Below are 536189 nucleotides of genomic sequence, written 5' to 3'. Positions count from 1 at the left end.
GGCGGTCGTTAAGGGGTTAAGTAGACATGCTAACTGGCACTGAAGTATCCTATGTAAATGGATCAATGCATGCACCGCACCCAATGTAGATCAGATAGTCATTACCTCACTGAATTCATCCAACCCTGACATTCTGCAGTATATGTTTTATATAAAGTATTGCTGAGCAGGGGCAACTGTGAACATATCAAATGATCAAAACGCATCCCATTCAGTTACTACGTAAGGATTAGTGATGAGCGAGTGTACTCGTTGCTCGGGTTTTCCTGAGCACGCTCAGGTGGTCTCCGAGAATTTGTTAGTGTTCGGAGATTTAGTTTTCATCGTGGCAGCTGAATGATTTACAGCTAGTAGCCAGTCTGAGTACATGTGGGAGTTGCCTGGTTGCTAGGGAATCCTCACATGTAATCAAACTGTCTAGTAGCTGTAAATCATTCAGCTGCAGCGATGAAAACTCCAAACACTAACAAATACTCGGAGACCACCCAAGCGTGCTGTGGAAAACCAGAGCAACGAGTACACTCGCTCATCACTAGTAAGGATATCATACTTATAACTTATAGATACTAGTAAATATAGGAAAACTGACTGAACAGCAATCTAGTCTGAACTGGTGCATAACCAAAAAAAACATAGCAAATAGGTAAATGGCTGCACTCAATTTTACTGTGCTAAAGCAAGGAAATGTGCGATACATGAAATGTGAATAGCATAATGGCTTGTGAAATCTATGAAAAAACACATGAGATGCTTAGCACAAGATTTGGCCAAAAATTGTGAGCCCATCCACCAAACGTCAAGGTAATCTCAGATCGGATGGGTACCTGACCTGTCTGCCTAGTGTGAACACTTACCTATTGCTAATAACATGGTAAAGCCTGCATTTATAGGAAGGTCGGAACCAACTGTGTTTGGATGTAATTAAAATCACAGCATGGTGAAGGGCGGGGCGTTCAAGTCAGAAAAAATAGTACATAGTAAATACAGGAAAACTGACTGAACAGCAATCTAGTCTGAACTGGTGTATAACCAAAAAAAACATATAGCGACCGCCGGTAAACAGTTAATTACCGACGATCGCAAAACAGGGGTCAGTAAGAACCGACCCCGATCATGTTCTTTGGGGTCTCGGCTATCCCCGGCAGCCGAGACCCCAAAGATGCTCCGGGTACCGGCAGGCGGGCGCACTGCGCATGCGCCCGCCATTTTTTTACCGGAAGAAAATGGCGGCGCCCATCGGGAGCCACGAGGAGCACCGGGGGAGGGGGAGACAGGTGAGTATCGGGGGGCTATTGGGGACCCCATTTCTCTGTCCTCTGATGTGCAATCACATCGGAGGACAGAGAAATTAAAAGGGAGATCGCGTTTTTTGAGGGTTTTTTTGTGATCGCCGGTAAACGGTTAATTACCGGCGATCGCAACTCGGGGGTCGGTAAAAAACCCCCGAATCATGTTCTCTGGGGTCTCGGCTACCCCCGGCAACCGAGACCCCAGAGAAAATCCGACTCTGGGGGGCGCTATTCACTTTTTCCACAGCGCCGTTAATTAACGGCGCTGTGGTTTAAGTACCCTTAACGACCGCCGTTAAAAGGCGTATCGGCTTTCGTTAAGGGGTTAAGTAGACATGCTAACTGGCACTGAAGTATCCTATGTAAATGGATCAATGCATGCACCGCACCCAATGTAGATCAGATAGTCATTACCTCAATGAATTCATCCAACCCTGACATTCTGCGGTAATATGCTTTATATAAAGTATTGCTGAGCAGGGGCAACTGTAAACATATCAAATGATCAAAATGCATCCCATTCAGTTACTACGGAAGGATTAGTGATGAGCGAGTGTACTCGTTGCTCGGGTTTTCCTGAGCACGCTTAGGTGGTCTCCGAGAATTTGTTAGTGTTCAGAGATTTAGTTTTCATCGTGGCAGCCGAATGATTTACAGCTAGTAGCCAGTCTGAGTACATGTGGGGGTTGCCTGGTTGCTAGGGAATCCTCACATGTAATCAAGCTGTCTAGTAGCTGTAAATCATTCAGCTGCAGTGATGAAAACTCCAAACACTAACAAATACTCGGAGACCACCCGAGCGTGCTCTGGAAAACCAGAGCAACGAGTACACTCGCTCATCACTAGTAAGGATATCATACTTATAACTTATAGATACTAGTACTATTCCAAAAAATCAGCAGTATATGTATCTGATTATGTATGAGTCTAGAGGGGTGTCAAGTGTACGTGACCATCCCAAGAATCAGAAACCCCCTTTATCATGACATCAGGTACAATATATTTATGGGCTGTATTTGCCCACAGAGAATGCAACCTACAGATTAATGGTATAAACACAAGAGAAAGCAGAGTACAAATAAACCACCAAAGAATAAAAAATAGAAAATTTTATTACCAATATTAATACAAATAAAAAGACAATCAATATAATATTACAGAAGGGAAGGTGATCAAGGAGACATACTGATACAGCAGAGAAGACTGGGTCACATATTCCGAAGGGTGAGTGTGGCGCCCCGGGGTCCTGGTCGTCACAGTAGCGTTGCTTTCCTCACGGGGAGAGTGATGTTACGTTTGGAGGCAAGAAGGGATAACTGTCACCAGGTAAACGCAAGCATGCAACACATTCACACTCCAGGCCACCAGGGGGAGCTTTTGATCCTATTCACTAGGTGACTGCCCATATATTTATGGTAGTTTGTAGGGAAAGTCAGTTAGTTCTTGCCAGGAAGCAGACTGGATCAGTCTGAGGCAGAGGAGGGTGTACGGAGCTGTGTAGCCACAGTGCTGCAGTTCCTGGAAAGAGACATACAGAAAGTCGAATATCTTGCAGTGAGCGTGTAGGAGAATAAAGCACAGGAGAGGATACCAGCGGGAGACCAGCCTCGAGCAGGCTGCCTCCTTCTGAGGCGCAGAGACCGGTAGCCGGAACACCGAGGTTGTAAGGGCCTCTACGATTTACATCAGAGACCGGCAGGACAGCTGAACTCCAAGTTTCCTGTCCGCCTTAATACCCAGGAGGCACGGTAACACCTATAGAGCCTGGGGCGTGCTAGAGTCCCTATAGACAGCCTCAAGTCACCAGTCATACGGGTTATGTCCTATCCTATCCGGGGGACAGAGACAGAACATCTGTGAGGACCTTATCTGAAGCCATAGGCAGTAAGGGACTACACCACCACGGCGTTAGAGGAAGGCTTTGATTTCCACCTTGATAAGGGGACTCCTAACTTGCCTCCAAGCCGGCCGGACCCTTCCTGCCCTGTGATCTGGTGCCCTGGACTGTGGCTGCCTGAAGTCTTCAGTAAACCAGGTAAAGAGACTGCAAAGCTGTGTCCTCATTCTTCACTGCAGTCCTCACCATCTTCCATCTACACACCAGGAGCCCTGGGGACCTACTTCACCTGTGGGAAATTATACCATCCAGCTGCCATAACATCACTCCAGAGGACCCTTTAAAGCAGCGTCAGTCCCCACTGACCGAATACCACAGGTGGCGTCAGGAACATAAACTTTATTCCCTTTAAAGACCTTTCCCCTTTTACATGGGCGCCCAGGGCCACGGACCGGGTCGCCACCGTGACATCCCCCTGTAAAACACCGGACCCGGTACCGAGTATCCCACGGCCTGGCGGGACGACTCATGAGCAGAGAACACCAATATTGGCAGATTCGATATTGGCGCCCTGTGCTCTTCACAGATGAGAGCAGGTTCACACTGAGCACATGTGACAGACGTAACAGAGTCTGGGTAAACCGTGGAGAAGATTCTGCTGCCTGCAACATCCTCCAGCATGAATCTGTCACTTAGGGAAAGTACCCACATAGATACTATTGACTACACCATATGGATAACTAAATGCAGAAAACTGGATTGATCTCACAGATTTAATCAGAGTTTTTTCAATTAACTATTTTCCAAAGGTGCCTCTGCCACTATTATACAGGGTATCAACCCTTCAATGATCTCCTCCATAATCTCCCTAAGTGACAGATTAAGAGCCTGACGTTTGTTTGAGTATCTCTTTCTTCTGAGGGAATAGCATGTACCATTAATCTTAGAACAATAGTCAAAAATAAGCAATATGTAACACTGCGGCCAAGAGAGGAAAACACCTCACTCCCTAAATAAATACACCATAATCAAGGATAGTGGGTTAGTGGGTTACTCCAAAAAGTGTAAACACAAGAGAAAGCAGAGTACAAATAACCCACCAAAGAATAAAAAATAGAACATTTTATTACCAATATTAATACAAATAAAAAAAAATCAATATAATATTACAGAAAGGAAGGTGATCAATGAGACATACTGATACAGCAGAGAAGACTGGGTCACATATTTCCAAGGGTGAGCAGGATCAGGAGTGTAAATCAATGAAGATACTACTCATAGCATGCATAATAAATAGGAACTGGTCAATAATGAAGAAGGTATCAGTACACGATACACACCAAGTTTCCAAAGGGTTAATCCTGCTTACCCATCATCAAAGGCAGTGACCACTATGACCCTCTTAGGCCTGTTTCACACGTCAGTGGCTCCGGTACGTGTGGTGACAGTTTTCTCACGTACCAGAGACACTGACTCACGTAGACACATTAAAATCAATGTGTCTCTGCACATGTCAGCATGTTTTCATTGACCGTGTGTCCGTTTGAAAAACACGGAGACATGTCAGTGTTCGTGGGAGCGCACGTATCACACGGACCCATTAAAGTCAATGGGTCTGTGTAAACACGTACCGCACACGGATGCTGTCCGTGTGCCGTCCGTATGCCGACTGGGTACCACACGGACGTTGCAGGAGACAGCGCTAGAGTTAAGCGCTGTCCCCCCTGCGTGTGGTGCTGAAGCCGAAAATTCATTCATTCTTCCCAGCAGCGTTCGCTGGAGAGAAGGAATGAAAAATCATTGTGGAGGGGTTTAGCCGCATATTCATCACTGTAATAAGCGGTACCACGTGACCGCTCATACAGGACAAGCTGCAACTCTGAGAGGAAGCATAGAGGGAGCTGGGTGGGTATTTTATTTCCAGCGGGCGGGCGCACAGGGGGTGGGAGGGGGTTGGTTACCGGGAACTTTATTTCAACCGCAAAAAAAATAAAAAAACAATGATTTTACATTCCTTCTCTCCAGCGAACGCTGCTGGGAAGAAGGAATGAATTCCGGCTTCAGCACCCAAAGCAGGGGACAGCGCTTACTGTAGCGCTGTCTCCTGCACGGTCCGTGTGGTACCCAGTCGGCACACGGGCGGCACACGGCTGCCGCACATGTGCCACACTGATGTGCCACATGAGCACACGGACACTGATAACTCCGGTACCGATTTTTCCGGTCCTGGAATTATCTGGACGTGTGAGACTGGCCTTATAATGTATGTGGGTATATATATAATATATATATATATATATATATATATAACTATTTCCACCCTTTTGTTACCTTGTCCGTCTTGCAGCATTGTCTGCTTCTCTGCCCTATCAGATTCTGTTCCTCTATTGAGTCGTTTCCGCCTTGTTTTTATTGGTTTATTTTTAACTTTGTGTTTGTCTCTCTTTTATAGTTTTTTACATTCGTTCATACACAGTTAGCTTATGCGCCCCGGATCTCTTAATTTGTGCTGGATTTCTCTCTCCTTCCCCCATTTTTGGTGTTACATCTAATGAGGCCATTAGTTGCATCCTCTTGGACAGCATTCACTTTTTTATATTCTTTTTTTATTTTTATTTATTTATTTATTTATTTTGTCACTTGTATTTATTCTGTTATTTAGTTATTTCTTGATGACCTGTATATGTACATCATAATATTGCACCATTGTCGCTATTGTCACTATATATATATATATATATATATATATATATATATATATATATATATATATATATAGGGTTTCCGGGACACGTGCGCCACATGGGTTAGGATTTCCGGCTCCATTGTTATTTAAATTTGCGAGACTGAGCACAATGTACCCCCTTTTTGAAAAAGCTGTCACGCGAAATGCGCGTCAAAGGGGCCAGCAGGGAGCCGTGAGGTCGCTGCCTTTGATGATGGGTAAGCAGGATTACCCCTTTTGGGAACTTGGTGTGTATTGTGTACTGATGCCTTCTTGATTATTCACCAGTTCCTGTTTATTATGCACTAGATGGTGGCCCGATTCTAACGCATCGGGTATTCTAGAATATGTATGTATGTATGTACGTCGCGCTTAGCATTGCCACGTAGTATATAGCACAGCCACGTAGTATATAACACAGCCACATAGTATATAGCAGCCACATAGTATATAGCACAGCCCACGTAAAACACACAGTCACGTAGTATATAACACTGCCCACGCAGTATATAACACTGCCCATGTAAGGAGGTGAAGCACAAGAAGAGTCCAGGGGCGGCTCTGTGCCTGGAACCATTTAGCTGTGCTACAGGTTCCCCAGGGGGCAGACTTAGAGACTGGGACAGGAAGGAAGCCGGGTAGAGAGCGGGAAAGGCACGCGCGCAAGGAACAGAGCAGCGTGAGCAGCAGTCAGAGCAGGGTGCAGCTGCGCTTCAGGAGAGAGATAGCTCCCAGTCAGAGGACAAATACAGGGAGATTGCCCAGAAAGACTGCATCTTGTGAGTACATGAGAGCGGACTCCGCTGTGACTGGAGAGGGGCGCTTCGAGACCCGTGTAGAGACATCGGCCTGTGTAGAGACTGCGACCCCCTGGTACCCGCGGTATCAGTAGAGAGACTGCGACCCCCTGGTACCCGCGGTATCAGTACAGAGACTGTGACCTCTGGTACCCACGGTATCAGTGCAGAGCGCCTGATTCCTGGTGAGAGACTTAACAGTGCAGAACCCCTGATTCCTGGTGAGAGACTTAATAATAAACTGACATAGTTTTCCTGGGATAGGCTGTGCTGTAAAAGCTAAAGACTCAGAGCCTGTGCATATCACATTAACTCCCGAAACCCCAGGCAGCGGGCTCCTAGAGACTACTCAGCCCACGGACAACAGAGGGACGACAAGTGCCGCTGTTTCTCGGCGCCTACGTTGGAGAAGACGACCCTTCAAGCAAGTCCTCATCAGACTGATAAGTGTCCTTTTCTCAAGAAATCCTGCTTATTTCTGTTACACTGTTTGACTCCCATATTTTTGCACTGTTTTATTGCTAGTTATATTCCATTGCTTCCTCCCTGGGAGGAGAACCTGATTTCTGTTATTAAACCCCTCAACTGTTGGTCTGCCTGTTCCGTGGTGACATACTCAGTACCTGCATACTGTTACATTTGGCATAGTCGGCAGGATGTCACACAGTAGGGCGGACAGGGCAGACCAAGCAGCTGGGGAAGTTCCCAGGTCTAGCATTTCCCTGGGAGCCATGTTGAATAATTTGCCAAGGTTCACTGGGAACAATGTAATGCTACGGAGTTGGACGGAGCGTATCCGGGGACTGATGCAGATGCTTCCCATGACACCAGCCCTGGAGGCAGAAATTGCATTGATGGCCCTGGAGGGGGAGGCGCGGGATTCTGTCATGCATAAGTCCCCCCGGGAGAGAGATACCCTGGACAAAGTGCTGCACATACTTGAGAAGACGCATGGGGACCCCACTGATGTAGGGGAACTTTGCATGCAACTGTTTCACTGGGTACAACGGGAGGGGGAGACCGTGACCCAATTCATGAACGCCCTACAAGAGCTTCACACAGCTATCAGATGAAAGGACGGTGTAGGGGTTGGGCAAGTTGATGTGGTGCTCAGAGTTCAGCTGGTGACGGGACTGCGTGACGCAATGATGAAACAGGCACTGCGAGAGCGCATGCGAGTAAAGCCAGACATGACTTTCTCTGAGGTTGGCACTGAGGTGCGTGTGCGAGAACAAGAACAGGGAGTGACGGGGCTGGTGGGAAGGGTGCAGAGCGGGGAGGTAACCACCACCGCAGACAATATCCCCCAGTGGGTGGAGGACCTGAGAATGGAGATTAGACAGGTCCATGAAGAAATGGCGGCCTCCAGAAGAACTCTGGCAGAGGGGCCGGCCCTCTGGTGCGAGACAGAGAAGAAGCGCCCCGAAGAGAGGGTGAAACTACCAGGAGGAGAAGCCCTCATACATGCTACACTTGTGGAGAATCCAGCCACATTGCTCGATGGTGTCCCCGGCGGAGCCGACCATCCCCGCGCCCTCCTTTAAACTAGGTGGCTCTGAGCTCGAAGGGCACCGCTCGGAGCGTGAAGACCAGAGGAGGAGGAGTAAAAGTCCCCACAGCCTTGTTTCCACGTGCCCTCTGGTCTGGGCAGAAATCAATGGAAGAGCAGTGCGGTGCTTGATAGACACCGGCTCACAAGTGACCACCATGCCTGAGAGATATTTCCGCCGTCACTTCACAGAGGCGCTACGGCCTGAATGGGGACCTGTGATCAAACTTATGGTGGCCAATCACTTGCCCATCCTGGTCACAGGGACGGTATGGATGAACATAGAGGTCTGCGGAAAAGACCTCGGGAGAAGAGGAGTGGTACTGGTGGATGGAGAGGTAGCTAAAGACCATACCGTGACCCTGGGCATGAATGTGTTAAAAGACCTCGGAAGCCTGGTTTTCAACGAGTCCTCGGAACAGTTCCTGCAACAATGGAGTGACCAAACCCCCCAGCGAAGGGTCTTTCAACAACTGATATGGACCGCCCAGGTCCGGGAAGCATACAGCGACAGAAAGGAACTCGGCAAAGTCGTCGCCCCCGCCTCAGTCAGTCAAGTGTTGCCCCCTGGGCAGATGGTGCTTCCCCTGCCTATACGAGCCGGCATCCCGCTGGAAGTGGTCGAAGTCCAAATTGAGCCCAGCAGAGCCGACCAGCTGCCGTCAGGAATATTGGTTGCGCGGTCCCTGGCTATTGTGCGGGATGGAACTGTCCTTGTGCGCTGCATAAATTTAGGGGAGACAGATACAACTTTGCCCCCCCAGAAGCGAAGTCGCCCAAGTCCTGGGCCTCCTAGATGAGTTGGTCCCAACTGAGGCGGTTCAGCTGACCGCAAGGCCAGAAGATCCGTGGCTGGTGACCGTCAAAGCGGAGGCAGCTCCGGACCCCAGATTACTGCAAGAAGGGCGCCAGATACTGGAACGCATGAGGGCGGAGCTCTCAGAACTTACTCCGCAGCAGGTACCTCAGGTGGAAGCCGTATTGGGGAAATTTCAGGAGGTGTTCGCCAAAGATGAAGATTACTTTGGACATACCACGGCCATCACCCACAAGATACCCACCGGGGATGTGGCACCAATCCAGGAACGGTACAGCCAAATACCCCCACAGATGTACCAGGAGGTGAAGGGAATGCTGTCACACATGCTGAAGAAGGGAGTTACCGTATTTTTCGGACTATAAGACGCACCAGACCATAAGGCGCACCCCAAATTTGGGGTGAAAATTGCAGAAAAAAAGATTTTTTAGAAGATGGGGGTCCGTCTTATTGTCCGAATTTACAGTATCTTACCTGAGGGCTGGCGGTGGCAGAGCAGGGTCACAGGAGGCATGGTGTCGGCAGAGGTGGGGTGATGCGGTACGGCGTGCACCTGAGCAGGGTCCCTTCCTGCTTAGGTGGGCGACGCCACGGCCTGGTGTCCATGGGAGGGTTGCAGCAGTGGTTACCGGCAGAGGTGCTGGGATGAGGAGGTGCTGGGATGAGGAGGTCCTGGGATGAGGAGGTCCTGGGATGAGGAGGTCCTGGGATGAGGAGGTGCTGGGATGAGGAGGTCCTGGGATGAGGAGGTCCCGGGATGAGGAGGTCCTGGGATGAGGAGGTGCTGGGTTGAGGAGATCCTGGGATGAGGAGGTCCTGAATTGAGGAGGTCCTGGGATGAGGAGGTGCTGGGATGAGGAGGCGCAGTGAGAGGTATGGCGTCAGAGGGGTCCCTTTCCCCGGGGAGGTGGTGCAGCAGCCCGGTAAACAGCAGAGCCGGGTGAATACTGTTGTTAGCGGTGGTGGCGGCCATCTTCCCGAGGCCGCTGGTGCGCAGATGAAGCGCTCTGCTTCCCGGGGCTTCAGGAAAATGGCCACGGGATGCTGCGCGTGCGCAGATGGAGATCATGGCGGCCATTTTCCTGAAGCCATGAACTTCAGGAAAATGGCCGCCGTGATCCCCATCTGCGCACGCGCGGCATCCCGCGGCCATTTTCCTGAAGCCCCGGGAAGCAGAGCGCTCCATCTGCGCACGCGCGGCCTCCAGAAGATGGCCGCCACCACCGCTAACAACAGGATTCACCCGGCTCTGCTGATTACCGGGCTGCTGCATCACCTCACCGGGGAAAGGGACCCCACTCACTGCGCCTCCTCATCCCTGCACGTCTGCCGCTGCACCTCTGCCACCACACCTCTGCCACCGTACCTCTGCCGCCACGGTAAGCCTGCATTGCGACTATTAGACGCACCCCCCATTTCCCCTCCTTTTTTGGGGGGGAAAAAGTGCGTCTTGTAGTCCGAAAAATACGGTATACGCGAGAGTCAGAGCCCGTGGGCTGCTCCTATAGTCTTGGTGAGAAAGAAAGATGGGTCCTTGCGGTTCTGTGTGGACTATCGCCGGCTCAACGCTTGCACAGTGCGGGACTCGTACCCACTGCTCAGGATAGAGGAGTCCCTGACGGCACTAGGGAATGCCAGACAGGGGCGTAACTACCGCGGTCGCAGGGGTCGCAGCTGCGACGGGGCCCGGAGTGCTTAGGGGCCCACCCAGTTCAGCAGACTGGGCAGGCCCCTAAGAACTCTGAGCTTCAAAATGGGCCGCCGGCAAACCAGCACCCAGCCAGGATGAAGAACTGGAAGATGTGGAGATTCCAGGTTTTGGAGAGACTGCCAAGAAGGTGGCAGCGATGCGGGAAATTGAACAGGAAGAGGCCTGTGTGAATCTGCTGGAGCAGCCCCGCGATGAGTGGGTCCGAGTGCAGCAGGTGTATCCGGAGCTAGCTCAGTTGAGAAGGTGGGTCGTGTCTGAACAAATGCCCAATCGGCACGAGAGGAGGTCCATGTCACCTGAAGTACTGAAGATGCTACGCCAGTGGGAGAGGCTCCAGTTGCGGAATGGTATCCTGTACCGGAAGGTATTCCTGCAAACAGAACTCAGTCTTGTATGGCCAACGGTGATTCCCGACGAGGGGTCCTTGATAGATCAGGTGGCTAAGGAAGCACATGAGAAAGGAGCACACTTTGGGCCAGAAAAAAACTTTCCAGTGGTTACAGCGCCTATTTTATCATCCCAACTTAAGGAACATTGTGGAGAAAGTATGTCAGCAATGCAGAAGTTGTGAGCTGGTCAAACCACCAGAACAATGAGCCCCCTCAGAGACGGTGAGGTCTTCTGGCCCCATGGACCTACTGGCAATAGATTACTTGACAATTGGACCAGCACACCAAGGCTATCAGCATTGTTTAGTGATGATAGACCACTTTACTAAATTTGCTGTAGTGACGCCCACGCGGGACCAGACTGCCGAGTCTGCTGCTCACGCAATTTGCAAGCACTTTATACAGGTATGGGTGTCCCAAGCGCATCCATTCTGATCAAGGGGCCTGCTTCCTCGGAAGAGTGATGGAGGAGCGGCACCAGCTGTACAAAATCGATAAGTCCCGGTCCATCCCTTATCATCCACAGGGGAATGGGGCTTGTGAAAGATTTAACCGCACTCTGGTTCAAATGCTGAGGACCCTGGAAGAGGACCAGAAGGCGAAGTGGACTGAGTCCGTCCCTGAATTGGTGTGGGCGTATAACAATCGGAAACACAGCACCACCGGATTCACCCCCTACTCTTTGTTCTTTGGCCAACCCGGGAAGGGGCTGGCAGAGCTGGAGCTGGAACCCGAGGAGGACTATCCACGGACGCGGTGTACTCCTGGGTTCAAGAACATCGTCGTCGGATGCAGACAATTCAATGTCTAGTGCAGAACCGGCTGCAAGAATTGGAGCATCCCCAGGTAGCTCCTCAAAAGGGGACAGCCCTGCGGCCTGGAGACTTAGTCTTAGTGAGGGAAAAGCGCCTACACAACAAACTAGAGTACCGGTGGGAGAAAAGGCCGTACCGAGTGAAGCGGCAGCTCGGCAACGGGGTTCCCGTTTATGAGGTGCCGCCCAAAACGGAAGAGGGGACTCACACCCGTACACTGCACAGGAATATGTTGCGTCCCTGTTTGTCTTGAGATCCTGAATCAGTCCAATTGGCTCCAGCGCCCCCACCAGCTGCGCCAGTGATCAATGTAGATGTGGAAGACGAGGAAGACTCCCAATCTCTCCCAGGGAACCCAGAAACAGGGCTGGTGCCTGAAACTACCAACGTATCGGAGGAAACCTCGACTCCTCCCACAGCAGTTGACACCACCGCCCCTGCTGATTTGAGACGCTCTGAACATTCAATGGCTGGTGTACCCCCTGTTCGCTACAATCAGGACGAGTTCATCTGGCAGCAGATTGTGCAAGGACTGGAAGATTGCCAACAGGAACTCCTGAAAATCTCACCCGTGGAATGGCGAGCAGAAAGAGGGGGGAATGTAAGGAGGTGAAGCACAAGAAGAGTCCGGGGGTGGTTACCTTCTCAGCTCTGTGCCTCGAAAAATTGAGCTGTGCTACAGGTTCCACAGGGGGCAGACTTAGAGACTGGGACAGGAAGGAAGCTGGGCAGAGAGCGGGAAAGGCACGCGCGCAAGGAACAGAGCAGCGGTCAGAGCAGGGTGCAGCTGCGCTCCAGGAGAGAGAGAGCTCCCGGTCAGAGGACAAATACAGGGAGATTGCCCAGAAAGACTGCATCTTGTGACTACATGAGAGCGGACTCTGCTGTGACTGGAGAGGGGCGCTTTGAGACCTGTGTAGAGACATTGGCCCTTGTAGAGACTGCGACCCCCTGGTACCCGCGGTATCAGTACAGAGACTGTGACCCCTGGTACCCACGGTATCAGTGCAGAGCCCCTGATTCCTGGTGAGAGACTTAACAGTGCAGAGCCCCTGATTCCTGGTGAGAGACTTAATAGACTGACCATCGTTTTCCCGGCATAGGCTGTGTTGTAAAAGCTAAAGACTCAGAACTTGTGCATATCACATTAACTCGCAAAACCCCAGGCAGCGGGCTCCTAGAGACTACTCAGCCCACGGATAACAGAGGAACGACAAGTGCCGCTTTTATCACGGCGCCTACGTTGGAGAAGACTACCCTTCAAGCAAGTCCTCATCAGACTGATAAGTGTCCTTTTCTCAAGAAATCCTGCTTATTTCTGTTACACTGTTTGACTTTGCTAGTTATATTCCATTGCTTCCTCCCTGCGAGGAGAACCTGATTCCTTTATTAAACCCCTCAACTGTTGGTCTGTCTGTTCCGTGGTGACATACTCAGTACCTGCATACTATTACACCCATGCAGTATATAGCACTGCCCCTGTAGTATATAGCACAGCCCACGTAACACAGACAGCCATGTAGTATATAGCACAGCCACATAATATATAGCAGCCATGTAGTATATAGCAGCCACGTAGTATATAACACAGCCCACGTAATATATAACACAGCCTACGTAATATATAACAGCCCACGTAATATATAGCACAGCCCACGCAGTATATAACACAGGCCATGCAGTATATAACACAGCCCACGTAGTATATAGCAGCCACGTTGTATATAACACAGCCCACGTAATATATAGCACAGCCCAAGCAGTATATAACACAGCCCACGCCGTATATAACACAGCCCACGCAGTATATAACACAGCCCACGCAGTATATAGCACAGCCCATGCAGTATATAACACAGCCCACGCAGTATATAATAGCCCACGTAGTATATAGCAGTGTGGGCACCATATCCCTGTTATAAAATAAAAAATAGTTATATACTAACCCTCCGGCGTCCAGTTAAGCTGTGCTGATGCGCGCGATGCTGCCGCCAGCTTCCGTTCGCAGTGATGCTTTGCGAAATTACCCAGATGACTTAGCGGTCTCGCGAGACCGCTAAGTCATCTGGGTAATTTCGCAATTTATCACTGGGAACGGAAGCTGGCTGCAGCATCGCGCGCATCGGTGGATGGCGAAAGGTGAGAATAGCACAATTTTTTATTTTGTTTAATTATTTTTAACATTATATAACTTTACTAGTGATGCTGCATAGGCAGCATCAATAGCAAAAAGTTGGTCCGGGATGGGGTGACACACTGGCACTGACTGGAGGGGAGTAGGGAGGGGGCACTGACTGGAGGAGAGTAGGGAGGGACCAATTCGCGGCCGGACTAAGGCTATCGCTGATTGGTCGCGGCCGGAACGCGGGATTTCCGTTACGGAAGTTGAAGACAGACGGAAGTACCCCTTAGCCAATTATATATATAGACTAGATGGTGGCCCAATTCTAACGCATCGGGTATTCTAGAATATGTATGCGTAGTGTATAGCACAGCCCACGTAGTATATTGCACAGCCCACGCAGTACATTGCACAGCCCTCGCAGTACATTGCGCAGCCCACGCAGTACATTGCGCAACCCACGCAGTACATTGCGCAGCCCATGTAGTACATTGCGCAGCCCACGTAGTATATCGCGCAGCCCACGTAGTATATCGCGCAGCCCACGTAGTATATCGCGCAGCTCACATTGTATATCGTGAAGCCCACGTAGTATATCGCGAAGCCCACGTAGTATATCGCGCAGCCCACGTAGGATATCGCGCAGCCCACGTAGGATATCGCGCAGCCCACGTAGTATATCGCGCAGCCCACGTAGTATATCGCGTAGCCCACGTAGTATATCGCGCAGCCCACGTAGTATATCGCGCAGCCCACGTTGTATATTGCGCAGCCCACGTTGTATATTGCGCAGCCCACGTTGTACATTGCCCAGCCCATGTAGTATATTGCGCAGCCCACGTAGTATATTGCGCAGCCCACGTAGTACATTGCGCAGCCCACATAGTATATCGCGCAGCCCACGTAGTATATCGCGCAGCCCACGTAGTATATCGCGCAGCCCACGTAGTATATCGCGCAGCTCACGTTGTATATTGCGCAGCCCACGTAGTATATTGCGCATCCCACGTTGTATATTGCGCAGCCCACGTATATAGCAATGTGGGCATGATATCCCTGTTAAAAAAAAAAGAATTAAAATAAAAAATAGTTATATACTCACCTTCCGTTGGCGCCTAGATCCAGGAAGCGGTTACCGACGCTTGGGATCCACCGAAGCTCCGCCGAGCCGCTGGCGCCGGCCACCATCTTCCTTTCCCAGGATGCCTTGCGAAATTACCCAAATGACTTAGCGGTCTTGCGAGACCGCTAAGTCTTCTGGGTAATTTCGCAATACATCGCCGGGAACGGAAGATGGCGGCTGGCGCGAGCGGCTCGGCGAACTACGGAGGGTGAGTATAGCAGGTTTTTTGTTTTTTTTATTATTTTTAACATTACATTTTTTTACTATTGATTCCGCATAGGCTGCATCAATAGTAAAAAATTGGGGACACACAGGGTTAATAGCAGCGGTTACGGAGTGTGTTACCCGCGGCATAACGCGGTCCGTTTCCGCCGGCATTAACCCTGTGTGAGCGGTGACCGGACAGCATATGCAGGCGCCGGGCAGTGAGTGCGGGGAGTAAGGAGCGGCCATTTTCTTCCGGACTGTGCGTGTCGCTGATTGGTCGTGGCAATGATTGTGGGCGTTTTGCCACGACCAATCAGCGACTTGGATTACATGACAGACAGAGGCCGCGACCAATGAATATCCATGACAGACAGAAAGACAGACAGAAGGACAGACAGACAGACGGAAGTGACCCTTAGACAATTATATAGTAGATGTTATGAGTAGTATCTTCATTGATTTACTCTCCTGATCCTGCTCACCTTTGGAAATATGTGACCCAGTCTTCTCTGCTGTATCAGTATGTCTCCTTGATCACCTTCCTTTCTGTAATATTATATTGATTTTTTTTATGTTTGTATTAATATTGGTAATAAAATGTTCTATTTTTTATTCTTTGGTGGGTTATTTGTACTCTGCTTTCTCTTGTGTTTATACTTTTTGGAGTAGCCCACTAACCCACTATCCTTGATTATGGTGTATTTATTTAGGGAGTGAGGTGTTTTCCTCTCTTGGCCGCAGTGTTACATATTGCTTATTTTTGACTATTGTTCTAAGATTAATGGTACATGCTATTCCCTCAGAAGAAAGAGATATTCAAACAAACGTCAGGCTCTTAATCTGTCACTTAGGGAAATTATGGAGGAGATCATTGAAGGGTTGATACCCTGTATAATAGTGGCAGAGGCACCTTTGGAAAATAGTTAATTGAAAAAACTCTGATTAAATCTGTGAGATCAATCCAGTTTTCTGCATTTAGTTATCCATATGGTGTAGTCAATAGTATCTATGTGGGTACTTTCCCTAAGTGACAGATTCATGCTGGAGGATGTTGCAGGCAGCAGAATCTTCTCCACGGTTTCTCCAGACTCTGTTACGTCTGTCACATGTGCTCAGTGTGAACCTGTTCTCATCTGTGAAGAGCACAGGGCGGAATGTCGAATCTGCCAATATTGGTGTTCTCCGGCAAATGCCAATCGCCCTGCATTGTGTTGGTCTGTAAGCACAACACTCACTTGTAGACGTTGGGCACTCATGGCATTTAAGAGAAAACACCAACATTGACAAATTCGATATTGGCATGATGAGAGAAGGTTAACGCTGAGCACATGTGACAGAGTCTGGAGACACTGTGGCGTTGCTGCCTGTTACATCCTCCAGCATGATCGGTTTGGCAGTAGGTCAATAATGGTGTGGGGTGGCATTTCTTTGGAAAGCCGCACAGCCCTGCATGTGTTAACCAGAAGTATATGACTGCCATTAGGTACCGGGATGAGATCCCCAGACCCATTGTGAGACCATATTCAGGTGCAGTGGGCCTTGGGTTGCTTCTGATACATGACAGTGCTAGGCCTCATGTGGCTGGAGTGTGTCAGCAGTTCCTGCATGATGAAGGCATTGAAGTTATGGACTGGCCCGCCCGTTCCCCAGACCTGAATCCAATCGAGCACATCTGGGACATCATGTCTTGTTCCATCCACCAACGTCACGTTGCACCAGAGATTGTCCAGGAGTTGACTGATTAATCCAGGTCCGGGAGGAAATCCTTCAGGAGAACATCAGATATAGCGAAATGGGGAGTATTCAAATTTACCTTTATAAAATCTTTCTAAAATTATGTTGAATTGAAACAGTGTATATACATAGTGCACTAAACAAACTATAGTGAGGTGTGTAGTACCTTATGGTCTCAAGTGCTAATTCCAGCAATTGATAAACAATGTACAAAATGTCCTCTTTTTTGGACATGTAACTTGAAAACCACTGTGTTCCCAATTGGGATTTTCAGTACTATTGGCTACCTTCTGAAATAGTTCCTCTTTTTTTAGAGCCACTTGTTCCCATCCACGGACTCCTCTAAGACCCTGATAGTGATCCAGACCTGTCAAGGCCAGGGCCGAACCGGCCACCTGGCAGTTCTGGCAATTGCCAGGTCATGGGCTGCCTTGTCTGACATGTTGTTAGCTGAATCGGTGTTCTCAAGATATCCATACTGTTAAGAGTTGTGATGGAGCACAACGTTGCTGACTCTGTCACTTACCCCAGCATGCCACAGGTATCATTAGAAATATTGGTCTTGTAGTAAATCTTGCTTTCCTCCATCCAGTGTAATATTAGTAATATATCCCATCTGGTTCATGGGGATGGGGACAATATGGGCCTGTGTGATTTCACATGCCAGGGCTGAATTTCATCCTCAGTCCGTACCTGGTCAAGGCCCAGGGATACTAGTCAGTCTATATATGAAGATATTGCCGCAGTGGGTATATTGGTATATCAAGTAGATAAGAAAGCAAGGGAGGATATATGCAAAATGTAGTCAAAGTATAGATCTCAAAGAGATATTTCACATATATGACCTCTTAGTTGATCCACCACCTTGATCCACCACACAGGTGGATTATATTTATCATCATTAGGCATTTAGGACAACATTGGATTATTCAGAGATCCACAATGAACTTCTGGAGTGAGTTTGCTGCACTGAAATTAAAGGGGCCGAATAATATTGCACACCCCACTTTTCAGTTTTTGAATTTCCACAAAAAATTAAAATAACCAATAAATTTCGTTCAACTTCACAATTGTGCTCCACTTGTTGTTGATTCTTTACCAAAAATTTACATTTGGTATCTTTATGTTTGAAGCATGATATGTGGGAAAAGGTTGAAAAGTCCCAGGGGGCCGAAAACCTTCGCAAGACACTGTATCTTATTGGTACATATTGTGTCTGCAGGAAACAGAATTTTTTTTTAAAATCATGTTCATCCCTGAAACCATAGATAGGCAAATGCACACATAGATATGGAGCGCCCCCACTGTCGCAGGGCCGAGGGGTACCCGGTACCGGGCCTCTCTGTCTCGGTTATGGGATTGTCACGGTGGCTAGACCTGGTCCGTGACCCTGCTAAGGGGCGTCCAGTAAAAGTTGAGAGTGATGATGTGTGGTGCAGGGTGCGATGAATAACGAGGACACAGGGTTGCAGTCTCTTTACTTCTTTACTAAAGGTTTCAGGATCCTAAATCCAGAGTACGGTTAACAGGGCTGTCTGAGACCGGCCGGTCCGATGGCACCTCCAGAGTTCCCTTTCCAGGTGGAAATCTGTGCCTTCCTTCTAGCACTTGTGTGTTGTAGTCCTTCCCAGCTGAGCACCACGGGATAGTCCTCACAACTGTTGTGTCTGTTTCTGATGTTCCCTCACAACTGATTCTGATGTTCTTCTCCGTCCCCCAGATGATATGGCTAGGACGCACCCGTATGGCGGGTAGGCCTGGAGTTCTTCCGGGACCCTAGAGTCGCCCCTCTCCCACTGTTGCCCCCTATGTCTGCTTAGGTGATTTAGGTGAGACAGCCCGCCTATAACTGACTGTCCTGCCTTTGGTTTGAAGTAAGGCTTGGAGCCAGTACTTCCTCGGCGTTTCCGGCCACCAGCTATGCGCCTCAGTAGGATGTTGCCTCGATCTTACAGCACGACTCCTACTGGTGTTTTCTCCTTGTTGCGTTGATCTCGTTTCTCACTCTTCACAATAAACCTCGCTTCTTGTCCTTTCTTGGGGTACCGCCGCAATGAAGTGCAGGCGCGGTCCTGTAACGTTCTTTCTGTTCGCTAGGCCTCTGTCAGGATCCCACCCCTGACAGGGACCCCCCTGAATCTTCCCCTGCAACACCCTCTGCCACAGGATGTTGCCTGGTTCCAACCCAGTCAGCTTTCTGTCTATCTTCCTATCTAACCCCCAGTTTTACCAGATTGTGAGGAGTGGCCTAATACATAGTGCCCTTTGCTCCCCCTGGAGGCCAGACTATGAAGTGTATTGGTGTCTGTGATACCTGGTCAGGTGAACTCCTTCAGTGCCATCAGACGTACCATCCCTCCCCTTAGCGGCAGAGCGATGTTACTGCAACGACCAGGTCTCTGGGGCGCTGCACTCCCCCCCGGTTAAATCCAGTACTCCCGGACTGGGAAGAAAACAACAATACATGTCAGCAAAAAGACATACAATTTTGAAATGCAATAACAAGTAATAAGAACAGTGCTTCCCTTTATGGGAGGTAAGGACTCTTAAACGTTACAAACATGGTTAAATATTTTAAACAACAGTCTATAAATAACTTCTATTACCCAACCGGGTATTCTACTAAGTGCAAATTCTGAACAATAATTTAACTTTGCCTCCAAGGTCGTATGAGCTGAATCCACTAAAGGCTTACTATAAGACTATCTTTTTCTTTAAGGGCGTATAAGCTGAACCCATTAAAGAATTACTTATAAAACACTATAATGCTAATCAACTTTCCTTCATTTTCCAACTTTACATTCACAGGACCGCCTGTCTATTTGCCCAGGCCTACTGCCTCTCACTCTTTTGCAGGACCGCCTAGTTCCTCGTCTGGGCCTACTGCCTTTCTTCTGCTATACACAGTATAGAACTTATCAACCTTCTCTCAGATCACTGAGCCATCTCTGTATGGCTCCTAGGAGGACTCACCACCTAACCCCGTACGGGTTCACTTCCTTGTCCTCAATCTCTAACAACATTATCAAACATTTAAATAACTACATACTCTTTTATGTAGACATAATTACTATTTAACTATCTTAAAGCAACACTATTCTTAAGTGCAACATGTGAACATTCCCTTTAAGAGGGGCTCAAGTTTCTTTGAGGTAGTGCAATTTCTCAAATTGCGAGTTCGTTTGCAGCAGGGACTCCTGTACTGTCTCCAGGAACAATTTCTTCACAAAGAGATCTTGTTCTTGTAAAACCAGTAGGGGGGCACCTTTAAGAAGGTGCAAACTATTTACAATAAGTTTGTAATCATGCAGTGTTCATGATCCAGCAGTTCTTTTCAACAGTGATAAACAGGAAACAAAACAAAAAGGCAAAAATAGGGATCCCGGGTAAACGAAGGGATCCCTTTAAGAGTTAACCCTAGTCGGGTTGTAGCAGCAGAAAAACACAAAAAAGACAAACAGTTAACTATTTACATTTTGTAAAGCAATTATGCTTACTCAGGTTCTGGCCGATCCGGAGGTGGCCTCCTTGTCCCAAACAGGGGTCTGGGTGGCCACCGTTTTGGTTCCAACACCAACTTGGGCACCAGCTACCACCGCGGCCAGGCTTCCGGCCACCACAGCGGCGGTGGTTGCGACAGTGCAAGTTGTGGTCTTTACCACGGTGCAAGTTGGAGTAACCACCGTGGTCTTGGTAGTAACGGTGGATCGGTCACAGGAGGGTGTCTTCACCACAGGGGACTGTTTTGCTGGCACCTTAGTTGGGGGTGTCATGGGGTCCTGTCTCTTGTGGACATTCAAAGCGAACCACCCCTTCTCCCCAAAGTGCTGGGTGTAGGTGACTTCGTCCCCTGGGTGGAGGTCCCGTTCCGGATGACCCTCCCTCAGGTGGGACTCGACATCCCTCCGGTTAACAAACACTTCGGCGTACAGGCCCAGCTCTTTAATAAAGCCCCAGCCTCCACGGAGCTTAAAGGCGATGACGATGCCCTGCCTGCGCGAGGCCTGATGAGCGCTGGGGTCCTTGCGGGCCCGGTCCTTCACTGCCAAGTCTTTCTGGTGCTGGGCCTCCAGCCCGGCCTGGTACGCCTTCTCTTTCTTTTTCCACTGCTGTTTTAGCTGGGCCTGGTATTCCTCCCAGCTGAGGACCTGCACCATCTCTCCTTCCTGGGTTGCCACCCCGGGGAACCCTATAAAGTTGGACCCGGGATTCACCCAGCGGTACAGCGTGCGCTCAGCATAGACCGCGCCCGGCAGGGTGACTGGTGAGATCGGGGGCTCCAGGCGATGCTCCATGCCTGTGGCCTGGTCCCAGGGAAGTAGGTGCTGGAGCCGATAGGTCCCAGGGGGAGGTGGCGCTGCGACGGGGCCTATCAGCAGGTCCTCTGATAATGGGGCAGGGTCGGTGGGCTTACCGGCCGGTGCAACGTCCTCCCTCGCGGCGGGTCCCACTGGCGGTGCCATTGGTGGAGACGTCGGCAGCAAGTCGATCAGCGGTGCGGGAACCGAGGTCTGGGATCCCTCCGCCGGCGTCTCCTGGGGTGCGGCCTTGGCTTCCATCCGCAGCTGGAGAAGGTGTTCAATTAAGTCCTCCATCTCAAGTTGCAGGAGACCCACTTCAGCTGTGGAGACGGGACCGCTATGCTCCTCCGGGTGGCTGGGGGAGTTCTTCACTTCAACCCCACACTCTGGGTCTGAGCGGTCAGCCATGGCATCCTCCACGTGGGTCGCTTCCTGGTCTTTTTTCCGCTCTCTCCTTCGTGGGCGGTTTCGTTTCCTTTGCCTCCGCCCACCATTGAGGATCAGGAGGCGGATCTCAGCCGCTGACGGACACATCCTCGCGGTGCAATAATATTTAGACTGGGCGGCCATCGTCTTTAGCGCTCTTCAGCTTGTCTATGCCCACTCCACGCCCTTCTTCTTCTCCTGCGCTCTCCTTAGCGCTGTAATGGCGACGGTTTTGGCAGGGACTTCTGGTGGCAAGTGGCAATCCACAGTCTTTGTAATAAGTCACAGTCCAAGCACAATAAATCACAGTTCCAAGGCACACATGACCTGATTCTTCAGGCTTAAGTAGATCCTGTTCGTGACGCCAAATTGGAGCGCCCCTACTGTCGCACGGCCGAGGGGTACCCGGTACCGGGACTCTCTGTCTCGGTTCTGGGATTGTCACGGTGGCTAGACCCGGTCCGTGACCCTGCTAAGGGGCGTCCAGTAAAAGTTGAGAGTGATGATGTGTGGTGCAGGGTGCGATGAATAACGAGGACACAGGATTGCAGTCTCTTTACCTCTTTACTGAAGGCTTCAGGATCCTCAATCCAGAGTACGGTTAACAGGGCTGTCTGAGACCGGCCGGTCCGATGGCACCTCCAGAGTTCCCTTTCCAGGTGGAAATCTGTGCCTTCCTTCTAGCGCTTGTGTGTTGTAGTCCTTCCCTGCTGAGCACCACGGGATAGTCCTCACAACTGTTGTGTCTGTTTCTGATGTTCCCTCACAACTGATTCTGATGTTCTTCTCCGTCCCCCAGATGATATGGCTAGGACGCACCCGTATGGCGGGTAGGCCTGGAGTTCTTCCGGGACCCTAGAGTCGCCCCTCTCCCACTGTTGCCCCCTATGTCTGCTTTGGTGATTTAGGTGAGACAGCCCGCCTATAACTGACTGTCCTGCCATTGGTTTGAAGTAAGGCTTGGAGCCAGTACTTCCTCGGCGTTTCCGGCCACCGGCTACGCGCCTCAGTAGGATGTTGCCTCGATCTTACAGCACGACTCCTACTGGTGTTTTCTCCTTGTTGCGTTGATCTCGTTTTTCACTCTTCACAATAAACCTCGCTTCTTGTATTTTCTTGGGGTACCGCCGCAATGAAGTGCAGGCGCGGTCCCGTAATGTTCTTTCTGTTCGCTAGGCCTCTGTCAGGATCCCACCCCTGACAGGGACCCCCCTGAATCTTCCCCTGCAACACCCTCTGCCACAGGATGTTGCCTGGTTCCAACCCAGTCAGCTTTCTGTCTAACTTCCTATCTAACCCCCAGTTTTACCAGATTGTGAGGAGTGGCCTAATACATAGTGCCCTTTGCTCCCCCTGGAGGCCAGACTATGAAGTGTATTGGTGTCTGTGATACCAGGTCAGGTGAACTCCTTCAGTGCCATCAGACGTACCATCCCTCCCCTTAGCGGCGGAGCGATGTTACTGCAACGACCAGGTCTCTGGGGCGCTGCACTTATACCAACAATTTTGATAATTAGTATATGCAAAGGGTTGATCTCACCCATTCGGTCAGAGATTCTCCTGTATTCTTTATTCAGTGCTCTGCCACCAGTGTAGAGGGGAGTGTCAAGCCTTCGAAAGTCTCCCTTGGGAGTCTTGGGAGACTATTGAAATTGTTGGAATGGCTATGGTTGAGACGACGTAATGGAGACTAGCATCTCAGCTGCAGATAATTGACATGCTATGACTCGTAAACCCGTGTCACGGGTGAGTTTATGCAGCGTCAAATAGAAGCACACTGAGCATGGGATTTCAATAAATCCCATTCACTGTGCTTGTAGCCTAGAACGCAGTGTTTTGGATTCATTGCAGGTGTGAGGTGTCCAAAACACTGCTATTCTGGATCATGGGCACATACCCTAAGATCCGCTGCTGGCAGCACATTGTAATTGCCAACCACATGCGCTTGATGGGAGATGAGTCTGGAGACGCTGCAGGCCATGGTAGCACGTGTAGGTCACGCAGGCATCTCACAGTAGCACAAGCAACAAGCAGCTTGGCTTTATCATGTAGAAAACGGCTCCTTGGACAATTTGGGGAAGTGAAGTGGAGCGCCCCCACTGCCGCAGGGCCGAGGGGTACCCGGTACCGGGCCTCTCTGTCTCGATTCTGGGAGTGTCACGGTGGCTAGACCCGGTCCGTGACCCTGCTGAGGGGCGTCCAGTGAAAGTTGAGAGTGATGATGATGTGCGGTGCAGGGTGCGATGAATAACGAGGACACAGAGTTGCAGTCTCTTTACCTCTTTACTGAAGGTCTCGAGGTACTCAATCCAGAGCACTGTTAACAGGGCTGTCTGAGACCGGCCGGTCCGAAGGCACATCCGGAGTTCCCTTAACAGGTGGGAATCAGTGTCTACCTTCTAGCGCCTGTGTGTTGTAGTCCTTCCCTGCTGAGCACCCCGGGATAGTCCTCACAACTGCTGTGTCTGTCTCTGATGTTCGTTCTCTCCGTCCCCCAGATGATATGGATAGGACGCACCCGTATGACGTGGTAGGCCTGGAGTTCTTCCGGGACCCTAGAGTCGCCCCTCTCCCACAGCTGCCTCCGTTGTCTGCTTAGGTGTTTAAGTGAGACAGCCAACCTATAATTGGCTGTCCTGCCGTGGTTTGCAGTAATGCTTAGAGTCTCTTACTTGCTCAGCGTTCCGGCCACCGACTGTTTGCGCCTCAGAAGGATGTTGCCTCGATCTTACAGCACGACTCCTTCTGGTCCTATCGCCTCTTTGCTGTATTCCCGTTTCTTACTTCTTGTCCTTTCTTAGGAATCTGCCAGGATCCCATCCCTGACAGGTCCTCTCTCTAGCTCTTCCCAGTTACTTCTCCCTGTCTTCCTGTCCAACCCCCAGTTTTACCAGAGTGTGAGGAGTGGCCTACTAGATAGAACCACTCCCCCTGGTGGCCGGAGTGTGAAGTGTAGTGTGTGTGATACCTGGTCCGGTGAACTCCTTTAGTGCAATCAGACGTAACATCACTCCCCTTAGTGGCAGAGCGACATTACTGCAACGACCAGGACTCTGGGGCGCTGCAGAAGCAGTTAAAAGAATCTCCAAAACTGAACATATGCAAAGCAAGGCTTTTTTACATTGCAGCGCATATAGTCTTTCTGTTTAATTAGCTCACATTCAGGTGGGTTATTGGAGTGTACCCGTCTGAAAAGGTGTTGTGTGCACATTGTCTTATCCAGTTTGTTTGTTTTTTATTTGTCTTTACTCCAAGAGGCACAAAATATTCATAATGTGCTGAAAGGGAAATGGATAATGTTTCTCACAAGTCCAACAGATTTTAGAGACCCCTGAAAACAAGGCAAATCATAATCACAAAATTAATTCAGTATTTCACAAAGTCTCATGTCAGTGGAGCAGTTAATCCGTTTCTAGCAGACACTGGGAGGGGTGAAGTAAGCATGTGAGAACATAATGGGATTGCCCAGTAGGAAACACTGACCTGTTTTCATCTCCAGTGTGAAGAAGCCTCATTTAGCCTTGGAAAATATTGAGACCTTTATCTTTGCACAGCTTAACAAGAATTGCAAAACCGAATATGTCAATGGACTTTCAAAGTTGTGTGCTCCATGATTGTTCTTAGGTTCAATCTTCTGTATTATAGTTGTACCAGATGGCTTCCATGTAATCCAGTAAGTAAAAATATATCTAGAGGAATTTAATTCATTTTCAATTTATTGTTATAAAAATACGTAAGGGGTATGAGGGTTTAGATCTAACATCCTGAACATGGTAGAATACCTTCACATAAAACAGAACTAAGACAAAACATATTGATATTTGTCTGCTAGCTCAATTACTTGGATTTTAGTCTACTTTATGTATGGTGTTTAAGTATTGTGTCTGCTTTGCATATGTCTATGAAGGAATAGTTTTTTTCAGAGAGCTCTCATTTGGTAAGACACACAGGTAACTAGCATATATCAGTCAGTAATGTAAAGCTTCAATCTGAAACGTGTTGGCACACATTCCCGTAATGAAATGGTGCCAAAATCACTGAAGTTCTGTAGTAGGACTCCGGTACGATCTAGTACAGGCACTTTCTGTGGTGGAAGAGGACTTTGTATAGAAGGACGTTATTTGAATGTGATCAGTGGGGCAGATTTCTTTTCCAGACTATGTGATTAAAGCAATGCAGATTTTAGGGAATGGTGCATCATTGGGTAGTTAAATGGTGCCCTAAAAGCATCTTGTATCACCACCACCTTACCAGAAGGAAGTAGTCTGATGAAGTTCTCTCCACCTGTGCTGATTTTTGAGCAAAGCATGTAGTTCCACCAAGGTTATGTTTATGCAATGAGTATTTTATGAGTTGCAGATTTTCTGCATCTATTATGTAAATTAGGGTACATGCGTTTCACTGCGTTTTTGATGCTGTGGTTTTTGTCTCTTTTTGGTATGCCATTTTTTTTAACCCCTTCACCCCGGAGCTTTTTTCGTTTTTCACTCCCCTCCTTCCCAGAGCCATAACTTTTTTTTATTTTACCGTCAATATGGCCATGTGAGGGCTTATTTTTTTGCGAAACGAGATGTACTTTTGAACGATACCATTGGTTTTACCATGCCGTGTAACAGAAAACGGGAAAAAAATTCCAAGTGCGATGAAATTGCAAAAAAAAGTGCAATCTCACACTTGTTTTTTGTTTGGCTTTTTCGCTAGGTTCACCAAATGCTAAAACTAACCTGCCATTATGATTCTCCAGGTCATTGCGAGTTCATAGACACCTAACATGTCTAGGTTCTCTTTTATCTAAGTGGTAAAAAAAATTCCAAAGTTTCCTTAAAAAAAAATAATAATAATTGCGCCATTTTCCGATAACCGTAACGTCTCCAATTTTCATGATCTGGGATCAGGTGAGGGCTTATTTTTTGCGTGCCGAGCTGGTGTTTTTAATTATACCATTTTGGTGCAGATACGTTCTTTTGATCGCCCGTTATTGCATTTTAATGCAATGTTGCGGCGACCAAAAAAACGTAATTTGGGCGTTTTGATTTTTTTTCTCGCTACGCCATTTAGCGATCAGGTTAATCCTTTGTTTTTATTGATAGATCGGGCGATTCTGAACCCGGCGATACCAAATATGTGTAGGCTTGATTTTTTTTTTTTATTGTTTTATTTTGATTGGGGCGAAATGGGGGTCATTTGAACTTTTATATATTTTTTATTTTTTTTATATTTTTAAACACTTTTTTTTTTTTTATTTTGGCATGCTTCAATAGCCTCAATAGGAGGCTAGAAGCATGAACTACATGATCGCCTCTGCTATATAGAGGTGAAGCACAGATCACCTCTATGTAGCAGAAATGCAGGGTTGCTTTGAACGCTGACCACAGGGTGGCGCTCAAAGCAATCGGCCATCAACAACCATAGAGGTCTGAAGGAGACCTCTGGTTGTTATGGCAATGCACCGATGACCCCCGATCATGTGACGGGGGTCAGCGGTGCGAGCACCTCTGGCCGCGTGGCCGGGAGCGCTAGTTAAATGCTGCTGTCAGTTCTTGACAGCGGCATTTAACTAGTTAATGGGCATGGGCGGATCGCGATTCCGCTCGCGCCCATTGCGCGCACATGTCAGCTGTACAAAACAGCTGACATGTCGCGGATTTGAGGTGGGCTCACCGCCGGAACCCACCTGAAAGCGGGGGTTCTGCCAGCTGACGTACTATTCCGTCAGCTGGCAGAAAGGGGTTAAACTGTTTTGTTTTTTATATTTTCTGGTATTTGGCTTTGACAAAATCTTATTGATACAGCCATGTGCAGATTACATGCGTTTTGTTTTTTATAAATGGATCTGATTACAAGGGTTATTAACCTGCGGATTTTCCACATCTTTTGCAATTTTAGGGTGTATTTCCACACTGAGTTTTTTGGTGCGTTTTTGCCACTGCGTATTTTCTCTGCTTTTAAAACAGACATTCTTAGGCCGGCCTCACACTCAGCGTATGTAAATACGGTCCGTTTTTTTACGGCCGTAATACGAAGGAAAGTCCCCAAAATAGTGATCCGTATGTCATCCGTAGGCAGGGTGTGTCAGCGTATTTTGCGCATGGCATCCTCCGTATGTAATCCGTATGGCATCCGTACTGCGATATTTTCTCACAGGCTTGCAAAACCAACACCTAATGGATTTATGGGCTCAAATGTTCGTTAAAACATATATACAGTATATATATATATATGTCATTGAGACACATATATATACACTCACTGGCCACTTTATTAGGTACACCTGTCCAACTTCTTGTTAACACTTAATTTCTAATCAGCCAATCACATGGCGGCAACTCAGTGCATTTAGGCATGTAGACATGGTCAAGACAATCTCCTGCAGTTCAAACCAAGCATCAGTATGGGGAAGAAAGGTGATTTGAGTGCCTTTGAACGTGGCATGGTTGTTGGTGCCAGAAGGGCTGGTCTGAGTATTTCAGAAACTGCTGATCTACTGGGATTTTCACGCACAACCATCTCTAGGGTTTACAGAGAATGGTCCGAAAAAGAAAAAAAATCCAGTGAGCGGCAGTTCTGTGGGCGGAAATGCCTTGTTGATGCCAGAGGTCAGAGGAGAATGGGCAGACTGGTTCGAGCTGATAGAAAGGCAACAGTGACTCAAATCGCCACCCGTTACAACCAAGGTAGGCCTAAGAGCATCTCTGAACGCACAGTGCGTCGAACTTTGAGGCAGATGGGCTACAGCAGCAGAAGACCACACCGGGTACCACTCCTTTCAGCTAAGAACAGGAAACTGAGGCTACAATTTGTACAAGCTCATCGAAATTGGACAGTAGAAGATTGGAAAAACGTTGCTTGGTCTGATGAGTCTCGATTTCTGCTGCGACATTCGGATGGTAGGGTCAGAATTTGGCGTAAACAACATGAAAGCATGGATCCATCCTGCCTTGTATGGAGCATCTTTGGGATGTGCAGCCGACAAATCTGCGGCAACTGTGTGATGCCATCATGTCAATATGGACCAAAATCTCTGAGGAATGCTTCCAGCACCTTGTTGAATCTATGCCACGAAGAATTGAGGCAGTTCTGAAGGCAAAAGGGGGTCCAACCCGTTACTAGCATGGTGTACCTAATAAAGTGGCCGGTGAGTGTATATTCTGTATTTATATTTAATTCAGCGCGATATATGAACTGGAGCCTTGGAAAAGTTCCCACGCTCGAGTTCATATGAGGACATCCAGCAGAGGGCGCCTCACCGCAACTCAAGGTAAGTACAGATCACCCAGCTTTCCTTTCAGTACCCGGGGTTTACAGGCACGAGCGAGTGCATTAGCACAGCTCCTGGCTGTAAAATGATTTAACCCCTTCAGATGGATTTACTTCGTGGGACGTGACAGATCATCTGAAGGTATGTATATTGTTGGTTTATTATTTTTCAGAGCGAGGGTCTTCAGGTGGATTGAGAGAGCAATAAAATATTAAAACAACCTGTGTGTTTATTTCATTAAAATACTTTTTAATAATGTGTGTGTGTGTTTTTAACCCTTTCATACAATTGGATTAAAAATGGATAGGTGTCATAATTGACGCCTCTCCATTATTAATCTGGCTTAATGTCACCTTACAATAGCAAGGTGACATTAACCCTTCATTACCCCATATCCCACCGCTACACGGGAGTGGGAAGAGAGTGGCCAAGTGCCAGAATAGGCGCATCTTCCAGATGTGCCTTTTCTGGGGTGGCTGGGGGCAGATGTTTTTAGCCAGGGGGGCCAATAACCATGGACCCTCTCTAGGCTATTAATATCTGCCCTCAGTCACTGGCTTTACCACTCTGGCGGAGAAAATTGCGCTGGAGCCCACGCCAATTTTTTCCGCCAGTTAACCCTTTATTTTAGCAGCTACAGCGCCCAAATTTTGCACATACACACTACTAACATTAGTAGTGTGGAATATGCAAAAAAAAAAGGGATATGAGATGGTTTACTGTATGTAAACCATGTCTCATATCATGTCGGGTTTGGGAAGGAGAAATGAAAAGCCGGCAATTGAATTACCGGCTTTTCACTAACACCGCTGCGTATTTCTCGCAAGTCACACTGCTGGTCTGTGTGGAATCTGTATTTTTCTCGCCCCCATAGACTTTCATTGGAGATTTTTTTTGCGCAATACGGTGACAAACGCAGCATGCTGCGATTTTCTACGGCCGTACAAGATCGTATATTACGGATGCGTAATATACAGCAGATAGGAGCTGGGCCATAGAGAATCATTGGGCCGTGTGTAATGCGTATTTTACGGACGTAGTTTATGCGCTCATACGTCCGTAAAACTCGCTAGTGTGAGGCCGGCCTTACAGTTCCAGCAAAGTGGATGGGATATAAAGAAGGCTCATGCCCACTGTGGTTTTTTATATAGTGTATATTGACCTGCAGTGCATGTTTCAATTTCACAACCTGACAATTTGTCTTGTTGCGTTTTATGTGCAGACTTTCCTCATAGAATTGCATTAGATGCAAATTATCCACAGATAAAAACACATGTCTGTGTGAATAAAGATTTGTCAAAGCCAAATACCAGGAAGTATCAAAACAAAGCTGCTTTATTTAACCCCTTTCTGACATCGTGATATATACAGCTGATATGTGCCTGCAACAGCCGCAGGTGGAATCGCAATCCACCCATGGATGTTAACTAGTTAAATGCTGCTGTCAATCTTTGACAGCAGCATTTAATTTGTACTTACCAGAAGCGCATCGGAAATTTCCGCCCATTGATGGCCCCGTCACATGATCACGGGTCACCGATGGGTCACACAAAGGCGATCTGATCATTGCCTCTATGTAGCAGAGCAGATCAAAGTAGTGCAGCTTCTAGTCACCCATGGAGACTATTGAAGCATGCAAAAAGGAAAAAAATGTTTTTAAAAATATAAAAAAAAATTAAAGTTCAAATTGAACCTCTTTTGCCCCATTCAAAATAAAACAATTAAAAAAAATCAAATATACATATGTTTGGTACTGTCGCATTCAGAATCGCCCAGTCTATCAACATAACAAAAATTAACCCGATCGCTTAACAACGTAACGAGAAAAAAGTAAAAACGTCAGAATTATGTTTTTTTTGGTTGCCACAACATTGCATTAAAATGCAATAACGGGTGATCAAAAGATCGTATCTGCACCACAATGGCATCATTAAAAATGTCAGCTTAGCACATAAAAAATCAACCCTCACCCAACCCGAGATCACGAAAAATGGAGACACTACAGGTCTCGGAAAATGCCGCAATTTTTTTTTTTTGACAAATTTTGGATTTTTTTTCACCACTTAGATAAAAAAGAACCTATATATATTTGGTGATTTTGAACTTGTAATGACGTGGAGAATTATAATAGCAGGTTACTTTTAGCATTTAGTGGACAGGGTAAAAAAACAAAACACCCAAACTATGGAATTGCACTTTTTTTGCAAGTTCACCGCACTTGGAATTATTTTCCTGTTTTCCAGTACACAATATGTTAAAACCAATGGTGTCGTTCAAAAGTACAACTTGTCCTGCAAAAGAACAAGCGCCCCATATGGCCAATTTGACCGAAAATAAAAAGTTTATGGGTCTAGGAAGAAGGGGAGAAAAAAAACAAAAACGCAAAAACAAAAATACCTCTGGTTGTTAAGGGGTTAAAGCATGACATACCAAAAAGAGACAAAAAACTGCAGCGTCAAAAACACAAAGCACGTAAAAAAACCACAAGAAGGCTAATTTGCATAATAGGTGCAGAAATGCTGCAGCATCAAAAACTCATCAAATATGAGAAATTAGCCCTATGGGAAAAATCTGCACAGGAAACCCAGAGTACCCGCCAGAGAAACTGACATGTTGCGTAAGGCTGCCGTCACACTAGCAGTATTTGGTCAGTATTTTACCTCAGTATTTGTAAGCCAAAACCAGGAGTGGGTGATAAATGCAGAAGTGGTGCATATGTTTCTATTATACTTTTCCTCTAATTGTTCCACTCCTGGTTTTGGCTTACATACTGAGGTAAAATACTGACCGAATACTGATAGTGTGACGGCAGCCTTTGAAACACGCTCCACAGGTCAGTTTACAAAGAGTAAAAAAAATAAAAAAGCACAGGAGGCATGAATTTTCTAGAAATTCATACACTTTGTTGGAGCTGTCAAAAGCTCATGGTGGGAACACAACCCAAGGCCAGAGACACATTAGCGTTTTTAAAATCGGTCAGATTTTGTTCCTGAAAAGTCGGACGAGTGTCATGCAAGTGTCAAGCGTTTTTCATGCGAGCACAATCCAATTTTTAACAGCATCCAAATTACATCCTATTTACATGCGAATGCTGTCCAATTACAATGCGATTTTAAAGGGAACCTGTCACCCCCAAAATGGAAGGTGAGCTAAGCCCACCGGCATCAGGGGCTTATCTACAGCATTCTGTAATATATACTCCGGTTGGCTTTTACTCGAGTATATACGGTAACTATCATGGAATTGTTCACAACACAATCTGTGATGATAATGCAAACAGAACCTCAGAACCAAGTATTCATATTATGGCTAACATTTTTGTAGGGTTCTGAGGGGCTCTGAAAATTATGATAAAAAGGAAAGTTACTTTTATAGGTGCACAAGCCACTTCACTGACCACACGATTTAGCAGCAACAATAAGGGATATTATTAGGTTGGTACGTTGTTGCAGAGATGGGATCTGAATTATATTATAACCTGGTGGAATCTACTTGCTGGTGATGTAATATTTTATTATAGTTGTCATGTTAGCACAGCAAAGTAAAGATTGCAAAACAAGGAGTTAGTTGTGTATCAGAATGTACGCTGCTCTATGCACCACAAATTGTATTTCCTTTCATTTATAGGTAGCCTGACCGTGAATAGAGCTGGCGCCATTCTACCACCATGAAGCTTGTATATGGCAAGTACAACAGGACAAGCGTTTTTTTATTATACTGTATAGAGAAAGAGGCTTAAAAATGATCTCAAGCTTTTTACCTGCATCTCTCAATGACATCACTGATCCCTAGATCATCCTTTATTATTTAAAGGGGTTGTCTGTTTTAGGGGTTGTTTCCTTTCAGTAAATGGCTGGAGGTTATTATAAATAAACAGAGCGATACTCACTTTCCCCAGGTCCACCGGCGAGTCTCTACTGCCCCCTTCAGAGCCGCCGAGTGTATTGATTGGCTAACACCAGTCCACATGACATCAGCAAAGGAGCCAATGCCAGACACCAGAAACAGGAGGGGGACCCCCTGGGGGACCCGGGGATGGTGAGATTAGCCTGGTTTGTTTCTTTAAAATATCCTGCAGCTGGGAACATTGATTTTCTACAAACTCTTTAACTCCTCCTTTATAAGTTTTCTCTGTACTTCGTTTTCTTTTAAACTAAGGGGCTAGTTTATCACACCCATCCTGAACCTAAGGACCGCTGGAGTAAGGTACGTAAAATTTATTAAAAGGCGCATACCTCTTAATTGATTTGGCCTATCTTTTGGGTTGTCTGTTCACCTGAATATTAAATGTATACTAGCCATGAACCGCCATAGATGCCAGCTAGAATGAACGCCAGTTTTCTGGTGTACATTATAATAAATCTACCTCACTATGATAGACCACATCTGTTTTGCTATGTCCTACCCACTTTTTTTGTTTTCTGGCTTAGAGTGGGTGATAAATTCCTTCCTATACTATCTGAAACTCTGCCACATTTATTGCCATATTTTCACAAATTATATCAGATGTCTGGAGATTCCAACAAGGAGACACCATGTGATCAGCACTTTATCAAGGGACCCTTTATTCATTTAGATTATTTTTAAGTAACCGTTGCTAATTGTGGTTGTTCCTGTTCTACCAGTCAACATCTATCTAATATATAAAGTTGAGTGTATGTATGTGTGTGTGTGTGTGTGTGTGTGTGTGTGTGTGTGTGTGTGTGTGTGTGTGTGTGTGTGTGTGTGTATATGTATCGAGCCACGCCCACTCCACATAGCAACCAATCACTAAGAATCTTTCATTTCACCAGAGCTGTTTATAAAAAGCTGAGCTGTGATAGGTTGCTATGAGCAACAGTTTTCCTTGTAGACAGTTGTGGTAACTGAGGCCTATTATTCTTATCATTTCTATGGTGTTATCGTCCTTCTGTAAAGCTGGAAATAACATTTATTACCGTGCTGACACAGACCATCCCTCTGACACAGACTGCAGGGGAGCCCAGTATCACAACCACAAACAAATCTCTGGAGATCCCAAATTAGCCAAAAGAAAAACCAAAACAAGAACAAGGACCCCTAAAATATAACTTTTAATATATAAAGTTTTAAAAACATTCCAAATTTGAAGACAAGCGCCTTAAAACTGCAAAATTGCCACAAGGAATCAGGCAAATAACCACCATGTGTCCTATTGGGCCCTGTGAAAATACTCAAATAGACCCTACCTGACATTGGAGGATGGCACCCTAATTTTCAGCGGTAGGCGCCCCCACTCCGCGGCGGCTCGCCCTTCTGTCCCTATCCGTCCCTATGGTAGAAAAATGTCCCACTACACCCATTGCCCATGAAAAAAAACACAAAAATAGAAAAAACATAAATAATAACTGAGGAGATTTTTGTCCTTACTATGAAGGCCTAGATTTATCCAAAAAATGGAAGACAACCCCCTTGAGGCATATTAACCCCTTACTGACATCGGACGGGATAGTATGTCCGATGTCAGCTCCCCTGCTTTGATGCAGGGCTCCGCGGTGAGCCCGCATCAAAGCCGGGGCATGTCAGCTGTTTTGAACAGCTGACATGTGCCCGCAATAGCGGCGGGTGAAATCGCGATTCACCCGCCGCTATTAACTAGTTAAATGCTGCTGTCAAACGCAGACAGCGGCATTTAACTACCGCATCCGGCCGGGCGGCCGGAAATGACGTCATCGCCGACCCCCGTCACATGATCGGAGGTCGGCGATGCTTCTCCATTGTAACCATAGAGGTCCTTGAGACCTCTATGGTTACTGATCGCCGGTAGCTGTGAGCGCCACCCTGTGGTCGGCACTCACAGCACACCTGCCTTTCTACTACATAGCAGCGAACAGCAGATCGCTGCTATGTAGCAGAGGCGATCGTGCTGTGCCTGCTTCTAGCCTCCCATGGAGGCTATTGAAGCATGTTAAAAGTTAAAAAAAATGTGAACAAAAATAAAAAAAATATAAAAGTTTAAATCACCCCCCTTTCGCCCCAATCAAAATAAATCAATAAAAAAAAAAAATCAAACCTACACATATTTGGTATCGCCGCGTTCAGAATCGCCCGATCTATCAATAAAAAAAAGCATTAACCTGATCGCTAAACGGCGTAACGAGAAAAAAAATCGAAACGCCAGAATTACGTTTTTTTGGTCGCCGCGACATTGCATTAAAATGCAATAACGGGCGATCAAAAGAACGTATCTGCACCAAAATGGTATCATTAAAAACGCCAGCTCGGCACGCAAAAAATAAGCCCTCAACCGACCCCAGATCATGAAAAATGGAGACGCTACGAGTATCGGAAAATGGCGCAATTTTATTTATTTTTATTTTTTTTTAGCAAAGTTTGGAATTTTTTTTCACCACTTAGGTAAAAAATAACCTAGTCATGTTAGGTGTCTATGAACTCGTAATGACCTGGAGAATCATAATGGCAGGTCAGTTTTAGCATTTAGTGAACCTAGCAAAAAAGCCAAGCAAAAAACCAGTGTGGGATTGCACTTTTTTTGCAATTTCACCGCACTTGGAATTTTTTTCCCGTTTTCTAGTACACGACATGGTAAAACCAATGATGTCATTCAAAAGTACAACTTGTCCCGCAAAAAATAAGCCCTCACATGGCCAAATTGACAGAAAAATAAAAAGTTATGGCTCTGGGAAGGAGGGGAGTGAAAAACGAACACGGAAAAACAAAAAATCCCACGGTCATGAAGGGGTTAACCAAGTCAGCCTATAGGCACATGGAGTGCAACAAAATTATTTACTTGTCTCATTTGTTCAAATGCATTAAAGGAGAAAAGCCGAAGCTGGATATTTATTTCTCTCTATCTTTCTCTCTCGCACCACAAAAAATAAACAATTTGTAATGATAACAATAAATATCTTATTATAGTTGGTCATAGATGCCTAGTGGTAAAGAGAGAAATTGTTATCCACATTGGGTCACCGGTCAGACTCCAAAACACAGATTGTCCTTAGACAAAAAAGTGCTGTGAACCACCATATAATCACAGCTCATAAACCAGATACTGCCCTGAATAGGGTCAGAAGAGGGTCACAGTACATCTAAGGGCTGTCCCACACGTCCAGATAATTCCGGTACCGGAAACAATCGGTACCGGAGTTATCCGTGTCCGTGTGCCCGTGAGCTCATGTAGGCCATACGTGCGGCACACGTGTGCCGCCCGTGTGCCGAGTGGGTACCACACGGAGCGTGTGGTACCCACGCGTGTGGTACACTGCATCGTGCTGAAGCCGCGATTCATATCTTCTGTGCAGCAGCGTTTGCTGCATAGAAGATATGAATAATAGTGTTTAAAAGAAAGATCTATCTGTCCGCCGCCCTCCCACCCCCTGTGCGCCCCCCCGCTGTTCTGAAAATAGTCACCCGCTTCCCTCGTTGGCTGTCGCTGCTTCCTGTGCTGGCCGCCCCTTCTACTGTATGCGGTCACGTGGGGCCGCTCATTTACAGTCATGAATAGGCGGCTCCACCCCTATGGGAGGTGGAGCCACATATTCATGACTCTAATCGGCGGCCCCACGTGACCGCATACAGTAGAAGGTGCCGCCAGGACAGGAAGCAGCGACAGCCAACGAGGGAGCCGGGTGAGTATTTTCAGAACAGCGGGGGGGCGCACAGGGGGTGGGGGGACGGGGGACAGATAGATCTTTCTTTTAAACACTATTATTCATATCTTCTATGCAGCAAACGCTGCTGCACAGAAGATATGAATCGCGGCTTCAGCACCATGTGGGGGGGACAGCGCTTACTGTAGCGCCGTCTCCTGCACGCCACACGGACTGCACACGGAGAAGGTCCGTGTGTGGTCCGTGTTTTACACGGACCCATTGACTTTAATGGGTCCATGTAATACGTGCGCTCCCACGAACACTGACATGTCTCCGTGTTTGGCACACGGAGACACGGTCCGCAAAAAATCAATGACATCTGCAACAGATGCATTGATTTTAATGGGTCTACATGTGTCAGTGTCTCCGGTACGTGAGGAAACTGTCACCTCACGTACCGGAGCCACTGACGTGTGAAACCGGCCTAAGCAGCAGTGTGGACCAAGATTACTTTCACCAATCTGACTCCATATCACACAATGTCCCATCCTATATCCAAGGACCATCCTAAAATCACAGCTCATGAATCAAATACTGCCCTAAATAGGATCAGAACAATGGTCACAGCGTAAACAGTTAATCCTAAGGGTATGTGCACACGTTCAGGAATTTTTGCGCTTTCTGCGCGTTTTTTCGCTATAAAAACGCTATAAAACGCATAAAAAAAGCATAGATATACATCCTATCATTTAGAATGCATTCCGCTTTTTTTGTGCACATGATGCGTTTTTTTCCGCAAAAAAAACGCCTTTGCGGAAAAAGCATCATTTTCATTATTTTTGCAGATTTTTTGCGGATTTCTCATTGTTTTGGAGTGTCCGGAAAAAAATTCTAAAAATCCGCAAAAAAACGCGCAAAATCCACGCGAAAAAAACGCATGCAGAATTCCTGCGGCAAACCTCAGGTTTATCTCAGGAAAATTCTGCATGCATTCCGGACGTGTGCACATACCCTAATAGTTTTAATTAGTTTGTGCCTAATGCCATGCAACATAACCATGTACTCATCTGAGCTGTAGTCTGAACGGAGGTCACCATCACATTGGGTCACCGGTCAGACTCCATAGCAGACAACATCCCAAACTATGTCCGACGTGTTTCTCCCCATGGGAATAACAGGGTTTCATCAGGGACTGCTGGCCATCAGTGTAGATTAATGCTAAATCTTAATCTACACTTAATCAAGAGAATATACTGTGTGTATGTATATATATATATATATATATATATATATATATATATATACTGTGTATATATATATATATATATATATATCAGTGAGACACACACATATATATATATATATATATATATATATATATATATATATGTGTATATATATATACCGTATATACTCGAGTATAAGCCGACTCGAGTATAAGCCGACACCCCTAATTTTGCCACAAAAAAAACTGGGAAAACTTACCGTAATGACTCGAGTATAAGCCTAGGGAGGAAAATGCAGCAGCTACTGGCAAATTTTTTTAAAAAAATAGATACCAATAGAAGTTAAGTTAATTGAGACATCAGTAGGTTAAGTGTTTTTGAATATCCATATTGAATGAGGAGCCCCATATAATGCTCCATAAAGTTCATGATGGCCCCATAAGATGCTCCATACAAAATACGCCCCATATAATGCTCCAAACAGTTTATGATGGCTCCATAAGATGCTCCATATTGAAATATGCCCCATATAATGCTGCACAAATGTTGATTATGACCCCATAAGATGCTCCATAGAGACATTTGCCCCATACAATGCTGCACAAATGCTGATTATGGCCCAATAAGATGCTCCATAGACACATTTGCCCCGTATAATGCTCCACAAATGCGGATTATGGCCCCATAAGATGCTCCATAGAGATATTTGCCCCATATAATGCTGCACATGGCCCATACAGATATTTTCCCCATATAATGCTGCACATGGCCCCATAAGATGCTCCATACAGATATTTTCCCCATATAATGCTGCACATGGCCCCATACAGATATTTTCCCCATATAATGCTGCACATGGCCCCATACAGATATTTGCCCCATATAATGCTGCACATGGCCCCATACAGATATTTGCCCCATATAATGCTGCACATGGCCCCATAAGATGCTCCATACAGATATTTGCCCCATATAATGCTGCACATGGCCCCATAAGATGCCCCATACAGATATTTGCCCCATATGCTGTTGCTGTGATTAAAAAAATAAAAAATTACATACTCACCTCTCAGGCCCCCAGCACTTGCTATATTCACCTGCTCCCCATTCCAGCGCCGACCACCGCTGTGTCTTCCCCGTCCTCTGCACTGACTGTTCAGGCAGAGGGCGGCGCACACTAATCACATCATCGCGCCCTCTGACCTGAGCGCTAGTGCAGAGGACGGGGAAGACGCAGCGGCACCGATGGTGGAACGGGGAGCAGGTGAATATCGCGCACTGCCCCCGTCATACTCATCTGCTCCTGGCACTGTCCCTTCACGTCTGTTCCCTGGCGCCGGCAGCTTCTTCCTGTAGTGAGCGGTTACATGGTACTGCTCATTACAGTAATGAATATGCGGCTCCACCCCTATGGGAGTGGGGTCAGGTCCATATTCATTGCTGTAATGAGCGGTACCATGTATTTATTTCATTAAAATACTTTATTCATAATGTGTGTATGTATTATTAACCCCTTACTACTATTGGATTAATAATGGATAGGTGTCTTATTGACAACTCCCCATTATTAACCAGGCTTAATGTCACCTTACATTAGCAACTCGGGAGTGTGAAGAGAGTGGCTAAGTGCCGGAATAGGCGCATCTTACAGATGTGCCTTTTCTGGGGTGGCTGGGGGCAGACGTTTTTAGCCGGGGGGGGCAATAACCATGGTCCCTCTCTAGGCTATTAATATCTGTCCTCAGTCACTGGCTTTCCCACTCTGGCGGAGAAAGTTGCGCGGGAGCCCACGCCAGTTTTTCCGTGTGCAAAGCATTGTTTTTGCGCCTCATACGTCCGTAAAACTCTCTAGTGTGACACCGGCCAAAACCATGAGTGGGAGAAAAATATAGAAGTGGTGACATGTTTCTACTAAACTTTTCCACTGATTGTTTTACTCCAAATTTTAGCTTACAAATACGGAGGTAAAAATACTAACCAAATAACGTGTGAACAAGGTCTAATACAGGAGGAGATGACACACAGGTATATACTATATACAGGAGGAGATGACACACATGTATATACTATATACAGGAGCAGATGACACACAGGTACATGCTATATACAGGAGGATATGACATACAGGTATATACTATATACAGGAGGAGATGACATGCAGGTATATACTAAATACAAGGGAGATGACATACAGGTATATACTATATACAGGAGGAGATGACATACAGGTATATACTATATACAGGAGGAGATGACATACAGGTACATGCTATATACAGGAGATATGACATACAGGTATATACTATACACAGGAGGAGATGACATACAGGTATATACTATATACAGAAGGAGATGACATGCAGGTATACACAGGGGAGATGACATACAGGTATATACTATCTACAGGAGGAGATGACATACTGGTATATACTATATACAGGAGGAGATGACATGCAGGTATATACTATATACAGGAGGAGATGACATGCAGGTACATTGTATATACAGGAGGAGATGACATACAGGTATATACTATGTACAGAAGGATATGACATACAGGTACATACTATATACAGGAGGAGATGACACACAGTATATACTATATACAGGAGGAGATGACATACAGGTATATACTATATACAGAAGGAGATGACACACAGGTATATACTATATACAGGAGGAGATGACATACAGGTATATACTATATACAGGAGGAGATGACATACAGGTATATACTATATACAGAAGGAGATGACATACAGGTATATACTATATACAGGAGAAGATGATGTAGCGCCCCCACTGCCGCAGGGCCAAGGGGTACCCGGTACCGGGCCTGTGAGTCTCTGCTCTGGGGTTGTCACGGTGGTTAGACCCGGTCCGTGACCCTGCTGAGGGGCGTACAGTAATAGATGTGGGTAGGTGATGGTGGTGGTGATGCTGTAGTGGTGCGGTGCAGTAAATAACGAGGACACCAAGTTGCAGTATCTTTACCTCTTTACTGAAGATCTCTGGGTCCTCAGTCCGGAGTCCGGATAACCAGGCTACGCAAGTCCGGCCGGTCCAATGGCACCTCCAGAGTTCTCTTAACAGGTGGAAATCTGCGCCTTCCTGCTAGCGCTATGTGTTGTGGTCCTTCCCTGCTGTGCTTACGGAAAGTCCCCACAACTGTTGTGTCCGTTTCTTAAGTTCCCTCACAACTCGATTAGATGATGTTCTGCTAATCCTCCGTCCCTCCCTGATGTTACGGTTGGAACGGCACCCGTATGACGGGTAGGCTCGGAGCTCTTCCGGGACCCTAGAGTCGCCCCTCTCCACAAGTTGCCCCCCAAGACTGCATAGGTGATTTAGGTGAGACAGCCCGCCTTAGACTGACTGTCCTGCCGTGGTTTAGAGTATTGCTTGAAGCTGAATATTGTAATACTCCCTCGGCGTTCCGGCCGCCGGTTGTGCGCCTCAGTAGGATGTTGCCTCGGTCTTACAGCACGACTCCTACTGGTATTCTCCTTGTTGCTTTGATCTCGTTTCTCACTCAGCACAATCTATCTCGCTTCCAGTCCCTTCTTGGGTACCGCCGCTATACTGAGCAGGCACGGTCCCGTTACGTTCGCTCAAGTTGCCAAGCCCCTGTCAGGATCCCACCCCTGACAGAGACCCTACTGAATCTTCTCCCACAACACCTTCTGCCACAAGGTGTTGCCTGGTTCCAACCCAGTCAGCTTTCTAACTAACTTCCTGCCTGACCCCCAGTTTACCCACAATGGTGGGGAGTGGCCTAGTGAATAGAACCCTTAGCTCCCCCTGGTGGCCCGGCTGTGAAATGTATTGGTGTCTGATACCTGTCCAGATGAACTCCTTCAGTGCCATCAGACGTACTGTAGCTCCCCTTAGTGGCGGAGCCACAGTACTGCAACGACCAGGACTCTGGGGCGCTGCACTCCCCCCCGGTTAAATCCAGTACTCCGGGACTGGGAAGAAAACAACAATACAGGTTAGCAAAAAGACATACAATTTTGTTGAGTGCAATAATAAGTATACTTGAACAGAGCTTCCCTTTATGGGAGGTGAGGACACTTGAACGTTACAAACATGGTTAGATATCATAGCAACATGCTATAAGTAACTTTTCTTACCCAACCGGGTATTCTACTTAGTACAAATGCTCGAACAATAATTTAACATTGCCTTTAAGGACGTACACTCTGAATCCACTAAAGACCTTCTTATAATCACATTATAAGGCAATTTTAACTTTTCATTCTCCTACTTTAAATCTGCAGGACCGCCTGTCCTAACGGCACCAGACCTTCTGCCTCTCCTTTCGGTTACAGGACCGCCCCGTTCAGCCCGGGCCTACTGCCTTTTCAACTACTATACACAGTATAGAACATAACATTACTTTCAGTTTTAGATCCATGAGCCATCTCTATATGGCTCCTAAGAGAACTCACTAACTAACCCCGTACGGGTTCACTGTCTGTCTTCATGTTACTATCAACATTATTAAACATTTTTCGCAATTAACCTGTTAAATACACATAACTTCTTCATATAAGCATCTTCATCATTTTCTTTTTGTCAAGACATTATTACTATCTATCAGTTTTAAAGCCATACCATTCTTTAAGTGCAACAAATGAACATCCCCTTTAAGAGGGGACCAAGTCTTTATGAGGTAGCACATCTTCTCAAGCTACCAGTCCATACTCAGCAAAGGTTCCAGTGTGGTATCTTCACAAAGAGTCCTTCTTTAAGTAAAACCAGTAGGGAGCACCTTTAATAAGGTGCAAACTATTTACAAAAAGTTTGTATCATGCACTGTTCATGATTGCGGCAGTTCTTGATAACAGGGGGAAGGTAGAAAAAGCAAACAAAACAATAGAGATCCCGGGTCAACAAAGGGATCCCCTTAAAGGGAACCTGTCACCACGTTTTTGGAAGATGGGATAAAAATAGCGTTAAATAGGGGCAGAGGTGGGCATTACATTAGTGTGTTTGTTATGCGTTTATTACCCACCTAAGTTGCCGAAATACCTTTGCAAAGTCTCCGTTTTCGCCTGTCAATCAGGCTGGTCTAGTCAAAAGGGCGTTGTCTTCCCCCAGATTTTGCGTAGTTTTCCGTTGGTGGCGTAGTGGTGTGCGCATGCCCAAGGTCCCGAATCCTCTGCCAGGGGATTTAAAAGAGTGCGCTGTTCGTTTTCATTGGTGATCGGTGGGCGCGGCCATCTTCCTTTGGCCGCGCGTGCGCAGAAGCGGCGCTCTGCTGGCCGCGGCTTCAGGAAAATGGCCGCGGGATGCCGCGCGTGCGCAGATGGATATCGCGACCCAGAGGCATGCGGTGGACCCGGTCCTCCTGAGGTTCCGCAGGGACGGGCTCCGGCACCTTCCCTACAGAAGGCTCATCCTCCGGCGTTCCAGTAGCAGCCTGCAGGGCGACGCACCGCTGGACACCCCGAGCCATCCAGCCTGTTCCACCCGCTTCCCTCCTCCACCGGGTGTAGGTCACGGCATCGCCAGGCTCCAGGTCGGCGTCATACCTTCCTCCACAGGGCTCGACTTCCTCACGGTCAACGCGGACCTGCAGTGGCTCCCCGATCTCTTGGATGACTCCCTTCCCATGTCGGGAGTTAAAGGAGACCACCACACCCCAGTGGGACGGTGGGGTTTCTTCCACACTAGTTAGATCCACCTGGGCGGCAGGCTGAGGTCTGTCCCGCCAAGCTGCCATGAGGCGCCGCAGATGTTCGGCCTCTGGCAGGATCCTCAAGCCCGATGCGCGCAGCTCACACTCTGCCGCGGCCTGGATGGAGGAGGCAGGGGACACTGGAGACAGGCGGACCTCCGTAGGCTGGCCCAGCCAAGCGATCACACGGGCTTCGGCTTCCAAGCGGTAGGCTATCCGCCGGGCCTCGGCTGCGGCCACGCACTCCTCGGACGGCGGCCAAGGAGGTCGGCCCATCGTTGGCTCTGCAAGGGTCAGCTCCCGCAGTGACGGCGTATCCGGGGCTGCATCGGGCTGTACGGCCTCTCGCCGAGTCTGGTCATTCCCATGCGGTGCTCCCAGTGTCGCCATTTTCGCTTCTTCTCCAGTGTCTTCTTCCCACGGTCTCTTTCGTGGGCGGCCCCGTCTCCATGGTCTCCATCCTCCAAACAAGATCAGGAGGCGGACCTCGGCTGTTGACGGACACGTCCTCAGGACACAGAAATATTTAGACTGGGCGGCCATTGTCTTTCGCGCTCTTCAGCTTGTCTACGCCTACTCCACGCCCCTCTTCTTCTCCTGCGCTCTCCTCAGCGCTGTAATGGCGGCGGATTTTGGCGGTAAATGGCGCAGCACAGTCCTTGCAATAAAGTACAGTCCAAGCACAATAAATCACAGTTCCAAGGCACACATGACCTGATTCTTCAGGCTTAAGTAGATCCTGTTCGTGACGCCAAGTTGTAGCACCACCACTGCCGAGGGCCGAGGGGTACCCGGTACCGGGCCTGTGAGTCTCTGCTCTGGGGTTGTCACGGTGGTTAGACCCGGTCCGTGACCCTGCTGAGGGGCGTACAGTAATAGATGTGGGTAGGTGATGGTGGTGGTGATGCTGTAGTGGTGCGGTGCAGTAAATAACGAGGACACCAAGTTGCAGTCTCTTTACCTCTTTACTGAAGATCTCTGGGTCCTCAGTCCGGAGTCCGGATAACCAGGCTACGCAAGTCCGGCCGGTCCAATGGCACCTCCAGAGTTCTCTTAACAGGTGGAAATCTGCGCCTTCCTGCTAGCGCTATGTGTTGTGGTCCTTCCCTGCTGTGCTTACGGAAAGTCCCCACAACTGTTGTGTCCGTTTCTTAAGTTCCCTCACAACTCGATTAGATGATGTTCTGCTAATCCTCCGTCCCTCCCTGATGTTACGGTTGGAACGGCACCCGTATGACGGGTAGGCTCGGAGCTCTTCCGGGACCCTAGAGTCGCCCCTCTCCACAAGTTGCCCCCCAAGACTGCATAGGTGATTTAGGTGAGACAGCCCGCCTTAGACTGACTGTCCTGCCGTGGTTTAGAGTATTGCTTGAAGCTGAATATTGTAATACTCCCTCGGCGTTCCGGCCGCCGGTTGTGCGCCTCAGTAGGATGTTGCCTCGGTCTTACAGCACGACTCCTACTGGTATTCTCCTTGTTGCTTTGATCTCGTTTCTCACTCAGCACAATCTATCTCGCTTCCAGTCCCTTCTTGGGTACCGCCGCTATACTGAGCAGGCACGGTCCCGTTACGTTCGCTCAAGTTGCCAAGCCCCTGTCAGGATCCCACCCCTGACAGGGACCCTACTGAATCTTCTCCCACAACACCTTCTGCCACAAGGTGTTGCCTGGTTCCAACCCAGTCAGCTTTCTAACTAACTTCCTGCCTGACCCCCAGTTTACCCACAATGGTGGGGAGTGGCCTAGTGAATAGAACCCTTAGCTCCCCCTGGTGGCCCGGCTGTGAAATGTATTGGTGTCTGTGATACCTGTCCAGATGAACTCCTTCAGTGCCATCAGACGTACTGTAGCTCCCCTTAGTGGCGGAGCCACAGTACTGCAACGACCAGGACTCTGGGGCGCTGCAATGACATACAGGTATATACTATATACAGGAGGAGATGACATACAGGTATATACTATATACAGGAGGAGATGACATACAGGTATATACTATATACAGGGGAGATGACATACAGGTACTTACTATATGTTCAGGGGCTTTGTGGAGGGCTGCGTACATCCTCCACTAAGCCCCACCTACTTCCGCATAGCTGCATTTCTGTGTGGTCGGCAGGCGCGTCAAAGCGACGCATCCGCATACATCCGCATGTCTGTGTACACAATGTTAAAGATAGGTACGCAGGACACATGCAGCGGAGGAAATACGCAGCCCTTCAGAGAGCCCCTGAACGCTAATGTGAACCCGGCCTTTCTTAAGTTTTTTCATTGCTTTTTGTGTGCATATTTTTAATATGCGTTTTTATCGCTTTTAGGACGCTGTGGTTTTTGTCTTTTGCTGATGTGTCATTCTTTAAATAAAAAACTGTAGAGTAACAAAAGCGCACAAAACCATTGGGTGATAACCTGTTGGGTGCAAGGAATGTAAAAGCACACAACTGGATGCTATTTTTTGTTTTCACTTGAAAAAGCTGCTAGTCCTGCCTTGAAATGCGTTGTAGACATAAAAAACGTTCAACTCATCTTGGTCCTAAGGATTCTTTATTACAGCAGCTCAGCCTGATACTGTGTTATCGTACAAACTGGTCATGCTTTAAATAAAGTTACTTTGTTTTTTTATACTTTTTTATGCTTTCTTTAATACTTTGTTTCTGATACTTACTGGTATTTGGCTTTAACAAAACTTATTTGACATAGTTGGAATCGCGATCTACCTGCAGCTGTTAACATGTTAAATGCCGCTGTCAATCTCAGAGGCATTTAACATGATCACGCCATAAGCTCGTCTCTAATCCTGCCCACCGGCGCCCGTGTCACATGACCGCAGGTCGCCGATGGGTTGGCATGACAACCTGTGGTCTGCAGGAGACCTCTGTGGTTGTCATAGCCAGACAGCCAGCGGCCGGTGCTCATTGCAAGTGAGCATTTCTGCTACACAGATCAGGGCTAAAGCCCAGCTCTGTGTAGCACAAGCGATCGGATGATCGCAGCTTCTAGTCTCCAATGGAGACTATTGAACCAAGTGTAAAGTAAAAAAAAGTTTTAAAAAATATAAAAAGTTAAAAAAAAGTTTAAATCACCCCCCCATTCAAAATAAAACAATTTTAAAAAATACACATATATTTGGTATCGTCGTGTTCAGAATCACCCAATGTATGAATATATAAAAATAACTAGCTGTTTCCAGCCAGCTAACGCTCGGCACGCTCATTGCTATCTAATTAACGCTACTGGTGATTAAACTAAAGTAAATAATGACAACATTCAATAGCGCTTACGCAGGTGGTAAATTAACTTAAAATGAGGTTAACAATAATAATCATTAAAAATCGGAATACTACTAATAATACATTTTATTCACAGTGTAAAATCAAAAACAAACTGGATTCAGTAAGATGTGCGTTTTTTATTCATTACAGCATCTAAACAAATTTCATAACGAAACATAAATTAGTTAAATAAGTATAAATAACGAAACATAAATAAGTTAAAATTTCTCTGTAAACACAATCACATGTGTGAGGATGGAGCCTCGTGTGGTAATGTGGGGACGGAGCCTCGTGTGGTAATGTGTGGGGACTGAGCCTCGTGTGGTAATGTGGGGACGGAGCCTCGTGTGGTAATGTGCGAGGACGGAGCCTCATGTGGTAATGTGGGGACGGAGCCTCGTGTGGTAATGTGTGGGGACGGAGCCTCGTGTGGTAATGTGTGTGGACGGAGCCTCGTGTGGTAATGTGTGGGGACGGAGCCTCGTGTGGTAATGTGTGGGGACGGATCCTCATGTGGTAATGTGAGGGGACGGGGCCTCGTGTGGTAATGTGGGGGGCGGGATTATGTGTGGTAATGTGGTGGGGGGGCAGGATTATGTGTGGTAATGTGGTGGGGGGCGGGATTATGTGTGGTGATGTGGTGGGGGGCGGGATTATGTGTGGTGATGTGGTGGGGGGGCGGTATTATGTGTGGTGATGTGGTGGGGGGGCGGGATTATGTGTGGTAATGTGGTGGGGGGGCGGGATTATGTGTGGTAATGTGGTGGGGAGAGGGATTATGTGTGGTGATATGTTGGGGGCAGGATTGTGTGTGGTGATGTAGTGGGGGGGCGGGATTATGTGAGGTGATGTGGTGGGGGCGGGATTATGTGTGGTAATGTGTTGGGGCGGGATTATTTGTGGTGATGTGTTGGGGGGCATGATTATGTGTGGTGATGTGGTGGGGGTGGGATTATGTGTGGTAATGTGGTGGGGGGCAGGATTATGTATGGTAATGTGGTGGGGGGCGGGATTATGTGTGGTAATGTGGTGGGGAGAGGGATTATGTGTGGTGATGTGCTGGGGGTCGGGATTTTGTGTGGTGATGTGTTCGGGGCGGGATTGTGTGTGGTGATGTGATGGGGGGGCGGGATTATGTGTGGTGATGTGCTGGGGGGGGTGGGATTATGTGTGGTAATGTGGTGGGGGGCGGGATTATGTGTGGTAATGTGGTGGGGAGAGGGATTATGTGTGGTGATGTGCTGGGGAGGCGGGATTTTGTGTGGTGATGTGTACGGGGCGGGATTGTGTGTGGTGATGTGGGGGGCGGGATTATGTGTGGTGATGTGGTGGGGGGTGGGATTATGTGTGGTGATGTGTTGGGGGGCGGGATTATCTGCAGTGATGTGGTGGAGGGGCGGGATTATGTGTGGTAATGTGGTGGGGGCGGGATTATGTGTGGTGATGTGTTGGGGGGCGGGATTATGTGTGGTGATGTGGTGGGGGGGCGGGATTATGTGTGTTGATGTGGTGGGCGGGCGGGATTATGTGTGGTGATGTGGTGGGGGGGCGGGATTATGTGTGGTGATGTGGGGGGGCGGGATTATGTGTGGTGATGTGGTGGGGGGCGGGATTATGTGTGGTGATGTGGTGGGCGAGCAGGATGGTGTGTGATAATGGGGTGGGGGCAGGATTATGTGTGGTGATGTGGTGGGGCGGAGCTACTGTGCAGGGGGCGATATTAGCGAGTAATCACGATGCCTCATATATATAGATTAATCCAATCGATAAAAGTCGTAATGAGAAAAAAAATCAAAACGCCAGAATTACTTTTTTTTGGTCGCTGAAATATTGCATTAAAATGTAATAACGGGCGATCAAAACATTGTATCTACACCAAAATGGTATTAATAAAAACATTGGTTTGGGGTGCAAAAAATAAGTTCTCACCCAGCCCTAGATCCCGGAAAATTGGGACCCTACGGGTCTCGGAAAATTACAATTTATTTATTTTTTTAACAAACTGGATTTTTTTTTCACCGCTTATGGTAAATAAAAAAGAACCTATACATGTTTGGTATCTGCGAATTCATAATGACCTGGAGAATCATAATGGCAGGTCAGTTTTAGCACTTGGTGAACATGGTAATAAAAAAAACAAAAAACAATTGTAGAATTGCACTTTTTAAAAAAATATTTCACCGCATTTGGAATATTTTTCCCATTTTCCACTACAATATATGGCAAAACCAATGGTGTCATTTAAAAGCATAACTTGTCCTACAGAAATCAAGCCCTCACATGTTCATATTGACGGAAAAATAAAAAAAGTTATGGTTCTGGAAAGAAGGGGATCAGAAAACAGAAACGTAAAAATGGAAAATGCCCCAGGGGTGAAGGGGTTAAATGGGTTGTCCACTACTATGACAATCCCTTGTCATTCCCCACGCTTGGCCCCAATAAAATAAAACTGCCTAGTGTATACACACCTCCCGTGCCGACACCATTCCTGCATTGTCAGCACTCGTGGTCCCGGGGCTCTCATGCGTATGACACGTGGTGCCTGGCGCTCAATAAGGCTGAATTCACACGATGCGGATTTAGTGTGGATCCGCAGCGGATTTTTCTGTGCAGAACCTGCAGTTCCGCACAGTGATTTACAATACAATGTAAATCAATAGCAAAAAAAAAAGCTGTGCTAATGGTGCGGAAAAATCCGCATGAAATCCGCTGTGGATCAAAAGAAGTAGCATGCTAATTCTTTTGTGCGGAACTGCAGCGTTTCTGAGCCCTTCCATGATAGAAATCCGCAGGGGTAAAATCCGCATCAATTCCGCAGATTTTCCGCATAAAATCCGCGGCAAATCTGCACCTGCGGTTTCTGCCAGGAGATGCGGATTTTGTGCGGATAAATCTGCACCCCAATCTGCAACGTGTGTACATAGCCTAAGCGCTGGCGTCACTGTCTTCGCTTTTGGAAAAATTCAACATGAAGAGGAAGTCCGGGTTGCAGCTGATCTCTGACTTCATCTTCATGTTTAATTTGTCCGAAGGCGAGGACAGTTCACCAATGCTGATTGGGCGCCAGGCATCATGTGTCATACAATTGCACGAGAACCCCGGGATCACGAGTTCTGAAACTGCAGGAAAGACCCCGGTATGGGAAGTGAGTATAAGCTTTTTTATTTTATAGGAAATGAGAAGGGACAACCCCTTTAATGGTTGGTGAGATGTTCTTTTCCTGAAATTCTGTTCCGTTTTTTCTCAACACATACCTTTTATCATTGTGGCCAGATAGTTTTATTTTAACCTCATCGGTCCACAGGACTTGTTTCCAAAATGCATCAGGCTTCCTTTGATGTTCTTTTGCATACTTCTGACGCTGAATTTTATGGTGACTACTCTGAAGAGGTTTTTGTTTGATGACTTTTCTATGAAGGCCATATTTGTGAAGGTGTCTATGAACAGTAGAACAATGTACAACTCCAGAGTCTGCTAAATCTTTCTAAATGTCTTTTGCAGTCAAGCGGACATTCTGATTTGCATCTCTAGCAATCCTACAAGCTGCAGCTTGGACTTCCAGACCTTATCTTGACCCTCACTGTCCCTATTAACTGACATTTCTTAATTACATTTCGAACTGAGGATAGGGCAACTTGAGAACGCTTTGCTATCTTCTTATAGCCTTCTCCTGCTTTGCGGGCTTCCACCATTTTCATTTTCAGAGTGTTAGGCAGCTGCTTAGAAAAACCCATGGCTGTTATTTTTTGCCACAAGATTAGAGGAGGCTGGGTTTTTATAAAGCTAGACAATTTGCATCACCTGGCCTTTCCTTAACAATGAATGTGAACAAGCCATAACCCTAGCAGGCTAATTAACCCCTTCCCGACCTTTGACGCCACGTAGGCGTCATGAAAGTCGGTGCCAATCCGACCCATGACGCCTATGTGGCATCATGGAATGATCGCGTCCCTGCAGATCAGATGAAAGGGTTAACTCCTATTTTACCCGATCTGCAGGGAGAGGGGGAGTTGTACTTCAGCCCAGGGGGGGTGGCTTTGCCCCCACGTGGCTACGATCGCTCTGATTGGCTGTTGAAAGTGCAACAGCCAATCAGCAATTTGCAATATTTCACCTATGAAAATGGTGAAATATTGCAATCCAGCCATGGCCGATGCTGCAATAGCATCTGCCATGGCTGGAAATCATGTTCTGCCCCCCCCCACCGCCCCCGATCTCCTCCCCAGTCCTCCGTTCTGTCCGGTACCCCCCTCCGTCCCCCTGTCCGCTCCCCCGTGCTCCTGTCCGCTCCCCCGTGCTCCTGTCCGCTCCCCCGGTCCTCCGACCCCCCCCCCTGTGCTCCGATCCACCCCCCCACCACCCCCTCATACTTACCGAGCCTCCCGAAGTCGGTCCGTCTTCTCCCTGGGCGCCGCCATCTTCCAAAATGGCGGGCGCTTGCGCAGTGCGCCCGCCGAATCTGCCGGCCGGCAAAGTACATTTTGATCGCTGTGGTAGGTTCTATCACAGCGATCAAAATAAAAAAATAATAAATAAACCCCCCCCTTTATCACCCCCATAGGTAGGGACAATAATAAAATAAAGAAAATATATATATATTTTTTTTTTCCACTAGGGTTAGGGTTAGAACTAGGGTTAGAACTAGAACTAGGGGTAGGGTTAGGGGTAGGGTTAGGGTTATGGCATGTGCACACAGTGCGGATTTGGCCGCGGATCCGCAACGGATTGGCCGCAGATCTGCAGCGGATTGGCCGCGGATCCGCAGCGGATTGGCCGCGGATCCGCAGCGGATTGGCCGCGGATCCGCAGCGGATTGGCCGCTGCAAATTCGTAGCAGTTTTCCATCAGGTTTACAGTACCATGTACACCTATGGAAAACCAAATCCGCTGTGCCCATGGTGCGGAAAATTCCGTGCAGAAACGCTGCGTTGTATTTTCCGCAGCATGTCAATTCTTTGTGCGGATTCCGCAGCGTTTTACACCTGTTCCTCAATAGGTATCCGCAGGTGAAATCCACACAAAAAAACACTGGAAATCCGCTGTAAATCCGCAGGTAAAACGCAGTGCCTTTTACCTGCAGATTTTTCAAAAATCGTGCGGAAAAATCTCACACGAATCCGCAACGTGGGCACATAGCCTTAGGGTTAGGGTTGGAATTAGAGTTAGGGTTGGAATTAGGGCTAGGGTTGGAAATAGGGTTAAGATTAGGCTTGTGGTTAGGGTTACGGATAGGGTTAGGGGTGTGTTGGGGTTACAGTTGTGGTTAGGGTTGGGATTAGGGTTAGGGTTGGGATTAGGGTTAGGATTAGGGTTAGGGTTGGAATTAGGGTTACGGGTGTGTTGGGGTTAGGGTTGCGGTTAGGGGTGTGTTGGGGTTAGGGTTGTGATTAGGGTTATGGCTACAGTTGGGATTAGGATTAGGGGTGTGTTGGGGTTAGTGTTGAAGTTAGAATTGAGGGGTTTCCACTGTTTAGGCACATCAGGGGTCTCCAAACGCAACATGGCGCCACCATTGATTCCAGCCAATCTTGCGTTCAAAAAGTCAAATGGTGCTCCCTCCCTTCTAAGCCCCGACGTGCGCCCAAACAGTGGTGTACCCCCACATTTGAGGTACCAGCATACTCAGGACAAATTGGGCAACAACTGTTGGGGTCCAATTTCTCCTGTTACCCTTGCAAAAATAAAAAATTACTTGCTAAAACATAATTTTTGAGGAAAGAACAATTATTTTTTATTTTCACGGCTCTGCAGTATTAACTTCTGTGAAGCACTTGGGGGTTGAAAGTGCTCACCACACATCTAGATAAGTTCCTTGGGGGGTCTAGTTTCCAAAATGGGGTCACTTGTGGGGTGTTTCTACTATTTAGGCACATCAGGGGCTCTGCAAATGCAACGTGATGCCCGCAGATCATTCCATCAAAGTCTGCATTTCAAAACGTCACTACTTCCCTTCCAAACCCCGACGTGTGCCAAAACAGTGGTTTACCCCCACATATGGGGTATCAGCGTACTCAGGAGAAACTGGACAACAACTTTTGGGGTCCAATTTCTCCTGTTACCCTTGGGAAAATAAAAAATTGTGGGCTAAAAAATCATTTTTGAGAAAAGAAAAATTATTTTTTATTTTCATGGCTCTGCGTTATAAACTTCTGTGAAGCACTTGGGGGTTCAAAGTGCTCACCACACATCTAGATTAGTTCCTTGGGAGGTCTAGTTTCCAAAATGGGGTCACTTGTGTGGGAGCTCCAATGTTTAGGCACACAGGGGCTCTCCAAACGCGACATGGTGTCCGCTAATGATTGGAGCTAATTTTCCATTCAAAAAGCCAAATGGCGTGCCTTCCCTTCCGAGCCCTGCGGTGCGCCCAAACAGTGGTTTACCCCCACATATGGGGTATCATCGTACTCAGGCCAAACTGGACAACAAAATTTGGGGTCCAATTTCTCCTATTACCCTTGGGAAAATAAAAAATTCTGGGCTAAAAATCATTTTTGAGGAAAGAAAAATTATTTTTTATTTTGACGCCTCTGCGTTATAAACTTCTGTGAAGCACCTGGGGGTTATAAGTGCTCACTATGCATCTAAATAAGTTCCTTGGGGGGTCTAGTTTCCAAAATGGGGTCACTTGTAGGGGAGCTCCAATGTTTAGGCACACAGGAGCTCTCCAAACGCGACATGGTGTCCGCTAACGATTGGAGCTAATTTTCCATTCAAAAAGTCAAATGGCACGCCTCCCCTTCCGAGCCTTGCCGTGCACCCAAACAGTGGTTTACCCCCACATATGAGGTATCGGCGTACTCAGGAGAAATTGCCCAACAAATTTTAGGATCCATTTTATCCTGTTGCCCATGTGAAAATGAAAGAATTGAGGCTAAAAGAAATTTTGTGTGAAAAAAAAGTACTTTTTCATTTTTGCGGATCAATTTGTGAAGCACCTGACGGTTTAAAGTGCTCACTATGCCTCTAGATAAGTTCCTTGGGGGGTCTAGTTTCCAAAATGGGGTCACTTGTGGAGGCGCTCCAATGTTTAGGCACACAGGGGCTTTCCAAACGCGACATGGTGTCCGCTAACGATGGAGATAATTTTTCATTCAAAAAGTCAAATGGCGCTCCTTCCCTTCCGAGCCTTACCATGTGCCCAAACAGTGGTTTACCCCCACATGTGAGGTATCGGTGTACTCAGGAGAAATTGCCCAACAAAATTTAGGATCCATTTTATCCTGTTGCCCATGTGAAAATGAAAAAATTGAGGCTAAAATAATTTTTTTGTGAAAAAAAGTACTTTTTCATTTTTACGGATCAATTTGTGAAGCACCTGGGGGTTTAAAGTGCTCACTATGCTTCTAGATAAGTTCCTTGGGGGGTCTAGTTTCCAAAACGGGGTCACTTGTCGGGGAGCTCCAATGTTTAGGCACACGGGGGCTCTCCAAACGCGACATGGTGTCCGCTAAAGATTGGAGCCAATTTTTCATTGAAAAAGTCAAATGGCGCTCCTTCCCTTCCGAGCCCTGCCGTGCGCCCAAACAGTGGTTTACCCCCACATATGAGGTATCAGCGTACTCAGGACAAATTGGACAACAACGTCCGTGGTCCAGTTTCTCCTTTTACCCTTGGGAAAATAAAAAATTGTTGCTAAAAGATCATTTTTGTGACTAAAAAGTTAAATGTTCATTTTTTACTTCCATGTTGCTTCTGCTGCTGTGAAACACCTGAAGGGTTAATAAACTTCTTGAATGTGGTTTTGAGCACCTTGAGGGGTGCAGTTTTTAGAATGGTGTCACTTTTGGGTATTTTCAGCCATATAGAACCCTCAAACTGACTTCAAATGTGAGGTGGTCCCTAAAAAAAATGGTTTTGTAAATTTTGTTGTAAAAATGAGAAATCACTGGTCAAATTTGAACCCTTATAACTTCCTAGCAAAAAAAAAATTTGTTTCCAAAATTGTGCTGATGTAAAGTAGACATGTGGGAAATGTTATTTATAAACTATTTTGTGTCACATAACTCTCTGGTTTAACAGAATAAAAATTCAAAATGTGAAAATTGCGAAATTTTCAAAATTTTTGCCAAATTTCCGTTTTTTTTCACAAATAAACTCAGAAATTATCGACCTAAATTTACCACTAACATGAAGCCCAATATGTCACGAAAAAACAATCTCAGAATCGCTAGGATCCGTTGAAGCGTTCCTGAGTTATTACCTCATAAAGGGACACTGGTCAGAATTGCAAAAAACGGCAAGGTCATTAAGGCCAAAATAGGCTGGGTCATGAAGGGGTTAAGGTCTGAAATCTTGATCAAAGTTATCTGAGCACACAAATCTCCACGAGTGGCCAAACTTTTGTATCAGAACATTTTCCTTTTTGTAACTTTTAAAATATAAAAAACGACATTTTTTTTGGCCTAAAATACAAAGGAAATGCGAGATCTTTAACTTTAGGCCTTTTAGTCACCATTTCATCTTCAGCTTGATTAACTGTTCACAATAACAGTAATTTTGACCAGGATTGCCCAAACTTTTACTTGCTATTGTATGGGCTTTCAGAATGCGGCCACAATAAACCTGGGTATGCTGCCTATTCATGGAATGGCGTGGGTCTTCCAACCCAAACTCAAAAGCCTTATAGGCATACAGTGGCATGTAAAAGTTTGGGCACCCCTGGTCAAAATTACTGTTTTTTGACCAGTTAAGCAAGTTGGTGATTAAATGATGTCTAAAAGTGTACTTATATATATACTGAATCACCCTACTTTTCATTTAAAAAATAAATACATAAAGAATTACTTATTTGGTATTGCCTTATCCATAAAAGTCCAATCTATCAAAATCCAAATTATTTGATCTGTATGCAGCATAAATTATATATTTATATACATACAGAGCATTCAATTTTCTTTAGTAAATATGTTACTAAAGGTGCTATTGACCAGATGTTAGTAACAATCCAGCCAATCCACACAGGCAAAAAAAATCAAACCATAGATGTCCATAAATTAAGTTATGTGTAATAATAAGAAATGACACAGGGAAAAGTATTGGACACATGGAAAAAGAGAGTTGCAAAAACCAAGGAAAGTCATGACACCAGCTGAAATCTAATAGGAATTAGAAAGCAATCCTGTCACTTAGTGAAAAATAATATCAACTGGTTCAACTGATGGTCTATAAAAAGGTGTCACAGAAAAAAAATTTCATTATGGGTAAAACTAGTGAGCGGTCTCAACACCTTCATAAACTTATTATTGAAAGACATACTGAAGACATTGGTTACAGAAGAATTTCTAAACTACTGAAGGTTCTAGTGAGTTCTGCTTTCCAGAAGTGTAAAGAACATAATTTAAACATAAACCGGCCATGACCAGATGCTCCCCCCAACATTTCAGACAGCGGAATGAAAAGAATTATCATACGTGTTGTCCAAGCGCTAAGGAGTCAGGACCACCTAGGGAGAGCTATAGAAAGACCTGGAATCTGCTGGTACAATTGTTTCAAAGAAAACGTTAAGTAATGCAGTGAACCTCCATGGCCTGTATGGACCCTTACCATGCAATACCCCTTTGCTGAACAAGAAGCATGCTCAAGCGCGTTTACAGTTTGATCAACAACATTTAGACAAACCTGTGAAATACTGTGAGAATTTAGTCTGGTCAGATGAGACTAAAATTGAAGTCTTTGGATGCCATGCTACACACCATGTTTGGAGGCCAAAAGGCACTCTAAAGCTCGGATTTTATAGAAGGAGCCCACAGAAACTTCAGGATATGAAGAGCGTTTGTGTGGAAGAATGGGCCAAATTCACACCTGAGCAATGCATGCTACTAGTTTCTCCATACAGGAGACATCTTAAAGCTGCCATCACCAACAAAGGTTTGTGTACAAATTATTAATTAAATGTCAGTAAGCGTATTCAATACTTTTTCCCTGTGTCATTTCTCATTATTACACATAACTTAATTCATGGACATCTATGGTTTGATTTATTTTCCTGAGTGGATGGGATGGGTTGTTACCAACATCTGGTGAGTATTTCATGTTCATCGCACCTTTAGAAATATATATACTAAAAATGTAGAAAATTGGTGACGTGCTCAATACTTATTTCATCCACTGTATATAGTGATGGCCGAAAGTGGTGGCACAGTTGAAATTATTCCAGTAAATTAAATCTTTCTCCCCCAAAAATAATGCAATTGCACATGGTTTGTTATACACATGTTTATTTCCTTTGTGTGTATTGGAACAGCACAAAAAACAGAGACTAAAAGGCAAATTGTACATAATTTCACACAAACCCCTCAAAACGGGCCCTACAAAATTGTTGGCACCCTGAATTTAATACTTGATTACACACCCTTTGAAATAAGTAACTTCAACCAATCACTTCCTATAACCATCAACAAGCTGCTTACACCTCTCAACTAGAATTTCGGACCATTCTTCTTTTCCAAACAGCTCCAGGTCTCTCATATTTGAAGGGTGCCTTCTAACAGCAATTTTAACATCTCTCCACAGGTGTTCAATGGAATTTAGATCTGGACTCATTGCTGGCCACTTCAGAACTCTCCAGCACTTTGCTTTCATCCATTTCTTTGTGCTTCTTGAAGTATGTTTGTGGCCGTTGTCCGGCTGGAAGACCCATGACTAGTGTTGAGCGATACCGTCCGATACTTGAAAGTATCGGTATCGGAAAGTATAGGCCGATACCGGCAAAGTATCGGATCCAATCCGATACCGATACCCGATACCAATACAAGTCAATGGGACTCATGTATCGGACGGTATCCCTGATGGTTCCCAGGGTCTGAAGGAGAGGAAACTCTCCTTCAGGCCCTGGGAACCATATTAATGTGTAAAAGAAAGAATTAAAATAAAAAATATTGCTATACTCACCTCTCCGACGCAGCCTGCACCTTACCGAGGGAAGCGGCAGCGTTCTTTGTTTAAAATTCGCGCTTTTCTTTCTTTTACGTGAAGTCCCGGCTTGTGATTGGTCGCGTGCCGCCCATGTGGCCGGGACGCAACCAATCACAGCAAGCCGTGACGTAATTTCAGGTCCTTCAGGATTTTAAAATTACGTTCCGGCGTTGTGATTGGTTGCGTCGCAGTCACATGGGCGACGCAACCAATCACAGCAAGCCGTGACGTAATTTCAGGTCCTTCAGGATTTTAAAATTACGTCCCGGCTTTGTGATTGGTTGCGTCGCGGTCAACCAATCACAAGCCGGGAGGCTGGACACGCGCGCATTTTAAAATGCGCGCTTGTGCAACCTCCCGTGACGTCCCGGCTTGTGATTGGTTGCTTCGCGGTCAACCAATCACAAGCCGGGAGGCTGGACACGCGCGCATTTTAAAATGCGCGCTTGTCCAACCTCCCGTGACGTCCCGGCTTGTGATTGGTTGCTTCGCGGTCAACCAATCACAAGCCGGGAGGCTGAACACGCGCGCATTTTAAAATGCGCGCTTGTCCAGCCTCCCGGCTTGTGATTGGTTGATCGCGACGCAACCAATCACAAGCCGGGACGTCATGGGAGGCTGGACAAGCGCGCATTTTAAAATGCGCGCGTGTCCAGCCTCCCGTGACGTCACGGCTTGTGATTGGTTGCGTCGCCCATGTGACTGCGACGCAACCAATCACAAAGCCGGGACGTAATTTTAAAATCCTTAAGGACCTGAAATTACGTTACGGCTTGCTGTGATTGGTTGCGTCGCCCATGTGACTGCGACGCAACCAATCACAAAACCGGGACTTCACGTAAGGAAAGAAAAGCGCGAATTTTAAACAAAGAACGCTGCCGCTTCCCTCGGTAAGGTGCAGGCTGCGTCGGAGAGGTGAGTATAGCAATATTTTTTGTTTTAATTCTCTCTTTTACACATTTTTACATTAATGTTGTTTCGATACCGATACCCGATACCACAAAAGTATCGGATCTCGGTATCGGAATTCCGATACAGCAAATATCGGCCGATACCCGATACTTGCGGTATCGGAATGCTCAACACTACCCATGACCTAAGGCACAGACCTATCTTTCTGACATTAGGCACTACATTGCAACCCAAAACCATTTAGTAAGTTAATATTTCATGATGTCTTGTACACAGTCAAAGCACCAAGTGCCAATAGGCACCAAAACAACCCCAAAACATATTTGAACTTCCATCATATTTGACTGTGGTACTGTGTTCTTTTCCTTGTAGGCCTCATTTTGTTTTCGGTAAACAGTAGAATGATATGCTTTACCAAAAAGCTCTTTCTTGGTCTCATCTGTCCACAAGACTCTTTCCCAGGGTTTTGATTTGCTCACATACATTTACATTTTGACAAACTGCAGTCTAGATTTTTTGGATGTCTCTGTGTCAGCAGCGGGGCCCTCCCTGGTCACCTGCCATAACGTTTCTTTTCATTAAAATACTGACGGCTAATTTGCACTAATACTGATGCACCCTGAGCCTGCAGGATCGCTTGAATTTCTTTGGAACTTGATTGAGGCTGTTTATCCATAATACGAACTATCCTGCGTTGCAACCTCTTATCAATTTTTCTCTGCCGTTCACGTTCAGGGAGATTAGCCACAGTGCCATGTGTTGTAAACTTCTTGATTTTGTTGCTCTCTGTGGCCAAAAGAACATCAAGATCTCTATAGATAGACTTGTAATTTTGAGATTGTTGATACTGTTCAACAATTTTGGTTCTAAAGTTCTCAGACAGTTCTCTTGTCCTCTTTCTGCTCTTCATGCTTAGTGTGGCACAGAGACACATAATGCAAAAATTGAGGCAACTTCTCCCTTTTTTATCTGGTTTCAGGTGTGATTTTCATATTGCCCACACCTGTTGCTTGCGACAGGTGAGTTTGAACAAGCATCACATGCTTGAAACAAAGTTGTTTACCCACAATTTTGAATTGTGCTAACAATTTTGTCCTGCCCATTTTGGGTGTGTTGGGTGAAATTATGTCCAATTTGCCTTTTTTCTCAGTTTTTTTGTGTTATTCCAGTACACACAAAGGAAATTAAAGGGAACCTGTCACCCCCAAAATCGACGATGAGCTAAGCCCACCAGCATCAGGGGCTTATCTACAGCATTCTAGAATGCTGTAGATAAGCCCCCGATGTATCCTGAAAGATAAGAAAAAGAGGTTAGATTATACTCACCCAGGGGCGGTCCCACTGCGGTGAGCATCGCGGTCTGGGGCCTCCCATCTTCATAGGATGACGTCCTCTTCTTGTCTTCATGCTGCGGCTCCGGCGCAGGCGTACTTTGTCTGCCCTGTTGAGGGCAGAGCAAAGTACTGCAGTGTGCAGGCGCTGGACCTCTCTGACCTTTCCCGGCGCCTGCACACTGCAGTACTTTGCTCTGCCCTCAACAGGGCAGACAAAGTACACCTGCGCCAGAGCTGCAGCGTGAAGACACGAAGAGGACATCATCGTAAGAAGATGGGAGGCCCCGGACCGGACTGCGACGTCCATCGGACCGGACCACAGCGGGACCCCCCCTGGGTGAGTATAATCTAACCTCTTTTTCTCATCTTTCAGGATACATCGGGGGCTTATCTACAGCATTCCAGAATGCTGTAGATAAGCCCCTGATGCTGGTGGGCTTAGCTCATCATCGATTTTGGGGGTGACAGGTTCCCTTTAAACATGTGTATAACAAAACAAGTGTAATTGCAATAATTTTCTGGGAGAAATACTTCATTTTCTGGAAGGCCATTACTGTATATGTGCACTGAAATTGCTGTTATTCTGTTGCTACACCTGCATGTTAAATTGATTTGAAGAACTATGTTGTCAGCTCATTATATTATAGCATATGAGTGACATATAAACAAAAAATTGGACATGGCGGGAAGGGAATGAAATCAATACCAAAATGATTGTATAGTTAATTTTAAAACCCGTTTTTCCTGATATTAAAATTAGCATTTTATGAGGTCCCAGCTACCGTGGTAGCCCATTTAGTAAGGATAAGGTCTATGGGCTTGCAAACGAAGCCCCTTTTTTCTGTCAAAATCCTTAAATGCCATTTTTTTTGCTTATAATCTGCAATAAAAATAATCCTGATCACAAGCAGTTGCAGCAGGTACTGATCTGTATATTGCAGCCGTGGACCCGCTGCTCATCATATTAGTTCTCTAGGGGATAAAAATTTGAATAGTGATCAATCATGGCACATTTGTTATGGAGTTTCTGGTGTATTTTTGATACTTTTTACAGTTATTCTGTAGTTTAGTAACCAGCCAGACAATTATTATTATTCAATTATGTTTGTAAATGCATAAAACTAAGACCTTATCCAACATTAACCAAGAGTTGCTTACCTGCATGAAACTTTCTGGCAGCTGGAAATTAAAAGGTTACTAGATATTATTTATGGTTATGTAAATGAGGTAAGGGACAGGGATTAACTTGACTGCAAGAAGATCAAAGTCCGCTCATAAATGAGACTGGAGAGCAGTGAGAAAAACGTCTTTTTCCTGGGAATCTCGACTGAGCAACACACACAGTAGGTAATCTTTATATACTATTCCCACCTGAATGATAGGAATTAAGGATCTAAGACTAGTAATCAGCAATGTATTTGTTTAAAGTAAATAATGTATACATGTGCTTTCTGGTTAAAGATGTGTTATCGAATCGCTTTGTCTTTCCAGTAAGCGTTACATAGACTTTACATTGATATAGATGATGCCCTTCTGACGTAGCGCGGAGCAGCCGCTGTGGGCAAGGTACTCGTCTCTTACGCCCCGGCATGCTACATGAAGGTGGGGTTCCTGGCTGGATCTGTGAACTTCATCTATGGGGTGCTACACCCTTGCAGGCTGCATGTTATTGATGACTTGGGTTGACCAGCACATTAATGAGGGTAACCACAGTCAAAAATAAAATTTTACTGAATGTTACCTTGGTGTAGATTATGTATAAAAGATAGCGTGTACACAGCTTAGGCCTCTTTCACACTTCCGTCTTTCTTTTTCCATCACAATGCGTCGTTTTGTGAAAAAAACGGATCTAGACTTGTATTAGCGACGGATTGTGATGGATGGCCTTCCGTTTCATCCGTCGTGCACTGGATCCGTCGTAAAATCGCTGTCCATCGGGCGGAGACAACGCACAGAAGAACGTTTTTTGTGCACTTCAGAATATCGCGCAGCGACGGATCCTGCACCGTCCGTCATTGGCTATAATGGAAGCCTATGGACGCCGCTGTGTGTCAAAAGCAGGAATCCAGCGACGGGTTCCGTCTTTTGAAACTGAGCATGCGTGGAAGAATTTCCAGTCAGGGAAATTCTCTCTCGCTCTCTCTTTTTACTATTGATGCTGCCTATGCAGCATCAATAGTAAAAAGATATAATGTTAAAAATAATAAAACCTCTTCATATTCTCACCTTCTGGCATCCCCTGCAGTGTTCCCGATGCTCGCGATGCCCCCGTTCCCAGTAATGGGAGGGAATATCAAGATTTTTTATTTTTTTTATTATTTTTAACATTATATCTTTTTACTATTGATGCTGCATAGGCAGTATCAAGTTGGTCACACTTGTCAAACACTATGTTTGACAAGTGTGACCAACCTGTCAATCAGTTTTCCAAGCGATGCAACAAGTGATGCTACAGATCGCTTGGAAAACGCTACAGATCCGTCAAAAAAACAGATCCAGTGCATCCGTTTTTACAATCTGCACAGGATCCGTCTTTTCAACATTTTGACCGATTGTGACTGATTGTAAAAAACAGAAGTGTGAAAGAGGCCTTAATGAACATTTCCTTCAACACATGGAGTATTTTCACAAACAGTCTGTGTTCCTTTCTTTTAACTCTGTCTCTACTCTTTCATTAGCCTTCACCACAACCCAGCACAGTACTACAGTCTACAGTCCAGTAAGGGAGAGTACTATTCTCAACCCAAATTTCCGTGTCCTCTTCTTAAGGGAACTAGTATGTCAATATGGCCTGTACTTAGCTTCTCAGCTTGCACACACCTAGGAACTCCTGCCTGGGGCACTCACTCTATCGTACAGTCTCTGTTCCATCCTGGCCTGTTACTTCTCTAAGTTTTAAAATTGGGGTCATACTGTTAGGCGTCCTGTCGCAGGACCCGTCTCCAGTTGATCACTCTGTCCTTCTGTCACTTCCCTCTCTCTCTCCTTAGGATCTCACTATCCACTGTCTTGGTCCCAACTCACGTCAGGGACACCTACGTTATGCAGCTGTGCTCACTATTTGGACCTCAAGTTCGCTTTTACTGCACGCTGGGCGCTATCTGACTTCCTGATAGGAAACTTTCTTTGACCCTTTGTAGCAAGATGTCACGGGGTGGGAGTCATGGGCGAGTCTATTAAGCAACAGTCAGTGAATACCCTGACACCTTGCACATGGAGATGGGAACTCACTGTATCTGCTGGAATTCTGCCCCCAGGAAGCACCACAGAGTCACAATTCTTTCCCAACAGTAGAACTTTTAATAACTGTGAAAAAAGAGAAGATAGCTGTCCCTATCCAGACACTCTGCTTCTGCAGCTCCTGTCCAGTTCCAGGGAGAAAACAGTCCTTTATGTGCACTCGCACAGTCCTAATGCCCATTTTAGCTGACCAGTAGTCCTTATGGCAGCTCTTCCTCCCCTCCGGGGGTATGTTATGCTCCCATAGCTGGAGCACGTCCTGCCAAGGGCAAGCCTGCCTGGGCACTGCTACAGAAGCAGGACATTGTTGCTCCTTCCAGGCTGCTAACCCAGCCACTTTTTATTAACCCTTACCGTCCCTGAACTAGTCATGTTCAATACAGTGCAATATAATACAAAGACATGAAATCAGGTAAACATCACACAGTACACATACAGCAATAAAACAGTAGTTCATAACAGTAATACATTGATACATAGCCAAACTGTCAGAGCACCACATGGAGGACACGTGCCCAACATGAGAGAGGGAGCAACTGAGGGTCCCTGCCACCTCCTTACATCCTTCACCTTAGCCCCTCCTGCCCTGGGCTAGTCCCAAACATTATAACCCTATCTCTCTCTACTGTCGGGAAAAACACGACCTATCACCAACAATGCATGTCACAATACACATTATACATCAAGGTACATTTACAACTATACGTGTCTTGAAGGAGGAGTGTGGGCAGTATGTCCATCTTTTTACACCCTGACTTTAAATCATAATGTGCTGACAACTGCATGTTTTTTATGTGAAAAAGGAGAAGAGCTAATCAATTTGAATTGTTTTGCATAACTTATTTATTTTTCTACTTACGGATGCGAGCTCCACCCTTCTCCATCTTCCATAGTTATTATCAAACATGTTTACATAAGATCAAGAATGACAGTTGAACAAAATACAGTTGTAGTCAAAAGTTTACAGACCCTGGCAGGATTTTTGCTTTCTTTGCATTTTTTCAGAGAATATGAATGATAACACCAAATTTTTATCTCCACTCATGGTTAGTAGATGGGTGAAGCCATTTATTGTCAAATTACTGTGTTTTCTCTTTTTAAATCATAATGACAACCCAAAACATCCAAATGACCCTGATCAAAAGTTTACATACCCCATTTCTTAATACTGTGTATTGCCTCCTCTGACACAGCTGGAAGTCTTTTGTGGTAGTTGTGGATGAGGTTCTTTATTTTCTCAGGTGGTAAAGTTGCAAACACTCTTCTTTACAAAAAGCCTCCAGTTCCTGTAATTTCCTGGACTGTCTAGCATGAACTGCAGGCATGAGATCTCCCCAAAGTGGCTCAATGATATTGAGGTCAGGAGACTGAGATGGCCACTCCAGAACCTTCACTTTGTTCTGCTGTATCCAGTGACAGGTCGACTTGGCCATGTGTTTTGGATCTTTGTCATGTTGGAATGTCCAAGTACATCAAATGCACAGCAGTATTTGCTGATAAAGTGCTGCATTCATCTTTCCTTCAACTTTGACCAAGCTTCCTGTGCCTTTGTAGCTCACACATCCCCAAAATATCAGCGATCCACCTCCGTGCTTCACAGTATAAATGGTGTTCCTTTCATCATAGGCCTTGTTGACCTCTCTCCAAATGTAAAGTTTATGGTTGTGGCCAAAAAAGTTCAATTTTGGTCTCATCACTCCAAATTACCTTGTTCCAGAAGTGTTGAGGCTTGTCTCTGTGCTGTTTTGCGTATTGTAGGCAAGATACTTTGTGGCATTTGCACAGTAATTGCTTTCTTCTGGCGACTTGACCATGCAGCCCATTTTTCTTCAAGTGCTTCCTTGTTGTGCATCTTGAAACAGCCAAACCACTAGTTTTCAGAGAATCCAGTATTTCAGCTGATGTTATTTGTGGGTTTTTCTTTGCATCCGGAACAAGTTTCCTGGCAGTTGTGGATGACATTTTTGTTGGTCTACCTGACCGTGGTTTTGATTTTACAGAGCCCCTGATTTTCCATTTGTTAATCACTGTTTGAACACTGCTGACTGGCATTATCAATTCCTCGGATATCTTTTTGAATCCCTTTCCTGTTTTATACAGTTCAACTACCTTTTCCCGTAGATCCGTTGACAATTCTTTGTTTTCCCCATGACTCACAATCCAGAAACGTCAGTGACTGGATGAAAGATGCAAGAGTCTGTCTGGATCCCAGAAACTCACTCAGCTTTTATGCACACACACTGATTACAAGCAAACAGGTCTCAGGTGAGGATGTTACCTTTAGTAGCCATTCAAACCCATTTGTGTCAACTTCTGTGCATGTTATCAGGCCAAAATCAGCAGGGTATGTAAACTTTTGATCAGGGTCATTTGGATGTTTTGGGTTGTCATTATGATTTTAAAAGAGAAAACACAATAGTTTGTCAATAAATGGCTTCACCCAACCACTAACCATGAGTGGAGAAAACGTTTTGATGTTATTATTCATATTCTCTAGAAAGAGGCCTATAAAGCAAAGAATCTGATGGGGTATGTAAACTTTTGAGCACAACTGTAGCTTATGCCTATAGTTACTTTTAATGAACATTTGTCACCAACATGCTTATTCTGATGGATTTTTTTGTACAAATAATGTTTCAATAATATATTTACTCCCGGCTCATAGTTACCCATTTACATTTCTATAGATTATATTCAGAATATCTGCTCACAAGTAAGCAGTTCCAATCTTAAAAATATTTGATTCAGCCCAGTTCTTTAGCTGACATCTAATTAGCCTGCCAAAATATTTTGAGAGATACTCTGTAATCTGAAACAGTTATAACTGAGAGTCATATATTCCAGATAGCAGCCTTCTAGCTTTCCAGATCCATAGATTGCTTATTTTGTCAGCAATGTGAACCATACTATTAAACAGTCTTTTATTCAAATAATTGTTTCTTTAAACCTGTCATTGCAAGTACTATACTACTGGACCATAAATTATATACATTATTTCCTCTACTCAGAATATAAAATATTGCATTGTGTATTTTAGTATTCTTAATAGGATTCTTAATAGGATTGTTGGAAACCAAGCTGTGGCGCCGGCACTCCAGAGCGGAGCGTGCGGCCGCATAGGAACACATGGAGCTGCACGCTCCGCTCCAAAGTGCCGGCGCCACAGCTTGGTTTCCACATGCGAGACACGGACGTGTTTCTCGCAAGTGGAAACAAGCCCTTATACTCACAATCTGCAAGTTAATCACTGCCTCTCCATTGCAGCTCTGGTTTTTGGTGACAAGTTGCAGTGTTAATGTCATAAATGACCTCACATGTGCGCTGCACCCAATCACTAGTCTTAATACGCTCATGATGCTGCAAGTTTTCCCTCCTACAAAGAATGGAGAGGTCTGTAATTTTTATCATCAGTACACTTCAACTGTGAGAGACATAATATACAAATAAAAAGCAGAAAATCACATTGTATGATACCTTGTAATTAAATTGCATTTTATTGCATGAAATAAGTATTTGATCACCTACCAGCCAAGGGGATTTCTAGCTCTCACAGACGTTAAATAGATAACAGCAAGGTTCAGAGCTCAGCTTCTATCAATGCTATCAGAGACAGATGCCAGCTGTGTAACATCTACATCTACCATGTGTGGAGCAGACTCACCTCCTGAGCTTCATCCACACACTCCGACCCCCTCTGCGATGTTACCCATTTTGACTTTTTAAATGATAATCTAATTTCAGGGAGCGACAGTGTTGGGATTGAAATTTAAAAAAAATGATTCCCTGTTTGCATGGGAAACATGCCCCTTTTGATTATGCCCCTTTTTGAAGACAACACTTAGTTACTCCCCTGTCCTAATCTTTAAAATAAAAATAATGCTAACCAAAATGAAAGGCCCATTTTCCTGCAGTCCCATGTAACACCACAAATAACAAACAGTGGTACTTCTTTGATTACTGATAATGCAGTAGGTGTTATACAAGTGTTTAACGAGAACAAAACCTACACAGATTACACAGCACCCCAAAGTCGAACTCCCATCTTTTTGTCCCCCAACAAATAGAAAAAAATAACGCCCCTTACATAAATACAGATGCAGTAATCGTTAACTTGTCAGATGGCAGAATACTTTATTAACATAGCCATGTATCACGTTATCTGACAAGTTATGGATTTCCACATGTTTACATTCAGGTAGCTTACAGCTGACACCTATGATTGTCGTCGTCCTTATCAATTTTGGACCAGATAGCATGATGATTTTTCACATCCATAGCTTGTCTCTGCAGTCTTCCCTCTTCTCTGGTCTTTGCAACACATCCTGACAATGTGCCGTTAAAATGAACAGTGTAATTATAATATCCATGAATAAAATATCTGCTCTACGTTGTACCCCTGAATAAATAATGCCCCTCACTGTGCTCCCTGCACAAAATATAACTCTCAGACTGTCACTCTTATTGTACATTGCATCCATACTGTTTTCTCCTATAAAATATTTCCTCCACAGCATCCTTCTGAACTATAACCACTACCCTGTCCTCCCTTATGAGCTATAATTGCCACACTGTCCTCCCTTATCTATAACCACCACACTGTCCACTCTTATGAGTTATGACCACTACACTGTCTGTCCTTATTATCACAGCCACACTGTTTACCCTTATTAGTTATAACTACCACACTGTTCCTATCTGCAGTCTTTCTAGGGCTACCCCTTTTTATATTGAGCCACCTCTTCACTGTTCCCTCAAACTGTTTACTCTATATTGCCTAGTCTCTATAACAGGGGTCCCCAACCTGCAGCTCGGGAGCCACATGTGGCTCGCGGTGCCATGAATTGTGGCTCACGGCTGTCTGCCAGCTTGGTGCATTATCTCCAGATTTAGTAAACTGGTATGAAGAGCACATCTCAAAATGGTGAACTTTGTGAGTAGCCCTACACAGAAGAGCAGATCTATGTACACATCTACTGGTCTTGGGGGTTGAGAGATAATTTAAGTATGGTTCCCTGGAGACAGAATGAAACTACCAGTCAGAGGTGGTGCTTGAAGACGGATGTGACTGTGTTGGGAGTGTTTGATGTGAGAATGCTGAATGTGGTGGGATGTGGTTGGAACCCCTGGGTCCTGGTATACTGCTTCGGGGAGCTTTGGTTATCATTATACCCGTAATGGGGACTTTGGTTGCCTTAACTGTGAGGGTGGTAGTAGCTGTGGCTCGCGACCCTCTTGCAAAGCTGAATGTGGCTTTCAAGGTCAGAAAGGTTGGGGACCACTGCTCTATAATGTGCCCCATGCAGTCCCCTCACACAGTGTCTACTCCATACTAGTCTCTATAGTCTCTTCATACTTTCCCACATACATTGCCCTCACATTGTCCCCCCATAATGCTCCATCTCTATACACCACTTTCCAAATAACTATGCAAATGTTATTTTTCTCTGATTTTCCTAAATGGTCAATGCAAATGAGTTAGTATAATGTTCAAATTATCAGCCGTATAAATCACATTTTATTGGACAAACCTCCAAAAGATAACAGTATTTTTTGAAAACTAAATAAACCCCAAAATGCACTGTTCCAAATTATTATACACAACAGTTTCCAAACATTTTATATGTTGTAAAGAACTGAAAATGGTCATTTGTTCAGTTTGCAGCATTTAGAGGTCACATTTACTGAAATAAAAAACATCTTAACAGGCCAAGTTACATGTTAGCATAGAATCCTTCTTTGATGTCCCCTTCACAAGTCTTGCATTCATTGACCTTGTGAGTTTTTGGATAATTTCTGCTTGTATTTCTCAGAGGTATTCTCTGCATTGTGAGATGGTGCATTGTCATGCATGAAAATGATTTTGCTACGGAAAGCACAGTTCTTCTTTATGTACCATGGAAAAAAGTGGTCAGTCGAAAACTCTATATGCTTTGTCTACGTCATTATCACACTTTCAGAGACCCAAAATGGGCCTACCAGCTCTCTCCCCATGATTCCTGCTCAAAACATGACTCAGGCACCTCTTTGCTGATGTTGCAGCCTTGTTAGTACATGGTTGCCATCCACCAACCATCCACTACTCCATCCTTCTGGATTATCCAGGGTTGAACAGCATTCATCAGTAAACATCAGTAAACCGTTTCTGCTTGTGAGAATTGTTTAGAGGTGGCTGAATAGTAGATTCATGCACAATCGCAGCCTCTGGAGGATCCTACACCTTGAGGTTCACAGGACTCCATATTCACCAGCAGATTCAAATACCTGTTTGCTGCTTTGTAATGATATTTTAGAAGCTGCTCTCTTAATGCTATGAATTTGTCTGGCAGAAACATTTCTCATTTTACCTTTATCGTCACAAATCTGAATGTGCTCTGTATAATCCACAAAACTTTTCATAGTACGATGATCACGCTCAAGTTTTCCTGAAATATCTAATGAAAACATCGAAAAAATCGAAGTAGCACAATGCTTTTGACAAGGTATGAAAACATACCTTGTCAAAAGCATTGTGCTACTTCGATTTTCAGTAACAGAGTAATCCTTTTTCTTTCCAATATTGCTTGAAACCTGCCTTGCTGCCATCTACTCCTCTGTGTCAGCAGTGAAGTCAGCAACTTGATCAGTTGACTTCTTCATATTGCTGCACATTGACAGAACCCCAGAAGTGGTGGTGGTCAAAGCTTCAGTGGTATTCGCGTCTGAAAGAGCTTCAGTTGTATTTGCATCACCTGTACACATTCAGTAAATTAGCAAGACATAGTGGAAACATACAAGGCAGTATGCGAGCAGGATCAGATCAGGCTGCATAAAATATATATTTTGTCGGATAACATGGAGACATATATGTCTGCATAAAAAATCTAAAAAGAAACCTAAAATATCAAGACCTATTGCAAAGCTGCTGGAGAGAGCTAGTGCCATATATTATTTATTGGTACCTTATCACAGCATTATTGGCCACGGTAATATGTACTGTGTGCAATCATTGTCATACACAGAGGATACAAGTGCAAGGCTCTTTACTTGTGGCTTTTAGAAGAATGAGGTGTCCTGGGGGTAAGGTCTTATCGGTCTTTGGTTGTGTTCATTGAGGTAGTTACTTGTTCGGTGTTTCGATGGTGGAAGAGTAATTTAATTGCACAGTTGCTCAGTTGACGTTGGCAGGTTAACGTCACTCGTAGTTCAGTGCATAGGTGGGGGTGTGAGGTGTTAATCATTAGTAAACATGCATTGTAAAAAGTTTAAAATTCTTGGGGATGTATAGTAGTGTATTTGAAAGATTTGGGGGCCTAATTCTTTTTATTTTTGTTGTGTATTCATGAAGTTAATAAGTTAAAAAAAATCCCCATAAACTTCAAGAATAGGTCACAATGGGTTCAAAACAAATGTACAAATTATGTATTTAAACTGAGACTGCAAAAGTTTGTAACTTAGTAGACTTAGACATATTGAGTAACATCTTCAGTTGTCCCAGCACCATTGGTCCGCATTGCATGACAGCCTCTCAGTTTCCATGTAGCTGATCAGTGGCTGCTTAACAGCCACAATCAGGCTGTTGAAATGCAGCCTTACAGCCTTGTTCTCTTTTTTGTTTTTATTTGGCAAATCTGAGCTACCAAAACTTGCAATCCTAGGAAAAGTGGTGTCCCAAAAAGGCACTGGAAAGATAGAAAGACCAAAAGCGAGGCATATGTACCATGACAGAATTGGTGAAATCATAAGTTAAAAAAATATAAACTTTATTAGATTCAATTGATAAAAATAATATTAGTGGGTGAATACGTGTATAAACCCCATAAATGCATGTTATGTTGCATGGCGTGCAGTTAAATGTCAAGTAAAAATAGGTATGGAGCAACAGTAAATATAAGTCAATATTCAATAGTGTGTACATACCTACATAGATACATACATACAGTGGGGAAAATAAGTATTTGATACACTGCCGATTTTGTAAGTTTTCCCACCTACAAAGAATGGAGAGGTCTGTAATTTTTACAGTACACTTCAACTGTGAGAGACTGAGTCTAAAAATAAAAACCAGAAAATGACATTGTATTATTTTACATAATTAAGTAGCATTTTATTGCATGAAATACGTATTTGATGCAATAGAAAAACAGAACTTAACCCCTTAACCCCCAAGGGAGGTTTGCATGTTAATGACCGAGCCAATTTTTACAATTCTGACCATTGTCCCTTTATGAGGTAATAACTCTGGAATGCTTATGGTTCCTGGTGATTCTGACACTGTTTTCTCATGACATATTGTACTTCATGATAGTGGTAAAATTTCCTCGATATGACTTGCGTTTATTTGTGAAAAAAAAATGGAAATTTGGCAAAAATTTTGAAAATTTCGCAATTTTCCAACTTTGAATTTTCATGCCCTTAAATCACAGAGATATGTCACACAAAATACTTAATAAGTAACATTTCCCACATGTTTACTTTACATCAGCGCAATTGTGGAACTAACATTTTTTTTGTTAGGAAGTTATAAGGGTTAAAATATGACCAGCAATTTCTCATTTTTACAACACCATTTTTTTTTAGGGACCACATCACATTTGAAGTCACTTTGAGGGGTCTATATGATAGAAAATAATCAAGTGTGACACCATTCTAAAAACTGCACCCCTCAAGGTGCTCAAAACCACATTCAAGAAGTTTATTAACCCTTCAGGTGTTTTGCAGGAATTTTTGAAATGTTTAAAAAAAAATGAACATTTAATTTTTTTTCACAAAAAATTTACTTCAGCTCCAATTTGTTTTATTTTACCAAGGGTAACAGGAGAAAATAGACCCCAAAAGTTGTTGTACAATTTGTCCTGAGTACCCCGATAACCCCATATGTGGGGGTAAACCACTGTTTGGGTGCATGGCAGAGCTCGGAAGGGAAGGAGCGCCATTTTACTTTTCAATGCAAAATTGGCTGGAATTTTGATGGGACGCCATGTTGCATTTGGAGAGCCACTAATGTGCCTAAACATTGAAACCCCCCACAAGTGACACCATTTTGGAAAGTAGACCCCCTAAGGAACTATCTAGATGTGTTGTGAGAACTTTGAACCCCCAAGTATTTCACTACTATTTATAACGCAGAGCTGTGAAAATAAAAAATCATTTTTTTCCCACAAAAATGTTTTTTTTAGCCCCCCACATTTTTATTTTCCCAAGGGTAACAAGAGAAATTGGATCCCAGAAGTTGTTGTCCAATTTTTCCTGAGTGCGCTGATACCCCATATGTTGGGGTAAACCCCTGTTTGGGCTCACGGGACAGCTCAGAAGGGAAGGAGCACTGTTTTACTTTTTCAATGCAGAATTGGCTGGAATTGAGATCGGACGCCATGTCGCGTTTGGAGAGCCCTGATGTGCCTAAACAGTGGAAACCCCCAATTCTAACTGAAACCCTAACCCAAACACACCCCTAATCCCAACCACACCCCTAACCCCTACCCTAACCACACCCCTAACTCCATCACACCCCTAACCCTAATCCCAACCATAACCCTAACCACACCCCTAACCCTGACACACTCCTAACCCTAATCCCAACTGTAAATGTAATCCAAACCCTAACCCCAACCCTAACCTTAGCCCCAACCCTAACCCTAGCCCCAACCCTAGCTCCAACCCTAACCCTAGCCCTAACCCTAACCCTAGCCCTAACCCTAGCGGGAAAATGGAAATAAATAAATTTTTTTAATGTTTTATTTCTCCCTAACTGAGGAGGTGATGAAGGGGGGTTTGATTTCATTTTATAGCGGGGTTTTTTGCGGATTTTTATGATTGGCAGCTGTCACACACTAAAAAAAAGCTTTTTATTGCAAAAAATATTTTTTTGCGTTACCACATTTTGAGAGCTAGAATTTTTCCATATTTTGGCCCACAGAGTCAAGTGATGTCTTGCTTTTTGCGGGAAGAGTTGACAATTTTATTGATAACATTTTCGAGCATGTGACACTTTTTGATCGCTTTTTATTCCGATTTTTGTGAGGCAGTATGACCAAAAACCAGCCATTCATGAATTTCTTTTGGGGGGGGCGTTTATACCGTTCCGCGTTTGGTAAAATGGATAAAGCAGTTTTATTCTTCGGGTCAGAACGATTACAGCGATACCTCATTTATATCTTTTTTTATGCTTTGGCGCTTTTAAAAAAGAATTACTTTTGCATCGCTTTATTCTGAGGACTATAACTTTTTTATTTTTTCGCTGATGGTGCTGTATCGTAGCTCGTTTTTTGCGGAACAAGATGACGTTTTCAGCGGTACCATGGTTATTTATATCTGTGTTTTTGATCACGTGCTATTCCACTTTTTGTTCGGCGGTATGATAATAAAGCGTTGTTTTTTGCCTCGGATTTTTTTTTTCTTTTTTACGCTGTTCACTGAAGGGGTTAATTAGTGGGACAGTTTTATAGGTCGGATTGTTACAGATGTGGCGATTAGTGTTGAGCGATACCGTCTGATATTTGAAAGTATCGGTATCGGATTGGATCTGCCGATATCCAAAAAATATCGGATATCGCCGATACCGATACCCGATACCAATACAAGTCAATGGGACACAAATATCGGAAGGTATCCTGGGTGGTTCCCAGGGTCTGAAGGAGAGGAAACTCTCCTTCAGGCCCTGGGATCCATATTCATGTAAAAAATAAAGAATAAAAATAAAAAATATGGATATACTCACCCCTCCGGCGGACCCTGGACCTTAGCGGTGTAACCGGCAGCCTCCGTTCCTAAGAATGCAGTGAGTGAAGGACCTTCGATGACGTCGCGGTCACATGAGCGGTCACATGAGCGGTCACGCGACCAATCACAAGACCGCGACGTCATCGCAGGTCCTGTACATTCACTGCATTCTTAGGAACGGAGGCTGCCCCCGTGAGCACGGCCGATCGCTATGACGTACTATCCCGTCCCTGGGGATTAAGTCCCAGGTCACCTTGACGGGATAGTACGTCATATGGGATTAAGGGGTTAATTATTTAAAAATCATGCAATGTGATTTTCTGGTTTTTATTTTTAGATTCTGTCTTTTACAGTTGAAGTGTACCTACGATAAAAATTACAGACATCTCCATTCTTTGTAGGTGGTAAAATTTACAAAATCAGCAGTGTATCAAATACTTATTTTCCACACTGTATACACGGGTTTCAATACAAAAAAAAAATTAGAACCCACAGGGAAACCTGTTAGAGGCTGCAACAGACTTGAGACTGGGGTTAAGGTTCCCCCTTCCAGCAGGGCCAAGACTCTAAACATGCTACAATGGATTGTTTAGATAAAATCCTATTCATGCGTGTGACTGGCACAGTCAAAGCCTTAACCTCAATCTCATTGAGAATCTGTGGAAAGACGTGAAAATTGCTGATCACAGACTCTGTCCATCCAGTCTCAACGAGCTAGAGCTAGTTTGCACAGAAGAATGGGCAAAATTTCAGCTTCTAGATGTGAAGCTGGTAGAGACAGACCCCCAAATACTTTCAGGAGTAATTGCAGTGAGATGGAGTCCAACAGTATTGACCCCAGGGGGCTGAATACAAAGGCACTTTACAATTTTCAGATTTACATTTTTTAAATAATTAGAAAACCATGTATCATTTCTGTTACATTTCATAAATACTTGTTACTTTGTGTTGGTTTATCGCATAAAATCCCGATAAAATACGGTACATTTAAGTTTGTGGGTGTAATGTGAAAAAATGTTCCAAGTGTATGAATACATTTTCAAGGCATTGTATGTTAGTCTTTATAATTTTATAAGGGTATTATACCTTGTTTGTTATTACTTCTAATCAGGCTTGTACTTCTGTATTCTATTTGTTCTCATTTATTGCATTATGCTAACCTTGATGTGTAGATGGTTATTTCCCATCATCCCATTCTGCAGATCCTTTTTATAGTTATCAAAATTTCTAAATAAAGTACAGAAAAAATGAAGGTGCCAGTTACAGAGTCAAAAGATAGTAGAAAATCCTATGCCTCCTTTGATATGAACTGGAAGAGTGTCTGTTATCTTCAGGTCTTCTCTAGTGACCCCTCTGAAATAAAAAAAATACATTTTGATGCATATAAAGGTGCATTTACATTGCACGAATATCGCAAATGACCATTCCTAGGCATGCTTGTTTTCCAATAATTGTGCAGCGTAGTGGAGGAGAATTGGTGTGCACACAGTGGTAGAGGCGAGATGCCGGTATAAGGGCGTAGCGAGCCCCTGGGACATCTAGTGACGCAAAGTCACCTCACACTCGTGTCGAATGCAAATCATTTTATTTTCAAAAATTAAAGAGAAGGTAAACATAAGCTCAGACTGAGCATTCGCAACTTGCATTCAACACTACCTCACTAATTGTGTAGTGTAAACAGGCTGCCGATCAGCTAACCAACTTCTCGCAATGCTTGTTCATCGTGGTAAATGAACTTCTGGTTTTCTCAAAAGATTTCGTTCTTGGCATCACATTGTCCTATGTAAACAGGACGGCAATGCGCACAGATCAAAAGGCTGCGACAAAGGAAGGAGATCTGGGTCAAGAGGAAGTAATGAAGTCATGAGCCAGGAAAATCAGACAAAGACTTCCCAAAAAGTAATGTAATGTCCCCAATGTCAGCTGTCATATTTAAGGACGCATAGAAGCTGTGCTATATACAAATGAAATCCTAAATGAAAATATATCTAAAAGAATATTTATTTATTTACTTACTGATATAACACCAATAATTTCCACAGCCTTTCGTCATTATAAGTGTCTCCACTAAGGCTCTCATTGTGAAAAGCCAAATAATCTTGTAGTTATGACACCTTTTAATTGTTAACAAAAATAAAATAAAAAATGTTACATAGCAAGCTTTCGGGACTTCTTAGGTCCCTTCTTCAGGCCAGAAAGTCCCAAAAACCTTGCTTTGTAATATCATTTATTTTATTTATGTTAGCCGTTAAAAGGTATTATAGCTACAAGATTATCTTGTTTTTTACACTGAGAGTATTATTTTTTCAACTGGCTAACACGGTACCAAACCCCTTTTTTTCCTTTCCACTAAGGCTCACATTCTAAATTGCTATTCAGTATGTTTTTGGAATGTGGGAAGAAAACATAATATCTGCTAGAAACCTACTTACACCCCTGGGAGAACATACAAACTACTTGCAGATGTTGTCTTTGGTGGGATTTGAACCCAGGACTCCAGAACTTTAGTGTTAACCATGTAGTCGTTTGATATGTATTTATTTGACTGGTTGTGTTACATTATGAGAATTGTTTTTGTAGGTATTTTGTTTTCATCTCACCATGCTTAAAGGCTGCTCCCAAACACAAGACAAAATTGCTTACAATTCAGTGTCCCTGTAAAATATAATTTCAGTATTGATGTATGTACATTCTCTTACTGACTCAGTTATGCTCATAGTTATGTTTCATCATTTATAGGCTGGAGTAGAAGCTCAAAACCCTGACAAGAAATGGTTATCCTCAGAACGGTAAGCACCATAGTGGGTTTTATGCTTGTTTTGTATGGTGTTCTGCATTTCACCTAATGAGTTATCTACTATATTACAACCTGAACAAAACGGAAGCAAATGCCACTATGTAAAAAGATAAATGCTTTATTCAAAACAAGTTTAAAAAGTTTTTTAACACATATTAAAAATGAAGATACAAGTGCACAATATAACTGCCTATTAGGTAGTACACCCCCACTTATCTTGACTCTCCCACCAAGAAATTGCCATCCATATAGTTACATATCATAAGGGCAAAAAAAAGGCTCCTATAGATGCAAATCATGCCCCACTAATTTCCCTTCATCTAGTGTGACTAATCCTGGTCTACTGCCCTGGTGAGGCCAAAATCGTAGGGATATAGGGGATATGAGGTTAATAAGCCTAAAAAACTGTCAAAATAATTGCTGTAGCATATATATAGAAAATAGGCTATTTACCAAACCAGGTGGCGCATGTTAAGGTGCATAGTGCTAGTTAACAATCTCTCAAGCCTAAAAAAACTGTCAGAATGTGCAATTCCTCTAATATATACATAAGGTAAACTGTTTACCAAGACTGATAGCATATAGTAAAGTGCATAGTGCTAAATTAACAATCCTTCACATATAATACAAATATAATATTTAACAGGGCAAAAATGCCTCAATATATTAATAAGGTAGTAGACGTTGTTACGTCCCATATATGATGCATTTATAACAGCAAAGGAAAAAGTGCACCGTGCTAGATGAAATATAGCATATATCAGACAATGAACACATATGCATATATTATAGCAGTGTTACCGGCACCAACAGTACTGGGAGAACAGTCTAAATAAACATAAGTGTGAATGTAAGAGGGCATACAACCTAATTAGGCAGCGTGGGTCCCCGACGCGCGTTTCGCGTTCCGCTTCTTCCTGGGGGATTCGTAGTAGGGAAATTAGTGGGGCATGATTTGCATCTATAGGAGCCTTTTTTTGCCCTTATGATATGTAACTATATGGATGGCAATTTCTTGGTGGGAGAGTCAAGATAAGTGGGGGTGTACTACCTAATAGGCAGTTATATTGTGCACTTGTATCTTCATTTTTAATATGTGTTAAAAAAACTTTTTAAACTTGTTTTGAATAAAGCATTTATCTTTTTACATAGTGGCATTTGCTTCCGTTTTGTTCAGGTTGGATTGTGTATAGTTGGGAAGTGCCATTAATTAAGCCTTGTTACCTATATAGGTGTATCTACTATATTAGTTTCCTTTATTCAGTACTATATGATTTTTTGTTGTTATTATGAAGAATGACCATGTTAGCATATGGCAAATTACTTAATACTTGTATCCCTTTGCTGGGATAATTCGGCAGGCGCCGGGAAAGGTCAGAGAGGCCCGGCGCCTGCGCACTGCAGTACTTTGCTCTGCCCTCAACAGGGCAGACTAAGTACTCCTGCGCCGGAGCTGCAGCGTGAAGACAAGAAGAGGACGTCATCGTAAGAAGATGGGAGGCCCCGGACCGCGATGCCCATCGGACCCGGACCGCACCGGGACCGCCCCTGGGTGAGTATAATATAACCTGTTTTTCTTATCTTTCAGGTTACAACGGGGGCTTATCTACAGCATTACAGAATGCTGTAGATAAGCCCCTGATGCCGGTGGCCTTATCTCATATACGATTTTTGGGGGTGACAGATTCCCTTTAAAGCTGTATTTCAGGAGCAGACACATACAGAAGAGAGCCCCTGTGCAAAAACAGCATATGGGCCCTTTCTAGTCCAATATATCATCATAATGCAGAATTTCACCTGCTTTGGAGGTGGTGATGGTCACCTTACTCCTTGGGCCCCTGTGCAGTATGAATGGTATGTTGGCCCCTGACTGTATTTATGCAACAGCTATAGAGCCAAATGTTGGATACTAGAGCCCTGGGCACAAATTATCAGCTAGTAGAATGCTCATTATTGTTTATGCTAGCTATATTTTCTGTACGTGTTAAAGATATGTCAGTGAATGATGGGAAAAATATGATGTCATGTTGCTTTGTAGTTCCTTTGTGACTATGAAAAATGCTAATGGTTTCCTCTACTACACCTGTATATGTGCACAAAGCTGCTGAAATTAATTTCATCACCTCACATACAAATACATGAATATGTTACAGTGCTCATTTCCATTGAAAGAATATTGAGACTAAAAGAAATGTAACATATCTAGACCATGAGAAGAGATGACATGTAGTCTTATTATTATCATTATTATTACCATCATTGACTATTCATTGGTTGTTGAACAGTCCAAAAACTCCTATGTAAATGAAAACTATATAAAGGAATTGGAATAAAATGCTATTGAATAAGATGGATTTTAAAATTATTATTGACATGCTGTGGTTTGGGATTTCTGCAAAATAGTCAGATATGCATGCAAATTTTCAGAACTGCATTAAGTTAAAGGGAACCTGTTGTCTGATTAATGAAGCTGAAATGACAATCTGCATGAAATAGAGTCTGGCTGCGGGACTGCAGCTGTGTATGTTTTACTTTAAAATGCTGAAAAACCAAACACACTGGGTGCTATGTGTCTCGACTGACTAGTCCGAGGCCGGTCACCAGTAGCTTCTCCCTGCATCACCCCCACAGACTGACAGGTCTCTCCCCATGTGTGTAGATAGGGAGAAACCTGTCAGTCAAAGGAAGGAGAGAAACTGCCTTGGACTAGTTATCCGGGACACATAGTCCATGGCCAGCTTTTCAAAGTATGTTTTCTCGAAATTGCAACAAAGTTTCAGAGTAACAAATACACAGTTGATATGGCGGAGGCAAGCTCAATATTATAAATAGTGAATTATGCTGGATTAGGTTGCATGAATCCGATGACAGGTTCCCTTTATTTAAAAAAAATGCCGCAAATCCACAATGTCTGCGTATAAAATGGGACTCCAGCTATTGTTTTTATAACATAAAACATATAACATTGATTTATGAATTTTGAACCCTTTTATAATGGGCAGTGGTGTAATGTGATCTCTCAACTACCAGAGTCATACTTGCTCATCTGTGCTGACATTAGGTCATCCACTCGCTTCCTATGAAGTACAAGATGGCATCATCTGCAGTGAAATATTTCATGGCAGCTCTAAGATACCTCTCCTTCCTCCCCGAGCTTCTACTACTTGTTTTGCTGCATGATTTCCACCTAGCTATTATTTCTGCCATATTAGCGTACAGTATATTGCTATTGTATTGGTGAGTTCATGCAATGATGTTGCACTGCTGTTATGCTATCCTGACTAACACTTCCAGTCTATACTATATGTGGGTGTTGTATACGGAATTGTCAGTGTGATCCGGGTTCAGTTTTTTTTGCCTTTCTCCTCCTTATATGAGCTGACAGGGAGAAGCATATCTCCAGCAGGAGCCAGGAGATGCAGACTAAGGCTGCATCACATACACTGTGTGCAGAATTATTAGGCAAGTTGTATTTTAGAGGATTATTTTTATTATTGATCAACAACTATGTTCTCAATCAACCCAAAAGACTCATAAATATCAAAGGTTAATATTTTGGGAAGTTGGAGTGTTTTTTTTTTTAGATTTGGCTATCTTAGGAGGATATCTGTTTGTGCAGGTAACTATTACTGTGCAGAATTATTAGGCAACTTAATAAAAACCAAATATATTCCCATCTCACTTGTTTATTTTCACCAGGTAAACCAATATAACTGCACAAAATTTAGAAATAAACATTTCTGACATGCAAAAACAACTCCCCCCCCCCAAAATTAGTGACCAATATAGCCACCTTTCTTTATGATGACACTCAGCAGCCTTCCATCCATAGATTCTGTCAGTGGCTTGATCAGTTTCCGATCAACATTGCGTGCAGCAGCCACCACAGCCTCCCAGACACTGTTCCGAGAGGTGGACTGTTTTCCCTCCCTGTAGATCTCACATTTTATGAGGGACCATAGGTTCTCTATGGGGTTCAGATCAGGTGAACAAGGGGGCCATGTCATTATTTTTTCTTCTTTCAGACCTTTACTGGCCAGCCACGCTGTGGAGTAGTTGGAGGCATGTGATGGAGCATTGTCCTACATGAAAATCATGTTTTTCTTGAACGATACCGACTTCTTCCTGTACCACTGCTTGAAGAAGTTGTCTTCCAGAAACTGGCAGTAGGTCTGGGAGTTGAGCTTCACTCCAACCTCAACCCGAAAAGGTCCCACAAGTTCATCTTTGATGATACCAGCCCATACCAGTACCCCACCTCCACCTTGCTGGTGTCTGAGTCGGAGTGGAGCTCTCTGCCCTTTACTGATCCAGCCTCTGGCCCATCAAGAGTCACTCTCATTTCATCAGTCCATAAAACCTTTGAAAAGTCAGTCTTAAGATATTTCTTGGCCCAGTCTTGATGTATTATCTTATGTTTGTTGTTCAAAGGTGGTCGTTTTTCAGCCTTCCTTACCTTGGCCATGTGCCTGAGTATCACACACCTTGTGCTTTTTGTTACTCCAGTAACGTTGCAGCTCTGAAATATGGCAAAACTGGTGGCAAATGGCATCTTGGCAGCTTCACGCTTGATTTTCCTTAATTCATGGGCAGTTATTTTGCGCCTTTTTTGCCCAAAACGCTTCTTGCGACCTTGTTGGCTATTTGCCATGAAACGCTTGATTGTTCGGTGATCACGCTTCAAAAGTTTGGCAATTTCAAGACTGCTGCATCCGTCTGCAAGACATCTCACAATTTTGGACTTTTCAGAGCCCTTCAAATCTCTCTTTTGACCCATTTCGCCAAAGGAAAGGAAGTTGCCTAATAATTAAGCACACCTTATATAGGGTTTTGATGTCATTATACAACACCCCTCCTCATTACAGAGATGCACATCACCTGATTTACTTAATTGGTAGTTGGCTCTCAAGCCTGAACAGCTTGGAGTAGGAAAACATGTATAAAAAGTATCATGTGATCAAAATACAACTTGCCTAATAATTCTGCACACAGTGTACATTACTCTGCAGTGAGAGTCAATGGAAAGCAGTTCTAGGTGATCAATCTATCACTGATCTTGCTGACCTCAGTGTCTTATTTTCATCTTACAAAGTTATGACATAACTTTTGGGACAATCAAAACATAACTGCATTCAAACAAATTCTAAAATGAAATCTGTAAAAGAAACTGGAGTACTCATACTCTGCTGGTGCTCCCTTATTCTAAATATTGTTGGGTGCCTAATCAGTAAGTGATGTTAAATCCTAGTGATGCATTATTGATTATGATAAAAGAAACCCCCTTTATTTTGTTGTCTATTTTTGCTATTAAGATTTTATACTCCCTTTTGTATTCTACCCATTGAAAAATTGTAAAAGCGGTCATATACTAAGCTACATTACATGTTTTTTTAGCAATAGAATACAACATGTGCCATATTAACAAAAAAAATCACCAGCATGGGTTATTGTGGCTTGGTCGGTATTCAAGTTATTTTTCAAAACTTTGTAGAATTGGTCTAAGGTGGCTTTGTTAGTGTAAACAAGTGTTTTAGAGAGGTAAAGTAAGGTTACATTGCTAATCCATTTAGTAGTGGTGGAGACTCGATGTGTAATCCAGTAAATAAGAGTTCACATACAGTATCATTAAGGAATATATCTTTAGTAGTTTGCCAATAACTTCAATGTTCTGTTTGTTTTTGGACAATTTGTCATGATGATTTGTGAAGATCATAACTTGGAGAGGCAATTTATACGATATTATATGACTGCAATGTATATAGTTGATCTTTCTGGTTGGGGCCAGTTGTGTTTACGTTTATTGGTTACAATCAATGACTAAACATGCTGTGCTTATTGATAGAAGTACTGCTCACAACTTGCGACAATATGTCATGGTGCACAATAGCTATTCCTGCTTTCCAAGCTCAGACATGTGAGCAAAACTGAGGCCTTATTCAGATGTGATTTTTGTCATACACAAACAAATGACAGATTTTCTTCAGTGTTTTGGATCAGATTTTCACCAGTGTTGGATCAGCGTATCCATTTTTGCTATAAGAGTTTCCTCATTTTTATTCGAATTTAAGAAAAAACAAACATGGAGATTTCTGAAGTTTTTCCCATCAGTCAATGAAAACCAGTTACAAATGGCACTCAGGTGACATCCGAGTGCTGTCTCATTTTTTTTTCATGAACCAATAGTATTGCAAGTTTGATCTGACTCAGATCAAAATCGTTCATGTTCCCGTGTTTCAGTGTGGATCACTCCAAAAATACACAGACATGTGAATAGCCCCATAGACTGTAATAGGTGCTAGTGCTATCTATAAAAAAACATAGATACATCTCGTATTTGAAGACCTAACTTCTGAATGAACCATACAGGGAGCTCATAGTGGCCTATGGCGGTAATTTCATGACCACCTATCAGCTACGGAAAAGCCAATCAGAGGTTATTTAATAAACTGTTTGACCAACCATCTGCACCTCTCGTGCTCACAGAGCAATCATTAATGCCATTGTTCGGTGTGTGCAGACTCTCATTATTCTTGATTGGTTATACAAGACCATTCTGCCAATGAAGAGCCAATAAAGATGACTTGTAGGCAAGCTTAAAAATCATTGCACCCAAAAAACAAGTATTATGTTCATTTGTTGGTTGTTAAGCAGCCTGTTTACACTGGATGCTTATCAGGAAATTAGTGATCCTGGAATAGCTATGTAGTTAGTAGATAATTATTTATTCCAGCCCCATGCATGCATTCGCAATGGAAAGAGGAGAGAAGGAAAATAAGCCATTGTCAGACACCTCTAGTGGCTTATCTTCCCCTCCATGCTTCTTCCTTCCAACATCTGATCTTGGAGGAGATATGGGACTTTTAGCTTCTCAAATTCCTGTGTGAAATGAATATGTAAGCTTACTCATGACCATTACTCCATTCAATATGTATGGGTGCGGTCATGCATGTGCACTAGAGCTTCATTTACACAGGGGATTTTGGGACCCCCATTATCATGATCACTTTTTAGTGAAAATTATAATAGCTTTTCACTACTGATGTTTTGCTTCATTTTATGTGTCCTAGACCACAACAAGGTATTTTTTCTCCTACCTACTTACATATTGAACAGCAGTACTGTTGTATCAACTGTGTTGTCCCAACTTTTTGGGTCTAAATGTAAATGTGTCAGATGTTACTTATTTGTAGACTGTCTTCATAGCTTCATAACTTTCATCATCCAAACTTCAAATCTGTGTTCATACAATATTCTTATATTCTAGCCATGTGGTATCAGAATTCACAGCAAATCAATTCTCAAATCAACCTTCCAATGGTCTCTGTCAGGAAGGCCAATGAGGCCTCATATCAACAGGCCAGTATGCCACAATTAGTGTAGCTATCCTTTGTGGTAGATACTTGCCCTTCTTGCTTAATATGTTCCCGTACCTACTTTTTCCTATGTCAGTCGCTGTAGTAATAGTAATCATCGATAGTATTAATACTGATGTGTTGTATTCTATGTTCATATATTCTTTGATCTTTTCCGGATTTAGGATCCATTGAATTCTTCTTTATAAACAGAAGGGGCTCTGTTGATTTATTTGAAGTCGGTTTGGTTACCGTTTTTTTTTTTTCTTTTAAAATGGAATGCAAGAAAAAGTTCTTCATGCAGTACTTTTTCCTCCATCCTTAAAAATGAACTCCCAAAGAAAACCAGATGGACCCCATATAAATCAATGGGGCCCCTCTGCATATATTTAAAGGGAACCTGTCAGCAGGATTCTACTCAGTAACTTACAGACAGTGTCAGGTCGGCGCCATTATACTGATTAAAATGATACCTGGGTTGATGAAATCTGTCTTGTGGTTGTTGTTTAATCTTTATTTTCAGTTTTCAGTTAATGATATGCTCGTGCTCTCGGGGTCGGCTTGTGGAGGGTTGTTATGTGTGTGCTCTGATTAGTTATTCATACTGATGGCTTACGACAGGTTACTGATCCCTCAGCCTTCTATTTTACATACTGATTATTATATGTATTGAAAAAAATCACATTCAGCATGCAGGCGCCGACACTTGCGCTGCAGCATGATCGCATGTATAATAAGCATTAAAAAAATTTATTTAGTCATATAAATTTATTCTGAAAAAAAAAATAAAATCCCTCCAGCAAAATGGCACTGGCCTCTCCTGCGCAGTAGCAGCTATTGGCGATCCGATAGATGCTACTGTGCAGGCGGCTGCGCCGTCTTAGTGGAGGGAAGTTGGTTTTTTTTTCCTCTAGTAAAATGGCAGCGGCGCCTGTGCATGATAGAAGCGACTGTGCAGGTGCAGGTGGTGCCATTTTGAGAAAAAAAATTGTTTTTCAGAATAAATGTACCGTATATAACTAAATAAAACAACTTAATGCAAATTATACATGCAATCATGCTGCAGCGCCGCTGCCTGCTGAATGTTATTTTTTTTTTCAATACATATAATAATCAGTAAGTAAAATAGGGGTCTGGTCAGAAGCCATACAGATGAATACCTAATCAGAGCCGCACATGAAGACCCCCCACAGGCCGCCCTGGGACACGAGCATATCATTAACTCAGAACTGAAAATAAAGATTAAACAACAACCACAAGACGGATTTCATCAACCAAGGTATCATTTTAATCAGTATAACAACCTGACACTGTCTGTAGGTCACTGTGCACAATCCTGCTGACAGGTTCTCTTTAACACAAGAATGCAAAAGATGCTAATTTCATTTGTCTGTTCCATTTAGAACAGAAAAATGGAACAGGGAAATGAAATGCAACCAATGGAAAGTGGAAATGGATATGTGAACAAAAGCCCTATAATGTAGTAGAATAATTACTCAACGGGATTGTCTGCTATTGTGTCATTATAAGTTAATCATTATATAATTAAATTATATCCATTCTATTTACTGTACTTTGTGTTTCAATTCAGTTCTGTGTCTGCTCTCAATCTATTCAGTAACATAGACAATAACATAGCAAAAATGTGTAACATCTCCAGTATATCATATTTATTTCCAGTGGTTTTTACATAGCACTAGGAGCGTTTCAGCTTCCTTAAAGTCCTTAAATACATTAAACTAATGTCAGCTGAAGACGCCGATATCAATGGTTCGGTTGAAAGTCGAATGTGTATGGCAGCTGGCCGACTGATGGTCAGGAGAGATGTCGATCGGGTGTGTTTTGGGCTAATGATTGCTTTGTTCTTGCTGAGATTAGCTGCCGGCCAACATGTCAGACAATGGCTTTCTCATAGAGAATACAAGACCGCTTGGCTGAACAAGTCTTCCTGTGCATAGGAGAGTCGGCTGAGGTGGTTGTTGGCCGGATGATCGGCCGCAGCATCATTTGTCAGACAGACATCTAATGTATATGGCTGGGTTTTGAAACAAGACCCTGTGTATGACTGCTCTATCTACATCTTCTATAGCTATGCTCATAAGTGAACTGAATTATTCTGAAGGCTTTATATGCCTTCTGGCCTTGTCCTGTTCACATTACTGTTGAAAATATCCATTAAACGCAGCAGTAGCACAGATCTGTAGTCCTCATCTGCACTATAGACTTAAAAGATGAACCAATGCTCCTCTCTTTGCAGCAGAACTCCTTCTAATTCATCTATGTGCCTAAACATAGGTCTCCTCCTTGAAATACAGAATAGTTCCTTCGTCTTTATTAGAGATGAGTGGTGTTCAAGTCGAACTGTTCACCAATTTCAAATTCGAGCTGTTTTGGGCGGTGTTCGAATCGTTCGACGAACCCGAACAATTTGCTTAAAATTCGGCTGTTCGAGTTTCTGTTCGATAACTGTTCGTTCACCAAAAGCCTAGCTTGATTTGCACATTAACCCCTTCACCCCCAAGGGTGGTTTGCACGTTAATGACCAGGCCAATTTTTACAATTCTGACCACTGTCCCTTTATGAGGTTATAACTCTGGAACGCTTCAACGGATCTTGGCGATTCTGACATTGTTTTCTCGTGATATATTGTACTTCATGATAGTGGTAAAATTTCTTCGATATAACTTGCGTTTATTTGTGAAAAAAACGTATATTTGGCGAAAATTTTGAAAATTTAGCAATTTTCCAACTTTGAATTTTTATGCCCTTAAATCACAGACATATGTGACACAAAATACTTAATAAGTAACATTTCCCACATGTCTACTTTACATCAGCACAATTTTGGAACCAAATTTTTTTTTGTTAGGGAGTTATAAGGGTTAAAAGTTGACCAGAAATTTCTCATTTTTACAACACCATTTTTTTTAGGGACCACATCTCATTTGAAGTCATTTTGAGGGGTCTATATGACAGAAAATACCCAAGTGTGACACCATTCTAAAAACTGCACCCCTCAAGGTGCTCAAAACCACATTCAAGAAATTTATTAACCCTTCAGGTGTTTCACAGGAATTTTTGGAATGTTTAAATAAAAATGAACATTTAACTTTTTATCACACAAAATTTATTTCAGCTCCAATTTGTTTTATTTTACCAAGGGTAACAGGAGAAAATGGACACCAAAAGTTGTTGTACAATTTGTCCTGAGTACGCTGATACCCCATATGTGGGGGTAAACCACTGTTTGGGCGCATGGCAGAGCTCGGAAGGGAAGGAGCGCCATTTGACTTTTCAATGCAAAATTGACTGGAATTGACATGGGACGCCATGTTGCATTTGGAGAGCCCATGATGTGCCTAAACATTGAAACCCCCCACAAGTGACACCATTTTGGAAAGTAGACCCCTTAAGGAACTTATCTAGATGTGTGGTGAGCACTTTGACCCAACAAGTGCTTCACAGAAGTTTATAATGCAGAGCCGTAAAAATAAAAATATCATATTTTTTCACAAAAATGATCTTTTTGCCCCCATTTATTTATTTTCCCAAGGGTAAGAAAAGAAATTAGACCACAAAAGTTGTTGTGCAATTTGTCCTGAGTACGACGATACTCCATATTTGGGGGTAAACCACTGTTTGGGCGCATAGCAGAGCTCGGAAGGGAAGGAGCGCTATTTTACTTTTCAATGCAAAATTGACTGGAATTAAGATGGGACGCCATGTTACATTTGGAGAGCCCCTGATGTGCCTAAACATTAAAAACCCCCACAAGTGACACCATTTTGGAAAGTAGACCCCCTAAGGAAATTATCTAGATGTGTTTTGAGAGCTTTGAACCCCCAAGTGTTTCACTACAGTTTATAACGCAGAGCCGTGAAAATAAAAATTCCTCTTTTTTTTCACAGAAATGATATTTTAGCCCCCAGCTTTGTATTTTTACAAGGGTAACATAATAAACTGGACCACAAAAGTTGTTGTCCAATTTGTCCTGAGTACGCCGATACCCCACATGTGGGGGGGAACCACTGTTTGGGCACATGACAGAGCTCGGAAGGGAAGGAACGCCATTGGGAATGCAGACTTAAATGGATTGGTCTGCAGGCGTCACGTTGCATTTGCAGAGCCCCTGATGTACCCAAACAGTAGAAATCCCCCACAAGTGACCCCAAATTGGAAACTATACCTCCCAAGGAACTTATCTAGATGTGTTGTGAGAACTTTGAACCCCCAAGTGTTTCACTACAGTTTATAACGCAGAGCCGTGAAAATAAAAATTATTTTTTTTTTCACAAAAATGATTTTTTAGCCCCCAGTTTTGTATTTTCCCAAGGGTAACAGGATAAATTGGACCCCAAAAGTTGTTGTCCAATTTGTCCTGTGTACGCTGATACCCCATATGTGGGGGTAAACCACTGTTTGGGCGCATGGCAGAGCTCGGAAGGGAAGGAGCGCCGTTAGGAATGCAGACTTAGATGGATTGGTCTTCAGGCGTCACGTTGCATTTGCAGAGCCCCTGATGTACCTAAACAGTAGAAACCCCCCACAAGTGACCCCATATTGGAAATTAGACCCCCCAAGGAACTTATCTAGATGTGTTGCGAAAACTTTGAACCCCCAAGTGTTTCACTACAGTTTACAACGCAGAGCCGTGAAAATAAAAAATCCTTTTTTTTCCCACAAAACTTATTTTTAGCCCCCAGTTTTGTATTTTCCCAAGGGTAACAGGAGAAATTGGACCCCAAAAGATGTTGTCCAATTTGTCCTGAGTACGCCGATACCCCATATGTTGGGGTAAACCCCTGTTTGGGCACACGGGAGAGCTCTGAAGGAAAGGAGCACTGTTTTACTTTTTCAACGCAGAATTGTCTGGAATTGAGATCGGATGCCATGTCCCGTTTGGAGAGCCCCTGATGTGCCTAAACAGTGGAAACCCCCCAATTATAACTGAAACCCTAATCCAAACACACCCCTTACCCTAATCCCAACGGTAACCCTAACCACACCCCTAACCCTGACGCAACCCAACCCAACCCTAGCCCTAACCCTAGCCCTAACCCTAGCCCTAACCCTAGCCCTAACCCTAACCCTAACCCTAGCCCTAACCCTAACCCTAGCAATAACCCTAGCCCTAACCCTAGCAATAACCCTAGCCCTAACCCTAGCCCTAACCCTAGCCCTAACCCTAACCCTAGCCCTAACCCTAATGGGAAAATGGAAATAAATACATTTTTTTATTTTTCCCTAACTAAGGGGGTGATGAAGGGGGGTTTGATTTACTTTTATAGCGGGTTATTTAGCGGATTTTTATGATTGGCAGCCGTCACTCACTGAAAGACGCTTTTTATTGCAAAAAATATTTTTTGCGTTACCACATTTTGAGAGCTATAATTTTTCCATATTTGAGTCCACAGAGTCATGTGAGGTCTTGTTTTTTGCGGGACGAGTTGACGTTTTTATTGGTAACATTTTCGGGCACATGACATTTTTTGATCGCTTTTTATTCCGATTTTTGTGAGGCAGAATGATCAAAAACCAGCTATTCATGAATTTCTTTTGGGGGAGGCGTTTATACCGTTCCGCATTTGGTAAAATTGATAAAGCAGTTTTATTCTTCGGGTCAGTACGATTACAGCGATACCTCATTTATATAATTTTTTTATGTTTTGGCGCTTTTATACGATAAAAGCTATTTTATAGAAAAAATAATTATTTTGGTATCTCTTTATTCTCAGGACTATAACTTTTTTATTTTTTTGCTGATGATGCTGTATGGTGGCTCGTTTTTTGCGGGACAAGATAACGTTTTCAGCGGTACCATGGTTATTTATATCTGTCTTTTTGATCGCGTGTTATTCCACTTTTTGTTCGGCGGTATGGTAATAAAGCGTTGTTTTTTGCCTCGTTTTTTTTTTTTTCTTACGGTGTTTACTGAAGGGGTTAACTAGTGGGTCAGTTTTATAGGTTGGGTCGTTACGGACACGGCGATACTAAATATGTGTACTTTTATTGTTTTGTTTTTTTTATTTAGATAAAGAAATGGGATTTATGGGAATAATATATATATTTTTTTCTTTATTTAGGAATTTATTTTTTATTTATTTTTTTACACATGTGGAAAAAATTTTTTTTTACTTTTTTACTTTGTCCCAGGGGGGGACATTACAGATCGGTGATCTGACAGTGAGCACAGCACTCTGTCAGATCACCGATCTCACTAGAGTGCAACAGGCTTACCAGCGCCTGCACTGAGCAGGCACTCGGTAAGCCACCTCCCTCCCTGCAGGACCCGGATGCCGCGGCCATCTTGGATCCGGGACCTGCGGCGAGGAGGGAGGTAGGAGACCCTCGGAGCAACGCGATCACATCGCGTTGCTGCGGGGGTCTCAGGGAAGCCCGCAGGGAGCCCCCTCCCTGCGCGATGCTTCCCTATACCGCCTGTACACCGCGATCATGTTTGATCGCGGTGTGCCGGGGGTTAATGTGCCGGCGGCGGTCCGTGACCACTCCTGGCACATAGTGCCAGATGTCAGCTGCGATATGCAGCTGACACCCGGCCGCGATCGGCCGCGCTCCCCCCGTGAGCGCGGCCGATCGCGTATGACGTACTATCCCGTCGGTGGTCATACGGGCCCACCCCACCTCGACGGGATAGTACGTCAGATGTCAGAAAGGGGTTAAAACTGTTTATCATTGTTAATGGACTGTTTCAGTGTATAGTGGGCGGGGGATAGATCTGTACTGAAATAACGCCGATCTCCTTTTTTTTTTTCTTTCCCGTATTTACAGAGGGGCGGTGCAGTATCACAGCCTATCAGCAGTGCGCACACACACAGCAATGTGCATGTGATGCAGACAAGCAAGGGCATGTGTCATTGCCTGTGTATGTCACATGTCACTCCTTGCCCAATGAGAACCAGCCATTTGCCCCGTCGTCACCATTTCCTCACTGCTGCAGCTTAGTGTTAGATGGCACCGCTGTTGCTGTGGGCGCTATACAGTCAAAGAGTCTTTTTTTGCCAGCAAATTTTCTGAGAGATAGGTTTAGGGAGTCGGGAGTTGGGACTAGTTGTAATATCAGCCCTTTTCAGGGCAGGTTGCAGCAGTTCATAGCACTGTTTGCCAGGCAGGTCTGAGCCAGTGCTGTGCAAGTGTTAGTCACAGCATTTGGTGTAATCTAGCTCAGCCAATCCTTTTGGGCTAGTAGCATCGTCTGATAGTCATCTGAGTAGCCCGCCTGTGAAGCTAGCTACACCGCCTTGTGTATCTCAATTTTTACGGCATCTAACCCAGTAAATCGTTTTGGGGTTTTGGGCCTAGTAGCATTATCTGTACGTCAGCAGAGTAGCCCGCCTGTGAAGCTAGCTACACCGCCTGTGTATCTCAATTTTTACTGCATCTAACCCAGTAAATTGTTATGGGGTTTTGGGCTTAATAGCATTGTCTGCACGTCAGCAGAGTAGCCCGCCTGTGAAACAAACTATACCGCCTGTGTATCTCTATTTTCACTGCATCTAATCCAGTTGATAGTTTTGGGCCTAGTAGCATTGTCTGCACGTCAGCAGAGTAGCCCGCCTGTGAAACAAACTACACCGCCTGTGTATCTCTATTTTCACTGCATCTAATCCAGTTGATAGTTTTGGGCCTAGTAGCATTGTCTGAACGTCAGCAGAGTAGCCCGCCTGTGAAGCTAGCTACACCGCCTGTGTATCTCAATTTTTACGGCATCTAACCCAGTAAATCGTTTTGGGGTTTTGGGCTTAGTAGCAGTGTCTGCACGTCAGCAGAGTAGCCCGCCTGTGAAACAAACTATACCGCCTGTGCATCTCTATTTTCACTGCATCTAATCCAGTTGATAGTTTTGGGCTTAGTAGCATTGTCTGCACGTCAGCAGAGTAGCCCGCCTGTGAAGCTAGCTACACCGCCTGTGTATCTCTATTTTCACTGCATCTAATCCAGTTGATAGTTTTGGGCCTAGTACCACAGTTTGGCCACTCAGTTCTGCTCGGTTTTCATCCATCGGTTGTTGTGCCAACAACTTCAGATACAGAGTTCCCAATTAACCACTAAAATGAGTGGCAAAAGGCCTGCTGCTGGTGGAAAGGGGAATAGGCGTGTTGGAAAGGGAAAAAAAGGTTGTGTCCGTGGGGTAGGTGGTAAAGCAACAGTAACATCTGCAGAAGAAAGACCATCTTCCAGCCAAAGTAAGATGTCTGCTTCTGTTCGTGGACAATCTGATATGATCCCTTTCTTACGACCATCACTACAAGCATCGCCAAAAATTCCAGATGAGGCACAAAAACACCAGGTGCTTGAACGGATGTCAAGTGCTCGTTCAAGTGGGCTCTCCTCCATGTCAACTTCAACATCACAACTACTCCAGTCCTCAGAGTTGTCACCCCAATCGCACTTGCTTCCTCACAGCTCCCAAGTCTCCAGCTGCCCGTCTGAGCATGGGGTAGCACACATGGTTGAGTCTGTAGAGCTGTTTACGCATACTATAGCCTGGGAATCAAAGGTCTGCTCCAGAGCTTCTGTGAATCCAGACGAGGAAATTATCTGCACTGATGCCCAGAATCTTTGTGAGTCGGATCCAGGCCCAGATGAAGAAGGTTCTGAGCATAATGTAGACCCTCGTTCCCAAACTGTAACTCCTGTTGGTGGAGACAATGAGGATGATGATGATGAGACTGAGATACCTGATTGGAACGAAAACTTTACTTTTCGGTCGGGGCAGGAAGAGGTTGGCTCTGAGGACGATGGGTGTGAGAACACAAAGGATGATGATGACGAGGTTGTAGACCCCACTTACTGTCAACCCCCCGTCCGCCAGTCCATGACATCAGCAGAGTAGGTGGAGGAGGATGCTAGTGACGAGTCTGACGACGAGGTAACGGTGCGCCTTCCTGGACAGAGACGGAGTACTGGAAGCACGTCAACAACTGCATCCTCAACCCCAATTGTGCCTCAGACCAGAAGTCCTGGTGGCTCTTCAGGTCGCACGGGCTCTAAGCCTTGCATAGCCTGGGCATTCTTTGAAACTCATGTTGTCTGTAAGATTTGTCAACAAAATCTCAGTAGAGGCCAAAAAATCACTAGCTTGAGTACTTCATGCATGAACCGTCACATGGATATGAGGCATAAGTTGCAGTGGGAATCTCACTGTGCTACAATGCGGCCTAGTGGGCCGGGTCAACCACCGTCTGCCCCATCAAGTGCATCCGCGTCCTCTTCATCCTCTGTGACTGTGGGGACAGCAGTCGCACATGGTTTTGGAAGCAGACCTTCCACCTCTTTACCCACAATAGCCAGTGTGATTGGCAGGTCATCAGGACATTTGCAAGTGGAAACACCTGCTGGTGTTGAGCGCTCTCCGACATCGACACCACATTTTGATCAATGCAACATAACATCTCCGCCTGCACCTTCCTCACAGACCAGCAGTTTGCCGGGGACACCCTACTCAACTCCGTCTAAGCACGGCAGCCAGCCCTCAGTCCCTCAGATGTGGACAAGTAAAAGACCATTTCCTCCTAGCCATGACAAAGCTAAGAGGTTGAATTTCTCCATCTGCAAGCTGTTGGCTACAGAAATGCTGCCTTTCCGCCTGGTGGACACAGAGGATTTTCGAGACCTTATGTCCGTCGCAGTGCCCCAGTACCAGATGCCCAGTCGCCACTACTTCTCAAAGAAAGCTGTGCCTGCGCTACACCAGCATGTCGCACACAACATCACCGCTTCCTTGAGAAACTCTGTGTGTGACAGGGTGCATTTCACCACAGACATTTGGACGAGTAGACATGGACAGGGGCGTTACATGTCGGTGACTGGGCACTGGGTAACTACGGCGATCAGGAGAAGGGGCTGCTGTCCAAGTCTTGCCATCCCCACGAGTTGCTCGTCGATCCTCTGTATCTAGAAGTTCCTTCACTGCTTCTGCCTCCTCAACCTCCTCTCGGTCCTCCACCTGCACCCAAAGCCTGTCTGGTAATGCCACCCGCGTTGTAACTGCGCAGAAGGAATCCTGCACACCTCCTCACTATGTTGTCACCAGGGCTCAATGGCATCAGGCAGTGTTTACATTGAAATGTCTAGGAAATGTGAGTCACACAGCTGAGGAGTTGTGGTCAGCTCTGGAGACCGAGTTCCATCAATGGTTGTCTCCACTCAACCTGCAGCCAGGGAAGGCCGTATGCGACAATGCTGCAAACCTGGGTGCGGCCCTTCGCCGGGGCAATGTCACACACGTGCCTTGTATGGCTCACGTTTTGAACCTGGTTGTCCAGCAATTTTTATCCCACTATCCCGGACTAGATGGGCTTCTGCAGAGGGCATGGTCGCTGTGTGCTCACTTCCGCCGTTCGCATCCTGCAGCTCGATGACTTGCATCTCTACAAAAGTCGTTGGCCCTGCCAGTTCACCGGCTGAAATGCGATGTGCCCACACGGTGGAATTCAACTCTGCACATGTTGCAGCAACTGTGGCAGCACTGACGGGCCCTGGTGCAATACGTTATGACGTATAGCCTGGGCCAACGAGATCAAGAGGTGGGGCAAATCACGCTGCAGGAGTGGTCTCAGATCAGGGACCTATGCATCCTTCTGCACAGTTTTGAAATAGCAACAAAGATGTTTAATGCTGACAATGCCATTATCAGCATGACCATTCCGGTGATTTACATGCTGGAGCACACCTTACACAGTGTTCGGAGTCAGGTGGTGGAACAAGAGGAGGAGGAGGAGGAACAGGAGGAGTCGTATGCGGAAGGGATCATATCTCCAAGGTCAAGAAGGTTGGCAGCACCAAGGCGGCTGGCATTGGAGGCTGGGGGAGAGGGATTACCGAGGGCGCATGGTAGCAGCCAAACTGTTGAGGATGGTGCAGGAGGCGAGGAAGAAGTGGAGGACGAACTGGCGCTGGGCATGGAAGACTCATCAGATGAGGGAGACCTTGATCAAAATTCTGTTGTGCGAGGTTGGGGGGAGAGGGCAGACGATGGAAGCATGATTCTCACCTCGCCACCACCAAGACAACAAGGACTTGGTCCTCCTGGATGCGCAAGACACATGAGTGCCTTCTTGCTGCACTACCTGCAACATGACCCTCAGATTGTTAGAATCCGAAGTAATGCCGACTACTGGGTTGCCACACTCTTAGATCCCCGGTACAAAAGCAAATTTGGCGAAATAATTCCTGCCATAGAAAGGGATTCACGCATGCAGAAGTATCAGCAGAGACTGTAACAGAATCTAACATCTGCTTTTCCACAAAACACCAGTGGTGCACGTAGTGAATCTCTGAGTTCTAACTTGCCAACCGTGGGACTATCGAGTCATCACTCAAACCGTAACAGTAACATCGTATCTGGTGGTAACAGCAATTTTTTCCAATCGTTTCAAGATTTTTTAGACCATCCTTTGCAAGGCCACAAGAGACAAGAAGTCTGACGCACAGCCAACGCCTAGATAGGATAGTACAAGAGTATCTCCAAGTTAACATCGATGCCATGACTGTGGAACTGGACCCTTGCTCATTTTGGGCTTCCAATCTTGAAAAATGGCCTGAGCTCGCCACTCACGCCTTGGAGATCTTGTCGTGCCCCGCAGCCAGCGTTCTCTCTGAATGTGTGTTCAGCGCTGCTGGTGGTGTGCTGACAGATAAGCGCACACGGCTGTCCAGTGACAATGTAGACAGACTAACGTTCATCAAGATGAACAAATCCTGGATCCGCAAGGACTTTTCTACCCCTGTGTCATCTTGGGGAGACTAAAAGCTTGATGATTTTTGAAAATCACCTCACCAACCGTTTTAAAAAAACTCTGGCGAAATTGATGCCACTTAAGTGGTGTCTGTGGCCGAATTATTTGGAAAAAATGGAGACTCTTTGATTTAGTCTCCTTGCTGAGTTTTACATGATGTTGCCATCGTCAATTCCAGGTGGGTGGGGTCGTCTGCAGAGTTGTTTACTCATACTATGGCCTGGGATTCAGAGGTCTGCTCCAAAGCTTCAGTGTCTGCTAGTCAGCAGAGTAGCCCAGCCACCCACCGCCTGTTTACCTAAGTACTATTTTTAACAGCATCTGGCCCAGGAAATCCTTTTGGGCCTAGTAGAATTTAGTGCTACTCAGCAGCGTACCCCACCCATGAAGCAAGCTACACCGCCTGTTTACCTAACTACTATTTTGTAATGGCATCTAGCCCAGGAAATCCTTTTGGGCCTAGTAACAATTTCTGCTACTCAGCAGAGTACCCCACCCATGAAGCAAGCTACACCGCCTACTTTCTTTCTCAATCTAACCCCTCGGCTCTGGGGTGTCCACTCTCCCTCCAGCTCTCTCCTTCTCACAGGTGGACTACCGCGTGTTTTCACACTGTGGCGAATCTTTTGGGCCCAGGCATAAGAAGTCGTCGAGGTAATGGATAATATGTGCCATCTTACAAACGTCCATGACGACACATTCGAGGAAGCAACTAAACGCCTCAAATAGTGAGCAGGGTATGGAGCACCCCATGGACAAACAGCGATCTATGTAGTATGCTCCTTCACAGAAGCAGTCCAATGGGAGGACACTATTCGGAGGCACAGGTAGTAACCGGAACGCCCCCTCAATGTCTGTTTTGGCCATTAGGGTGCCCCTTCCCAACTTCTTGACCCACCTGATTGCCTCGTCAAAGGAGGTACAGTACATAGTACTGTACTTGGTTCCGCGTCGATGTTGTCGTTTACTGACCTGCCCCTTGGATATGACAAATGGTGGATTAGTCTAAATGTATTGGGTTCATTTTTTGGCACAACTCCCAACGGGGGTACCACTACGTCTTCTAAGGGAAGCGTTCTGAATGGACCCGCCGCCATTCTACCTAAAGACATTTCTTTCTTTTTTTTTGTCAAGACGTCTGGGTGTTGGTAGAGTGAGTTTAGATTTTTACTCCAGCCTTTCTTAACTTTAGAAGCGCATGACATGCCTATATCTGTGTCTCCTCCTCCTTTTACTCCTCCACCTCTTTTCTTTTCGCATGACTATGTGTAGTTGTGACTTTTCCATGTGTTTGTTGTGTCTTCTGAGCAGTTTGTCAGCTTTTGGACACCTTTTAAGGTGTTTTCTATATGTTTTCCATGTGTTTGTATGTGTTTGTGTTTGCCTGCCATTGGTTTCAATGGGGTTCGACGGTGTTCGGCAAACATCTCCCTGTTCGACGAACCGAACCCGAACACTAGGGAGGTGGCTCATCTCTAGTCTTTATAACAGAAAACAATTTATGACCAAAAGCTATTACAGTATATAGCAGCCTTTTGACTTTGTAATTTACATTGTGACCATTAAATAATTGACATTCCTAACAGAGTCTATTTAGTACGTAGAAACTGAAGTAATAAAATAAGCATACTAGGTTCACGTTCCTTTTATACACTGACAATTTCTTGCAACACATATGTCTTACATGCCTATAGTCTTTATTAGCCAGTCATTGGCGATAGCAAGTTCCTTTTAGCATATGTATAGCTGACGTGTGTTGGTATACATTTATCTTAACTGAATTGAAAAACATTGTTGATCTTCTCTTTTCAATACTAATTTATGCAAAAAAAATACCTACACCATGAGTGCATTATATCTCACGGACTCATAATTTAACATCAATTAGACATTAGACAGCCAAATTTGTTTATATCTGGGCTTAGGTGATATATTATGTGCTGTTCTGTAATACAGTATGTATACAATAAAAATTGTCCAAACAGACCAGAACTGATTTTTTTTTGTACTTGTTAAGGCCCCTCAGTCTCTCCTGACTCCCCCCCCCCCCCGTTACACAAGAACACTCCGCAAAGAGCTCCTGTGTTCTCTATGATAGGGTACCGTTACACTAAACGATTTACCAACGATCACGACCAGCAATACGACCTGGCCGTGATCGTTGGTAAGTCGTTGTGTGGTCGCTGGAGAGCTGTCACACAGACAGCTCTCCAGCGACCAACCATGCCGAAGTCCCCGGGTAACCAGGGTAAACATCGGGTTACTAAGCGCAGGGCCTCTCTTAGTAACCCGATGTTTACCCTGGTTACCATTGTAAATGTAAAAAAAAAAAACACTACATACTCACCTTCTGATGTCTCTCACGTCCGCCGCCGGCGGCTTCCCACACTGACTGTGTCAGTGCCGGCCGTAAAGCACAGCACAGCGGTGACATCACCGCTGTGCTCTGCGTTTACTTTACGGCCGGCGCTCACAGTCAGTGCGGGAAGCAGACGGCGAGGGACGTGACAGGCACCGGAATGTGAGTATGGAGTTTTTGGGTTTTTTTACATTTACAATGGTAACCAGGGTAAACATCGGGTTACTAAGCGCGGCCCTGTGCTTAGTAACCCGATGTTTACCCTGGTTACAAGCGAACACATCGCTGGATCAGCGTCACACACGCCGATCCAGCGATGACAGCGGGAGATCCAGCGATGAAAGAAAGTTTCATACGATCTGCTACGACGTACGATTCTCAGCGGGGTCCCTGATCGCTGCTGCGTGTCAGACACAGCGATATCGTATGAATATCGCTGGAACGTCACGGATCGTACCGTCGTAGCGACCAAAGTGCCACTGTGAGACGGTACCCATAGAGTTGCTGCTAGATTCCTCTGACTAGGGCTTATCTTCAGGGAAAACGGAGAGATTGCACAATGGACACTAAAATTCAACAGGGCAGATCCTTCCCCCCTTTACATCATGGAGATAAAGCCCCCATGCACATTAGACTAATGTTGACTGAATCCACCCATATCAACGAGTTCGGTCAACTGTCTAATGTATATGGAGGTGCTGGCTGACTGATGGTCAAAAGAAATGTCAACCATGCATGTCTGATTTCAGGCTACCTATAGCATTGATCTCCCTGAGATAAGTTTCCTGCGAATGTGTCAGTTGACGGCTTTCTCATGGAGAACACAAGAGTGTTCAGCTAAGCGAGCGCTCCTGTGTACGGGAGAATTAGCCGGGATGGCTGTCGGTTCAACGATCGGGTGAAGCATCATTCGGCTCACAGCCATCTAATGTGTATGGCCAGTTTTAGACCAACTTTAGTCTGTGTAGAAAAAAACTAAATTAAATTTGTTTTTGTATCAAAATTTCCGCATTTCCAATTGACTTGTCTGAAGGCTCGTTTTTTGCAAGATACTTGAGCTATTAATGTTTGGATTGGATATTTCAGTGCCAATAAAAAAATTTGAAACCAAACCATCTTTGATGCTGGATCAAGGTTGACAACATTTTTTTTTCTGGACAGCTTTTCAAAAAAATCACAGACAGACACTTATTTTATTTGATGGACACTTTAGAAAGCCACAATAAACCATTAAGATTATAAGTGAGACATGCCTACAAGCCATAATTCTGATGTGAAGATATTGTCTACATTCACTGTTACCTGTAAAATGATTGTCATTACAGCCATAATCATCTGTATGAATTTCTCCAACTTTTTCTTTTACGGATGGGGAAAAAATATGCCATACTTTTACGGACTGTCCAGGAATTTTTGGACTGGTGGCAACCCTGCGCTGGACTCTTCTATGGCCTACAGTCTGGGTTTTGTTTTCCTGTTCTTATTCATGGATTTGTTCAGAAATTGTGTGAGCGATGAGGTGTACACGTGTTTTACTTGGCCTCTGTACTCAGGGAGTTTCAGCCAGTGCGCCCGCTTTCTTGCTGTTAATAGAGGAGCGTTGTTAGCTTTTATGTCTAATCATGCAACCAGCTGCGATGTTAAGTCAAGCAATTTGTGTAATGAACATAGAAGATTGCAGAACTGGAAGAAATAAGGATGCTTTCATCATCATAATGAATACAAATGTCAGCAATAATCAGACATCACAAATGGAACAATTACGGTAGATAAAATGATGGTCAAAGATCTGAAAACCATGCAGGCTAAGTTTAGAAAATGCTTGCTCATGGCAAGTGAGAGCTGTCAATCAAAGGTTGGGGAAGTCCCCAAAATGCAAATTGCACATGCATAGTGGTACACTGTGTCCTTGGGTGCACCTCATTTGCATTTTAATTTAAATTAATTAAATTAATTAATTGCAATTCATTTTCTCAGGCTCTATACCACTAAAATGTGCAGCGCTAGTATGAATTTTATAGACGCTCAGTCCCCTTTATCACTAGGCTAGGTTTAATGTCTCAGACAAACATTCCAGTTTACTTACTGGGCACTGAACATGATGTGCATGATGGAAAAAAATGTTGAGCCACGTGTCATGCTGTACTTATTTATCGACCCAAGATTTGAGTGCAAAGTCTTTGGCTCTTCATTTAGATATATAGAGTACATACAGTTTCTAATTAAAGAAGTTTTTGCTAATCGCAACAGAGTATTTACGTTGAATTTTTTTGCTCCATTTAAAAAAGCAATGTATGGGGCTAAATTCTGCCCCCATGTCAAATTTTGAATAAATTGATCTGCTATTTGGAAGATCCAATGGCCACAATTTATCAAAGTCATACAATATTTGAATTCTAGTCCCATTAATTTGGCATCAAATATTGGGAGTCTAGAAATTGTTTTTTGGATGTTAAACTTAGAAAAAGTCATGTTGTGATTTAAGATTATGTAAATAAGTTTTTTTTTTCTTTTTTTATAATTCCAAAGTAATATAGCAGAAGGGTCATTTTGACTGCCACAATGTGTTTCAAACCGAGATAATTTATGCAGCCGTCTGAATTACAGTACTCAATTTCTGAACAGAAAGGACAGGAAAGTTATGAGAATACAAGTCAGTGTATATGGTGTTAACCCCTTAACATTTTAAGACTACTACTGCCTGCCCAGTTGCAGTGATATAAGCACTGGTTCTCCCGTACATCGTGAGCTTTGCAGCTAACCATCACTGGCTGTGTCACGCGATCCCTGGGAGTGACTCGGTACTGACATTGCTGGAAGAGAGCCAGAACTGGAGGTGAGTATAAAAAGTGTTATTATTTTACAAGGGGAAAACATGAGAATTGAAAAAGGGTTGTACGAGTAGTGGACAACCCCTTTAAAGGCGATCTATGACCTCCTAAAAAAACTTCATCAAGTAAAAGGAGGTCAAAATATAACTGTCAGGACTCAAGCCCAGCAGCTCTTTCACACCAGGTGGCAGCTCTTCCTTCTGAGCTATTCAGCTCACTGGACAGTTCCGTGCTAATCCAGATACTAGTATCTGTGTTGTTTCTGATTGTCTCCACTCTGAGTTCCTGATTGGATCCACTCTGATTGAACACCCTACTTAAACCTGGCGTTGCACTTCCTTCCTTGCAAGATTATTGAGCTCCCAGCCTCTAGTCAAGTGTCCTTTCACCTGCTGCTTCATTCCAAGATCATACTGCTGCTACCGTGTACCAACCCCTGGCTATTCCTGACTACGCAACCTGCTGATCTTTTAACTCTGTTGCTGCTACGTGTACTGACCCCTGGCTACTCCTGACTATGCAGCCTGCTGATCTTTTATCTATACTGCTGTTGCTGTGTACCGACCCCTGGCTATTCCTGACTATGCTACCTGCCGGTGTTGCCCCTAGTTTTTGTAATACCACCACTCCAACCTAGGTCAGTCCATAATAATAACACAATTCTCAAAGGAAAACTAAAAAAAATCCTAATTTACTGATAATTGCCCTTTAAAAAAGAGAGGCTGAGACTTCCTGTTTTTGAGCTCATAGGTACGACTTAGCGGGGAAAACTGGGAGCATGCGGCATGGAAAGATAGGTGAAGATCTGTGCTGTTATCTTATTTTATGCAGTATGCAGTTGTGCAAGAAGAGATGTAAGATGCATTCCTATGTCTTATAGAGAAGCAGGAGATAGCTAAAAATGGCAACTGAGGTCATTCACAGCTTCATCTCCATCTGTTTTGGCTGTCTCTTTGTTCAGCTACAGAATAGTGAGAGACTCAGGTTAATGCTTTCTAGGCATCCAATTCCTCCTTTGTAGATTAACCATTTACAAACAGCTATGTCCTCCTTTTGTAGATTAACCCTTTAGAACTAGCATTATCTTCATTCTGTATCTAGGCTGCATAATGCACATAATACAAATTTCTAATTGACTTGAATTTTAGGTTGGTAAATTATTCCACCATCTCTATGATTGTCTTTTGGCGACATTATGAAATTAATAGGGGAGTTGTTTGTCTCATTTAAATCTAGGGTCCAGCAAACAAAAGTAACATAACAAGCCAAATCTATCCAGATCTGAGTATAAGGCTCCACTTTGTCATTCATACGCTGCATAGAATGAGCCGCCCCTCCACCCTCAGAGTTGGTATGTGCCAGAAAAGCCAATCGCTTTAGTTTGTGTGCTCACTTGGTAAAATTAAAATAAAACTTGCATCTCTGTAATACTAAGGAAAAATGTTTAGTTTTCTAATTACATACAGCTCTGGCAAAAATTAAGAGACCACTGCAAAATGTTCAGTTTGTCTGATTTTTCTCTTTATAGGTATATTCATGCGTCTTGGCATGCTTTCTATCAGTCTTTCACACTGCTTTTGGGTGACCTTATGCCACTCCTGATACAAAAATGTAAGCAGTTCTTCTTTGTTTGATGGCATGTTACTATCCATCTTCCTCTTGATTACATTCCAGAGGTTTTTAGTGAGGTTCAGGTCTGGAGATTGGGCTGGCCATGACATGGATTTGATGTGGTGCTCCTTCATTCACACCTTGATTGAGCTAGCTGTGTGGCATTGTCCTGCTGGAAAAAAAACAGTCCTCAGAATTGGGGAGCATTGCCTGAGCAGAAGGAATCAACTGTTTTTCCAGAATAACCTTGTATTCGGCTTGATTCATACATCCTTCGCAAAGATTAACCTGCCCAATTCCAGCCTTGCTGAAGTATCCCCAGATCAACACCTGGTCGTCTAATGGTTAGACGGAGACCTGGAGAGTCGTAAAAGCCATAGTGTCTTGCACCCACTATGAAATTTGGTGGAGGATCGGTGATGATCTGGGGATGCTTCAGCAAGGCTGGAATTGGGCAGGTTGTTCTTTGCGAAGGACGTATGAATCAAGCCGCATACAAGGTAACATAGTAACATAGTAACATAGTTATTAAGGTTGAAGGAAGACTTTAAGTCCATCTAGTTCAACCCATAGCCTAACATGCCCTAACATGTTGATCCAGGGGAAGGCAAAAAAACCCATGTGGTAAGAGTAAGCTCCACCTTGGGGAAAAAAATTCCTTCCCGACCCCACATACGGCAATCAGACTAGTTCCCTGGATCAACGCCCTATCAAGGAATCTAGTGTATATACCCTGTAACATTATACTTTTCAAGAAAGGCATCCAGTCCCCTCTTAAATTTAAGTAATGAATCACTCATTACAACATCATACGGCAGAGAGTTCCATAGTCTCACTGCTCTTAAAGTAAAGAATCCGCGTCTGTGATTATGCTTAAACCTTCTTTCCTCCAGACGTAGAGGATGCCCCCTTGTCCCTGTCACCGGTCTATGATTAAAAAGATCATCAGAAAGGTCTTTGTACTGTTCCCTCATATATTTATACATTAACATAAGATCACCCCTTAGCCTTCGTTTTTCCAAACTAAATAGCCCCAAGTGTAATAACCTATCTTGGTATTGCAGACCCCCCAGTCCTCTAATAACCTTGGTCGCTCTTCTCTGCACCCGCTCCAGTTCAGCTATGTCTTTCTTATACACCGGAGACCAGAACTGTGCACAGTATTCTAAGTGTGGTCGAACTAGTGACTTGTATAGAGGTAAAATTATGTTCTCCTCATGAGCATCTATTCCTCTTTTAATGCATCCCATTATTTTATTTGCCTTTGTAGCAGCTGCCTGACACTGGCCACTGAATATGAGTTTGTCATCCACCCATACACCCAGGTCTTTTTCATTGACTGTTTTGCCCAAAGTTTTAGAATTAAGCACATAGTTATACATCTTATTACTTCTACCCAAGTGCATGACCTTACATTTATCCCCATTAAAGCTCATTTGCCATTTATCAGCCCAAGCTTCTAGTTTACATAAATCATCCTGTAATATAAAATCGTCCTCCTCTGTATTGATTACCCTGCAGAGTTTAGTGTCATCTGCAAATATTGAAATTCTACTCTGAATGCCCCCTACAAGGTCATTAATAAATATGTTAAAAAGAAGAGGGCCTAATACTGACCCCTGTGGTACCCCACTGCTAGGTATCCTGGAAAAACAAATGTCCATATAGGAGAAAACGGATAGGCAGTCACCGTTCCATGCAAAATAATCCTTTATTGTGGATACACAAGTCACAGCAGGCTGGTAAAACAGTGGAACTCGTGTGAGACGACGATCGTTTCGCCCTACAATGTCCTTCTACAGGTCACACGAGTTCCACTGTTTTACCTGCCTGCTGTGGCTTTTATGTATCCACAATAAAGGATTATTTTGCATGGAATGGTGAGTGCCTATCCGTTTTCTCCTATATGGACATTTGATTTTTTCACTGAATCGCTTTGGATATTGGCACCCGTATCCTTTGGTGTGATTTCAGCCTCATTATCCCGAAGTTGAGCAGCTGTGCCGGTTTTCTGCTCTCCTCTTTGACAAATATATCCTAGAAAAACAGTTGATTCCTTCTGCTCAGGCAATGTTCCCCAACTCTGAGGACTGTTTTTTCCAGCAGGACAATGTGCCATGCCACACAGCTAGGTCAATCAAGGTGTGGATGAAGGACCACCACATCAAATCTCTGTCATGGCCAGCCCAATCTCCAGACCTGAACCTCATTGAAAACCTCTGGAATGTAATTAAGAGGAAGATGGATAGTCCCAAGCCATCAATCAAAGAAGAACTGCTTAAATTTTTTTATCAGGAGTGGCATAAGGTCACCCAAAAGCAGTGTGAAAGACTGGTGGAAAGCATGCCAAGACGCATGAAAGCTATGATTAAAAGTCATAGTTATTCCACAAAATATTGATTTCTGAACTCTTCCTGAGTTAAAACATTAGTATTGTTGTTTCTAAATGATTATGAAAAAAAATACAAAATTTATTGCTTGGAAGTTCGGAGACATGTTGTCAGTAGTTTATAGAATAAAAGAACAATTTACATTTTACTCAAAAATACACCTATAAAGAGAAAGATCAGACAAACTGAAAATTTTGCAGTGGTCTCTTAAGTTTTGCCAGAGCTGTATATTTGAGAAAAGTCTTATGCCTGTCACTTTTTATGATTTTTCCCATAACCAATGGTTCCTTTTTAAGTGAACCTAATCTCAGCTTTCAGACGTGCCTGATTCAGATGCATCTTATTCTGGCGTCTCTGACACCATGTCCCATCATCAAGACTGGCTTAAGTCTTTTAGCCAGCAGATGGGTAAAAGAGACAAGTACATCAGCAAATGTAACAGACGTTCGGTAAGTAAAACCATTGGAGCTTAGAGCCTTTCCACAGGGTAGATCTTTCAAAGGGCTCCAGAATTTCATTCGTAGAGACTGACATATTTAGTGAATCTAAAGTCCTCTGTACACTAACTACTAAAGTCGCTCAAATCTACAAATAAAAGCGGGCTCAGCTGACAGCCTAATGTGAATGGAGTATCCCATCTCTCTCCCCAACAGATGATGTTGGGGGGAAATGAGGATCCAGCACGTTAGGCCATGTGCACACGTTAAGTATTTTTCGCGTTTTTTCGCTATAAAAACGTGATAAAAACGCGAAAAAAACGCTTACATATGCCTCCTATTATTTTAAGTGTATTCCGCATTTTCTGTGCAAATGTAGCCTTTTTTTCCGCGAAAAAATCGCATCGCGGAAAAAAAAGCAACATGTTCATTAAAATGCGGAATTGCAGGGGATTCCGCACACCTAGGAGTCCATTGATCTGCTTACTTCCCGCACGGGGCTGTGCCCACCATGCGGGAAGTAAGCAGATTATGTGCGGTTGGTACCCAGGGTGGAGGAGAGGAGACTCTCCTCCACGCACTGGGCACCATATAAGTGGTCAAAAAATAAGAATTAAAATAAAAAATAGTCCTATACTCACCCTCGATGTCTTCCCGCCTCCACTGCACGCTGTCGCTTCGGTTCCTGTAGCTGGTGTGCGGTGAAAGACCTGCCGATGACGTCACTGTCCTGTGATTGGTCGTGAGCGGTCATGTGACCGCTCACGTGACCGTGACGTCACGGAAGGTCCTGTGCGCACAGACCAGCTATAGGAAGAGGAACGGACGCCGCTGAGGAGATGTCTGGGTGAGTATAAGCATTTTTTTATTTTTTTTATTATTTTTAAACATTCTATCTTTTACTATAGATGCTGCATAAGCAGCATCTATAGTAACAAGTTGGTCACACTTGTCAAACGCTATGTTTGACAAGTGTGACCAACCTGTCAGTTTTCCAAGCGATGCTACAGATCGCGTGGAAAACTTTAGCATTCTGCAAGCTAATTACGCTTGCAGAATGCTAAAAAAACGCGAAAAAAAACGGAAAAAAAATGCAAAAAAAAAAAATGCGGATTTCTTGCAGAAAATTTCCGGTTTTCTTCAGGAAATTTCTGCAAGAAATCCGCAACGTGTGCACATACCCTTAATTTTGGACTGCCAATCCTTTTGTTCTGGGTGAGCTAAACCATATCCAGAGAAGTCTGTCAGGGGCTCTTTCATAGAGAATACAGAAGTGATCAGCCGAGTGAATGATATTCTGTATGGAGGAGTCAGGAGAGATAGCTGCAGGCCAAACAGTTGGTCAAATCATCATTCAGCCGACAGCTATCTACTATGTATGAGGCTCTTAACATTTCGTATGATCGTATAGGGAGATTGTAGTCATAGAGATAATCTTGTGGGGATGTTAGAAGAAAGACATTACATAAAACGTAATATCCAATTAATTAACATAAATTGGTAGGAGGAAAATGAATAAAACAGAGATAGAGAAGAGTTTATCTTCCTCTATTTTTATCGTTGCTAGTTGCCGAGAAAGCTAGAGGAAATCTACAAATCGCAAAACAGAATATCTCTGAGCTGCCATAATGGGTCTATTGCAAGAAGACCACCTCCAAACACTTTTAGTCTATTTGTAATAACAATATGTACGACAGCAATTGTAATATAACACTTTGTGTACTTGGCTGCATGCGATACCTGCAAAAAGCAACATGTGTTATCCACAACGGGCCCACTAGCCATACACCTTTCACACATTAATAATAGGAATGCAGTGAACATATCCGCTTTTCTCGTCATTTAAGAGGATTAAAAGAGTCCCAAAACGGATCATTGACCTAAGCTTTTAAATTGGGAATCCTTCTGAATATTTGCTGAGGCATCTGGGAGGATTCAACCTGAGACGGAAATTGATATTATAGTAAAGTCAGCTGCTGTTCATGCGGACGACTTTATGGTGATATTATCATTTCGTCATGTAAATCTGTTGATTTGGCAGTTTAAAGGGGATTTATTATTAATGTAATGTAACAATGATGATAGGAACTGTTATTGATAGTGTAGCGCCCCCACTGCCGCAGGGCCGAGGGGTACCCGGTATCGGGCCTCTGAGTCTCTGCTCTGGGGTTGTCACGGTGGCTAGGCCCGGTCCGTGACCCTGCTGAGGGGCGTACAATAAATAATGTGGATGGTGGTGGTGGTGCGGTGCAGTAAATAACGAGGACACCAGGTTGCAGTCTCTTTACCTCTTTACTGTAGGCTTCAGGTGTCCAATCCAGGGCACTGTTAACCGGGCTGTCTGAGACCGGCCGGTCCGAAGGCACATCAGGAGTCCCCTTTTACAGGTGGGAATCAGCGTCTACCTTCTAGCGCCTGTGTGTTGTAGTCCTTCCCTGCTGAGCACCCCGGGATAGTCCTCACAACTGCTTCTGTCTGTCTCTGATGTTCGTTCTCTCCGCCCCCCAGATGATATGGCTAGGACGCACCCGTATGACGGGGTAGGCCTGGAGTTCTTCCGGGACTCTAGAGTCGCCCCTCTCCCACAGCTGCCTCCGTTGTCTGCTTAGGTGTTTTTAGTGAGACAGCCAACCTATAACTGGCTGTCCGGCCATGGTTTGAAGTAATGCTTGTAGTCTCTTACTTGCTCGGTGTTCCGGCCACCGACTGTTGCCCCTCAGAAGGATGTTGCCTCGATCTTACAGCACGACTCCTTCTGGTTCTATCACTTCTTTGCTGTATCCCCGTTGCTCACTGGTTTGTGCTATTCTTAGAAGTCTGCCAGGATCCCATCCCTGACAGGTCCTCTCACTAGCTCTTCCCAGTTACTTCTCCCTGTCTTCCTGTCCAAACCCCAGTTTTACCAGAGTGTGAGGAGTGGCCTACTAGATAGAACCACTCCCCCTGGTGGCCGGAGTGTGAAGTGTAATGTGAGTGTTACCTGATCAGGTGAACTCCTTTAGTGCAATCAGACGTAACATCACCCCCCTTAGCGGCAGAGCGACGTTACTGCAACGACCAGGACTGTGGGGCGCTGCACTCCCCCCCGGTTAAATCCAGTACTCCCGGACTGGGAAAATAAGAACAACAATACATGTTAACAGGAAAACACACAACATTTTGAAAGATTATACACAATTAAACATAACATTGCTTCCCTCTATGGGAGGTGAGGACTCTTGAACGTTGCGAAAGTTAGGTCATGCACAGTTTATGACTCTCAGTTCAGTGGTTGAAACAGCGGGGACCCCGGGTAAACAAAGGGGTCCCCTTTTAGAAGTTTTTGGAGCAATTCACTGTCCATTACTCCGTTGTCCATTTTTAAAACCTGTAACAGAAAATATGCACACAAACATTTTCAACTAAATAGCAGACCTCATTAATACCTCCAAGTTTTGTAGCGGAGGGGAGTTTGATTCTGAGTGCTGCGCGTAGACCTTCGCAGCGCAGGGGTTGCTACTGGCCTAACAGGGCCCAATGTGCTTGCTACCGCTGGTGTAGTGCACTGCCTTCTAGCTACACTTCTAGTGAGTCTGGGTAGCACTGGCAGGCTAGAGCTCTCAGGGCTGCTGCTACCAACAGTGGGTACGACAGATTCGCCGATAGCAGAGGGAAGACTTGCCGGTTCAACGGTTGGCATGGCATCTTCAGATCGGATCTGCTGAGCTGGCTGAGGCTGCGGGGCCGGATGATCTGGTACCACCATTGTTTCTGGTGGATCCGGCTGTTGGAACATTAGAACAGGTACCACGATGGCCTGATTTATCTGAGTCCAGGACTGGGGAAAGTCACCGAGGACAGTGTGGATCATCTTCTCCTTTTCTTCAGGTGGGGAGATTCCTGGAGTCGTTTCCCTCTCAACTTATCAGGGCAGACCTTAAGGTGACCCCTGGATATCGGCGTTGAGGTCTCCCCTCCGTCCTTGCTGATGAGACAGACCTTCGTGTTGTCGAAATCAGATGGCAGGATGTATACGGTTCCGCTTCCCATTGGTCATCGAGCTTGTGTAGTCTCCTCTTTCGTTTGAGTACTTGCTCACCAGGTGACAGGGGAATCGCAGGCGCGTGCTGGTTGTAGTCCCTTTCCTGCTTTTGCCTAGCCTGGGCGAGACTCCTCTCTACGCACTCCTGTACCTTGCGGTACCTTTGCTGTCTTTCTACATCCCAATCTGCATCCGGTGAGGTATCTTCGGGGACTAGGACCCCCATGTCCAGATCAACGGGTAACTGGCTAGACCTTCCTCGCATCAGGTACGCTGGAGTGCAGTTGGTAGAATTTACTGGGATGTGATTGTATATATCCACCAAGTCAGGCAACTTTGTCGGCCACAGGTTCCGTTCCTCTACGGGCAAGGTTTTCAATAAGTCAATCACCACTTGGTTCATCTTTTCACACATCCCATTGGTTTGAGGATGGTACGGTGTAGTTCTGATCTTCTTACACCCGTACAGTTGGCAGAACTCTTGGAACACTTCTGCTTCGAAGGCTGGTCCTTGATCGGTCAGAACCTTCTCCGGGTAGCCATGGGGCCTACAAAAGTACTGCTGGAAGGCCTTGGCGGCAGTCCTGGCCGTTAGATCCTTGACAGATACAACCACCAAAAATCTGGAGTAGTGATCTACGATGGTAAGAGCGTAGATATAGCCTGACCGGCTAGGTGTCAGCTTCACATGATCCAGCGCGACCAGTTCGAGCGGCCGTTTGGTGATGATAGGCCGCAGGGGAGCCCGTTGGCTGTCATGGTCCTTCCGGCGTAGGCTACATGGACCGCACTCCCGACACCACTTCTCAATGGCTCTCTTCATGCCAATCCAATAGAACCTCCCTCGGAGCAGCCTCTCTAGCTTCCTCCATCCGAAGTGTCCGGCTCCATCGTGGTAGGCTCCCAGAACCAAGGGCGCATCTCGCCTTGGCACCACTATCTGCCGTACCAATTCGTGAGTACGTGGGTCGATGCTTCTCCGGCACAGCTTGCCATCATGGATAAACAGTTTGCTTCTCCCCTTCCACAGCTGTTGGGTTTCCTGTGGGTCATCTGGGCCGGGACGTAACCCTGCCTGCGTCAAGAGCTCTTTCACCCGACGGACCGCGGGGTCACCATCCTGGGTTTCCGCCCACCCGTGATGGGGCAGGGGGTTCAGCGTTGCACCCGGTTGGTTCTTATGCCTGTTCCTCACATGATGGGAATTCTGAGTGGCTTTAGGGCGATGGAATGTCGGCAGCTCCACCTCTTCAAGTGCCTCCGGGTCTTCCCCTGCTTCTGGCAAATTGGGCATTCGAGACAAGGCATCGGCATTCGCATTCTTGTGTCCTGCCCGGTACTTGATGGTGAAGTTGTAGTTGGACAGCCGGGCCATCCACCGCTGCTCCAAGGCCCCGAGCTTGGCTGTATCCAGATGCGTTAGCGGATTGTTATCTGTGAAGACGGTGAATTTCGCAGAGGCCAGGTAGTGTTTGAACCTCTCTGTCACTGCCCAGACGATGGCAAGGAACTCCAGTTTAAAGGAACTATAGTTGTCAGGGTTCCTTTCTGTGGGACGAAGCTTCCTGCTGGCGTAAGCGATCACCCTCTCCTTGCCTTTCTGGACCTGGGACAGCATGGCTCCCAATCCCACATTACTGGCATCCGTGTACAGCACAAACGGTTGGTCGTATTCAGGATAGGCCAGTACCTCTTCTCCCGTCAGTGCCGACTTCAAACACGTGAAGGACCCTTCCAGCCCCTCGTTCCAGTCAAATGGGGCGTTCTTCCCCTTGGCCTTCTTTGATTGGCCCACCAACAGGTCTTGCAAGAGTGCGGCCTTCTTGGTGAAGTCCTTGATGAACCTTCGGTAGTAGCCTACCAGTCCGAGGAACTGCCGGACTTCGTGGAGGTTGCTGGGCTTCGGCCAGTCTTGGATCACCGTGACCTTGTTGGGGTCTGGGGCCACTCCTTCGGCACTCACCACATGGCCCAGGTACTGCACTTTGGGTTTCAGCAGATGTCATTTGGACGGTTTCACCTTTAAGCCAAAGTTGGACAGGGCTTCGAACACCTCAGCCAGGTGCTTCAGATGGTCTTCGTAGGTCTTAGAGAAGACAATGACATCATCCAAATACAGCAGTACGGTCTCAAAGTTCTTGTGTCCCAGACAGCACTCCATCATCCTCTGGAACGTCCCCGGGGCATTGCACAATCCAAAGGGCATGTAGTTGAATTCGCAGAGACCCATCGGTGTCGTGAAGGCCGTCTTCTCTTTGTCCGCCTCCGCCACGGGAACCTTCCAGTACCCACTGGTGAGATCTAAGGTAGAGAAGTAGTTAGCAGATTTTAAGGCAGCCAGAGACTCCTCTATCCTGGGCAGTGGGTATGCGTCCTTATGTGTAATGCGATTCAACTGTCTATAATCAACACACATCCTCATTGTACCATCCTTCTTTTTAACCAGGACTAATGGAGCTGCCCAGGGGCTACAACTGTCTCTCACCACCCCAGCCTCCTTCATTTCTCGCAACATGTCCTTGGCACACTGGTAATGAGGGGTAGAGGGCGGTATCTCTCTTTTATGGGCCGGTGATCTCCCGTGGGGATATGGTGTTGGATCCCTTTCACCTGTCCAAAATCTAAGGGGTGTTTGCTAAATACCCGCTCGTACTCGTGAACCACCCTGTAAGCCCCTTGTTTTTGATGGGATGGGGTAGAGTCAGTGCCCACATGCAATTCCCGACACCAATCTTTCGTGTGCCCTGCAGAACCGTTGTCCTCCGCCACGTTTGACGGGACCAAGGGTTCAGGTGTCCTTATCACACTATTGTTGACAGTGAACAGTTTGGCGAGCGTGGCATACTTGGTGAGATGAACCTCTTCCTCCCCACAATTGAGGACACGTACGGGCACCCTCCCCTGGCACACGTCGACCACCCCCCGGGCTGTCAGAATAGTAGGCCTATTGTCTGAATACACAGGTTCTACCAAGGCCTGGTAGTCCTTTCCCCTGAGGCCTATGGCTGCCCGACACCATATTAACATTTCACTCCTGGGGGATATCGCAATGGGGTTTGAATCACTCACAGTGACACGGCCAATCTCACCACCAGTCAGCTCTACCTGCTGTCTCTGCATCAGAGCTCTGATTTCTTTTTGCAGGGCACGTTGTTCACTGTGGCCAGCGGTTTCGGCTACCTGTTGCAACAAAACAATAACTTCTGCAAGACAATTTTCTATAACATTGGTATCGATAGTCATCATGGGATTACATTCTCGGCGGTCAATATCAACAATCACAATCCCCTGAGCTTTCAATTTTACCCGCCCCACTTTGATAGTGGCCTCTTTATACCCCACTTGTGGCAATGGCTGACCATTACTGGCTATTATGGTGAAATCGTCATCGGGGCCACGAGTAATATCGGTGTCCTCCCAATACCGTTTATAGAGTACATAAGGCATAGTCGTCACCTGAGAACCGGTGTCCAGCAAAGCATTCAGGGGGATGCCGTCAACCACTACAGGAAGAACTGGTCGCCCTCCAACGTATTTGGCTCTCCAATGCTGTGGGCCTGACCGTCCTATTCCTGGGGGTTGGCCCTTTGCCCCAGGGGTTGCTCGTTTAAAGGACAGTACCTTGCAAGGTGGCCCACCTGATGACAGCGGCGGCAGATGGGTCGTCCATCCTCATGGAAGCGATCGTTGGACCGGCCTCGGGTCGGCGGGGTCCTCCTCTGTCGCATCCAAGGAACATCCTCCGGTCTGGTGGCCAGCTGGATCTTCTCCTTGGGGGCCTCCTGTAGGGACCGCACCGTCCGGGCCAGGCAGCAACGCTCTTGGTCAGCTCCTGCATCTGAAGGCGGAGTCCTGCAGGGGAGTCGTCTTCTAGGCTCTGGGCATCGGCCTCGGCGGCGACTGGAACATCCGACGCCACCTCCTGGTGGTATGTGAGAGCGGGACGCCTAGGAGGTGCTGCACGGCTAGGCTGTCGCTCCTGCCATGCCTGGATAGCTTTATCCTTGAATTGCGCAAAAGTCAAGTCTGGATTTTGCATGGCCAGGAAGTGCAGTTGACCCCTTTGGTGGCTGCACAGGAGCCCCTCAATGAACCGCTCCTTCAGGAGTTTATCCTCATCCTGCATGCTGTCAGGGTCACTCTGCTTAATGGCCCACATCGCCTCCTGAAGATTAAGGGCATAATCCCGTAACCTATCCTGCGGCCTCTGCTTGCACCCATAGAAAGTCAGTTTAATTTCGGTAGCAGTGCGGGTATCAAAGGTGGCTTTAAGCTTTGCAAAAACCTGCTGTGCAGTTCCCTTATCCGCGGCGGGCCAGGATTTCATTTCTCTCAGAGCCGCCCCAAAGAGTTGGTTTGTTATCAGATGAACCTTCTGAGGCTCTGTCAGGGGATAGAACTCGAACAGGCTGCAGATCCCTTCTTTAAAGTCAGTGAATGTATGTGAATCCCCGGAGTATCGTGGGAGCCAGGCCGCCCCAGGCAGGTATGGCATAGAGAAGGGCATTATAGCCTTTGCGGTAGCGGCGGTGTCCGACTGGCTGATGGGGGCAACGGGCTCCGGGGCTGCCAGTGGTGGTATTAGGGCCGCGGCTTCGCCCGCTGCGGGGACCGGAGGTGCCCCTGCGTCCACGGCTGCGGCCGCCACCTCCTCTCCTCCCGACTCGGACATGGCTGTCCCTTCCTCCCACTAACCTGCTGGAGGTCGGAGTTCCTCTTCCGGGATTGGCGCCTTACCGCGCTTTTCCGTTCCGCTCTTCTTTTGGCCGGTTCCGCCCACGAAGCTAAGGCTCCTCCTTCCGTGCGCGGCAATGGCGAATTTTGGCGGTAAATGACAATACACAGTCCTTGCAATAAGTCACAGTAGTTCCAAGCACAGTAAATCACAGTTCCAAGGCACACATGACCTGATTCTTCAGGCTTAAGTAGATCCTGTTCGTGACGCCAAGTTGTAGCGCCCCCACTGCCGCAGGGCCGAGGGGTACCCGGTATCGCGCCTCTGAGTCTCTGCTCTGGGGTTGTCACGGTGGCTAGGCCCGGTCCGTGACCCTGCTGAGGGGCGTACAATAAATAATGTGGATGGTGGTGGTGGTGCGGTGCAGTAAATAACGAGGACACCAGGTTGCAGTCTCTTTACCTCTTTACTGAAGGCTTCAGGTGTCCAATCCAGGGCACTGTTAACCGGGCTGTCTGAGACCAGCCGGTCCGAGGGCACATCAGGAGTCCCCTTTTACAGGTGGGAATCAGCGTCTACCTTCTAGCGCCTGTGTGTTGTAGTCCTTCCCTGCTGAGCACCCCGGGATAGTCCTCACAACTGCTTCTATCTGTCTCTGATGTTCGTTCTCTCCGTCCCCCAGATGATATGGCTAGGACGCACCCGTATGACGGGGTAGGCCTGGAGTTCTTCCGGGACTCTAGAGTCACCCCTCTCCCACAGCTGCCTCCGTTGTCTGCTTAGGTGTTTTTAGTGAGACAGCCAACCTATAACTGGCTGTCCGGCCGTGGTTTGAAGTAATGCTTGTAGTCTCTTACTTGCTCGGCGTTCCGGCCACCGACTGTTGCCCCTCAGAAGGATGTTGCCTCGATCTTACAGCACGACTCCTTCTGGTTCTATCACTTCTTTGCTGTATCCCCGTTGCTCACTGGTTTGTGCTATTCTTAGAAGTCTGCCAGGATCCCATCCCTGACAGGTCCTCTCACTAGCTCTTCCCAGTTACTTCTCCCTGTCTTCCTGTCCAACCCCCAGTTTTACCAGAGTGTGAGGAGTGGCCTACTAGATAGAACCACTCCCCCTGGTGGCCGGAGTGTGAAGTGTAATGTGAGTGTTACCTGATCAGGTGAACTCCTTTAGTGCAATCAGACGTAACATCACCCCCCTTAGCGGCAGAGCGACGTTACTGCAACGACCAGGACTCTGGGGCACTGCAATAGCGTTAAATATAAAGAAGAAATCTTTGGTCAACTTGCTGACGAAAGGGTTTATGAGATACTATTGGTTCATTCAACTATGCGCTTTCAAAGAGAGTTACAGCTTCCGATCAGTGACTACTTATTAAATGGACTCATTGACCAGAAGCTGTCTGAATTTTTATTTGTTGAAGCTCCTGTGGTGCCTATACTACATACACTGCCGAAAATCCACAAGGATATAGAAAACCCTGCTGGGTGCCCTATTATGTCAGGGAGGGGTTCCCTGTTCAATAGGGTAGCCATTTTCCTGAACAAGGTGTTGCGTTGTTTTGCTACATCAGCAAAATCATATGTAAGGGACACTAATTATTTTTTTAATAAGATCAGTGGAATTGAAGTGTCAGATATGACAATACTTGCATCATTTGATGTTGTCTCACTATACACCTCCATTGAGCATGAGAGAGGTTTACAGGCAGTCGATGTGGTGCTGCTTTGTCATGATTCCAATGGCAGGGAATCACCAAAAGGGCAAGCACAAAAATAGGACAAGCTCTAGGGTGATGGAACCTGAGCTGACCGCGATCCTGAACTTAACACAAACACTATCAGCAGCCGGGGAACGTACCTACGGGGACTCTAGATGTCTCGCGCCAGCCGGAGAACTAACTTCCCCTAGAAGATGAAAAGCAGACCTCTCTTGCCTCCTAGAGAAATACCCCAAAGGGATAGCAGCCCCCCACATATAATGACGGTGAATTAAGAGGAAGGCACATACGCAGGTATGAAAACAGTTTTAGCAAAATGAGGCCCGCTACAGCTAGATAGCAGAAGGATACAAAAGAGATCTAGGCGGTCAGCGAAAAACCCTTTCTTCAAAAAACCATCCTGAAATTACTGGGACCCATGTGCCAACTCATGGTACATGGGGAGTAATTTCAGCCCACTAGAGCAACCAGCAGCAAAGATTCATATGTATGCAAGCTGGACTAAAAACATGATAAGGCAGAACACAAAAAACAGGAAAATCAGAACTTAGCTTGTCCAGCAGATTATAGGAGCAGGTAGCAGAGGCAAACAGAGACACTCTGATTACATTGATAGCCGGCAAGGGAATGACAGGAAAGCCAGGTTAAATAGGAAACACCCAGCCTATGATGGACAGGTGGAAACCAGAGACCGCAACCCACCAAAGTCACCCAGTACCACTTGTAACCACCAGAGGGAGCCCAAAACCAGAATCCACAACACTGCTTGGCTCGGACATAGCCCTAGAGTGTGCATGGCTGGTCCTCACTCTGCTGGAGTTCATCCTCAGGAGGAATGATTTCCTCTTTGGGGATGATTACTACCTGCAGAGGAGGAGTACCGCCATGGGGTCCAATGTGGCGCCCACTTATGCTAACATCTGTATGGCAGTATTCGAGGACCAGCACATGTACAAATCCATCTACTGGCGCCATGTCCGATCCTGGTGGTGCTATATCGACGATCTTTTTGTTATTTGGGATGGTGGATATGAGGATCTCCTGGGCTTTCAAAATGAAATTAATGATGTGTTTCCAGAATTGAAGTTTACTTTACCGTGTTCTACGGAACGAGTACAATTTTTGGACACGATGGTATACAAAAATGGTAATTCCCTGGGTACCGATTTGTTTGTTAAAGACACTGATAGGAATAATTTGCTTCTATACAACAGTAATCATCCTAGGAGAATGGTAGATTCCCTTCCATGGAGTCAGCTACTTCATGTCCGTAGGATAGTATCTGATGAAGACAGGATTGACCACAGATTGGATGAAATGTGCAATAAATTGATTATGAGGGGGTATCCGAAAAGAGAGGTTTTTGGATACAAGGAAAAGGCACAGAATTTGACGAGAGATGAAATGCATAAAAAATGGACCTGTTTCTAAACATGTCCCATTTGTTTCCACTTATGGTCCAGCTAGTAGACAGATTGGTAATATCCTGAAGAAACACTGGAGTTTACTCGAGAGGGGTTTACCGTCAATACCTGATTTTGCTTCTTTTCCCATTCTCTCTTATAGAAGGGGACAGAATTTGAAGGATAGACTTGTTAAATCAGACGTGGGGTCCTTTAAAAACTCTATACAGACCACTTTATGTCCTCCTAGGCAGGGCAATTTTCCCTGCCTTAATTGTGCATGCTGTAGTAACATGCTTAAGGGAGACTGTTTCTATGACCCCAATACTGGAAGTAAGTTCTTTATTAATAGATATACATGCACTTTTAGTTTTGTGATATATCTATTTGTGTGCCCATGTGGGCTGATGTATGTGGGGGAGACGACGATGGAAATAAAATCTCGGATAAGTAAACACAAGAGCACAATTAGGACAAAATTGATAGATTTACCTGTACCAAAGCACTTTTGTGAGTTTAGGCACTCTGTTAATCAGCTGATATTTAGGGGGATAGATAGGGATCCTTTGCAAAGGAGGGGAGGTGATAGATTGAGGATGTTAAAGAAAAAAGAAATGAATTGGATTTCCACCCTTGGCACGCTATATCCAAGGGGGCTCAATCTTGATTACAATCTACAGATTTGTGTATCTTGAATCCTTTGTAGAGGGTGCATTTTCTGGGGTGTAGTTGGAAAAATTTTGCCTTTTTTCTCTTTTTTTCATTTTATTTTTATTTTTCTGTTTTATTAAGTTTTTTGTATTTGCTTTGAGATGTTGTCACTGACGACGGGGAGTGAGAAGCTGACATGGGAAATTGGAGCCTTAAAATTGGACCTCAATGTTATTCTAAATATGTTTGTATATTTTCCCATGCATTTTTTTCTCTCCTGGTAGTCATGTGACAATAAATATGGAAAGTGTTTAGCAGGACTTACCGTGCCTATTATTGGGCGGCTACATACGCTGTGAAGAACATTTTTTATGTTGGGGCTTGAGCTACAGATATATACTTCCATTGACATGGATATGTCTGGAGTGTTTGTTCAGTATGAACGTATATTATGAGGTATAGTGTGGCTCTTTAAAAGGGGTGGCTTCATATGTATGTTGTCAGATGATCATGTCACCTAGGGATGTGCAGGCGCGTGGATCACTGTGCCGGGGAGCGGTCATGTGATTTGATCATATGGGTGCCTCCTGGCTTCAGCGCTCTATTGCGCATGCGCGAGTAGCGCGTGTACACAGACCGGGTGACGGCAAATGGAGTCCCGGGTTAGAAACACCAGAACAGTGTAAGTAGTACTGATTAGCCGGTTGAGCGCCATGAGTTGTGTGAGCAACGATTGGTTAGACATATAAACAAACAATGGGGTGAGTCCTGATTGGGATTTGGTTTCCATAACAATGTCCCTGGATTTATATGTGATTGGTTGTTTGTCTGACATTGTTGATTTTTTTGTAAAATGTTTTATTGTGTTTTTTTCTTTTTATGTGTTTTATGTTAAGACTGTATTTGATTATATAGTGGAAATAAGGTGTTTGGAAAAATAATTGCTTATTATGTCTATATTTAGTATTAAAGCAAGATGGGCAGTGCCTTGGTAGTGATTGGTGTGCATGTGCCACCACACTATATAAGGCTGCCATTTTATGTTAGGTATATGCTTGATATTATGGTCGAAACATTGCATGATGGCAGAATAAAGCTTTTTTAATTTTTTATCACCTGGATGGGATGCTGTTCCTTTTTTATATTGGACTGTGTTTTCTTTCCAATTGGGCCATTGGAATGGGACGGGCATCGTTGCATTAAAATGCTGTTGGCTGCTACTTATTTCTATTAGGAATTATATTGTCTTTTTTATTCATGAACCTGTTGTTGAAATGTGACGTTGTGCAGATACTCCACGATCCCATTGGCTATTAGCAAGATTGTGTGCCAAAACCCATAAGCTAGTGGGGCTACTTGTGCATGTATTGGATATTTAAATGATCTTCCAGTGGTCCGGGGACCACTAGAGGACCAAGAGGTCAAACCCCCAGCAGTCAATATGATTAACCACCATCCAGTAAATAGGGGATAACTTGGATTAACCCTTTTAACTGTTTGTTGATTTAGGACAGAACTTTTTACACTGCCCTTGTCCCTTATTTCATTCTGAGTTCATGAGTCAAATGAAAACTACATTTCAAGAGTGGTTTTTGCACTTTGGGTTGGACCTTTGTCCAATGTTGAGGCGGTGGCATTATTGTGTTCTGGCTGGCAGTGACCCAGTGAATAAAGATAGGAAAGCTTTAAATCAGCCACCAATGGGTCTCCCTTCCTTTTGTGCTTTATATAGAGGCCTGTACTGCTAAAATATGCCAAAAAACTAAAATCTTTGGGACATAGATTTAAAAATGTCACTATTTCTGGATTTACCAGCTTGCCTCTTCCCTAATCTTCATGTGATGTGATCCTTCAAGAGTTTGTACATTTTCTGGCTACAGTGTGAGTAGTGCGAAAATGGATTCCATTTATTCCTGCTGTGATATTGGGTTCACTTAAAGTAGACCCATCGGTAATGGGAAATAAACATAAAAAGTGATAGTAGATGAAATTATGAGCTTTTTCTCAACTACACAGTATCTCCTTAATAAATCAGGCGATTTCTCTCAGCAGTATACGGTACAGGTTTTACTTTAATTTTAAAGTACATATTATATACTAGATGGTGGCCCGATTCTAACGCATCGGGTATTCTAGAATATGCATGTCCACGTAGTATATTGCCCAGCCACGTAGTATGTTGCCCAGCCACGTAGTATGTTGCCCAGTCACGTAGTATATTGCCCAGCCACGTAGTATATTGCCCAGTAACGTAGTATATTGCCCAGCCATGTAGTATATTGCCGAGCCACGTAGTATATTGCCCAGCCACGTAGTATATTGCCCAAAGATGTAGTATATTGCCCAGCCACGTAGTATATTGCCCAACGATGTAGTATATTGCCCAGCCACGTAGTATATTGCCCAGCCAAATAGTTTATTGCGCAGCCACGTAGTTTATTGCCCAGCCACGTAGTATATTGCCCAGTAACGTAGTATATTGCCCAGCAACGTAGTTTATTGCCCAGTCACGTAGTATATTGGCCAGCCACGTAGTATATTGCCCAGCCACTTAGTATATTGCCCAGCCACGTAGTATGTTGCCCAGTCACGTAGTATATTGCCCAGCCACGTAGTATATTGCCCAGTAACGTAGTATATTGCCCAGCCATGTAGTATATTGCCGAGCCACGTAGTATATTGCCCAGCCACGTAGTATATTGCCCAGCCATGTAGTATATTGCCGAGCCACGTAGTATATTGCCCAGCCACGTAGTATATTGCCCAAAGATGTAGTATATTGCCCAGCCACGTAGTATATTGCCCAACGATGTAGTATATTGCCCAGCCACGTAGTATATTGCCCAGCCAAATAGTTTATTGCGCAGCCACGTAGTATATTGCCCAGCAACGTAGTTTATTGCCCAGTCACGTAGTATATTGCCCAGCCACGTAGTATATTGCCCAGCCACGTAGTATATTGCCCAGTCACATAGTATATTGCCTAGCCACGTAGTATATTGCCCAGCAACGTAGTTTATTGCCCAGTCATGTAGTATATTGCCCAGCCACGTAGTTTATTGCCCAGCTATGTAGTTTATTGCCCAGCTACATAGTTTATTGCCCAGCTACATAGTTTATTGCCCAGCCACGTAGTATATTGCCCAGCAACGTAGTATATTGCCCAGCCACGTAGTATATTGCACAGCCACATAGTATGTAGTATATTGGTCAGCCACGTAGTATATTGCCCAGTAATGTAGTATATTGGCCAGTGACATAAAATAAAAAATAAACATATACTCACCTTAGTCCTGCTCCTGTGTACGGTGCACGTGGCAGCTTCCGTTCCCAGGGTTGGTATGACTATCAGCGCAGGACCTGTGATGACGTTGCGGTCACATGACCGTGACGTAATGGCAGGTCCTTCTCGCACAGGCGCGCAGGACCTGTGATGACGTCACGGTCACATGACCGTGACATCATGGCAGGTCCTTCCTGCGCAGGACATGTGATGAAGTCGCGGTCACGTGACCGTGACGTCATGACAGGTCCTTCTCGCACAGGCGCGCAGGACCTGTGATGACGTCACGGTCACATGACTGTGACGTAATGGCAGGTCCTTCTCACGCAGGCGTGCAGGCCCTGTGATGACGTCGCAGTCACATGACCGTGACGTCATGGCAGGTCCTTCTCCCATAGCATCCTTAGTACCGGAACCTGCCGGCGGACAGGACGCGACGTCGGAGGGTGAGAATAACGTGTTTTTTTTATTATTATTATTTGTAACATTAGATTGTTTTACTATTGATACAGCACATGCAGCATCAATAGTAAAAACGTGGTCACACAGGGTTAATAGCTGCGTAACCGGAGTGCATTACACTGCGACCAATCAGTGACTTGGATTCCATGACAGACAGAGGCAGAGACCAATGAATATCCGTGACAGAAAGACAGAAAGGCCATGTTCACACGATCCTTTTTTTGATCCTTTTTTTTTCAGGTCCTGATTTGGAAAACCCGCAGTGCAAAACTGCACTGCTGATTTTCCTGCAGTTTCTTCTGCAGATTCCTCTGCGGGTTTTCAACAGCACTTTCCTATTGGTGCCTGTTGAAAACAGGAGCTGAATCCGCAGAAAGAAGTGACATGGTACTTCTTTTTTTCTGCAGGCAAATCCTCACGGATTTGCCTGAGAAAAAAAGGATAGTGGGCACAGCGTTTTTTGTTTTCCATAGAGTAACATTGGACTGTACCCTGCATGGAAAAAGGACCTGAAAAAAAAGGATCAAAAAAAGGATCGTGTGAACATAGCCAAAGACAGACAGACAGACAGACGGAAGTGACCCTTAGACAATTATATAGTAGATTTTTATCTTTCTTATTTAAAAAAAAAATCTAATTAATCCTTTTCAAGTGTACCGTAATTCATTTCTCTCTTTTGCTATGATCTCGTTCAGAGGAGGGACTACGGTTAGGGTATGTTTCCACGTTCAGGAAACGCTGCTTGTTTGACGCTGCGTAGAGCTGCAGCGTCAAACACGCAGCGTCCAGATGTTACAGCATAGTGGACGGGATTTCATGAAATCCCGTCTCCACTATGCGGTAAAACACGCAGGCGGTAGACCCGCGTAAACGGACATGCGGCGCGTCTTTTCAGAACGCAGCGTGTCTGTTTACAAAGCGGTGATGCTCCATCGCCGCCCCGTAAATTTACCATAGACTATCATTAGATGCGATAAAATCGCATCTAATGATTAGTCACATACGTAGAAACTGCATACACGCAGCTTACTACGCATGTCTGCAGGCTCACCTGTCCCGCCGCCAGAAGTCCCTTCTCCACTGCAGTTCTCGTGATAACTTATGTTATCGTGAGAACTGCCATGCACGTGACCGGGACTTATCTCTGGTCACTAGTCTGGTTCTCGCAAACAGCTGATCAGCTGATTGTGAGAATGCTGCAGTGTAGGTGATTGCTGGAGAGTTATCTCGGGCGATCATCTACAGGCTCTGCTACATCTAGATGTCAGGCATCCAGATGTAGCAGAGCTGGACTCGTCTAGACTGTGTGCACATACAACACACAACATACACCATATAACATACACCATATAACATACACCATGCAACATACACCATGCAACATGCGACATACGACATACGACATGCAACATGTGACATACGACATGCAACATGCGACATACGACATGCAACATGTGACATACAACATGCGACAAGATGCGACAACATGCGACATGCTACATGCGACACCATGCGACATGCAACAACATGCGACATGCAACAACATGCGACAACATGTGACAATATGCAACATATGACATGCAACATGCTACATGCAACATGCGACGACATGCATCATGCAGCATGCGACAACATGCGAAATGCAACTTGCGACATGCAACATGCAACAACATGCGATATGCAACAGGCAACATGCGACAACATGTGACATGCGACACCATGCAACATGCACCAACATGCAATATACAAAATGCGACATGCGACAACATGTGACATGCATCATGCGTCATGCAACATGCGACATGCGACATACTGTATGTACATACATACAGAATATGCAACATTCATAACATACGTACAGTACATGCATAGAGACATACAGTACATACAACATAGAGTACATACTCACCATCACTTTGTCACCTTGATCCCCGAAGCCATTGTCACCTGTAACAAATTATAAAATAATAAACAAACAATATACTAACTGATCCCCAGATATCCAATTAAAACAAGTGTCCCATGATGATCTCCCGTGGAGAGCAGCAGCATCAGCTGATGCGACCGCTCTCCAGGGGCTCCAGGAATGCAATGATGGAAGGTATCCTTCCGCACTGTATTCCTCCGCCACTGTAAAAAATAGTCCCTAGTCTCACTTGTGTCTCTGCTGTATGAGAAAGTTCCCACGCAGCAATGCCATAAAGTGAGACTCTGAACTAAGGTAACCTCAGTGATGCACTGCAGGAGCCATTGTCTCCTGTCAGTGTGTCACTGGAGGTCTATAGAGCGGTGACATCACCAGATGTCACTGTTCTATAGGGGAGATCACTGTGGGACACTCGTTATTAATTGGACTATGGTGGAAAGTAAGTATACGGTTGGTTTATTATTTAAATTTTTTATGCAGGCGATCGAGTATGGTAAGTATGGTAAAATTAAGAATATTAAAATACTTTTTTCTGGCTGTGACGCCTCTCCATTATTAACCAGGCTTTATGTCACCTTACAATAGCAAGGTGACATTAACCCCTTATTACCCCATATCCCACCACTACAGGGGAGTGGGAAGAGAGGGGCTAAGTGCTGGAATTGGCGCATCTTACAGATGTGTCATTTCTGGGCCGGCTGGGGGCTGGTATTTGTAGCCATGGGTGCCAATAACCCTGGCCCCTCTCTAGGCTATGAATATCAGCCCGCAGCTGTCTGCGTAGCCTTTCTGGCTATAAAATATAGGGGGACCCCACGTCATTTTTTGGGGGGGTTCCCTTAATTTAATAGCCAGTAAAGGCTACGCAGACAGCTGCGGGCTGATATTCATAGCCATATCATATTCATAGAGAGAGGCCATGGGTATTACCCCCTTCCCAGGCTACGAATATTGGCCCCCGGCCATCGGCTTTCTCCCTGTGGCGCAGAAAATTGAGCGGGAGCCCACACCATTTTTTTTTTTATTTATTTATTTTTTAAATTAAACATATTGCATTTAAGGCCAGCATCAATACCCAGCACTGCCACTGGCACTCGGGACCGGAGCGTTCAGCTGCATAGAAATACATGCAGCCACACGCTCCGCTTCCGGGTGCCGGTGGCAGTGTCGGGTATTGAAGCGAGAGACTTGTGTGAGTTTCTCACGAGTGTGACCCCGGCCTAACGCAGATTTCATGTGTGTGTCTTTATTTAAGGTTGGGATCACACATGCGAGAAACTCGGACGAGTCTTAATACCCGACACTGGCGCCGGCACTCGGGAGTAGAAATACATGCAGCTGCATGCTCCGCACCCGAGTGCCAGGTATTAAGATGCGAGACTTGTCCGAATTTCTCGCTTGTGTGATCTATCTATCTATCTATCTATCTATCTATCTATCTATCTATCTATCTATCTATCTATCTATCATCTGTTTATCTATTATCTATCTATTATCTATTTATCTATTATCTATCTATCAATATATCTATCTATCGATATATCTATATATAGATATATTTATAGATAGATATATCGGTAGATAATAGATAGATATATAGATGGATAGATACCATAGATAAGTATGATAGATAGATCCATAGACAGATATGATAGATAGACAGATATGATATATATGTATCATATCTATCTATTGTATCCATCTAACGTATCTATCTATCTAGCTGTGTGTGTATATTCTTCAATGGAGTATGTAAATGAAGAGGTTGGACAAGAAATGACATCACAATTCTTTTTATTGTATATCTTTATTGAGCTTACAAAAACACACACAAATCCGAATGAAAAAAAACGCATCAAAAAACGCATGAAAAACGTGTCAAAAAACGCATGGAAAACGCAGGTGACCTGCCAGTGACCTCAAGTGCAGATTTGGCGCAGATTTTACCTGCGTCAAATCCTGAACGTGGACACATACCCTAAGGGTGTGTGTCCACCTTCAGGATGGCCGGCGGTATGGACGGAGTGGCAAACCCGCTCCGCCCTAAGCCCCGCCCCTTTCTATGACGCGATGATGCCGGATGTGTTCATTGCACACATCCGACATCATCGCACCCCACACATAGGGCCCTGTGATATACCTTGCGGTGGCGCAGCGTCGCCGCAGGGTACACGGACATGCTGCAATCTTAAAAGACGCGCAGCATGTCCGGAATCGCAGGGCCGCCGGGCGCGTGTTACCACGCATAGTGGAGACGGGATTTGATAAAATCCCCTCCACTATGCTGTGACGTCTGGACGCTGCGTGTTTGACGCTGCGGTTCTGCGCAGCGCAGGGCCGGACTGGGACTAAAATTCAGCCCTGGCATTTGAAGTTACACAGGCCCACTTGTCACATGGTGACTGTATAATATCTTTGTACACTTGTAGGCAGGGCCGGTTTTAGGCAAAGTGGGGCCCTAGGTAAAGTTTAAAATGGGGCCCCAAATGCTAACATATTGCACATCACACAAAAGCATTTCTGTTGTATTTACGTGCGCTGAGTTCAGGCCGCTAAATGAGTTTGATCGACAATACTGAAGTTGTTCAACGCTTGTTTCCCGGCCTCTTTCCACCAACTGAGGAATAATGATGGGACAGAACGATCACTAATAGATCACTAACAGATCACCATAGAGTATCATGTTCTCAGCAGCACATCTACAGTTTACACCGGCGATGTGCTGCTGAGAACAATGATTTTTGTTCCAGCAAAAACAATCTGAATATGCAGCAATTTACTTGTTTAGTAAAATACACCCCATAGTCCTCCATATATTATAATGTGCTCCACAGTCCTCCATATAGTATAATACACTTCCTATAGTCCTCCATATTAAAATACACTGCTCAGTCCTCCATAGTATAAATACACTCCTCATAGTGCTCCATATAGTATAATGCACCGCCATAGTCATCCATGTACTACAATTCACTTTCCATAGTATAATGCACCCCATAGTTCTTCATATAGTATAACGTATTCCCCATAGTCCTCGATACAGTATAATGCAGCCCACATATAGTATAATGCAGCCACCCCAGAGTATAATGCAGCCACCCCACAGAGTATAATGTAACCCCCCATAGAATATAATACAGCCCACCTCCCCATAATATATAATGTAGCCCCCCATAGAATATAATGCAGCCCCCATAGTTTATAACACAGCCTCCCCCATAGTATATAACACAGCCTCCCCCATAGAATATAATATACCCCCACAATAGTATATAACACAGCCACATAGTACATAACATGGCTTCCCCCATAGAATATAATATACTCCCCATAGTATATAGCAAAGCCCGCATAGTATATAGCACAAACCGTATAGTATATAGCACAGCCTGCATAATATAGCACAGCACGTGTAGTAGATAACACAGCCCACACAGCAGTATACAGCACAGCCCACGCAGTAGTATACAGCACAGACCACGCAGTAGTATACAGCACAGACCACACAGTAGTATACAGCACAGCCCACGTAGAAGTATACAGCACAGACCAAACAGTAGTATACAGCACAGCCCACAGAGCACTATATACAGCACAGCTCACAGAGCACTATATACAGCACAGCCCACAGAGCACTATTGTCACGATATGGTATGAAATATCATAAGTTAGTTTTCTTGCTAGCATGCGGGGGCTAAAAACCCCCCCCTCTCTCTGGTTCTCTTTCCTTCCCTGTGTTTCTATCTGTCTGTGTAGAAGAGCTTGCCTTGTGGGGGAGTTTTATTGACGAAAGGTATTTACGACTAGCATAGCTGCAAGAGAAATTTGTGTTAGCAGGAACTGTTAGAGAAACTTCTAGAACGCATGGAAGGTCTTTGTTCTGTTTTTGGAAGATATTATGCAAACCGTTTAAGTTACGAACACCAAAATATATCGTCATAATCACACTCGGAGGATCTACGCATCACTCTAATCACAGGCTTGTAGCTCCATCTGGTACAGAGGTAGGGATTTCTCTGTCAGTGTGCGTGACAAATAGGACATATTTGATCTCATCGGAATGCCCACGATACTATGAGATGAACGATGGGTATGGTGCGATTATTTTATGTTCTGTAGCGAAGTTACGGGCATCAGATATATTTAATGCCCAGTGAGCAATACTGAAGAAGTAGGAGGGGTTGGAAAAACCAGCCCTTTCTGTGAGGTCACAGGCTGTAGGTTATAAAGTTGCTGGCAGGTTTCCAGGGGGAGAGTTGTGAGTTTTTTTACCTGAAGCGACCAGACTGCGAGTGCCAATGCACTGGGATAGATGGAAAGCTCCTAGCCTGTTGCCTGCAATGCAATGATCTGAGAAATGTGAGTGTTATCTTTTCTTCATTTAATCCTTTTATTTTTATAATTACCTTGTACATATTTACAATTGTCTCATTTGTAACATCTTTGTAAAATATTTTTATAAACACTGCCTAAAAATCATTTATGGGGTATATTATTTAATACTAGTTCGTTCTTCCTGCCCTAAACCGTACCCTGTCTCTGAAGGGAATTACGCTACTGTTTTTTTGGGGTTTGCTCCAGACCCGTTCAATTGGAGCTGGTGGCAGCGACCGTGTGCCAGCTTTTGGGGGTCCCTGTAGCGACTGCGGCTTGATAATTATTGTTCCTGCCTGAGTGGGAGTAGTTATCGCGTCGCTGCAGTGCACCCAATAGCCAGTACATAGCAGGCAGCGTTTCTGGCGACTAATCACCCTAGGTGCAGTACCTAATCTGACCTGAGAGAAAGGGGGGCGCCAGAGAGCTGCAAGGTTTAAGTGGAACTGCAAGCGGGATACACAAATCCCTGCAGTTCATGGTATACTGAAGAGCAGTGGGATACCTAAAATAAGCCCCTGCTGTAAACAAGAGGTCAATAGCCTCGTGTGTGTTTTTTTCATCACATTGTGGCAGTGGAGGGATAACTAGGATAAGCCCCCTGCACATGTGACAGCCGGCTGCTGGTCTAAAGTCACCCCGATCCGTGACATATTGTGGGCAGCGGCTAAGGGATCTTGACAGTCACGGTGTGAATCGTGACATATTGGTGGCAAGGCGGTGGGATATTAGAGCATTAGTGATTTGGTTTGAGCAATCATTCCTTTCACTAAAAACTTGCAGAAAGTTCTTGCGAGAACTCTGCGCAAATAAGTTTGGAGAACGAACTCAGTGTTTATTAGTTGTGAGACAATTGTGTACTGGTAATTATCCCCTCCCTTTTTCTTCGTTTTTCTATCCTATCTTTTATTTGGCAACCATGGTTGGGCTGGGAGAAGCCTTTTATGAACAGCAGACCAGAGACACCCTTGTTGCCTTATGCAAGTCACAGCACATTGACTATGCAAGCAAAAACAAAAGCGAACTGGTCGCAGCCCTGATGCAATGGGAAGCCGCTCTAGACCACTCCCAGGGCCCAGAAGCCGCAGATGCCAGCACCCGCGAACATGGTGCTGCAGCAGAGGTCCAACCACTGAATGCTGGCCCTGTTAGCAATCCGGGCGAATTGGACCCCCACCTGCAGGCGGCCTTGAAAGAATTCCCCACTGACGACCATGAGGGACGTCGGCAGCTGATTCAGCAATACCGGCAGGAGGCTGAGGCCCGAGCTGAGCGAGAGGCCCAGCGAGAGGCAGAGAGAGCCGAGCGAGAGGCCCAGCGAGCCGAGCGAGAGGCCCAAGCGCAGCGGGAGTACCAGCTGCAGATGGCCCGACTGCAAATGCAGGGGTCGTCCCAGTCCAGTCGTGAGCCCAGCAGCGCTCAGACACCAAAGCCCCGGCCCGACCACTTTCCTGTTATGGAAAAGGATGGGGACTTGGACACTTTTCTGCGGGCCTTTGAGAAGGCCTGCAGACAGTACCAGCTGCCTACACAAGAATGGGCACGGTACCTGACACCAGGGCTGAGAGGAAAAGCTCTGGAGGCGTTTGCTGTCCTCCCTCAAGAACAAGATGGTGACTATGAGGCCATCAAGCAGGCTCTCATAGCTAAGTACCAGCTTACACCCGAGGTGTACCGTAAAAAGTTTCGGACCCTCCTACGTGGCCCACACGACAGTTACAGTGATGTGGTGCATAGACTGGGGACCCACTTTGACCAGTGGACCCAAGGACTGTCAGTGACCACCTTTACACAGCTGCGAGACCTGATGATCAAAGACCAGTTCTTCCGTCTTTGCCCAACTGAAGTGCGACAGTTCGTGATGGGCAGAAGAACCCCTCATCCCAGGCCCCAGGGCCTAATGCAGCCGTTCTTTTGGTGGGTGGTGTGGTTGGGAGGGTGTGTGACAACGTACAGCCCGTCACTGTGGGAGGTCGTGTTGCTACAGGCCTCAAGGACACCGGGGCTGAACGAACCCTCATCCGACCCGAACTGGCGGCCCCTGAAGAAATCATTCCGGGGAAAACCCTAACTGTCACTGGGATTGGGGGCATCAGCTGTCCCTTACCGATGGCCCGGGTTTTTATTGATTGGGGTGCTGGGAGCGGGGTGAAGGAAGTGGGGCTGTCTGATAATTTGCCCACTGATGTTTTGTTGGGGACTGATTTGGGGAGGTTGGTTGCATACTTCGTGGATGACCCTCCTCCCCAATCTACTAATGAGGGTAAAGTTAACCCTGGGGATGATGATGATGATGATGATGATGGGAAATCGCATGTGTTACCTGACCATGCTTTATCTTGTAGTGATGCATCTGCTAACCATTTTTTCCCTAGGACTGATGGTGAAAATGTTGTACCTGTGCCAACTCTATCTGATAATGATGTTTCTGTAAAAGTTGATGTGTCCATAAGTACAGGAGTGCTCAGCCACGTTGCTCTGCGGAGTGAGACGGCTGAGGAACCCCTAGCAGGGGCAAGTGTCGGTGCTACAAGAAATGGGGAGATACATGGGAACCGTGAGACAGGTGACGCCATGAAATTGACCAGTGCCACCGAGGAAGGTAACTGGCCCCTAAGTAGCAATGCTCCTGAGGTAATGGGGGAGGATGGGGAGGTAGAGCCCATAGCAGCGTCAGCTGATGGGTCTGTAGAAACCCCCGGGGAGACAGCCTACGTAGCTGCTGTCACCCGCAGTCAGAGTGCCCGGAACGCAGATACCTGTCTGCCTTCCGGACCCTCCTCAGTCATCAGTGTGACTGAACCAGAGGTGGACCCAGTGCAGGTCCCAGAGGGCTCCCGTGGGCAAGGGACCCTGACGTCGCTTCTGGCTTCCCCTAGCCAGGAGTTTCAGGCCGCTCTGCACACAGATGCGAGCCTAGAGAGTTTGAGACAACTCGCCGGGACGTCATTCTCCGAGACTGATAAGGAGAAGGTGTTCTGGGAAGGAGGAAGGTTGTACCGGGAGACAGTACCCGGAGAATCACAAAAGGAGTGGTTGAGGGAAAGACAGCTGGTCGTCCCACAGCAATTCCGGGGTGAGTTGTTGCGGATTGCCCATGAGATCCCGCTAGCTGGACACTTGGGGATCAGCAAAACTAAGGCCCGGCTGTCTCAACACTTCTATTGGCCTAAGATGGGGACAGATGTGTCAAACTACTGCCGCTCCTGTGTCACCTGTCAAAGAGTGGGGAAGGCGGGGCCTGCTCTTAAGGCTCCCCTGATCCCTTTGCCAGTGATAGAGGAGCCTTTCCAGAGGATTGCGGTGGACATTGTGGGCCCGCTGGCCATCTCCAGCAGCTCTGGAAAGCGATTTATTCTTACTGTGGTAGACTACGCTACCCGGTACCCAGAGGCAGTAGCTCTGTCTTCAACTAGGGCAGATAAGGTGGCGGATGCCCTGTTGGCCATCTTTTCACGGGTAGGATTTCCCAGGGAAGTGCTTACTGATCGAGGGACCCAATTTATGTCTCACCTAATGGAGGCTCTCTGTAAGAAAATGCAGGTGAAGCACCTGGTATCGAGTGCGTATCACCCACAGACCAATGGCTTGTGTGAACGCTTCAATGGTACCCTCAAACAGATGCTACGCATGCTGGTTGAGACACAAGGGCGCGACTGGGAGCGGTACCTCCCACACCTGCTATTCGCTTACCGAGAGGTTCCGCAGGCCTCGACGGGGTTCTCCCCCTTCGAGCTCCTGTACGGCAGGCGAGTCCGGGGACCCCTTGGGTTGATAAGAGAATCCTGGGAAGAGGAGCCGAACCCTTCTGAAGTGTCCATAGTGGAGTATGTCATGCGCTTCCGTGACAAGATGCAGACCTTGACGCAGTTGGTGCATGACAACATGACGCAGGCTCAGGCTGAACAGAAGCACTGGTACGACCAGAACGCCCGGGAGCGGACCTACCACGTGGGTCAAAAGGTGTGGGTGCTGGTTCCTGTACCAACGGATAAGCTTCAGGCAGCCTGGGAGGGCCCGTACGTCGTCCACCAACAGCTCAACCCGGTCACCTATGTGGTCACGCTTGACCACACTCGGGGTAGGCGAAAGGCCTTTCACGTCAACATGATGAAGGCTCATCACGAACGTGAACCTTTCGTCCTACCGGTCTGCAGCTTACCCGAAGACGGGGAGGAAGACACCCTCCTGGACATGCTGGCCCAAGCCAAGGCCCGTGGGTCCATTGAGGACGTGGAGGTAAGCGCCTCGCTAGATGAACCACAGCGGTTGCAGTTGCAAACCATGCTGGAACCGGGTCGTGTTCTCCAACCGGCCTGGACGGACTGAGTTAGCCGTCCACGAGGTGGACACCGGGAATCACGCCCCACTACGGCGAACACCCTATCGAATCTCTGACCAGGTGCAGCAGATTATGCGCCAGGAGATCGATGAGATGTTACAGCTGGGGGTGATTCGACGGTCAAAGAGCGCGTGGGCCTCACCTGTAGTTCTCGTGCCAAAGAAGGACCGGACCACCCGGTTCTGCGTGGACTACAGGGGGCTCAACGCCATTACAGCCTCTGACGCGCACCCAATGCCGCGCATCGAGGAACTGCTTGAGAAGTTAGCTGGCGCAGAATACCTGACAATAATGGATCTGAGTCGCGGATACTGGCAGATTCCCCTGAGCCCCGAGGCGCAGGAGAAGTCCGCCTTTATCACACCCTTTGGACTGTACGAGTCCATGGTCATGCCCTTCGGCATGAAGAATGCCCCTGCCACTTTCCAGCGGATGGTCAATCTCCTGCTTCAGGGACTGGAGAAGTACGCTGTGGCGTACTTAGATGACATTGCCATCTTCAGTCCCTCCTGGGATGAACACCTGCAGCATCTCGAAGAGGTGCTCGGGCGAATTCACCGAGCAGGACTGACTATCAAGCCGGGAAAGTGCCAGATGGGCATGAGGGAGGTTCACTACCTAGGGCACCGGGTAGGTGGAAACACCCTAAAGCCAGAGCCTGACAAAGTGGGCGTGATCGTGAACTGGCCCACTCCCAGGAACAAGAAACAGGTGATGTCCTTCCTGGGCACTGCAGGGTACTATAGGCGCTTCGTGCAGCACTATAGTAGCCTGGCAAAACCTTTGACGGACCTCACCAGGAAGAAGCTACCCCACATCGTCAACTGGACAGATGGCTGTGAGGGGGCCTTCCAGGCGTTGAAAACAGCACTGTGCAACGCCCCTGTGTTGAAAGCCGTCGACAGCAGTCGACCGTTCTTGGTACAGACTGACGCCAGTGAGTTTGGCCTTGGTGCTGTGCTCAGCCAGGTTGACTCGGAGGACCAAGAGCACCCCGTGTTGTACCTGAGCCGGAAACTTTTGCCGAGGGAAGTGGCCTACTCCACCATTGAGAAGGAGTGCCTGGCCATAGTCTGGGCCCTGCAGCGCTTGCAGCCCTACTTGTACGGTCGCACCTTCACCGTGGTGACCGACCACAACCCTCTGCGCTGGCTAAGCACCATGTGTGGAACCAATGGCAGGTTGCTACGCTGGAGCCTTGCCCTTCAGCAATTTGACTTCACCGTTAAACACAAAGCGGGCAAAGAGCATGGTAATGCAGATGGACTCTCCCGCCAGGGTGAACCCACGGAGGTGCGCATGGAGGCATACCGAGAGGTCCTGCCGCCGTAGCGCACGCCAAAAGGGGGAGGTGTCACGATATGGTATGAAATATCATAAGTTAGTTTTCTTGCTAGCATGCGGGGGCTAAAACCCCCCCCTCTCTCTGGTTCTCTTTCCTTCCCTGTGTTTCTATCTGTCTGTGTAGAAGAGCTTGCCTTGTGGGGGAGTTTTATTGACGAAAGGTATTTACGACTAGCATAGCTGCAAGAGAAATTTGTGTTAGCAGGAACTGTTAGAGAAACTTCTAGAACGCATGGAAGGTCTTTGTTCTGTTTTTGGAAGATATTATGCAAACCGTTTAAGTTACGAACACCAAAATATATCGTCATAATCACACTCGGAGGATCTACGCATCACTCTAATCACAGGCTTGTAGCTCCATCTGGTACAGAGGTAGGGATTTCTCTGTCAGTGTGCGTGACAAATAGGACATATTTGATCTCATCGGAATGCCCACGATACTATGAGATGAACGATGGGTATGGTGCGATTATTTTATGTTCTGTAGCGAAGTTACGGGCATCAGAAATATTTAATGCCCAGTGAGCAATACTGAAGAAGTAGGAGGGGTTGGAAAAACCAGCCCTTTCTGTGAGGTCACAGGCTGTAGGTTATAAAGTTGCTGGCAGGTTTCCAGGGGGAGAGTTGTGAGTTTTTTTACCTGAAGCGACCAGACTGCGAGTGCCAATGCACTGGGATAGATGGAAAGCTCCTAGCCTGTTGCCTGCAATGCAATGATCTGAGAAATGTGAGTGTTATCTTTTCTTCATTTAATCCTTTTATTTTTATAATTACCTTGTACATATTTACAATTGTCTCATTTGTAACATCTTTGTAAAATATTTTTATAAACACTGCCTAAAAATCATTTATGGGGTATATTATTTAATACTAGTTCGTTCTTCCTGCCCTAAACCGTACCCTGTCTCTGAAGGGAATTACGCTACTGTTTTTTTGGGGTTTGCTCCAGACCCGTTCAATTGGAGCTGGTGGCAGCGACCGTGTGCCAGCTTTTGGGGGTCCCTGTAGCGACTGCGGCTTGATAATTATTGTTCCTGCCTGAGTGGGAGTAGTTATCGCGTCGCTGCAGTGCACCCAATAGCCAGTACATAGCAGGCAGCGTTTCTGGCGACTAATCACCCTAGGTGCAGTACCTAATCTGACCTGAGAGAAAGGGGGGCGCCAGAGAGCTGCAAGGTTTAAGTGGAACTGCAAGCGGGATACACAAATCCCTGCAGTTCATGGTATACTGAAGAGCAGTGGGATACCTAAAATAAGCCCCTGCTGTAAACAAGAGGTCAATAGCCTCGTGTGTGTTTTTTTCATCACATTGTGGCAGTGGAGGGATAACTAGGATAAGCCCCCTGCACATGTGACAGCCGGCTGCTGGTCTAAAGTCACCCCGATCCGTGACATATTGTGGGCAGCGGCTAAGGGATCTTGACAGTCACGGTGTGAATCGTGACAACTATATACAGCACAGCCCACAGAGCACTATATACAGCACAGCCCACAGAACACTATATACAGCACAGCCCACAGAGCACTATATACAGCACAGCCCACAGAGCACTATATACAGCACAGCCCACAGAGCACTATATACAGCACAGCCCACAGAGCACTATATACAGCACAGCCCACAGAGCACTATATACAGCACAGCCCACAGAGCAATATATACAGCACAGCCCACAGAGCAATATATACAGCACAGCCCACAGAGCACTATATACAGCACAGCCCACAGAGTACTATATACAGCACAGCCCACCGAGTAATATATACAGCACAGCCCACAGAGTAATATATACAGCACAGCCCACAGAGTACTATATATAGCACAGCCCACAGAGCAATATATACAGCACAGCCCACAGAGCACTATATACAGCACAGCCCACAGAGTACTATATACAGCACAGCCCACAGAGCAAGATATACAGCACAGCTCACAGAGCAATATATACAGCACAGCCCACAGAGCAATATATACAGCACAGCCCACAGAGCAATATATACAGCACAGCCCACAGAGCAATATATAGCACAGCCCACAGAGCAATATATACAGCACAGCCCACAGAGCACTATATACAGCACAGCCCACAGAGTAATATATACAGCACAGCCCACAGAGCACTATATACAGCACAGCCCACAGAGTAATATATACAGCACATCCCACAGAGCACTATATACAGCACAGCCCACAGAGCACTATATACAGCACAGCCCACAGAGTAATATATACAGCACAGCCCAGAGTACTATATATACAGCAAAGCCCACAGAGCAATATATACAGCACTGCCCACAGAGTAATATATACAGCACATCCCACAGAGTACTATATACAGCACTGCCCACAGAGTAATATATACAGCACAGCCCACAGAGTAATATATACAGCACAGCCCAGAGTACTATATATACAGCAAAGCCCACAGAGCAATATATACAGCACTGCCCACAGAGTAATATATACAGCACAGCCCACAGAGCACTATATACAGCACAGCCCACAGAGCACTATATACAGCACAGCCCACAGAGTAATATATACAGCACAGCCCACAGAGTACTATATACAGCACTGCCCACAGAGTAATATATACAGCACAGCCCACAGAGTAATATATACAGCACAGCCCAGAGTACTATATATACAGCAAAGCCCACAGAGCAATATATACAGCACAGCCCACAGAGCAATATATACAGCACAGCCTACAGAGTACTATATACAGCACAGCCCACAGAGCAATATATACAGCACAGCCCACAGAGTAATATATTCAGCACAGCCCACAGAGTACTATATACAGCACAGCCCACAGAGCACTATATACAGCACAGCCCAGAGTACTATATACAGCACAGCCCACAGAGCACTATATACAGCACAGCCCAGAGTACTATATACAGCACAGCCCACAGAGCAATATATACAGCACAGCCCACAGAGCAATATATACAGCACAGCCCACAGAGCAATATATACAGCACAGCCCACAGAGCACTATATACAGCACAGCCCACAGAGCAATATATACAGCACAGCCCACAGAGCACTATATACAGCACAGCCCACAGAGCACTATATACAGCACAGCCCACAGAGTAATATATACAGCACAGCCCACAGAGCAATATATACAGCACAGCCCACAGAGTACTATATACAGCACAGCCCACAGAGTACTATATACAGCACAGCCCACAGAGTACTATATATAGCACAGCCCACAGAGCAATATATACAGCACAGCCCACAGAGTACTATATACAGCACAGCCCACAGAGTACTATATACAGCACAGCCCACAGAGTACTATATACAGCACAGCCCACAGAGCACTATATACAGCACAGCCCACAGAGTACTATATACAGCACAGCCCACAGAGCACTATATACAGCACAGCCCACAGAGTACTATATACAGCACAGGCACAGCCCACAGAGAACTATATACAGCACAGCCCACAGAGCAATATATACAGCACAGAGTACTATATACAGCACAGCCCACAGAGTACTATATACAGCACAGCCCACAGAGTACTATACTGTATATAGCACAGCCCACACAGTAGTATACAGCACAGAGCACAGCCCGCATCTCTTCTCTTCCTCCACCCCCCCTAGAATGGCCCACAGTCCAGTAAAAAAAACAAAAAACACTCTCCTCACCTCTCCTCGTGCCCCGCGTTGCTTCCTGGTTCCTGCTCCTGTCTCAGCAGCTGCAGTCTGCCCGGGACACAGCAGGTGCGCGATGATATGACGTCATCGCGCACCCGCAGTGTCAGAGGCAGAGCAGGGAATGATGGGAGAGGGAGCATCTGTAGACGCTCTCTCCTCCATCATTGCATTCAACTGTACCGGCGTCTATACGCCGGTATAGTTGAATGCGACGGCGAGGGGGGGAGGGAGGCGGATCGAGCGGCCCACTACTGGCACCGGCCCTTCTGGCATTTGCCAGAAGTGCCCGATGGCCAGTCTGGCCCTGGTGCAGCGTCAAACACGCAGCGTTTCCTGAACATGGACACATACCCTTAGTGTCTTCTCTATCTGTAATTAATTTTTTTTCCAATCAAGTTCTCGCTGCTTTTCTCCAGTGGAACCTTTTGTGGCATCTATTCTAGGATATGTAAGCGACCATCAGTTCATATGTTGTATTCAAACCTATGGAAGGTGCAAGTTCTGGATCAGAACTCTGCCCATTTGTCCTACTCTGGGAAGCGTCCGACAATTATCTGCACACCTACGACTTTTTTCTTCTGTCCCCTGTCTGGGAGATACCAATAGCTTTACATCTAAGGGTATGTTTCCACGTTCAGGAAACGCTGCGTGTTTGTCGCTGCGTAGAGCCGCAGCGTCAAACACGCAGCGTCCAGATGTTACAGCATAGTGGAGGGGATTTCATGAAATCCCGTCTCCACTATGCGGTAAAACACGGAGGCGGCAGACCGGCGTAAACAGACATGCGACGCGTCTTTCCAGAACGCAGCATGTTTGTTTACAAAGCGGCGACGCTCCGTCGCCGCGCCGTATACACTGTGTTCCAAATTATTATGCACAAAGAGTTTAGGAGTGATAAGGTTAGAATTTTTTTGTTTGTCATTTAAACTCATTGATGGTGATGTGTGTCAGGGCTCTTTATATCACTGAAAGCAATTGCAGATACCTGTGCGAATTAGTTTGGCAGATGTGTCCAAATAAAGGCAAGACTACTTAAGACGGCTGTTCCACATTATTAAGCAACCTACATTTTTTGCCAAAATGGGAAAGAAAAAGGATGTGTCGGCTGCTGAGAAGCAAAAATTGTGGAGTATTTAGGTCAAGGCATGACTAAAATCAACATTGCCAAGACACTTCATCGTGATCATCGCACAATCAAGAAGTATGTAGCTGATTCCCAGCACACACGTGTGCGTGCTGATAAGGAAAAATTGAGGACTCTTTCCAACAGGCAATTGCATAAGGTTAAAAGAGCAGCTGCAAAAATGCCTTGTCATAGCAGCAGACAAGTTTTTGAAGCTGCTGGTTCCTCCATCGTCCCCAGAACAACAAGATGCAGGGTCCTTCAGAGGTTTGCAGCTGTGCGTAAGCCATCCTGTCGACCACCTCTATCCACTGCACACAAGCAGAAATGGCTCCAGTGGGCTAAACGATACATGAAGACTGACTTCCAAACTGTTTTGTTCACCGATGAGTGCCGTGCAACGCTCGATGGTCCAGATGGATGGAGTGGAGGATGGCTGGTTGATGGACACCCCATGAAAAAACGGCTAAGGTGCCATCAAGGAGGAGGTGGAGTAATGTTTTGGGCTGGAATCATGGGGAGAGAGATTGTCGGCCCCTTTATGATCCCTGAAGGGGTAAAGATGAACTCCATAATCTATGCGGAGTGTCTAAAACAACACTTCCTGCCATGGTTCAAGAGGAAGAACTGTGCTTTCCGCAGCAAGATCATTTTCATGCATGATAATGCACCGTCTCATGCTGCAAAAAACACATCTGCATCTCTGGCTGCTATGGGCATAAAAGAGGACAAACTTATGGTGTGGCCACCATCTTCCCCTGACCTCAACCCCATTGAGAACCTCTGGAGCATCATCAAAAGGAGTGTCTATGATGGTGGGAGGCAGTTCACATCTAAGCAACAGCTCTGGGAGGGTATTCTGTCCACATGCAAAACAATTGAAGCAGAAACCATCCAAAAACTGACAAATTCAATGGACGAGAGAGTTCAGAATCTTCTTTTAAACAAGGGGTCCTATGTGCAAATGTAACATCACCTAGAATAAAGTTTTCACTTGAAAACTGTTTGATTTCATTTTGTAATAAGCTGATAATGCTTATAACTTCACAATTGACCATTTTTTTGTTCAAAATAAAACAAAAAAGGTTGAAAACTCTGCTGTGCATAATAATTTGGAACATGCATTTTGAGTGTTTTTTTTTTTTTTTAAAGATACTGTTTTCATAGGCAGTTTGTTCCAAAACATTGCAATTATACTAGAATAGTAGATGACTGGAAAATAACAATGACTGCAATTCAGATAGGTAATTTAGAGAAAATATGAGGAAATATTATTTGCATAATAATTTGGAACACAGTGTATTTACCATAGACTATCATTAGATGCGATAAAATCGCATCTAATGATTAGTCACATGCGTAGAAACTGCGTACAAGCAGCTTACTACGCATGTCTGTCGGCTCACCTGTCCCGCCGCCGGAAGTCCCTTCTCCACTGCAGTTCTCGTGATAACTTATGTTATCGCGAGAACTGCCGTGCACGTGACCGGGACTTATCTCTGGTCACTAGTCTGGTTCTCGCAAACAGCTGATCAGCTGTTTGCGAGAACGCTGTAGTGTAGGTGATCGCTGGAGAGTTATCTCCGGCGATCATCTACAGGCTCTGCTACATCTAGATGTCAAGCATCCAGATGTAGCAGACCTGAACTCGTCTACACTGTGTGCACATACACCACACAACATACAACAAACACGATACAACATACACCACACAACAAACACCATACAACATGCGGCGACATGCAACATGCGACAACATGTGACATGCAACAACATGCGACATGCAACATACAACATGTGACATGCAGTGACATGCGACAACATGCAGCAACATGCAACATGTGACATGCAACATGTGACATGCAACATTTGACATTCAACATGCACCATGCAACAATATGCAACATGCGCCATGCAACAACATGCAACATGCGCCATGCAACAATATGCGACATGCAACATGCGATGACATGCACCATGCAACAACATGCAACGACATGCGCCATGCAACGACATGCGCCATGCAGCGACATGCGACATGCAACATGTGGCATGCAACATGCGACGACATTCAACATGCGCCATGCAACAACATGCAACAACATGTGACATGCAACATGCGACATGCTGCAACATGCGACGACATGCGACAACATGCGACATGCACCATACGACATGCACCATACAACATGCAACATACACCATACAACTCATACATACAGTACATTAAACATAGATTACATACTCACTATCACTTGTCACTTTGATCCCCGAAGCAAGTGTCATCTGTAAAAAATATAAAAATAACAAACAACCAATATACTCCCTGTCCGCAGAAATCCAATGTAAACGAGTGTCCCTTGAAGATCTCCCGTGGAGAGCAGCAGCATCAGCTGATGTGACTGCTCTCCAGGGGCTCCAGGACTACAATGATGGAAGGTATCCTTCGGCAATGTAGTCCTCACAATGTATTCCTACGCCCCTGTGAGAAAATAGTCCCTAGTCTCACTTCTGGCACTGCTGTTTTGGAAAAATCCCAGGCAGCTTTGCAAGAAAGTGAGACTTTGAACTATAGTAACCTCAGTGATGCACTGCAGGAGCCATTGTCTCCTGTCAGTGTGTCACTGAGGGTCCTATAGAGCAGTGACATCACCCGATGTCACTGTTCTATAGGGGTAATCGTCGTGGGACACTCGTTGTTAATTGGACTACGGCGGACAGGTAGTATACGGTTTATTATTTTATGTTTTTTGCAGGCGCTGAAGTATGGTAAGTATGGTGAAATGAATAATAATAAAATACTTTTTTCCTAATGTGTGTGTGTCATTAACACTTTATTACTATTGGATTAATAACGGATAGGCGTCTTATTGACGCCTCTCCGTTATTAATCCGGCTTAATGTCACCTTACAATAGCAAGGTGACATTAACCCGTTATTACCCCATATCCCACTGCTACACGGGAGTGGGAAGAGAGGAGCTAAGTGCCGGAATTGGCGCATCTTACAGATGCGCCATTTCTGGGGCGGCTGTGGGCTGGTATTTGTAGCCGGGGGGGGGGGCAATATCCATGGCCCCTCTCTAGGCTATGAATATCAGCCCGCAGCTGTCTGCGTAGCCTTTCTGGCTATAAATTATAGGGGGACCCCACGTCAATTTCTTTTGGGGGTCCCCCTATCTTTATAGCCAGTAAAGGCTACACAAACAGCTGAGAGCTGATATTCACAGCTTGGGGAGAGCCATGGGAATTACCCCCTTCCCAGGCTACAAATATTGGCCCCCGGCCGTCGGCTTTCCCCCTCTGGCGCAGAAAATTGTGCGGGAGCCCACGCCATTTTTTCCCCATTTTTAAAAAAATTAAACGTTCATTCATAAACATCGGCCTTCCTATTATATATCTACTAGATGGTGGCCCGATTCTAACACATCGGGTATTCTAGAATATGTATGTACTTTATTTATGAAGTGGTGTTTAAATCCCGCTGCAATATCGCTGATTGGTCGCGGCCTGCCATGTAGTATATAACAGCCCACGTAGTAAATAGCACAGCCATGTAGTATATAGCACAGCCACATAGTATATAGCACAGCCCACGGAGTATATAGCACAGCCACGTAGTATATAACAGCCCACGGAGTATATAGCAAAGCCATGTAGCATATAGCACCGCACAGCCCACGGAGTGTATAACAGCCCACATAGCATATAACACAGCCACGTAGTTTATAACAGCCCATGTAGCATATAACACAGCTCACGTAGTATATAACAGCCCACGCACGCAGTATATAACACAGCCCACGTAGTGTATAATACAGCCCACGTAGTGTATAACACAGGCCACGTAGTGTATAACACAGCCCACGTAGTGTATAACACAGGCCACATAGTGTATAACACAGCCCACGTAGAATATTGCACAGCCCACGTAGTACATTGCACAGCCCACGTAGTATATTGCACAGCCACGTAGTATATTGCACAGCCCACGCAGTATATAGCACAGCCCCGTATTATATAGCACAGAGACGTAGTATATAACACTGCCCACCCATGCAGTATATAACACAGGCCATGTAGTATAGAGCACAGTGATGTAGTATATTGCCCAGCCACGTAATATATACTACAGCCACGTAGTATATAGCACAGAGATGTAGTCTATAACACAGCCCACGTAGTATCTAACAGCCCACGTAATATATAGCAATGTGGACACCATATCCCTGTTTAAAAAAAAATAAAATAAAAAAGAGTTATATACTCACCCTCCGTCGGCCCCCGGATCCAGGCGAGGCATTTACCGATGCTCCTCGCGACGCTCCGGTCTCAAGAGTGCATTGCAGTCGGGAGACCGCTACGTCATCATCTCGCGAGACCGCAATGCATGGACCGGTCACCGGAGCGTCACCGGAGCGTCGCGAGGAGCGGGAAAGGCCTCAGCTGGATCCAGGGGCCGACGGAGGGTGAGTATATAATGTTTTTTTTTATTATTATTATTTTTAATATTAGATCTTTTTACTATTGATGCTGCATAGGCAGCATCAATAGTAAAAAAAAGTTGGTCACACAGGGTTAATAGCAGCGCTAATGGAGTGCGTTACACCGCGGCATAGTGCGGTCCGTTAACGCTGCCATTAACCCTGTGTGAGCACTGACTGCAGGGGAGTAGGGAGCGGTCATTTCACCGCCGGACTGTGCCCGTCGCTGATTGGTCGTGGCTGTTTAGCAGCGACCAATCAGTGACTTGGGATTTCCGTGACAGACAGACAAACAGAATAAAGATACATAGATATACTAAACATCGGGCTTGGTATTATCTATCTATCGTCTATCTATTATCTATCTATTGATATATCTATCTAGCTATCTATAGATATATCTATCAATAGATATATTTATAGATAGATAATAGATATGATAGATAAATACGATAGATCTATCTATTATCTATCATCCATCTATCTATCTATCGATCTATCGGTTATCTATCATCTGTCTGTGTGTGTAAACATTATTCTTCAATGGAGTATGTAAATGAAGAGGTTATACCAGAAATAACATCACCCTTTTTTTTGGGGTATATCTTTTTTGAGCTTACAAGAACACACACAAATCCGCATGAAAAAACGTGTCAAAAAACGCATGAAAAACGCAGGTGACCTGCCAGTGACCTCAGGTGCAGATTTGGTCAGGATTTTACCTGCATAAAATCCTGAACAAATCCTGATGCAATCCTGAACGTGGACACATACCCTAAGGGTATGTTTCCATGGTCAGGAAACGCTGCTTTTTTGACGCTGCGCAGAGCTGCAGCGTCAAAAAAGCAGCGTCCAGATGTTCCAGCATAGTGGAGGGGATTTTATGAAATCCCGTCTCCACTCTGCGTGGAAACCCGCACGCGGCGGCCCTGCGACTCCGGACATGCTGCGCGTCTTTTCAGATCGCAGCATGTCCGTACACCTTGCGGGGACGCTGCGTCCCCGCAAGGCATATCACAGGGCCCTATGGGACAGAGCGATCATCCCGGATGTGAAGAGTTAACACATCCGGCATGATCGCGTCCCAGGAAGGGGGCGGGGCTTAGCGCCGAGCGGCTTCGCCGCTGCGGCACTACCGCCGCCCCTCCGGACCGTGGAGCCATACCCTAATACTTGACTTGCTTCATTTAACTTCCCCTTGCCTGTCCATTTTGTGCCACTAATGGTATTTTCGACCCTCGTATTTATTTAGTTCTTTGAGAAAATAAATACTACGCAACACTAAAATGTATTAGCAAATTTCCTCAGACATTAATCTTATCCGGAGTCATAAAAAAAGTTAAATATTAGACTGAAAGATGTGTCCACCGTGTGCGTCAGTGGCTATGACATTACCATCTGATACACACTGGTCAGAGTACCAGGGGTGTTTCCATTTAATTAAAGGCACACAATGAAACATGTGTAAATAAGAACAAGTTAGAAAAAATATTACATAAATAACATTAAATCATATATACTGCATCAGCTTGCAGTGTCTATAAATGTTTTTTCAACTACTTGATAAATTACACTTTCAAGAATGAAATGTGCAAATTGTCTCTTCAGAGAGGAAGAGGACTCGAACTCTAGTGCGACCTATTGGAAGTAGCAATCCTAACAGTCAATGTCGACCCTTTAACGAGCCTTGTCACATGACTTAGGATAATAGCCAAACCAGAATCTCAATTTGCAGCACTAGAGTTCTAGTCCTCTTCCTCTCTGAAGAGACAATTTGCATATTTCCCAGAGGAGCATTGCGGCTTTAAGTGTCCTCATCTCGACATGCTTATCATGTCACTCTCCGCAAGGAGAAACGATACTTCTTGGATCCCAAGAATGAAATGTGAAATTTAGTACTTCCATGATTCAAAAACGTAATAAATTGATGGCTCGTCTCTCTGCCTACGTATTAGAGTCCTACTAAAGTCTGTCCCCAGATAACGTACGTTGGCTTATATATCTCCATGCTAAATACTGAAGCATGCAGTGATGCAGTGATGTGTCACTTACTGGGCTGCTTGCTGTAGTTTTGATAAAATCATTGGTTTTCTCAGCAAGAAATTATCACTAGAGGACTGGTAAACCTGCTGCCATGTAGTCCTCCTCATGAGCTCTTTATAACCTCGCACCCACCACTGATTTTCAGTTTTTTGCCTATGCACAGTGTACACAAAAAGCTGCCAATCAGTGGTGTGTGTGGGGTTATACAGAGCTCAGCATTCAGAGAACTGGGAGATCTGCAGCAGATAATACAGTGATTTTATCAAAACTGCAGCAAGCAGCCCAGTAAGTCACAGATCACTGGAATTAGGGTCTCTGCCCCTACATCATTCTGCTATCCGATGAGGTAGTAGAAACCTGGTGATAGATTTCCCTTAAAGCAGTTTTGTACTACCAGACTCCTTATTAATTACATCAGTGTGCGGCATAAATTAAAAAAATGTGCATTTACCTTCGGGACCAGCCCTGCTCCTCTGCGCTGAGCCCTGTGCCCCAGCAATGTCACGTGACCGCTCGAAACAGGACAGTTTTTGTGTGCCAGTGCATCCTAAGTGATGTATAGAGGGCTGGTGACTGGCTCTTTTTAATAACTTAGCAGGCTACTTCTCTTTCTGGGGAAATTATTAAAGATAAGTCTTTAACCCCAGACTTTATTTTTAGTTGTACAAGTCATATGTTCATCCTCACTGGGATACAAGGGCATCAAGTAAATAAAAGATGGATTTATAAAAGAGCGTTTTTTTTTTTTAGCATAGAGTCAATTTCCTTCAAAATGTCGCTTGATGGTTGTAGCATTTATTACAACATCAGGATTGAATAATCTTACTATAATTACAATGAACTATATTATACAATGAAATGTGTCACCTGGAACTAAGAGACACAAGTCTATTGCAATCCTTGTTCCCCTGCTTTGATGTGGGCTCCGGCGGTGAGCCCACATCAAAGCCGCAACATGTCAGTTGATTTGAACAGCTGACATGTGCGCTCAATAGCGGCGAGTGGAATCGTGATTCACCCGCCACTATTAACTAGTTAGATGCCGCTGTCAAATGCTGACAGCGGCATTTAACTACTGCTTCCGGCCACGCGGCCGGAAATGCGCGCATCGCCGACCCCCGTCACATGGTCGGGTGTCAGCGAAACGTAAGAATAGTAACCATAGAGGTCCTTGAGACCTCTATGGTTACTGATGCCTGTTTGCTGTGAGTGCCATCCTGTGGTTGGCGCTCATAGCAAGCCTGTAATTAAGCTACATAGGAGCGATCTGATGATCGCTGCTATGTAGCTGAAGCGATCAGGCTATGCCAGCTTCTAGTCTCCCATGGAGGCTATTGAAGCATGGCAAAAGTAAAAAAAAAAAAAAATGAAATAAATAAAAAAAAATGAAAGTTTAAATCACCCCCCTTTCACCCCATTCAAAATAAAACAATAAAAATAAAATCAAATATACACATATTTGGTATCACCACGTTTAGAATCGCCTGATCTATAAATAAAAAAAAGGATAAACCTGATCGTTAAACGGCGTAGTGAGAAAAAAAATTGAAACGCCAAAATTAAGTTTTTTTGGTCGCTGCGACATTGCATTAAAATGCAATAACGGGCGATCAAAAGAACGTATCTGAACGAAAATGGTATCACTAAAAACATCAGCTTGGCACACAAAAAATAAGCCCTCACCCGACCCCAGATCACAAAAAATGGAGACGCTATGGGTATCTTAAAATGGCGCAATTTTTTTTTTTATTTTTTTTTTAGCAAAGTTTGGAATTTTTTATCACCACTTAGATAAAAAAATAACCTAGACATGTGTGGTGTCTATGAACTCATACTGACCTGGAGAATCATGATGGCAGGTCAGTTTTAGCATTTAGTGAACCTAGCAAAAAAGCCAAACAAAAAAACACGCATGGGATTTCACTTTTTTTGCAATTTCACCGCACTTGGAATTTTTTTCCCATTTTCTAGTACACGTCATTGTAAAACCAATGATGACGTTCAAAAGTACAACTCGTCCTGCAAAAAATAAGCCCTCACATGGCCATATTGACAGAAAAATAAAAAGTTATGGCTCTGGGAAGGAGGGGAGTGAAAAACGAACAGGGAAAAATAGAAAATCCCAAGGTCATGAAGGGGTTAATAGCCTAGAGAGAGACCATGGTTATTGGCCCCTCCTGGCTAAAAACATCTGCCCCCAGCCACCCCAGAAAAGGCGCATCTGTAAGTTGCGCCTATTCTGGCACTTAGCCTCTCTCCCCACTCCCGAGTAGCCATGGGATATGGGGTAATAAGGGGTTAATGTCACCTTGCTAATGTAAGGTGACATTAAGCCTGGTTAATAATGGAGAGGTGACAATAAGACACCTATCCATTATTAATCCAATGTCAATAAAGGGTTAAAAAAACACACACATTAGGAAAAAAGTATTTTAATTAAATAAATACTCATGGTGTTGTAATTTATTATACGCTCAATCCAAATGACGACCCTTGTCTTCTAAAAAAAATGTAAAATAAAAAAGCAACAATATCGCATTCCTGGCATGGGAATTTTTCAGAATATTTTCCCACGCTAGAGTTCATATGAGGTTATGCCAGCAGGGGGCGCAGCGTTCCCCTGCATTCCATTCATTCCCCAGTTTTTACAGCCAGGGGCAGCTGCATTAGGAGGCTCCTGGTTGTAAAATTATTTAACCTCTTCAGATAGATTTACATCGTGGGACATGACTGTATGGCTGACAGGTATGGGATATTGTTGTTTTTTTATTTTAACTTTGTTTCAGGTGACAAGGGTCGTCATTTGGATTGAGCGTATAATAAAGCTATTACAACACCATGTGTATTTATTTCATTAAAATACTTTTTTCCTAATGTGTGTGTGTTTTTTTTAACTCTTTATTAATATTGGATTAATAATGGATAGGTTAAGATAAGATAGGATAAGAGCGAGGCTAAGTGCCAGAATAGGCGCATCTTACAGATGTGCCTTTTCTGGGGTGGCTGGGGGCAGAGTTTTTAGCTGGGGGGGCAATAACCATGATCCCTCTCTAGGCTATTAATATCTGCCCTCAGTGACTGGCTTTCCCACTCTGGTGGAGAAAATTGCGCGGTAGCCCACGCCAGTTTTTTCTGTGATTTAACCCTTTATTTTAACACCTAGAGCTCCCAAATTTTGCACACAGACACTTCTAATATTAGTAGTGAGGAATATGTAAAGAAATAAGGGATATAAAATGGTTTACTGTATGTAGCCATGTCTCATATCCTGTCGGGTTTGGTAAGGAGATAGCAAAAGCCGACAATTGAATTACCGGCTTTTCTGCTATCTAGCTCTGTATTAAATATAAATATATATATATATATGTGTGTGTGTGTGTGTGTCAATTATATATATATAATTGTTTTACGGGGTACTACTGTCTGTTTGTAACCTCCGTCTGTCTGTCGCGGAAATCCCGGGTCGCTGATTGGCCGTGACCAATTAGCGACAGGCACAGTCCGGCCGCGAATTGGCCCCTCCCTACTCCCATCCAGTCAGCTCCCATATAGCGTTTTAGCAGTCCATTAACGCTGCCATTAACCCTGTGTGACCAACTTTTTACTATTGATGCTGCCTATGCAGCATCAATAGTAAAAACATATAACGTTAAAAATAATAATAATAAAAAAAATCATTACATTCTCACCTTCTGGCGTGGGCTGTGCTATATACTACGTGGCTGTGTTATATACTACATGGACGGTGCTATATACTACGTGGGCTGTGCTATATACTACATGGGCTGTGTTATATACTGCGTGGGCTGTCTTATATACAGTGTGGGCTGTGTTATATACTGCGTGGGCTGTCTTATATACTGTGTGGGCTGTGCTATATACAGCGTGGGCTGTCTTATATACTGCGTGGGCTGTGCAATATACTACGTGGCTGTGCTACATACTACGTGGCTGTGCTATATACTACGTGGGCTGTGCTATATACCACGTGGAAATCTTCATAAATAAACTACGTACATATTCTAGAATACCCGATGCGTTAGAATCGGGCCACCATCTAGTATATATATATATATACATGGCATTTGAAATCACACAGGCCCATGTTGTCCCCATTCCCAAGAACCAGATGGGATATATCTTCAATATTACCCTGGATGAAGGAAAGGAAGATTTTCTACAAGACCAATATTCCTAATGATACCCGTGGCTGCTGGGGTAAATGACGTAGTCAGCAACTTTGTGCTCCTTCACAACTCTTAACAGTATGGGTTGTTGTGAACTCTGTTTTTGGGCTCCCTCTTGTGGTCACAAGTGGTACTGTGTGAGTGTTGTCTTTGGGCTCCCTCTGGTGGCTCTTTGTGTCATTCTGCAGGTCTGAGGTTGGATCAGCTGTCTCATTATCTGTTAGCTGGTTCCTATTTAGTTCAGCTGGACTCTCAGTGGTTGCCTGCTGTCGTTGTATTCAGTGCTATTCTGATTGCTCCTGTCTACATCCGTTATCAGTCTCTCCAAGAGAAGTTAAGTTTTGTTTGCTTTTTTTGCTCATCTGTGTTCAAGATGTGTCCTAGTATATGATGTGTTTTGGTCCAGCTTGCTAATATGTGATTTCCCTGCTTGCTGGTGCTCTGGGGTGCTGAGTTGCTCCCCCCACATCGTTAGTTGGTGTGGGGGTTCTCGCATTCTCTGCGTGGATATTTTTGCATAGGGTTTTTTACTGACCGCACAGATCCCTTGCTATTTTCTGCTATCTAGCGTTAGCGGGCCTCATTTGCTTAACCTGTTTCATCTCTGCGTTTGTCTTTTCCTCTTAACTCACCGTTATTATTTGTGGGGGGCTTCTATATCTTTGGGGTATTTCTCTGAGGCAAGTGAGGTCTTACTTTCTCTTTAGGGGTAGTCAGTTTCTCAGGCCGTGAAGAGATGTCTAGGATTTCAGGAAACGTTCCACGGCTACCTTTAGTGTGTTTGGTTAGAATCAGGTTTGCGGTCAGTCCAGTTACCACATCCCCAGAGCTTTTCCTATTATCTCTGACTTAGCTGGTTAGATTTGTGATCCTAAGCCACTGGGATCATAACAGTACAGCAGGCCCGAAAAGTGGTTAATGCATCGCAGAAGTGGGATAAGAGAAGTCCTGAGTACAATTTTTTTTTTTCCTCTCCCTTTGCTGCAGTCTGTCCAGCTTCTCTCATCCCCTTAATCTCTGGGTGGCTTTGAGTTCAGCTGCAGACATGGATATTCAGAGTCTGACTTCTAGTGTGGATCATCTTGCTGCAAGGGTGCAAAGCATTCAGGATTTTGTTGTTCACAGTCCTATGTCTGAGCCAAAAGTACCTATTCCTGAGTTGTTTTCTGGAGATAGATCTAGGTTTCTGAATTTTAAGAATAATTGTAAATTATTTCTTTCTTTGAGACCTCGTTCCTCTGGTGATTCCGCTCAGCAAGTTAGAATTGTTATCTCCCTGTTACGTGGTGACCCTCAAGATTGGGCCTTCTCCCTGGCGCCAGGAGATCCTGCATTGCTGAATGTGGATGCGTTTTTTCTGGCGCTTGGATTGCTTTATGAGGAACCTAATCTTGAGAACCAGGCAGAAAGGGCCTTGCTGGCTCTCTCTCAGGGCCAGGATGAAGCTGAGGTGTATTGTCAAAAATTTCGGAAATGGTCGGTGCTTACTCAATGGAATGAGTGTGCCCTGGCTGCAAATTTCAGAGAAGGTCTTTCTGAAGCCATTAAGAATGTTATGGTGGGGTTCCCCACGCCTGCAAGTCTGAATGACTCAATGGCTTTGGCCATTCAGATTGATCGGCGTTTGCGGGAGCGCAAGTCTGCGCACCATCTGGCGGTGTTTTCTGAACAGAGACCTGAGTCTATGCAATGTGACCGAATTCTGACCAGAATTGAGCGGCAAAATCATAGACGTCAAAATGGGTTGTGCTTTTACTGTGGTGATTCAACTCATGTTATCTCAGCATGCTCTAAGCGCGTAAAAAAAATTGCTAAATCTGTCACCATTGGTACTATACAGCCTAAATTCATTTTGTCTGTTACTTTAATTTGTTCTTTGTCATCCTACTCGGTTATGGCTTTTGTGGATTCAGGTGCTGCCCTGAACCTGATGGATTTGTCGTTTGCCAGGCGCTGTGGTTTTTTCCTGGAGCCTTTGGAATTCCCTATTTCACTGAGGGGTATTGATGCTACACCATTGGCTGAGAATAAGCCTCAGTATTGGACTCAAGTGACCATGTGCATGACTCCTGTACATCAGGAGGTGATTCGCTTTCTTGTGCTGCATAATCTGCATGATGTGGTCGTTTTGGGTCTGCCATGGCTGCAGGCCCATAATCCAGTTCTGGATTGGAAAGCTATGTCTGTTTCAAGTTGGGGTTGCCAGGGGATTCATGGTGATGCTCCTTTGGTGTCAATTGCTTCTTCCACTCCTTCTGAGGTCCCTGAGTTTTTGTCGGACTACCAGGATGTATTTGATGAGCCCAGATCCGGTGCCCTGCCTCCTCACAGGGATTGTGATTGTGCTATAAATTTGATTCCTGGTAGTAAGTTCCCTAAGGGACGACTTTTTAATTTGTCTGTACCAGAACATGCCGCAATGCGGAGTTATATAAAGGAGTCTTTAGAGAAGGGACATATTCGCCCGTCCTCCTCCCCTCTTGGTGCAGGATTCTTTTTTGTGACCAAGAAGGATGGTTCTCTGAGACCTTGTATAGATTATCGTCTTCTAAATAAAATCACGGTCAAATTTCAGTATCCTTTGCCATTATTATCTGATCTGTTTGCTTGGATTAAGGGGTCCAGTTGGTTCACCAAGATAGATCTTCGTGGTGCGTATAACCTTGTGCGTATTAAGCAGGGGGATGAATGGAAAACAGCATTTAATACGCCCGAAGGCCATTTTGAGTACTTGGTAATGCCTTTTGGACTCTCTAATGCTCCTTCTGTGTTCCAGTCCTTCATGCATGACATCTTCCGAGAATATCTGAATAAATTTATGATTGTGTATCTGGATGACATTTTGGTCTTTTCTGAGGACTGGGAGTCCCATGTGAAGCAGGTCAGGATGGTATTTCAGGTCCTGCGTGCTAATGCCTTATTTGTGAAGGGCTCAAAATATCTCTTCGGAGTACAGAAGGTTTCCTTTTTGGGTTTTATTTTTTTTCCTTCTACTATTGAGATGGACCCAGTCAAGGTCCAGGCTATTCATGACTGGACTCAGCCTACATCTGTTAAGAGTCTTCAGAAGTTCTTGGGTTTTGCTAATTTTTACCGTCGCTTCATTGCTAATTTTTCTGGCGTGGTTAAACCCTTGACGGATTTGACCAAGAAGGGTTCTGATGTGACTAATTGGTCTCCTGCGGCCGTGGAAGCCTTTCGGGAGCTGAAGCGCCGGTTTTCTTCGGCTCCAGTTTTGTGTCAGCCTGATGTCTCTCTTCCTTTTCAGGTCGAGGTTGATGCTTCTGAGATTGGAGCAGGGGCTGTTTTGTCGCAGAGAAGCTCTGATTGCTCTGTGATGAAGCCTTGTGCTTTCTTTTCAAGAAAGTTTTCGCCTGCCGAGCGGAATTATGATGTTGGTAATCGGGAGTTGTTGGCTATGAAGTGGGCATTTGAGGAGTGGCGACATTGGCTCGAGGGAGCTAAGCATCGTGTGGTGGTCTTGACTGATCACAAAAATCTGATTTATCTCGAGTCTGCCAAGCGGCTGAATCCTAGACAGGCTCGTTGGTCATTGTTTTTCTCCCGTTTCGATTTCGTGGTCTCGTACCTGCCTGGTTCGAAGAACGTGAAGGCTGATGCTCTTTCTAGGAGTTTTGTGCCTGACTCTCCGGGAGTTTCAGAGCCGGCTGGTATCCTCAGAGAGGGAGTGATATTGTCTGCCATTTCCCCAGATTTGCGACGAGTGCTGCAGAAATTTCAGGCGGATAGACCTGACCGTTGCCCACCAGAGACACTGTTTGTCCCAGATAGATGGACCAGCAGAGTTATTTCCGAGGTTCATTCTTCGGTGTTGGCAGGCCATCCTGGGATTTTTGGTACCAGGGATTTGGTGGCTAGGTCCTTCTGGTGGCCTTCCTTGTCGCGGGATATGCGTTCTTTTGTGCAGTCCTGTGGGATTTGTGCTCGGGCTAAGCCTTGCTGTTCTCGTGCCAGCGGTTTGCTTTTGCCTTTGCCTGTCCCGAAGAGGCCTTGGACGCACATTTCCATGGATTTTATTTCGCATCTTCCAGTCTCTCAGAGAATGTCTGTCATCTGGGTGGTGTGTGATCGTTTTTCCAAACTGGTCCATTTGGTGCCCTTGCCTAAGTTGCCTTCCTCCTCCGATTTGGTTCCTCTATTTTTTCAGAATGTGGTTCGCTTGCACGGCATCACTGAAAATATTGTGTCTGACAGAGGATCCCAGTTTGTGTCCAGATTTTGGCGGATCTTTTGTGCTAAGATGGGCATTGATTTGTCTTTTTCGTCGGCCTTCCATCCTCAGACGAATGGCCAAACCAAGCGAACTAATCAGACCTTGGAAACTTATTTAAGATGTTTTGTTTCTGCTGATCAGGATGATTGGGTGACTTTTTTGCCATTGGCCGAGTTTGCCTTTAATAATCGGGCTAGTTCTGCTACTTTGGTTTCGCCTTTTTTCTGCAATTCTGGTTTTCATCCTCATTTTTCCTCGGGTCAGGTTGAGCCTTCTGACTGTCCTGGGGTGGATTCTGTGGTGGATAGGTTGCAGCAAATTTGGAACCATGTGGTGGACAATTTGAAGTTTTCACAGGAGAAGGCTCAGCGCTTTGCCAACCGCCGTTGCGGTGTGGGTCCCCGACTTCGTGTTGGGGATTTGGTATGGCTGTCTTCTCGGTATGTTCCTATGAAGGTTTCCTCTCCTAAATTCAAGCCTCGCTTCATCGGTCCTTATAAGATTTTGGAAATCCTTAACCCGGTGTCATTTCGTTTGGACCTCCCAGCGTCGTTTGCCATTCATAACGTGTTCCATAGGTCGTTGTTGCGGAGGTATGTGGTGCCTGTGGTTCCTTCTGTTGAGCCCCCTGGTTGAGGGCGAATTGGAGTACGTGGTGGAGAAGATCTTGGATTCTCGTATTTCGAGACGGAGGCTTCAGTATTTGGTTAAGTGGAAGGGCTATGGTCAGGAGGATAATTCGTGGGTTGTCGCCTCTGATGTTCATTCGGCCGATTTGGTTCATGCCTTCCATGTGGCTCATCCTGATCGCCCTGGGGGTTTTGATGAGGGTTCGGTGACCCCTCCTCAAGGGGGGGGGGTACTGTTGTGAACTCTGTTTTTGGGCTCCCTCTTGTGGTCACAAGTGGTACTGTGTGAGTGTTGTCTTTGGGCTCCCTCTGGTGGCTCTTTGTGTCATTCTGCAGGTCTGAGGTTGGATCAGCTGTCTCGTTATCTGTTAGCTGGTTCCTATTTAGTTCAGCTGGACTCTCAGTGGTTGCCTGCTGTCGTTGTATTCAGTGCTATTCTGATTGCTCCTGTCTACATCCGTTATCAGTCTCTCCAAGAGAAGCTAAGTTTTGTTTGCTTTTTTTGCTCATCTGTGTTCAAGATGTGTTCTAGTATATGATGTGTTTTGGTCCAGCTTGCTAATATGTGATTTCCCTGCTTGCTGGTGCTCTGGGGTGCTGAGTTGCTCCCCCCACATCGTTAGTTGGTGTGGTGGTTCTCGCATTCTCTGCGTGGATATTTTTGCATAGGGTTTTTTACTGACCGCACAGATCCCTTGCTATTTTCTGCTATCTAGCGTTAGCGGGCCTCATTTGCTTAACCTGTTTCATCTCTGCGTTTGTCTTTTCCTCTTAACTCACCGTTATTATTTGTGGGGGGCTTCTATATCTTTGGGGTATTTCTCTGAGGCAAGTGAGGTCTTACTTTCTCTTTAGGGGTAGTCAGTTTCTCAGGCCGTGAAGAGACGTCTAGAATTTCAGGAAACGTTCCACGGCTACCTTTAGTGTGTTTGGTTAGAATCAGGTTTGCGGTCAGTCCAGTTACCACATCCCCAGAGCTTGTCCTATTATCTCTGACTTAGCTGGTTAGATTTGTGATCCTAAGCCACTGGGATCATAACAATGGGTATCTTGTGAACACCGATTCTGTTAACAACGTAGCAGACAAGGCAGCCCATGATCAGACAGGCCCTCCTGGCATTTGCCAGAATTGCCAGATGGCCAGTCCAGCCCTCCCTATTCTACGTGTAGCCATTTATTTTATCTATTCTATTCTAACCTGTCAGTGTGATTTTACTGTACACCGCACTGAATTACCGGCTTTTCTATAGAACACCGGTGCATATTTCTCGTAAGTCACACGCATAATCCGTGTGTAATCCGTAGTTTTCTCGCCCCCATAGACTTTCATTGGCGGATTTTTTGCGCAATGCGCTGGCAAACGCAGCATGCTGAGATTTTCTCAGCCTGTAAAATACGGCCGAGAAATAAATGGCTGATGGGAGCTGCCCCATAGAGAAACATTGGTCAGTGTGCAATGCGCTTTTTTTGCGCCTCTCATACGTCCGTATTCCTCTCTAGTGTGACGCCGGCCTAAGTGTTTCTTTGGACAATAAAAATGAAAACCAGTTTATCAGCTCACGAAGAAAAAGCTCAAAAGCTCAGTATCGGATGATCCAAAAGATGATGCACGGAATGAATAGAATGGCCAGTGTCCCCAGCACTAAAAATTAAAGCAGAAATTACAACATCAAGAAAAAAGTAAAGATAGAAAAATGTATTAATTTATTATATACACAAATGTGTTTTGTATATACTTTTTCTGATATGTGATTTTAAGCCACAGTTTCTTCGGACAATACTGATACCATGGACTGGTTTTAAAAATGTTTTGTGTGCCTAGCATTGCATACAGACTGACAAAATATAAACAATTATATTTTGCCTGTGCTCCACCCTTCACCATTTTGCTTACTAGTAGCAATATATATATATTTTTTACAGGGGGAACATGTCTGGTTGGAAATCCCATCTAACAGTCGAATACCCATTGGTGCTGTGGTTAAGGATACACATAATGGACAGACCTTGCTTGAGGATGATGATGGCAAGGTAAGTGTCACTTATGTTTATAACTTACATAAATTTAAAAAAAAGCTTTAAGGCTACTTTCACACATCAGTTTTTTGCCGCCAGGCATGATCTGGCGAATTTTTCAAAAAATGGATCTGTTGCAAATTGTGAAAAACTGATGCGACGGATCCGTGTTTTTGCTGGATCCGTTTTTTTTTTTAAACCCTGGGAGAGAGAGAGAGAGACCCCAGAATGGAAAAATACAATTTCTGGACATGTGCAGTTGAAAAAAACAGAATCCGTCGCCAGAGTCCATCATTGACGGATTCCGGCGTCATAGGCTTCCATTTATAGAAAAAGCTGTACAGCGCCAGAGAAGGCGCTGTCCGTTTTTTCGCCAGACACAAAAAATGTTCATCTGTCCGTTTTGTCCGGCCGCCGGATCCAGAATTTTTGCTGGATCCGGCAAAAAACGGACAAAACAGAAGGCCATCTGGCGCAATCCAGCGCTAATACAAGACTATGGGAAAAAATGGTTCCGGCGGCGTCATTCGCCAGAACTGTTTTTTGGAAAATTCGCCGGATTGTGCCTGACTGCAAAAAACGGATGTGTGAAAGTAGCCTAAAGGTGAAAAATTTAATAAGGGCATGCATTGTATATGAAGTGCTTTAACCCCTTAGTGACTAAACCAATTTTGACCGTAATGACCTGGCAGAATTTTTGAAATCTGACCAGTGTCACTTAATGTGGTTATAACTCTGGAACACTTCAACGGATCCCACTAATTCTGAGACTGTTTGCTCGTAACATACCGTTCAGAATACTTGTAACATTTGTTCGATATGACTTGCGTTTATTTGTGAAAATATCGGTTATTTGGAAAACATTTCATAATTTTCAAACTTTTAATTCTTATGCCCTTAAATCAGAAAGTTATGTCACACAAAATAGTTAATAAATAACATTTCCCACATGTCTACTTTACATCTACATAATTTTTTGAACATTTTTTTTTATTAGGAAGTTAGAAGAGTTACAAATTAATCAGCAATTTCTCATTTTTCCAACAAAACCATTTTTTTAGGGACTCCATCACATTTGAAGTGACTTTGGTGGGTCTATATGACAGAAAATACCAAAAACACCATTCTAAAGACTGCACCCCTCAAAGTGCTCAAAAACAACATTCAAGAAGTTTATTAACCCTTCCGTTGCTTCACAGGAACAAAAGGAACGTGGAAGGAAAAAAAATGAACATTTATTTTTTTCACAAAAAAATATACTTTAGCTCCAAATTTGTTATCTGCACAAGGTTAACAGAAGAAAATGGACCCTAAAATTTGTTGTGCAATTTCTCCTGAGTATGCCAATACCCCATATCTGGGGGAAATCCACTGCTTGGGTGCACTGCAGGTCTCGGAAAGGAAGAAGCACTGTCTGACTTTTTGAACGGAAAAATGGCTGGAATCGAGAATGGACGCTATGTCATATTTGAAGAGCCCCTGATGTGGAAACAGTGGAAACCCCCAACAAGTGACCCCATTTTGGATGCTAGACCACCCTAAGGAATATACCTAGATGTGTGGTGGGCACCTTGAATCCCCAGGTGATTCACAGAAATTAATAGCATAGAGGTGTGAAAATAAAAAATCACATTTTACCCACATAAAAAGGGTAACAGGAGAAAATGGACCCCAAAATTTGTTGTGCAATTTCCCCTGAGTACGCTGATACCCCATATATGGGGGAAAAACACTGTTTGAGCGCACGGCAGGGTTCGGAAAGGAAGGAATGACTTTTGGAACGCAGACTTTGATGGAATGGTCTGCAGGTGTCATGTTGTGTTTTGGAGAGCCCCTAATGTGCCTAAACAGTGAAAAAAAACTCAAGTTACCCCATTTTAGAAACTACACCCATCAAGGATTTTATCCAGGGTATAGTGAGCATTTTGAACCCACAGGTACGGCACAGAATTTAATACAATTAGGTCGTCATATTGAAAAAGTTAATGTTTGTCACAAAAACATTATTAATAGTAGAAAACGGACCTCATAATTTGTTGTGCAATTTTTCCCAAACGCAACTATACCCAATATGTGCTCAAAACTTCTGCTTGGTCACATGGCAAGGCTAAGAAAAGAGTGCTATTTGCCTGGGATGGATTGTGAATGCCATGTCGCATTTGAAGAGGCCCTGAAATGTGAAAACAGCAGAAACCCCCCACAAGTGACCCCATGTTGGAAACTAGACCCTCAACAAATTCATCTAGGGGAGGACTGAGTATTTGGAACCCATAGATGCCTCACAGAATTTTATAACATTGATAAGTGGAAATATGACATTTTAGTGGTAAAAATGTAATTTTTGTATTTGCTACAAATTTGCCAGGTACACAAGGGTTAATAGGTGAAACTAGATCCACAATTTATTGTGCAATTTCTCCCGAACGTGGTGCTGCCCCATATGCTGTCAGAAATTACTGTTAGGCCACCTGCCAGGGCTGAGAAGAAAAGAGCGCTATTTGACTTTGGGAGCAAAGATTTTGCTAGAATAGTTTACGGGCGCCAATTGCGGAACCCCTACGGTGCCAGAACAGCAGAAGAACCCCAAAAGTGACCCCATTGTCGAAACTGCAGCTCGCAATAAATTCATCTATGGCTGCAGTAACTACAGGTCCTTCTCAAAAAATTAGCATATAGTGTTAAATTTCATTATTTACCATAATGTAATGATTACAATTAAACTTTCATATATTATAGATTCATTATCCACCAACTGAAATTTGTCAGGTCTTTTATTGTTTTAATACTGATGATTTTGGCATACAACTCCTGATAACCCAAAAAACCTGTCTCAATAAATTAGCATATTTCACCCGTCCAATCAAATAAAAGTGTTTTTTAATAACAAACAAAAAAACCATCAAATAATAATGTTCAGTTATGCACTCAATACTTGGTCGGGAATCCTTTGGCAGAAATGACTGCTTCAATGCGGCGTGGCATGGAGGCAATCAGCCTGTGACACTGCTGAGATGTTATGGAGGCCCAGGATGCTTCAATAGCGGCCTTAAGCTCATCCAGAGTGTTGGGTCTTGCGTCTCTCAACTTTCTCTTCACAATATCCCACAGATTCTCTATGGGGTTCAGGTCAGGAGAGTTGGCAGGCCAATTGAGCACAGTAATACCATGGTCAGTAAACCATTTACCAGTGGTTTTGGCACTGTGAGCAGGTGCCAGGTCGTGCTGAAAAATGAAATCTTCATCTCCATAAAGCATTTCAGCCGATGGAAGCATGAAGTGCTCCAAAATCTCCTGATAGCTAGCTGCATTGACCCTGCCCTTGATGAAACACAGTGGACCAACACCAGCAGCTGACATGGCACCCCACACCATCACTGACTGTGGGTACTTGACACTGGACTTCAGGCATTTTGGCATTTCCTTCTCCCCAGTCTTCCTCCAGACTCTGGCACCTTGATTTCCGAATGACATGCAAAATTTGCTTTCATCAGAAAAAAGTACTTGGGACCACTTAGCAACAGTCCAGTGCTGCTTCTCTGTAGCCCAGGTCAGGCGCTTCTGCCGCTGTTTATGGTTCAAAAGTGGCTTTACCTGGGGAATGCGGCACCTGTAGCCCATTTCCTGCACACGCCTGTGCACGGTGGCTCTGGATGTTTCCACACCAGACTCAGTCCACTGCTTCCTCAGGTTCCCCAAGGTCTGGAAACGGTCCTTCTCCACAATCTTCCTCAGGGTCCGGTCACCTCTTCTCGTTGTACAGCGTTTTCTGCCACATTGTTTCCATCCAACAGACTTACCATTGAGGTGCCTTGATACAGCACTCTGGGAACAGCCTATTTGTTGAGAAATTTCTTTCTGGGTCTTACCCTCTTGCTTGAGGGTGTCAATGATGGCCTTCTTGACATCTGTCAGGTCGCTAGTCTTACCCATGATGGGGGTTTTGAGTAATGAACCAGGCAGGGAGTTTTTAAAAGCCTCAGGTATCTTTTGCATGTGTTTAGAGTTAATTAGTTGATTCATAAGATTAGGGTAATAGGTCGTTTAGAGAACCTTTTCTTGATATGCTAATTTGTTGAGACAGGTTTTTTGGGTTATCAGGAGTTGTATGCCAAAATCATCAGTATTAAAACAATAAAAGACCTGACAAATTTCAGTTGGTGGATAATGAATCTATAATATATGAAAGTTTAATTGTAATCATTACATTATGGTAAATAATGAAATTTAACACTATATGCTAATTTTTTGAGAAGGACCTGTATTTTGTAACATCCATGCTTGCCTTTTTTTTCTGGAGAATTGCAAATCTGCCAGTCGAGTACCCATACATTGTGTCCCCATACAGTGTAGAGCCCTCATATACTGTAGCGCCCCTATACGTTGTGCCCAGCTTATGCTTCTGGCAACACACACCCTGTAGATTGTTAAGTGCTCTCTCCCCACTACAATAGTGCCAAACATGTGGCCGTTTACTGTGGTTTAGGGTACCGTCACACAGTGCCATTTTGATCGCTACGACGGCACGATCCGTGACGTCGCAGCGATCGTATGATTATCGCTCCAGCGTCGTAGACTGCGGTCACACGTTGCAATCACGGCGCTGGAGCGATGCCAAAGTCCCCGGGTAACCAGGGTAAACATCGGGTTACTAAGCGCAGGGCCGCGCTTAGTAACCCGATGTTTACCCTGGTTACCAGCGTAAACGTAAAAAAAACAAACAGTACATATTTACATTCCGGTGTGTGTCCTCCGGCGTTCTGCTTCTCTCCACTGTGTAAGCACAGCGGCCGGAAAGCAGAGCGGTGACGTCACCGCTGTGCTCGCTTTCTGGCTGGCCAGCGCTCACAGTGCAGAGAAGCTGAGACACCGGAGGACAGACACCGGAATGTGAGTATGTACTGTTTGTTTTTTTTACGTTTACGCTGGTAACCACGGTAAACATCGGGTTACTAAGCGCGGCCCTGCGCTTAGTTACCCGATGTTTACCCTGGTTACAAGCGAACACATCGCTGGATCGCTGTCACACACAACGATCCAGCGATGTCAGCGGGTGATCAAGCGACGAAAGAAAGTTCCAAACGATCTGCTACGACGTACGATTCTCAGCAGGGTCCCTGATCGCTGCTGCGTGTCAGACACTGCGATATCGTAACGATATCGCTAGAACGTCACGAATCGTACCGTCGTAGCGATCAAAATGGCACTGTGTGACGGTACCCTTAGGCACAGTGGAGCTCAGAAGGAGGGGGGCATTGGATTTGGGAGGGAAGAGCCATGTCACTTTTCCAGAGTCTTTGTTCTATCAGTAACATGGAAACCCCCTATAGTTCCAGTGACACATGACGGACCTGAGTGGGGGCTGATTGTGTGCGGGATAGGTTTTTAATGGTAACATTTTGGGGTACATTATATTTTTCTATTATATATTTTTATTTTATTACTTCCAGAATGAGGCTGGATCACATTCTTGTGTTCTACGCTGAGCACTTACCTCAGGGTTTCCATGTAAATCCCACAAAAATGGTATCTCAACGGAACCATCCACCATGAGGCAGATGGAGACACTTCGTATTATGTTTTGCGTCTGCTCCGGTGGTATCCATCTTTTTAGGCGTGCACCGATCTGTGGTTGCCCACACTTGTGCACTAAAAAGATGCCTAAAATGATGGGACACCGCAGGAATAAAGACAAGTCCAAAGTGACTCCGTCTGCCTCATAAGTGAGTGGTTCTGTCCAGAGTTTTGTCTGAGTCACAGTTTTGGGGAATTTACATGGAAACCCCAACGTAAATGCTCTGCAGAGAGTGCAGGATAATTGTGAGTGGAGCCTTATTCCGATTTTTGGGAAGTATAATGAACAAATAGACAGCAGCAGAGGAATAGCTCTTATTTTTGCTTTTGCGCTGTTCACTGTGCAGTATAAGTGATGAGGCGGATTTATTCTTCGAGTCGGTCCGATTACAGCGATATCAGATTTATATCGTTTTGTTTTGTAGGTTTTGCTGCTATCACATAGTAAAAATGCTTTTCTATAAAAAGTAGTTTTTTGTCATCATATTTTGAGAGCTGTAACTGTTTTATTTTTTGGCAAGCAGAGCTATATGAGGGCTTATTTTTTGCGGGACGAGTTGCAGATTTTTTTGTTACCTTTACCTTTTTGGGTTACATATTTTTTTTTATCTCTTTTCATTCATATTTTTCAGACACACAATGAACAAAACCAGCAATGCAGTTATTGTTTTTAGTTTTTATTTTTTGCGCCGTTCACCGTGCCATTAAAGTGATAAGACTGATTTGTTCGTTGGGTCAGTACGATTACAGTGATACCAGATTTATGTATTTTTTTATGCTTTGCTCTTTTTACAGACTAAAAGCAATATTTTACAAAAATGAATTTGTTTTTGCATCATCATATTCTGAGAGCTGTAACTTTTTTATTTTTTTCCTGAATGAGCCATATTAGGGGATCATTATTTTTACATATGACTTTACTGACGCTGTGCTCGCAGCAGCTCATTCATCAGTGGTTCTCAGCCTGGACGGTTGCATCTTGGCATCATCCTGGTTGAAACCTAGTAATTACGAGACATGGATTACAGCGTGGGACAGGTAAGTAATATTGTTGTTTTTTATTTTTGTTTTATTACAGGAGACAAGGGATTCCATAGAATGACGGTTAGGTGAGTATGACTGTATTTTGTTGTTTTTAAATAAAAAAAAGGAAAAGTGTGTTTTGTTTTTAGTGCAAATAAAATACTTTATTCTGGCTGTGTGCTTATTTACCATATAATTATAGGATTAGTAAAGCATAGGTGTCTTATAGACGCCTCTCCATTACTAATCCGTGGGCTTGCAAGGGTGACATCAACCCCACATATATGAACCCCACTACTACTGGGCAAGTGGTAAGAGTCGGACAAAGTGCCAGAATTGATGCATCTATAGATACATGTACGTTTTTTCTGGGTGGCTGCAGGCTACTATTTTTAGCCTGGAACAGCCAGTATTCATGGCCCCTTACTAGCCTGAGAATACCAGCCCCCAGCTGTAAGCTTTAGCTTGGCTGGTTGTAAAAAATGAGGGGGACCCCACGCCATTTTTTAATTTTTTTTACTTAAATAATTAAACAAACAGCGTGGGAATCCCTCTATTCTTGATAACCATCCTTGCTAACGCTGACAGCTGAGGGTTGCTGAGCCGCGCCTGCTCTCGCTGTTATTAGCAGCAGGGGTAGGCTGATGGGAGCAGTATTTCCACCAGCTGACACCAGTGACTGTAAGTAAACGTTTTACCTATGATCACAGCTGCGGGCTCCCATTGTCATTTGACAGCGTGGGAACCGTGGTTGTCTGACCGGCGTTAATTATTTTTCTGACAATCAGAAGCAATGTTTGCCTCGATGTCATGCATGGGTGGCCAAACCAGAACAGTAACACAGGCTTCCTGATGAAGTCCATGTATGGGGTCCGTGCCCGACCAGTAGGTGTCCGATATGGACGCTGAACTTTCCTTTTTGGGTTCACCCATTTCAACATCACATCAGTTTTTATCCAGTTCTCAGGGGTCCCTATAAATCAAAGTATTACATGGTGTTTGCATCTGAGTTTCTTCTTTGCTGTTACAGGAGCACTGGATATCTGCTCGGAACATGAGCAGCGTACACTCTATGCATCCTAGCTCGTCACAGGGCGTGGAAGACATGATCAGACTGGGAGACCTTAACGAGGCTGGAATTGTTCACAATTTGCACATCCGATATAAGCAGAATAACATTTATGTAAGATATGGATATTTTTATTTCTTTGACAGTTAAAATGATGATGAAAATAATTTTGCTTTACCTCATAGCAATACTCCTTCAGAGGCTGCATGTCTAGAGTATTGATTGCCTATATTTGTTACAGACATACACTGGAGCTATTTTAGTTTCTGTGAATCCTTATGAAGAGTTGCCACTTTACCACCCGGAACAGATCAAGTCATACAGAAACAAACGCATTGGACAACTTCCTCCACATATTTTTGCCCTGGCGGATGCCTGTTACTTCAACATGCAAAGAAACAAAACTGACCAGTGCTGTGTTATTAGGTATTGTCAGTTATACCATAAAATATAATCCAGTACTAGAGTTGGTGCAAATTCATTCACAGAAGCCACAACAGTAATCTGTGGCTGCTGGATGGCAGCCCTAAGAACAGCCTCTTGCTTCCCTGAATCAGCGGCTACTCTGTTGATTAGTCGCCCTGGTGCAACGTCACATCTGCATCACACCGCAGCAATTATGTCGCACCAGGCCGGATAATCAAAAAAGAACTGCGGATGCTGAGATATGGGAGGCTGTTCTCAGGACTCCCATCCAGCCACCACAGATTACGGACATGTCCGATGAACCAGGTTCCGTGAACTAATTTGCACCATCTCTATACAATGTGTGCATCATATATAATTCTGATACGTAATGTACGTATACTGTATATGTGTGTCTATATATATATATATATATATATATATATATATATATATATATATATATATACTAGATGGTGGCCCGATTCTAACGCATCGGGTGTTCTAGAATATGTATGTCCACGTAGTATATTGCCCAGCCACGTAGTATATTGCCCAGCCACGTAGTATATTGCCCAGCCACATAGTATATTGCCCAGCCACGTAGTATATTGCCCAGCCACGTAGTAGATTGCCCAGCCACGTAGTAGATTGCCCAGCCACGTAGTAGATTGCCCAGCCACGTAGTATATTGCCCAGCCACGTAGTATATTGCCCAGTTACATTGTATATTGCCCAGTGAAATAGTATACAGCACAGAGCCACGTAGTATATTGCACAACCCATGTAGTATATTGCCCAGCTATGTAGTATATTGCCCAGCCACGTATGACACAGGTTAAAAAAATAAAAAATAAACATATACTCACCTTCCGCAGGCGCTTTGTAGCAATGTCGCCTGTGTGGGGTGCAGGCGGCATCTTCCGGTCCCAGGGTGTGATGATGTCACGGTCATGTGACCATGTCGCGGTCATATGACCGTGATGTCACGGCAGGTCCTTGTCGTGCAGGACCTGTCATGACGTCGCGGTCATGACCGTGACGTTACGGCAGGTCCTTTCCACGCAGGTGCTCAGGACTTCTGATGACGTCGCGGTCACATGACCGTGACGTCATTTGCAGGTCCTTCTGCCAGACCATCCTTGGCACCGGAACGTGCCGGTTGCATCGCGAGGAGCGGGAAAGGCGGCGTAGGTGAGTATATAATCATTTTTTATTATTTTTATTATTTTTAACATTAGATGTTTTTACTATTGGCGCTGCATAGGCTGCGTCAATAGTAAAAAAACTTGGTTACACAGGGTTAATAGCAGCGGTAACGGAGTGCGTTACCCGCGGCATAACGCAGTCCGTTACCACCGGCATTAACCCTGTGTGAGCGGTGAGTGGAGTGGTGTATGCGGGCGCCGGGCAGTGAGTGCAGGGAGTAAGGAGCGGCCATTTTCTTCCGGACTGTGCGCGTCGCTGATTGGTCGCGGCAGCCATGACAGGCAGCTGGCGAGACCAATCAGCGAACGAATAACCGTTACAGACAGAAGGACAGACGGGAGTGACCCTTAGACAATTATATAGTAGATATATAGTGTATGTATGTATATATATGTATATATATGTATATATATATATACACGTTACGTATACTAGTAAATATCAAACACGTAATATTTCATGCTATTTTACAGTGACAACAGATATGGACATCTTTGTGGACTTCTTTTCTATATTAAAAATGTATTTGTAACTAAAAATTATTTTTGGAAAAGAGTTTCGTTAAAAATTGTAAACCTTTTGCCTTCCATAGCCCATGTCTCACTTTAGATAGCTGGCTGCAAAGTGAGTTAACACTGAATCAGTCATTGATTGGGTTGGGATTGGGCTTATAAACCTTATCACTCCTGTTTTGATGTTTCTGCTAGACTAATTATGATTGCATAAAAATCCATATGGTGTCACTACACAGAGATTTTTAGCAGCGTCTGATTCTCCTCTCCCCATTGAGAATACATGCATGCTTTGCTGAAATGAGCATGCATGTGTGTATATGGTGAGGGTCGGTAGAGAGAGTGGTTGGCCGACAGCTATCTAAAGTGTACGCATGGTTTCTTTTGATCATTTCAATCGTTTAATTCTAGTGGAGAGTCTGGAGCTGGGAAGACAGAGAGTACTAAATTAATGCTGCAGTTCCTTGCATCTTCAAGTGGCCAACATTCCTGGATAGAGCAGCAAATTCTGGAGGCCAACCCCATCATGGAAGGTAAGCCGAGTGTAGGTGACCTGTACATTGAGGCTGCAATCATTGTATTATTCTAGCAAGTTTGTTTAAAATATTACTGTAATTTTTGTTGTTTTAGCAATAGTCATGATCATCTTCATGGATAAAATGATCAAAGCAACATCCAAGCAAGTCATGCCTGAAAAACATAATTTCCTCTTGGACAACCCTGTTAATTAATTGCAAATTGTTTGCAAAACAACCAACTACGTTCTAAAGATCAGTAGAATTTTTTATTCTATAGTTTACTACTTGTTTCCTAGGTTACTGGCCACCTCTGCTGGTTCCTAGGCAATAAGTGCAGCACTTGCAACCTCCTTGCTATAGTGCTTGCAAGAAGCTGGTTAAATCGCTGGATCCAGCAAAGCTTGCAGCATGGGAATGTGTAAACGTTTTGGTCAGCAGTCTAAAATCTCTCGAGTCTAGAATCCATTCTTTGAGCCATCAAGGAGAGGTTCTCTGTAAGGCCTCATTCAATTGTCCTTTCCTTTTTTACATACAAGAATAAAAAGATCATTTTTCATTTCTGTGTTAGCTCCAATTTTTTATCCATTTCATGCCACATTTCATTCTTTTCACATGTAGAAAAAAGAAAAACAATTCCAACCTCTCCTACATATTAGACAGTAAAAAAACGGACAGTACTTGGGTGGCTTCTGAGTACTGTCCATTTTTTTACTTTACCAACAATTAACACAAAAAGGAAATTTTGATGCACCAGTCGGATCAAAAATGAACATGTCTCAGTTTTTATTATTGTGACCACGCAGTTGGGAAAAAAGAAAAAAAAAGCACTATGTGTACATGCCCCACAGATTATGGTGGGTAGCTTTCTTTCGGTGAAGAATACATTTAGAACATAAATGTGAAAAACAGACGTGTAGTGTAGTGCGTAAGAGAGTCTTCTACTCTGGCACACCAAGCCAATACAGGCAATCACTAATCTGACAGATAGGGATGTAGTGTTATATAGGTAATGTAAAGCAAAACAAATCATCCAATAAAATGAAAGCAGATGATCATTGTGGGTCGGAGAAGTTGGACCCATGGTGATCAGTCAGTGATTAGGAATGCAATGTTTTTGGTTTAAATTAATTAATAAATAATGTAAGTTTTACACAAAATTATTGTAATAGATAATACATTGCATTGCCCATGAATTATACAGGTGCCTTGAATCTCTTTAGTAAAAAACTTTTTTTTTCACTATTCACTTCAACTTTCGGTAATTTTTATATACATTTTACTGTATATTCAACCATGAATTTCACAATTTTAGTGGCAATGAGTAAAGTCTGCAGTAAAGCGCATGAAATGTGTGAATCAGGTAAAGTCTTAGGGCATGTTCGCACTCAACACCTGTAATACCAAATATTAGTTCTATACAATCAATTGGACATTGTTTCTATGGCTTTTTACACTTTTATAAACTGTAGTGAGGTTGAAAATTTAAACTTGCGCTTTTTTTTCCTGATACAAACCGAGATCTTGTTCCATCATTATGTACATCGGTACATTGTTTAGTTACATTTAGCTTTTTTTTATTTTAGATATTTTTATTGGGTTTTAACAACACTGATATGAAAGCAGAACATTCCAATTACGTTCAAAAATAGCAAAAAAAGCTGACGGTTGTTAACATTAAGTTATCATTAAACATTAAAGCGTAAGTATAACCAGCTTGATGAGGTATTAATATAAGCTCTTGCATAAACCAAATAATTGTGTGTGCTAGAGGAACGTAAAGAAGAAAGGCGGGTGGAAAGAGAAAGAATGGGAAGGAAAAGGAGGTTAACAAAAAACCCGCAACTTAATGAAACCAGAACTTCAGAGGAGACCACATCTTCCTGACATTCTATTTTAAGTATTATTGTCTAACAACCAGATTGCCAGGTCATTCCCCTCACTGAATAATATCCAACATGTCCATTGCTTCAAGGCAATTGTTATCATGTGCAATCGTGTTTTACATTTTCATAAAAGATTCAGCTTTTTATAATTCCTTTATCTAACTTGTGTTAATTTAATTGAATTCAGCTTTTGGAAATGCTAAGACGATCCGAAATGACAATTCTAGCCGTTTTGGAAAGTACATAGAAATCCATTTCTCCAAAGAGAATGTCATTGAGGGAGCTCGTATTGAGCAGTTCCTATTGGAGAAGTCTCGAGTATGCCGGCAGGTGCGTCAGCCTAAAAAACTTTAACAGATATCAAGTGATTTTATAACTGAACACATAAATTAAATGGACATACTTTTGTGTTAAAACATAGCATGACTATAAATGCACCCCTCACTATGATTTAAAACATCTAAAATATACAAATTCAAAGCAAACCTAGAATATTTATCTGAAATAATGATACTGTGACTATGAGCCATATTATTTACTGTACTTGCATTTGCAGAATTGCATTTTATTTTGGCAAATGATTGTAACACTTATAAATTTATAACATACATTTTCGATACCTCTGAGCATCATCTATGTCTCTATAGTAATCTGTGTTTACAGTTGTTGTTTTTTTTAAGAATTTCAATTGAGATGTACTATAAAGATTATTTTGTGTCAATTCTATTATGCCAAAAAACACAAAATTATTCTCGGAGTTATATCTTTATTGGCTAATCAAAAAAAGTTTGAAAATATAATTTTTTTTCTGGTTAGCCAGTAAAGGTATCAGCCCTAGAAAACATTTGTCTTTTTTAAGATAAAGGTATTAAGATGGAAATTCTGGGAAAGAATTAAAGTTATACTTGAAAAAATGATTTAATTGTAATCATATTCTCTATTGTTATCCCACAGGCCATAGGGGAGAGAAATTATCACATATTTTACTGCATGCTTCTTGGAATGAGTTCAGAAGAAAAGAACCAACTAAAACTGGGAAAATCAACAGATTACAAGTACCTCACCATGGTAATATACTTAATATATTTTAGACATCTTGAAATTCTTTAAATCAGTGTGTTATCTTCTTATGAATGAGCACTAATCTGTGCAGTTAAATTGTGTATATGTCACACTGTGACGATCTTCAGTAAGGAAAAGGGGTTTAAATTGTCCCCGAAGCTGGAACCTTAAATATCCCTGTCCAGGGGGTTACTCTTGAAGGTAGAGAGGCCTGTGTCTCTGACCTTACTAAGAACCCTAATCTGTCCCCTCCCACATCCCATGAGGCATGGGACAGAATTTAAAGGCAAACAAGACACAAAGACAAAACGCGGATAACAGAAAACCTCTATCATACAAAAGCACTAACCAACAATAGGGAGGAAGATAGGGACTGTGATGAATATACTAAATGGGAAAAGGGACCAGGTGATAAACACATATGTTCAACAGGAAACTACAGAACACTACAACTCCAAACTTGAATTACTTAGCTTTAGCACTCAGCACAGGAAGACAAATCTTTCACCGGCAGGGACTAAACACCCAGAACCTGTATATATAGAGGGAGTAAAGTAAAGTGTAAGCTGTTGCAGCTAAGAACAACCAGGCTGTATGGTCTCAGCCAGCATGGAAATAGTCCTTAACCCTCTGAGCACTGAAGGAAAGGGAAATCCATTCAAATTAGGGCATGAATCACAGCATCTCTAAAGAGGACTGCGATTCATTAACTGATGTGACCATCTAACTCCAAGTCTTCCAGGGTAACATGACACCCTTGTGACATAGGCAAACCTAAGTGGCTAATTGGATAATAAATGTTAAAAGTAACAGAATGATCAACCATTTTGCCCAAGGCTGATTTAGTTAATTGAAAATTGTGTAGGCATGCAAGAACTTTAGATTTGTTTTCCAGGAGAAGAGAAAATGTTTTGGTTGCTTATCAACATTATTGACAGTATACTGAAAGAGTAACTACACTTTTATTTGTTTTTTTAATAACTTTCCAAGCTAGACAAAATTATTAAACTTTGCAAATCAATTTATTATGGGATTTGTCTTCATTCCTTTAAAAGAAAATGGTGTTTTCCACACCCCTGCTTTTTATAAGTTTATTTGCCTGCATTCAGCTGCATTAATATCAGAACATACTCATTTGGAGTACTGATGCTGGCAGTGAAAGGTCAGCCCAGAAAATACGGTTCTTAACTCTAGTGATAAGCGGCTTCAGGAGATTGTTCTTAGAGGAGGAGGCAGGTGCTGTTCTATCACTGCCATCATCTGTCCTCCAAACGAGTATGATCTGGTATAAATGCAGAAGGCAAATATATTGGGGAAAAGCATTGTCTTGGAAGACACTTATATGAAATATTTTGTTTGTTACAGAAATGAAAACATATTCCTTAATTTGCACAGTTTCATAACTTTCCACACTGGACAAAATACAACAAATCAAGTTTATTTACTCTTTAATCTCATAAAAATAGAATAGTAAATTGATTTAATTTAGAATAATTCCTAGAAATGCTATTTTATTAGCCATATCAATTATTTGTTTTTCATACTTGCAATTTTTCACTCAAAATCTATAAGTAATCTTTTTTTATATGGCATTGACTTGCTTTGTGTATGGCAAATAAATACAATTGCTATTGGATTGACAATTTGTCAGTTTGAAAGGAATGAACCCAAAATATGGCTTCTAAAGACTTAGGGTATGTGTCCACGTTCAGGATGGCCGGCGGTTTGGACGGAGCTGCAAACCCGCTCCGCCCTAAGCCCCGGCCCCTTCTGTATACACGATGATGCCGGATGTGTTCATTGGACACATCCGGCATCATCGCACACCACACATAGGGCCCTGTGTTCTACCTTGCGGCAGCGCAGCGTCGCCGCAATGTAAACGGACATGCTGCGATCTAAAAAGACGCGCCGCATGTCCGGAATCGCAGGGCCGCCGGATGCGTGTTACCACGCATAGTGGAGACGGGATTTCATAAAATCCCCTCCACTATGCTGGAACATCTGGGCACTGCTCGTTTGATGCTGCGGCTCCACGCAGCGTTAAACACGCAGCATTTCCTGAACGTGGAAACATACCCATAGAGTAACATGTCCTATGTTATTTCCCCTTTTTTTTTTTTTAGGGTAACTGCACAGAGTGCGAGGGACGTAATGATGCCAGAGAGTACACACTAGTCCGTTCTGCCATGAAGATTCTTCTCTTTTCTGATCAAGATGTAATGGACATTAAAAGACTGCTGGCTGCTATGCTGCACCTGGGCAATCTTGACTTCCAAAGTATGCACTTTTTTGTCTGATTTTTTGCATAGTACTCATCAAATTATCAACATTTTACAATACTATGTAATATATATAATATATTTATATTCACGGTGTAGACACGTCTTTCATTCTTGAAGCAGTGTATAACATGTTTCTTTCTGTATCAAATTTATGTATGGTATATATAATATGTGTTTTGTTTGTAGGTGCAATGTTTGGAAATATTGATGGCTGTGATGTACTGGAGTCCATACATCTGTCCACTGTAGCTACAATGCTTGAGGTAACCAGGGAAGCATTGTTTTCATAATATGTATGTAATGTAATATATTATTATTATTATTATTATTATTTATTTATATAGCACCATTAATTCCATGGTGCTGTACGTGAGAAAGGGTTACATACAGGGTTATAGATATCGTTTACAGTGACAGACTGGTACAGAGGGGAGAGGACCCTGTCCTTGCCGACTTACATTCTATGGGAATGTATGTAGTATATACATAATATATACTTTATACAACCTTTTGAACAACTTCATATCCTCATATTTTCTATCTCATGTACGCAAAGTTGGACTTTCCATTAGCCATCAGAGACATGTGCCTATAACCCTGGGAAGGGCAACTGAGAGGGTGAAATGGGAGTTGTTTGGTAGTTTCTAGCCTTTACTTATATATTTGTGCTGCAGATCTTTAGAAAACGACTATACACTTGAATTTTGAGTCTGTGGATACATATTTATAATAAATCCGAAGGCTCTCTTTTTCCTCACCATTCTTTACCATTTTAAGATCTTGGTGTCACTTAATGATAACAATATTTCCATCCAAAGCCTGAAAATCTGTATTCTGTCAAAACAATGTGACGTTTATTTCCACATATTGCACAGTACTGAAAACTACACCATAAACACAAAGTCCCTAGCCTTGACCAGGCACTTACTAACCAAAATAGACCCTGACTACCCACACACCACTGAGCTAGTCTCAGTCCGGTCAAACAAAACAGCTACTGTCCATAGCAACCACTGAGACTTGCAGTTTGGTGCACACGGCCTGTGCAGTCTCTTCTCTGAGAAATTATGGTTATGGTTTGTCGCTCTCCTCAGCTCCAATACAATCCAGTCTGGTCAGCTTCCCCAGCACACTGACTAAGGTGAACACCTAGCCTGGGTATATAGAGAGCCAGCTAGGTGCACCTAATCCAAGCATGTAGAGCTAGGGTTTAACCCTTTCCTACCTGGCTTTGCCGCAATATATATTATAAGTAAATGTGTTTGTTTTAACTAGGTGAACCTAATGGAATTGAAAAGTTGCCTTACCAGACACACCATAATAATTCGGGGAGACAGTGTTTCTAAACCTCTGAGTTGCTCACAGGCTTCTGATGGCAGAGATGCTTTCACTAAGGTAAGCCAGATGTATAACAAGGCATAAAATTATGGTGTTGTGTTCACAACATTAAATACATGGTATGTAGATTCTGTAGATGTAGATGAATCTAGTGACAGGTTTGGGCTATAGATGTTTAGAAAACGACTATAGTGTTGAATTTTGAGTCTGTTGATACATATTTATAGAAAATCAGAAGGGTCTCTGTTTCCTCACCATTCGTTACCATTTTTTAGATTTCTGCTTGGTGTCACTGAATGAAAATAACATTTCCATGCAAAGCCTGAAAGTCTGTTCTGATAAAGTGTAAATTATAAAGGTGCATCTCTCAATATGGTGTATCAGACATCTATTTAACCTTTTTAACTTAGCATACTAATAAAATAAGCATAATGGGCAAAGATACAAGTATTTTAATGAATGGAAGCTATATGAAAATATATTGTATATAATATATACAGTGCCTACAAGTAGTATTCAACCCCCTGCAGATTTAGCAGGTTTACACATTTGGAATTAACTTGGCATTGTGACATTTGGACTGTAGATCAGCCTGGAAGTGTGAAATGCACTGCAGCAAAAAAGAATGTTATTTCTTTGTTTATTTTTTTTTAAATTGTGAAAAGTTCTTTCAGAGGGTCATTTATTATTCAACCCCTCAACCCACCAGAATGCTGTTTGGTTCCCCTAAAGTATTAAGAAGTAGTTCAGGCACAAAGAACAATGAGCTTCACATGTTTGGATTAATTATCTCTTTTTCCAGCCTTTTCTGACTATTTAAGACCCTCCCCAAACTTGTGAACAGCACTCATACATGGTCAACATGGGAAAGACAAAGGAGCATTCCAAGGCCATCAGAAACAAGATCGTGGAGGGTCACAAGGCTGGCAAGGGGTACAAAACCCTTTCCAAGGAGTTGGGCCTACCTGTCTCCACTGTTGGGAGCATCATCCGGAAGTGGAAGGCTTATGGAACTACTGTTAGCCTTCCATGGCCTGGACAGCCTTTGAAAGTTTCCTCCCGTGCCGAGGCCAGGCTTGTCCGAAGAGTCAAGGCTAACCCAAGGACAACAAGGAAGGAGCTCCGGGAAGATCTCATGGCAGTGGGGACATTGGTTTCAGTCAATACCATAAGTAACGTACTCCACCGCAATGGTCTCCGTTCCAGACGAGCCCTTAAGGTATCTTTACTTTCAAAGCGTCATGTCAAGGCTCGTCTACAGTTTGCTCATGATCACTTGGAGGACTCTGAGACTGACTGGTTCAAGGTTCTCTGGTCTTATGATCGAGATCTTTGGTGCCAACCACACACGTGACGTTTGGAGACTGGATGGCACTGCATACGACCCCAAGAATACCATCCCTACAGTCAAGCATGGTGGTGGCAGCATCATGCTGTGGGGCTGTTTCTCAGCCAAGGGGCCTGGCCATCTGGTCCGCATCCATGGGAAGATGGATAGTACGGCCTACCTGGAGATTTTGGCCAAGAACCTCCACTCCTCCATCAAGGATCTTAAGATGGGTCGTCATTTCATCTTCCAACAAGAAAACGACCCAAAGCACACAGCCAAGAAAACCAAGGCCTGGTTCAAGAGGCAAAAAATCAAGGTGTTGCAGTGGCCTAGTTAGTCTCCTGACCTTAACCCAATTGAAAACTTGTGGAAGGAGCTCAAGATTAAAGTCCACATGAGACACCCAAAGAACCTAGATAACTTGGAGAAGATCTGCATGGAGGAGTGGGCCAAGATAACTCCAGAGACCTGTGTCGGCCTGATCAGGTCTTATAAAAGACGATTATTAGCTGTAATTGCAAACAAAGGTTATTCCACAAAATATTAAACCTAGGGGTTGAAGAATAATTGACTCACACTTTTATGTTTAAAATTTATAAAAATTTAACTGAGCAACAAAACTTTTTGGTTTGTAAGATTTATGCATCTGTTAATAAATCCTGCTCTTGTTTGAAATTTGAAGGCTCTAACTTATTTGCATTTTATTAAACCTGCTAAATCTGCAGGGGGTTGAATACTACTTGTAGGCACTGTATGTACTAGTTATATATGTGTGTATATATACAGCATGTGAAATAAGTATTGCACATGTCACCAATTTTCTAAATAAATATATTTCTAAAGGTGCTATTGACATGAAGTTCTCACCGGATGTCGGGAACAACCCATCCAATCCACACAGGCAAATAAATCAACCTACAGATGTACATCCATTAAATTATGTGTAATCATGAGAAATGGCACAGGGAAAAAGTATTGAGCACGGTTTCTGAAATTTCTTGAATACTTCGTACAAAAGCCTTTGATGGTGATGACCGCTTCAAAACATCTCCTGTATGGAGAAACTAGTTGCATGCATTGCACAGCCCATTCTTCCACACAAACGCTCTTCAAAGCCTGAAGGTCCCGTGGGCTCCTTCTATGAACTCTGAGCTTTTTCTAATATGTTTACTTAGAAAATTGGTGATTTAATACTTTTCAGCCGCTGTAAAGTATATATACACATATACATCACACAAATGCATATCTTCTGCCAACATACATATAATATACACAAATAAGCCCCCTCGTATTATTCTGGAAGCATTACTGCAGGTATAAGAACAGCAATACAACTCCTTGCCAGTTGATTCATGGAGACATAATGGCAGCAGTTCATCAACACACAGTAAAAGAGCTGCATGCTGATGATGTTTATCAATTTAGCGTGCTGACTAGAATCGGAGCTGGAGCGCTAAGTGATTGCTTTAGCTGACCAGTTGCTAGCACTGATACCTACCAATGGCCCAGAGATCTTACTCTGCATCTTGTTGAGGCATAATCCATACTCTAAGGTTGCTGACAGCTTTTAAAATGGAGTCTGTCACTAAGTTTTGCTATGTAATGTGAGAGCAGCATGATGAAGGTCAGAGATGCTGATTCCAGCAACGTATCACTTACTGAGCTGCTAGTTTTAATAAAATAATTATTTTCTGAGCTCCAAATCTACCAGATCTCTCAATGCTGGCCCACAGATTGGCAGATTTCTGTGTACACAGGACACTGACAAAAAAAAGCTAATCATTGTTTGGCCGTGGTTACCCGAAGGGGAGAATACATGGCACAAGACCACTCGTCATCTAGTGATAATTTCCTGCAGATCTAAGGGGTAACGTTTCTCCTTAAGGAAAGTGACAAGCCAAGGCTGGTGTGTCAGAGTGAGGAAACTTATAAGCCATGCATGCTCTTTTATGAAATTAAATATGCAAATTGCCTCTTCAAAGAGGAGGAGGACTTAAACTCTAGCGCCACCTATTGGAAGTAGCCATCCTAAAAGTCAATATCGACCCTTTAACGAGTCTTGCCATGTGACATAGGATGAAAGCCAAACCAGAATTGAGATTGTGGCTTGGCTTTTATCCTGTCATATGGCAAGGCTCTCTGCCATGTGTTCACCCTACTCTATGTAACTCTGCCGCACCAATGATTAGCAGCTTTTGTCAATGTCCAGTGTACACAAAAGCTGCCACTCCTCCTAAGTCATATGACAAGGCTCGTTAAAGGGTTGATATTGACTTTTGTGTGCTACTTCCAGTAGGTGGCACTGGAGTTTAAGTCCTCCTCTTCTCTGCAGAGGCAATTCTCCTATTTAATCTCCTGCAGATAAAGCATTGAATTTATTGCAACAGCAACACACAGACTAGTAGGTGACACATTGCTGGAATCAGGGTCTCTGCCCTACATCATGCTGCTCTCAAACTAAACAGAAAACACCTGCTGACAGATTCCCTTTAAGTGAACTGGCAGTACAATTATGCCACCCCCTACTTCCATCAAAGAGACTGGAATAAAAAAGCAATAAGGTCTTATCCGGTGGTGGAGGATAAAAGGGTACGAGGAGGTGCTCACCTGATGAGGTTGTCTGATACAAAACGACTGTAGTAGCTCAAAATGTCAGCTGCTGCAACTTCACCCCCCTTTCGCCCCATTCACAGTAAAATAATAATAATAATTAAAAAATACACATATCTGGTATCGCTGTGTTCAGAGACGCCCAATGTATCAAATATCAAAAGAATTAATCCAATCGGTACATAGCTTAGCGATAAAAAGAAATCAAAAAGCCAGAATTCCTTTTTTTGTCCGCCACAACATTGCAATAAAATGCAATAACAGGCGATCAAAAGATCGCATCTACCCTAAAAAGGTATCAATAAAAACGTCAGCTCCGCAGGAAAAAATAAGACCTCACCCAGCCCCAGATCACAAAAAGTGTAGACGATACTGGTCTCGGAAAAAAACCTAGACATGTTTGGTATCTATGAACTCGTAGTGACCTGGAGAATCATGATGACAGGTCAATTTTAGCATTTAGTGAACATAGTAAAAAAAAAGTGTGGAATGGCACTTTTTTTGCAATTTCATCGCACTTTGAATTTTTTCCCGTTTTCCAGTACACGATATGGTAAAACCAATAAAGTCATTCAAAAGTACAACTCGTCCTGCAAAAAAACAAACCCTCACATGGCCATATTGACCAAAAATGTAAAAAGTTATTGCTCTGGGAAAAAGGGGAGCAAAAAATAGAAAACCCAAAGTTCGTGAAGGGTTTAAGAAAAGTGGTTGGACCGGCATAAAAACATCAAGAGTTGCTAAATGTTTGATTTGCAAGTTTTTCTACTTTCTAAAACTGGCACATAGTACATTATGAATACCCCACCCCCCTGGTATATTTAGTTTCAGATATTTGTTTCTAGTGGACACCAATGCTGATATCAATTTGTCTGGTGTTTATACCGTAGCTCCAAGTTCCACCATTTTATGGTACAGAGATTATCACTCTCCCAAGTCTGAAAGGACAATGTTAAGGAATTCAATTACGGTAGTCTCAGGACATTTTTAAAGAAAATAATTGTAATAAATGATTCTATTGCAGGGTATTTATGGTCGAATGTTCATGTGGATAGTGAATAAAATTAATGAAGCCATTTTCACTCCAGCATCTAAAGATCTTGGGACTGAGCGAAGGTCTATTGGACTATTAGATATTTTTGGCTTTGAACATTTTAACACAAATAGGTAAGTTGGTTTAATTACAAAAAAGCAGAGCTAAAACTAGACAGCAATATTTTTTTTTTACTCTGCATATACAGGGTAGATCAATTACTGGTCATAGATAATATAGATGCATATTATGCAAATATGCCTAATTTGCAAATATACCACATTATGCAAATATACCTAAATGGGTTATAACCTTGTATGAACAGACTTCTGTTCTTAGGAGCCAAATTGGCCCAAAATGGCAAAGCTAAATCCTCAGTTTATCCCATCAGTTGAGTATTTCCAGTAGAAATGGTATAGTTTCTCACCCTTTGTATCGTGAAGGAAGTATTACACAGAAAGTCCTCCTAGTGATATGCAGCTCTGGCAAAAATTAAGAGACCACTGTAAAATTGTCTGATTTTTCTCTTTATAGGTATATTTTTGAGTAAAATGTAAATTGTTCTTTTAGTCTACAAACGTCCGACAACATGACACCGAATTTCCAAGCAATATTTTTTTTTTTTTTCTGAGAAAGAGAAATGGTCCAAATTGAAAAAAAGCCCAGTGCTTTCAGACCTCAAGTAATGCAATGAAAATAAGTTCATAATCATTTAGGAGCAACAAAAAAATGTTTTAACTCAGGAAGAGTTCAGAAATCAATATTTTGTGGAATAACCATGATTTTTAATCCCAGCTTTCATGCGTCTTGGCATGCTTTCCACCAGTCTTTCACACTGCTCCTGGTGCTAAAATGTAAGCAGTTCTTCTTTGTTTGATGGCTTGTGACTATCCATCATCCTCTTGATTACATTCCAGAGGTTTTCAATGGGGTTCAGGTCTGGAGATTGGGCTGCCCATGACAGGGTTTTGATGTGGTGGTCTCTTCATTATATATGAATTTGTTCTACAGTATTTATACTGTACCATTATGGGGGCATGCACTGAGTGGTTACAGTCACTGTTCACTATACTGTGAGCAACAGTTGTAAGCACACCACGGGCCCATGGCAGTTTGATTGACAGCTCATTCTGCATCCCTACACTTAGCGGTGCTGTGTGACTGTAGCCACTCCGTAGATGCCCCATGAGTAAAAGCTTGCAGTTTCCAGGAGGAGAAAAGTTAATTTTCTCCCAGTAGCCAGACTTGCAGTAAGGCAGCCAGGCAGTATTGTAAAGCTATTTACCTGCATATTAACCATATACATACCGTATCTACAGGTAAATATTGGTTTACAAAGTGACAAGTCCCCTTTAAAGGGAATCTCTCAGATCAATCCAGACCCAAAACTGTAGATGATAATTCCAGTGCACCACTCTGTGCCCTCTTGGGGTAATTGTGTACTATTTTACCAGTAAGTCCAATAAAAAATAATCAAGGCACCTGATATATTCCTCGAAAAGTTTTATTTAATAAAACATATGTAGGATTTTTTAAATTGCTTAAATTGAAAATTAGCAATGTTTTAGTCAGAGAGCAAGAGATTGCATCAGTAAAAGTGTGGATGACACTATCCTCCAAAGAGCAACATGACCCTATAAACATTTTGTGGGTTGGGGGATCGTTCTGACATACAGTTAGGTCCATATATATTTGGACAGAGACAACATTTTTCTAGTTTTGGTTATAGACAATACCACAATGAATTTTAAACAAAACAATTCAGATGCATTTGAAGTTCAGACTTTCAGCTTTCATTTGAGGGTAACCACATTAAAATCGGATGAAGGGTTTAAGAGTTTCAGCTCCTTAACATGTGCCACCCTGTTTTTAAAAGGACCAAAAGTAATTGGACAGATTCAATAATTTTAAATAAAATGTTCATTTTTAGTACTTGGTTGAAAACCCTTGGCTGGCAATGACTGCCTGGAGTCTTGAACTCGTTGACATCACCAGACGCTGTGTTTCCTCCTTTTTGATGCTCTGCCAGGCCTTCACTACGGTGGTTTTCAGTTGCTGTTTGTTTGTGGGCCTTTCTGTCTGAAGTTTAGTCTTTAACAAGTGAAATGCATGCTCATTTGGGTTGAGATCAGGTGACTGACTTGGCCATTCAAGAATATTCCACTTCTTTGATTTAATTAACTCCGGGGTTGCTTTGGCTTCATGTTTTGGGTCATTGTCTATCTGTAGTATGAAACGACGACCAATCAGTTTGGCTGCATTTGGCTGGATCTGAGCACACTGTGTGGCTCTGAATACCTCAGAATTCATTCGGCTGCTTCTGTCCTGTGTCACATCATCAATAAACACTAGTGACCCAGTGCCACTGGCAGCCATGCATGCCCAAGCCATCACACTGCCTCCGCCGTGTTTTACAGATGATGTGGTATGCTTTGGATCATGAGCTGTACCACGCCTTCGCCATACATTTCGATTTCCATCATTCTGGTAGAGGTTGATCTTGGTTTCATCTGTCCAAAGAATGTTCTTCCAGAACTGTGCTGGCTTTTTTAGATGTTTTATAGCAAAGTCCAGTCTAGCCTTTTTATTCTTGATTCTTATGAGTGGCTTGCCCCGTGCAGTGAACCCTCTGCATTTACTTTCATGCAGTCTTCTCTTTATGGTAGATTTGGATATTGATGCACCGACCTCCTTGAGAGTGTTGTTCACTTGGTTGGCTGTTGTGAAGGGGTTTCTCTTCACCATGGAGATTATTCTTCTATCCTCCACCACTGTTGTCTTCCGTGGACGCCGCCCAGGTCTTTTTGCATTGATGAGTTCACCAGTGCTTTCTTTCTTTCTCAGGATGTACCAAACTGTAGATTTTGCCACTCCTAATATTGTAGCAATTTCTCGGCTTGTTTTTTTCTGTTTTCGCAGCTTAAGGATGGCTTGTTTCACCTGCATGGAGAGCTCCTTTGACCGCATGTTTACTTCACAGCAAAACCTTCCAAATGCAAGCACCACATCTCAAATCAACTCCAGGCCTTTTATCTGCTTAATTGAGAATGACATAACGAAGGGATTGCCCACACCTGTTCATGAAATAGCCTTGGAGTCAATTGTCCAATTACTTTTGGTCCCTTTAAAAACAGGGTCGCACATGTTAAGGAGCTGAAACTCCTAAACCCTTCATCCAATTTTATTGTGGATACCCTCAAATGAAAGCTGAAAGTCTGAACTTCAACTGCATCTGAATTGTTTTGTTTAAAATTCATTGTGGTAATGTCTATAACCAAAATTAGAAAAATGTTGTCTCTGTCCAAATATATATGGACCTAACTGTATCACCTTAAAGTTGAATATGTGGTCACAACTAAGGTTGTTACAATCATTTGCTGTTTATCATTCTAGCTTTGAACAGCTTTGCATTAATTTTGCAAATGAACATCTTCAGCAGTTTTTTGTACGTCATATATTTAAGCTTGAGCAAGAGGAATACAATGCAGAAAAAATACCCTGGCAGCATATTGATTTCACTGATAACCAGCGCGCTTTAGATGTAATTGCACTCCGACCCATGAACATCATCTCCCTCATAGATGAGGAAAGTAAATTTCCACAGGTAAGGATTTTTTATTTATTTTTTTAAAAGTCCTATTAGAAAGAGAACCTTGATATCTATATTAAAAAAGTCAATTATTTATTTTTTTCAACGCAGTCTAGAAAACTTGTTGTTTTAGACTATATGGACACTTTTTCGTTAGAACTTATGGCCCTAAATTTTTATGATTAGTAATCAGTCTGCTGATGCCTTGACAAGACGGCGTTATATTACAAGTGAGATGGCACTGGTTCTTGCTTAATCCCTGAAGGACTAGTGGCTGTGTGAGGGCTTGCCTGTTTGTGGAATAAGTTGTATTTGTCTGAGGAAACCTTTTGGGGTTCATACAACTCAATACCTTTCTTCGATTAATACTTTATGGGAAGGTATAGAAAAAAATCAGCAATTCTGTTTTTTTTTTACATTTAAAATGTTATTCTTTTTATTTGCTATACCAATAAAGTGTTAAAGGGAACCTGTCAGGTCCCCCGTGCCCTCAAATTCAGCAGCAATCAGCTAAGTGTGATTAAACTCCCTCCCTAACCAGCGATGTATAACATAGTTCAGTTAAATAAATGCTTTAAAAAGTCATTTATAACCTCTGTTTTTCCTATGCTAATAATGGCTTTAACTAGTTGACTTGTAAACCCTCCTTCAAGGTTATCACGCCCCTGTGGGGGTGATAACATAACATCATGGATGTGTCAGAGGCTGCAGACCATTGCACTGCATCTGTCTGCAGAAGGTCTCCATTGTTTGCTTTGAAGACTAGTGGCCACCTCCCCTGTGCTAATGGCCACACCTGGACCTGGGTGTTTATAACTCCCAAGTTCCTGTTGGAGTTGCCGGTGGTATTTTCTACTTGCACTTCTCTGTTGAGGCTTGGAGCTGTAGCAGTCTGCTAGTGTCCTCTTGGAGTTTGGAGGGCGTCAGCATTTCTCTCTGAGTCTACACAAGCTAAGTGTCCACCTTGTTTCATTTATCCTTGCTGTCTTTAGTATTAGTTTAGTGCTTGGTTCCCTTTCCCGTATCCCTTTGTGTTGCACTTAGTCTGTCCTACACTGTGTGTGACACATAATTTGCATGGTCCGGCCTCATCACCAGCCACTGCATATCTGCTCACAGGCGCCACTCATTCCAGCAGTATCTCAGCGTCTCTGAAGCCGGGTGTACGCTTCCTTGCTTCAGAGACGTGCACTGCATATGTCCAGAAGTGCAGAAGATGGCTTCCAGTCATGCGCAGTGTGTCTCTGAAGCCAGGTGTATGCTTCCCAGCTTCAGAGGTGTGCTCTGTGCATGTCCAGAACTTCTGAAGATTACTTACGGTGATGCACAGTGCCACAGAGTTTAACTGCAATACAAACTGCAATGCAGTGAAAATCACACCTGAAACCATATAAAAAGTGGAGAAGCCCCAGTGCTAAGTCTTTTGTTTGCCATAGAAACTATCTTCTAACCATGATCATGTTGCAGGGAGCCATTGGAGTGACAAAGGAAGCAATCTCCATTTGTCGAACACCCTACATGGCATGTGAAAAACTTATCACACAATTTTTTTATGCCATTTACCAGCGTAAATAATCTGTTCACAGTGCTTTACGGGTTGTTATGATTATCAATTATATTTATTTGATTGTAATGTTTATTTTGGAAAGGTGTCTTAAAAAGTGTGATTATTGTAATTTTATTTCGTTCATCTTAATATATACTTACCTTGTAATGTCTTCACATCCTGTTCCGTCCAGATGTGTCCGGATTCCAGAATTCCAAGCGGCGGAAGTTCACCGAGCGCCATATTAGGACACCCAAGTGATGGGTGTCCCGATATGAAACCTGCTGGTGGTACCAGCCTCTTGCGTGGTACCACCAGTGAAACACCGTCGCACCACACACACACACACACACACACTGTATACGTTGTACGCACCACACACACACACACAAAACACACTGTATATGCTGTATGTTCCACACACACACAGTATACACCGTACGCAACACACACACACACACACTGTATACGCCGTACGCACCACACACACACACACACAAACACACTGTATATGCCGTACGCACCACACACACACTGTATACGCCATAGGCACCACACACAGACACTGTGTATGCCGTACGCATCACACAGACTCTGTATACACCGTACGCAGCCTCTTGTGCGGTACCACCAGTGGAACACTGTCACGAACACGCCGCTGCCAGGATCAGCCGAATGATTCACTGACCGCCACCATCTTTGTACCGGAGGAGCACATGCGCGGTTTTAATGTGACCGCCGCTATGTCTGCACAAATATTACAGCAGTCTGATTTACTGCGCCTGAGCGAATTCCACGCAGGTGCAGTGAATCTTTCGGCTGATCCTGGTGGCAGATGCACGATGTGTCTACAGGCAGAGGAAGCCGGTCACACTAAAGGGGTTTTCCCATGAACGAAAGTTCATTTTAAAAATTGACTGAGTCTGACCATGTAAGGAGCGTACCACATCTCCTGGGCAGGGGAGGAAGCAAAAGACAATACTGATATTACAGCAGGGGATCACAGTGAATTCATTTTGTCAGGTAAAATATTTCACTGACTATTTTTAAACAATATTTTACCTCACAAAAGGGAAAGAGAGAGTGGATAGGTGGGTGAGCACATGGGGGGAGAGATTCTCAACGCTGCAAAGCCTGCCCCCATCGTGACATTACCTCCCTCCCTATGCAATAGCATCGGGCCTCCATTTAGTTGATTATAATTTTGTAGAAAAAAACATCCTTTGACCTGTACTGGTATACAGTATCTCTATGTAGCAGTACAGTATACCTGTAAAGAAGAAGAATACTATGTAGCTCTTTAGACAGAACAAATATTTTCCTATGTTTATTAGTGCAGCCTGTGGCTCAATACTAAAGCTCCTGCCCATAAATTAAAGCATCGACAGGTGCAGACTTAGTTGTGCCACATAAAATGCTATGTATTAATATTACTGAGAGCAATATATAAGTGTACACCTGTGATTTTGTATCAGATTAGTTAGTGCGACCATTTAGAAGTATCACTTATCATTGATTTTATAATGTGACCTCATAATACTGTCCATATAATGTGCTATGCCCTATTATTTTATAGCAGTCTAAATATATCCATACAGAGAGGTGTTACATAATTTTGCTAAACAGTTAAAATTATAATTGTACCCCAAAATAGATTGGATATTAGCCATATAAGTGTTCCAAATAGTAGTGTCCCAACAATTAGTGTACAATTTATTGGTTTACTCCATGAATTGAATGGGTTACATTAATATTTTTTTTTTCTTAAGGGAACTGATGCTACTATGCTAATAAAATTGAATAGCATTCATGGCAAAAGCAATATTTACATTGCACCTAAAAGTGTACATGACACAAAATTTGGGGTAAACCATTTTGCCGGACTTGTGTATTATGAAACTGAAGGTGAGTGCTATGTATTGTTTGTTTCTGATATACAAATGCTGTATAAGTATGTAGTGTGATACAATAAAAAAGTAGTTTATTACCATTTAGTATTGCTCATATACGATGCAATGCTTAGATTTATACTACACATTTATTTCATGTTATATTTGAAAAGGAAACAGAGAAAAAAAAAATTGTCAGTAGAAAACAAAAAAACTATATTTTTCTGTTTAAGATTAAGAATGCTTTACTCATTTTTTTATATTAAGGATTCCTGGACAAAAATCGAGATTTGCTAAGCACCGATCTCATCCTGCTGATGCATTCCTCTACCAGTAAATTCCTAAAGCAAATTTTCCAGGTGGAAAAAAATTCCAACACTTCTATTCGAGGAATTATTAGAAACACAGGCCTTAACTACCAGAAGGTTAGCTTCTTAATGTTACCTAGCCTTTAGTTGTGGCATTTGATTATGTGGGTGGCTGCATATTGGGACAGAATTATGTAGTATTAGGATTTTTTAATGTTTTGTATGCGAACAGGTTTACAATCCATAAGGAATAAGAGGTAAATAATACAGGCAGCACAATGATTTCTCACCAAAAGAGGTCAATTTTTTTCAATAAAGGGAACCTGTCAGGTAGGATAACGATATTAACCTGCAGTGATAGTTGTAATGGGCTGGGTTTTGGAACCACTGTGCCAAAGCCTAAGAAAAGCCTAGAGGGGCGTAACTAGGTGCCTCACCAAATCCAACCTCAGAGACATAAAGGCTGACGATTCCGCAATTCTAGGAGAGGCAAAGGAGGTGGAACCAGATACTACTCCAGGACTGACCTCACGTAGATGGCAACTGACCCCCTAGGGATGGGTATTAGGAACGGCCCGAAGGAAGGAACAGTAGATTCAGGCAGACACTGTAGGAACACGAGAACCACGTATACGGACTGGACCTGCTGATGAACACATGAGCACTGGCTGGTGTGGACTGGACCGGCTGATGTACAGATGAGCGCATGCAGATACGGATGATAGACATGCAGGCGAGTATGGCTAACAGACAGGTATACAGGAATATGAGCAGTGGGACCAGAGAATTGACAAGAGTGTTATGAACAAATTTACAACATTGCACAGGCACCTCCCATCAGGTGGAGGTGCCTTATATAATGGGTGTCTCCCAGCCATTGGCTGTGGACACTTTAGGATGACATACGCTGTCCATTTAAGATGACGGAACAGAGCGCACGCCCCAGAGTGCCCCAGGCATCAACAGCTGGATTAGGAAGTGCAGGAGAGAGGCCCTGGTTGTGAGTGAGTCGGCATCACTGCCGGGTAAAAGAGGCAGAAGGCAGAGACGCCAGTGCTACTATGGGTAATCTTCAGGTTAATAGCATTATGTAGGTGCCCAGGTGCTGTAGTTAAAGTGTGGCACATAGGAGAAAATGAACATCATTCCTGCCAGGAGCTGCCAGCTCTCAGTCATACAGGTGTGACGGTGCAAATACAGATACAGTCACTGCCCACTATACTGTAAGTGGTGGCTGTAAGCACTCCCTGACACTCCTCAGTGCAGAGCCAGATGTGAGAGTGAATGATGAGAGTGAATGTAGATGCATAGGCACGACTGTGTGACTAAAAGCCAGTGGCTCCCAGGAGAAATAAATGTAATTTCCTCCTGGGTGCCGCACTTTCAGTACAGTGGCTGGGCACCTTCAGAATGCTATTAACCTGCGGAGTAACCCTATAACAGTGTTATCAGACATGACAGGTTCCCTTTAAATAAAATTTCCACCCTTAAATCCCATTTTTTAATCTAAAAAGCTCAACATGTTTTGCTGATTCATTTTATAAAATATTTTTGTAAGCATATATTTTTAATTCTGATGAGGAGCTCAAAAATCCTTTGCATGTACAACTAATCTATCAAATTCTTACTGTCTGTAGCTGTACTGCTTATGACTTGGACTCCGTGAACTTCCTATATTTTGTACAATATAGACAAATATTAAAAATTTGAATACTATTGCTTACATTTTGGGTGATGATTTTCCCTTTGTACAGTCAGAAAAAAAAGTAGTTTTGCACAGAAGATCAAATTCACTATACAGTTCCTGTGAGAATGATATGCTCAAAACATATTACTCATTAATGGTTAATTTTATTTTTGATTGATACTACATAATAAAGGACTACATTGTAATGTTCAGGCTAATATTAATGTGAGCCCCAGTATACCAAACAAAATATTTAACATGTTATATTCTACCTGCAGATCACAGATACAAATAAGTCCTTACATACACTTGGAGGTCAATTCAAACAGTCATTGGAGCAGCTGATGAAAATTTTAGGCAATTGTCAACCTTTTTTTGTTCGATGCCTCAAACCTAATGAGTGCAAGAAGCCCTTGGTAGGTGCGATTTATCATATTGATAAACATATTGTACATGTGTATGTGGTGTTTATGTTTTATTTTTTATTGAAATCCAAGTTTTTACACAATGGAGTTTCATTTAGAGCCCTTTAGGCTGTGCGCCCACGTTGCGTTTTTTAAGTGTTTCCAACGCATTTTTCTGCAGCGGAAACTCTTAAAAAAAACACTAACAAAACACATCCCATTAATTTTAATTGCATTCTGCAATTGCTGTGCCCATGGTGCGTATCTTTCGGCAGCGGAATCGCATCGCGGTAAAATGCGCAGCATGTTAATTTTTTTGCAGAATCGTGGCGACTCCACTGCCATAGGCTTGTATTGGAACGCTTGAAATCCGCAAATATTAAAAATGTTAGTGGATTTCAAGCGCATTTGCTGCAGTTTTGTAAATCAAAACCGCAGCAAATAGGAAGTGACATCATGGGCATCACATCATGCCATCCCATGAGCATCCCATAATCCAGGAAGACGAGAATCCCAGATCATTCCCGTTTTCCTGGATGATGGCTGCTAGCATGGACTGGTATGATGACATGGCGCTGTATGTCCCTTTCATGATCAGTGTGGTAAGTGTCTATGACTGTGTCTGTGTGTGTGTCTGTCTGTGTGTGTGTGTGCTGTATTTGCAGTGTATGTGTGTAACTAGACATAGGCCGATGAGACTACTACTCCCATCGGCCTATGTCTGTTCCCCTTCAGTGGCAGCAGGATCAGGTCGATGGGAGCAGTATTTCCCATCGAACTGTTCCTGCTGTAAAAAAACACGATATTCTTTTTTTTGCCCCAACCAGATATTTTTTATTGCCCCCCCCTTATTTTTAAAAATATTTTTCTCCTCTATTATTATTTTTTTCAGCATGGCCCAATATTATTAATTTTATCCCTTTGGGGGGGGGGGGGGTTTGCCCATTATTTTGTTGTCCCCGAAATAAATTTTCCTTGGTGGCCAGTGGTTACCTGTGGAAATAAATTATACATACCTGTCCCCGCCGATCACCACCTAACATAGAATTTAAAAAAATCACCTAGACACCTAATTCCCCAAAGCCCTCGTTCACCTTAAAATAAAAGTAAAATAACAAACCACAAAAGATACCTAATCTTCGTAGAATCCATTTTAAATGAGGGCCCCTGTTGTGAATTCCGTTCTGGAGCTCCCTCCTGTGGTTGCTAATGGTATTTTTGTGAGTTCTGCCCTTGGGCTCCCTCTGGTGGTTTCGAGTGGAACTGCTGCTCCTTTAGGTAGCTGTGGCAGCTGCCTTCACTAATCACCTTGCCTGGGTTTGTTATTTAAACCTGCTCTGGGCTTTAGTTCATGCCAGCTGTCAATGTTCTTGGTTGGATTTGGTTCTCTCCTTGGATTTCTCATATGGCCTGTCCTTGTCAGCAAAAGATAAGTTTTTGCTAGTTTTGTTTGTCCATTTGCTTGGACTCTATTGCTCTGCAAATATGTCTCTTTTTGTCCAGCTTGTCACTATGTCATATTCAGGCTAGCTGGAAGCTCTGGGAAAGCAGATTTGCCCCTCCACACCGTGAGTCGGTGTGGAGTTCATTTTTGTAAACTCTGCGTGGATTTTGTAGTTTTTAATACTGACCGCACAGTATCCTTTTCTCTCTGTCTATCAAGTTAGTATTGGCCTCCTTTGCTGAAATCTGATTTCATTTCTGTGTACGTCATTTCCCTCTTCATTCACAGTCAATATTTGTGGGGGGCTGTCTTTCCTTTTGGGGTTTTCTCTGAGGCAAGATAGCTTTCTATTTCCTTCTTTAGGGGTAGTTAGTTCTTAGGCTGTGAAGAGGTGTCTAGGGAGAGTCAGGAACATCCCACGGCTATTACTAGTGTTGTTGTTAGGATTAGGGACTGCGGTCAGTAGAGATACCACCTTCTCAGAGCTCGTCCCATGTTGCGTTTTAGCCACCAGGTCATATCAGTGTGGCCTCTTAACCACCAGGTCATAACAGGCCCCACGATGATCTAAAGTTTAGAGCAGCCACATAACATGTGGCTGCTCTAAACCGCCGCCACCAATACAATGAATGGGGCCGCAAAGCGACCCCATTTATTGTATAACGAGTTCACCCGAGTGCAGCTCGGGTGAACTCGGTCGGAGCTGAAGACGTCAGCGGTACTCACTGTGGCTGCGCGGACTCCCCGGAGATGAACTCATGAGCGTGGGAAATTTTCCCACGCTAATCAGTTCATCCCCGGTCAGCAGAGATGATTTAATTCATTCTGCAGTGGTTTACAGCGGGGCCGGTAGTATTAGCACCGGTCCCCGTTATAAACTAGTTAACCCTTTGTGATGGATTTATGGCACGTGACTTGACTGTACTGCGGAGAGGTATGGATATTGTTGTTTTGTTTTTGTTTTTTTTACAGAACAAGGTTTTTTTTGGGATTAGCAGAATAATACTTTTTGTCAAAAACTTGGTGTGATTAATTAAAAAATCTTTTAATGAAATAATGTGTGTGTCTTTTTTAACCCTTTACTATTCTAGGATTAATAATGGAGAGGTGTCTTACTGACACCTCTCCATTATTAACCTGGCTTAATGTCACCTTTCAATAGCAAGGTGAATTAACCCATTATTACCCCATATGCCACCGCTACACGGCAGTGAGACGAGAGAGGCTAAGTGCCAGAAAAGGCGCACCTTATAAATGCACCTTTTCTGGGGTGGCTGGGAGCAGATTTTTTTAGCCGGGGGGGCAAAAACAATGGTCCCTCTCTAGGCTATTAATATCTGCCCTCAATCACTGGCTTTCCCTCTCTGGCGGAGAAAATTGCGCGGGAGCCCACACAATTTTTTGCTGCGATTATAGCCTCTAATTTAACCCCTAGAGTTCCAAATTTTTTCTAACACAAGCTGCTAAATTTATTAAACACTTACATCAAAAAATAGTTTTGATATGACATGGTTTACTGTATGTAAACCATGTGTCATATCATGTCGGGTTCTGTAATGATTTTTGCGCCAGGGTTAGGGCTAGGGTTAGGGCTAGGGTTGGGATTAGGGTTAGGGGTGTGTTGGGGTTAGGTTTGGAGTTCGATTTGGGGTTTTTCCACTGTTCAGGCACATCAGGGGCTCTGCAAACATGACATGCTGTCTGATCTAAATTCCAGCCAATTCTGCATTGAAAAAGTCAAAGGGTGCTCCTTCCCTTCCATGCTCTGCCATGCGACCAAATAGTGGTTTACCCCCACATATGGGGTATCAGCGTACTCGGGACAATTGCACAACATCTTTCGGGGTTCATCTTGAATCCAACAAGAAAATAAAATGGAGAAGAGGGGTTGGACTAGGAAATGACCTCATAGAAGCTTTTTTTTTTTGGTCCCAACTTTATTTGTGCACAAAAACGCTTAGAAAACGCTTAGAAAAAACGCATCCAAAAAGCATAAAAAACACATCAAAATCCACATGCGTTTTCCCTGGCAAGGGTGTGCAGTTTTGATGAGAAAAAATCTGCCTCTATTCTGCAACGTGGGCACATAGCCTTATGGATATGATTGGAGAAGTAAAACCCAAGCAACAGACAAATCTTAAACACATGCAGATTAGTATGGTTTTTGAGTGCATGCTAAATGCTAAACATTTTCATGACCTGAAATGTTAAATGTTGTAAAATAAATGTCACTTATAAATCAAATTAAAAATAAGTATTTTTTAATGCATTTTTTGAAATCTTTTTGAATAATGGGACATAATAAATAAATAGAACTTTGGAAAACTCTTTTCATTCACACTGCAAAACTGAGAGTTGATCAAAAGATTTTTTGCCCTATGTCCTATACTACTGTATTTGAAAAATGCATTCACTTAATGCAGGAATTAACAGATCAGCAAAGAGAGAATCCTGGTTTTATGCATGATTTTTTTTCCTCCATAGGCAAAAAAAGAATCCTGTTTTATGTTTGATTTTTTTTCCTCCATAGACAAATGAAAATAATGTTGGACTAGATCAAATGTATGCAAAATAAAACAAAACAGTATAATTGAAAAAGACAAAGACAAAGTTAGTTACTTAATTAATTTATAAAACATGTCAATGTGTATTTACCTCTCCAACTTGTAACCTGCATGTTTCCTTAGCTGTTTGATCGAGAACTATGTATCCGACAACTGAGATACTCTGGGATGATGGAGACTATACGAATCAGGAAGGCAGGGTATCCAATACGCTACAGTTTTTCTGATTTCTTCCACCGTTTTCGAGTGTTGTTACCATTAAACTCCCCTAGCCGCAGTAAGGTAAATATTGAATGTTTTTGACCAAAATATAACTTCATATTTAATAATGTATTTATTATCATTTAATTCTTGATCGATTTTGACATGTCAGCAAATGTTAAATGGGTGTTACCATCTTCAACACTTATAAATGCCTAATAGGTTTTATTATTTATTAGGGATTTATTTACACACTTCTCTGAGAAAATGGCTGTGAGAGACACACTTCTCAAACTTTTCATTTCTTTGTCTATATTCATTGTTACCACCAGCTCAAGGGCACCGCAATGGGGAGCTTTTGTGCCCTCCATGTATGCCAACTGGTTTTTGTGCTGGTGAGACTCCAATATAGTTCTCTAAATGTGGCATAGGAAGATAAATCTCTAGCCAAAATCTGGCAAAGGTATCTTTTAGTTGTGGTTGGACACAACACACATACTTTTAGCAATGTTGCAGATATTGAATTGTAATGAGTAATGAATTATAATTGTTTTAAATTTACATCCAAAACTGATGCAAACAGTGTGCCATTTTTGATGTAAAGTTCCCTAGGAGCCGACATAGACAGATATAACTGATATTTATGAGGAAGCTAATGAACAGCTTTCAGAGGCAGAATATTGCTATCTGCATTTCCTCAAGGAAAGGATACAGAGTGGTTATAAATCAGCCTCAGGAGGTATTCTTCTAAAACCAAAGTTTTCCTCTACCAGACAGATGATACCCTTTTTCATAAAATTCACAGGAGTATGAAGCTAAAAAATAGGACTAATTGCTAGCCTTTTTATGTCTGAGCCAACATCCTATTGGAGCCCATTTGGTACAAATAAGTGCAGTAAATATTTGAAAACCAATTTGATTACTGTTTCTCAAACATTGTAAAGCACAAGTGTGGGAGAGGTATGTAATAACAAGAAATTTATCAACTGTAAATGCTGAGGATTATTTGGCTAAATATATACATTTCTATGACAAAAAAACAAACAAATGGAAACAACCTGTAATGCGTATATAAATGAAGTCTATGATGTCAGTGGATCTCAAAGGGAATTTAAGTTTTAGATGTTTTCTATGAGTAAGTGTGAAAAGGCAGTGGTTCTCATGTTCTATCCCTTTGAGATTGTGCGTAGAAGATGAGAATAGGACAACCTCAATTGTGAAAAAGTTGGGACGCTGTATAAAATGTAAAAAATACCAGAATGCAATGATCTTAAAATTTCTTATAGCCATATTTTATTCACAACAAAACATAGATCACAGATCAGAAGTTGAAAGTTTGAAATTTGTCCATTTTATTTAAAAAAAATTAACGATTTTACAAATTGATGGCAGCAACATATCTCAGAAAATTTGGGGCGGGGGGCTATGTCTAGAATTGTGTAGCATCCCCTCTTCACTTTATAAAAGTCATTAAACATCTAGGATGTAAGGAGACCAATTGCTGGAGTTTTGGGAGAGGAATATTGTCCCATCTGTTGTAAGATTCTATTTGATCAACAGTCCTGAGTCTTTGCCAGATTTTTCATTTCACAATTTACCAAATGTTTTCTACTGGTGAAAAGTCTGGGCTGCAGGCAGTCGGTTCATTACCCAAGCTCTTCTTCTGTGAAGCCATGCTGTTGTGATGAATGCAATATGAGGTTCAGCATTGTCTTGCTGAAATATGCAAGGCCTTCTCTGAAATAGACATTGTCTGGATGTGAGCAGATGTTGTTCTAAAACCTCTTTATAATGCTCAGCATTGATGGTGCCTTTCAAGTGTAAGCTGCCAATGCCATAGGCACTAACTCAACCCCTTACCATCAGAGGTACAGGATTTTGAACTGTGCACTGATAACAATCTGGATGGTCCCTCTCTTCTAGAGTCCGCAGGACAAGGACGCAGCGTTAGTGGGTTCCATAAAAAATGTCACAATCTGATTGGCTCAGTCCATTTTAAATGAGCTTTGTCTCAGAGTAGACAGCAGTGTTTTTGGATTGTATTGCAAGGCAAACTGTGTTCCCAATGATTTATGGAAGTATTCCTGAGCCCATGCAGTGATTTGCACAACGGAATCATGTCGATTTCAATGCAGTGCCCCTTGAGGGCCTGTAGATCACTAGAATCTAATATTGACCATCGCCCTTGTCTCTTCTGCATTGGGATTCCTTCAGAATTTCTAAATCTTTTGATAGTATTTTGTTCTCTGTGGTGGGATAGTCAAAGTATTTGTAATTTTCCATTGGGGAATATTTTTTAGAAATTATTTCTCAATTTTTAGATGCAGTTGCTCACAGAATGATGAACCTCTGACCATATTTTCTTTTGAGAGACTCTGCTTTTGTAAAATACTTTTTTTTATTCACAGCAATATTTTAGTTGAAATTTGATCGTCCAGTTGTTTTTCATTAGTACCACTTACTTACTCAGTCTTTTATTAACCATGTCTTAACTTTTTTGAGATGTGTTGCTGGTGTCAACTTTTAAATTATTTTTTGTTTGTTTTTATTTCAAATGAAATGGAATAATGTCTAACTTTCCACTTCTGATCTGCTAAAGATAAAAGGGATTAGTGGATGGTTTCCGCGCTTGCTGATAGTTATTGAGATATATACCCCAGTGAGGTTAAACGAAATATTGGTATGTTCAATGTGCTTCAGAGTACAAATTACTTCTTCATCAGAAAAGACCACAAGTATACAGAGACAGCAAGGGAATCACTTAAATACCGTATTTTTCAGATTATAAGATGCACTTTTTTCCCAAAATTTTTTTTGGGAAAATGGGGGTGCATCTTATAATGCGGATATATCTTACCGGTACCGTTGCTGCAGGCTGGGATGAGGGAGTGTCCGTCGCTCCTGCAGGTGCCCGGTGGTGCTGCGGGGTTGTCCAGTGCTGCTGCGGGTGTCTCCGGTGCTGTGGGGGGCTCTGCCGACATTTCCATCAGCACATGCACCGCAACCCGGTGGCCATTTTCCCGGAGTCCACTGCACAGGAAACCATGGAACTTTGGGGGCTCTGGAATTTCACAAAATGTCGGCAGAGCCCCTAGCAGCGCCGGACACCCCGTAGCAGCGCTGGGCATCCGCATCAGCTTCGGATACCCCTGCAACACCGCCAGACACCCCTGCAACACCAGACACCCGCAGTGGTGGGCCACACATCGGAACACCCCCTCATCCCACCCTGCGGCCTGCAGCATAACCCCACTCCTGCCTCTACCAGCAGCGACCCTGGGACCCCGCTTCATTGCAGCCACCTCCCCCGGAAAGCAATAAGACGCTTGGATTATAAGAAGCACCACCATTTTATTTATTTTTTTTAAATTCCTATTTTTCTCCTCAAAATTTGGGGTGCGTCTTATTATCCGAAGCGTCTTATAAGTTGATGTAAAAAGACAAAAATCCATGCAACACATTAATTCCTGCACTGACAGTGTCAAAGGTCATCATCATCTTATATTCTCAGACTCTTCTGTCTCTCTGAGATTTGAAGGTACCTTTTAATACAAGTAATTTCATGTCCATAATGCTATGATCGAGGAGACAAAAATGTATTGCCACAGGTAGATCCATTCTTTTTTCTCTTATTGTATGGATATGAGAGTTCACCCTTGTTCTCAGTTTCTGCCCTGCGTCGCATAGATTTATGTCTTTTTACATCAACTAAGGAATTTGCTCCTCAGACCATGTGGGGTCATCATAACATAGAACCAGACCCCAATCAAAGGACAATAAAACATTCACACTCCTTATCTATAAACTGTTCCAATATTTATGGACATAACTATTTATCACTCACATAACGGTAGTTCTGCTTCACGTCACCTGTCTTATCTATGGCATTGTTTCTGTGCTGTGCTGTGCATAAATATGTGATTCTTCAGAATTTGTATTAGTCTATGCCTGATGAAGGGACCTGAGTAGTCTCGAAAGCTTGCAATTTGTTACCATCTTTTCACTTAGCCATTAAAAGGTATCAACCACTGAGGACTCTCAATTCTAAATATTTTTCTATCCACTGGCTAACATAGTACCAAGATATATATCTTTCCTGTATCATACTGAGGTAAAAAACCCACCAAATACTGAATGTGTGCACGTGGCCTCAATGTATGAAAATCTCATTGGTTTGATCAGAATTTCCAGTGTGACACCATTATGCACACAAATGACTAAATACTGAGAGAAAAGAATAACCCAACATCAGCAGTTTATTGAAAGTTATCACATGGATTCTGTTAACTGCAATTTCTTTCTGTTTTAGTTGGATCATCTTGATTGCTGCATGGATATTATTAGGGCAGTCATAGGAAAAGATGAAGACTGGAAAGTAGGAAAGACCAAGCTTTTCTTGAAGGTAAGATATTATATAAAACTACTGGCATGATATTTTATTTTCCTAATCACTGTATACACAGAGTTGATCGAGCGCTGTGTATATAGAGTGGGAAGCAGAAACGTTGCTTCCTTCACCCGTCGTATTGATAATGTGTTTGCCAATTGTTGAGAGGAAGTGTTGGATCTCAGCAGACCAAGATCAGCTCTGGAGTCAATTCAACTGAATATGCCCTTTAGCTGTGCCCAATATCCCAGCCCCAGTAATCAGCAATAATAAGAATACATTTATATATTGAAATTCCCCCCAAAGGTCTTTTCTGTGGTCAAAATGTGTGAAAGATTTTTTTTATATAAAATGTACCACATAGGAAAAAATAAATAAATACCGTGGATGAAACAAAATAAGAGCCAAAAGCCACTGTCATTCCAAATTGCTGTTTCTAACATTGTTACCAAATACCTTAATCAAAACAAAAAAAATGTGTGTCTGATACAGAAACAATGTCTATGGAGGAGGGAACACAATTGAAAATGTATTTCAGTGGTCCTTTGTTTAGACAAAAAAAATGTGAAAAATAGACATAGATTTCCTGTCTATTAATGGGGGAAAAACAATATGAAATTGACTTAAACATTACATAAAAAATAAAAAGATAAGCAATCATTATTTAAATGTCTGAAGGAAAAAAAATGTAGAGCTCTTAAAACCTGCCTGTGCTCAAAGTAAAAAAAGGAGGCCTGTCGTGAAAAGGAGAAAATGGCCCGGTATTGAACTGAAATTTGCATTATAATTATCGTTTCTCCTTGCGGAGAGTGACATGATAAGCATGACGAGGTGAGGAGACTTAAAGCCGCAATGCTCCTCTGGGAAATATGCACATTGCCTTCTTAGAGAGGAAGAGGACTAGAACTTCTAGTCCTCTTCCTCTCTGAAGAGACAATTTGCATATTTCCCAGAGGAGCATTGCGGCTTTAAGTCTCCTCATCTCGACATGCTTATCATGTCACTCTCTGCAAGGAGAAACGATACTTCTTGGATCCCGGTCAGACACCTCTCACTCAGCCAAACCAGATCTCCACTTTGCACTGACGAGGGGCAGTACCCCGAAACAGTGTCTGCAAATTGAGATTCTGGTTTGGCTATTATCCTAAGTCATGTGACAAGGCTCGTTAAAGGGTCGACATTGACTGTTAGGATTGCTACTTCCAATAGGTGGCACTAGAGTTCTAGTCCTCTTCCTCTTTGAAGAGACAATTTGCATTATAATTATGTAACTCATGGTATATACAGATTTCTATTCTGCTTTATATCTTTTGAGCACATATGTCACCGTATAGGAAAGGAAATAAAGTAATTGTCTATTGCTGTTCTTTGTCTAGGATCAACATGATACAAAACTAGAGGTGGAACGTGACATCAAAATCACATCCAGCGCTATTCTCATACAAAGAGTGTTGAGGGGATTTAAAGACAGGTAAACTATTTTGATGTAATTTTTGTGTGATGTGCTCTTAGAAGGGTACTGGCCGAGCCTACATCCCCTCACTGAAAGTGTGTAAATAATGCACACTTTATTTAAGCCAGTACCAGAAAACAAGGGGAATTGTTTAAATTTTTCTAGCACATAAGCTTAGCATAAAGCATGCCCTCATACAGATGCAGTATTTATGCTCAGCATATAGAGTATTTAGTTGATGTTACTGCAATCTGTATTAGTACTAACCAATTTTCTTGCAGATACTTTGCATGAGTAATATATGCATTATCATTACTCGGTAAATAATGGTAAGATTTATCACATTGGAACTCCCATCAGAAAGGTCCCCATACATATTAAAATTGGCCAGACATGCCAATTTTGTAGAGAAAGGATGACCCTCTAATGTTTATAGCAGCCTCTCAAGTCTACTCTGACAGATGATGTCACAGAAAAGAAGGATCAAGTATTTCCAATGTATGTACTCCATTGTTAAAGGGGTTATGCCATCTTTTAATTATTAAGGTCAGGCTTGACTATCAATAACCAATATCCGGCTAATACCTCACACCTTAACATTCTCTGGTTCCTTTACTATCTATATATTTAATTGTCTAAGGGGTACTTCCGTCTGTTTGTCTGTAACTTCTGTAACGGCCGTGACCAATCAGCGATATTGGGGCGGGAGTTAAACACCGACAATACAAAAGACACACTGGCGCTGGGCTATAACCCAAAATCTAGCTGCAGGCACCTTGGCAAGTTGTGTGCAAACCCCTGCTGAACAATAATAAATCAATAAAACCAAATAAAGATGCCGCGCTGAAAAGAGGAACTGTGCCTGTGAAGTGAGTGAGCACCAGTCACCTACCTCACTGATATAAGCTCGCGTGTCCACTAGATTGGACAGTTGGCTACTGCAATGATGTCCTCCGTGAGGTTGAAAGGGTGGCAGCGCTTGCAGTGCACAGATCAAAAAGGGAGCGTCCTCCCGTAGTCTCGCAAGTCCGCTAAAAGATCACGGGTTATTCCCGAAAGGCATTGCTGGGAACGGAGCATCGCGACGAGCATCGCTAAAGGCCTGGGCTGGATCCGGGGCCGCCGGAAGGTAAGTATATAACTATTTTTTATTTTAATTGTTTTTTTAACAGGGATATGGTGCCCACACTGCTATATACTACGTGGGCTGTTATATACTACGTGGCCAGTGTTATATACTGCGTGGGCTGTATTATATACTGCGTGGCCTGTGTTATATGCTGCGTGGCCTGTGTTATATACTGCGTGGGCTGTATTATATACTGCGTGGCCTGTGTTATATGCTGCGTGGCCTGTGTTATATGCTGCGTGGGCTGTGTTATATACTGCGTGGCCTGTGTTACATACTACGTCGCTGTGCTATATACTACGTGGCCTGTGTTATATACTGCGTGGCTGTGCAATATGCTATGTGGGATGTGTTATATACTGCGTGGGCTGTGTTATATACTGCGTGGGCTGTGTTATATACTACGTTGCTGTGCTATATACTACGTGGGGTGTGTTATATACTACGTGGCTGTGCAATATACTACATGGCTGTGCTATATACTACGTGGGCTGTGTTATATACTACGTGGCCAGTGTTATATACTGCGTGGGCTGTATTATATACTGCGTGGCCTGTGTTATATGCTGCGTGGGCTGTGTTATATACTGCGTGGCCTGTGTTACATACTACGTCGCTGTGCTATATACTACGTGGCCTGTGTTATATACTGCGTGGCTGTGCAATATGCTATGTGGGATGTGTTATATACTGCGTGGGCTGTGTTATATACTGCGTGGGCTGTGTTATATACTACATTGCTGTGCTATATACTACGTGGGGTGTGTTATATACTACGTGGCTGTGCAATATACTACATGGCTGTGCTATATACTACGTGGGCTGTGTTATATACTGCGTGGGCTGTGTTATATACTACATACATATTCTAGAATACTCGATGAGTTAGAATCGGGCCACCATCTAGTATAATATAAGAATGGAGATTATCTGAAACAAACCCGTGTATCAATAAAGGATATTTATTACACACAAGCCTACGGTTATTATACTATTAAATTACCACACTAGCACCATATACAATAATAGCACACAACAGTAATATACAATTAAACCCACAATTACCTAATTATATTTGCCACCCACCTAAAAACTACACACAATAATTACAGCCCACTCACCTATCATTCACTATCCCTACAGAGATTAAGGGGTTAATAATAGTGATACTTAGCTGACTATGACCAAGAGGCTGCTGGATCCTGGTGTGAAGGTTCTGGATGGTGGGAAGAGGATCCTGGGAAGAGAGGGAGGGTGCATGAGAGTAGTGATGGGGCACTGATTGGGGGCACTGTAAAAGGAGGATGTTTTTTTCTCTAAAATATTGTTAATTAAAGGGGGACTCTATCCACCTCTACTGGGGTCTGATATTAACTATTAATGTCAAACTCGTCCATTAATAATTCAGTATACAAATATTAGTGATGCCTTAATGTTATCTGTTCCTTATACTATATACTCACCGTGTATCAGTAAGGAATATTTATTACACAGAAGTCTAGAGACTATTACATACATACTGTATATATTTATGTCCAAGCTATTGACTATAATTATATATATGTATATACATGTATTTATACCACAACACTAATACAGTAATAGCAATACAATATCAGACCCACAATTACCCAAACATATACCACCCACATTACCTAATCACACACATCCAATAAGCAGCCGTCCCACCTAACATTTGCTATCCCTACGGCGATCAAGGGGTTAATAACAATGATATGGATAGAGGGGGTTAATACAGGTGTATGCTGGGCCCTGTAAGTAAGGGATTATAGGGGAAGATACTTAGACCAATGTGTTCCTCATGCTGCCAGTGGAATAAGAGCGCAAGCGCATGTCTCTCTCAGATATTTACATCCAGCCAAAGTGGAAGTGCCCAGTTTCATGTAAGAGGAAATGATGACAGCCTATTCTATTATTCCCCACCCACTGGCTAAGGTTCATTCCTAATTGAACATGTTTTTCAGCAGTTTACTGGACATACCTATTGTCTCCCCTCCTGAGCAACCAAACCACACTGTGGCATTATATCAGTGGGGGTATTATATCAGTGGGGGCATTATATCAGTGGGGGCATTATATCAGTGGGGGCATTATTCATATGGAATTCATGTGCAGGCGTTATATATACATACACTGTGTTCCAAATTATTATGCAAATTGGATTTAAGTGTCATAAAGATTTAATCGTTTTGTTTTTCAAATAAACTCATGGATGGTATTGTGTCTCAGGGCTCAATGGATCACTGAAATCAATCTTAAATACATGTGATAATTAGTTTTCCAGGTGATTCTAATTAAAGGAAAACTACTTAAAAATGATGTTCCACATTATTAAGCAGGCCACAGGTTTCAAGCAATATGGGAAATAAAAAGGATCTCTCTGCTGCTGAAAAGTGTTAAATAGTGCAATGCCTTGGACAAGGTGTGAAAACATTAGATATTTCACGAAAACTTAGGAGTGATCATCATACTATGAAGAGATTTATGACTGAAACAGAGTTCATGCAGATAAAGGCATATTGAGGAAGATTTCTGCCAGACAAATTCATTGATTTAAGTGAGCAGCTGCCAAAATGCCATTACAAAGCAGCAAAAAGTTATTTGAAATTGCTGGTGCCTCTGGAGTCCCTCAAACCTCAAGGTGTAGGATCCTTCAAAGGCTTGATTTGGTGCATAAACCTGCTATTCGGCCACCCCTAAACACAAGCAGAAATGGTTGCAGTGGGCCCAGACATACATGAAGACTATTTTTCAAGCAGTCTTGTTTACTGATGAGTGTCGAGCAACCCTGGATGGTCCAGATGGAAGGAGTAGTGGATGGTTGGTGGATGGCCACCATGTCCCAACAAGGCTGCGACGTCAGCAAGGAGGTTGAGGAGTCATGTTTTGGTCCAGAACAGCTGGTAGGGCCCTTTAAGGCTCCTGAAGGTGTGAAAATGACCTCTGCAAAGTGTATAGAGTTTCTGACTGACAACTTTCTTCCATGGTATAAAAAGCAGAAACGTGCCTTCAGGAGTAGAAGCATCTTAGTGCATTGTCATGCATAATCTCATGCTGTCATGCTGCAAAGAATACATCTGAGTCATTGGCTGCTATGGGCATAAAGGGAGATAAACTCATGGTGTGGCTACCATCTTCCCCTGACCTCAACCCTATCGAGAACCTTTGGATTATCATCAAGCAAAAGATCTATGAGGGTGGGAGGCAGTTCACATCAAAACAGCAGCTCTGGGAGGCTATTCTGACTTCATGCAAAGAAATACAAGCAGAAACTCTCCAAAAACTCAGAAGTTCAATGGATGCAAGAATTGTGAGGGTGATATCAAAGACGGGTTCCTATGTTAACATGTAACTTGGCCTGTTAGGACGTTTTGGAGTTAAATAGCTTTTTTGTTCAGTGAATGTGACCTCCTAATGCTGTAAATTCTTCAAATGAGCATTTTCAGTTCTTTAAAACATATCAAACGTTTAGAAATTCTACTGTGCCTAATAATTTGTAACAGTGCATTTTGAGTTTTTATTCATTTTAGAGATTATACTGTTATTATTGGGAGGTTTCTTCAATAAAATTCGATGTATACTCTATCGGGTGATGACTTTTATTAGACTGATTGTCATTTGCACCAACCATTTAGGAAAATCAGAGAAAAATATCATTTGCGTAATAATTTGGAACATAGTGTAGATATATTTGCATACATGGGCTCACCTGCAATATCTATTTGTATGTATATATATATACATATATATATATATATATACACTCACCGGCCACTTTATTAGGTACACCATGCTAGTAACGGGTTGGACCCCCTTTTGCCTTCAGAACTGCCTCAATTCTTCGTGGCATAGATTCAACAAGGTGCTGGAAGCATTCCTCAGAGATTTTGGTCCATATTGACATGATGGCATCACACAGTTGCCGCAGATTTGTCAGCTGCACATCCCAAAGATGCTCCATACAAGGCAGGATGGATCCATGCTTTCATGTTGTTTACGCCAAATTCTGACCCTACCATCCGAATGTCGCAGCAGAAATCGAGACTCATCAGACCAAGCAACGTTTTTCCAATCTTCTACTGTCCAATTTCGATGAGCTTGTACAAATTGTAGCCTCAGTTTCCTGTTCTTAGCTGAAAGGAGTGGTACCCGGTGTGGTCTTCTGCTGCTGTAGCCCATCTGCCTCAAAGTTCGACGCACTGTGCATTCAGAGATGCTCTTAGGCCTACCTTGGTTGTAACGGGTGGCGATTTGAGTCACTGTTGCCTTTCTATCAGCTTGAACCAGTCTGCCCATTCTCCTCTGACCTCTGGCATCAACAAGGCATTTCCGCCCACAGAACTGCCGCTCACTGGATTTTTTTTCTTTTTCGGACCATTCTCTGTAAACCCTAGAGATGGTTGTGCGTGAAAATCCCAGTAGATCAGCAGTTTCTGAAATACTCAGACCAGCCCTTCTGGCACCAACAACCATGCCACGTTCAAAGGCACTCAAATCACCTTTCTTCCCCATACTGATGCTCGGTTTGAACTGCAGGAGATTGTCTTGACCATGTCTACGTGCCTAAATGCACTGAGTTGCCGCCATGTGATTGGCTGATTAGAAATTAAGTGTTAACAAGAAGTTGGACAGGTGTACCTAATAAAGTGGCCGGTGAGTGTATATATACAGTATATATATATATAATACTAGATGGTGGCCCGATTCTAAGGCATAAGGTATTCTAGAATATGTATGTAGTTTATTCATAATGTTTTCAGAATAATGCAATTGATACACAGGATTCGGCCGGCCGGGCGCGACCTATTAGCAAAGCGTGGTTCAAATTCCATGCCAATTCGCAGAATCAGTGAAGCCAGGGCCGGCTCCAGGTTCTTGAGGACCCCAGACAAAAGAGTCTCAGTGGGCCCCCCTCTTTAACACATACCACGATTCATGATGCATAGATACAGCAGAGAAATATACCACAGCCAAGTAGCATATAACACAGCCCACGTAGCATATAACACAGCCACGTAGCATATAGCACAGGCCACGTAGTATATATCACAGGCCACGTAGTATATAAAAGAGCCCACTTAGCATATAGCACAGCCCACGTAGCATATAGCACAGCCACATAGTATATAGCACAGCCCACGTAGTATATAGCACAGCCCACGTAGTATATAGCACAGCCCACGTAGTATATAGCACAGCCCACGCAGTATATAGACTAGCCCACGCAGTATAGTATATAGCACAGCCCATGCAGTATATAGCACAGCCACGTAGTATATAACACAGCCCACGCAGTATATAACACAGGCCACCTAGTATATAACACAGCCCACATAGTATATAACACAGCCACGTAGTATATAGCACAGCCACGTAGTATATTGCCCAGCCATGTATATTGCACAGCTACGTAGTATATAGCACAGCCCACGTAATATATAACACAGCCACATAGTATATAGCACAGCTCACGTAGTATATAGCACAGCTCACACAGTATATAACACAGCCACATAGTATATTGCCCAGCCACGTAATATATTGCACAGCTACGTAGTATATAGCACAGCTCACGTAGTATATAGCACAGCTCACGCAGTATATAACACAGCCATGTAGAATATTTCCCAGCCACGTAACATATTGTACAGCCCACGTAGTATATAGCACAGAGACGCAGTATATAACACTGCTCACGTAGTATATAGCACAGAGACGTAGTATATAACACAGCCCACGCAGTATATAACACAGCCCACGTAGTATGTAACACAGCCCACGTAGTATATAGCAATGTGGGCACCATATCCCTGTTAAAAAAAACAAGAATTAAAATAAAAAATAGTTATATACTCACCTGCCAGCGGCCCCTGGATCCAGGCGAGGCGTTTAATGATGCTCCGGTCCCAAGAATGCATTGCGGTCTCGCGAGATGTTGACGTAGCGATCTCGCGAGATCGCAATGCATGGCCCGGAGCATCGCGAGGAGCAGGAAAGGAGCCAGAAGGTGAGTATATAATGATTTTTTATTTTTTTAATTATTTTTTTGGTCACACAGGGTTAATAGCAGCATTAATGGACTGCGTTACACCACGGCATAACGTGGTGTAACACAGCCATTAACCCTGTGTGAGCGCTGACTGGAGGGGAGTATGGAGGGGGCACTGACAGAGTAGGAAGGGGCGAATTTGCGGCCGGACTGTGCCCGTTGCCTGCCTGCCGCGACCAATCAGCGACGCGGGATTTCCGTGACAGACAGACAAACTGACGGAAGTACCCCTTAGATCAGTGATTTTCAACCAGTGTTCCGCGGCACACTAGTGTGCCGGGACACATGGTCGGGTGTGCCGTGGGGAAAGTTCCCCAAACTATGCTTTAACCCTTTCTACCCTTTCAATTTGCGCTGCCTGGCACAAGCATCTCAGTCAGTGCAGGGCCAGGCACACATAGGGGTTAAGGACACAGCCAGCCAGCGTGACATTGTGGGCGGAGAGTTCTCCTGCTCTACTCTCCTGGCTGCTGCAGTGCTGAACTTATCAGGCACAGGCAGATTCCCGGAGCTCCTACCGGCACCTGAGTGAGTGCCATGCTATCATTATCGTTGTATGTTCTGACAGTCTACTCTGGGTGACCTGGGGCGGCCATGGGCTGGGCGGCTGCAGCTGGCATATATATATATATACTACAGCAGCCGCCCAGCCCAGGCCCCCAGCACAGCCTGTATAGATACAGTGTATATAATATATATACAGGACAGGTGCTGGGGGCCTGGGCTGGGCGGCTGTTGAAGTATATACACTGCACAGTACCACTCCTCCTGTATATATACACTGCACAGTACCACTCCTCCTGTATATATACACTGCACAGTACCACTCCTCCTGTATATATACACACTGCACAGTACCTCTCCTCCTGTCCTGTATATGTACACTGCACAGTAATACTCCTCCTGTCCTGTATATATACACTGCACAGTACCACTCTTCCTGTCCTGTATATACACTGCACAGTACCACTTCTGTCCTGTATATATACACGGCACAGTACCACTCCTCCTGTCCTGTATATATACACTGCACAGTACCACTCCTCCTGTCCTGTATATATACACTGCACAGTACCACTTCTCCTGTCCTGTATATGTACACTGCACAGTAATACTCCTCCTGTCCTGTATATATACACTGCACAGTACCACTCTTCCTGTCCTGTATATACACTGCACAGTACCACTTCTGTCCTGTATATATACACGGCACAGTACCACTCCTCCTGTCCTGTATATATACACTGCACAGTACCTCTCCCCTGTATATATACACTGCACAGTACCACTCCTCCTGTATATATACACTGCACAGTACCTCTCCTCCTGTATATATACACCGCACAGTACCTCTCCCCTGTATATATACCACACAGTACCTCTCCTCCTGTATATATACACTGCACAGCACCTCTCCCCTGTATATATACACAGCACAGTACCTCTCCCTTGTATATATACACCGCACAGTACCTCTCCTCTGTATATATACACTGCACAGTACCACTCCAAGGAGTTCCCCATTCTGGCCAACAAAGCTATTTTGACATTGCTCCCATTTTCGACCACATATCTATGTGAGCTGGGCTTCTCAAGTTTGACTGCGATAAAAACTAAAAACAGGGAGAGACTGAGAACTGTTGAGGAAGAGCTTCGTGTGTGTCTTTCCACCATTCCTGCCAGGATATCCCTTTTGTGTTTATCGAAACAGGCCCAGGTTTCACACTGAGTGAGTATAAATACATTTAGAATCTATATTATTAACTATATGTAGAATATGTACTGTTTTAGTGTCATTTTGTGCCATTTTGGTTGGTGGTGTGCCCCGGGATTTTTTAAGTATAAAAAGTGTGCCGCGGCTCAAAAAAGGTTGAAAATCACTGCCTTAGATGATTATATAGATAGATATATATATGCCATAACTTTTCTCACGTCTTTGTTATGTCCTCCGTACATTTTTGCTAATTTTTTCTTGACTGTTAATTCTTTTTTTTGTCAAATATTTTTAGTGTGTTTATTTAATTCTGCAATAATGCTGCAATTGTTTACTTGGTATTTAAAGTGTCTTCCTACTTTGCAGGAAACTCTTTCTTAAGCAGAAAAAGTCTGCTGTGAAGATTCAAACTGCATGGAGAGGTTACCATGATAGGAAGTCCTACCTCAAGGTATTATTCTTTCCTTGAATGGCATTTCTTATCATTGACAAATTAGAGATTTTAGCCCATTATAGTGGTCACTTCTCCTAAAGTTCCAACCATTCTAATTCAGATGCAACATGGTTTCCAAAGATTGCAAGCAGTTATAAGAAGTAGACATGTACGCCTCCAGTATCAGAAATCTCAAGCTATCATTTCCAAGCTACAGGCCAGATGCAGAGGTTATCTACTAAGAAAACGCCTTGCGCAGGAGAAGACAGCTATTCTTGTTCTTCAGACTTACACCAGGGGTATGCTGGCTCGTAATAGGTACCGGAGGATGAGGAAGAGTGTAAGTATAACTAAATGTTTACTTATGGTAGGGCTACACAGCGACATATGTCACACAACCCTGAAATCTCCGATAGTGTCGCTCTTCAACCTCCTGTGACAAGGAGGCGCAAGTGTTCCCAAATCAGTTGAACTTTTTGTCGCTGGTCTAAAATATCACGGGGCTCACTTGCCATAGTCTTGAAAGTGAATCACATGCAACTGCGACTTTCATGCAATTTCTCTTCATTCTGGTTCATTCACAGCTCTAAAATAGTTGCACGTCAACAAGTCGCAGAGATTTTTTTTGCCACACAATTATTCTTAGAACTGCTGCCGAAGTGTAGCCTCTAGCTTAAACATTCTGGCATTTGCGCAGTATCCAAAATATTCGATGAAGCTGAAAGCTTAAAGAAAAATGACTAACAGATTTGGGAGCAATTTGTGTAAAATATTTTTTTTTCGTTTTTTTTTTAAAAAAGGGGTATTAAAAAATAGTCAATTTACCTTTTATTTACCACAGGAGTTATTAAACCAGCAAGACATAGCAATGCAAAAGAAAAGGAATATGGTGCAGAAAGAGCTTCTACAACAGCAAGAGAAGGAAAATCTGGAAATGGTGGAGCAAGTGTTTGGGTTTTTACCTCTCATGGTAAATGTCATAGTGAATCATTTATATTTTATATTCTATAAATGTGTTTTATTGGCATTAAACAAATTTAATAAAAACATATTAATAAACAAAAACAATATTTTTCCACAAGGACCTGGATTCCCCATCTTTAGATGAAGTAGACCTGGACACACTCCCTCTAGAGCTAGAGAAAGAGGTGGACTACCTGTCTGATTTCACTTTTTCGAAGTTCGCGGCAACCTACTTTCAAGGCTCAGCTACAGATACCCACATAAGGAAGACATTGCACCAACCACTTTTGTATCATGAAGACCATGGTGATGTTCTAGTACGGTTGTCAATTTTATATTAAATATGAGTGATTTTTAAATGTTTGTTTCAGGCTACATTCCCACAATGAGTATCTGGTGAGTTTTTGATGCTGCAGATTTTCGAAAAAATACAAGTAACCTATTTTACTTACTGGATGCATAAATGGTGCAGAAAATCTGCAACATCAAAATCTCACCAAAAACTCACCGTGGGAACATAGCCTTATTTATACAGCAATGTCTATAGTTGTAAAACCAATTATAAACCCATACCCCTCTCCCCACAATAAAAATGCGCACAACCAAATCTGTCACCTAATATAAAACTTAAATTATAGCAAGAAAATATGATAAAGGTGGAATAGGTGCACCGCAAAGTGATTAAGATAGACAATAATTTTATTAAGGAACACACTTACACACAGACGAGAGAACATTAAAAAGTGAAATAGGATTCATCTACTTCACACAGCGTACAAAAGTATCACATTACATTACAATAAATAAGATACCAAATATATGTACTTGAACAAAAACTCTGTTAAATGATAGTGACAATCTAACGGTTTGTTCACATGGAGGTTTTTTTTACATAAAGTTTTCAGGCTGAAAAGTTAAACAAGCCCTCCCACTTATTAAATGTGTGTGTGTGCATGTAATAGTGTCAGTGTATTAATATACTCACCTACTGCTGGTTTCTCTTACGTCCAACGAGGTTCTTCTCTGCTTCTCAATGTTGTCACTGTAATTGCAACTAGGCTCACTCTGTGCATGAGCTGGAAGACTATGTTACAGTGTATGCAGGGGCGTACATAGAAATCATCGGCCCCCATACCAGAAATTCTAATTAGGTCACCCACTAACAGAAAAAAAATTCAACTGGGTCACAGAAAACCATATCTCACGACGTACTGAAGCCCTAGATTCCCATTTCATTGTAACCTGTCATGCTGCTGCAGTGCAGTATAACGCAACCTCCACCAGAGGGAGCTTGGGAGGGAAGTGAGACTGCGTACACAGAGAAGCACCACAGAGCAGCAGCACAGGCGCCACCAAGTGGCGAGAGAGTGGTCAGACAAGCCGAGTCAAAATACAATCAGAGGCAGTAGTACCAAAAAGGGATAAGCAGTAAACGTGGTCAAAAAACAAGCCAGGAGGTTCAGCAGCGGTCAGAAGCGGATAAGACAAAGTCAGAAAGCAGAAGCGAGTCCGAATACGAGCCAAGTCAGGAACCAGAGAATCAAACAGACAAACAGAGAAACGCTGGGAAAAGGGCAGACAGAGGGAGTCAACAGACATGGGACAAGTCAGGGATCACAGCAGGACAAATCAAGAGTTACCAGAGTCGAGTTCACACGCCGAAGGCAGAACTATAGCTGATACCACCAGCAGGATGCTTGGGAGCTAAATAGCAAACCTGAGCCCAGAATGAGGCAGAGCAAAGTTAACCCTTGACATGATTTGCCCGGAAAAAGAGCAGACAGGACTAAACCCTGGAACGGATCATGACATAACCATAAAGTATGCCAACAAAAGTGCCACACAAATACTGATACCCCCCACAGTGAATTCTTCCACAGTGCCCTCCACATGCACAGTATGGTGACCCTACTGTACCCCACCTCAACGCCCCTGGCAAAGTATGGTGACCCCAACACAGTATGACCTCCCAACTGTGACCCCCCCACACAGCCCTCCATTCAGTATAATGGGCCTATGTATAGTATAATTGCCCCCACACCTCTCCACACTGTATAATGGACCCAACTAGCCCTCCAAACAGTATAATAGCCCCCACACATTATGATGGACCCCACACAAAACTTCACAGGGTATGATTGCATGCGTACAGCATAATGACTGCCATATAGCCCCCATAAAGTATTAAAGCTCCCACATAGCTCACCAAATATTAGAATGCCCCTCACATAGCTCTCCAGATAATATAATGACTCCCACATAGCCCTTAAAATATTATAATAACCCCCACATTGCCCTCTATATAGTATAATGGGCCCTATAGTCCTCCATATAGTATATTGCATTCCCCATAGTCCTCCATATAGTATAATGCACTCCCCATAGTCCTCTATATAGTATAACATACTTCCCATAGTTCTACATATAGTATAATGCTCTCCCCATAGTCCACTATATAGTATAATTCACTCTCCATAGTCCTCCATATAGTATAATGCACCCACATAGTCCTCCATATACTGTAGTATAATGCACTCCCCATAGTCCTCTATATAGTATGCACTTCCATAGTCCTCCAAACAGTATAATATACTGTTCTCCATAGTTCTCCATATAGTATAATAGGCACCATAGTCCTCATACAGTATAATGCACTCCACATAGTCCTCCATATAGTATAATGTATCCCGTAGTCCTCAATATAGTATAATACACAACCCATAGTCCTCCATTGAGTATTATGGCTGCAACAATGTACTCAGTGATGTAAAAAAAACCAATACATTTTCTCCTCATTCCCCAGCGCACATCACTACTCAGTGTACGCCATGTAAGGACATCATCCGCTGCATTGAGGCGTCAGTCTCTGAGGAAGAATGATGGAGAAGGAAGCATCAGCTGATGCATCCTCTTTCATCATTGCCTGCAGAAAGGAGGAGCAGTGCAGAGCGGAACAACCCATCCAATCCACACAGGGAAAGAAATCAAACCATAGAAATGACACAGGGAAAAAAGTATTGAGCACATGAAGAAAGTCATGACATCAGCTGAAATCTATCAATAATTAGAAAGCAGTCCTGTTTTGCAACAATAAGGTTACGAAGATCTTGAGACAGCTTACCGGTTTTACTCATCATGAGATGTTTATTGTGTGGCACCTTGGTAATGAGACACCTATTTATAGGCCATCTGTGGAACCAGTTGATATTATTTTTCACTAAGTGGCAGAATTGCTTTCTAATTACTAATAGATTTCAACTGGTGTCATGACTTTCCATAGCTTTTTGCACCTCTCTTTCTTCATGTGTTCAATACTATTTTCCTGTGGCATTTCTCATTATTACACATAACTTAATTTATTGACATCATTGTTTTATTTTATTTTTCTGTGTGGATTGGATGGGTTGTTACCAACATCTGGTGAGAATTTCATGTCAATAGCACCTTTAGAAATATATTTTCTTAGAAAATTGGTGATGTGTTCAATACTTATTTACTGCAGGTAACGAAGGAATGTATCTGATAAATCTAAAGCCTGCCTAACATAGGAAGTATTGTATATAATTGCTCTGAGCAACAGGTACGGTAATTTTCTTCACTATTAGTACAGCATAAGAGACACCTGGAAAGTTTAAGCAAAAATAGTATTTTATCCATTAATTTATTATGTTTTGTGTGGAAATTATTATATTTTAATTTCAGGCATCGCTAACTGTTTGGAAGATTATACTGCGATTTATGGGTGATCTTCCAGAGCCAGCATTATACACCCCCAGATCTAGAAGCGAAAATAGCTCTGTTCTCACACAAATTTATGACACTTTAACCAGGAAGGATGATATTAAGGCTGCAATGAAGGATGGCATGCAAGGAGTGAGTATTATAAAATGAAGTAATGTTTTCTTTCAAGAATCATGCTTTTATTTTATTAACGGGGTTGTTTCATGAAGACAACCCCTGTCCATACATCCTATTAGAATAGAGCATATGGATGTCATATTGGCTGGGCAGAGGGAGTGTCATCATATGGGGTCAGAAGCTTTCCCAGGTCTATTGTGGCCAAATTCTGAAAGCCCATATAGTGGCATGTAAAAGTTTGGGCACCCCTGGTCAAAATTAAAGTTCAAGATTACACATTTACTTTGCATTTCAGGCAAAAAAATTGTTGTGTTTTACATTTTAACCCCTTTCTGACATCCAACGTACTATCCCGTCCATGTGGGCTGGGCCCATCTGACCATGGACGGGATAGTACATCATACCCGATCGGCCGCGCACACGGGTGATGTGCGTCTGATCGGGCCGGGTGTCAGCTGATTCTCACTAAGTGCCAGGAGCAGTCGCAGACCACTCCTGGCACTTTAACCCCCTATAAATAGTAAAGCAAACCCCCCTTTATTAAATAAAATAAAAAAAGTATTTATTTCCATTTTCCCATTAGGGTTAGGGCTAAAGTTAGGGTTAGGGTTGGGGCTAATGTTAGGGTTAGGGTAATGGCCAAAGTTTGGGTTAGTGTTGGGGCTAAAGTTAGGGTTAGGGTTACGGTTGGGATTAGGGTTAGGTTTGGGATTAGGGTTTGGGGTGTGTTAAGGTTAGGTTTGTGGTTAGGGTTGGGATTAGGGTTAGGGGTGTGTTAGGGTTAGGGTTGGAGTTAGAATTGAGGGGTTTCCACTGTTTAGGCACATAAGGGGCTCTCCAAACACAACATGTGTCTGATCTTAATTCCAGCCAATTCTGCGTTGAAAAAGTCAAATGGCGCTCCTTCCCTTCCAAGCTCTGCCATGCGCCCAAACAGTGGTTTACCCCCACATATGTGGTATCAGCATACTCAGGGCAAATTGCATAACAACGCTTGGGGTCCAATTTCTCCTGTTACCCTTGGGAAAATAAAAAATTGAGGGCGAAAAGATCATTTTTGTGAAAAAAATATGTTTTCTTTAATTTTACGGCTCTACGTTATAAACTTCTGTGAAGCCCTTGGGGGTTCAAAGTTCTCACCACACATCTAGATAAGTTCCCTGGGCGGGTCTAGCTTCTAAAATGGTGTCACTTGTGAGGGGTTTCCACTGTTTAGGCACATCAGGGACTCTCCAAACCCGACATGGTGTCCGATCTCAATTCCAGCCAATTTTGCATTGAAAAGTCAAGTGGTGCTCCTTCCCTTCCGAGCTCTGCCGTGCACCCAAACAGTGATTCCCCCCACATATGGGGCATCAGCATACTCAGTACAAATTGCACAATAACTATGGGGGTCCAATATTTCCTGTTACCCTTGAGAAAATAAAAAAATTGGATCTGAAGTAATTTTTTTGTGAAAAAAAGTTAAATGTTCATTTTTTTAAACATTCCAAAAATTCCTGTGAAGCACCTGAAGGGTTAATAAACTTTTTGAATGTGGTTTTGCACACCTTGAGGGGTGCAGTTTTTAGAATGGTGTCACTTTGGGGAATTTTCTATCATTTAGACCTTTCAAAGTGACTTCAAATGAGATCTGGTCCCTAAAAAAAAATGGTGTTGTAAAAATGAGAAATCGCTGGTCAAATTTTAACCCTTTTAACTCCCTAACAAAAAAAAATTAGGGTTACAAAATTTTGCTGATGTAAAGTAGACATGTGAGAAATGTTACTTATTAAGTATTTTGTGTGACATATCTGTGTGATTTAAGGGCATGAAAATTCAAAGTTGGAAAATTGCGAAATTTTTGCCAAATTTTCATTTTTTACAAATAAAGGCAAATCACATCAAATAAATTTTACCACTATCATGAAGTACAGTATGTCACGAGAAAACCGTGTCAGAATCACCAGGATCCGTTGAAGCGTTCCAGAGTTATAACCTCATAAAGGGACAGTGGTCAGAATTGTAAAAATTGGCCCGGTCATTAACATGCAAACCACCCTTGGGGGTAAAGGGGTTAAAAATTACAAAAAGGAAAATTGGATGATGCAAAAGTTTGGGCACCCATGGAGATTTGTATGCTCAGATAACTTTGACCAAGGTTTCAGACCTTAATTAGCCTGTTAGGGTTATGGCTTGTTAACTATCATCTTTAAGAAAGGCCAGATGATGCAAATATCCCAGTTTTATAAAAATCCAGTCTCCTCTAACCTTGTGCCAAAAAACTGCAGCCATGGGTTCTTCTAAGCAGTTGCCTAGCACTCTGAAAATGAAAATGATGGAAGCCCACAAGGCAGGAGAAGGCTATAAGAAGATAGCAAAGAGTTTTCAAGTTGCCCTTTCCTCAGTTTTAAATGTAATTAAGAAATGGCAATTGACATGAACAGTGGAGGTCAATATAAGGTCTGGTAGACCAAGCTAAATTTGAGTGATAGTTGCTGGTAGGATTGCTAGAGAGGCAAATCAGAACCCCTGCTTGACTGCAAAAAACCTTCAAAAATATTTAGCATACTCCCTAGTTGTGGTAGATTGTTCTACTGTTCAGAGACACCTGCACAAATATGGCCTTCATATAAGAGTCATCATAAGAAAAGAAAGCTTCTATCTTAGCGGTTTTTTTTTTCATTTCCTGGGGAATGGGGGGTTTACGTTTGGGAACATACCCAATACAATAACCTATGTCCGCAAATAACAGCATTTCAAGTCACCAGGATACTTCTGTAAAATATAGCCTTTATTTTTAGTCCAGTATATAAGCAGCAAGACTACTTTTGGAAAGCAAAACTTATTTTTTATTTTTATGCTAAAAGCGACATTTTGAAGAAATCATTGTCTTGCAATTCTGTTTTTTTACTGAATTTGGGTCATAATAATGATTACAAAAATGTAATATGTGAGTACATAGATATGCGTTGTTCTTTTTTTAAGTCGCCAAGAATTGACCGAAGGGCAAAATTCTCAAAAGAGATTTCCTCCATGAAATTAAAGAGGTCCTCAAAATTGGCTGGACAGGTAAAACACATATAATGAATTATTGTGCTATCTAAAGTTTGTTTTAGTCTGCCTTTTTTCCCTCAGACAGATCTACTTGCATAGTATGCAAGAATTTGCAAATATGTAGTTTCATAGTTTTAAGTTTGAAGGTAGACTTAAGGGTACCGTCACACATTGAAATTTCCATCGCTACGACGTTACGATTCGTGACGTTCTAGCGATATCGTTACGATATCGCTGTGTCTGACACGCTACTGCGATCAGACACCCTGCTGAGAATCGTACGTCGTAGCAGATCGTTTGGAACTTTATTTTGTCGCTTGATCACCCGCTGACATCGCTGGATCGTTGTGTGTGACAGCGATCCAGCGATGTCTTCGCTTGTAACCAGGGTAAACATCGGGTAACTAAGCGCAGGGCCGCGCTTAGTAACCCGATGTTTACCCTGGTTACAAGCGTAAACATAAAAAACCAAACCGTACATACTCACCCGTCGGTGTCCTTCAGGTCCCTTGCCGTCTGCTTCCTGCTCTGAGTGCCGGCCGGAAAGTGAGAGCAGATCACAGCGGTGCTGCGCTCTGCTCTCACTGTACGGCTGCACTCAGAGCAGGAAGCAGACGGCAAGGGACCTGAAGGACACCGACGGGTGAGTATGTACGGTTTGTTTTTTTACGTTTACGCTGGTAACCAGGGTAAACATCGGGTTACTAAGCGCGGCCCTGCGCTTAGTTACCCGATGTTTACCCTGGTTACCCGGGGACTTCGGCATCGCTCCAGCGCCGTGATTGCAACGTGTGACCGTAGTCTACAACGCTGATGCGATGATTATACGACGCTGCGACGTCACGAATCGTGCCGTCGCAGCGATGAAAATTTCAATGTGTGACGGTACCCTTAGTCCATCGAGTTCACCATATCGCCTTACATGTTAATCCAGAGGAAGGCAAAAACCCCATGGGACTTCTATGAAAACAAATTATATACTTATTTGTGGCTATGAGATGTGATGGAGGAGAAGATAGATGCAGTGGATGAAATGAGTATTGAAACACGTCACCAATTTTCTAAGTAAATATATTTCTAATGGTGCTATTGACATGACATTTTTACCAGATGTTGGTAACAACTTATCCAATGCACACAGGCAAAGAAGTCAAACCATAGATGTCCATAAATTAAGTTACCGTATATACTCGAGTATAAGCAGAGTTATTTAGCACATTTTTTAGTGCCAAAAAACGCCCCCTCGGCTTATACTCGAGTGAGGTGTCCAGAAGATGGAGGAGGATCAGTAGCGACTGAGCATTGGGTCACAGGAGACAGGAACCGGCTGCTGCAGCTCACTCCTGTGCCCGCTGCTAAAGAGAAATGAACATTCACTGCACTGGCAATGAATATTCATTTCTCTGTAATAGCGCGCACTGTGTCATCCTGCAGCGGCCAGGCTGTTACGTGTACCCGCTACTTAAGAGAAATGAATATTCACCTCTCTCCACTCCCATGGGTGTGGAGAGAGGTGAATATTAATTTTTCTTAAGTAACAGCACACATGACCACCCGGCGGCTGACACTGTGCATGCTACTTAATACTCACTGCCCTCCATGCACATAGTTGCGGTGTGGGGAGCATGAATATTCAGGCAGCTGTGCTCTGCGTGTGAGCAGTGCACAATGTCCCTGCCATGCGCTGCTTACAAGCATAAAGCAGATGCTGCCAGGAAGTGCAGGAAGGTAAGTATAATGGTTTATTTTTTATGTTTTATGATGGGGGCCAATCATACCAGGATAAGGATGGGGTCATGCATACATGGATAGGGATGGAGCCATGCATACATGCATAGGGATGAGGCCATGCATACAAGGATAGGGATAGAGTCATGCATTCAAGGATAGGGATGGAGCCATGCATACAAAGACAAGGATAGAGCCATGCATGCAATGGTAGGGATGAAGCCATACATTCAAGGATAGGAATGGAGCCATGCATACAAGGATAGGGATGGGGCCATGCATACAAGGATAAGGATGGGGCCATGCATACAAGGATAGAGATGAGGAGCCATGCATACAAGGATGGGGATGAGGAGCCATGTACGCAAGGATAGGGATGAGGAGCCATGCATACATGGATAGGGATGATGAGCCATGCAGACAAGAATAAGGATGAGGAACCATGCATACCAGGATAGGGATGAGGAACCATGCATTCCAGTATAGGGATGAGATGACCATGCATACAAGGATGGGGATGAAGGAGCCATGCAAACAAGGATGGGGATGAGGAGCCATTCAAACCAGGATTGGGATGAGGAGCCATGCATATGAGGATAGGGATGAGGAGCCATGCATACAAGGGTAGGGATGAGGAGACATGCATAACAGGATAGGGATGAGGAGAAAGTGAATGCCAGGATAGGGATGGGGAGTCATGCATACCAGGATGGGGATGAGGGGACAATGCATACCCGGCTTATACTAAACTCAATACGTTTTCCCAGTTTTTTGTGGTAAAATTAGGTGCCTTGGCTTATACTCAGGTCGGCTTATACACGAGTATATACAGCATGTGTAATTATGAGAAATGACACAGAGAAGAAGTATTGGACACATGAAGAAAGAGACATTCAAAATGCATGGAAATTCATGACACCAGCTGAAATCTATCAATTATTAAAAAGAAAGCAATCCTGCTACTTAGTGAAAAATATTATCAGTTGGTTCAACTGATGGCCTATAAATAGGTGTCTCATTTGTTGCACAGTTTGGTTACAAAAGAAACTTGTGAGAGTAGATTATATATATCGTAATTCAACTTTTATCTACACAGAACATGAGGTACATGCATCAGCTTCTTAATACAGTATAACAGGAAGTCTAAGAGGCCTTTTACCAGAGAGAAAGTGAAACCAAAGTACAATAACTATAATGCATTACATTCAACTAACATATAACAGTAACAACATCGCCATCTACTGTCAGAAAAGTGTAAACTCCTCCTGCACACAAATAAGTCTGTATCTGTTGCATATCTGCCAACATCATTACCATGGTGCCACACAAGAAACATCTCATGATGGGTATAACCAGTGAACTGTCTCAGGACATTTGCAATTATATTGTTGGCATTGGTTACAGAAGAATTTCTAAACTACTGAAGGCTCCAGTGAGCACCGTTGGGGCCATAATCCGGAAGTGGAAAGAACATCATTTCACCATAAACCAGCCATGACCAGGTGCTTCCCTGCAAGATTTCAGACAGAGGAGTGAAAAAAAATTATTAGAAGAGTTGTCCAAAAGTGAAAGACCAGCTGTGGAGAGCTACAGAAAGATCTGGAATCAGCAGGTACACTTGCTTCAAAGAATATATAAGTATTGCACTCACACTCCATGGTCTGTATGCACGCTCACCACGCAAGACTCCATTGTGAAGTGTAGCGCCCCCACTGCCGCAGGGCCGAGGGGTACCCGGTACCGGGCCTCTGAGTCTCTGCTCTGGGGTTGTCACGGTGGCTAGGCCCGGTCCGTGACCCTGCTGAGGGGCGTACAGCAAATGATAGATGTAGATGGTGATGGTGGTGTAGTTATGAAGTGCCGGTCGCAGTAAATAACGAGGACACCAGGTTGCAGTCTCTTTACCTCTTTTGTTATGACCCCAATGGCAGAGGGTCTCAAAAATACATACCAAGTCTGCAAACACAAAAAACCAGCTCATAGGGCAGTGGTAACTGGGCTGACCATATATCTAATCCTAGCACCACAAATAGCAGCAGCCGGGGAACGTGCCTACGTTGGTTCTAGACGTCTCGCGCTAGCCGGAGAACTAACTAACCCTAGAAGGGAAAAGATAGACCTTTCTTGCCTCCAGAGAAAAGACCCCAAAAGTTGGATACAAGCCCCCAACAAATAATAACGGTGAGGTAAGGAGAAAAGACAAACGTAAGAATGAACTAGATATTTAGCAAAGAGAGGCCCACTGACTAATAGCAGAATATAGTAAGATGACTTATACGGTCAGCAAAAACCCTATCAAAATTTCCACGCTGGATATTCAAGAACCCCCGAACCGTCTAACGGCCCGGGGGGAGAACACCAGCCCCCTAGAGCTTCCAGCAGAATCAGGAATCACACTTAGTACAAGCTGGACAAAAAATAAAAGCAATGCAAATAACCAAAAAACAAGGAAGCAAGACTTAGCTTAATTTTGCAAGATCCAGGACCAGCAGACAGGAGCAAACAGAAAGGAACTGATTACAACGATGCCAGGCACCAGACTGAGAATTCAGGAAGCTTATATAGCAACACCCCTGGACTAACGACCCAGGTGGGTGCCAAAACTGAAGAAAGACAATCCCAGAGTCATATCACTAGTGACCACAAGAGGGAGCCAAAAAAGTCTAATTCACAACAGTACCCCCCCTTTAAGGAGGGGTCACCGAACCCTCACCAAGACCACCAGGGCGATCAGGATGAGCAGCGTGAAAGGCACAAACTAAATCGGCCGCATGCACATCAGAGGCAACCACCCAGGAATTATCCTCCTGACCATAGCCCTTCCACTTGACCAGATACTGAAGCCTCCGCCTGGAGAGACGAGAATCCAAGATCTTCTCCACCACGTACTCCAACTCGCCCTCAACCAACACCGGAGCAGGAGGCTCAACAGAAGGAACCACAGGTACAACGTACCGCCGCAACAAAGACCTATGGAACACGTTGTGAATGGCAAACGACACCGGAAGATCCAAGCGAAAGGACACAGGATTAAGGATTTCCAATATCTTGTAAGGACCGATGAAGCGAGGCTTAAATTTAGGAGAGGAGACCTTCATAGGAACAAATCGAGAAGACAGCCATACCAAATCCCCAACACGAAGTCGGGGACCCACACCGCGGCGGCGGTTGGTAAAACGCTGAGCCTTCTCCTGTGACAACTTCAAGTTGTCCACCACATGATTCCAGATCTGCTGCAACCTATCCACCACGGAATCTACCCCAGGACAGTCAGAAGGCTCCACATGTCCCGAGGAAAAACGAGGATGGAAACCAGAGTTGCAAAAAAATGGCGAAACCAAGGTAGCGGAACTAGCCCGATTATTAAGGGCAAACTCAGCCAACGGCAAGAAGGTCACCCAATCATCCTGATCTGCAGAAACAAAACACCTCAAATAAGCCTCCAGAGTCTGATTAGTTCGCTCCGTTTGTCCATTAGTTTGAGGATGAAAGGCAGACGAAAACGTCAAATCAATGCCCATCTTAGCACAAAAGGATCGCCAGAACCTGGAAACAAACTGGGATCCTCTGTCAGACACAATATTCTCAGGAATGCCGTGTAAACGAACCACATTCTGAAAGAACAAGGGAACCAGATCGGAAGAGGAAGGCAGTTTAGGCAAAGATACCAAATGGACCATCTTGGAAAAGCGATCACATACCACCCAGATGACAGACATACCTTGAGACACCGGAAGATCTGAAATGAAATCCATGGAAATGTGTGTCCAAGGCCTCTTCGGGACAGGCAAGGGCAAGAGCAAGCCGCTGGCACGAGAACAGCAAGGCTTAGCCCGAGCACAAGTCCCACAGGACTGCACAAATGACCGCACATCCCGTGACAAGGAAGGCCACCAAAAGGACCTAGCCACCAGATCTCTGGTGCCAAAAATTCCCGGATGCCCTGCCAACACCGAGGAATGAACCTCGGAAATGACTCTGCTGGTCCACTTATCAGGAACAAACAGTCTGTCAGGTGGACAAGAGTCAGGTCTACCAGCCTGAAATCTCTGCAACACACGTCGCAAATCCGGATAAATGGCTGACAAGATTACTCCCTCTTTAAGAATACCAACTGGTTCTGCGACTCCAGGAGAGTCAGGCACAAAGCTCCTTGAAAGAGCATCAGCCTTCACATTCTTTGAACCTGGTAAATACGAGACCACAAAGTCAAAACGGGAGAAAAACAATGACCAACGGGCCTGTCTAGGATTCAGGCGTTTAGCAGACTCGAGATACATCAGATTCTTGTGATCAGTCAAGACCACCACACGATGCTTAGCACCCTCGAGCCAATGACGCCACTCCTCAAATGCCCACTTCATGGCCAGCAACTCCCGATTGCCAACATCATAATTCCGCTCAGCAGGCGAAAACTTCCTAGAGAAGAAAGCACATGGTCTCATTACAGAGCAACCAGGGCCTCTCTGCGACAAAACGGCCCCTGCCCCAATCTCAGAAGCATCCACTTCAACCTGAAAGGGAAGTGAGACATCAGGCTGGCACAAAACAGGCGATGAAGTAAACCGGCGCTTCAACTCTTGAAAAGCTTCCACGGCTGCAGGAGCCCAGTTAGCAACATCAGAACCTTTCTTGGTCATATCCGTCAAAGGTTTAACAACGCTAGAAAAATTAGCGATAAAACAACGGTAGAAGTTAGCAAAACCCAAGAACTTCTGAAGACTCTTAACTGATGTGGGTTGAGTCCAATCATGAATAGCTCGGACCTTGACTGGGTCCATCTCCACCGCAGAAGGGGAAAAAATAAAACCCAAAAAGGGAACCTTCTGTACTCCAAAGAGACACTTTGAGCCCTTAACAAACAAAGCATTCTCACGCAAAACCTGAAACACCATCCTGACCTGCTCTACATGCGAGTCCCAATCATCAGAAAAAACCAGAATATCATCCAGATAAACAATCATAAATTTATCCAGATACTTCCGGAAAATATCATGCATAAAGGACTGAAACACTGAAGGCGCATTAGAGAGCCCGAAAGGCATCACCAAGTACTCAAAATGACCTTCGGGCGTATTAAATGCAGTTTTCCATTCATCTCCTTGCTTAATGCACACAAGGTTGTACGCACCACGAAGATCTATCTTGGTGAACCACTTGGCACCTTTAATCCGGGCAAACAAGTCCGACAACAGAGGCAAAGGATACTGAAATTTAACAGTGATTTTATTCAGAAGCCGATAGTTAATACAAGGTCTCAAAGATCCGTCCTTCTTGGCCACAAAAAAGAATCCCGCACCAAGAGGGGAAGAGGATGGACGGATATGCCCCTTCTCCAGAGATTCCTTGATATACGAACGCATTGCGGTATGCTCAGGTACAGACAGATTAAATAATCTTCCCTTAGGAAATTTACTACCTGGAATCAAATCTATAGCGCAGTCACAGTCCCTATGAGGAGGAAGAGCACTGGACCTGGACTCGCTGAATACATCCTGGTAATCAGACAAATACTCAGGAACTTCCGAAGGAGTAGAGGAAGCAATAGACACCGGCGGGGAGTCACCATGAATTCCCTGACAGCCCCAACTTGACACAGACATTGCCTTCCAATCCAAGACTGGATTATGGGTCTGTAACCATGGCAGACCCAAAACGACCAAATCATGCATTTTATGCAGAACAAGAAAACGAATCACCTCCCGATGTTCAGGAGTCATGCACATGGTAACCTGTGTCCAAAACTGCGGTTTATTTTCCGCCAATGGCGTAGCATCAATACCTCTAAGAGGGATAGGATTTACCAATGGCTCAAGAACAAAACCACAACGCTTGGCAAACGACAGATCCATAAGACTCAGGGCAGCACCTGAATCCACAAACGCCATAACAGGGTAGGAGGACAATGAGCAAATTAAAGTCACAGACAAAATAAATTTAGGTTGCAAATTACCAATGGCGACAGGACTAACAACCCTAGTTAGGCGTTTAGAGCATGCTGATATAACATGTGTAGAATCACCACAGTAAAAACACAACCCATTCTGACGTCTATGATTTTTCCGTTCATTTTTAGTCTGAATTCTACCACATTGCATTAAATCAGGTGTTTGTTCAGACAACACCACCAGAGGATTCGCGGCTTTGCGCTCCCGCAAATGCCGGTCAATTTGAATAGCCAGCGCCATGGAATCATTCAGACCTGTAGGAATGGAGAAACCCACCATCACATTCTTAATGGCTTCAGAAAGGCCATTTCTGAAATTTGCGGCCAGAGCACACTCATTCCACTGAGTAAGCACGGACCATTTCTGGCAATACACTTCAGCTTCATCCTGCCCCTGAGAAATAGCCAACAAGGCTTTTTCTGCCTGAATTTCAAGATTGGGTTCCTCGTAAAGCAATCCGAGCGCCAGAAAAAACGCATCAACATTTGCCAATGCCGGATCTCCTGGCGCTAGCGAGAAGGCCCAATCCTGAGGGTCGCCCCGTAAGAAAGAGATAACAATTTTTACTTGCTGAGCTGAATCTCCAGATGAACGGGGTCTCAGAGATAGAAACAATTTACAATTATTCCTGAAATTCCTAAACTTAAATCGGTCTCCAGAGAACAGCTCAGGAATAGGTATTTTAGGTTCAGACATTGGACTACTGGTAACAAAATCTTGTATACCCTGCACACGAGCAGCAAGCTGATCCACACTTGTAATCAAAGTCTGGACATTCATGTCTGCAGCAAGCACAAGCCACTCAGAGGTAAAGGGGAGGAAAAAAGAGAGGAAAGAAAAAAAAAAAACAAAAAACTCAGACTTTCCTTTCTTGTAATCCCACTTCTGCAATGCATTAAACATTCAACCTTGGCCTGGCATACTGTTATGACCCCAATGGCAGAGGGTCTCAAAAATACATACCAAGTCTGCAAACACAAAAAACCAGCTCATAGGGCAGTGGTAACTGGGCTGACCATATATCTAATCCTAGCACCACAAATAGCAGCAGCCGGGGAACGTGCCTACGTTGGTTCTAGACGTCTCGCGCCAGCCGGAGAACTAACTAACCCTAGAAGGGAAAAGATAGACCTTTCTTGCCTCCAGAGAAAAGACCCCAAAAGTTGGATACAAGCCCCCAACAAATAATAACGGTGAGGTAAGGAGAAAAGACAAACGTAAGAATGAACTAGATATTTAGCAAAGAGAGGCCCACTGGCTAATAGCAGAATATAGTAAGATGACTTATACGGTCAGCAAAAACCCTATCAAAATTTCCACGCTGGATATTCAAGAACCCCCGAACCGTCTAACGGCCCGGGGGGAGAACACCAGCCCCCTAGAGCTTCCAGCAGAATCAGGAATCACATTTAGTACAAGCTGGACAAAAAATAAAAGCAATGCAAATAACCAAAAAACAAGGAAGCAAGACTTAGCTTAATTTTGCAAGATCCAGGACCAGCAGACAGGAGCAAACAGAAAGGAACTGATTACAACGATGCCAGGCACCAGACTGAGAATTCAGGAAGCTTATATAGCAACACCCCTGGACTAACGACCCAGGTGGGTGCCAAAACTGAAGAAAGACAATCCCAGAGTCATATCACTAGTGACCACAAGAGGGAGCCAAAAAAGTCTAATTCACAACACTCTTTACTGAAGATTTCTGGGTCCTCAGTCCGGAATCCGGATAACCAGGCTGCGCAAGTCCGGCCGGCCCAATGGCACCTCCAGAGTTCTCTTAGCAGGTGGAAATCTGTGCCTTCCTGCTAGCGCTAGGTGTTGTGGTCCTTCCCTGCTGTGCTTACAGAAAGTCCCCCACAACTGTTGTGTCTGTTTCTTAAGTTCCCTCACAACTCGATTAGATGATGTTCTGCTAATCCTCCGTCCCTCCCTGGTGTTCTGGTTGGGACGGCACCCGTTTGACGGGTAGGCTCAGAGCTCTTCCGGGACCCTAGAGTCGCCCCTCTCCACAAGTTGCCCCCCAAGACTGCATAGGTGATTTAAGGTAGACAGCCCGCCTTAAACTGACTGTCCTGCCGCTGTTTGGAGTATTGCTTGAAGCTGAATGTTATGATACTCCCTCGGCGTTCCGGCCACCGGTAGTGCGCCTCAGTAGGATGTTGCTTCAGTCTTACAGCACGACCCCTACTGGTATTTCTCCTTTTGCGTGATCTCGTTTCTCACTCAGCACAATAAACCTCGCTTCTAATCCTTCCTTGGGCACCGCCGCTACCCTGAGCAGGCACGGTCCCGTTACGTTCGCTCAAGTTGCCAAGCCTCTGTCAGGATCCCACCCCTGACAGAGACCCTACTGTATCTTCCCCCACAACACCCTCTGCCACAAGGTGTTGCCTGGTTCCAACCCAGTCAGCTTTCTAATCTAACTTCCTGCCTGACCCCCAGTTTACCCACTATGGTGGGGAGTGGCCTAGTGAATAGAACCCTTAGCTCCCCCCGGAGGCCCGGCTGTGAAATGTATTGGTGTCTGTGATACCTGATCCGATGAACTCCTTCAGTGCCATCAGACGCACCATAGCTCCCCATAGTGGCGGAGCCACAGTACTGCAACGACCAGGACTCTGGGGCGCTGCAGAAGCAAAAAGCATGTTTGAGTGCGTTTACAGTTTGCTCAACAACATTTAGACAAGCCTGTGAAATACTGGGAGAATATACTGTAGTCTGGTCATATGAGAACAAAATTGAACTCTTTGGAAGCCAAAAATTCCCACCATTTTTGGAGGCCAAAAAGCACTCCATATCACCCCCCAAAACAACATACCAATAGTGAAGTTTGGAGGTAGGAACATCATGGTGTGGGGCTGTTTTTCAGCATATGGCACTGACAAATTTCATATGATTGAAGGAAGGCTGAATGGTCAAATGTACTGAGACATTCTTGATAAAAATCTGCTGCCATCTACTAGAATGATGAAGATAAAACGAGGGTGGACATTTCAGCAAGACAAGGATCCCAAACACGCAGCCAAGGAAACTCTCAATTGGTTTCTGAAAAAGGAAATAAAGCTGCTAGAATGGCCCAGCCAATCATCTGGCCTGAATCCAATAGGAAATTTATGGAAGGGACTAAAGCTCAGAATTCATAGAAGGAGCCAATGGAACCTTCAGGTTTTGAAGAGTGTTTGTGTAGAAGAATTGACCAAAATCACAACTGAGCAATGTGTTTCTCTAAAAAGGAAGCGACTTGAAGCTGTTATCAACAGCAAAGGCTTTTGTACGAAGTATTAAATACATTTCAGTAAGCGTGTTCAACACTTTTTCCCTGTGTCCTTTCTCATTATTGCACCTAACTTAATTTATGGATATCTATGGTTTGATTTCTTTGCCTGTGTGGATTTGAAAAGTTGTTCCCGCCACCTGGTGAGAATTGAATGTCAGTAACACCTTTAGAAATATACTGTATTTACTTAGAAAGTTGGTGACTTGTTCAAAACTTATTTCAGCCTCTGTAGGTGTTAACGGAAGCAGATTTCAGTGTCTTCCCACAAGATTCTGCTGCTTTCTGCTCACATGAAATAATCTGGACTCGGCCTACAGAAAGCGAAGAGACCAGAACAGAAAGGAGTGAATAAAAAGGGTAATAGCGGTGGAAATGACCCTGGAGACTGGCTTTATTGCTCTTATATGGTTAAATTGGATACAATTACAGTATTATTTTCTAAATATCTTTACCGTATGAAAGGTTTTACTGTAGATTTCCTGTGAATTTTACTTTTTAAAATAATGTATAAAGTAGTTATCACAGCGTCTAGGTAGCAGTCTATTGTCAGCTCCGTTATCCATTCTAGAAAGGTTCCATGTAATGGTAATGTTAATATGCAAGATAGAATTATGTTAGCCATGGATATGAGAGAACTTATCTACCCAGACTACATCATAAATATTCCTGTTCAGGGCGGTCATAACAGCATATGACTCCTGCGAGATAAATATGTGCTAGATGGCCCTTGTGATACTATAATCTATGGTGTGCTTATTAAACCAATTCTACTCAGTTTTGGATCCACTATCAATAACCTATGTCAATGAGCAGTTTAATGAACCCAAAAATGTGATGTTTCTATGTTTTTTTAGATTACTTAAGGGGAATCTGTCAGCAGATTTCACATTCTACACTATTTATAAGTGTATATATCCGAAAGTTTGGGCACAAAATACTAATTCTCCTAAATCAACAATTAAATCATCCTATCAAAAAAGCTTGGTGAATTTCTTTATATAATCAACAATTTTTTATTAAACATAATAATTAATAAAACACATAGATTGTAAGTAGTACATGATTAGACAATACATGATACCTTCAAGTAAGAAGTGGTACAAATATTAGATAGTTCAGTTCCTTAAAAATACATGATTATTCTAACAAAAACACCGTCCTCATTATATTGGACTCCCTAGAATTGCAGTCACAAATCTCCACAATTTATTCATACAAAATCAATACAGAAATTTTATATATAGGGTGATTTTTCATATTCCTTTAGTATTACACTGCCTTCTAGTGGGATTGGAAGAATTACATCCTATTGGTGATTTAAACCACATACACTGCTGCAATTATTTCTATAGTTCCTTATATGCCTTTTTGCAGATTAAGCCAAGCACCATCCAATATCCATATATATCTCCCTTAAATTTATATCATAATCACTGCAAAAGTGCATAAACAGATAGGAAAGTTTTAAGTGCAAAGTGCAATATAGTAGTATTATATTGGTGCAAGGCAATCCCCATAGCAAAAAGATACATATAACCCTTAGGGTGACATACCACTGAGTCAGACTTGAAGGACCACGTGTAGGAACCCCCTAACGCACGTTTCGTGTTCTTGCTTCTTCCACTCCATTTCTGTTTTCGCTCTAGAAATATATTTACAACAGCTCAATGTTAAGAAAAATAGATATCGTAGTACATGTGTTTCATCATTTCAGGTTTCAAGTCAGTTGAACAATGAAGCAGATATCCCAGAGATGGAAAGCTCGCTCATTGATAAACCCTTGTCAATGTTAGAAAAAGCACATTTTATTGTTGGCAATGGAATCCTGAGGCCAGAAATAAGGTGAGAAATATTAGTCACACTGTTAAAAAAATCACTTGGACAACCCTGAAAAATTAGGCTCTGTATCTACAGGTTGTGGGTTATAGTTGGAGCGGCCCCCAGACTCAGGACAACGGGGTACTCGGATCCGGGTCTCTCGGTTCTGAGGATGTCACGGTGGCCCGACCCGGTCCATGGTCCTGCTAAGGAGTGCCCAATAAAAGGTGTAGGTGGTGGTGCAGGTCGCAATAAATAACGAGGACACAGGGTTGCAGTCTCTTTACCTCTTTACTGAAGGCTTCGGCATCCGCAATCCAGAGCACTGCTAACAGGGCTGGCTGAATCCGGCTGGTCCGAAGGCACATCCAGAGTTCCCTTTGCAGGTGGAAATCAGTAGCCTACCTACTAGCGCCTGTGTGTTGTAGTACCTCCCTGCTGAGCACCACGGGATAGTCCTCACAACTGTCGTGTATGTTTCTGTTCTTTCTCTCCGTCCCCCAGATGATATGGATAGGACGCACCCGTATGACGGGGTAGGCCTGGAGTTATTTTATAGGGACCCTAGAGACGCCCCTCTCCCACAATTGCCTCCATTGTCTTCATTAGGTGTAAAAGGTGAGACAGCCAACCTAAAGTTAACTGCCCTGCCATTGGTTTGAAGTAATGCGTAGAGCCCAATACTTCCTCGGCGTTCCGGCCACCGGCTACGTGCCTCAGTAGGATGTTGCCGATCTCGGGGCACGACTCCTACTGGTTCTATCGCCTTTGTGCTGTGATCTCGTTTCTCACTTCTCCACAATATACTTTGCTTCGTGTCCTTTCTTAAGATGCCGCCGCAATGAAGTGCAGGCGCTGCTCCGTAACGATCTGTCCTTTTTGCTAGGCCTCTGCCAGGATTCCACCCCTGACAGGGACCCCCCTGGATCTTCCCAAGCAACGCTCTTCTCTCACTAGATGTTACCTGGGCAAAACCCAGTCAGCTTCTCCCTGACTTCCTATCCAGCCCCCAGTTTTACCAGAGTGTGAGGAGTGGGCTAATACATAGAACCCTTTGCTCCCCCTGGTGGCCGGAGTGTGAAGTGTAAAGTGTGACTGATACCTGGTCAGGTAAACTCCTTTAGTGCAATCAGACGTACCATCACTCCCCTTAGTGGCGGAGCGTCAGTACTGCAACGACCAGGACTCTGGGGCGCTGCACTGTCTCCATGATGACTAATAATAATAATGAAGAGGAGATGCTCAGGCTATACATTTAGCGCCATAATCTCAACTAGGAAGTATATAGTATAATCCTTCAAAATTTCTTCCATCAAAATGAGTACATTCCCATAATGGTTAATTTGATATAAAAAAGCAAGGCATGACAGCATTAGTCAGTTTTGTTCTCACATGTTCAATCCACATAATCCCACCAGACCAAGGTAAAACTACAATATACAGCCCATATAATAAAGTCATATGGTGCCCAGCCCAAATAATATACAGTAGCCAAATACAATGTAGTACTCCCATGCAAAACTCACATAATACTATCATATAGTTAAAATATAATGCTGCAGTTCTTACATTTTTCCACAATGCACAACTACTGTGCAGCTTTTGTATAGTCTTGGGATTTTGGTCCTCGGGGCCCTAAGGCTATGTGCACATGCTGCGGATTTTGCTGCGGATTCTCAGCTGTTTTCCATGCGTTTACAGTACCATGTAAACCTATGGAAAACAAAATCCGCAGTGCACATGCTGCAGAAAAAAACGCGCAGAAACGCTGCGTTGTTTATTCCGCGGCATGTCAATTCTTTGTACGGATTCTGCTGCAGTTTACACCTGCTCCATAATAGGAGTCCGCAGGTGTAAAACCGCAGGTGGAATCCGCACAAAAACCGCGGTAAATCCGCGGTAATTCCGCAGTAAATCCGTAGGTAAACCGCACTGTTTACAAAAACAGGTGCAGAAAAATCCGCAGAGATCCAACCTACGTGTGCACATACCCTAAGAATCTCCCATCATACGACCACCTAAAACCTCATTTCCAAGAGTCGGTTAAAGTTTTGTAAACTGGATTCCAAAACCTATTCTAAATTTCTGAGGGACCCTCAGAACTCTCATGTTGCCTATGTGTCTGCACATACTGTATATTCCTTTGTTCAAAATTCCGGGCAGCTCAACCCCATTGGTGCAATTGTCAACAAGATTTTGAGGTGAAGATATGTTGTAATTCGTCTTTCTGTTTCTTTGTTGTTTTTATTTCCCAATACATTGTATGGAAAATGAAATGGTGTCATTACTTTGCACTGCAAAGTCCCCATATAGCCATCAGCAAGCCCTATTAAGACTATTTCAACTAAAATGAATGGCCCTGAGGAAGTGGGGATGATAAAACCTACCCTGAGAGGAAAAACTCAAAATCAAAAAATCCAAATGTATGGTTATGAAAGAGGTCAGAAACAAGAGGAAATCATGGAAGTAAAAAGCCTTTATTTGTCAAACAATTGTTTATATGGTGGCACCTGAGAAAATGGGCGCCCACACAACATAAGAACAAATGCAATAAATACATATTAGATTAGACATTGATAAAAATGGTTAAAACACACTGAACCATAAAAGAAAAAGGCATCTGTGCAGAGGGGGATAAAAGGGGCATAAGGTATATATAGACTGTGAGCCCTCGTGGGCCGGTCAGATAGTGGTCAGATAGAACTGTCGGAGTGAATCATAGCACACATAGAAGGCACAGCAAGGCAGAAGGATGTAGGGAGATGTGAGTAAATAATACCTTGGTGGTCCAGAGGAATGAGGGTGGCACTCCTTTGTGTGCCACGCTCAAAAAAGTATACTGAAAATAAAGGGTTTTTTTTATTTCCATGATTTCCTCTTGTTTCTGACCTCTTCCATGACCATGCATTCGGTGTTTTCGTTTTTGGGTTTTTCAGTGGTCTGCCATTTACCTCCAAGCAGGTATATGTCAATATTATCCTTTGCTCTACTATTGTCACATATATTGTTTATGGTTTGACGTATATTATCTGCTCAGTCCAGAATATGCTCTGTTACCCAGAGAGGTGTATGATGTTACGGCAGAGACCCTTATTTCAGTGATGTAACACTTACTGGGCTGCTTGCTGTAGCTTTGAAAAAAATACACTTTTGTCTGCTGCAGATCTCCCAGTTCTCTGAATGCTGAGCTCTATATAACCCAGCACTAACGACTGATTGGCTGCTTTCTGTGTACACTGTGCATAGGCAGAATGCAGCCAATCAGTTGTAGGAGTGGGGTTACTCAGAGTTCATGAATATGAAGGACTATTTCATAGCAGGTTTACTAGTCCTCTAGTGATAATCTCCTGCTGATAAAACAGTGATTTTGTAAAAACTACAGCAAGCAGCCCAGTACTTGACACATTGTTTTAATTAGTCTGTCTCTACATTATGCTGCTCTCAGATTAGATGGCAAAAACCTGGCAATTTATTTCCATTACTGTTAAAGTTATGCTTATGTAAGGGACCATTCGTGGCGAGGTTTGCTTCGCGGACCCAAGGCACCAGGTTATGGTACCTTTGAGTGTGTTTAGATGATATGGGGGTTTGGTGTTAGCCCCTATTCAGGCCACAAGTTATTAAATGATACAGGGACTTTATCAGAAGACGATGAAAAAGGAAGACCAGAGTCCGATGTAAAAAGATAAAAACATCTTTGCTGGAATTCCTTCAATAAAACCATAACAATTGATAGCAGGCAATTCACTTTTGATACAATTCTTCTGTATCATACAGAGGCCGTCTGATAACTTATTGATAGGTGGAATCCAACTGTTGGAAGCAATCAGAAGATTGGGGAACTTTTATCAATGATAGTACACTTATATCCCCATTTTAAAATGAAGCGGCAGGTGGGATGTCTGACCGCAGCTCCATTCATCCTCTTTGGGGGCTTCCAGAAAAAGCCAAGTGCAGCCCCTTTAGGGAATGAATGGATCAGTGGTTGAGTCGTACATGCCACTCCATTCTAATGGGGATGAAAGTTGCACATTCTGCAGATCGGTGCAGGTCCCAGCAGTCTATCCTTTCATTATTTGGTCAGTATTTTATATCAGTATTTGTAAGCCAAAACCAGGAGTGGAACAATCAGAGGAAAAGTATATTAGCAACACCTGCACCACTTTCTTTCTTTCATTTGCTTTTTTGCCAGCACATTGTTTTATATTAGGCCGGTTTCACACGTCAGTGGCTCCGGTACGTGAGGTGACAGTTTCCTCACGTACCGGAGACACTGACACACGTAGACCCATAAAAATCAATGCATCTGTTCAGATGTCATTGATTTTTTGCGGACCGTGTCTCCGTGTGCCAAACACGGAGACATGTCAGTGTTCGTGGGAGCGCACGTATTACACGGACCCAATAGAGTCAATGGGTCCGTGTAAAACACGGACCTCACACGGACGTTCTCCGTCTGGGGTCCGTGTGCGTGCAGGAGACAGCGCTACAGTAAGCGCTGTCCCCCCCACATGGTGCTGAAGCCGCGATTCATATCTTCTGTGCAGCAGCGTTTGCTGCATAGAAGATATGAATAATAGTGTTTAAAAGAAAGATCTATGTGTCCGCCGCCCCCCCACCCCCTGTGCGCCCCCCCCCCCCCGCTGTTCTGAAAATAATTACCTGGGTCCCCCGTCGGCTGTCGCTCCTTCCTGGTCTGGCCGCGGCTTACTGTATGCGGTCACGTGGGGCCGATCATTTACAATCATGAATAGTCGGCTCCGCCCCTATGGGAGGTGGAGCCACATATTCATGACTGTAAATGATCGGGCCCACGTGACCGCATACACTAGAAGCCGCGGCCAGACCAGGAAGGAGCGACAGCCGACAGGGGACCCGGGTAAGTATTTTCTGACCAGCGGGGGGGCGCACAGGGGGTGGGGGGCGGCGGACACATAGATCTTTATTTTAAACACTATTATTCATATTTTCTCTGCAGCAAACGCTGCTGCAGGGAACATATGAATCACGGCTTCAGCATGATGCAGAGTGGGTACCACACGCTCCGTGTGGTACCCACTCGCCATACGGGCGGCACACGTGTGCCGCACGTATGGCCTCTGTGAGTTCCCAGGCACACGGACACGGATAACTCTGGTACCGATTTATTCCGGTACCGGAATTATCTGGACGTGTGGGACAGCCCTTACACTGGCTCCACTATTATTCACAACGGTATACATTGCCTTCTTTTAGCATCGGTTTTGCCATCAGATTTTTTCGCCACCTTATTAATTATGCACATGCACTTTATTAATATATATTGTTTCTGGTATTGCTGCTATTTACATCTTCATGGCCTATATATATAGTTATGCATATATATGTTGAATTCCCACTGTGGCTATATTTAGTATTTATGATTGCCATTTATATGTCCCTGGTGTAGTGCCTTTTTCTGGTATTCTTTCCACCCTATCATATTACCATATATTTTAATAAATCTTGCTATATATACTTTACATTGACTTTGTTTCGTTTTTTTCTTTGTGTTTTCAGATAAAAAATATAGGTATAGTACAATGCCAAAGATTTCACTTACTTCTTGTAAATTCTACAATAGCTATGAAACAGGCGAATCCTTGCAGCATACAGAGTGACTGCAGCACTTATAATTGTAGACTGAACAGCATAGTCCTACATACAGTATTATGTGCACGACATAGTCCTCCATACAGTATTATGTGCACTACGTATTCCTCCATATATTATTATGGGCAACACAGTCCTCCATACAGTATTATGGGCACCACATTATCCTCCATACAATATTATGGGCACCACATAGTCCTCCATACAGTATTATGTGCAGTACGTATTCTTCCATATATTATTATGGGCAACACAGTCCTCCATACAGTATTATGGGCACCACATTGTCCTCCATACAGTATTATGTGCATTACGTATTCCTCCATATATTATTATGGGCAACACAGTCCTCCATACAATATTATGGGCACAACTTAGTCCTCCATACAGAATTATGGGCACCGCATAGTCCTCCAAGCAGAATCATGGGCACCACATAGTCATCCATACACACTCCGGCCATGTAAGTAGTAGTTAGTTGCTGGAAGAACTTGTTCTCAAACTTGCTATTTTTAATTCGTCTAGACTAAACACACTCTCATTTAACTCCTTCAGAAGCTGCTCTCCAACTTTTTCATTAACAGCAAGGAAATAAGTTCCTATGTGCCCATTTTTACTCCTCCCCCATGGGCTGGCCTCTAATAGTTAACCCTGTTACAACACAGAATATATAAAACCACATATAAAACAGGTCAATGTATTACAGTCATACAAATGTTTTTTGAGAAGGGGTGCTGATTGCTCTTCCACTCCTTTATATTCAGAGAGCATGTTCCTCATATGGGTCTCTTCTTTATAAGTAACAGATGAGTTTACAATCACTGTAGGATCGGCACAGTGAGGTTTGCTGTTCAATATGGGTTTTATTGTAATAATACCGTCTTACCTTGTCGGGGTCGTAAAACGACAATTACATCCTCATTCACCAGTCATTCCAAATTAAACTATAAGCATGAGCCGAGTATTTGGTACTGGGTAAGAATGACTCAGACAAGGTGCTGATTCAATCTCAATTGAATGCCCGTGCATCTACTCATGTCTGCAACGGTCACAACAACTGGCTTTATTCTAAAAATACACAATACTATATTGAGTGTTAGGGGAAGGCGTGCATTAGGCGGGGTCTAAGCTAGCATCCAGTCTTTCTGATTTGTTCTGACGTCTTCTGGTGGATTCCTCCTTTTCTTCACATTCCTTAAGTTTCGATTTCCAAAGAAATGACTTAACCCTTCGGTCACTAACCTGAAACGAAACTGAACACTGGCAACCATCTTTAAATACAATTACATATGCATTAGCTAGCAGATAGGAAAAAACTTATTGTTTCACAGTATAAGAGTATAAAAGTACAAAAAGATATATAAGAAATATATTTTCACCTTGACAATCCCCCCTAAACACTAAGTTTTTCCCTTAAAGAAAGATCCTTTGAGACTGTCCATGTGATGGGAAAAGGGGAGGTGGATTTCTTCATCCAGACACCTCAGAAACTCTCCCCTAGCGAGAGGCCTCCAGGCAGCTGAACCCTTCACTAACCTCACATGGAGTTCTCCCACTGTCCCTAAACTAGATCTCTTGGCATCATCTGAGAATGGGGGGTTTTGTCTACTCTCTTGAGAGGAATGTACTTCGGGATCTCCCCTGGATCAGTACCATTGTACTCTGGTGGGTCTACTTCTTGATTGAGGAAGGCGCCAGTCGGAGTTGCTTTGGCAATAACCTTTTTATACAAGGGAATAACACAACAGAGAATTATCGATCCAATTACAAGGAGGGCAATCAGTACTAAACAAACTTATTGAAGGAATCCCTTGATCCCACCTAACCAACTGGAGAAGAAAGATGTGTCTGCTCCAGCATACATGACACATCGTCTTATTGTCCTAATTCGTTCAACTTCTTTAGAAACCTTCAGGTCTTTTGGATCTACATTTCGCCATTCAGGTCTGGCTGTCTATATTTCGTCTCGTAAGTCTTTGGTCATACCGTCAATGAATGTATTTACCAATACTTTAACATCAAGTGGGTTTATGGGACTGTACTCCATGTCTTCCCATTTCAGCTGTAACTGTCCAAAGTATAGCTCTACACTCTCTCCTTTTGTCACATCTGCAAAAAGTCTTAATTTGCGTCCTAGCACGTCACCTGTTTTTGTGCTCACTAACTACCTAGGCCTGCCCAGGTGCACTTAATACGTCCATCATATGGTCATTATTTGTCTGTAGAATGAGAAAGGTTGGTTCTCAGGGTCAGCCAATTGTTTTTGTGTAGCTAGCTAGTCAGTGGGCCTCCAGGGATAATACTCCTGTATCTGTCTTACCCTACCTGATGTGGTTGGTTCTCTGGTGGTGGGGGCGACATGACATGCTGGTCTACAGCTCCTTCCCAAAAGGATTACTGTCAGCCTACTTCCAAAAGTTAATGTCCCCACTATCCGCCAACCACAATCCTGTGTCAGCTTCTTATATCACTGCATGTGATCTTGTCTGGACAGGATTCAGTGTAATTCTCTTAGGTCGGGTTGCAGCACGGGTCATACAAGTGCTAGGGCCCAAATCCTCAACTATACCCTAAAAGGCATCACAGCTATAATTGACAAATCTTTGTTCACTGTAATATATATAATTGATCCATTCAACATTTTTATTAATCTGCACCTGTGGGATTATAGAAGCAAAGCCGGCATAAATCTGGTTCTCTGGGCTTTAAACTGGTCAGTTACCCCCCTTGGCACTCCAATGGCATCAATATATACTAGTGGATCTTCTTCATAACTCATATGGAGCTGATCGAGACTTCTCCTCTTTCTGGTAGGTTCATCAGGTATCTTTGGTGTACATATATTGTGTATGTTTAATTAGCAAATCAGTATCTAGAGAACTGTTCTCTTTGCAGAAACTTGTCTTGAAGATCCCTACTGGTGTACCTGTAGTGTTATAGGAATTATAGCAGGTGTAATTGTCAGCTAATACGATTACTTCTCCTGGGACCTTTAGTTTGGGTTTCTCATGAATTAGTGGGACGTAATCTGGACAATCAGTGGACTTCAAACCTTTCAACAGATTCATGACACAGGCAGTGGTGTTGTCATCAGGAAAAAGCAATGCATATGTGTATAGGTGTGTATTCGCAGCAGAACAAGCAATACATCCTACAGAGATATTCTGGACTCTTACATTGTATCTCACCCATTCTAACCATAGGTTTTTCCTTGGGGCTGTTTGTGTTTCTATGGAGAAAACCTCTTGCCAACTGAGACCTGGAATGGGGATCACTTCATTGACTACATTTTGCAAACGCTCACCTGGGCCTGTTTTAGGTGTACTGGTAACGGGGGCTTTGGTTGGTCTGAAACTAATATCCTGGAGCTGTATATGGCCTAAATTCCCATGGTATCCACTACTAAATACATAATTATAATGCCTTCCCAGTACAAATGTCTGCAGATCAGCAGATTGGGGGTTTTCAAGATTCAGGAGAAGGGGGTAACAATTTTTACCCCATTTACAGCCCCTAAGTGGTTGCAGAAGGGCTGTTAGATGCATTCTCTCACGAAGACTCCTACCCGTCCCATCCTTGGGAACATGGCTTCACTAGATTTATATCCCCAATGATCTCCCGTATTCCAAGCAGCATCTGACCAATAATAACAGTTATTGTTGTCATTTCTGGTAACACACATATAAAACTGGATGATCTCCTCTACCACCTGTTCAGTCTCGGGACACTTGACTACATCACAGAAATCAAATCGCCAGATATTTACCGGGGCTGTCAGGTTTACCCAGAATATAGTGGGACCAGAATTCTTATTTACAATAGGGGCCGAAGAGGTAGGGGCAAGGATGGCCCTCAGTTCCAGGCTCAAAACAACAGCAACATTTCCCTTCAGTCACTTCTGTGACTAAACACTGGTTCGGTCTCTTTTGCAGTGTGAAGCGTGAATCCAGGTGCTCTTTCCTTCAAGTTTTACTGCGGTGGGGGTGACCAGGATCACCGTGTGAAGTCCTTCAAATCTCGGCTGGAGACAATCTCTGCGCACAAACTTTTTCACATACACCAGGTCTCCTGGCACAAAGGGATGGTGTCCAGGAACCTTGTCTGGGTCTGGAAGAGAACTGAAGACAGTTAAATGCACTTTGGCAAGGTGTCCATGTAAGGCCTGCACATAGCTAGTCAAGTCCTGGTACTTGAGCTGCAACTGTTGTGGAAAGAAACATTCAAGATTGGGGCTCCTGCCAAACAGAATCTCATACGGTGACTGTCCTGTCTTCCTGTTTGGGGTATATCTTACTGAAAACAAAGCCAGAGGAAGGCATTCTGTCCATGGTTTACCAGTCTCTGTCATTGCCCTCTGGATTTTAAGCTTAAGAGTTCCATTTAGTCTCTCCACTCTTCCACTACTCTGCGGATGGAGTATGCAATGCTTGACTTACCCCCAGTGCTGCCATTACCTCTGACATGATCTATCCAGTAAAATGGGAACCCTGATCGCTTTCAATGACTTCAGGAACTCCATACCTGCATATGATCTCAGCCATCAGTTTCTTCGCCGTTGTCTTAGCCGTAGCTTTGTCAACTGGGTAGGCTTCTGGCCAACCTGAAAATAAATCAATGCAGACCAACACATACTCATACGTCCCTACCCTGAGTAACTGAATATAATCAATCTGCAGTCTCTGGAATTGGTTAAAGGGCCGGGGAGTGTGCTTGGATGGGGTTTTCACTGTCCTACTCTGATTATGTGTGGCACATATCATGCAGCTCTGTACCTGCCTTTCTGCGCAGGTGGAAAACTCGGGGGCAATCCATTGTTTCTGTAGGGTGTCACACATGGCCGTCTTCGAGTGGTGCACATTCCCGTGCAGAACCTGTGCCATCATTGGGTACAGTACCTGTGGTAGGCAGACCTTTTCACCCCTCCCCCATAGTCCAGTGACGGTATCAGAGCAAGCCCCTATCTTTTGCCACCTATTTTTCTCCTCCTTACTTGCCTGTTCTTGTAACTGGGCTAAGATGTCTTTCAACACAAGTGGAGATGGTGGGGTGTCTAGGTGATGTACTTGAGAGGCCACAGGAGTGCTTGCTGCTTTCTTGGCAGCCTGGTCTGCCAGTGCGTTACCCTTTTATCCGTCCATCAGTGCCTTTGGTATGTGCCTTTACCTTTATGATGCCTGATTGGGTGGGAAACTGTAGTGCATTCATAAGTTGCTGGACTGCCTCAGCATGTTTAAAGGGGTGGCCATTTGCTGTCAGGAAAGCCCTGGCTCTCCAGATAGGCCCATAATCGTGTGCAATGCCAAAAGCATACCTAGAATCAGTGTAGATATTTACAGTCTTACCTTCTGCTAGTTTGCACGCTTCTGTAAGCGCCTTGAGCTTCTGCTTCTTGTGCAGACATATGAGCAGGCATTGACTCTGCCTTGATTACCTCATGTTCTGAGACCACAGCATATCTGGTACAGTAGCGTCCTTGGTCATCTTGGTGACAGGATCCATCTACAAAAAGCTCAAAATCAGCATTAGAATGGGCACACTAGAGACCAGCCGTTTCCTGAGACATCAATTCTAGACAATCATATGGTTTGGAAACCTAATCTTGTTCCTCTGGATCCATTTTAGAAAGAAAAAGAGTGTCCTTTTTCATGTCACCTACTCCTCCCCCCTTTGGATCCATAGGAACTAGGAGAAGAGTAACGGGGTTTAGGACAGTGCACCTTTTCAAAGTCACATTAGTAGGCATGAGAATAGCACACCGAAGTCGCAGCTGTCTGGTCATGGACATGTGGCTAGATTATACTTGGTTAAGGATACTATATACATCGTGTGGGGTGTGGACCATCAGTGGGTGATCCAAAACAATCTCTGAAGACTTGTGTAGCAACAGCTGGACAGACAACACGGCCCGAACACAGAAGGGGCTTCCTCTTGCCACCGTATCCAGGCGGCCACTATAATAAGCAACAGGTCTCTGTTTGTCTCCATGAAGCTGAATCAGCACACCTGTAGCATGTCCTGCAGGTGAGCTCTGTCTGCAATACTGTGCAGCAGTGCTCGGGTGTCTTGGAATCATATACGGGGCAGTGTGTAACACTGTATCACAGGGCAAATTCCCTCTTTGGGTGGACATAGCGTCTCCTGGATGCAAGGGGCCATGAGCGGCAAGGTAGGCCTGACACTCTTGGGCTATAACTGGCCCCCCCCCTTTTTTTTTTTTTTTGCTATCTGTTGGGCCAAACCACCTCTATATGACAGGGTAGAATTAGCTGGGTTCACTATGGCTCCTGCCTAGTGGGTAATTATGTCCCCATACCCTACTGAGAAAAGAACCTGGGATTCCTGAGGTGTGATATAGTAGCGTGAATGACAGGGAAACCAAACTTCAGATTCCTAGAAAGTCTGGCCTTGTAAGTGTGAAGGTTTCACGGGAAGAGGAGATGTAGAGGCCTTTCCGGGCTGGGAGGTCTGGCATCCACACCGATTAAAGCAAGCTCTTGGTCTGAAAATTGACATGGGGCTGGGGAGGGAGTTAGATTCCTATACAGGGTTAAAGGCGTATTGCAGTGTGAAGCTGGACTTGCATGTACGATAGGAGGGGGCAAAAACTGGAGTCTGTTACATGGAGATAAGAAACACTGATCTCGCAGCTGCAGCAGTGGGGGCCAGTGAGCGAGCAAGAATTATTACAGCTAGTAATTTAACCCTTATCTTTCCTGCTAAGCTAAATTCTTTTGAAAACCTTTTACTATTTGCAATGCATCATCTGGAGTGGAAATCTCAATATCGGGTCTACTACAAAAAAGTATGAATGGGCTTTTTGTTACAGTGAGAATCCCAGATCTTCAAACACTACCATAAGACGCCCATAGAACTTCTCAGCAATCCAGGATATATTGGTGCCTTTTACCAATCTTTCAATTACTTACAAGTTTTCATCTAAGACTAGGCAGGTCTATTTCACTTTCAATTTCATACAGTACTTAAATCTCTCAGTGTGTACTAAACCAAGGACAGAGAAAACTTTGGAATGCAATACATTGCCCCCCTTACTCCAGCACGTAGCGCAGATAAGGAGAAAGAAGAAGAAGAACTGACAAAGAAATCTCGCAGCGGTCTGCTCAGCCCCTCCCCTACACTACATAGCACTGATACAAAGCTCCGTATCCTCTACAAAGTCACAAATTACAGCAGTTTTCAGACCTAATTTCTACAAAACTTTCCTATAATCCTCCGTGGTCTGGGCGGAGCCCCAAGGACGGTCCGTACGCACACACAAGGCAGGTCTCCACCCAGGTTGGATTCTGCACAACACAAACAGGACACACCTACACTTCTGGAGATCTCTTTCCGCCGCCATTACAGGGCGCTGGCTGAGACTGCATTTTCATCATCAGTGGCACGGCGGCCATTTTACAATCTGTAAAATCACAGTTCAAAGGCATTTTATAACCAAATACGGGTTCTGTATTCTCTGATCCTTCCTCTCAACCTATTTTCATCCTTTGTTCTTTAAGCCTCGCGCAACTCGCAGATAAGCTTCTTGACTGTCTCTTGCCCTCCCGTGACCATTGTCTTGACTTCCACGACATCCTCATCTAACTTGTGGGGCACAGACTTCTTTTGCTGTAAGATACGCAGCTTGGCTCCCAGGATACTATGGTTTTCTGCAGTAAAACCACTGGCAGCGATCTTCAACACTGTGTTCTACAGTACGGAGCCTCACGTTCGACGTACTAGGAAAAGAGCCTCGCGCTCAATATTTCCATCCCTAACCTGAACAACAGTGATTAACAGACTATCCTGCCACGATATCCCAAACAGTCGGGAGGCAGCCTCCTAATGAGACCCCTCCACAAAAATATAGGTGGTCCCCTCACGGAACGTCTTAGGTTACCTAACTAGACAGGTGGTCCCCTCACGGAACGCCTTAGTTACCTGCCTGGACAGGTGGTCCCCTCACGGAACGCCTTAGTTACCTGCCTGGACAGGTGGTCCCCTCACGGAACGCCTTAGTTACCTGCCTGGACAGGTGGTCCCCTCACGGAACGCCTTATTTACCTGTCAGCACAATATCACAGAGGCTGCGTCTCCTATCCCTTTCTCTAAGCTGCCCCACAATCTACAACTGGCTCAATTTTTCAGTCCACTTCACTACTAGACAATAGTCACGGGTAGGGTGGTTGAACGGAGTACAATGACCGGTGGAGGAGGTATGGTGTACAGAGGACGCACAGGATGTGACGTCTCTCAGTTGCTGGTTCAGAGCGTGGCACAGGATCGCATTCGATCTCACCACTCGACCGTTCACCTCCCGGACCCAAAGAGACCACAGACAAACCAATAACGGCTGAGACACTAGCAAGTGTGACATATACAGTGTACATGATCGCCACTTACCGTGTACGGAGGGTGATCAGTCCTCAAGGTCAGCCACTATGGGTATCATCCACAGACATCCAGGCATGGGTCCAGAGGGTCTCGGATCGCTGGCCACGCCCCCCGTTGGGCTGCCAAAATTGTCGGGGTCGTAAAACGACAATTACATCCTCATTCACCAGTCATTCCAAATTAAACTATAAGCATGAGCCGAGCATTTGGTACTGGGTAAGAATGACTCAGACAAGGTGCTGATTCAATCTCAATTGAATGCCCGTGCATCTACTCATGTCTGCAACGGTCACAACAACTGGCTTTATTCTAAAAATACACAATACTATATTGAGTGTTAGGGGAAGGCGTGCATTAGGCGGGGTCTAAGCTAGCATCCAGTCTTTCTGATTTGTTCTGACGTCTTCTGGTGGATTCCTCCTTTTCTTCACATTCCTTAAGTTTTGATTTCCAAAGAAATGACTTAACCCTTCGGTCACTAACCTGAAACAAAACTGAACACTGGCAACCATCTTTAAATACAATTACATATGCATTAGCTAGCAGATAGGAAAAAACTTATTGTTTCACAGTATAAGAGTATAAAAGTACAAAAAGATATATAAGAAAGTATATTTTCACCTTGACAACCTTATTTAGGGATGAAATTTATTGTCAAATCTGCAAGCAAGTCTCTGGGAACACTAACAGAAACAGCTATGCCCGTGGCTGGATCCTGCTGTCACTATGTCTCGGCTGCTTTCCACCAACAGAAAGGTTTATGAAGGTAAATCACCTGTCTTTGTAAATACACAAATAACATAATCTAAGTTCCTTCTAATTCATGGATTGCTCTTTGAAGGATAAAAAAAAAATACTGCCTATACTACGGTATGAAGGTGACAGGTTCTATTTCCTTTTTATCATTACAAAAAGCGTGTTCTAATGTATTCCTGTCCTTTGTTTAGATCCATCTGCTCATTGACTTCTGTAGTAAAAAAAACGGTGGAACAGGACATGTATATTGTGATGAATAGCATAGCATGCGTACACTATTCAGCACTTTGAGATAAAATGTTAGTGACGGGCAGTATGGAAACATTCATAATTTACTATACATTAACCTTTGGGAGCTTTACATTTTTTTGGTGAGAAATTGGAAGACTTGGGAGTTTCCTCATTAGTATTAGACCAATATTGTTGGCTGTATCTGAATTTTCTATAATGCCTTTGGACATATTATAATAATTATGTAATAATAAGAATTTAAGAATTTTATTTCTACAGCGCCAGCATATTCCGCAGCAATTTACATTCTAGAGGGGATTTGTACAGACAATGAAAGACATTACAGAATAACAATAATCACATAAATCAGCAGATACCTAGAGGAATGAGGGCCCTGCTTACAATCTATGAGGAAATAGGGGAGACACAAAAGGTGTTTGGTAACAATTGCTTGTATTTTAGCTATCAATATAATAAATAGGGTATTCACTCAATGCTGGTGAACCGATCACCACCAAGTATGTGTTTGGAACCAGAGGGTTACTAAATGTATGAACGGTGTGTGATCAGATGATACGAGGATCCTGATTTTGAACAAAATTTTGTATGGGCAAAACACGGATGGTGAGATAAGTATGTTATTATCCTTGCTGCTGTATTCATGGCGTATTGGAGAAGATAGAGTTTAGTAAGAGGGAGACCAATTAAAAGAGAGTTGAAAATAGTGCAGACAAAAATGAATAAGAGCAACAGTAAGAGTTTTTGCAGAGTAAAAGGTCGAATTCTAGAAATGTTTTTTAGGTGTAGATGACATAAGCGGGCCACTGGCGTAGCTAGAGCTTTTGCCGCCCGGGGCTGTTCCCGAGTTTGGCGCCCCCCCCCATTGCCGTCACTCAACGCCGGGCACCGCCCCCTCAGCACTGTTTACCCATGAAATCCGGCGCCTGCGCTGTGTATCGCTGTTTGGTGCAGGCGCAGTCTGCAAGCCTGGCTGTGACGTCAGACGGCCAGAGCTCTCTGCGCCTGCACCAAACAGCGATGGCCACATACCAGTGTGGCCACATACCTTGTGAATCCCAGCCCCGCAGTGTGTTATGCATTATGCAGAGTGCGGGGCTGGGATTCACAAGCAGGGCGGCCGCACAGGCGCAGTGTCCAGCATTGCCCCAGTGTGTCCAGCAATCTGCCCCAGTGTTCAGCATTGCCCCAGTGTGTCCAGCAATCTGCCCCAGTGTCCAGCATTGCCCCCAGTGTGTCCAGCAATCTGCCCCAGTGTCCAGCATTGCCCCCAGTGTGTCCAGCAATCTGCCCCAGTGTCCAGCATTGCCCCAGTGTGTCCAGCAATCTGCCCCAGGGTCTCCAGCATTGCCCCAGTGTGTCCAGCATTGCCCCCAGACAGTGTGTCCAGCAATCTATCTGCCCCAGTGTGTCCAGCATATTAGCCCAAGTGTGTCTGAGTCAGACATAAAGAAAAAAAAAAAAAAGTAAAATCCTCACCTCTCCCGTTCCCAGCGCAGGTCCCGTGCACTCAGCGTCTTTCTGGCTCTGCAACGCTCAGGACAGAGAGGCTGAGCGCACAGTGATGACGTCATCGCACCTTCTGCCCTGAGACATCGAGTCAGAGTCAGAGGGCGCCGAAGACGCTGCAGCTGCCGCAGGAACCAGGAGAGGTGAGTATTAGAACGGGGGGCCCAATGCCAGCGCTGTAGAAGGGGGGCCCAATGCCAGCGCTGGCATCGCGGGGGCCCTGGTCGTGGCGGCGGTCGGCGCCGCCCGAAGATTTAAAGAGCCCCGTCTCTTTTTTTTTTTTTCTTCCTCCTCCTCCTCTCTAGGTCGGACCCGCCCCCGGCATTGTGCCGCCCGGGGCGGCCCACCCCCCCGCACCCCCCTTCCTACGCCACTGGAGCGGGTGAATGATTGGATGTGGCGAGTGAAGGAAATATTTGAATCAAGTATGACCCCAAGACAGAGGGCATGTTACTGGGTAGTAATAGAGCGCCCACTAGAACCTGGGGTACTCGGGCCGGGTCCGTCGGATCTTAAGGGGGTTGTCACGGCAGCAGTGACTCAGTCCGTGGCCCTGGGCATCCAATAAAATTAGTTAAATTCAGCATTGTATGACCCACATGCCCATGTAGACAGACGACTTAGAACAGTTGATCCTAAAAACAGATGCCGTTTAAACTATCTTTCCACATGGTAACATATTTTGGATAGAATATACTCTAATCAATTTCCAAAGTAGCACTGAATAGAACAGAAATTGTATCCTGAATATTCTGAGTTGGACATGTGCAGCTCTGAAGATAGAAGAAGCAAATGAGAAGATGAAGTTAAGTCATCCAGCTTTACCAACTTTACATACACTAGTATAATAAACAGTGTTTGAACTGTCTTCATTGTTTCTGGTAACATCCTGCCCTGATGAAATGAATGGAGGAGACTCAGCTCGTTTTACAATATAGTGTATTGAAGAACATCACATATGTCTGGCCCTTTGGACACAGTACAACAAATGCCTTGCACATAAGGCTGATCAATGCATAGTATTGTATACTAAGTTATGACTTTTTATTTATTTCCGAAACCGTTTATTAAAAATTGTTGTTTTTTATGAATTTGGATTCAGATGGAGAGAAGGAAATAGAGAAATATTCTTCAACTGCACCTGATAATTGTTTGCAAAATAAAAACAAGTATTGGAATATTTCTCTGAAAGTTTTATCTCTGTTTAAATGTTTTTCACTTTTCCAGTACCTGCAGAATTTCATCCGTGGACAGCAGATAGCACACAGCTCTGTGTGTATGAAGCAGCTAGTTCGCACAATTGCTAATGGTGCACGGTCACAGCCCTCCAGCTGGTTAGAGCTACAGGTACTGTGCGTCTGCTAAAAAATGCCTGAAGCTTATAGCACTGGGTTTATTGATGTCAAGAACTTGAATCTTAACACCTTTAGCAATGTTTTTAAGTAAAAGTAGCTCCATTTTATGGTGTCTGATTACATGGCACAATCAACTTATATAATATAATTTAAAGGGATTTTGTAAAGTTCCTTCTTCAGAAGTACATCGCTCCACAAGAGGGAAGCTAGGAGTCAGTGTGCTCCCGATGACTGAAAATTCAGATCAGCAGCAGTGTTGCTAGGAGAGGCACTTTTGCTTCTGTAGCACTGTAGGAGTGCAGGGGCAAACACTGCTTATAGACTGCTGTGGTGGCCGGTAACCTAGGCAACAAGCAGCAAACTATAGAATGTAAAATCCCTCCATTCTTTAGAACAGGGAGGATTTTTAATAAGAAGGAGGTTGCTTTTTTTTTTTTTTTTTTTTTCCAAAGATCTTGCAATTGTACCCATTTTAAAAAAAATAAGGTAAGCCCTTTAAATGATTCATCTGTTTACCTCTGTATGAAATTAGAACCATAGAAGTCTATGCTTGCTAGATTATGACTGTACAACTTTGAGCAGAAGTGTAGTTCAGACATGTGCATAAAGCCTTAGATTGTTATACGATAGCATTTCATAAATACAAAAATTTAGCCGACATTCAGGTTTATAATTATTTACTGTATAATTTTCATTCTAATTGTGATTGATCCAAAATATAGAAAGTATTACCTAATGTATGAAATCATCAATGCTAAATTTTCTGTTCAGTAGAAAACCTTGAATCTTCTTCGCAGTTGTCGTACTGCTATAAGTGATTCGAAATTTCCATCTTGTTTGTTTAAGGCATTAAAAGGTTCAGCAACTCTAGAAGTGCCTGTGAAGATCATGACTGGCGAGACCATCATCATCCAAGCAGATTCTGCTACCTCTGCTAAAGAGATATGCAGGAACATCGGTCAGAAACTGGAGATGAAGGACTTATTTGGTTTTTCTGTTTATATCTCAATATATGATCAGGTACATGAAGCTTTGTTTAGTGTGGAGATTACATTGTATAATACCCCACTGATGCCCTACAGCACTAATGTGTGCACCGTATATGATAATATCTCTATAAAGAAAACATGTGGGCTCATTTCAAAGTATTATATCAACATAACTAATAATTAAAAATTTTAATATACTAACACGGCAATACCTCTAAGGGAATGCATACATGTGAAGTATTTGTTGCAGACATATTCTGCACCAAAAACGTGTCTCTTGACAGGAAAAATGCTGCATAAAATACACATTGAAGCAATTTCAAATCTGCAGCATATTAATTCTTTTAGCAATTTTACGTGTTTCTTTGATGCATTTTTTTCTCATTCATTAGAATGGCTGAAATATGATGCAAGAAAGATGACTGAATTGACATGGCTGCAGAGGGAAAAATGAGCAACGTGCATGAGATTTCAAAAATCTCATTCATTTTGCTGGTACAGTATAATGCTGCATTTTTCATGGCAGAAAAAAAAAACATGGCAGAAATGCAACGTGTGAACATACCCTAATACTTTACAGTCGTATGACATATATGTATTTTTGTAACATGAAAATCTTTCCATTTATAATCTCCAGGTGTGGTCTTTGGGCAGTGGATCAGAGCATCTAATGGATGGTATTTCTCAATGTGAGCAATTAGCCAGGGAAAGGGGAGACCAAGAAAAGCATGCTCCATGGCGTCTTTTCTTCCGTAAAGAAGTCTTCTCACCATGGCATAACTCTTCAGATGATCCTGTTAGTACTGACCTAATTTATAACCAGGTGATACGTGGCCTATGCTTTGGAGAGTACCGCTGTGAGAAGGTAGGTTGACCTATGTGAAACCTCAAAATAGGCCATCAATATCAGAATGGTGGGGGTTTAGACATCCAGCCTCACCAAATGGTCAAGTGACTGAAGGGGTTGCAGCTCTCTTGCAAGCCATATCCCCCACATTGTTGACACGGCATAACATACCTCCCAACCGTCCCGGATCCCGCGGGACTGTCCTGATTTTGACAGTCAGCCCCGGGCGGGACACTAATGTCCCGCACTACGTGCCTAGGGCGGAGACAATGCAGGGGGCGGCACCTGAGTAGCTTAGGTTTGTGGCTGTTTTTTTTTTTCTTATACATGCTGGGTCTCCTCCCGACCGATCCCGCCCCCCCCCGCCCCCTGTGTGTGCGGCGCTGCGCTGCCACGCTGAGGCAGAGAGCCAGCAGCGATCAAGATGAGAAGTCAGCGACTCGCTTCCTCCTGTGTGTGCACGGAGCTCCGGCTTCTCCTGCTCTTAGCTGCTATCCCGGCAGAGAAGGAGAGACGGGGGAGGTGCCAGGACAGTGCAGAGCTGTGAGCAGCCGGAGAAACTGAAGAGCTGCACATGGACATCAGCCGCCCCTGCAACACAGATGAGATTGTGTGTGTGTGTGTGTGATGTGTGTGATGCTGCATGTGTGTGTGTGTGTGTGTGAGATGTGTGTGTCTGATGCTGCATGTATGTGTCATTGTGTGTGTGATGCTGCATTTGTGTGTGTGTATTGTGTGTATGAGGTATCTGGTGTGTGTGATGGCTGGATGTGTGTGTGATGGCTGGGTGTGTGTGTGTGTGATGGCTGGGTGTGTGTGTGATGGCTGGGTGTGTGTGTGTGATGGCTGTGTGTGTGTGTGATGGCTGTGTGTGTGTGTGTGTGTGATGGCTGGGTGTGTGTGTATGATGGCTGCGTGTGTGTGTGTGTGATGGCTGGGTGTGTGTGTGTGATGGCTGCGTGTGTGTGATGGCTGCGTGTGTGTGTGTGATGGCTGCGTGTGTGTGTGTGATGGCTGCGTGTGTGTGTGTGATGACTGCGTGTGTGTGTGATGGCTGTGTGTGTGTGTGTGATGGCTGCGTATGTGATGCATTTGTGTCAAAGCTGCATGTGTTTGTGAGCTGCGTTTGTGATGCTGCGTGTGTATGTGTGATACTGTGTGTGTGATGCTGCATGTGTGTGAGCTGCGTGCGTGTGTGAGCTGTGTGTGAGCCGTGTGTGTGAGCTGTGTGCGTGTGCATGTGTGTGAGCGTGTGTGTGAGCTGCGTGCCTGTATGTCATTATACAGTATGGAGAACTGTGGCCATTATACAGTATGGAGCATCATGTGCGGTCATTATACAGTATGCAGCATCATGTGCGGTCATTATACAGTATGAAGCATCATGTGCAGCCAGCATACAGTATGGAGCATCATGTGTGGTCATCATACAGTATGGAGCATCATGTGCGGTCATTATACAGTATGGAGCATCATGTGCAGTCATTATACAGTATGGAGCATCATGTGCGGCCATTATACGGTATGGAGCATCATGTGCAGTCATTATACAGTATGGAGCATCATGTGTGGCCATTATACGGTATGCATGCCGTCATTATACAGTATGGAGCGTCATGTGTGGCCATTATACAGTATGGAGCGTCATGTGTGGCCATTATACAGTATGGAGCATCATGTGCGGTCATTATACAGTATGGAGCATCATGTGCGGCCATTATACAGTATGGAGCATCATGTGCAGTCATCATACAATATGGAGCATCATGTGCAGCCAGTATACAGTATGGAGCATCATGTGCGGTCATTATACAATATGGAGCATCATGTGCGGTCATTATACAGTATGGAGCATCATGTGTGGCCATTATACAGTATGGAGCATCATGTGTGGCCATTATACAGTATGGAGCGTCATGTGTGGCCATTATACAGCATGGAGCATCATGTGTGGCCATTATACAGTATGGAGCATCATGTGTGGTCATTATACAGTATGGGGCATCATGTGTGGTCATTATACGGTATGGAGCGTCATGTGTGGCCATTATACGGTATGGAGCGTCATGTGTGGCCATTATACAGTATGGAGCGTCATGTGTGGCCATTATACAGTATGGGGCATCATGTGCGGTCATTATACAGTATGGAGCATCATGTGCGGTCATTATACAGTATGGAGCATCATGTGTGGCCATTATACAGTATGGAGCATCATGTGCGGTCATTATACAGTATGGAGCATCATGTGTGGCCATTATACAGTATGGAGCATCATGTGTGGCCATTATACAGTATGGAGCATCATGTGTGGCCATTATACAGTATGGGGCATCATGTGCGGTCATTATACAGTATGGAGCATCATGTACGGTCATTATACAGTATGGAGCATCATGTGTGGCCATATTTTTTCGTTTATAACTATTGTATATGAAACAGTGTGATCAGCAGTGCTAAATGGGTGTGGTTGGGACGTGGATATGGGTGTGACTAATTATGAATGGGTGTGGTCAGAGGCGTGGCCTAAAATTTGCCGCAGTGCGCTACGCGCGCCGCAAACATTGGACCTCTTTCCCATCTTCAAAAGTTGGGAGGTATGGCATAGATTTTTACATTTTGGAGTGACTGTACCTGGTACTGCAGTCTGCAGCTCAGTCTTATTCAAGTAAAAGGATCTAAACTGCATTAACAGGATAGGCCATCAATATCAAAGTCCCAGCAAACTTTTTTTTCTCAATCACTTCATTGGGGTACACAGGAGCCATGGGTTAATATGCTGCCATTTGGAGGCTGGCTCTAAGAATACATCTTAGAAAAAAGAACTGACTCCTCTCCACCAGGTTACATCTGGGCAGCTGGCATCCAGTTATTCAGTTTAATTTAGTGTCAATCGGAAGGACTAGGATTAGGGAACAAAGGCAGGGTTCACATTGCGTCAATGGCAATGTGCTGACGGCATCCATTACACAGCGGCACTAACGCAATGTAACAGATGCTTCAGTGCACCCATTGACTGCCATTAAGTAGCGCATCACTAACGCATGTCATAATCAGTATGCGTTAGCGATGTGACGTCATTCTGTGACGGACCCTCGGACACGGTCTGCAGCGTTTCCGGGTCCGTCACCGATAGCGAAGGTGGAGCATCTGCGCTATCGCGATCGCATAACGCGATCTTTAAAAGGCACTAGCATTGGTGCAGTCCGATTAACGCATGCGTTGAACGGACTGCACCAACTCATTATGAACCTGGCCTTAGACATCACGTTTCTACTATTAAATTTAGAAAGCCTCTTGTTCTTAGGTAAGAACCTATTGGCAGCGCTCCTAAGGTGACATCCTCCTTTTTAATTTTTGCTTGCTTGCCTTGAGCCAGGGTTGACTCCGAAGGGCCAGATTCCTGCTTTGGTCTTGCGTAACTTGACTTGTAAGCAATAGGTCTGGACTGCTCACCCAGGGCAAGGCAAGCTCAGGGCTGCCATTATAGCCCTCCACTCGATCTTGGAGAAATCATTCTGTAGAAATATATAATATAGAGCCAAGGAAAAATAATCAAAAAGTGTGTATCATGTAATGCCTTTAAAAACAATATATTCTTTATTGAAAAAAGTATTAAAAATACCCTCCCAGTGCAAAACAAGATAATGTAGATCTAGCAATAACCTAACAATTCCCTAATCTTACCGCTATCCCTTCCTATCAGTGGAGGTTGGCACCCTATTAGATACTTTTTTTTTGGCGCCCCACTAGGTGGCGGCTGTCCCCGACTAGCCCTGATAATTTCCTATTGTTTAAAAGGTGGGAAAACAATAAGCAAATAAAAGAAATGAAGGGATAGTGCCTATTAATTTAAAGACAGTAGGTTATTGTAAAAATTGGCAGCCTCATGTACCAACATAGTACTAATCTACCTAGACAATTAATGAACATGTCTTGTGGGACCCATATATGTTAAATATACGTCATGGGTCCTTCACAAATAATTGAGACCTGTACACAGATAAAGGGGCCATAAGACTAGCTTTTCAGCATGATTTGGACAAAACCAATTAACCACATTGTTTTGCAATAGATACACATAAATGTACAATTTGTGGTTATTGAAAAAAAAAGATGAAAAAAACAAAGCTGGGATTCCCACCTCGACGCGTTTCCCCGTCCATAAGGTTCATCAGGAGGCACACGATGCAGAGCCAGCTAACCAATAGATGTGAGGTGTCATGGTGGAAGGACAGACCTCGGAGTGGGGGCGCCAAAAATGTATCTAATAGGGTGCCAACCTCCACTGATAGGAAGGGATAGCAGGTAAGATTAGGGATTTGTTAGGTTATTGCTAGATCTACATTATCTTGTTTTGCACTGGGGGGGTATTTTTAATACTTTTTTCAATAAAGAATATATTGTTTTTAAAGAAATCATTCTGGTCTTAGACACTCTTGAGTCCTCTCCTCTCGTGCCAATGAGAGATATTGCTCCATTTTGGCTTTCAAACTGTGATTTATTCCTCTCTAGCAATCTGTTTCAAAGAAGGCTCTCACCTGCCTCTCTATTTTTCCAGGACAGAATGGTCTGATGTTCAGCTTCCTCCTTTCACCTTTGTACCATTCTCTGTCTGTCACCTTAATGAGGTTCTTACACAATATGACAGTCAGAGCTGTGCAGATCTATCTGTCTCTCATAGCCCTGGTTGGAAGTTCGGATGCCTTGTGGGTCATCCCGATAAGCTGTTGCAGAGGTCGGGCCGCCTCTAGAGCTAATATTGTTCTCTGGTATCAATCTGCCAATGTGAAAGGTCAGGCTATGCTAGAGCAGTCCAGCCAGGGCATGTCTCTCACTCCCCCCATGAGGGTTAGAAGCTACTTAGGTGTACGTTCTTCTGTTCCACTGGGCTGCTACTAGTCTTTTGTCCATATCGTTGTGGAGCTCTTACCTTTGTGTCTAGTCTAAGTTTGCAAGTCTTAGCAGAAGGGTACTACAAGTGGCAGTTCCTGGGGTAGTAAATTAACTGATTGCTACTCTTCCTTCTGCAGTACTGGTATTAGTTTTCGCACTCCAGGGACAGCTTTAGGATGTCCTATGTTTCCGGTGTCCCCCAATGAAGTGACCAAGAAATAAAGATTTTTGGTACTCGTGTAAAAGCTCATTCTTATAGCCTTCATTTGGGGACCTAGAACGTTCCTGTTTGGGGGAGAGTCTTGGTTTTGCTTCTCCTACTGCTTTTGCACTAACTGAATAACTGGGTGTCTGCTGCCCAGGTGTAGCCCACGTGGAGAGGAGTCAGCTATTTTTTTCTAAGATGTATTCTTAGTGTCAGCATCCAGCTGGCAGCATATTAACCTATCGTTCCTGTGTCCCTCAATGAAGGCTACGAGAAACAGATTTTACGGTGAGTACCAACAATCTTTATTTTGAAGGAGCATAATATTATGCAATGATTATAAACTTTCTATTGAGCCCATACACAGCTTTGCATGCACTTGAGCAACCTAGCAGAATAGAACAGGATAGGTTATGTCATGGACTTATATTTACCGTACATGTCTGTTCTTTCTTGTGTTTCCGTCTTTTATATTAGAAGAAAAAGTGTTTACAGGAACTTTTTTTTATATTTTAGATATTATTTTTGTATTCTAAGTGGGTTTTTTTCTTTTATCTGAAATTCATCTTCTTTCAACACAAAATAAAATGTTACAACAGATTGGCTCTGTGATTTGATACATCCATACTAATATTACAGTTTTCTCTTGCAGGAGGATGATTTAGTGGAGCTTATGTCCAAACACTACTATATCAAATATGGTGCATTACTAAAGGACGAACACCTTCACAGTGTCCTAAAAGACTGCATTCCTGCAAAGCAATTAGCCTCCAAGCCCAGCAGCTACTGGGTAACCCTACTGAAGGAAAATCAAGCAAAGGTAGTAATTTAACCACAGTAGGTGTAATAAAAAAAAAATCAGCAAGATCAAGGCCAGCTCAGCTCCCTACACATGCACTGATCTGTCTCGGCAGATAAACTTATAGCAAGTAAATCGTTAGAGATTTATGGTCCAGATCTGATGTGAATTAAAACTTCAACCTTTATTACAAACATCTTTCAGGATCTGTCACCAGAGGTTGCTTAATTGTTACCGCTAACACATTTCGAACAAACAACTAGTCATGGCTACAAATGAAATGAGTCGTATTATGAAGTATTTTCAGGAGCACATTGCTCCTATGCCTCCCAGCTCCCTGCTTGCTGAAGGTCGGTGCACTCTTAGTAACTTACAGATTAGGCCAGCAGAATTGTTATTCCGCTAGACCAAACTGTGCCCTCTACAGTGTTGGATTTGCCCAGAGACTCTGAAGTTCACTGGATCCAGTATGAGCAGCACTTGCAAGCTCTATTGCTAAAAGCATGCAAGCATGGCGCTTTTTGCTTAGGGAACAGGCCACTTCTGATAAATTGCAGAGGTGGGCGCTAACCTAGGCACTGAACGGTAAACTATAGCGTAGAGTTAAAAATCCCTCTGTTCTGGAGAACGGAAAGGATTTTTAACAAGAGATAGATTGCAAAGTTTTTTGTATTTACAAGCACTTTGCAATTTTACCCATTTATGAAGTTGAGAAAACTCCTTTAATAAAAAAAAAATTCCATATTTATTAACATTCTAGGCACAGCAAAGTTTTGTTCTCATTTTTATTTATTTTTATTAACAATTTATATTAGTAATTAATTGTAAGGTGCTGTTTTTGCCAAAGTACTCACGGAAATTAATGTCTTAATGCCTTAGGCTAGGTTCACATTGCGTTAGGGCAATCCGTTTAGCGCTAGCGGATTGCGCTAACGCAATGTATTTGTAGGGGTCGCGTTTAGGGTTCGCGTTAACGTCCCCGCTCTTGCAGATCCCCGATCTGCGAGAGCGGGGAATGGACCTCGGGCGCGCCGCGGACGCTGCAAGCAGCGTCCGAGGCGCACCACAAAAGAACGGCACATCGCTAGCGCGAGCCGAAAAAGGCACGAGCTAGCGATGCGCTTCAGGCAGAAACAACATTGCTGTCAATGGGTGCGCTAACGGACCCGTTGCACGGCGTTAATTGCAACATTTTCGCCGTGCAACGCTGTCTGTTAGCGATCACCCAATAACGCAATGTGAACCTAGCCTTACTTTAACGTTTTTCCTATCTCAAATTAAATATTGCTGTAATAATATAATTGCCCGCATAACATTAAAAAAATTACTTCAGTTCATAACTCTTGGTCCCTGCTGCATAATTCTGTGTCCTTTTAATTTTTGCTGTTAGAGGAAATATCAGACCAGAAACAATCGGGGAAATGGAAGACCGGAAACAAAACACTGCAATATAGTGTCATGGCATGATTCATTAAATTGCAGTATTACTGTAAATCAAATAGCTGTTGAGACTTCCTTTCATGCTACGGCTGCAGTAATCGTGGTCACAAATCAAATGACTCTGTATGCAGACGTCATCTTTTCAATCAACATTTCTTTTATCATTTTTCAAAGAATCCTTTACATGGGGTAAGTATAAACACAATTATACATCCACTATATTCACCATAGTGATGAGAAACACAAGTCAAGGTGCTTGAAAAAAGGTTTGGATCCGCGAAACGTCGCCGCAAGTGTGGACTCTGTGAGTGTCAAGCAGCATGTCTGCTTTTCAGATTGTTGTCTCGGCTGAGCGAGGAGGATCGTCTACATTGAACTTGTGTTTCTCATCATTATGGTGAATATAGTGGATGTATAATTGTGTTTACACTTACCCTGTGTAAAGAATTCTTTGAAAAATGCTAAAACAATTATTGTTTGAAAATATGACATCTGCATACCGTGTTAGATTTGCGTGCTTAATTGCAGTCTTGGGAACGGCTGCGTTGCGGTGTTTTTTGATGAGACATAGAGTGATCATTTTTAACTTCTGGAGGTCTGTTTTGTTTTTTTTCACTCAATAACAGTGGCCACACACTAGAGGAAATTCAGCCAACTTATCACATGTGCAGACCTTCCCCAGATGGCAAATAGTGGGGGAAAAGAGGGATTGGGCATATTTGATTCAAAATAGGCCAATAATTCAAAGGTGTTGAGCAGTCGCTTAGCTTACTTTCCCACTTAACAACACATGCACACACAGCCAAACCAAGCATGCATGTGCGAGGAAGAATTGTGAAAAACAGCCATTGGACAAATAAGTAACACCTTCAGTCTATTTGCTCGGAAACCTCTTTCCCAGCAGTGCATTGAGTATCTTTTTATTATTATTATTATTATTATTATTTATTTATATAGCACCATTAATTCCATGGTGCTGTACATGAGAAAGGGGTTACATACAGGGTTATAGATAGACAGTAAACAGGTTTACAATGACAGACTGGTACAGAGGGGAGAGAACCCTGTCCTTGCGGACTTACATTCTATGGGATAGTGGGGAAGAGACAGAAGGTAGGGGTGAGGCGGCGGCTTTGGCAGTGGTGAGGCGGCGGCTCTGGTGGTGGTGAGGCGGCGGCTCTGGCGGTGGTGAAAATGGAATCAAGATAATAATGTCAAGCGACTCACTATCAATTTCTTTTTTTAAATCAGAAAAGTACAGCCTTTTATAGGGGCCCAACTCCATGGCTTTGAATTGGGGTGACCAAAAGCTCATATAGCTGTTATGGTCAGGTGTCCATATACAATTGTCCAGTCATCTAAAGTAAATTCATGTGTCTATTATTCTTTAGGCTCAATATATAACAGAGAAGACTCCTACAATACAAGTAAAGGAAACAGTAGTAGATTACTCTCGCCAGAAGTGGCCTTTATTATTTTCAAAGTTCTTTGAAGCCTCCAGATTTGCAGGTAAGATAAGGCATTTCTGCCAATTAAGTCTTAAAATGATGGGCTTATTGCATAATACTTGTAACAAATGTATGGTTCATATTCATAATAATTGAAAGAAAAATGTTTGATGGTTTTACTGTCATTATAAATGCTGTTGTCTCATAACAATTTACTTAATTTGTTACATGTCCTCCAGGACCCAGCATCAGCAGAAATCACTTCATTGTCGCAATAAACTGGAAAGGAGTGAGTTTTCTGGATGAAACGGAGAAAAAGTTATTGGATCTTACTTTTCCCGATTTAACTGGTATCCTCACAAAACGGTACATCTAGTATTGAGTTATTAACCATTTTTAAATATCACTGAATAAAGAGATAAACATGCTCTTTAACTACTATTGGTCTGCCCAATGACTATAAGAATTCCACACTTTCCTCTGCACTGACATTTTAAAATGACAATGCAGATTAGACAGCTTGCATGGTATTGTGCTGCTGTCTGGGCAGGGAGGTGGCTGTCAATCTCCTCCTTTGATTATTTTAAGTCCTGGAAGTTACAACTTGCTGTGTGTTCTGTCCATTTCCTAAAAGGAGTGCCTCCCTATACTAAGCTCTGAGCCATTTCCATGACATAAGTTTAGTACTTTTCTTTTGTTATTCCTTTTGTTTTATGTAATTGTACATATCGTATTGTTTTGTTCCCCTTTTGTAAAATCTTTGCATATTTTTTATAAACATTGCCTACTTTTCCGGATTAAATATATAAAATTGAATAGCTCCATTCATTTTGCTCTGTAAATCTCACCCCAAAGTCATTTTCTACATTTAACGGGTATCCAATCAGCCTAAACGAATGGTGGTGGTAGCTAGTAGTATCCTTTGTTATTATGGATTTGGCAGTGATCTTATTGGGGAATATATGTATACATATATTCCGTGCTTTGGAATCTAAGGTGTATATACCATAGGCTCACTGTGAGTTCCCCAATAACCGGCCAAGTAGTGGAAGCAGCCGTGGCCTCGTCCATCACTTGTCAGTGAATGGCGGAATTGTCCTGACGATTGGAGGCAGCGAAGTTGGGTCCCCTGACAAACTGCTGGCAGCGGTGGGATCTGCCTGATCTCTCCAGTGTTCCTCCTGACACCCATGAATCGTAAAAAAAAAGTAAAAATGATTTGAATATCCGTATGAGACTTTTTACTTGCTTGTTTAAAAGCGCATGGCCAGGAACGAGGTAAAATAACCCGGACATGAAGTGAATAAAGAGAAACTGTCACCAGGCCAAAAATGGCCAGATTTTGTGCTTATTTTATTCTTGCTGCTCCTCTAAGTATTCAGTGATTTATTTTACTCTTCTAATCTGCCATACTACTCCAGAGATACGGATTTTTTTTATTTAGTGCTAATTGTAGTGTTCTTCACCAAGGGAGCGCTGCACAAAGAGTAATAATGCAGTCAAAGACACCACTCCTCCAGAGAATTCTGTGGGCTATTCTCCCTTGCTAGAGACTATAAAAATTAGCACCAAACAAAAAGTCCCACATCTCTGCAACTGTATGTTTAAAAAAAAATAAAAATAAATAGAGCACAGAATACTCAGAAGAGCAGTGGGAATAAAATAAGACCAAAAACCGTCCACTTTTGACCTGGTGACAGGTCCTCTTTAAGATAGGAGATGCACTTATTGCTATGCATTCAATATGTAGATACAGTTGGTGAATGGCCAATGTTGTAATTGGATATCTCGGCTTGAGGTAAAGGAGAAACCTTGTTGATTATAATTAACCGTCTTTTTTTCATTATTGAAATATTACTGTATATTCCAATATTTTATATCTATGTACGAACTGCATATCTAATTATATTTTTTGCAGGGCTGAAAAATCCTTTGGTCAGTGCTGTGTCTTAAATACACTAAGGGGAGAGCAATTTGTTCTAACCTCACAGAACAGTGAAGAAATTGCTAAGCTGCTTCTCTACTTTTTGGATGGGCTAAAGGCGAGGTCTGTGTATGCAGTAGCCCTACAAGACAGCTCAAGGTCACTGACAAATACAAAGACATTAACAGGTATTATTACAGTTCCTGGAGACTGTGTATAACAAGACAAAGAACACAGATTCTGGCTTAGGCCAGGTTCACATTGCGTTAACAGCAGCCCGTTCAACACATGCGTTAACGGACTGCTGTTAACGCAAGTGCCAATATGTCGTCGTGATAGGGCAGGTAGAGCTAGCAGATGCTCTATCTGCACTAGCAGTGACGGACCCGGAAACGCTGCAGCCCGCGTCCCAGCGTCCGCCACTCAATGACGGCACATCGCTAGCGCACGCCCATTGTGGGCTTGCGCTAGCGATGCGTCCAACATAGGACTTAATGACGGCGTGAACGGACTGCGTTATGCCACGGTATAACGTAGTCCGTCTAATGGACGCCTCTAACGCAGTATGAACCCAGCCTTAGGGTTTTACACTCCTTTGCGATCTCTGTGAGATGAGGGTCACACCAGCGTATTTTCTCTTATTCGAGAGAATCGGGCCGATTATGCTAATCACATTCTGATTAAACTTTGATCAAAGTGTGAGCATAGTGTGATCCAAATTTCTGGATTGAAGAGAAGGTAGTAAAAAAATTCCCCTCCTTCTCCATTCTGTCAGTCTGTAAAAATCTGACAGCACTCAGATGTTATCCGAGTGTGGTCTGATTTTCTCCACAGACGCATTGACTTGCATGGCAGAGTGCGATCTGAATATCAGATGCAAATCAAGCATGCTGCGATTTTTTTTCCTTAGACAGACTCTATCTAAGGAAAAAAAAGGACATATGCACGTCTCCATAGAATAAAATTGGTCCGAGTGCAATGGAATGTTTTGTTGGATCGCACATGGACTGAAAATACGGTCATCTGCATGAGCCCTAAAGGGCTTCTATCTGTAGCCCAAAAATCAAGATTCAGACAGAACCATGACAGAGCTATTGGGTATAATCAGGCAAAAGTCTACTAATATTCCCATGCCCCCAACAAGGATTGCACTTTTACGATATAGCCACATGCAACAATTAGGCATAGAAATGTAGACATTCAGTTGCAAATATCTAATCATATGTTTAGCGGGACTGTTTCACAGTCGCATAAGGTGTAAACCCAAAAGGCCATATTGAGCTTTTTTTAGCAAAGTATTCCTGAGCTCATTACATATCATTGTCTCTATTCCTAGATGAACCAGACCTGTTAACCTTTCGAAATGGGGATCTGCTTCTTCTTAACAGAAGCCCAGATCTTCAGAATGGACCGAGCTGGATCCATGCAAAAAATGAAAGAATTGGAAACAGTGGTGCTGTGTCTTTGGATGCCATCTATATTGTACCAACCCTTACCAAACCTAGCTCTGAAATACTGGTAAGCAAATAGCCTATGTAAAGTACACAGTGCCCTTTTTTTTTGTATTTGATGATGCTTATTAATTTCTGCATTTCATTTTTGCCCTTAGCGAATGATTGCTATGTCCCCAGAACAGCGTAAATCAGAATTAATCGGCTCTTCTTTTGATGAGTTTAGCCACCAGGAAGAAGTTAAGCCATACACATTAGAGGAATATTCTATGCAGTATTTCAGGTAAGCATACTTTAAGTGCAAAGATATGGAAGCAGGTATACCGTAAGTGTATATGTATTATATATATTCTTATGGAACTAGCAGTTTCTGTTTTCCATTTCATTAGAAAAGTATTCTGAAGGATTATATCTATATTATATATTTTACCCTAAGAACATACTTTAGGAGCATATATGGATTTATAATAGAAATTAATACATTTTTATTAAAAGTGCACAGACTCTTAAAACTTTCCTATGTTTGGTGCTGTCCTTAGACCTCCAGATCCTGAGAGTGTTTCCAAGGCCTTTTTACAAAGATCTCGTGGTAAGTTGCAGCTCTGGGCTTATTCAAGGGAACCACTTAGACAGCCCTTGCTTCGGAAGATTTATGAAGTGGCAGATCTGCGAGATTATGCATGCCAGGCTTTCATTGATATCCTTAATTCATTCACTGGATATGTGATATGGCATGGATGATATATAAACCCAGAAAATAGAAATGCAAGGCAAATGTTTATCCCAATATCCAAAATATTAAAATAGAATTTATTCAAATTTAGGTTAAAATGTACCCAAAAAAATACCCGCATGTTGCTTATGTTACTGTGAATAACCTGCTACTATGGCTTGCAAGGATTCCAGATTTGTCTCCTACTGAACAATTCTGGGATGTCATTGGTCAGGCAATTACAAAGGGCACTGCCAGCATTGGATCCTGATGATTTGTGAGCCCAAATATATTCAGCATGCAGAATATTCTTCAAACAACAATTTAAAACTTCATTGATAGCAGCCAAGGAGGGTAACATCCTGTATTTCTGTGTGTGAAATCCAGTTGTATTGTACATTACTTTAGTTTTTCGTCATTTGCATATAATTAACATGTCTCTCGATTCTCAGAGTTTTATAATTCCACTAATTTACCTTCTTGATGTTGCAATCTCAGTGCTGAGGAATATATTTTACAGGTTTAGTTGCGCTGATAATGCACTGGGACTTGTTAGTTAGTCGGCAGTTACATGATAGGATTTATATATTGATGATATCTAGTAAAATGTAACATTATATTGCTCCAATTCATACATATATATTACTGCCCTAAATCTACTATTTGGTTTTAAAAGGAACCTGTCAGCAGGTTTTTAGACCCTAAAGTAGTGTCATCATACTACAGTATCTGTAAGGCCATGTTCACACGTTCAGTATTTAGTCAGTATGTCACATCAGTATTTGTAAGATAAAACCGGGAGTGGGTGATAAATACAGATGTGTTGATGTGTTTCTATTATACTTTTTTTCTGATTGTTCCACTTCTTGTCTTGGATTACAAATACTGATGTAAAATAGTGACCAAATACTGAACTTGTGAACGTGGCCTAATGATGATTACTTCCATACCTTTATTTTACAATTTCAGGTCTTCATTTTCTAGTGATCCATTGGCAAATTCTTCTGCAAATAAAGCTGCAATGACAGGGGCCTGATCTGCCCTTACAGCTCGCCAGTCTTTTTCTCCTACGGGCATTGGTCTCCTGCCAGTGATTGACAGATCACACTTCTGTGTGACCTGCTTCCCGGCCAACATGTGCATGCATTGCCCCTGGAAATGACAGGTCTTGCACAAGATGTCGGCCAGGGTAGCAGGTCACAGAGAAGAGTGACCTGTCGATCATTGGCAGGAGGTTGGCATCGGGAAGAGGAAGAGGCCGGGAAGCCGAAGAGCGGTAAGTGCAGACCAAGCCCCTCCACTTGCAAGCACATTTGCAAAGAATTAGCTGATGGCTTACAAGACCACGGAGATGTGGACATATAAAGGTATGGAAATAATCATCATTACAGGCACTTTACTGTGATCATGTTACTTTGGGGTCTAAAAAATGGCTACCCGATTCCCTTTAACCCCTAACTCGCCGTAGAGTAAAACAGATATCAGTTAATAACCCTTAGCTATCCCCTAGGTGCCCAATTTGTAGAACATATGAGGCAATTGTTATGTCTCAAAGTCTTGTACACTGACCTTATGCTTTTAAGAACTGCAGCATGATATATGATCTGAAACATGTATGTTCTGGGTTAATTTGATGTAATCACAGAGAAATACTGCTCTAGGCCATCAGGGATATTAGCAGGAATACACTAAAGCCCCCTATGAAAAATACAATAATGTTTGTAGTGTTGATAGGAAGTTGTGTAAGACCAGGAATCATGCCTTACTTACAGACCTTAACATTAGCTACCTATCATGAAATATATGGGAGACTATCCATCCAAACAATCTCGCTCCCCAGTCGAGCTTACTGATCAGATATTCTCTGGCCCAGTACGTGAGGAATCTCTCAGAGATGAAATCTACTGCCAGATCTTGAAGCAAATGACAGCAAATAGCAACAGGTAAATATTAATATAGAATGGATCCTCTGCATTGTTCCAATGAATATAAATACTGTAAATACTTTCTATACTCTGAGTACATATTGCTAAATATATATGCAAATTTATTTAGCAATATGTTCAGTTAATTGTTTCACTATTTTATGTGCAAATCTTTTAGCAGTATATTTGTATTTTGTCTCTAAATCTTCATACAAGTTCACATATACCAAAGAATAGAAGATCCAAATATGAATTGAGTAATGAGATGCCAAAGACAAACCAAACACCCCACATTGAAATGATCAAATAGATGCAAGATCCAACTTACCTAACGCGCTTTTCGCTTTTATGCTCCATCCCCACACGAAGCATAAAAGCGAAATATGCTGTCACCAGTTTACTGTGCAGACAGGAGACAGAAGACCGCAGCGTCCAATTGCTCCAACTCCTGCACTGATTAGAAGCACTACACCTTCATCTGCAGGTTTCTTTTAGCAGTGCATGGGTTAATCTACTCAGTTGAGAGCTCTCGGAAGCTTTCCTGCATTAAGGCTCTCAACTGTGCACAGTTAGTCACTCCTATCTTTTCCCCTTCTTCTCCTACTTTCGTTTTTCCCCATCCTCCACTACCCGGTGTTTTCCTCTATTTTTTGTGTGAGTATATTTGTATGATTGCTTTTTTCCTTTATCCCTGTTTGTATTACCTTGTTAGTCTGGTTGGTGTATTACGGTACACTACTACCCCCTCTTCCCTGGGTGGGGCAAGGTACAAACTGAGGGCGGATTCAGGAGCTAAGGCAAGGTATGTGGCCCTGGAGTCTTCACCATCAGAAGTAATCTGGAGAACAGGGCGAGCTAGGGTGCCCCTACCGTTAGGGACAGGGAAGGAGCCCCTAGTCCCAGGATACCTGACAACAGAGTTGTGACACATGCATTGGGTGAGATGGATCTGGCATTAATTTGACCATTTTAGCTCGGGTTGTTTGGTCGGTAAGGGCTTCTTTCCTGGCCTATCTGCTACCATAATTGTTCAGCAATATTATCTATCTATATAATCGTCTAAGGGTCACTTCTGTCTGTCTGTAACGGAAATCCCACATCGCTGATTGGTCAGCGACGGGCACAGTCCGGCCGTGAATTTGCCCCTTCCTACTCTCCGTCAGTGCCCCCTCTATACTCCCCTCCAGTCAGCGCTCACACAGGGTTAATGGCTGCCTTACACTGCATTATGCCGCGGTGTAACGCAGTCCGTTAACGCTGCTATTAACCCTGTGTGACCAACTCTTTACTATTGATGCTGCCTATGCAGCATCAATAGTAAAAGGATCTAATGTTAAAAATGATAATAATAAAAAAAATCATTATATACTCACCTTCCGGCGCCTTTCCCGCTCCTCGCGAAGCTCCGGTCCATGCATTGCGGTCTCGCAAGACCGCAATGCATTCTTGGGACTGGAGCGTCACGAGGAGCATCGCTAAATGCCTGGGCTGGATCCAGGGGCCGCCGGAAGGTGAGTATATAACTATTTTTTATTTTCATTCTTTTTTTTAACAGGGATATGGTGCCCACATTGCTATATACTACGTGGGCTGTGTTATATACTACGTGGGCTGTGTTATATACTGCATGGGCTGTGTTATATACTACGTCTCTGTGCTATATACTACGTGGGCTGTGCTATATACTACGTGGCTGTGCAATATATTACGTAGCTGGGCAATATACTATGTGGCTGTGTTATATACTGTGTGAGCTGTGCTATATACTACGTGGTTGTGCTATATACTGCGTGGCTGTGTTATATACTGCGTGAGCTGTGCTATATACTACGTGGGCTGTGCTATATACTATGTGGCTGTGCAATATATTACGTGGCTGGGCAATATACTACCTGGCTGTGTTATATACTGCGTGAGCTGTGCTATATACTAGGTGGGCTGTGCTATATACTATGTGGCTGTGTTATATACTACGTGGGCTGTGCTATATACTACGTAGCTGTGCAATATACATGGCTGGGCAATATACTATGTGGCTGTGCTATATACTATGTGACTGTGTTATATACTAAGTGGGCTGTGTTATATACTACGTGGCCTGTGTTATATACTACATGGGCTGTGCTATATACTATGTGGGCTGTGTTATACACTGCATGGGCATTGCTATATACTACGTGGCCTGTGCTATATGAAACGTGGCTGAGCTATATGCTACGTGGGCTGTGTTATATGCTACGTGGGCTGTGTTATATGCTACTTGGCTGTGCTATATTTCTCTGCTGTATCTGTGCATCATGAATCATGGTTAAAGAGGGGGCCCACTGAGACTCTTTCGCCCGGGGCCCTCAAAAATCTGGAGCAGACCCTGGCTTCGTGGGCTGTGTTATATACTATGTGGCCTGTGCTATATACTACATGGCCTATGCTATATGCTACGTGGCTGTGCTATATGCTGCGTGGGCTGTGTTATATACTACGTGGCTGTGTTATATACTATGGGCTGTGTTGTATACTACGTGGGCTGTGCTATATACTACGTGGGCTGTGCTATATACTATGTGGGCTGTGCTATACACTGTGTGGGCTGTGCTATATACTACATAGCTGTGTTATATACTGCGTGAGCTGAGCTATATACTACGTGGCTGTGCTATATACTACGTGGCTGTGCTATATACTACGTGGGCTGTGCTATATACTATGTGGCTGTGCAATATATTACGTGGCTGGGCAATTTACTACATGGCTGTGTTATATACTGCGTGAGCTGTGCTATATGCTACGTGAGCTGTGCTATATACTATGTGGCTGTGTTATATACTACGTGGGCTGTGCTATATACTACATAGCTGTGCAATATATGTGGCTGGGCAATATACTACGTGGCTGTGCTATATACTATGTGGCTGTGTTATATACTACATGGGCTGTGTTATATACTACGTGACCTGTGTTATATACTATGTGGGCTGTGTTATATACTACGTGGGCTGTGCTATATACTAAGTGGGCTGTGTTATACATTGCGTGGGCTGTGCTATATAATATGTGTGCTGTGCTATATACTACGTGGGCTGTGCTATATACCACGTGGCTGTGCTATATACTACGTGGGCTGTGTTATATGCTATGTGGGCTGTTATATACTACATGGCTGTGTTATATGCTACTTGGCTGTGCTATATGGTACGTGGGCTGTGCTATATGTTACGTGGGCTGTGTTATATACTACGTGGCCTGTGCTATATACTACATGGCCTGTGCTATATGCTACGTGGCTGTGCTATATGCTACGTGGGCTGTGTTATATGCTACATGGGCTGTGTTATATGCTACTTTGCTGTGCTATATTTCTCTGCTGTATCTGTGCATCATGAATCGTGGTATGTGTTAAAGAGGGGGGCCCACTGAGACTCTTTCGCCTGTGGCCCTCAAAAATCTGGAGCAGGCCCTGGCTTCACTGATTGGTCACGCCCGGCAGACCTCGAACAATCAGCGACAGGCGCAGTCCAGCCGCGAATTGGCGCGGAATTTGAACCACGCTTCGCTAATTGGTCACGCCTGGCCTGCCGAATCCTGTGTATAAATTGCATTATTCTGAAAACTTCTAGAATATGTATGTAGTTTATTTATGAATACCCGATGTGTTAGAATCGGGCAACCATCTAGTTCACTTTATATTTGGGTTGGACATTCTTTTTATGCTTTGTGCTTTATTCACTTTGTGCGTTTTCCATATTTATTACATGTAGCACTTTGCTTTTACCTTTGGCATATTTTTATATCTTACATCAATTATTGTATATAAATTATTACTTTCAAAGTTCCTCCCCTTTTTCCATGTGCAGATTATATTTAATCTCTACTAATATGGTTTTGCCTTTGGCATTTTCTATGCCTTTATTGCATTTCTTCAATAAAGATTGTGTTTACATTTATGTACTTCTTTGGTGATCTACCTTTTTTATACTGAGGGATTTTATAGGTGTCTATTATACAAGAGACTAACTAAACTTGCTGCCTGTAAGGCCGAGGTCACACAGGCGTATAACATCCGATGTGTGAGCATCAGATGCGCTATTCTACTGACACTCGGCTCAAACTCTCCTGTGAGCGTGATCCGAGTGTCAGTGCTCTGTGCTCCGATCCGCTTGCATGAGAGAATAACAGCACAGGTGCGGAGAAGACGAGGAAAGTCATTTCTCCATCTCCTCCATTGCAAGTCTTACACGCACCCATAGACTTGTATGGGTGCGTGTGAGCTGAGTCCCGCTGCCAATCGTAGTATGCTGCTGAATGGGCATGAGAAAATAATTGCTGACCTGCACTATGCCATAGTATAACTTTGGGCCTAGTGCTGTCTGATCGGATAGCACTCGGCCGTGTTATATGCTCGTGTGAGTGAGGCCTAAATGTCTGAATTCCCAACTTGTATATTTACTGCATAGAATTTGTCATTCTCTATTTTACTTTTATTACATAAAACTGTGTTTCTTCTTCCAGTTACAGTTTAAGCAATGGATGGCAGCTGCTTTGGCTATGCACCGGGCTCTTTTCACCAAGTAAAAGTTTGTTGGTTCATGTTCAGAAATTTATTGAGAACCGTCAGAGAGAACCGCTATCCAAGGATTGTAAACAAAGAATCCAAAGAATACAACAGTAATAAGATATCTAGTTTGGTTTACACTTGTAATGTATACTACTGTAAAATAACAATATTTTATTATGTATGCTGTCACATAAAACCTATTTCCCTGCATAACAAATGGAAACCTCCCAATTATCTGAACCTTAAAAGGAATCTGTAAGCAGACTTTTGTTATGTAATCTGAGAGCAGCATATGGTGTAGGCAAAGAGACCCCGATTCCAGCGATATATCACTTAGTTTACTGGGTGAAGCAGTTGTGATAGAATCACAGTTTTCTCTGCTGCAGATCTACCAGAGCTCAGAATGCTGAGCCCTGTATAACCGATTGGCAGATTTCTGTGTATATTGAAAGAAAGCTGCCAATCAGTGGACCAGAAGGCATGAGACATCTAGTCCTCAAGTGATAATCTCCTGCTGATAAAACACTTATTTTATTGAAACGGCAAAAACCAGCCCACTATGTGACACATTGCTAGAATTAGGGTCTCTGCCTCTATCTACATCACGATTCCCTCAGATTACATGGCAAAATCTGCTGACAGATTCCCTTTAAAACAATGTGTTTATATAAAGTTAAATCCATCTACAGGACCAAAACAGCTTCACTAGAAAATACGGAGAAACAGCATTAATTCATTATTTGCACTAAACTCAATAATTATGTGCCTGCATAGTGTATATAGTAATGCTGTATGTTGTGTTTTGTTTCAATCTCTATAAAAGTAACTTGTGCATTGTATGGAATAGATATTTCATTTTCTGGATGTCACTGACCATTCTTTTGTTATGGAATATAGAACTGGCCCACGAAAACATCCCCCTCACCAGGTAGAAGTTGAAGCCATTCAGCAAATGAGCACCAAGATCTACCACAAAGTGTACTTTCCAAACGACACAGAGCAGGTATAAGTGCAAATCATAGACCCATACATGTGCCGTGCTACATCCTACTTGGTTTGCCTCTGGTAACTTTACAGGATAAATGGGCTTTCATGACTTATTTTCTCATGTAAAATAGCTTTAGAATATTTAAACCTGTCACCCCTGTTGATGCTGCCATGATTGTGCCTCACCTCAGGTAGCGAGATTCTCTCTTATTTTTCAGTTGTCACTTAAAGGGGGTTTTTCATGTAATTTAAAAATGTATTAACAACCACCATTACTGATAGATGTATCCTCGCCAGTGTAATCCTTTCTGTTCCAGCTCGGCATCCCCAGTCCTCTCCGCTAGACGTTTGTTTACCACGATACCAGGAATCTTGTCAGATAGACCCAATCTGAAAGTTGGTCTCAGCCTTAGGGCTCATTCAGACAGGTGTATATTCAGGCCGTGTGCTGTCCATATGCAATACCGGTAGCATACGGATGGATCAATGCAAGTCAATGTACAAGTTTGAATGAATGTTTTTACACATGGAGCAATGATCCACATGTAAAAAATTTGCAGCATGCACTACTTTGATCTGTGTTTCAGATCAGACTCACTCATAAGTCAATGAATGTGCAAAAACACAAATTGCGTAAGGGTTACCATCTGTATATCATGCATTTTTTCACAGATCCATTGCAATTATTAATATAGGAAACTGTAATTGGTCTTTTATTATTTTTACATTGCTCACATAAAAACTGGATACCATACGAATGTAAAAAATTGACATGCAGATGGCATACAGATATATAAAATGGACACATGCATTGCATACGGATGGCAGTACAGATGAAAAAATGTCTGTTTTTTTTTCTAGATGAAAAACAAATGATTTTGCATACGCTCACATGAACCTGGCTTTACACCATAATAATAAATTAATGTGTCGTATTCTGTATGCACAGACTGACCAAGTGTCTCCTGAGCTGAACTTAATATCCTGGTGGCCTGTAAAAATGTGGGCACCCTTGGTCAAAATTACTGTTATTGGGAACAGTTAAGCAAGTTGAAGATGAAATTATCTCTAAAAGGTCTAAAGTTTAAGATGCCACATTTCCTTTGTATTTTAGGCAACAAAAATATGTATATTGTCATCTTTTTATATTTTATAAATTACAAAAGCAAAAAGGGACTGATACAAACGTTTGGGCACCCTTGGAGATTTGTATGATCAGATAACTTTGACCAAGGTTTTAGACCTTCATTAGCCTGTTAGGGTTATGCCTTGTTCACTATCTTCGTTAGGAAAGACCAGTGGATGCAAATTTCCCAGTTTTATAAAAACCCAGACTCCTCTAACCTTGTGCCAAAAAACAGCAGCCATGGGTTCTTCTAAGCAGCTGCCTAGCACTCTGAAAATGAAAAGGGTGGAGATCCACAAAGCAGGAAAAGGCTACGAGAAGATAGCAAAGTCAAGATAAGGTCTCGAAGATCAAGCAAAATTTCAGTGAAAGCTGCTCTTGGATAAGATCCCCGCTTGACTGCAAATGACCTTCAGAAAGATTTTGCAGACTCTGGAGCTGTGGTACATTGTTCTACTGTTCAGAGACACCTGCACAAATATGGCCTTCATGGAAGAGTCATCAGAAGAAAACATCTCCTGGGTCCTCACCATAAAATTCAGCATCAGAAGTATACAAAAGAACATCTAAAAATCCTGATGCATTTTGGAAATAAGTCCTGAGAACCGAAGAGGTTAAAATAGAACTCTTTGGCCACAATGATCAAATGTATGTGTGAAGAAAAAAGGGCACAGAGTTTCAGGAAAAGAACATTTCACCAATCATTAAGCGTTGGGGTGGATCAATCATGCTTTGGGGTTGTGTTGCGGCCAATGGCACGTGGAACATTTCACGAGTAGATGGAATAATGGACTCAATTAAATTTCAATAAATTCTTGATGCAATCATAACAACATCTGTAAAAAAGCTGAAGTTGAAAAGAGGATGGCTTCTACAAATGAATAATGATCCTAAACACATGTCAAAATCCACAATAGACTACATCAAAAGGCAGAAGCTGAAGGTTTTACAATGGCCGTCAAAGACCTGAAAGTCATTGAAAATCTGTGGTAGACCTCAAAGGAGCAGAGAATGTAAGACAATCCAGGAATCTCACAGAACTGGAAGAATTTTCCAAGGAAGAATGGATGAAAATCCCTCAAACAAGAATCAAAAGACTCTTGTCTTGGCTACAAAAAGCGTTTACAAGGTGTGATGCTTGTAAAAAGGGGTACTACTAGGTATACTAACCTTGCAGGGTTGTCCAATTTACCCATTTTCCTTTTTGTAATTTTTTTAATGTAAAAGATGAAAATATTTTTATTTTTTACTAAAATACAAAGGAAACGTGTCATCTGTATCTTGAGGCCTTTTAAAGATCATTTCATGTTCAACTTCCTTAACTGGTTACAATAACAGTAATTTTCACCAGGGTGCTCAAACTTTTACATGCTACTGTATGTCTATAAGACGTTTGAGTTGGAAGACCCACCGCCATTCCAGGAATCATGGACCGTGATTCACGGATGTATGAATGCAGCATTAAACTAATGGAGATCACTGAGGCTAATGATTGGCTACAGCTATCATTTGGGATTTATGGGATGTCACAACTACAGTAAGCATTCATCCATGTGTTAAAAAAGTTAATGTGGACTGCTACATTGACGTGCATTAGTCAGTGTGTTGTCCATAAGCTATTAGTTTTGCATACAAACAGCACGTGCATACGTTTAATAGCCAGATCTAACTTTAATATTTTTCGCTTGTGGAAGTGTCTCTAAGAACTATAATGGGTAGATGTGAGCTCAGCATGTATCCAGGGTGCTGCTGTCTTCATTATCTCATATATCAGCACAGCTTCTATCCTGTACTTACAGTTGTGTGAAAAAGTCTTTGCCCTTTTCCTGATTTCCTATTCTTTAGCATGTTTGTCACACTTAAATGTTTCAGATCATCAAACAAATGCAAATATTAGACAAAGATAACACAAGTAATCACAAAATGCAGTTTTTAAATGAATGTCTTTATTATTAAGGGAAAAAGAAATCCAAACCTACAGGGCCCTGTGTGAAAAAGTGATTGCCTCAACCCCTTAAAACATAAATTAACTGTGGTTTATCACTTCTTTTGGAAGCTGAGTTCAACTTCCCACACCCAGGCCCAGGGCCGGACTGGCCATCGGGCGCTTATGGCAAATGCCAGAAGGGCCGGTGCCAGTAGTGGGCCGCGTATAGACGCCGGTACAGTTGAATGCAATGATGGACGAGAGAGCGTCTACAAACGCTCCCTCTCCCATCATTCCCCGCTCTGCCTCTGACACTGCGGGTGCGCGATGACGTCATATCATCGCGCACCTGCTGTGTCCCGGGCAGACTGCAGCTGCTGAGACAGGAGCAGGAACCAGGAAGCAACGCTGGCAAGAGGAGAGGTGAGGAGAGTGTTTTTTTTTTTTTACTGGACTGTGGGCCATTCTCGGGGGGGGGGGGAGGAAGAGAAGAGATGCGGGCTGTGCTCTGTGCTGTATACTACGGTGTGGGCTGTGCTATATATAGTGCTCTGTGGGCTGTGCTGTATATAGTGCTCTGTGGGCTGTGCTGTATATAGTACTCTGGGCTGTGCTGTATATAGTACTCTGGGCTGTGCTGTATATAGTACTCTGGGCTGTGCTGTATATAGTACTCTGTGGGCTGTGCTGTATATAGTACTCTGTGGGCTGTGCTATATATAGTTCTCTGTGGGCTGTGCTGTATATATTGCTCTGTGGGCTGTGCTGTATATAGTGCTCTGTGGGCTGTGCTGTATATAGTGCTCTGTGGGCTCTGCTGTATATAGTACTCTGGGCTGTGCTGTATATAGTACTCTGGGCTGTGCTGTATATAGTACTCTGGGCTGTGCTGTATATAGTACTCTGTGAGCTGTGCTGTATATAGTACTCTGTGGGCTGTGCTGTATATAGTGCTCTGTGGGCTGTGCTGTATATAGTGCTCTGTGGGCTCTGCTGTATATACAGTAGTACTCTGGGCTGTGCTGTATATAGTACTCTGGGCTGTGCTGTATATAGTACTCTGGGCTGTGCTGTATATAGTACTCTGTGGGCTGTGCTGTATATAGTACTCTGTGGGCTGTGCTGTATATGGTGCTCTGTGGGCTGTGCTGTATATTGTACTCTGTGGGCTGTGCTGTATATATAGTACTCTGTGGGCTGTGCTGTATATGGTGCTCTGTGGGCTGTGCTGTATATATTACTCTGTGGGCTGTGCTGTATATAGTGCACTGTGGGCTCTGCTGTATATAGTACTCTGGGCTGTGCTGTATATAGTACTCTGGGCTGTGCTGTATATAGTACTCTGGGCTGTGCTGTATATAGTACTCTGAGGGCTGTGCTGTATATAGTGCTCTGTTGGCTGTGCTGTATATATTACTCTGTGGGCTGTGCTGTATATATATTACTCTGTGGGCTGTGCTGTATATAGTACTCTGTGGGCTGTGCTGTATATATATTACTCTGTGGGCTGTGCTGTATGTAGTACTCTGGGCTGTGCTGTATATAGTACTCTGTGGGCTGTGCTGTATATAGTACTCTGTGGGCTGTGCTGTATATAGTACTCTGTGGGCTGTGCTGTATATATTGCTCTGTGGGCTGTGCTGTATATATTGCTCTGTGGGCTGTGCTGTATATAGTACTCTGTGGACTGTGCTGTATACTACTGTTTGGTCTGTACTGTATACTACTGTGTGGTCTGTGCTGTATACTACTGCGTGGTCTGTGCTGTATACTACTGCGTGGGCTGTGCTGTATACTGCTGTGTGGGCTGTGTTATCTACTACACGCGCTGTGCTATATTATGCAGGCTGTGCTATATACTATACGGTTTGTGCTATATACTATGCAGGCTTTGCTATATACTATGGGGAGTATATTATATTCTATGAGGGAGGCCATGTTATGTACTATGTGGCTGTGTTATATACTATTGTGGGGGTATATTATATTCTATGGGGGAGGCTGTGTTATATACTATGGGAGGCTGCATTATATTCTATGGGGGGCTACATTATATATTATGGGGAGGTGGGCTGTATTATATTCTATGGGGGGTTACATTATACTCTGGGGTGGCTGCATTATACTCTGGGGTGGCTGCATTATACTATATGTGGGCTGCATTATACTGTATCGAGGACTATGGGGAATATGTTATACTATATGAAGAACTATGGGGTGTATTATACTATGGGAAGTGAATTGTAGTACATGGATGACTATGGCAGTGCATTATACTATATGGAGCACTATGAGGAGTGTATTATACTATGTGGAGGACTGAGCAGTGTATTTTAATATGGAGGACTATAGGGAGTGTATTATACTATATGGAGGACTGTGGAGCACATTATAATATATGGAGGACTATGGGGTGTATTTTACCAAACAAGTAAAATGCTGCATATTCAGATTGTTTTTGCTGGAACAAAAATCATTGTTCTCAGCAGCACATCGCGGGTGTAAACTGTAGATGTGCTGCTTATAACATGATACTGTATGGTGATCTGTTAGTGATCTATTAGTGATCGTTCTGTCCCATCATTATTCCTCAGTTGGTGGAAAGAGGCCGGGAAACAAGTGTTGAACAACTTCCGTATTGTCGATCAAACTCATTTAGCGGCCTGAACTCAGCGCACCTAAATACAACAGAAATGCTTTTGTGTGATGTGCAATATGTTAGCATTTGGGGCCCCATTTTAAACTTTACCTAGGGCCCCACTTTGCCTAAAACCGGCCCTGCCTACAAGTGTACAAAGATATTATACAGTCACCATGTGACAAGTGGGCCTGTGTAACTTCAAATGCCAGGGCTGAATTTTAGTCCCAGTCCGGCCCTGCCCAGGCCTGATTACTGCTGTACCTGTTCTCCATCAAGAAATCACTTAAGTAGGACCTGCCTGACAAAAGTGAAGTAGATCAAAAGTTCCTCAAAAGCTAGTTATCAAGCAGCAATATAAAGAATTTCTGGAACAAATGAGAAACAAAGTAATTGAGACCTATCACTCTGCAAAAGGTTATAAAGCCATTTTTCAAGCTTTGGGACTCAAGCGAACCACAGTGAGAGCCATTATCCACAAATGGCGAAAACATGGAACAGTGGTGAACCTTCCCAGGAGTGGCTGGCCAACCAAAACAGGAAAGAAAATAAATAAAACAAAATAGTTAAAAAAAAATAAATGCCTGTCTGAAATTAGGTTTCTAGAGCTACTCCCTATCAATAAAAAATAAACCTTATGTCCAGTACATAAAAATAATTGCTACTGAAAGGGGAACTCAATTTAAAGTACATTTTAGTGGTCCTTCGTAAAAAGAATAAAAAAATAAAAACTAATGTGAAGAATATACACATATTTTATTTTTTTCCTCTACATATCCTCCCATACCTAGCAAAAAAATATTGTAAGCAGTATATATACTGTATATTCGATGGAACGCCACCGCTTTATAACACAGTTTAATTTTATTTGTATAGGAGCCGATGTGCAGTACCTGACAGTGGCCACTAAATAGTGTGTGGAGCTGTGGTGTTCCATGTCATACATTATAACAACTGATAGCGGGGGTGCCACTTGGCTGACCTCTAATAACGAGCTATTCATGACCAGTCCTAAGGATAAGCCATCAACATTGTGCTAATGTAAATATCTGCTTATTCCTAATAAAAGGTTACATATAGACAATAGAGACTCAATAAATGATAAGTTCCATCTTTTCACAGGCCTTTGAAGTTGGCACAAACACTAAAGTGAGAGAAGTGTGCCAGAGCATTTCTAACAAGCTGCAGCTCAGTTCCTGGGACGGCTTCAGCATCTTTTTAAAGATTGGAGACAAGGTACGTCTTTAAATGTTTCTGCATTAAACACGGCTGTATTAAACATTTGACTGCACAAAAAGGACTGAGGAGTTAAATAGCTAATACCATTATTTTATTCAAATACATAGAAAGTAAATACATATATGACTGAAGTAGACAGAATGAAAAGACAGCACACTGGCTACCAAACACATATTAAGGTGTAATGGATACAATGGAATGCTTATCACATATAACTGAATTAAGTAAAGAACACTGTAGTCATATTGATGGTACATATCACATAATTTATAGAATGAATGTCAGTAAAGACCATGATCAGTTATCCCGTATAAGTATAGTCACATCAAATTAAAGGGAACCTAAACTCCTTATTTACAGGTGCTTCTCACAAAATTAGAATATCATCAAAAAGTTAATTTATTTCAGTTCTTCAATACAAAAAGTGAAACTCATCAATTATATAGAGTCATTACAAACAGAGTGATCTATTTCAAGTTTTTATTTCTGTTAATATTGATGATTATGGCTTACAGTCATAATGATGATCTAGATGTGTGGTGAGCACATTGAACCCTCAGTTATTCACAGAAGTTCGAAAAAAAAAATCACATTTTCCCACAAATATGTTTTAGCCCCAAATGTTGCATTTTCATAAGGGTAACAGGAGAAATTGCATAATACAATTTATTGGGAATTTCACCTGAGTACGTCGATACCCAATATGAGGGAGAAAACTACTGTTTGGGCGCACGGCAGGGCTCGGAAGGGAAGTAATTTGACTTTTTGATTGTAAAATTTATTAGCTGACGTCATGTCCCATTTGGAGAGCCCTTGATGTGCCTAAACAGTGGAAACCCCCCACAAGTGACACCATTTTTGAAACTAAACCCCTCGAGGAATGTATTTAGATGTGTAGTGAGCACCTTGAACCCCAAGGTGCTTCACAGAAGTTTTTTAACTTTGAGCCGTGAAAATCAAAAAATCACATTTTCCCGACAAATGTTTTATTTTGGCCCCAAATTTTGCATTTTCATAAGGGGAACAGTATAAATTGCACCATACAATTTGTTGTGCAATTTCTCCTGAGTCCGCTGATACCCCACAGGTGGGGGAATACTACTTTTGAGGCACAGTGCAATGCTCAGAAGGGAATAGGCTGTTATGATCCTAGAGTTAGAGGATCGCTGAAGTTCCAGCTAAGTCCGCAAACACAAAATCTAGCTCATAGGGAGGTGGTAACTAGGCTGACCGAATATCTAATCCTAACACAACAACTAACAGTAGCCGGGGAACGTGCCTACGTTGATTCTAGACGTCTCGCACCAGCCAGAGAACTAACTAACCCTTTCAGAGAAAATAAGACCTCACTTGCCTCCAGAGAAGGGACCCCAAAAGGTATGATACAAGCCCCCAACAAATAATAACGGTGAGGTAAGAAGAAAAGACAAACGTAAGTATGAACTAGATTTAGCAAAGTGAGGCCCACTAATTAATAGCAGAAAATAGAAAGAGGACTTATACGGTCAGCAAAAACCCTACCAAAATATCCACGCTGAATATCCAAGAACCCCCTGCACCGACTAACGGTGTGGGGGGAGAATATCAGCCCCCTAGAGCTTCCAGCAAAAATCAAGAATCACATTGTAACAAGCTGGAACAAAATAGCAGTAATGCGGATTAACAAAATAAGGAAGCAGGACTTAGCTTATCTTGCAAAAAGCAGGAGACCAGGAGACAGGAGCCAAAAGACATAGACTGATTACATCGATTCCAGGCACTAGACTGAGTTTCCAGGAAGTCTAAATAGGAACACCCAAGGCCTAACGACCCAGGTGGGTACAAACCTGGAGAAAGGCAATCCAAGTGTAATACCGCTAGTGATCACAAGAGTGAGCCAAGAAATACAATTCATAACAGTACCCCCCCTTTAAGGAGGGGTCACCGAACCCTCACCACGACCACCAGGGCGATCAGGATGAGCCGCGTGAAAAGCACAAACCAAATCGGCCGCATGAACATCAGAGGCGACCACCCAGGAATTATCCTCCTGACCATAGCCCTTCCATTTGACCAGATACTGAAGCCTCCGTCTAGAGAGACGAGAATCCAAGATCTTCTCCACCACGTACTCCAACTCGCCCTCAACCAAGACCGGAGCAGGAGGGTCAACAGCAGGAACCACAGGCACAACGTACCGCCGCAACAAAGACCTATGGAACACATTGTGAATGGCAAACGACACCGGAAGATCCAAACGAAAAGAAACTGGATTAAGGATTTCCAAAATTTTATAAGGACCAATAAAGCAAGGCTTAAACTTAGGAGAGGAAACCTTAAGAGGGACATACCGAGAAGACAACCAAACCAAATCCCCAACACGAAGTCGGGGACCCACACCGCGGCGGCGGTTGGCAAAACGCTGAGCCTTCTCCTGTGACAATTTCAAGTTGTCCACCACATGACTCCAAATCCGCTGCAATCTATCCACCACGGAATCCACCCCAGGACAGTCAGAAGATTCAACATGACCCGAGGAAAAACGAGGATGAAAACCAGAGTTGCAGAAAAATGGCGAAACCAAAGTAGCGGAACTAGCCCGATTATTGAGGGCAAACTCAGCCAATGGCAAGAAGGTCACCCAATCATCCTGATCCGCAGAAACAAAACATCTCAAATAAGCCTCCAGCGTCTGATTAGTTTGCTCCGTTTGGCCATTAGTCTGAGGATGAAAGGCAGATGAGAACGACAAATCAATGCCCATCTTAGCACAAAAAGATCGCCAGAACCTGGACACAAACTGGGATCCTCTGTCAGACACGATATTCTCAGGAATGCCATGCAAACGAACCACATTCTGAAAGAACAAAGGAACCAGATCGGAAGAGGAAGGCAACTTAGGCAAGGGCACCAAATGGACCATCTTGGAAAAGCGATCACACACCACCCAGATGACAGACATACCTTGAGACACCGGAAGATCTGAAATGAAATCCATGGAAATGTGTGTCCAGGGCCTCTTCGGGACTGGCAAGGGCAAAAGCAACCCGCTGGCACGAGAACAGCAAGGCTTAGCCCGAGCACAAATCCCACAGGACTGCACAAAAGAACGCACATCCCGCGACAAGGAAGGCCACCAAAAGGACCTAGCTACCAAATCTCTGGTACCAAAAATCCCAGGATGCCCTGCCAACACCGAGGAATGAACCTCAGAGATAGCTCTGCTGGTCCATTTGTCAGGAACAAACAGTCTATCAGGTGGGCAAGAGTCAGGTCTACCAGCCTGAAATCTCTGCAACACATGTCGCAAATCAGGAGAAATGGCCAACAAAATTACTCCCTCTTTAAGAATACCAGCTGGCTCTGAGACTCCCGGAGAGTCAGGCACAAAACTCCTAGAAAGAGCATCCGCCTTCACATTCTTCGAACCAGGCAGGTATGAGACCACAAAGTCAAAACGGGAGAAAAACAACGACCAACGAGCCTGTCTAGGATTCAGGCGCTTAGCAGACTCGAGATACATCAAATTTTTGTGATCAGTCAAGACCACCACACGATGCTTAGCTCCCTCGAGCCAATGACGCCACTCCTCAAATGCCCACTTCATGGCCAACAACTCCCGATTACCCACATCATAGTTCCACTCCGCAGGCAAAAATTTCCTAGAAAAAAAAGCACAAGGTCTCATCACAGAACAACCAGAGCCTTTCTGCGACAAAACAGCCCCTGCACCGATCTCAGAGGCGTCCACTTCAACCTGAAAGGGAAGTGAAACATCAGGCTGGCACAAAACAGGCGCCGAAGTAAACCGGTGCTTCAGCTCCCGGAAAGCCTCTACGGCTGCCAGAGCCCAATTAGCCACATCAGAACCTTTCTTGGTCATATCCGTCAAAGGTTTAACAACGCTAGAGAAATTAGCAATAAAACGACGGTAGAAATTAGCAAAACCCAAGAACTTCTGAAGACTCTTAACGGACGTGGGTTGGGTCCAATCATGAATAGCTCGGACCTTGACTGGGTCCATCTCCACTGTGGAAGGGGAGAAAATGAAACCCAGAAAGGAAACCTTCTGCACTCCAAAGAGACACTTTGAGCCCTTCACAAACAAAGCATTATCACGCAAAACCTGAAACACCATCCTGACTTGCTTTACATGAGAATCCCAATCATCAGAAAAAAACAGAATATCATCCAGATAAACAATCATAAATTTATCTAGATACTTCCGGAAGATGTCATGCATAAAAGACTGAAACACTGAAGGAGCATTAGAGAGCCCAAAAGGCATCACCAAGTACTCAAAATGACCTTCGGGCGTATTGAACGCAGTTTTCCATTCATCTCCCCGCTTAATGCGCACAAGGTTGTACGCACCATGAAGATCTATCTTGGTGAACCACTTGGCACCCTTAATCCGAGCAAACAAGTCCGACAACAGAGGCAAAGGATACTGAAATTTGACCGTGATTTTATTCAGAAGCCGATAGTCTATACAAGGTCTCAAAGACCCGTCTTTTTTGGCTACAAAAAAGAATCCCGCACCAAGAGGGGAAGAGGATGGACGAATATGTCCCTTCTCTAAAGACTCCTTTATATAAGAACGCATTGCAGCATGTTCAGGCACAGATAGATTAAATAAACGTCCCTTAGGAAATTTACTACCAGGAATCAAATCTATAGCGCAGTCACAGTCCCTATGAGGAGGAAGGGCACTGGACCTGGACTCACTGAATACATCCTGATAGTCCAGCAAATACTCCGGAACTTCAGAAGGAGTAGAAGAAGCAATAGACACCGACGGGGAGTCGCAATGAATTCCCTGACAACCCCAACTTGACACAGACATAGCCTTCCAATCCAAGACTGGATTATGGGTTTGTAACCATGGCAGACCTAAAACAACCAAATCATGCATTTTATGCAGAACAAGAAAACGAATCACCTCCCGATGTTCAGGAGTCATGCACATGGTCACTTGTGTCCAATACTGCGGCTTATTCTCCGCCAATACAGCATGAATTCCTCTAAGAGGAATGGAATTTTTTAAAGGCTCCAGGACAAAACCACAGCGTTTGGCAAACGACAAGTCCATAAGACTCAGGGCAGCACCTGAATCCACAAGTGCCATAGCAGGGTAGGAAGACAATGAGCAAATTAGAGTTACAGACAGAATAAACTTAGGATTCAAATTACCAATGGTGACAGGACTAATCATCTTTGTTAGGCGCTTAGAGCATGCTGAGATAACGTGTAGAATCACCACAGTAAAAACATAACCCATTCTGACGTCTATGATTTCGTCGTTCAGCTCTAGTCTGAATTCTATCACATAACATTGAGTCAGGTGTCCGCTCAGACAGCACTGCCAGAGGATTAGCAGATTTGCGCTCCCGCAAACGCCGATCTATCTGAATGGCCAGAGCCATAGAATCACTCAGACTTGTAGGAATGGTAAAACCCACCATCACATTCTTAATGGCTTCAGAAAGGCCATTTCTGAAATTTGCGGCCAGAGCACACTCATTCCATTGAGTGAGCACGGACCATTTGCGAAATTTTTGGCAATACACTTCAGCCTCATCCTGGCCCTGAGAGATAGCCAGCAACGCTTTTTCTGCCTGAATTTCAAGATTGGGCTCCTCATAAAGTAATCCAAGCGCCAGAAAAAAACGCATCAATATTTGCCAATGCCGGATCTCCTGGCGCCAATGCAAAAGCCCAATCCTGAGGGTCGCCACGCAAGAAAGAGATAACAATTTTAATTTGCTGAGCTGAGTCTCCAGACGAACGCGGTCTCAAAGATAGAAACAATTTACAATTATTCCTAAAACTCCTAAATTTAAATCGATCACCAGAGAAAAGCTCAGGAATAGGTATCTTAGGCTCTGACATAGGACTACTAGTAACAAAATCCTGAATGCCCTGCACTTGTGCAGCAAGCTGATCCACACTAGTAGTCAGAGTCTGAACATTCATGTCTGCAGCAGAGCTTCAAGCCACTCAGAGAAAAAGGGGAAGAAGAAAAAAAAAAAACTCAGAACTTCTTTTCTTTTAATCCCGCTTCAGCAATGCATTATTAGGCCTGGAATACTGTTATGATCCTAGAGGTAGAGGATCGCTGAAGTTCCAGCTAAGTCCGCAAACACAAAATCTAGCTCATAGGGAGGTGGTAACTAGGCTGACCGAATATCTAATCCTAACACAACAACTAACAGTAGCCGGGGAACGTGCCTACGTTGATTCTAGACGTCTCGCACCAGCCAGAGAACTAACTAACCCTTTCAGAGAAAATAAGACCTCACTTGCCTCCAGAGAAGGGACCCCAAAAGGTATGATACAAGCCCCCAACAAATAATAACGGTGAGGTAAGAAGAAAAGACAAACGTAAGTATGAACTAGATTTAGCAAAGTGAGGCCCACTAATTAATAGCAGAAAATAGAAAGAGGACTTATACGGTCAGCAAAAACCCTACCAAAATATCCACGCTGAATATCCAAGAACCCCCGCACCGACTAACGGTGTGGGGGGAGAATATCAGCCCCCTAGAGCTTCCAGCAAAAATCAAGAATCACATTGTAACAAGCTGGAACAAAATAGCAGTAATGCGGATTAACAAAATAAGGAAGCAGGACTTAGCTTATCTTGCAAAAAGCAGGAGACCAGGAGACAGGAGCCAAAAGACATAGACTGATTACATCGATTCCAGGCACTAGACTGAGTTTCCAGGAAGTCTAAATAGGAACACCCAAGGCCTAACGACCCAGGTGGGTACAAACCTGGAGAAAGGCAATCCAAGTGTAATACCGCTAGGGATCACAAGAGGGAGCCAAGAAATACAATTCATAACAATAGGCGCCATATTGGAGTTCAGATTTTGCTGGAATGGTTTGAGGGTGCCATGTTACATTGGAAACCCCCACTATGTGAACTCCTTTTACAAACTACACTCCCGATTGAATTCATCTACGGGTGCAGTGATCATATTGACTCCACTTGTGCCTCACAGAATTTTACACCGTTGAGCGATGAAGAAAGAACAAATTACATTTTTATCACTAAAATGTTGTTTTAGCCCCAAGTTTTTCATTTTTCTAAGGGCTAATAGGAAATTGTTTTACAACAAACTGAGGTCCATTTTTTCCTGAGTGCGCCAATGCCGTACATGTAATCAGGAAGTATTTTTCAGGCGCAGTGCAAAGCTCAGAAGGCAAGGAGCGCCAGATTTTACTTTTATGATTTGCAGGTGCCATGACCCACTGAGAGAGCCCATGAAGTGCCAACACAGCAGAACCACGCATAAGTGACCCCCATTTTACAAACTACACCTCTCAATGAATTCATCTAGGGGTGCAGTGATCATATTGACACCATGGGTGTGTCACAAATTTTATACCTTTGGGCAGTGAAGAAAAAATAACTAAATTTTTACCACCAAAATTGTGTTTTAGCCCCAGATTTTACATTTTCACACAAGAAGTGGTTTAAAATGGCACCAAAATGTGTCCCACAATTTCTACTGAAGATGGCAATACGCCATATGTGGCTGTACAGTACTACTTAGCCATATGGAGAGACTCGGGAGGAATGGAGAGCTATTTGCCTTCTTGAGCGTAGATGTTCCTAGAACAGTTTGCAGACTCCATATACAGAGCCCCTAATTGCAAGAAGAGCAGAATGCCTCTTCAAGTGACCCCATATTGAAAATTATACCCCTTTGGGAATTTATCTACAGGTGTAGTGACGATTTTGATTCCATGGTTATTTTCCAGAAACAAGCAGTAATGAATGTTGCTGTGTGAAAATTGCAAAGCAAACTTCAGTTGTAGTGACTAGTACGCTGTAGTGACCATTACATTGCAGTCACCAGTACGTTGCAATCACTAGTACGTCATGCCCAGCCCTTGCTTCTGGAGGCATGCACCCGTAAGTTAGGCTGGCTCTCATCGCTTCAGAAATGTCAAACGTGGACGCTATATGTGGTTTAGGCACACTGTGTGGCTCAGAAGGGAGGGAGCATTTAGATTTGAGAGCGGAGAATTTGCTGAATTTCTTTTGGTGGGGGGGAGTAGTGATGAGCGAACCCCCCGATGTTTGGGATCAGCGGGTTCGCCCGAGTTTTTTTGTAAAGTTCGGGAACAGAGATGACGCGAACTTGCATCCGAACGCCGAACTTGGAGTTTACAGATATGGGATGGGGCGGGGGATGCTGTAAAAGAAAGAATAAAATGAATAATAAACTTTATAATTATAGTTACCTGTCCAGCGAAGTATCCTCCCATCCCGCTGTCTCCCGGCCGCATCTGTGTCATGATCTCAATGGCAAGAGAACATAGCATAAGCATATATAGGAACTAGCTCTTGGAAGATGGGAACTGAGCTGACCATGAACTAAACCTAACGCACAACTAGCAGTGGCCGGGTAGCATGCCTACGTTGATTCTAGATGCCCAGCACCAGCCGGAGGACTAAATAAAGCTAGCAGAGGAAAATATTAGTCCTAGCTCACCTCTAGAGAAATACCCCGAAAGGAGACAGAGGCCCCCCACATGTATTGGCGGTGAGTTGAGATGAAATAACAAACGTAGTATGAAAATAGGTTTAGCAAATTTGAGGTCCACTTACTACATAGCAGAAGACAGAAAGGACACTTTCATGGTCAGCTGAAAACCCTATCAAAAACACCATCCAGAAATTACTTTAAAACTCTGGCATTAACTCATAACACCAGAGTGGCAATTCCTGTTCACAAGAGCTTTCCAGACACAGTAACGAAACTACAGCTGTGAACTGGAACAAAAATGCAAAAACAAACATGGACAAGAGTCCAACTTATCTAGTAGTTGTCTAGGAGCAGGAACAAGCACAGAGAGGCTTCTGATAACATTGTTGACCGGCAAGCAACTAACAGAGCAGCAAGGTTATATAGCGACTCCCACATCTTGATGGGAACAGGTGAACAGAGAAGATGAAGACACCAGTTCAATTCCACCAGTAGCCACCGGGGGAGCCCAGAATCCAAATTCACAACAGTACCCCCCCCTCAAGGAGGGGGCACCGAACCCTCACCAGAACCACCAGGGCGATCAGGATGGGCCCTATGAAAGGCACGAACCAGATCGGAGGCATGAACATCAGATGCATTAACCCAAGAATTATCCTCCTGGCCGTATCCCTTCCACTTGACCAGATACTGGAGTCTCCGTCTGGAAACACGGGAGTCCAAGATTTTCTCCACAACGTACTCCAACTCACCCTCAACCAACACCGGAGCAGGAGGCTCAACGGAAGGCACAACCGGTACCTCATACCTGCGCAATAATGACCGATGAAAAACGTTATGAATAGAAAAGGATGCAGGGAGGTCCAAACGGAAGGAAACAGGGTTAAGAATCTCCAATATCTTATACGGGCCGATAAACCGAGGCTTAAACTTAGGAGAAGAGACCCTCATAGGGACAAAACGAGAAGACAACCACACCAAATCCCCAACAGAAAGCCGAGGACCAACACGACGGTGGCGGTTGGCAAAAAGCTGAGTCTTCTCCTGGGACAACCTCAAATTGTCCACCACCTGCCCCCAGATCCGATGCAATCTCTCCACCACAGCATCCACTCCAGGACAATCCGAAGATTCCACCTGACCAGAGGAAAATCGAGGATGAAACCCCGAATTACAGAAAAACGGGGACACCAAAGTGGCAGAGCTGGCCCGATTATTGAGAGCGAACTCCGCCAATGGCAAAAAAGCAACCCAATCATCCTGGTCAGCAGACACAAAACACCTCAGATATGTCTCCAGGGTCTGATTAATCCGCTCGGTCTGGCCATTCGTCTGAGGATGGAAAGCGGACGAAAAAGATAAATCTATGCCCATCCTAGCACAGAATGCCCGCCAAAATCTAGACACGAATTGGGTCCCTCTGTCAGAAACGATATTCTCAGGAATACCATGCAAACGAACAACATTTTGAAAAAACAGAGGAACCAACTCGGAAGAAGAAGGTAACTTGGGCAGAGGAACCAAATGGACCATCTTAGAAAAACGGTCACACACCACCCAGATGACAGACATCTTCTGAGAAACAGGCAGATCTGAAATAAAATCCATCGAGATGTGCGTCCAAGGCCTCTTAGGAATAGGCAAGGGCAACAATAATCCACTAGCCCGAGAACAACAAGGCTTGGCCCGAGCACAAACGTCACAAGACTGCACAAAGCCTCGCACATCTCGTGACAGGGAAGGCCACCAGAAGGACCTTGCCACCAAATCCCTGGTACCAAAAATGCCAGGATGACCTGCCAACGCAGAAGAATGAACCTCAGAGATGACTCTACTGGTCCAATCATCAGGAACAAACAGTTTATCAGGTGGGCAACGATCAGGTCTATCCGCCTGAAACTCCTGCAAGGCCCGCCGCAGGTCTGGAGAAACGGCTGACAATACCACTCCATCCTTAAGGATACCTGTGGGCTCAGAGTTACCAGGCGAGTCAGGCTCAAAACTCCTAGAAAGGGCATCCGCCTTAACATTCTTAGAACCCGGTAGGTATGACACCACAAAATTAAACCGAGAGAAAAATAATGACCAGCGCGCCTGTCTAGGATTCAGGCGCCTGGCGGTCTCAAGATAAATCAAATTTTTGTGGTCAGTCAATACCACCACCTGATGTCTGGCCCCCTCAAGCCAATGGCGCCACTCCACAAAAGCCCACTTCATGGCCAAAAGCTCCCGATTCCCAACATCATAATTCCGCTCAGCGGGCGAAAATTTACGGGAAAAGAAGGCACAAGGCCTCATCACGGAGCAGTCAGAACTTTTCTGCGACAACACTGCCCCAGCTCCGATCTCAGAAGCGTCGACCTCAACCTGAAAAGGTAGAGCAACATCAGGCTGACGCAACACAGGGGCAGAGGAAAAACGGCGCTTAAGCTCCCGAAAGGCCTCCACAGCATCAGGGGACCAATCAGCAACATCAGCACCCTTCTTAGTCAAATCGGTCAATGGCTTAGCAATATCCGAAAAACCAGCAATAAATCGACGATAAAAGTTAGCAAAGCCCAAAAATTTCTGAAGACTCTTAAGAGAAGAGGGCTGCGTCCAATCACAAATAGCTTGAACCTTGACAGGATCCATTTCAATGGAAGAGGGGGAAAAAATATATCCCAAAAAGGAAATCCTCTGTACCCCAAAAACACACTTAGAACCCTTCACACACAAAGAATTAGACCGCAAAACCTGAAAAACCCTCCTGACTTGCTGGACATGAGAGTCCCAGTCATCCGAAAAAATCAGAATATCATCCAGATACACAATCACAAATTTATCCAAATAATCGCGAAAAATATCATGCATAAAGGACTGGAAAACTGACGGAGCATTAGAAAGACCAAAAGGCATCACTAAATACTCAAAGTGGCCCTCGGGCGTATTAAATGCGGTTTTCCACTCATCCCCCTGCCTGATTCGCACCAAATTATACGCCCCACGAAGGTCAATCTTAGAGAACCACTTGGCCCCCTTTATGCGAGCAAACAAATCAGTCAGCAACGGCAATGGGTATTGATATTTAACAGTGATTTTATTCAAAAGCCGATAATCAATACATGGTCTCAAAGAGCCGTCTTTTTTTGACACAAAGAAAAAACCGGCTCCTAAGGGAGATGACGATGGACGAATATGTCCCTTTTCCAAGGACTCCTTTACATATTCTCGCATAGCAGCATGTTCAGGCACAGACAGATTAAATAAACGACCCTTTGGGTATTTACTACCCGGGATTAAATCTATGGCACAATCGCACTCTCGGTGCGGAGGTAACGAACCAAGCTTGGATTCTTCAAAGACGTCACGATAGTCAGACAGGAACTCAGGAATTTCAAAGGGAATGGATGATGAAATGGAAACCACAGGTACATCCCCATGAGCCCCCTTACATCCCCAGCTCAACACAGACATAGCTCTCCAGTCGAGGACTGGGTTGTGAGATTGCAGCCAAGGCAATCCTAGCACCAAATCATCATGTAGATTATACAGCACCAGAAAGCGAATAATCTCCTGGTGATCCGGATTAATACGCATAGTTACTTGTGTCCAGTATTGTGGTTTATTATTAGCCAATGGGGTGGAGTCAATCCCCTTCAGAGGAATAGGAGTCTCCAAAGGCTCTAAATCATACCCACAGCGTTTGGCAAAGGACCAATCCATAAGACTCAAAGCGGCGCCAGAGTCGACATAGGCGTCCGTGGTAATAGATGACAAAGAGCAAATCAGGGTCACAGATAGAATAAATTTAGACGGTAAGGTGCAAATGGAAACAGATTTACCAAGCTTTTTAGTGCGCTTAGAGCATGCTGATATAACATGAGTAGAATCACCACAATAGAAACACAACCCATTTTTCCGTCTAAAATTCTGCCGCTCGCTTCGGGACAGAATTCTATCACACTGCATACTCTCTGGCGACTTCTCAGTGGACACCGCCAGATGGTGCACTGGTTTGCGCTCCCGCAAACGCCTATCGATCTGAATAGCCATTGTCATGGACTCATTCAGACCCGCAGGCACAGGGAACCCCACCATAACATCCTTAATGGCATCAGAGAGACCCTCTCTGAAAGTCGCCGCCAGGGCGCACTCATTCCACTGAGTAAGCACAGACCATTTACGGAATCTTTGGCAGTAAATTTCCGCTTCATCTTGCCCCTGAGATAGGGACATCAAAGTTTTTTCTGCCTGAAGCTCCAAATGAGGTTCGTCATAAAGCAACCCCAAGGCCAGAAAAAACGCATCCACATTGAGCAACGCAGGATCCCCTGGTGTCAATGAAAAAGCCCAGTCTTGAGGGTCGCCCCGGAGCAAGGAAATCACAATCCTGACCTGCTGTGCAGGGTCTCCGGCAGAGCGAGATTTCAGGGACAAAAATAATTTGCAATTATTTCGAAAATTCTGAAACCCGGATCTATTCCCCGAGAAAAATTCCGGCAAAGGAATTCTCGGCTCAGATACAGGTGCATGACAAACAAAATCTTGCAAATTTTGTACCTTCGTGGCGAGATTATTCAAACCTGCAGTTACACTCTGAAGATCCATTACAAACAGGTGGACACAGAGCCATTCAAGGGTTAAGAGGAGGTAAGAAGCAGCTAGACAGCAATTAAGGGCTAGGCAGCAAAACTCTGAGGGGAACAAAAAAAAAAAAATTTCCCTTCAACACTTCTTTTTCTCCTGCTTCAGCCCAAACAATTAACACTTTGAGGGCCGGTCAAACTGTCATGATCTCAATGGCAAGAGAACATAGCATAAGCATATATAGGAACTAGCTCTTGGAAGATGGGAACTGAGCTGACCATGAACTAAACCTAACGCACAACTAGCAGTGGCCGGGTAGCATGCCTACGTTGATTCTAGATGCCCAGCACCAGCCGGAGGACTAAATAAAGCTAGCAGAGGAAAATATTAGTCCTAGCTCACCTCTAGAGAAATACCCCGAAAGGAGACAGAGGCCCCCCACATGTATTGGCGGTGAGTTGAGATGAAATAACAAACGTAGTATGAAAATAGGTTTAGCAAATTTGAGGTCCACTTACTACATAGCAGAAGACAGAAAGGACACTTTCATGGTCAGCTGAAAACCCTATCAAAAACACCATCCAGAAATTACTTTAAAACTCTGGCATTAACTCATAACACCAGAGTGGCAATTCCTGTTCACAAGAGCTTTCCAGACACAGTAACGAAACTACAGCTGTGAACTGGAACAAAAATGCAAAAACAAACATGGACAAGAGTCCAACTTATCTAGTAGTTGTCTAGGAGCAGGAACAAGCACAGAGAGGCTTCTGATAACATTGTTGACCGGCAAGCAACTAACAGAGCAGCAAGGTTATATAGCGACTCCCACATCTTGATGGGAACAGGTGAACAGAGAAGATGAAGACACCAGTTCAATTCCACCAGTAGCCACCGGGGGAGCCCAGAATCCAAATTCACAACACATCTGCTTCCGGGGCCGCTAATTATCTTCCGGCTATATTCACTGCATTTGGCAGTCTTCGGCTTTTTACGGCAGTGTTCATGTGGTGACGTCACTGCACGAACACTGCTGGAAAAAGCCGAAGACTGCCGAGTGCAGTGAATACCGCCGGAAGTTAATGAGCGGCCCTGCAAGCAGATGCGGCCCGAAGTCAGCGGGATGGGAGGACGCTTCGCTGGACAGGTAAGTATAATATTTATAATGCTTATTATTAATTTTATTCTTTCTTTTACAGGCCCTGGACCCGAACTGGACCTGAACTGTAACACGGGTTTCCCATGGAAACCCGTGTTTGGGACCTTGTGACCGAACACTATGTGTTCGGTACAGGTCCTGAACTTTACAGTTCGGGTTTGTCTATCCCTCTTGAGGAGCCATTTAGCTTTTCCATAACCTATGTGCTACCAGCAATGTGGAAGCCCCCTATATTTCCGTTAACAGATGACTGAGTGAGGGCTTGCTTTTTTATGGATTGAGTTTAGGCTTTTTTGGGGGAACATTTTACATAATGTTTGGGATCACATTTATCTGGCGCCCTACGCAGACCACTTACTTTGGGGTTTCTATCTAAATCTCTGAGTGACATGATTTAGATGAAACCCCCAAGGGATTCATTCACTATAATGAGGCAGCGGAGTTACTCTGGACTATGTCAGGCCTCTGTTCAGCGGTGTCCTTTTCAGAAGTGCACAAAACTGTGGCCGACCGCACTTTTATGCAATCCTAAAAAGACGGACACCACCGGATCACAGGTCACACGGCGTCCACAGTGCCTCCATCTGCTTCATTATAGGGAATCTTCCTCCAGGGGTTTAGTCTGAATCATGTATTTCAGAGATATACACGGAACCCCCAATGCAAGCACTCAGCGCAGAGTGCAGGATAAATGTGTGCCGAGCCTTACTGCGATGTTTGGGAGGCAGAATGAAAAAAACAGCAGGTGAAGAATTTGTTTTATTTATTTTTTATGCCGTTCCTTGTGTAGTATAAGTGATTAGGCGACGTTACTTTTTGGATCGGTGCGACTACAGCGACATCAGATTTATATCGGGTTTTTATGTTTGACTGCTGTCACACACACAGAGTCAAGTGAGGGTTTGTTTTTTGTGGGATGAGTTGATTCTTTTATTGTACCATTTTCGGGTACATGACATTTTTTGATTGCTTTCTATTCTGATTTTTGGGAGGCAGAATGAGCATAAACCATCAATTCAAATTTTTATTTTTATTTTTTTTTGGGGGGGGGGTTATGCCATAACACAACACGTGTGGTAAAATTGATCTTTTTTTATATTTTGGGCGTATTTACACAATAAAAACTATTATATATAAGAAATTATTATTTTTGCATCTCTTTATTTTGAGAGCTATAACTTTTTTTATTTTTTCACTGATGGAGCTGTATGGCAGCTTGTTTATTGCGGAAAAAGATTACGTTTTCAGTGGTACCATGTTTATATACATCCGTCTCTTTGATCGCTTATTATCCACTTTTTATGAAGCGATATGATGAAAAAGCATTGTTTTTTGCCTTGTTTTTTATTTATTTTTCTTATGGTGTTCATTAAAGGGGTTAACTAGCGGGACAGTTTTCTAGGTCAGGTCGTTGTGGACTCGGCGATACCAATATGTGCACTTTTATTGTTTATTATTTTAATACAAATATTTATTTAGGGATACAATATCTTTAGATTTTTTTAAATTTAATTTTAGATTTTTAGATATATACATATATATTTACAATTTTTTTTTTTTAAATTAACTTTTTTACTTGGTCCCACTGTGGGACTATCATTATTTGCAGGCTGCTTGCTTGTACAGTATGGGGATGCAGCATCATCCCCATGCTGTATAGACTGTCAGCTCTGCACTGACAGAGAGATTTCCTCATCATGCACTGTGCATGATCAAGCAACTTTCCTAGCTCTGGTGACCCAGATGTTGTCATGATGACATCAGGTCACCATGGCAACGATCGCTACCCCGCATCACACCACTGGGTCTAGGATCCAAGGGATTGCGTTCGATCTCAGCATTTAGAGTGTTAAAGTGCCGGGAGTGGTGCGGGACGGCTCCTGGTGCTTAGTGCCGCATGTCAGCTGTCAGAATCAGCTGACACCCAGCGGTGATGATGTAATAATCCGTTATTTGTTAAATAGGCCCAGGGCACATGGCTGTATTATTACAACAGATGGCAGAAATGGGTTAAAGGCAACAGCGTACAATACATTTATACTTTTACACATGAGAGCAGGTTTAGTCTCCTTGTGAACTGTTGGAAAGTTTAGTGCAGGGTCCTCAAATACGCCACTCAAGGGCCACATGCAGTCCCTGAGGATATCGTCTGTTGGACACATGGCACCAAAGCCAGGGGCATAACAATCGCGGTCGCAGAGGTTGCGACAGGGTCGGTAGGGCTGGAGGCCCGCTCTGCAGAGAATCGGTCGTCTCCTCTCTGTGAGAGAGGAGCTGCACTGTTTCTGTACTTTTGGCTGGGCAGCGCTGGGCTCTGCCCCCTCCAGCTTCTGCCTGTGACTGCTGTCAGGGCCAGCGTTATGGGAGGGCAAACCCCAGGGTCCCCACCTATAAAGGGGGTCCCCTGATTCTGCAGCCCCTTTATGACGTGCACAGAGGGTGTGCAGCAATATTTACAGTGAATAATGCTGTGCATCCTCTGTAGTACTAGTACCGAGAGCGTCTATTTCCCTCTCCCCGTGGCGGGTCAGAAGTTGAGAGACAGGGGGAGGGGACGGCACACAGCACAGGAGAGTTTAGATGCTAGAGACAGGAAGCTGCTACAGTCCTGTCTTTTTCCTCCTCATCATCATCATGGCTGCCCCTAAATCACTGGCCTGGGATCTGCACAAGTGAAGTAGCAGGACATGGTAAGTATATATATAAATGTATGTGTGTCCAGCAGATCTGCCTGGTTATGCAATATTATATTACTTATATCCATATTGTCACATTTACCATTCATGAGTGAGGAAAAGCTGTGTGACAATGTTATTGGATATTACAGCCATATAGATCATCCATCTTTCCTCAGAAAACAAATATAACCATATATACAGTGAGGAAAATATATATTTAGTACACTTCTGATTTAGCACGTTTTCCCACCTACACAGAATTGAGAGGTCTGTAATTTTAATCGTCGGTACACTTCAACTGTGAGAGTTAGAATCTATAAAGACCAGAAAATTACACTGTATGATTTTTAAATAATTAAATTGCATGAAATAAAAATGTGATAATCTACCAACTAGCAAGTATTCTGGCTCTCACAGACCTGGTAGTTTTTCTTTAAGAAGCCCTCCTACTCTTCACTAATTACCTGTATTAATTGCACCTGTTTGAACTCATTACCTGTATAAAAGACACCTAGCCACACAATCACACCAACCTCTCCACCATGGCCAAGACCAAAGAGCTGTATAAGGACTGTTATGATCCGGTGACCTTGGAGCCGCATGAAAACTTTCTCTGGAGTCGGTGGAACCTGTACTGACCGCAAATCCTAAACTAACACCGCAACTAGAAGTAGCCGTGGGGTGTGCCTAACAAACCCTAGACACCTCGACACAGCCGGAGGACTAAATACCCCTATCGATGGAAATAGGAATGCTATCTTGCCTCAGAGCAGACCCCCAAAGGATAGGCAGCCCCCCACGAATAATGACTGTGAGTAGGAGAAGAATAGACACACGCAGGTAGAAAACAGGATTTAGCAAAAGAGGCCACTCTAGCTAAATAGGAAAGGATAGGTCAGATTACTAGGCGGTCAGTATTAAAACCCTTCCAAAAATATCCACAACAGATAATACAAAAAGTTCCACAATCTAACTAAAGACATGGAATGTATATCTGCCACTCCAGAGAATCCAGCAAGACTGAGAAAATACTGACACAATCTAAGCTGGACAAGAAAACACAAAGAATAGCACTGAATTGTGAAGCACACAGCATGTGTGCCACAGGAAAAAAAACCAGACACTTATCTTTGCTGATTTGGCAGAAAGACAGGAGGAACCAGGCAGAGGTCCAACACCTCCCAACAACAATTGACAACTGGCAAGGACTAATGAATCCTGCACACCTAAATACCCCAGTCAGAACTGCAATCAGCAGACACACCTGACCAGGACTGCAACCCAGGGACAACTGCATTACCACCTACTACCACCGGAGGGAACCCAAAAGCAGAATTCACAACAAAGGACACTAGGGACAAAATTGTAGACCTGCACAAGGCTAGGATGGGCTAAAGGACAGTAGACAAGCAGCTTGGTGAGAACACAAAAACTGTTGGCATAATTATTAGAAAATGGAGGAAACATAAGATGACTGTCAATCTTCCTCGGTCTGGGGCTCCATGGAAGTTCTTGCCTCACGTGGTAAGGATGTTTCTGAGAAAGGTCATAAATCAGCCCAGAACTACATAACTACATGGGAAGACCTGGTCAATGACCTGAAGAGAGCTGGGACCACAGTCTCAAAAATTACCGTTAGTAACACACTATGCCATCATGGATTAAAATCCTGCAGGGCACGCAAAGTCCCCCTGCTCACGCCAGCACATGTCCAGACCCATTTGAAGTTTGCCAGTGACCATCGGGATGATCCAGAGGAGGCATGGGAGAAGATCATGTGATCAGATAATACCAAAAAAGAACTTTTTGTTATCAACTCCACTCGCCTTTCGAGGAAGAAGGATGAGTTCAACCCCAAGAACACCATCCCAACTGTAAAGCATGGTGGGGAAACATCATTTGGGGGTGCTTTTCTGTAAAGAGGACAGGGTGACTGCATTGTATTGAAGCAAGTATGGATGGGGTCATGTATAGCAAAATTTTGGGTAACAACCTGCTTCCCTCAGTAAGAGCATTGAATATGGGTCATGGCTGGGTCTTCCAGCATGACAATGACCCAAAACACACAGCCAGGGCAACTAAAGAGTGGCTCCATAAGAAACATCTCAAGGTCCTGGAGTGGCCTAGCCAGTCTCCAGACCTGAACTCAATAGAAAATATTTGGAGGAAGCTGAAACGCTATGTTGCCCAGCGACAGCCCCGAAACATGAAAGATCTGTAGCTCTCTATGGAGGAGTGAGTCAAAATCCCTGCTGCAGTGTCAGCAAACTTGATCAAGAACTACAGGAAACGTCTGACCTCTGTAATTGCAAACAGATGTTTCTGTTCCAAATATTAAGTTCAGTTCTAAACGGAGCAGAGGCTGGATGTGTAGTCTGTTTTTGTAGACCAGGCAGAAGGTGGATGTGTGGTCTACAGTCTATAAGTGAGGCAGGAGTGGATGTGTGCTCTGGGGTCTGTAAATAGGGCAGGAGTTGATGTGTGGTCTGGGGCCCGTAAATGGGATAGAATTTGGATGTGTGGTCTGAAGTCTGTAAATGGAACCTTAGTGGATGCGTGGTCTGAAGTCTGTAAATGGGACAGAGGGTGAATGTGTGGTCTGGGGTCTGTAAATGGGGCAGGAGTTGATGTGTGGTCTGGGGTCTGTTAACGGGCATAGAGGGTGGATGTGTGGTCTGAGGTCTGTAAATGGTTTAGAAGTGGATATGTGGTCTGTAAACGGGGCATGAGTGGATGTGTAGAGCAGCACGGTGGCTCTATGGTTAGCATTGCAGCGCTGGAGTCCTGGGTTCAAATCCCACCAAGGACAACATCTGCAAGGAGTTTGTATGTTCTCCCCGTGTTTGCGTGGGTTTCCTCCGGGTACTCTGGTTTCCTCCCACAATTCCAAAGACATATTGATAGGGAATTTAGATTGTGAGCCCCATTGGGGACAGTGATGATAATGTGTGCAAACTGTAAAGCACTGCGAAATATGTTAGCGCTATATAAAAATAAAGATTATTATTATTTATTATTATGTGTAGTCTGGGGTCTGTAAACGGGGCATGAGTGGATGTGTAGTCTGGGGTCTGTAAACAGGGCATGAGTGGATGTGTAGTCTGGGGTCTGTAAACAGGGCAGGAGTGGATGTGTGGTCTGGTGTCTGTAAATGGGGCAGGAGTGGATGTGTGGTCTGGAGTCTATAAACAGGGCAGGAGTGGATGTGTTGTCTGTGGTCTGTAAACAGGGCAGGAGTGGATGTGTGATCTGGGGTCTGTAAACGGGGCAGGGGTGGATGTTTGGTCTGGGGCCTGTAAACGGGAATAGAGGGTGGATGTGTGGTCTGGCGTCTGTAAGGGTCTGTAAATGAGGCAGGAGTGGTGTGTGGTCTGGGGTATGTAAATGGGGCAGGAGTGGATGTGTGGTCTGGGGTCTGTAAATGGGGCAGGTGTGAATGTGTGGTCTGGGGTCTGTAAACTGTGCAGAGGGTGTATGTGTCGTCTGGGGTCTGTAAATGGGGCAGGTGTGAATGTGTGGTCTGGGGTCTGTAAACGGGACAGAGGGTGAATGTGTGGTCTGTTGTCTATAAATGGGTCAGAGTGTGGATTTGTGGTCTGGGTTCCGAAAATGGTTGTATGTCTTAACTGTGGTCTGTAACCAGGGAAGGGTGTGTGATTTGGGGTCTGCCAATGGGCTGGTGGTCTGGCCTTTATTATTAATGAGGTCTTTTAGTTTTGGGATCTGGGGAATCTGTTATTTTGGGGGTAGGGGTTCTGTATATGTATTTATTTTGGGGTTTTGCAGAATAGGTAATATGTTCTTTTTCACCGTATGCCTATCTGCATGTGTCCGAAGTTTCACCCACCAAGATACCTAATGACCTCAGTATTTTAATATTTTAATATTATTGGGCTTAAAAGTTGCAGAGGTTTGGGCGCCAGCATGTGATTTTTAAGCTAAATACTCTAAATTGGGACACATCCTATATACAGTGCCTTGCGAAAGTATTCAGCTCCCTTGAACTTTTCAACCTTTTCCCACATATCATGCTTCAAACATAAAGATACCAAATGTAAATTTTTGTTGAAGAATCAACAACAAGTGGAACACAATTGTGAAGTTGAACGAAATTTTTTGGTAATTTCAAATTTTTGTGGAAAATCAAAAACTGAAAAGTGGGGCGTGCAATATTATTCGGCCCCTTTAACTTAATACTTTGTTGCGCCACCTTTTGCTGCAATTACAACTGCAAGTCGCTTCGGGTATGTCTCTATCAATTTTGTACATCGAGAGACTGAAATTCTTGCCCATTCTTCCTTGGCAAACAGCTCGAGCTCAGTGAGGTTTGATGGAGATCGTTTGTAAACAGCAGTTTTCAGCTCTTTCCACAGATTCTCGATTGGATTGAGGTCTGGACTTTGACTTGACCATTCTAACACCTGGATACATTTATTTGTGAACCATTACATTGTAGATTTTGCTTTATGTTTGGGATCATTGTCTTGTTGGAAGACAAATCTCTGTCCCAGTCTCAGGTCTTTTGCAGACTCCCAACAGGTTTTCTTCAAGAATGGTCCTGTATTTGGCTCCATCCATCTTCCCATCAATTTTAACCATTGAAGTTTAGAAATTACTTAGCTGAAGTTTTGTTGTAAAGTTTATTTTCCTATATTTGTGATATTTTAGTTTATCTATAATTATATATTGATTATATGTTGCTACAGGTTATTAGCCTGAATGAGCAAGATTATTTCTATGATGCACTAAGACAACTGAATGACTATATCCGAAAGAGCCGTCCTACTGCAGGTAAATTCTACATCTAATATCTGATCTGCAGAAAGACATAGTGTTAGCAAATTTTGAGTCTAGTAACGTGATTGTGCTATGCAGGAGCGCCTAATTTTGCCAATTTCCAGTTGTACTTTATGCGGAAGCTGTGGGTATCTGTTCAACCAGGGAAGGATATTAAGGCTGATACTATATTTCACTATCATCAGGTGAGTGACATTTGTATTGGAAGGTATATTCAGTTTGTATGTGGAGAATGGACACTTGTAATATTAATGTAATTTTTAGGAGCTACCAAAATATATGCGTGGGTACCACCGATGTACCATGGAAGATGCTGTGAACTTAGCTGGACTGATATACAAAATACAGTACAACAATGACCGCTCTCAGCTTGCCAACATCAATAAAATCCTACGTGATTTTGTCCCAGAGTATCTTCTGCGAATGAGTGCACAGGAAGAATGGAAGAAGGTGGGTGACAAATACCGTGTTTTCATATAGATCAGTAGAGAATGCACACAGCTAAATAATTAGACAAATTAAAGGGAACCTGTCACCTGAATTTGGCGGGACCGGTTTTCAGTCACAGGGGCGGGGTTTTCGGGTGTTTGATTCACCCTTTCCTTACCCGCTGGCTGCAATATTGGATTGAAGTTCATTCTCTGTCCTCCATAGTACACGCCTGCGTAAGGCAAGATTGCCTTGTGCAGGCATGTACTACGGAGGACAGAGAATTAACTTCAATCCAATATTGCAGCCAGCATGCAGCCAGCGGGTAAAGAAAGGGTGAATCAAACACCCGAAAACCCCGCCCCTGTGACTGAAAACCGGTCCCACCAAATTCAGGTAACAGGTTCCCTTTAATATCACTAAGGGAATCTTTTTTTAGGCTCAACCCTTCTGAACTGTCTATATGACCATGTAGGTCATAGAAAGCTAAATAAAATGATATATTGATATCTGCGATCCAATGTCTTTTTCTGGATAAATCCACATTTTTCTGCTATGCGAATAAAGATGTTACGATCTATGGGCCAAACACTGATCTCTCTGAGAATCGGCCTCTAGAGTGTATTTTAAATTGTGAGACATGTAATGACTGACAGTCTGCTCTCATAATTACACACCATGCTGCAGTAAGATCAGAGCTAACTTAGTACAGCAGAAGTGAACTTTGTTTTATTGCAAATACATTTTCAGTCGTAGCTGTCTTCTCATAGTACTGCAAGGGAACCTGGCATGGGGTTAATCTACAGGTTAATAGCGTTCTGAACCTGCTTGGCGCCCCCACTGTTGGGAGGAAGTGAACTTTATTCCTTCCGCAGCGTTCGGTTTGTAATTAAAGGGGTGGTGTGGCGCTGCTTCGGTCACCACTCTATCTATAGAGAGCGGCGTCTGTAACCACACATCCAACACTGACTGACAGCTCGCTCAGAAGTAGAACTGGCTGTCAGTTAGTGACAGGGGAGTGGTTACAGCCACCGCTCCCTATACACAGAGCAGTGACTGAAGCCGTGCCGATGCCACCCCCATGACTGAAACCTCAACTCTGCTGGGAAGAATAAAGATAATTTCTTCCCGGCAGCAAGAAATTAACTCCATATCTGCAGGTTAATAGTGTTATTTTACATGACAGGTTCCCTTACAGCTTCCATCTCCTAGGCAGCCAGTGTGGAGAGAAGGGGCAGCACAGCAGAGCTGACAGCACTGTGAGAAGATATCTGCAAATGTGTTTGTAGTGAGACAAGGTTCAACTCTGCTGTACTGTGTTCTAATTTCACTGCAGAGCTGTGTGATCATGAGCGCAAACTGTCAGTCATTAGATGTGTCACACTGGTAACTCACCCTTTTCATTTAATATAAGCACTGGAGGCAGATTTTCATAGAGATCTATGTTCGGCCCAGAGATCTTAACAACTCATTTACACATGAGAAAAACATGGATTACTCTGGAATGAGACATAGGATAGCAAATATTAAGTTATCATTTTATCCATCTTTCTATGACCTTCATGCCTTTATAGATGGCTTAGTAGGGCTTATCCTACTGACAGATTCCCTTTCAAGGTCTATTGATCAAACTACTTATTTGTTGAGGATCTCATATTTTATGCAGGTAGAAATTATTGTTGACAGCACATCACCACAATGAAAAGACAGCCAATGATCATTTGTAAGAAATACGATAATTGTAAAATGATAATGAAAGTGAACAAGCGCCAACCAACTTGCGTATATATCATTATATATATATAAAGCTGAGTTTATGTATGTGTGTGTATGTATCAATCCACGCCCACTCCACATAGCCCCACCCACTCCGCATAGCCACACTCAGTCCACACGCAAAGCCCCTGTAGTTTACTTAGAAAAATCCTGATGACAGGTTCACTTTAAAATTATTTATAGCGACAGTCTTTGAAAGTAGTAGGGATCGATTTGCAATCTCCATGTTTTTCTCATGGTCAACTTTACATGGCCTGTTCAAGAGTTGGAACTGCCAAAAATCTGTTCATCTTTGCACCAGAAGGAAAACCCAAAAATGTTGTTTATGAAAAGACTCTTGAATGAGTTGAATATAAAATACTATCAATACTTGGGTAATCATTCAGTTAATTTATGTTGCAAATCTGTAGTGTTGAATATATGATGTGAAATGTTTTTATGTCCAATATAATCATAATAATTTGTTATAACTAACCACAGTTAGTTACTATGCCTGGGTAACGCCGGGCTCTTCAGCTAGTTGCCTATATTGTTGGTTGTCGATCGTTGTGGGCAGTTTGCTGGCCAGTGTAATAGGACCCATATTTATATGGTTTCCAAGAAAGAGACTATTCTAAGTTCCCAAGACTATTCTACTGTAAGTCCCCATCACCTTTGTCTTATTTCTATACATTTGTAGTAGTGTGCATTCACAAACTGTGGTTCCTGCACCATGTACATGGTCTTCATCAAACCCTATTCAGCTAAATATGGCAGTCTCAGAAATTTCAGCAACAAATCTAAGACGTTTAAATTCAACCACACTGGTAGCAGTAACTTTGGCACTCAGAGAGTTCAATGGCCAAGAGCATGATGCGAGACACTATCGGATGATTTTGTCATGGAATTTACACCTTTTTTTGTCTTTAAAATGTTGCAAATTTTGTTGCACACTACTTTTGTGCAAACCTATTTAGACGTTTTCATATTTCATGCTGATCTCACTACTTTTAAAAAGTGGGTATGCTATAATCTGGAAGTGGCTAGCAATGCAAATAAGATCTAAATCAGATTTATGAAATGTGACTTTTTAAAAAGTAATACAGATTTTCTTTTCTTGTAGCATTGTTTTCCTATTTATTGGGGATGTGGCACACTGAAAATGTATTATTTTGTTTGTAGAACATAATAGCTTCTTACAATAAACATGAGAAGAAAACTGTGGAAGAAGCTAAGATTGCATTTCTGAGGCATATTAGCAGATGGCCAACATTTGGCTCTGCATTCTTCGAGGTCAAGGTGAGAGGTGTTTTTTACTAGAATAAGATTAGTGTCGAGGCGCACAGAGGCATGCGCACTAGTCAGATGCTCTGACTCCGGTATGCCGATCTTGATGGCGGGACGTGCTGGAGTCACATGCTCCTGAGTCATTAACCTCTTAACCCCTGAAGGTATTTTCGTTTTTGCGTTTTCGGTTTTTGCTCCCCTCCTTCCCAGAGCCATAACTTTTTTATTTTTCGGTCAGTATGGCCATGTAAGGGCTTGTTTTTTGAGGGATGAGTTGTACTTTTGAGTGACACCATTGGTTTTAACATATCATGTACTGGAAAATGGGAAATTGCAAAAAAAGTGCAATCCCACAGTTGTTTTTTGTTTTACCATGTTCACTAAATGCTAAAACTGACCTGCCATTATGATTCTCCAGGTCATTATGAGTTTATAGACATCAGACATGTCTAGGTTCTTTTTTATTTAAGTGGTGAAACAAAATTCCCAAATTTGTTAAAAAAATAATAAATTGCGCCATTTTCCGATACCCGTACCATTTTTCGTGATTTTGGGATGGGTGAGGGCTTATTTTTTGCGTGCCGAGCTGACATTTTTAATGGTACTATTTTGGTGCAGATACGATCTTTTGATTGCCTATTATTGCATTTTAATGCAATGCTGCGGCGACCAAAAAAAGTAATCCCGGCGTTTTGACTTTTTTTCTTCTTACACCGTTTAACAATCGGGATAATTCTTTTTTTATATTGATAGATCGGGCGATTCTGAACGCGGCAATACCAAATATGTGTTTTATTTTGAATGGGGCGAAAGTGGGGTGATTTGAACTTTTATTTTTATTTTTTCTTATTTTTTTTATATTTTTTTTAAAAAAATTGTTTTACTTTTGGCATGCCTCCATAGTCTCCATGGGAGACTAGAAGTTGCCATAACCAATCGGCTCTGCTACATACAGGCAATGATCAGATCGCCTGTATGTAGCAGAAATGCTATAATCTCAGGTTGCACAAAAATTAATGATTTAGCAAAGTGTTTTACTGCAGAATTATTCCATAATTCTGGTGAAAATACTTTGATGAATCAGGGCTTATGAGACTATGAGTTCTTCATTTTTTCCTTTAAAGAAAGTTGGATTGCTTTAAACACATTAAAATGAAGGTTGTTTTGTTTGTCTGTATTTAACAGTGTTGCGTAGTTCAGTGTATATTATTTCATACATTTCTATGTACTATAATGTATATACTTATCATTGTCTTTTCATAGACTACCATATTAGTATTACTAAATCTGTTGCAAAGACAGCAACATTTTTGGGTTCCATGTTGTAATCTAGTTTTACCTTCCAGCAATCATCTGATCCTTCATTGCCTGATATTGTACTCATTGCAATAAACAAGCATGGCGTATCCTTATTTCATCCCAAGACGAAGGTAAGAAATTGATGCTTCCAGGAAACGAACGATACTCTAATCATTCCTACATCTAGAAACCAATTCAGTTGCACTGGAGTGTGGAGTCAAAAAAGTAACATGTGCATCGTCCTATACTGTCCACATCCACCCGGCACCTACCCAGCATGATAATAATACATCCCAAGTCAGAAAACTTTCTTCATACCTATAGAGGGGTGCAGTTGCAGTGTCAGTGGTTGCCATGCCAGGCTGCACCTGATTGAGTAGGGACCACCTGTAGATGTTGTCATGACGTGGCAATAAGCTTATCCATTTTAATCAAAATGTTAATTAGTTATTCTAAGAAAAAAAGCAAGCTATCCACTATCCTCAGGATAGGTGTTAACATGCTGATTGCTGTGCATCCTAGTAGTCTGACTTCCAGGCAATCAATAAGTTATTCCTGATAGCTTGCTAATTGCTGAGGGTCTGAGCCCCAGCAATCCTGAGATCTGGGCTATGGATCTGCAAGTATGTTGCTCTGCAGCAGTGTCTTGAATGGAACAACAATACACATCATTGACCTTCCTTCATTGTCTACAGTACTGACAGAAATAGCACGCTCTACTTTTTCCGGCAGTCAACTTGAAACAAAATTGAGGCAAGGTTGAGCATGTGTCCCTCTGTCTGCTCTATACAAGATGGGGCTGTAGAGCCACATTATCAGGGTTCTAGGGCACTGACCTCGGGACCGCTGCAGCAGCTTGACCCCCAGTGATCAGTGAGCTGTCCCCTATTCTACGGATAAGAGAACTTTTTTTATTTTGTTTTGTTTTTGCTTTAAGTGGTGGGAAACTTTTAATTAAAAACACTATATTTGATTTTGTAAATTTGTTTAGCAGCTGTAAATTAAAAGATTTGTCCACTACCCTTCCCCTAGTAAAATAATAACACCTATACTCCCCTCCAGCGGTGTCTGTAATGGCTCTCCCAGGGATCGCGTGACACAATGTCATGCGATCCCAGGAACCAATCAGCACTGACTTCACTTTCCCCACCTTTACTGTTGATTGGCCTTAGCTGTAGGAATCGCGAGTCGCGACACATAACAATTTCATGTGATTTCCAGAAAAACCAGTGCTGGCATGACTGAAATGGACCCGGCACTGGAGAAGAGTATAGCCTTTATTATGTTACAAGGGGGAAGCACAGGAATTGAGAAAGGGTTGTCTAAGTAGCGGACAAGCCCTTGAATGTATGACATCTATACATATACAAATAGAAGTAAAACATTTGAAATAGGAAACATATTTGTACAGTTTTTATGGAGCAGTGTTAAGGCTTGTAGGTGACCATTTTTCTGTCCACATAGGAGTTGCTTGTTAACCATCCTCTAAATAAAATCTCTCGCTGGAACAGCGGAAATACATATTTTCAGATGACAACTGGGAACCTGGTACGAGATAACAAGATCCTATGCGAGACCTCATTGGTAAGTGCAGCTTCCATGTGAATTGCATATAAGAATAACCTTCATGTTGACAAAGATTCGCCCAAAAGGTCAAAACAATTGCAGGAAGGGTCTTAAGCAGCATACAGCCATAACAGAGAGGAGGACTTTAAATTACTGGCAAACAAGCCACTGGACAATGAAAGGTGCAATGTATGCTGTGAGGGAAAGCAAGCTCCTGCACCTATAGTGCTGATAAAATACTATTTTTCCTACCTTTCATCTAAGAGTCATACCTTTTTTTTCATTAACATAGCTGTATGAAGGCTTGTTTTTTGCAGGACAAGTTGTAGTTTTAAATTACACTTTTAATTTCACTATACAATGTACTGGATAGTACAAAACAATTGCAAAGAAAAGTGCAGTGAAATTGCAAAAACCAAAAACACAATTCTGTTCTTAATTTTACGGGGTTTTTTTTTCCGACATTCAATTGTGCCTTAAATATGCCTATTTAATTCTCCAGTAGGCTTACTGTAATACCAAACGTGTGTAATCTGTTATTTTAGTATTTAGTAATAAGTAGAAATTCAGAAATTGGCAAAACAAAAAATAAAAAATAAAATAAAATAAATTGATTTATGGTGCAATTTTTGAAACCCATAACTTTTTCTTATTTGAGGGCTGATTTTTGCATGGTGAGCTAATGTTTTTATCAGTACCATTTTGATTTACCGTACATGCAATGTTTTGATTCGTTTTTATTGCATTTTTGGGAGGAAGTGCAGCAGCCCAAAAAAAAATTATCGCAATTTGTTTCTGTTTTTTCTTGCCAAAATTACTGTTATTGTGAACAGTTAACACATACCCTTTGTATTTTAGGCAAAAAAAACTCTCTCTCTCTCAAAAAAGGGGAACACTAAGGGAACACTAAAATCCCACATCCTAGATATCACTGAATGAAATATTCCATTTGTAAATCTTTATTCATTACATAGTTGAATGTGTTGAGAACAATAAAACCTAAAAATTATCAACGTGAATCACAACTAATATCCCACGGAGGTCTGGAGTTGGAATGATGCTCAAAATCAAAGTGGAAAATAAAGTTACAGGCTGATCCAACTTCAGCGGAAATGCCTCAAGACAAGGAAATGATGCTCAGTAGTGTGTGTGGCCTCCACGTGCCTGAATGATCTCCCTACAATGCCTGGGCATGCTCCAGATGAGGCGGCGGATGGTCTCCTGAGGGATCTCCTCCCAGACCTGGACTAAAGCATCCGCCAACTCCTGGACAGTCTGCAATGCAACGTGATGTTGGTGGATGGTGCGAGACATGATGTCCCAGATGTTTTCAATCAGATTCAGGTCTGGGAAACCGGTGTACCAGTCCATAGCATTAATGCCTTCATCTTGCAGGAACTGCTGACACACTCCAGCCACATGAGTTTTGGTATTGCCCTGCATTAAGAGGAACCCAGGGCCAACCGCACCAGCATATGGGCTCACAAGGGGTCTGAGGATCTCATCTCGGTACCTAATGACAGTCAGGCTACCTCTGGTGAGCACATGGAGGGCTGTGCAGCCCTCCAAAGAAATGCCACCCCACACCATTACTGACCCACTGCCAAACCGGTCATGTTGAAGGATGTTGCAGGCAGCAGATCGCTCTCCACAGCGTCTCCAGACTGTGTCACGTCTGTCACATGTGCTCAGTGTAAACCTGCTTTCATCTGTGAAGAGCCCAGGTTGCCAGTGGCGAATTTGCCAATCCTGGTATTCTGTGGCAAATGCCAAGCGTCCTGCACGGTGTTGGGCTGTGAGCACAATCCCCATCTGTGGACGTCGGGCACTCAGACCATCCTCATGGAGTAATTTTCTAACCGTTTGTGCAGACACATGCACATTTTTGGCCTGCTGGAGGCCATTTTGCAGGGCTCTGGCAGTGCTCCTCCTGTTCCTCCTTGCACAAAGGCTGAGGTAGCGGTCCTGCTGCTGGGTTGGTGCCCTCCTACGGCCCCCTCCACGTCTCCTGGGGTACTGGCCTGTCTCCTGGTAGCGCCTCCAGCCTCTGGACACTACGCTGACAGACACCGCAAACCTTGCCACAGCTCGCATTGATGTGCCATCCTGGATGAGCTGCACTACCTGAGCCACTTCAGTGGGTTGTAGAGTCCGTCTCCTGCTACCACGAGTGTGAAAGCACAACCGTCATGGTTAGGACAAGGTTATGTCTTGTACTCTCAGGGTTAATGTTCTCAGCTTCTCTTTCAAGATGGGAGGGCTATTTATACTCGCTCCTAACTTGGTATCCTTGTCAGCTATAGGTTTTCTGCAGTCTGTATGCTTGACCTCTGTAGTGTGTGCTGGCTTGCTTTGTGTCTTGCTGTCACCTGCTTTATTCGCTTTCCTGGATTACTGACCACTGGCTTGGCTCCTGACTATTCTCTGACTCTCCCTGTTTGTATCTTGTAATCTCCTGGCTACGACCTCGGCTTGTTTCACTATTCTTTTATGCTTGTTCCTTCTCTGTTTCCCCAGCGTCTGGCTCCGCCCCCTGACAGCCTCTCACTCTGTCACATGATCGTAGGTCCTTTTGCTTTACCTGGTCACTCTGTCTCATGTGAAAGGTCCCGTTGGTGTTCATGTTAGTAACCCGCTTTCTGGTTCGGCTCCGTTGCTGCTAGGTGCAGTTTCCACTGCAGCATTAATACCTGGGTATCGTGACACCAACATTCAAAAGTGACCAAAACATCAGCCAGAAATCATTGGTACTGAGATGTGGTCTGTGGTCCACACCTGCAGAACCACTCATTTATTGAGTGTGTCTCGATAATTGCCAATAATTTCCATCTGTTGTCTATTCCATTTGTCTAACAGCATGTGAAATTGATTGTCAAACAGTGTTATTATTATTATTATTATTATTATTTATTGTTATAGCGCCATTTATTCCATGGCGCTTTACATGTGAGGAGGGGTATACATAACAAAAACAAGTACAATAATCTTAAATAATGCAAGTCATAACTGGTACAGGAGAAGAGAGGACCCTGCCCGCGAAGGCTCACAATCTACAAAGGATGGGTGAGGATACAGTAGGCGAGGGTAGAGCTGGTCGTGCAGCGGTTTGGTTGATCGGTGGTTACTGCAGGTTGTAGGATTGTCGGAAGAGGTAGGTCTTCAGGTTCTTTTTGAAGGTTTCGATGGTAGAAGCAGTGTTGCTTCCTAAGTGGACAGTTTGATTTCACAGAAGTCTGATTTACTTGGAGTTATATTCTGTTGTTTAAGTGTTCCCTTTATTTTTTTGAGCAGTGTATGCACGTGGGGACACTGACACTTTCAAAGTTTTCCCAATTTTTTAGACTGACAGACCTTCATTTCTTAAAGTAATGGTGGCCATTCGTTTTTCTTTACTTAGCTGCCTTTTTCTTGCCATAATACAAATTCTAACAGTCTATTCAGTAGGACTATCAGCTGTGTATCCACCAGACTTCTGCACAACACAACTGATGGTCCCAACTCCATTTATAAGGCAGGAAATCCCACTTATTAAACCTGAGAGGGCACACCTGTGAAGTGAAAACCATTCCCGGTGACTACCTCTTGAAGCTTATCAAGAGAATGCCACCCATAGGGGTGGAGCCGCATATTCATCACTGTAATGAGCGGTACCACGTGACCGCTCACACAGGACAAGCTGCCGGCGCTGAGAGGAGGCATCGTGGGAGCTGGGTGAGTATTTCTCTGCTAGCGGGCAGGCGCGCGGGGGGTGGGAGGCGGGAGATGACCCCAAACTTTATTTTAAGCAAAAAAAAACTTGATCTTTCATCCCTTCTCTCCAGCGAGTGCTACAGGGGAGAAGAGATAAATGCCGCCTTCAGCACCACACGCAGGGGACAGCGCTGTCTCTCCTGCACGGTCCGTGTGGTCCTCAGGCGGCACATGGGCGGCACACGGCTGCCGCACGTGTGCCACACTGATGTGCCACGTGAGCACACGGACACGGATAACTCCGGTACCGATTTCTCCGGTACCGGAATTATCTGGACGTGTGAGACTGGCCTTACTTGGCCTTTCCTAACGAAGATAGTGAACAAGCCATAGCCCTAATAGTCTAATTAAGGTCTGAAACCTTGGTCAAAGTTATCTGAGAACACAAATCTCCAAAGGTGCCTAAACTTTTGCATCAGCCCATTTTCCTTTTTGTAATTTTTAAAATGTAAAAAATGACAATATATTTATGATTTTTTTTTTTGCCTAAAATACTAAGGAAATGTGTCATCTTTAACTTTAGGCTTTTAAGAGATCATTTAATCTTAAACTTACTTAACTGTTCACAATAACAGTAATTTTTACCAAGGGTGCCCAAACTCTTACATGTCACTGTAGATACTGCAATACATTGACACCATGTTGTGTCATGGAGGAGGCAATAGAAGTCAGAATCTGGGCTTCTGAAATGTCAGAGATTGAAAGTGCATTTAAGGGGTTAACAGCAGTGATTGTAGCTCAGCACCAATAGCTACTGTTACATTCAGATGCCTTCTGTATAATACAGCCAGCATCTGTCCGATATGTTGCGGGCCCAGGGATGTACATGTACTTTACATTTGACCTGCAGTGTTTTTTATTGTTTTATTTTTTTTACTTTGTTTTCTCAAAATTTGAGATGATGTTAAACTATCGGCATTCTCCATATTGTAGGGATTGTATGCACTCAAGTGCATCAGGAGGAAAACAGGATTCACATTCCTTTCAAAGTCCATATGGGTTTATTTGCTTCATAACCCCGGAAGCACCAACAGAAAGGAAAAACAGCCTTTAGGGCAGGCAAAAACAAAGCATCAGTGTCCATAGTACAGTCCTCTAGCTCCTCCGAGAGCTATATGGGAGTTCCTGCTCTCCCAAGACACCAACAGCCACTAACTGACGGCCAGGTCACATGACCCTGACCTCACATCTGTCCTGGCAGGATCCTGCTCCCTCAGGCCTGTGGGTACACAGGTTACACAGGCTGGGGTAATGTCCAGCACTCAGGCCCGGTCTGGAGCCACGTACACAGGAAGACTTCTCCCTGTCTGCACACAAACCATGGAGGTCTCCACACCTCCAGCCACAGCCCCTGTGCCAAACAGCCTCCATTACATAAGCTGTAACCAGACCCACCGAGGAGGTATCTGGGTAGCCAGACCCTCCCATTTCTCATAGTTACCTGCAACCAGGACCCAGGTGCACTAAACGACATCTTAGTGCTCATGTGCACTAAAGCAAAATACTCCGGGAGCTGCCATCTCTGCGACACATACCTCCCATTGACTACACGGCCATTAGCCTCCTTACAGTACAGTATGTAGTCTATACATGTCTGCCAGCCAATTTACCTGAATATTTTTTTAACCCATCCATGACTTGTATTTCTCAATAACTTTGTCCCTGACATGTTTGGAGATCTCCTTGGTCTTCATGGTGTTTGGTTAGTGGTGTCTCTTGATTAATGGGTTGCAGCCTCTGTGGCCTTTCAGATAAGGTAAAGTGTATATACTGCCCAACCATATAACCCTTAGATTGCACACAGGGGGACTTCCTGTCACTAAGCATGTGACTTATGAAGGGAACTGCTTGCACCAGAAAGTTTTAGGGCCTCATCGCAAAAGGAGTGAACACATATGTACATGACAAATTTGAGTTATCCCATAAATTTAGTTTATGCCTATATTTTTTCTCACTTCACCAACTTAGACTATTTAGTGCTGATGCATCACACACACAAATTGGATTTCAAAATAATTTAAAGGGAACCTGTCTTGCTTTGGCCGGTATGAGATACGGCCACCACATTTCAGGGCTGATATATACAGCTTTAAATAATGGTGTATATTTGCCCCCAACCTGTAAGAGAAACAAATAACTTTTATCATACTCATCTGTGGGGTGGTCTGGTCCGAGGGGTGTCACTGGTCTTGGTCCGGCGCCTTCCTCCTTCTTGCTTCATGTGGATGACACGTCTCTGCATCATCCACACAGTCTCCTCGGCACCGCGCTCCTGCGCAGGCGTACTTATCTGCCCTGCACATGTGACATTGCTCTTTGACCTTTCCCACCGCCTGCACACTGCAGTACTTTGCTGTGCCCTCAACACAACAGAGAAGTACCAAGACCAGTGACACCCATCGGACTGGACCGCCCCGCAGGTGAATATAATAAAAGTTATTTTCTTCTCTTGCAGGTCGGGTTGGGGGCAAATATACAGCATTATAGAATGCTGTATATAAGCCCTGAAAGGTGATGGCCGTATCTCATATCGGCCAAAACTGGTGACAGGTTCCCTTTAAACACAGGTTGTAATGTAATAAAATAAGTAAAAATCCAGGGGGTGAATACTTTTGCAAGCCATTGTAAATCAGATATATTTAACCCCAATAATAAGACCCGAACCCTCCTATCTGCAGCATCCACAATGCATCTTCTGATTAGTACTCCCCCATGTCTTCATTCTTGCATTTTGCGCATTAGTGCGCATGCGCACTATGTCCCGGAACACAGCGAAATACTTCTGGGACATAGTGCGCCGGCGCATGCGCACTAATGCTTTTCGGCTTTGTCCGCAGTTGGGCAAAGCATACTGCGCGTGCGCAAGGGAAGATTGCCTTGCGCAGGCGTGTACTACGGAGAACAGAGCATGAACTTCAATCCAATATTGTGGCCAGCATGCAGCCAGCGGGTAAGGAAAGGGTGAATCAAACACCCGAAAACCCCGCCCATATGACCGAAAACTGGTCCCGCCAAATTCAGGTGACAGGTTCCCTTTAATGATGATGGAGTAGCAGAGGGGATGCTGTAGGTCTGCAGAGCTCTGGTCCAGAAGTCACAGATTACAAATGTGGCCTCTAATCCAAGGTCATGCAAATCATATTTGCTCAACTATAATTATATACTAATTTTTTTCATTCCTATTATTATTCTACAGGGCTATAAGATGGACGACCTTCTGACATCATACATCAGTTATTTCCTGTCAATGCAGCAAAAAACAGCCAATCCATAGTGCATCCGATAAAGGTCATTTGTAGACGCCATCTTTACTTCCAGCCGATCTGTGCCTGATGTAGTCATAAGAATAAAACACATTTAATGGATTATGAATGGACAATCCAGCAAAGGCTCAAGTCACTGCCTAGTATCTTCATCTACTTCACTTTTGCTGAACATGCAGATTTTTGTGCCTTGTTTTCATAAGTATATAATGTCATTATCTTACATCATGGACCTTGGACTTACACATGGAATTCGTAATACACCCGACAATTGCCTGGAAAAAGAGGGGGCGCTCGCTTCTGTCACCCCAAGGTGAAATGTGAAAATAATTAATGACATAATGTGAAACGGGTTAACACAATGCAAGTAACTGCAATGCTCGCAGCTTCTAATACTTCATCTATGCTGCACCCATTGAATCAGGGACACATAGAAGCCAGTGCGGCAATGTACATCTCTTATATCAATGTCTTGCTTTTCTTTTAATTACTCCCTACACGGCAAATAGCTTCTCTATAACTTTCTTTTGGGTGAGATCTATCAAACAACTTCAGGTCTTATAGATTGCATTTCAGAGTTCAACTTTAATTCCAAAAAAGTTGGGACGCTGTGTAAAAAAAGCAATGATTTGCAAATATCTCTTGTAGCCATATTTTATTCAACACATAGAACACATATCAGAAGGTGAAAGTTAGACATTTTACTGTAATATTTGAAAAAAAACAACCCTAATTTAGAAAATATTTATGAAATGAAAAATCCATGAAGATCCATGACCGGTGAGAAGCCATTCCCAGACATTTTAAGCCTCCTATAAAGAGAAAAGGTGATGCTACACAATGGCAGCCATAGCCCTGACCCCACTTTTTTGAGATGTGTCACTACCATCAATTTCTAAATGAGATAATATTTTCAAATGAAATGACAAATGGTCTAATCTTCTTCACTTTCTGATCTGTGATCTTTGTTCTGTTGTGAATATAATATGGCTAGAAAAGATTTCCCAATTTTTGTATTCTTGTTTTCATCACATTTTTCACAAATGTTTTGAATATAAAAAGAAGACATGAAAAACAAGTATTGTGTGTGTACTTCATCTGCTAGTAACGCACCCCAAGATGTGCTGTAGATACGTTCATGGCTTCATGGCATTAGATGTTGAATTAGGTGTAAATGACTCCTTATTTTCCCGGGAATTCCGCATCCTGTGCTATTGTGAATCCACATAGAGCCGAGCATCCATCATAAAAAGGATATACCGTCTGTGACTTGTACACACCGCTGTGCTATCACATGCCAAGTTCTTGCTTACCGTTCTGGTGCCTTTATCACTTATGTGAGATAAAGATACAGACTTGGGAAAATGACAGGTACAGGGGATGAAATGGCAGTGAAATGGATGAATTTGTTCAAATGTATTTTATATGACAACAAAATGACTAACCTTCACATAAACCTGGATTCTCATTGTGTTTAGTGTCCTAATGTAACCCTAATAAATAATTTAAAGGACTGATCCTGTGTGATTTGCTTAATATGTGCACATATAAATATGGATCTATAGATCTCCCTGACCTGTTCACCTTCTGAGAAGCTCCTGCCTTGAGTCAGGTCAGTGTCGGACTGGGGTGGTGCAAGGACCCACCAGTAGCATTGACTTTGGGGAGGCCACTTTTCACCTGCATGCAAATATTGCATTACCCTAAATCACAAATGTACCTATATCTCTATAGAATAATAAACTGGGTAGTTTGGTTAATGAATGCTAAGATGCTGTTTTTTTCTGTACAGAGTGAATCATGCCAAGTATCGCCCATGCAGTGGGGTTGGGAGCCCAGATCTGCACGGGGCCCACCGGGGGATTCCCCTTCTCCCCTATGGGCCAGTACGAGCCTGGTCAGGTCTTTTTAATTAACGTTAGATATGTAAATGATACTAGTTGTACATTAAATGAAAAATAAAAGTAGGGTGTAAACTGTATTACAGCAAACAGGGCTTAAGATGGTGACCAGTGATGAGCGAACGTGCTGGGATAAGGTGTTATCTGAGCATGCTTGGGTGCTAACCAAGTGTCTTCGTCGTGCTCGAAAAATGTTTGAGTCTCCACGGCTGCATGTCTTGTGGCTGTTCGACAGCAGCAACACATGCAGGGATTGTCTAACAAACAGGTAATCCCTGCACGTGTTTCAGCTATATAACAGCCTCCAGGACGGGAACACATTATACAAGCACAGTGAAGACCCTCGGCTAGCACCCGAGCACGCTTGGAGAACACGCTCATCACTAATGGTGACCAATATGATCACTAATGTGCCCTAAGTTTTGCAAATTGAGTCAAGAAATTAACCTGTTTGTTCCCATTTGCAACCATTCAGCCGCCAAAGTGGGAAGCGATATCTAGCTAATAGTGGTTATATTTTTATTCGTACAAGGTATTATAGTAGTAATATTCTTGTAGATAGAAGGGAGTATGATAGCAGTTATATTTATGCTCATAGGAGGACAGTATTATAGTTTTTATATTCTTATACATAGAAAGGAGTAGGATAGTTATATTAATGCTTACAGGAAGACAGTAAATTGGGACTGCCATGTAACAGTTATATTTTAATACATTGGGGCTGTATTATAGTAGCATCATCCTCTTCGGGCTACAAATCCACATTCATTGTTTGGATCCATTTCTCTTTAATCTGATGTGGTGTTCATACATTCGCTATGGGTAATTAACATTTGCTCAGAACTGATTGCCAAATTTTATACAACTACATTCATTCTTAGTTTTGTACATCTGCAGATCTCATGTATCACTTTGCATCCTCCTCCCTTATATTAACCCCTTGCTCAGTATGGTGCATAGTTTTCAGCTTTGGCTTTAATAAGCTATAGCTTTATTGTAATTTTTCCATCTTAATGGCTCTATTAGGGCTTGCTTTTTGTGGCGTGAGTTGTATTTGTTAATTGCGTAACTTTGAGGTACATATAATGTGTTAATTACACTATTTATTTTTTGTGGACAAATGTTTGTTGGCATCTTCACACCAGTTATGGCCAGTTCTGCCAAAATGGGCAGAGCTGTGGCGGGGTGACGTCCGCTCGTCTGATTTATGATGACCTTTGGCATACCTTATGCACGAATATAGGTGTGAGCATCTTAATGAATCAGGCGCCTCTGACCCCATCACACCGGTTTGGATGAATCAGGGCCTACGTGTCTCGACTGACTAGTTGGAAGAAGAAGGTCTCCAGCCTGTATACTTTTCTGTACACTTGCCTGTAATGGTTTTATTTAAAAGAGCCAGAAACCGTCAGCCTTTTGTGTCCTTTCAAATGGTCAGTCTGAAAACTGGGGTATAATTACATGTTTTTGTTAATTTTTTTTTATTAAAGGGAACTTGTCACGCTTTTGATACAGCCCAAACCAATGGCATTAATTTAGATATGTTGTTCTCTAAAATGCTCTGGTGAAGGAAACATCGTTTGAAAAGCCGGCCTTCTCTAGTTGATTGACAGGTCTCTCACATGTGTGTACATTGAGAAAGACCAGAAAAACAACTGGAGCAGAGCGGGAGAAGCTGCCCTTCATTTGGACGGTGTGAAGTTGGTGCCAGGTTCCTTTAAAAAGAAAAAAAAAAAGGGTATCATAAAAATAAAAATTCTGGGAGTGCTTTTTATCATATTTCTTTTATTTCCTAAATTAGTGCTCCCCAATTTTTTCACAAAGGCTGGAGTCACACTAGAGAAGAATGTGGACGAGTGCTATGCGAGAAAAAATTGCATAGCACTCGGACCACTGTTAATCTATGGGGCAGCTCCCATCACCACTTTTTTTTCGGCCGCTGACGTCACTGATGCTGCGCTGACTCACATCTTGACCGACGGTGAACTCTTGAGCGTGGGAAAATGAACTGACATTTTCACATGCTCCAGAAGTCATTCCAGTTCAGGCTGTGAGGCAGCGCAGCATCAGTGATGTCAGCGTTAATCACTGATGCTGCCGCCGGCAGCTTCTCATTCATTCATCAGTGTTTACAGCCGGGGCGGTCACATTAGCACAGACCGATCTCACTCCTGACGGCGGATATAAAGATTTTGGCGAAGGCCTTGGCCAACAGACTAACCCATGTGATTGATAAAGTAATCCACCCAGATCAATCTGGATTTATGCCCAATAAATCTACAGCAATCAATTTAAGGAGACTATATTTAAATATGCAAATTCCAGCCGAAAATGCTGGAAAGAGAGCAGTAGTGTCTTTGGATGCCCATAAGGCCTTTGATTGTGTAGAATGGAATTATTTGTGGTCGGTTTTGTGGTGCCTTTGGTTCGGGCCTAAGTTTATATCTTGGGTGGGGTTGTTATACTCCTCTCCAATGGCAAAAATTAGAGTAAATAATAAATTATCTGATAGTTTCTCATTGCATAGGGGTAAGAGTCAGGGGTGCCCATTGTCTCCGTTGCTATTTGCCCTAGCTGTGGAACCCTTGGCCGCTAAAATAAGGGAGGCACGAGAGATAAAAGGATTTGTCTATGGAATGAAGGAGGAGAAGATGTCTTTGTATGCCGACGATATTTTGTTATTTTTGGGGAACTCGGGAGAATCTGGATAACGCGGTGGCATTGATTGAGGAATTCGTGAAATTTTCTGGACTCAAAATCAATTGGGACAAATCGTGCATTATGCCCATTGATGAGGAAGATAGGGGTACTGGGGATGTGGAAATGTCAGCAAAATTGAAGGTAGTTTCAAAATTTAAATATTTGGGAATACAAATCGCCCTTCCTCTGACGAGGTTTGAAGAACTCAACCAAAGCCCTCTGTTACAAAAAATACGTACCAAAATATCGGCGTGGAATAAATGACATATTTCTGTAATTGGAAGAGTGAACCTTTTAAAGATGATTGTGATGCCACAGCTGTTATACGTACTGCATAATTCTCCAATTTGGATTCCGCAGAGTAGGTTCCACAGAATTAAATCGCTGTTTGGCGAACTAATATGGGGGGGGGGAAAGCCCAAGGTTTAAACAAGAAACTTTGCAGAGGCCAAAGGCGGAAGGGGGCTTAGCGCTCCCTAACCCTTGGGTATATTTTTATCAGCACAATGCCAGCATATTGGAGGATGGGGGGAGGAGATGGGAAAGGGGCAATCACCCAGTAGTTTGAGATATTTGATTGGAAAATGGCCTCTGGGTGAGAGTTTGGAAGGGGGGCAATTTTTGAAACTGGGTTCTCAGTTTCCTACTGTTCTCCTAATCCATAAGGTATGGGAAAAAGTGAAACAGATTAGGGGTGTTACAGGCCTTACCAAATATTCTCCTATATGGGATAATATAAATTTACAAGAATTTAAGCAAATGAAAGGTTTTGGGCCATGGAGAGAGGCAGGAATTAGAAGGATGGGTCAGCTATTGGATCAAGGGAGGCTTAAGTCATTCGTGGAGTTACAAACAGAATTCCAGTTATCACATTTAAATTTATATCATTCTAAAATAATTCAGCATGCGTATCAGTCGCAATGTCGGAGAAAACTTATTGAGATCCAGATTGATATCACGCTGGCTTCCATTTTGGAGAACAGCGGAACAAAGGGGGCAATATCAGAAGTGTACAGAGATTTATTATTTACCTTTCTAGTCAAACATCCCACCAAGTCTAGAGGGAAACGGGAAGCTGAATTGGGAGAGTTAAATGATGATAGATGGGAATCTATTTTAGAATATGTGACTAAGATCTCTATGAGCGAACCTGGGAGGGTGTCTCAATTATATGTGATTCATAGAGGTTACAGAACTCCCGATAGACTGTTCAAGATGGGTTTGAGGTCCAATTCCGAGTGTCCACGATGTTCACAGGAACAGGCAGACATGTTACACATGCTGTGGCTTTGCCCTAGATTGTCTGCCTTCTGGACAGTTGTATTGAATCGGATTGAATTGGTATATAGGTGTGTCATTCCCAGAGACCCTTTGGTCTGTATATTAGGTTATGTGGAAGAAATAGCAGTGGTATCTATGGTCAAACTGGCGATTGCTAGATTGTTATTCATAGCAAGGAAATTGATAGCTCGGTTCTGGATCAGGGAGGAGCCTCCGACTAGACGAGACTTTCTTACGCAGGCGGATCATATAATTCTATTGGAAAAAAGTATCTATACTAAGAGAAATAAACTAGATGTATTTCAAAAGATATGGCAGCCATGGATAGAATGGAATTAGAATTGTGGGGAGGATGCATAATGTTATAGATGATGATCAAACTGTACAATTGTATATGGATTGGGGAAAGTACATTGGATGAGGAATGAGGAAGGCACTAAAGGGGTCTCTAAGGGGGGGATAGGGAGGGAAAGGGGGGGAGTTTCGTTCATAAAAAATATATATGATTGTATGTGAACAATAGCTTGATGTCATATCTGTTATAATTGTTTTTCTTAATAAAAATGTATCTGATTAAAAAACTAGAGGACGCCTTGAAGAAGAGATACCAGGTGTAAAGGGGCAATATGCCGCTCTGTAGTTGCCCAGGTAATTTGGACACATGAGCTGTGATCTGAATTCTGGTAAAGGAAGCATAATAAAATCACACGGTAAAAGGCTTCTTATTAACTAGCCATTGACTAGAGAAGTTTGTTGGTTCACAGCCTTTTCATTCTTTATTGGCCTTTCAGATTATTGGCTATTGTTGGATATTGTGAGACTACTGTGAATGAGAATGGCTCAAAAGTCCTCGTTATTTGTGAATCACTCATTAAACACCTGTGACTTCTACAAGAGACGTCTCCTAATAGACCCATTTCCAAAAATATATCCTCCCATTTTTTTTCCTACATGGCCCTCAAAAAACCCCTCTTACTATGTGTGTGCAGCTGTGGAACAAGACGGGTATGTGTGAGCCCAGCACATAACGGGGCTCTCTGATGAGCAGCTTATTATACTTCATAGCACACAAGGGATGACAGTCTCTTCTGACAAAAAGTCAAAAGCCCCCTGAACATGTACCCCCCCAAGTTCCTATGGCAACAGTGCACTCATCCGTTCTGGAGACACACTCCCCTCTTTGTCCTACTATGAAAAATGCTGCTGTGCCTATCTGTTCGGGGGGTGAAGAAGAGGACAGGAATGTGGGGGACACCCGCCTCTCTAGTAAGAGTCATTTTGACTACCCCAATTCAGAGCCGCTGTCCTACTTATACTAAGGCACAGAGAAGAGGAGACAGACAGAGCAGGAGGCTGATGAGGCTGTAAGTATGTCCTCCACCATAGCGAGTCTATCATCGTCCGCTCTGGGGAGATTTATTATTACTTCACATCTGTTTTGTGTGTCTATATATACATGTATATTAACTTTGTAAGAATGGGCAGGATGATGTGTTAGCTTGTTGGAAAAGATTCAGCATAAGGGCTCATTCACACTTGGATTTTTCATGTACAAGTCCTATCTGTTTTTCTTGGACAGAAGTTGTACATATTATATTCTATGGTTCTGTTAGTGACAGTGCATTTCTGTGGACGGAATGGACCGCACAAAATCATTGATCCAACTTACGGATCAGACTTTGGGTCTATGGGTCTGAGAAAAAACTAGGCCGCACTCGGATACACTATTCGTTTTTCAGACTGTTTAAGTGAAGACGTTTGAGATATCTACAGAATTTTTTTTTTTTCAGAAAAAAAATTATGAAATACTGATGGTAAAAAGTGACCAAACCCTGATGAAATTTTAACCATTTTTTTTTGCATACAAATAAAATCGCTGAGGTCAGAATGAGCCTTAATTTGAACTTTATGAATTGAAATCCCTGCTGTTTATATGTGTAGGAGTCCAGTGGGCGGTCCTACTAGTGAACAGCTATTTCTGCACGCACAGTCAGACTGTCAATCACTGAGTAGGACCGCCCACTGGACTCCTGTGCATACAAATACAAATACCAGGGATATGAATGAATAAAATACAAGTTTTACTGAAACATTTCTTATAAAAACTGTGTATCAATCTGATCAGCTCCTCCTGGCTGGAGATCGATACCATTTTCACACCATAGATTCCCTTTAATCATGGTATAATGAAATATTTCACGAGTATCTCACCTACTTTGAATTTCAATTCTTCCCCATTTTTAAGATTTCTGTTTGCTGGAAGTGAATTAAATGCTCTTCAGTTTAATCGTGGCAATTGTTTGTAAGAAAAGCAAACTCTGTTCAGATAAATTTCAGTAAAATATCAGGCCAGGCTTGCCGACTCTAAATCCTCAGATATTAGGGCTAGTGATGAGCAAGTATACTCATGGCTCGGGTTTTCCAGAGCACGCTCGGGTGATCTCTAAGTATTTGTTAGTGCTCGGAGATTACGTTTTCATCGCCACAGCTGAATGATTTACAGCTACTAGACAACTTGCATACATGTGGGGATTCCCTAGCAACCAGGCAACCCCCACATGTACTCAGGCTGGCTAATAGCTGTAAATCATTCAGCTACGGCGATGAAAACTAAATCTCCGAACACTAACAAATACTCGGAGGTCACCCGAGCGTGCTCCGGAAAACCCGAGCAACGAGTATATTCGCTCATCACTAATTAGGGCATACTTATGTATTTAGAAATTTAAATGTATCTAACTTACCAGTGTTGTCCAAAACTAAAGGTAAAGTATTATTTCAATTCAGAGGCTGCAAACCTGTAGAAATCCAGTCGTGCTCTCAGCATCTGCAGAGGACATCATTGTGTCCAGCCTAGGCAGTGTACTATAAAAGGGACTCAGAATGCTGCATTGTAGCAAATGATCAGCAAGAGTTTTAAAAGTTCTGTTGCGCTTAGCTCACAGATCATTGCCTAGACCAGGGATGGACAATCAATTTTCATGAGGGGCCACATGAGAGACAATGGTGGTTGTGGAGAACTGAACCAAAAGGCTGAAATTAATTCTGCTAAAGATTAATATTAACATATTAATTATAATTTTTATATAAATATTAATTGTGTCACTTCATATTGAGCAGAATTAATTATGCTGACAGACATCCCCCTATATGCTGTTGGAGCCTGCACACAGCCCCCTATATACAACAAGAACTCCCACAGAGCCCCCTGTATACAACAAGAGCCCCCAAACAGCCTCCTATATACAGCAAGAGCCCGGACACAGCCCCCTATATACAGCAAGAGCTCAGACACAGCCCCCTATATACAGCAAGAGCCCCCGACCGTCCCATATATACAGCACGAGCCCCCACACAGCCTCCTATACACAATATGAGCCCCCACACAACCTCCTATATACAGCGTGAGTCCCCACACAGCCCCTTATATGCAACAAGAACCCCCACACAGCCTCCTATATACAGCGTGAGCCCCACACAGCCTCCTATATACAGCGTGAGCCCCACACAGCCTCCTATATACAGCGTGAGCCCCACACAGCCTCTCTATATACTGCATGAGCCCCACACAGCCTCCTATATACAGCGTGAGCCCCACACAGCCTCTCTATATACAGCGTGAGCCCCACACAGCCTCCTATATACAGCGTGAGCCCCACACAGCCTCTCTATATACAGCGTGAGCCCCACACAGCCTCTCCATATGCAGCGTGAGCCCCCACAAACTCCCCATGTCCAGCATGAGACCCCCCCATAGCCTCCCCACATCCAGGATGAGACCTCCATAGCCTCCCCATGTCGAGCATGAGACCCAAATAGCATCTCCATGTCCAGCATGAAACCCGACCCACACAGCCACCCCATGTCCAGAATGAGACCCCCACAACCTTTCCATGTCCATCATGATATCGCAACAGCCTCCCATATCCAACTTGAGACCCCACAGTCTCCCTATGTCCAGAATGAGACCCCCATAGCCTCCTCATGTCCAGCATGAGACCCCCACAGCCTTCCCATGTCCAGCATGAGACCCCCACAGCCTACCCATGTCCAGAAGGAGACCACTATAGCCTGCCCATGTCGAGCATGAGACCACCATAGCCTCACCATGTCCAGCATGAGACCCTCATAGCCTCCCCATTTCTAGCATGAACGGGTTGGACTGGAACAGCAATAGGGCTGGAGGTGGCCCCTGGCCCGCACATTGCCAATGTCTGGCCTAGACGATATATGTCAAACTTTGGCCCACATTTCAAATCTGGCCAAGGTTGATTATATTTGGTCCATGAGGCAAAATGGAGGACAATGTGGGGCCATTGTTTTGTATGGAAGACTATGTGGAGCGCATTATACTGTATAAAGGAATAAGTGGGGCCCATTATACTGTATAAAGGACTGTCATCACAGTTGGGGCATCATACTGTGTTGGGGTCACCATACTTTGCCAGGGGAGTTGACGGAGGATACAGTATGGTCATTATACCGTGCATGTGGAGGGTACTGTAGAGGAATTTACTGTGGGGCTATCATACTGTGTTTGGGGGGCAGTTTTGTTGGCATCATACTTTATGGGGACAATGAAAAGGCAATCTAGGGGCTTCAATAGGAGGAAAATTACTTTCTAAGGGTTGAAAGGTTGTGAGATATGCTCTACTGTGACCCCACCACAATGTTAAGGGTTTTTGGGGGGCTGGGTGGGGTAAAATTAGAACTTCTGCTATTGAACCCCATGATTTCTTTGTACACCCCTGCCAGCGAGGAACTACCCAATGCTCCGGTCATGTAGTCTGTCCCTTAAGATTTATGAATCAAAATGTACTTTTTTTGTGGAAGAAACCCTTTAAAGTTTGTTTCCATATTTGATGATAAGGAAAAGCTTCCTCAATTGTAGACATTTTTATTAATAAATATCAAGGATGGCCCACAACTTTGTCCATGTTTTTAATTTTGTCCCTTTATATACCGTATTTGAGTTTGACATCCCTGGCCTAGACACTGGACGGGATACATTTACGTCCTCTTCTTTTCATCTAGCTATGTAGGAGGTTTGATTCACTAACAGCAAACAAATATCTTGAATGTTCAGGAATGTAAGCATTTTATATTACTCAGGTGCAATTGGATGAATTGTTGTGATTATTAGCCTATAATCACATACAACTGGAATCCTCTAAGACTTCTTTGCTTTTATACATTAAACTATATTATACTGTGAAAACTTTTCAGACTATGTTACCAAATATCGGAGAACTCTTATGGTTCATTCTGTCACTTCTGCATAATAGTCAGTAATTCAGTTCAAACATCAATTTATTCCTTAAAGTGACGTCACATATCAGTCCATATAATGTTCACAGCACCGAGACCCCACACTGTTCTACAGCTTGTCAATTGTAAAATAAAAAGTAATTTAGCCTTGTAGCATTATAATATACTTTGGGCGCGATTCATTAAAGCTTTCATGCCAAAATTCTGATGTAAAAAGCTTTGAAAAGTTGCAAAATGTACACTCTGAGATATGCCTAAAGTTTGCGACTTTTGGTGTTTTCACAACAGATTTTTTCCAGCTCTGACAAAAAGGGTTGAACTATGGCGTAGCGGGAGCGTGACGCCACAGCTCGCCTAATTCATGTTGACGAGGTGCATGCCGCACATCATGTCTTCATGAATCAGGAGAGTCTGACTTGAGCTCACCCCCTCATCAAGACCGGTGAGAACAACAACGGTCTTGCTGAATTGGGCCCTGAGGCTATGTACCCACAATGAGCTTTTGGTGAAGTTTTTCCTATGTGTTCATAGGAAGAAGAGGGTTGTACAAGGGAATCGGGACTGGGAGAAGCTGCTGGGGACTTGCCTTAGACTAGTCATACAAAAAGCATCGTCCCCAGACGACTTTTCAAACTATATTTTCTCCAAAAATGCCACGCTGTTCAGAGTGAAACATGGCTGATTCATGATACCAGTGTTTCAGTCAGCAAGAATCGGAAGAAAGCTTCCCTTTAAGGCTACTTTCCCACAATCAGTTTTTAATGTTGCAGATTTTTGCACCATTTCTGCACCTATTAAGTAAAAAAAATTTTAGTTACTTTTTGAGTGTGTGTTTTTACACTTGCTTTTATAGCATTTTTGACACTGCATTTTTTGTCTTTTTCAGTGTGTCATGCTTTAAATAATTCTGCTTTGTTTTTGATACTTCCTGGTATATGGCTTTGATAAAACATTATTGAGACAGTCATGTGTGGATTACATGCATTTTTTATGTTTTTGCTGTGGAAATGCATTAAAAACACGGGTGTTTGTTTACCTGTGGATTTTTCGCATCTATTGCAAGTCAATGGAAGAAATCTGCACATAAAACTCAGCGCAGTCGCACGAGAGATTGACATGCTGCGGATTTGAAATACACAGCGCAGGTCAGCTTACACTGATTAAAAAAAAAAATCACAGAGGGCAGGAGTTTTCTATAAATCCCGTCCATTTTTCCGGAACTGTAAAACGCTGCATTTTTTATTCAGTAAAAATACGCAACATCAAAAACTCATGGTGGGAACGTAGCCTTAGAGTGCCCAACATTTATTCTAGTAACATTTAGCTCATGCCAGTCCTTGGCAAAGTGGGCCACATTCATCTTTTGGTTGTTCCTTTCCTGCCTGCGGGCTGATACAGTCAAAGATTGGAAATGAAAGCGTACCACACTCTTCCCCCCACCCTGCCCGGCATCTTGATTTGAATGGTACATTGCATTAAACAATTGGCTCTTTTGTCAACCATTCAGCTTGTGCATCTGAGTCTCGTTCAGCAGCGACCACTAGATTGCACATGCTGTGCGAGCCTCAATCCACACATACTGCAAAAAGTGAAGCAGCACATCGGGGGAATGGGGCAAGGAGAGTAGTTTTATGCATATTTTTATAGTCAGTCAGTACTTGGGGGAAACGGTTGGGGCATCATACTGTATGGGGGATTGTAGGGGCATAATACTGTGTAGGGGAAACCTTACTGTCAGTCAGTACTTGTGGGGGAACTTGGATTCATGATACTGTGTGAGCAGGACTGTGGTGCTATTATATTGAGTTGGGGGCCATAATACTGTCAGAAGTCGTGGAGGCATCATATTGTGTAGGGGTGCTGTTAAGCCAACACATTGTGAAAGGACATTATACAGTGTTTGAGGCGAGGGTTGTGGGGGAATGATACTGTGTGTGTGTGGGAGGGCTGTGAGGGTCATCACATTGTTTGGGGGTCCTATAAGGCCATCACACTGTGAGAGGGCTTCATACCGTGTGTGGGGAGGTCTGTGGGACCATCATACTGTGTGTGAGGAAGTGGAGGTCTATTATTGTGTGTGCTTGTGCGGTCTGTGGGGGCATCATACTGTGTATGGGGGTCATCAAATTATTTGGGGGTTCTATAAGGCCATCACACTGTGAGAGGGCTTCATACCGTGTGTGGGGAGGTCTGTGGGACCATCATACTGTGTGTGAGGAAGTGGAGGTATGTTATTGTGTGTGCTAAGGGATATCATACTATGTGTGGGGGGAACTGTGTCTCATCATATTACATTGTACAAAAATATACATTTTGTAACCATAATTATAATGATTTCTGATTACACTAGAGCAATGATAGACCAATAAACAATTACACTTGTAATGTAAGCACTTGGTCTGAAACAACTAATGAACTCTGTTTTCCAGGGTGGCAGTAAAGAATCTTGGTGATGATGACTAACTCTGACGACACGATGTTTGATAACTCCTCCAGCCTGGCGTGGGTGGATCCGTGTATCCAAGAAACATGGCTGGAAAATGCACTGCTGTCTGTATGCTACTTACTTGGTCTATTTGTTGGAGGTCTGGGAAACATCATCGCCCTCTCCCTGTTTGTGCGAGACCGCCAGCCTAAGTCACCCTCTGACATCTTTCTTCTTCACCTAGCCTTATCAGATCTCTTCCTGTTGCTCAGCTTACCTACTCGGCTTTTCTATCACCTGTCAGGAAATCATTGGCCTTTTGGCTCATTGGCTTGCAGGCTTTCTGGCTTTGTCTTCTACCTCAATATGTATGCCAGTCTTTACTTCTTGGCTGGAATAAGCATTGATAGGTATCTGGCTATTGTGCATCCTCTCAATTCAGTCAAATTCCGGAAACCATTACATGCTCATTTGACTTGCGGCTTTTTGTGGACTATTGTTGCATTTGCTACTGCACCATTACTGTTAGGTCGAGGAGCAGCAATGGACGAAACTGTTTGCCGATTGCTATATCGGGAAACACCATCTTTGCGAGCATTGTCGTCACTCAGTGCAGCATTTGCCATCCCCTTCTTGGCCACAGTCACTTGCTATGGTCTTATCCTAAGGCGACTCCGGAAAGGAGGTGACAGAAAACCCAAGGAACGTGCTGTAAAGATGGTGCTCCTGGTCCTTACAATATTCCTCATCTGCTTTGTTCCATACCATCTGAGTCGGGCACTTTATCATGTCCTGATGCCTGGAGGTGAAAGTGCAGCTATGCTATCTCCCTGTGACTTAAGGCAAGGCTTGGCTTTAGCAAACCGTTTTACTTCTTGCCTCAGCACCCTAAATGCGGCCTTAGACCCACTTGTGTACTTCTTTGCTGTCAAAAAATTCCGTCAGATTCTTCTTCGCTTGCCATGTAGGCAGGATGGAACAGACAATGTAAAGAACCGGGAGGAAGGCAGAACAGAGGATAGTTCTCTCAGTGCCAAGACAGATGTCTAAATGGGCGCATCAGTGAAAAATGTTTCTATGGGATTTGATCTAAAAAATAAAAATAAAAATAGAGAACAAGACTCAAGTAATCATTTTTCTAATTACTGGGAGCTTTGAGATTTATGACCACAATCTGCATTGACAAGGACATGAGACATTATATGGAGTTATTGTCACATTTATGAATTTGAAACATGAAAATGGCAAAGAAAGTCCCATGTTGTAAAAGAGTAAAAACACTGTAATATAAAATATGTAATAGAACTATACATATATATATATATATATATATATATATATATACATTCATACATTTATATTAATTTTTGATACAATTTTATTGGTAAAGTCATGTATTTTTACTACATTTCCACTGCAGAAACTCAACAAAACCGCATATGCATTTTTTTTATTTTCCACATCGCATTCAAATCTGTAGGAAAAATCTGCATATATAGAACATATCTGTACTGTAAGAAAATTGACATTTCTGCAGATCAATTTCCACAATGTTAAAAAAAAACACCCAGTGGGCATGAGTTTTATATGAATCCTATACACTTTGCTGAGACTGCAATATAATGCGTTTTTTTCTGCATGAAAATATCCAGTGGGAAAATGCACTGGAAGCTCATTGTGGGAAAATAGCTAGAATGTTTACATCTACTCACATGCCGCTTTTGACAGTGAAGTGAAGTGAATAGGACAATTCTGCGCTTGTGGAGTGGGTGATGCACTGGCTCTGGCATGTCCCAAAATGCTATTAACCAGCAGACATGGAGTTAATCTGCAGGTTAATAGTGTTCTAAAGATGGGCTGGTACTTCCCGCTGACAGGGGGCTTTTAGTCATAGAGGTGCAGCACTGAAGCACTGCTGAGCCAGCTGTCAGTCAGTGCCAGGGTAGGGTTGCAGCCGCCACTCACTATGCACTGAGGGGTGACTGAAGCCGCGCCTCTATGACTGAAAGCCAGAGGCTGCTAGGGGGAATAAAGTTAATTTCCTCCTGGCAGCGGGGCTTTCATTGCAGCGGCTGCACGGCTTTAGAACACTATTAACTCACAGATTAACCCCATATCTGCAGCTTAATAGCATTTTTTGACATGACAGGTTCCCCTTTAGCATCTGTAGCAGAGGAAGCTATACTGAAAATATGCAAACAGGAAAAAAAGTTATTTAGGAATAACAATCGTGGTGACAGGAGCCACATATAAAGTGAGATCTCCATTTTCTAGAAGGAAACGAGAATTCTTACAACTTCAGTTACATTTCACACATGGCGGCGGAACTGACATTTCATTTACAATGTGCTCATATACAGCTCTGGCAAAAATTAGGAGACCACTGCAAAATGTTCAGTTTGTCTGATTTTTCTCTTTATAGGTATATTTTTGTGTAAAATGTAAATTGTTCATTTATTCTATAAACTTCTGACAACATGTCTCCGAATTTCCAAGCAATAAATTTTGTATTTATTTTCTGAAAATGAGAAATGGTCAAAATAACAAAAAAAATGCAGTGCTTGCAGACCTCAAATAATGCAAGAAAAACAAGTTCATAATCATTTAGAAACAACAATACCAATATTGTAACTCACGAAGAGTTCAGAAATCAATATTTTGGGGAATAACCATGATTTTTAATCCAAGCTTTCATACATCTTGGCATGCTTTCCACCAGTCTGTCACACTGCTCCTGTCTCACAAATGTAAGCAGTTCTTCTTTGTTTGATGGCTTGTGACTATCCATCATCCTCTTTATTACATTCCAGAGGTTTTCAAAGGGGTTCAGGTCTGGACATTGGGCTGCCCATGACAGGGTTTTGATGTGGTGGTCTCTTCATTTTTGCCAGAACTGTATATAGATATCGTTATTTGTGCCTTTTAGTGAAATGTTCTATGTGATACCTTTTTTTTTTCTTTATACAAGGAGAGGGGCTTTAATTGGGTAAAGGTAATTTGCTGGAAACGATGACAATAACACAGGACCTACGTCCAGTACAATTATACCCACGTATCTGTATGTATGAATTATTTATAAAATATATCATTAGTTTGTGTACATCCTTATATACTAATTATGGCAAAATGTGGTCAGTTATCTAAAATAATTATATATTAATGACTCAGGGGCACAAATGTGATCTAAATATTCCAGAATTTGTAAAATTACCAAAATTCTTTACTGAAATTTTTTTTAATGTGCCTGACAAAATGATGCCTGATTGTTGGTTTTATTATATCTGTTAGACCGTTTCAGATCATGTAGAGACAATCCCATTAATAAGAGGAATGGTTTTCCCCAGTTGTCAATGTGTTTTAACTGTTTTTAAGAGGAAGAACGAAGAAATGGCACAACGCAAAGTTATAAGAAAATTGCTCTAGAAATACTATTATTAACCCCTTGGTGAGATTTGCTATGTAGTTACAGCACCGCTATCAAGGGGTTCGTGCAATTTACTGTGTATTTACTGACACTGTGCTAAAACAGCCAGGATCAGGGATAATTCCAATCATGGCCCTTTACCCCCTAAAACGACATGGTCAATAGGGACCATGGCTTCATTCCTGTTATGTTTGGATAAATATGATAATAATAATTTGCACTTTTGTAATTCTATTCACAATTACATTTTTTATATTTGCTGCTGTTCCATTGCAGCATGGGATTATACTATTATACTATTACGTGGCATCAACACCCCTCTGCAGGCATAATAAAGTAAAACAGAAATAAAAACCCATCTCATGAGGGATTAAAAACATCCAAGGTAATTATATCGTCACGGAAATTCCATCATCCAAGTAGGAAATGGCGTTGGGTTTTCTTTTAAACTCCTGTACTGATGATGGAATTTAATGATGACACTTGGATAGACAAATTTTGCAATTCTCCTATTAGGCATCCTATTGTTCCTTTTAATGGAAACTTGATATTCGAGATTCAGTAATTTTTACCATTATAGTCAATTGTGAAATTGATTAAAAAGTATGTTAGAATTTCTGCTTCAATCGATCAAAAACTGAAGTTTACAGCAGGAATACACATGGGACTTACATAACAAATGCACTTTCTACAGTTACAATTTTGGGGAGCAGTAATATACATTACAGGTTTAAGAAAAAAAAAAGTAATAAAACGTAAGAGAATCTTGCTCACAAGAGCTTACAATCCAAAGAAAGTAACATATGCCGAGCTTACCTTGTATATTGTCACAAGAATTTGGTATGTGATTAGTTATGTCCGTTTTTCTCTTGTGTAATTTTAGGTTATTTATGACTCCAGTATGTAATATAACAGGACACATCATTCTGTACTTTGTGCTTATATGAATATTAAGAAACTGACTACACTGAATTGGATTAAATTAACAATGTACTAATCCCTTTTCTATAGACTATACAGTTTGTTTTATGACAGAAGGTAAGAACTATGTTACATGACGAAGATTTGTACAATCTGAGCAAAATTTTATCTGAAAATAAAACACAATTAAGTTCTCTTTTTTTCCTAATGGGTTCTATGCTTCATATTTAAATTGAACATCTTCATAAAAATTAAGTTATGTGACACTATACGATACCTACAATTGTAGCAATCTGTTCATATAGCTGATAATATATAAGGGAAACACATGGAGGTCTAAAAGACAAAAATATACACATGGATTTTTCAATTCGTAATATTATTCTAAAATTATACGAAGTAAACAAATTTCAGGGCATAACTTACTGATCAATGGAGGTCCAAAAATTGGGGCTGATATTCATCCACCAATTTTTAAAATAGGGCTCCCCTATCTCTATCAGACCCATAGGGAATGAATTGAGTGGAGAAGTGCATGATTGACTTAGGTTACATTCATATGGGGCAATTCAGAAACCTGTTGCCATCTAGTGGAGATGCATCTACCTGCATAGCAGTAGCGTGACAATAGAGTGGAGGGAGGACTGCACATAGCAGGAGCAGAGCTGCAGCGCAGCAGCGAGGCCACCAGGTGGCAGAGGAATAGTAAAACAAGCCGGGTCGATATTAGTCTGTAGCACAGTACCAAAGGAATAACCAAGCACAAAGTCAATACCAGTCAGGAGCAGATATGCCAAAGACAAGAAACAAAAGAGTAGGTCAGAATCCAAGCCAGGTCAGGTACCTGGGAATCCAAACACAAACAGGGACCACAGAGTCAAGACAGGAAGAGGGGAATAAATAGACATGGGTAGTCAGCAAAGCAGCAGGACGAATCAGGGTACAGCCAGCTACACATGCCGTAGGCAGAAACTATAACTGACACCGCCTGCAGGATGCAGTGGAGCTAGATAGGAAACATGAACCTAGAATGAGGCAGAGCAAAGTTAACCCTTGACATGATCAGCCCGGGAAAAGGGCAGACAGGACTCAAATCCCGGACTGGATCATGACACCTGTATCTGAGATTGGTGGGAGTCCCAGTGGCTATTAATCATTAATTCATTCAAACAAAAAGGATATAAATATTTGTGGACTTAAGCACTGAGCCTCCCCCACACATGGAACATACCAGCAATATTACATAGCCAACATCTGTCTCGAACAGCACTGGCTGGAGCTAAGTTGCTATTAACCACCAGAACCATCATTAGCACATAAATACACAATCAAAACCACCATCAGTACATGAATACACCACCAGAACCATTATCAGCACAAGAGTACATCATCAGAAACACTATCAGTACATGAATACAGCACCAGAACCATAATTAGCACAGTAATACATTATCAAAACCATTGCCAGCAAAGGAATACATCACAAGAACAATCATCAGTACATGAATACAGCATCAGAAACATCATCAGCACAGGAATACATAATAAAAACAAACATCAGCACAGGAATGTATTACCAGAACCATCATCAGTACCTGTATACTGCACCAGAACAATCATCAGTACATGATTAAAGAACTAAAGTCATCATCAGTACATTCATTCATCTCCAGAGCCACCGTCGGTACTTAAATACATCACCAGAACCACTGTCAATACATAAACACATCACCAGAACAACAATCAGTACATAAATACATCACCAAAGCCACCATCAGTACAGGAATACATCACCAGGACCACCATCAGTAAATGAATACATCGCTAGAACCACCATCAATACATGAATACATCACCAGAACCATCATCAGCACAAATACATTACCTAAACCACCATAAGTATAGGAATACATCACCAGAACCATCATCAGTACATGAATACTGCACAAGGACCACCATCAGTACATGAAGTCATCACTAGAACCACCATCAATACATTAATACATCACCAGAACCATCATCAGCACAAATACATTACCTAAACTACCATCAGTACATGATTACAGTACCAGAGCCATAATCAGAACATGAATATATCACCAGAACCAAAGTCAATACATAAATACATGATCAGAACCAGCGTCCATACAAAAATACATAAACAGAACCACACTTAATACATGACTGCAGCATCAGAACCACCATCCATACATAAATACAGCACAGAACAATCAGTACAGGGATCCATTAATATAACCATCATCAGCACAGTTACACAGCACCAAAACCACCATCTACATATTAACCTAGCTTTTAAGGTTGAAGGAAGACTTTAAGTCCATCTAGTTCAACCCATATCCTGACCTAACGAGCCCTAACATGTTGATCCAGAGGAGGGGAAAAAAAAACCACGTGGAAAACACTGGGGAAAAAATTCCTTCCTGACTCCACATATGGCAATCAGAGGAGTTCCCTGGATCAACGCCCTATCAAGGAATCTAGTATATATAATCGGTAACATTATACTTTTCAAGAAAGGCATCCAGTCCCCTCTTAAATTTTAGTAATGAATCACTCATTACAATATCATACGACAGAGAGTTCCATAGTCTCACTGCTCTTACAGTAAAGAATCCGCGTCTGTTATTATGCTTAAACCTTCTTTCCTCCAGACGTAGAGGATGCCCCCTTGTACCTGTCTCAGGTCTATGATTAAAAAGATCATCAGAAAGGTCTTTGTACTGTCCCCTCATATATTTATACATTAAAATAAGATCACCCCTTAGCCTTTGTTTTTCCAAACTAAATAGCCCCAAGTGTAATAACCTATCTTGGTATTGCAGACCCCCCCAGTCCTCTAATAACCTTGGTCGCTCTTCTCTGCACCCGCTCTAGTTCAGCTATGTCATTCTTATACACCGGAGACCAGAACTGTGCACAGTATTCTAAGTGTGGTCGAACTGGTGACTTGTATAGAGGTAAAATTATGTTCTCCTCATGAGCATCTATGCCTCTTTTAATGCATCCCATTATTTTATTTGCCTTTGTAGCAGCTGCCTGACACTGGCCACTAAATGTGAGTTTGTCATCCACCCATACCCCCAGGTCTTTTTCAGTTACGGTTTTGCCCAGTGTTTTACAATTAAGCACATAATTATACATCTTATTACTTCTACCCAAGTGCATGACCTTACATTTATCCACATTAAAGCTCATTTGCCATTTATCAGCCCAAGCTTCTAGTTTACATAAATCCTCCTGTAATATACAGTTATAGGAAAAAGTTTGGGCACCCCTATTAATCTAAAGCTTAATGTTTTATAAAAATTGTTTTTTTTGCAACAGCTATTTCAGTTTCATATATCTAATAACTGTTGGACACAGTAATGTTTCTGCCTTGAAATGAGGTTTATTGTACTAACAGAAAATGTGCAATCTGCATTCAAACAAAATTTGACAGGTGCATAAGTATGGGCACCTCACCAGAAAAGTGACATTAATATTTAGTAGATCCTCCTTTTGCAAAAATAACAGCCTCTAGTCGCTTCCTGTAGCTTTTAATGAGTTCCTGGATCCTGGATGAAGGTATTTTTGATCATACCTCTTTACAAAACAATTCCAGTTCAGTTAAGTTTGATGGTCGCCGAGCATGGACAGCCCTCTTCAAATGATCCCACAGATGTTCAATGATATTCAGGTCTGGGGACTGGGATGGCCATTCCAGAACAGTGTAATTATTCCTCTGCATGAAAGCCTGAGTAGATTTGGAGCGGTGTTTTGGATCATTGTCTTGCTGAAAGATCCATCCCTTGCGTAACTTTAACTTTGTCACTGATTCATGAACATTATTGTCAAGAATCTGCTGATACTGAGAGGAATCCATGCGTTCCTCAACTTTAACAAGATTCCCGGTGCCGTCATTGGCTACACAGCCCCAAAGCATGATGGAACCTCCACCAAATTTTACTGTGGGTAGCAAGTGTTTTTCTTGGAATGCTGTGTTTTTTTGCCGCCATGCATAACGCCTTTTTGTATGACCAAACAACTCAATCTTGGTTTCATCAGTCCACAGGACCTTCTTCCAAAACGAAATTGGCTTCTCCAAATGTGCTTTTGCATACCTCAGCCGACTCTGTTTGTGGCGTGCTTGCAGAAACGGCTTTTTTCGCATCACTCTCCCATAGAGCTTCTCCTTGTGCAAAGTGCGTTGTATAGTTGACCGATGCACAGTGACACCATCTGCAGCAAGTTGATGCTGCAGCTCTCTGGAGGTGGTCTGAGGATTGTCCTTGACTGATCTCACCATTCTTCTTCTCTGCCTTTCTGATGTTTTTCTTGGCCTGCCACTTCTGGCCTTAACAAGAACTGTACATGTGTTCTTCCATTTCCTTACTATGTTACTCACAGTGGAAATTGACAGGTAAAATCTCTTAGACAGCTTTTTTTTATCCTTCCCCTGAACAACTATGTTGAATAATCTTTGTTTTCAGATCATTTGACAGTTGTTTTGAGGAGCCCATGATGCCACTCTTCAGAGGAGATTCAAACAGGAGAACAACGTGCAAGTGGCCACTTTAAGTAGCTTTTCTCATGATTGCATACACCTGGCTATGAAATTCAAAGCTCAATGAGGTTACAAAACCAAAAAAGTGCTTTAGTAAGTCAGTAAAAAGTAGGTAGGAGTATTTAAAACAAGAAAATGATAAGGGTGCCCATACTTATGCACCTGTCAAATTTTGTTTGAATGCAGATTGCACATTTTCTGTTAGTACAATAAACCTCATTTCAAGGCAGAAACATTACTGTGTCCAACAGTTATTAGATATATGAAACTGAAATAGCTGTTGCAAAAAAAACAATATTTATAAAACATTAAGCTTAAGATTAATAGGGGTGCCCAAACTTTTTCATATAACTGTAAAATTGTCCTCCTCTGTATTGATTACCCTGCAGAGTTTAGTGTCATCTGCAAAAATTGAAATTCTGCTCTGTATGCCCCCTACAAGGTCATTAATAAATGTTAAAAAGAAGAGGGCCCAATACTGACCCCTGTGGTACCCCACTGCTAACTGCGACCCAGTCCGAGTGTGCTCCATTAATAACCACCCTTTGTTTCCTATCCCTGAGCCAGCTCTTAACCCACTTACACATATTTTCCCCTATCCCCATTATTCTCAGTTTATGTAACAACCTTTTGTGTGGCACCGTATCAAAAGCTTTTGAAAGTCCATATACACTACGTCCACTGGGTTCCCTTGGTCCAGTCCAGAACTTACCTCTTCATAGAAGTTTATCAGATTAGTCTGACAGGAACGGTTCCTAGTAAACCCATGTTGATATTGGGTCATGAGGTTATTCCTCTTCAGATACTCCAGCATAGCATCCCTTAGAATGCCCTCCAGGATTTTACCCACAGTAGAGGTTAAAGGGAACCTATCACCCCGTTTTTTAAAGATTAGATAAAAATAGTGTGAAATAGGGGCAGAGCTGGGCTTTACATTCGTGCCTTTTTGGTGCCTTTATTCCCCCGTTAGGCTGCCGAACTACCTTTTTGAAGTGGCCGTTTTGTCCTGTCACTCAAGTTGGTCAGGTCGGATGGGCGTGGTTAAATAGCGGTTCCTCCCCCACCTCTTGCGTTTCTCTGCGAAGTTTAGTCCCGCCGTTGTCATTGTGTTTAGCGCCTGCGCAGTGAGTTTTCCTCCGGTGCCTGCGCATTATGTTTTGCCCAACTGTGGGCATAGCATAATTACCATCACTGCGCATGCGCGGGTCGTAACTTTAGCCTTGGTGCCCCGGAAGTGATCATATGGGCACAGTGTTTATCTGGATGCCGTGCCGGTAAAATTTTCTCAGCCCGAACTGCAAGCGATTTTGGCACCAAACTTACGCTCGCAGTTCGGGCTGAGAAAATTTTACCGGCACGGCATCCAGATAAACACTGTGCCCATATGATCACTTCCGGGGCACCAAGGCTAAAGTTACGACCCGCGCATGCGCAGTGATGGTAATTATGCTATGCCCACAGTTGGGCAAAACATAATGCGCAGGCGCCAGAGGAAAACTCACTGCGCAACTGCTAATAAAAAGCGCGATCTGTGCCATTCACAGATCGCGTTTACGAAAGAAACGCCGAGAAGCAGGGGGGGAGGAACCGCTATTTAACCACGCCCATCCGACCTGACCAACTTGAGTGACAGGACAAAACGGCCACTTCAAAAAGGTATTTCGGCAGCCTAACGGGGGAATAAAGGCACCAAAAAGGCACGAATGTAAAGCCCAGCTCTGCCCCTATTTCACACTATTTTTATCTAATCTTTAAAAAACGGGGTGATAGGTTCCCTTTAAGCTTACTGGCCTATAATTTCCGAGTTCAGTTTTTGTCCCCTTTTTGAATATTGGCACATTTGCTATACGCCAGTCCTGTGGTACAGACCCTGTTATTATGGAATCTTTAAAGGTTAATCCCTTAACCCCCGGAGCTTTTTTCCGCTTTTCACTCCCCTCCTTCCCAGAGCCATAGCTTTTTTATTTTTTCATCAATATGGCCATGTGAGGGCTTATTTTTTGCAGGACGAGTTGTACTTTTGAACGACATCATTGGTTTTACCATGTCGTGTACTAGAAAACTGGAAAAAAATTCCAAGTGCGGTGAAATTGCAAAAAAGTGCAATCCCACACTTGTTTTTTGTTTGGCTTTTTTGCTAGGTTCACTAAATGCTAAAACTGACCTGACATTATGATTATCCAGGTCATCAACATGTCTAGGTTTATTTTATCTAAGTGGTGAAAAAAAATTCCAAAGTTTGCTAAAAAAATATATATATATATTGTGCAATTTTCCGAGACCCGTAGCGTCTCCATTTTTCGTGATCTGGGGCCGGGTGAGGGCTTATTATTTGCATGCCGAGCTGACATTTTTAATACCATGTTGGTGCAGATATGTTCTTTTGATCGCCCGTTATTGCATTTTAAAGCAATGTCGCAGCACAAAAAAAACGTAATTCTGGAGTTTCAAATTTTTTTCTCGCTACGCCGTTTAGCGACCAGGTTAATCCTTTTTTTTATTGATAGATCGGGCGTTTCTGAACGAGGTAATACCAAATATATGTAGGTTTGATTATTTTTTTTTGAACGGGGCGAAAGGGGGGTGATTTGATCTTTTATATTCTTTTCATATTTTTAAAACTTTTTTTTATTTTTGCCATGCTTCAATAGCCTCCATGGGAGGCTAGAAGCTGGCATAGGCTGATCGGCTCTGCTACATAGGAGCAATGCTCAGATCGCTCCTATGTAGTAGAATGCCTTCATTTTCTGAAGGAAGTCATCTGATTTGCTAGTAATTTGTATCTTAGAATTTAATTTGTAGATTCTTATATAGATAGGTCTTCTCTCTATGGGTGCTGTCATGGCACACACTTTGCTGTTGAAAGCTCCTTATCAGGTATACATGTTCATAGGAAATGTTTAAAGTTAAAGGGAACTTGTCACCCCCAAAATGGCTGGTGAGGTAAGCTCACCGGCATCAGGGGCTTATCTACAGCATTCTGTAATGCTGTAGATAAGCCCCCGATGTTACCTGAAAGAGGAGAAAAAGACGTTAGATTATATTCACCCAGGGGCGGTCCCGGTGCGGTCAGGTCGGATGGGTGTCTCCGGTCCGCTCCGGCACCTCCCATCTTCATTCCATGACGTCCTCTTCGGGTCTTTACACCGCGGCTCCGGCGTACTTTGTCTACTCTGTTGAGGGCAAAGTACTGCAGTGCGCAGGCGCCGGAAAGGTCAGAGAGGCCCAGCGCCTGCGCACTGCAGTACTTTGCTCTGCCCTCAACAGGGCAGACAAAGTACGCCTGCGCCGGAGCCGCGGCGTAAAGACCCGGAGGACGTCATGGAATGAAGATGGGAGGCGCCGGAGCGGACCGGAGACACCCATTTGACCAGACCGCACCGGGACCGCCCCTGGGTGAGTATAATCTAACGTCTTTCTCCTCTTTCAGGTAACATCGGGGGCTTATCTACAGCATTACAGAATGCTGTCTTCTGATTTAGGTTGGAATAATGAGGCTTTGGTGGGAGCATTTTGGCGAGGTTTGTCTTCTCGTATTAAGGATGAGCTGGCAGGGTGGGATACTCCTTCTGCTTTAGATGACCTTATCTCTTTGGCGACTCGCATTGATTTGCGGTTCCAGGAGCGTTCTCGTGAGGTTGTCAGAGAGAGATCTCCTCGTTTTTCCTCCGTTACACGTGGTACTTCTCTTTCCCAAACCACTGCAGCTTCTTCCTCTTCTTCCCCTGAGCCTATGCAGGTTGATCGCCTCAAGCCTGCCGAACAACGCCGAAAGGAGAGACTCGCACAGGGCTTATGCTTTTATTGTGGCAGCGCTTCTCATCTTCTGCGTTCTTGTCCCCAGAAGCCGGGAAACGCCTCCGCCTAGGTCAGGTAAGAGAGGCCTCCCTAGGTAGCCATGATTCCTCTCCACCTTTGATTTTGCCTGTTATTTTACACATGGGTTCCAGTCGCTTCTCTCTTGAGGCTTATGTAGATTCTGGTGCGGCTGGGAATTTTGTTCAACTTGAGCTGGTCGAGAAGCTTGGGATTCCTGTCAGATCCTTGGAGGTTCCTAGGCAAATAGCTTCTGTCGACGGTCAGCCTTTGCGGGAGGTTGTTTCTTCTGTCACAGAGGAGATTGAGATTCAAATTGGAGCTTTACATCGATAAAAGTTGGCATTTTATGTTTTACCGTCTTTATCCCATGCATTTCTTTTAGGACTCCCCTGGCTAAGAAACCATGAACCTACTCTGAATTGGCATACTGGGGACGTCCTATCCTGGGGACAGTTTTGTCAAAACAGATGCCTGCTTCCCGTCAAGCCTGCTAGTTTCTCTCCCTCGGCTCCGGAACTAGCGAATCTACCGGCAGCTTATCGCTCTTTTTTGGACGTTTTCAACAAAAAGGAAGCAGAGGTCTTACCTCCGCATCGCCCATACGACGGTCCGATAGATCTTGTATCCGGCTCTACTCCTCCTAGAGGTCGTATTTACGTTCGAAAGAGAATCTGGCCAGAGGCTTTATACGGAAGTCCTCCTCACCTGCAAGCGCTGTTTTTTTCTTTGTCAAGAAGGACGGTTCCCTTCGTCCCTGCATTGATTACCGTGGCCTCAATAACATCACCATTAAAAACAAGTATCCACTTCCTCTCATCCCAGAACTTTTTGATCGTCTGCGTGGAGCACGAATCTTCACTAAACTGGATCTCAGAGGATCTTACAACTTGATCCAAATTCGTTCGGGAGATGAATGGAAGACTGCGTTTAACACCAGAGACGGTCATTATGAGTATTTGTTGATGCCTTTTGGCTTATGTAATGCTCCTGCAGTTTTTCAAGAGTTGGTGAATGATGTTTTTCGGGACCTACTTTACACCTGTGTAGTGGTGTACTTGGACGACATCCTTGTGTTTTCACCGGATCTGCTTTCTCATAGGAGACATGTGCGGCAAGTTCAGAAAAAAAAAATAAAAATTGGCTGACAGCACTCACTTATTGGGGCGCCCATGTTCCGTCCGGGGAACCTTCCAGGACAAGCAGATACTCCAAAGAAAGATCACAGCGCTCCATCCAGGTGTAATGGTAAAACGAAAGGTAGCTTTATTATGCCATAAAAGTAGCAACGTTTCGACCTAAAGTAGGTCTTTTTCAAGCATGCACAAAATACAAAGGGCCGGCCTTAAATAGTGTGCCACGCAGGGCACCAATCACCATTCAGAAGCCGCCCACAGATCGTAAATATTACATCAGATTACAAAACAAACATCAGACATCCACATATTAAAAACCAGCTCAAGCCAGTATATATAACAGTACAAAAATATCAAAATACAGTGAACTTATACAAACTAATAAATATAAACAAGGTACTGTGCAATCCCTTTAGTGCATTCCGGTTGTCATGGAGATCTCCACCAATCCACGCCAAGTACAGGCATGATTCCAGGCCAATCAGATCTCTCACAGTATGCTGCCAAATCAGGTCCAACCACCTATCAGTAATCTTAAGACAATCGGACATATATATGTCTCCACTTAAAATAGCCCTCACAGGCTCATAGTGAGCATAACACACTCACGTCATACTCTGGCGTCTTGTCCCGATCATCAAATCGCGGCGGTATGTGTGCGCACGCGCACCATAGACCGGAAGTGTCCACACCATGATCCGGCAACCTGCTCCGGTCCCCAGATAGCGGCAATGTGAGTGCGCAGGCGCGTCGCGAACAGGAAGAATCCACATGTAGTGGATCAACCAGCCAGCGACGCCGCCCGCCCACCCAATACTCACGACACTGGTGACACGAGGCAGCGTCGGTCACCAGGGCAACAGGCACAACATCCGAGGCTCTAGCAGAGATTACAAGAGGAGCAATCATTCCCCATGAGAATAAACCAAACTCCAACCTATCCCCTATTCATATTAAACCTATAACCCAGTAAACATTATTAGTGTATAATTTTAAGCGACAGTCGGGGGGCATAAAGAGGGAAATCACAGGTGAATACACCCTGCCATACGAATACCAATCTTGTTATGATTCAAAGGCAGCCCATGCCTCCAACCAGCCGACTGTGGCCATCCCACCTAAAAGAAAAAACAAAGAATGATTAAATACATATCCCTAATGGATGCCAATTAAAAACAAATACTGATGAGTGACCCATACCATATAGTCACTAGCTCAGGATACACAAGCGTGAAGATTGAAATCAATATTTAGGCCTTTTGGTTGTAACGACCCTAGTGTATAGATCCAACGTAGTTCCTTCTTTTTTAGAATTTTAACTCTGTCCCCACCCCTCCTCAGAACCGGAACACTGTCAATTACCCTGAACCTAAGTTGGTTCACCGAATGTCTATTTTCAATGAAATGTTTCGGGACAGGTAGCTCAGTGAGGCCCGTTCTCACAGTGCTCTTATGTTTGCTGATTCGGGCCCTCACCTCCATGGTCATCTCGCCCACATAGGTGAGTCCACACGGGCACACAATCATGTACACCACAAAATTAGAAGAACAGGTGTACCTCTCCTTCAGAAAGATCTTTTTACCCGTGTGCGGATGGTAGAAAAATTCCCCTTTTAGCATGTTATTACAACAGGCACAGCCCAAACAAGGAAAATTCCCATGTTTGGCTGTGCCCAAGGTTCTCTGTATCAGAGATTTTGAAGGTCCAATGTCAGATTTTACAACCCTATCTCTTAAATTGCGTCCCCGTCTAAAAGACATCATTGGGTATATCGTAAATCCCGGAACCGATGGTAGGCCACGTTGTAGAAGGGCCCAATGTTTCCTGAGAATATTACCAATCTCATTGCTTGCCGCACTAAACGTAGATACAAAGGGAATACGCTCACATGACCGTCTGACCTGAGTCCTATGTCGAGTATTCTCACGGGAACAGCTTATAGCCTTTTGTTTGTATTTAGCTACTTCCCGCACACGGGTAAAAAGATCTTTCTGGAGAGGTACACCTGTTCTTCTAATTTTGTGGTGTACATGATTGTGTGCCCGTGTGGACTCACCTATGTGGGCGAGACGACCATGGAGGTGAGGGCCCGAATCAGCAAACATAAGAGCACTGTGAGAACGGGCCTCACTGAGCTACCTGTCCCGAAACATTTCATTGAAAATAGACATTCGGTGAACCAACTTAGGTTCAGGGTAATTGACAGTGTTCCGGTTCTGAGGAGGGGTGGGGACAGAGTTAAAATTCTAAAAAAGAAGGAACTACGTTGGATCTATACACTAGGGTCGTTACAACCAAAAGGCCTAAATATTGATTTCAATCTTCACGCTTGTGTATCCTGAGCTAGTGATTATATGGTATGGGTCACTCATCAGTATTTGTATTTAATTGGCATCCATTAGGGATATGTATTTAATCATTTTTTGTTTTTTCTTTTTCTTTTAGGTGGGATGGCCACAGTCGGCTGGTTGGAGGCATGGGCTGCCTTTGAATCATAACAAGATTGGTATTCGTATGGCAGGGTGAATTCACCTGTGATTTCCCTCTATATGCCCCCCGACTGTCGCTTAAAATTATACACTAATAATGTTTACTGGGTTATAGGTTTAATATGAATAGGGGATAGGTTGGAGTTTGGTTTATTCTTATGGGGAATGATTGCTCCTCTTGAAATCTCTGCTAGAGCCTCGGATGTTGTGCCTGTTGCCCTGGTGACCGACGCTGCCTCGTGTCACCAGTGTCGTGAGTATTGGGTGGGCGGGCGGCGTCGCTGGCTGGTTGATCCACTACATGTGGATTCTTCCTGTTCACGACGCGCCTGCGCACTCACATTGCCGCTATCTGGGGACCGGAGCAGGTTGCCGGATCATGGTGTGGACACTTCCGGTCTATGGTGCGCGTGCGCACACATACCGCCGCGATTTGATGATCGGGACAAGACGCCAGAGTATGACGTGAGTGTGTTATGCTCACTATGAGCCTGTGAGGGCTATTTTAAGTGGAGACATATATATGTCCGATTGTCTTAAGATTACTGATAGGTGGTTGGACCTGATTTGGCAGCGTACTGTGAGAGATCTGATTGGCCTGGAATCATGCCCGTACTTGGCGTGGATTGGTGGAGATCTCCATGACAACCGGAATGCACTAAAGGGATTGCACAGTACCTTGTTTATATTTATTAGTTTGTATAAGTTCACTGTATTTTGATATTTTTGTACTGTTATATATACTGGCTTGAGCTGGTTTTTAATATGTGGATGTCTGATGTTTGTTTTGTAATCTGATGTAATATTTACGATCTGTGGGCGGCTTCTGAATGGTGATTGGTGCCCTGCGTGGTATCCACACTATTTAAGGCCGGCCCTTTGTATTTTGTGCATGCTTGAAAAAGACCTACTTTAGGTCGAAACGTTGCTACTTTTATGGCATAATAAAGCTACCTTTCGTTTTACCATTACACCTGGATGGAGCGCTGTGATCTTTCTTTGGAGTATGTGCGGCAAGTTCTTCTCCGTCTGAGGGAGAATTGTCTGTATGCTAAACTTGAGAAGTGTGCCTTCGAACAGTCGTCCCTGCCGTTCCTGGGCTTCATCATCTCTGATTCTGGACTGTCTATGGATCCAGCTAAAGTTTCTGCCGTACTCAACTGGCCACGTCCGCTTGGGGTTAAGGCGATTCAGCGTTTTCTAGGATTCGTGAATTACTATCGGCAATTTATTCCTCATTTCTCCTCCTCGTCGGCTTCCATCTCTTCTTTGATAAAGAAGGGTGCCAATCCTCGTCTTTGGCCAGCAGAGGCTGAAAAGGCTTTTCATTCTCTCAAAGAAGCATTCGCCTCCGCTCCTTTACTCCATCGCCCTGAAGCTAATAAACCCTTCTTCCTAGAGGTTGACGCCTCTGCTGTCGGTGCCAGAGCTGTGCTTTCTCAGAAGTCTTCTACTGGTCGTCTTGTGCCCTGTGGTTTCTTCTCCAAGACTTTCTCTTCTTCTGAAATTATTCCATTGGCGACAGAGAACTTTTGGCCATTAAATTGGCCTTAGAGGAGTGGAGATATCTGTTGGAAGGAGCCTTACATCCCTTTGTCATCTTTACGGATCATAAGAATTTGGCATACATCCGTTCAGCGCACCGACTGAATCCACGACAGGCCAGGTGGGCCTTGTTCTTTGCCCGATTTGACTTTGAACTTCGCTTCCTGCCTGATAAAAGAACTTCAAAGCTGACGCTCTATCCGGGTCCTTCTTGTCGGTGGACACTGAAGAGTCCTCGCACATCACTGACCCCGCTAGAATCATCACACTTGCTCCAGTATCTATGACCTCTTTACCTCCGGGTAAGACTTTCGTTTCTGAGAGGAACAGGAGACATGTGTTACTCTGGGGACATGCTTCCAAGCTAGCGGGACATGTCGGTTTCAAGAAAACTCTTGATCTAATATCTCGTTACTACTGGTGGCCGACTCTTTTGAAGGATGTCCAAGCTTTTGTGGTCTCTTGTCCTTCCTGTGCCAAGAACAAAGTACCCAGGCGGCTTCCTTCCGGGCTTCTTCTTCCTCTTCCAGTGCCTACCGCTCCGTGGCAACATATTGCAATGGATTTAACTGATCTGCCTCGTTCCTGTGGTTGTACCGTCATTCTCGTGGTTGTGGACCGTTTTTCTAAAATGGCACATTTCATTGCTCTTCCTGGTCTGCCTTCGCCTCCTGAACTGGCGAACATTTTTGTTCAACATATTTTTCGCATTCATGGTCTTCCACAGCACATTGTTTCTGACCGGGGAGTTCAGTTCACTGCTCGTTTCTGGAGATCTCTCTGTAAGTCATTGAACATTTCGCTTGATTTTTCTTCGGCCTATCATCCACAGTCCAACGGCCAAGTGGAGCGTACCAATCAGATCCTGGTTACTTATCTCCGGCATTTCTCCAACGCTCATCAAAATGATTGGTCTGACTTACTACCATGGGCCGAGTTTTCTTATAATAACCACACCAGCGAAGCTTCTACCAAATCTCCATTTTTTGTCGTCTACGGACAACACCCTGGTCTTCCTCTACCAGTTCCTCCTGTCTCTACTGTTCCGGAGGCAGATCTTCTGTCTAGAGAACTCTCCAGGGTTTGGCAGGAGACCAAGTCTGCTCTCAAACTAGCTCAGCATAGGATGAAGAGGCATGCTGATAAAAGGCGTCTCGATTCTCCTGTGTTCCATCCTGGGGATAAGGTCTGGCTTTCTTCTAGATTTATTCGCCTTAAAATCCCTTCACATAAACTGGGTCCCCGTTATATTGGTCCTTTCGAGGTTTTGGCACGTATTAACAACGTTTCTTACAAACATAAGTTACCTGCCTCTCTTCGTATCCCTAATTCCTTTCATGTATCTCTCCTTAAGCCTGTAGTTTTTAATCGGTTTCATACCTCGACACTTTCTTCACCTTCGCCTGTTTCCGCAATGTTTTTGAGGTTAAGGACATTTTGGCCATGAAAAAAATTAGAGGTAGAACTTTGTTTTTTGTCAACTGGAAGGGTTTCGGTCCCGAGGAGAGATCCTGGGAGCCTCGGGAGAATATTCAGGCTCCTCGAATTTTAGCTAAGTTTCTTTCTGACCTAAAGAGGAGGGAGGGATTTAAAGATGGGGGTACTATCATACCGCTGCCGCCTCCTCGCTCGCTCCCGGCCTCTGCTTCTCGTGCGCGCACGCATACCAGGTTCAGTGCTGCGCGTGTGCACTTCTGATCTTCTGTCGGCGCTCCTCTTCGTCTCCTCTATGGTCCTGGAGGACTAGTACCCGGAAGTCGGTCCTCCTTATTGTCCTCTCTATGGTTCTGGAGGTCTGTTACCCGGAAGTGCTACCCTGCCTTTAGGTATTTAAACTGCTTCCTGCCGTCCCTCTGTGCCTGGTTATCATGTTTCCTTCAGGTGTTCCTGGCCGCTCTTAGTCTCTGCGAAGTTCGTTTTCCCTCTGACTTTGGGTTTATCCTGTCTTTCCTGTATCCTGCTAGCCTCTGCGTTCCCTCAGTTCCTCCGCCAGACCCTGCACTGCTGCAGTTTACCCACCAGTCCTGTGTCTCTGCAGTACTCACCTATCCTGTGGTCCTACTATCTCCGCCTCTTCTTGGTCTTCTCCCGTCCTGGTCCTCCAGCTTCCGTGGCGATAGTCCCTCACGGGCCTGCCCCTAACTCTCCCTGTATAGGGGGCGGTCTATCTGGTCAGCTCGTCCGTGAGGGGTTCGTCGTCGCGGTCTAGAGGGTCCACTTTCCGTTTTCCCTCTTTGAATCGTCTCACTCACAACAGGACTGCACTCGGATGACATCTGAGTGCAGCCTGATTCTTACAGCATAACAGCTGCTAGGGAATCCCCACATGTAATCAAGCTGGCTAACTGTCGCAAAGCATGCAGCTGCGGCAAGGAAAACTTAAAATCTCTGAGCAGTCACAAATACTCGGAGACCACCCGAGAGTGCTCTGGAAAACCCGAGCAACGAGTACACTTGCTCATCTCTAATCGTGTCCTCTTCATGTCATAGTGAATAGGAGAGATTGTGGGAGGAATTCACTGAAGACCCAGGTGATAGTAGGTGCTTCTGCTTCAGTGGCTCAGCTGCTGCATCACTGCTTTTATATTCACCTTCCCCTCTGCTGTGGTCACATAGTCCCTTAATACATTTCAGCATCAGGACTCATGCACACGACCATATTTTAGGTCTGAGTTATGTCCTTTTAAAAAATAAAAAGATTTTTGTGTACTCACCGTAAAATCTCTTTCTCTTAGCCTCTAATTGGGGGACACAGGACCATGGGTGTTATGCTGCTGTCCACTAGGAGGCGACAATATGCATAATCTGAAAAAGATTAACTGTGGCTCCTCCTATGCAAAATACACCCCTGGACGGCATCAGCCTTCTCCAGTTTTGTGCAAAAGCAGTAGGAGGAATGTAACATGAATGACATAGACATGCCTATAAGAAGGCCACTATGTACGAGCTCAAAGAACAATATGAGAACTCAACAGTAACAACAGCCCGAAAAGGGTAACAGGGTGGGAGCTGTGTCCCCCAATTAGAGGCTAAGAGAAAGAGATTTTACGGTGAGTACACAAAAATCTCCTTTACTCTGTCGCCTCATTGGGGGACACAGGACCATGGGACGTCCTAAAGCAGTCCCTGGGTGGGAAGCAATGGACGAAAATTGTGCAGACAGGCCCCTATACTTAGGGCACCGCCACCTGCAGGACACATCTACCCAGGCTCGCGTCCGCTGAGGACTGGGTATGAACCCTGTAGTGTTTAGTAAACGTGTGTAGGCTAGTCCAAGTGGCCGCCTTACACACTTGTTGTGCCGAAGCCTGGTGCCGAATGGCCCAGGAGGCCCCTACCGCCCGTGTAGAGTGTGCCGTAATACCGGCTGGAAGAGGAGAATTCTTAAGGCGGTAGGCCTCTTGTATGGTGGATTTGATCCACCTGGCAAGGGTAGCTTTGGAAGCTGGCAGACCCTTGTGGCCGCCTTCCGGAAGGAGGAAAAGAGAATCAGACCTCCGGAAGGACGCAGTCCTAGACAAGTATATACGCAATGCCCTGACGAAGTCAAGCGTATGCAGAGCCTTCTCCACTCTATGAACCGGAACCGGACAAAGGGATGGTAGTGAAATTTCCTCATTGAGGTGGAAGTTGGACACAACCTTCGGGAGGAAGGATGGTACCGTACGAAGAACTACCTTGTCCTGGTGAAAAGCCAGGAAGGGCCATCTGCAGGAGAGTGCTGTCAGTTCAGACACCCTGCGTAGCGAGGTGATTGCCACCAGGAAAACCACCTTCTGGGAGAGAAGGCGGAGCGGGACCTCCTTAAGGGGTTCGAAGGGTGGTTCCTGCAATGCTGTCAGGACCAGGTTGAGGTCCCACGTTTCTAGTGGTCGTCTGTAGGGGGGAACCAATCGGGAAACCCCCTGAAGGAAAGTCCTTACTTGCGGCTTGGTAGCAATGCGCCTTTGAAAAAGCACTGAGAGGGCTGACACCTGGCTCTTAAGCGAGCCCAATGACAGCCTGGCCTCCAGACCGGATTGGAGAAAACCAAGTACTTTGGGTAGGGAATAAGGGAGTGGGATCTGGCCACGAGATTCGCACCAGGTAAGGAAAGCTTTCCAGGTACGGTAATAAATCTTGGCAGAGGCTGGCTTCCGTGCCCTGATCATGGTTCCAATGACGTCCGGCGAGAGCCCTGCCTGGGTTAGAACCCAGGTCTCAAGGGCCACGCCGTCAAATTGAGAGCCCCTGAGTTCTGGTAGTAGAACGGGCCTTGTGATAGATCGTGGTGGACGGGGAGACGCCAGGGGGCGTCTGCTGTAAGTTGTACGATGTCGGCGTACCATGTACGTCTGGGCCAGTCCGGTGCAATTAGGATGGTTGGAACTCCCTCTTGTTTGATCTTCCTCACCACTCTGGATATCAGGGGGAGAGGTGGAAAAATGTACAGAAGCTGGAACTGGGTCCAGTCCTGAACCAGAGCGTCTGCTCCGAGCGACCGCGGATCGTGTGTTCTGGCCATGAAGTTGGAGACCTTGGCATTGAAGTGGGATGCCATTAGGTCCACATCCGGGGTCCCCCAGCGGTGACAGATCTGGCGAAAAATTTCGGGATGGAGAGACCACTCTCCCGAGTCTATTCCTTGTCGGCTGAGGAAGTCTGCTTCCCAGTTGTCCACACCCGGAATGTGGACCGCCGAAAGAACCGACCCTGTGTCCTCCGCCCAGCGGAGGATGTGTGACACTTCTCGTATCGCCTGGGTACTGCGGGTCCCCCTTGGTGATTCACATATGCCACAGCCGTGGCATTGTCCGACTGTACTCTGATGTGAGAGGCTGCCAGTAAGTGATGGAAGGCCCTCAATGCCAGGAGGATGGCACGAATTTCCAGGATGTTGATGGGCATGGTCGCTTCCACTGGGGACCACTTGCCCTGTGGTGTAGGTGCTCCGCACCCCAACCCGTCAGGCTCGCGTCGGTGGTCAAAACACTCCATTGACCTGTGAGAAAGGATTTCCCCTTTCCTAGCGAGGTTGGCTTGAGCCACCAGTGCAGGGACCTCCTGGTTGACGACGTCAGCTGGAACTCCCTGTCGAGAGAAAAGGGATTCCTGTCCCAGGACTTGAGAATGGCTAGTTGGAGAGGCCTGAGGTGAAACTGGGCAAATGGGACCGCTTCTATTGCTGCCCCCATCTTGCCGAGGACTCTCATGGCAAACCGGAGAGATCGAGGGGGTTTGCGGAGGAGGGTGCGAACTCCTAGGCGGAGAGCCAGTGCCTTGTCCTTGGGAAGGAGCACTAGACCCCTGGAGGTGTTGAATAGCATTCTCAGGAAGGTCAGGGACTGACTCGGGGTTGGTGATGACTTTTGTAAGTTGATTAACCAGCCCATGCGACTGAGAGTATCGGTTGTGATTGAGATGCTGAGCTCGCAGTCCTTGAAGGTGGGAGCCTTGATGAGTAGATCGTCCAGGTATGGAACGACTACTATGCCTCTGGAGTGTAGGACGTCCATGGTGGCTGCCATGACTTTGGTGAACACTCTGGGAGCCGTGGCGAGTCCGAAAGGGAGAGCCACGAATTGGTAGTGGTCCTGGCCTATTGCGAACCTGAGAAACCTCTGATGGGCAGGTGCAATGGGTATATGCAGGTATGCGTCTTGTATGTCTATGGAGGCGAGATATTCTCCCTTCTCCATGGACGCAATGATGGACCGAAGGGACTCCATGCGGAAGTGACGGACCCGTACATATTTGTTGAGCTGTTTTAGGTCTAGTATGGGCCGTACGCTGCCTCCTTTCTTGGGAACTACGAACAGATTGGAGTAGAACCCTCGGAAGCGGTCGGTCGTGGGGACCGGTACTATGACTCCTGCTTGAAAAAGCGAGACCGCTTGGTGGTAGGCACGAGCCTTGGCTGGCGGTTTTGGGGGGACATAGAGAAAGAATCAGTCCGGTGGGTTGGAGGTGGTCTATTTTGTATCTGGAAGACACTAGTTCCCTGACCCACCTGTCTTCTGTAATAGGCAGCCAGACTTGATGAAAGAGCAAAAGTCGGCCACCTACTGGTGTGGTGTCTTCCGGAGTCCGTGAGTCATGATGAGAAAATCTGAGATTTTCCTCCTCTGGGCTTAGGCTGCTTTTGACTGCCAGGTCTTGTCCGACCTTTGCGTTGATCGTGAGTTGTCCCTGCGTGGGGAACGGTTACGATTTTGTGCTGGACGCGAGACGGACCAGCCCGTGAATTCCGAAAGGATCAGAATCGAGTTTGGTTACGCTTCTTGTAAGTACATTTAGGTTTGAGTTGGGGAAGAGAAGTACTCTTACCCCCGGTAGCGTTGGATATCATAGTGTCCAACTGTTCACCAAAAAGTCTCCCACTGAGGTAGGGGAGGTGCGTGAGGGACTTCTTTGAGGCTGCGTCCGCTTTCCATTCCCGCAGCCAGAGGATACGCCGAATTGTGATGGCGTTGGATGCTATCCCTGCTACTCCCCTTGCTGAATCCAGAGCTGCATGAAGCATGTAGTCTGCTACAACTGCTATTTGAACCGCTTGGTCCGACAGCTCAGGAACGGATGCTTGGAGAGCTTGTAAATTTTTTTCCCAGGCCAGAATGGACTTGGCAGCCCAAACTGAGGCGAACGCGGGAGCCAGGGATGCCCCTGCTGCCTCGAAAATTGAACGAGCCATGCGTTCTACCTGCCGGTCTGCTGCGTCCCTGAGGGATGAGCTATTTGACAGTGAAAGGAGGGTCTGTGCTGCTAGCCTAGAGACTGGGGGGTCCACTTCGGGTGGATCTGTCCATTCCTTGGTGTCCTTCTGTGGGAAGGGGTACCTTGCCTCCAGATATTTGCGATTAGCGAATTTTTTCTCAGGCTGTGAGAACTGCTTTTTAAGGATCGCCTTAAACTCTGGGTGGTTAGAGCAAACCTTAGGCAGCTTGAGAGGTCCTTCAAAGGAAATCTTATGTTCTGGGGCCTCTGGTGGCAGATCAGAAATGTCCAGCCCCCGATGGATGGAAGAGATAATGTCCTCAACTAGCGCTGTATTGCTAGGGGGGATTGGGATCAGGGACCCCTTCTTTTCCCTGTCTGAGTCAGAATCACAGATGCCTTCCGAATCCTGTGTATCACTGAGGCGTCCCCTGCTGAGTGAGCCGGGGAGGCCTTCTCTGGTCGGGGATTGCGGAGATCTGCATTGTCTGTCCCTGGAATGGGACAGTCTAGATGACCTGGAGCTACGGTGTCTCTCCCTAGAGGGGGATGACCGTGTGCTATGGGATGACGCAGATGGACTTGATCTATGGGTCCGCTTGCGTCTTGACCTAGACGTGGATGTGCCAGGGTCATCTTGTTCCTGAGTCAAGCTCTCCCTTTGCTGGGTAACGGTCATAGCCGAGGCATGACCCTGCAGAGCCTGAAGCAATGTGGAGGTTAGGTTATCTATAGACTGCGTCATAGATTGCGATATCTGAGTAGCCCATTCCGGTGTGGCATTAGACACCGAGGCATTGGCAGGGGCTTCTTGGGGCTCTGACACATTAGTTTGTATACAGTTCTGGCAATGCGGGTAGGTGCTGCTACTGGGGAGAGCGGTCCCGCAGGCTGTGCAGAATGCATAATAGTTCTGCCTGGTTCTCTTGGACCTTGAGCCCGGCATAGTGCAGAAGGGCTGCCAGCAGAGGACCTTACAGGGGTAGAGAAACCTATAGGGGAGCCTTATAGGTAATATGGATTCACAGCTGAGTAAAAAACCCAGCTGTGATCTTACCCCATCAGTGTGCCCCTAGGTCCAGCACCGAAGATCCAGTCCTGTGCCCCCCGGAGACTGGCTGCCTGGTCCTGCAGACCGGGAAATGCAGGGTTAATCTGCAGCAGAAAAATGGCTGCTGAGAAGGGAGAAGGGGGCGGAGAGCTGGAAAAAAGGCGGCAAGGCTGTGTAAAAACACGCCCTTTCTGTCTCGATCCACCCCCTTTATGACACTATAGAGTGTCATATTTGTCATCCGGGGGACGGAGAGGAGGTGGCAGCTTCAGCTAGGCCGAAGTCGGGGCCTAAATTAGATGCCTGAGGCCCAGGAGGGCTCCAGGCCGGCACGAAAGTCCGGGAGGGGGTCGGATCTGAACCAGACCCCCCCGGATTTAAAGGCAGGATGGCGGTGGGGATATAAGCGGAAGGGGGGCCCTCCTGAGGCAGTATAGAGCTGGTGCTGCCGCAGAGACAGGGGTGCAGGGAGCCCTGTGTCTGTCTGTGCCATGCCTGCCTGCACTCCCCCTGGCCCCAACAGGAGCCCGCAGCTGGGCTGGGGTCCCTCGATGCAGGCGCAGTGTGCTGGCCCATTGCTGGGAGCTGTAGAGTGCTGCCTGTACAGGCCCTACCTGAGGTGTCTCAACCTAATACCCCCAGAGGGGGATTAGGGAGGGTGCTGTGTGACCATCAGGGGGCTTTATCCTCACCTCGACCTCAACCCAGAAACCAAAAGGAATTGGGGAAGGAGGGGGGTCTCGACTTCGAACCAGCACCCGAGGGACTGGGGAAGGAGCAACATGGGGAATAACCATCTCTACTTCAACTGGGCACCCCATAATAGGGGGCCGAGGAAGGAGCCATGCCGGGAGTCTCACAGGAGACCCTCTTTTCTTCATCTGTAATCCCGTCGGAAAAAACGGAGTAAAAATCTTTTAGGTGTGCCTCCTATGCGACACTAAGCAAAAACTGGAGAAGGCTGATGCCGTCCAGGGGTGTATTTTGTATAGGAGGAGCCACAGTTAATCTTTTTCAGATTATGCATAGTGTCGCCTCCTAGTGGACAGCAGCATAACACCCATGGTCCTGTGTCCCCCAATGAGGCGACAGAGTAAAATGAATCAGTTAGATCAATGTTATTCAATGGGGTACTACAGATGTGAGAATTTTTTCGCTGACTGAATATGCGTGTGAAAAAAATTGCAGCAATCACTAGTTTCTTCTGTAAATCAGATGAGGATTCAGAAGGATCGCAACAGCACGTGTGAAAGACTTAGGGTACTGTCACACAGTACCATTTACATCACTACGACGGCACGATTCGTGACGTCGCAGCGTCGTATGATTATCGCTCCAGCGTCGTAGACTGCGGTCACACGTTGCAATCACGGCGCTGGAGCGATGCCGAAGTCCCCGGGTAACCAGGGTAAACATCGGGTTACTAAGCGCAGGGCCACGTTTAGTAACCCGATGTTTACCATGGTTACCAGCGTAAAAGTAAAAAAAAAACGTACATGCTCACCATCTGATGTCCGTCAGGTCCCTTGCCGTCCGCTTCCTGCTCTGACTGAGATCCGGCCGTACAGTGAGAGCAGAGTGCAGCGGCGACGTCACCGCTGCGCTCTGCTCTCACTTTCCGGCCGGCAGTCAGAGCGGAAAGCAGACGGCAAGGGACCTGACGGACATCAGATGGTGAGCATGTACGGTTTTTTTTTTTTTTACTTTTACGCTGGTAACCACGGTAAACATCGGGTTACTAAGCGCGGCCCTGCGCTTAGTTACCCGATGTTTACCCTGGTTACCAGCGAACGCATCGCTGGATCGCTGTCACACACAACGATCCAGCGATGACAGCGGGAGATCCAGCGACGAAAGAAAGTTTCAAACGATGTGCTACGACGTACGATTCTCAGCTGGGTGCCTGATCGCAGTAGCGTGTCAGACACTGCGAGATCGTAACGATATCGCTAGAACGTCACGAATCGTGCCGTCGTAGCGATAAAAATGCCACTGTGTGACGGTACCCTTAGGTATACTAATAGATCACAGGCTACACAGGAGTCAACAGTGTGATGCAGCTACAAAAAAGGCAAACATAGTTCCAGGATGTATTAATCAAAGAATAGTCTAGATCATGTGAAATAATTATCCCCCTGCCATTAGGTACCGCAATAAGATCCTCAGGTCCTGTGTTCCTTCTGATGCATGACAATGCTAAGCCTCATGTGATTGAAGTATGTCAGCAGTTCCTGCATGATGAAGGCATTGACTGGCCTTCCCGTTCTCCAGACCTGAATCCAGTCAAGCACATCTGGGACATCATCTCATTCCACTCACCAATGTCACGCTGCACCACAGCATACATACATATACACACACACACTCCTTTCCCATCCATCTATATCACATGTCTGTGTTATGGTCCAAGTATCTCCAATGTGCACACTGCTTTTTAACACTTGTAAATTGACATGCGGTGCAGATTTTAACATATCAGTTGTGTTAGAAATCTTTTTATGCAATAAGAAAATGCATGCACACAATGACATAGTTGGGATGCAAGTGCTCGGCCTATGACAAGTATTTTGTGCCCCCTAAGAGCACATTTGGACAAGGGGATAATCTTGAGAAAGCATTCTTTAAGTGCCTCCTTATTGTGCATCTTGAAACAGCCACACCGCTAGTTTTCAAAGTCCTTTATTTCAGCTGATGTTATTTGTGGGTTTTTCTTTGCATCCCGAACAATTTTCCTGGCAGTTGTGGACAACATTTTTGTTGATCTACCTTACCATGGTTTTGTTTTTACAGAGCCCGATTGTCCATTTGTTTATCACAGTTTGAACGCTGCTGACATTATCAATTCCTTGGATATCTTTTTGCATCCCTTTCCTGTTTTATATAGTTCAACTATCTTTTCCCGTAGATCCGTTGACAATTCGTTTGCTTTCCCCATGACTCACAATCCAGAGATGTCAGTGACTGGATGAAATGTGCAATAGTCTGGATCCCAGAAAGTCACTCAGCTTTTATACACACACTGCTTACAAGCAAACAGGTCACAGGTGTGGATGTTACCTTTAGTAGCCATTCAAACCCATTTGTGTCAACTTCTGTGCATGTTATCAGGCCAAAATCACCAGGGTATGTGAACTTTGATCAGGGTCATTTGGATGTTTTGGGTTGTCATTATGATTTAGAAAGAGAAAACACAGTAGTTTTTGACAATAAATGGCTTCACCCAACCACTAACCATGAGAGGAGAAAAAGTTTTGGTGTTATTATTCATATTATCTGAAAAAAGGCCAAGAAAGCAAAAATTCTGACAGGGTATGTAAACTTTTGAGCACAACTGTATATGGTGTAAATTGCAAAATAATGAAAGTATCTGTTTTGCATGAAAAACGCTTGGTGTATCCACCCCTTGGGGGTCCACTATTTTAAATCGAAATTTACAAAACAAATACATCGAGTGAAATAAGTATTGGACACGTCACCAATTTTCTAAATAAATATATTTCTAAAGGTGACATGAAATTCTCACCAGATGTTGGTATCAAGTTATCCAATCTACACAAAGAAATCAAACCATACATGTCCATAAAATAAGTTATGTATAATAATGAGAAATGACACAGAGCAAAAGTATTGACCAAATGATTAAAGAGAGGTGCAAAAAGCCAAGGATAGTCATGACACCAGCTGAAATCTACCAAATTAGAAAGCAATCCTGCCACTAAGTGAAAAATAATATAAGCTGGTTCAACTGATGGCCTATAAAAAGGTGTCACACAAAAACATCTCATTATAGGTAAAACCAGTGAGCGGTCTCAAGACCTTTGAAACTTTATTGTTGCAAAACATACTGATGGCATTGGTTAAAAAGGAACTGAATGTTCCAGTGAGCAATGTTCGGGTCATAACCAAGAAGTGGAAAGAACATCATTTCACCATAAACCGACCATAACAGGTGCTTCCCTGCAAGATTTCAGAAAGAGGAGTGAAAAGAATTATCAGAATAGTTGTCCAACAGCCAAGGGCCACCTATGGAGAGCTACAGAAAGACCTGAAATCAACAGGTACAATTATTTATAAGAAAACTATTAAGTAATGCACTGAACCTCCATGTCCTGTATGCACACTCACCACGACTCTATTGCTGAACAAAAGTGCATTTAAAGTTAACTCAACAACATTTAGAAAAGCCTGTGAAATACTGGGAGAATATAGTCTGGTAAGATTAGACCAAAATTAAACTGTTTGGATGCCATTAAACACACTATGTATGGAGGTCAAAAGGCACTGTATATCACTCCAACTGTATATCTAAACACCATACCAACAGTTATGTTTGAGGATGGTAACATCTTGTTGTGTGGCTGTTTTTCAGCATACGACATTGACAGTCTTCATGTAATTGAAAGAAGAATGAATGGACAAATGTAGGGAGACATTCTTGATAAAAATCCGCCGCCAGATACCAGAGTAATGACGATGAAATGAGGGTGGACATTTCAGCAAGAGAAAATGTATGGAAGGAACTAAAGCTCAAACTTTCTAGAAGAAGCCCATGAATCCTTCAGGGTTTGAAGAGTGTTTGTGTGGAAGAAATGACCAAAAATCACATCTTAGCAATGCATGAAACTTGTTTATCCATACAGGAGGTGCCTTGAAGCCGTCATTACCAACAAAGGCTTTTGTATGAAGCATTAGTTAAATTTAAGTAATGGTGTTCAATACTTTTCTACTGTGTCATTTCTCATTATTACACATACACTAGGGAAAATAAGTACTTGATATCCTGCCGATTTTGCAAGTTTTCCCACCAAAGAATGTACAGGTCTGTAATTTTTATCGTAGGTACACTTCATCTGTGAGAGACAGAATCTAAAAATAAAAACCAGAAAATCACATTGTATGATTTTTAAATAATTTTATTGCATGAAATAAGTATTTGATCACCTACTAACCAGCAAGAATTCTGGCTCTCACAGACCTGTTAGTTTTTCTTTAAGAAGTCCTCCTACTCTGCACTCATTACCTGTAGTAATTGCACCTGTTTGAACTCGTTACCTGTATAAAAGTCTCCTGTCCACATACTCCAATCTCTCCACCATGGCCAAGACCAAGAGCTGACCAAAGACACCAGGGATGAAATTGTAGACCTGCACAAGGCTGGGATGAGCTACAGGACAATAGGCAAGCCGCTTGGTGATAAGGCACAATTATTAGGCAATAGAAGAAACACAAGATGACTCTCAATCTTCCTTGGTTTGAAGCTCCATGCAAGATCTCGAATCGTGTGGTAAGGAGGATTAAGGTCAAGAATCTGCCCAAAAACTACATGGGAGGACCTGGTCAATGAGCTCGGACCACAGTCTCAGATATTACAGTTAGTAACACACTACACAGTCAGGAGTTAAAATCCTGCAGAGCACACAAGGACCCTCTGCTCACGCCAGCACATGTCCAGGCCCGTTTGAAGTTCGCCAATGACATCTGCGTGATCTAGAGGAGACATGGGAGAAGGTCATGTGGTCAGAGGAGACCAAAATAAACTTTTTGATATCAACTGCACTCACCGTGTTTGGAGAAAAAAGGATGAGTACAACCCCAGAACACCGTCACAACTGTGAAGTATGGTGGAGGAAATATACTTTGGGTATGCTTTTCTGCAAAGGGGACAGGACGACTGCACAGTATTAAAGGGAGGATGGATGGGATCATGTATTGCAACATTTTGGACAACAACATCTGGCTGTATAAGAAGCATTTCAATGTCCTGGAGTCTCCAGACCTGAACCCAATATAAAATCTTTGGAGGGAGCTGAAACTCAATGTTGCCCAGTGACAGCCCCAAAACCTGAAAGATCTGTATGGATGAGTGAGCCAAAATCCCTGCTGCAGCGTGTGCAAACTTGGTCAAGAACTACAGGAAACATCTGACCTCTGTAATTGCAAACAAAGGTTTCTGTACCAAATAATAAGTTCACATTCTGTTTTATCAAATAATTAACTTACAATTTATTGCATGAAATAAGTATGTAAAAATGTTACAAATGTGATTTCTGGATTTTTTATAAGATTCTGTCTCTCACAGATGAAGTGTACCTACGGTAAAAATTACAGAGCTCTCCATTCTTTGTATGTGGGAAAACTCACAAAATCAGCAGTGTATCAAATACTTATTTTCCCCACTGTAACATTTATGGACATCTATGGTTTGATTTCTTGGTCTGTGTGGATTGGATGGATTGTTAGACATCTGGTGCGAACTTCGAGTCAACAGAATGTTGAGAAGAAGCCATATGCGAAACGTGCATCAGGGGAATCTCTCAGGCCCACATGGGTTGTATGATGGTTTTGAATATTCTTGCCATTCATGTATTATACCACTGTTTATTATATGGTGGAGCTATTTCATGTCACACAGGGTTGTAACATTTTGATGGTTTGTGCGTATGTGCATGTACTCTCTGGACAACATACCTTTGTTTAGTCTTTGTAGGAGTTTCTTCTACAAAATTTTAACTGCATGCACTTATGCCGTCCCTATATTCTGTCTATGTAGTGGGAAGTGATATTACATTGCAGTAACCAAATTTGGGTTAATTTGTCATTCTAATTAGTCATCCAAGCTTAATATTGTATACCAGTATATGTACTAATTTAGACCCACTGTTGTCCCAGTATAACCTTTGTCAGGTTTATTTATGAAATTATATATGATTTCAACACAACAACAGCAAGATATGGACTAATGATTACCCTATACGTCTGTATCTGCTGCGGTTCTTACATCTGTCTGTCGTTCTCCATATTTTTTTTTATAGTATTAACATATTTTATCTTTTTTTAATATTGTACTCAATAAAATATCTTTTTTTATTTATTTGTGTGGTATTACTCCAGCTTTGTGTATGTTGTATATATTACGTATAGAAATATATTTACTTTAAAAATTGGTGACGTGTTCAATAATGACTTCACCCAGTGTACATTGCTGCAATTCCTGGTAGACATTTGCTAACGTAACATCATTGTTGCTACTCACCTTCTGAATGCGGAGAGAGAGACACTGGAGAAACCTTTTAATCCCACCTTGTGTCAGAATATTGTAATTAAAACGGAGACATATTTTTACAAAATTCCCTCCATGTCAGAGAGCGCAAACATATCCCCTCTTTCTTGCTCTCTTCTGTTTGGCTGTAAGGCCTCATTCATATATGCAAATAAAAGCCAGAATTTCCTCAGTGTTTGGAACACGACTCATCAGTATTTGGTCAGTGTCAGTTTTTAGAATGATTTTTACTGATGAAAAGAAACAAAATGACAAAGCTACTCCTCTCCATTACAATATGAAGCACGTACAGCGCACACATTGTACACTGATGCCGTCTGTGTGAGGTCGATGATTTCATATGGGTAATTTTGATTTGTGATTGATTAAAAAGTTGTTTCGTGATTTTTTTTTTTTTTTTTGCGGACACATGGTGTGTGCATAACACCATAGACTTTAATAACTATGTTGTCCATCTGGAAAAACACTGATATAATGTGTATGTAAAAACCAGACGCCTGAATGAGGCCTAGAAAGAAGAGTGTCATCCATTTTTCACAAAATCAAAAAAAGACGCCAAGGAAATTGCTATGAGGTGCTAATGGTCCGTGAAAAAGACAGTCCGCAGATGCCGTCTATATGTGGTCTGTCTTTCTTAGCTGACGCAATCATTTGCCATGGCATATAATAATAATAATGGCATGTTTGGTCCACTAAACTGACCAGAGTAGGACAGAACTCTGTTCATTTTTGTGGACTCATGGACCATTTAATTATAACACACAAGTGAACAGCCTCATGCATCTGTGTATTGTCAGTGATAGAAAAAAAAACAAACAAAAAAAAAATAACCCAGATCACACAGATCCGGGTGCAGTCTGTTTCTTTCATGGACCGGTTGCTCCATACACCCTGGCATTTCATGCCCTCAGCCCCAAATAACTACAGCAGATTTTTTTTTCTCCCTTAATTATTTCTTAAACATATTACATTCAGCATTTCATACAAAAAAAATTAAAGAACTCAATTGCCGACAAACTGTAGACCGGGGTTTGCCACGTATATGTGTTGCCTTTGGAGGAGAGAAGTGATGGTTGTGCGGACTGAACACGATATGAAAAACCTTAACAGATAGAGAAAACAAATGTGGTGGGATTCAGAGTTCTGTGACGGCCATCACATTGCTGCTTCCAGTGTTCCAGTTCTTGTAAATGTGTCTAGAACCTCAAACAGGGATCTTCTCAGCACAGATGCTGGTGGAATCCGCTATAAGTACTATTAACTTTGGTCCAATATGGACTTGGGAATATTTATCAGGTGATCTTATCGATTTCTCCCACTGCTACTTCCGCTACCCCGAGGACCCCCTCTCCATTGAGAGTTCATACTGCTGCTTGATCCAGATCCCTCTCTACTCCAACTCCCTCGATTACCCCTAGATGAGCCTTCATCTTGTTCTTGAGAGCTGGAGCGGCTTAGTCTCTGTGACCTGGGGGGTGGCCCTGAAAGAATTTAAAAAAAGTTATAATAAACAGTGCGGCTAAAGTTTATCCACACATCCCTATAATATTAGATGATCCTGTAGCAATGTTAGGGCCCTATTCAGATGAGTGTCATGTTGCACAGGTAAACGGTTTCTGGGGATAAATACTTCAATGTCCATTGTTCTACTGATTTATACATACAGCATTATAAGGATCTCTAATCCTACATAAGCAGCTCAGCAGGACTAATTTTACATTATTCCCAGCGCCAACTGTGTTGGGAGCGGGCTCACAGGGTGAGCCTGCCCCATAGCTGGCAGATGATGGCTGTGTAACACAGCCAGGATCTGCCTCTAACAAACGCCAGTGGAGCGGAGCTCTGTCTGTGACTGTTAACTTGCTAAAAGCCACCGTCAATCTCCAACAGTGGCTATAACAGCGTGCTGGCATTGGATTTTTTTTATTTTTACACAAATTTCGGATTATTTCATTCACTACTACAATAACGAGAAAAAAAAACCCTTGACATACTGGAGTTTGGTTTCCCCATAATCGTAACAATGAGGAGAACAATATTGGCAGGTCATTTTTACCACAGTACAGTATGTAACACTGTAGAAACAATTCCCAAAAACGATGTCAGAATTGCGTTTTTTTTCCTGAAATTTCACCGCATTTGGATTTTTCCCCCCTATTTCCCAGTACGGTATGTGGTTAAATGAATGGTGTAATTCAAAAGTATTACTCGTCCCGCAAAAAAAAAAAAAAAAGCCCTCATACATGTGTAAAAGAAAAAAAAAAATCAGATTAAGGAACAATGGGGCTTTCTAAAAAGATATTTTGACCAATTCTACAGTAAGGAAAGGTCAGATTCAGGAGATGTCTTGGAGGTGCAGACAGCGCTGAGCCATACATAACTCCTAGACAGCAGCTGGTATCATTTTTATTTCTAATTAATTATTCTCAGCAAGTGTAATTCCTTTACCTTTTCCTGGGTCATCTGATAGACCTGGATCCATATCTCTGTTGTCAGGAGTTCCAGGGCCGTCATGCCAAGGTCTCTTGCGTGGTGGTAAGGAAGCCATGTCCATTCCTTGCAAAGAAGAGGAACGTTCCCTGCTGGATGGGGAGTGACTCTCAGGAGTTGGAATATCCCGATGAGGGCTGCCTTGGAAGCGATCAGGACCTGCCTCTCTGCCTGAATCCCGGGACTGGTGATTAGGACCACGATCTGAACTAGAAAACTGATCTGGAGTTGGGAGAAGTCCTTTTCTTGGCTCTGTTTAGGAATACAGTCATAATCAGGAGACAGTCTTAACAAATAACCATAATCCTGTTCAAATACTAATTATATTACTAATTCTACAGTGTCTTGTAAAAAAGTATGAAATAATCTCCTATGGAATAAATAAAAGGAGGGTCAATGTCATGTGTCCACTAATTCACGCAGAGGATCACATGAGATCATGGCACAACACAAGGTGGGAGGTTTATCATTTTTCTTATTTTTATTTATTGCACTTGGCACTACCAATTAACATTCCATTCTGTAGACATTGAAAGGTCATCTCCATCAAATTGAAAATTTCACCATCACAATCAATTTTTTTTGCAGTCTTACTTCCTTTCCATCTGAACCCTTCATATATTTAAGAGATTAGTAAGTAGAAGGTGGAAGACGGGGCGTGTGTGAGGTTTCAGAACAACGTTTAAAAAGTATACTAGATGCAAACTAATTATTTTCCAGTTCTTAAACCAATCCAGCTGAAGATAAGTTTGCTGATTGGTAAATACTATTGACAGCTCACCTCTCTGAGGAGCACGACCACGTCCCCTGGAACTCTCTCGCCCTCTACCAGGTTCATCCTTATCATAGCCATCACTAGAACCAAATTCTTCGGTATTAGAAAAGCCTTCTCTTCCACGCGAACTACGACCCTCATGTCTTGAAGGACCACTCCGTCGAAAACTGAAAAAAGTAAAAGAAATATGGAAAAAAAGCTAAATGTCTATGCAGAGAGTTCTGTATGGCTTATTACACTCAATACAAAAACCATGCAATTCCTAATTAGAAGCCACCAAGTCACATGTGTATGCTGTCTGAAGACATTCAACTCACCCATCATCTCTCTGTCCACGGAACCTTGCATCCTCGGAGTCCCTGGCATACTGATCATCCGAGTGTCTCCTTCCCTCCCATCGATTAGAATCTCTTCCCTCTCGATCTGGGAATTCTCTATGATTTGAGGGAAACTGAGGCCCTGAACCACTACGCCTCCACTTTTCATCTTGCAATGAAGATCCGCTGCTTCTTCCATCAAATTCACGTCCTCGAGGTCCATAACGATCATCCTGTTGATAATCATCAGGGTGCTCATGTAACTCAGAGTGTGGACCCCTTCTGTCAGGTGCTCCTCTACTGTCTCTGGAATCCATCCACTCTGGTCCACCTCTGAAAGGACTTGGCTCCCGTCTCCGTTCCGACTGATGATTTGAAGGACCACGCAAGTCACCTACAAGCCAAAAAAATGTAAGAGAAATTCTCTGACCCTGGGATAGATAACATTTCAAAATAAAAACAGCAGAGCAGGACTACAACCCTAAGGAGAAAAAAAAAAGTCAGAAAAGGCAAAAGTTTATATTGCATAGTAGATATACTCTGAAGGCTGCGCGCACCCATCAAATGTTATTGTGGCACAACCTTATATTAAGACAAATATACGGTACTGAATACTGCATCTTCAAAGAGCAAAAGACTGAAAGACTGAAGTTGTGGGTTCTTCTGTTCTTAGATTATGGAGTAAATACAAATTGACAAAATCTAAGAAAATATTAGAAAAAGATCTATAAAAATGATGCCAATTTATTATGATTATTTTTTTTATAAAGTATTTCATTAGTTATACAGAAAAAATATTATGGTGCAGTAGCCTGCCTTATAGTCATTTCTCAAAACCACTTTTTTGGCAATTAATATTCCACAACAAATACACCACCCTAGAGGCGCTGGGGGTTTACCGTTTCTTCTTGCAGGTGAAATTAACCGCTGAGCTATCATTTTAGTCGTACAATGAAATGTTGTCATCTTCTAGCAAAAACTTGGCATGTTTACAAATTTTGTTGGAAGCCCAAGAACGATCTTTCTCTAAAAGATGTTCCCAAAACAATTGTTTATCCCTCACTTAACATGTATGGTTAGTTTGAATGACTCAACAGTGACAAAACTCTGTATGGCTGCGTCTGTGTAATGCTTGTTTAGAGGCGTTCAATTATCAGCCGACTGGCTAATATGGATCGTTACCTTTATATTTAAAGAAGCACTCCCATCAGAATTGTCATCCTCTTAATATATTGCAGTCATCATATTATACAGCACTGTGCACTTACAATTGATCATTTTGCCTTTCTACCGAGATAATTTGTCTCTATTCCACTAGGTCTATGACTGACTAGATGAACACTTCTAAGCTCTGAATGATAACTCATACAGGGAAAATTGACCTCCTGTTTCTATGTAGTGCACAAGTCCCTGGCAGGGGGGAGGAGGACACAGCTGGGTTTGGAGTTGAAGAGGGGAATGATTTTTGCAAGGGCAAGAAACTTCCTGTTTCTACATATAGCAGAGAAAAGAGAATAATTAGCTGGGTAGAAAGGCAAAATGAGCAATTGTAAGTACACAGAGCTATGTAATATGATGATTGCAGTGTAAAAACCCGAGGAGTGCTTCTTTATAGAATGAATATGCAAGTCTTGGCATCATAGATAACATTTTTGCTTTGGTTTATATTCTCTTCAATGGATAGAAGTCGCAACAAAACAAGAGTTAACAACAAAGTTAAGATGGGCAAAAATACCTTTGTTAGGATTGGGTCCTTGCGAGTTCGGCTGTCCTCCTAGGCCTGGTAATAAGGGAGGAGGGGCCTGACCTTTGCCACCCTGAGGAATAAATTAGATATAGGCCTATAATATTAAAGTCTTACTGAAAATACCAAGCTTTTGCCAGTACTAAAAAAAAGAATGATTGTGTTAAAAACCCTGACACCTTCTTATATCTGGTTTTACTTTTATTTCCAGAAATATTTAAAGATCAAAAGTTATTTCATATGCAAGGTTTAATCTGCTTGTGTTTGCCATTTCTCCCGTATGCAGGAGTTATTTTGCCTATTTGCCATTTCATGGTCTAATTCTAGCCCTTTCACCAATTTGTTTTGCAAAGTAAATTCTCCATTAAGCTCTGCGACAAACAAACTATGTCATTCTATGCCTAAATGCATTCTAGCAAGATTATGAAATTGGTCACCAATCTGACCACTACCATAGAGAAATTTAAAGGGAACCAATCACTTGAAAAAACTTTATTAGCCTGCCCAATGCCCGCACTTGGAGACTGCTGCCGGGAGGAAATTAACTTTTGCGCCACCCGACAGCGTTTAAGTTTCAGTTACAGGTGTGGCGCCAGCATGGCTTCAGTCACTGCATAAAGAGCGGCGGCTGTAACTGCACCCCTGGCACGGACAGCTCGCTCAGCTTTAGGGATGGAAGTTGTCAGAGCTAGAGGTGCGGTTACAGCCGCCGCTCTCTATACTCAAAGCAGTGACTGAAACCCAAACACTACTTGGAGGAACACCGTTCATTTCCTCCTGGCAGCGGGGCTCTAAGTGCCGGCGCCGGGCAGGTTCATAATGCCATGAACCTGCAGATTAACCCCATATCGTGTTAATGCATTATTTTCACTTAAAAGGGATTTGTTAGTAGGATCAACCCTCCCAAGCCATCTACATGGGCAAGTAGGTCATCGGAAGCTGAATAAAATGATACCTTGATATCTGCGATCTGATGTCTAATTCCAAAGAACTCCACATTTTTCTTAATATGTTAATCAGCTGTTAAGATCTATGGGCCAGACATAGATCTCCCTGAGAGTCTGCATCCAGAACTTATTTTAGATTAAAAAGGGCATTACTGGTATGAGACACGTAATGACTGACATGTCTCACACTGGTATCGTCCCCTTTTCATTTACCAATAAGCCCTGGAGGCAGATTCTCTGGGAGATCTATATTGATTAGGATACAGAAACACGGCAACTGCGGCCGCATGAGACAATATCAAGATGTCCAGCTGCTATATTCCAACACATGAAAGGAAACGGAGTTGCATAACTGCCACCATGACGTTACAATCTTTAGAAACCCAAATCTGCTAGATTTCTCTGCAACCACACGCACTACCAGGGCACATGCAGATGACAGTTTCCATCCGAGAAAAACAGTCTGATTAGGACAATCACACTCTGATCAGAGTTTCATACAATTTTTTTCGGAGGTGAAGGGGGGGAATTCTCCACCTTCTCTGTTACATCATCCGAGCGAGATCAGATTTCGTTCACAAACCCATCGAAATGAATGGGCAAGTACCATCCAATTCCCAGAGGCAAATCGTGCATGCTGCGATTTTTTTTCTTGGACTACTCGGTCTGATGAATAAAAAAAAAATAAAAATGGACATGTGCACAGCCCAATAGAATAACATAGGTAAGAGTTGTATCTGTCAAAACCACGGATAGCATTCGTCCGATTAAAATGGTCGTCTGCATGAGACCTTATATTACTGCAATATTACTGTCCTTGAAAAAATGAACTGAATCTGAGCTTAAAACAAAATAAATAAAATAATTGCAGCACACACTAAGTACTTTCCGTGTGTCGGATGAGATTTGACCATTCAAGTGTATATGGGTGCACACACCAAAAAATTAATAAGTCGTATACCATATGGAGCCACTGTATAGCATCCGATTTTTACAGATACATTGCAATTCTTTAACATAGGAAACGCTAAATAGTCTTCTACATTTTTAATAACTGCTTTTACATAAAAACGAAATGCATAGATTGTATATGGATGAGAAATGAAAAAAACAAACAAAAACAAACATGAGTTCTGGATGAAATCTGACGATTTTTGTAATTTGAGCAATGAGACATTTGGATCAAATTCTGCACAGCCACAAGTTGCCATGTAACCATAGCCGAAGAGTCTTCCGGACCCATGTTATTTCAGAGAAATGTATTTTCCTAATAAACTGGCAAATCCCTAACATACTCCATTGGAACTCCGTCATTACATTTTTGGTGAATGATCTGACCCTTAGCTGAGGTATTAGAAATCTCCAGCATTTATCCAAAAGACTTCCAATTTCACATCAATCCGTTCCTTAGTAATTAGGTTGACAACTTAAGCCCCCTGCCAGGTAATATTTTCAGGATTTCCTAATATTGCATATTATAGAAGGTGCATAAGAAACCATTCTGTGACTGCAAAGAAGAATATTATGTAGGTGTGATCACAGCTAAAGCAGGTGGTCTTCCTGTAATCACCAGCTGTATTAAGAGCCTCATTGGTGATGTAGTCAACCAAAATAGGAGGAAGAATCACTCCTTATGTCAATGATCATATACGATGTGAAGGGTGCTCTGATCATGATGACCGCCTAAATACACATTCGCAGATGTATTCCAACAAGCAGACCTTTTCATAGGCCGTATAGAGCATTTCATGGCTATCCACTAACAGCTGAGTGCAGATACCAAGGCCTGCATCTCACCACAGCCTACTGTTCATTTCCAATTTCAGATCTCTGCTTCTTGAAGAGAAAGGGTACACATGTGGAAAATGCAGGAAAACTACAGAAAGTGGGTGCATTATGCAAAATAACCTTTCAAAATGAATGAAAATTTAAATTCACGTATATATAAATTATCATACCGATACAATCAGCCATCATTCCAAAGAAAAATAGATCTTAGAATATTATTGTAACTTAAAACTGGATAATTCATACAAATTTTTCATGGCAACCTATAGGGCGCCTCCACTCTTCAGGGATAGTTTTCTACAAGATTTTGGAGTGTGTGTCTGCCTGGATTTTTTTCCATTTCACATCCAGAAGAGCATTAGTGAGGTAAGACGCGGACGTTGGCCAAGAAGGCCTGGCTGGCAATCTCGGTTCACTCCAAAGACGCCGGGGATGGAGTAGAGATCTGGGCTCTCGGCTGGCCAGTCATTTTCTTCCACGCCAAAGTCTCCCAACCAAGCCTTTATGAATGTGCACAGGGACACGGTCCTGCTAGAACCAAAAAAGGGCCTCCCCAAAATTGTTACCATAGAGTTGGATGTATACAATCATCCAAAATGTCTTGGTATGTTGAAGCACTACGATTTCCCTTTACTGGAACGAAGTGTCCTAAGCGAACCCCTGAAAAACAACCTCTCAGTGTTATCCCTCCTCCACCAAACTTTGCCTGCCTGACTGCGTTGTGCCAGATTCTTACAGCTTTCGTCAAAATCAGACTGTCAGAGAAGTGCAATTAGTCACTCTACAAATACCATTTTCATAGCTCGAGTCCAGTGGCAGCTTTACACCACTTCATCCAACACTTGGCATTGTGCTTGGTGATGTAAGGCTTGCATGCCGCTGCTCTGCCATTGGAAACCCATGCCATGAAGATCACAGACCACAATTTTTGAGCTGATGCTAATACCAAAGAAGGTTTAGATTCTGCAGTCATTGAGTCAGACTGTTGGCTACTTTTATGCATTGTACTCTTTAGGACTCTGTGACCCCACTCTTAACGTTACGTTGGTTCCACCTTATGGCTCAGTTGCAAGTTACAAAACACTTCCCTTTTCAGCACTACTCACAGTTGATTGTGGAATATTTAGGAGAGAAGAAATTCACAAACCGACTTGTTACAATGGTGGCACCAGACTACAGTATCACGCTAAAAACAAAAATAATCAGTGCGCGTTAAAAACTACAAACTCTTTCACAAATACTTGTAATGGCATGTGAGGGGCCTAATGAAAAACCCTAATTTAATTATTAGAAGGGTAGTTCCAATATATTTGGCCATATAGTGGTGTAGCCATTTTGTAATTGCTCTGTTATGAGCATGTAATGTAGGAATAAAGCTGGACTTTCTAACAGTGTCAGAAGAATAAAAGCTCCAATTACTGCAAGAGGTATTCTGTAAACAATAGAGAGGGTCTAAAGGTACCTTCACACTGAACAACTTTCCAACGAGAACAACAACGATCCGTGACGTTGCAGCGTCCTGGATAGCGATCTCGTTGTGTTTGACACGCAGCAGCGATCTGGATCCCGCTGTGATATCGCTGGTCGGAGCTAGAAGGCCAGCACCTTATTTCGTCGTTAGGTCGGTGTGTATCGTCGTGTTTGACAGCAAAAGCAACGATGCCAATGTTTTACAATGGTAACCAGGGTAAATATCGGGTTACTAAGCGCAGGGCCACGCTTAGTAACCCGATATTTACCCTGGTTACCATTGTAAAAGTAAAAAAAAAACACTACATACTCACCTTCTGATGTCTGTCACATCCCCCGGCGTCCGCGCTGCTGCTCAGAGCTTCCTGCACTGCATGCATCAGTGCCGGCCGTAAAGCCGAGCACAGCGGTGACGTCACCGCTGTGCTCTGCCGGCCCTGACACATTCAGTGAAGGAAGCTCTGAGCAGCAGCGCGGACGCCGGGGGTTGTGACAGACATCAGAAGGTGAGTATGTAGTGTTTTTTTTTTACTTTTACATTGGTAACCAGGGTAAATATCGGGTTACTAAGCGCGGCCCTGCACTTAGTAACCCAATGTTTACCCTGGTTACCCGGGTGCTGCAGGGGGACTTCGGCATAGTTGAAGACAGTTTCAACGATGCCAAAGTCGTTCCCCTGATCGTTGGTCGCTGGAGAGAGCTGTCTGTGTGACAGCTCCCCAGCGACCTAAACAGCGACGCTGCAGCGATCGGCTCGTTGTCTATATCGCTGCAGCGTCGCTGAGTGTGACGGTACCTTTAGAGATGCCCTTTACCCGTCTACCCAAACATCACAAACAGCTGTAAAAAGAAAAAAAAAAAACCCCACCATATTCTAATACCAAGAGGACCTGTTCAATTTCCCAAAATCTTACACATTGAAAGATCAATTCAACTGGTATGCACAGCGTCAACATAAAAAATGTATTTAAAGAACGAATTTTTAAATGAACCCCTTCATGACCTTGGGATTTTCCGTTTTACCGTGTTCGTTTTTTTCGCTCCCCTCCTTCCCAGAGCCATAGCTTTTTTATTTTTCCGTCAATATGGCCATGTGAGGGCTTATTTTTTTGCAAAACGAATTGTACTTTTGAACGACATAATTGGTTTTACCATGTCGTGTACTAGAAAATGGGAAAAAAATTCCAAGTGCGGTGAAATTGCAAAAAAAAGTGCTATTCCACACTTGTTTTTGTTTGGCTTTTTTTACTAGGTTCACTAAATGCAAAAACTGCCCTGCTATTATGATTTTCCAGGTTATTACGAGTTCATAGACACCTAACATGTCTAGGTTATCTTTTATCTAAGTGATGAAAAAAAATTCCAAACTTAGCTGAAAAAAGAAAAAAAAATTGCGCTATTTTCCGATACCCGTAGCGTCTCCATTTTTCTTGATCTGGGGTCGGTTGAGGGCTTTTTTTTTTTGCGTGCCGAGCTAGCGTTTTTAATGATACCACTTTTGTGCATGTACGTTCTTTTGATCGTCCGTTATTGCATTTTAATGCAATGTCGCGGCGACCAAAAAAACCTAATTCTGGTGTTTCAATTTTTTTTCTCGCTACGCCATTTAGCGATCAGGTTAATCCTTTTTTCATTGATAGATCGGGCGATTCTGAATGCGGCGATACTAAATATGTGTAGGTTTTAATTTTTTTATTGTTTTATTTTGAATGGGGTGAAAGGGGGGTGATTTAAACTTTTCTAATTTTTTTTTCCACATTTTTTTTTACTTTTGCCATGCTTCAATAGCCTCCACGGGAGGCTAGAAGCTGGTACAACTGGATCGGCTCAGCTACATGGAAGCGATCATCAGATCGCTCCTATGTAGCTGAATTCCTGCATTGCTATGAGCGCCGACCACAGGGTGGCGCTCACAGCAATCCAGCATCAGCAACCATTTAGGTCTCAAGGATCTCTATGGTTACTATGCAGACGCATCGCTGACCCCCGATCATGAGACGGGGGTCGGCGATGCGCTCATTTCTAGCCCGATGGCCGGTTAAATGTTGCTGTCAGCGTTTGACAGTGGCATTTAACTAGTTAATAGCGGTGGGTGGATCGCGATTCTACCCGTCGCTATTGCGGACACGTCAGCTGTTCAAAACAGCTGACATGTCCCGGCTTTGATGCGGGGTCACCGCTGGAGACCACATCAAAGCGGGGATTCTGACCTCGGACGTACTATCCCGTCCGAGGTCAGAAAGGGGTTAATCATGTACCACTGTCCGTAGAACAGCAATGTTTTTTCCATAGAAAACTTCCATTCATTAACCTTTACATTCATCAACAAAACGGTCCATTTGCATGCATGAAGAATCATGTATAGATTTGCGATAACTGATGAGGTATAACCTTCCCAGCATAAATATAGAGATGAAGCATGTGTGTTGCGCATTCAACAGTGGTCCTTTTAGTAAGTCCATGTTCTAGTAAAGGGTGGTATACTGCAACTATTGGCACAGGGACTCTGCACTCCGATTCAGCTTGTAGGGTATTCTCCCTTGTATTCTGTTAGATGGGGGTGAAAAGTAAGCTGTGAACAGAAGGCGGTCTAGTCACAGTGCTGTCTCCTGAATTGATAGGCAAGACTCACTGGTTGGCTGTGGCCATTAGTTGGTGCTGAATATCTGCCGTATTTTCACTAACAGAGCAAAATGACTCCATTGGAAAGGCGTTCCACTAAGCCCAAAGGCATTTGATGCTTTGACATCCTCTACCACGTCAGACTCTATTATCTTCCCATTATTTACTTAGCCACAGCCTATATTGGTCTCTGGCCATATAGTGGACAAATACATGTTTTTTTCTTACTGCAGCGGATAAAACCATACAAGCTCTGTGAAGGAAATCACTTGAAAGTGCCACATTCTTGGGTTGCCAACACTTGCTTTCTGTGCTGTTTGTACAGCAGTTTAGCCAGCTAAAGGTTCACATTCACGCCGATCACATAAACCTTGAGCTTCACACAGTTCCTGACAACCAATACCACTATGGACGGATCTGATAATGAGTCCCACTGTTACTGTAAAAGTCAGAAGGACGGTAAAACCTAGGATTTACCGGTCAATCTGGACATTCACCGAGGCCGTCGGTAAAAGCTCAAAATAAAAAGTAAAATTGGACTTTTACCGGTGAAGTCTTGGTAAATGTTAACATTTCTCAACAGCGTTGGTAAAAGCCAGAGATATCTGGTGTGAAGATGGAACATCTGACTTTAACCAAGCGCAGTTGGTAAATGTGCACATTTACCACGGCTTCTTGGTAAATGTAGCTGAGAAGGGTGTAATAAAAAGTGTCTTTGTTCATTTGCATTTTGAAGAATAAAGATATTTCTAACGATTAAGGCCTTCATCAGAGTCGGAAATTGCGTTTAGTTAACTTTTACCATCATCATCTGCTGGTCAGAGTCAGAATTCTGTGACTCAAAGCTAATTTTACCAACACATGCTGGTAAATGTAAAGATTTACCAAATCGCCCAGGTAAAAGTCCAAAATCGTTCGTTTATATGGTATACATCTGACGTTTTCCAACGCTGTTGAGAAATGTTAACATTTACCAAGACTTCACCGGTAAAAGTCCAATTTTACTTTTCATTTTGAGCTTTTACCGACGGCCTCGGTGAATGTCCAGCTTGACCGGTAAATCCTAGGTTTTACCATCCTTCTGACTTTTACAGTAACACCACCATAGTGCGAGCAGATGATTTGCTGTACTCATACTGAACCATAAATCTTCCTCATCATTGGAAACAAACAACACACATAGTAAATGTCATTGAACATGGTGGTCACGTCTGATTTGGAATCAATCACTCAAGATATACACCGCGTCCCAAATTATTATGTGAATGCTATCTTTCTAGGATTTTTTGAAAGGGTTGATGCAGATGAGTCAGTATAATGTTCAATTCATCAACCGTTGGCGTATAAATCACATTTTAATGGGACAAAGCTTCCAATGTTAAGTTTTAAAAACAAATTAACCCTCAAGATGCAATGTTCTACAATATGCACAACAGAGTTTCCAAACATTTTAAGTTAAGGTAAGCAGCTTCACCTTTTTTTGGTGTTTTCTCTAGAATAGTGCAGGTTTTTTCCTCTTTTGTGGTTTTAAACATTTTAAAGTTGTAAAGAACTGAAAATGGTCATTTGTAGAAATTTGCAGCATTTAGAGGTCACATTTACTGAAGTCAAAAGCTTTTCCAATCAAAAACATCTTAACAGGCCAAGTTACAGTGCCTTGCAAAAGTATTCCGCCCCCTGGAACTTTTCAACCTTTTCCCACATATCATGCTTCAAACATAAAGATACCAAATGTACATTTTTGGTGAAAAATCAACAACAAGTGGAACACAATTGTGAAGTTGAATGAAAATTATTGGTTATTTAAAATTTTTGTGAAAATTCAAAAACTGAAAAGTGGGGCGTGCAATATTATTTGGCCCCTTTAACTTAATACTTTGTTTCACCACCTTTTGCTGCGATTACAGCTTTAAGTCTCTTGGGGTTTGTCTCTATCAGTTTTGTACACTGAGAGACTGAAATTCTTGCCCATTCTTCCTTGGCAAACAGCTCGAGCTCAGTGAGGTTTGATGGAGATAGTTTGTGAACAGCAGATTTCAGCTCTTTCCACAGATTCTTGATTTGGATTGAGGTCTGGACTTTGGCTTGGCCATTCTAACACCTGGATACGTTTATTTGTGAACCATTCCACTGTAGATTTTGCTTTATGTTTGGGATCATTGTCTTGTTGGAAGACAAATCTCTGTCCCAGTCTCAGGTCTTTTGCAGACTCCAACAGGTTTTCTTCAAGAATGGTCCTGTCTTTGGCTCCATCCATCTTCCCATCAATTTTAACCATCTTCCCTGTCCCTGCTGAAGAAAAGCAGGCCCAAACCATGATGCTGCCACCACCATGTTTGACAGTGGGGATGGTGTGTTCAGGGTGATGAGCTGTGTTGCCTTTACGCCAAACATATCCTTTGGCATTGTTGCCAAAAAGTTTGATTTTGGTTTCATCTGACCAGAGCACCTTCTTCCACATGTTTGGTGTGTCTCCCCGGTGGTTTGTTGCAAACTTTAAACAACACTTTTTATGGATATCTTTGAGAAATGGCTTTCTTCTTGCCACTCTTCCATAAAGGCCAGATTTGTGCAGTGTATGACTGATTGTTGTCCTATGGACAGATTGGGCAGCACAGTGGCGCAGTGGATAGCACAGCAGCCTTGCAGTGCTGGAGTCCTGGGTTCAAGCCCCACTAAGGACAACATCTGCAAAGAGTTTGTATGTTTGCGTGGGTTTACTCCGGTTTCCTCCCACATTCCAAAGACATACTGATATGGAATTTAGATTGTGAGCCCCAACGGGGACAGTGACGATAATGTGTGCAAACTGTAAAGCACTGCGGAATATGTTAGCGCTATATAAAAATAAAATAAATAAATTGTCCCACCTCAGCTGTTGATCTCTGCAGTTCATCCAGAGTGATCATGGGCCTCTTGGCTGCATCTCTGATCAGTCTTCTACTTGTTTGAGATGAAAGTTTAGAGGGACGGCCGGGTCTTGGTAAATTTGCAGTGGTATGATACTCCTTCCAATTCAATATGATCACTTGCACAGTGCTCCTTGGGATGTTTAAAGTTTTGGAAATCATTTTGTATCCAAATCCGGCTTTAAACTTATCCACAACAGTATCACAGACCTGCCTGTTGTGTTGCTTGGTCTTCATGAGGCTCTCTGTGCTTCAAACAGAACCCTGAGACTATCACAGAGCAGGTGCATTTATACGGAGACTTAATTACACACAGGTGGGCTATATTTATCATCATTAGGCATTTAGGATAACATTGGATCATTCAGAGATCCACAATGAACTTCTGGAGTGAGTTTGCTGCACTGAAAGTAAAGGGGCCAAATAATATTGCACGCCCCACTTTTCAGTTTTTGAATGTCCACATAAATTTAAAATAACCAATACATTTCGTTCAACTTAACAATTGTTTTCCACTTGTTGATTCTTCACCAAAAACTTACATTTGGTATCTTTATGTTTGAAGCATGATATGTGGGAAAAGGTTGAAAAGTTCCAGGGAGCCGAATACTTTCGCAAGGCAATGTACATGTTAACATGGAATCCTTCATTGAGGTCACCTTCACATTTCTTGCATCCATTGATCTTGTGAGATTTTGGATAGTTTTGGCTTGAATTTCTTTGCAGGATGTCAGAATAGCCTCCCAGGGCCTCTGTTATAATGTGAACTGCCAACCCCCCTCAGATCTTTTGTTTGGGAATACTTCAAAGGTTCTCAAAAGGATTGAGGTCAGAGGAAGATGGTGGTCACCTCTTAAGATTTTCACATTTTATGTCCATAGCAGACAATTGCTCAAATGTATTCTCTGCAGCATGAGATGCTGCATTGTTATGCATGAAGAAGATTTTGAAACGGATGGCACAGTTCTAATTTTTGTTCCAGAAAGAGGTAAGTAAGAAATTTGATCTAACTTTGCCAAGGTAATTTTTTACACATTTAGAGGCCCTAATGAGGCCTAACAGCTCTCTCCCCATGATTCCAGTTCTAAAGGTGTCTCCGCCTCCTCCTTGCTGACGTAGCTTTTTTGGGATAAAATGGCCATCCAACCATCCATCTGGACCACCCAGGGTTGCATGGCACTCATCAGTAAACAAGGCCACTTTAAAACTAGTATTCATGTACGTCTTGTTTGTGCGCATTGTTTAGAGGTGGACAAATAGTAAGTTTATGCACAACTGAAGGCCTCTGGAGGATTCTACACCTTGAGGTCTGAGGGACTTCAGAGGCACCAGCAGCTTCAAATACCAGTTTGCTGCTTTGTAATGGTAATTTAGCAGTTGCTCTCTTATTCTGACAAATTCATCTGGCAGAAACCTTCCCTATTATGTCTTTATCTGCACAAAGCTATCTATGCTCTGTATCAGCCACAAATCTCTTCACAGTAAGATTTAAGTTTTCGTTAAATATTTAGTGTTTTCATACCTTGTCCAAGGAATTGCACTATTTGGAAGCAGAGAGAACCTTTTTTTTTCTCATATTGCTTGAAACCTGTGGCCTGCTTAATAATGTGGAACGTCCTTAAGTAATTTTTCTTTAATTGGTTTCACCTGGCAAACTAATTATCTCTGGTGTTTGAAATGGTTTTCAGCGATCCAAAGAGCCCTGAGACACAAGACCATCCATGAGGTTATTTGTTAAATCTTTATGACACAAATCCAATCTGCATAATAATCAGGAACGTTCTGTATGCTGGCCATATAGCATAAATAACATACCGGATCATTGAATTTTGTCTATGGAGGTTCATCTGGTAGATATTCCCTAGCTTGTCTAATAGAAGCTTGATCTAATGTTCCTTTGTGGCTGTCCCTAGAGTAGCTTGAAGATGATAAGTATGCTGCTTGGCTCTTAGAATTGGGCGCCTCTGGTTTCATTGCATTTGCGAGTTTCTCAAATCCCTCTAATTTGACAGTCTCTCGTTAGAAGTCTTGGTTTACCACACTCCAAGTATAGGCGCACTCCAGGCAGGTTTCCTTTATTGGTAAGGAGAGGTCAGCACATCAGACTTGTGTTCATTTACCCAAATCTCCTCTTTAAGTTTCTCGGATTATATCTGACACATTCTTCCTAAAATTCTAAGAAAACTGGGATGCCAAGCTCCAAGTATGCAAATGTGGGAGGAGGGGCATTATTTTTTATCTAGCATTCATATGTACGCAGTCAACCTTCTCCCTCTGCCACGCAATTACTTCCAGAAAAATATTTGCTAAAATGAAATCCAGGTTCATCCAGATAAAAGGCCTGATTCATTATTGCATTTGTGCCTTTTTTGTATACTTTTTCACTTCTTTTTCATTTGTGACTTTTTCTTTTAATTTGTGTCCATTTTATATGGGTTTGCCTGTCTTTTTTTTATGTCTGTCAAGAGGGGTGGGGTTTGAGATTTTCAGGTGTTTTCAAGTTATAAAAAGCTCCTAAAATGTTAGAACACAAACGAAGAGCATTTCTGACTTTACACATAACTTATGAGCCATGCGCAACATTTTTAAGAATTTGGCACAAAAATGTCAACAAATGCCACAAGACAAAAAAAGAAAAGGGACTTAAAAAAGAAAAGAGACTTAAACGGCAAACATTGAATTATGTCCTAGTCTCTGAGGTACTACACTGTCAGCCCTTTAGTCCCAATGAACTAGTCTCTGAAGCTTTACAGAGAACCGTTGCATGATTTTGTCTTCCAGCTGGACACCTACAGAAATCTTTGTGGAAACCAGTAATCGATCTAGTATCCTCATGCAAGGTCTCTAACCTAGCTAGAGTGTTATCCAAGGTCTCATGCTGGTTACTTGACGGCATCAAAACAGCTTGACTCGTGACCCATTCTAACAAGCTTAAAGAGGACCTGTCACCAGGTCAAAAGTAGTTGTCTTATTTTATCTGTTGTTTCTATCTAAAACTTGTCATATAGTTCCAAAGATATGGCCCTTTTTATGAAGTGCACCAAATATACTAATTTTAATGGTTTTACAAGTGTTTCTCCCAAGGCAAACATACAAGGGTTTCTCAGCCCAGTCCACCATTGGCATCTCTTTGTCATCGTACTTCGGGACGGTCATGATGACTAAACTTTACTCAGGATGGAACACAGCCCGTAACTGTTACAGGCTATGGCACTTAGCTTGGTGGTTGTACCATTTGGTAGCTGTGATACCTCACAGCAAAAAAAAACATTCAGGCAGGCAGCACAGAGGTATGGAATCTTATTTGTACTTTCTGGTGAAGTTTACGTAGTAGGAGCTGGACACAACCTTAAGTAAAGAACTCAATACATATGTTCAGCACATCCTCTATAACCAATGCAACACAAAATTATGAAGCTGTGTGACACCATGGTACAGCAGCACACCTGACATGAGACCCAATCTGCCTTCTTTATGCAATTATCAGTTTTCGGCCGGGATCACACATACACGAGATACGTCCGAGTCTCGCAGGTGAAAACCCTGCTCTGGCGCCGGCACTCCGGAGCGGAGCCGCACAGCAATTCATGGCTCATTAAAGGGTCAATATTGACTTTTTGGATTGCCATTTCCAATAGGTGGCATAAGAGTTCAAGTCGTCGTCCTCTCTGAAGAGGCAATTTGCATATTTAATTTCCCAGAGGAGCATGCATGACATGCATATAAGTCTCCTCACTCTGGCATGCCAAGCCTAGTATGTCACTCTTCACAAGGAGAAACGTTACCCCTTAGATCCCATGACCTGCAAACATGTTAGCCCATGCAACAGTCAGTTCACTTTTTCTGATTGGCACCTTCCATGATTCCCTGGACCCTTAGTGACTGAGCTCATTTTGACCTTAATAACCGGGCCAAATTTTACAATTCTGACCAGTGTCACTTTATGTGATAATAAATCAGGAACAATTCATTGGATCCCGGTGATTCAGAGGCCATTTTTTCGTGACATATTATACTTCACGTTAGTGGTACATTTTGGTAGATAGGATTTGCATATGAAAATATCGAAAATTTGTTGTCAAAAATTTTTGGGGACAATTTTGCAATTTTCAAACTTTACATTTTTATGCTCTTAGTTTTACCACACAAAATAGTTCATAAATAACATTTCCTATATGTCTAATTTAATAATTTTTTTAACCAATTTTTATTTTCGGTTAGGAAGTTATAAGGGTTAAAAGTTCATCAGCACTATCTAATTTAACAAAATTTACAAAATCATTTTTTTCAGGGACCACATGACATTTGACATGACTTTGGGGGACCTATATGATAGAAAGTACCCAAAAGTGACACCATTCTAAAAACTGCACTCCTCAAAACAAAGTTTTAAATGTTTATTAACCCTTCAAGTGCTTCACAGGAATTAATGGAATGTGGAAGGAAAAAATATAACATTTTACTTTTGTTTCACAAAAATTTTACTTTAGCCCCAAATTTTTAATTTTCACAAGGGTAACGGGAGAAAATGAACATCCAAAATTTGTTGTGCAATTTCTCCAGAGTATGCAGATTTCCCATATGTGTGGAAAACCACTGTTTGGACACACGACAGGATTCAGAAGGGAAGAAGCACTGTTTGGGTTTTTGAAAGCAAAAATGGGGGGAATAGAGAGCGGACGCCATGATGTGTTTGAAGAGTCCCTGATGTGCCTAAACAGTGGAAACCCCCCCACAAGTGACCCCATTTTGGAAACTACACCCCCTCCCATGTAAGGCAAATAATCCGCGCATGCTTTTATGGCTGTCTAACAGCAGCAACACCCAGCTCTTAACCCTAATGGCAAAGAATGAAATAAAAATTCTAAAATACAAAAATTATAATCAAACTAAAGGGATGATGTGTGTGTGGGGGAAAGGTGTGACATACTAATTATTGGCTTTGCTGGCGCTGTAAGTTCAAAGGACAGCGCAACTGCGCATGCCCGAAAAAACAAACAGCAGCGCAGGTGCCGGGGACACTAATGAAGGAAGAGGAGGTGGCGCTCGGCGTGCAGAGGCCATGAGTGACGGCTGTGAGGCATCTGGATTAGGGGGGAAAGACCTGCCTCCGGGACGATTTCACAGGTATGAAACAGACTTCAAAAGCGATTATTGCAGCAGTGCCAGGGACCTGAACTAAAAGAGCCACCTTGTCAGAACGCAGCATCAGTGCAGTACAAGGTGGCTCTTTTAGTTACAAAACCCTTGGGAGGGTGACAGGTTCCCTTTAAAACCATTTTTAATTATTTCCACTGTAAGTAGTTTCCCAACTATATTAAGTCAATGTAATCGTACCATGACATAATGAAAATAAATTTTTTTGAAAAATATTTACTTCTGATTCTACCCTGATGTTACTTACAATGGGGGTCAAAGACACGCCGTTGCAGATGTATTGGTTGACATTGTTTCTCTTCAAATGGAGAGTTTCTCGTTATATGATAGCATTTGTTCATAAAGTGAACATTAGCGGTCTGTAGTGTGTGAGGGTCATACGCGAGGGTCGCTATGTGTCCCCTAGGATGCGCAAAGAAGCACATGGAGGCCGCGGGAGTACATTGCAGTCACAGGCATAGCTGTGGCTGCAATGCAAAATAAAAGTGAGTAATTGGTCTTGGGGGCATGCTATGTGTCCAAGGCAGATTTCGGAAAACCTGTCATGGGCTTTTATTTTTTTAAATGGACTACAGGAAGGTAGTGGAGTTGGTCTGTTTCCTCCCCGAGCGAGGTTTTCCATGTGGCCTACGGCCACAAGTTATTGTAAAATCCCTTGCAGCAGAGGGTTGGGTATGTCAGTGTGGAGTTTGCATCGAGCAGAGCAAATGAATCTGCAAAAGCTCAGTCTGCGTAAGGGAACACAGAGCCAAGTAGAGCAAACTCCTAACACCCCGCAGCGTGATACGGTGGTGCAGTCGCCCTTGGCAACCAGATGCATTTATGGAAATACCGTGTGCTGTACACTGTGTGAGTTGGACATTAAACACGTTTGGTTTTGAACTTTGCTAGGTCACTGCCTCATCACTGCACAGTGTGGACACGGCTGCACTATAAGTGCCATATGGTAATTCAGCAGAAGCCTACAGTGAAATTACCCTCCTCATATAGTATGACCTTGTGTGCTTTGGTCATTTGGAGACTTTCTACTCGTACAGTTTTGCCATCAGGAATACGAAATTTACAAGCAATAATTGGATTATTAGTTTTGTACGGAGCTTCGTATGTAATCTTTCCAAAGTAAAAAGAAATACCAACATGGAACTTGTGCATCTTACAATATAGGCTGTGTACTATAAAACCTTGTTTAAGTAGAACCTCAGATGTCCACCAAATATTGCACTGAAAAGTGGTCTTCTATGGAGTGGAGTGGTCTTCTCACAGTAATAGGCCAATGCACAGAACAGTGGAACTTAGAATATGTCACAAGAAGTCTGGTTTGGATAAAGGTGCGATGTCTTCTCTATGACGTGATCATTTACAGAGTTTTTTCAGTAGTTATTTTTACTTACATGATACCCCTTTATGAAAAGGAAAACTACGGTACATTTCTCTTACATTTGTCCCATACCAGCATCACTGGTATCATCTAAGCTTGCCCCTACCACTATGTGGCATCTAGTAAACTGGTAGGTTCAGTTTCTATGAACTGTCAACTAGATAAACTAATGGGTAATATCGAAAAGATGTTAATGTGATCTTGGGGTGCATTGCAAATTCGTCTTAAACGGGTTGTCTGGGTAAAAGGTGCTCTTGTTATCTGTGGATTTCATGAAAAAAAAAAAATAAAATCAATCACTCTCTTATATGCCTGAGGCCACTTCGAGGCATGCACCGGCACCAGAAGTGATGACCGCTTCAACCAAGCGGCTACATCCAATGACGAGCAGTTACCTGACTGCCGCTGCCTATCATAAGCTGCAGCGGTCCTATGGCTGGATGAACAGTAACATGATTGCTTCTGATGCCAGTACAGACCATGAGGCAGCAGCCTTTGCTAGATCTGGGAAAGTGACAGCTGGTGAACAGGATTCATTTTGTTATTTATGCAGAATCCATTCCGCAGGTAATAAGAACCTTTTGCTTCAAAATTACATAACAAACCCCTTTCAATAAAAATCTTGTTTGGTACAGAGACCTGAAATGATGCAAAAATGTAAAACATTTATTATTGAAGAATTTCAATATGTTTTTTTTGTAAAAATATACTGTATTAATCTTGCAATCTCAGCATAAACCATCCACAGTGCTGAACACATTGACTAAAGCACAACTTGAAAAAAGTGGACCGTTCCATTGCACCTGGTCTTCAAACTTCCGCTCAACGGCAATACTGTCAGGGTGTACTCGTGGTTTTATACTCTCTACAGAATAGTAAAGCACCATGTGTGTTTTGCCATGACTGGCTCAAAAACAGTCTAATACCCACTCACATTTAGCTTAGGTCACCAAAAACACTTCACGTAACAGACTTCTTAAAGTTGTTTTTTAAGTAGGAAGCGATTTGCTCCAGGTGTTTCTACTGCTTAAATTACATTGGAAATGAAAAGATCAGTAGGCTGTAAATTCAATCAATCAGAATAGCATGTGAAATGGCTTCTCCTATCAAAGTATTTGCTGTCGTTATTAAAGGCATTTACCTGGTTAAAAGGCCTAGGACCATCTCCCAGTAATGGGGTTTTCTGTTGTGATTGGTGGGATGCCCTTGATGGATTCTGCGCATTGTGAGGACCTTGAGAATTTCCTGTGGAACCTTGGCCTAATGACTGTCCACGAGTATCCTGAGGAAGTCCCAAATTTGACCCCCTGCTCTGGGGACCTCTCATTTCATGAGGACCACTCATATCCGGTGGTCCTCTAATATCTTGAAGATTTCGCATGTCTTGAGAACCCCTTATATCTTGAGGACTTCGTATGTCTGGAGAAACGTGTAAATCAGATGGGCCCCTACTGTCCTGAACAGCCCTCATATGTTGCTGGCCACGCATATCAAGTGGCCCTCTTATATCAGATCGCCGCATATCCTGTGAACCACGTACATCAGATGGGCCTCTCATGTCATGTGGGCCTCGCATATCATGTGGACCACCCCTCATGTCCTGGGAACCACGCAGGTCAGGACCCCTGATATCATGTGGACCACGCAAGTCAGGACCACCTCTTATTTCAGGAAGACCACCCCTCACTTCTGAAAGGCCACGTATATCTGGACCTCCCCTCAATTCAGGTGGACCACGCATGTCGGGGCCACCCCTCATTTCAGAAGGGCCACCCCTTATTTCAGAAGGGCCACCCCTCATTTCAGAAGGGCCACGCATGTCAGGGCCACCCCTCATTTCAGAAGGGCCACGCATGTCAGGGCCACCCCTCATTTCAGAAGGGCCACGCATGTCAGGGCCACCCCTCATTTCAGAAGGGCCACGCATGTCAGGGCCACCCCTCATTTCAGGTGGTCCTCTCATATCCTGAAGTCCGCGCATGTCTGGAGGGCCACGCATATCAGGAGGACCACGCATATCCTGAGGGGCACGCAGGTCAGGACCACAGCGCATATCAGGGGGACCACGCAGGTCAGGGGGACCACGCAGGTCAGGGGGACCACGCAGGTCAGGGGGTCCACGCAGGTCAGGGGGTCCACGCATATCTGGGGGACCTCTCAGGTCTACAGAGCCATGCATTTCAGAAAGTCCTCTCATATCCTGAGGTCCAAGCATGTCGAGAGGACCGCGCATATCTGGGCCACCTCTAATGTCTTGAGGGCCTCGTATGTCAGAAAGCCCTCTCCTATCTCCATGTAATTCAGGGGGTCCTCTCATATCCTTGGGTCCGCGCATATCTGACGGTCCTCTAAGATCCATAGGTCCTCTAACATCAGGTCCATGTCCAAGTATTGCACCAGAAGGGCCTCTCAAATCTTGTGCCGGATGACCTAAAAGCATTCCTTGATTAGGACCTTGCTGCACACCTCTAGGAGCAACACCCATTAAAGGTCCCTGAGGACCAGGACCTCCCTGCATCCCATGATGAGGGGGTGGAGCTCCTCTGGGACCCCCCTGTGGCATTTGAGCCAAATGACCTGGTGGCCCAGGATTTCCTGGAGGACCTTGTGGACCCATAGGTCCAACTGGCACTGGAAGTCTAGGCATTCCAGGATGCATTTCCTGAGGTCGAATGTTTTGTGGACCTGGACCCATGAAACCTTGTGGGCCAGATACTTGAGGGCCTTGTGGTCTGAACTGTCCTTGAGGGCCATGCTGCATGTTCATTGGCATTGGTTGTGATGGATGAGGCTGCTGGAAATTTAGTGGCGGCTGTGACGGTGGTCCTGTGGCAGGAAATGCCGAAGGAACTTGTGTTGCGGTGCCTAAAGGTGAAGCAAGGCCTTGGGATTGTCCTGGAGCTTCTGCTTGCTTTTGTGCTATCCTTTCAATCTTTAATTGCTGCCAAAACAGAAGAAAAAAAAGGTATAAAATACAAAGTACACCAGTATTCACATAATTGCTTGAAATATAAAAGTTTAAGTAAGTATTAGTATAATGTCCACATCTAACAGAACCTACCTGAGTGAGCACATCAAATTGTAAATGATCACAGTCCGCTAAGTGGAGCAGGAGATTAAACTAAGCCATATTTTCAATTATCAAATCACTGCCAGTGAGATACAGGACCATTAAAAGGAATTCTCACATATACAACCCCTGGCAAAAATTATGTAATCACCGGCCTTGGAGGATGTTCATTCCGTTCTTTAATTTTGCAGAAAAAAAGCAGATCACAGACATGGCACAAAACTAAAGTCATTTCAAATGGCAACTTTCTGGCTTTAAGAAACACTAAAAGAAATCAAGAACATAAAATGTGATAGTCAGTAATGGTTACTTTTTTTTAACCAAGCATAGGGGGAAAATTATGGAGTCACTCAATTATGAGGGAAAAAATTATGGAATCACCCTGTAAATTTTTCATTCACAAAACTAACACCTGCATCAAATTAGATCTGCTCGTTAGTCTGCATCTAAAAAGGAATGATCACACCTTGGACAGCTGTTGCACCAAGTGGACCGACATGAATCATGGCTCCAACACGAGAGATGTCAATTGAAACAAAGGAGAGGATTATCAAACTCCTAAAAGAGGGAAAATCATCACACAATGTTGCAAAAGATGTTGGTTGTTCAGTCAGCTGTGTCTAAAATCTGGATCAAATACAAACAACATGGGAAGGTTGTTAAAGACAAACATACTGGTAGACCAAGGAAGACATCAAAGCATCAAGACCGGAAACTTAAAGCAATAGGTCTCCTAAACAGGAAATGCACAACAAAACAAATGAGGAACGAATGGGTGGAAACTGGAGTCAACGTCTGTGACCAAACTGTAAGAACCTGCCTAAAGGAAATGGGATTTACATACAGAAAAGCTAAACGAAAGCCATCATTAACACCTAAACAGAAAAAAAAACAATGGGCTAAGGAAAAGCAATCGTGGACTGTGGATGACTGGATGAAAGTCATATTCAGTGATGAATCGCGAATCTGCATTGGGCAAAGGTGATGATCATTAAGTCCGTGCCTCAGAGACTGCAAGCTGTTATAAAAGCCATAGGAGGTGCAACAAAATACTAGTGATCTTTTGGAGTGCTTTTTTTCATGATTCCATAATTTTTTCCCTCAGAATTGAGTGACTCCATAATTTTTACCCTATGCTTGGTTAAAAAAAAGTAACCATTACTGACTACCACATTTTTTGTTCTCAATTTCTTTCAGTGTTTCTTAAAGCCAGAAAGTTGCCATTTGAAATGACTGTAGTTTTGTGCCATGTCTGTGATGGGCTTTTTTTCCACAAAATTAAACAACTGAAAGAACATCCTCTAAGGCCGGTGATTCCATAATTTTTGCCAGGGGTTGTAAAAGTGGACACTGTTCTGTTTTCCTTATATTGGGTTTGCCATGGTGAGCCAACACCTTAATCTAAACCCTAAATAAAATTAATTTGCAAATATAGTTGGACAACCCATAAGGATAGACTATTCGGGTACGTGAGGCACCATGTACAAACATAGCCTATTGGTCCATGATTGCCAGAGACTCACAACATGACCCCGAATCTAAGGAAACGTTATTCCAACAGATTCCATTGAAAGCCAAATGTAATTTTGTCACCAACAATCACACAAAAATTCCACTCTTCATTCTGGCATCTGACATTTACCTCAAGCAGTTGGGGGTTGGTATACTGTAGAGCTGCCATCTCCTGCTCAATTTCAGCCTGATTTTTTTTCTTCTCATCAGATTTGACTTCTTCTTTCCGTTCTGGGACAGCTTCTGAAGTTGGCATAAGGGGCACTTTATTCTGTAGCCAGGCCTGAAATGATTAATATGCAATATGGTTTTACACTGTATACTGGAAGTGAATGACAGTTTTTAGAAACTCCATTTATTTATAGCAAAAAAATAAAAATCCACAATGGATTTAAGTCATGTTCAGGGTTTTCAAGTCCGCAGCCTGTCCTATAAGTAACAGAGACATCAAAGATTTTCAACACATAGCACAGTAATGAATAAAATAAATACAGGTCACAATGCAGAATTTAGGGTGGATCTTTACACTAGATTTGCAGGTGTGTGAACTCAGTCTCAATGGCGAACAATAAATTCAACTTTTAAAAAGCAGACCATGGTGGGAGGTGAGGGTTAAAAACGAAAGAGTTATCTATGAGAATATGAAGAGACAAGATCACTAGTGATGAGCGAATTAACTCGTTCCTCGAGATTTCTAGAGCACGCTCGGGTGTCCTCCGAGTATTTTTTAGTGCTTGGAGATTTAGTTTTTCTGGCCGCAGCTGAATGATTTACATCTGTTAGCCAGCCTGAGTACATGTGGGGGTTGCCTGGTTGCTAGGGAATCCCCACATGTAATCAAGCTGGCTAACAGATGTAAATCATTCAGCTGCGGCGATGAAAACTACATAATACTCGGAGGACCCCGAGCTCGGGAAATCGCGAGGAACGAGTATATTCGCTCATCACTAAAGATCACATTTGGAATGGAAAGTTCTTTATTAGTGATAAGCGAGCAGTAAACTGCTCGGTACTCGAATCGAGTACATCGGACTGCTCGGATGCTCCACTCGAGTACTGAGCATAATGTTGTCTGAGATTCCTTGGGTTCAAGATTAAAATGAGGGACCCGAGCACCATGCAATACTCGGCACTACTCGGTACTCAATCAAGCATGCCAATGCTCCATCTAGTAGTGGTGAGCACATTTGCCCATCACTATTCTTTATCATAAGACCTAGTGTGGTTGTCTTCACTAGCAAACTCTTAAAAAAAAAACAAATGTTTGTCCTCAGTAGGGGCAATGAGGTCTACCAAATAACAAGCATCTGATTCCGTCTGGCATAATGAACAATTGTCAAGATGATAATAATGACTGACATTAGTTGCCCCCTCCTGCTGCAGCAAACCTTCACTTGTGTTCTTCCCCTTTTTCAAACAGTGATAACTTACTATTTTCCATTGACATGTGTATAAGGGCTTGTTTTTTTATGCAAAGGCTTTTTTGTTGCAAACCAAAGAAAAAGACATATAATTTGTAAAAAATTAGGTTAATGCAAGGTCAGCTGCATTAAAAGGTCAGCTGCATTGGGTCGCACACCCAATATGTGAAGTACATGCATGTCACACACATCAAGGAGGGATCAAATAATATTTGCTGACTAACCTGCTGAAATTGAGCTGGAATAGGTTTGGCGTATGGAACTTTTTTCTGTGGGACTTTTTTCAGGTCCTTCTGCATCAAATCATCCATTCCCCAGTCCAAGCCTGGGATTGTCATTTCCACTGCATTAGCATCCTCTTTTCCTACAAAATAAGCCAGTAAATTTATATCAAGGTCAAATAATAGAACATGAGCAGAAAAAACAAACAAACGAAAAACTGTAGCGTTGTCTTACCCAGCTGTTCCTGTTCCATTGCCATTTTGAGCTGTTCTGGGATACCCATGCCAGGTATAATTGCTAGATTGTTTGGCTCAATATCATCTAAAAAAAAAAAGAACATAAATTACTGCGTAACTGTATGTAAGATGTAACAGAAATTTGATTAACTCTGGAGAATACAAAACAGAACAGAATAGACATGAAAACGTAAGGGAATGAATAAGGCGACTTGTAGACAAGGGATTACCATATTCAACACCATCTTCAGACATGCCAGCAAGAAGATTCAAGTTATAGCGATCTCTCATTTTGTCTCCTGGACGATTTCTGGTCCAGAATTTACTAAACAGAAAACAATTTTACTAAAGAGAACATGTATACAAAAGAAAGTATCTGCTGTAAAAATAAATATTACAAATACCTGGTGTGATCATTAGATCCAGAACACAGAATATGGCCGAGGGGATGCCAGGCAAGACTCCAAATCATTCCTTCATGTGCGATCTCCATACCACCCACTTCTTTCTCCACACTTAAATAGAAATATGACATTATAGAAACCTTGGCCAAAATATACAAATATACACCCAGCAATGGCGTAAGAATGACGTACGTACCCAACATTCCAGAACAACAGCGAGCCATCAGAACCACCACTGGCAAACAAGCCCTCGTGTACTGGATGCCACGCAACAGCTGCAACAAAGAGACAAACTTAGATCACCATTCTACTGGGCGCTGGATCACTATATTTGCCTGGTTGCACGAACACCCATATATTTCCTGACCTGTGGCCTCTTTTTTGTGACCTCTGAAAACCTGAAGTTCTTCACGAAGATTGCGGATGTCAAAGAGCTTGCAGAGATGATCGCGAGAAGCAGTGAGGAGCCAGTTACCATTCAAGTTCCACTTCACCTCCATCACAGTATTCTTATGAGCATGTCTAATCAGATACGGAGGAAAAATACACTGCACTTATCTGATATATTAGCGTATTAGGGTTGCTCATGTGCGCTAACAATTATTTAGTGATCATTATTTAAAGGCTTTGTACCAAGATTTCAAACAAGAAGAAAAAAATCAGTCATTCTAACCAATACCAGGTCACAATACTAATGCACTACAAGGTGCAGCAGACCCCAATGATAAAAGCCAGAGCCAGTACAGGTCCAAAATAACACCAGTTCCACAGATATGTGTAGTGGATAATGTCTAGCTATGGCCTACTGGTCACAGCCATAATATTAGATGAGGCGGGCTGTTCAGCACCCTGTAATTGCACCCAGGGTGCTGGGCAGCCCGCCTGATCTAATATTATGGGTGCGACCAGTAGGCCATTAGCCAGACATTAAGCACTACACATATCTGTGGAACTGGTGCCCTATGCGCATATAGAATACCAAGCAGCCGCCCCTCACCATAGATGGTAGGTGTATGAGTGGGTGTTTTATCAGTATTTTGCATCTGTGCTTCCTCCACCTTTATTACGGGGTCTGCTGCATCCTGCACTGCATTAGTATTGTGACCTGGTATTGGCAAGTATGGTTGTGTTTTTCTGTTATACCATTTAAGATTTCAAGAGATCCCCTATCTGATGAAAAGAATATAAGCCTCCCAGTCTTACGGGGTGAGATTTCTGAGACTTCCACCAATCTCAAGAATGGGTTTGGAAAAATCCCTGTCCGAATAGAGCGGATGTCGCGCATGCACACCTCCTCTCCGTTCACACTACATGGAAGTGACAGACAGCTCTTCAGAACCCAGTTTTTGGGATCAGTGGGAGCAATAGTGGTCAGATCCTCAGGAATCAGGTTAGCTACTACCCATTTTGTGGATAGGGAATAACTTCAAACATGGATATAAACCCTTTAACCCTTTTTTTTTTTTAAAAAAAGGGGATTTGCATTGTGACCACTTCCTAGCTGACTTTTTTGGCAATGGCCAAGTGCTGCTCCACTTTTACAATAACAGGGTGAATCGATGAACAAGGCCCCAGGGATGGTAGCATTTTGGCATCTGTGGTAATTTGAACCATACTACGTCTGGCATAAAAACAGGGAGGGCAAAAATCATTTAGGGTAGGTATGTGATTATTTACTTACAGCGTTGCAAGACTTTGCCCATTTTTGGGATCCCAAAATTTGATTGGCTGTTGACTATCTTTACTACCGGAGACAAGAAGTCCTTTGGTTGGGTGCCAGTCAACACACTTGACATCAGCACCATGCCCTTAAAAAAATGTAACAATTTACATGGTAATTGATGGAAACTACAACATTAAAAGTGTACTATAAATGTGATGTGCCCAAACCACATGCAATTTACTCACTGTGCCAAAAGCAATCACTTTGAGAATATTCACAAGATTAAAATACAAGTAAAAGAGAAACAGCAAAAAAAAAAAAAAAATAATAATAGGAGGACCAGAAACATTACATAATCATAGCACAACAAAATTATGCATTATATGTGACCAAGTGGAACACATGAAAAAAGAAAATTTAGAAGCTCACTACCATTAACAATGAATGGTATAATTAATCAGGTATAACAGCAAATTACAGTAAAGCAGAATAGGACAATCGCTAAGATTTCACCCTGGCTTCATCAGGGGCGTCACAAAGCCAAACATGCATTGGGCAAGTTTCACTATGTAACCTTAATATTAGTTGTATTCTGCTGCTGCTTTACTGTACTTTGCTGTTATACCTGGTCCATTTTACCTTTCATAGTTTATGATAGTGAGCTTGAAGTTTTTATTGTATGTGTTCATTTTAATCATGTAGAGTTAGGTCCATATATATTTGGACAGAGACAACATGAATTTTTTTTTTATTGTTTTATTTTGATTGGGGCGAAAGGGGGGCGATTTGAACTTTTATATATTTTTTTAATATTTTTAAACACTTTTTTTTTTCTAAATTTTGGAATGCTTCAATAGCCTCCATAGGAGGCTAGAAGCATGCACTACACGATCGCCTCTGCTACATAGAGGTGAAGCACAGATCACCTCTATGTAGCAGAAATGCAGGGTTGCTTTGAACGCCGACCACAGGGTGGCGCTCAAAGCAATCGGCCATCAACAACCATAGAGGTCTCAAGGAGACCTCTGGTTGTTATGGCAATGCACCGATGACCCCCAATCATGTGACGGGGGTCAGCGGTGCGAGCGCTTCTGGCTGCGCAGCCGGGAGCGCTAGTTAAATGCCGCTGTCAGCGTTTGACAGCGGCATTTTACTAGTTAATGGGCGCGGGCGGATCGCGATTCCGCTCGCGCTCATTGCGCGCACATGTCAGCTGTACAAAACAGCTGACATGTCGCGGCTTTCAGGTGGGCTCACCGCCGGAGCCCACCTCAAAGAGGGGGTTCTGCCAGCTGACGTACTATTCCGTCAGCTGACAGAAAGGGGTTAAAGACTAAACTTCAGACAGAAAGGCCCACAAACAAACAGCAACTGAAAACCTCTGCAGTGAAGGCCTGGCAGAGCATCAAAAAGGAGGAAACACAGCGTCTGGTGATGTCCATGAGGTCAAGACTTCAGGCAGTCATTGCCAACAAAGGGTTTTCAACCAAGTACTAGAAATGAACATTTTATTTAAAATTATTTAATCTGTCCAATTACTTTTGGTCCCTTTAAAAACAGGGTGGCACATGTTAAGGAGCTGAAACTCCTAAACCCTTCATCCAATTTTAATGTGGATACCCTCAAATGAAAGCTGAAAGTCTGAACTTCAACTGCATCGGAATTGTTTTGTTTAAAATTCATTGTGGTAATGTGTATAACCAAAATTAGAAAAATGTTGTCTCTGTCCAAATATATATGGACCTAACTGTATAATTAGGATCACTTAGTGATAAACTAATTGTGTGATGCTTCTGCACCCCATATAGAGTTTTGTGGTGGCTGCATTTTAATTTTGTGAATTATTTCAATAAAGTAATTGTGTAAACTATATGTGCTTTTGGCATTTTTGATCATGGTGTCTAATGTAACGTAAAATCTATACTATTTCTGCTTCCTGGATTAGAGGCATCTTATCAGTGGCATGTAGTATAATAGAGAGAAGTCCGCGCTGATCAGCCGCAGGGACTGCGTGACAATGTCACACAATCCCCGGGAGAGGCAGCAAAGAAAATACTGGAACAGTGACGGCACTGGAGTAGAGTATATTGTACCTTTACACTCCAAAAAGTGAACTAAAAGGCAATTAAATTGTGCCATGTACCACAAAATGATATCAATAAAAAAGTCAGCTTGACGAGCAAAAAGCAAACCCTTACACAGCTCAATTAACATAAGATGAAAAAAAGGGACAGATCTCCGTTAAAAAAATAATTAAAAACTAAAACACTTTTGCTTTGCCTTTTTTTAAGTTCTGAATATAAAGTATGCAAGCTTGGTATCAATGTAATTGTACGGAACTGGAGAATCATATTGGCAAGTGATTTACATTGCATAGTGCACACCCAAAAAATTGCAGAATTGCGTTTTGTTTGGAATTTTTCACTCAATTTTCAGTATATTATGAATGAAGTAAATCAAAACTAAAACACATCCTGCAAAAAACAGCTTATATGTCAAAAGGGTGGGGAGGAAAAAAAAAGTGCATGTGAATAGCACCATACAAATGGGTAGATGTTCCTATCAGTGCAAATCAAGGATAGAACATACACTCACCGGCCACTTTATTAGGTACACCATGCTAGTAACGGGTTGGACCCCCTTTTGCCTTCAGAACTGCCTCAATTCTTCGTGGCATAGATTCAACAAGGTGCTGGAAGCATTCCTCAGAGATTTTGGTCCATATTGACATGATGGCATCACACAGTTGCCGCAGATTTGTCGGCTGCACATCCCAAAGATGCTCCATACAAGGCAGGATGGATCCATGCTTTCATGTTGTTTACGCCAAATTCTGACCCTACCATCCGAATGTCGCAGCAGAAATCGAGACTCATCAGACCAAGCAACGTTTTTCCAATCTTCTACTGTCCAATTTCGATGAGCTTGTACAAATTGTAGCCTCAGTTTCCTGTTCTTAGCTGAAAGGAGTGGTACCCGGTGTGGTCTTCTGCTGCTGTAGCCCATCTGCCTCAAAGTTCGACGCACTGTGCGTTCAGAGATGCTCTTAGGCCTACCTTGGTTGTAACGGGTGGCGATTTGAGTCACTGTTGCCTTTCTATCAGCTCGAACCAGTCTGCCCATTCTCCTCTGACCTCTGGCATCAACAAGGCATTTCCGCCCACAGAACTGCCGCTCACTGGATTTTTTTTCTTTTTCGGACCATTCTCTGTAAACCCTAGAGATGGTTGTGTGTGAAAATCCCAGTAGATCAGCAGTTTCTGAAATACTCAGACCAGCCCTTCTGGCACCAACAACCATGCCACGTTCAAAGGCACTCAAATCACCTTTCTTCCCCATACTGATGCTCGGTTTGAACTGCAGGAGATTGTCTTGACCATGTCTACATGCCTAAATGCACTGAGTTGCCGCCATGTGATTGGCTGATTAGAAATTAAGTGTTAACAAGAAGTTGGACAGGTGTACCTAATAAAGTGGCCGGTGAGTGTATATGCGTGATTCACAGATGTTAGAATACCTGATTCTTTCCTATAACAGCACCTTAACTGCGACTAACAACTTCTGAGCAAATATTAAAAATATGCTAAGGCACTTTAGTATATACATGACATATGAAACTAATAATTGCAACGTACAGATAATGGCCCGTAAGGAGAAAAAAAGAGAACAAACATACCTCGCAAAATTCTCTCTTCGTGGCACCGAAGAAAGTCCCAAATTCTGACTGTACCGTCATCAGAGCAGGTGGCAAATTTATTATCCGTAGGAGAGAAACTGAAATAAACAGAAGCATCAAGAGGAAAATCTTAGCAACATGTAAAGGACATTTCTGTTCTCTTATTCCTTCTTTGTTGGGGAGGGGGCAGGCTTAAATGTCATGGTTGAGATTATTCTTTAAGTTTAGAACCATTAGCACTTGAATAAACAGAGTAAATGTATTTAGAATTTGTATCATACAGTTTGAATGTTCTAGATCACGTATGGCGGAATACATAAAATAGATGTGAACAAATAGAAAGGCAAATTTATCAAGCTAAATGCACCAGAATCCTGTTGTAATTTGTGTCTTCGTAATTTGCCCCATGTGCTTTTTAGGACACTTTCTGTGCCTTCTCTGAAAAGGGGCATGACCTAACATGGGACACTTTGGCCCTGATTCACCAAAACAGTTGAGCCAGAATTCTGGAGTAAAATGTTTTGAAAAGTCGTTACCTTTTTACACAACATGGAGCTGCACAAAAATTAGCGACTTTTAAGGTTTTCACGATAGCAGGACAGAGGACTGCGACACCGCAGCGAGACTTCATAACAAGCAGTGGCATGCCATACACCAGAAATCCTACTCCAGTCAAGGACTGGAGTAAGATTTGTGGGGGGAAACACACCACTCATCAGAGGCTCCTAATTCATTAAGAAGCGCGCACTGGGCAGACTTTGGTGAAAATACATGCAGCCATCCTACTGATGTACTGCACTGCATATTTAACCTACATAGGAAAATGGTGGTAGGTACCCTAATGCTCAACAAACAATAACCTGAAGTTATATTTACAAGACCATATAGTAGCATTAATTTAATATTGGCTTCAGCCACAGTCTCCTGACCTAAACTGTCTCGTAGGGTTCTGTTAGTTTTGGTCAGGAGGCCGGTGATTGGATATTGGAGCCTTAGAAGAAAAAAAAATGCCCCCAAACTACAGCCACTATATGGTCATGTGAAGAAGGCTAACATTGACCAGATTAATTTGGAAGACATTGAAAAAAAATTATAGGAGAGGTAAGCAAAGCGGTAGTGAAAGATGATGGAAGCACATCTTTACACCAAGTTCAGATGGCAAATTGCTCATTAACAATAACGGCCACTGAGAAAATAACTGAGGACATAAGGTCAAAGTTAATTAAAAACCAAGCAACCCCATGGAGATGATGAGCACAAAAGACAGCTACCTAAGTGCAGTGTGTCCAAGGATACCAACATGCTTTCAGGGGAGTCCCTCAATATGCAAGGCACCCAAAGATGACCCGTTATTGCCCAATACTGCCTTTAACCTTGAGGTCCTCTGCCTATGTGAAACTTAAAAGGTGTAGTCCTCCTCTGTCACAGCTGATGCAGACAAAGGGTGTAGCTACTGAAAGGCTACAGGGAGAAAATGAGTATTTGCCCTGTAGCCAGTAACTTCCAGTCACAGAGGCGGTTATAGTCACTGTAGCTGTAATCACTCTCCAGCACTTTGCTTGACAGCCTGTTTGTAGAGCAAGATGTCAAAGCGCAGAGGTGTGATTACAGCCGAACACACTGTGAAGCAAGTCGTGACTAATTGCTCCCTGCACTGCTCTGATGTCTGGAAGCGAGCGGCTACAGGGCGAATAAACCTAATTTTTTTTTCCCTGTAGCCACTGCTCCAAGAAGCTGCACACACCATGTTTAATCACTATTAAGAGTAGGCGTTTTCTTTCTGCAGGAAAACCTCATCTATTGTCAGGAAAGAAATGCAGAAAAAAAAGCAGGTTTTGCTTGTTTTTTCTTGCGTTTTTGTCATGCTACATTTGTCTCTTTAGCCCCCCAAAAAATAGTTCTACTTAATTAGGTTCTGGCACAAAAAACGCTGCAAAAACTGATACCTGTGCTTTTTTTGGTGAGGATTTTCAGTGGACTTAGGCTAGTTTCACACTTGCGTTAACTGCAATACGTCGCAAATGCGTCGTTTTGCCGAAAATACGCATCCAGCAAAAGTTCTTGCTGGATACGTTTTTTCGTCATAGACTAACATTAGCGACGCATTTGCGACGCATTGCAAAACGTCGCGTCCGTTTTGCGACGCTTGGGGGTGTGGTACCGACGGTCCGCTTTTTCCGACCGCGCATGCGCGGCCGGAACTCCGCCCCCACCTCCCCGCACATCACAATGGGGCAGCGGATGCGTGGGAAAAATGCATCCGCTGCCCCCGTTGTGCGGCGGAGACCACGCTAGCGTCGGGAACGGCGGCCCGACGCACAGCGACGGGTTGTTCCCGACGCTAGTGTGAAAGTAGCCTTACTCTTCATGTCAGATTTGTCCAAAGGCGGAGACAGTGACGTCAGCTCTGATTGGGCACCGGCGTCACGTGTCACAGCACCACATGAGAGTGAATGCCGACACCGCGGGAACAACAGTGGCACGGGAGGCAAGTATAAGCTTTACTATTCTATCAGGGTCAGTCAAACATTGTGATCAAGAAGGGGAACCTTTAAGTTCATAAACAAACCAGTGTAGGCTCTCCAAAGTCCCTCTTTGGTACAACCATTATGCATGACAAACACTTTGTTCTGTTTTTAAAGAAGGCCAACCCCACTGACCACTTTCAATGCAGATTTAGATTTAGGAGGTTGTCTCACAAGTGTTACATAGCTTGAAAAAAAAAAAAAAAAAAAAAAAAGACCTAGGTCCATGAAGTTCAATTGAGGAAATCGTCCAGCCCTTTTTTAAAAGCAGTTATAGTGTCTGTGGTGGGGCATTCCACAGTCTGACTGCTCTAACTGTAAAGAAGCCTTTCAATAACCTTTCTTCCACCCGTAATGAGTGCCCCCTGGTCCTTAGTATGGTCGTTGGAAGGAGTAAGTCAAATGCCAGTCCTTTCTATTGACTACACATATTTATACATTTAAATGAGATCTCCTATATTAAAAAGACATCTACCTCATAATAATCTTTTAAATAAAATGTAGTTAGACTATTCATGGGCAGCATGTATCAGACACTGGCTGTATTATCTCAGCAAGGTATGTTTAACTCTAGAACGCTATGACATTTCAGAGAAAAACACACTTTAAAAAGTGTCAGGGACTGAGCCACATGGCAGACTAGTCAGAGAGGCGGGTCCCGAGCAGCTTCTCTCCACCTGCTGACCTTGTGTGACAGGTCTCTCCCTGAGTGCATGTGGACCAGGATCCGCCTGTCCAACGTATCCTGTGCGGTTTCTAAAGAATGTTTTTCTCTGAAATGCTGCAGTGCTTCAGAGTGAAAAATTCATGGCTAGGATCATACAGCCAGATACTACCCAATCCATGGGCAGTATGTACAGTATGTATCAAGTGCAGGTTCCCTTTAACTGCCTTAGGTATAAGGTACAAAGCCTTGTTGTGCGGCTGCAATGGTATTTCCAGTTTTTAATTTAAAAATTATACTCATGTATATAGTGGATACAGAAAGTATTCAGAACCCCTTAAATTTTTCACACTTTGACTCACTGCAGTCATTTGGTTAATTAAAAAAAAAAGTCATTTTTTTTCTCACCCCATCTTGACTGGAAAATACAGAAATTTAGAAATTTTTGCAAATTTAATAAAAAAGAAAAACTGAAATATCACATGGTCATAAGTATTCAGACCCTTTCCTCAGACACTCATATTTAAGTCACATGCTGTCCATTTCCTTGTGATCCTCCTTGAGATGGTCTACTCCTTCATTGGAGGCTAGCTGTGTTTAATTAAACTGATTGGACAGCTCACAGTGCATGTCAGACCAAATGAGAATCATGAGGTCAAAAGGAACTGGCCAAGGTGCTTGCACAGAGACAGAATTGTGGCAAGGCACAGATCTGGCCAAGGTTACAACAGAATTTCTCAGTACTCAAGGTTCCTAAGAGCACAGTGGCCTCCATAATCCTTAAATGGAAGAAATTTGGGACCACCAGAAGACTTCCTAGACCTGGCCGTCCAGCCAAACTGAGCAATCGTGGGAGAAGAGCCTTGTGAGAGAGGTAAAGAAGAACCCCAAGATCATTGTGACTGAGCTCCTGAGATGCAGTAGGGAAATGGGAGAAAGTTCAACAAAGTCAATTATCACTGCAGCCCTCCACTAGTCGGGCCTTTATGGCAGAGTAAGCAAAAATATAGAAAAAAAGTCAGCTTACCCATCAATCAGTCCCGGTATCCAAGCATGGAAGCTGCAGTGTAGCAGGAAAAATGTAAGTCAAGAAGGTATAATCCAGCTCAGGAAGGTCCGTTAAACTTTGTTCTTTATTAGAAAAACGTATTTTATAAAAGACTAAGCAAGGACTAAGAACTGTTGTTCGAAACGCGTCTGCCCACAATATATTGCCACATGGGGGTTGTGATTTTTTTTTCTTTATGAAAGAAATGTTTCTAATAAAGAACCAAGTTTTTTAACAGACCTTCCAGAGCTGGATTATACCTTTATGGCACAGTGGCCCGATGGAAGCCTATCCTCAGTGCAAGACATATGAAAGCCGGCATAGTTTGCTAAAAAACACATTAAGGACTCCGAGACTATGAGAAATAAGATTCTCTGGTCAGATGCGACGAAGATAGACCTTTTTGGTGCTAATTCTAAGCGGTATGTGTGGAGAAAACCAGGCACTGCTCATCACCTGCCCAATACAGTGCCAACAGTGAAACATGGTGGTGGCATCATAATGGTATAAGGTTTTTTTTTCAGTTGCAGGGACAGGACGACTGGTTGTCATTGAAGGAAACATGAATGCGGCCAAGTACAGAGATATCCTGGATGAAAACCTCTTCCAGAGTGCTCTGGACCTCAGACTTGGCTGAAGGTTCACCTTCCAACAAGACAATGACCCTAAGCACACAGCTAAAATAACAAAGGAGTGGCAATAGAACAACTCTGTGACCATTCTTGACTGGCCCAGCAAGAGCCCTGACCTAAGTCCAATTGAGCAACTCTGGAGAGACCTGAAAATGGCTGTCCACCATCGTTCATCATCCACTCTGACGGAACTGGAGAGGATCTGCAAGGAAGAAGGGCAGAGGATCCCCAAATCCAGGCGTGAAAACTTGTTGCATCATTCCCAAGAAGACTTATGGCTGTACTAGCTCAAAAAGGTGCTTCTACTCAATATAGAGCAAAGGGTCTGAATACTTATAACCATGTGATAGTTTTTCTTTTTTAATAAATTTGCAAAACATTACAACATTTCTGTTTTTTTTTCAGTCAAGATGGGGTTCAGAATGTACATTGTAAGAAAAAAATGTGTTTTTTTTTTAATTTACCAAATGGCTGCAATTAAAGAGTGAAAAAGTTAAAGGGGTCTGAATACGTCCTGTACCCACTGTGTGTGTGTGTGTGTGTATATATATATATGTATATATATATATATATATATATATATATATATATATATATATGTCTCTATAAAACCCAGGTAACATGTATATCCTGTTGCATCTCGAGGATTTAAACTGATGGTATGGCAAACATCGTAAGTGCACATCAAAACACTTCAGATCATAGACCTGTGACTTTATTTGATCATATCTCAGTACAGAATGCAGATATTAAAAATGTTTCTACATTTTGAAATGGATATCTCCTGTCAATCATACATCCAAAGATATAGGTACCGTTGTTTTTATTTCTATTTCTCCATCAGTAGCTTACATTCACACTGACACATTAAATGATTGATTTTTGGGTTGTCTCCCATTACAGATGTGTAAACTATATCTTAGAGAGAAAAAAATAAAAAGGAGATCCAGATACACTAAAATCTAGTGAATTCTGAATTTTCAGACCGGCTTGCTCTTTGATACAGAACCCCCTTCAAAACGTGTTGATGTATATATGGATCTTCTGCCTGGATAGGAGAGCCCCATCCCCATGTAATGATGTGTAATGGCCAGGAAACAAAATACAACTCCAACAACCATAAAGTTGACAGTAAAGATTCAGATCATTCTTCATTACTTTGACAGAACATTGCTTTAAGTTCTTAAAATTTTTTCACACACAAGTAAAGCTAAATCTTGCATAATGAAACTTCTTATAAAAATAATGTGTCCCCAAACCTCAAAAGTGAATAATATCACTCCATTCTTTGATCCTCTAATTTGTAAGCCAATTTGTGATTGTAAAATTGTATAAAATGTAATAAAGATGAAATAAAAAAATACAGCAGATCATCAATACTAAAAAAAACGTGACCCCATTTTTGCACTTTAGTTTTTTCTTAGCCTTCTTTCAAGAACCATAACTTTTCTATTTTTGCATTGACAGACACGGTAGTGTTTTTTTTTGCGGGACGGCTTGTAGTTTTGAATGACATCACTCAACTTAGTGTGATAAAATGGTGAAAAAGAATTCATTGTTTTTCGTGGCGTTCATTGAGCAATAAAAAGATCTCGAAATATAATTGGTATTGTTGTAATTGGACTATCCTGGATACACACGCATTGTTTTTTTCTTCATAAGTGATTAAAGAAATTCAGAATATTGAAAATAAATAAATCCTACTTTGTGTTGGCGTTTTCTGAGACGAACATTTTTATTTTTTCTGTTGATGCGGTTGAGTGAGGGGTTTTTTTTTTTGCTTGGTGAGATGACGTTTTCATTGTACACATGATGCTTTCATTGCTTATTATTATGTTTTTTCCAAAGAGATGAGCAGACAAAGCATACAGATTTTTACAGTTTACAGATAGATTGGATTGATTAAATGCATATTTTAACAGATCAGACTTTTATGAACGAAGCAATATAAAATATATTTAGCTTTTTCCTCTATTTTTAAAAGGGGGGTAAAGACTTGAATCTTATTTTTTTACATAATTTTGTCCCCTTTTGTAGACTTGAACCTATGAACGTTTACTCACTTATGCAATAATCCTATGAAGCTCAGCCAACCGCTAAGCATGACTGGAAACCAGAGGACAGCGGTGTGAGCCTTCAGCAGACCCCCAGCTGTCATAGTAATAGTAATCCATCAGAACAATGGCATCGTGGGGGCCAATAGAAACTGATGTGCAACGGTCAAAAATGTATGGCAGCATGTACAGTGGGGGAATTAAGTATTTGATCCCTTGCTGATTTTGTAAGTTTGTCCACTGACAAAGACATGAACAGTCTACAATTTTAAGGGTAGGTTAATTTTAACATTGGGAGATAGAATATCAAAAATAAAATCCAGAAAATCACATTGTATAAATTATATAAATTAATTTGCATTTTGCAGTGAGAAATAAGTACCGTATATAGTCGAGTATAAGCAGAGACCCCTAATTTTGCCACAAAAAATAATGGGAAAACTTATTGACTCGAGAATAAGCCTTGGGTGGGAAATGCAGCAGCTACTAGTAAATTTCAAAAATAAAAATAGATACCAGTAAAAGTAAAATTGATTGAGACATCAGTAGGCTAAGTGTTTTCGAATATCCTTATTGAATCAAGAGCCGCATATAATGCTCCATACAGTTCATGATGGGCCCCATAAGATGCTCCATACAAAATACACCCCATACAAAATACGCCCCATATAATGCTCCATAAAGTTCATGGTGGGCTCCATAATATGCTCCATATTAAAATACGCCCCATACAATGCTCCATAAAGTTCATGATGGGCCCCATAAGATGCTCCATATTAAAATACGCCCCATATAATGCAACATAAAAGGTTAATGATGGCCCCATAGAATACTATGCCCAATATAGTGCTGCACAAAGGTTGATGGCCCCATAAGACGTTCCATAGAATATTATGCCCCATATAATGGTGCAAAGGTTGATGGCCCCATAAGATGCTCCATAGAATATTATGCCCCATATAATGCTGCACAAAGGTTGATGGCCCCCATAAGATGCTCCACAGAATAATATGCCCCATATGCTGCTGCTGCGAAAAAAAAAAAAAAAAAAGACATACTCACCTCTCGTTGCTGGTGGAGAGGTGCTGATGTCCTGAGCAGGCGGGGACACCGGCGCGCTATGGGGGCCAGGTGCGGGAGTCGCCGCTGGCTCAGGACATCGGCACTTGACACTGTCCCCGTTCCACCGCCACGTGCCGCTGTGTCTTCTGGGTCTCTGCAGTGACTGTTCAGGCAGAGTGCACCCTCTGACCTGAACGTCACAGCCAGAGGACGCGCAAGAGAGCCCGGCGGTGGAACGGGGACAGGTGAATATCGCATAGCTCACCCTCCCCCGTCATACTCATCCCCTCCTGACGCGGTCCCTGCTTCTCCGATTGTCTCTGGCGCCGGCAGCTTGTTCCTGTGTTCAGCGGTCACATGCTACCGCTCATTAAAGTAGTGAATATGCGCTCCACGCCTATGGGAGTGGAGTCGCATCCATATTCATTACTTTAATGAGCGGTACCACGTGACCGCTGAACACAGGAAGAGCTGCGGGAGTCGGAGACCATCGGAGAAGCAGAGACCGCGCCAGGAGCAGGTGCGTATGATGTGACAGCCGCCACTCTTGCAGCTCCCCTCCCCTGCCGACCCCAGGGACAATGACTAAAATATAAGCCAAGAGGGGCACTTTTAGTCTAAAAAAAAAATGGGCTGAAAATCTCAGCTTATACTCGAGTATATACGGTATTTGATTCCTCTGGCAAACCAGACTTAATACTTGGTGGCAAAACCCTTGATGGCAAGCACAGCAGTCAGATGTTTTTGGTAGTTGATGATGAGGTTTGCGCACATGTCAGGAAGAATTTTGGTCCACTCCTCTTTGCAGATCATCTTTAAATCATTAAGATTTTGAGGCTGTCGCTTGGCAACTTGGAGCTTCAAATCTCTCCATAGGTTTTCTATGGGATTAAGGTCTGGAGACTGGATAGGCAACTCCATGACCTTAATGTTCTTCTTTTTGAGCCACTCTTTTGTTGCCTTGGCTGTATGTTATGGGTCATTGTGTTGCTGGAAGACCCAGCCACGTCCCATTTTTAATGTCCAGGAGGCAGGAAGATTATAACTCAGGATTTTACAGTATATAGCTCCATCCCATTCTCCCATTGAAGTGGTGAAGTAGTCCAGTGCCCTTTACAGAGAAAACCCCCCAAAACATGTTCCAACCACCATGCTTGACAGTGGGATCGGTGTTCGACGAGTTGAGTTAATGCCAAAGATCTCAATTTTTTGTCATCTGACCACAGCACCTTCTCCCAATCACTTACAGAAGCATCCAGGTGTTCATTGGCTAACTTCAGACGGGTCTGCACATGTGCCTTCTTGAGCAGGGGGACCTTGCAGGCATTGCAGGATTTTAAACCTTTGCGGTGTAATGTGTTACCAATGGTTTTCTTGGTGACTGTGGTCCCAGCTGCCTTGAGATCATTAACAAGTTCCCCCTGTGTAGTTTTAGGCTGATCTCTCACCTTCCTCAAGATCAAGGACACCCCACAAGTTGAGTTTTGGATGGTTCCACAGATCGATGTCGATTGACAGTCATTTTGTATTTCTTCCATTTACTTACTATTGCACCAACAGTTGTCTCCTTCTCACCCAGCGCATTACTTATGGTTTTGTAGCCCACTCCAGCTTTGTGCAGGTCTATGATCGTGTCCCTGATATAATTAGAAATCTTTTTGGTCTTGCTCATGTTGTAGATAGAGACTGACTGATTAATTGAGTCTGCGGAAAGGAGTCTTTAATAAAGGTGACTGTGCAAGACAGCTGTCTTTAATGTAGATAAGTTGATTAAGAGCATCTAACTGGTCTGTAGGAGACAGGATGCTTAACGGTTGGTAGGGGATCAAATACATATTTCTTATTGCAAAATGCAAATAAATTTATACAATGTGATTTTCTGGATTTTATGTTTGATATTCTATCTTTCAATGTCAGAAGTAACCTACTCTTAAAAAATAGACTGTTCATATCTTTGTCAGAGGGCAAACTTACAAAATCAGCAAGGGATCAAATATCCATTTACAGTGGGGGAAATAAGTAACAGCCACATCCGGAACTCTGTGCCAGCCAGAGAAAACTGCTGGCTATACACAGTAGTGTTCAAAATAATTGCAGTCCAATATGACTAACCAGATTAATCACTGTTTTTGGTATAAATTATATTACCACGTCACACAATTTACCAGTTGGTGCAGTAGATTCTAAGAAAACTGACAGACCCAGCATTCAAGGATCTGCATCTTTTTGATTCTGTGTATTAAAATAATTATTTGGAAGGGTATGTGTTCAAAATAATAGCAGTGTGGAGTTCAATTAGTGAGGACAATCATTCTGCGAGAAAACAGGTGCGAATCAGGTGGCCCTTATTTAAAGGTGAAGCCAGGACATGTTGTACATGCATTTCTCCTTGAAAGCCTGAAAAATATTGGTCATTCGAGCTGCTGTTCAGAAGTTCAGAATACTTTGATTAAAAAGTTGGGAGAGGGTAAAACTTAAAGAAGTGCAGACAATAATAGGATGTTCAGATATTATGATCTCCAATGCTTTAAAATGGAAAGCCAAACCAAGGAGACGTGGAAGAGAACAGAATACGACCATTCGAATGGATGGAAGAATAGCCAGAATGGCAAAAACTCAGCCAATGATCAGTTCCAGGATAATTTTTCTTTCTTGCTAACTAAACATTCCCAGATCCTATAAAGTATGTCCTACGAGGAATGATTACAGTCTGGTCACCATCCTGGTAGCTCTTCTCTGAACTTGCTTCAGTTTCCCAATGTCTGTTTTAAAAACGCTGTGCCCAGAACTGGACACAGTATTCCAGATGAGGCCTGACCAAGGAGGAGGAGGAGGAGGGGGAGGAATTACTGCAAGTGATCTAGACTCTATGCTTCTCTTAATACATCCTAGAACTATTTGCCTTTATTTGCTGCTGCATCACACTGTTGACTTGTGCAGTCTGTGGTCTATTAGTATACGTAAGTCTTTTACACGCGTACTGTTGCTTAGCTCTACTCCTCCCATTCTGTAGATGTAATTTTCGTTGTTCTTGCCCAGATGTAGAATCCTGCATTTCTCTCTGGTAAATACCAATCTATTATTTGATGCCCATCATTCAAGCTTCCCTAGGTCCTTCTGAATCCTTTCTGTCTTCTCTAGTGTTAGCTATCCCTCCTAGCTTTGCATCATCGGCAAATTTGATTTGTTTATTTTCAGTTCCCTTATGAAGATAAAAATGTTGAACAACACTGGGGCCAGGACAGTGCCTTGTGGTACACTCCACTTGAAACACTCTTCCAAGTGGATGTGAACCCATTTTCTTAGCTTGATCTTTTATGGATGCAGCTATTACACCTGCAATTTTTCTTACTTTTTACGATATTTTGTTTTAGTCCCCTTAGTGGAGTGGAATCTGCAATTGTTTCATCGCTTATACTATACCCTACAACACTTTCTTATTGGTGCAGATAAGCAGAGATCACTGTCACGTATGAATGCCAGTCAGAGTTACTGGTGCAGATGAACACCAAGCACAGGCCTACCAGCTTTGTAATCCTCTTAAAGAAACATTCCCATTAAAATGTGTATCCTTTTAATATATTGCAATCACAATATATAGCACTGTATACCTTCAATTGCTCATTTTGTCATTCTACTCCGTTAAATTTTTCTTTTCCATTAGGTCTATGACATCACATGATTAAAAACTGACTGGCTGCATCCTTCTAAGCTCTATGTAGAAACAGGAGGTCAATTTTCAATGTAAGACTTATAAGTCACTGCAAAAGTCCTTGGCAGGGAGGAGGAGCAGCTTAGGCTACTTTCACACATCAGGTTTTTTGTTTCAGGCACAATCCGGCAATTTTTGAAAAAAACAGATCAGTTTTTTTTTTCAAGCCGGATCCGTTTTTTCCCCATAGAGTTGTATTAGCGCCGGATTGTGCCTGAAGGACATGCGTTTCATCCGTTTTGTGCCGGATCCGTCCCTTCAGGCGAAAAAGCCTGAAGGGACGTTTCTGGCAATAAACGCATGGAACGGGTGTGTGAATGAACGGTTCCGGCTACCGAATCCGTTTTTTACACATTGAGCATGCCCAGCAGCTTTGTTTTCGATTCCGACATGGGAAAAATCTCTCTCTCTCTCTCTCTCTTCCCTGCAATCAGGAAGTCAAAAATCCATATGCAGTAAAGAAAGCCGGATCCAGCTAAAAAACGGATCCGGTGCATCAGTTTCACAATTTACACCAGATCCGTTTTTTTGCAAATTTGCCGGATTTAGCCTGAAACCAAAAACCTGATGTGTGAAAGTAGCCTTAGTCAGGAGTTGAAGAGGGGAATAATAAAAGCAGGACAAGAGACTTCCTGTTTCTACATAGAGCAAAGAAGAAATAGCTGGGCAGAAAGGCAAAATGAGCAATTGTAAGTAAACAGTGTGTATAATATGAAGACTGCAATATATTAAGAAGATAAAAACTTTTTGATAGGAGTGCTTCTCCCGCACTGTTACAGGAAGAAGAATACACTGCAATATGGAATTCGTTGTGGAAGTAAATATTGGTGCACTTCATAAAACAGAGATGTCTCTCCCTTTCCCATATTGATAGGTCTATTTTAGATCACTGGTCTTATTAGGCCACGTTCACATGTTCAGTACTTGGTCAGTATTTTACATCAGTATTTGTAAGCCAAAAACAGGAGTGGAACAATCAGAGGAAAAGTATAATAGAAACACGTCATCACTTCTGTATTTATCACCCACTCCTGGTTTTGGCATACAAATACTGAGGTAAAATACTGACCAAATACTGAACATGTGAAAGTGGCCTTACTGCACTATTACTATTGTGTATAAATATTTGACTTCTGATCGTGTTAAACTCTGCCTGATGAAGAGACTTTTAGGCGTGATGAGGAGCATCGAGTAGTCTTGGAAACTTGCTGTATGTCTTCTTAGTAGGTGATACTTTTTTAATTGTTAACTGCAGAGAAAGCTCAATTTTGATGTGAGTGTTTTAATCCGATGTTAACCCGAGTGACAGAGCCAATTTTCACAATTCTGACCAGTGTCACTTTATGAGGTTTCAACTCTGGAACGCTTCAACGTATCCCACTGATTCTGAGAATGTTTTTTTTGTGACATATTGTACTTCATGTTAGTGGTAAAGTTTCTTCAATATAACTTGTGTTTATTTATGAAAAAAATGGAAATTTGGCAAAAATTGTGAAAATTTAGCAATTTTCAACTTATAATTTTTGTACACTTTAGGCTACTTTCACACTGGCGTTAACTGCAATCCGTCACAATGCGTCGTTTTGCCGAAAAAACGCATCCTGCAAAAGTGCTTGCAGGATGCGTTTTTTCTGCATTGACTAACATTAGCGACACATTTGCGACGCATTGACACGTCGCAACCGTCGTGCGACGGTTGCGCCGTGTTGTTGCGGTCCGCCGGGAGCAAAAAACGTTACATGTAATGTTTTTTGCTCCCGCCGGTCCGCTTTTTCCGACCGCGCATGCGCAGCCGGAACTCCGCCCCCACCTCCCCGCACCTCACAATGGGGCAGCGGATGCGCTGGAAAAATGCATCCGCTGCCCCTGTTGTGCGGCGCAGAGAACGCTAGCGTCGGTAACCTCAGCCCGACGCACAGCGACGGGCCGAGCCCGACGCTAGTGTGAAAGTAGCCTAAATCAGAGTCGTGTCACACAAAATAGTTAATAAGTAACAATTCCCACATGTCTACTTTACATCAGCACAATTTTGGAAACAATTTATTTTTGTTAGGACGTTATAATGGTTATAAGTTGATGAGCGATTTCTCATTTTTCCTACAAAATCATGTTTTTTAGGGACCACCTCATATTTGAAGTGAGTTTGGGGGGTCAATATAACATAAAATACCCAAAAGTGACACCATTCTAAAAACTGCACACCTCAAGGTGCGCAAAACCACATTCAAGAAGTTTATTAACCCTTCAGGTTCTTCACGAGAACTAAAGCTATGTAGAACAAAAAAAAATGAACATTTTACTTTTTTCACAAAAAAATTACTTTAGAAACAATTTATTTTTATTTTCACAAGGGTATCAGGAGAAAATGGACCACAAAATTTGTTGTGCAATTTCTCCTGAGTTTGCCAATACCCTGTATGTGGGGGAAAGCCACTGTTTGGGTGTATGGCAGGGCTCAGAATGGAGGGAGCACCGTTTAACTTTTTGAATGCAAAATTGGCTGGAATCAATGGTGGGCGCCATGTCGCGTTTGGAGACCCCCTGATGTACCTAAACAGTGGGGACCCCCCTCCCCAATTCTAATTCTATCCCCATCACACACCTAACCCTATTCCCAGCCCTATCTGTAATCCCAACCAAAACCACAACCCTAACGGAAAAATGGAAATAAATACATTTTTTTTTTTTATTATTATTTTTACCCAACTTCTAGAGTGATAAAAAGGGTTTGAGTTACTATTTTTTTTTTATTCTGATCACTGTGATAGGGTCTATCACAGTGATCAAGATGAACCAATAGGAAAAATTTCCGATTGTTGCCGGCCAGCAGATCTCGGTGGGCGCACTGCACATTCGCCGACACCGGAGGTACCGGGGAAGATCGGTGGACCCCATTTCTCTCTCCTCTGATGTGCAATCACATCAGAGGATAAATTAATTGGGAAATCGGACTTTTAATTGCGGTCGCCGTTATTCCGTTAACACTGGGGGTCGGGTAAAACCCGATCCAAATCATTTTCTCCCCCCAGTAGCCGAGAACCTGGAGAAATTCCGACTCTGGGGGGAATTATACACTTATTTCTCAGCGCCGTTAAAAAGCAGCGCCAAGGAATAAGTACTCTTAACAGCCGCGGTTAAAAGGCGTATCCACGGTCGTTAAGGGGTTAAATTTAATCGTACTGACCTGCTGAATTAAAATACCAATTTTACTACACATTGCACAAAAAATGAATCCTAAGCAACTATGGCAGCATTGCTGGAAACCCCCCCATCTTATATCACGTCACATTTTTAGATTTTAGATCAAATCATTATGCAAACAGCTATAGATTTCCCTATAAACAAAGCCTACAAAATGTAAATTACATCAATACTAATCCTCAAACTATCAAATACTTTATTTTAAAGATCATGTGCAAACTAATTAAAGATTTTATTTTTTAATACAAGTGCACTTTTATTGCAATGTACAATGATCTCATCCTCAATAGAAAACCGTCTGCTCTTCCTGTACAACTATAGGCTGGGACCACCAACTATCAGGGTATGTTTCCACGTGGCGTATTTGCTGTGGATTGGACACTGCGTACAGCCGCAGCGTCCATATGTTACAGCATAGTGGATGGGATTTTATGAAATCCCATCTCCACTATGCGTACAAAGACGCAGGCGGTGGCCCTGCATACATGCACATGCGGCGTGGTTTTATAGACACAGCATGTCTATTTATCTTGCGGAGACGTACAGTCTCCGCAAGATAACTAGCACTGTTCTATGTATAGGATGCGGTATAATATTATATATCTATCTATCTATCTATCATGAGGTCAAAATATATAGATTGTTGGATCAAATTCAGGTAATATATGCATTGACACAAAATATGTGTATGTCGCTTTAAAGGTAGGGCCAATAGATTCGTGATTAGTAATAGTGTACGATGTTAGTCAAAGGACTTGATCCGAAACGCGCGTTCCTCTACTCACACTTGTGACCACATAGGTAACCATTCTACTCAGCAATTTACTACCATTATCTGCCTACCCATGTGCCGGTCATTTTTCTGCTTACGTTCTCTTGTGTGCTCTACAAACAACCATCCGCTGTGTCTGTATCGCTTGGCATTTCTATACAACGGCATTGTACATATGGTCACTATACCCTACCCATTGTGAGCACTCTCGTACAGCTTCTCCCTATACTTTTAGAATATATTTATATACTTTTTTTTTTACCCACCGTGGTTTCATAACTGTTTGTTTATAGCGCCCATGCCTCTGTCTCTCTTTCCATTACATTCACACACTAAAGATTTTTCTGTATTTTCACGACTATGAAAATTGTACATTCACACTGAAAGCATCAAAACTATGAATTAACACATGTGGAATTATATACTTAACAAAAAAGTGTGAAACAACTGAACATATGTCATATTCCAGGTTCTTCAAAGTAGCCACCTTTTGCTTTGATGATTGCTTTGCACTCTCTTGGCATTCTCTTGATGAGCTTCAAGAGGTTGTTACCGGGAATGGTTTTCACTTCACAGGTGTGCCCTGTCAGGTTTAATAAGTGGGATTTCTTGCCTTATAAATGCGGTTGGGACCATCAGTTGTGTTGTGCAGAAGTCTGGTGGATACAAAGCTGATAGTCCTACTGAATAGACTGTTAGAATTTGTATTATGGCAAGAAAAAAGCAGCTAAGTAAAGAAAAACGAGTGGCCATCATTACTTTAAGAATTGAAGGTCAGTCAGCTGAAAAATTGGGAAAACTTTGAAAGTGTCCCCAAGTGCAGTTGCAAAAACCATCAAGCGCTACAAAGAAAGAGGCTCACATGAGGACCGCCCCAAGAAAGGAAGACCAAGAGTCACCTCTGCTTCTGAGGATAAGTTTATTCGAGTCACCAGCCTCAGAAATCGCAGGTTAACAGCTCAGATTAGAGACCAGGTCAATGCCACACAGAGTTCTAGCAGCAGACACACATCTCTACAAGAACTGTTAAGAGGAGACTTTGTGCAACAGGCCTTCATGGTAAAATAGCTGCTAGGAAACCACTGCTAAGGACAGGCAACAAGCAGAAGAGACTTGTTTGGGCTAAAGAACACAAGGAATGGACATTAGACCAGTGGAAATCTGTGCTTTGGTCGATGAGTCCAAATTTGAGATCTTTGGTTCCAACCACCGTGTCTTTGTGCGATGCAGAAAAGGTGAACGAATGAACTCTACATGCCTGGTTCCCACCGTGAAGCATGGAGGAGGAGGTGTAATGGTGAGGGGGTGCTTTGCTGGTGACACTGTTGGGGATTTATTCAAAATTGAAGGCATACTGAACCAGCATGTCTACCACAGCATCTTGCAGCGGCATGCTATTCCATCCGGTTTGCGTTTAGTTGGACCATCATTTATTTTTCAACAGGACAATGACCCCAAACATACTGCCAGGCTGTGTAAGGGCTATTTGACCAAGAAGGAGAGTGCACACCAGACCTGAACCCAATCGAGATGGTTTGGGGTGAGCTGGACCGCAGAGTGAAGACAAAAGGGCCAACAAGTGCTAAGCATCTCTGGGAACTCCTTCAAGATTGTTGGAAGACCATTCCTGGTGACTACCTCTTGAAGCTCATCAAGAGAATGCCAAGAGTGTGCAAAGCAGTCATCAAAGCAAAAGGTGGCTACTTTGAAGAACCTAGAATATAAGACATTTTCAGTTGTTTCACACCTTTTTGTTAAGTATATAATTCCACATGTGTTAATTCATAGTTTTGATGCCTTCAGTGTGAATGTACAATTTATATTATATATAAATATATATATCTCATTTAAAGATTTTTCTGTATTTTCATGACTATAAAAATTCATGAAAATACAGAAAAATCTTGAAAAATGAGAAAGTGTCCAAACTTTTGGTCTGTACTGAATATATTTTAAAAAAAGCAGGCAGCACTCCATATTCTTTTGGGTGATATGGAGGATTTATTCAGACCCACATGTCTGGGCAACGTTTCGGCTCCAAATGAGGCTTGAGAAAGGCTCATTTGGAGCCGAAACGTTGCCCAGACATGTGGGTCTGAATAAATCCTGCATATTACCCAAAAGAATATGGAGTGCTGCCTGCTTTTTTGAATTGTATGGACTAAGGACAACCAGTGGACAGGCTGTTGGAGGGCTTTGCACCCGAAGATAAGTAATGGATTTGTGCTGTTCCTGTTTTTTACTTATATATATATATATATATATATATATATATATATATATATATACACACACACACACACACACACACACACACACACACGTACGTACGTACATACATATCTCATCCTTGTTGTCATCTCTCTTACAGGTGTTGTGCATTCCTTATGTGCATGGCTGATTTTTTGTATTGTATTCCCACATTTTGTCACTTTTTCCTCAGTCCGTTGTTTTTGATCCAACAACTGTCTCACACACTACATTTTATTGTATTTATTCTCTTGGATCACTACAATGTCGCTTTTGTGATGGCAGGCACTTTGTGTTGTTAGTGCCACCTTTCACCCTTTTTTGTCTCAAACGTTTTATCCTTTACAATTAATGTTCTTCCATCTTTTTTGACCTCCAGCTTGACTATTTATAATAATAGTTTTATTTATATAGCACCAACATATTCCGCAGCGCTTTTCAAATTATAGAGGGGAGTTGTACAGACAATAGACATTACAGCATAACAGAAATCACAGTTCAAAATAGATACCAAGAGGAGTGAGGGCCCTGCTCGCAAGCTTACAAACTATGAGGAAAAGGGGAGACACGAGAGGTGGATGATAACAATTGCTTTAGGCCAATCTGAACAAATGAGTTTTTAGGGCACGCTTAAAACTGTGGGGATTGGGGATTAATCGTATTAACCTGGGTAGTGCATTCCAAAGAATCGGCGCAGCACGTGTAAAGTCTTGGAGACGGGAGTGGGAGGTTCTTATTATTGAGGATGCTAACCTGAGGTCATTAGCGGAGCGGAGGGCACGGGTAGGGTGGTAGACTGAGACCAGAGAGGAGATGTAGGGTGGTGCTGAGCCATGGAGTGCTTTGTGGATGAGGGTAGTAGTTTTGTACTGGATTCTAGAGTGGATGGGTAGCCAGTGTAATGACTGGCACAAGGTAGAGGCATCCGTGTAACGGTTGGTGAGAAATATGATCCTGGCAGCAGCATTCAGGACAGATTGGAGCGGGGAGAGTTTGGTAAGAGGGAGGCCGATTAGTAGAGAGTTACAATAGTCCAGACGAGAATGAATGAGTGAAACAGTACGTTTTTGCAGAGTCGAAAGTAAGAAAAGGGCGAATTCTAGAAATGTTTTTTGAGATGCAGATAAGAAGAGCGAGACAGTGATCGGATGTGGGGGGTGAATGAAAGCTCAGAATCAAGTATGACCCCAAGGCAGCGGGCATGTTGCTTTGGAGTAATGGTGGAACCGCACACGGAGATGGCAATGTCAGACAAAGGTAGGTTAGTAGAGGGAGAGAACATGAGGAGTTCAGTTTTTGACAGGTTCAGTTTCAGATAGAGGGGGGACATTATGTTAGAGACAGCGGTAAGACAATCACTGGTGTTTTCTAAAAAGGTTGGCGTGATATCAGAAGAAGTAGTGTATAATTGGGTGTCGTCAGCATAGAGATGGTACTGGAAACCAAATCTACTGATTGTTTGTCCAATAGGGGCAGTATACAAAGAGAAGAGGAGGGGGCCTAGGACTGATCCTTGAGGAACCCCTACAGTAAGGGGAAGGTGAGAGGAGGAGGAACCAGCAAAAGATACAGTGAATATTTATCTATTCTCTATCCGAATGGTCTGCCATTTACATTCCATGAGCAAGTATACATATGGGTATCTATTTATACTACTATTGTGTTACCTCATACATTGCTTTCCATTATATACTATTGCTTTGCTCAGTGTGTACTTTTGCTTTCCTCTCACCAATGTGCAGGGAACTTGTATTCCAGGACTTCCTTCAGGATTCCAATATTACGGTATACACATACAGGCCCAGGATCATGACGACTGGCGTTTAATACACCAGTACTGATAAGGAGCATGCAAATATAAGATGTGCCAAATTCATCTCATCACGTAATGCGCCTCACCAACAATGTTGCTTCAGTCAGGGATTGGAGTAACATTTCAGGAGTAAGAAACAGCATCTATAACCACGTACCTGCCCCTTCCTATCTCCGTCCACTTTGGCAGAGCTGCCTGAAGCGGACGTGAAAAATCTAAGAGTCACAAAGGTTTTGCACAAATCCATGTCACAGAAACACTTTGTGACTTTACAAAAAGTGTTTTACATCTCCTTTCTATCACAAACACATTGATGATTGTTTTAGTAGGTTTTTCCCAGGCTAAGAAACATAAAGAACCCGATCTATCAAGAAATTTTTGCCAGATGTCTGGCATAAAACTACTTTATAGGGAACCTGTCACACCCAAAATCGAAGTTGAGCTAAGCCCACCGGCATCAGGGGTTTATCTACAGCATTCTGTAATGCTGTAGATAAGCCCCCGATGTATCCTGAAGGATGAGAAAAAGAGGTTAGATTATACTCCTCACCCATGGGCGTTCCCGCTGCGGTCCGGTACGATGGGCGTTGCGGTCCGGGGCCTCCCATCTTCATAGGACGACGTCCTTTTCTTGTCTTCACACTGCAGCTCCAGCGCAGGTGTACTTTGTCTGCCCTGTTGAGGGTAGAGCAAAGTACTGGAGTACGCAGGCAGTGGGCCTCTCTGACCTTTCCCGGCGCCTGCAGTACTTTGCTCTGCCCTCAACAGGGCAGACAAAGTATGCCTGCGCCGAAGCGTCAAGACTAGTGTTGAGCATTCCGATACCGCAAGTATCGGGTATCGGCCGATACTTGCGGGTATCGGAATTCCGATACCGAGATCCGATACTTTTGTGGTATCGGGTATCGGTATCGAAACAACATTAATGTAAAAATGTGTAAAAGAGAGAATTAAAATAAAAAATATTGCTATACTCACCTCTCCGACGCAGCCTGCACCTTACCGAGGGAAGCGGCAGCGTTCTTTGTTTAAAATTCGCGCTTTTCTTTCCTTACGTGAAGTCCCGGCTTGTGATTGGTCGCATGCCGCCCATGTGGCGGCGACGCAACCAATCACAGCAAGCCGTGACGTAATTTCAGGTCATTCAGTATTTTAAAATTACGCTCCGGCTTTGTGATTGGTTGCGTCGCAGTCACATGGGCGACGCAACCAATCACAGCAAGCCGTGACGTAATTTCAGGTCCTTAAGGATTTTAAAATTACGTCCCGGCTTTGTGATTGGTTGCGTCGCAGTCACATGGGCGCCGCAACCAATCACAAGCCGTGACGTCACGGGAGGCTGGACACGCGCGCATTTTAAAATGGGCGCGTGTCCAGCCTCCCGTGACGTCCCGGCTTGTGATTGGTTGCGGCGCGGTCAACCAATCACAAGCCGGGAGGCTGGACACTCGCGCATTTTAAAATGGGCGCGTGTCCAGCCTCCCGTGACGTCCCGGCTTGTGATTGGTTGCGGCGCGGTCAACCAATCACAAGCCGGGAGGCTGGACACGCGCGCATTTTAAAATGGGCGCGTGTCCAGCCTCCCGTGACGTCCCGGCTTGTGATTGGTTGCGGCGCGGTCAACCAATCACAAGCCGGGAGGCTGGACACGCGCGCATTTTAAAATGGGCGCGTGTCCAGCCTCCCGTGACGTCCCGGCTTGTGATTGGTTGCGGCGCGGTCAACCAATCACAAGCCGGGAGGCTGGACACGCGCGCATTTTAAAATACGGCGCCCATGTGACTGCGACGCAACCAATCACAAAGCCGGGACGTAATTTTAAAATCCTTAAGGACCTGAAATTACGTCACGGCTTGCTGTGATTGGTTGCGTCGCCCATGTGACTGCGACGCAACCAATCACAAAGCCGGAGCGTAATTTTAAAATACTGAATGACCTGAAATTACGTCACGGCTTGCTGTGATTGGTTGCGTCGCCGCCACATGGGCGGCATGCGACCAATCACAAGACGGGACTTCACGTAAGGAAAGAAAAGCGCGAATTTTAAACAAAGAACGCTGCCGCTTCCCTCGGTAAGGTGCAGGCTGCGTCGGAGAGGTGAGTATAGCAATATTTTTTATTTTAATTCTTTCTTTTACACATTAATATGGATCCCAGGGCCTGAAGGAGAGTTTCCTCTCCTTCAGACCCTGAGAACCATCAGGAATACCGTCCGATACTTGAGTCCCATTGACTTGTATTGGTATCGGGTATCGGTATCGGATTGGATCCGATACTTTGCCGGTATCGGCCGATACTGATACTTTCAAGTATCGGACGGTATCGCTCAACACTAGTCAAGACAAGAAGAGGACGTCATCGTAAGAAGATGGGAGGCCCCGGACCGGATTGCGACGCCTATCGGACCAGAACAGAACCGGGACGGCCCCTGGGTGTGTGTAATATAACCTCTTTTTCTCATCTTTCAGGATACATCGGGGGCTTATCTACAGCATTCCAGAATGCTGTAGATAAGCCCCTGATGACGGTGGGCTTAGCTCACCTTCAATTTTGGGGGTGACAGGTTCACTTTAAAAGGTTTGCAAAAATGTTGTGACATTTCAAGTTAAGCATAAAATGTTGCAACAGTTAGCAGTCGTAGGCCAGCTCCACAAGACTAGGCAGAGCTGAAGTATGACAAAGCCTGCCTGTCAGATTCATAACTTGCACCACATAGATGATGTAAATTATACCAGAAGTGTACGCTAGCCCCTGGCTGGAGTCATGGTGGAGGCACAAGCCAGGAAACTGTAATTGAATTACGCACATCTTATATCAGTGCACATTTCATGAAGGCTGTGCTAAACGCCAGCCTTAATAAATCGGGGCCAAAGTGTTTGTTTTAAACAAAAAAAATTAAAAGGAATGCTAGAAAAACACTATCCAAAAAAAAACAACCAAACAATAGAGGTACTTTTTAAGATATACCTATAGTCCAATATATAATATCAATGGTCACTTACATTTAAAAACCCTTGGTCCCCACACACAATTCCAAGGTAACTAAAGATTATAAAAACATTTGCTCTGGAAAAGTCTGTTGATTTGATGAGGTGTGCACTTTAGCTTTACTTTTGTAATTTCCAATAAGCTCATATGGTTTTCAAGTTTTTACACTTAAAAAGGTAAATCCAATACTTTAAAGTCAAACTTCACAGAACAGGGCGATGGGGAAAAAAAAAAAATCCCAAATCATCATAAGCCTATACTCACTTCCTGGGCCGATGCTGCACTTCCCCACTTTGTGTTCTTTCCCCACTGGTCTCCTGGTAAAAATATCTGGCAGGGGTAGTCACATGACAGCTGCAACCAACCAATCAACAGCCATTGATCGGCTGAAGCCTTCACATTTCATCTGATTAGGAAGAGATCTTCAGATGCGAAGAGAACCTGACAGAACAGTTGCACTAGTTTTGTTAAACATGAAGTGCCAAAACATTTGTTTTGGGATATTTTGAGACTTATACTTTTATTACTAATAGTACGTTCATGAAAGATTTAATGGATCACACAAACAGGAGCAAAAAGGGGAACAAAACAAAAACTTCCCAAAAAGGCTGTTTGATTAGAGTAGTCCCTTTTGCTAGGTCCCTTCAATACGTTCTGGAGAAATGTTTTATCTTACATCTTAATGTTAAGATTCAAGAGGATACAAGGGATAGGCATTTACTTGAACATGGATCTGCCAAATATGATGTAAAAGGTATAATCTTTTTTCTTAGTCTTCTGGAAAAGGTGACGTTACCAAAAACTCTGCAAAGTTAAATTACATATTAGTTGTACAAATCCAAAACCCACACATACGAAACATCACTTGCAGTGAAAGTGTCTGCAAAAGATAGCTTGTTTATGTGACAAAACGATGTCCCTTACAAAGTCCCAATACAATACATGAATGTACATAATGAAAGCCATTCTATATAAAATGATCATTTACATTGAGTAGCAATCAGTATATTGCAGTTTCTTGATAATGTCTATAGGACTGGTTACCAAAAGCAAATCAATGTATAGCACGGGTATTGTGAAGATTCCTTACAGACCGGTAGTAGTTAAAACGCCACACTGTGATTTCGAGAATAATGTATACACTTGTTCATTTGGGCCGAGAGGAGAGGTGCGCTGCAGGGTGGGCCGAGAGGAGAGGTGCGCTGCAGGGTGGGCCGAGAGGAGAGGTGCGCTGCAGGGTGGGCCGAGAGGAGAGGTGCGCTGCAGGGTGGGCCGAGAGGAGAGGTGCGCTGCAGGGTGGGCCGAGAGGAGAGGTGCGCTGCAGGGTGGGCCGAGAGGAGAGGTGTGCTGCAGGAGGGCCGAGAGGAGAGGTGCGCTGCAGGGTGGGCCGAGAGGAGAGGTGCGAGGCAGGGTGGGCCGAGAGGAGAGGTGCGCTGCAGGATGGGCCGAGAGGAGAGGTGCGCTGCAGGATGGGCCAAGAGGAGCGGTGCGCTGCAGAGTGGGCCGAGAGGAGAAATGTGCTGCAGGATAGGCTGCATACACATTGGGGTAGGAGGAGAGATTTAATGTAAGATGGGCAGAAAGAAAAGAATGTGAGTGGCTGAAAGGAGCGATGTACTGCAGGATGGGGTTATATTCAAAGACTGAAATTATGGTAGTTTTGTTGTGTCTGTTGGTTGCTGCTGAGAAAGCAGTACTGTGAAATTGCAAAGGCCACTCTTTTGCATAGGACAGAATTATCTGTTATATTCATCAACACAGCGGCATTTGAAGTTTCACAAAACTGAAGTGCTCTGCACTGTCATTGTGGAGGCGTGCAGAAGAGATGAGCTTTGCTAGAACAAACTAACTGTATAAAACCAGACAGGCAGTTGTACAGGGTAGGTGGCAGAAGATAGTTAGTCAGGAGGATACAATACAGAACCAGAGCGTGCACAGAAGCATGTGATGAATTCTACAATTATATTTGCATACTCAAGAGAGGTGGAGCTAGTCAGGAACACACAAGTAGGGGGTGGGATGTTGCAAAGATTGGTCACAGAAGAAACTTGTTAGAGTAGATTATATGGGGTAATACAACCTTTATCTACACAGAACATGAGGCACATGCATCAGCTTCTTAATACAGCATAAACAGGAAGTCTAAAAGACCTTTATACCAGAAAGTGAAACAAAAGTACAACAAATATATGCATTACAATCAACTAAGCATATAACAGTAACATCGCCATCTACTGTCAGAAAAGTGTAAACTCCTCCTGCACACAAATAAGTCTATATCTGTTGCATATCTGCCAGCACCCTTTCTCAACAGTAAGGACTTATTCAGTTAAGCCCAATTTCTTCATCAGCCTCTGATGTCTTTCAGCATTCAATGCCTTTGTGAAACTATCTGCTGTCATCTTCAGTTGACTGCAGGTAGTTCAGTATTCTAAATTTAGGATTCCTTGCTCCTGGTGATCTCTCAAGAAGTGAAACGTTACATCAATGTGTTTAGTTCTGGTATTAACGCTTTCCATCTGACCAAGAACTAGACATCCTTGATTGTCCTCATACATCTTTGTTGGTCCCAAGTCTGTTAGCAGTTGGCTTAACCATAGAACTTCTTGAATGGCATGTGCTGCGGCGACATATTCTGCTTCTGTCGACGACAGTGTTACTATAGATTGTTTCTTTCTAGTCCAAATAAATGGTCCACCTGAGAGCAAGAAAAGATAGCCACTGGTAGATTTCCTGTCAATTGGATCTCCAGCCCAGTCTGTATCAACGTATCCCATTAAAGTGCATTTCTCACTTGCAGGTAGTTGCAGTTTAACACTGTTAGTCCCTTTCAAATAACGGATTACTCTCTTCACTGCATTCCAATCCATTTTGTTTGCCTTGACACCTTCCTGCTCAAAATTCATACTGCTGCTGCAATGTGTGGTCTTGTAACAGTTGCAAGATATAATAATTTTACCATTGCCTTTCTGTATTGTTCATTATTCGGTAACAGATTCTGTTCACTATTTATTTCCTTCAGATAGTTGGTTTCCATTGGAGACTTTACTGGTTTTGCATTTTTCAATCCAATGTTTCCAAATGTGATTTTGATTAAGAAGGATCTTCTTCTCTTTCCATCTGTATTCCTAGGTACTGTTTCACATTTCCCAGATCTTTGATCTCGAAGTGTTGATCCAAAGTTTTCACTATCTCCGCTTCATCCCTTTTTCAAAACAAACTAAAACATCGTCCACATATATCATCTATCTCTCAGTCTTTTTTGTATATAGACAAGGATCCGCTTTGCCTCTTTGAAAATGTTCATTTATGAGTACTACTGTGATTTTATCATTCGATGTGCTAGGGGCTTGTTTTAAACCATGAATCCTGGGGGTTGTTTCATGTAAATGTCTTCTGTTAGGTCTCCTTTCAGAAATGATGCCTTTACATCCAGATGTTTCAAATGCATTTGTTTTGTTGCTGCAACTGCAAACAAAGTTCTGATTGTGGTGTGTTTGACAACTGGAGCAAATGTCTCATCATAGTCTTCTCCATATTTCTGAGAATAGCCTTTAGATACGAGTCTTGCTCGGTATTGATCAGCTGTGCCATCTGCTTGGTATTTTACTTTAAAAACCCATTTACATCCTAGAGCCTTTTTTCTTTTGGTAGTTCTGTCAGTGCCCTTGCCTTTGAATCATGCATGGATTTTATTTCTGTTTCAGCAGCCTTTATCCATTTGTTGGCCTCTTCTTCTGAAAGTGGAGAAATGTCCTCCTAAAATGTAGGTTCATAAATTTTATTTGTACTTGCCTTGTATGAAAGACGTTGAGGTGGTCTTCCCTTGTTTTCTCTTGAGTGTCTTGGTTCTGTGTCTGTATGGAGCTGCATCTCTTGACTTTCAGTTTTTGATTTTCATCGATTTCCACTTCTTTCTTATCAGATGTTCCTGCAGTTATATCACGGTCGTTTCTCTCATTTTGCGTTTCCAGTGATTTCATTATGTAATCATTTAGATCTTCAATAAATGTTACACTGTTACTCACTGTGATTCTGACTGTCTTGAGATCAAGGATTCTGTATCCTTTGCGATTGTCGATATATCCAACAACTATTCCTTCAATGGCTCCGTTTTGAAGTTGGTTTTTCTTTTAGAATAAACACAAAAATGTTGCAACCAAATATTCTTAAATCATTCACACTTGGTTTCTTACCTTGCCACAGTTCATATGTTTTTTTTTTTCCAGTTTTCTTAAAAAAAAAAAAAAAAAAAAAAAAAAGTCTCGTTTTGCAGGTAAGTAGCTGTCGTTGCTGATTCACCCCAGTATTTATCTGGCAGTTTGGAGTCTGCTAGCATACATCTTATTTCAGTCAGAGCTCTGTTTTTCCTTTCTGCTACCCCGTTCTTTTCAGGTGGGTATGGAACAGTCTTGATGCTCTATTCCATTCTGTCTTAGGCCATGTTCACACTTTGCGGTTTTTACCGCGGATATTTTGATGCTGCGGGTCCGCAGCAGTTTCCATTGCGTTTACATTAACATGTAAACCCTATGGAAACCGCAAACCGCAGTGCACATGCTGCGGGAAAAACCGCGCAGAAACGCAGCGGTTTACAACCCGCAGCATGTCACTTCTTTGTGCAGAATCGCAGCGATTCTGCACCCATAGGAATGCATTGTTCCGCTTACTTCCCGCATGGGGCTGTGCCCACGATGCGGGAAGTAAGCGGATAATGTGCGGTTGCTACCCGGGGTGGAGGAGAGGAGACTCTCCTCCAGGCCCTGGAAAGCCTAAATAGTGTAAAAAAAAAAAGAATTAAAATAAAAAATGATGCTATACTCACCTCTCAGCGCTGCACGCGGCCGTCCGGTCTTAGTTGCTGTGCGAGCAGGACCTGCGGTGACGTCGCGGTCACATGACCGTGATGACGCCGCGGTCACATGGCCGTGACATCACGAAGGTCCTTCTCGGCACAGCATCTTTGGAACCGGATCGCCGCGTGCAGCGCCGAGGAGATCCGGACATCAGAGGGTGAGTATAACCATTTTTTATTATTTTTACCATTACTATTGATGCTGCATATTGCTGCATATGCAGCATCAATAGTATAGGAGTAATCCCGCAGCGGACATCGCAAGACAAACCGCGATAAATCTGCAGGGATAACCGCAGCGGTTTTGCCCTGCAGATTTATCAATTCCGCTGCGGGAGAACCCGCAGAGCACATCGCAAAGTGTGCACATAGTCTTAAGTAGTTTTCTATTTGGTGTCCTGTAAATTCACCTCTTATCACTTCTGATGATTGGCTTCCTCTGAAACTTGTTATTTGACTTAGGCCACTTTCACACTAGCGTTAACTGCAATACGTCGCAAATGCGTCGTTTTGCCGAAAAAACGCATCCTGCAAAAGTGCTTGCAGGATGCGTTTTTTCTGCATTGACTAACATTAGCTACGCATTTGCGACGCATTGGCACACGTCGCAACCGTCATACGACGGTTGCGCCGTGTTGTGGCGGACCGTCGGGAGCAAAAAACGTTACATGTAACGTTTTTTGCTCCCGACGGTCCGCTTTTTCAGACCGCGTATGCGCGGCCGAAACTCCGCCCCCACCTCCACGCACTTCCCCGCACCTCACAATGGGGCAGCGGATGCACTGGAAAAATGCATCCGCTGCCCCCGTTGTGCGGTGCAGACAACGCTAGCGTCGGGGACCTCGGCCCGACACACTGCGACGGACCGAGCCCGACGCTAGTGTGAAAGAAGCCTTAGTCACAGTCTTCTAATTTTTCAAAAACTTCACTTTTGTCCTTTATCAAGTATGTGACTGTGTATCTTGAGTAGTCACCTATGAAGGTCACCATATATCTATTACCTCCTGATGTGGTCACTTTCATGGGTCAACATACATCAGTGTGTACCAAGTCAAGTGGTCTTGTGCTTTTTGTCTCACTCTTTAGGTATAGATACTCTTATACCTTTAGATTTTATACAACATTCACATTTTACGGTAATAGAGCCATCACATATCAATAGGTCTTTAGTCAAATTCTTCTTTTGTAACGCCATTATACTCACAGGATGTCTGTGTCCTAGACGTCTATGCCACATATGAATACAGTTCTTGTGATCACGTGTACATAACTTCATCTGTTCCTTTAATGTGTCTATATAATTATTCACCTGCTTTGTCATTATTACCTTATCTCCAGCTAGGATTGTACAATTATCATATTTGAATTTTACATTAAGTCCTTTGCCTGTCAGATGCTTTAGGGCTAACAATCCTCCTTCTAGTGCTGGAACAAATAACACATCCTTTACTAGTACCGTAATTTTGAATTATGCCCAAACCTATCAGGACAGATTAACATTAGTAATGAGCGTGTATACTCGTTGCTCGGGTTGTCTCCAAGTATTTGTTCGTGCTCGGAGCTTTAGTTTTTGTCCATGCAGCTGCATGATTTACGGCTGCTAGCCAGCCTGAGTACATGTGGGGGTTGCCTGGTTGCTAGGGAATCCCCACATGTAATCAAGCTGTCTAGCTGCTGTAAATTATGCAGCTGCGCTGACAAAAACTAAATCTCTGAGCACTAACCAATACTCGGAGACCACCCAAGCATGCTCGGGGAAAACCAAAGCAATGAGTATACTCGCTCATCACTAATTAGCATTCCTTGTCCAATACCTTTTGCGGTTATTTTACTCCCATCTGCAAGATAAATTGCTTCCTTCTTATTTTCATCAAGTTCAGTAAAGAAGCTTTTATCACTAGTCAAGTGACTTCTTGCTCCTGAGTCAATAAACCAGCCTGACCATGACTATCAGTTACTTTAAATGTACCATTCCAATAATCTGCATGTGGGTTAGAAATTGTGCTTTTTACTTACTCTTTATTCTATTTTTTTGGTGTAATTTCTGTGGTTCTGCTTGCCATATAGTACAGTCTTTCTTTAAATGTCCTTTTTTCTTAAATCTGAAACATTCTCTTGTCTCTGTATTACGGGGCTTCTTGTCTGTCGCTTTAAGAGCATTTTCATTATCCCTTTCAGTGGAATCGTTTGTTTGCTCTTTCTATGATATTCATCTATAAGTCTGGTCTTTACAAACTCTAGTGTAATGTCTGCTTCAGGTCTTGCCTCTAGTGCATTTAACAGAGCAGTGTATGAATCTGGTAAACTGCACAATAATATTGCTGCTAGACTACCGTTCCACAGTTTAGGGTCACTTAGAAATGTCCTTATTTTTGAAAGAAAAGCACAGTTTTTTTTCCAATGAAGCTAACATAAATGATTCAGAAATACACTCTATACATTGTTAATGTGGTAAATGACTATTCTAGCTGCTAAAGTCTGGTTTGTAATGCAATATCTTCATAGGTGTATAGAGGCCCATTTCCAACAACCATCACTCCAGTGTTCTTATGCTACTTCATGTTTGCTAACTGTGTTAGAAGGCTAATGGATGGTTAGAATACCCTTGAAAACCCTTGTGCAAGTATGTTAGCACAGCTGAAGAGTTTGGCTGATTAAAGAACCTATAAACCTGACCTTCCTTTGAGCTAGTTGAGAATCTGGAGCATTACATTTGTTGGTTCCATTAAACTCTCAGAATGGCCAGAAAAAAAAAAATTTAATGTGAAACTTGACAGTCTATTCTTGTTCTTAGAAATGAAGACTATTCCATGCGAGAAATTGCCAAGAAACTGAAGATTTCCTACAACGGTGTATACTATTCCCTTCAGAGGAGAGCACAAACAGGCTCTAACCAGAGTAGAAAGAGAAGTGGGAGGCCCCGCTGCACAACTGATAAACAAGACAAGTACATTAGAGTCTGTAGTTTGAGAAATCGACGCCTCATAGGTCCTCAACTGGCAGCTTCATTAAATAGTACACGCAAAACGGCAGTGTCAACGTCTACAGTGAAGAGGCGACTCCGGGATGCTGGCTTTCAGGGCAGAGTGGCAAAGAAAAAGTCATATCCGAGACTGGCTAATAAATGGAAAAGATTAATATGGGCAAAAGAACAGAGATATTGAACAGAGGAAGATTGGAAAAAAGTGTTATGGACAGACGAATCCAAGTTTGAGGTATTTGGATCACACAGAAGAACATTTGTGAGACGCAGAACTGAAAAGATGCTGGAAGAGTACCGGACGCCATCTGTCAAGCATGGTGGAGGTAATGTGATGGTTTGGATTTGCTTTGGTGCTGTTAAAGTGGGAGATTTGTACAAGGTAAAAGGGATATTGAATAAGGAAGGCTATCACTCCATTTTGCAATGCCATGCCATACCCTGTGGACAGCGCTTGATTGGAGCCAATTTCACCCTATTAACAGGACAATGACCCAAAGCACATCCCCAAGTTATGCAAGACCTATTTAGGGAAGAAGCAGGCAGCTGGTTTTCTATCTGCAATGGAGTGGCCAGCGCAGTCAACAGATCTCAACCCCATTGAGCTGGTGTGGGAGCAGCTTGACGGTATGGTGCGCAAAAACTGCCCATCAAGCCAAACCAACTTGTGGGAGGGGCTTCTGGAAGCATGGGGTGAAATTTCTCCAGATTACCTCAGCAAATTAACTGCTAGAATGCCAAAGGTCTGCAATGCTGTAATTGCTGCAAAGGGAGCATTCTTTGACAAAAGCAAAGTTTGAAGGGGAAAAATATTTCAAATAAAAAATTTTTTTTCAAACCTTGTCAATGTCTGGACTAGATTTTCAATTAATTTGATTAAGAAAAGTATGAGTTTTCATGGAAAACACATAATTGTCTGGGTGACACTAAACTTTGGAACCATAGTGTATATGGCTTTCCTTAATGTCTTCACCTACAGATCTCAGCTGTGTTACCACCTTCATAATAGAGTTTATAGACTTCTGCATGTCTTTCCTTGCACTTAATCTCATCTTACAAAGTTTTCTTAACAGGAACAGTTTGTGATTTAAGCTGGATCTTTCATGTAGCTTTCTCAATGCTTCCCACATTCCCTTTGCTGTATTCTCATTCCTTATGTGGATTAACTGATCATCCTCCACTAATAAGCAGATAGTAGCTCTTGCTTGTCTGTTTTTCTTACCCCATGTCTGATTATCATTGGGTCTGTCTGTAGTGATTACCTCCCATAAATCATCTTTAGACAATAACATCTCCACTTTAAACTTCCATAACTGATAGTTCTCATTGTTCAGCTTAGCTACTTTGAGTCTCAGCTCTGAACTGCTGCTCATCTTTAACTTATTTGTCTTACTTGTTTGGAGAGAATTGCTCTGAAGTATTCTTTTGCATTCACCAAGTCCTTTTTGTCTTCTATGTGGGCCCATAACCTGTTGCAGTTTGGTTGCAGAAGAAACTTGTGAGAGTAGATTATATGCGGTAATTCAACTTTTATCTACACAGAACATGAGGTACGTGCATCAGCTCCTTAATACAGCATAACAGGAAGTCTAAAGGACCTTTTACCAGAGAGAAAGTGAAACCAAAGTACAAGAAGTATATGCATTACATTCAACCAAGCGCTATAACTAACATCGCCATCTACTGTGTACAACTGTGTAAACTCCCCCTGTACACAAATAAGTCTGTATCTGTTGCATATCTGCCAACTTGTGGGACGCTCTGCCTCAGAGGAGAACAAAGCGCTGCTAGGAAGTGTAATTGTAGCAGGGAAGAACAGGATCGTCCATTCAGCTATGTGAGTGAGTCTGGATACTCAATAGAGTGGAAAGAGGAAAAAGAGACAAAGTTACAAGAAAAATAAAACAAACTATGTTGGGAGTAAAGAATAGGGCGTAGATCAGCAGTATAAGCCGCAGCCACTAGAGTTTTGACAGAGCTGCTGTGTTCCGGCAGCATCCGAAAACTTCCAGCCAGCGGCGGTAACAGCTGATCAGCAGGGTCACAGAGTGTTGCATTCCCACCGACTATATATTGATGGCCTATCCAGAGGACAGGCCTTCAATTAAAATAAAAAAATAAAAAGGCAGTGGCCAACTTCTCTCAGTTTGTCAAATTCGACAAATGTTTTGGTGCAAATAATAATAATAATAAAAAAAAAAGTGTCGTAAAGTAAGGAAACCAAAGTGTCAAAAAGTGTATGCACATACGCCAACTTTATCATCCAGTAACAGCCACATGTGGAGACTGAACACAATCTGCTCCATTACTTCAAGATCAGAGGAAAAACAGCAGTGCATGGGTCTACACAATCTCACTTATTTTACAAGGCATACAAGAATTAGTTGCATATGCATTTTGATACACACCCTTAGGCTATGTTCACACGTTGTAGTTTTTGAGTTTTTTTAATGCAAATTTTTAAGCTACATTTTACAGCAACAGCAAAAGCTATATGATTTCAGGAATCTCATGCGTATACATTGCTTTTTTTTATCCTGGAAATTGGGCAACAGCTGTGTTTTTGATAACTACAGCATGTCACTTTCAGCATTTTTTCACCATAGAAAGTAATGAGCAAGTGCAAAAATGCAGCAAAAAATGCAAGTATCAGGTTTTGCTGCATTTTTGGTACAATAACCTAAGGAGGATGCATCATGCCTTTTTTCCTTGGTGCAGGAAACTATCAGCAAGCACAAGAGACAAAACGCAGCAAAAAAAAAAAAAAAAAAAAACCTGCTGCAAAAACCTTTTTGTAAGCAGTTTCTTTACTGCCAAGAGAACAGGTTTTGCCTTAAGAAAAAAGCAGCAGAAAGGCAAGGTGTGAACATAGCCTTAGAGGGGATTGTTTAAATTATCCTACTACAGAGTGACATATAATTATTGAAACAAAAATAAGAAAATAACATGAGACATTGCCTGCAAAGGGAATATGTCAGGAGATTCGCGGGTAAAATAAACGGATCGGCTACAAACTGCTCAGTAAAACAAACAGCTTTGTTTCACTGAGAAACTCTCCTGTGGTTAAGATGAAAAAGCTTAAGGCTATGTGCACACGTTGCAGATTTGGCTGCGGATCCGCAGCGGATTGGCTGCTGGTTTCCATGCGGTTTACAGTACCATGTAAACCTATGGAAAACCAAATCCGCAGTGCACATGCTGCAGAAAACACCACGCGGAAACGGTGTTGTATTTTCCGCAATTTGTCAATTGTTTGAGCGGATTTCGCAGCGGTTTACACCTGCTTCTCAATAGGAATCAGCAGGTGTAAAACCGCAGGTGGAATCCGCACAAAAACGCAGTGTGTTTTACCTGCGGATTTTGCAAAAACGGTGTGGAAAAATCCGAAAACGAATCCGCAACGTGTGCTCATAGCCTTCGGCTATATGGACACGTTGCAGATTTGACTGTGGAATTTTCTGTGCAGATTCTGCATTTCTTGGCAGAAAACTCAGGCCAGAATCTGAGCCTATTATGGAATGGGTACAGAAACGCAGCAGATCTGCAGAAAGAATTGACATGGTCCTTTTTCGAATCTGCTGCATTTTTCATGCAGGTTTGTAAGCACCATTAGCACAGCATTTTTTTTTTGCCATTGATTTACATTGTACTGTAAATCACTTGCGGATCTGCAGCATTTCCACGCAGAAAAAAACGGTAACGCTGCAGATCTGCAGGAAATCTGCAACGTGTGCACATAGCCTAAAGGGAAGCCATCATAAAAAAAAATAAGAACCTGATTTAAACATTAGGTTAAGTTAAATGTATTTTCATTTTAAACTGTTGGCAATATTTTTAATTTTTATTTATCACTATGTTTTATGCCGGGGTCACACTAGCATATGGCATCAGATGTGAACATCAGATGTGATATGCTAATGACCCTCGGCTCCTGCTCTGCTGCGTGCGGGAGCCCAGTGTCATGCGTCTGTGCTCCGAGCCTCTCGCACAGAAGATCGGCGCACAGCTGCGGAGGAGTCGGAGAAACTAATTTCTCCATCTCCTCCATTACCGGGGTCAGTGTATATCGCACATCACTCAGATGATAGCCGAGTGATGTGCGCTGTGTCACTCACACCCATAGACTTATATGGGTGCGAGTGAGCTGAGACTCGGTGCCAGTCGCAGCATGCTGAGATTGTTCTCGCATGCCGATTCGGCATGAGAAAAATATTAGCAGATGTGAGCTGCCCCATTGATTAACACTGGTCCGAGTGCTATGCGATGTTTTCTAGCATAACACTCTTCAGTGTTATACGCTAGTGTGACCCCGGCCTTAAAAAGAAGATATGTAAATTGTCTCTTTAGACAGGAAGAAAAGTGGACTTTTAGGACTGCCATTTCCAATAGGTGGCACAGGAGTTTAAGTCCACTTCTCTCTGAAACGTCAGTTTACGCATTTAATTTCCCAGAGAAGAACTGCATGGCTTATCAGTCTCCTTACACTGGCATGTCCCTTGGCTCCCCCTCACAAGGAAGAGAAAAAGAAAAAAGAAAAGCTCTTGCAATTTTCACAGTGGCCACTGGGGATTTGTTAGGCTAACTTCCTGTGGCAGGCAGTAAGGCTGCTTTCACACATCAGTTTTTTGCCATCAGTCACAATCCGTCGAATGTTGGAAAAAAAAAAAAAAAAACGGATCGTCGCAGATTGTGAAAAACTGATGCGACGGATCCGACTAGCTAATCCAGCTAATTGGATCCTAAAAAAAAAAAAAAAAAAATTGGAGCATGCTTAGTTAAAAAAAACGGAATCCAAATCAGTTTTTGTCAAAATTCGCCGGGTTGAGACTGACGGCAAAAGACTGATGTATGAAAGGGGCCTAACATATCTGCAATAGCCAGATCCAGGCTCTCTCTTTTGCATTGAAAAAATAAAAAATTAGCAATTTTCACACTTGCCATTGGGCCCATTACACAAATGTACTTCCTGTTCTTTCAGGAAATCACATGCACATTAGCAGCACTGTGCTGACAGACTGTGGGAGTGATTCATCACAGCTTGTTTTCTCCATATTTCTGGGAGAGAAAAAAAAAAGCATTGAATTGTTGTAATTTGAAGCTGCGCAAAAAAGAATACGTCTTCTAGCATTTACAAACCATTCTTGCCCAAGCTTTGAAAAAGTGGGAGACGCAGGGGGCGGCCTGTTTGTCAAATTTGCGACGAGTGGTGGCACTCGCTACAACACAAATCTTACTCTAGCAGAGGTAGGAGTAAAGATTTGTGGCGAGACTCACATAGCGGCACACAGCACTACATGCCTTGCCCGGTTCGTTAACCTTTTCACGGATATGCGATATATATATCTATATCTATCTATGTATATGGTTTCCTCCCACATTCCAAAGACATACTGATAGGGAATTTAGATTGTGAGCCCCAACGGGGACAGCGGCGATAATGTGTGCAACCTGTAAAGCGCTGCGGAATATGTTAGCGCTATATAAAAATAAAGATTATTATTATTATATACACACACACACACACACACACACATACACATATATATATACACATACATACACACACACATACATATATACATACTGCACATGTCGGAAGTGGATGTATGGGCTTGTTTCCACTTGTGAGAAACACGTCCGTGCCTCGCATGTGGAAACCAAGCTGTGGTGCCGGCACTCCAGAGCGGAGCGTGCGGCCGCATAGGAACACATGGAGCCGCACGCTCCGCTCCAAAGTGCCGGCGCCACAGCTTGGTTTCCACATGCGAGACACGGACGTGTTTCTCGCAAGTGGAAACAAGCCCTATGGAGCGGGCTCACGCTGCGAGCCATCCCCATACCCAGCAGGCGATGGCCATGTATTACAGCAAGGACCTACAGCTAACAATCAGGGGAGATGGAGCAGAGCTTCGCCCGTGATTGTTAACCTTTTAAATGCGCCAAACTTCCACCTATCCATGAACCCGTGATGTGAAAGCGGGTCGCCGGTGGGTTGTCATGACAGTGCGGTGTTAGCTGATGGCCCCCCCCCGTGACTGTCATTACAGAACAGAGGCGTGACGCCACAGCTCATCTAATTCATGGCAAACTGTCATTTAGCAAGCCAGAAATCTCACTCCAGTAACTGACTGGAGTTGCATTTCTGGCATAGAACACAGAGAAGCATGCCACTAATCAGCCGCTGCAGATTCATGGTGCACGCCACTCGTCAGGCGCTGCAGATTCATGGCGCACGCCACTCGACAGGCGCTGCAGATTCATGAAAAGAACTGCACTATTCATGAATCAGGAGCATCTGACACCACCACACCCCCTCCCCCCCTTCATCAAGGCCGGCAAGAAGATCACTGGGCTTGATGAATTAGGGCAATATCTTCACTTTTAAATTACAAGAATGTAGGAGAAATATTTACTGTAAATTCTAATGGATGAAGTCAGGCCTCCAGACAAGCAGGATACAGATCTTTTAACAACTTTTAATACATTATGACTTGAAAAGGGCGAGCAGCTATTCAGAAAGAAAGCCATGTAGAGTGCATTGGACTGTGGACAAGGAAGCAGACAAGCTGTAGGAATTATTGGTTATGACAGATTATGAGCCATTAATAGCATGGCCTATTGATGGAGAGAAGGTTGGACAGGTTAGGTAGGTTTTATAGGCACAGTCCTACTCATTGTTATTGGCATCCTTGAAGTTTAAGTACATAAGTGAAACCATTTTTTTTGTATAGAGCACTCGTGTTAAATACTAAAGCGCAAATGATAAACAATAATTTAAAACAAAATACAAGAAGGGAGAAATAGAAAGACCTAAAGCTTGCTCTGACACTGGTATTTGCACCATTTACATTAAAGGGAATCTGTCACCCCAAAAATGGCCTATAAACTAAGGCTACCGGCATCAGGGGCATCAACAGGGCAGACAAAGTACGCCTGCGCAGGAGCCGCGGCAAGAAGACAAGAAGAGGACGTCATCGTATGAAGATGGGAGGCCCCGGACCACGAAGCCCATCAGACCGGACCGCACCAGGACCGCCCCTGGGTGAGTATAATATAATCTGTTTTTCTTACCTTTCAGGTTACATCGTGGGCTTATCTACAGCATTACAGAACACTGTAGATAAGCCCCTGATGCCGGTGGCCTTATTTTATAGGCCATTTTTGGGGTGACAGATTCCATTTAAAATTAGTATGGAAACATTTTGACTCGCCAGTGGTAAATCCCAAATGAGAATCACCTGTGATTGTCAGTGCCCATGTGACACGAATTAGCCAATGAATGAGGACTTTAGTGTTTTAAAAAGCCACACGGGCTCCTTTGTCTTCACAAAGGTGAAGACAAAAGGAGCTGTCTGAGGACTTCAGAACTGCTATTAGCAAGACTTCCAAAGGATATAAGGCAATCCCCAAAGACTTTGGTATCCACAACAGTGTGCAATTTTATTAAGAAGTTAGCAAGCAAGGAACAGTCAAGAACCTTCCTGGACGTGTGTGTGTGTGTGTGTGTGTGTGTGTGTGTGTGTGTGTGTGTGTGTGTGTGTGTGTAAATTTGACAAGATATAGCTTCGAAGGTTGATGCGAATAGTGGAAAAAAACACCATGTCAAACATCCAAAGATCTGAAGACCAACGTGGAACAGTCTGGGGTGATGGTTTCAACAAGTACCATACTCCGCACACTAAACCAAACAGAGTTTTAGAGGCGAAAGTCAAGGAAGAAACCAGTACTGAAGAAAAGACATAACATGGAATGGCTGATCTTTGCCAAAGAGTAACTTAAACCACAATCCTTCTGGGAAAATGTTCTGTGGACAGATGAAACAAAACAAAAAAAAAAAAATTAGCTTTTTGGCAAAGCAACAGTTTATTTACAGACTGTGCAATGAAGTTTATAAGGAAAAGAACAACCTTCCAACAGTTAATCATGGTGGAGGATCAATAATGCTGTGGGGTTGCTTTGCTGTATCTTGTACTGGAGGGCCTTGACGGTATCACAGGAATTATGAAATCAGAGAATTATCAAGAGATTTAAAAGCTAAATGTCCTACCCAGTTTAACCCCTTAATGACAGCCAATACATCTTTTAACTGACCTGAGATGTAAGAGAATAGCCTCCCCATACAGGTGACAATCCAGCAGTTGTCAGCTGTACACTATAGCTGACAACTTGCTGCATCAGGCACGATCGATGTTTGCACTGTCCAAATCTGTTTAACCCCTTAGATGCTGCTGTCAATAGTGACTACATCATTATAAAGGGTTAACAGAGTTTGGGGGCTTCCCCTTTATCCCAATTGGCACCCTGAGATCATGATTTTGTGGTCCTAATGTTTGAAGCCGCTATTTGGTCATGAATTGCCATGGCAGAGTCTGACGGTTGTAGTAATCTGTTCAGAAGTTAGAGGCATTTAGGTGGTAAAAATACACATTTTCATTTCTGTCATGTCACTTTGCATTAATTCCTGAAAATCACCTGAAGGGTTAATAAACTACCTGACAGCAGTTTTCAATATGTCAGAGGGTGCTGTTTTTAAAATGGTTTAACTTTTGGGGGTTTCCCAATATATGGAACCCTAAAGTTACTTCAAACCCGGATGAATCCCTAAAAAAATAATTTTGTAAATTTCTTTGAAAAAATGAAAAATGACTGCTACATTTTTAAACCTCCCAAAATGCTAACAAAATAAAATAACAATTTACAAATGGTGCTGATGTAAAGCAGACATGAGGGAACCATTATTAATGTTTTGCTGCGGTATGACTATTTGTATTTAAGAGATATTCAAAGTTTGAAAATTGCTAATTTTTAAAAATTCTCTCAAATTTCTGCTATTTTTTATAAATAAACACAAAACATATCGACCTAAATTTATCATTATCATAAAGTATAATGTGTCACGAAAAAACAATCTCAAAATCACTGGGATTTGATGAAGCGCTCCAGAGTTATTACCACATAAAGTGACACTGGTCAGATTTAAAAGATTTGGCTCTGTCACTAAGGGGTTAAGAAAACTTGTTGAAGATCATGACCCAGCAAGACAATGACCCAAAACACACATCCAAAAGTACACAAATGGTTGAAAAAGAGAAAATAGACTTTTAAAATGGCCAACAATGAGTCCTGATCTCAATCCCATTGAAAACCTTTTGGGTGAGCTGAAATCTGCTATTGGGCAAAAGAACCCTGCAAACATTCTAAAGCGTGAACAAACTACAAAGGAAGAGTGGGAGAAAATACCAGCTGAGAAGTGCAAGAAGCTTCTAGATGGAAACAAGAAACGCTTGGAGGCTGTCATCAATGCCAAAGGATGTGCAACCAAGTATTAATTAGGGTTGCCTTTATTGCTGCACATGCTGTATTCGGTTTCAAATGTTTTATTGTTGTATTAATTTGGACCACTAATTAAAAAATCCTGAGGATATACCATAACTATGATACATTTCCATTTATTTCTGAAGATATTGTACTATGAAAAAATCAAGGGGTGCAAATAATGAGTAGGATTGTACTGTTAAGATGAACATCGCCTTTAAAGCCCACCCCAATGGCTTAAGTAATGTCCCTACAAACCCCACTTTGACATATAAAATATAACTTATATTTGTTCTTCATGCTCCTTCACATTTAGCCCTTTGGCTGACAAAAACACTCCTCTCGAAGCTATGGTTTCTTGTGCAATCTTCAAATATAGTAACCCATTAACAGTGCTAAGAAAATGCTTTCTTCTAAAACATTTCTACACCTCAAAATATATAGTTTTCCTTAAAATAAGGCATATATAAGTAAAACGAGTGTTTTGTGACCCATACATAAAAATATTGGCAATATTTACTTGTTGTTCCCTAGGAATTTTTTCCAGAGCAGCTTTAAAACAGGGATTTTTGTGTACTCACCGTAAAATCCTTTTCTCTGAGCCACTCATTGGGGGACACAGACCATGGGTGTATGCTGCTTGCCACTAGAAGGGTGACACTAAGTTAACACAAAAAAAGTTAGCTCCTCCTCTGCAGTATACACCCTCGTGCTGGCTCCCAGAGAACCAGTTCGGTGCAAAAGCAGCAGGAACAAACAGTAACAACATAGAAGAGTACAACATGTCAACTTAAAAGAACAAGCAAAAGCCATATAAGCCATTAGGCTAACAGGGTGGGTGCTGTGTCCCCCAATGAGTGGCTCAGAGAAAAGGATTTTATGGTGAGTACACAAAAATCCCTGTTTCTCCTTCACCTCATTGGGGGACAGACCATAGGACCTCCCAAAGCAGTCCCTGGGTGGGAAAACAACACAAAGTATTAGGCTTCATGCAACAACTGCCTAAAAGTGCGCCTCCGCTGCCTGCAGAATTCTTCTGCCCAGACTCGCATCCGCTGAAGCCTGAGAGTGAATATAGTGCTTTGCGAAGGTATGTAAACTGGACCAAGTCGCAGCTTTACAGACATGCTCCGCCATCGTCTAATATCAAATGGCCCAAGAGCCAATGGCCCGAGTGGAGTGTGCTCTGATTCCCACTGGGATGGACTCATTTCTAACTCAGTATGACTCCTGAATGGTGGAACGAATCTACCTGGCTATCGTGGCCTTAGAAACGGTTAGACCCTTCCTGTGACCTTCCGGGAGAAAGAACAGAGCATCTGTCCTTCTGAAGGATGCCACCCTTGAGACGTACCTTTGCAGAGCTCTGACCAGGTCAAGAGTGTAGAGAGCTCTTTGAACCCTGTTAACCCCTTCGCCCCCGGAGCTTTTTCCGTTTTTCCGTTTTTCGCTCCCCTCCTTCCCAGAGCCATAACTTTTTTATTTTTCCGTCAATTTGGCCATGTGAGGGCTTATTTTTTGCGGGACGAGTTGTACTTTTGAACGACATCATTGGTTTTAGCATGTCGTGTACTAGAAAACGGGAAAAAAATTCCAAGTGTGGTGAAATTGCAAAAAAAAGTGCAATCCCACACTTGTTTTTTGCTTGCCTATTTTGCTAGGTTCACTAAATGCTAAAACTGACCTGCCATTATGATTCTCCAGGTCACTACGAGTTCATAGACACCTAACATGACTAGGTTATTTTACACCTAAGTGGTGAAAAAAATTTCCAAACTTTGCAAAAAACAAAACAAAACAAAATTGCGCCATTTTCCGATACTCGTAGCGTCTCCATTTTTCGTGATCTGGGGTCAGGTGAGGGCTTATTTTTTGCGTGCCGAGCTGGCGTTTTTAATGATAGCATTTTGGTGTAGATACGTTCTTTTGATCGCCCGTTATTGCATTTTAATGCAATGTCGTGGCGACCAAAAAAACGTAAATCTGGCGTTTCGAATTTTTTTCTCATTACGCCATTTAGCGATCAGGTTAATGCTTTTTTTTATTGATAGATCGGGCGATTCTGAACGCGGCGATACCAAATATGTGTAGGTTGGGTTTTTTTTTTATTGATTTATTTTGATTGGGGCGAAAGGGGGGTGATTTAAACTTTTATATTTTTTTTATTTTTTTCACATTTTTAAAAACTTTTTTTTTTTAACTTTTGCCATGCTTCTATAGCCTCCATGGGAGGCTAGAAGCAGGCACAGCCCGATCGGCTCTGTTACATAACAGCGATCATCAGATCGCTGTTATGTAGCTAAAATGCAGGTGTGCTGTGAGCGCCGACCACAGGGGGGCGCTCACAGCCACCGGCAATCAGTAACCATAGAGGTCTCAAGGACCTCTATGGTTACAATGGAGGAGCATCGCCGACCCCCGATCATGTGACGGGGGTCGGCGATGCGCTCATATCCGGCCGCACGGCCGGATGCGGTAGTTAAATGCCGCTGTCTGCATTTGACAGCGGCATTTAACTAGTTAATAGCGGCGGGTGATCGCGATTTCACCCGCCGCTATTGCGCGCACATGTCAGCTGTAAAAAACAGCTGACATGTCGCGACTTTGATGTGCGCTCACCGCCGGAGCGCACATCAAAGCGGGGGTCCCGACATGTGACGTACTATTCCGTCACATGTCGGGAAGGGGTTAATAGGGGCCGGACAAAAGGAAGAACAATGTCCTCGTTAACATGGAAGGACGAAACGACCTTTGTCAAAAAGGACGGGGACGGCCTAAGGACAACCTTGTCCTGATGGAAATTAAGGAAAGGCGCCTGGCAGGATAAGGCGGCTAATTCCGAAACAGAAAAACCAATTAAATGTCCTGAAGCCGTTTAAAGGGAGGTTCCTGAAGTGCACTTAGCACCAAGTTGAGGTCTCAAGGCTCTAAAGGCATGCGATAGGGAGGAGTGACGTGTGACACCCCCTGAAGACAGGCAGAAAGGACTTAACCGGAAGTTTTGACGCTATGCGTCTCTGAAATAAGACCAATAGAGCGGAGATATGGCCCTTACGAGAGCCGAGTACCAGACCGGAGTCCAGAGCAGCCTGTAGGAACTCTAAAATGGTGGAAAATGAGAAGAGAGGGGAAACGGGAAACACAGCGATCCTTGCACGAAGCAAAAAATGTCTTCCAGGTACAGTGATAGATACGGCTGATGTGGGTTTTTGAGCACTAACCATAGTGCAAATGATCTGTTGAGAAAACCAAGCCAGGGTCAAGACCCAGGATTCAACGGCCATGCCGTTATACACAGGGCCCCTAAGTTATGGTGGTAGATCGGGCCCTGGGAGAGCAGATCTGGCCGATCCGGCAGCCTCCAGGGAATGTCGGCGATGAGGCATACCAACTCTGCAAACCACGAGCGGCGTGGCCAATAGGTAGCGACCAGGATCACTGGGACTCCTACCTTGATCTTCCGGATTACTCTGGGGAGCAACGGTAGAGGGAGGAAAAAAAAATGTACGAAAGGCAGAATTGGCACCACGAAAGAACCACAGCGTTGACAAAGATGGCTCTCGGGTCTCGAGACCTCGCTGTAAACTGGGGAACCTTGGCATTCAGTCTGGATGCCATGAGATCCACATCTGGGATCCCCCAGCGACGACAGATCTGGTTGAAAATTTCTTGATGAAGCTCCCATTACCCCCGAGGAGAGACCCTGACAGTTGAGGAAGTCTGCCATCCCGTTTTCCACTCCTGGAATGTGCACTGCTGAAATCACCGAGTGGTTGTTCTCTGCCCATCGAAGGATGCGAGTTACTTCGGACATGGCCGCCCTGATGCGGGTACCCCTTTGATGACTGATGTATGCCACAGCCGTGGCGTTGTCTTATTGAATACAGATGGGGTGACCCGCTAGAAGATGATGGAAGTGTTGCAGGGCCAGCCGAATAGCACGGAGTGCAGAGATTCCATGCGAAAATGACGGACCTTGACAAACTTGTTTAGAAGTTTGAGGTCTAGTATGGGTCTTACCTTTCCGTTCTTCTTTGGGACGACGAAAAGGTTCGAATAGAAACCCTGAAACTTTTTGCTTTCTGGGATGGTGACAATGACACCATCGTGACGTAATGTGTCTATGGCCTGGGAGAAAGCGTTTGCCCTTGCCTCTGAAGAGGGAGGACAGGAGGGGAAGAAACGTGAAGGGGGGTGCGTAGCAAAGTCAAATTTGTATCTGGACGACACCAGCTCTCTGACCCACTCGTCGGAGATGACGGAAAGCCAGACCTGACGAAAGAAGTAGGCGGCTGCCTACCCTGCCGATGTCGACCGGATAGCGCTAGTAGTCAGCGTGAGGAAAATCTCTGAGACCTAGGACCTTTAGGTCTCAGCTGCTTGGGCTGAGACTTCCAACGCTGGCTAGGTCTGTACAAGACCTGTGCTCCTCCATCCCTTCGTGGAGAACGTCCTGAACCTGACCAAGTAGTGGTAGTGGCCCAGCCTGGAGTGGAGCGAAAGGAACGGAAACGGATTTGGTGCTGTCTCTGAAAGGGACGCCTAAGTCTCTGTTGGGGAATGAATTTACTCTTCCCTCCCGTAGCATTGGAAATAAGCTGATACAGCTTTTCTCCAAATAAGCGACTGCTTTGATAAGGAAGGGAGGTGAGAGACATTTACGATGCAGAGTCCGCCTTCCATTCTCTGAGCCATAATGTCCTTCTGATACTGATGGCATTGGCTGCTGACTGAGCCTCATCCAAGGATGCATGTACCATGTAATCGTCTGCCTGGAAATTGGGTTGGCAAAGTGCGCTGCCTCAGAAGGAGGGTTACTGCTCCGAAGATAAGTAGCTAAAGTCTCTGACCAGAAAACCATTGCCTTAGCTACCCATGCTGCGGCAAAGGATGGATAGAGCCCCGAACCTGAGGCTTCAAAGACAGAGCGAGCCAAACTTTCTATCTGATGGCCCGTGGGATTTTTGATGGATGAGCCACCCAGCACGGACAGGAGGAGAGTTTTGGATGCTAGGCGGGATACTGGGGGATCTACCACCGGAGATTCAGCCTAATCTTTTTTCAGGTCAGCTGAAAAAGGATACTTTGCTTTGAGAGGCCTTTGTCCTGTGAAGCGTTTATCCAGGCGTTCTCTATACCCACGCCCCCTGACGAAGGAGTTTCCACTCCGAAACGCGCGTCGGGCTGACGTGCAGACTGGACCTGGCCACACTTGAGTGCTCTCCTCATGAGGTAATTGACAACGGGACAGTGGTTGCTTATTGCACAGTGATATGGGTGTTTAGACCTTTGTATGGCCGCGCTGGCCTCTGGGTGTATTATGCAGTGGAGTCCTACATAGCATTGATGTATGCATAGTGTATTCTTTAGGGAGGCACTGATAGCATTTCTTTAAGTCGTATGCAGAGGTCCATTATTTTAACCCAGTGTGGTGTATATATATGGTTCAATCATAGGCTCTAGCATATTGATTTCAGGTTAGGTCTACATGCCATTCAATGCACTTTATCCCTCCAGTAAGCATTCTTACTTGGATATTTTATCCCCTACACATATATCTGAGATATTTTGGAGCCAGTTGTTCCTAGTCTGCATGTTTGGTTACACAGTAGCAGCTTTTTTGCGGTACTTCACACCAATTTCCTACCGCATAACATTCTTGTCTGGTCATTGTCTGTTTGTTGTCATGATTTTAATGTGTTTTTTGCATTTTGAATAAAGATCACTCTTGTAATTTATGCATCCAGTTTTGGTCGTTTTTTGTGGTTTCCACATCCCCTTTGTAGTAGTTGTTTACGACTTGGCCTATGATATAGTCCGGCATATGTGCAACAAAGTTAGTTTTCATTAACCGTACTTACGTGATGTTGCAAGTTAATACCTTCATTGTTCCATTAACTATGGCTCTAAATTCAGAATGAATAGCAAATGCCTTATGAGCGTTTAGTCCTCTTAAAGGACATGGTTTGAGCCGGAGCGGAGCTGGAATCTTGCTCAACCTTTAAAGCCTGGTTGACAGCCTCAATCAGCGAACCCACTGTTTTCTGAAAATCTGGTGAATCCGGGTCCAAGGAACCATCAGATTCACAATCAGATTCGTGTTCGCTACTGACCACTGGATAGGGAGAGCGAGAAACAGAGCTTAGAGGCGACAAGGCAAGCGTCTGCTCAGGAGACGTGCTACGGATCCGTTTTCTAGGTGCCTGATGGCTTCTAGAGTGCTTTTGGCCTCTGCTGACTGTTCCCGGGCTTGGGGAGGATCTGTCTACAACAGTCCTGCAAACGCTCCGGTCCCCCGAAGAATCATGGAGGGATTCAATGGCTTTGGCAAGCGAAGCCATGGATTGAGACAGTGGCGAAGCCCACTCAGGGGGACTAGGTGCACTGGGCTCGGTGTCGGCGGATGTAAGGAAGCTTGATGCAGGTCCTCCTGTGCTGCTGCTGGTTTGGACAGAGCAGGGATAAGGGGTAAAGCCCTCAATCCACCATCCCTTTAGAAGGGAGGTGGAGAGGGACAGTCTGCCTCCTTGTACCATCCGCTTTAACAGTGGTGGTGCAGTGGGGGCTGCTCGGACAAACAAAAAAGGGGCCACTGTACATCCAAGGGGTTAAATCCCCTAGGATGGGACAGGGCTAAATGTCCGGCATTAGCCCTGGCTGCAGAAGAGGATACGTGGAGGCGCTACTCCATGTGCTCGTCCGTTAATGGTGCGAAGAGATCGGTGCTCTAGAAGGGACCCATCTCCCAAAAAAATTCAGCCCAGGCTTGGCATCCCACGTCGCAGAAGAGGATACGGAGAGGCGACACACACTGTGCTCGCCTGTTGATGGTTCGGGGAGATATGAACCTTGAAAGGATCCATCACCCCTTCATTCCACTTAGAAAAATGTAAAAATTGGTATTAATGTAAAAATAAAATAAAGATCTTTTGGTCTGAAAACTAGACCCATGTACCTCCTACGGACACCAAGCAAGAACTGGTTCTCTGGGAGCCAGCACGAGGGTGTACACTGCAGAAGAGGAGCTAACATTTTTTGTGTTAACTAAGTGTCAGTCTCCTAGTGGCAAGCAGCATACACCCATGGTCTGTGTCCCCCCCAATGAGGCGAAAGAGAAAATTAAATAAATACGGTAGTCACTGTTACAACACACATTGCATAAGATCTACAAAACAAGAGAATGAAAATACATTACTAGGTATTTTATCTGATCAGAGACACTTTATCCACTTCTGTCTCCTGGTGCTTTTAGTATTTTTTCTCTCCACAATGCTGGATTCGCAGCTACAATGCTTAGTAATGCTGTATAAATATCCTCCACACTGCCTCAGAATATGTGCTACATACAGACAGGAGAGCAGGAATTAAGGCTCCTATAGACAGTACAGAGACTACAGAAAATTACCTACAGAAAACTGCAGTGAATAAACAGGCTAGAAATGTAGGATGCAGGTCATAATGACCAGTGAGTCTTATATATCGTGTACACACACACCAAAGGTTAGTCTGGAAAGTCACCTGAAATGACAGACGTGATTTAAGTTATCTATCCAGTTGGTTGCAATGGACAGACATTACCTAAAAATATTTCGCTTTGCGAAAAAATGACAAGACCAAAAGAAGTTTGGTCTGAAAGACTGCCAAGATGTCTACAGCAACAGTAAAGAAGGTGCAAGAATTTCTGACAATTACTGGTTCTGTACTGCATGTGAATATAATCTCCTGTATTCTTCATATGTCTGGAAGGTGGGGTAGGGTGGCCAGGTGGAATTTTTTTTCTTTAAAAAAAAAAAAACACCCAAAGCTCAGCCATGTTTTGTTCCATGCTGATAAGACTCCTACCCAAAAAGATTGAATGCAATGTCAAAGAGTACTTCAATAAAGTATTTAAGGCTACGTTCACATGTTCACATCAGTATGTAAGCGAAAACCAGGAGTGGGTGATAAATACAGAAGTGGTGACGTGTTTCTATTTTACTTTTCCTCGGATCGCTCCACTCCTAGTTTTGGCTTACAAATACAGAGGGAACACACTGCAACCACATTATATTTTTTTCTCTGCATGAAAATTTATTTTATTTTTTTTCAATTGAATTGTATACAGGTGGGAAAAAAGTCGTGAAAATTATTATTCTTGGTATGACTTTTCTACATGACAAGTCAGCCATTTTAACATGGATGTGCATATTTTAGATATTTACTGTGTAAATTAAATGGAATCCATTTGCCCAGACTCTGGAGAAACCTAGCAGAAAACCTTGAAGAGATTATAGCCCTTACCTAAATCAAACCTTTAGTGCTCTACTTGTTGCCTTCCTGGTACAGAAACTGAAGTATAATCAAATATGCCAATAAGATTGCACCATGCACCTTAGGTGTGGCCATGAGTACGCTGTTCTGCCCGCTGGCTTTTTGTGTCCCACCTCCATTATTGGAGATGGACAGCATTGGCTAGCCTGGGCTCTCTCTGCAGAGAGAACTGATTCCAGGCAAGCCAGCGCTGCACTCTGAGGTAGGCGGAACAAACAAAACGCACAACACATCAGAGTCTCTTGGCAACACCAAAGGTTGGCAGAACCACCCAATTAGCATGTTTTGATTAAATTTCCAGTTCTGCAGTATGGAGGCAGCAATTAAGACATTAAGACTCAGATTCATTAAGACTGTTTTGTATGCCAGCTTTAATGACAGGAGTGCTGGAGTAAAATGTACCAGATTTATTAAGAGGCTTGAGCGGCTTTCAAAAATTTGACAGACGTTTTAACTCAAGTGCACCACCACCAAAAATGTACACAAACCCATTTCTGGCATACATTTGTCATAATTTACATGACTTTTATGAAGTTAATTATTATTATTAATTTGACGGGCATGCTTGGCAGCACCTCAACCCACCCGAGTTCCAACCACTTTTCAAAAAGTTGGCGGAGATGGCCGGGACTATCACAGCATTTTTGCACAACCATGAGAAAAGGAAAAACTGAAATACAATTTAATCAGAATCAAAAGGTAAAATGTTAAAGGGGAAAACCGGAAGAACAGTCATACAGTTGTTCTCAAAAGTTTACATACCCCGGCAGAATTTTGCTTTCTTGGCCTTTTTCTGAGAATATAACACCAACACTTTTTCTCCACTCATGGTTAGTGGTTGGGTGAAGCCATTTATTGTCAAACTACTGTGTTTTCTCTTTTTAAATCATAATGACAACCCTGATCTAAAGTTCACATACCCTGGTGATTTTGGCCTGATAACATGCAAAGAAGTTGACACAAATGGGTTTGAATGGCTACTAAAGGTAACATCCTCACCCGTGACCTATTTGCTTGTAATCAGTGTGTGGCCATAAAAGCGGAGTGAGTTTCTGGGATCCAGACAGACTCTTGCATCTTTCCTCCAGCCACTGACGCTTCTGGATTGTGAGTCATGGGGAAAGCAAAAGAACGATCAACGGATCTACAGGAAAAAATAATTTTAAATGTATAAAACAGGAAAGGGATACAAAAAGATATCCACGGAATTGATAATGCCAGTAAGCAGCGTTCAAACGGTGGTGATTAACAAATGGAAAATCAGGTAGACCAACAAAAATTGTCCACAACTGCCAGGAAAATTGTTTGGGATGCAAAGAAAAACCCACAAAAAACATCAGTTGAAATACAGGACTCTCTGAAAACTAGCAGTGTGGCTGTTTTAAGAAGCACAATAAGGAGGCACTTGAAGAAAAATGGGCTGCATGGTCGAGTTGCCAGAAGAAAGTCATTACTGCACAAATGCCACAAAGTATCTTGCCTACAATACGCAAAACTGCACAGAGACAAGCCTCAAAACTTCTGGAACAAGGCAATTCGGAGTGATGAGACCAAAATTGAACTTTTTAGCCACAACCATAAACTTTACATTTGGAGAGAGGTCAACAAGGCCTATGATGAAAGGAACACCATTCCTTCTGTAAAGCATGGAGGTGGATTGCTGATGTTTTGGGGATGTGTGAGCTACAAAGGCACAGGAAACTTGGCCAAAGTTGAAGGAAAGATGAATGCAGCACGTTATCAGCAAATACTGGAGGCAAATTCAGCCCGGAAGATGCACATGCGACGTTCTTGGACGTTCCAACATGACAACACAAGGCCAATTCGACTTGTCACTGGCTACAGCAGAACAAAATGAAGGTTCTTGAGTGGCCATCTCAGTCTCCTGACCTCAATATCATTGAGCCACTCTGGGGAAATCTCAAGCGCGCAGTTCATGCCAGACAGCCCAGGAATTTACAGGAACCGGAGGCTTTTTTTTTTTTAAAAAAAATTCGTTTATTAATTCCAGAATAAACAAACAATGCACACATTTACATTTATCATAATCAATTATACCACCGGATACAAATAATTACCGAATATCATCATATCCAAAGTTTACAGGGGTAATAAACTGTGCATGTTGAATCACTAGTACCTATAAAATACCTACTATACAACTTTAACCGTTAATAGTAAGTCGCCAAAAGGAAAAACAGATTTAAATCCTGCTCCGCAAGCGATGTCCCAAAACCACAAGCCCATTCTCCCGTGTATGTATCTAATCAGCGCAGACAACAGAGTATGATAAGAGGAGTTCCATCTACCCCAGATTTTTTCGAATTTACCTGGGCATCCTCTATTTTGGTACAGTGTTCTTTCATACGGAATGACCGAGTTCACCAAGTCAATCCAAACTCTGAGAGACGGGGAGGAACCGCCCATCCACCTTAACGCCAGTACCTTCCGTGCTAAGAAGAGCGTCTCTCGAAGAAAGATCCCAGTATGGTGATCCCAGGCCTCTGTATCCCACACCCCGAATAAGCAGGTCAATGGCTCAAGTGGAACAGGGATTGACAATAAAGATCTTAATAATGTCGTGACCTCTTTCCAATAGTGAAAAATTACCGGGCACCTCCATATCATATGGATAAAATCCGCTTCACGTGTATAACATCGTAAGCAGTCTGATGAGTGGAGGCGACCCATTTTAAAGAGTCGTGTTGGGGTCAAATAAGTCTGATATATAATATACAGTATAGCTGGGTCATCCTGTTATTAACTGAAGGAGAAACTTTAGTTGGAGACTCTAGAATATCTTCCCACTCCTCTCCCAGTGTATCGGGAAGAAGTCCCTCCCACATCCTTTTAAGAGAGCTAATAGTAGACCCATCTCCCACGGATAATAGATACGTATATAAAGAGGAAATGAGTCCCTGAGGACCCTGCGATTTGAGAATGCCTAGCAGAGGTAGAGATGAGATTGCTCGACCTGCACCCACATTTCGCATATGCGATTGGAAAGCTGACCTTAGCTGCAAATAACGGAAGAATTGAGATCTTGGGATATTGTAGGTATCCCGTAATTGTTCGAAGGATACAAAAACCCCCTGGTCATGTACATTACCCACCGAAAGAACACCACACGAGATCCAGAACTCAGTAGATGGGTGATTCAGTAATTCTGGGAAATAACTATTATGCCACAGTGGCATTTCTATTATATCTGCAAATTTAATAACTTTTTTGATTTGTCTCCATATTAATCTCGCCAGTCGAAGCAAAGGCAGCAAACGGGGAGCACTGACTTTCTCTATTTCCAAAAATCCCAATGGACAATCAATCCGGGCAGAATGGATTAAATGGCTCTCTGAATTAGGTAGGGAGTTATTAGGCATCCACTTGTTTATCGCTTTAGCTTGCCCGGCAAGATAGTATAGATAAAAGTCTGGTAGGGCCGCCCCACCCCCCTTTTTCGGTCTCTGCAGAGTAGATAGTTTAAGTTTGGGTCTGGTCTTCCCCCATATAAAGGATGTGGTCAGGGAGTTTAAATTTGCAAAGAAAGACTTGGGTATTGGCACAGCACTATGTTGGACACAATAATTAAGTTTGGGGAGCAATATCATTTTAATTAGATTAATGCGGCCTGCAACAGAGAGAGGGAGTTTGCTCCAGGTTATAAATGTAGATTTGACCAGGTCTAATAGTGGATAAATGTTAAGTTGTAGGTCCAGCCGACTATATTGAGACATATGGATACCTAAATATTTGAAATTAGAGACTACAGGTAGTGACTAGAGATTTTCGAGACAGGGCATCGGAGCATGAGACAGAGGCATCAGGGCAGACTTGTCCCAATTTATATAAAGACCGGAGAATTTACTAAAGTTATCAATGGTCGTTATTACTTGCGGTAGTGTTTCTTCTATTTTATCCATAAATATGATCATGTCATCGGCATAAAGACCAATGGTATCCACACGATCCGCAATATTTATTCCCTTAATATCCGTGGAGGACCTTATGCGTATTGCTAAAGCTTCTATCGCGAGGGCAAAGAGAGCCGGGGACAAAGGACATCCTTGACGGGTTTCCCTGTGTAAGGTAAAAGAATCAGAGATAGAGTTATTCACAATTACCCGTGCCCTAGGATTCCTATATAGTGTATCTATCCCTCTAATAAATTTGTCCCCAAAACCGTATTTCTGTAGACATGCGGAGAGGAAAGGCCACTCGAGAGAGTCGAACGCTTTGGCTGTGTCTAGTGATGCCAGTGCCCAATTATTATCCAATTCTAGAGAACTACATTGAATCACTGATTGGACCCACCTAATATTGATGGAGGTACTTTTCCCGGGCATAAAGCCAGTTTGATCTGGGTGTATAAGGTCTAGTATGATCGTATTTAGTCTAGTAGCCAAGATTTTAGTGAAGATTTTATAATCTACATTCACTAATGATATGGCGCGATACGATCCACCCTCCAAGGGATCTTTTCCCTCCTTTTTAAGTACAATAATATTTGCATCGTAAAATGTTTCAGGCATAAATTCTCCCTCCCATATACTCCGGAGTACCTTCAGTAAAAGTGGTGCCAGGTGGCTCCGATATTTTTTATAGAACTCAGCGGGAAACCCGTCGGGTCCAGGGGCCTTCCCGGTGGCCATGTCCATTATAGCATGTTCCACTTCCTCCAGAGTAAACTCGGCCTCCATAAAAGCTTGTTGGGTTGGGCTCAGTGAGGGGAACTCTATGTCCGATAAATAGTCTACACATTCAGGGACACCAAGACCACTACCAGATTTGAGCAATGACTTATAGTAATTACAAAAACACCGAAGAATCTCCTCAGTAGAGGATACCAACGAACCATCAAGTGCCCGAATCTGTAGTACTGTATTAGAGGTATTATGGCGTACTAAAAAGGCTAGAAGTGTACAGGCCTGATTCCCCAATTCAAAATAGGATTGACGGGTAAAAAATAATTTACGTTTCGATTTAGTGTCTATATGCTGGGTGTATAATCTTTGGGAAGTGAGCCATTCCACCCTGTTGCCGCTGGTTTGATTGGTTACATAGGTGGCCTCAGAATCCCTCGGCCACCGCTCCATCTCATCATTCTCCCTTGCAGTCACCCTTTTTATGTAGGAAATTGTGGAGGACAGACATCCCCTTAAATATGCCTTTAGAGTGTCCCAAAACAGATTAAGATTCGAGGGGTCTGGGTGAGTAGAGACAAAACAGTTCAACTGATCAACCGTTCTATCACTAGAATCTATCAGTTTCAACCAGAAAGGATTCAATTTCCAAGGTATATTATTATTTGACTGACCGTATTTAAATTTGAGAATAACTGGACTGTGATCTGATATCTCCCTATTACCATGTTCAACACTATTCACCCATAATGCCAGGTCACTAGATCCAAATATGTAATCTATGCGAGATAGAGACTGTCTAGTTGATGAATGACAGGTATATTCCTTTGTCTCAGGGTGACGTGTTCTCCATAGATCTAACCATCCGCTAGCGCTCATAAATAGTGCCAATTGAGAGGGGGATTGAGGAGGAGGCCCCCCCGACATCTCGCCGTCTAGTCTCAATCTGTCTTTAAGATTATCCATGACCAAATTAAAGTCTCCCATACAAATAACACTAGCATTAGGATAATTTAGGGAGAAACCCATTGCCATGCGGAGAACCGATATACTAGCCGGGGGTGGGTTATAAACACATAGTATCACATATTCCCGTGTATTAATAAAGGCGTGAACAAAAACAAAGCGACCCTCGGGATCACGTCGTGCCTCCCTAGCCTCCCATCTAACATTCCTATGTATCAACAGAGAGACCCCTCTGGAGTAACTAGTATGGAATGCATGTAGGGACCACTGCACCCACGGCTTTTGTGTACATTTAACGGTGTCTCTGATCAGATGTGTCTCTAAAAGTGCTACAATATGGGGATGATACCTTTTAATCTGCGAAAAAACCTTGATTTTCTTTCGGGGAGTCTTAATACCCCGTATATTCCATGTCATACATATAATCTCAGACCCCATATCTACGCTTAAAAAAAGGAATAATATACACCATAACCTGAGCAGGGATCAGGAACATCACGCAGAGCATAAAGTTATCATTGGCGACTAACAAACATACCAAACAATCAGAACTGGTGTAAAAACCCAAACAAAACAGAATTTGAACAGTGGAGGAGTATAATCCTACAGTCAGATAGAAAAGGGGATACCCTCCCTGGAACCAGCGTCCGGTATTGTTGATAAGCTCAGCACCAATAAGGAGAGCTCCAATTTGTGTTGCCATCAGACAAGGAGAACTACTTAGGAGTCCGGTACACTAGACCCCCTGTATGATCGCAACCATTCGGCTGCCTCCGCCGGATCAGTAAAGAACAGGGAGGAGCCTTCATGGACAATGCGGAGTTGAGCTGGGTAGAGCATGGAGTATATGTTCTTATCCCTGAGCTGCTTTTTTACTTCCATAAATCGGACTCGCTGCTTTGGAAGTTCCATGGAAAAATCCGGGAAGATTGATATAGTAGTGTTCTTGAATTTAATAGGGCTCTTCTGCCTTGCCAAGCGAAGAATCGCATCCCTGTCTCTGCAATTGAGGAGACGTGCCAGAAAGGGCCGAGGTGGAGTTCCGGGAGGAAGAGGTCTCGTTGGGACCCGATGGGCCCTCTACACAGAAAATGTTGAAGAGAATCCATCTCCCATGGAGGTTTTAAGCCAGTTCTCTAGAAATTGCTCAGGTTGCTGACCCTCCGAGCATTCTGGTAGGCCAATAATTCGAATGTTATTACGACGCAATCTGTTTTCCAGGTCATCTGCCTTTTGCTTCCAGGCATTCACAGAGCCGGTGGCCTTTGACAGCTTAGCCTCCATTGGGGTAATGGTGTCCTCTATCTGAGACACTCTTGCTTCAACCTCTGAGATACGCCCTCTCATAGCTTGCATATCATGTCGCAGACGGCCCACTTCAGTATGTACGTCTTCTATTTTCTCAGTGAGAGAAGACCTGGTGAGGGATATGGCCTGAATCAACTGCACAGATGCTTGTTTAAGGGTCAGTTCGTCTTGTTCTCCCTCCTCATTACTGTCAGAAAGACGATTTTTACGTTGATTCTGCATGGGATTATTTCTGAGGGTAATTACATTGTCAGGGGCATCTTCTCTGGCATATTTCTTTAACTTGTCAGCGGCCCCCGCTCCTTTAGAATGATGCATGGCGATTAACAGAAGATCCCCACAAAAGGACCAAGCTTATGATTATGGTAGTCTATTCTCCAATAGCAGACCGGACAAGGTCAAACACCGGGATATATCCCAAGGAGGCAGTCGGTCAGGCAAAGAATTGCCAGATATTTGCAGGAGTAGCAGTTAAGGATTTGCCCAGGCACCGTGCCTCAGAGCAGCCCACAGCTCCCACAAGCAGAACAGCAGGGAGGGTGGATAATCCCTCCAGAGTTATGGTGCCGACAGGGGTTTGTCTGATAAGGGGGGTGCAGGGCCCAATCTTCCAGGGCACACACCGCACCACCCCTCTATTATTTCAGGCTGTTAGCTCACCTCCTGAGTTGTAATAATGGCTGCAGTTTCCCCAGGCACCGCCCGCCGCTCCAGACCCAGCACCTGTTTTTTTCCCCGGAGTTCCACAGCGTCCCCGCTGTATGCAGGTGTCTGCCGCGTCTCAAGGGGATTCACCCGGGTTCGGCCGCCGCCGACGCTGCATCCTGCCCGCCAGAGCTGTGCTCAAAGATGGCCACCGCAGCTCAGGGACTTTGCCGCTCTTTCAGGCCGCCGCATTTACCGGTGTCCCAGGACTCCAAAGTCGCCGTTTGAGGGGGCCACCGGTATCCTGAGGTCCCAGGGCACCGTTCCAGCCAGTGCAGACTGCGGATCAGGGGGATTAATGGCAGGATTAAGACCAGGATACCCGGAGCTTCCACAAGGTGCGTCTTCTCTCCTAGCTTACATAGCCACGCCCCAACCGGAGGCTTTTTGCCAAGAAGAGTGGGTAGCTTTACCAGAAAATAAAAAACCTCATCCACAACTACCACAAAAAGACTTCAAGCTGTTATTGATGTTAGAAGGGGCAATACACGGTATTTAGAAATGGGGCATATAAACTTTTGATCAGGGTCATTTGGACGCTTTGGGTTGTCATCAGGATTTAAAAAGAGAAACCACAGTAGTTTGACAATAAATGGCTTTACCCAACCACTAACCATGAATGGAGAAAAAGTGTTGGTGTTATCCTTCATATTCTCTGAAAAAAGGCTAAGGGTACTGTCTCACAGTGGCACTTTGGTCGCTACGACGGCACGATCCGTGACGTTCCAGCGATATAGTTACGATCTCGCTGTGTCTGACACGCTACTGCGATCAGGGACCCCGCTGAGAATCGTACGTCGTAGCAGATAGTTTGAAACTTTATTTCGTCGTCAAGTGTCCCGCTGTGGCGGCATGATCGCATCGTGTAACAAAGGTTGTATACGATGTGCGCACAGTAACCAACGGCTTCTACATCGCAAATACGTCATGAAATTATCGCTCCAGCGCCGTGCATTGCAAAGTGTGACCCCAGTCTACGACGCTGGAGCGATAATGAAGCGACGCTGGAGCGTCACGGATCGTGCCGTTGTAGCGACCAAAGTGCCACTGTGTGACAGTACCCTAAGAAAGCAAAAATTCTGCCAGGGTATGTAAACTTTTGAGCACAACTGTAGCTTATCTATGGTCTGGTGAATTTAAATTTCAGCCACCTAAGCAGATACGCTCTATAGATACATCCAAAACAGTGCATATCCCATAATTATTTTACTTGCTTTATACAGCTCCATTAATACCAAAGCAAGTGAAAGACATCATCGCTGTCCCCGATGGGGCTCAAAATCTTGATTCCCTATCAGTATGTCTTTGGAGTGTGGGGGGAAATTGGAGAACTCAGAGGAACCCACACAAACACAGGGAGAACATACAAACTCCTTGCAGAGGTAGTGCTTGGAGGGATTTGAATGAAGGACCCAAGAGCTGCAAAGCAGCAGTGCTAACTATTATTAAAGTAGCAAAGTTACTTTCACATTAACTAGACCTTGTTCACATCTATGGCATGGATTCCATCGAGGGCAGTTGCAACTTGTCACTGTATTCTTCCTAGGAAGCGGAATGAAGTCAGCGATTGAGGCTTTATAGTCAATGAGAACACTGCCTAACTCAAAAATGCTCAGATCACCTCTCATTCGCACTTCTACAAGATAGAATGTAATTAAAAAAAAAAAAAAAAAATCACAATTCTATTAATAGATCTGACAGCCTAAAGTTACAAAGGAAAAGTCTGAGTGTGCTTTACTTATGGTAAATTGGAAAATGGCAGAGGTGGAGTAGCTGGCAAATACAGTACATACATGCAGCTTGAAAGTTTAAAAGGAACCTATCACTGCCAGACAAACTATACCTGATGACAGCGCTTGTCTCCATACGCCAGGTAGTCTTAGAGCATACACTAACAGTGTGCTCTGGTGCCGACTCAATACAGCCGATCAGAACTGGCAACAGAGCGTGCTGTGTCATTGTGCACATCACGCAGAGGACAGCTCTGTCCCCAAGCTTCAATTCATGGAGGGGGCAGAGACTGTGGCAGTGACTACAACCTCTCTGCCATGACGACACTCAGTTTTAGTATCCCAGTATTCATTGGGGATGCTCAAACAACGTCATAGAAAAAGTGGCAAAAAAGAAAAGCAGTTAGTACAGTTAGAAAAGGATAGGGATTTTTTTCATTCAAATGTTAGAAATTAGTTTAGATTATGGCATTAAATAGGGATTTAGGAGAATTACTTTGCATGTCAAATCAACCCTTTAAGTGGGAATGGAAATGGTGTCCACTCCCACATCCACCAAACCAAAAATCTTTAGAAAGAAATCCAGAAATAAAAATCTAAAATTGTATTTCTATAGCTTAAACTGAACAGCACTATGAGCTGTGTATTAAATGTATACCAGCAGTGTAAAAAATGAATACATGAACATATCAGCAGTGCATAAAATGCACATATATCAGCGTGCTCTGGAGCTTGCTCATTTCTGCTGATCTGAGCCGACAACAGAGCGTGCGCAGTCATTGTGCATATCACAGAGCACACATGGACTAGCCCAGCCTCTGCGTCAAATTAAGAGTTTAATTTAAAATCCACATGTTCATTAATGCTGAAGACTGCGACCCAGGTACACAGGGTGAAATCCACAGGGCATTTTTTAAAGTTGCAGATCTTCTGCTGTTATAGTTCCACTGTGGCTACTACCTAAATGAATGAGAGTTTCTGGCATGTCCTATGCCTAAACCTACAAAGATCATAGAACAGCCCCTGCAGAGGTCCTATGGTGTACAGAGGTAAATGAACCACTACAAAGCTCATTTCAAAGTGGCTGAGACACGGGGCGATATAAGCTGTGTGTGACTTCTGTAGGGGCAGGTAACATTTCTGGATAGGCTAGTCAACTGAACAGAAATCATATTCGCCCCTGGTACTGAAATCATATCAGCCTAAACTAAAGCCTGTAATACTAAAATCACATGAGGGTCTGTAAACTGCGGTCTTTTTGGTGTGAAAAAAAAAAAAACATGCTGCAAACAGATTATCTTGCATTTGTGGCATGCAGATACGGTCGATCACGGCAGGAGGAGTCCCTCATCCAATGGACCTGGACGGGAACCAAAATGGTCTTGGTTGCTTGTACGGGCGAGCCTGCTTTGCTACAGGGAGGCAAGGGCTAACTGAGCTAGGCGATGAAAGCAACACACTAAGGGCAGATTCACACAAGCGTAGTATAAAAATATAGAAAATTGTTCCGTTTCATCCAGGGAAGTGGGATGTTTTTTTTCTCACTTGACGTCCGTGTTCAGTCTGTATGCAATCAGTTTTGCTTTTTTTTTTTTACAGAAGCAGCTATTAATCATTATCAAGACCATTTAGAGTTTCCCATGTTACAGAATTACAATGTATATCCGGAATAAATGCATGCTATACTGTGGCTCCATATGGAATCGGTTTTATTTATTAAAAAAAAAATTAAAAAAAATTTTAAGTACCCATAGACTTGAATAAGTGAGTCATTTGATTTATGGAAGAAAGTAGTGCATGCTACAATTTAAAATATATATAGTAAAAAAGTTGCACATATGCTCTGCTTCATTGAATGCCATTGGTCTGAGTGCTGTACGTGTTTTTTTTTTTTTCCCTTCCCCCACAGTCATCACACAGGACAAAATTACAGCAGATTGAATGAGCCCTTAGGCAGAGTGAAAGCGAGCCATACGGCCAGGATGTGCTAGCTCTGCCCACAGCCAGTGTATCAGACGTCTGAATTACTCTCTTGGCAAGCACACAGTGTCCGTTTATAGCGAGATGCTCAGCTCCCTTTATGGCAGATGTTGCACTGGTGTAAAAATCGATCATTGGACTGATTTGATCATCGAGTGTGGGGGTAGGTAGCCTGGTGCATTTGTTATATTAGTTATGTTGAGCTACTTTAGTAATTTTGCTAATGAACCTAATTTGCAATGGGGGTTGAATAATTCTAATTTCAACAGAATAACCCATGACTTACTTGGAAGAGCGAGCGCTTTGCAAACCGGTCAATACGCATGTTTTGTCTTTGTAAAAATTCTACATGTACTGCTAGGAAAAAATAGCAGCCAGCTGCAACCTGCCAACCTCTACAGAACTTACATTTTCTTACACTGGAGGTTAGAAATCATTAAGTCTCCTTCACAATAAAGGCATCATATGAATCTAGAGGGCTTGCACCAAAGATTCTACAAAGTAATAGACGAAAGACATGAGAAGACGTGTCGCCTGGTGGAAGCTTTACAAGCAGGTCTAGAGCGGAGGCCTGCTCCAAGCAATTACCGTACTTATGGAAGCGGCAGTCAGTAACAAACTTCCTTTCCATGATATTTAAATTGAATATGTACACTCCATGCCTGCAGTAAACATGTACACTTAAATCTATTCTATCGCTTCTCAAAAGTGAAATCCGTTTACTGTGCCCATAGTAAAATGATGCAGAAACTGGTGAGAATTACCCCTTCTGTGGCGTGCCTTATGGTTGGGGGTTAATCTGTCTCAGTCAAAGGCAGACCTTGGATGTCAGTTTAAGATAAAAGATTACATTTTATATGTATATAGACCAAAGAAATCATGGCCTCAAATTTTCATGGCAGAACAGCCTTCAAGGTTTTTTTTTTTTTTTTTGTGCTCAACCCTGAATACGCTTCAGCATTCGAAAACAGCCCAATATAGAGGTCTGGATTCAGCAGCAGTACAAAACAGACCAAGGCTATGTTCATATGGACCGTTTTTGCTGCGTTTATCCTACAGCCAAAATTGTCTCTCTTGGCAGGATTAATCCGGAGTTCAAAAAAGTTTTTCAGCATTTTCTCGGTACGGATTATATCTTGGACTAAAATACATGTTTAATAAAGGTGTTTTTTTTTTTTTGATACAAAGCTTAAAAAATGCAGTGAAAACCCATTTGCGTTTTTCCACTGTTATTCTTCTTGCTTTAGATGGGTGAACAAACGCTGCAAAAAAGCTGAAAAAGAGTCTTGTATCAAGTATGTTATGGAGTCATGCTGGCCCATCTTTCCTGGCCTCCCGATGAATCTTATCCTGGAGGAAACGTGTCGGGTTTGATAATGGACACCTATTTAGTGACAGCCATCTGCAAATTTTGTATATGTGTCTTAAAACCAAAGCATCTGAGCAGGCTGGATTGGTACACAGGTATGGTATCCTGTTTCACACAGTTAATCACTTTTTTTTTTGTGATATGTCATTCTTGTGCGGATGATTATCTATTTTTTTGCCGAGGTGCACATATTTTGGATACTAACACCTTTTCCTTGTACCCATATAATGCTTCTACACTGTGTGCAGAATTTAGGCATGTTGTATTTTAGAGGATTATTTTTATTATTGATCAACAACTATGTTCTCAATCAACCCAAAAGACTCAAATACCAAAGCTTAATATTTTTGGAAGTTGGAGTGGTTTCTGTTTTTTTTTTTTTTTTTTTTAGATTTGGCTATCTTAGGAGGATATCTGTTTGTGCAGGTAACTATTACTGTGCAGAATTATTAGGCAACTTAATAAAAACCAAATATATTCCCATCTCACTTGTTTATTTTCACCAGGTAAACCAATATAACTGCACAAAATTTAGAAATAATCATTTCTGACATGCAAAAACAAAACCCTAAAAAATTAGTGACCAATATAGCCACCTTTCTTTATGATGACACTCAGCAGCCTTCCATCCATAGATTCTGTCAGTTGCTTGATCTGTTTCCGATCAACATTGCGTGCAGCAGTCACCACAGCCTCCCAGACACTGTTCCGAGAGGTGGACTGTTTTCCCTCCTTGTAGATCTCACATTTTATGAGGGACCAAAGGTTCTCTATGGGGTTCTGATCAGTGAACAAGGGTGCCATGTCATTATTTTTTCTTCTTTGAGACCTTTACTGGCATGTGAACGAGCATTGTCCTGCATGAAAATCATGTTTTTCTTGAACGATACCAACTTCTTCCTGTACCACTGATTGAAGAAGTTGTCTTCCAGAAACTGGCAGTAGGTCTGGGAGTTGAGCTTCACTCCATCCTCAACCCAAAAAGGTCCCACAAGTTCATCTTTGATGATACCAGCCCATACCAGTACCCCACCTCCACATTGCTGGCGTCAGAGTCTGAGTGGAGCTCTCTGCCCTTTACTGATCCAGCCTCTGGCCCATCCAGAGTCACTCATTTCATCAGTCCATAAAACCTTTGAGAAGTCAGTCTTCAGATATTTCTTGTCCCAGTCTTGACATTTTATCTTATGTTTCTTGTACAAAGGTGGTCGTTTTTCAGCCTTCCTTCCCTTGGCCATGTCCCCGAGTATCGCACACCTTGTGCTTTTTGTTACTCCAGTAACGTTGTAGCTCTGAAATATGGCAAAACTGGTGGCAAATGGCATCTTGGCAGCTTCACGCTTGATTTTCCTCAATTCATGGGCAGTTATTTTGCGCCTTTTTTGCCTAACATGCTTCTTGCGACACTGTTGGCTATTTGCCATGAAACGCTTGATTTTTCGGTGATCACGCTTCAAAAGTTTGGCAATTTCAAGATTGCGGCATCCCTCTGCAAGACATCTCACAATTTTGGACTTTTCAGAGCCCATCAAATCTCTCTTCTGACCCATTTTGCCAAAGGAAAGGAAGTTGCCTAATAATTAAGCACACCTTATTATAGGGTTTTGATGTCATTAGACAACACCCCTCCTCATTACAGAGATGCACATCACCTGATTTACTTAATTGGTAGTTGGCTCTAGAGCCTGTACAGCTTGGAGTAGGACAACATGTATAAAAAGAATCATGTGATCAAAATACAACTTGCCTAATTCTGCACACAGTGTATTGCCACATATGAAGACTACTGTTTTGTGTGTCTTCTAGACTATCATGTCTTTTTTATGATAGAATCTGTGCTCTCCGGATAAAACACCTATCTAGGGTCGTTATAGGGACTCTCTCGGGCTAGATGAGGAGCGGGGGCGCCTTTACTTGCGTTGCCTATTAGGGTGTCAACCTCCGTGGACAGGCAGGCCTCATGGTTTAGAGCCTTATAGGAAAAGTGTACTGGTTATTTTGCCACATTTTCCTCCTTTGCTTTCGAATAAATATATATTATAAAATATATAATTTTAATTTTTTCTCACTTGGCAACTTTTAATGTATATACATTATTAGTATTTGTCTTTTAACAATCTTTAGATATGAGAGTCCTTAGTGGTTGATTTTAATGGCTAACTGAAAAGATGGTAAATTACAAGCTTTCGAGACTGCTCAGGTTTCTTCATCAGGCATTACTGTGTTTAACAATAAGGGTTTCTTCACTTGTCGAGTTTGTGTAGCAAGAACCGAGCACACAGCGATTGTGCACAAACCCTTATGTTTTTCTAACACTGCCTTGGCCGACAAAAGGGCATAGTTTTGGCATATCACAGTGTTGGCAAATGGAAAGAAATGTGGAGTTAATGTGACAGTGCCAATTTTATGGTAACAATTTTGGACTCAAACTAAACCATTTAGTGGTTTCAATTTACACTAAACAGTCTAAAAGTGGCACAAACTCACTGTAAGCCATGGTATTAAGTTTAGGCAATATTGATAATGGGCCATTGTACCTAGTACTGTGATATATATATATATCTCGTCTGTGGTGATGGCGATATACGGGGTGTTTAATAGCTCCTTGTGGCAATTACTTACCTCAAAGTCCGGCTTCCATCATTTCAAAGTTGAACAATCAGCTTAGGACAAGCAAAGCTGAAACTGCTCCGTTTTTCCAGCAGCCCTATATAACTGTTGATTAGTGAAGGTTATCACAGATCAGCAAGTTTTCACTAGTCAGCCCCATTAAACATAAAAAGTAGCAGAGTATGGTCCTCAAGGATATTAAGTGGCAAACACCTCCTTATAATTTGACCACATCATTGTCTGTCCGTCTGCCACATAACCAAATTGAAATCTGTTAGGAGATACCAAAGATTTGTACCATATCTTACACCAACTTCTGGCCAAAGCGGTATTCTATATGTCGGCTAGTGAGAGCTTCTGTCTTCACCTGCTAAATTTTGCTCATTTCCTGTCACTTTTCAAAAGTGGTGAAGGAAATATAAATTCACAGTTGTAAATTTTTGAGTAAATATGATTAGCATCAAATTTTGCAACTTTTTAACCCAAGAAGGCTGCTGTACACCTAATACATTTCTGCCACTAATATACAACACCAGCTTTTGTTTTCTAAAATACAGTTGTATGAAAAAGTTTGGGCACCCCTATAAATCTTAAGCTTAATGCTTTATAAAAATTGTTTTTTTTGCAACAGATATTTCAGTTTCATATATCTAACAACTGTTGGACACAGTAATGTTTCTGCCTTGAAATGAGGTTTATTGTACTAACAGAAAATGTGCAATCTGCATTCAAACAAAATTTGACAGGTGCATAAGTAGGGGAACCTTATTTTCTTGTTTTAAATACTCCTACCTACTTTTTACTGACTTACTAAAGCACTTTTTTTGGTTTTGTAACCTCATTGAGCTTTGAACTTCATAGCCAGGTGTATGCAATCATGAGAAAAGCTACGGTGCCACACAAAAGGTTGTTACATAAAATGAGAGTAATGGGGATAGGGGAAAATATGTGTAAGTGGGTTGAGAGCTGGCTCAGGGATAGGAAACAAAGGGTGGTTATTAATGGAGCACACTCGGACTGGGTCGCGGTTAGCAGTGGGGTACCACAGGGGTCAGTATTGGGCCCTCTTCTTTTTAACATATTTATTAATAACCTTGTAGGGGGCATTCAGAGTAGAATTTCAATATTTGCAGATGACACTAAACTCTGCAGGGTAATCAATACAGGGGAGGACAATTTTATATTACAGGATGATTTATGTAAACTAGAAGCTTGGGCTGATAAATGGCAAATGAGCTTTAATGGGGATAACTGTAAGGTCATGCACTTGGGTAGAAGTAATAAGATGTATAACTATGTGCTTAATTCTAAAACTCTGGGCAAAACCGTCAATGAAAAAGACCTGGGTATATGGGTGGATGACAAACTCATATTCAGTGGCCAGTGTCAGGCAGCTGCTACAAAGACAAATAAAATAATGGGATGCATTAAAAGAGGCATAGATGCTCATGAGGAGAACATAATTTTACCTCTATACAAGTCACTAGTTCGACCACACTTAGAATACTGTGCACAGTTCTGGTCTCCGGTGTATAAGAAAGACATAGCTGAACTGGAGCGGGTGCAGAGAAGAGCGACCAAGGTTATTAGAGGACTGGGGGGTCTGCAATACCAAGATAGGTTATTACACTTGGGGCTATTTAGTTTGGAAAAACGAAGACTAAGGGGTGATCTTATTTTAATGTATAAATATATGAGGGGACAGTACAAAGACCTTTCTGATGATCTTTTTAATCATAGACCTGAGACAGGGACAAGGGGGCATCCTCTACGTCTGGAGGAAAGAAGGTTTAAGCATAATAACAGACGCGGATTCTTTACTGTAAGAGCAGTGAGACTATGGGACTCTCTGCCGTATGATGTTGTAATGAGTGATTCATTAATTAAATTTAAGAGGGGACTGGATACCTTTCTGGAAAAGTATAATGTTACAGGGTATATACACTAGATTCCTTGATAAGGCGTTGATCCAGGGAACTAGTCTGATTGCCGTATGTGGAGTCGGGAAGGAATTTTTTTCCCCATGGTGGAGTTACTCTTTGCCACATGTTTTTTTTTTGCCTTCCTCTGGATCAACATGTTAGAGCATGTTAGGTTAGGCTATGGGTTGAACTAGATGGACTTACAGTCTTCCTTCAACCTTAATAACTATGTAACTATGTACTTAAAGTGGCCACTTGCAAGTTGTTCTCCTGTTTTAATCTCCCCTGAAGAGTGGCATCATGGGCTCCTCAAAACAACTGTCAAATGATCTGAAAACAAAGATTATTCAACATAGTTGTTCAGGGGAAGGATACAAAAAGCTGTCTCAGAGATTTAACCTGTCAATTTCCACTGTGAGGAACATAGTAAGGAAATGGAAGAACACAGGTACAGTTCTTTTTAAGGCCAGAAGTGGCAGGCCAAGAAAAACATCAGAAAGGCAGAGAAGAAGAATGGTGAGATCAGTCAAGGACAATCCTCAGACCACCTACAGAGAGCTGCAGCATCAACTTGCTGCAGATGGTGTCACTGTGCATCGGTCAACTATACAACGCACTTTGCACAAGGAGAAGCTGTATGGGAGAGTGATGCGAAAGAAGCCATTTCTGCAAGCACGCCACATACAGAGTTGGCTGAGGTATGCAAAAGCACATTTGGAGAAGCCAATTTCTTTTTGGAAGAAGGTCCTGTGGACTGATGAAACCAAGATTGAGTTGTTTGGTCATACAAAAAGGCGTTATGCATGGCGGCAAAAAAACACAGCATTCCAAGAAAAACACTTGCTACCCACAGTAAAATTTGGTGGAGGTTCCATCATGCTTTGGGGCTGTGTGGCCAATGCCGGCACCTGGAGTCTTGTTAAAGTTGAGGGACGCATGGATTCCTCTCAGTATCAGCAGATTCTTGACAATAATGTTCATGAATCAGTGACAAAGTTGAAGTTACGCAGGGGATGGATCTTTCAGCAAGACAATGATCCAAAACACCACTCCAAATCTACTCAGGCATTCATGCAGAGGAACAATTACACTGTTCTGGAATGGCCATCCCAGTCCCCAGACCTGAATATCATTGAACATCTGTGGGATCATTTGAAGAGGGCTGTCCATGCTCGGCGACCATCAAACTTAACTGAACTGGAATTGTTTTGTAAAGAGGGATAGTCAAAAATACCTTCATCCAGGAACTCATTAAAAGCTACAGGAAGCGACTAGAGGTGCCCATACTTATGCACATGTCAAATTTTGTTTGAATGCAGATTGCACATTTTCTGTTAGTACAATAAACTTCATTTCAAGGCAGAAACATTACTGTGTCCAACAGTTATTAGATATATGAAACTGAAATAGCTGTTGCAAAAAAACCTATTTTTATAAAACATTAAGATTAATAGGGGTGCCCAAACTTTTTCATATAACTGTATCAGACTATTAGCTGCAGCAATGAAGCTCTCCCACTGCTGTACATGTACTTTAGAGAGCTCAATAATCATGAGTAGCAGGGTAACCCAGCAAACCTGCCACTGACTGACAGCAGTGTAGGAAGACAATCAGCAGCGGGTAGTCTGCCACTAATGAATATCGAGGACTGGGCAGCCATAGCATCACACAGAGGACTTGCGCACTTTCGTTAATAAAGCAGGATTTTTATGAGAACTACTGTAACAGGTCAAGTGATGCATCAAGTGAGAGTGCCCCTTTATGCCTTTGCAAAATATTAGCATGCTTGTGATAAATACTACACAAATCTGAACATATCTTGCATGTGGGCTCACTTTCTAAATACTGTGGTTACCATAAAGTCAAGGATAATTTAAGGATTTTGTATCATTAGAATATTGGCATGCTACTTTGGACTGTGCTGGAGATTTTGGTTTGTACAATATTCCAAGATTAAAAGTTAAAGAATTAAATTCATATAGAAGTACACAATTAGCTGGATAAAGTGGATTTTTAAACTAAAATTATTTATAAATGTGTGAATATTGCCAAATTGATACATGAAAAAGCAATAGTCAGCTTTAAGAGAAAATATCATAAAGGGAAAGAGTGCCAGCCCTTCCTAATAATGAAAGATGTTCCGGTAGGGTATTACCTGTAGGATTTAGCACTGTGGGAGTCGGGTGCTTTTTATTGTCATAGTATGTGTAGTTGTCAGTTTTATTGTATTGTGCTTTATTTTGCATCTGTGAACTATTACAGGCACAGAATTCTTTATTTATAAAGCAAACGTCTTGGCATACACAGTTTGTGCGAGAAACAGTACACAATGCTGTGATCGAACACAAAGAACAACAGGAATGGACGTGCATAAGATACTGCTTCAACCTGACTAAGCCTGCCCCCCGATGAAAGACCGAAGACTTCAGATAAGTACAACATTGATGGCAGAGATTAGCAATATCTATGGAAAAGGGTAGAGTGGTTATAAACCTGGCCTCTCTAATCGCCTCCTTATGCGCCTGGAACATCTTGACGTTATTCATGTTGGATTGCCAGTACTTCACATATCCGCCATGATCAGCAGTCAGCATCCACATGTCATTATGGGACCAGGTCATAGCTCGGACTGGGCTGTCATGAGCCTAAACAGAAGGTAAAAAAGTTTTTAAATTTGTGTCTACTCATATTATTAACAAGGAATAATGTTTATGCAACATTTAGAAGTTTTCTTTTAACAGCCCTTTCATCGTTATACCTTTAGATTGCTCTAAAAAAGGATTTGTCACCAGGCCAAAAGTGGCTATTTCAGGTTTGTTAGGCAATCCCCGGCATGTGTTGTGGCTGTTTAAGGCTAGTTTCACACTAGCGTTTACCTGATCTGCGGCGGGCTGCGGACTTCCTCCGTGAAGCCCCGCCCCCGCTACACCTCTGCCGCTAGCTCCGCCTACTTCTGCATGCGGCCTGTGTACCTATATTTAACATTAGGTACGCAGGTCGTGCCGCAGTATGTGGATGGTGCTGCATGCGTCGTTTTGACGATGCGGCGACCATCGTAGACGCAGCCGTGTAGCTTTTTTTTTTTTTTTTCCCCGCATCGTCAAAACGACGCATGCGGCACCATCCGCATACTGCGGCACGACCTGCGTACCTAATGTTAAATATAGGTACACAGGCCGCATGCAGAAGTAGGCGGAGCTAGTGGCGGGGGCAGGGATTCACGGAGGAAGTCCGCAGCCCGCCGCAGATCAGGTAAACGATAGTGTGAAACTAGCCTAACAGCTGAGAATCATGCAGATGCATGGAGTCTATTATTCGAGCACGCCGAAGGCACTTTGATAACACCAGAGCATGCTCGGATAATACAAAATCCGAGCACACTCGCTCGTCACTAAATGTAAAGTGCTGCGGAATATGTTAGCGATATAGAAATATTATTATTATCACTAAAAAAGGCCAATAGCTCTGTAACCGTATGGGAAATTTAAAAGGGGGAGGAAAAAAAAAAACACACAGGGGAATAAAATAAGGAGTAAAATCCATCCACTTTACACCAGGGAACAGGTCATTTTTTTTTTTTTTTTAAAGGGAACTCGTCAGGATCCCCATGCCCTGCAACCCAGCAGCACTCACATACGAGTATATATATATATATATATATATATATATATATATATATATATTTATATATATATATATATATATATATATATATATATATATATATATATAATTTATAAGCTCTGCCTTTCCTATGCCAATTAGAGCTCTGAATAGTAAATGGGGCGTTAGTTTCTCCAGACTAGTCGGCCCTGTAGGCGTGATAACGATCGTCATCAATGCTCATTTCAGTAGCGTCACTGTGCCTCTGTACGCTGCTCATGACTGAAAAGTCAAAATATGGCTCCTCTGAACCACTGGTCATGAGCAGTGCGCACCTCTGAAGCCGGGAAGCGTACACCTGGCTACAGAGGCGCAGTGACGCTGCAGAAAATGAGCAGCACGAAGCCAGCTCATAGAAATTATTCTGTCATGCCGACAGGGGTGTAATAACATGGGGAAAAAAAAAAAAGTTGACTAGTCTGGAGAAACCAACGCCCCTTTGACTAATCAAAGCCTTAATTAGCATAGGAAAATCGGAGGTAATTTAAAAAAAACATTAAGCTGAACAACATTATACAGGGCTGGTTAGACAGGGAATTTAGTTATACATATGTGAATGCAGCTGGGTTGGAGAGCATGGGGGGACCTGACAGGCTCCCTTTAAATGTTATGGACATTTGACATAGAAAGAAAAATATTTTCATAGTGAGGGGAGTCATTAAAAAGAACCTGTCACTTGAAAAAAAAATGCTATTAACTTGCAGATATGGGGTTAATCTGCCAGTTGATAGCGTTAACCTGCCCAGCATCAGCAATTAGACCCCACTGCCGGGAAGAAATTAACTATAACCCCCCCACTAGACAGCCTGAATACATGTGGGGATTCCCTAACAAACAAGCAATCCCTGCATGTGTTCAGGTTGTCTAAGGCCTCTTTCACACTTCCTTCTTTTCAGATCCGTTGCAATGCGTCGTTTTGGGAAAAAAACGGATCCTGCAAATGTGCCCACAGGATCCGTTTTTTTCCCATAACTTGTATTAGCGACGGATCGCGACAGATGGCCACACGTCGTGTTTTGGCAGACCGTCGTCTGGAAAAAACGTTTAATGCAACGTTTTTTGTCTGCGTCGAAAAAATGTACAGCGACAGATCCTGCGGCGTCCGTCGTTGGCTAGAATGGAAGCCTATGGGCGCAGGATCCCATTTTTCCTGCAGCTGCTGCATCGACGGATCCATCAAAAAAACAGCATCCAGTGCATCCGTCTTTTACTATCTGCACAGGATCCGTCTTTTCAACACTTTGACGGATTGTGACTGATTCTAAAAGACGGAAGTGTTCAGGTTGCCTAACAGCCGCAAATCATGCAGCTGCGGGGACACAAACAATATATGAGCACACCCAAAATACTCTGAGAACACCCGAGCATGCTCGGAAAACTCAAGTAACGAGCACACTCGCTCATCACTAGTAATTACATAATAAACGGATTTTGTAGTCAAGCCAGTGAGCTGTCAAACAGAAGTAGGATGCACTAGGCAGGGAATAAAGACCGGGAGGAAGAGGCTTGGCAAGTGCTCAGATCACGTCTAGAACCTCATTTACATATGCATTAAAAAAAGTCGATTTTTTTCAGTTATCAAAAGGCAATTTTTATTTTTTTTAAATACTAAAGAGGCCACCTTTCAAGGCGCTACATGACACGTGTGTGTGGTATGGGGCGTATGTGGTGTGTTCCTGAGCCTGCAATAGGTGTCTGTAAGGGTTAATAAATATTCCTAAAGTATTATAACTTTGCATTTAGAAAGCGATTAATAAGTTGTAGAAAGTGTTTTATAGAGGATCCGTCTCAATTTTTTGACCTTTTGAACTGAAAGTGAAATTACTGGTGCCCAATGTTAAAATTTTTAGCATTCAACTTTGCATTTCATTGCTTTCAGCTCTGTGGACATGCGCTGTCATCCCACTATGATGTCCACAGAGCTGGAAAATACAATGCCCTTTGAATCATGAAAAATATGACCCAGAAGGAACCAGTAATTTCGGTGTTCTGTATCTCCACAACAAAGTAGCACTTATAAAACATGGGGATGGTTTATCTACATTTCAGCCATGTGCAGGAAAGTACAGTTTTCTTAACCCCTTCATGACCCAGCCTATTTTGGCCTTAAAGGGAACCTGTCACCCCGTTTTTTCGGTATGAGATAAAAATACTGTTAAATAGGGCCTGAGCTGTACATTACAATAGTGTAGTTTGTGTACCCCGATTCCCCCACCTATGCTGCCGAAATACGTTACCAAAGTAGTCGTTTTCGCCTGTCAATCAGGCTGGTCTGGTCAAAAGGGCGTGTTGTCTTCCCCCAGATTTTGCGTAGTTTTCCGTTGGTGGCGTAGTGGTGTGCGCATGCCCAAGGTCCCGAATCCTCTGCCAGGGGATTTAAAAGAGCGCGCTGTTCGTTATTTCATTGGTGATCGGTGGGCGCGGCCATCTTCCTTTGGCCGCGCGTGCGCAGAAGCGGCGCTCTGCTGGCCGCGGCTTCAGGAAAATGGCCGCGGGATGCCGCGCGTGCGCAGATGGATATCGCGGCGGCCATTTTCCTGAAGCCGCGGCCAGCAGAGCGCCGCTTCTGCGCACGCGCGGCCAAAGGAAGATGGCCGCGCCCACCGATCACCAATGAAATAACGAACAGCGCGCTCTTTTAAATCCCCTGGCAGAGGATTCGTGACCTTGGGCATGCGCACACCACTACGCCACCAACGGAAAACTACGCAAAATCTGGGGGAAGACAACACGCCCTTTTGACCAGACCAGCCTGATTGACAGGCGAAAACGACTTCTTTGGTAACGTATTTCGGCAGCATAGGTGGGTAATAAACGCATAACAAACACACTAATGTAACGCCCACCTCTGCCCCTATTTAACGCTATTTTTATCCCATCTTCCAAAAACGTGGTGACAGGTTCCCTTTAATGACCTTGCTGTTTTTTGCAATTCTGACCAGTGTCCCTTTATGAGGTAATAACTCAGGAACGCTTCAACGGATCCTAGCGATTCTGAGATTGTTTTTTCGTGACATATTGGGCTTCATGTTAGTGGTAAATTTAGGTCAATAATTTCTGAGTTTATTTGTGAAAAAAACGGAAATTTGGCAAAAATTTTGAAAATTTCGCAATTTTCACATTTTGAATTTTTATTCTGTTAAACCAGAGAGATATGTGACACAAAATAGTTAATAAATAACATTTCCCACATGTCTACTTTACATCAGCACAATTTTGGAAACAAATTTTTTTTTTGCTAGGAAGTTATAAGGGTTAAAATTTGACCAGTGATTTCTCATTTTTACAACAAAATTTACAAAACCATTTTTTTAGGGACCACCTCACATTTGAAGTCATTTTGAGGGTTCTATATGGCTGAAAATACCCAAAAGTGACACCATTCTAAAAACTGCACCCCTCAAGGTGCTCAAAACCACATTCAAGAAGTTTATTAACCCTTCAGGTGTTTCACAGCAGCAGAAGCAACATGGAAGTAAAAAATGAACATTTAACTTTTTAGTCACAAAAATGATCTTTTAGCGAAAAATTTTTTATTTTCCCAAGGGTAAAAGGAGAAACTGGATCACGAACGTTGTTGTCCAATTTGTCTTGAGTACGCTGATACCTCATATGTGGGGGTAAACCACTGTTTGAGCGCACGGCAGGGCTCGGAAGGGAAGGAGCGCCATTTGACTTTTTCAATGAAAAATTGGCTCCAATCTTTAGTGGACACCATGTCGCGTTTGGAGAGCCCCCGTGTGCCTAAACATTGGAGCTCCCCCACAAGTGACCCCATTTTGGAAACTAGACCCCCCAAGGAACTTATCTAGAAGCATAGTGAGCACTTTAAACTCTCAGGTGCTTCACAAATTGATCCGTAAAAATGAAACAGTACTTTTTTTTCACACAATTTCTTTTAGCCTCAATTTTTTCATTTTCACATGGGCAACAGGATAAAATGGATCCTAAAATTTGTTGTGCAATTTCTCCTGAGTACGCCGCTACCTCATATGTGGGGGTAAACCACTGTTTGGGTGCACGGCAAGGCTCGGAAGGGGAGGCGTGCCATTTGACTTTTTGAATGGAAAATTAGCTCCAATCGTTAGCGGACACCATGTCGCGTTTGGAGAGCCCCTGTGTGCCTAAACATTGGAGCTCCCCTACAAGTGACCCCATTTTGGAAACTAGACCCCCCAAGGAACTTATCTAGATGCATAGTGAGCACTTATAACCCCCAGGTGCTTCACAGAAGTTTATAACGCAGAGCCATGAAAATAAAAAATAATTTTTCTTTTCTCAAAAATGATTTTTTAGCCCACAATTTTTTATTTTCCCAAGGGTAACAGGAGAAATTGGACCCCAAAAGTTGTTGTCCAGTTTCTCCTGAGTACGCTGATACCCCATATGTGGGGGTAAACCACTGTTTGGGCACATGCCGGGGCTCGGAAGGGAAGTAGTGACGTTTTGGAATGCAGACTTTGATGGAATGGTCTGCGGGCATCATGTTACGTTTGCAGAGCCCCTGATATGCCTAAACAGTAGAAACCCCCCACAAGTGACCCCATTTTGGAAACTAGACCCCCCAAGGAACTTATCTAGATGTGTGGTGAGCACGTTCAACCCCCAAGAGCTTCACAGAAGTTTACAACGCAGAGGCGTGAAAATAAAAAATCATTTTTCTTTCCTCAAAAAAGATGTTTTAGCAAGCAATTTTTTATTTTCACAAGGGTAACAGGAGAAATTGGACCCCAATATTTGTTGCCCAGTTTGTTGTGAGTACACTGATACCCCATATGTGGGGGTAAACCACTGTTTGGGCACACGTCAGGGCTCGGAAGGGAAGTAGTGACATTTGAAATGCAGACTTTGATGGAATGGTCTGCGGGCATCACGTTGCATTTGCAGAGCCCCTGATGTGCCTAAATAGTAGAAACACCCCACAAGTGACCCCATTTTGGAAACTAGACCCCCGAAGGAACTTATCTAGATGTGTGGTGAGCACTTTCAACCCCCAAGTGCTTCACAGAAGTTAATAACGCAGAGCCGTGAAAATAAAAAATAATTGTTCTTTCCTCAAAAATTATGTTTTAGCAAGTAATTTTTTATTTTTGCAAGGGTAACAGGAGAAATTGGACCCCAACAATTGTTGCCCAGTTTGTCCTGAGTACGCTGGTACCCCAAATGTGGGGGTACACCACTGTTTGGGCGCACGTCGGGGCTTGGAAAGGAGGGAGCACCATTTGACTTTTTGAACGCAAGATTGGCTGGAATCAATGGTGGCGCCATGTTGCGTTTGGAGACCCCTGATGTGCCTAAACAGTGGAAACCCCTCAATTCTAACTTCAACACTAACCCCAACACACCCCTAATCCTAATCCCAACTGTAGCCATAACCCTAATCACAACCCTAACCCCAACACACCCCTAACCACAACCCTAACCCCAACACACCCGTAACCCTAATTTCAAACCTAACCCTAATCCTAACCCTAATCCCAACCCTAACCCTATCCGTAACCCTAACCACAAGCCTAATCTTAACAATATTTCCAACCCTAGCCCTAATTCCAACCCTAACTCTTATTCCAACCCTAACCCTAAGGCTATGTGCCCACGTTGCGGATTCGTGTGAGATTTTTCCGCACGATTTTTGAAAAATTTGCAGGTAAAAGGCATTGCGTTTTACCTGCGGGTTTACAGCAGATTTCCAGTGTTTTTTTGTGCGGATTTCACCTGCGGATTCCTATTGAGGAACAGGTGTAAAACGCTGCGGAATCCGCACAAAGAATTGACATGCTGCGGAAAATACAACACAGCGTTTCTGCACAGAATTTTCCGCACCATGGGCACAGCGGATTTGGTTTTCCATAGGTGTACATGGTACTGTAAACCTGATGGAAAACTGCTACGAATACGGATCCGCGGCCAAATCCGCACTGTGTGCACATGCCATAACCCTAACCCTACCCCTAACCCTACCCCTAACCCTAACCCTAGTTCTAACCCTAGTTCTAACCCTAGTTCTAACCCTAACCCTAGTGGAAAAAGAAAAAAAAATATTTTCTTTATTTTATTATTGTCCCTACCTATGGGGGTGATAAAGGGGGGGGTTTATTTATTATTTTTTTATTTTGATCGCTGTGATAGAACCTACCACAGCGATCAAAATGTACTTTGTAATGAATCTGCCGGCCGGCAGATTCGGCGGGCGCACTGCGCATGCGCCCGCCATTTTGGAAGATGGCGGCGCCCAGGGAGAAGACGGACCGACTTCGGGAGGCTCGGTAAGTATGAGGGGGTGGTGGGGGGGTGGATCGGAGCACAGGGGGGGGGGGGGATCGGAGGACGGGGGGAGCGGACAGGAGCACGGGGGAGCGGACAGGGGGACGGAGGGGGGTACCGGACAGAACGGAGGACTGGGGAGGAGATCGGGGGGCGGTGGGGGGGCAGAACATGATTTCCAGCCATGGCAGATGCTATTGCAGCATCGGCCATGGCTGGATTGCAATATTTCACCATTTTCATAGGTGCAAATTGCTCTGATTGGCTGTTGCACTTTCAACAGCCAATCAGAGCGATCGTAGCCACGTGGGGGCAAAGCCACCCCCCCTGGGCTGAAGTACAACTCCCCCTCTCCCTGCAGATCGGGTGAAATAGGAGTTAACCCTTTCACCCGATCTGCAGGGACGCGATCATTCCATGACACCACATAGGCCTACGTGGCGTCAAAGGTCGGGAAGGGGTTAAGGGAAGTATCTTAAAGCCTTTGTTCTGAAACTGTTTAATTTCTCAAAATATTTCCTAAATAAATGCAAATTTAAGCAAGTTTGCAAATAGTCTTTATGAAAGACAATGTAGCAAAAGCAGATGCTACTTTTCACTTGAGTTCTACTGAAGCATTAAAAAAAAGTAGAAGGTAAAATAGCAGCTTATTTTCAAAATCTTGGACATGCAGATAAACAGCTTCCAGTTTAGCCCACTATGAATTAAATCTTCAATTATTAAACGACTAAAGAATATCTACATTATTAATAGCTTGGGTTTCTGGTTTTTTTCATGTTCCTTGGAAATCCTACGTGTTGGACACTCAACAATTTCATAACGTATACCACTAGGATAAGTCATCAATGTTTAAGGGCGATTAATCTCTTTAAAGGAAGCCTACTATGCCTAAATACATTTGGCTACAAGGTGACTGCAGACTTGTGAATCCCAGCGCACACTGAGCGCAGTGAGGATTCTCAGCACCAGGAACACGAGATGCATACTGCCGGACAGAATCAGACTAGACTGTTTCTGGGCTTGTGCAACACACTTGCATTGAGCGAACCTGAAACAGTCTAGTCTGATTCTGGCTGGGATGATGCATATAGCATAATTGTAGTCACATGCCCGCAGTTCCTGGCGCTGACAGCGAAGAATCCTTACAGCCCTCGTATGGGTGCAACCCCTTTAACGATCCCTTCATGAGTGGAATAAAGTGCAGTGACAAATATACAAGGATATTCCATATATGCAGGACCACAGGCCCAACAAAAGGTGAACTACACATTACAAGTTACACTTTACCACATCACATAAATGTTGACGGATAATTGTATAGTATATAATATATAATTATTAAGATATATTAATTATAATATATAATAATAATACAGTATAGTATATTATAATTGTAAAGCGCTGCGGAATATGTTGGTGCTATATAAATAATTATTATTATCAAAACACTGCTTTTACAAAACAATACAGCAATGCCAATAATATTCAACTTTACATTTAATTAGAAAAACTAACCTGTAAAATGGTCTCAAAATTAAACGTTAGCCCATTCCATAAAGTGAATTCCCCACTTGATGCTCCAGTTACTAAACGGCGACCTTCAGGAGTCCACTAAAGAAAAAAAAATTGTTAGTTTTAATAATCTGTACAGAAGCTTAAGAGAAGATCAAACATTTTAAATAAGTCAAATATATAAAGCTAAATACATACCCGTACAACAAACACTGGGCACTTCACTTTATTAGTAGATGTACGCACAAACTTCGTAGTCACAGCATTGAGGGGATTGTTCATCATCCCAATGGGAGGCACTAACTGTAAAATTAAACATGGAAATTAATTCTGACAACTCAAATGACATACATTTTACACAAATGTAATGGCTAAAATGATCAAAAGTGTTCCACATTGCAGCTCAAAAGTTAGACTACACAGTGTATGGTTGGCAGCAAGGTGAGCTTACGTCATTGTAGTATCCGGCATCTGGCTGGATGGCTCTCATGTCTCGTTGATCTCTCTGCCACACTCGGTTCTGACAAGATATGAAGCAAACACACTGTCAAGCAGCAGCTCTAGAAAAAGCAACCAAATGCAGAAGGTATGCAAAAACAGATCAGGCAACTGACTATATCTATAGGCTGTAAAGTAACAGACTGCAGCAGGGTCCTTCCTCTGGGCAGCTCCCGTTTATGGCACCCATCTGGCTAAGTTTGATTGACACTCTTCTGTCTATATGAATGCAGTGTAAGACCTGACAATCCAGCAATGTTTGGCAGCCACATTTCTCCCCAGGCCCAGCTATTTTAAAACCATGTTGTCTCAAACTCTCAAACAATTATATACAAGAAATGAACTTTATACAAGTCATAAAACATTTTTATCAATTTTGGTTCTGACATTGGGATAACCACCTCAAAACCATCTAGCCCTATGCAATGCTCACCTCCAGATACTTTATGACGGAAGGATTGTAATCTATAGTCTTGCGGTTCACAGCCTTCCTCATGCGCTTGCCATCAAAGGTGAGCTGTTGCATGGCCTGTTGCTGAGCATAATCTGGCCGTTTATAGAAGAGCTGGCGGGGAGCCTGGTGCTGGAAACGCGGCATGTGGAAGAAGCGAGGTGGGGAACCAATTTCTGTAGCCATTGTGACGTCAACAGCGGACTGGGATACTTCAATATAAAATGAAGGAGACCGACATTAGAAAAAAATCTATCAGTATACCTGAACAATAATCATAATTAAACATTGACCATTGAGAAGTTTGATCTTAAAGGGAATGTGTCACCAGCTTCACACAGATTTCAGCAATGTTATTTACTGGGCTGCTTTCTGTAGTAATGATAAAATCACAGCATTATTAGTAGGAATTCACTAGTAAACCTGCTGCCATGTAGTCTTCCATATTCCTAAGCTCTGTATAACCCCGCCCCCAGCACTGATTGGCAGCTTTGTGCCTATGCACAGTGTACACAAAGCTGCCAATCAGTGGTGTGGGCGGGGTTATACAGAGCTCAGCATTCAGAGAACTGGGGGGATCTGCAGCAGAGAAAAAAAAGCAATTTTATAAAAAATAAAGCACACAACACAGTATGTGTTCTATTGCTGGAATAGAATGCTAAGAGTGTGCAAAGCAGTCATCAAAGCAAAAGGTGGCTACTTTAAAGAACCTAGAATATAAGACATAACAAAAAAGTGTGAAACAACTGAAATTAAGTATATAATTCCACATGTGTTAATTCATAGTTTTGATGTCTTCAGTGTGAATGTACAATTTTCATAGTCATGAAAATGCAGAAAAATCTTTAAATGAGAAAGTGTGTCCAAACTTTTGGTCTGTACTGCATATGAATGCACTGTGGCAAATTTTTATTTTTAGTCTTCAGAATCAGAGGCTTTCAAAACATTACCTCCTGCTTCCAGAGCGTGGGAGTTACTGTATACAGGGACGCAATGAGCGAGTAGGTGGCCAGAATAAGGACTGGCATATTAGAGATTAGTCTTATACCACATAGTATGTATGGTATGTAGAAAGAAACTGGCGTTTTATTTTGCTTTTTTAAAAGGTTCACATCTAGCACATCTTTTGCCATCCTAAAAACAACAAAAATAAATCTATGACTACTACAAGCATGGTGTAGATTTGAACACATTGTCATTTTTGTCTTTAGAAATGAAAAAGGCTCAATTTTTTCTGACAAACCCCGGTCACATATTAATGAATATTCAAAAGTTTCGAGAGGAGAAAAGTTGAAAATTTATAGTGCAAATATGGTGTGCACCATAATTATTATACATTTTTATAGCGCCATTTATTCAATTTTCAAACTTCTCTACACCAAAATATTGGCAGAAGTCAATAATTAAAAAAGGTGAACTTATCTGTTCAGCCACACCAAAGTGCACCAAGCACCTGTGCTTGGTTTGAACAGTCGTTTGTAGTCACACAGTCATTTTAACCCTTCCATTAGCAGAAAATCATTTGTTTGCCCATGATGTTTATTGAGAAACTCATAAGGGGTTCAAAACCTATTCATTTGCCGCCGTACTGTTAATAAAAACTAAATGTTCAATAGGACTGAGCTCCTTTGAGAAAACCTGTTACTTCAGCTCTGGTAAAAGTTAATTCCAAGGCCGAAATTTGGTGTGTTTATTATGGTCTGAGCATGAACTGCGATGCAAGAATCGGCCGAGAGTCTCCCGACCAGAACTCGACAGCTTCATATAAGCTCATGATACGGTCAACCTCTGGCCAGAAGAAACGAGTACAGTCCATGCTCAGCCCGCGATATAAGTGCATCTGAATTTATCCTCAAGAATAGAGTATAAAGGGCAAATCCGTCATCAGCATTTACCCATCACGTCCTTCCTTTACCACTGTAACTTTTCAGTCCCACAAGCTCTCTGCCTCGGGGTAATCCTTGATACTCCTCTCTTGTTCAAACCACATATCCGAGCCCTTTCCACTTCCTGCAGGTCTACTTCAACCAAAAAATATTTCCCAGATCTGTACATTCCTAAACCAAAAATCTGCAAAAATTCTAGTCCATGCCCTCATCATCTCCTGCCTTGACTCCTGCAACCTCCTGCTCTGTGGCCGCCCCTCTAACACCCCTCCAATCTATTCTAAACTCTGCTGTCCGACTAATCCACCTGTCTCCCCGCTATTCCCCGGCCTCTCCCCTCTATCAATCTCTGCACTGGCTTCCTATTACCCAGAGACTCCAGTACAAAAGCTTAACCACGGCATACAAAGCCATCCACAAACTGTCTCCTCCATGCATCTGTGACCTCGTCTCCTGGTACTTACCTGCACGCAACCTCCGATCCTCACAAGATCTCCTTCTCTACTCCCCTCTTATCTCCTCTTCCCACAATCGCATGCAAGAATTCACCCGCGCATCCCCCTACTCTGGAACTCTCTATCCCACCATATCAGACTCTCGCCTACCATCGAAACCTTCAAAAAGAACCTGAAGACCTACCTCTTCTGACAAGCCTACAACCTGCAGTAACCACCGATCCACCAAACTACTGTATGGCTATGTCTCCACGTTCAGGATGGCCGGCGGGATCGCCGCAGCGGCGAAGTCGCTCAGCGCTAAGCCCCGCCCCCTTTCTGGGACGCGATCATGCCGGATATGTTAACTCTTCACATCCGGGATGATCGCTCGCTCCCATAGGGCCCTGTGATATGCCTTGCGGGGACGCTGCGTCCCCGCAAGGTGTACGGACATGCTGCGATCTGAAAAGACGCGCAGCATGTCCGGAGTCGCAGGGCCGCCGCGTGCGGGTTTCCACGCATAGTGGAGACGGTATTTCATAAAATCCCCTCCACTATGCTGGAACATCTGGACGCTGCTTGTTTGACGCTGCAGCTCTGCGCAGCGTCAAACAAGCAGCGTTTCCTGACCGTGGAAACATACACTATGACCAGCTCTACCCTCACCCATCCCTTGTAGATTGTGAGCCTTCGCGGGCAGGGTCCTCTCTCCTCCTGTACCAGTCGTGACTTGTATGGATTAAGATTATTGTACTTGTTTTTTATTATGCATACCCCTCCTCACATGTAATGCGCCATGGAATAAATGGCGCTATAATAAATAATAATTAACAATAGCTTGTGGAATCATTATAAATTACGTGTCAGTAAGCACAGGACATGTTCACACCAATTTTGTGCCTCGCAATTGTAGAATTCAATGTTTAGAGCCTAGAATTGGCCTGAGCGATATAAAAAAAAATGACATTCATTGAAAAGATATGGATAGATTTTTTTTCCCGATCATGCATCCACACAGCCTATGCACTGTGTGCATTGAGCTTCATACTAACTGAAAGATTAGGCTGCGTCCATAGCCCTCATCATGCACTCAGGCTTCTCTTCTAGCATGCACGTTTTGGAGTCATACACGTCTAAGTTTTGACACAAAAAAAACTGTCCGTGAAAAAAAAAACCACGGATATGTGAACTGCCCCACAGACTAGAATGAGTATGTGTTTTATAAGTGAAAAGCCATGGACAGAACATGTACATGCTATATGGACATCTGAATGAGGCCTTATCAATATGTACAAACTTTCTCCGCCTTCAATAAACCAAACAAGAATTTATATAGCAGAGTGCAAAAACCATAAGTGGTTTCTCCAAACTCAATACAAAATGACACTTACTGACTACTGCAGGTTCAGAAGGATAGAGATAAAGCGACCACAATGGAAAACGCGAAAAAAAATTGGAGCACGCTCGGTTTCAAAAAAATGGAATCCGTCGCCGGATTCCGTCAGTTGACGAATCCGGCGCCAAAGGCTTCCATTTTAGCAAAGGCCATCGCTGTCCGTTTTTTCGACGGACACAAAAGCGTTCCTCTGCGCGTTTTCTCCAGCCGCCGGACCAACAATTTTCGACTGACATAACGTGAGGCCATTCATCGCAAATACAATTCTATGAGAAAAAAAAACTGATCAGGCGGCAACTTTTGCCGGATCAGTTTTTTTTCAAAATTTGCCAGATTGTGCCTTACGGCAAAAAACTGATGTGTGAAAGGGGCCTTAGTCATGTGGGGTCCATTGGACCTTAAGTGAGATTGTTTTCATCATGTTTCCACAAGGTGGGAAGCAGGGGCCGACAATCCATTTTATCAGAACGCCCAGCCCCTCCACTATGTAGTTTCTTAATCCGTACAGCAGGCGAGGTTGGGCAATACATCCCAACCTGACAGCAGATACATGACACCCGATCCACGAGCAGCATGTGTCAGACACTGACTGTATGATCTCATTGAAGTATGCTTGACTCAAGTGCTGCCGCGTTTCAGGTAAACTATAAAAGTCGCCAGGGACAAAGTTGTGCTGGAGACTACACAGTCGGGTCCCCAGTGGCTTCTCCCCACCTGCTGCCCTGGAGTGACAGGTCTCTTCCCATACGAGCGCTTATTGTCTGCATATAAGGGGGTTGTGCATTATATGGAGATTAGCTTGAATGTGATCGGAGAAGCACTGTAGTGACTCCCAAAGACAACACCATATTATGGGAAGTGTTGGAAAGGAAGTTCTGCCGGTTAAGTATTGGAATCGCAGTTACTACTCTTTAGGATAAGTTTACACTAGGCGTTTTTGATGCATTTTTTTCTGCAGCAAAACCTGATTGCTTGGCACTTTTGGTGCTAACTTGTGTCTCTTTGTGCATGCTAATAAAGATGAGCGCCCCCAGAGGGAAAAAAAAAATGCTTCCTGTAGAACTGTACCTCTATATCCTGAAAAGCCGGTAATTTATATGCCGCTACAGTAAAATAACAGACAGAATATAAAAGATAGAAAACAGATATATAGATGCCAGTGACACACACACACATATATATATGTATTTATATTACATAGACAGATCGAAGAAATGCCGGCAATTCAGCAGCCGCGTAGTGTAAAATCACAGCAGGAGCCGACAGGATAGAAGAGATGGATTACACATAGTAAACACATATACACGGTGTTCCAAGTTATTATGCAAATTGGATTTAAGTGTCAAAACGATTTAATCGTTTTGTTTTTCAAATAAACTCATGGATGGTATTGTGTCTCAGGGCTCAATGGATCACTGAAATCAATCTTAAACACATGTGATAATTAGTTTTCCAGGTGATTCTGATTAAAGGAAAACTACTTAAAAATGATGCTCCACATTATTAAGCAGGCCACAGTTTTCAAGTAACATGGGAAAGAAAAAGAATCTCTCTGCTGCCGAAAGGCATCAAACAGTGCAATGCCTTGTTCAAGGGATGAAAACATTAGATATTTCTTGAAGATTTAAGCGTGATCATCTTACTGTTAACAGATTTGCGGCTGAATCTGAGCACAGTTGTGTTCATGCAGATAAAGGCATAATGAGGAAGATTTCTGCAAGGCAAGTTCATCGGATAGAGAGCAGCTGCTAAAAAGCCATTACAATCCAGCAAACAGATATTTGAAGCCGCTGATGCCTCTGGAGTCCCTCGATCCTCAAGGTGTAGGATCCTTCAAAGGCTTGCTTTGGTTCATAAACCTACTATTCGGCCACCCCTAAATAGTGTTCACAAGCAGAAACTGTTGTAGTGGGCCCAGACATAAATGAAGACTAATTTTCAAACAGTCTTGTTTACTGATAAGTGTTGAGCAACCCTGGATGGTCCAGATGGATGGAGTAGTGGATGATTGGTGGATGGCCACCATGTCCCAACAAGGCTGCGACATCAGCAAGGAGGTGGAGGAGTCATGTTTTGGGACAGAATCATGGGGAAACAGCTGGTAGGGCCCTTTAAGGTTCCTGAAGGTGTGAAAATGATCTCTGCAAAGTATAGAGAGTTTCTGACTAACAACTTTCTTCCATGGTATAAATAGCAGAAATGTGCCATGAGGGGCAAAATCATCTTCATGCATGACAATGCACCATCTCATGCTGCAAAGAATAGCTCTGATTCATTGGCTGCTATGGGCATAAAAGGAGATAAACTCATGGTGTGGCCACCATCTTTCCCTGACCTCAACCCTATAGAGAACCTTTGGAGTATCATGAAGCAAAAGATCTATGAGGGTGGGAGGCTGTTCACATCAAAACAGAAGCTCTGGGAGGCTATTCTGACTTATGCAAAGAAATACAAGCAGAAACTCTCCAAAAACTCACAAGTTCAATGGATGCAAGAATTGTGAAGGTGATATCAAAGAAAGGCTCCTATGTTAACATGTAACTTGGCCTGTTAGGATGTTTTGGAGTTAAATAGCTTTTTTGTTCAGTTAATGTGACCTCCTAATGCTGCAAATTTCACAAATGAGCATTTTCAGTTCTTTAAAACATATCAAATGTCTAGAAATTCTACTGTGCCTAATAATTTGGAACAGTGCATTTTGAGGATTATACTGTTATCATTGGGAGGTTTCTTCAATAACATTCGATGTATACTCTAAAGGGTGATGACTTTTATTAGACTGACTGTCATTTGGACCGACCATTTAGGAAAATCCGAGAAAAATATAATTTGCATAATAATTTGGAACATAGTGTAGAATAGATAGATATCTAGAGGTCACTGACAAATACAATTAGTACAGTGTGAGTGCAAATTACTGTTCATGTAATTAATAACAGATTTTTCTGAAAAAAATGGCGTGGGTTCATATGTAATTTTTGTAACCAGCAGAGAGAAAGCCGACGGCTGGGGGCAGATATTTATAGCCTGGGAAGGGGGCAATACCCATGGAGCTTCCCAGGCTATTAAATATCAGCTCACAACTGCATACTTAGCCTTTACTATTAAAATGGGGGACCCTAAAAAAAAACGACGTATGGTATAACTGGATGGTCGCATCTTAGCACCGTCCAGGTTGAAAAGTAGTTATCCCCCAGACATGGATTACGGCGTGGGACAGAACGACGGACAGGTATGGTATTTTGTGGTTTTATTATTTTTGGCTTATTACAGGAGATCGAGGGTTTCGTTGGAATTAGGTGAGGTCGTAAGTATGGTTTAATTGAGATTACTACACGAGTCTGTGCCATTTTTTCAATTAAAGGACTTTATTCTGGCTGTGTCTTTATTTACCATATCACTATAGGTTTAGTAATGTCTTATAGACACCTCTCCATTACCAAGCCGTGGGCTTGATGTCACACCTGACAATAGAAAGGTGACATAAAACCCACAAGTAAGAACCCCATTTGCTACCGCTACAGGGCAAGTGGGAAGAGCAGGGCAAAGCTCCAGAATTGGCATGTCTAATAGATGTGCCTTTTCTAGGAGGCTGCGAGCTGCGAATTTTAGGCTGGGGGGGTCCAAAAGCCATGTCCCATTACCATCCTGAGAATACCAGCCTTCAGCTGTCTGATTTAGCAAGGATGGTAGTAAAAAATAAGGGGGACCAACTTTTTTTCAATTATTTAAATAAATAAAAAAAAAAAAACAAAAAAAACAGCGTGGACCCCTTTATTCTTAATAACCAGCCTTGCTGAAGCTGACAGCTGAGGGTTGCAGCCCCCATCTGAGTTTTGCCTGGTTGGTTATTATCAAAACTAGGGGGGAACCCACGCAGGTTTCTTTTAATATTTATTTACCGCACAGGAGCAGCTGATGAATACTCCCATCATCCACTCCTGCTCTCGCTGTTATTAGCGGCAGCAGGTGTCGGATAATGGGAGCAGTTGTCCCATCAGCTGACACCAGTGACCTGAGGTAAACTGTATACCTCCGATCAGAGCTGAGCGCTCCCCGCTGTCTTTTGACAGCGTGGGAACCGCGGCTCTCTGACCGACGGGGATGGTTTCACAGCCGATCAGAAGTAGCGTTTGCTGCGTTGTCATGCATATGACAGCACGTCAGACACTGTATCGTCGGGTCCCCCATTCAAGTGAATGGGGTTTGGGTCCGCTCTGCTGGATGACAGGCTTTATGGATGCATCATGAAGCCTGCCATCTAGAGGTAGCAGAGCCGAGTGTGATGTCACATCTTGCAGACCTTGACTTTTCTGCAGCACATACGCTGCAAGAAAAGTCAATCTACGCATTTGCAGCGTTTTTTCACCATCCATTCAAATCAATGGGTGAAAAACGCTGCAAAAACGCTGAAAGTACTGACATGCTGTCAAAAAAAACTATTGAAGCATGCCAAAAAAAAAAAAAAGTGGTTAAAAATATAAAAAAATAAAATATATAAAAGTTCAAATCACCCCCCTTTCGCCCCAATCAAAATAAAACTATTAAAAAAAAAATCAAACCTACACATATTTGGCATCGCCGCGTTCAGAATCGCTTGATCTATCAATAAAAACAAAGGATTAAGGCTACGTTCACATTTGCGTTGTGCGCCGCAGCGTCGGCGCCGCAGCGCACAACGCAAACAAAAACGCAGCAAAACGCATGCACAACGCTGCGTTTTGCGCCGCATGCGTCCTTTTTTTAATTGATTTTGGACGCAGCAAAAATGCAACTTGCTGCGTCCTCTGCGCCCGGACGCGGGCGCCGCAGCGACGCATGCGGCGCAAAACGCAAGTGCGACGCATGTCCATGCGCCCCCATGTTAAATATAGGGGCGCATGACGCATGCGGCGCCGCTGCGGCGCCCGCCGCTAATGTGAACGTAGCCTAACCTGACCGCTAAATGGCGTAGCGAGAAAAAAAATCAAAACGCCAAAATTACGTTTTTTTGGTCGCCGCGACATTGCATTAAAATGCAATAACGGGCGATCAAAAGAACGTATCTACACCAAAATGGTATTATTAAAAACGCCAGCTTGGTACGCAAAAAATAAGCCCTCACCCGACCCCAGATCATGAAAATTGGAGACGCTACGGGTATCGGAAAATCACGCAATTTTTTTTTTTAGCAAACTTTGGAATTTTTTTTCACCACTTAGATAAAAAATAACCTAGACATGTTAGGTGTCTAAGAACTCGTAATGACCTGGAGAATCATAATGTCAGGTCAGTTTTAGCATTTGGTGAACCTAGCAAAAAAGCCAAACAAAAAACAAGTGTGAGATTGCACTTTTTTTGCAATTTCATCACACTTGGAATTTTTTTCCCGTTTTCTGTTACACGACATGGAAAAACCAATGGTATCGTTCAAAAGTACATCTCGTCCCGCAAAAAATAAGCCCTCACATGGCCATATGGATGGAAAAATAAAGTTATGGCTCTGGGAAGGAGGGGAGCGAAAAACGAAAACAGCTCCGGGGGTGAAGGGGTTAAAGAAATGTATGTTCATAAATGCTATTTACCCGCAGATCCAGAGTTAATCTATAGGAAACTATGGTTAAAAATCATGCCTGCATGTAGCAGTAACTACAGAGAGAAAATTAACTTAGCCACTCACTTCCAAGTCATTGGGGAGGTTCTAGTCACCGCTCACTATACTGTGAGTGCGGCTGTAATCACTCCTGAGCAGTTTGATTAACAGCCTGATCTGCAGCGTGAGTGCACGAAATGTATGAGCACAACAAGCTGTCACAAGTGCTGGGGAGTGATTACAGACCGTGCCTACTTTAGCCGTTCTTTGTACTCACCCGATGACAGGAAGAGAGCAGCTCCAGGGAGGATAGAAGTTCATTTTCTCCCTGTAGCCACTACCCCAAATAAGGTAGGTAGCTGATGAAATGGGCATCTTAGGAGAGGTTTCATTCTACCCTATCCTACACAAACGCTGGGGCATTACTGAAAGTCCTACAAACTGACTAAAGGTACCTTCACACGAAGCGACGCTGCAGCGATAGCGACAACGATGCCGATCGCTGCAGCGTCGCTGTTTGATCGCTGGAGAGCTGTCACACAGACCGCTCTCCAGCGACCAACGATGCCGAGGTCCCCGGGTAACCAGGGTAAACATCGGGTTGCTAAGCGCAGGGCCGCGCTTAGTAACCCGATGTTTACCCTGGTTACCAGCGTAAAAGTAAAAAAAACAAACAGTACATACTCACCTGCGCGTCCCGCAGCGTCTGCTTCCTGACACTGACTGAGCTCCGGCCCTAACAGCAGAGCGGTGACGTCACCGCTGTGCTTTCACTTTCACTTTAGGGCCGGCGCTCAGTAAGTGTCAGGAAGCAGACGCTGGGGGACGAGCAGGTGAGCATGTACTGTTTGTTTTTTTTACTTTTACGCTGGTAACCAGGGTAAACATCGGGTTACTAAGCGCGGCCCTGCGCTTGGTAACCCGATGTTTACCCTGGTTACCAGTGTAAAACATCGCTGGGTATCGTTGCTTTTGCTTTCAAACACAACGATACACAGCGATCGGACGACCAAATAAAGTTCTGGACTTTATTCAGCGACCAGCGACATCACAGCATGATCCTGATCGCTGCTGCGTGTCAAACGAAACGATATCGCTAGCGAGGACGCTGCAACGTCACGGATCGCTAGCGATGTCGTTTCGTGTGAAGGTACCTTAAGTATTAAAGAAAAAAATGCCTCAAAGGTGTCCGTATACTTTAAAGCAGACTTTACCCTACATTTAGCATAAGCACAGTTATAACATTTGACAAATATGAAAGACAGCGAGTCACAAATACTAGAATGTAATAAGCAACTTTAAAAACTAGTCTGTGCATGGTGAACAATGGACGCAAACAACTGACCATTCACACTGGGGTTTGTTTGTTTTTTAAACTGAATGCAACTCACACGATAAGCAGAAAATAAACACAAAGAAAAGCCAACATATCACAGGCTTAATTCATTCTAGGAGAATAGACATGCCCGCTACAATAAATGTATGCGGAGAATCCCAGCAAAACCCATTAAACATAACAATTGGGGTTTTGGAAAGTTTAACAGTAAAAAAAAAAAAAAAAAAAAAAAAAAAACGCTGCATGATATTAAAATATCAAGTTTAGCCTATCAGGAAGAAATCCATACACAATCTCAACATAAATGAACAAAGCTTATATAAAATATTACCATATGAAACTGCAACTGATAACCTATCGGCAAACTAACAAACTAACAATCACACCAGCTGTGCCAAAAAATAAGATTGTGCTGCCCTTAACAGATAAGGTAATTTCACTTCAAGGAAACTCAACTATTAAATGGGATATATAATGTGAGAGAAGTACTAGTTCAGCCAAAAATAAAATAGAAGTGTGAGCACAGAGAGGGTTCTTTTAAAAAAATAAATAAATAAATGAAGTCATTTGAAAGACTCTTCCTATTAATTTCTATTTTGTAAATAAACTGCTATTTTAGATGTTCAGGTGTTTTACGTTTTAGGCTATGTGCACAGTGCACACGTTCAGGATTTCTTGCAGAAAATTCCTGCGAAAAACCTGAAATTTTCTGCAAGAAATCTGCATGCGTTTTTGCCGCGTTTTTTTCCGGACATTTCCCAGTGCATTTTATAGTGGGAAATCCGCAAAAAAACCCCGCAAAATTAATGATCATGCTGCGTTTTTTACCACGATGCATTTTTTTTTTGCAGAAAAAAACGCATAATGTGCACAAAAATTGCGGAATTCATTCTAAATGATGGAATGCATATTGTATGCTGTTTTTTGTGGTTTTAAAGCGTTTCTATTGCAAAAAAAACGCGAAAAATCAGCAACGTGTGCACACAGCCTTAATCTTTTTTCCCTGCTTCAGATTTGGAAAAGTGGATGTCACTTCTTTGAAGCGGTTCCTGATGGAATCAGCTGAAAACTAGGTAGTGTCCCATGACAAGGCAAATAAATATGCTTCAGGAAACACAAAAATCCCCAAAGAGTTTTGTGTCGCAGTATTGTTATGCTCCTGCCTGCCTCGAAGCATGTGTCTCATACTTGCCTCGCTGCGGCGTCCCGGCGCGTCCCTGCTCGCTTCCGGTCTTCTGCTCTTCCTGTGTGCTCGGCTCCTGGTCCTCCTCAGGTGCGCTCGCATCACTCATTGATCCTGGCCGTGCCTTCTGCGCCGCTCTGTGGACTCTGAACCGGAAGGTATGCCTTCACTCCCCTTATCAGGCCGCCTCTTCCTCTCGGCGGTGCCCGATTGTCAATTGTGTTTCACACTTGCTCCGGGCCCCTCGTCCTTCTGGCTCTCCGCTTCTCCGGTTTGCCCGATTTGCCTATAGCCCTTTGTTTGCCTCGTTGCCCATTTCCCCTTTGTTCCCCTCTCCTTCGTTTCTCCTTATTGTGCCAGTCTTCCAGTTTTCCCGTTAAGTCTTTACTGCTGTGCCTTCATCGTGCTGTACCCTTGTGGTCTCCGCCAATATACCTTCGTCTCTGTCCTGTCCGTCTTCCCTGTGCTCTTTCTAAATTTACCAGTATTTCTGTCCACGGTATTCCTGTGCCCCTGCCGTGTCACATTCTCTCCCGTACTTCTCCTCTGGGTACTAGCTGCCACGGCAGTAGTCTCCCTTGGGCCTGCCCCAAACGCTCCCTGTATAGGGGGTGGTTCCACCGGGTCTACTCGCCCTAGGAGGGTTCGCTATCCAGGCAGGGGCACAGGAATACCAAGTGGACAGAGATACTGGTAAATTTAGAAAGAGCACAGGGAAGACAGACAGGACTGAGACGAAGGTATATTGGCGGAGACCCAAGGGTACAGGACACACAGACTGGATAAGGAAGCAGACTGACAGGAAAGGAAATGGTATGAGAGACGGGCAGGAGAGGACTTAGAAGCTGACAAGCAGAAACGACGAAGGCACAGCAGTAAAGACTTAACGGGAAAACTGGAAGAGTGGCACAATAAGGAGAAACGAAGGAGAGAGGAACAAAGGGGAAATAGGCAACGAGGCAAACAAAGGGCTATAGGAAAATAGGGCAAACCGGAAGAGCGGAGAGCCAGAAGGACGAGGAGCCGAGCGCACAGGAAGAGCAGAAGACCGGAAGCGAGCAGGGACGCGCCGGGACGCCGCAGCGAGGTAAGTATGAGACACATGCGGGGAGGCATGCGGGAGCATAACAAGTATACACTAGAAAAATGTCAACGCCTTAAAAGAACTCTGTATACATACACAAGTACAGGTAATGCTCCATAGACGATAAGTATAAAATGCATGGAATGGTGACCAGTCTGTGCACTGTGTTACCATCTAGGTCAGATTTATACAGCAGTCTGACAACACCCTAAGGCTATGTGCACACGTTCAGGAAAGTTTGCAGAATTTTCCTGAGCAAATCCGGACTACTTTTGCAGGAAATCCGCACACGTATTTTTTTTCATTTTTACGCAGCTTTTACTCTTTTTTCCGGAGGTTCCCAATACAATAATTTAGCTGCAAATCCGCAGATTTTCCGCAAAATTAATGAACACGCTGTGTTTTTTTCGCAGAAAAAAAACGCAGCATGAGCACAAAAACTGCAGAATGCATTAAATTGATGGGATGCTTAATGTAAGTGTTTTTGGAGCCAAAAACGGAACGTGTGCCCATAGCCTTAGAGGATACAATAAAACTGGTACATAAAAGGATCATGGAGCTGTGGTGGACTCTTGTCCGAGAGTGTTGAACAGGCTCTTTGAATAGGTCAAAGTAGATCAAAGCTCTCCACATGTCTGCCACTTCTAAAATAGGTATGAGTCTAAACACCCCGACCTACACTAATCAACAATATCAAGTAAAACACACGGTATTAGACAGATGCCATGTCCATCTCTGGAACCTAAAAAAAAATGATGAGTACAAGACCCAACTGTCTGATAAGTGGATGTCTGTGAAAAAGGTACAGTCACACAAATTGTTTTTTTTTTTTTTTTGGTCCATGTCCAAAAGGATTTATTAAGATTATTGGATCCATCTCCAACCTGAACGTCATCAACTTAAGGCCTCTTTCACACTTCAGTCTTTTTGTTTAAGTCAAAATCTGTCGTTTTGTGGGGGGGGAACAGATCCAGAAGTAAAATCTATCAGTCTTTTTCTAATAGACTTGTATTAGCAACGGATTGCCTCACGTTTCTGGATCCGTCGGAATTTGTTTATCCATCGTCTGGAGAGGACGGACAAAGTAACGCTTTTTTGTGTGAGTCGAACGGTGACGGATCCAGTTTAATCAGTCGTTGGCTAGAATAGAAGCCTATGGGCGCAGGATCCATCGTTGTCCGTCAAATGACGGAATAAAGTGACGGATTCCGTTTTTTTTACACTGAGCATGCTCCAAATCTGTATTTAGTAGCCAACGGGCCAGACAGCCCCAAATCTATTTAAACCTGCCATGTGGCTTCATTCCTCAATGTGCCCGCAAGAAGCATACAAGCAAGAAGCCTGCCAGCAACCTGCCTGATGGATAGATGCATAGATGGTCACAATATTTGCTAGAACTCCTTCCATTTCTGCCACTTGCTCTACAACCTCTCAAAGATGGGGTGTTAAAACACTCAATATATAGGTTTCCATTATTTTCCAGTAGCCAATCACGCTTGGGAGCCTCTCATTTGGAGATATGAAAAAAGGATCAGTCGAAAAAAACGGAACAAAAGGATTCGAAAAAACAGATCCGCTGTACGGATCCGTCGGAAAACTGGATCCGTTGTTTCCGTTTGACTTCCGGATTTTGACTTGACGCCAGAAGACTGAAGTGTGAAAGAGGCCTAACTCTCCTCCTTTGACTAATGGTCACTAATCTTCTGCATGTCATGGATCTCTCTGCAGGATGTTTGCAATAGGGTTGGTTTCACTACAAATTGTGACAGTCTCAGGTAATGGGGTCAGACACTTTCTCTTGTTAGTGCAGCTAGACAAGCACTGCTGTCCTTACAATGGCTACTGATGGAGGAGCATGTGACCAGACCTGTCCATCAGCTTTCTCCAATAGAAATGCAGCTTTCCCATGTGAGCAGTTTAATGGGAACCTGTCACCTGAATTTGGCGAGACCAGTTTTGGGTCATACGGGCGGGGTTTTCGGGTGTTTGATTCACCCTTTCCTTACCCGCTGGCTGCATGCTGGCCGCAATATTGGATTGAAGTTCATTCTCTGTCCTCCGGAGTACATGCCAGCGCAAGGCACTCTTGTACTTATGCAGCATAAAACCAGCAGTGGCCAGATGTTACAACATAATGAATGGGATCTCTAGAAATCCCATGTCCACTATGTGACCATGCGCACCTGTGGATCACACGTGTAGACTGACACGCGGTGCGTATTTCATGACTGCGGTAGGTCAATTTCTCTTGCAGAGATGCTAGTCTCCACAACAGAAATTACATCAATAGAAATGTACTGAATGTGGTAAATCCACACGATTTAGTGATCATGGAGGATTTACCTGGGTTCAATAGAACGCAAAAATATGCTGCATGCAAAGCACTGCTACATCCAGAACAAGGGCACATAGCCCATCAGACAAACCAGAAGCAGATTTCAGTAAGATCTGTATGCTGATACCCAATTATAAAACATCTCCATACCCTACTACTAAAAGATACCAGTGACTGTCTGGCCGTTGGTCCAGCATCATGACCTTTCTTCTTTATGAAATTTGAGTTTTCCAAAACTGACCTTCGTGTTTTCACCCTCTACTAACCTACTCACACCTAATATTCCCATTTCCGTTTATGCAACCATCTTAACTCTCAGGCAGCATGCTCACTGTTGTCTTGGGGATATATTTGACAGATCTTTTCTTCACTTCCTAAATCCAATCATACACATGTCACCTGCACCTCAAAAACCATCTACAAAACACAACCTTTTCCTTTCTTTAAAACTGCAATGACTATTCCTGTAACTACTATTTATTCTGGGTTGACTTCTGAAAAAAAAAATCACCAATTGTTCTTTCATTCGATAAACTCTCCACGTTATCCTGAATACAGCAGCCAGGCTCATGTTTCTGTCCAGCCAGTACACTAATGCCTCCAGCCGGTGCCAGCCATTGCACTAATTGTCTATCCGCAACAGAGCGCAACACAAACTTATCACACACTTACCCAAAGAGATCTCCACAGTGCTGCACCGTGAAGTAAAACATTGCTTAAAAACAGGCAGTTAAATATTTTACCTCACAAAAAGAATCAGCTGTGCTCCCATGCTGTCCTGTCTGTATCCTCTCTTTTGCTTCCCCCCTGCCCAGGAGATGTGGTATGATCAGACCATGTTCTGACAGTCAGACACAGCCAGGGCACATTTTTCTTAAATACATCCAAATGTAGAACTTATTATTCTTCAGAGATCTATTGATTAAAACGAGCTTTTGTTTGTGATAAAAAACACTTTAACCCCTTAAGCCCCGAGGGTGGTTTGCACGTTAATGACCGGGCCAATTTTTACAATTCTGACCACTGTCCCTTTATGAGGCTATAACTCTGGAACGCTTTGACGGATCTTGGCGATTCTGACATTGTCTTCTCGTGACATATTGTACTTCATGTTAGTGGTAAAATTTATTCGATATAACTTGCGTTTATTTGTGAAAAAAACGGAAATTTGGCGAAAATTTTGAAAATTTTGCAATTTTCCAACTTTGAATTTTTATGCCCTTAAATCACAGACATATGTCACGCAAAATACTTAATAAGTAACATTTCCCACATGTCTACTTTACATCAGCACAATTTTGGAACCAAAATTTTTTTTTTGTGACGGATTTATAAGGGTTAAAAGTTGACCAGCAATTTCTCATTTTTACAACACCATTTTTTTTTTTAGGGACCACATCTCATTTGAAGTCATTTTGAGGAGTCTATATGATAGAAAATACCCAAGTGTGACACCATTCTAAAAACTGCACCTCTCAAGGTGCTCAAAACCACATTCAAGAAGTTTATTAACCCTTCAGGTGTGTCACAGGAATTTTTGGAATGTTTAAATAAAAATGAACATTTAACTTTTTTTCACACAAAATTTATTTCAGCTCCAATTTGTTTTATTTTACCAAGGGTAACAGGAGAAAATGGACCCCCAAAGTTGTTGTACAATTTGTCCGGACTACGCTGATACCCCATATGTGGGGGTAAACCACTGTTTAGGCGCATGGCAGAGCTCGGAAGGAAAGGAGCGCCATTTGAATTTTCAATGCAAAATTGACTGGAATTGAGATGGGACGCCATGTTGCGTTTGGAGAGCCCCTGATGTGCCTAAACATTGAAACCCCTACAAGTGACACCATTTTGGAAAGTAGACCCCCTAAGGAACTTATCTAGATGTGTGGTGAGCACTTTGACCCACCAAGTGCTTCACAGAAGTTTATAATGCAGAGTCGTAAAAATAAAAAAATCATATTTTTTCACAAAAATTATCTTTTCGCCCCAAATTTTTTATTTTCCCAAGGGTAAGAGAAGAAATTGGACCCCACAAAAATGTTGTGCAATTTGTCCTGAGTACGCTGATACCCCATATGTGGGTGTAAACCATTGTTTGGGCGCATGGCAGAGCCTGGAAGGGAAGGAGCGCCATTTGACTTTTCAATGCAAAATTGACTGGAATTGAGATGGGACGCCATGTTGCGTTTGGAGAGCCCCTGATGTGCCTAAACATTGAAACCCCCCACAAGTGACACCATTTTGGAAAGTAGACCCCCTAAGGAACTTATCTAGATGTGTTTTGAGAGCTTTGAACCCCCAAGTGTTTCACTACAGATTATAACGCAGAGCCGTGAAAATATATATTTCTTTTTTTTTCACAAAAATGATTTTTTAGCCCCCAGCTTTGTATTTTTACAAGGGTAACAGAATAAATTGGACCCCAAAAGTTGTTGTCCAATTTGTCCCGAGTACGCTGATACCCCATATGTGGGGGGGAACCACTGTTTGGGCGCATGACAGAGCTCGGAAGGGAAGGAGCGCCATTTGGAATGCAGACTTAAATGGATTGGTCTGCAGGCGTCACATTGCATTTGCAGAGCCCCTGATGTACCCAAACAGTACAAACCCCCCACAAGTGACCCCATATTGGAAACTAGACCTCCCAAGGAACTTATCTAGATGTGTTGTGAGAACTTTGAACCCCCAAGTGTTTCACTACAGTTTATAACGCAGAGCCGTGAAAATAAAACATCTTTTTTTTTCTCACAAAAATGATTTTTAGCCCCCCAAATTTTTAATTTTCCCAAGAATAACAAGAGAACTTGGACCCCAGAAGTTGTTGTTCAATTTGTCCCGAGTACGCTGATAACCCATATGTTGGGGTAAACCCCTTTTTGGGCGCACGGGAGAGCTTGGAAGTGAAGGAGCACTGTTTTACTTTTTCAACGCAGAATTGGCTGGAATTGAGATTGGACGCCATGTCGCGTTTGTAGAGCCCCTGATGTGCCTGGACAGTGGAAACTCCCCAATTCTACCTGAAACCCTAACCCAAACACACCCCTAACCCTAATCCCAACGGTAACCCTAACCACACCCCTAGCCCTGACACACCCATAATTCTAATCCCAACCCTAATCCAAACCGTAAATGTAATTCAAACCCTAACCCTAACTTTAGCCCCAACCCTAACCCTAACTTTAGCCCCAACCCTAACCCTAACTTTACCTCCAACCCTAGCCCTAACCCTAACCCTAGCCCTAACCCTAACTTTAGCCCCAACCCGAACCCTAGCCCTAACCCTAATGGGAAAATGGAAATAAATACATTTTTTAAATTTTATTATTTTTCCCTAACTAAGGGGGTGATGAAGGAGGGTTTGATTTACTTTTATAGCGCTTTTTATATCGGATTTTTATGATTGGCAGCTGTCACACACTAAAAGACACTTTTTATAGCAAAAAAGTTTTTGCGTCTCCACATTTTGAGACCTATAATTTTTCCACATTTTGCTCCACAGAGTCATGTGAGGTCTTGTTTTTTGCGGGACGAGTTGACGTTTTTATTGGTAACATTTTCGGACACGTGACCGTTTATGATCACTTTTTATTCCGATTTTTGTGAGGCAGAATGACCAAAAACCTGCTATTCATGAATTTCTTTTGGGAGAGGCGTTTATACCGTTCCACGTTTGGTAAAATCGATAAAGCAGTTTTATTCTTCGGGTCAGTACGATTACAGTGATACCTCATTTATATCATTTTTTTATGTTTTGGCGCTTTTATACGATAAAAACTATTTTATAGAAAAAATAATTATTTTGGTATCGCTTTACTCTCAGGACTATAACTTTTTTATTTTTTTGCTGATGATGCTGTATGGTGGCTTGTTTTTTGCGGGACAAGATGACGTTTTCAGCGGTACCATGATTATTTATATCAGTCTTTTTGATCGCGTGTTATTCCACTTTTTGTTCGGCGGTATGGTAATAAAGCGTTGTTTTTTGCCTCATTTTTTTTTTTTCTTACGGTGTTTACTGAAGGGGTTAACTAGTGGGGCAGTTTTATAGGTTGGGTCGTTACGGACGCGGCGATACTAAATATGTGTACTTTTATTGTTTTTTTTTTTTTATTTAGATAAAGAAATGTATTTATGGGAATAATATATATATTTTTTTATTATTTATTTAGGAATTTTTATTTATTTTTTTTACACATGTGGAAAAAATTTTTTTTTACTTTTTTTACTTTGTCCCAGGGGGGGACATCACAGATCGATGATCTGATAGTGTGCACAGCACTGTCAGATCACCGATCTCACTTACATCGGTGCAGGCTTACCAGTGTCTGCTCTGAGCAGACACTCGGTAAGCCACCTCCTTCCCTGCAGGACCCGGATGCCGCGGCCATCTTGGATCCGGGACCTGCAGGGAGGAAGGAGGTAGGAGACCCTCGGAGCAACGCGATCACATCACGTTGCTCCGGGGGTCTCAGGGAAGCCCGCAGGGAGCCCCCTCCCTGCGCGATGCTTCCCTATACCGCCGGTACACTGCGATCATGTTTGATCGCGGTGTGCCGGGGGTTAATGTGCCGGGGGCGGTCCGTGACCGCTCCTGGCACAGAGTGCCGGATGTCAGCTGCGATAGGGAGCGCGGCCGATCGCGTATGACGTACTATCCCGTCACCGGGAATTAAGTCCCAGGTCACCTTGACGGGATAGTACGTCATACGGGATTAAGGGGTTAAAGATGGACCTGTCAAGTCAAAAGTGACCAGTTTTTGCTCTTATTTTATTCCTGCTCCTGATTTTTTTTTTTTTTTTAATTAAAATCAGCAGCCTGAGTTCCAGAGATATGATCTATATCATTTATTGCTAATTTTTATTGTCTTTACCAGAGGGCTATAGTGCACAGGATTCTCTTGGGTGTGTCTTTAGGCTGCTCTCCATTAATATCCTGCGAGTAATGCCCCTTTAGAAAAAAAAAAATACAGTTCGTATCTCAACTGTATAGCCGTTCTTTTATTTAAAAAAAAAAAAAGAAGCGGGATTAAAATAAGACCAAAAAACTGTCCAGTTCTGACCTAGTGACAGATCCTCTGTGAGCATGACCTACAAACATCTCTTTAGACCGGCATCACATCATCGCCCTAATACAGTCCTGGGCAAAGTGCGGCCCGCAGGCCAGACCAAGAAAACCGAGGGACTGAAAAACAGTGGCCCACAGGCTGCACCGTGCCCTCCCATGCCCGGCCGCTGTCACCATCTGCGCGGACTTCAAAAATCTAATGAGTAAATAGCCAGGAATTGCTAATTAGATGCAAAGTGGACATTCAGGGGTTGTTAGTTTGTCAGCAAATTTTCATATTTTGTCTTGGGCGACAGCTGTAGCATTCATATATACAATGACTATAACCTACCAAAATGTGTCAAAAGAGGATCGGTTGTCATTCTAGGGCAAAGTAAAGGATAAACTGATGATAACCTGGTGCAGCTGGGGCATATACTTCGCAAACAAAGCATGATGGGAAAAAAAGCAATGTTTTTTGTAATATTACCACTAGTGATGAGTGAATATGCTCGTTACTCGAGATTTCTCCAGCACGTTCGGGGGTCCTCCGAGTATTTTTTAGTGCTCGGAGATTTCGTTTTTCTTGCCGCAGCTGATTTACATCTGTTAGCCAGCATAAGTACATGTGGGGGTTGCCTGGTTGCTAGGGAATCCCCACATGTAATCAAGCTGGCCAATAGCTGTAAATCATTCAGCTGCGGTGAAAAAACATCAATCTCCGAGCACTAAAAAATACTCGAAGGACCCCCGAGCGTGCTCGAGAAATCTCGAGTAACGAGTATGTTCGCGCTTCACCAATTACCACCATACTCATCAACACGGGCACTTTTAAACTGCTTTTGAAATCACCTATCCATCGGTGTTAGGCTGGTTTCACACTTGCATTTTGATCTGCAGCGTTTAAAAAAAACGCATGTGGTGAAAAAACACATGTAAACGCGGCAAAACGCTGCGTTTTTTTAGACGCATGCGTTTTTGCATGCAGAAAAAAAAATGCGGCGTTTTGATGCGTTTTTTCCTGCGTTTGCGTTTTTTAAACGCATGCTGAGAAGTGTGTGACAGCTGCCAATCATCAAAATCAACTAGAAAACCCACTAAAAACAGAAATAGCTAGGGTTAGGATCCCTAGTAATCCTAGGGATCCTAACCCTAACCCTAAGGATCCTAACCCTAACCCTAGGGATCCAAACCCTAACCCTTAGGGCTCTTTCACACGTCCTGATATTTCCGGTACCGGAAAAAAAACGGTACCGGAGATATCCGTGTGCTCAAGTGGCACATACGTGCGGCATCCGTGTGCCGCCCGTGTGCCGCCTGAGGACCACACGGACCGTGCAGGAGAGACAGCGCTACACTAAGCGCTGTCCCCCCCGCATGTGGTTCTGAAGGCAGAATTCATTTCTTCTCCCCCAGCGTTCGTTGGAGAGAAGAGATGAAAGATCTTAAATAAAGTTTGCATGTGCATCCGCGTCCCCGTCCCCCCCCCCCCCCCCCTCAGTGCACTCACCCGTCCAGCTCCTGCGATGTCTCCTCTGTCCTCTCAGCGCCGGCAGCTTCTCCTGTGTGAGCGGTCACGTGGGAGCGCTCATTACAGTCAGGGAATATTCCCTGACTGTAATGAGCGGTACCACGTGACCGCTCACACAGGAGAAGCTGCCAGCGCGGAGAGGACAGAGGAGACATCGCGGGAGCCGGGTGAGTATTTCTGCGGCAAGGGACCAGGCGGCGCACTGAGGGGGGAGGCGGGGGGCACATGAAAACTTTATTGTTCACAAAAAAAAAAAATGATCTTTCATCTCTTCTCTCCGGCGGGGGAGAAGAGATGAATGCCGCCTTCAGCACCACAGCGGGGGGGACAGCGCTTACTGTAGCGCTGTCTCTCCTGCCGGCGGTACGTGCACACGGAGGAGAGTGCACACTGTTCTCCGTGTGCACGTGTGCTGTCCGTATTGTGGTCCGTGCTGCCGGTAGAAAACGGACATGTCGACGTGTTTTCAGCACGGACATACGGTCCGTGTGAAAACACGCACATGTGCATAGACCCATTCATTTAAATGGGTCTACGTGTGTCAGTGTCTCCGGTACGTGAGAAAACTGTCACTACACGTACCGGAGACACTGACGTGTGAAAGAGGCCTAAGGGTTAGGATCGTAACCCTAACCCTAAGGTTTAGGATCCCTAGGGTTAGGGTCCCTAGGGTTACTAGGGATCCTAACCTTAGGGTTAGGGTTAGGATCCCTAGTAACCCTAGGGTTAGGGTTTTCTTGTGTTTAGGGTTTTCTTGTGTTTTTCTAAAAAACCGCATGCGTTTTTAACGCAAACGCATGTGCTTAAAAACGCATGCGTTTACATAGACAGCAATGCATTTTTTTGCGGCAAAAAAACGCCGCTAGAAATTAGGCTACGTTCACATTTGCGGTCGGCGCCGCAGCGTCGCCGCATGCGTCATGCGCCCCTATATATAACATGGGGGCGCATGGACATGCGTCGCACTTGCGTTTTGCGCCGCATGCGTCCCTGCGGCACCCGCGTCCGGGCGCAGAGGACGCAGCAAGTTGCATTTTTGCTGCGTCCAAAATCAATGAAAAAAAGGACGCATGCGGCGCAAAACGCAGCGTTGTGCATGCGTTTTTGTTTGCGTTGTGTGTTGCGGCGCCGACGCTGCGGCGCACAACGCAAATGTGAACGTAGCCTTACTTCATGTTGCATTTCTGCAAATGAACGCACGCGTCAAAAAACGCATGCGTTGCCGAAAACGTGTCAAAACGCACGCTAAAAAACGCATGCGTTTTTTAATGTTAAGTATAGAAAAAAACGCATGCGTTTTTTAGCGCAAAAACGCTGCAGATCAAAACGCAAGTGTGAAACCAGCCTTAGCCGTTAGGAAGCTTCCTCTGGTAACTCTCTCTCCAGCTCGACTGACAGGTCTCTCCATATACACAAATTAGGAGAGACCTGTCAGTCAAGTTTAGCCAAGACAAGCTAGAGGAAGCCACTCCGCAGACACTCCTGCCCGAGATCAGCTTACTCATCAAACTGTGCTTTCTCTGAAACAATAGGATGTCATAGTAGTTCACACCCATGTGTAATGAGGGAGTCTGTCAGATTTCATTTTAAAAGGAGTTTTCTGCTGCTCTTTTTTAAGTTAACAGAACCAAGCCAGGCTTGTAAAGAGGCCCTGCCAGTACAATCTGCCTCCCGCTTTACTTCTGCCGCTCTGACAGTGTGTCGGGCTGCAAGTAATGATTTAATAACCGCCAGTTACCTGAACCTGCAGCCATTTAGTGGCCGACAAGTTGCCCTAAAAGAAGCTGTAACAAATGTAACCCCTTTCTGACCTCGGACAGGATAGTACGTCTGAGGTCAGAACCCCCGCTTTGATGCGGGCACCGGCGGTGAGTCCGCATCAAAGCCGGGACATGTCAGCCGTTTTGAACAGCTGACATGTGCCCGCAATAGCGGCGGGTGAAATCGCGATTCACCCGCCGCTGGGTCATTCCATATCAAGTGATCCAAATATGAATTTTTTTTTTTACCTGACGTCTTTAGATTTATTTTTTGTTTTTATGAAGTACAACTTTAGTCAATAAATTAAAAGTTTTGAATTTTTTCCTTCATCAGTTAATTTTTTACAGATTTCTAAAGTTTCAAAAAAGCGCGAATTTTGGCCTGGTATGGCTTTACATTTGTTATCATATCTCGAGCTAGAATTAAGATAAAGAGTTGGGAGAGACATCATTTTTCTCAGAACGGTACCGGCTTTCATTTGATATGTCACAAGACTTTCTTTTTATTTTGTTTTGGAGAAATCAAATTTTGATGCGCAATTCTGAAAAAAACGTATGTTTTAAAATTGTGAAAACATGCATGTGTGTTACTTGTGTTCTTGTTTATATTTGTACAGGGATTCAACTTGGGATCTATCAAATTTGTATTTTTTTTTTCAGCCTTGAATCATCTGATATTTTTGTGTGAGTTTCTTCCTTTTTTCTTTTCAAATTACAACTTATTGCATTCAACATTTATATGTAACAATAAAGAAACACAAAAAACAACTACTGTACTGAAGTGCCAGAATAAATACATCTTAATCCATCATAACTTGCTCAGCATTTTCAACCTGAATTCATTGAACAAGCCAAAAGATAAAAGGTGATCACATCCTCAAGTGTGATTTTCTAAATACAGTCTTGTCCTAATTATATGTTAAAAACAAGATTAACCCCTTTCTGCCAGCTGACGGAATAGTACGTCAGCTGGCAGATCCCCTGCTTTGAGGTGGGCTCCGGCGGTGAGCCCACCTCAAAGCCGCGACATGTCAGCCGTTTTGTACAACTGACATGTGCGCGCAATGAGCGCGAGCGGAATCGCGATCCGCCCGCGCCCATTAACTAGTTAAATGCCGCAGTCAAGCACTGACGGAGGCATTTAACTAGCACTCCCGGCCGGAAATGCTCGCACCGTTGACACCCGTCACATGATCAGGGGTCATCGGTGCATTGCCATAACCAGAGGTCTCCTTGATACCTCTATGGTTGTTGATGGCCGATTGCTTTGAGCGCCACCCTGTGGTCAGCGTTCAAAGCAACCCTGCATTTCTGCTACATAGAGGTGATCTGTGCTTCACCTCTATGTAGCAGAGGAGATCGAGTTGTGCATGCTTCTAGCCTCCTATGGAGGCTATTGAAGCATGTCAAAATTAAAAAAAAAAAAAAAAAGTGTTTAAAAATATAAAAAAAATATCTAAAAGTTCAAATCACCCCCATTTGCCCCAATCAAAATAAAACAATTAAAAAAAAAATCAAACATACACATATTTGGTATCGCCGCGTTCAGAATCGCCCGATCTATCAATAAAAACAAAGGATTAACCTGACCGCTAAAGCGTAGCGAGAAAAAAAATCAAAACGACAAAATTACGTTTTTTGGTCGCCGCGACATTGCATTAAAATGCAATAATGGGTGATCAAAAGAACGTATCTACACCAAAATGGTCTCATTAAAAACACCAGCTTGGCACACAAAAAATAAGCCCTCATCCGACCCCAGATCACGAAAATTGGAGACACTATGGGTGTCAGAAAATCGCACAATTTTTTTTGTTTTTTTGTTTTTTTTTTAGCAAACTTTGGAATTTTTTTTTCACCACTTCGATAAAAAATAACCTAGACATGTTAGGTTTCTATGAACTCGTAATGACCTGGAGAATCATAATGGCAGGTTAGTTTTAGCATTTGGTGAACCTAGCAAAAAAGTCAAACAAGAAACAAGTGTGGGATTGCACTTTTTTTGCAATTTCATCACACTTAGAATTTTTTTTTCCTGTTTTCTGTTACACGGCATGGTAAAACCAATGGTATCGTTTAAAAGTACATCTCGTCCCGCAAAAAATAAGCCCTCACATGGCCATAATGACGGAAAAATAAAGTTATGGCTCTGGGAAGGAGGGGAGCGAAAAACGAAATAGAAAAAAGCTCCGGGGGTGAAGGGGTTAAAAGAACCAATATTTTTACGACCTATTATTACATGGAACAATTTTTTTCTATTATATCACTAAACATGTAATTTATGAAGCGTTTAAGAATAATAGTACAGTAGTTAAATCCTCGTTCTATAAAATATGAACTTATCAAACAATTAAAAGTAGGTTTTTACACTGGCCTATCATCAAAGTGTCCCTTCTAGTGGGTGAAATGTCATCTTGTCCATAAGCGCTCACTAGCAATGGCCGTTTCCTTTTGTGTCAGAGTATGTGCGGCCTGTCATGGTGCTCGTCTCCACCTGAGTTAATATCTGATTTTTGTTCACTTTTACAATGTCTGGTTTTCTTGGATACACAAAGGATGGCGCTGGACCAGAAGGTGCAGAAAAGTCACTTCTTCATTTTCACAATCTTTGGAGAGTCCAGTAGTCACCAGCGCCGATCATATTCACAGGTCACATAACCAGTTATGCCATCCATTGTCAATCTTGTGCCGCCTTCTACCACTTCATGGACGTCACTGTCTTTATTTCCACTACATGGGATGACAGTCCGGTATTGCTGAGTCCCTGTGATGGGTTCTGATTCCTGTAACCGATGTTATAACAAACTCTCCTCCTCCCCATAGTCCTGGTTTGTACAATACATGAACTGGATGTTAAGATTATTTTTCTCCCTACATTTGAGGAGTTGCATCGGTGTTAAGATTTGGTGTGAATATGGCCTCTGGAGACCCGAGCTGCCGGTCTGTCATCTGCTCTGAAGTCACCGTCTACCCCTGCTCATTCTCAGCCCTAACAAAGCTTCTCCTCTATCCTCTCCTGCTTCTAAGCTTTAAAACATAATAAAATAATACCGTAACATCTAAAAATCATGGATTTGGTAAATATAGACCCCACACTTCTACACCACAGGCTGAACAGATCTGAATTTGAGATTTTCGAACTGACATTATAATAGTTTTATTTTTTAAAATATGATCCCATCATGATCCCAACATGTATTTTGGTACAGATTTGGCTAGGAGCAAAGCAGGCGCATGTGCAGTTTTTGAATTTTTTACATTAAACGTTTTGTTCGGAAATGCGTTTTAAAGTTTTGCGTTTGCTTTCACATGTGTAAAATATTATTAAAGATACTCTTGTGGCATATCTGGTGAAAGCCTGTACAGTTCTGAGTAGAATGGTGTTTATTTGGTTTCTCTATCTTTTTTCTAGCCTGAGTTATGAGGAGAAATGTAAAGGCAGGCAACACCGAAATTCGCTCTTTTTCCGAACTTTGAAAATCAATAAAAAAAATTAAAAAAAAGAATTTCTAGAATTTTTTTTCTTCACATTTTGTATTCTCTGACACTATTACCAAATAACAAAATCTCAAAAGAATTAAAAATATAGAGGTAAAAATCATTGGTTCACTTGACATGGAATGACCCCGCTATTAGCTAGTTAAATCGAATTGTGCCAGCTTCTAGCCTCCTATGGAGGCTATTGATGCATGGCAATAGTAGAAAAAAAAAAAAAAATTAAAAATGTGAAAAAACTAAAATATAAAAGTTTAAATCACCCACCTTCCGCCCCATTCAAAATAAATCAATAATAAAAAAAATAATCAAACCTACACATATTTGGTATCGCCGTGTTCAGAATCGCCCGATCTGTCAATAAAAAAAAGCATTAACCTGATCGCTAAACAGCGTAACAAGAAAAAAAATTAGAAACGCCAGAATTACGTTTTTTTGGTCGCCGCGACATTGAATTAAAATGCATTAACGGGCGATCAAAAGATCGTATCTGCACCAAAATGGTATCACTAAAAACATCAGCTCGGCACGCAAAAAATAAGCCCTCAACTGACCCCATATCATGAAAAATGAAGACGCTACGGGTATTGGAAAATGGCGCAATTTTTATTTTTTTTTTTTAGCAAAGTTTGGAATTTTTTTCACTACTTAGATAAAAAATAACCTAGTCATGTTAGGTGTCTATGAACTCATAACGACCTGGAGAATCATAATGGCAGGTCAGTTTTAGCAGTTAGTGAACCTAGCAAAAAAGCCAAACAAAAAACAAGCGTGGGATTGCACTTTTTTTTGCAATTTCACAACACTTGGAATTTTTTTTCCTGTTTTCTAGTACACGACATGCTAAAACCAATGACGTCGTTCACAAGTACAACTCGTCCCACAAAAAATAAGCCCTCACATGGCCATATTGACGGAAAAATAAAAAAAGTTATGGCTCTGGGAAGGAGGGGAGCGAAAAACGAACACGGAAAAACGGAAAATCCCAAGGTCATGAAGGGGTTAAACCTATTTTATGAGTGATCTCTGCAATTCCACATAACTTAAAAGTTAGTAAAGGTCAATTGATGCCTCCCTTTCACCCTTGATCCCAGTGGCTTCATTTCTTGTTCTGTTCAGGCAAGAGACCAACGTTTTAGGCCTCATTCAGACATCCATCATTTTTCTCATATGTAAAAACAAAGACGGCTCAGAGTTTTAGAACCAATTTTCATTAATGTTTTGTCAGTGTGTGAGTATTTACCATCAGTGATTTTCACTGAATACATTGCAAATCTCTTCAATCCATTGCACTGATAACAGAACACATACTGCACACCAATGCTGCTGCCACCAGTGTGATGTCCGTAATTTTCACAGGCACATAGAATTCTATGGGTAATTTGAATTCCGTGACTGATCAACATCAAACACTTTGAAGTAATTTTTTGTAGACCATTCAGTCCAAAAATACAAACAAAACAGTCCCATTATAATCTATTAAAAACATTGATAGAAGATGTACAAGAATTAAGTGCAAGGTGACTGCCTGCAGGCTCAGTTCAATAGCTAAGCCCACAGCCCCCTTATATGTCATGGCCAATGGAAGTTGACAAGAGGGATAAATGCATCAGATGAGGCTTTTACTAAACAAAATATATTAGCAAGTAACAGTTGTGGCCAAACGTTTTGAGTCACACACAGATTTGTAGAACAAAAAAAAATAAAATTATATGACAGGCGATGAAAAATCCGCTGCACCTTCAGAGGTCTTATTTGTATAAAACTTCCATTTTATTGAGTAATAGTTAGAAAATGTAAAAAACCAGTTACATGCAGTCAGATCAAACCAGTTTTATACAAATAAGACCTCTGACGTTGCAGCGGATTCTTCATCGCCTGGTCATATATTTTTTGTCTGGATTTCATTGCTGCGGCTGCCGGACAGACCCCTAGAATGAAACGAGGATGGTGAGCCGACTTGTTTTTTTTTTTTGTTATAAACCACACAGATTTGGGTTCTCAGTTTCTGGCTTCAGTTTTTATAGTGGCAACTTGCATTAACCAGATTGATATGTATAATCAGATGAAATGCAGAAGCATTGGTTAATAAAATTAACTTATTTACAAAAAAAAAAAAAAATTGTACTGAATTTCCATATACAAGGACATGCTTATGTCATTTCAGTGATCTTATTAGCATAGGAGAACGTGTTAACGAAGACAGGGCAGGCGATATCACTCGCTGATGCTGATGGACCAAGAACAGACTGGTTGCTTTAAAAGAAGGGACTGGTGCTTGAAATCATGGTCTTCTGTTAACAATCGTTACCTCCAAGGAGACACATGCAGTCAATGCTTTGAAGCAAAAAGCTTTACAAGTACATTGCCCCTAAATCAACCATTTATTGGATTATCAAGAAATTCAAAAAGGTTAATTTGCTCTGAAGAAGGCCTCAGGGAGGAGCACAAAAAAAAATCCAGCAAATGCCAGGACAGTCTCAAAGTTTCAGCTACAGGATTTGTTACCAACCAATGCAAAGCTTGCTCAGGAACAGAATAATGCAGTTGTCGGTGCGTCCACAGTGAGACCAAGGCTTTTGCAGGTTGGCCAGATACAAAAAGAGGCAGCAAAGGAGCCACTTCACTAAAAGCACAGACAGACTGAGTATAGGGACTGGATTGCAGAGGTGAGGGCATTTTTTTCTCCGCCTCGATGAAACCCTTCAGCCTGTCGGAAATCTGGAAAAATTTCCAAAAAAGAAAACTGGAGCGCAAGGAATCCTGTGTCTTGCCAACAGAAATGTATCCTGAAACCACTCGTGTCGGGTGTGGGCTTTTCATCCATAGACTCACTCACAATTTTACACAAGAACACTGCCATGAAGAATTGGGTCTAAACCTCCTCAGAGTAACTTCTCCCAAATATCCAGGAGCAATTTGGTGATGAATATTTTCCAGCATGATGAAGAACAAGGCAAAAGTGACAAGTGGCTCAGAGAGCAAAACGTTTAAATTTTGGGTCCATGGCCAGGAACTTCCCCAGATCTCAATAGCAATGAGAACCTGTAGTCAGTCAATCCTGAAAAAGTAGGAGGTCGGACAGAAATTGTGAAACTGTCAAGTCAGGATTTGGCCAGAAGCCAATATCCAGCTGCCAGGACAAATTGTAGAAGTCAGGAAAAATAAGTGATTTTTTTAGTGCTTGTAGATTTCGTTTTTCTTGCCGCAGCTGAATGATTTACATCTGTTAGCCAGCATAAGTACATGTGGGGGTTGCCTGGTTGCTAGGGAATCCTCACATGTATTTATGCTGGCTAACAGATGTAAATCATTCAGCTGCGGCAAGAAAAACTAATCTCTGAGCACTAAAAAATACTCGGAGGACCCCCGAGCATGCTCGAGAAATCTCAAGTAACGAGTATATTCGCTTATCACTAGTGTCGACACAGTAAATATTAACCCCTTAATGACAGCCAATACATCTTTTTACCGACCTGAGATATAAGAGAATAGCATCCCCACACAGGTGACAATCCAGCAGCTGTCGGCTGTACACTATAGCTGACAACTTGCTGCATCAGCCATGAACAGTGTTGGCACCAACCATATGTATTTAACCCCTTAGATGCTGCTGTCCATAGTGACTACATCATATAAGTGTAGGCGCTTCCTCTTTATCCCCATCGGCACCCTGCGATCATGATTGTGGAATATGTTGGCGCTATATAAAAATTATTATTATTATGATTGTGTGGTCCTGATGTTTGCCACAGCAATTCATGGTCAAATAGCAACCTTAGAATATGCCGGCTGTAGTGACCTGTTCTGAAGTTATCGACATTTAGGTTGTAAAAATACACTTTCTCATTCCTGTCATGTCACTTTTTCATAAATTCCTGAAAAATCGCCTGAAGGTTATTTACAATAACCTAACAGAAGTTTTTAATATATGAAAGGGTGCTGTTTTTTTAAAAATGGTATCACTTTTTTTTGGGGGGGGTGGGGGGGAGGGAGGGTTCCTAATACATAGGACCCCAAAATCACTGCAAACATGGATAAGTCCCTAACAAAACTACAGTATATTTTTTAAATTTCCTTGAAAAAAAATGAAAAAGTGCGGCTACATTTTTAAACTTCCTAAAATGCTAACAAAATAAAAGACCGTTTTACAAATGGCGCTGATGTAAAGCCAACATAAGGGAAATGTTATTTATTAAAGGGAACCTGTCACCCCGTTTTTTGGATATGAGAAAGAAATATGGTTCAATAGGGCCTCCCCACCTCCTGCCTTGCTCTGCCAATCTTCTTTCCTGCGCATTCAAGTGGTGTCTCTTGCGTGTGCAGTATGTTTTGCCCAACAGTGGGCAAAGCATACAACTTATTATTGCGCATGCGCCGGCATTTTCCTTGATGTCAGTCAAAGCATACTGCGCAGGCGCTCCTCGGCGTGTCAGACGTAACTAGATCTGTGAATAGCACAGATCCCAGTCAGTTTCTGAGAGTGTGTATTGAAAAAGCCTCTAGCGCCTGTGCAGTATACTTTGACTAACGTCAAGGAAAATGCCGGCGCATGCCCAATAACGAGTTATATGCTTTGCCCACTGTTGGGCAAAACATACCGCACACGCGCGAGACACCATTTGAATGCGCAGGTGCAGAAAACAGCGTCAACGCAGGAAAGAAGATTGGCAGAGCAAGGCAGGAGGTGGGGAGAAACAGCGAATAGGCCCAGCCCATCAGATCAGGGTGATTGACATACGAAAACAGACAGGTTACTAAGGTATTTTCTCAGCAAAGGTGGGGAATCTTGGGATATGAAAGGTACTGCTGTAATGCAGAGCTCAGGCCCTATTGAACCATATTTTTTATCTCATATCCAAAAAAACGGGGTGACAGGTTCCCTTTAAATGATTTTCTGTGGTATAACTATCTGGATTAAAAGGGATAATCAAAGTTTGAAAATTGATAATTTTTTTAAGCATTTTTCTCAAATTTCTGATTTTTTTTTTTTGCAAACAAAACCTATTGACCTAAACTTACCATTATCATAAATTATAACATGCCACAAAAAAACCCTAACAATCTCAAGATCACTGGGAATTGTTGAAGCGTTCCAGAGTTACTACTACGTAAAGGGACACTGGGCAGATTTTAAAAATTTGGCCCGGTCACTAAGGTGTTAAGTCTTGACACAAACTTATGATATGCTTAGACTAGAACTTCTTGTAGCCATCGAACCATCAGACTACAAAACCTAAATCACTGAAGCAGAAAACCAGACTGTGTCAGCCACAACTGTTGGCCACGACGGCTTATATAAGTCCATGACTCTAGGTATTGTCAGGGGCCAGGCTTGTAGTGGTGCTGGGCTGTGATCTGCCCCAGTGCCCGGCAGGCCATGGCATGGCCGGTGTCAGGCCGTGGCCGGTGTCAGGCTGCGCTGCTGTGTGCTCAGCTCCCACCGCACACAGCTGGGACACAGCACGGCCCGCCTCACACTGCGCTGCCCCGGTGTCCGCACCTGTGAGTCCCCCGCCCGCAGGCAGGGCCGCCCCGTCTGGAGGCCCTCACCGCACAGCCAGATGGAGGAGGCCGCAGCCGCCATACACTTAGCACCGGGCTTCTCACAGCCCCGCCAGAGAGCCCCCGCCACAGGCTGTACCGGTAAGGCCCGTTTACGGTTTGCCCAGCCCACCATGCACGGACGTACTATATACATACGAAGCTAGGGCCAACGCCCTCCGTCACCTCCTCCTTCTTAATCACCCCCTTTTCGTTAACGACTACGAGGCTCTCTAGACAATCTTTACGCTTCCGGTTTCTGTCTCGTTCTTTCTCTCCCCCTCGACCGTGCGAAGCCGCGCTCCGCCATTAATCACGTGACACGACGGTCCGCCCCTTCCCCTGACTAGAGCGCTCGGCTACGGATTACGTCATCGTTTTTTTTTTGTCTGAAGAACTTTATTGAACAGGAAACAGAGGACGCTGCGCACAAATTGTAAACAGTTCCCGCCGCGGTGTGCTGTGGGGAGGTCTCTGCTCTGTAGTGCACGTTATAGCGAGAGAACACGGTCTTCAAGGAAAGCTATTTGTTACCCGTAGCAACCAATTATAGCTAGGCTTCCTTTTTTTTTAAATAAACTATGGTAAAGTGAAAGCTGTGATTGGTTGTTACGGGCAACAAAGACATTTCTCATAATTTTGCCCCATCGTGTGCACTCCTGCTCTGCATCCGCTAGGACAAGTGTTAGGCTGGTTTCACATTAGCATTAGAATCCGCAGCGTTTAATCCGCATCCGCAAGTGCTGGAAAGAACGCGTACAAACGCGGCGGGTTTTAGACGCATGCGGTTTAAAAAACGCCGCGTTTGCACGCTTTTGGCCACGTTCACACTTTGCGGCCTGCTCTGCGGGTTAATCCCGCAGCGGAATTGATAAATCTGCAGGGCAAAACCGCTGCGGTTATCCCTGCAGATTTATCGCGGTTTGTTCCGCGGTTTCCGCTGCGAGTTTCCACCTATACTATTGATGCTGCATATGCAGCAATATGCAGCATCAATAGTAATGTAAAAAATAATAAAAATTGGTTATACTCACCCTCCGATGTCCGGCTCTCCTCGGTGCTGCAGGCGGCTGTGCCGACAAGGACCTTCGTGACGTCACGGTCATGTGACCGCGACGTCACCACAGGTCCTGCTAGCACAGCAACTGAGACCAGACGCCGCGGGCAGCGCTGAGAGGTGAGTATAGCATCATTTTTTATTTTAATTCTTTTTTTTACACCAAAATATGGTTCCCAGGGCCTGGAGGAGAGTCTCCTCTCCTCCACCCCAGGTACCATCGGCACATTATCCGCTTAACTTCCCGCAACGTGGGCACAGCCCCATGCGGAAAGTGAGTGGATCAATGCATTTCTATGGGTGCAGAATCGCTGCGATTCTGCACCAAGAAGTGACATGCTCCTTTTTTTCCGCAGAAAAGCCGCGCGGCTTTTTCCGCGGAAATCCGCAGCGTGGGCACAGCGGGTTTTGTTTTCCATAGGGTAACATTGTACTATACCCTGCATGGAAAACTGCTGCGGATCCGCAGTGTCAAATCCGCTGCGGATTCGCGGCAAAACCCGCAAAGTGTGAACGTAGCCTAAACCTGCGTTTTTTTCTGCGTTTGCGTTTTTGGTGCGCATGATGACAAATTTTAGAGGAGAAAAATCTAGATCACCAGACACCGCCAATGGGACTACAAAGTGTGTATTATGGGATATCTTTATATAGACCCTAGAACAGCTGAAATCTTCAGATTTTGCTCCTGTGTCATGATGGATCTTCGCATGGAGAGCTTTTATTTCAACCTGGATTTAAGCATCAAGCTGTTTCTTGCCTGTGCTTTTGCTTGGGAGCAAGACAGAAATCGCGAAAGATGGAGACGGCGTAGGCGTTTTTTGGAGACACCCCATTATCGAACTACGTGAGAGCCGTGGAGCCTATCACACGCTGTATGCCGAGCTTAATGCCAACCCGGAGAAATTCCAGGAATACACAAGGATGTCGCAAGACTCGTTCCGGGATTTGCTTGCTCGTGTCCAAGGAGCCATACAGAGACAGGACACCCAGCTCCGTAAAGCTATTCCACCCGAGGAACGTCTGCTGGTTACATTAAGGTACGTTCCAAATCTAAACCAATGGCAGTGCAAATTTTGGGTGTACTGAACATGTTTTTTTTTTGTTTAGTAATTTCCTTTCTGTCTTTAGCATAACCACACCTTAAATAGAACTGATTGTAATTTTTCTTTAATTCTTTTCTTCCAGATTTCTGGCCACCGGAGAGAGTTTATCATCCCTCCACTTCCAATACCGGCTTGGAATATCCACCCTGTCCGGAATAGTTGCGGACACCTGTCGGGCTTTGTGGAATGTACTCCGGGATGAGTTTATTCCCCTACCCACCGTCGACATGTGATATGGAATTGCGGAAAAATTCTGGAGTGTGTATGATTTCCCCAACTGTTTAGGAGCAGTGGATGGAAAGCACATCCGCATTATCAAACCAGCCAGAACAGGATCGGAGTATTTCAACTATAAAAAATATTTTTCTGTTGTGCTCATGGCAATAGCTGATGCGAACTGTTGCTTCATCGCCGTGGACATTGGAGCTTTTGGCCGTGGCAACGATTCCCAGACTCTCAAGAACTCGGATATGGGCCGCCGTGTGTATGGCAAAAATTTCAATTTTCCACGGCCACAACCTCTCCCCAACACTCAAGGACCACCGATGCCATTTGTTATGGTTGGGGATGGGGCCTTTCAGATGTGCGAAAACCTACTGAAGCCCTATTCCAGTCGGGACTTGAACCATACTAAAAGGATCTTTAACTACAGACTGACCAGGGCCCGAAGAACAGTAGAGTGTACCTTTGTCATTCTAGTCTCAAAATGGCGCATTCTTGCATCAGCCACTAATGTAAAAATGGAGACAGTTGACGAGGTGGTCAAAGCCTGTGTGGTTCTGCACAATTACATTATGGCTAAGGAGCGGCTCTACATTGAACTGGATGAACCAGTTGCACACCCACTGCCCGATTACCAGCATCACCCGCTGCGGTCAACAGCTGAAGTTGGTCACATGCGGGACCAATTTGCTGCCTTTTTTGATTCGGATATTGAACTTGTGTCATGGCAGGACAATGTTGTGTAAATGTCCTGTTGTTATTTTATCTGTACCAGTTATTTTCTTACATGTTACTAATGTTTCTCGTTAATAAAGTTTTTTTGTTGTCTTGACCATGTCTCATATGTATTTCTTCTATAAACCGAGGTTCTCCTCACACTAGCAGTATTTGGTCTGTATTTATTATCAGTATTTGTAATCCAAAACCAGGAGTGGGTGATGAAGGCTGAAGTGCTAGATATGCTAATATTATACTTTTCCTCTAATAGTTCCACTCCTTGTTTTGGCTTACAAATACCAATATAAAGTAGTGACCACATACTGCTAGTGTGACAGCAGCCATGTGGTTTTAGTGATAAGGTTGTTGACGTCATTGCGTCCTGATTCTGTTCTGCTATGCAGTATCCATTGGACACAGACTGAAGAGACAATGGCTGTCATACAAAACAGATCTGTACTCATCAAGTCAGGTGTCAGAAATAATGAATTCATGATGCACATATAACAGCCTCATGAATTCCCTACTTCTGACACATGTGCAGGTGAGCATAGATATGCCGTGTGTGACCACCATCGTCTCTTCACTTTGAGTGGAATAGATTATGTACAAAGAAGAGAAAATGGTGGTTATACAAGGCAGTTCTCTACTCACCAGGTCAGGTGTCCTAACTAATGAGTTTTTGGACACCTGACCTGTAGAGTATAGTTTTGCATGGTATTGCCACCATTTTCTCTTCAGTCTGCAACACTAGTCACAGACTAAGCAGAATGAAGAGATTAAGGAGAAAATACAAGTATACATTTTTTGGTCCACCTCATAGCTCTATACTAAAGACAAACAAAGTCTTGTACTTGCTAACTACTGGAGCTATGATGTTGCCAAAAAATAAAGTGTGTGGCGAAGTTTCTTATTTGGCGCAAGGTGTGTGTTGCCGGCGGCGAAAGACACAATAAACAAAACATAATTGGGGCAAAAAAACTTGTATTTATTTTTTAACAACCAAAATATTTATTTAACTGCGCCTGCTTGGGGTAGAGTGATGTAAACGGGGGGTGTGAAGCACTGAGTCCTGGCTAACCGTGGACGACGCAGAGGTGGCAGGAGAAGGGGCAATGAAACTAGTGGGGTCTGGTAGTTCGGGGATGGGGCTTGACACATGAGAGGCTTGAGACGCACTGGAAGGGTGAGACAAACTTGACATTACAGACACACTGGGAGGTGAAGGGGGAGGAATACTAAGAGTCCGCTGTTTTTTTTTTAATTTGTTTTTTTCTGTAATTGCCGGGTTCTTGTAAGCCTCGGTGGGCTCATATGTCGTGGCATGGTCGTGGTGGGTGACCTGTCAGGGTCCGGCTGCACTGTGAGTCCATAGTGCTCGTAGAGCGTGCAGCCATGCCAGAGTACATAGTGCTCGTAGAGCGTGCAGCCATGCCAGAGTCCATAGAGCTCATAGAGCGTGCAGCCATGCCAGAGTCCATAGCGCTTGTAGAGCGGAAGGCCATGCCAGGGTCCTGCTGCATCGTGGTGGCGGTACGGAAGGCCTTGCAAGGGTCCTGTTGCATCGTGGTGGTGGCGGTACGGAAGGCCATGCCTGGGTCCTGCTGCATCGTGGTGGTGGCGGTACGGAAGGCCATGCATGGGTCGTGCTGCATCGTCGTGTCAGTGGAGGAGGTCCAAGCAGGAGCAGCGGTTGTCAAGGTGGTGGCGGTGGGCTGTCCAACAGCACTCGGCATCGTGGTGGTGCTGTACTGATGTCCGGCAGTGCTAGGAATTGAGGTGGCCGTGCAGTGGGATGCAGCAGAGGTCGGCATTGAGGTCAATCGTGACAGTGACGGCACAGGTGGATATGACGCCACTGTCTGCTGAAAATACGGACTGCTGCATAGCCTGCACGTAAGCAGCATTGCAGGCCTGCATGACACTCAGCTGGAGATCAGGAGTAAGGTGGTCCGACATGCCCTGCTCAATTTGGTTAAAAAAATGATGTGCTGGCCTCTGGAGGTCGGCTTTCACTTGATCAAGGCTTTTGCTGACCTCCTGGATACGTGCATTCAAGAGGCTATGTGAAACATCCATTCGGTCACCCAAAGCCTTGATTGCTTCGTGTAAAACCGAGCTCAAGTGCAAAAACTCCGGCATGAGTGACCTGTCCGAAGCCCTCTGCCGCTGCCGGGAGGAGCCCAAAAAAAAAAAAAGGCAGAGGACTGGGAAAGGGGAACACCTGATGGACCAGCTTCCTGGTCTCCAGTTAGTGTGGCAGGCCCACTTGCTGCAGCGCTGCTGGATGGCTGGGACGGATCCGTGGCTGTCTGGTGAAGGACCGCTCCAGAACCTGGGCCAACAGTAGTGCTCCATGTGCTGTGAAAAAATGAAAAAGAAAATTAATACCAAAAATTAACCTGACGCAAAATCCTGTGGAATAGAAATATACAGATTATGGCAATACAATACAACCTAATGCACGGGAGAAATACTTACGTTCTCTGGGCAAGGACCGGTCTTAAAAATGCCAGAACGCGATGGTATTTGTATTTTCTGATACTTGCTCCTGAACCACTGGGAACACGGCTCTCTTGACGCAGGTCCTTGTTGAAGCGGTCCTTCATCGAACACCAACGTGTTTTGACTCTGGCCACTGTTGAAAAAACAAAACATAATGGTTAGACAATGGACTTTTGGCCATGCTCACACAACTGTGTGTGATGAGAGAAACTCCTGAGCGTTTATCTCATCACACACAGTTGTGTGAGCACGGGCAAGGTCTCTGCTGCTTCACACTGCATTGTAATACTTACCAAAAGCATTTCGGACCCGAGTCGGGGCGTTGTCCCAGCCATCCCACATCTCTTTGGCCACCTCATTCCATAGGTGCCGGATCGTCACATTGTCCGAGTGCTGTGGACCCCGGGTGTCCCACAACAGGACTCGCTCCTGGACCAGGGAGATGAGGAGGTCATTTTCTATGAGGTCTTCATCCCGTTCTGGAACCTAAAAATTAAATAAAGACATTAATGTTGGGTCAATTAACATAAGGAAAAGAAAGAAGACAGGCTGAGAAATGGCATGAATAGGAAAGTCAAGATACAAAAGGATTCCAAAAGAAAAATGTAAAGAAATAGGAATGGAAAGAAAGGAAGATTCAAGAATACTAAAGTGAGGATACAGTAAACTGTTAGCCTTGTATACGTACATGCTGCCGCCTTGCCACCCGACCGTGACTCCGCTGCTCCTGCCCAGTCTCTGCCGCAGTAGAAGAAGAGCTCTAAAAAAATGAAAAACAAAAATTGTCATATGTGTAGATGTGACAGTGAATACTTACCAATCTGAGGAGGCAAGTACTCACCTCACTGACATGTTCTACTTCAGAATGCCCAGGACGTTGCTCCTCATCAGAAGAAGAAGACATTCTGATGCATGCAGAAATAAAGAAATGGCAGAAATTAGGACATGTAGAGACAGAAAATAGAAAATAAAGGCATTGGATAGGATATACTCACATTGTTCAGTGTCTTGTTTTCCTCCAAGGATGTAGCCTGCATCTCGTCTGCTGAGTAGTGACCTGCAAATGTCCACTCCCTCCCTTTATCACCTTGTATGTGGGGGGTGGCTTATCAGTGTCTAGACATGTTTTTCTCTTGTGGAACGCATTCGTTCACGAACGCAAGCAAACGCATGTGCTTGTGAACGCATGCGTTCATATAGACAGCAATGCGTTTTTTTGGCGCATTCCTTGCGCAATCGACCGCATACGTTTCCAGGCGGAAAATTGACACCTCTAAAAATTACTACATGTTGCATTTCCGCGACAAGCCGCAGACGACGAAACGACGCATGTGTCGTCAAACGTGGCAAAACGCGAATGATCGCAGACGCATGCGTCCCTAATGTTAAATATAGGAATACACAACGCATGTGGATATTTGCGGAAGAAACACTGCAGACACAACCGCAAATGTGAAACTGGCCTTAGGCTGTGTGCACACGTAGCAGATTTTTTGCATTTTTTTCGCGTTTTTTTGCTATAAAAACGCTATAAAACCGCGAAAAAAACGCTAACATTAAGCATCCTATGTAACAGATTGCAATCCGCATTTTTTGTGCACATGCTGCATCTTTTTCCTGAGCGGAATCGCAATCCAGAAAAAAACGCAGCATGTTCATTAAAATTGCGGAATCGCGGCGATTCTGCACACATAGGAATGCATTGATCTGCTTACTTCCCGCACGGGGCTGTGCACACCATGCGGGAAGTAAGCAGATCAAGTGCGGTTGGTACCCAGGGTGGAGGAGAGGAGACTCTCCTCCACGGACTGGGCACCATATAAGTGGTAAAAAAAAAGAATTAAAATAAAAAATAGCGATATACTCACCTTCTGGCGGCCCGACCTTCTCAGAGGCTTCCGAGGTGTGTGTGAAGGACCTGCGATGACGATGTGACCGCGATGACGTCGCGGTCACGTGACCGCTACGTCAATGGAAGGTCCTGAACACACCGCATTAGGAACGGAAGCCACTGAGGTGAGTATAACCTTTTTTTTTATTTTTTTTATTATTTTTAACATTCTATCTTTTACTATAGATGCTGCATAAGCAGCATCTATAGTAAAAAGTTGGTCACACTTGTCAAACACTATGTTTGACAAGTGTGACCAACCTGTCAAACAGTTTTCCAAGCGATGCTACAGATCGCTTGGAAAACGCTAGCACTCTGCAAGCTAATTATGCTTGCAAAATGCTAGTTTTCTGCGGGTATATGCATGCAAATTCTGCATGCGATATACCCGCGGCAGGAGGCGCAGAATTGCCGCGGAAATTTCCGTGGCAATTCTGCTACGTGTGAACTCAGCCTTAGGCTAAGTGCACACTTTCAGGATTTCTTGCAGAAAATTCCTGAGAAAAACCTGAAATTTTCTGCAAGAAATCTGCATGCGTTTTTTGCGCGTTTTTGGTGCGTTTTTGATGCGTTTTTTTCCGGACATTTCCCAATGCATTTTATAGTGGAAAATCCGCAAAAAAACGCGCAAAATTAATGAACATGCTGCGTTTTTACCGCGATGCGTTTTTTCGCGGAAAAAAACGCATCATGTGCACAAAACATGCGGAATTGATTCTAAATGATGGGATGCATATTGTATGCTTTTTTTTGCGGTTTTATAGCGTTTTTATCTTGAAAAAAACTTGTGCACACAGCCTTAGGGTCATAAGTGGCCCATGGACTTTCATGCTGTAAGAAAATATAAAAACATACCCCAATTGAAGACTGGTATGTGATAGCAGACGTGAATGCTCCCAGTGCGCACTGGTCACTGTCAGGATTCTCTGGTGTCGGGAGCGGAGTCCGTGTGACCACAAGGATGTGATTTGTAGATATGCGGTCATATGCCAACTAGACGTGCGCAGTCTCACTCAATGCAAGTGTATTGGGCGAAGCCGGACACCGCACGGTGGCTCAGTGGTTAGCATTGTATCCCTGCAGCACTGAGGTCCTGGGTTCAAATCCCACCGAGGACAACATCTGCAAGGATGTTCTCCCTGTGTTTGCGTGGATGTCCTCCATTTTCAAAACCATCCTTATACTAAGCAGGAAAATGTCTCTGACTATCATGATCTGCCGTTTCTGATATAGAGTATATCATCTCATGTGAAGGTGTACGTGTGGCCCCTGACAAGGTTTCAGCCATTCTGGACCGGACCCCACCACTGGCCTGAAAGCTCACCGGAGATTGCTCGGCTTTGCAAACTATTAACACAAGTTCATTAGAAACTACTCCCAAGGGGAAACTCCCGTCTCTCGGATGGTTGCTGATTCTCAGAACTGGTCGGATTCTGCTGTTCAGGCAACTTAAATCATATTTTCCCATTGCCCCAGTCGTACTCCATGCTGATGTTGACTTGCCATTCTTCTAAATCAAAAATTCATCCAGGCAGATTCATCCCCAAGACTTTCTCTCTGACAGAACAGTATTCTTCCATTGGTGATCATGAGCGCTCAGCCATAAAATTAGCTCTAGAGGAAGAGTGACATCTACCTGAAGCAGCTATGACCCCGGTGTGCATCTGAACAACTCATACAAATCTGACAGGTTCCCTTTAAAGACTCTGCACAAAGCTGGCTCCTAAATTCATTCAAGATTATTCAGCAAATCAATCCGGTCACTTTCCATTTGAAATTACAATCCACATTAATATTTTCAAATGCTTTTCACATCATCAAGACATCTTGTCCTTCTGCCGCAGATACTGACATGGGAGTTTGATATAACCAAATTCTGAACTATAGGAAGGTTCATAGAAATGTTTTCTGCTTGATAGACTGGAAGGGATATGCTCCTGAAGAAAGATACTAGGTTAGGACAAAAGGTATTAAAGGTAACCTGTCTACCCCAGGACAAATTTAAGCTATTACTATGGGCATACAGGTAGTAGAATGGTTAAACTAGTCTTACCTGTGTGCCTGCAGTGTAGATGTTGAGAAAAGCAGTTTTAATGTTATATGTTAATGATTTCTTCCAGGCTTTGGGGCTTGCAGTGCCTGGAAGAAATCCCTGCCTCCTCTCTTTATTATAATGGCATCAGCATCACACTTACCTGTGTTGCGGTGCTGCAATCCTGCGCGTGCGATGTCCACCTGCGTGGCTATATGAATCTTATCTGCCCTTCTATGGGTAGAGTGTTCATCTATCTTCAGCACAGGCGTTGGCGAGTCTCTGCTACTGCACAATGACTCGTCTGTGCAAAAGATCGATGAAGACTGCCCATAGAAGAGCGGATAAGATTCACATAACCACGCAAGCGTGGAATTAGTGTGATGTACACGGGACGGGGGTGCCATTGTAATGAAGAGAGGATGCAGGGACTTTTTCCAGGCACTGCACACTCCGGAGCCTGGAAGAAAATAATACACTGTTTACAGAATTATTAGGCAAGTTGTATTTTGATCACTTGATACTTTTTATACATGTTGTTCTACTCCAAGCTGTTCAGGCTTGAGAGCCAACTACCAATTAAGTAAATCGGGTGATGTGCATCTCTGTAATGAGGAGGCGTGTTGTCTAATGACATCAAAACCCTATATAAGTTGTGCTTAATTATTAGGCAACTTCCTTTCCTTTGGCAAAATGTTTCAGAAGAGAGATTTGACGGGCTTTGAAAAGTCCTAAATTGTGAGATGTCTTGCAGAGGGATGCAGCAATCTTGAAATTGCCAAACTTTTGAAGCGTGATCACCGAACAATCAAGCGTTTCATGGTAAATAGCCAACAGGGTCGCAAGAAGCGTGTTGTGCAAAAAAGGCGTAAAATAACTGCCTATGAATTGAGGAAAATCGAGCGTGAAGCTGCCAAGATGCCATTTGCCACCAGCTGTGCCATATTTCAGAGCTGCAACGTTACTGGAGTTGTTGAGGGAGGATCTAAATTGATCCTTCACGGTTAACTCAGTGATTTCCAAATTAATCTACAGGGCGTTGCCGGCAACTGAAAATGACCAGACGGAGACGTGTGCCTCTGTATGGGGGATCGAGCAGATCTCTGGCCCCCGTTTTATTGTATATCACTTTTCATAGTCATGGAAATTATACTTCAACCAATCAGCATAAGAACACGTTCACAGTTCTTAACCTATAAGAATGCAGGAAAAACTTAACCCATGAGTATACAGAAAAACCGGAAACTACATATATGGTCATATCTTCTTGGCATAGAAATCACATACTTACAGGTGTCTCAGTCTTGTATAGCAATACACCCCCGAATCTATTATCTGGCTCGAGTCAGAAGACTCAAGGTCTTTATACCAATTATGAACCATAGCCTAGTTGAATAACAGGCTTGTGAACAACAAGATAAAGTTACTTCATGGCAGCTATAACCTTTTACCTAATTAAATAACAGAATTTATCTTTAAGCAACAGGAAAATGGAGTCGAAAAGCACAAAATGGAGAATCTTTCTTAATTTGTCCCTTCACAGAGTAACAAAAAGCACAAGGTGAGCGATACTCAGGGACATGGCCAAGGTAAGGAAGGCTGAAAAACAACCACCTTTGAACAAGAAACGTAAGATAAAGCGTCAAGACAGGGCCAAGAAATATCTTAAGACTGACTTTTCAAAGGTTTTATGGACTGATGAAATGAGAGTGACTCTTGATGGGCCAGATGGATGGGCCAGAGGCTGGATCAGTAAAGGGCAGAGAGCTCCACTCCGACTCAGACGCCAGCAAGTTTGAGGTGGGGTACTGGTATGGGCTGGTATCAAAGATGAACTTGTGGGACCTTTTTGGGTTGAGGATGGAGTGAAGCTCAACTCCCAGACCTACTGCCAGTATCTGGAAGACCACTTCTTCAAGCAGTGGTACAGGAAGAAGTCAGTTTCGTTCAAGAAAAACCTGATTTTCATGCAGGACAATGCTCCATCAGATGCCTCCAACTACTCCACAGCGTGGCTGGCCAGTAAAGGTCTCAAAGAAGAAAAAATAATGACATGGCCCCCTTGTTCACCTGATCTGAACCCCATAGAGAACCTGTGGTCCCTCATAAAATAGGAGATCTACAGGGAGGGAAAACAGTACACCTCTCGAAACTGTCTGGGAGGCTGTGGTGGCTGCTGCTCGATCATAAACAGATCAAGCAACTGACAGAATCTATGGATGGAAGGCTGTTGAGTGTCATCATAAAGAAAGGTGGCTATATTGGTCACTAATTTTTTTGGGGGGTTCTTTTTGCATGTCAGAAATGTTTATTTCTAAATTTTGTGCAGTGATATTGGTTTACCTGGTGAAAATAAACAAGTGAGATGGGAATATATTTGTTTTTTATTAAAGAAGTTGTCCACTACTATAACTTTTTTTTTTTCATAAATCTTGCTATTATGTGCCACTGAAAACATCTACTGTGTTTATTTTAGCAATATTACCTTTTATCATGCTGTAGCAGCACATCTTTAGTGCTGGATCCAGCTCTCATGGGGTTAATTGACAACTTCCTTTCTCCTGACTTATTGTGCTCTAATACTACAAGTTCCATGATGCATTGCACTTGCCTGTAACTCTGCACCTGGCACACCCACTCCAAAACACCCTAACCCCTCCCTCCTCTCTCTTCAAAAAGATTTGTGATGTCATTTCTGTCCAACCTCCTCTTTTACATTTGTCCAACCCACACTCCATTACACACAGATAGATAGATAGATAGATAGATAGATAGATAACAAATAGATAGATGAATACATACAGATATATCGATGTCTATTTCCATAGATATGTCCATATCCATGTTTCTAAACCCCTTCACCCTTGGAGCTTTTTTGTTTTCGTTTATCGCTCCCCTTCTTTCCAGGGCCATAATTTTTCCGTCAATATGGCCATGTGAGGGCTTATTTTTTGCGGGACAAGTTCTACTTTTGAACAACACCATTGGTTTTACCATGTCGTGTAACAGAAAATGTGAAAAAAAATTCTAAGTGCGATGAAATTGCAAAAAAAGTGCAATCCTACACTTGTTTTTTGCTTGGCTTTTTTGCTAGGTTCACTAAATGCTAAGGCTGTGTGCACACGTTGCGGATTTGATTGCAGATCCGCAGCATTTTTTGCCGCACAGAATTGCATCAAAACCGCAGTGTCGTGCACAACCAATGTAAGTCTATGGGAGCCGCAGACTTGTTGTGCCATGCTGCGGAAAAAAACGCTCCGAAACACAGCTTTTATTTCCCGCAGCATGTCACTTTTTTTGTGCGGAACTGCAGCGTTTCTGCACCCTTAGACTTTCATTGAGTTGGGCACATCCGCAGCAAAACTGCAGATGTAAAAAAGATCTGCAGTTTTGCTGCGGATGTGGGTCCGAGAAACGCTGCAGTTCGGGAGGAGGGAAGTGTGTGGGCGGTGACTGTGTGCGTTTATGTGTGTGCTGGGTCTGCGGGCTGTTCGGATGTGTGCGGGACTGTTCGGGTGTGTGCGGGACTGTTCGGGTGTGTGCGGGGCTTTTCGGGTGGGTGCCTGGCTGTTCGGTTGTGTGCGGGACTGTTCAGGGCTGTGCGGGGGTCTTTTGGGGTGTGTGTGTGTGCAGGCATCATCCGATGGGACTACAAGTATGCAGCATCCAATCTGCAGCTCATTCGTATGTAATCCAGACAGTGGACACACACCCTACGCTATCCATACATCTATCAATAGATATATCTATCCAGATATATCTATAGATAGATATATGAATAGATAGATATATGCATCTATAGATCTATCTATATGTAGATCTGTCTATCCATTTCATCTATCTGTCTATCTGTGTGTGTAATGGAGTGTGGGTTGGACAAATGTAAAAGAGGAGGTTGGACAATAATGACATCACAAATCTTTTTTTTTTTGTTCAATAATATATCTTTATTTAGCTTTCAAAAACACACCAAAACACATAAAAACCGCACCAAAAGCAAATTAAGAAATGCATCAAAACCGCGCAAAAAACGCACCAAAAACTGCACCAAAAGCGCATCAAAACTGCACAAAAAACTGCATCAAACCGCACCAAAAACTGCATAAAAAAACGCATCAAAACTGCATCAAAACCGCACCAAAAACGGCATCAAAACCGTACCAAAAATTGCATCAAAACCGCACCAAAACTGCACCAGGTTTTGATAGTTTTTGGTGCAGTTTTGATGCTGTTTTTGGTGCGTTTTTGCGCGGTTTTTATGCAGTTTTTGGAAATAAATAAATAAACGGAAAATGTGCTGGACAGAAAAACCGTTCCTCTGTATGTGTTTTCCGTCTGGCGGAAACAGCTTTTTTGACGGATCCGGCAAAAAACGGATGAAACGTGTAGCCATCAGGCGCAATCCGGCGCTAATACAACTCTATGAGAAAAAAACGGATCCAGCAGAAAAAAAGGATCCGTTTTTTTCAAAACTCGCCGGGTTGTGCCTGACGGCAAAAACCTGATGTGTGAAAGCAGCCAGATATATGGATAGATACATCTATGTATCTATAGATATATCTATCTATAAATATATCTATAGATAGATATATCCATAGATATATAATAGAAAGGCAGATGTTTCTAAGGCTACTTTCACACTTGCGTTTTTAGCAATCCGTCGCAATCCGTCTTTTTGGGAAAAAAACGGATCCTGCAAATGTGCTCGCAGGATGCGTTTTTTACCCATAGACTTGTATTAGTGACGGATCGCGACGGCTGGCCACACATCGCGTCCGTCGTGCAACGGATCCATCATGTTTTGGCGGACCGTTGGCATGAAAAAACGTTCAAGCCATTTTCTACCGCGCATGCGCGGCCAAAACTCCGCCCCCTCCTCCCCAGACTTCAGAATGGGCAGCGGATGCGTTGAAAAACTGCATCCACTGCCCACGTCATGCACAAATTTTCCAACGTGCGTCGGTACGTCGGCCCGACGCATAGAGACGGACCCCTACCGACGTAAGTGTGAAAAAGGCCTTAATAAGCGTTTAATTTAATAAAAAAACCAGCGTGGGCTCCCGCGCAATTTTCTGCACCAGAGGGGGAAAGCTGACGGCCGGGGGCCAATATTTGTAGCCTGCTATGAATATCAGCCCGCAGCTGTCTGCGTAGCCTTTACTGGCTATTAAAATAGGGGGACCCCCCCAAAAAATGACGTGGGGTCCCACTATATTTTATAGCCAGAAAGGCTACGCAGACAGCTGCGGGCTGATATTCATAGCCTAGAGAAGGGCCATGGATATTGGTCCCCCCCGGCTACAAATACCAGTCCGCAGCTGCCCCAGAAATGGCGCATCTTAGCGCCTCTCTTCCCCTTCCCGTTTAGCGGTGGGATATGGGGTAATAAGGGGTTAATGTCACCTTGCTATTGTAAGGTGACATTAAGCCGGGTTAATAATGGAGAGGCGTCAATAAGACGCCCATCCATTATCAATCCAATACTAATAAAGGGTTAATAAAACATATATTATGAAAGAAGTATTTTAATATTCTTCATTTAACCATACTTACCATACATCAGCGCCTGCAAAAAACATAAAATATTAAACCGTATACTACCTGTCCGCCGTAGTTCAATTAATAACGAGTGTCCCACGACAATCTCCCCTATAGAACAGTGACATCGGGTGATGTCACTGCTCTATAGGACCTTCAGTGACACACTGACAGGAGACAATGGCTCCTGCAGTGCATCACTGAGAGGTTACTATAGTTCACTGGTCTCACTTTATGGCAAAAAGCTGCGTGGGAACTTTCTCACACAACAATGCCAAAAGTGAGACTAGGGACTATTTTCTCACAGGGGCGTAGGAATACATCGTGAGCTGATGCTCCTGCTCTCCACGGGAGATCGTCAAGGGACACTCGTTTTAATTGGATTTCTGCGGATCAGGGAGTATAGTGTTTGTTTCTTATTTTAATATTTTTTACAGATGACACTGGCTTCGGGGATCAAGGTGACAAGTGATGGTGAGTATGTACTCTATGTTATATGTACTGTATGTCTATATGTATGTTGTATGTATGTACTGTATGTGGCATGTCACATGTTGCATGTCGCTGCATGTCGCATGTCATCGCATGTCGTATGTTTGCATGTCGCATGGTGCATGTCGTCACATGTTGCATGTCATCGCATGTCGCATGTCATCGCATGTCATATGTTGCATGTCGCATGGTGCATGTCGTCACATGTTGCATGTCATCGCATGTCGCATGCCGCATGTCATTGCATGTCGCATGCTGCATGTTGCATGTCGCTGCATGTCACATGTTGCATGTCGTCGCATGTCATCGCATGTTGCATGCTGCATGTAGCATGTCGTCGCATGGTGCATGTCGCATGGTGCATGTCGTCGCATGTTGTCACATGTCGCATGTCATCGCTTTGTGCATGTCGTATGGTGCACGTCACATGTTGCATGTCGTCGCATGTTGCATGTCGTCGCATGGTGCATGTTGCATGTCGTCGCATGGTGCATGTCATCGCATGTTGCATGTCGCATGCTGCATGTCATCGTATGCTGCATGTCGTATGTTGCATGTCACTGCATGTTTCATGTTCCATGTCGTCGCATGGTGCATGTCGTCACATGTTGTCAATTGTCGCATGTCATCGCATGGTGCATGTTGCATGTCGTATGTTGCATGTTGCCGCATGGTGCATGTCACATGTTGCATGTCGTCGCATGCTGCATGTCATCGCATGGAGCATGTCGTCGCATGTTGTCACATATCGCATGTCGTCGCATGTTGCATGTCATTGCATGTCGCATGTTGTCACATGTTGCATGATGTCACATGTTACATGTCACCATGTTGTATGTATGTATGTATGTACTGTATATGTGTATGTGTTTTTTTTTTTTTTCATAAAGTAGAAAAGAAGTGGCACTCACCCAGGATCTGCTGAAGATTAGTGTCCTTTATTCAGGTTCACAACATTGCGGACGTAACATGGAACATGGAATAACATAGTAAGTTCAAAGAAAAACTAAGAACATTACTTAATAAATATGTGACTAAAGGTACTTTGATGAAAAGCAAAGCTGAAAAATTACTCCCGGAAGACCCTAACATACCACATTGGTATAGTTTGCCAAAAATCCACAAAAATGCTACTCAACCTCTAGGGCGTCCTATCATATCTGGAATCGGATCGCTTACGGAACCCTTGTCCCAATTTCTCGATTGGCTACTGAAACCACTGCTGCAAAAAATTCCTTCTTTTGTGAAGGACTCAGGTGATTTTTTTATTGGCCCTACAATCATTTGACTGGCAACCAGATTTTGCTTTAGTGTCGATAGACGTCGTTAACTTATACACAAGGATACCTCAAACTAAGGGCATTGATGCAATTCGAACAATTTTGACAAATACTGACAAAGATCAGGACTTTATTGCATTCATTACTGAGAGTTTAGAATTTGTACTTTCTCATAATGCGTTTAAATTCATTGATAAATGGTTCTTGCAATGCACAGGCACTGCAATGGGTACGCCCGTTGCATGTGTCTTTGCTAATTTATTTCTTGCTGCCTTTGAGGAAAAATATATTACGTCTGAGACAAATCCCTATTTAAGACATGTGCGAACATACTTAAGATTTGCAGACGATATTTTTATCGTCTGGGATGGATCAAAAAACGAATTTGATACTTTTGTTGCCCATCTTAATAATGTTAACGAAGAGAATATGCAATTTACTGCTTGTTTTGGTGGTAATTCTCTTGATTTCCTAGATGTAAAAATTGATATTGAGGATGGTAAGCTCAACACGAGGGTACATAAAAAACTAACTGCGACAAACAATTTATTGCATTTTAATAGTGCCCACCCTTTTCATACAAGGAATAGCATACCCTATAGCCAGATGGTGCGGTATAGAAAAATTAACAATAACGATGCGATATTTAAAGAACAAATCTCCGAATTAAAAAATAATTTTTTGAAAAGAAATTATCCGGCCAATATTTTGACAGCAGCGGAAAATAGGGTAGGAAAACTTAAACAAAAAGATCTTTTAAAAAATTGTAAGAAATCCAAACGGCCTCTTCCTCAAGAGACTGATCAAAAATTTGTATTTACTTTCACACATAGTCCTATAGATAAAGAAATCTACACAGCCATTAATAAAAATTGGCATGTATTACAGAATGATAGAGACTTAGCAGAAATAACTACATACCATCCAAGATTTGCGTATAAGCACACAAAGAATTTAGGTGATCTAGTCCAAAACCGACTCCTACCCGCTGAAAATAATTGGTTAAAAAAACTTCAACCCCAGGGGAACCATAAATGTGGGAACTGTAGTTTTTGTCATCTTAGATTATTGGACAATCCTATACACATTGGTGCGATTAATCATACGGTCCGACATCTTATTACATGCAAAAGTAAATTTGTCGTCTATATAGTCTTTTGCCCATGTTTATTCTTTTATATTGGTAAAACCATCCGCCCGCTTGTCACTAGATTTAGGGAACACTATTATTCAATATTAACTGGGAAAGGTTGTCCCCGATTGACTAAACATATGCATGATACGCATAACGCAAACCCAAATCTACTACGCTTTGCAGGTCTTGAATTGGTAAAATGTCCACCTCAAGGCGGTGACCGTAATAAAATATTACTTCAACGCGAGGCAAGATGGATTATTGAGACTAATGCCCAGGGGCCCATAGGTCTCAATGACAAATTAGACATGGCGATATTTTTATAGATGTAAAATTATAAAATTATTGAGTGATATTCTCTGAAATTTACTATTTATCTAGAAATGTACTTATCTTCGTCATATGATGCACGTTTTTAAGTTTTGTATCATCACATTTATTCACACTTTAGTCTAATTCCCTATAAAGGAAATGACGTTTTTTAATTGTGCACCTGGACCTGTGGAAGCGCACGAGCGCGAAACGGCCGTCGTCCTCTCCTCACCCCCCGCATCCCTCTGTACACCAGCCGCCTCTCCATGTTATGTCCGCAATGTTGTGAACCTGAATAAAGGACACTAATCTTCAGCAGATCCTGGGTGAGTGCCACTTCTTTTCTACTTTATGGATATTTTGGCATAATTTTCTTCAGTGGAGCACCTCCCTAATATCGCTGGTTGTAAACGTGCTACAAGAGTCCTGAAAGGAATCCTATGTTCAATAGTGAACGAGTTGTTTTACATTGCCTAGTGCCGTTCGTTCTGTGACTTTTCTTTTTTTATGATTTTTTTTTTTTTTTACATTCAACACATTAGCCGGATGATGGGACTACTACTGTCCCATTATTGGCTAATGTGTCACTCATTGTCACTGTAGCAGGCAGAGCCCGATGGGACTTGTAGTCCCATCGGACGATGCCTGCACACAGAGACACACACGCACATACCAATGACCACCCCCCGCAGCAGACCCCAGCACCGCCCGCACATACCGGCGCCGGCACGCAGACCCCCGGAGCCCGCACAATCATCCCGGCCTAGCCCCGCCCACCCCAGCACAGCCCCGCCCGCCCCCAGCACAGCCCTGCAGCCCCCAGCACAGCCCCGCAGGCAGCCCCGCCCACAGCCCAGTCACTCTTGATGAGTGACTGCTGACTGTGAGGCTGGGTCACGCCTGCTGCTGACGTCACATCAATTTCCAGAGTCTGGAAATTGACGTGACGTCGGCGGAAATAAGCGGCGGCTGCAGCCTGGGGGTCACGTGACCCGGACTCAGCCGCCGGAATAGCGCCGCTCACAGGCAAAAACGGCAACGGAAGGTATTTGCACAATTCATTAGAGGCCCCGGGGGGATACATTCTGGGGTTAATTGAAAGTAGTGGACAACCCCTTTAAGTTGCCTAATAATTCTGCACAGTAATAGTTACCTGCACAAATAGATATCCTCCTAAAATAGCCAAATCTAAAAAAAAACACTCCAACTTCCAAAAATATTAAGCTTTGATATTTATGAGTCTTTTGAGTTGATTAAGAACATAGTTGTTGATCAATAATACTGCTTTTCTCAGCATCTACATCGCAGCTATGAGGCATACAGGCAAGACTGGTTTAACCATTTTATTACCTGTATGCCCATAGTAACAGCATAAATTCATCCAGGGGGTGACAGATTCCCTTTAAAGGGGAGGCCTGAAGTCTAAAGTAAATAAGTAAATGTCATTGTAAAACCCTAATTAGTGCCATAATCTAAGCTATTTTCTAATATACTTGCAATAAAAATTCAATCCCGTTCACTAACTACACTATCTAACTTCTGTTCCATTTTTTCCTTATTTCATGCGTAATAACGTTTCGTTTGAGAATCTCAGTGCATGCTGGGATACTGAAACAAAGTGTCATCAGGGGGCTGAGGCTGTGGTTACCGCTGCAGCCTCTGCCCCCTCCCTGAAACGAAGCATCATCATTGACGATCGTTTGAGTCGCGGGGCTAGTCCCTGTTTTTGTGCACTGTGCGCAATGACAGCACACTCTCTGTTGTTGACTCAGATCAGTAGTATCCAGCTGGCAGCAAATTGTTGTGTAGTGAAACCGCCGGCGTCACTGCACGACCCTACTCCCTCCTCCTGGCAGGGACGCCGACATGCTCACTCACTCACCATCTCTGCTCTGGTCCCTGATGCATCTGTTTTTTTCTAGGACCTGTGAATGGCACGCTGGTCTCCTGGGAGTGTGTGCTCTCTCTGCTTGCACTTTTTAAATGTCCCCAGCCAATAGCTGGAAGACGTCTGATGTTTAAGGCACTTTCCCCTTTAGGGAGGTGCCTGAGCAACATTAATGATTAGTGTGTTTTCCTTCTACTCAGTTGTAAAGTACCCCTGTGCTCCCTGAATCTGGTTCTGTCTGAACTTGATCCTGCCTGTCCTGCTATACCTGTTCCTGAACCCGTCCTGCCTTTACCTACGCCTGAGCCTGATCTGCCTAATCCGCACCGTTACTGCTACCCTCACCTGTCCAGTCTGAACCTGCACCTGAGTCTGCGCTGTGTTCCTGCACCTATCCTGTTTGTGCCTGATCCAGTATTCATACTGTCTACCAGCCATGCAGTCATATACTGAACCTGCTCTGTCTAACCAGCTGTACTTCCACCTGTTAACCAGTTCCTGGCCAGCCTGACTCTGCTATTACAGCCCTGTTTCCCTGCCTCTTAGGGGTCAGCTGCTGCTGCAGCTCCATGATCTGTCCTGAAGTAGCACCTGGCGTCCGCCTGAGATTATTTACGCTCCCCTCCAGGCCCACCCTGGACTGTGGTACAGTGGTTCCACAACCACCAGCGCAACAAGGTGTTATGATACCTGACCTTCAGGAGAATAGTGACGTCACTTGTGGAGCGTCGCTGGTATCCTGCAGTTCAAGGATTATGACATTGCTCTGTTGCTGGCTGTTACTACTGAACTGAGCCACCAACAATGTGCACGCTGTGATTGTGCATATCACACAGGGACACAGCTGGGATGTCACTGATGACGCTTCGTTTCAGGGAGGGGGGCATGGGCTGCCGCAGTGATCGCTGCCTCTGCCACCTGATGGCGCATGCACTGGGGATTCTCAAATGACGCGTCATCACACAGGAAGTAGGGAAAAATATAATAACAGATAATGTAGTTAGAGAATGGAAAGGAGTTTTTAATACAAGTATATTAGAAATAGCTTAGATTATGGGACCAGATAGATAAAGATTTAGAATTAAATTTATTTTGACTTTGGACGACCCCTTTAATGCTATGCTCTTACTCAGAAGATTTAATCTCCAGTGAGTCTCACAGCACTACCACTGTGTGAGAAAGGTCTCACGCTGCAGTGCTGCCGTAAGTGAGGTCACCCGGGCTCATCAGCTGATGAACTCGTGTGACCTCTCTCATATCTCCCGATATAACTATTCTACAAGTGACATCGCCGTGTGACAGTCTGGATTACGTGGACTATGGCGGACAGGAGAGTATATGGTGGTTTATTTATTTATTTATTTTTTTAGGAGACAAGGGCATCGGTGATTTGGTGTTAGGTGAGTATAATGTGTTTTTTTGTTTTTTTTTTGCATATGTACTTAATTATTTTACATGTTTGTTTTTCTTTTTTTTAAGTTTCAGCACAGGCGCCGGCTGACAAGGAAATACTTGTCCCATCAGTGGCGCCTGCTATCAATGTTATCAGTGACAGCAGACATAGCCTGATGGGAGAACATAGTTAGTAAGGCCGAAAAAAGACATTTGTCCATCCAGTTCAGCCTATATTCCTATATTCCATCATAATAAATCCCCAGATCTACATCCTTCTACAGAACCTAATAATTGTATGATACAATATTGTTCTGCTCCAGGAAGACATCCAGGCCTCTCTTGAACCCCTCGACTGAGTTCGCCATCACCACCTCCTCAGGCAAGCAATTCCAGATTCTCACTGCCCTAACAGTAAAGAATCCTCTTCTATGTTGGTGGAAAAACCTTCTCTTCTCCAGACGCAAAGAATGCCCCCTTGTGCCCGTCACCTTCCTTGGTATAAACAGATCCTCAGCGAGATATTTGTATTGTCCCCTTATATACTTATACATGGTTATTAGATCGCCCCTCAGTCGTCTTTTTTCTAGACTAAATAATCCTAATTTCTCTAATCTATCTGGGTATTGTAGTTCTCCCATCCCCTTTATTAACTTTGTTGCCCTCCTTTGTACTCTCTCTAGTTCCATTATATCCTTCCTGAGCACCGGTGCCCAAAACTGGACACAGTACTCCATGTGCGGTCTAACTGCTTTACATAGTCTCTCACCAGCCAACGCCTGCTAACCTGCAGTTAGCTTTTTACCGCGGGTTACAGTATCTCTGTGGGGTCACGCAGCCTGACCCTGCAGCGCTCTGACCAATTGTCGTACCGGCGGTAGCGTTACCGCCAGTTGGCCGCTGCACCAGTGTTTCCCACTTTGTCACACAGATGACAGGGTGAGGAACACCATGGAAGCCCGTAAAAACGCAAGCAACATTTTTATACCTGCGATTTTGCTGCGGATTTGACTGACTCAATTGAAGTCAATGGGTGAAAAACGCTAAAAATCTGCACAAAGAATTGACATGCTGCGGAAAAAAACGCACTGCAAATACTTAAAGGGAACCTGTCACCACGTTTTTGGAAGATGGGATAAAAATAGCGTTAAATAGGGGCAGAGGTGGGCGTTACATTAGTGTGTGTGTTATGCGTTTATTACCCACCTAAGTTGCCGAAATAACTTTGCAAAGTCTCCGTTTTCGCCTGTCAATCAGGCTGGTCAGGTCACATGGGCGTGGTGTCTTCACCCAGATTTGGCGTAGTTTTCCGTTGGTGGCGTAGTGGTGTGCGCATGCCCAAAGTCCGGAATCCTCTTCCAGGGGATTTAAAATAGCGCGGTGTTCGTTATTGCATTGGTGATCGGTGGGCGCGGCCATCTTCCTTTGGCCGCGCGTGCGCAGAAGCGGCGCTCTGCTGGCCGCGGCTTCAGGAAAATGGCCGCGGGATGCCGCGCGTGCGCAGATGGATATCGCGGCGGCCATTTTCCTGAAGCCGCGGCCAGCAGAGCGCCGCTTCTGCGCACGCGCGGCCAAAGGAAGATGGCCGCGCCCACCGATCACCAATGCAATAACGAACACCGCGCTATTTTAAATCCCCTGGAAGAGGATTCCGGACTTTGGGCATGCGCACACCACTACGCCACCAACGGAAAACTACGCCAAATCTGGGGGAAGACAACGCCCATGCGACCTGACCAGCCTGATTGACAGGCGAAAACGGAGACTTTGCAAAGTTATTTCGGCAACTTAGGTGGGTAATAAACGCATAACACACACACTAATGTAACGCCCACCTCTGCCCCTATTTAACGCTATTTTTATCCCATCTTCCAAAAACGTGGTGACAGGTTCCCTTTAAAGGAAAATTACTGATTATCTGCACATTATGCATATTGTCTCTTCAGAGAGGAAGAGAGCTAGAACTCTAGTGCCACCTATTGGAAGGTAGCAATCCTACAAGTCAATGTTGACCCTTTAAGGAACCTTGTCACATGATTTAGGATAATAGCCAAACCAGAATCTCAATTTGCAGACACTGTGTTTCAGGGTACTGCCCCTCATCAGTGCAAAGCGGAGATATGGTTTGGCTGTGTTAGAGGCTTCAAACGATACGAAACAATACTTTTTGGATAATGATTATCTGCACAACATTTCAGGATTCTCATTGAATTAGCTGGCATAAGAATTCCATAGCGTTTTTAGCCCATTTCCGCGTGGAAAAAATGCTGTAAAAACGCACCAAAAATGCACCCAAAACCAGGAGTGGGTGATAAATACAGAAGTGGTGCATATGTTTCTATTATACTTTTCCTCTGATTGTTCCACTCCTGGTTTTGGCTTACAAATAATGAGGTAAAAAACTGACCAAATACTGAACATGTGAATGTGGCCTTAGCAACACCTTTGACATGGAAATATTATTTTTAAATTTTCAAAGGTTATCTAAAGTTAATAAAATTGCAATCTATGACTGAAAGGTCACTGCTTTTTTGTGACTTGCTTCCTCGGGTCAAAATCTCACACAGTCACTATCATTGCTGGGGGCTGGGCATGCGCAGTCATTTCCAAATTGCATAATTGGGTTGAGAGATTGATCTACGAATGCACAATCCTGGTAATATCAGAGTGTACGTGAGATTTCAACCATTCTAAAGAGACATTCTAAAGAGCTCACTGAATTTCAGCATGGGACTGTAATAAAATGTTACCATTGTAACTAGTTGGTTCATTACATTTTTTTTCCTTAAAGGGAACCTGTCACCCCCAAAATCGATGGTGAGGTAAGCTCACCGTTATCAGGGGCTTATCTACAGCATTCTGTAATGCTGTAGATAAGCCCCCGATGTTACCTGAAAGAGGAGAAAAAGAGGTTATAATATACTCACCCAGGGGCGGTCCCGCTGCGGTCCGGTCCAATGGGCGTCTCAGGTCCGCTCCGCTGCCTCCTATCTTCATTCCATGACGTCCTCTCCTGGTCTCCGTGCCGCGGCTTCGGCGCAGGCGTACTTTGTCTGCCCTGTTGAGGGCAGAGCAAAGTACTGCAGTGCGCAGGCGCCGGGCCTCTCTGACCTTTCCCGGCGCCTGCGCACTGCAGTACTTTACTCTGCCCTCAACAGGGCAGACAAAGTACACCTGCGCCGGAGCCGCGGCGTGAAGACCAGAAGAGGACGTCATGGAATGAAGATGGGAGGCGCTGGAGCGGACCTGAGACGCCCATCGGAGCGGGACCGCCCCTGGGTGAGTATAATCTAACGTCTTTTTTTCCTCTTTCAGGTAACATTGGCGGCTTATCTACAGCATTACAGAATGCTGTAGATAAGCCCCTGATGACGGTGAGCTTACCTCACCATCGATTTTGGGGGTGACAGGTTCCCTTTAACCCCTTTACCCTTGAGGGTGGTTTGCACATTAATGACCGGGCCAATTTTTACAATTCTGACCACTGTCCATTTATGAGGTTATAACTCTGGAACGCTTCAACGGATCCTGATGATTCTGGCATTGTTTTCTCGTGATATATTGTACTTCATGATAGTGGTAAAATTTCTTTGATATTACTTGCGTTTATTTATGAAAAAAATGGAAATTTGGTGAAAATGTTGAAAAATTCACAATTTTGCAACTTTGAATCTTCATGCCCTTAAATCACACAGATATTTCACACAAAATACATAAGTAACATTTCCCACATGTCTACTTTACATCAGTGGAGGATATATAGTACACCGCACACTCTAAGTATATAAGATGCAATAGTGACAATTTATTAATGACGTGAACAAATAATGTGACCAGAAGTAATTATGACGTTTTGGCTCTACCAGAGCCTTAATCATACAATCGCTGGGAAAAAAAACAGAAATAAAAATACATAAATAAACAACATGTACAATATTCAATACAATGACAATACAATGACAATAGCAAATGGCAAACAAAAACAATATGGTTCCCCCATTAGATAAAGGAAAGGTAAAAATAAAATTAATGACTGCAAAAATCATGATGCATAGTTTGTGGAAAACACCACGTATACCAGAAAGAAGGCTGGAAGATGTTTTGATGTGAAGGGGGCGGAGGGCTAAGGCAGCCAGGTCACATGACTATATTAACAGGAAAAATAAAGGAAGATATTTTACCTTTATTATGCAAAAAGTAGAGGATAGAGATCCTTGAAGGTTCGTGATACAAACTGTAAAGAGATGGTGAATATAAATGAGAAAAGGAGTAGGTACATAGAAGGTATAGATACTTATGAAAACATGGCATGTAGTATACCTTTAGGCGTTATGCTGCTGTGTACGTTATGCTGCAGGTGAATGCCCTGATGTAGGGTCTGTAAGTGAGTAAGGGCATGGGTGAATATAAGTTAAAACTCTACATGGTGGCGGCCGAGTGCAGTCCTGTTGTGAGCGCATAATTACCTGGAATGTGTGTCTGTAATCGGCGCCCTACATTATTCGCAGACAATCCTGAGTTTTGTGAGAAATATAAACAGATTCTCAACAAATGCTCATTAGACATTATTATCCTCACAATTGAACACCTCCAGAAGGAAATTACTGATGTTAAAAAAAAGTATTCTGGCTATTGAGACCCAGTTAACTACTAACCTCTCATCCACCGATTGGACTGCCCTCAAGAACAAGACGGACAAGGCCATCGCAGAGTTTCAAACAAACCTACAGGAAGGTAAGAGACAAAAGTTCCAGCGCGATAGCGAGGACTATTCCAATAACAGGGTGTATAAATGAAGCGAATACACCAACAGTGCACCTTGGCGTCGTCGCAACAACTACAGAAGACCAGGGTCATTCAGCTCCGGCAGCGACTCTTCCACCGGTTCCAGCAGACAGCATTTTTTAGCCAAAAGCCACAGAGGAGGACCTCAACTAACAGACCAACCCGACGAGCGCGGAGAAAGAATGGTGACCTGCAGCCAGGTAAGCCATCCAACCAGGTGGTCAATATCTCCAGCTACTCCCTGTCTCCAGCCGAACTGACAGTATTACAGAAAGGATTATCTTTCTGTCCAACACCTCACTGGGATCCATTTCAACTGGAAAAGGACTTGCATCGCTTTTACAGGACAGTTAGACTAAAAACCCACTTTGGCATCATGCCCATGTCGGGAACAACTGTGGGATCCTCTGGATGTACAAGTACTACGCCAGAACTATCTATCTCTTCCTTGGGGCTTAGAAACACTAGTACTTTTTCACCTCCCCACTCGTATCATACCATTGAAACCTTTATTTCTCTTGTGGATCGCGACATCAAATCTTTGTCGCACCAACAGAGATTAGGCTTCTTTCCAACACACACCAATCTGACATTAGAGAAGCAGGCACTCTCCTCTCTACGGTCCAACAACACCATCATAATAAAAACAGCGGACAAAGGGGGCGCAACTGTCGTGATGACTCAGTCACAGTATCGTGGCGAGGTTCTAAGACAGCTTTCCGACACCAACACCTATAAGGTCATACCTAGGGATCCCACCTTTGCAATTACCCAAAAAATTAAGGACCTTATCAATGTGTATCTTGACAATAGAACCATCGAAAACAAAACAGCCAGCTTTTTTACAGAATCCCCATCCCATCACCCCTGTCTTCTACGTTCTACCCAAAATCCATAAATCTCTCCACAATCCCCCGGAGAGGCCAATTGTAGCCTCCACCGATTCAATTCTTTCACCCCTCTCTATTTTTTGGAAAAGATCTTGACCCCTCTAACTAAGACCACCAGATCCTTCATATTGGATACAAGTTAATTCCTAGAAAAAATTAAGCAGATCCATCAGGTACCCCCACATAGTCTTCTAGTTACACTAGATGTCAATAGCTTATATACGTCAATAACCCACGAAAGGGACATTCTTGCCACCAGAGACCTCCTTGAACAGACCGACATGTCCCAGAATGCCATTTCCTTTTGTCTTGACCTCTTGAGAACTGTCCTTTATGAAATTTCTTTCTGTATGAGGACACCTACTATGCCCAAGCATGCGGGACCGCGATGGGCTTAAATGTAGCCCCGGCCTACGCTAATGCATACATGAACCACTTTGAGTCACATCATGTCTATAACAATGAGCTATTCTCACAATATGTCCTTAACTATTGTCGGTACATAGATGACATCTTCCGTGTCTGGACCGGGACACCCAGTACCTTGGAATCATTTTTTTCTACCCTCAATTCAATCTTTCATGAACTCCAATTCACCATCCACTCGCACGAAACACAGATTGCCTTTCTGGACACCTTAGTACTAAAGGATACCAATGGATTCCTTACAACAGACCTATACACTAAACCCACGGACTGCAATAGTCTACTGCTCTATTCCAGCTGCCATCCGATTACCACTAAGAACAGTTTACCTCGCTCCCAATTTAAAAGAGTTTCCCGGATTGTCACGGACTCAGGGACACGGCATACTAGATTACAATCCATGGCACAAAAATTCAGCGATAGAAACTACCCTTCCACCCTTCTGGAGCATGAGCTTACGAGATCCTTCAATCCACCTATCACTCTAGCACCACGCCAACCCCAAGAAAGGATACCATTCGTGCACACGCACCATCCATTCATGACCAAAGTCTATTCCGTCATCAAAAGACACTGGTCACTTCTATGTAGGGCTTATCCTGAGATTGCATCCTTCAGAGTGCCTGCACTCATGAGCACTAGGAGACCCCCTAACATCCGTGACCAAGTGGTCAGGGCGGACATGGGTAGCATACACCGAGAGCCCACCCAGCGTTTTTTGGGCTCACGCCGTAACGGTACCTTTCCTTGTTTGTATTGTGCTGCATGTTCTAACTTGATCAAGTCCGATAATGTGACCCACCCTAGGACTGGGAAATCTTTCCCTATCCGTGGGTTCTATACGTGTGAATCAAATTTTGTAATCTACGTCATTAAATAGCCGTGTGGCCTTCTCTACGTGGGGGAAACCACCCAACACGTAAGAGATAGGACCACAAGCCACAAATCAACCATTAGATGTAACAAAACTTGGCTCCCTCTCCCAGATCATTTTGCCAAAGCTAGATACTCCGTGGCACAATTAAAATTCCAGATCATCGAGCAGGTACCCCGCTCTAGACGGGGTGGTAATCACGTTAAACAGTTGAAGTCCAGGGAAACGTATTGGATTTATACGTTAGATACCCTCTCTCCAAGAGGTCTTAATAGGGAAATCGATTGGTTACTCTAAGAATCTTGTACTAATTATCTCTTCTTCCCTTGCAGACACGCTGACCATGCTGGTGAGTTCCCTTTATCCAGGGTTTATCACAGGCATATCTCCCAATATATTTACCATTAATTCCATTCTATTTTATACTAACTCGGTACTTTCCCCCCAAAAAAATTGTTTTACACACTTTAATCTCCTGTCCCTGTCCTGTCCTGTGCTGCATATTGTTCTCCCTTTGTTTAACATAATTACACAATTGCCCGCATATCTAAAGCATGATCACACCATTCTATCATGTCACACTATCTCATATGTGTGCGCACGCTATGCACACCGCCTATCTGATTCGTACACAGAGCGGCAGCTTACTGCAGCGCCTGTGTTCCCTAGAAACCAGGCATACACTAGTTCGCCGGCCGCACATGCGTAGTTTCAATTCTACATTCCGCTTGCGTCACTTCCGGGCCACAGGTCCTACTTCCGGCTTCACGAGCGCACACATAAGTCCCAGCACCGCCGGTCACGCTACACTGAAGCAGCAGGGTGCGGGAGCGCCACTTACAGACACACATTCCAGGTAATTATGCGCTCACAACAGGACTGCACTCGGCCGCCACCATGTAGAGTTTTAACTTATATTCACCCATGCCCTTACTCACTTACAGACCCTACATCAGGGCATTCACCTGCAGCATAACGTACACAGCAGCATAACGCCTAAAGGTATACTACATGCCATGTTTTCATAAGTATCTATACCTTCTATGTACCTACTCCTTTTCTCATTTATATTCACCATCTCTTTACAGTTTGTATCACGAACCTTCAAGGATCTCTATCCTCTACTTTTTGCATAATAAAGGTAAAATATCTTCCTTTATTTTTCCTGTTAATATAGTCATGTGACCTGGCTGCCTTAGCCCTCTGCCCCCTTCACATCAAAACATCTTCCAGTCTTCTTTCTGGTATACGTGGTGTTTTCCACAAACTATGCATCATGATTTTTGCAGTCATTAATTTTATTTTTTACCTTTCCTTTATCCAATGGGGAAACCATATTGTTTTTGTTTGCCATTTGCTATTGTCATTGTATTGTCATTGTATTGAATATTTTACATGTTGTTTATGTATTTTTATTTCTGTTTTTCCCAGCGATTGTATGATTAAGGCTCTGGTAGAGCCGAAACGTCATAATTACTTCTGGTCGCTTTCAAACACATATTTGTTCATGTCATTAATAAATTGTCACTATTGCATCTTATATACTTAGAGCGTGCGGTGTACTATATATCCTCCATTGTATTTGGGGCTTCTACAGCCCATTACACCAGCACCTTGCTCCCTTATTATCCTGAGTGCGCGCCAAATTTCTTTACCTACTTTACATCAGCACAATTTTGGAACCAAAATTTTTTTTATTAGGGAGTTATAAGGGTTAAAATTTGACCCACGATTTCTCATTTTTACAACACTATTTGAGTCACTTTGAGGGGTCTATATGATAGAAGATACCCAAAAGTGACACCATTCTAAAAACTGCACCCCTCAAGGTGTTCAAAACACATTCAAGAAGTTTATTAACACTTCATGTGCTTCACGGGAATTTTTTGAATGTTTAAAAATAATTGAACATTTAACTTTTCACCAAAAATTTGCTTCAGATCCAATTTGTTTTATTTTACCAATGGTAATGCAGCGCCCCAGAGTCCTGGTTGTTGCAGTACTGTGGCTCTGCCACTATGGGGAGCTATGGTGCGTCTGATGGCACTGAAGGAGTTCATCGGATCAGGTATCACAGACACCAATACATTTCACAGCCGGGCCTCCGGGGGGAGCTAAGGGTGCTATTCATTAGGCCACTCCCCACCATAGTGGGTAAACTGGGGGTCAGGCAGGAAGTTAGATGAGAAAGCTGACTGGGTTGGAACCAGGCAACACCTTGTGGCAGAGGGTGTTGTGGGGGAAGATACAGTAGGGTCTCTGTCAAGGGTGGGATCCTGACAGAGGCTTGGCAACTTGAACGAACGTAACGGGACCGTGCCTGCTCCGGGTAGCGGCGGTGCCCAAGAAAGGACTAGAAGAGAGATAGATTGTGCTGAGTGAGAAACGAGATCACGCAAAAGGAGAAATACCAGTAGGAGTCGTGCTGTAAGACCGAAGCAACATCCTACTGAGGCGCACTACCGATGGCCGGAACGCCGAGGGACTATCATAACATTCAGCTTCAAGCAATACTCCAAACAGCGGCAGGACAGTCAGTTTAAGGCGGGCTGTCTAACCTAAATCACCTATGCAGTCTTGGGGGGCAACTTGTGGAGAGGGGCGACTCTAGGGTCCCGGAAGAGCTCCGAGCCTACCCGTCAAATGGGTGCCGTCCCAACCAGAACATCAGGGAGGGACGGAGGATTAGCAGAACATCATCTAATCGAGTTGTGAGGGAACTTAAGAAACAGACACAACAGTTGTGGGGGACTTTCCGTAAGCACAGCAGGGAAGGACCACAACACATAGCGCTAGTAGGAAGGCACCGATTTCCACCTGTGAAGAGAACTCTGGAGGTGCCATTGGACCGGCCGGACTTGCGCAGCCTGGTGAACCGTGTTCCGGACTGAGGACTCAGAGATCTTCAGTAAAGAGGTAAAGAAACTGCAACCTGGTGTCCTCGTTATTTACTGCACTGCACCACCACAGCGTCACCACCATCATCCATATCTATTATTCACTGTACGCCCCACGGCAGGGTCACGGACCGGGGCCTAGCCGCCGTGACAACCCCAGAGCAGAGACTCAGAGGCCCGGTACCGGGTACCCCTCGGCCCTGCGGCGGTGGGGGCGCTACAACTTGGCGTCACGAACAGGATCTACTTAAGCCTGAAGAATCAGGTCATGTGTGCCTTGGAACTGTGATTTGTTGTGCTTGGACTGTACTTTATTGTAAAGACTGTGTGCTGCGCCATTTACCGCCAAAAGTTTGCGCCAAAAACCGCCGCCATTGCAGCGTCACAGGGAGCGCAGAGGAAGAAGAAGGGCGTGCCATGGGAGGAGACTACCAAAGCGGCGCCAGAAGTAGCGACCGCCCCCTCGAACTCCTGCTGCGAGATGACGACCTGCCCAGCAGCAGAGGAGAGCCGCCTCCTGATTTGCAACGGCGGGAACGAGGTGAAGGAGGAACTCGACCTCGGAGAAATGGCGGAGCCAGGTGCATGCATTGCCGCCGAATGCCAGACAGCGACGATGAACAGCAAGTGCCCGAGCAACGGCGAGGTGATCCCGGCTTGCCCTCACCCATCAGAAGCGGACTCGCGTCCACCGCCGGTGAGGGACCCGAACTCCTTGGAGCCGCCAGCAGAGGAGCCGAGCCAACCTATCCCAGCCACGGAACCAGGGAGGGCGGAGTCACATCAAGGGGTGACTCCGGAGGAGCCGCGGTCCGGGCTGCAGCCGATTCCAGTGTCCTTGTCAACGGACCGGAGCGACATCGGAGGAATCACATTAGGCGCAGGTATGGACGGCATCCCTACTCCCCTGGCCGATTCTGCTCCCCCGACCGATCCGGCTCCCCTGACCGATCCCGCCCCTGTGACCGCTCCTCACCCCAGCAATGATCGTTCCTTCTTAGTGGAACGGGTCATCCTCACCTCTAACGCGATGGGGAAGCTAGTGCCTCCGCTACCAACCAAGATGGGAGAACCCCTAGATGTGGGCCTAGACGGGATGATCCTCCGGTGGGACACCCCCTGGACCGGGCCAGATGGGACCCGGGAGGATGGCCTCACCCTTGCGGTACTTACCTGGGAACAGTATAAGCAATGTCTAATACAACACTGGAAAGATCGAGACGAGACCGAACAACATGATACACGGCGCAAGAAGTATGCGCCCGCCAGGAAGGACGTGGTAAAGCGGGGAACTGTGCTGGCCTACCACCCGAAGAGGGGATGGGGCTCCATACAGGAACCGGGGCTATCTACTGATGTCTTTGTTACTAGCTATAACGTGAAAACCCCCTGCTGCAGTCGAAATGGCGACCCACTACAAAGGGGGGATCAGGTGACCTACACCCGTCATCGGAATGCACGAGGATGGTGTGCCCGGAACGTTCGATGGTGTGAACCTGAGAGAGCGCCCCCTGTTGCCCCGATCGTGACTGATCCCGATTTGCCAGACCTTGTCCCCATCACCACTGTACGCCTTGTAGCGGCTACCGAACTTGCAAGCAGGATTAGCCTTCAGATCCAGACCCCGGCTGATCTGATGGCATCTGAGAGACCAACTACCAGTGCAGGTGCAGCAGAGGCCGGGGAACGAAGATCAACCCCAGATTTAGAAGGATAAACCTCGATACCATGAATATGTACATAGTTCTTAACGGCTTGTTTGTTTCCTGATTTTTGCTGCTGAACCCGTCCAGGGTTAACTCTTAAGGGGATCCTTCTGTTGACTTGGGATCCCTATTGTTTTGTTTTTGGTTGGTTTTCCAAAGTTTTGCACAAGTTTTTAGTTGAAAAGAACTGCTGAAATCATGAACAGTGCATGATCCGAACTTCTTGTATATAGTTTGCACCTTATTAAAGGCGCTCCCTACTGGTTTTACTTAAAGAAGGAGTCTTTGTGAAGATACCACACTGGAACCTTTGCTGAGTATGGACTGGTAGCTTGAGAAGATATGCTACCTCATAGAGACTTGTTCCCCTCTTAAAGGGGATGTTCATTTGTTGCGCTTAAACCGTGATATTGCTTTAAGACTGGAAGCAATAATGTCTTGACCAAAGAAAGTGATGATAATGTTTATGTGAGTAAGTTATATGTATTTAACTAGTTGATTGTGAAGAAATGCTGATGATGTTCTCTGAAAAGAAAAAGTGAAAGATAGTGAGAAAGATAATGAGAAGGCTTAATGTTTAGTAGAGAATGTTCTGATAATGTTGATAGGTAGTTAGGATAGAAGGTAAACCCTGAGTCCTCATAGGAGTCATGTAGAGATGGCTCAGTGCTCTTAAACTGAAAGTAATGTTATGTTCTATACTGTGTATAGTAGCGGAAAAGGCAGTAGGCCCGGGCTGAACGGGGCGGTCCTGCATAGAAAGGAGAGGCAGTAGGTCTGGTGCCGTTAGGACAGGCGGTCCTGCAGATTTAAAGAAGGAGAATGAAAAAGTTAAATTACCTTATAATGTGATTATAGGAAGGTCTTTAGTGGATTCAGAGTGTATGTCCTTAAAGGCAATGTTAAATTATTGTTCAACAATTTTGCACTTAGTAGAATACCCGGTTGGGTAAGAAGAGTTATTTATAGCATGTTGCTATGATATTTAACCATATTTGTAACGTTCAAGTGTCCTTACCTCCCATAAAGGGAAGCCTGTTCAAGTATACTTATTGTTATTGCACTCAACAAAACTGTATGTCTTTTTGCTAACTTGTATTGTTGTTTTCTTCCCAGTCCCGGAGTACTGTGTTTAACCAGGGGGGAGTGCAGCGCCCCAGAGTCCTGGTCGTTGCAGTACTGTGGCTCCGCCACTATGGGGAGCTATGGTACGTCTGATGGCACTGAAGGAGTTCATCGGATCAGGTATCACAGACACCAATACATTTCACAGCCGGGCCTCCGGGGGGAGCTAAGGGTGCTATTCATTAGGCCACTCCCCACCATAGTGGGTAAACTGGGGGTCAGGCAGGAAGTTAGATGAGAAAGCTGACTGGGTTGGAACCAGGCAACACCTTGTGGCAGAGGGTGTTGTGGGGGAAGATACAGTAGGGTCTCTGTCAGGGGTGGGATCCTGACAGAGGCTTGGCAACTTGAACGAACGTAACGGGACCGTGCCTGCTCCGGGTAGCGGCGGTGCCCAAGAAAGGACTAGAAGAGAGATAGATTGTGCTGAGTGAGAAACGAGATCATGCAAAAGGAGAAATACCAGTAGGAGTCGTGCTGTAAGACCGAAGCAACATCCTACTGAGGCGCACTACCGGTGGCCGGAACACCGAGGGAGTATCATAACATTCAGCTTCAAGCAATACTCCAAACAGCGGCAGGACAGTCAGTTTAAGGCGGGCTGTCTAACCTAAATCACCTATGCAGTCTTGGGGGACAACTTGTGGAGAGGGGCGACTCTAGGGTCCCGGAAGAGCTCCGAGCCTACCCGTCAAACGGGTGCCGTCCCAACCAGAACATCAGGGAGGGACGGAGGATTAGCAGAACATCATCTAATCGAGTTGTGAGGGAACTTAAGAAACAGACACAACAGTTGTGGGGGACTTTCCGTAAGCACAGCAGGGAAGGACCACAACACATAGCGCTAGTAGGAAGGCACCGATTTCCACCTGTGAAGAGAACTCTGGAGGTGCCATTGGACCGGCCGGACTTGCGCAGCCTGGTGAACCGTGTTCCGGACTGAGGACTCAGAGATCTTCAGTAAAGAGGTAAAGAGACTGCAACCTGGTGTCCTCGTTATTTACTGCACTGCACCACCACAGCGTCACCACCATCATCCATATCTATTATTCACTGTACGCCCCACGGCAGGGTCACGGACCGGGGCCTAGCCACCGTGACAACCCCAGAGCAGAGACTCAGAGGCCCGGTACCGGGTACCCCTCGGCCCTGCGGCGGTGGGGGCGCTACAGTAACAGGAGAAATTGAACACCAAAAGTTGTTGTACAATTTGTCCTGAGTACGCTGATACCCCGTATGTGGGGGTAAACCACTGTTTGGGCGCATGGCAGAGCTCGGAAGGGAAAGAGCGCCTTTTGACTTTTCAGTGCAAAATTGGCTGGAATTGAGATCGGACACCATGTCGCGTTTGGAGAGCCCCTGATGTGCCTAAACAGTGGAAATCCCCCACAATTGACACCATTTTGGAAAGTAAACCCCCTAAGGAACTTATCTAGATGTGTGGAGAGCACTTTGAACCCCCAAGTGCTTCACAGAAGTTTATAATGTAGAGCGGTAAAGATAAAAAAATCATATTTTTTCACAAAAATTATCTTTTAGCCCCTAATTTTTTATTTTCCCAAGGGTAACAGGAGAAATTGGACCGCAAAAGTTGTTGTGCAATTTGTCCTGTGTAAGTTGATACCCCATATGTGGGGGGGAACCACCGTTTGGGCGCATGGCAGAGCTCGGAAGGGAAGGAGCGCTGTTTTGGAATGCAGACTTTAATGGAATGGTCTGCGGGCGTCATGTTGCATTTGCAGAGCCCCTGATGTACCTAAACAGTTTATAAAAATGATCTTTTCACCCCCAATTTTTTTTTTTTCCCCTGGGTAACAGGAGAAATTGGACCACAAAAGTTGTTGTGCAATTTGTCCTTAGTACGCTGATACCCCATATGTTGGGGTAAACCACTGTTTGGGTGCACGGCAGAGCTCAGAAGCGAAGGAGCACCGTTTTACTTTTTCAACGCAGAATTGGCTGGAATTGAGATCGGACACCATGTTGCATTTGGAGAGCCCCTGATGTGCCTAAACAGTGGAAACCCCCC

The 536189-nt window shown here is 43.5% G+C and overlaps 3 protein-coding genes across 9 annotated transcripts; 2 read left to right on the top strand and 1 right to left on the bottom strand.

Annotated features, from left to right (window-relative positions):
• Window positions 1–61282: 61282 nt before the first annotated feature.
• On the top strand, window positions 61283–310457 carry MYO7B (myosin VIIB). Its single transcript, XM_077290932.1, has 48 exons — window positions 61283–61355; window positions 76690–76739; window positions 155998–156105; window positions 163715–163867; window positions 163995–164179; window positions 166291–166412; window positions 168468–168610; window positions 169235–169348; window positions 171469–171622; window positions 171814–171890; window positions 172903–173022; window positions 177930–178072; window positions 181332–181542; window positions 184843–184978; window positions 185230–185387; window positions 187236–187373; window positions 191493–191651; window positions 195880–195972; window positions 197334–197428; window positions 206690–206774; window positions 206878–207096; window positions 207598–207726; window positions 207839–208036; window positions 211422–211592; window positions 214545–214628; window positions 227284–227411; window positions 242046–242172; window positions 245148–245267; window positions 246122–246295; window positions 246902–247129; window positions 252865–253032; window positions 255843–255960; window positions 256139–256265; window positions 257818–258011; window positions 259160–259341; window positions 259433–259557; window positions 259814–259971; window positions 261776–261929; window positions 266418–266573; window positions 267361–267466; window positions 274264–274377; window positions 295973–296057; window positions 296142–296248; window positions 296328–296513; window positions 299430–299546; window positions 300881–300964; window positions 302298–302417; window positions 309346–310457. Exons 2-48 carry the CDS (start codon window positions 76722–76724, stop codon window positions 309421–309423), a joined length of 6369 nt encoding a protein of 2122 aa, XP_077147047.1. The 5' UTR covers window positions 61283–61355; window positions 76690–76721; the 3' UTR covers window positions 309424–310457.
• Window positions 310458–316501: 6044 nt separating this feature from the next.
• On the top strand, window positions 316502–324286 carry GPR17 (G protein-coupled receptor 17). 2 transcript variants are annotated; one of them, XM_077292975.1, is made up of 2 exons: window positions 316502–316658; window positions 322992–324286. In XM_077292975.1, the coding sequence occupies exon 2, from the start codon at window positions 323015–323017 to the stop codon at window positions 324035–324037; it is 1023 nt and encodes a 340-aa protein (XP_077149090.1). In that variant the 5' UTR covers window positions 316502–316658; window positions 322992–323014; the 3' UTR covers window positions 324038–324286. The 2 variants fall into 2 exon arrangements, with proteins under 2 accessions (XP_077149090.1, XP_077149091.1); XM_077292976.1 differs by lacking the exon at window positions 316502–316658 and adding an exon at window positions 317156–317175.
• A 31875-nt stretch (window positions 324287–356161) lies between these two features.
• On the bottom strand, window positions 356162–500266 carry WDR33 (WD repeat domain 33). 6 transcript variants are annotated; one of them, XR_013221938.1, is made up of 22 exons: window positions 500053–500241; window positions 467270–467499; window positions 466790–466858; window positions 466537–466641; window positions 466342–466437; window positions 457393–457544; window positions 389489–389586; window positions 385831–385957; window positions 384517–384671; window positions 384346–384424; window positions 384150–384260; window positions 383976–384070; window positions 383744–383830; window positions 383512–383651; window positions 381997–382149; window positions 379100–380225; window positions 378426–379059; window positions 361005–361086; window positions 359270–359663; window positions 358959–359119; window positions 358136–358429; window positions 356628–357168 (listed from the first exon to the last, which is right to left on the bottom strand). XR_013221938.1 is itself a non-coding variant. In XM_077290928.1 (21 exons), the coding sequence occupies exons 2-21, from the start codon at window positions 467471–467473 to the stop codon at window positions 356990–356992; spliced, it is 4581 nt and encodes a 1526-aa protein (XP_077147043.1). In that variant the 5' UTR covers window positions 467474–467499; window positions 500042–500266; the 3' UTR covers window positions 356162–356989. The 6 variants fall into 6 exon arrangements, 4 of the variants coding, with proteins under 4 accessions (XP_077147043.1, XP_077147044.1, XP_077147045.1 ...); XR_013221937.1 differs by having other exon boundaries at window positions 500042–500225; XM_077290928.1 differs by having other exon boundaries at window positions 356162–357168; window positions 378426–380225; window positions 500042–500266.
• Window positions 500267–536189: the final 35923 nt, after the last annotated feature.

Source organism: Ranitomeya variabilis, chromosome 2, assembly GCF_051348905.1.
Source record: "Ranitomeya variabilis isolate aRanVar5 chromosome 2, aRanVar5.hap1, whole genome shotgun sequence".
NCBI classification, from domain to species: domain Eukaryota; kingdom Metazoa; phylum Chordata; class Amphibia; order Anura; family Dendrobatidae; genus Ranitomeya; species Ranitomeya variabilis.
Note: the sequence above shows the minus strand (reverse complement) of the source record. Positions and strands in the feature narration are given on the sequence as shown.

What these genes read in the sequence shown, in the direction of transcription:
- MYO7B (XM_077290932.1), top strand. An exon ending in TTTTAAAGATTGGAGACAAG is followed by an intron (nt 274,378 to 295,972) that starts GTACGTCTTTAA and finishes ATGTTGCTACAG; the next exon opens with GTTATTAGCCTGAATGAGCA. An exon ending in AAAGAGCCGTCCTACTGCAG is followed by an intron (nt 296,058 to 296,141) that starts GTAAATTCTACA and finishes TGTGCTATGCAG; the next exon opens with GAGCGCCTAATTTTGCCAAT.
- GPR17 (XM_077292975.1), top strand. Translation starts at nt 323,015, where the DNA reads ATGATGACTAACTCTGACGACACGATGTTTGATAACTCCTCCAGCCTG.
- WDR33 (XM_077290928.1), bottom strand. Translation starts at nt 467,473, where the DNA reads ATGGCTACAGAAATTGGTTCCCCACCTCGCTTCTTCCACATGCCGCGT. An exon ending in CGAAGAGAGAATTTTGCGAG is followed by an intron (nt 385,958 to 389,488) that starts GTATGTTTGTTC and finishes CATTTTTTTAAG; the next exon opens with GGCATGGTGCTGATGTCAAG. An exon ending in TGGTCGTGCTCCTCAGAGAG is followed by an intron (nt 358,430 to 358,958) that starts GTGAGCTGTCAA and finishes ATTCCTAAACAG; the next exon opens with AGCCAAGAAAAGGACTTCTC.